This window comes from Lissotriton helveticus, chromosome 1_1, assembly GCF_964261635.1.
Source record: "Lissotriton helveticus chromosome 1_1, aLisHel1.1, whole genome shotgun sequence".
NCBI classification, from domain to species: domain Eukaryota; kingdom Metazoa; phylum Chordata; class Amphibia; order Caudata; family Salamandridae; genus Lissotriton; species Lissotriton helveticus.
The window spans coordinates 539272200-539848915 of NC_136057.1; the positions used below are offsets into that span (position 1 = coordinate 539272200).

The window sequence follows — 576716 nt, forward strand, 5'->3', positions numbered from 1 at the left end:
GGGAACTCTCCCTACCCCTGTTCAAAAAGCAAAAAAGTAGGCATAATAATAGACGACAAACTGAGCTATAAAAAAAACACATTAGCTCAGTTGTCTCCGCCAGTTTTAACACTCTGGGAATTATTAGAAAGATTCTTCCTTTTATCCCTCCGACCACTAGAAAAACAGTTATTTCTCTATTAATCCTATCAAAATTGGTTAACTGTAATGGCCTTTTTACCAAGCTTCAAAAACAACATATGAAGAAACTTCAGGGTGTACAGAATGCAGCAGCCAGGCTCCTCCTTGACCTGCTGAAATTTCACCCAGTCTCATCTGCCATTAAGGAACTGCATTGTCTGACGGTAAACAACCGCATTAAATTCAAGGCATTATGCCCTACCCATAAAGCCTTGCACGATTTAGGTCCCAGTTATCTTAAAAAAAATGTTCATGGTATGTTCCAAATAGAGATCTTTGATCCAAAAATACTCTGACAATGTCCTGTCCCAGGTTTGAGAGACTTAAGTGGGGAGGCAGTTGTTTTAGCACTGAAGCCCCGATCCTGTGGAACAGTCTAACAATAAGCATTAAGGCAGCTCCTACATTGCTGAGTTTTAGGAAGCTAACAAAAACCTGGCTTTTTAACCTCTAGGCATCTAGTACCCCCAGATTACTGCCAATCAACCAGCGCCAAGACACCCATTGGTATTCGAGTGCTTTAGAAACTTTTTAACATAACATAACATCATTGTCCTTTAGCTCACTTCGCCCCCTCAGTTCAGACACAGATATATGCAAATCAGTCTTGACCCTGTACCTCAAGGAAACAGTCCAGCCCGAATTGTGAAGTCAGGTCTTCCCTGAACCAGAAACAAGCAGTCTGGGACCGGTTTCGGGATCACACCCCTCAACAGCCAGGCTAGCTTGAATCCAATGGCAAAGTGAGCAAGGGACCCACATCTGGGCATACCCTGCTAACTTAGGGCGAACAAAGCAAACACAAGGAGATGATGGACGGAGTGCTGAAACTTTGCAGACACTCACCCCCAGTCACAGATCCTAGACTCAAACCATTCAAGATCACCAATATATTGTCAAATACGTGATTCTTGCTGGCTTTAATACAACTGATTATGTCGGGTGAGAGGGTGGCACGAGTGTGGTGCTCCATCTCAATGCATAGATGTGATACACATGTTTTCTCAGGAGACATACAAGCCACCCAATATGGACATGCCTTTTGATGGCTCATACTTTTTGAGGAGAGCACTGATTCTGCCTTACAATGTTTTAAGGGGAGTAGGGCCTTGGAATACCCCTGGGTCTTTTGATCCCTGCCAAACAGTTTGGATAGCAGTTTAGGAAATTCCAAGTCTAGTCCATGGGGTTGATGTACAGGTAAGGTCTGTCTCTCCAGTAACCACTGCAGTAAGTCCAGTCCTTTCAAGGCTGGGGAAGTGGATCTGGCAGGCAATGTACAGGTCATCAGTCCTGATGTTATCACTTGAGGCCCCTCTAAAGTCAGCAGAATGTGTGCAGGTTTTAACATATACAAGAATCCATCATTATTGTACAGAGATAGGATTTTGGGCGTGTAAGAATGTTTTATCTTGGTCACAACTGTATTAGAAGCAGCATCCTTTAGATGTGGGTCCAGCTTTTATACGAATATGCAGGGTGATCCGATTCTGCATTGTAACAATTCTGAAGCAATGTGTATCATGTCATTATTACAACCAAAACCACACCAATATGTTTTGTGTGCTAAAGGCAGCTGTTAGTGGACCTTTATTTAAAATGTTCTCAACTGCTTCTGAGAGCTTTGCTTGTGTTTAATGTTCCCACTGGCATGATCTCTGAGATCTTTGGTTAATTTCAAAGAGAAGCCCACAAGGCACATGTTCCGGCAGGAAGCCATGCAAATGTTCATTTGCATTCAGCGACGTCTGGGTGCGTATCATGCAGCGTCAATGCGTCCTTTCAATTATCATTTCACTTCACGTGAAGTATTTACAGGACAGGGAATAATGCTTAGGAGTGTAGCTTTGTTTCAAACGTTTTGAGAATGGAGCATTAAATACTTTTCTGTTTAATTGCTGCCTATTTTTGGCGAGCATTCAAGACCTCTTGTATATACTTTACCATATACCTATTATATACATATATGTGTATGTATTTTGTGGGCTCTGGAGATCAGCTCTAGGACTTGTCTGCTTCTGCTTAGGGACTTTTTTTCTGTGCAACTGCCTCTATTTAACTGTCTTGATATAAAACGACCAGCAGAGTTCAGAAAAATACCAGAATTGCTTTCTGCTGAGACTTTCTTTTTCAAATTTTTCTGACAACTGCATCTATTTAACTTTCTTGATAGAAAACGACCAGCAGAGGTCAGTAAAATACCAGAATCACTTTAGCATTCTCTAGATTCCAGTCCATAGAAATTATCTTTCACGAGCACCTGTAGGCAATCATATTTTTTTTAAATCTTGTATTTTCTGTGATATGGCCGATATTATATTAAAAACAGAGCTTTGGACGATACCATTTCCTGCTGAAAAGCAATATTTCTCTCCATGTCTTCCCATACCTGGCTTGTCACACAGTTTGGTGCTTACTTTCCCTCCATGTTAAAGAACAGTAGATGTTTCAGCACCCAGGCTAATGTGCTGCACAGCTAAATACGTATAAGGTGACAGGTCCCAAAGGCGAGACCAATTGTGTTGCAAATGCTTGTTTTACTTTGCATCCTATATATGTAATGCTGGAGATAGACTCCTTTTCAATGTTAAAAGTGACCGTAACATTTTCATGTCCAATTCATTCGACTTACATCACAATTTATTTGCAAAACTGCTGCAGGGTGGTGAGGGTGGTGAGGCAAAACAAATGTGAATCCAGCCTCTTCTCTTTGGGGTCAGACATTCCAGAGTGTGCTGGGTGCAAGCATCAGGACACCACAGCCAACGATCATATTGAACTACCAAACTCATAATAATTCTGAGACACAGGCAGCTGGTTATGTAAAAATATTCAGAGCAGTCTCAATAAAATTCACTTTACGGATATTCTGTACTAGTTATTACCCTTGTGAGATATATAAAGGAATCCCTGCTTAAAAACCTTGTGTCATTAGTACGTAAAACTGCTAAATTAATTATCAGGCTATACTTTTTAACATAGGTGTTGATATTTTTTATGTTGGATTTTTTCACATAAAAATATGATTTCATGGGAACATATTGTAGTGCATTTACAAACTTATTTACTTTGTATCTCGAGTAAGCATTTGTTTATGGTGCAGAATATATTGATTTTAGTGTGAAAACATTTATTTTTAAGATGGCGTCTGCATCCACTCAATAGTACGTGGCATATGTTGAAACCAATGTACCGAATGCATTTCTATGGAAACACTCTAGTCTCTAGCAGCTGGATCAGTACACTGGGGCCTAGATTTACTGAGTCTTTGAGCCGTTCTTGTAAGCCAAAGCAGGGCAACAGAAATGCTTATTAAGAATTGACTCAGCAACATGCGAGGTCTGATTTGTGGGGCTTTGTAAAGAAATGTTAGACACTGTAGCTGCTTATGCTGCGTTGCGTTACATTTCAACTTGGGATGCGTTCCATGGGGGGAGCATGGGCATTTCCAAACCTCAAACCTCAAACATTAATAAAACGAATTTCGTAGCGCGCCCTGCATCTCAAAATGCGATGCAGAACGCGCTACAAAATGTAACTGTTTACTTACCTGCAATCATCCATATTCCGGTGTTTACCACCCCTACCCTGCCCTTCCCCTGCCACGCCTGTCTGCCCCATGGAACTCCCTCCACGGGCCGCGGCTGATTGACCCAGAGTCCACTCAGCTTATGTTAAAAAAAAAAAAGGTCTTTAGCAGCACCAGTGATCAAACTGATATATTTTTTTTATGAGGTTTGAGTTCTTTGTTTCTTAACTTATAAATCAATCGGTGTATCACATAGGAATGATATCTTTAATTCTTAAAAGTGATTACGCAGCATTTACTTTGGTATTTGTTATCACTGATCACCTGTGCATTTATCCAGAAACAAAATATATAAATATATATCCAATGTGATGAAAATAATTTGAGTTAACATCTTAATTAAAATCTGACACAATTTGATTTATCTTCACATTACTTTTTCCATTTATTCATTAGCTACCAGCTTTAACCATAGCTATTTAATTCATAAAAAAACAGTTCACAACACATAATAAATACTTAATTCATAACCTTATATCATTATCTTATTTTAAATACATAAAATAAATAGAGTGTGGTATACTGTTAATTGTGCAACACATATATTATTTTTAACACATTTAATTTACGTTTCTTGCAATCTCAATATTTATTTGAATGCTAGATATGCCAGATATGTCATTTTTTTAAACAAAACAACTCATTTAGTTCTCCCTGCCATATAATAACATTATATATTATGCTACTTAGAGTGAAGAACATTTGAGACACTTTCCGAGGTTTTTAAAGTCTCTCTCACTAGATCTAGCTCCTGAGATTCTGCTACATAAATCAATATTGCTCCAAATTTCCTCAGTTTGCGTTCTCCTTCACACTCATAACCTACAACTATAAAACTCACACATAGCATTGCGATTCAAACTACACACTCAGACTAAAGAGTTAACTAAATACATGCATACTTGTCTTAATCAATGTTATTCGTTCATCAAAATTGCTAAATACATACAAATTGCAAACTCAAGGTAACATATTTGTTATCTATTTTTGTTTCCCGCCCTAAAGCCTGGCAAAAACAAATAGTTCAACCCGATACTCAAATCAGTGCTCAAGCAAACACCATCTATCAAATGCATACAACTCAAACAAATAAGGTAATGCCAGCACTACCTTTCTGGGGCAGGGCGGGGAATGAGGAGAGGGGGAACAAGGGAATTACAAGATTGTATGAAATGAAGAAAAAGATGGAGAACATTCCAGAATGCTCTCATAAAACATGAGGGATTTTTCATGTTGCAGTAGTTTCTCTTCGAGAAGGCCTCCCACTGCTTCTGGGGGAAATTCTTGGTCCAAGTCGTTGTACCTATTGAAACGACATAGGAAAACACATCTCAAGAAAACATGTATGTTGACAACCAAGTTTCATTTTACATTTTTACACCAATCTATGTTAAAAAAAAATGGGTCATGACTGAAAAATATGGTCTGATAGCAGATTAGGCCCACGCTTTTCTCTCCTGTGCTTACTCCTAACTCACAAGCAATCCATTGTTTAAAGAGCTCACCTTCCCCTTTACTGCCCACCTTGTGTTGATCTCAACTCTTTTTTTATTTGTTTGTGCATTTTGACATCACTAGATCTGCTGTCAATTTATGTCGTGCAATAACTCCCATTTCAACTAAAAACAATGTTCTCGTAATTTTTTATTTTTTTCAGTTGTTTGATGCCTATGGAAGAGCTACATATGTTTTATACAACCCTTTATTAACATTCGATAACGAATAAAGGTGTCGAGCATCCTGGCATGATGTATTGTTTTTTTTTCTCTCCTTACCTTTTCCCTCTGTGACATCCATGAGTACCAGTTACGTTACCCAAGTACACATTACATTTTTGTAGACACGGGGAGATTAAGTGGTTTGCCCAGAATCACATGCTGTTGAGCAGACGCCGAGACTCGAACCTGATTCTCTAGTTACAAACTCGGCAGGTTACGCCCCATCCTCTCCCTAATTCCATCACTTCCTCTATTCGGTATTGTAACTACTGATACAATTTAGGATTAGAACTCATGGCCGAACCAAAGCTATCCTCTCCATTACAGAGACAGTGTCTTATTTTGTACCATCTTCTTAACCCCTTCGGCGCTGATGACGAGCTGAGCTCGTCATGTAACGCGGCTTTTGAAAAAAAGCCGCGTAGCGCGAAAATCGCCGCAGCGCGCATGCGGTTAAACCCACGCAGAATAGCACTTGGTTTGAAAGCAAACTGTAGAGGCGTGTTCAGCTTCCTGGGAAAACTTCAGATAGTCTATTATGGCTTGCCATAATTTCGCGTATGGATTTCAGTTGCTGTGTAAGCACTGAAGGGCTTATTTATGAGCCCCTGTGTCACTTTTGCGCAGCCGTTGCATCAATTTTTGAGACACAGCGGCGGCGTAAATAATGAGCCATGTTACACCATAATTACGAAGTGACGCATCTAGGCAGATGCGTACCTTCGTAAACATCTGCGCTACATTATACCTGCATCAGGTATAATGTATGCAGGGTGGACTTTCCCCCACATGAAAGGTGGAAACAGCGAAAACTATGAGATTTCGCTGCGCCACTTCTAGGACGCCAATGCCTCAAAACCTTATACGTAAGGGTGACTCCGGGCCTTTCACATGGGCGTGCCCATATGAAGGGAACATTGGTGGAGTTGCGTCATTCTTCCGACACAACTCCAGCAATGCGCCACTTTTGTGCCGACAGATACGTCAGTAATACTGACGTATCTGTCATTGCTTGCGATGTGATGCGTCATACTGTAAATATGACGCTTCATTGGTGTTGTAAGGAGGGCGCAGTGAGAAGTGTTGCATCGCTGCTTTCATGCAGCAATGCACCACTACTCATAAATGAGACCCTAAATTATTATAGTAATATTTTTCATTGCCAAATATTTCCATGTATTACGCAATCATATTACTTTGAATGATGGCTTACCTTTTGCCCACTGCTTAGCTCTTAACAACTTAGCTTATGTGTATGGTACAGGCAAGTAAGTAACATACAAAATCTATAATTCTGGTCTCTTAATTCCAGCCTCCGTGTGTCTAGTACTATGCAAATCGTAATCAGCGCTCGAGTATAATTAGGATGTTGTGTAAATTGAACAATAGTTGCCTGCCCCATCAGAATTGTAATTTATGCAGGGACACCTCATAAAAGCAGGTGAAGACTCTGCTCTCATTACAAGGGACAACGTCGAAATCGACACAGTAAGTCAGATTCCTGCATGTTACTTCCCAGAATCATATTGTACCTGTGAGTATTTGGGTTGTTGTTTAAGGGGGAAGTGAGTCCTTCTTAATCCCTGTCAGGGTGAACCACAACAGTCACTAAATTAAGCTATGCGTAAGGTCACATTTCTGCCTATCTGTTGGTGTAGTAGAAGTTATAGGAGGGGGAACTACAATTGCTCTTTCCGTTCAACCCGCCACAGGGAAGTTTGCTCATCACTACAGCAATGAAACTAAACCTTGCATGAAGCTAGTACTCTGAGTAGGCCATTTTCTGATTTGGTGTAAGTCTGTCCAGAAAGGTTGAAGATAGTCGCAGTATAAAAGAACGTTGTGTGGGTTTTGAAGGGTTAAATCATACATTTAGCAGTTGATTTCCTTTGCTTTGATGCTAGTTTAAATGTCTTTACTGTTGGGCAATGCAAGTTCTGCACAGTTGTTTTTTAATTGTTTAGAAAACTATATTTTAGATATTGTGGAACCATTTTATATACCTATATTAGATATTTGGTATAAGAGCACTTCTAATACAGCAGACAGGACATCTGCTACATTTTGATGAGTGTTCCACATCCACCCAACTCTAAATAAGGCACATAGATTTGTTTACAGGATGTTATGCTCCTTCAGCAGAAGCTGTGAAAACCCTGTTCTTGAGCTCCCACTGAAACTTTCAGTTTTTGCTCCAAAAGTTTGAATCCCAACAAAGCTGAACGTTGTACCCGGCAAGGTCACTTTACTACTAACATAAATGTATGACCTCACATCACTAACAAGTTCTGCATTCATTCTTAATTGTTTTTCTGTTCTCAGATTTCTCTAATGGGTCAACGCAGAAAACTCTAGCTCTCAACTCCAAAAGATTAAAAAATATATTTTCAGCTCTACCATGATAGGCACAATCTTCATAGGAAAAAGTTCTGTGCAGGCCAAAATAGTAATACTAGCATGTTAGGTCACTCCTTTCTTGGGGAGCTTTTAGCCTTGTCCTAATTTCCAGAGTCTAAAAAAATTCCAAAGTTGCAGTGGATAAATGAATACTAGTTCTCTCCTACTGATCCAAAGATTCCAAGGAAGGCTACTCAGTTCCATGTCTCTCTTGACTCAGGGATGCCATTGGATCCTGTTCAATCGCCCCATCTTGCAGTCAGTTCTCACACACAGGATGGAGACCTTCTTTCACCTTTACTTTCCCTGGCAGTGCAGTGGTACAGCCAACTGACCATGATAGAGCACATTTAGTCTCTGGGTTCAAGTAGAGAGCTGGAGACACTCCAGGCTTTTTCACAGGATGGTCAGACTTGATTCTTCCATCCTGTGTTGTTTCTATCAAGCCAATGAATGTTCTCATGAGCTGGTGGTGAGATGCCATTTTAATCCAGTGCAATCAAGTGATTTGGCAGTTTTGTAAGTCTACTCCAGGCAGTATTCCTACCACCAGACATCCCACATTTACAGGACCTCCTGCTTCACTTGACTGTAAAGCACCCCAGAAGCAATAGTTTCAAAATATGAAAGAACAGGCTCAAACTCTCCCCATCCCCAAGTAGGTCGATCTAAAGGAATTTTGTAAAACGTCACTTCTCCATGATCTCAGAACAGTTTTTCCTCTACTGGGAACAGAGAAAAATAAAAATGAAATGGCAAAACTACCCACAGTTTTGAATCACCTTATCATGGATAGGAAAAGGGTATTTCAGCCATCCCTAGACAGGTGATAATGGATGATGGTCTACCAGAAATAAGGGATTTCCTGGGTAACTGCAACGATTTCTCAACTTGTTGCTGTCTGATATGCAAGCATAGCCACACAATTGGAATAATGTTACATGTTCATTAAATGTTCGTTATGTGTCCTCATGGCTTCAAATGTACCTTGGTATGTGTGCTTTGCTGTAGGCGATGCTGGGTTTTGTGACGTGGATTTTAAACTTATGTTTATTTAAAAAAAAAAACTTCCATTTTGAAAAGTACATGAAATAACATGCACAGACAGTTGAAGTCCATATAGGGAAAGTAGAGTTTGCAATATCCGAAGATCATACGTTGGTCACAGACAGTATCCCCATCACATGTGCGCACTATTCATCCATTATAACAGTGTAAATGCGTTTTATATATATCTTTTTGTTCATAGACACTAGCCTCTGCATAACAACTGAATAAATATATATTCTGTGTTCAGGAATTCTGACAAGCAAGTCCAGAAAAGGAAGATAACTCTCATTATTGATGAATATATGTATTTGTTTACTTGATCAGAAGTTCTATTGCTTAACGAGATCTGAAGATTATATAGGCACTAGGAACTCGGTGGTAGCCTGAGTTGATTAGGCCATAGGGGAACCATTTTTTCAGCACTGATGTACATTCAACCTTTAAAAGGCACATCAGGATCATATTTTGAAAACTCAATTTTCTATTGAAAGTCCTACTTTTTCTCTCAGCTATAGTAAAAGATGCCGGACAGAATATGACACAGCCATATTGATATAGCAGCAGTGAACCATTACCAGAGACTTAGGGCCAGTGCCAAACCGGCGCAAGGACAGCTCGCCATACAACAGACAGTCCTTTTCATTTCGCAAGGCGGTGCCTGGAAAACAAGCACCACAATGGGAATAGCAAAAAAGTTCCAGCACGGAAAGGATGATGACATCCATGCCATGGTGGAATTGTTCGGGGTATACAGACAGGGGGGTACATGTTGTGCCCTCCTGAATGTATTCCCATAGCGGGGGATGCATGGGACCCCCTTTGCTCCTCCATCGCCAGACTTTCCACGGCAGGGCTTCTGCCATGAAATGGCTGTTGTTGGTGGAACTTGTAATATGCTCAGCGAGACTGCGCCAGTCCCTCTGAGCATGCTACACTATGGCACTCCTCCGCCCCCGCCAGGGAACGACTGTTGCCTGGAGCAGCCAGCAGTCTTCTGCCGCAACGACTTTGCAAGTCGTAATGAGATAGATGGACCACTGCGAGTCAGGCCCTTAGTGCCTCAGGGAAGCTTGGGTTTCAGTTGTTCTGAGATTTGAGGGCTACACATCAAAGTGCTGAGTATGTTGAGAATTCTATCCTATGGATTTTATATGGAAATGTGCATGTGAATTTTATATGATGTGGATATGGTATCAATGCTTACTATTTTGACTATTTGAAATGCTTTATTTAAATAGTGACGAGCCACACTATTTGTGCCACTCTCTCTTCCTTCACACTCTCCTTCAAAGTAACTAAAAGCCAATACTCAATCAATGTTTCCTTAATGTTGGTGTTTAGGAAAATGTCTATTTGAATTAAACTGAAATGTTAACAGACAGAAACCAACAGTGTTGTCAGTGCAATGTGGAGTTCCTTGGTTTCGAAAATCATTTGTCAATCATTGTCAAATAAATATTTTGTATCATTGTTAACTGAACCATAATTAATTAAAGATTATTGCAATAATTTGAACCTGTGTGATATTCTCCAGAATCCCAAAGTGTTCAAAATCATTAGTGAAGCTAAAAAGAAGAAGAATCTCTCCAAGTGACCATCCGCAAGGAATCCTGGAAACCAGCTCCCTGTTAATGGAGAAAAATGCAATCAGGTTAAAAGACCGAGTCCAAGAAACTCCATAATTCAAATTTACCTGTACACGACGCTTTGTTTGTTGATGATTTTCGACCTCACAAGTGTTCACATACATGATGTCATTAATAACTAATGGGTTTGGCATCTCATAAGCAATGTAAATAATTTGTGCTACTCCGACACAATTCTAATGTTTACATTTATTACTTTTGGAAGGATGGAACTAATGAGTCAGCCTTACCGGAAATAAAACCAATGGAATATTTAGTATGCAAAGAGTTTTACATACGGTACACTGACCTTCTGAATAAACCAATCGACTTTTGTCAATGTCTGGATCCGAATAACACAAACATCCAGTTGTGTCCCCCGTCCAGTACACTATCCCTAGAATATAACCCAATTCAATCGTTGCCCTTGAAGAGCAAACATTGCAGATGATACACAACTGCCCAAAAGCAGAATGATATTCTATTTTATATTCCTCATTCTTAACTGTATTAATTGAATTTTTGTGTTCGACAAAGCAGGACAGCAATTGAAATCAAGGGCGCAGTAATATAAAATAATAAGTAAGGGTCCTGCTAGCTAAACAATCATAACTCTTCACCAGTACACAGTGACAATCAAATATAACTCAAGGTGTTTATGATAACTGACAGGAATCTGTGTCAGAGAGTCCCAGGGCAGACAGGGATACGTGACCCCTGTTGTAGTAACGGGGCTAGAAACTTTGCATTCAGCAATGCAACAAACAGCACCTAATAAATCACAGTCTGATCAGTCCATTGTCTTATAAATTAAAAAAAAACATTTGATACACACACTACAAAATACTATGCACACATTTACAAATAATCATCTGCTCTGATGGCACAGTGGACCGATACATCCACTCTAGGAATCTGTGTTTGACCTGCTGGTCCCAGGTTTGAATCCCAGAGGGTCATCTTTCATCTTTTCTGAGGTTACAAAGATGAGTACAGTTGAGCAACAATACACATCTGTAAGTTCACCACCAAGACACCCTTGAACATGAGCTTTGCAAAGCTTTCAGGAGGACATCTGTATGGTGTTACCATTTAATGGGGCCTCACAAACTAAATGTCTTCAATATGTTGAAGACGCGGGTCCATTATCATAGTGCTGGATTATTGAGGTGATGTACCGCCAGAATTTCTTTAATTTTGTTAATGAAGTTCTTGGACAAGGTGTCTCAGAGCTCCTAAAAAAAAGGACAGCACTGTTACTCATAGACTCTGGGTTGTTGATCCCAGAGATTACCTTAAAAACCTATTTTTGTAGTGGGCAGCCAATGTTGTTGTGATATTATTGCTGAAATGCCAGAATGCCAATCTCTACACTTTGAAAACTGAAGCACTTCTTTAACAATCAAGATGCATGTTTGGCCTGACCTTGGGACGCGCATGAATTTCTTTTGTGCTGCATAGTGTTGGGAGGATCTGTTAGCCAGTTTTTGATATTGCCAAGTGTAAGAGATGGACACGGGGTCATCAATGGGGTGGAAAGGGAGAAAGTTGGGGAGGTGCTTGTGAGAGCAGAGATGGCATGCTTTTCCTAATGTGTTCATATGTCATTTTGAAGGTTGGTTTAGTTGTGTGGTTAGTAGTTGTTGTTGGCTGACTGGGGTGTGAGTCTAGGTCAAGCTACAGCCACGATCCCTTGCAGGGTGAACCACAAAAGTAGCCACATTTAGATGTACTTAACACTGGGTAGCTTGGCACAAGAGGAAGTCTGGCTTAACTTAAGAGGCAATGTATAAAAGTATTTATGTAGCACACACACAGTAATAGAGCGAAAATACAACACAAGAACAATCTCAAACCAATTTAGACAAATAATGTACATTTCAATAAATAATTTGACACCTAAATGACAAAATCCAATTAGTAGAACCTGAGTTATGCATTTTTAAAGAATGAACAGCAATATAGTGCCTAAAAGCATAAAGCACCTCCCGCAGTACTCTAGTTGCGCAGGACTGGGTCAAAGTCAAAAGATCAAGCCGACCATGATGGAATAAGGGTTGGATAACGTAATAGATTAGTCCAACTGAAGGTTTCCCCTCTCAAGAGTTGTGTCAAGATTTCTGTTCTCGTGGTAGAAGGTCGCTGGGAGCAAGGAGAGCATTGCATGCAGCAGTCGACAGTCCAACACTTCCCCATGGAATATTTCCTGCTGGCACGTCGAACTGGGACCTTGTCCAACTCCATGGACCACGCCCGGAGCCTTCACATCATCCTGGACAGAAAACTCACCATGAAGAACCACATCAATGCGGTCTCCTCAGATTGCCTCCTACCCCTCCGAAAGATCTTCAAATGGCTTACTGTCCCCACCAGATACATCATCACTCAAGCCCTCGTCACCAACCACTTGGACGATGGCAACGCACTCCATGCAGTAATTACCACACACCTCCTGAAGAGACTGCAGACCATTCAGAACTCAGCAGCCAGACATATCCTTGGCCTCTCCAGATGGACACACATCTCCCCTCACCTGAAGCGACTTCACTGGGTCCCCGTTTACAAGAGATTCCAAATTAAGATCCTGACCCATGCCTGAAAAGCCCTGCACAGGCAGAGATTAGCATACATCAGCCACTACATGAGCTTCCACCAACCCTCCAGACTCTTGCAATCTGCCTTCCTCTCTATCACCCACAAATCCTGCATTCACTGAAGCAACAGTAGAGGACAGTCCTTCTTCCACCATCCTGCAAAATCCTGGAATAGCCTCCCCCTCCATCTACAGACTTCACCTTCTCTTCAGGAGTTCAGAAGAGGATTGAAGACCTTGCTGTTCAACTGGGGCTACCTGAGCAGGTTGGATCTCAGTGCCTGGATACTCTCATGGGTGATTAGCTGCGCATTATAAATCCCACTTGATTCATTGATTGATTGAGCCGGCGTGGTGCGAAGAGCAGGCTGGGGATCACAGGCGGAAGGGTTGGAGCTTTATGTTGGTGGTCCCTCACGAGCTGACGATGCTGGTGGATGAAGAGATAGCCTTGTTGTGGCTCTTGCGGATTTTTGGTGCAAGTCGCATGGTTCCGGTACAAACGGGCCCCTTACACGGTCATGAAGAGCCTAAAAGTTTGAATGTAAGAGCTCAAGAGCCACACCAAGTCCCTAGTAGAGTGGCACTACCTGTGTCCCGGGCCTGTAAATTAAATCTTACTAGTGGGCCACTTTAGTAGGACTCTAAACATGTCTCAGGCCTGCCACTGCAGCTTGTGTGTATCCACTTTTAATCTGCCATTTTCACATGGCCAAATTTTGCCAGGCTCAACCCTTTCTTTTTAGTACATATAACCCACCCCTAAGGTAGGCCACCGAAAGCTTGAGGGGCAGGGTGGAGCAGTATTTGGGACATGCTGCAGACATTTTGATGTGAGCTGTCGGACTACAAACCTAATAAATTCCTTATCAGTTTTTTAATACAATGCTATAAAATGTAGATTCATACGGAGACCTTCTGAGCTCAGGAAATATTACACAAAGTGGTACATCTAGAAGTGGGCACCTTCCCACAAGAGGTCCTAGGGAAATCTGGAGATTGTTGAGAAAATTAGTGTACAGGTCACATTATAACACTTCCTTGCTGGTTCATTCTGAAAAACTTCTGTGTTAAGCACTGAAGAAGTCCTTTGGGTCAAAACACTTTGGCTACATGTGAATACAGGAAGAATTGTTTTGTTTTTTAAACTAAAGAGTAATAATGTTAATAAAGAAATCTCTTCTTTTGAAATAATACAATAGAGTCTGTGCATTTTGTCAAATAATTGTGTTCAATTACACTGGATTAAATTTCAATCTGCGATAATCGCATGTAAAGAAATTGTAGTGCTGAGCCATTTAATTCTGCAATTACTTAAAAGCTGGACATGTACCCCTCCGATAGGATAACATTGGAATTTCATTATTACATTTTATATGTGTCATTTCCAAATGGGAACAGTTAACCACTTCATCTTTGGTGTCTCTGGAATTGCAATATAACTTTTTAACCTATGGTGTACCACGTTCAGAAAGTTAGCATCTTCTTGCCTTAGCAATTTAGTCCCATCAGACTGTCTCTGGGCCACATGACTGGGCATGGGTGACAGTTGGGCTTTGTGTATTCCTCGTAGACAGCCACACTGGGCAGATTGGGTGTGCCTGGGTGGGACATCACTGGCAGAATGGGAGGGAGGAGTTGGGTTTTGCCCCACTGACACTTGAATAGGCTTTGTCCTGTCTGCACACAAAGGGCTACATACCCCCTGTAGTTAGCCAGAGCCAGGGGAAGGAAGTCAGGGCACCTGTGCATTTCAAAGGCATGCCTCCAGATGTTTCTAACAATTCAAAGGCACAACTGGATATAAATACTGGACCTCAGACACCAACTCTTCAGTACACTTCTAGGCCGCATTGCTTTGGCTGCACAAAGCAATGAGGATCCTCACAAAGCTCCGCAAACCAGTATAGAAGGTACTTTGTTCACCTGGCCCAACTATGTCCCTGTAGCCAGCCTGCACTCCATTGTGGCCAGCCTAAACTTGTGAATTTGTCCCAGTCCGGCGCGAACTGGTATCCACAGTTGGTGCTTTGTGCTTTTTGGCGCTATTTTTACTAAAAAATTTAAAATGTTATATCTCAGGTTCTACTGAATGGATGTTGGACATTTTGGTCTTGTTTTAATAACAAAATATAACTCTATTTTCCTAACCTGGTGTGGGATCCTTTTTGCGTGGTGTTTTTCATTTTATTACTGTTTGAAGATTTGCACAAATACTTTTACATATTGTCTCTCAGTTAAGACTGACTGCTCTGTGCTAAGCTATCAGAGGGTTGAGCACAGGCTAAATTAGGGTTGGCTTGTGGTTCACCTTAATGAGGATTATAGTTGCAGCTTGACCAAGTCTCACGCACCGGTCAACCAACACCACAGTTTCTCACAGAATGGAGTATGTATGGTAGTAAATCAGTGTGGGATCCTTAGAATTTAAGGTTATTAGAAGACGGCTTATAGTTTGTAAGGAAAGGAAGAGTAGTGTGCGGGTGATTTAGTTGGAGTGGGATGTCTGCTATGTAAAGGTGGGAGATGTACACCTCCTCCACTGAGGTCAACTTGCTTAAACGCTGTTAGAAAGTAAAATATTCATCAAGGTTTTTGCAAAATTGAATGTAACTTACATCTGTAGCTGGATGTGTGTACTCAAATAGTACAATAACTATAGCATGTCTGAGTGCTTCTCACAACCACTGGTAAAATAACCGATATGTTCTTGTAATAACGGTCATTTCTTAATTGTATCCTATTAATTTCCTATCACAAAAGATATATGGCCTGCTTTAGAGTGTGGGGGGAAAAGAGCACTGTCGCAATAGCAAGAGTCATACTGAAGGTTCACCTGCCTCATTTAGAGTTGGGCGGACATTCAGTATGTCAATAGTGAAGACGATTTGGGCTCCACTGTTGACATTCACCACTGACAGCCCAATAGAGTAAGAAGAACGGTCACAGGTATTGCCATTTCTTCACCTGCCCTATATAGAATGGTTGAACCAATCCCAGACTTTTACTTTCACTTTTCGCCATACAAAACATGGTGATAAGTGAAAGTAAAAACATTTCAACTCCCATTGTGCGGGGGGGTTATAGCGTTTTAATTTTCAAAAAGAAAATCCTGGTTTGGAATTTTTGTTTGAAAATTAAGAAAGAAATTGAAAGAAATTAAATTATGTTTTCGGCGCCGTGCAGCATCACTTACAATGCATTGACAAGAACCACAATGATGGCGGTTCCTGGCAATCTAAGAGATGCCCGCTGGGGCAGTGGGCATCTCTAAGTTCTGGAGTGCAGTCATACCATCAGGGCGACAAAGAAAAATACATTTTTGTGCTGATGGTGTAGCTACACTCTAAATTAGGCCAATAATTATTTATGAATATGATTGGCAATTGGAAGTAGAGAGGATGGGTGAATGGGGGCGGCTCTGGTTGGGAAATCAGAGAAGGTGGATGTGAGTGAGGAAAAATTAATCTGTAGAGTATCATTCATGATATGTACAACTATTGCATTTGAATACCCTGTGTTTCCTCTCCAATGAACCATTGCTCTGCTGCTGCGTGATGGCCATTTAGAATAAAGGAGTTATTTTCTTGGTGGTTGAATGTATTTCTATTTCTTATTGTGTATCTTATTTTTCATCAATCTACCTTTTGCAATAATATGTGGGGAACCCTTGATTTCATTCATACCCTTTTGTATGCATTTGGTTATTCAGTTCCATTCTTTTTTAAATAAAAAGTTTGTGGACCTTTACGTTTTATTTCTTTAATCTATTGCTCTTTAGTCATGGTGTTTCGCATATCACCACATGCAACCATGGAAATGGTTCTTTTGGAAGCACAGAACCCCTCTGAGTCCAGCCTTTCTCTTTTCACTGTGTGTAACCACTCTGAATTTGGTGATAAGAGAACTCCTTTGGGCGTGACAATAAATCTGAATTTTGATCGTCCGCTTCAAATTCTTTCTGAGGGTAAATTATTACACTATCACTAACAACAACTGAAATATAAAGATCGTCATGTTGTGTAATCAGAATTAATCTCAAATAAGCTCTTACCTTTAGATGCTGCATAAGATGTTTGAATAATAAACGCTCCAACGAAACATCCGGCCCCGTTAAAGAGAGTGAGAAAATGCATTGAAATTCCTCGTATTCTGCCTGGTACTCGCCGGAAAGTTATCATTGCACCTTTGTAAAAAAAATAAAAATGAAAGTATTTGTAAATAGAATCTTGTGTAAATACAGTTAGTGCACCAAATAGTCCTCCGAGTTTAAAGAATTTGCTAAATATATTTGGGCTGAATTGTATTGACCTGCAAACTTTATCTTGGTTTGTGTCTTTCTCTAACAGTTTAAAAACGTACATTAAGGACCTAATAAGAACCTATTCTAGCTTGCATTTGATCATGAGGGTTTCACGCAGAACCTAATTGTAATGCAAGAGCCCACTGATTAAATGGGAATCAGGTTAGAACCAGGGCTTAATTAAAAAAAAAGTGCTAAGACCCTTCTTGGGAGACCACCGCGGTCTGAACCGCCAATTGGCCCAGTCAGCACTGCAATGACCGTATCAACATAACTACTGACCATTGCACTCCTAAAAGGATGACAATTCAGACTATGCCAGACCACCCAAAGCTATACTAATGGTGTGAGCAGTAGATATTATAAATTATTAACATATATTGACTTATTAAAAACTGCTGTTTTGCTCATCTCAAAATTAGTCAAACTGTGCACTCGACTGTCATTAAAGCTGGCGCTGGCAGTTAAGTGTTGGTGCAGATCACTGGAAACCACTGACTCAAATTAAGAACTGATTGTAACACATTTACTTAAACTATATGAAAACATAAACATGCATTACTATGGTATGAACCTAAACTTCAACCATTATCTTGATAGGCCATCCTTGTGCTAGTTGGGTACAATCTTTGTGTCTCAATGGGTTATTTAGAGTATGGCAGATACTCTAAAGAGACATGTATATGTTCTAAATATTACAGATGAACGTTTGCCCATATTTGACGGTTGATCCGCACCCGCAAACCTTTTATTAATTTCCTTATATGTGAAGCTCGATTGAAAGTTTGTTAGACAAAATAGGAAAATGTAATGAAATTCTGCGTATTAATGTATTAGAATCAAATTATAAGATATTGTCACACGGCTGTGGATGAATAAAAAAAAAGAATACTTCTTTTATTCTCACCAGCATAGATATTAGTGTAGACTATATATATATTTCTATTTTGAGTAGATCTTCATAGTACTCAATTCCACTATTCAGTCCTATATACCACACTTCATTGGTCCTGGAACTTCTAGGGTCCAGAGCAGGATGGGAAAAGTGACACTGGGCGTTTGATCAGATGCACTGAATGATGATGAGTATATTACAGTCTTTGAGGAAATTGTTAATGGATATATTGAAACTAATGGTGGCGCTGCTGAATGAAAATTGGCACAAGATACTCTAAATGTGTTAATGAAAGGCATGGCTACTATCTACAATACTGAAAAATCAAAGGTACTGATCCCAAAACAACACATATTGACTCAGATAAATTAGTGAAGCTTGAAAATGCCCTACAGTTTCTTGTGTGGATTTGTGGGTGTATGAGTGTCTGTATGGGTGTCTGTATGGGTGAGTGAGTGGCTATATGGGCCTGTGAGTGGATGTGAAAGTTTCAGTAACTTTGTGAGGGATTGGCCAGAATGGAACCTCACCTGCCTCATAAGAATGGGCATCTCCTAACGTCTCCTTACTCAGACGTTAGGAGACGCCAATATCATTGGTTTCTGAGCCCCTCATCACTGCAGGTTCCTCCATAGTAGTGGATGGGAGATGTCCATTCCTCTGTTTCCTGAGTCTCCTGAGACTGTCAAGATATTTGTTAATAAGTTCAAAACTCTGGCTAAGGATAGAGCCTTTCTGCTATCTTGAAGATGCATTACCCAACCATCATGTCAAGGACAATAATTATTCAAGCCAAGATCTTTGCATGACCTTTAACTGACATATATATAGAATCTCGTTTTTATATCAATTCTGAAAATGTGCGTCTTTCTGTTAGTGTTTCTATTTGACCCTTCTTCCGCTATCACCCAGCTCGTGAGGCCAGTGCGGCTGCTTATGCATCTGCTTTTGGCCATATTCCTTTAAGTAACCCATGCTACAGAGTTACTTACAACAATATGCCATGCCTTTCCTGATGAAGGTTGTTAGAAAGGGGTCTCTAGTTGGCAGAGGTAGGTACTTTTGACCAAGTAGGGGCCCTTGCTTTTAGTCAGGGTAAGGGGGCTACACTCCTATAATAATCCCTGCTTACCCCCTTGGCATCTTGGCACGAGCAGGCAGACTTATCTCAGAGGCAGTGTGTAAAGCATTTGTGAACACATACAGTGAAAAACACTACAAATGGAAACCACACCAGTTCAGAAAAATAAGTAATCTTTAGCTAGACTTAAAACAAGACCAAATGACAAAAATCCACAATACAGTATTCAAAAATATGACTTCCAAATGGTAGAAATACCTTAGTCCAATGCGGATGGTAAATGCAACACTTTACTCTAAAAGTACCATGGATGTGTGACGCAATATAATCAAAAGAGGCGCAGGGAAGGCAATGCTTCAGTTCCTTGCTCCGGGGGGGGGGCAATGCATATGTTCTTTGCCGGAGAGGAGGGGATATGTCTGTTTCTTACTGTGTCCCAGTTAATATGCGAGAAAATGGCGCCTCAATGCGACAATACGGTGTGATATGACAAGATAGTGTATTTGATGCAAGAACTTGGATACGATGTGTGCACGCCTGACGGTCTTGCAGCAAAATAGGTGGTTTCTTGAACCGTGACAGGTCCTGCAACGCACTTCTCTGGTGATGCAAAGGCAACCTCTGCGGCAGCAACACGCTTCTCCGGCGATTCGACATGATTCCTCGGCGATGCGAGGACAAACAGCTGCGGTGGCAGCACGCTTCTTTGGCTATGGGACGGCAACAGCTGCGTCAGCAACACGTTTCTTCCTCGTTGTGTCGTGCTTCCAGCTCCCAGCGACACGCAGTCTCTAGAGGTCCTAAAATAACAGCAGGGACCTCTCTGCAGGTAGAATTCACAGCAAGGAAATTCAGGGGGGGCTGGTGGTGAAGTCTTTGTGTCCCTTAGACTTCAGAACAGGAGGCAAGCCCTGCGTTAAAAAACCTTGGAGATCTTCCTCAAGATGATAAAGTACACACAAAGTTCCTTTTATTCTTTCCTTGGAAATGAGTGACCACTGCAGGCCTACCCCAATCAGTAACCAGCGCAGGGGCAGTCTCCTCCTTCAGCTTCCTTGGTTTCTCTCTTTTTATACACACAATTTCTTTGTTCTCTGAAGGCAAAGAGTGTCTGTACCCAGCTCAAACCAGTTCTGTCCTCTCTGGTGCAGCTTCCAGGCAGGAGGTGGAGACAGCATTGTTGAAGGCAGACCTGGCCCAGGTAGCTGAAAGAAATCTCCCCCCCATACTCTCTATTCAATGCTGGCTCAGGCAAGTGAAAGGAAATCTCCTCCCCCTACTCTCTATTCAACCCAGGTCCTATTCAGCCCAGCCCTGATGTATCAGATTGCTGGAGCCAAAGCCCTCTCCAGCCCGCTGTCACTCACAAACCAGACATGTAAAACACAAACCTAGCAGAGGCATACTGGATGGTTAGGCAAGAAAATACCTACTTTCTAAAAATGGTATTTTCAAATACAGAATGTAAAAATCCCCCACACTAAAAGATGTATTTCAAAATTCTGAGTTCAGGCATACTAAATTTGTTTTTCTACCTTATTCCCTGGCTCAGTTAGGATTATAAGAAGTTATAATCAAACTGCCCATTCTGGTCTATGGGAACAGGTAGCCTTCTAATAGTGAAAAAAGAAATTGGCTGCAATTCACTATCAGGACATGCCACACACACCAGTGCATGTCCTACCTTTCACATACAAGGCACCCTGTCCATAGATGTACCTTGGGCCTACCTTAGGGGTGACTAACAAATAGAAAAGGGAAGGGTTAGGGACTGGCAAGTGGGTGCACTTGCCAAGTCGACATGGCAATCCCAGACTGCACACAGGCTCTGCAATGGCAGACCTGAACTATATTTTTCAAGCTGTTTCTGTGAGTGGCACAATCAGCGCTACAAGCCCACCATCAGCATTTGATTTACAGGCCCTGGGCACTCATAGTTTCTGAAAGGGTGGTGGCAGCACTCGCGAAGACCCGCGTGTGCACTTTTGGGACAGATTACGATATGGTAGCAGCGTGCAGCTCCTCCTCTGTCTCCCAGTTTTAACTCTGCATTTTATCCTGGTATTAGCGCGGACTTCGTAGCGCTTTGTATATTTTTTTAATAACCCAGCACTTACCTCATTTTGGGCCTGATTTAATCCGGCTAGTACTGCGGGTGATTTACTACCTGCCTCCTCCCTTGGGTGTGCCTCCCTGGCCCAGTCGATCACGGCGTACGTGCCGCTTGTAGTGGAGGGCAGGCGCCATCTTTGGTGAGGGCCTGGATCCCAGCGGTGCTGCTTGCCTGCGGTCTAGCTAGGGGGGTGGGGCGATCTCATAAATTGACCAAGAGTGCTGGGTGCCTTGCGGTTTCTGAAAGGGTGGTGGGAGCACTCGCGAAGACCCGCTTGGGCACTTTTGGGACAGATTGCGATATGGTAGCAGCGTGCAGCTCCTCCTCTGTCTCCCAGTTTTAACTCTGCATTTAATCCTGGTATTAGCGCGGTCTTCGTAGCGCCTTGTATATTTTTTTAATAACCCAGCACTTACCTCATTTTGGGCCTGATTTAATCCGGGTAGTACTGCGGGTGATTTACTACCTGCCTCCTCCCTTGGGTGTGCCTCCCTGCCCCGGTCCATCACGGCTTTCGTGCCGCTTGTAGAGGAGGGCAGGCGCCATCTTTGGTGAGGGCCTTGATCCCAGCGGTGCCGCTTGCCTGCGGTCTAGCTGGAGGTGGGGCGATCTCATAAATTGACCAGGAGTGCTGGGTGCCTTGCGGTTTCTGAAAGGGTGGTGGCAGCACTCGCGAAGACCCGCTGGTGCACTTTTGTGACAGATTGCGATATGGTAGCAGCGTGCAGCTCCTCCTCTGTCTCCCAGTTTTAACTCTGCATTTTATCCTGGTATTAGCGCGGACTTCGTAGCGCTTTGTATATTTTTTTAATAACCCAGCACTTACCTAATTTTGGGCCTGATTTAATCCGGGTAGTACTGCGGGTGATTTACTACCTGCCTCCTCTCTTGGGTGTGCCTCCCTGCCCCGGTCCATCACGGCTTACGTGCCGCTTGTAGTGGAGGGCAGGCGCCATCTTTGGTGAGGGCCTGGATCCCAGCGGTGCTGCTTGCCTGCGGTCTAGCTGGGGGTGGGGCGATCTCATAAATTGCAATGGCTACCCGGACGCGAAGCGGACAAGCGCAGCGGGCGCGACGGAGGCGCGCCAAAGGTGCGCCTAAGGTAAGCCCGTCTGTGCCCGTCCTCGGCCGGCCGGGGCCAGAGGCATGTCATTCTACCCAATCCTTTACCTATTCTGCTTCTGACCTGATCCGCCTGCATGCTACCTGGCCCCTCTGTCCTTCCATCCTTTTCAGACTTGGCTCATTGGGACTCTTCAGCTCCCGTAATTCCTTCCCCGAGCTTAACCTCCCCCTGGCCATAGCTCATGCGTCCGTCACCCAGCGACCTGCAGCTACATTATTCCCTCCCAATAAGAAACTCACTACCTCTAAATTCTCCCTGATCTACCTAAACACACGCTCGCTGGTCAAACACCAGCTCGAGATTTTCCAACTTCTTGATTCCGAGCAACCTGATATTTTACTTATCAGTGAAACTTGGCTGAACGAGGAGTCCTCTCTGGATATCCTCGCAGCAACCCCGTCAGGTTATTATATCCTTCAAGCTAATAGAGCCTCAGGCAAGCAGGGGGGCGGGGTCGCAGCGTTTATTAGACATCCTATTAGGTTTTCTACTCTACAAACGACTACCATCCCCTCGGTGGATTGCCTCATTCTCAGACTGGAATCTCCTGCGGCACCACTTATATGTGTCTTGGCATATCGGCCCCCTCACCGTATGCCCAATTTTCCATCCCTATTTAGTGACATGCTATCCGAATTGGTCATTAATAACTCCAAAGTTTTGATTGTTGGAGATTTTAATTATTGGCCTTCGGATGCCAGAGAGGATGTCTGTTCCTCCACTTTTTCTGACTCCCTGACAGGTACGAACTGCCTTCGACACATTCACTCAGCCACCCATTTAAGGGTCACACCCTCGATCAGGTCTGGTCTTTAAACCTAGAGATCTCTTGTCCTCTCATTCTTCCATGTCTCTGGTCGGACCATTTTATTATTTCCTTCACCTTTACCATCACCTCTCATGTTAGTCGTATCCTAGAGGGTAACCTCTTAGCCAGGAATTGGAAAAGGGCTGACCTTGTGGAATTTGTTACTCTCCTTGGATCCTCTCTTCCTCCCATGGAGTGTGATCCCCTTGATTCTCAGGCATCCGCCCTGCGATACTGGCTTGAATCAGCCAGTGATAGCGTAGCACCCCTTAAACAAATCAGGATAAAGCGTCTTCACGGCGCGCAAAGATGGTTTTCTGGTGAGCTTAAAGGGCTGAAACTTAGGCTCAGACCGGCAGAGCGTTGTTGGCGGCGCGATTATGCCCCTGATAAAAAGCTTGTATTTACCTCTTTGCTTAGGGAATACAAGCTAGCAATCCTGCAAGCTAAAACTTCTTACTTTTCGGAAAAGATTTAGGACTCTGCCTCTAAGGCTAAGGACATCTTTTCCATTGTAAATGAGCTCTCCCACCCAGGCAGGATTACTTTGAAACCCCTTCCTTCCCAGGCACTTTGTGACTCCCTGAATTTGTTTTTTATTAATAACATTGCTTTAATTAAAAAGAGCATTTCTGGTACTTGTTCTCCTGCCCCTTCTACTTCTGTACCCATCCCCGCTAACTCTAACCCCCAACGTATCACGCAGATACCACCTATTTTAGAGGAGGAGTTTTTAGTCCTGCTAAATAAGGTGTCCTCTGGCTCCCCCATGGACTGCTGTCCCCCTCATGTTCTGCGTGAGGCTTTCACTGCCTGTCCCATTCCAACGATGATGCTGCTTAACAACTCAATTAAAGAGGGCCTGGTTCCCACCGCGTTTAAAACTGCTGAAGTGGTGCCTATACTTAAAAAGCCCAACGCTGACCCCTCACTTATGAGCAGTTTCCGCCCCATCTCTTTGCTCCCCTACCTCAGCAAAGTCCTTGAGGCCCATGTTACCTCTACCTTGAGCTCATTTATTGAGCGCACACAGTTCCTTGATCCCCAACAGGCTGGGTTTAGACCTTTCCATTCCACCGAATCGGTCATTCTTTCGGTGATGGAAGAGCTGCGGAGGGGCGCGGACTCTAACATCAGCCAGGCTCTGGTACTCCTGGCTCTATCGGCGGCCTTTGACACGGTCGACCATGATATTTTGGTCGACCGTGTCGAGGAAGCCGGTATCCAGGGAGCGGCCCTTAATTGGGTTCGCTCATTTTTGAGTAACCGTTACCAGGCCGTGCGCCTCTCCCAGTTCACTGCGGATAAGGTCAAGCTAACATGTGGCATCCCACAAGGCTCTTCCCTTTCCCCTCTTCTTTTTAATCTTTACCTCACCCCTTTGATTCGGTCCTTACGAGGAAGTAATGTCACTGCCTTTAATTATGCAGATGACATTCAGCTTATTTTTAACATTGATTCCTCGGACCAATCACTTGCCACGTTCCAGTCCACCCTGCGTCACATCAGTGATTGGATGGGGCTAACCACCTAAAACTTAACCCCGACAAGACCGAATTGGTGCTGGTCGAGGGCCTTTCCAACCCGTGGAATTCCAACTTTTGGCCCTCTGATCTGGGCTCCCCCCCCTGTCCTGCCAACTCCGCCAAAAGCCTCGGAGTGATCATATCTAATGATATTTCCATGAAACCCCAGATTTCCAACGTGGTGTCCTCTAGTTTTTTCTACTTACGACAAATCCGGAAGATCTCTCGTTTTTTCACCACTGAGGCCCTTACTTTGGTCCTTCTGGCTTTGGTCATGTCTAGAATCGACTATGCCAACTCGCTCTATGTGGGCATTCCTGCATACCAGCTGAACCGATTACAGTTGGTCCAGAATCAGGCCGCACGACTGATCTTTCGTCAGCCTAGGCACCAACACGTTCGCCCCCTGTTAAAGTCGTTACATTGGCTCCCTGTGACTGAACGTTGTAATTTTAAACTGGGTTGCATTATCTTTAAGGCCCTGGCTGGTCTTGGTCCCGCTTTTATTTTTTCCTGCCTATGTCATTATACTCCCTTGCGTAACCTTCGTTCCTCCCATCTGGCCTTGCTCAAAACTCCCACTTTCAAACGCAAGAAATATGGTGGGCTCCGATTCTCATTTCTGGCCCCCTCCTTCTGGAATGCTCTCCCGTTGGATTTTAGGCTCACTTCCTCCTACACTCAATTCAGGTCTTTCCTGAAGACTCACCTATTCTGCAGAAGTTACAACTAGGGTCCCTCTTGGTCTTCATTTCCTTTCCCCGTTGCCCCTCTACCTTCTATAGTTTCTGTCCCTCATTTGCCGACTAGCGCCAAGAAACCGTTGGGTGTATGTGCGCTCTATAAATTCTTTTACATAACATAACATACATAACATAGTGCCCTGTACTAGGGTCTAGCAAGTAAATCAAATAAGCCAATCATGGAGTCACTAACCCATTACAGCAATTTACAGCTAGGAGCACTTTGCCACTGCTGTTCAGTGCCAAAGGGCCCGAAGCATCCAAACCAGCAAAACATAGCAAAAACATATGAGGCAACAGCAAAATAATGGAAGGCCCACGCCTATGGTGCCAGGTCTAACAAAGGTGTTTTGCCTGACAAAATGTGCATAGACATAATTCTGGATGAAAGAATCAAAGAATACAAGCCACAGCTTTTCTGTTCTAGATGAATAAATTGTCTTACATTATGAATTGTTCAGAAATAATCTTGTGTAACAATTTGGTAGGAAGCCAGGTTCAATTTAGTTAATGCTGACACTGTGAACAGTATTTTATGTCAACTCATTTGGTGGTATGTTTAATGTAGTTTGTATGACTGCTAATCTGAAGGGTAGCTGTATTGTTGTATGATGTTTTTATTGGATTAGAAGGATCATATTGTCATTAAACTCTTAATAACATTGAATTTATAGATAGATATTGTATAATTTAGTACATGAATAAATAGTTCATACTTCCATATATTCATACTCGCTTAGCCTTTATGCCTCCATTGTGCATGTTATCGTTCTAATTATAGTTATTATAGTTATTTTATCCTTGGGTCCAGTGACCTTATATGCATTTAATTTCAGCAATGTGATTGGAGTGAGTCTGTGAGTTGGTGTGAGACAAACTCCTCCACCCTGGTCGACAACCTCGCCACCCTCGGACTGAAACAGATCGATGATTTTTTTTATTTAAATGCGAATTTCTAACTATAACGTCTCTGAAACCTATGGTTTGGCGGGTGTTCTGTCGCTGAGCCAGATGTTTTTGAGTTTCCGGCAGGTGCGCTTGGAGGCCAGGAGCTCCGGGGTGAACCAGCTGGCTCTCTGGTTGGTGTCTCTGTCGGCGGGTAGTCGTAAAGGTGCTGCGGTGTTGGCACATTTTTCCATCCAGAGTCTGAGGGTGCGGGCCCCCTCCTCTGGGTCGGTGGGACTGGTCGGAGGGTCGATTGTGAGGTGAGCTTCCAGATGTTCCTTGGTTACTTTGCCCCAGCGACGGCGGGGGATCTGTGGGGTGCAGTGGTGGGTGACAGGTTTCTGAAGGTGAAGTGGATGCAGTGGTGGTCGGTCCAGGTGAGCTTGGAGTTGTGGCCGAAGGTGACTTGGGGGCTGGAGGAGAAGATGGCATCGAGCATGTGGCCGGCGATGTGGGCCGGGGTTGTGACGATGGTTTTTTCAGTGAATTTAAAAGGTTTTTTAAATGCTAATTTTTAAGTGCAGTTGTAGTTATACCTTTTTTGTATTGAATTTCGACAGTTTTTTAACTGTTTATTTATAAATATTGTATTTATTAAACACTATATTTTTCTGAAAATTGCAAAAAAAATAAAAAAGTACTAGAACTGAAATATATATATTTTTTGTATTTTAATATATTTATAAAATTGTCATTTTTTTTTTAAATCTACTTTTTTTTGGGAGTCACGTCCCAAAGCGTACTTACCGCAGCGGGTCCGCGTATTCTAGCTGCCATTTTAGTCATTGAAAAGACCGTGAACACCCAGTTCACCCGCTACCTAGAAGACAACAACATCTTGGACCCGTCCCAGTCTGGCTTTCGCAGCAACCACAGCACCGAAACCGCCCTCATCGCCACCACAGACGACATCAGAATCCTCCTCGACAACGGCGAGACAGCAGCCCTCATTCTCCTGGACCTCTCCGCCGCTTTCGACACCGTCTGCCACCACAGTCTCTGCACACGCCTCTACGACGCAGGGATCCGAGACAAGGCCCTGGACTGGACCACCTCCTTCCTCACCGACAGAACCCAGAGAGTCCTCCTCCCCCCGTTCCAATCCGGAACCACCAAAACCATCTGCGGTGTCCCTCAGGGATCTTCCCTCAGGCCGACGCTGTTCAACGTCTACATGGCCCCCCTCGTCCGCATCGCCAGACTACACGACCTCAACATAATCTCCTATGCCGACCACACCCAGCTGATCCTCTCCCTCACCAAGGACCCCCTCATCGCCAAATCCAACCTGCACCAGGGGATGAAGGCCGTCGCCGACTGGATGGAGGCAAGCCGGCTCTAGCTGACAAGACGGAGATCCTCATCCTTGGGCCCAACCCATCGGCGTGGGACGACTCCTGGTGATCTCCTTCCCTGGGAACCCCCCAGACACCGACCAACCACGCACGCAACCTAGGGATCATCCTCGACTCCACGCTCAGCATGACCAATTCCTATTCATGCTTCCGCACCCTTCCTATGCTCCACAAGATCTACACATGGATCCCAACGAACACTCAGAAAACAGTCACCCACGCCCTCATCAGCAGCCGACTCGACTACGGAAACGCCCTCTACGCCGGAGCCCCGGCCAAACTCATCAGCAGACTCCAAAGAATCCAGAACGCCTCCGCACGCCTGGTCCTAGACATCCCTCACAGAGACCACATCACCCCCCACCTGGGAGACTTACATTGGCTCCCCGTCGACAAAAGAATCACCTTCAAACTCATGATCCACGCACACAAAGCACTCCACAAGACCGGCTCAGCCTCCCTCAACAGCAGACTCTCCTTCTACGCACCCAACAGGAAACTCCGCTCCACCGACCTTTCCCTGGCCGCCGTCCCGCGCATCCACAGAACCACCTCCGGGGGCAGATCCTTCTCCCACCGCGCCACCAAGACCTGGAACGCCCTCCCCCTCCACCTACGACAGACTACAGACCTCCCGGCATTCAGAAGACTGCTCAAGACCTGGCTCTTCGACCACTGACTGCAGCTCCCCCCCCCCCAGCACCCTGAGACCCTTGCGGGTAGGTAGCGCGCTTTACAAATTACTTGATTGATTGATTGATTGAGACTCAGTGAGTCTATCAGTGGGTGTGAGATTGCCTGAGTGGGTCTGTGAGTGGATGTGAAAAGTGTCTGAGTGGATCTGTGAGTGGGTATATAAGTGTTTGAGTGGGTCTGTGAGTGGCTGTGTTAGTGTCTGAGTGGGTTGGTGAGTGAGTGTCTGAGTGGGTCTGTGAGTGGGTGTATAAGTGAGTGTGTGAGTGTATATTTTTTCTATTTTCTGTCTGAGTGGGTCTGTGAGTGGGTGAGAGAGGGTCTGTGTGACTCTACCAATGGGTGTGTGAGTGTTTCAATGGGTCTGTGAATGGGTGTGAGAGTGTCTGAGTGGGTCTCTGGGTGTGTGTGTGTGTGAGCCTCTGAGTGGCTCTGTGAGGGGGTGTATGAGTGTCTGAATGGGTGTGATAGTGGATGTGACAGCGTCTGAGTGAGTCTATGAATGAGTGTGTGATTGTGTGTATGGGTCTGTGAGTGGGTATGAGAATGTCTGAGTGGGTCTGTGGGTGGGTGTGATAGTTTATTGGTCTGTGAGTGGGTCTGAGTGGGTCTGTGAGTAGGTGCAAGAGTGTCTGAGTAGGTCTATGTGTGAGTGGGAGAGTGTCTGGGTGGGTGTGCCAGTGAGTGTATGAGTGTCGGACTGGGTCTGCAAGTGGGTGCATGAGTGTCTCAGTGAGTCTGTAAGTGTATGTGAGACTGGCTGAGTGGGTCTGTGAGTGGGTGTGAGAGTGTCTGAGTGGGTCTGTGAGCCGATGTAAGAGTGCCTGAGTAGGTCTGTGAGTGGGTGTGTGAGTGTCTGAGTGGGTCTATGTGTGGATATGGCAGTATCTGAGTGAATCTGTGAATGAGTGTGTAAGTGTATATGTTTTTTTAAGTTTGTCAACAACATTTGTGATTCTGCCTCAGTGATACACAGGGGGCCATGCGGGGCATCACAGTAGATTCATGAATCTTTGCACATAAAACAAAAAAACATTCTGGGATATCCTCTGGCACATCAGGGTCCCTCACAGAGCCCTTTATTGCACCCAAGAGGTCAGAGTACCTCTACCCTGACCCCTTCTATTACATTTTCTGATATCTAAAAAGGTGGCTGCAACTTTCTACACAGGTTGCGGCCATCCAATCACAAAATTGCTGTTGGCTTGTGGATTCATGAAGGATTTGTGCCTCTAGATATGCAAATTTGTTTTCCCTTTATTATTGCAAAAACTACTGAGTGGATTTACACCAAACCATAAAAAAGAATGCTTTCCGGACCAAGATCTAGCTTCCTGCCAAATTTGGTGTAAGTCTGTTCAACGGTTCAGGCACTAGTCGTGTCTGATAGCTCCACGGTAATTACCATTGGAAACACACTTTTTTGACCCCCCCCCTTATATTGGCCCCTGCTTGATGAATCAACCCAAAACTTGAAAAAGGGGTACACTTTTTAAAACACTTTTGTGTAGATTCTTCGAACAACGGCAAAGTTATAAGCAAATCAATAAATGCTTTTCCGAAGGAAAGCAGGTCCTAACTATAACTACCTACTGGCGGTTGCTAGTAAGTAATATTCATATATATATATATATATATATATAGAGTCTGGCGGGTATTGATTCCTCCAAATTTGGAGCTCATTCTGTAAGGGGGGCTATGGCCTCAAAATCCTTTGGTGCCGGTTCTCGGCTTCAGGACATCATGACTGCAGCTGATTGGTCCTCTGAATCTACTTTTAAAACGTTTTATCATAAACCTATTGTGGATGTGGCCTCGGTGGTGGTGGAGAACCTTTAAACTAGCATAATCAGAGCCTCCGTGGACTGACATAGAATGAAAAATTGTCTAGCATTCGCGACAAAGAATTTTCAATTCTATTAAGGACACGGAGGCGAGGATTATCCCACCCGGGTGCCAGTGATGTACTTGGTATGTCGATTTGATGATGTGATGTATTTTCCCACCCAAATGATGTTATGGCTTATTGTATTCCTTGTTGTTGGAATAGCCATTACGACATATTTTTTCGTTTCAGGAGATCAGCACAAACAGACCTGAGTACGATTCCTGCGGACTGAGCTGGGTCTCTTCTGTGGAGCAGTTTTTCCCTTCGGACAGAAGAATGCGATAGTTGCCACGTTGGGCTACAGTCTTGATTGGACTGCGGAGGACATCGCAAAGAAAGAGGAAGGTTCCGGTTTGACATGGACTGTTATTGTAATGGACTGAATAGTGATTGGTGCAGACTGATGGAGGGGGTTGTCCTTCCGGGGTCATGCAAGTTTAAAGTTTGTTATTGGCTGCTGTTTTGGTCAGTAAAGATAAGAGAAGTTTTTTTTTTTATGGCATATATGTTCTTATTTATTTCCTCATATTTGCTATATCCTATGTAAGTTTCATTGTCACCTATATTCTCATTCATTTACTATCATATCATTTTTGCTTTGCAATCATATTTGTATTTTTATCTGAAATTTCAATAAAAAATTTCAACACAAGATTCAAGCTTCAATAAGGACCTTAAGTGTTATGATTTGATTGGACTTATTGTGCAAGTGGTGCTGTGCCAAACTTTGGAATATTCTCCACTACTCTCTACTACTTACTCTCTACTACTCCACTACTCTCTAATACTCACTCTCTACTACTCATTCTCTACTACTCTACTACTCTCTACTACTCTCTCTCTACTACTCACTCCCTACTACTCACTATCTACTACTCTCTACTACTCACTCTCTACTACTCTCTACTCTCTACTACTCACTCTCTACTACTCTCTCTCTACTACTCACTCTTTACTACTCACTCTCTACTACGCTCTACTACTCACTCTCTACTTCTCACTCTCTACTTCTCTCTACTACTCACTCTCGACTACTCTCTCTCTCTCTACTCTCTACTACTCACTCTCTACTACTCACTCTACTACTCACTCTCTACTACTTTCTACTACTCACTCTCTACTACTCTCTCTACTAATCTCTACTACTCACTCTACTACTCACTCTCTACTACTCTCTACTATTCTCTCTCTCTGCTACTCACTCTCTACTACTCTCTACTACTCACTCTCTACTACTCTCTACTACTCACTCTTTACTATTCTCTACTACTCACTCTCTACTGCTCTCTACTACTCACTCTACTACTTACTCTCTACTACTCACTCTCTACTACTCACTCTCTACTACTCTCTACTACTCACTCCACTATTCACTCTACTACTCTCTACTACTCACTCTCTGCTACTCTCTCTACTGCTCTCTACTACTCTCTACTACTCACTCTCTACTCTCTATTACTCACTCTCTACTCTCCAGCTCTCTACCTCTCTCTACTTCTCTCTCTACTAGTCTCTACCTCTCTACCTTTACCTCTCTACCTCTACCTCTCTACCTCTACACTTCTACCTCTCTACCTCTCTCTACAAGCACACATATACACATATATATATGCATATATATGCATTTATATATATGTATGTGTATATATATATATATACATACATATAAATCCAAAATGACGATGCTGTGTGCGATATTTAGTGTTAAAGTAATTTATGAAATTGGAATTGATAATTGCTGTTTTTCACTTCATGAGCATCATGAGCTCTTTTTTGCCCTTATGCATAGAATAGAGGGTTGTCAATAAGTTTGCTCACAAGAGCAAGATTCCGCTGCTAAAATGAATTGACGTAGCGATATTTGCATAGGCCACATTGTCAATAAAGTTTTATGACAATATAGAAGCCGAACAAGGTCACTTGAGCTTTATACAGGGAGTGCTCGCAGCAAAGTGATTAATGCGTGTTTAATGTAATACCTTGCTATGTAAATACGACATTGATTTTAATACACAGTATTCAGACCTCAGTGCACTGTAATTGTAAATAGGAAATGTGATTTACGATGTTACCTGGAGAAAAGGCACTTGAACTACAAGTCTGTTCATTATGTCTATCGACATGTAGTTTTAATCAACGTCATTGTATGTTTTAAAATGGCCGCTTTTTCTAAACTCCAATTGTCCAGTGAGCAAGACTGCTTGGCAGTCGAAACACGTTTGGCAGCGGCTAAAATAAAGCACTAAATATCGCACACAGCATCGTCATTTTGGATTTATAAATTGAGACTCAGCTCGAGGAGTCTTTGCAGGCGACGCAACTCTCGCTAAGGAGGGGCAGCGGATGCTCGGGTAACACGCCGTTATATACATACATATATAAACATATATAATCTGCATATCTATATAAATACAAATATAAATTTATGCATACATATATGCATACATATGCATGTTATTTACATGAAAGTTTTAAAAACACTAATAAAAGCAAAGCTAAAAAGCCACCTCATTACAAACAGAATGGCTTTAACTTAAACGAGGGCGAGATCAATTGCATTTTCAATGCTTGTTTACTTTGGTTCCATCAAAAAGGCATTCGGATGTGTCACACATTTGCCATAAATTCTGAATGTTAGCACTCTAGTTGCTCATTAGATCACTGTAGTAAAGCTACTGCTCACCAGGGAAGTCCGATGCTGGTATTCAAAGTGCATGTTTCAGTCTGCATGTCAGAATATTTTTAATGAAATAGAAGAGGATTTGAGAAGTCACTCAAAATGTGCCCTAATTTTTCTTTCTGAAGCACTAATCATACTTTCTATGGCAAAATTAACCCCCTCATTTTGTTCCTTTTTAAATTAAATGTTTTCAGACTTACCACTTCATTCCAATCAAGATGGCTTCTGGTGTGCCATACTTTTGTCATAAGTAAGATTGTTAGCGCTCTAGTTGTTCTTTAGAACACTCTGGGACATTCTGTCATTGGGCTATACTTGGGCTACATTTGGGTGATATTTGGGCTACATTTGGGCTCTTTTGTCTCTGGTGGCCATCTTGGGAGACTGCATGTCAGAATTTTTTAATGAAATAGAAGAGGATTTGAGAAGTCACTCAAAATGTGCGCTAATTTTTCTTTCTGCAGCACTAATCATACTTTCTATGGCAAAATATACCCCCTCATTTTGTTCCTTTTTAAATTAAATGTTTTAAGAGTTACCACTTTATTCCAATCAAGATGGCTTCTACGTTACCATGAATAAAAAAATTAAAATATGTACACTTAACATTAACGGCCTGAATGACCCAAAGAAGATAGGGATTTTGTGCAAACTAATTAAACTTTTACGGATTGACATTTTGTGTTTACAAGAGACACATATCTCTTGGGGTAAGCAGAATATACTTCACAGATTGGGGCTTAATCATTTAGTTTGTTCTAAGCAGACAGGGGTAAAAAGAGGTATTGCGATACTTATGAGACAAGGGGTTGGAAAATGTGTTAGAACCTCAGCTGATAAATGGGGGCGATGGGGACTAGTGGAAATAATTATAGCGGGTAATACATTTTCATTATGTTATTTATATGGTCCAAATTTGGATGATAATGAGCTGTTTGATACAGTTAATTTAGAACTTGCCTCTTGGCCCCAACCCCTCATTCTTTGTGGAGATTTAAATATCCATGTGGAAGCCGAATGTAATATTCGGTCACTAGGGAGATACAAAGGACGGAAAGTCAGGACGTTTAGTGCTTTGCGAGCTTTAGTATTAGGTAATGGGCTATTTGATGCTTGGAATAGACATCAACCTACTGACCCTGGTTATACTTTTTTTTCATCACCACATCGGAAGTTTGTTCGATTAGATTATTTTTTTATCTCATCTTTTTTTTGGAGAAGTTTAATATTGATATTATGCCTCAAGTAGTCTCAGATCATAACCCCATTATACTAGAAATATCGCTGCCTCTTCAGAGCTTTAATTCAAATCATTCATGGTCATTTCAAAGGAGTCTTCTTTTAGATGCAAACTATTTGTTACATATGTCTAAAATTATCCAGGAATTTTTTTCACGAAACAATGGCACAGCCTCAATTTAAACCGTTTGAGATACTTTTAAATCTATCATAAGGGGGGGGGCCATTAGCTATTCTAATTTCCAGAGTAGGAAAATCAATGAGGAATTTACTCACAAATTCGATAAGGTCATGAAGGCAGAATTGAATTTAGCCACTAACATTAGGTGTGGTCAGGGAATTGAGTAAGCTCAATGCCTTTTAACCATCGAACGGGCTGTTTTATATGCTTATTTGGCTGATCAGGTCGCTATTAAGTATAAACAACATAAGGCAGAATGCTACGAATTTAATGACCAGACTGGTAAAATTCCATCTCAAAAGCTAAGACAAAAAGCCGTTAAGAATGATATAACAAAAATCGTTGATTTAGAAGGCATACCTCAAGAAATCCTAGCCGGGATATTAAAGGCGTTCATTGGTTTTATAAATTATTATATAATAAATCGGATAATGTTAGCACCGTAAATAGGAATCCATTGGACTATCTGACGAATATTGATAACTCTCCGATTGATGATATAGATGGAACACTGATGGGTGCCCCAATCACCTGGGATGAAATTGAAGCTGCCATATTGGGATTAGCTTCAGGTAAAGCGATGGGGCCAGGTATGATCCCCCTGGAATTCTACCGTGCTTTCCGAAATATGCTCAAACCTGAGCTACTCAAGATTTTCCAACAAGCTTTTCAAGGAAATCCACCAATATCCTGGTCTATGGCCACTATAGTGATTTTTAAGAAGAAAGGGAAGAATGGGGAGGAACTAGGATCTTATCGGCCGATATCCCTTATAACATCAGATAGCAAAATCTTCCCCAAAATATTAGCTAACAGATTGGAAGATATAATGCCAAAGGTTGTCTCCAAAATCCAACACGGTTTTATTAAAAAACGGGCACTACTGATCACGTTAAGCGGATCATTACTTTATTAGATTGGGCACAGGCCACGGGATCCCCAGTCGGCGTAGTTTTGCTCGACGCAGAAAAAGCTTTTGACCGGGTTGACTGGGTGTTCCTGTGGTCTGTAGGGGCCTGGAAAGGGTTCCCTATGAATTTATCTGGGCTGTGCAGGCATTGTACACCAATCCTCAAGCAGGTATTCGGATAGCTAACGATACGTCCGACCCTTATCAGATCACAAGGGGGACGAGGCAAGGATGTCCTTGCTCCCCTTTGTTGTTTGCGCTATATATCGAACCTTATCTAAGTAGATTAATAAAAGAAAATGGGATTCCTGCGGTAGTATTGCATCAAATAGCTCACAAGGTCTTCGCTTATACGGATGATGTTGCGATTACTACTATAGATGTTGCTTCTGCCCTACCTAAAATTAAAGAACTTGCTCAAGAATTTGGGGAACAATCCGGATATAAATTAAACATCACAAAAACCCAGGTAATTCATTCGGATGTAGGCAGACCTGATGGCATAGTATTCGCTTCTACAGCCTCCTATGTTGGTGTGACAATTTCAGCTAAAGTGGAAGACATTGTTAGGCTGAACACAGATCCACTATTGTTTTCCGTTAATCGAACTTTTGAGAGGTTGAATAATTTACATTTATCCTTATATGGTCGCACAAATGCTGTTAAAATGATTATATTCCCAAAATGTTTGTATTTATTTCGTACTATACCACTCTTGTTCCCCTCTGTTTTTTTTAATAAGATAGGCAGAACTGTATCCAGGTTCTTATGGGGCTTCCAGTGAGCTAGAAGATCTCTTAGATGGTGTGTAATGCCCAAAGAAAAAGGAGGGCTAGGGTTCTCGAATTTTCATCTATACAATTGTGCAATTTTTGTAAAAACTATGGGTATTTTAATTTTTCCCGATTTTAAGTTGGATGAAGCTATGGCACCCTCAATTTATGAAATGTTACTTGGAGCTGAAGCTCGATTATGTTTGCTCAGGTTTATAGAACCGAGTTACTATAAAACAACGAAGTTTAAAGTTTTGATCACGGCGTGGGAAATCTGGAAACAATTTAACAAAAAATTTTGTTTTTGTAAAAAATGGAATTATTATACGCCCTTTTTGGGGAACCCTCGGCTTCCTGAAATCTTTAGGGATTCTGTTATGCAGAAGTGGCATAATCTTAAAATGTGTTCATTTGGTGACTTATATCAGAATGGGCAATTGGTATCATTTTCTTATTTACAAGAAAGATATAATCTCACAAGAGGGGATTTTTTTCAAATATCTCCAAGTCCGTAGCTTTCTAAAGACTAAGGGGCATATTACCAAGCAATAGCGATAATTATCGCTATTGCTTGGTTAGAGACAAAATTTTACCGTTGAGCTGCGGCGATTTTTATCGCAGATAAACCTTGGTATTACCAAGGTTTATCGCAAATGCGATAAAAAACGGCCGCAATGCATGAATATCGCTGAAAAGTCCGCGATATTCATGCATTACCGAGCTAATGCTCTTAGCCATGTTATCCACCTCCCATTGGATAACATGGCTAAGAACTGCTCAGGGCAGGTGTTAGCTTTTGGAGATATTCGCGCGTAACGCGAATATCTCCAAAAGTTGGTAATAGGAGATAGCGATGTTAGCGACTGTTTCCAGTCGCTAACATCTTGGCACGCCCACTTTGCATGTCATTAGTGACAAATATCACTGACATGCAAAGTGGGGCCCCAGATGGTCGCTATCTCCTACTAGCTGTCGCTAACTGGAGTTAGCGACAGCTAGGTAATAGGGAGATAATTTTATCTCAGCTTTCTTGGCTTTTAAAGCCAAAAAAGCAGAGAAAAAGCCCCTTGATAATATGCCCCTAAAAACTTGCAAAATGTCAGTTCTATGAGTAAAATGGAGGTGCTGGAAAGCTGCAAGAGGAAAAGTAGAATTGGTACGATTTATCATTTGATGCTTAATAGAGTCAAGGATGATCTAGAGGTTCATACTGCCAAATGGTGCAGACTTTTTGAAATAGAGCAAGTGGACATATCAAGGTCATTAAAAATGGCTAGTACTGTTTTGTTTAATGGGTCATTCAAAAGCCAACACTTTATGTCTGTTTTTGATTTGTATTACACACCATCTAAGTTAGCGAAATGGCAAGCATCAAAAGGCACTAACTGTAGTCGCTCTGGACATATGGCTGCCGATTTAGTTCATATGCTATTTCAGTGCCCGAAATTAGCTCAGTTTATATCAGAAGTGCAAAGCTTTTTGAATAATATAATGGAGTCATCACCAATACTATCATCAGAATTAGTGACACTAGGAGTTCAAGCTGAACAAACGGATACTATAACGATGGAAGAGGAAGGTTTTTTATTTATAGCTATGTCCGTTTATAGATATTGCATAACATCCCGATGGTTAGAAGGTGATCCTCCGGCTTTCTTGCACTGGCAATCTAAACTACTAAATATTTATCAGCTCGAAATCGCGCTATACCGACTTAAGGGCCGGAAAAAGAAGATGTTTGGACAAAAATTATGGGCACCTATTAGTAACTGGATATAATTATTCAGCCTGGATCCAATTTTATGTATTCTAAAATATTGTATATCTATATCCTTTTTGCTGTATTATCTCGTGTATATTCTTATTGTAATAATGTTGATTGTGCTTTTCTCCGTGATGAATTATTCAATGGGGATACAAATTTGACTTTTTTTTTTTCCTATCTTTTTGTTTTTTGTTCTTCTTTGTACCAAACAATCATCCACTGCCCAAAAAATCAATAAAAATATTTTTTTTAAAAGATGGCTTCAGGTGTGCCATACCTTTATAATAAGTAGGACTGTTAGCGCTCTAGTTGTTCTTTAGAACAATCTAGGAGGCTGCAGTAGAACACAAAGGAATCAACTGACAGTCTCTGTACATGTTTTACTGAGAATGTCAGACTTCATTCTCACATGACTGGGAAAGATAATGTGAATTTACAGAAAATATGCTTTCAGTTTAGCTTATAGATCCCCTTCCAAACCACTGTGGGAAAAGCATGATATAATAGTTTTCTTTCAAACATGATTCATGATATCCCAGCAGAAGGCTTTTTCACATGGTAAAATCACCTTAGAACACACCACAATTCTTAAAATGAGTATGGTACCATCAATAAATGATTTATAATGTAACTAAAGTCCTAAAACCCTCTATTAACTACAATGCTTTTTAATGAGGTGCTATCATGTATATTGGTCCCAAGATGGCTGCCAACACTTCTTGGATGAAGTGCTGATAGCCAATCAGATCTCACGCGTACCCCGTGATTTAAAAAAAAAACCAACAATAATTTTGGGGCCTGGGGGGTCCTTGTGGGACCCTATGAGCAGGCCTAGGTGGTCAGGGTGCTTCTACCCTGCCCCCTTTTTGAGTTCTACACGTTTGTTTTTCTGCTTTCCCGTGCCTCAGTCTACCGAGGTACAAGATGGCTGCCAACAATTTCTGTTTTGGAGTGTTGACAGACATTGGCAGCCAATCAGAATGCAGCTCGTACTCTGGAAGGTACAGAGTACAGTAATCTTACAGTAAGCTTACAGCAAGCTTATATAGATATATATGTGTTTTTGAAGTTAATTTTCATAAAATTCACTGGAGCAATTTTCACCAAATATAGAAAAGGCACTTCTGCGTACCAGTCCCTACAATTTTGCAAAGTTTGGTGTAATTCCATTCAGCGGTTCGGGCTGTAGCCGTGTCTGAACGTCCTATGGAAATTAACATGGGGAAAACACGTTTTGGGACACCCCTTTTTTTCTCGGCCCCCGCTTGATGAATCCCCCCAAAACTTTCAGGGAAGGAGCAGAACTGAGCTGGCCACAATTTTGGAAAATTTCACGCAATTTCCTCAATCGACGCCAAAGTTATTCCCAATAGAATGTTGTGGATTTCCTATGGAAACTAGGTCCTAACTAAATATACCTACTGGCTATAGCCAGTAGGTAATATATGTATATATAGATATATATATGTTTATATTTGTGTATATATATATATATAAATATATATATATATGTTCCAAAATTGCCTCAGCAATTGAGTCAGCACTCCGTTGCAGGTAAGAAGACATTCTTTATTTGGTTACAGCAGGCAGCTTCCCTTCCCGTCTTTTTCCCTTTCTGGCCTGATGCACTAAAATTAATTCAGCTCATCTTCTTCAGAGGCCGTAGTGAGCATTTGAAGAATGGCAGGCGTGACCGTAGAACCCTGCGTGCTCCTTTGATTCATTAACTGGCCTCCGGTGAGCCCCCAATAAGATCGTAAGAATCACATTGCATGCTGGTATCTGCAGTGTTTGTGCACAAATTAAAACCCTCCAGTGGGTTCAATTGCTTACATTCATTAAAAAGGACGTTTCTGTAGCCCACATTGAGCCTCTGGAAAAGACTCTGTTTGCTGTGCTTGATAACCTGCAGCGCCGACATTCAGGGTGATATTTATCCTCGCATGGCCCCTTGGTCGTTAAAGTGGGTGGGGCGTCGACTCCACGGTCTGAGGCACACCGTGTAACATGTTCCAAAATTGCCTCAGCAATTGAGTCCGGACTCCTTGCAGGTAAGAAAACATTCTTTATTTGGTTACAGCAGGCAGCTTCCCTTCCTGTCTTTTTCCCTTTCTGACATGACGCGTTTCAATGAATTCAGTTCATCTTCTTCAGAGGCCGTAGTTCGCATTTGAAGAGTGACGTGCATGACTGTAGAACCCTGCGTGCTCCTTTGATTCATTAACTGGACTCCGATGTGCCCTCAATAAGATCGTAAGATTTGCATTGCACGCTGGTATCTGTAGTGTTTGTGCACAAATTAAAACCCTCCAGTGGGTTCAGTTGCTCACATTCGTTAAAAGGGAAGTTTCTGCAGCCCACATTGAGCCTCTGGAAAAGACTCTGTCTGCTATGCGTGATAACCTGCAGCGCCGACATTCAAGGTGATTTTTAACCTCGCATGGCCCCATGGTCATTAAGGTGGGTGGTGCGCCGACTCCACGGTCTGAGGCACACCGTTTAAAATGTTCCAAAACTGCCTCAGTAATTGAGTCTGCACTCCGTTACAGGTAAGAAAACATTCTTCATTTAGTTACAGCAGGCAGCTTCCCTTCCCATCTTTTTCCCTTTCTGGCTTGACGTTCCTCAATGAATTCAGTTCGTCTTCTTCAGAGACCGTAGTGAGCATTTGAAGAATGGCGTGCGTGACTGTAGAACCCTGTGTGCTCCTTTGATTCATTAACTGGCCTCTGGTGTGCCCCCGCAAAAAAGTCCCTTTTAATAAATGTGAGCAATTGAACCCACTGGAGGGTTTTAATTTGTGCACAAACACTGCAGATACCAGCGTGCAATGCGACTCTTACGATCTTATTGGGGGCCCAACGGAGGCCAGTTCATGAATCAAAGGTTTTTTAAATGATACTCTCTAAATATAACAACCCTGAAACATGTGTTTTTTTCTGTGAATTTCTAAGTATTTTAAAATGCTAATTTCAATCAATCAATCAATCACAGCATTTGTAAAGCACACTACATACCGGTGAGGGCCTCAAGGCGCTAGGGGGGGAAGCTGCTACTGTTCGAAGAGCCAGGTCTTGAGGAGTTTCTAATTATAACATCCCTAAAACCTGTATTTTTCAGTGAATTTCTAAGGTTTTTTAACTAGCAGTCACGTTTGCAGAGTGGTGGAGATAGGGATTTGGCCCTCCGACCAGCTGTCAGGAATTCCATGGCGTAGGACTTACAGGAGGAAGCAGGAGGGCTTCTTGGGCCCCGAGGTCCCTCTGAGGAATGTGGACTTCATCCCCTAACCAGTAGTGCACCAGGAGGTCCGTCTGCAGAGTGGTGGAAAAAGGGGGCCTCCTAAGGCCTCTTAGCAATCCCACTGTGTTGGACTTATTGGAGGTAACAGGAGGGGTAGTTAGCCCCTAACAGCTCACTTCGGGGCCAACTACCCCTCCTATTACCTCCAGTAAGCCCCACACAGCAGGATTGTTGAGTTCTGATAGCAGGCTATGCCCCCTTTGTCCACAACTCTGCAAAAGCGCTTCCTGGTGTGCTCTTGGTTGGACGATGATGTCCCCATCATTGCTGCGGGTCCTTAGGGACTTGCTTGCTGGGTGAGATTGCTGAGAGGTGGTCGCAGGCCACGCCCTCTTTCTCTTCCACTCTGTAAACACACTTCCTGGTGCACTGCTGCCTAGGGGATGAAGTCAACTTTTTAAGTGGACTTTATCACCCCACCAGCAGTGTGCCAAGAAGCGCATTTACTGAGTGGTTTTAAAAGGGGCATGGCCTTCAACCACCTCTCAGCAACCTTTGTTGGCCCCGGACCATGTTTGTGGCCAACAAAGGGCTGAAACATGTCAACCTGACCATATGTGGACACTAGCACCATAACACGACTTTAATTGTTCTCTTTTCTCTTTTTAATCATCCCTCTTCCACCACAGATAAAGACTAGCAAGGTTTGGATGTTAGGCAGTAGGGATTTATTTTCTTTGGACACTCCTTTTTCCCTTCGTTAGATTCTAATGACTTACAAAGCCCTGAATGAGGGGCTCGCTCACCATTAGAGGACGCTTTGGCAAACCTGAGATGGCCAATGATGAAACCTGATAAACCTGATAAACGGGGGGTGAGGCCATCCAGATAATTTTGTACATATTCTTTGTAACCTCCATAGAACTGGATACGTTGGGTTGCCCGTTAGTTGAAGCATTGCACACCATAGAGTGACACAATAGGGTGTAAGAGTCCAGAATTAGGGCTTGAGTACCAGGGGCGCCTTTGTTTTTGGTGGTGGTTGTATTTATAGGGGAGAGCACAAATGGAACGGCCAAAAACTTCTCTCATCCCCTCGGCCCTAGCACTAGTGGGGCTTATTGTGTTTAGGAGGTCTGTTTCTTCCCATACACCCAACTGCACACATATTTCAACTGAGAGAGAGATCTGAAAGAAGAGGCCAATCGATCTACACACCCTGCTACGCACACCTGTCATCTGAGGGAGAGGTCTTGAAACTTTATACACCAACTAGTAGTGCGCCGAGTGGCACATTCGTAGAGTGATGGAGAAAGGGGGTGTGGCCTCTGACTTCCCAGCAATCCTGCTGTGAGGGACTTACTGGAGGTTACAGGAGGGGTAGTTGGCCCCAAGGACATACTTGGGGGCCAATTACCCCTCCAATTACCTCCAGTGAGTCCCATACAGCAGGATTGCAAAGATTGGATAGCAGGCCACACCCCCTATCTCCACTACTCTTCAAACAACCTCCCGACTCACTACTAGTGGGGGGATGAAGTCCCCTTGGATATTGAAGGTCCTTGAGGGCCAACTACCCCTCCTGTTACCTCCAGCAAGTTCCACACAGTAGGTTTGCTGAGAGGTTTTTGGTGGTCACGCCCTCTTTATCCTCCACTATGCAAACTTGCCACCTGGTGAACTCCTATTTGGGGGATGAAGCCCCCTTGGGTCTTGTGTGTCCTTGGGGGCCAACTATCCCTCTTGTTGACTCCAGTAAGCCCCACACAGCTGGAATGCTTAGAGGTGGTCAGATACCACACACCCTTTCTCCACCACTATACAAATACGCCTCCTGGCACACTGCTGCTTGGGGGATGAAGTCCCCTTTACTCATGAGGCCCTCAGGATGCAAGGAGACCTCACCCCCCCACCAGCACCACCAGCAATGCACCAAGAGTCACATTTGCAGAGTGGTGGAGAAAGGGGCGTGGCCTGCGACCACATCTCAGCAATCCCACTATAAGGGGCTTACTAGTAGGAGCCTTTTCCAAACTTACCCTGTGGGTGGGAGCTTTGAAAATGCTCCCGCGGAAGCTCCTGCCGGCTAGGAGCAGACTTTTTCTAAAATGCAGGCCCCTGCATGTAAAAAGAAAGAATGCTCTTGCTTGTTCAAAGAGGAGCACATTGTTTGCTATGGGCTGGTGGGAGCAATGCTAACTGGGCATTAATATACTGTGATAATGCCACCCTATGATTCTGAAAGTAGACAATATTATATGTGAACAGATTTAATAAAATTTCAGTTGGACCGCATGCACAACTCAAAAACATATTTCATAGAGGTCACTAAATCCTTGAGCAAAATACACTTAGCTATGACTGACACAACCTAGCAACACCGCCTTTTGATCACAGTTCCAATTTAGTGAGGAAATCGCGAACTGGAAGGAGAAAATGTAACTGCATTGCATCAACAGGATTTTAAATATGATAATTGCCAACATCATAAACTGGGAAATTAGTAAATGCTCACAGAACGTTTGAGGACTTCAAGTAGCTTTCAGAAATTGAGAGAAAATCTTTGGCGTGAAATCAAAGCTGTAATTTTGATAACGTTTGCTCTTTATTTCAATCTGTTCTCTGAGTTTGTGAGGTGGAAAAGAAAGAAAGTAATTAATTTTGGCAAATGATTCACGAGGAAATAGAATACTTACAAGCAGGAGTAACCAGTGCTTCAGCCAAACCAAGCAAGATGTACTGAGGAGCCAGCTGGAAGCAAGGCATCGAGGAGACTAGCAGCACCTTGCCAGAGAGTGTCTGCTCAACTTGTGGGAACGTCTTCCTGTGGATTTCGAAGAACCCAGCTACCACCATTGAAAGGGCAGCACAAAGATGGCCTAAAACTGGGAAAAATAAAAGAAAACGGTAAAAAGGTAACAATTTAAGAATGTGTTGTTTCGAATGATTTCATTCCACACTCAAATGAACTGATGGAATTCGCCGAAACGCACCATGCCAAATTTTTGATATTGATACTTCCAAAGCATAATTCAGATGCAAATGCTATTTTTAGTTAAACGAACCCGAAGATTTCCTTTCCTTTGTATATTAACTGCTTACTTGTATTGGGGAAGAGACGCATTGTTTATGTAGATATGAGAGAAATTTGGAACCAGTTGAGTGCAACAAAAGATTGGGGAGGACCACTAAGGAATCTGGTGCTCTGAACAGTGGCGTAGCAAGGGATTCATGAGCCATAATCTAAGCAAGGCAACTGAACGCTCCCTGCAGTTGATAGTAAAAGGCCATCATGATTGCGTTGCACAGGGCCCGTTAGATTCCTTAGTTCTGGTGTTGCTGCACATGCTGTAACATTGATAGGTACATCCCTGTAAATGGTGACTTACAACATACTGAAGACAATGGAGCAGTATTGAATGAGCAGATGTGCCAACAACCACTGGAGGAAAATCAGGCAGATGTCTGCCCAGTACTGTACCACAATCCTCACCCCAAGGCTTGTAATGGGTGGCAAACACTGTTCGCATCTTGGATCCCCATACAACCTAGCTTATTTTGTTCTTAGCCTAGTCCAAGCATTTTTTCCTCCCAAAATGTGAAAATGGTTACTTTTATTGTGACTAAGTGTTTATTTTTTCTGCATTTTGGCTCATGGCTACTTTTGAGCTTGAGTACGTTTGAGCTTGAGTACTTCTCAACCATGTTTTATAATCATCTTTAAATTGCACTGGCAATTTAATGTTTTTAAAAGCCCCGTTTGGCTATTTTATTCCAAAGACTGTTGATGGAGACCACAGCCAACTCTGTTAAGTGTTGTCCCCAATGTATGTTTTGTTGAAACAATAATATTTTGAGAACCTGTGCCTTTTACACATTTCCATATCATTATGTAAGGTGTAAAAGTAATCCTTGCCATACATTATGACGATACTGCAAGTCACCTGGGAGTTCCATAACCTTACAGAGAAACGAGGCCAAAGGCTGAGTTCCTTTATAAATGTATGGAATTCTGAGGCGACTTGCAATATCACTATCATGTACACCAATGGGTACTTTATCCCATATAATACATGGTCACATCATCACCTTTGTTATAAACCACTTAAAATCTTGGAGTTTGGCTCTTCCGTCTGAAAGAGCGCGCATGTGTGCAAACATGAAGAAGAAAAATTAAACCTCTGGTGTAAAATTAAACAGATTTGATATTTGTTGCAAACAGATATTCAAAATAGTCAAATACATGTCAGTTTACAAAAAAATTGCAGTATCTCAGAATGTGTAGAAACACACAGAAATATGCTAGCTTTTCTCTAACTATGTAGGGGATGCATAAAATAAACATGTTCTCCGTGCTTTTCATTGTAAGCTCCATAAATAGAGAAGACATAGGAAGTTTTAATTATTCTCCATGACCTGACCTGCCTTACACATCAGTTGTTGGCTCTGGCAGCAGGCATTGCCACATCCTAACATATATCAGTCGAGTTCTGGCGCCTTTTCTTTATAGTTAGCTAAGTGGTGCATAACAGGTCGCTGATTATAAAGAAATTACAGACTTACATTTATAAAGGTTTTTGGAAACCCATGACCTTTGTAAACATTATATACCAGGAAACATAATGTTTATTACTGAAAACTCAGATAATATAATATGATGGATGTATGATGTTACAACGCATGCTTTTACCACGCATGCTTTTACCACGCAGTTTTTACAACGCATACCATTACAACGCATAGCGCTTTGGGGTGCTGGATAGTGAATAGTTTAATTTACTATTCCAACTCCTGTCCCCGTGGACACTAGGGAAGGTGTTGGATAGTAAATCAAATCTATTCCCTATCCTAGAGCGCCCCCCAGCGCAATGCGTTGTAATGGTTTTCGTTGTAAAACCTGCGTTGTAATAGCACTGCGTGGTAAAAGTTGCGTTGTAAAGGATGTTTCCCTAATATGATATATTTTCCAATGTTAAAGGGCAATAGATAAGAAATGAGTAGTCCTAAATGATCCTAAGTATAACATGAAAAATATTTTTGAAAACACTTGAAAAAAAATATAAACAAATGCAATATACACTGTTACCATATTATAGCCAGTGTCTGTACACGGGAGAGGTACATGAAAGCAATTAAACGAATTGAAGAAAACTAGTGTATTTTTGAATCATTAATTAATCATTAGTCTACAGGATGTATTGAATAAAAACTATTTCCTGTGTATGGGATACCATTGCCCACAAATACTTACATAAACATACATTTGATCTCATACTTTGTGAATAGAGGGCCTTATTTATGAGAAGTGACGCATCACTGAGTGTAAACAGTAATGCGTCTCTTCTCAGTGCGCCCTCCTTGGGACATGATGGCTGTGTCATATTTACTGTATGACGTAACATGTTGCAAGAAATGACAGATACATCATCCTTACTGATATATCTGTCAACGCAAAAGTGTCCTTTCACATAGGGCAGGCCTGCATCACCCTTAGTCCTGCTGTGAGGCTGGCATAAGAAATTGACGCAATGGCGTCCTAGAAGTGGCGCACTGATATCTTATAGATTTCAATGCACCACTTTTATGAGGCTTTTTGCGGTGGAACGCCCAGCCTGCATACATTATACCTGGCGCATGTATAAGGTGGCGCAGGGGTTTACAAAGTGACGCATCTACATAGATGGGTCACTTTGTAAATAGGGCGCAACATGGCGCATTTTTGAGCCACAAGTACGTCACAAAAAGTGATGCATCGGCAGTGTAAAAGTGATGCAAGGGCTCATAAATAAGCCCCTGAGTTTCTGAAAAATGGCCCTCGCAACATTTCTTTTCTTCATTCTTCATAATTTGGCGCATGCAAAGAACTCTGTTTATTAAATGGCCCTCGCAACATTTTTTTTCTCCATTCTTCATAATTTGGCGCATGCAAAGAACTCAGTTTATTAAACATGCAAATGTTTACTGCTGCTAAATAAGTGAAAATCCATTGTTTCCTATGCATAGTAATATGTAATACTAGAGAACTCTCGAAGATTGCCAAGCATTGGCTCTCTTGCAGATTTAGAACCAGTGATTATTAGTCGATATTCTTTCTAAAGATGTAAGCAGGGCCGGACCGGGAGCAAAAACCGGCCCTGGCAAAGTGCTCGGCCACGACCCCCTTTCCCTGGGGGGCGCTGGGGGTGCGACTGTGCTGTTTGCCAGGGCCGGCTTTCAGCCGATTTTGTTACAGGGCCGTTTTTTGCAGCTAAAATGGTCCTGTAACAAAAACGGCCCCCAGGGGCCCAAAACCGGCCCCCGCCCGTGCGACGCACCGGGGGATTGCCCAGTGCCCGCAACGGTCAGTCCGGGCCTGGATGTAAGCAATATTAAAATGTAAGTAATATTACGTTAATTTTGTTTGAAGACAACTGACACATTCACATTCAGTTCAGTCTCTAGTTGAAGACCCATTTTAAATAATTGCTCAGGGAAAGATGCCCTTTATGATGGATTTTAAAATAGCTATACTTTATTCTGCTTCTCTACGCGATTTGCCTCGGTCCTCTAAGATCAACTTGCTTCTTCATTAGTAGTAAATGACAATTGTGGTTGGTAAAATGTTTGAGTGTCATATTTGTTGGCTGTTGCTTAATATGCTTTGACAAGACATTTGCTCTAGGTTTCAGGAGCATTGATAAATAAAAGGAAGAAACCCATTATCAGTGCAGCCGTCTTTGTTTGGTTTGGGATATTAGCACAATTCTTAAACAATCAGGTGCATTCAACTCCAAAATAGGGAGAACGTTACTTCCCAATCTATCAAGGCATGAGAAGCTACTCCTGCAGTCTACTATCATTTTTCCTTGATGAAAACAGTGTTTATTCACATCATTTTGAGCATGTAGGAAAATGGGTTCTAACTTTAGGTGTTTTGCTTTTGAACCACCGTTCTGCGGGACTTTTACTATGAGTGAGTCTTACTAACTGAGCCTCACTCACTGTAAACTCTGTTAAAATGGATAGAGTGTTAGCCACTCATGTGCAGCTTTTAAAATAAGGTTTACTGCAGCACTAATTTTGGTAAGAGGTTCTGGGTTGGCTGCACATGCTCACGTGTTCACACGTGAGCAGGTTGAGGGAGTGGGACTACCGCCCAGCTAAGCCCTGTATCTGCACATAGGTCGCCTGTTGCAGAAAGGACCCTTCAGGGATAGTTAATGACCGGGTATATGCCTTATTATGTGAGGGGGTATTCATAGTTAGGTTTGTAGTGCTTTACTGAAACAAGTATGTGCTTACTTTGTGTTACATTATGGGCAATATCTGAACGTATAGTTTTGCCATAGTTAGGCCTAGAGACCAATGTGACACACTGATCATACTGTAAAAATAGATCCCAAGTACAGAATCAATGTCACCTCCTATTTAGATTCCAGGCTTTTTTCCCCTGTTGGGAAAAGTAAATTCCTCTGCTGGTCAGATGAAAGTTCAATGGTTGCTCCACATCCTCGCAAAGGCCTCCCCAGCAAAATTGCACTTGTACCTGTTCCACCACAAAAACCAAAGGAGAAAGGCCAGACCTATAGAGCCAATTACAGGCCTAAGGGTAGGGTTTAGTCCCTCAGAGAAGATCTTACCACAAACCATTTCAAGTCACCATCTTGAAATGTGGCATGGCACTGGAGGGTTGGGAGAGACGTGGAGTGATACTGCGTCATCCCTGGATTGAACTGGAACTGCTAAGCATTGAACCTGCAGAAGGGTGCCCTCATATAAAGTTTCCCTCTGACTTCCGTACTCACATGGTTGCCCTTTAAGTGGCCACAGAGGCATTGGGACCAAACAGGCACAGGCAGCAGAGGATATTCTGTCTATTCTGCCTTGGGGACTGCTGGATGTCACTGGAAAGGACGCCCAGGCAGAGGTGAAGACCAGGCTCTAGACACAGTACAGGTCCTGAGCATAAAGCTACAGTGGAGAAAGATCACACTCTTAAATCATTAAAAACAACTCTCCTGGTGCCTAGGGTGTGGAATCAGGAGTAGAATTAACCTAAGATCATGTGAATAAGCCCAATTGAGGCTTAGAAAAACAGGAGAAAATGTAATCTCCATGGGGAATGGCAGGTACTAAATGTTCAAAGACTCATCTTCTAGATATTGACAAACTCCCTGGGAAGGAAGACCCAAGGCCCCAGACTGGAAAAGGGCCAGGGGCCAAGGGCATATGGTGCCCCAACCTTTTCCTGTTCATTGTTCTCATGGATCACTGCAAACAATGACAGTGACTTTGTTTCAAAAGAAACAAAGAGAAAGAACAAGGTATGAGCGCCAACATGTTCTCATCTCACCAATCCCCATGCGCTCCCATCTTCCTGAGGAACAAGGACGTAGAAGATCAGGCTGGGTATTCTTCCCACCCCCATGCTCAAGAGGAAGTTGGCTCCTGCATTGCACTCGAGGATGGTTTCAAGCACATGGGGAGTCAGGAGGGGTTGTGAGGCTCCTGGGTCTACCAGTGGCTCCTAATGAAGTTGCAGGTGTGTGCTCAATTGGGGCACACACTCATATTTTAAAAAGAAAATACATTATTTTGCTGTGTGTAGGCCGTTGAACAAATACCAAAGAAGGCTAAAGGTGTGCCCCATAACAAAATAAGTGCAGTTATCTTTGGAGGTGCCCCTGACCGGGCAGGGGCACCTTCAAGTTTTCTTAAGTTTTGTGGGGCTACCAGAAGTGCAGAATCCCCCATAAAATGACCCCAAAGAGCCCCACAAGCATCTCCCCAAGACTCCCTGAAGTTAGGATTTTGGAAATCGACTCTTGAGTGCAGGCATCCTTGTTGGTGGATTCTACGGCTGAATAGCAGATTTTACAAAAATAGAAGGAAGCCTCATGCAGATAGTTTTTTGTAAATTGTAATGCTTGATTGACATGGACAAAATTGACAGTGAAATAGTACATCTTTTAATAAAGGTCACTGAAATGTTTTGAAATGCTTTATTTTTAAGGCCAAAATTAAAAGTGACTATTTATATGTTTTTCAGAAGGTCATTGAAATGTTTTGAGATGTTTTATTGACACTCATAAAGTTAACAGTGAGCCATTACATTACCTAATGAATGTCATCGTAAAATGGTACCATCCTTAATTAATTTAATCAAGTTGCATTAGTTTATTGTGACATACCTCTTCTGTTAATGTGCTGACACTCTGATAAAGTCAATAAGCCTTCTTTTTTATAACCACACCCCAATAAATTATGTATACAGGGGGAGGTATCATCAACTTAAGGCTCAGGGCTTGTTAGGGGTGTGAAATGTTAGGAGGATGTCACCATAGGTATGCATACCCTTCTTTGATATATTTGTAAATTAAAGCATTGTATTAAGTATTGTTTATATAATAAAGTATTTTTCCTTTTTACAAGTAAAAATACTGACTGGGCAATGGTATATTGGGTGTCTGCAGAGTGAGGTAATACCTCACACCTACATTTGGAGCAACATTCCCAATTTTATTGGACTTTTCAACAAGTTTAGAAAAGATAAGGAAGTCATAGTTTGCTACAACAGCATACATACCTTTGGTTCCCTTCAAATAGGACAAATCAGACATGACAAAATAAATTAGATAAAACTTAGAAAATGCATACATACAATGTATGTGAGCCATAACGATCAACCCACATGTACCTTAGTAAGTTCCCTCACCTTAGCAATATGCAAATGGAGTTAACCATAGGTGACATTTTCTCATGATGTAATAATCTTAAATCCTCTTTTGGGAAACACAGCTCTGGCCTACAACATTGAGAATGGCATTTCGCACATTATTATAGCTCTGTTAGTGCTTATGATATACAGAAATAGATGCATGTAATATTTCATAAAATCTGTACTCTAAGTCTATACGTGAATATATGAGTGACATGTGACACAGAGCAGGACCTTGTTCCTGCAATTCATTTATCTATACATAGTTCATGCTGAACCAGTAAACTTGATTCCTTCCTAGCTGAACTAAGACCAGAAACTGATGCCCTCATTATCCGCTATATGTATCAAGCTATTTAGCATTCGCAAAGACCGAAATTCTGCGAATTTCGGCCTTTGCGAATGCTAATTAGACAAATGGAATGTATCAAACTAGTTTGATGCAAAATAAGGAATAGCAAAATTTGCTAATCCTTATTTTGCGATTGCACTTAAGGAATTGCAAATTTTGCGATTCCTTAAATGCAATGTATCAAACAAATAAAATGCAAAAAATGCCATTAAGGAGTAGCAAATTACCACCAACTTCTAGTTGGTGGTAATTTGCGATTTCTTATCAAAAATCTTTTTTGATAAAAACCAAAGGTGCCATATGACGCCCATACATGCCCTTAGGGCATGTATGTGCGCCATATGCCCCCAAATGTCTTTTTCAGGGGTGCAGCAGGGTGTTCTTGAGACACCCCTGCACCCTTGGAAACATCCCTAATTTGCGATCAGCAAAGTGCTAATTGCAAATTGCACTTTCATTCCTATGGGCCTCCTGGCCCATGGAAATGAAGGGGTAATTTGCGATTGACAATTTGCTAATCTCAAATTAAGGAATGCTAAGGAATCGCTATTGGAAAGCGATTTTGTACATACATACCGTTTTGCATTTCCTAAATAGCGATTCCTTAAAATTCGCTATTTAGGAAATGCAAAATGGTTTGTTGATACATATAGCGGTATATCTTGGCCACCAATGGATGTGCTGGTTACTGCACGCAATAAAAATAAGTGTTCAAAATTTATGGGGTGTGATAATTATCGCCTATCACAAGTTTTTTAGGGAATAACATTTGCATTTTTGTAGTACAGCACAAGAATCCACATGTTCTAATATTACCAGCACTCTCAAGGGCCAGTTGCTCTTCCCATACCGGCCCTGCTCCCTCTCCTGCCTCCAACCATCCATCCTGCACCTATCACCCCATTTCTATTTACCTCCTACTCACATCATGTGGTAAATGGAAGCAGATTTGTACCTGGAATGGGGAGATTACATCAGTGCCGGCTAGTACTTTCAGGGAGCTGGATGGGCGTGCACGCAACTAAAATTCAAAAATTAATTAAATGAAACACTTACCAAGTCCTCCACACCAGACCTCTTCTTTCTTGAACTGCATCCCGTTCATCAGGAAACTCCCTTGACAAATCCTGGCACTGCTCTCATGTAGCATGAGAGCAACACCCTGATTGGATGCAGCGGCCTCACATTGTGCTCCATAGCTCTCTGGAGGCCTGCACTGAATCTAACCCAGGTCTGAAAGATATGTCTAAAGTGCTTATGTGTGGCTGGCCACCATAAGACGGCTGGCCAAGAAGACATGCACGCTTTAAACAGTGCACATGCAGCCCACCCTCCTCCTTGCTGCTGTCACTCAGAAAATCCCGCCCCATCCTGACACTCTGTTCAGGACGGAAACAAATAGTCATGAATTACCATTTCATTTTTCATTTGGGAGTATTTTAAGTGGTGCGACGCTCCTCCGCTCCAACAGACGAGCTACCCCTGGACCACATGAGGAATTGTACATGGTAATTCTGGGTTGCATGTTATTCCCCATTCCGTTGGCAAATACTCATAATTTATTTATTTGGAGACTCTGACTGAAAATTACATTTTCAATGACATTGCATTCCGGCATGTGAATCAGACACCTCATAATTGGGCCATTAATTAGTAGGTGGCAATGCATTTTTGCCAGATAATGATAAACAACCTAATCACAAGCATTAGGACAAGCATAAATTTTGGACGTTTGCATTTACATTCTGGATAATGAACAGGCAATCTTACCAATGGAACCAGATAGCCTACTGAAATGCCTTGAATGACCACGGGACTCAGGGAAAATTTCACTATTCATTCCAGATGTCTGCCACATAACAGGTAGGGCTGGCAACAGCAAGCGACTGCCTGTTGTGTATCTAAACCATAATGCTTCTACAGTCCATCACCATTGTCATATTTGTCATGGCATCTAATACAAAATTCTACTACATACCCCAACTCATCTTTTCCCTTACAAATAAACAATTAAGCAGAATCTTAAAGAATTATTTTAAAAAACATAAAAACGCAAATATCTATTCTAAAGAAAATAGCAATAATGGATATTAGCAAGTTTATTCATAGTCCTTGTACTTTACAGGAAGTCTTATTTCCTCTTCCCATCTAAGGATCCTTTCACCCACAGCAACAGATACAAATGTTCTCTGGTTGTTAAGAAAGTTTCTTTTCCCCCTTTGTTTGAACAGTTTCTCTTTGTTCCACCATTCACCATCACTTAGTTTCACTACTGGATCCTTGGCACCAACAATTTACTTTGGACTGGAAAACATTGACTGGCCTTTAAGTATTAAACTATGCAGTTTCACCTTGACCCAATCTCTAACTTTGAAATCCATTTGTTGTCTTCCCCTTGTCAGCCTCTTTGCTAACACAATTTTTCTGAACTTTTTCACAACTGATCTTCATCTGCTCATGTTTCTCTTCAGATACAGTCAAATCACACATACAATGCCTTACTAACTTAGTCACAGCTAACCAACCCTTTAATGCAAACGGGAACACATGTTTTGTTGCATTAGGTGTGGTGCAAATTTGCCTACATTAAATCTAAGGGCTCTTTCCTCCAATACAGACCATTGGCAAACAATAGCTAAATGTTGTCCTTAATGGCTCTGGTGCACAGTTCCACCAAACCATTGGTGCAGGGATGGTACAAAAAGGTAGTTATGTGTTTTATACCCCAATGAGACATGCATTTCTGGAATTCCTTTGACACAAACTGCACTCCATTATCAATAAACAGCTTTAGAGGGGCACCCTCTCTCAAAAACAAAGACTGTAAGAACCTCACCACTTCCTCAGTATTAGCTGATCTGACAAACTCCACTTCAGGCCACCATGATTCATAATACATCAACGCCAATGCATATCTATTCCACTCATCCAATACATACATTGGTCCTATGATATCTAAACCCAGCTTGTACCAAAGTTTCTCTGGAACAGGTCTGGCTTCCACTGGACTGGGAAAAGTAACCTGTGCTTTTATCACTCACTGCATATGCCACACACTCTCTCACATATTGCTCCACATATCTGTCCACACCATGCCACCAAAATGTTTCCATAATCCGCCTTTTCATGGCCCTCATTCCCACATGTCCTACATGTGCCAGGGTAAGCCCTTTGCTTTGTAATCCACATGGAACAACCAACAAATCTATTCTCCTTGCTACTCCCTCCTTAACACTCAACTGTAAGAACACATGCTTAAAAACAACCACATCCTCACTGGCGCCTTCAGACACCCAACCTTTGCTCAACATTTAGGCAACTTCTTGCAGCACTTTATGTTGCTGCACTGCATCCTTCTAATCCACCTCCAATATACATCCATATTCACAGTCCAGCAATGCTGCCACAATACAGAAATCATCATTGACATCTTTCCCCTCCCATCACTTTCAAGTGACAACCTGGACAGGCAACCAGCTAAAACATTGGTCTCAAACGGTATATATTCTGAATGAAATTGAAATCCCTGAAGCCTATAGTGCCATTTGGCAATGTGAGGTATAGCCTTACTGGCACCCTTGGTGGAAAACTAGTTGACCAACAGCTTGTGATCCATACAGATGATAAACTCTCTTCCCCATAAGTACTTTCTAAAATGATCTGCACCCCACCAACAAGCCAGAGCTTCACTCTTATTCCCTGAGTACATCAACTCTGCACCACCGAGTGCCCTCAATGTGAAAGTTATCACCTCTTCCCTGCCATCCTTTATGTGCAACAAAACAGTGGCCAAACCTTGCTGACTAGCATAAGTCACCACTGCCAATGTATCAAATGGCTTAAGAGGAATAGCATTCACCAGTTCACAATTAATGGCATCAAACTCCAAATGCATGTCTTCACTTCATACAAACATTTAATTTTTATTCATAAGAGACCTTATATTATGAGTTTTCCCACTACAGTTGGGAATAAATCATGCTTAGAACTCCAGCATATTTAAAAAGGATTGTAACTGATCTTTATTTTCTGGCACAGGAAACTCCTGTATAGCTCCAACAAGACTTTCCTTCAGCTCCACGCCTTGGGTAGACAATTTGTAACCAAGATATTCCATTGATTCCACTGCAAAATTGCACTTACCTGCTTTCAGAGTAATGCCTCTGCATTTCAAAATATTCACAACTAGTCCTAATGTCTTGTCATGGGTCACCAGATCCTTTCCAAACACCAAAATATTGTCTAGAAAGCATTTCACATTGGAAACCCCTTGAACCATAGCCTCCACCACCCTCTGAAAAACCAATGATGCTGGCGCCAACCTGAAAGCCAGTCCTATAAACCCTCCATGTGTACTAAAAGATGTTAAATGATATCTCTCTTTCTGTAATGTGATTTCTGATATGCAGACAACATGTCTAATGTTGTAAAAACGTTATCCTCTTCAAAAAACTCAACATTTCTGTGATGTTGGTTAACGGATGTCTAGCTACTCATATTCTTTCATTCAAATCCCTCATATTTATGCGCATTCTTAGACCCACATTGCTTTTCCTGGCAAACACCACTGGCAAACAACATTCCAAACTCTCTAGGGGCTCAATGATATTTTGTTGACACAAAAACTTCAACTCCTATTCCAATTTCTTTCTCATGGCAATGGGTACCCGTTTGGGTTCATGGACAACATGACTCTTTCCAGATTTTAAAGTTATACGGTGTGAAGAACCCTTCACTCTTCCCAGTTTTTCACTAAACACTTACGAGAAGGCAGTTTCCCACCCTGCTTGGTCAATCCTCCATACAGATACACACTTGTCCTTCACCATAACTTACTCGAGGCATGTGAGAAAGTCATCCTTTTTACCCTGTTCACCCCCAATATTTGACTGATACTGGTAGTAACTGACTCTGACTGTGCCCTGGGCTCTGCTAACCAGGCCCAGGATCAGCGCTCCGATGAGATAGGTATATGGTAATTAGGTATGATTATTAAATAGCAATGACAGACCCTTGTAAGTCCCTAGTATATAATAAGTCAAAGGGGAGGCAAACTACCTATAGGTCCCTAGTATATAATAGGGCAGGGAGGGTTAGTGGCCCAGTAGATTTCATGCACTGGAGCGTGCACTGCTGTGTTGCCTGCTGTCATTTGTAATGGCAGCCCTGACTGTCTGTAAAAGTGAATTATACACAAACTCAACTTGTGAATTAAAGGTACTTCCAAAGTTGTAATCTATCTTATTTTTATATATGTCACACCAAAGGTATCCCCTAGGCACTCCAGGGATGATGTGCCATGTAACTTCAAACAGGGACATTATAAAGGATGTTTTATGTGCCCTGGTGAGGGAAAAACTGTCAATTTCATTTTACCCATTGTAGATTATTAGCTGCATAGGTTAATATTGGAAAATGTTATTTAAGTATATAGTTGCTAGGAATGAGCTGAAATTGTCATTCAAAGACTTAAAAGATTGGCAATGATAACTTGAACAACTTGCATTTATCATAACTAGTACAGAAGAAAAGTTATACATTTTTCTTGTCTGTGAGCGAAAAGCCCGCCTTCCAGCAGTCCATTATGACTGGTCAGCCTTAACAGGCTTAGCCAAGCTGTTTTGATGGCAGCTAGATGGTAGGCCCAGCAATGGAATTTGCAGAAGGTCTGGAGGTGGAGTGTTAATGGAAATGAGCTACACCAGTAGGTTGGATTGTCCAGGTCTTACTCTCCTGGAAAGGAATTCTCCATCTTGAATTTTAAAGTGCAGTGCTTTGTGCAAAGAATATGCCACCATTTGAAGGAAGCTGTCATGCTTTTGGGTGTCACCCTGCACCTCATTGGACAGGGGTGCCCCCTGCTTGTCGCACCAGATCATTGAATAAACATGTGAGCAACAAAGATCTGCTGCCTGAAACTACAGGGACAAGATGGATTGTCATGCTGGAGCCTGGGTCTGCACCCCAATGAATTGCAATCTGAAGGACTGCTCCTTCTGCACACTTGGAACTACAGTCCTGAACACTTTGCCTTGCTTGGAAAAAGATTAAGGAGTGGATTCCTTGAAAGCAACAGGTTAAGTTTGGAGCAACTTTTAGAAAAACTCTCTATAAGGGGACCAACTGGACGTCAAGATTGAAACCGGTTAAATTCAACCGTGACCCGGCCTGGATTTTAGGTGCGTCCATTTGAAAGTTCTGGCGTTCCAGACTTCCAAGATTTGACCGTGGCCTTGTGGAGTACCAATCCAACAACGTTGCATCTAAATCAGCCTGCTGGAGGGGACCGCACGACGACGAGAGCAAATCCTCCAGAAACAAAATGCCAGTGCCTCCCAATTAGTATATCCAACCTGGGCTCCATCGTGGTTGGCCTCACACTTTAAATGTGTCCCAGTCAAACACAACCATATGGCCCAAGTTGACACTATATGTTTTTAAGCACTATACAATGTTTAATCTTTACAAATTCATTTCTCAGGTTCCCTATATTGCATGTTTGTTATCTTGGTGTCATTGTAAAGATAGCAATATTTCCTATCTTTGTAAATTGATGTGGGATTTTAATTGTGTGTTGCACTCACTAAAGTAATGTGCTGGAGCTGTCACAGTTGCTGCTGACGTGAAGCACATGCAAAATATGGTGTGAGTACCAACGCTGTAATTGCATAGACAACCTGCTATAAATTAAAGTATTTGCTTAGATGCTGTTGTACATTAAAGTATCTAATATATGGTGTGTGTATCACTGCTAAATTTTATTTATCTACATAGATGCTGTTGTACATTAAAGTATATAATATATGGTGAGCATAGCACCACTAAAACACACCCTAGAATCAACTCACATCTAAAGGTGTGTGCGTAACAAATGTGAACGCACCAGAAAATGTAATCAATACTCACAGGTGTCCATCTCACCTTGAAAATGTAAAAAGAACAATTGATGGCCATAATGCTGCACGATGTCATACCTTCACCCCAGTACAGAGATATTGGCCTACGTCCATTGGTATTTTGCTTCACATGCCATTCCAGTTTAGACCCAGCCATATGCAAATCAGTCTTGGCCCTGCTCCCTATGGGAACAGTCCAGCCCGAACTTCCAGACCAGGTCCTTCCTGGACTGGAAACAAGCCTCCTTGGACCAGGCTTTAGGCATCACCCATCATCAGCCAGGCTATCTGGACTCTGGTTGCTTGAGAGCACGGGATCCTCGTCTGGGCATACCCACTCAGTGTGACAAATGCTAAAATACCAATGGATAGACAGACCACTGCACGATGTCAAACATTCACCCATTCAGCAATCTGGGCCTGAATCCATTTTTTGTTTGTTTCCCATGCCATTCCAGTTTAGACCCAGCCATATGCAAATCAGTCTTGATCCTGCTCCCTATTGGAACAGTCCAGCCTGAACTGCCAGGCCAGACCCTCCATTGACCGGAAACAAGCATCCTGGGCGTTTGCTCTGTTTGCCATAAGTGTCCAAGGGTATGCCCAGACGTGGGTAGCTTGCTCACTGTGCCACTAGATTCAAGCTAGACTGGTGGATGAGGGGTAATACCCCGATACCGGCCCAAGGATGCTTGTTTCGTCCAGCAAGGATGTGGCTTGGCAGTTCGGTTTAGGACTGTTCCCATGAGGAACCGGGTCAAGACTGATTTTCATATAGCTGGGTCCAGATGGGTCGCATTGTGAGCAAAAGAACAATGGATTAAATGCAGATCTGTTACTACGGGTGAGTGGTTGAAAAGTTTCAGCAATCCATCCATCATCATGTGTTTACCGTGAAAATACTGATGTGAATGTTTTAAATAAACCAATATTCATCCAAATCCAGAAAAGAAATTCAAGGTTGGGAATTGCTAATCAATAGCTTTTTATTTCAACAAGTTTTTGAAGAATATATTTCAAAATGTTAATTCATAGTACAAGAAGGGTTTTCTTAAAATGCCCGGATGCTCCCGCAAACCGAATGTGGCGGGCCACATTCGGTCTGCGGGAGCATCCGGGCATCTAAGTAGTCGACCCCGGAGCTCCAGTTTGTACATTACCTTACAGCATTAATTGTAATGATTTTCAATTAGTCTGTTAGTGATATAGGAATGTACTTGGTAAAAATTGTCTACCTCATTAACATTGGAACTTATTTGCAGACCGTGGCTATTTTCTCCTGTTACCTTGTATATATATTGTTGTATATAGATTGCACTATATTCTTTGTCCCCTTGATTGTGTGAATGTGACTTGGTTGTTTGTGATATGCCTGTAATTTTGAATGAATGATTGTATGTATAATTACACTTCAATGTCCCACGTGTTTTTAAGAAAACCCTTCTTGTACTTTGAATTAACATTTTGAAATATATTCTTCAAAAACTTGTTCAAATAAAAAGCTATTGATTAGCAATTCCCAACCTTGAATTTCTTTTCTGGATTTGGATGAATATTGGTTTATTTAAAACATTCACATCAGTATTGGCACTTCTGTTCTGTTTTATAATTATTTGGCTCAGCCTTACTGATTGGAGCCAGCCCTCAGTTGTTTCTTGTTACCGTGAAAATAGGCACACTGAACAAGAGTGGCGAAACAAAAGTCAGGCTTTCTCAACTGTCCGCCTCAGGCCGACTCCTCTGCTATCTTTGTGTCAACACCCGTGAGTGTTACCAGGGGATGACGAGCACCAGCAGGAGGGTCCCGTGCATGCTGCCACGTGCTGATGTGTTCACTAAATAGGAGTCACGCACACACTAGACTCGCACGCCGGCACACTTGAAATGCCTCAAATAATAGCGGTGGCGTCATTGAAATACTGCCACGGCCGCACAGCATCATTTTGTGTAGAAACCACCAGGCTACAATTCGGCGTCGCTGCGAAGGGCGTTCAAATCACCTCCCAGGGACACCCCTCCCAGAGAAGATACATCTTGCTGATGCTGCTTCATACAACTGGAAAGGCGACCAACAGGTAAACACATGCCTTGCCGCTAAGCAGACAAGCCACACTGGACTCGAAAATCTCGTAGTTTCCACTGAAATGTCCCGAATGACCACAGGGCTCAGGCAAAATTTCACGATTTATACCAGATGTCTCCCACACAACAGGCAGGGCTGGCAACAGGGAGCTAAAGCATTTTACTTATTTAAACTATAACACTTCGACATTCCATCACCATTGCCATAGCACCTAATACAAAATTGTACTACAGAACCCAACACCTACAAAGGGATCGATTATAAGTTTGGCAGAGGGCTATTCCCTGGATATATGCCACCCTACCCACTTATAAACAGCCCGGTGTGCCAGCATCTGGATTTCATAGGTGCAGGAACACTGGACCCGATTTTTCCAGCTGGAAGGTCCAGCTAATAATATCACATGTGGCTCAGGCTGCAAGGATAGCCAACCTCGACTAGTCCTCTTCCTGACCCCTCTTATGGCAAGGGAGAGCACAAAACGCTCCCCATTGCCAACCCACAACTTTCAATGTTCTCTGACGCCAATCGAATATCCGTCGATTGCTCTCCGTACTGCCCATGCCCCCAAAACTCTATTTATAACCTGCTCAGAGCAGGGATCAATGGAATTGGGGTTGTCCCCGGAATTGGAACAACATAAGCAGATATGAACCCAGTAATTCTGGGTCTACGAATTATTCTCATTCAGGAGTAAATCCTCAGAATAGCTGACTTCATGTGTGGTGATACTTGCTGCAAATGTTGTTTCATGGAATCCCTACACATGAATCCAGCCACTTTGTAATCGGGGACTAAATATAGGGCAATAAGCAGACTCTGGTTAACACACACCCATGATGTTGCTGGAAGCAGGCTATCCCACAAAGGGAGAGAGGGTGCAGGCATGAAGTTCCACCATGCAACAGCAAAAACCAAAATGCTCATAACTCACCTGCTTCCAGGGCAGACCTCCCTGGGTGAGTAAGAGCTTTGGCTTCACCAGCACACTGCTATAAAGAAGGAGATCAGGGTCTGCATCTAAGACAAGGTTCACAAGATACCCTGGCAGCAAGGCTTTGTCTGCTGCAACAGCAGACAGAATTTCCGACATTCCATACATCGAAGCAACACGAGAACGATACTAAACACCGCGTCACGAACAAGTGGAAGCACTTGCATCCTTTTGAAACATCTTTTTTTGTGTTTATGGACATTTTTATTGATTTTCTGGCACATAAATTACTAAAGGATCTCATTCTAATATATAGCTTAGGAAACGGCTCTGTTCTAATGAAACCACTCTGGTAGAAACGTCAACATTTTAATCCAGCAGTCTGATTATAGAAAAAGATATACTGAAAAGCTTTATTTTACAGAATAATCTTTCTGGCTCTATAATGTTCCGGGACTCAGCTTGGGGATAGCCTACGCAAAAAATATTTTTAGATACATTTACCTCTTCTCTGTGCCTTCAGTGCTACACACTTTCATCTTTGTAGAATATTGTATGCAACTATATGGCATGTATGAACATGCACTATATATGTACAAAGGAGTGGAAAAATAATAACAAGCATGCTGATCATGTTGATTTATTTATTATTTGTTGTATATTTTTCCTTGAGGAAAATAATGAGCCTTGAAAGAGGAGCAAGTCTGTTCGAGTATTGGGAGTAATTGTTAGTATTTGTTAGCCTTGCTGGATCCTGCCAATAGCTTGTAGCATTGCCTACTTTAAATAAATCACTCGTCATATTTTCCAACGCATGAACAGCTTCTATATGAATAAATGATAAGAAAGGTATATCACAGTTGTGCAAATAAAATCTGCTCTATATGTACTTTCTCGCTTGAATAAGTATATACATAAAACAAATTAGCAATGGTGAGTTTGGATTTCTTTTTTTGAGAAGTGATTTGTCTCAGTGCAGAGCAATGACTGTAGATGATTGTATTTATTTACCTCTGTTAACATTACTTCCCCATACCTTTACTTCTCCCGCTGATTTTTTTTAACTTTGCCTACATGTCCAGAACATTGAAAAGACATGTACTTTAATAATAAGCATTTATTGAGCGCCTGGCTACACAAGGCTGTGTGTCCCCGCGCTGACTGCAAAATGCAAAACCCATCAAGAAGAACTTGAACCATGAGATGACAGAGGTTAGTGTTTAGGGAAGAGGTGGGTTTTTAGATTGGCTCTAAATCTCATTTCTGAGGGCTCCATCCGCAATTGGATTGGCAGAGCATTCCAGTACTTAGTGGCCAGATAGCGAAAGGATTTTCCTCCCATTTTAGCTTTTGTGATGCGGGGGACTTTAAATAGCATCATGCCCGACGATCTTAGATCTCTGATCGGCCGGTGAATGGTAATGAGACCTTTTAGGTAGCCGGGGCCTTTATTTTGAGCAATGCGATGAGCATAGCAGAGAGTCTTAAAGATGATTCTCTCTTTGATAGGGAGCCAGTGAAGTTTAGCAAGCGCGTTTTTGGTAGATGTTTTCCGAGGGAGACCAAGCACCAGTCGTGCTGCTGAGTTCTGTATACATTGTAATTGGTGCAGTCCCTTCTGATTTAGACCTAGTAAGAGAACATTGCCATAGTCCAAATGAGGAGATACTAAAGCATGAACTATGGTTTTTCTCGCTTCGGTCGGCAGGAGGTCAAGTACTTTACGAAGTACTTTTAAAGTGCCAAAGCATTTGCTTGTCACCTTATTCACATGGGCTTTGCCTGAGAGGTCGGCGTCCAACATGACGCCAAGATTTTTCACTTTCTCCACAGGCATGGGTAATTCTCCTAGTTCACTAGGCCACCATGCATGGGACCAAACAGAAACAGCTTTACCTACTATCAATACCTCTGTTTTGTCTCCGTTTAAGCGGAGGCAATTAGTATTCATCCAAGTCGCTATCGCTGACATACAGTCAGAGAAGTTGGTAGCTAAGTCTTTGCTGTCTGGAGTTAGTTTGAACACCAACTGAGTGTCGTCAGCGTAGCTGACAATGCCCACCCCAAATTCCTCCGCAATGTGTGCCAGGGGTTCCATGTAGATGTTAAATAAAGTTGGGCTCAGACTGGAGCCCTGTGGAACCCCATGGCTAACACTGCGAGGCGATGACTTAAAGAGTGGGCAATAGAGTTGGAATGTTCTGTCAGTGAGATAGGACTGGAACCAGGTGAGAGCTAGGCCTTTTACTCCCATGTCTGAGAGTCGAGACAGCAGCGTTGAGTGCAGTACGGTATCGAACGCTGCACTTAAGTCCAGTAGGACCAACGCTGCTGTCTCACCCTCATCCACCATCTTCCGGATCTGTTCAGTAGAAAACAGAACTGCTGATTCGGTTGAATGGCCTGATCTAAACCCTGACTGAGAGGGGTGGAGGAGAGATTCACTCTCCAAAAACTCCATGAGTTGTAGATTAGCCACTTTTTCTATGATTTTAGCACAGAAGGGGAGAAGCGAAATCGGCCTTAAGTTTTGGAGCTGAGAAATTGGGATATTTGGTTTCTTTTTTAGGGGTATTACTTGGGCAGATTTCCAATTTTTCAGGACGTGGCCTTCCTGGAACGATAAGGTGATCATGTGACTAATTTGATCTAGTAATATGTTTTCCATGACTGCTTTACATTGTTCCGGGGGACAGGCATCCATAGGGGAGCCTGAGCAAATTCCATTAATTATTTTCATTAAGTCTTGTTTGTTAGGGGTCCTGAAGTTGGTAAGGAGGGATTTATAGGAGGAAGAGCCTAGATTATCTACATTATTTTTAACCATCTTAGTGCTACTTAAAAAAGTAGCATGGATTTTTTCTACCTTCTCCACGAAGAAATCCGCTATCTGGTTGCATATCTCTGTGGAGTAGGAGTCTTTAGTATCCAGACGTGAAGGGATGGTGATTTCTCTGTAGATACTAAATAGCTCCTTCGTGGGGTTCTTAGATTCCACAATTCTGCTTTTGTAATAGTAACTTTTTTCTAATCTTACCAATTTTTGATACTTTTTCAGTTCGCTTCTGTAGTTTTCTTTGAGTTCCGGGGTATAGTTTTTCCTCCACTTACGTTCTATGGATTTGCATAGGGCTTTAGCATTTTTAAGTTTCTCTGAGAACCAGGGGGCGTTTTTGGTTTGTCTGGCTGGAGGTTTGATGGTCCATGGAGCAATTTTGTCTAAAGCTTTGGTTAGCCACGATTCAAAGTTATCCCATACCTCCTGTAAGGAGTTTCCTGTTAAAGGGGGATGCTCAATTAGTTCATGTGAAAAGAGTTCAGGAGTACATTTTTTGAAATTACGGCGTCTGTAAGGTGGCAGTTTTCATGGGTATTATTGATATGTTTTCTAGCTATCTTAAACGGCACCATACTATGGTCAGACCATATTAGTGGGATGGGTGGCGAGGTGTTAATGCCTTCCCAGTTAGCAAAGATAGGGTCTAATAAATGCCCTTGTTGATGGGTGGGCAAAGTGGACTTTACTTTCTTACCTTCACTTCGTTACCTAATGCTAAACTTTAAAATAAGCCTAAATTAGCTTTAATTAAAGTACACCAATACCAACACACGACTTTCAATTTAAATTACATTTTATAATTATTTTAGATAAGAGGATACCTTATTGTACACCAAACCCAACATCAAGCTTAAATTAATCTAGTTAAATTAATGTAAATGATGTGTTAATATAATTTGTTAAAACATTAAAATTAATAAATTAATATTAAATGTAACCATAATCCCATTTTTATTCTATTCAACTAAACAAACAAAATATAGGAATTTCATTTTTTCTGCTAATTATATCACATATTAATGCACATATTGTACATCAAGTTAATTTAATTTATATTGTAATAAATTCATTCCAACACTAAGCCTACATCAAAATAAATGCAAATAATGATACCTCAGAAATTCTTTTCTTAGGGAGAGATAGCCACAATTGGGGCTTACTCCGGTGGCCCCCCTCTTTAGGACCACCTCCCCAGCCCAAAATGGCAGTTAAAAATCTGGGTCAACAGCGCCTTGACTTTTGAAGCTGTAGTAAAATTGGCGGTAGGCGTCTGCTTCGGACTTCTATGAGGCTTAAAACCCACCCTGGGATTTTTTTACTCTGATGCCCACCAGAAGATTATTTACTTCACTATACTTTCTAGGCTAGGCTACTGCAATGTTCTGTATTTGGGATCCAATAAGGTAGTGTCCAAAAGACTTCAGATAGCACAAAATACTGTGCACTTCTTTTATTCACCCTCCCCAAGTTCATGTCAGTTTCCAGATTTATCCCCAGGCTGCATTGGCTCCCTATGGATAAGACAATTCTTTTCCAGGCTTTATGAATTACTCACAACATTCTTAACTCTTAGGGTCTTCCCATTTTATCTAATCTACTCCATCCATATGTCCCCCATGGGCCTTGCGCTCAGCTAAGCTCTATCTAGCCTGTGTTGCTAGTGTTAGAAGAGCGAGAGCTACCTCTCTGTCCATTAGGAGTATTCAGAATCACTGGGCCTTTAGAAGGGCCATGAAGACATGGCTATTCTCTGTCTAACCCCCTGTATATCTTTGTGGCCCTGTTCTTTGAAACTAGCGCTGGGACGCCCCGTTGCTAGGGCAGCCATGCGCTTACAAATAACTTAACATAAGATAAGATAACATAAGATAACATAACATATCTTAAATAGAAGGGCTGGAAGGCAGGTAATGAGTGAGGTCGCTATGAAGACGAGTACTGGCAGTGGAAAAACTTAAGAGGAGTTTGTGAGTCAAGCGTGAAGCAGCAAATAGCCGCTTCTGGAGAGCAGAAGTGCTCCTTCTTACATAATCAGTGTACTATGTCTAGCTATGCAGAAGTGAATAAATGATCTCCTCGCGGTGGGATAAGATTACGGCCAAATAAATAGGATGCAGGAAAATCTGATTTACATAACGTTTGCAGTATCATAATGTGTGAATGACACATTTCAAGTAATTCGCATACATATCATTTTCTACTATGAGCACATTGCATATGTTGTTAGATAGTATTGTAAATGTATGTGATTGGCAGAAAGGGCATTTTAGTCACATGCCCTGCTGCAACTAGTGAGCAAGAAACGTGTACAGAGACACATTCGAATACAAAAAAAATGTAAATGTTACCCTACCAGTTTTTTCATTTATTTTGGGAATGTTCTTTTCGGAAATAGTAAAAAAAGTCACCATTGGTTTCTTCTTATATTTTCCTTTGTAAATGTCCTGATTTCCATCAATTCGGAGTACATGGCTTCCGTGAAACTCAAACGGAAATCCTGTTGTTCTATTTTTATGAATCCTAAATAGTCTGTTGCACTGACTGCTAACATAGGTGTTCCATTGTTCCCTCATTCACCTTCCCTCGTTCACATTTACGTTGCCTCATTCGCGTCACCTATCCTTGATCAATCTTTGTTTCACTGCTTAGATTTCCCAGTTTATTGTTTTTCATTAAATACAATGCAGGCTGAATGTGCAGCATAAATTGCAAAGATGCCTCTCACCCTTTTCTGCTCCCTGTGCATTTTGGTGAAAATCTATTTCAGAACCTGGAAGAGCAATGTAAATTAGCTAAACTATGATCATTTTACTTTACTTTATTATGAGAGCACCTTGTCTTGTCTTCATCATCACAATATTGAACATTGTGCTAAACAAACCAAAATAAAAAGCAGATTAAAATTACAAATTAATATATGTATTCCTCTCTCATGCCTTCATTTCTTCCTTTTAACGTCATTTGTGCTATTTGTTCCAGGTCACATTTTTACGGTCTTATGTCCAGTTGATGCTGATGCTTTCTTCAGGTCTGAGTTTCGATGAGTAATGCAGATGAGATTTGTTCCTCTATCATTGTTGCCCTTAATGTACCTGTATTGAAATGTATTGTGTTGAAATTCATGTAATCCCGTGTGTGTTTACTCTCTTATATTTACCTTAATTTGTGAAATTTTACAGGATGCTCAGATTTGTCAGTGCATGGTTAGTATTGATCTTGTCAAAATTGTCACACTCTGGGCATATGTACAACAGAATGACGGAGTGTGGTTTTAAGCAAAATTTGCTAACACCACTCTGCCATTTTAAAAATGCAGTGTGGCACCGTATTGACAAAAATACAGTGCACCCCTGCGTTTCCGTAGCTCTGGCTGTAAATTGAACTGCCTAGCGTCAACGCAGGCGTTCTTGCACAATAGTGCAAGGGTGACTGTGTTGGGGGAATGATTGTTTATGTGTAGGAAGGTGTCCCTTCCTGCACATAAACAATCACAAATGGCGATTGCAAATCGTCATTTTTGTAATGATTGTTCAGTGAAGGAAGGGACACCTTCCTGCACATAAACAATCTTTTATGACGTTTTGCTGTTTCTATGCGTGATGTACAATGCAGCACACATAGAAGCAGCAAAAACAAGGAAAAATAATTTTTTTTTCTAGTTTTGCCATGTTAAGACCAGGTTTTACATGGTCTTAATTTTGGTGCTGCCCCATATTTACGCCACCCTTGTAAACATGTGGCAGCATCAAAACCAGTAGGTGTTGTGGCTGAACGCCCACAGCAACACCCATTGCCCACCCCTTTCACGCTAAATATAGCGTGAAAGGGTGCCTTATTTACAAGGCATTGTTAAGCCATGTTAAAGGCATAAAAAATAACGTTCCTGTGGCGATAGGGGCTTGTAAATATGCCCCGTGATTCTTATATTGCTTTCTGTCTGAATGTGCATGAATAGTCTGAGAATAGAGAGCAAATAAAAGATGGTTGAGTGCAAAGTGTATTTTGTACTTTTTCAAAAAAAATTCTGCATGGGAAAATATTTTTTCTGCTCCATAAACTTCTGCCCATGTCAGCCGCACTTTCTGCACCACAGATGGTTGCTACAAGTTGTTGCTGAGTAGCTGCACTAATACTTCCAAATCATTCTTGCAACAAGGGTTCTGTTCTCTCATTCACTCGCTGCACTGTAAGGTACTCTATGGGCCTGGTTCATGAGAAGTTGATCTGAGTCTAATTTTCCCCTCTGTCGGTGTACTCTCCAGCTAGGTTTTTTAGGTTGAGCCTATAGCGGCAGTGCACATGCGCTGCTCGCTTTATGAGGCATGCAGTATTCACTATGGTGTGGAAGCTCAGTTTAAGCTCTGCTTACTCTCCGCTCATATTTTTCATTGGCTTGTGTCTTTGTCCGTTCTAAATGCTGCCTTCCGGTTGGTTTATAGACTGTTAGTCCCTCCTTATGACAGCCATGTCATCATGTGTATCCTTCCATGGCTACTGGCCCCTTTACTTTGAGTGTTGCATGGTATGTGTTAGATACTTTGTGAGCACTATTTTCGCCACCACGTTAAAGTCCTGAGAGCCGGTCTTCTCCTGTAGCCATGTTGGGGTGCTGTGTGCCTCCCCCTAGCGCTCCGTGTCATGTACTTCCATGGCCGGTGCGCATCTCTCACCCTCCGGTCCCCCAGAGTGTCCCACCATGCTCCATCCCACCCCTGGGACCTTACAAGACCACCCTGCCTCTACCCTCCTCCGGCCTGCCCATCGCCAGCAGCTCAGACCGTAAGGATCCAGTGAACATACAATTCAGGATATAATAGACACCACGTTACTCTTGTCACTAACATATTGTGAGGATGAGGTGAACACTGTGAATATTGTCATGAGAGATTTGAATGTGGTGATTGATTTTACTATCTCCAGAGGTCTGAAAGAAAAATGTAAATGGACACCCACAATTTACACCGGGAAAAACATAGACATTTTCCACAGGTTACTTCTATCAGACCTGAATAGGTACACTGATAAAAAAGACTACCCCTTACCATGAACGATACCTTGACATAAGGAGAGAGAGAGTAGCTCAGAAAAGCCTAATGAGAGACGATAGTATTACCATTCGTGAAGCAGACAAAGGGGCAAATATAGTAATCATGGAACATAGAGATTACGAACATGAGATTCTTTCCCAACTGAGTGAGTATGAATGTTGTGAACAGCTTCCCCATAATTCCATATGGATACTGACTGACAATAGCAACAGATATCTGTAACAATAGCAAAGTATGCGCCTACTAAATGAGGATGAGGTATTGTATTTGAAAGTTGATCGCCCTGGATACCCGTTCAGCTACACGCTCCCTAAAATCCACAAGAACCTCCCGTTTCCACCAGGGAGATCGAATATTTCGGGCAATGAAGGGCCCACTTAGAGGATCTCAGAGTACGTGGATATTTTTCTAAAACCCATGCTGAGCAACTTACACGCCTACATTATGACACTAAGCATATACTGGGAACCTTTTCAGACCTCCCTTGGGAAGAAAACATAATTTTGGTGACACCAGATGTGACTGCACTGTATACAAGTATCAAAATAGATTGTGGACCAGTGCGATTAGGATTATGTTGAGTGTCAGTTCTGCCAGTGCATGGGATCATACAGAAATGTTGATTGTCATGATAGAGCTGATTCTAGACGTTAATGTCTTCCTAATAAATGATAAGTGGTACCGGCAGAAACAGGGAAGTGCCATGGGCTCCAGATTCTCTCCCTCTTACTCCAACCTTTTCATGGGTTGGTTCGAGGAGACGTGGATCTGGGGCTCCAGGGGCATCGAATGGAGTGATTTGATCTTATTTTGGGGAAGATCCATTGATAATTGCCCTATGGTATGGACAGGTAGCACTGAGAAACGTGTTAACTTCTTTGGATACTTGAATAACAATGATTGTAATATCAAGTTCACATTTGAATACAGTGAAAAGAACACTTCGTTTTTGGATACAGAACTGTACATGAGAGATAATCAGATCCATAGGAGATTATTTCGCAAGACGAAACCTTGCAATTCGGTCCTCCATGCGGCAAGCATGCACACCTCAAACCACATCAAGGCAATCCCCTATGGAGAATTGATCAGGGCTAGGCGTAATTGCAGCTATGACCCAGAATTTGAAGAATGTGCAAGCAGTATGATGACCTGTTTTAGGAGAAGGGGATATGATAGACACACACTAGAGAAAGCCAGACAGAGGATGGCAACGGTCAAGAGACAGGACATCTTGAAAGAACAGACCAAAGTGAATAGTAGGGATGACAAAATACAGATGGTGAAAAACTATAATATCTTATCTAGAGTACTTGTACAGAGTCTGAATAGGCACTGGCATATTCTGAAGGAAGACAGATCTCTGGGGGGATCTATCAATACTAGACTGGACATTACATACAGGAGAGGTGTCTGCCTGAAGAATTTGTTGTGTCCGAGTTATTCAGGGGCCAGGATTACTACCAATTGGTTGACACCGCACACAATAGTTTTTTACTGTTGTGGACAATGCATTGCGTGCAAGTGGGCAAGCAAGAAGAAAACACCGTTCAGTGGTCCAGATACAAGAGCATGTCAAATATAAATTACAGCACCCGAATGTTGTGTATGTTATTGAATGCCGATGTAGCAATATCTATGTAGGGAGCACGATTAGGACTTAATGAGAGTGAATTGGGGAACACATGAGAGCTTTCAAGAAGGTAGAGGTAAGGTACCCCATTGCAGCGCACATTGCGCAGTGTACCTCACAAAATAAGAACAAAGGCTTCATATACTATGGGATTGGTCAGACACTGAGAAACCCTAGGGGTGCCAATCGAGAACTTACTTTACGCAGAAGTGAGGCTTCCTCGATACTGAAGTTACGGTCCACAGAAATGGGCCTGAATTTAGATCAGCAACTGCACTACTTCTTGGGTAAATAATATTCGAATTAATCAGCAAGTAAGGTAGTGATTATGCAATGCATTCCATTATAGTATGTTTGTAATTTTACCCTTCCTCTTCTGATTATCAATTTGAATAGACTGATTGATACCGATGTAATATGTTATCTAACAGCAGAAGATATTAATACAGTTATAGTCATTGACTTTGAGATTTGATCTCTATTGAGTTTGCTTTTGACATTACACATATCCCTTCTCCCTTACTAAGTATTCGTACTGGAGACCCGATCGATAATCAATATGTTGGGTGCGTAGCGTGTTTGGTTGAATTATGTATTTGATAATTTTCTAAACTTGGAACTCTGAAGATTTGGAGCTTTCCACGGTTATATAGATATTTCATGTACCAGCAATTGAACATACATCGAAGTAAGATTTGGATGGGCGCCGTTGCATATAATGATGAAGATTACTTGGTTAGAACAACTGTACCGATTAAAGTTGCGTCGTGCGAGGATCACAGATTAATCTCTTACATGTTTTGTAAACTAGAATGATGGATGATATGCATGTAAGCCGAAGACAGACTTCCTATGTGAAGTATGATTGGAATACTATCTGGTGTTGTAATTGATCAGGTTGAGTTTGGCATGCCCTATACACCACCCTGATGTAATTTGAACAATTAGAAAACATTCCGAGATGGTGCCCGCCCATTCAGGATATTCGGTTAGTCGGTTGTTAGTTGTAATTCACACTTGACTAATAGTGAAAGTATTTGAGTGTTGGAACGATGGAACACTGTCCAAGTTGGCGCCCTTCCATTCGGGATTTACAGCTAGTCCGTCTTTAATCGTAACTCACACGTGACTAATAGCAGAAGTATTTGAATGCCAGAGCTCAGGGAATCCACCTCGTACTCAGGGGACCAGCATAGGACGTTTATGTTATCAAATAAGAAAATACACGGTAAGGAGAAGCTAGGTTGGAGGAGTTTAAGTTAGGACTTAGATGCAGATAATGAATTTTAAATGGCTATGATTGATAAGCTAGTATGGTTATTTGTACTTCGAGTGGTGCTGGTATTAGTGGTTGTTTTTGTTTACGGGGAAATGAAGCTCTGGGAAATCTGAGGATTGTGTAGGTTGGCATTATCACCACACATGAAGTAGGTGGCCTATGAGGAATACATTCATGGCTTTCCGTAGTTCGGATGGGCTTACTCAGGATAGTAGCCTTTCAACACATTGAATATACCATACATTTTCCCTCTTGTTATACAAATTGTTAAGAACAAGAGACATTAGAGGTTAGTGATTACTCGTTGTATAGCAAGGATTATTGTGTAAGGTCGGCGATTATTTTGGGTGGAAGCGCGTTCTGTTATTGTGTAGCTAAGCACTTAGGCACTTTATGTTTGGGAATGTGTCACAATAGAGCATGTCACGACATGGGCTGGTCCAATGCTCAGATGCTGGATACGGAGTAATGGTGATATAGATTCATGTAGAAATTAAATACACGCACATTGCACATTTCTGTTGTTATATCCGGTAATCTTGTGAATTTTGGAGCACCAAACCTTCTTGTGTTTTGTACACTTTGCTAATTATGTTGATTTCTTTGCTGTGTGTCACAAGCTCTAGGTTGATATCATATCATTAAAGATTTGCTGTACACCATTTCAGTTGGACACGGTGGTGGTAGTGAGGAATTGTGTATGTGACATGACATGTCAAGACGCTATTACATTAGTGATTTTGCCTGTATCTCTACTTAGCCTTGAAAATGTCGCAGGCTTGTATTCCCACTGTGTGATGAAACATGTGTTGGCTGGCTAAGATCTTGTTTGAATAAAAAGGAACCTGAAGAAAAGAAATTAAGGAACAAAGAACTTTATTGTGCCTGTTATTGAGTATTCAAGTGGACTTACTTGTGCTACTGCTGTCCAGTATTTGTTGATTATATAAAATGTGCTGGGGATTGTTATTATGTATTTCTGTAGCCTATGTCCATTAGATTTGGGGAGGTTGGTAGTTCTCTCCACCCTTCAGCACCGTTCAGCTATATATAGACTAAGATATTCAGTCACCTCACCTTTGCAGCACGAGGATCCCTATATTTATATCACTGATCATTTGTTTCTTAATTTCTGACCGTAAGGCCACAACATCTACCCTTGCATGGTTGACAGCGTGTATTGTCCCGATGTGGCATTAAAGCGCTTATCTCCAGTTTTGGAGATGGGAGATGATATTCTCTCCCATGGTAGGCAGGATGTTAGTAATTTCAGCCCACTATGTGTGCACTGTGTGATCTTTGGAGTAGCGATACTTCTCTCTGTGATCAACAGCTCGGCCTGTTGTCTGGTAAAGCACCTTAAGCCCCTCCTAACCCCCGTCTCATTGTGTGGGCATGATCTCAGCCTGTTGGTGACCCCAGGCATGTGCCTAATATAAGCAAGCATGTTGCTAAACGCTATGAAAGCGTGGCCTATCCCCCGCTCCTCCCATAAGCCGGTCACAATTAAAAAGCGCATTTGAAGGTTTAAAGGCCCATGCAATGGGTGGGTGCCAGGTGGCACAAGACGCGAATCCCAGCATGCCTGCTGCTCCCCCTGATTTACCAACCAGCCAGGGGTAAACCAATTAATGAGGATTGCCTGGGCTCGCGGACTGTATATTCCATACCATATTCTTTTGTTGCGCTGTAGAAATACCTTGTAATCCCCCTGCCTCCATTCAGGCTCTATTGCTCCAGTTCGGGAGCATCTTGAGGTGAGAGGGGAACCTCTCGAGATGCACCCGGTACAGTCATCTGGTCCTCTTCTTGTGTCCCCGCCCCCCCAAAGGTCTCCAGTATCTCTCCCTAGAACCCGAAGTCTTCGGATACCTTGTCATCTCTACTTGAGAGCCTAATGTTTGTCTCCTCTGCCAGTGACCACTCAATAGAGTATTTTACCCATTGTTCTTCTATGGGCCCCAGTGAACCCAATCATCCCAGATGGATCTGCTGCTTCTCCAGGAGGAGTGCCAGTTGGAGGAATATGTGTTGCATTTTCCATTGTTTGGGACACCCTACAATACCCAGCAGGCACTGCTTTAGGGTAGAGTCCTTATTTAATCCTGTCGCTCCACGGATCTGTCCAACTACTTCTAGTCAGTTATTTGCCATACCATGTGCAAATAAGTAGCTCTCCTTTGACCACAACAATGACATGGAACTGAGCAGCCCGCAGTTCAGTTGTACATAATGTCTTCTTGGTTATATATAAGGTAACAAAAATGCTATGACATTGTTTTTATTATAACTTTTCAACATGGTGCACAGCAGTCACAATGGTCTATAACATAGCTTAAATACATTGTCAAAGCCAATAGCTCTAGCTAAACACTCCCAAAGGCGAGACCTATTGGCTATTCCACAATGCTTGTTCTGTCAGTTGGCGCAGTTGGTGCAGCTAGTGAGGGTGGAGTAGGTGTCAAGTTAGCAGCCCTTTCGTTATGCTGCCAATAACTTGGGCCCACATTATGGGTGCTTTCCACAGACAGGTGACATGGTTGCATTCTTGACTTGGTAAGTCAAGTAACACTCATTACTTAACAGTAACTGGGGGAAAGAAGCAGTTTCAAACAGTGTCCCTTGATTGCAAAGTATATTAAATGTTTATTGGCAAATGCAATGCTCTTGTGTGGGGGGACTGCAGTAAATGCTTGTTTTATGTTTAGAAGCTAGACATTCATAACATTAGTTGCTATATTTTATGCTTATAGCTGTGTGTTTCTAAACTGCTCAATGCAAGTGAAAGAATCTTGTTCTGATGCTGCTCTGTGTTCTAAATTTGAGGAAGTGTAGACTTTGAAGCTTAGAGATTCCTTATCGATCCGAACATAGGACATGGTGGGGTATCTAATTCACCAGAGTTGAGTAGACACATTAAGGGGCCGATTCTATTCGGTAAAATCCTGTACGAATAGCCGTACGGAGCATTTTTCCCGTATGAATCGTATCCTCGAACGTCCCCGTACGTACGATGTCGTACGATGCGTACCCAAAGCAGGTCTCCGTCTGAATCGTACCAAAGCCCGTACAACTCAATAATCCATATGAATCGCATTCGGAACGCGCAGTACGCGATGTCCGTATGGATCGAAGCATCATTTTCCGACCCAGGAAGTATGATTCGTCCAGTCAACACTCTGTACGACTCTTTTTTTACGACAGCTCAAAACATCTGCAGAATTCGACTCAAAATGCGTTCAAAACGGACCCCCGGTACGGTTAGTACACCCCATGATCTTAGGGATACGGTTCGTACACCTACGATCATGGCGTACGGTTCGTACACCCCATGATCGTAGGGGTACGGTTCATACACCTATGATCATGGGGTACGGTTTGTACACCACATGATCGTAGGTGTACGAACCGTACCCCTACGATCATGTGGTGTACGAACCGTACCCCTACGATCATGGGGTGTACGAACCGTACCCCATGATCGTAGGTGTACGAACCGTACCCCTACGATCATGGGGTGTACGAACCGTACCCTATGTGATTGTCTGGCTCTCCGTACGAATTGCTCATATGCAACGTTTACCGTACGAATCGGGTACTTATTCCCCAGTCCGGATCGTACTTGTCGGGTCATACGGCATGTTTACGATTCGTACGGTTCACTTTCAGGGTCCGTATCGTACGGATTTTCCCTTGCTTTTCGTACGCTTTGCAATGAATCAGTCGTATTTTTTTACTATGGATCGTACTACGCGATTCGGACGGAGTTGTACAATTCGTACGGAAATGGCTACAAATTTGAACCGTCGTACGGATTTGTTTCTCGAATCAGAATCGACCCCTAAGTCTTTTGCTATGCTCCATCCCAAGTGATTTCCCAAATACTTCAAGTGACTCTCAGCAACTCACAGCACCACAGGAGAACTTGTTATTTATCCTGATGAAGACCCAAGAATAAGCCCTCAAGGGGTTAGGACGCACCATGTAGCCCAGTGTTTTTTCACCTGTTGTCCAGAGAACCCTGGAGTCAGGAAGGCCTACTCAGGGGGCCCGTGACTGCTTGGAAAATTAAATAATATTATCAGAATAATGCAGTGTAGATAATTGAAGGGTCCCCAGCTTCCAGTAAGGACTCTGTGGGGGTCACTGGAATCCAATAATGATGCAGTGGGGGTCCCTGGGTTCCAGTAATGATGAAGTGAGGTTTCATAGAAGACAAAAGGTTAAGAACCACTGATGTAGACAACAGAACTAGGAGGACTGATTGTCACTAAATGACAAATTTTAGAGAGTATTTAAATACAACCCTAAAAGATGGATACAACTATTGCGAGTAGTCCTAATGGCTACATTTTGGGATTCATTGCAACTAATATCCAATTCAGGACTGATTGACACCAACAGACTACCATATTAAGCTATTCAGTACCCTTTAGGTACTTGTCCACCCAGAATGAAGTTAGATACTAAGTACGTGTTAGAAATTGGGTTCCTGATTGGCAGAGGTATGAAACCTTTCTGAGCAGGAACCACTATCCTAGTCAGGGTAGGTAACAACACAACCTAAATTATCCTGTGCTTACCCTCTGGTAGCTTGGCACAGATCAGTCAGGCTTAACTTAAGAGACAATATGTATTTGTGCAACACTTCATACAACAACACAGTGAACAACACCCCAAAAAGACTTCACAGCAGGTTAGAAAAATAGATTATGATTTTATGAACACAACAAGATCAAAAAGACAAAAATCCGATGTGTAGAAGTCGAGATATGACTTTTTAAAGGAATAAATCTCAAGATAGTATTTAGAAGCAATAAGTGCTTAAATGGGTTATCTGGTCATGCTATTTATTTTATTTAACAGCAAATATTGAGTGCTTAGCTACCCAAAGGCCTCCCAGGGCTAGCAGCAAGACAGAGAGGAGCTAAGTGGTTTAAAGAGAGGCATTTTGGAACATCCAACTTTTGAGGAGCTTTTGAAAAGGGAGATGATGAGAGTGACCAAAGATGTACAGGAAAAGTATTTCAGAGTCTGGCTATGTTGTACGTGAAGCTAGACCTGGGCATGGTAAAAAGTTCAGGCCAACGACGATGGAGAGTGGGCTGGATACAGGAACCTACTGACCAAAGTACTTTCAAACTGTATGTGTCATCATCGATGAGGATGCACGTTGCAGCCTAGGCGATGCGGCGGTGTCGAGCCACCCAGTAGTCGAGACGGGTCGATTGTCTGTACACAACTGCAGTGCTACATCAGTTCTGCGTCCAAGTGTTGGTTCTGGATGCGATGCGCGGCTACAGCTCCCACAGTAAGAGATGCATTGACGCTGAAGGCAATCCGCAGGCTTCAAGGGCGATTCACCTGGTCCACTCCATTCAAGAAGGAAGCGCTGGTTCTAAGGGTGATACACTGGGTCTGAAATGATGAGGATGAGCTAGTTCCGACTCCTTCAAATGTGAAGATATGCCAGTTCTGATGAGGATGCATGGGTTCTGGATGAAGAAGACGCTTAGGCATCTCTTCCAAGGGTCCAGGACTGGGGTGGCACTACTTGGCAGGGCAGACTCACAGCCTGCATAGTCCATGTGCAGATGCAGGTGGTTCGAGTCTTTTATATCCCTGAGACTTGTGAACAGGAGGCAAGCCAACAAGCCCTTGCAGTCACTCTGGGTTCAAGTGATGCAGGTCCAGATCTTCTCAGCCACTCATGAGAACAGGGGGTAGCAGGGCAGCTCAGCAAGGGTAGAGAACAATAAAGTAGCAGTCCAGCAGAGTATCAGTCCATTCAGGAGCACAGAGGCTCTTCTGCCTGGCAGAATTGTACTGACTGGGTACTGTTAGAGGTCCAGTAATTCTACCAAGTGGTGCCTTTGAAGTTGGGGAGACTTCAAAGAAAGCTCTCCCTTCCTGCCCTGGTTCCAGACACACTACAGGGACAGGACACAGCCCTTTCATGTGTAAGTGTCAGCTCCTCCCTCCCATCCTACTGAAGGTAACCCATCTGCATACAGATGACCACTCAGGCATAACTATCCTTCCTTAGTTTCTGACTCTCTAGAGGAAATTCAGGAAGCCAACTGTTACCAATCCCAGAAGCATATTCCAGAGACAGGCAGAAGGCACCGAATGCCTAACATAAGTAAATGACAACTTTTTTAAATTGGCATTTGATAAACTGGAATTAAAATCCAACTTCACCATAAGTTGTGATTTTAATTTGTGAGTTCGGTGACAACAAGCTCAAAAAGTCTATGTCTTCACAATTGGGAATTACACTCAATAGATGTAATAAGTTTAATCCCAATGTTATCCCATAGGTGAGATAGGCCTTGCAGTAGAGAAAAACGAAATTGGGAGTTTTCCACTACCAAGACATTTAAATTTTAAAGATAAGTCCTTCCTTTTAAATACACTGCACCCTCCCCTGTGGGTTATACAGGGCCTGCCTTAGGGGCGACATGTGCATGAAATGGGATGGTTTAGGCCTGGCAAGAGGGTTTACTTGCCAGGTCGACATTGTAGTATGAAACTGCACACATAGGCTCTGCAGTGGCAGGTATGAGACATGTTTAACCGCATGCGTGCGGTTGGAATTCTGCTGCTGCACTGACTTTTTCAAAAGCGCACTTTACATGACGAGCTGGGCTCGTCATGAGCGTGCGAGGAGGCTACCTCATGACGAGCCCAGCTCGTCATGAGCGTCGAAGGGGTTAAGGGGCTACTTATGTGGGTGGCATAATCAGTGCTGCTGGGCGACTAGTAGCATTTAATTTATAGGCCTTATGCACATGTAGTGAACTTTACAGAGGATTTATGAGTAAATTAAATATGACAATTAGGAATTAAACAATATTACTATGTTTAGGGGAAAGAACACAAACCCTTTAGTACTGTTTTAGCAGTGGTAAAACGCACAGAGTCTTTAAGCGAGGAAAAATGAGGGCACTACAATTGAAGGAGGCAGTCAAAAGATTTGCGGAAGACCATCTTAAGGCTGTCAGGCCTAACAGTAAGCACAAACTGTTCTTTCTTCCATACCGCACACTATAGTGTTCCATGCATTCACTCACTATATTTGGTGAAGGGCTGTGTTTTTTAATGTACTATTAATCATATATTTTACCAATGTATGATACATGGGTACTTTGTACAATAACAATCAGCACAACACATATAAAAAGTATGAAATGCATGGCATCCCCAAATGACTGCACAAATAATTCTTGAAATACCTTAGACTTTTCCATATAAGGCCACGATTAACTGGTGTTTTGTGTGGAAAAATAACTTTCTAATTTACAGCAGAACGGGGGCTTTGTAGTGAGTAATTTATTATATTTGGGCTTTCCTCCTTTCGCTGCATAAACAACATTTTCCCATTCTTTGATTACAAAATGTGAGCCAAACATTATTTGCTGTTGCTTAGTAGTATCTCTTGGTGTAAGAGAAGTATTCACTTTTGCTTCCTATCCAATACTTGCTCGGTGTCTGAGGGCATAGTACACTGCTGCTGTCAGTGCTGCACCTGCTCTATGTGTGTGTGTGAGGGAAGCTAGCACTGCTGATGCCCATGCAGTATCATCTTTGTATTAGTGTATTTGCACTGCTGACGTTTGTACTGCATCTTGCCTGTGTGTAAGTGGAAAGTCTGTCGTGCTCCTGCCCCTGCTATTAATATAATATCTGTGGAAGGGGAATTTGCACTGTCACTGTATGAACTTTCGAGTGCTTCAGGTGAGACTTTGCTCAATCTTTGGTACTTGATATGTGCGCCTTACTAAATATTACGAAAGCTATTTTACACAACTGCATACGGTTTACTTTTGTTTTGGGAGTAAACAGTTTCTTTGTATATTAACCTTTTCGCGTCTAATATTGAGATTAATAATTAGGGTTAATAATTAAGGGAAAAACAACAATAATCATAACAGCCTTCACCATCATTATGTACTAATTATTTTCTCAAGATTAAATTGTGATGTGTACAGGTTTGCTAAAAAATAAGTTAATTTTGTGAGAGAACATTAGGATTAACCCAAATAGGATAATCTTTAACCTTGCAGTAGTAAATTGTTATACATTTCGATAAAAAAGCTCGTCACGTTTTATGAATAGAAAAATGATATGGCCACCACAGAATGAAATACAGAACTATTTACATCCACAGCAAACACTCAGAGGAATGAAACACATTGGGGCATATTATCAAGGACGGGCGATACATTATCGCCGCTTTTATCGGCAGGAAACTGCTGATAGAGCGGCGATAATAGGTTTGATAATATGCTATATGGAATTTCTTACGAAGCCCATGTTAGATGTCTTCACATCTAACATGGGCTTCGATAGATATTCATAGAGCATATTATCAAGCCCATTATCGCCATTTTATCTGCAGTTTCCTGCCGATAAAAGCGGCGATAATGCATCGCCCGTCCTTGATATTATGCCCCATTATTGCATATCCTGAATCAAGAGCACAGGGCAGGCTATTCTTAAAGCTATCTTCGTAAATTCAAAAATTCTAAATAAACACACTCCAATCTCTATCTCACAACACACACAAATTTCCTAAAAACAAATGCGATTTGGAACTTTAATTTCGCACTGACATTTTGGAAAATGATTGGCTTGAATATTGGAACGACCCTTCAAAGGTAAGCAATAATCTGCAAAGAGTTCTACAGCAACAAATATTAGTAAAAAAAATATAATGGGCTCCATATAAGAGTGAAAAACGTGCTGACTGCATACACAATGTCATTGAAAAATTCAAATTGTAAACAGTATCTTGAATTTCATTATAAAACTAAGGATCAAGAATATTCTTTTTAATTACATCATAAATTGGACACTTCCAAAAAAGTCAGCACCTATTCCAGGTATGGGAATTGTGTTATAAAATAAAAGAACCGCATGTCTTCTGAGAATTGAGCCTCTTTTTATGCAAACACCTCTTCAAAGCATGGACATTGCGGGCCCGATTCACAGAACTAACTTAAGACAAAGTCCTAAACTTACTACTTTTGGTATTCACAGAAGTTAGGATTTTGTCCTAAGTTTGTCTTAAGACAGACTTAAGACAGACTTAAGTTAGGATTTTGTCTTAAGTCTGTCTTAAGTCTGTTTTAAGACAAAATCCTTACTTCTGTGAATACCAAAAGTAGTAAGTTTAGGATTTTGTCTTACGTTAGTTCTGTGAATCGGGCCCTCCATCTCTTAGGTTATAAAATAGGCACACATTCTAAGAACTTGGAAAGCCATACTTTTAAAAAACTAGCATGCATAATGATTCGACATTTGGGACTAGATCACAAAATGTCTTTAAGTGGCACTGTTACATGCCCTTGTAAGTTAGGCAGTGCTTGCCGCAAACACCTTTAACCACCTTATTATTAAAAAGCAGATTTGGGGAAGTGGCAATAGGTGACCAGAATCCTCGTCCATGATTGTTTTGTTGCATTTTGTTGTAGTGGTGATGTTTGTGTTTTTTTTTTTTGTTCTTGTGCTTTATTACTACACCATACTGCAGCGCCTTGAGACCCTCACTGGAGCCCCTTCAGACCCTCATGGGTCAATAGCCGGGCTTTATAAATTCTGATTGATTGATTGACATTGTTTTGCTGCTTTTTACGTAGTTGCTGTGTTGTATTTTCCTTTGTTGTGCCCGCTATGTTTTAGTTTCACAGTTATTTTGCTTTGTACTAGATTATGTTGTTGTGCTAGACTATCGCTGCTAACAAATGTTGCTAAGTTTTCAATCAAAACAGTAAATTCCATTAAAGCTCCTCTAATAAAGAACAATTTATCACTGTTTAACTTGGTAAAGTACTGCTATTGGAGCTCTTCAATAGAGGGCAATACGACCAGAATTGTGTGAGTAGCAGAGCTCATGTTATGTGATCCAAACCTTGGTCTATTTAAGCATATCTATTTATTAACCCCTTCCCTGGGGGGGGTAATTTCCCCACGGTGCGGTGGGGAGCGGGGGGTGAAGTGCTCGTGACGCGACCAGATCGTCATGAGCCACGGTGGAGCTGTGCTCATGACAAGCTGGTCTCGTCACGACCACGCCCAATGAATAGTTCGCCCGCATAGGCGGGGAACCAATCGCGCGTGGGGGGCATGGAGCCGTTATGACGAGACCAGCTCATCATGAGCACAGCTCCATTGTGACTCATGACGAGCTGGTCTCATCATGAGCACCGAAGAGATTAAGAACATTGATCTAAAACTAAGACTCCTGCAGAGTCCCCAAAAGAAAGGGTACTGCATCACCAACGTTCTTCCAATTTTAGTCCAAAAACACAGCAACTTCAAGGAGTTGCAATTATGCTTGTAGTGTCCTGCTAGACAAGTAACGAGGCAGCCCCTCCTCTGAGACTGCACTAACACCCATTCTACACTCATCCATCATAGGTAGCAGCGGTCAGGTGACCCTATTAATAAAAAGACCCAGGTGCACTTGCCGGAGGCCAGTTAAATGAACTTAACCATGGTTTTGGTCTTGACATTACCTTAACATATGGCGATGAGGTGGACAGTCCCCACCTGTCATCTAGACTATGGCGGGTTCCGACTCAGGTTGTGGTGATGCCGCTAAGGTCAGCCGACGATCCGGGGACCACTGACACACATTCCTGCAATTGAAAGGACAGAAAAGCAGTGCTGTAATAGTAGGGGAAAGTGGGACATCCATCCGGCATTTAATAGGAGGGGAGGCCCACTGTGCCCATGTGTGCCCATGTGTGGAGGCCATCAAGGGGAGAGGCCTGCATGGGAGAGCTGTCTCCCAGCATGAACAAGAAGTCCAAAGGCATGGCAGAGATATACAAGCCTGATAACAATAAAGCTAGCAAGCCACCCCCTAACTTGGTTTCCTCCCTCTAATACTGAAACAGTATGTAACAGCTCTGAGGCTAAGGACCCCATAAGAGAGTTCTCTCCAGCTCCAGATCCTCGAGAGCTTCACGGCTGCACAACATAACTTGGAGGCTATTGAGTGCAGGAACCTGCACTGAGGCAACTGTGGCCACGAAACCAATGTCTTAGCGCTCGCTCTGGCAAAGTCTGTCCACCGGAGAAGACGGCCACAAATGGAGCGGTGGCAGGAAGGCAAAAAGTGAAGCATGATTGCCAGTAGCAAGAACTGCAGAGGCCATCACAGCAGTGACACGCTTGGTGCTGAGCAGGGTCTGATCTCAAGAACTGCTGTGGTGGTGTCTATCTACCACCAGAGGGTGCACATAAACCTGTTTTGTCTGTACTGCCTAGATGCCTTGCCATTGAGGCATACCGTCCAAATAGCACGTCCACATCCCTTAACATAGCTGGCAAGAGGCAGCAATCACCGACAGGTACCACTGAGCAGAAAACAAGAGGAAGGGAAGAGGCAGGGCACCAAGCGCTGCCTACTAAGAACGTGACCCACAAAGAGGGAGGCCATCGTGCCAGGTTGGTCTATAGAGCCGTGCTGACCAGCCTGTGCCCTACAGCTCACCCTGGAGAGCCTACCAGCACTCAAACTCCTGGGACCACGCTGCCCCCATAGGTCAGTAGAGGTACTGCCCAGCTTCTCATTGCCAAAGACATATGTATAAAAAAAGTGGCAGGAGAGCAGTTCCAGGCTATCATCAGGAAGAATCTGATTTTATCTCCTGACATTCTACACTAGGTCTAGCTCCGGTAACGAGCCCTGCCCCCAAAGACACTGTTGGCCATGAAAAGGAGTAGGGGCAAGCAGGGTGAGGCAAGCATGCCACGAATGCAAATAAGAGACATTGCCAAAGTGGAGAGGAGCAGTAACATGTTGGTGACAGTCAGCTGGGCCATACAGGCGAATCAGAGTGGCAGAGCCAGCAACGCTACAGAGCCAAGAACAGACCACAGCAGCTGGCCACAGAAACCTCCAGACACAGTCTGACACCCCAGAAAGGTAGGACCTTTACGGCATTACAGCCAGAACGCTGCAAGAGGAATCACAGATTCTAAGGGAGATAGGCATGGACACAGTCAGGGCCAGAAATGCAGAATAAAACCAGGCTAACAGCCCTCACAGAAGCAGGCTCTGCACAGACAAAAATCCCATAGCATAAGTGGACACAGCTGTGCTAAAGGCCGTAGTCAGAGTTTTAAAGATGTGAGGCCAAACTGGTGGCCAGCTGAGATCCCAAAGGAGTAGAAGAGGAGAGTGAGACGAGGCTCAGCTAGGCCATGGCCTGAACAGGAACTACTCTGCCTGTGGGGCAGCCAAAGAGCTGTGAGAGGTTGCTCAGACACTGATTGGTGGCATAGCATGGATGCTATCAAGGAGTCACAATACTGGACAGTCCCCATTGGACCTGCCACAGACTGCTCAAAGCCCTTTGCCAATAAAGGTGAAGGGTGGATGGGAGGAGTCAAGCAGCAAAAGGATGGAAAGTACTCTGACCCTATTGCTACTGCAGTGGAGTTTTCACAGGTAGATAATGGATCACGAGGTGCAGCCCACCGAGTGCCACCCACTAAAGAGACTGAGTCTTCAGAACCCCAGAGACATTATATTGGTTGACGAGGTCTGCCAGGTGGACATGACCCCAGGCAGGAGGAGGCCCAAGGAAAGCGAGGCTGTACTGGAAGGTGGATGGAAGCACATGACGCCGCAACTGTGGTTCAGATACCAAAGCCACACCGTCCCACACCAAGGCACGCTTTTCCACATTTTCACTAACCATGCCTGACGGCAGCAAAGAGTCAAGGTGCAAACACTGCACCATCCAGAGAATGCGAGGCAAAAGCAAGGCTCTCCACTGTTCATGGAGTGGGAGCTCTAATAAGGTCCTGGAAGAGGAAACATATAATGCATGCCATCTGAAGCCAGAGGCGGAACTACAATAGCAGTGGACCAAGAGGTATCATGTTGACTAGCCCCGAAGAAGGTGCAGACTGCTGCACCCAGGAGAAATGAAAAGAGACTAGTGCAATGAAAGTCATGATGGCATGTGTCAAAACGGAGGTTCATGGTGAAGCATTACAAGGAAATGTGATCAGCTGGTTTGCACTGGAAACCTGGTGACCAAATAAGCCAAGAAGAAGAGATCAAGAATGACTAGGCCTGAAAGGCACACTAAAAAAAGTATGCCATGGACACAGTGCACCAACCCACACAAGTGAGCCAAAAGTGAAATTAGGATGACCTGGTGACAGAACAGCGGGAGCATCAATCAATGAATGAATCATTCAATCAGGACATTTGTTAAGCGTGCTACATACCCGCGAGGGGGGGGAGGGTGCTGCTACTGATCGAAGAGCCAGGTCTTGAGGATTTGTCTGAAGGCCAGGAGGTCTTGGGTCTGCCGTAGGTTGGTGGGGAGGGTGTTCCAGGTCTTGGCGGTGAGGTGGGAGAAGGATCTGCCACCGGCGGTTGTTCTTCGGATGTGTGCCACTGTGGGGAGGTTGGCGGAGCGGAGCTTGCGGGTAGGGGCGCAGAAGCTGAGTCGTTTGTTGAGGTACGCTGGGCCGGCATTGTGGAGGGCCTTGTGTGCGTGGATGAGGAGCTTGAAGGTTATCCTCTTGTTGACGGGGAGCCAGTGTAGGTCCCTCAGGTGGCGTGTGATGTGGCTGCGGTGGGGGGTGTCGAGGATCAGTTGTGCGGAGGCGTTCTGGATGCGTTGCAGCCGTTTCATGAGCTTGTTTGCCGTTCCTGCGTAGAGGGCATTTCTGTAGTCCAGCCTACTGGAGACGAGGGCCTGGATTACTGTTCTTCTCGTTTCGGGGGGATCCACTTGAAGATTCTGCGGAGCATTCATAGGGTGTTAAAGCTGGATGAGGAGGCGGCGTTGACCTGTTTGGTCATGGAGAGGGTGGAGTCAAGGATGACCCCCAGGTTGGAGCGTGGTCAGTGGGTGTCGGGGCTGTTCCCAGCGATGTCGGCCACCAAGAGTCGTCCCATGCTGAAGGGGTGGAGCCGATGATGAGGACCTCTGTCTTGTCCAAGTTCAGCTTCAGTCGGCTGTTCCTCATCCATTCGGCGACGGCCTTCATTGCTTCGTGGAGGTTGGTTTTGGTGGTGTGAGGGTCTTTGGTGAGGGAGATGATCAGCTGGGTGTCGTCGGCGTAGGAGATGATGTTGAGGTTCTGCTGGCGGGCGACATAGGCAAGGGGTGCCATGTATATGTTGAACAGTGTTGGGCTGAGGGAGGAGCCCTGGGGTACGCCGCAGATGATCTCGGTGGCGGTGGAGCTGAAGGGGGGAGGCGGACACTCTGTGTTCTGCTGAGAGAAAGGATGTGGTCCAGTCTAGGGCCTTCTCTTGGATCCCGGCGTCGTGTAGGTGTGTTCGTAGTGTCTGGTGGCAGACCGTGTCGAAGGCGGCTGACAGGTCCAGGAGTATGAGGGCTGCTGTTTTTCAGTTGTCGATCAGGGTCCTGATGTCGTCGGTGGCGGCGATGAGGGCGGTTTCAGTGCTGTGATTGCTGCGGAAATCGGACTTGGATGGGTCCAGGATGTTGTTGTCCTCGAGGTAGCGGGTCAGTTGCTTGTTGACGATTTTCTCGGAACGGGAGCAGGGAGATGGGACGGACGTTCTTGAGGTCCTTGGGGTCCGCCTTGGGTTTCTTGAGTAAGGCGTTAATCTTGGCGTGCTTCCAGCTCTCTGGGAAGGTTGCTGTCTCGAAGGAGGTGTTGAAGACTTTCCGGAGGTGGGGTGCGATGATTGTGCTGGATTTGTTGAAGACATGGTGTGGGCATGGACCAGACGGAGATCCAGAGTGGACGGAGTTCATGATTTTGATGGTGTCATCGTCGTTGACCTTTGACCATGTGGTCAGGCAGCAGGTGATCGCGCCGGTGGGGGTCTCGGAGGTTGGCGGGGTGGTCGTGGCGTTGAAGCTGTCATGGATGTCTGTGATCTTGCGGTGGAAGTAGGTGGCCAGTGAGTCGCACAGGTCTTGCGTAGGGGGGATGTCGTTGTTGTTGGAGCTGGGGTTGGAGAGTTCCTTCACGATGTTGAAGAGCTCTTTGCTGTTGTGTGCGTTGTTATCCAGGCGGTCCTTGAATGCGGTCCTCTTGGCGGTTCTGATGAGTTGATGGTGTCTTGAGGGCCGTGTGGCTGTCTGCTGATCGTTCACGGAGCCAGTTCTTCTCCGGTTTCCGGCAAGTATGCTTGGAGGCCTGGAGGTCTTCAGTGAACCAGGTGGCTTTCTTGCTGGTGTGGCCGTTGGAGGGTGTCTTGAGCGGGGCGAGGGTGTTGGCGCAGTCGTTGATCCACTGTCGGAGGTTGAGGGTGGCGGTGTCGGGTTTCGGTGGGGTCGGCTGGTGGGTTCTGGTCGAGGGTGGTAGCTAGTTGCTCTTCGGTGACTTTTCCCCAGCAGCGACGAGGCATCTGTTGGGTGCGCGATGTGCGGTGGGCTTCCTGAAGGTAAAGTGGACGCAGCAGTGGTCGGTCCAGTGGGGTTCGGTGGTGTGGTCGAAGGAGACGTGGGGGCTAGCAGAGAAGATGGGGTCTAGCGTGTGACCGGCGGCGTGGGTGGGTGTTGTCACAAGCTGTCTGAGTCCGAGGTTGTTGATCAGGGTGGTGGAGTTGACGTCGTTGTTGTTCTCGAGGTGGAAGTTCAGGTCCCCGAGGAGGATGTAATCTGTGGAGGCGAGGGCGTGGGTGCTGATGAGGTTAGTGATGGAGTTGCTGAACTGTGGTCTGGGTCCAGGGGGTCTGTAGATGAGGGTCCCTCTGAGGGTGGTGTTGGGGTCGGTGTGAATCTGGAAGTGCAGGTGTTCGGCGGTGCTGAGGGTGTCGGTGGTGCTAGTCGAGACGCTGAGGGTGTTCTTGTGGATGATGGCAATTCCACCTCCTGTTCCGTTGGTGCGGTCTCTGCGGGCGATCTTATAGCCTTCCTGGATGTCTATGGCGATGTCAGGTGCTGAGACTGGGGTCAGCCAGGTCTCCCTTAGGAAGGTGATGTCTGGGGCGGTTGAGTTGAGGAGGTCCCAGATTTCGATGGCGTGTTTGCGGGCAGAGCGAGTGTTGAGGAGGATGCACCTCAGGTGGTTGGGTTCATTGGTTGGTGGTTTCGCGGGTGGGATACTGGTGAAGCTGCAGTTCCGGCTGGTGAAGGGACCTTGGGTGCGCTTTGGGGTGGCCCTGTAGCAGGTGTGTTCTCGTCCGGGTTGAGTGCGTGGAGGGTGCTTGCGTCGTAGTGTAGTCGGGTGTCGTGGTGTCTTCGGGGGTCCAGGGGTTCTGGCACTGGGCGCGGTACAGGCACGGATGGGCACAGATGGGCTTGCCTTAGGTGCGCCCGCTGCGCGCGGCCGCCATATAAGGGGATGTGGGAGGGAGGAGCAGCTGGGAGGTGGAAGCAGGGTGGCGAATGGGAGAGCGGGGGGCAGGGCCGCAGGGAGGCAGCGGCAGGAAGGGAACGGGATGGCGAGATACAGAAGGCAAAAGGGGGCAGGGCAAGGGCGCTAAACAGTCAACAATGCAGGGCAACAGAGATCAGTAAAAAAAGACACAGTACAGTTAGGAGAAAAACAACAAAATAAGGAAAAAAGTCACAGTACAATCTTACCAGCGGAAGGGGGATGGCGGCAAACTCACGAGGCGGCAGCAGCTGGCTCAAGGAAGGCATACACAGGTGGAGCTGTGCGGTGTGGGGGGTGGTCCGACCTGCAAGCAGGGTCCAGGAGTATGAGGGCTGCTGTTTCTCCGTTGTCGATCAGGGTCCTGATGTCGTCGGTGGCGGCGATAAGGGCGGTTTCGGTGCTGTGGTTGCTGCGGACACCGGACTGGGATTGGTCCAGGATGTTGTTCTCCTCGAGGTAGCGGGTCAGTTGCTTGTTGACGATTTTCTCTGTGACCTTCGCCGGGAACGGGAGCAGGGAGATGGGACGGAAATTCTTGAGGTCCTTGGGGTCAGCCTTGGATTTCTTGAGTAAGGCGTTGATCTCGGCGTGCTTCCATGTTGTCCTCGAGGTTTCATCAAGAGTAACCAACAAGTATGCGCAAACTGAATCTAAGCCCCAAGACGGGAAGGAGAACCAAGAGTAAGCCAAAAGCATGAACAAACTGAGCTTCTCATCACAAACATCCAGACACAGTCACTGGCTACTTAGCTGCCAATAGCATCCAGACAAAAGATGCAAATGCTTCCACATGTAGAAGACATGAGTACCAGGCCACCATCTCTCCCAGTTGCTGACGACCCAAGACAGCATGCCTGTGTCCATCAAGGCAAGTCATCGCCACTTATCTTACACGTTCACCACATGGATAGCAACCCCACCAAGCCAGTCCGTGTTTAGTGCATCACCACTACCGCCCATGGAGCAACAAACAGCTAAATTGGAGTCCAACATCGCCATTATACCTACAAGCAAGAAGAACCAATGACACTCTGGAGAGGTAGTCAACCAGCAACTACCTGTTTACCTGCATCCTGATCCCGGTGGTGGGAGCAAACCTTGACCATGCCTCATCTACCCCTGCGCTTGAATGTGTGACTAAGCAATGGCTCATTGGAGGAATTGCAGCAGCTCAGAAAGAGCACACATACAGCCCCAATGTATCCAAGGGTCCTCAAAAAGCCGTCGATGAACCTGAGATTGCTCCACCTGTGGATGCCAGGGGCTAGTGGGGCCATAGAGTGGAGACTTTAACAGGTTGCAGCATGACAAAAATGTCTTCAGCGAGACAGGTAAAACACCACCAAAGTAATCTTCGCAATGGACTCCAACAACGCTCCTGATGCAGCCTTTTTAATTTGTGACATCAACCACAAATCATCCTAAGTGTCAGCAGAGTGAACAACTCTATTTTATGGACATGATTCTACCCGGAATGCTGTCAGAAGGTTCCGGACTTCTCTGTAACAGTGTTCGTGCCCTAAATCACTTGGATTAAATTATGAATGTGAGTGGATATATCCTGTTGCAGCCACCCTCATCAATCCATGAGTGCACTGCTGTCCTGCTAATTGACCCTTGAGGCTGATTGACGACGTGGAATCCAGTTTGTTATGTTTTGTGTAAACAGGATGTACTCTTGTCCTTTCATTTGGATTTTAGGAGGGATGTAGTGTCCTGCTGGACAAGTAAAGCAGCTGCCCTTCCCCTGAGGCTGCACTAACACCCACCACTCAGCTATCTATCACAAACGTAACCAGTCAGGTTACCCTGTCAATAAAAAGGCTAGGATGCCCGAGGTCGGTTAAGTGACCTCAATCATGGTATCTGCATCGTTATTGACTTAGCCTGTGGGTCTAGGGCCCACAACACCACAATGCTTTCAAGGACACATAATCATTTTCTGTTAATATTTGTACAATATTTAGCAATGTTGTAATAAAATAGATACATTTGTTACAAAGACATGGAGGGGAAACCAAAAAAAGTGTTAAGAGTGGCAAAATCTATAGGTGTGAAGGTCTTATTTAAGCATTCAGGGCCGGCTCTAGGGTGGTGCGATCGGTGCCACCGCACCGGATGCTGACTCTTCAAGGGGGCGCCGTATTTGAAAGTATTTTATGGGTTTAAAAGCACGTGCAGCTGCATTGCTGGCCTCCAGCAATTTTCATACAACAATAAAAACGTAAATATAATTCTGGTGATTAAAGTTCTTCCTGGAGACAGAAGGAGTTTTGTCTAGTGGAAGTTTTAACTCATTTTATGGTAGCACAGAGGGTTAATATCCCTGCTGCAAAGAATGTGTACCATGCAGATCACAAAGTGCATATAGTTTAAATATATCAGTGCTTTTGTCAGAGAGATCATTTTGTTACTAGCAGTATGGATGTTAAAATCCTAACATGGAACAATGAGCTAATAACTGTCATCAAACTGCAAGGTATAGATTAGAGCATTATGACTTTTTTTCTCCATCTTTCAATATTCTAATGTTTCAAAAAGGGTTCATTTCAGTTAAAAAAAATCTGTATTATTAAATGTATACCCTAGCCACGGGGTTATGTTTTGAATTCTGCCTGTGCTTCTCCAGACCAAGCACTCTTAAATAATACTGCCTATGAGTATGGATGACATGTGACTCACCTTGTAGTCTTCTGGCATATGTAACATTTCCTATACCTTGATTTACACACATATGATTGATTGTCTGTGTGTAATGTGTGTGTGATGTAAAGTGCTCTGAAACCCTAAACTGGTATAGGTGGCGCTATATAACTAATCAAATACATCTGATAGAGAGAGAGAGAGAGGTTATGGAAACTTGAGGGGGGTACTGTTAAAGGGTGGTAGTGAGAGAGTCCGTGGGGGGTGCCAACAAACATTGTCGCACAGGACGCCACCAGTGCTAAAGCCGGCCCTGTAAGCATTAAGATTTTAATTTCTGATGAGAGGAATAACTTTCACTATCATTACATTGGAATTTTCTGTTAAATTTCCGCAGCTCTACGAGGAAGGTAAAATGGCGTATTTATTTGATATTATTTAAAACCTGTGATGATTGCCACACACTGGGGTATAGACACCTCCTGCTCTAATACTCGATAAAAACATTAATTAGACTAAATGCATTCAGGTTGCTACTTAGGCCTTCACTACACTAACCGGTACAAAAGGGGGTGGTGATGGACGGAGCATCTGAACTAATCAAACACTCACACCCAGTCAACAGATCTGGGTTTAATCCATCACCGTTCTTTAGGCCACTCTGCCACCCCAGTTCAGACATGGCCATATGCAAATCAGTCTGACCCTGTGCCTCATGGGAACAGTCCAGCCTGAACTGCCAAGCCATGCCTTCCCTGGACCGGAAAAAAGCTTCCTAGGACCAGTTTCTGGCATTTCAGCCATCTTCAGCCAGACTTGCTTGAATCCAGTGGCAAAGTGAGCAAGAGACTCACGTCTGAGCATACCCTGCCAACTTATGGCGAACAAAGCGGTACAAAAGGGGGTGGTGATGGACGGAGCATCTGAACCAATCAAACACTCACACCCAGTCAAAAGATCTGGGTTTAATCCATCACCGTTTTTTAGCCCACTCTGCCACCCCAGTTCAGACATGGCCATATGCAAATCAGTCTGATCCTGTGCCTCATGGGAACAGTCCAGCCCGAACTGCCAAGCCATGCATTCCCTGGACTGGAAACAAGCTCCCTAGGAGCGGTTTCTGGCATTTCAGCCGTCTTCAGCCAGGCTTGCTTGAATCCAGTGGCAAAGTGAGAAAGGGAAAGCTTCCTCAGTTGTGCGGTGATCTGACGAGTCCAGTCCACGCAGTTCTCTGAGGAAGGATGGCTGGAAATCGACGTGGGATCCATCGGCAGTGCTGCTGTGAAGAGACAGTTTTCCGCGCCGTCCTACACATCACGTGAGGCATTGTGGTACCACGTCAACTTCCCCTGAGGCGAAGTCGAGACCGGACTCTTCTCATCATGTGAGGCACTGTCGAAGTAGCGTCTCTTCAGGGACAGTTTCTCTCAGTTTTTTTTTCTTTCAGTTTCTATTGTAAAGGCTCCCAATTGAAATCGTCTCGCCCAAGATCAGGACCATGCTCAAAGTTTCCATTAATATACGGAGTGGGTGAGAGGCATACTGCCACAAATGTTTATTTTTAAGAATTTTGCTAGTTCAGTTAATAGTAGTTATGCAAAGTAACATTTTATGAGGAGCCTCATATTAATTTTTATAAGGAATTTCACGCTGACAGGCACAGCTGCCTGCAGACTCTGGGGATTTATTCAGAAATTATCGATTGTGCAAAGTAAGACTTTTAGAGGACTTTCACTTCTTAATTTTGTAAAGAATTTCAAGCTGACAGGCACAGCTGCCTGCAGACCCTGGGGGTTTTGTCAAGGCAAAAAAAAATATTTTAAAGTGCAGCTAGTTCTTCCCTATTTTTAACCTTATGTGTATTGTTATCTGCATCGGACAAGCATTTTGCAATTGTATTAGAGTGTATTCCTTACTTAAATTTGGTATAGCAATGTTTCTGTCTAAAGTAAGTTTCTAAAGGTGTTCACATAGTATCATTTCTCTTAAAATCTTGCTAGCCTCAGTCCCATTTAGCATACTCATTTCCCCTTGTTTTTCAATATGTCTATTACTAATATGACCCAGACACCTCCTTTCCTAAATGAAGAAGGGGAACCGGAAATTCCCTGGGATAGGTGGGTCAAAATGTTTCATTCTTATTTGATTGCAATAGGTGGTGAAAAGTTTTCTTCGGTAAGGAAACACCATATTTTACTGCACAATTTAGGCACACAAGGTAGGAAAATATACAAGGATCTAGCGGATGGGGGTGAGGAAGGCACTGAAGGGGATGTAGACGCGTTCACCACTACATTAAGGAAACTTGGAAGCCATTTCAAAGATAAAGTGAACGTAGTATTGGAACATTACACATTTTTTCAAAGAGTACAAGGTAAAAATGAAAAAGTCACATGCTACATAGCCACTTTGAGGGGACTATCTGCCACTTGTGAATTTGGTGTTCTTGCAGAATCCCTAATTAGAGATCAGCTGGTGCGTTGTACCAATGATCACAAGGTCCAAGAAAGATTACTAACTCTCAGTCCCGAACTAGATGAGGCAATAGCTATTGCCAAAAGTATTGAACACACAGCTTTCTAAGTAAAAGAAATGAAGAATAGCAAAGAAACAACATCTGATGACAAAAACACATTCATGAAATCAAAGAGGATGAGAAAGTATTAAAACTAGAATAAAAGTCTGTGGGAGTCAAATCTAAGGAAAACAAAGACAATTTTAGATGTTATAGATGTGGCAATCCCAATCACCTGGCAAATTCTCCCTGATGTCCAGCCAGAGGTGTCCAATGCAGGAAGTGTAGTAGAATTGGTCATTTCTCAAACATGTGCAATACTAAAATGGAGAGTAAAAAAGTACATGTCGTACAGGAGCAAACCACAGAGGTTGAAGACAACAGATTTGTTTTTCAAATACATAACAAGGATGATGCAAACAATTACCCAGAATGTGAAATTTAATTAAATGGAAATAATATCAAAACTTTTGCAGATTCTTGTTCCCCATATACTCTCATAGAAGAGAAATCTTTCACCAGATTATTCAAGGAAGGGGATTATGTTATAGAAAACCCGGATGTACACCCAGGGGGGTACAATAAAGACCCCATCCCTCTAGTAGGAATGGTAAAAATGAGGATCACATTTAAGGACAGAGATACCTATGGTAAAGTCTACATCACTAAAAAGGGGAGCAATCTTTTAGGATGGAAACACCAAAAAGAATTAGGTATTCGGCTGGATCCCAACAATGCAGAGCAAGTATTGATGGTTGACAGGTCCCTAACGGGAGATTTTAGATGAGTTTCCAGAAGTCTTCTCAGAAGATTTAGGTGTGCTGAAAGGCCATATGCGCAAGATTAAATTTAAAAAAGATGCTATGTCAGTTTCTCATAAGAAAAGGTCCATACCTCTGGTAATGCGAGAACCTTTGAAAAAAGAATTAGAAATGTTAGAAAAGCTAGGCAAAATACAGGCTGTAGAGACCTCTGAATGGTTGGCCCCCACTGTTATTATGTCAAAAAAGGGAACCAATTACATAAGACTGTGTGTGGACCTTGGGAGTCTCAATGCCAACATCTGGATAGATAAATACCCACTGCCGAACATTAATGAGATTTAGTCAGTAATCAACAACGCAAAATATTTTTCCATACTTGATCTCACTTCGGCGTACCACCAAGTGGCACTGCACCCAGAATCACAAATTCTCACGGCGTTCACAACCCCATTTGGAACCTACAAATTCTTGAGGATGCCTTTTGGATTAGCATTCCAAAGGATAATGCAGCATTTACTTAAAGGCACCAACAAATCCATATGCTTCCAAGATGATATACTGGTGTATGGATCAACTGAAGAAGAACACAACCACAACTTAAAAGAAGTCTGTTGCAAACTCAAGGAAGCAGGGTTTACCATAAAAAAATAATGCAAAATTGGTGTAGCATCAGTGGAGTTTCTTGGGCACATTCTATCTTGTGAAGGCATGAAATCCCAAAGTAGACCTTCTGGAGGCGGTTTTAGATGCTCCTGTTCCCAACAACAATGAAGAAATAAAGTCATTTCTAGGACTGGCTGAGTAAATGTCAAAATTCATAAAAAACTTTGCCCAATGTGTCCAGCCTATAAGAGACTTACTAAAAAAGGAAGTGAGATTTGAATGGGGCCTCAATCAAGACAGAGCATTCAAGGAACTCAAGGAGGCGATGGCCGAAGTGCCCTGTATTGGGAACTTTGACAGTTCTAAAGACACCATTTTGACAACAGATTCTAGCTACAAGGTTATTGGTGCCACCCTATCACAGATACATGAAGGGAAAGAAAAAATCATAGCTTTTGCTTCAAGAACATTAAAAAATGATGAAATAAACTATTCCACCATAGAGAAGGAAGCGTTATCATGCTTTTGGGCTACGAACCATTTTACTTTTTTTTTATGGGGTATACCATTTATACTAAAGACAGATCACATGCCTTTAGTATCCCTATTCACCTTCAAAGACAGAGAGAAAGAAACACCACGCATCGGGAAATAGATCGTGTCCCTGCAAACATTTAATTTCAAACTAGAACATGTACCAGGCAGCAAAAATTGTATTGCAGATTGCCTTTCATGACTACCATTGAACAAACATGTGGAGGAACAAGCAGAAGATCTCGAAGTTCTACATGTGAGGATCCCAGCTATAGTGGAAGAAGAATGGTACACGTCGATGAGTAGTGATCACACCTTAGCAAAAGTTAAAGAATACATAAGTAAAGGATGGCCTAAAAAAAAAAAAGAGCTTTCTGTTGAAATCCAACCGTTCTGGAATGTAAGAGAGGAAATATCCCTAGAAGGTAACAATATAAGCAAAGCAGGAAAAATAATTCCTCCAGAAAATCTAAGGATTCGCATATGTGAAATGGCCCATGAAGGTCATTTAGGCAGAAGCCTGAACAAAAGCAAACTCAGATTGGGATATTGGTTCCCAGGCATGGACAATGCCATAGAGGAACTGGTCAAGAACTGCTATGCATGTAGTCTCAGCGACAAAACCAAACAGACCAGGAAGACGCCATTGGAACCGGTTCAAGTACCCATAAAGGCCTGGGAAAAAATTGGCATGGATATTATCGGTCCACTCCAAATATGTGGTTTACAAGAAAGGTTCATTCTTGTGTTGGTAGACTATTTCTCCAAGTGGATAAATGTCAAATTAGTCAATACAGTTGACACAAAGACTATAATTTGTTTTTTGACAGAGGTGTTCATGAGTGAGGGCATCCCACACACGCTTGTTACTAATAATGGGGTACAGTTAGTATCTGAGGAAATGAAGGAGTTTCTAAAGAGCCTGGCCCTTAAGCACATTTGCACCCCCCTCTATTGTCCTCGTGCTAATGGTTTAGTAGAACGTTGCAATCGCATGATCAAGGAGTCCTTACAGTTAGCCATGAGTGCGGGCAAACCCATAATCCCAGCGATCAGGGACACCATCTGGTCATATCACACCACACCTCACAGTGTAACGGGCTGGTCTCCTTTTCGCTCTTCTCAGAGGACGTAAACCAGGTTCCAAACTTACACCTAATTGGCTATTTGAGGACAACTCTGTTGGAAAAAATGACACCATAATCAAAGGAAGATCGAGAATTACCAGAACAAATACAAACAAGAGTATGACCGCAGATGGGGAACCAAAAATCACCAATGGGAAGTAGACCAGAAGGTTCTAATCAAAAGACCACAAAGTAGCATGAACAGTTATGACAGGTTCAGTGGCCCATTTAGAATAAGGGAAGTCAGGAAAAATGTAGTGATACTATCAGATGGCAGAATGTGGAGTATGGACAGATTAGCTCCCTATACCGAACCAAAAGGTGACAACTCAGCAGAGAACAACTCGGAAGATCAGAGCACCTTTTCCCAGCCCAAACGGATTGGTAGAGTGCCTAAACCACCCAGGTGGCACAAAGACTATGTTATGAAATAGGGTCCACCTGTATCCTATTTTCATTTTCTGCATCATTCATGGTTGTTCTAAAGTATATCCTTCATCCTCCATAGGAGGTGTATTTCTGTGCAATGTTATCTATCCCAGATTATATGTATATTCTTTACTTGTGTTCATGAGTAGACCTCCTTGTTTTCTTCTCTTCTCCTCTCTTCCCCCACTTCCTTTCTCTTACCTTTTCTGTCACCCTGAGGGGAGGAGGTGTGTTATAAACTTCCTGTCATTTCTCATCTTGGTATCTCCATTCCGCCCCCCCCTTCCTATGGTATGGCCCTGTAGCCACTCGAGAGTGCATCTTAGAATGTTGGAGGTGAAACTGGAGACTCCACGGAGGAGCGCCTGGCTGGTACTCCAGAGGGATGTATGAATAAAGCTTCCTTTAACTTTATTCTTTGCAGTGTCCTTTATGACAATATGGCCATGTCTGAACTGGGGTGGCAGAGTGGGCTAAAGAACGGTGATGGATTAAACCCAGATCTTTTGACTGGGTGTTAGTGTTTGATTGGTTCAGATGCTCCGTCCATCACCACCCCCTTTTGTACCGCTTTGTTCACCATAAGTTGGCAGGGTATGCTCAGACGTGAGTCCCGTGTTCACTTTGCCACTGGATTCAAGCAAGCCTCGCTGAAGACGGCTGAAATGCCAGAAACCGGTCCTAGGAAGCTTGTTTCCGGTCCAGGGAAGGCATGGCTTGGCAGTTCGGGCTGGACTGTTCCCATGAGGCACAGGGTCAGACTGATTTGCATATGGCCATGTCTGAATTGGGGTACCAGAGTGGCCTAAAGAACGGTGATGGATTAAACCCAGATCTTTTGACTGGGTGTGAGTGTTTGAATGGTTCAGATGCTCCGTCCATCATCACCCCCTTTTGTACCGCTTTGTTGGCCATAAGTTGGCAGGGTATGCTCAGATGTGAGTCCCTTGCTCACTTTGCCACTGGATTCAAGCAAGCCTGGCTGAAGACAGCTGAAATGCCAGAAACCGGTCCTAGGAAGCTTGTTTCCGGTCCAGGGAAGGCATGGCTTGGCAGTTCGGGCTGGACTGTTCCCATGAGGCACAGAGTCATACTGATTTGCATATGGCCATGTCTGAACTGGGGTGGCAGAGTGTGGGCTAAAGAACGGTGATGGATTAAACCCAGATCTTTTGACTGGGTGTGAGTGTTTGATTGGTTCAGATGCTCCGTCCATCACCACTCCCTTTTCTACCGCTTTGTTCGCCATAAGTTGGCAGGGTATGCTCAGACCTGAGTCCCTTGCTCACTTTGCCACTGGATTCAAACAAGCTTGGCTGCAGACGGCTGAAATGCCAGAAACCGGTCCTAGGAAGCTTGTTTCCAGTCCAGGGAAGGCATGGCTTGGCAGTTCGGGCTGTAGTTTTCCCATGAGGCACAGGGTCAGACTGATTTGCATATGACCATGTCTGAACTGGGGTGGCAGAGTGGGCAAAAGAACAGTGATGGATTAATCCCAGATCTTTTGACTGGGTGTGAGTGTTTGATTGGTTCAGATGCTCCGTCCATCACCACCCCCTTTTGTACATCTTTGTTTGCCATAAGTTGGCAGGATATGCTCAGACGTGAGTCCCTTGCTCACTTTGCCACTGGATTCAAGCAAGCCTGGCTGAAGACGGCTGAAATACCAGAAACCAGTCCTAGGAAGCTTGTTTCCGGTCCAGGGAAGGCATGGCTTGGCAGGTCGGGCTGGACTGTTCCCATGAGGCACAGGGTGAGACTGATTTGCATATGGCCATGTCTGAACTGGGGTGGCAGAGTGGCATAAAGAACGGTGATGGATTAAACCCAGATCTTTTGACTGGTTGTGAGTGTTTGATGGTTCATATGCTCCATCCATCACCACCCCCCTTTGTACCGCTTTGTTCTACATAAGTTGGCAGGGTATGCTTAGACGTGAGTCCCTTGCTCATTTTGCCACTGGATTCAAGCAAGCCTGGCGGAAGACGGCTGAAATGCCAGAAACCGGTCCTAGGAAGCTTGTTTCCGGTCCAGGGAAGGCATGGCTTGGCAGTTCGGGCTGGACTGTTCCCATGAGGCACAGAGTCATACTGATTTGCATATGGCCATGTCTGAACTGGGGTGGCAGAGTGTGGGCTAAAGAACGGTGATGGATTAAACCCAGATCTTTTGACTGGGTGTGAGTGTTTGATTGGTTCAGATGCTCCGTCCATCACCACTCCCTTTTGTACCGCTTTGTTCGCCATAAGTTGGCAGGGTATGCTCAGACCTGAGTCCCTTGCTCACTTTGCCACTGGATTCAAGCAAGCTTGGCTGCAGACGGCTGAAATGCCAGAAACCGGTCCTAGGAAGCTTGTTTCCGGTCCAGGGAAGGCATGGCTTGGCAGTTCGGGCTGGACTGTTCCCATGAGGCACAGGGTCATACTGATTTGCATATGGCCATGTCTGAACTGGGGTGGCAGAGTGGGCTAAAGAACGGTGATGGATTAAACCCAGATCTTTTGACTGGGTGTGAGTGTTTGATTGGTTCAGATGCTCCGTCCATCACCACTCCCTTTTGTACCGCTTTGTTCGCCATAAGTTGGCAGGGTATGCTCAGACCTGAGTCCCTTGCTCACTTTGCCACTGGATTCAAGCAAGCTTGGCTGCAGACGGCTGAAATGCCAGAAACCGGTCCTAGGAAGCTTGTTTCAAGTCCAGGGAAGGCATGGCTTGGCAGTTCGGGCTGTAGTTTTCCCATGAGGCACAGGGTCAGACTGATTTGCATATGGCCATGTCTGAACTGGGGTGGCAGAGTGGGCTAAAGAACAGTGATGGATTAAACCCAGATCTTTTGACTGGGTGTGAGTGTTTGATTGGTTCAGATGCTCCGTCCATCACCACCCCCTTTTGTACATCTTTGTTTGCCATAAGTTGGCAGAATATGCTCAGACGTGAGTCCCTTGCTCACTTTGCCACTGGATTCAAGCAAGCCTGGCTGAAGACGGCTGAAACGCCAGAAACCAGTCCTAGGAAGCTTGTTTCCGGTCCAGGGAAGGCATGGCTTGGCAGGTCGGGCTGGACTGTTCCCATGAGGCACAGGGTGAGACTGATTTGCATATGGCCATGTCTGAACTGGAGTGGCAGAGTGGGATAAAGAACGGTGATGGATTAAACCCAGATCTTTTGACTGGGTGTGAGTGTTTGATGGTTCAGATGCTCCATCCATCACCACCCCCCTTTGTACCGCTTTGTTCTACATAAGTTGGCAGGGTATGCTTAGACGTGAGTCCCTTGCTCATTTTGCCATGGATTCAAGCAAGCCTGGCTGAAGACGGCTGAAATGCTAGAAACTGGTCCTAGGAAGCTTGTTTCCGATCCAGGGAAGGCATGGCTTGGCAGTTCGGGCTGGACTGTTCCCATGAGGCACAGGGTCAGACGGATTTGCATATGGCCATGTCTGAACTGGGGTGGCAGAGTGGGCTAAAGAACGGTGATGGATTAAACCCAGATCTTTTGACTGGGTGTGACTGTTTGATTGGTTCAGATGCTCCGACCCTCACCACCCCCTTTTGTATTCACTACACTAACAGCATGGAATGCTGCAGGGTGTAGAGTTCAATTACACAGGCAAGTGGAAATGCTAAAGATATAAACAATATTCAAGTCGCAGAGGAGACTTCATTTTGAATGAACACATGCATAGCTAGACCATGATGGAAGAACTCATTCCACACGCTCGAGTAATCATGGTAAAATATCCCGCTGGCCTGTTTTGGATGAGAAACCAAAAACTACGTGTAAAACTTTGCCAGCAGGTATATAACAAGCGGTAATGAGCATTCTGAAGCAGGAGAGTCCAACGAAGGTCCAGGAGGACTGGATCCATGCCAGATATTTAGAATAACCACAGCGTATATTTTTTTGTAAATTTTATGTCAACATATGTTATTGTTGTATGATGATTTTGTTCACATGTGCCATGGATTTGGCCCTTTTGGAACTTCTTTGGGCTTCCCTGCTCTCGGGTAAATTGAAATGTAAATAAACTTCTGATCAGCAATTTTATTTCATATTCCTAAAGCGTTATGTTATAATCCGGTCACTGGTACAAGAAGCTAAAAGCATATTAATTACCATTTACTAGTGTTTACTTTAAATGTTCAGAAAACCACACCATTTGTTAATTGGCTTTCTCCTTGGTGTTCCATAATGATACGGGTAAGTATGCAGAGGTTATGTATCCGCCTTATACCTGAAGAGCAAGGCTGCCACATTGCACAGCTGCTCTTCAGCATCCAAGGCTTCCCTGGCAGACCCTTCGGGGGGCTAATTTACACTTCAAACTACAGTTACGACAGAGTCAGTGACCGAGTGCCACTGCCAGATCAGTAATGAATCCGGCTCTTCCGTCCATTCCATAAACTGATCGCTTTGTAGCAGAGTATATTATTACTGTTCACCGTGCATAGGAAGCTTTATGAATTGTAAATGTCACATTCACAAAAGACCGAAGAACTTTAAAGTTATTTAGCATACACAGACGAACTCCAGTGTCTGGTGGACCCACTGCGCAATGGACAGAAGGAGAGCAACTGGATCACTCATTGAATATTTAAAGCTTGGGTTAGCTTTCTATCACCTTTGCCCAGGCGGATCAGAAGTTAAAGGCTAGACTTTTTCGTTTCCAAGTTTATTAAACTATTAAAAACGAAACTCATACAAATCGTCTCCAATTCATCCAAGAAACATAGTCCAAAACAATTCCATTTGTGACCAATACTAATGATACACGGCAATAACATTTTTGAAAATATAATTTTAGGTTTGACACAACCAAGGTCTTTTATATTTCCCAAGCTTATTTTGACTACTTCTATCCATCCATTCATCATCCATCCATCCAATACATACATATAAAACATTTTTCCTCCATTCACCAGAGCATGAGCATAGCTTCGCCCCATTTCCGCCACTCTGTGCCAGTAACTCAATTTTGCTCCTGCACATGTGAACATCCACTTTAAAAGTATACCACTTCAGTGCCACCGTTCGTGATTCAGTCTATCTTTAATGTAATCCAAAAGTTGCAGGCTTTATAAGGCAAAGCAGTTTGCATCAATTAGTAAATCCTTCATCCTTCTTCTCAACTCTGTCGCTGTCTTATTCCTTGCTACTGCTCTGCCCCATAATTCCTATGTTCCTGACTGCAGGTCTGCAGCATCTGAGGCTCACTGTGGTGCCGCGAGCCACCCTATCTGTACCTGCGTCATGGTTGCAGGAAGTGAAGCCTTTCTCTCAGGCTCCTATTTTGGCTTCTGTTTCCGACTTCTCATTACAAGAGCCATTCACCAAATCTCCAGCCATGCCATTTCTCCTTCAAACTCGTTGTCCTTCTTTCTCCCATGTGGGCGCTGCCTTGGGAGTGCTCAGTGACGCTTGTTCTTCACTTTTGTGCCCCTGTGGAGAGGGGACTCGTTGATGCTCCTCTGCCACTTCATCCATCCATCCAGTGTGTTCTGATGCCATGCACATGCAAAAAACTGGATTTTAACTACGTTTTTGCTTATGTTTAGTCCACACATATCTTTTGTGTTGTAGCCTTGCATCATTGCCAATAGATCTGAAGCCAATGATCTTGGTATGAGTGAAAATTAGTAAAAGTTACCAAGCCTTCGAAATTTTCAGGACAGAAACAGAGTTGGTTTTCCAGTAAAGTAGATTTTGTGGCAAAATAGAGCTGTAAAACGCTGATCCGCAAAATGATAGTGTCAATTATTCACAGCAAGAGTAATGTTGTTGGACTTGGCCCTCTCTGCAGGGTCACCCATAAACTTTATGCGTTCACCCCTCATGTTTTCTGAACTTGCTCTTGTTGGCCCTACGACTCTGTTAACCAGCTAACCAGTGCTAAAATGCTTGTTCTTGCTCCTTAAATCATGATAAGATTGGCTTACACCCAACTTCCAGATTTAATTTACAGATAAGTCGATTGTAAAATTGTACTAATGTATCCTAGGCCTGTAAATTAAATGCTGCCAGTGGACCTGTGGCACCTATTGTACCACATACTTAAATAGCCCTTTTAAACATATCTGATGTCTGCCATTGCAGCCTGTGTTCAGTTAGTTTTAAACTGCCATTGCAAACTGGCAAAATTAAAATTTTTGTCATGTCTAAACTTTCCTTTTTGATACATATAAGTCGGTCCATAGGTAGGCCCTAAACAGCCCAATGGGCACGGTGCATTATATTTGAATAAAAAGCTGTCCGTGTATTTCTATGTTTTACATGTCCTGGAAGTGAACAACTCTTAAATTCGTTTTTCATCAGGCACCATGTATAAATAATGGACCCTCAGACCAACTCTTCAATACATTCCTGGAACTACAGATGACTGCAGAAGCTGTCTTGTACTTCAGAAGACTTCCCTGCTGCTTGAGGCCTGTGCTGTTTCTCAGAGGACTGCCCTGCTGCTTGAGGCCCGCCTTGTTCTTCAGAGGGCAGCCCTACTGCTTGAGGCCTGCCTTGTTATTCAGAAGACTGATCTGCTGGGAGGCCTGTCTTGCTGTTTGAAGGTGAGAGGGCCATCATCTTGAACCCAGGACTACCAGAGTGACGCCAAGGTTAGTTGACCTCCTGTTTTGAGCTATGAAGGCACATAAGCTCCAGAAGGTCCCTGCAACTGCCAACTCACCTGCTATTCTAGACCTGCAACTGGACCTGCCTGAGCCCTGCTGGCCTCTGCTGGAATGCGTTCCTGATCCTCAAGATGTGTCTCCCAGGTCCTGGACCCTTGACTGGCATCAAACTGTGCTCCTCCTGAGAAAAAGAGAAATGCAAGGCGCAGGAGAAGCCAGCTCATTGTGTCAACAACTGCCAGCGGCGACTGAGGCACGTGGGACCTGCACTACATGCGCAAAGACTACCAATGTAAAGTCACAGCAACAACCACATCTGACGCCCAAACAGTTTTTTTTGCTACAGTGACGATTATCCACGATGGCTGACTTGCTCTTCACACTACAGCTATGACAGTCCGTGACACTCAGCCTCCTCCTTGCAGCCCCATCCAAAAGAAATGGAACTCTTTGCGCTGGACTTAGAAGGTAACTTTTCAGTGGGAGTAACTTGGTCCCTGTACCCTACCCACACTCCATCGTGGTCAGCCTCAAATTCTGATGTCCCTGGTCTTGAGTTACTAGATGACAATGAGTGGCGCTTTGTGCTTTGAAGCACTATTTTTAACAAACATTTGAAATTTAATAGATACCAAGAGTTCACTAAGCATTCTATTATGACATACCTATGCAACTATGCAGTTACAACGTCCAATAACATTATTCTTGTAAAGATTGTACAAAAACAACTTTTTGCAGAATTTGTATACTTCTATTCTTTTTAAGACATCAACAACTTCTTGACATGGAAAAAAGTTAATGAAGTAGTAAGAGAGACCTCACAAGGTGTGCACAAAGAAACTTTGTAAATTGTACAGACCCTTAAACTTTATTCTTAACTAAGCACAGACTTAAATCAAAACTCAAATGCTACTTCAAGTATTCAAGTGCAGCCCACTTATACACCATAGTAGGACTTTCAACCGACTGAAAAAAAACCTCTGGATAGTATGTAAGTGATACATCCCAACAGACACAGTGCTTAACCCCTTCCACGCTCATGACGAGCTGGGCTCGTCATGAGGTAGCCTCCTCGCACGCTCATGACGAGCCCAGCTCGTCATGAATAAAGGGAATATGCAAATCTCAGCACAGGAGGGGAATATGCTGAGCATCGATCTGGTTAAGAGCCTATTTAATCACAAAGCAATGTTACACAGAACAGCTTGATGACAGTCACAAGACAGTGGAGAGTGCCAATGAACAAGGCTATCAAGAAATGCCAGGTAGGGAAGATGCATGTATATAGTGGCATAGCATGAACCTAGTTTGTGGATTACAGATAAGTGGCTTCAAGGCCCAGTTCTGAGTTCACAAAATGTCCTAAGCCTAAGGCCAGCTCACTAAAAATTATGATTATATATTGCATAGTTGAGGTAGGCTTTAACGTTCAACAACAGCATCAATCAATTGGGTCCTCTTAATGGAGGGCCCAGTGTGGGGGTAGTGTAAAACAAGTATGAGTAGCAGGGGATACTTCCAAGCACTAGGGTGAACAGAAAAGACATAGCCCAGCCCGTAAGGGGTGTGGTCAGTGATGAAAATTGAGGCGAAAACAAGATTCACACTGGAAAGAGCATTGTGACCTTAAACTATTCAACAACATATTAAACATAAATCTGGGTTTTCCCTACTTCTGCAAAGTGTTCTGTACTAAACATGTGTTCCATATAAAATAATGTTCTCTCCAATTGTAGGAAAAGGCTCTCTATGACTGAACTATTAAACGGATTATGCACCTCAATTCAAGAGAACTCTGTGCAGTACAGGAAATGACAAGGCAAGTGTGGCAACATGTACTTTCCTTTAAATATAAAAATAAAATGATATCTGCTGTTTGCAACATGTTCAATGGTATGTGTATATTAATGTCAATGACTCTAAAGTCTACTATTGGATGTAAATTAAATTTGTCTGTGAAAGGAATAGCCACCTCCTGTTTCTCCTAGTTTCTTTTTAACTGACAGTTTATCCTATTGGTCTCCTCTAACTCCTAAAGTAGTTGGAATAGAACCGAACGTGATGACTACATGTCACCAGGGACACCGTTTTTCAGTTTAGAGTTTTCCTTTAACAATCTAGTACATTCTGAAAGTTATAGTCATGGTTTCTGTCAACTGGATCAATTGATGTAGGACACCTGAAATCCGTGATTTATCTCAGAAATGGAACCTGGTATCCCTTGTGAAATGCAGTGATCTGGTACGACCTGAGAGGTCAGGGACCTCGTAGGGTCATAGAATACTTTGAGTTATAGAGGAATCTCTCTCTCTCCATTAAAGGTGCAAGATTCTTTATCTAGTGATAAAATTATATGTTATTACATTATGACCCTATGATGTGCTCATTATCATGGCGAGTTGCCCTTGGCCCCTTCTTTTGAAATGACTCAGAATGGCAGTTTAACCTCAGTGGGAAAGGGAGACGATGTGAGATATTGAGCTTAAATGATTTCTGTTTCAGAAACTATCAGTGGTTGGTGAGTATCAAATACAATGCATTAGCTTTAAAGATGGGGTGACCAGAATTTGAGATATAACAACCGGGACAGTTCAGACAAAGAGGGACTAAAGGATGAGATATCTATCTATCTGTCTATCTGTCTGTCTGTCTGTCTGTCTGTCTGTCTATCTATCTATTTCGTCTTGCAATGCAGACATTTCATTAATAACTTATGTAATTTATCTATTTCCTTCAGACAGCACAGAAGGAGGTCAGCTGTAAAGGTAGTCTTGTAAATGCACACATTACAAGCCTGTGTTTACATAACAATAGCAAGACCTCCATCCTGTACCCCCTAACCTCCCTCTCACTCTGTCTTCCCTCTGGTGGGAGAGCCTGATCTCCACCTGTGCTGCCTGACACAAAAAGATAAAGTCTGTGAGTAATTTAGGACTTTAGAGGCACCAAGCATAAGTTTCAATTCTGCTTTTCAGTATTGGTTAAACATTGTTTCATAAACCGGATGTGTATTTAAGATAGTCCTCCGACAACTGGGACCGTTCGCAGAAATCTGGGATATCTGCCCACCCTATTTAAGGACAATGCTCCAATAAAAATATGTACATTTTAAATAAACATTGACAGTGATTACTGAACTTACAAGCATTACATAGTGTATACATTCAGCTTTTGATCCCATCTTATTCTTACTCTAAAAGATTGTAGGAGTATAGAAGGCAAGATACGGAATCGGTCTAAATCAAGTCCACTTAATTGTTTACAAAGAAGCAAAATAGGCAGCTCATGTATCAAAAGCAGCTCCTTAGGAATCAGTCCTAGCTCCTGTATTCTTCCATCTTTATCTTGAACTACTCAGTGACATCATTAAAGGATCCAACATATTTTATCACTAATATTCTAATGACATTCAGCTCTACTTGAAAGTTTCCTCTCATACAAATATCTCCTTATTAGTTGAGACTCTCAACAACATATAATTGTATGACTGCTCATGTTCTCCAATTCAATCCCAACAAAACTGAATTTCTACCTATTTGTCCTCACACTTTCTCCAATCTAGTTCAAAAGTCGTTGAATACACTAAAATCTTGGACTACCTTCAACTGTTATTTAAAGCTTCAAAATACTATGATTTTTTTTATCATAGTCAACGTCATCTTCACAAACACATCAAGAAATACCAATCAGAAACTAAGACTAATATAGGGGACCAAACCACTTTTACTAGAACATGACCTCACTCTGTCCAAGCTTAGGTACCTAGGACTACACTATGGAAGTGCCATTCTCTCCAGCATTCCTAAAATGTACCTTGTGCCTCTCAAAGTATCCTTGCATTCAGCAGAGTACTTGACTTTGGGGATTGGTTGCATTACTTTAATATTGCACTCTTTGAGCCGACTCCCAATTGATAAGAACGTCTATATTGAAACGTGCAAGCCTAGCACATAAACCTTTACACTTTACAGTTACATGGGCAAAACACAGAAGATCTGCCAAACTGTTACTTGAAACTCCAGTCTATAACACATACCCTGAATTAGTCTTTCTGTAGCAGTGCAACTAAAATCTGGAATGCTAGTCCTCTTGCTATCCACATTAACATCTTGTTATCTCCATTTAGAACATAAAAATTATCTCTCTTCATAATTATCACTTCCTTTCCTCCTCCCTTGTAGTGACTGTCCTCGGGCCTGCCTTATGCGGCTTACTGTGAGGTCAGGCTATTGGAAGTAGTCAAAATACATTTTCAACAAGAGGCTGTATCAGGTGAAGTTGTATCAGTTGATATAGTTAATGAATATGTATAAGTGATTAAAACTTTGAACAAGGGAGAATCTATTGATGATTTTGTGACTGCCATAAGCCACCTGTAATTATCATGAATTCAAAGACGAAATCATGTCTGATCAATAAAATGAGAAAACATGCAACAAGAAAATACAAGAGGAGATACTATCCCCAGAAGATTTTGATATAGAATCTGCCATGACCATATCTCGGGCCAATGAAAACTCTGATGCATATTTGATAGTTCGTCTGTCCCTGTGGATGTGCTTTTGAACAAGTAGGTCAAGAAAAGAAGGTCACAAAGACACAAAAATATTTCAGTGGAGCCAGTCAGAACGCAAACCAGAAGGAAAAGTTGTCAAGTCTACCACATGCTTTAGATGTGTCCTTCTCTGCTTAAGACATGTTTCAAATGTAGACGCAAAGGTCATTTTGAAAGAGTGTTTTGTTTCCTGTAGTTTCCTGTACTGATGTATTGTAGCCCAGGTGAAGGGATTTGGGGCCATATGTAGAAAACTCAGAATTTACGATTCTCAAAATGCTTTTTTTGCGAATCGCATTTTGAGATGTCCACAGCACACCCAGAAACACAGGGACCGATGGCAGGACAGGAGGACGAATCCCACAGGGCGGAAGTGTCAAGGCAAGAAGAGGACGAGGAAGGCAGTCCAGTGAACCCAGAGAAACGCCCACTGCGTATCGCAGTAGCACCATTGCCACCACTGGAGTCAGAAACACTAGACACAGATGAGGATTTGAAGCAAGTCCAGGGCCAGTCTAACCCACAACACAGAGCACAGTCGCCTGCACGTCCCATTCTAGCTATTACAACCAGGCACGTCCGTCCACAAGCACAGCTGCCGCAGGAGAGGACACAGTCTTCAGAAGGTTTGAGGGCCACATGCTGGAGGTACAGCGCCTGCAGGCAAAGACAATGAAATCAATTCAGTGGAAAATGAGGGTGGGCTTCATGGGCCTGACGGGTGCCCTGGAGGCACTGTGTGCTGAGCTGCGATAAGATAGTGCTGCCAGGCGCAGGGAGAGATTTACAAAAAACACAGTTGATGGACAGAATGTAGAACAATGTCATACATTCACCCAGTACAAGGATCTGGGCCTAAATCCATCGTTTTTTTCACTCCACACCACCCTGGGTTAGACACTGGCTATATGCAAATCAGCTCTGACCCTTTGCCTCATGGGAAAAGTCCAGTCCGAACTGCCAAGCCCTGTCTTTCCCAGACCGGAATCAAGCATCCAAGGACCGGTTTCTGGCTATCAGCCTTCATTCAGCCTGGATAGCTTGACTCCAGTGGTGTGGAGAGCCTGGGACTCACGTCTGAGCATACCCAGCCCACTCGGGGTGAAAATTACAAAAAACACAGTTGATGGACAGAATGTAGAACAATGTCATACATTCACCCCAGTACAAGGATCTGGGCCTAAATCCATCGTTTTTTTCACTCCACACCACCCTGGGTTAGACACTGGCTATATGCAAATCAGCTCTGACCCTTTGCCTCATGGGAAAAGTCCAGTCCGAACTGCCAAGCCCTGTCTTTCCCAGACCGGAATCAAGCATCCAAGGACCGGTTTCTGGCTATCAGCCTTCATTCAGCCTGGATAGCTTGACTCCAGTGGTGTGGAGAGCCTGGGACTCACGTCTGAGCATACCCAGCCCACTCGGGGTGAAAATTACAAAAAACACAGTTGATGGACAGAATGTAGAACAATGTCATACATTCACCCCAGTACAAGGATCTGTGCCTAAATCCATCGTTTCTTTCACTCCACACCACCCTGGGTTAGACACTGGCTATATGCAAATCAGCTCTGACCCTTTGCCTCATGGGAAAAGTCCAGTCCGAACTGCCAAGCCCTGTCTTTCCCAGACCGGAATCAAGCATCCAAGGACCGGTTTCTGGCTATCAGCCTTCATTCAGCCTGGATAGCTTGACTCCAGTGGTGTGGAGAGCCTGGGACTCACGTCTGAGCATACCCAGCCCACTCGGGGTGAAAATTACAAAAAACACAGTTGATGGACAGAATGTAGAACAATGTCATACATTCACCCCAGTACAAGGATCTGGGCCTAAATCCATCGTTTTTTTCACTCCACACCACCCTGGGTTAGACACTGGCTATATGCAAATCAGCTCTGACCCTTTGCCTCATGGGAAAAGTCCAGTCCGAACTGCCAAGCCTTGTCTTTCCCAGACCGGAATCAAGCATCCAAGGACCGGTTTCTGGCTATCAGCCTTCATTCAGCCTGGATAGCTTGACTCCAGTGGTGTGGAGAGCCTGGGACTCACGTCTGAGCACAGCCAGCCCACTTGGGGTGAAAATTACAAAAAACACAGTTGATGGACAGAATGTAGAACAATGTCATACATTCACCCCAGTACAAGGATCTGGGCCTAAATCCATCGTTTCTTTCACTCCACACCACCCTGGGTTAGACACTGGCTATATGCAAATCAGCTCTGACCCTTTGCCTCATGGGAAAAGTCCAGTCCGAACTGCCAAGCCCTGTCTTTCCCAGACCGGAATCAAGCATCCAAGGACCGGTTTCTGGCTATCAGCCTTCATTCAGCCTGGATAGCTTGACTCCAGTGGTGTGGAGAGCCTGGGACTCACGTCTGAGCACAGCCAGCCCACTTGGGGTGAAAATTACAAAAAACACAGTTGATGGACAGAATGTAGAACAATGTCATACATTCACCCCAGTACAAGGATCTGGGCCTAAATCCATCGTTTTTTTCACTCCACACCACCCTGGGTTAGACACTGGCTATATGCAAATCAGCTCTGACCCTTTGCCTCATGGGAAAAGTCCAGTCCGAACTGCCAAGCCCTGTCTTTCCCAGACCGGAATCAAGCATCCAAGGACCGGTTTCTGGCTATCAGCCTTCATTCAGCCTGGATAGCTTGACTCCAGTGGTGTGGAGAGCCTGGGACTCACGTCTGAGCATACCCAGCCCACTCGGGGTGAAAATTACAAAAAACACAGTTGATGGACAGAATGTAGAACAATGTCATACATTCACCCCAGTACAAGGATCTGGGCCTAAATCCATCATTTTTTTCACTCCACACCACCCTGGGTTAGACACTGGCTATATGCAAATCAGCTCTGACCCTTTGCCTCATGGGAAAAGTCCAGTCCGAACTGCCAAGCCCTGTCTTTCGCAGACCGGAATCAAGCATCCAAGGACCGGTTTCTGGCTATCAGCCTTCATTCAGCCTGGATAGCTTGACTCCAGTGGTGTGGAGAGCCTGGGACTCACGTCTGAGCATACCCAGCCCACTCGGGGTGAAAATTACAAAAAACACAGTTGATGGACAGAATGTAGAACAATGTCATACATTCACCCCAGTACAAGGGTCTGGGCCTAAATCCATCGTTTTTTTCACTCCACACCACCCTGGGTTAGACACTGGCTATATGCAAATCAGCTCTGACCCTTTGCCTCATGGGAAAAGTCCAGTCCGAACTGCCAAGCCCTGTCTTTCCCAGACCGGAATCAAGCATCCAAGGACCGGTTTCTGGCTATCAGCCTTCATTCAGCCTGGATAGCTTGACTCCAGTGGTGTGGAGAGGCTGGGACTCACGTCTGAGCATACCCAGCCCACTCGGGGTGAAAATTACAAAAAACACAATTGATGGACAGAATGTAGAACAATGTCATACATTCACCCCAGTACAAGGATCTGGGCCTAAATCCATCGTTTTTTTCACTCCACACCACCCTGGGTTAGACACTGGCTATATGTAAATCAGCTCTGACCCTTTGCCTCATGGGAAAAGTCCAGTCCGAACTGCCAAGCCCTGTCTTTCCCAGACCGGAATCAAGCATCCAAGGACCGGTTTCTGGCTATCAGCCTTCATTCAGCCTGGATAGCTTGACTCCAGTGGTGTGGAGAGCCTGGGACTCACGTCTGAGCATACCCAGAGACAGCGCCTCCACACACTCCTGGATTTATATACCAGGGCTGTTAACCGACTGTACTCTGCCACCTCAGTGCTGTCACATCGCTGCATCAGCATACAGCATGAGTTGGCACACTGCAGCAAGCACGTGGGCAGGGTACTATTACAGGTCACATGTGCGGTGGACCAGCTGCGGGCAGCAGCCACTGCTGGCACAGGAGCCCTCAGCTCACTGGAGGAGGATGGGCAATCGGGCTGTAGCAGCATCACTGAACCCCTCCCACAGGACAGGCGCCAAAGTGTGCGTCAGGGTAGGGCTGGTGATGCTTCAGGAGAGGACACTGTGCACTCTGAGCGAGGGGCTACAAGCTGTCAGTGCTGTCGTTGAGGTGCCCTAACACATGGCAGTGGGTGAGTTAACCCATTGCACACAGACGCATGTTAAATATGATTATCTTGCACTGTGTGTTCAACATGTGCGAGACATTTAAAACGATATAGTGCGCAACACACTGGCTGTGTGATGTGAACTTCCCTGTGCGTAAGGAAATTAAAACCCAGTCTTGCAACAATCAGTAGCATTGTGTCATATTTTCTCACCTAGAAAAAGTTTTGTGTGATCTTCTCTCGCCTCTGGCGCCCGGCATCTGCGCCAATGACACCAGCTGGCCTGCATCTTGGAGCTGACCCCTCCTCATCAGATGATTCAGACACAGTGAGCTCCACTGGGGTGCCTTTCCTGGGGGCGATGTTGTGCGGCATGGCACACGCAACCACGATCTTGCAACAGGTCTCGGGGCTGTACTGTAGTGCCCCTCCACTCTTGTGTAGGCAGCGGAAATGGCTCTTGAGTATCCCAAACATCCTGTCAATAGTACAGCGGGTGGCTGTGTGAGCACTGTAGTACCTCCGCTCCCCAACGGTAGCTGGATTCAGGTACGGGGTCAGTATGCAGTCACGGACAGCATACACACTGTCACGTGTAGGGTGAGAAGAATCAGGTTAAACACTGTCCTGCCGCTGCTGCGCTTCACTGGTGTGTCCTTGTTACCAATGTGTTTACCTAGTAAGTAGCCATCAGCAAATTCACCATTTGTGAGTCGTCGGTGAATCCCACTGTGGCGAAGATGAATGAGTCGTGGGTGCTGCCGGGGTATTTTGCTATGATGTCAGTGATAATATGCTTGGCATTGCACACTGCCTATACATTCAGAGAATGGTAGGACCTGCGATTCCTGAACACATACTCGTTCTCAGAGGGGGGGCTATAGCGACATGGGTCCCATCTATACAGCCAATGACATGGGGAAATTGTGCAATCTGGTATAACTCCTGCTTGGTTTGGTCTAGTGCCTGTTGTGTGCTGGGGAATTGGATGTGGTGATGCAGCCTCTGTACCATTGCATCAAGGAACACGTGGAAGAAGCGTGACAGTGCACTCTGGGAGACCCCTCCTGCTGTGGTTATCACCCCCTGGAAACTCCCTGATGCCAGTAGGGGCAGTAAACACATGACCTGTACATGGGTGGGGATGGTGCGTGTCCTGCATGTGCGGTGTTCAAGTATGGGTTTCAGCTCCGCTATTAAGTCCAGTATGCTGTCTTCATCCAGCCTGTAGTTCACATGGATCTACTCCACAGTCCGCTGGAACAGGGTGATGCGCGATCTGAATATCCTTTCCTGGCGTCTCCTTCTCTGTGCAGCAGCTCTGATTCGCAGCCTCCTGGCTATCACATACATCCCAGCCATTGAGGAAAAGACCTGTGGCATTGTGCGCCTCTTTAAATAGGTTGAACCTGGTTACCACCTGCTCTGACTTGGTGGTAATTGCGATTAGTAAAATTGCAAATTTTTTGAAAATTGCAAATAGTGATCTTTTGATGCATTTCGTTTTGCGAATTCGCAATTTAAGATTTCATTATAGCGATTTTTGCTAATAGCGTGGCTGAGATTGCAATTTCACAGATTTATTCGCAGAATAATTTTTTCGCAAAATTAGCGATTAGCAATTTCACGATCGCTGTGGCTCTCATACATCGGGTACCTCTGTTTTGTGATCGCAAACACCTTTTTTGCGATTCGCAGTGTTTGCGATCGCGAAACAGCTTCATACATATGGCCCGTAGTCTGAAAGCAGGCGAAAAAGATGTTGTGTTGACCATCACATATGGTAAAGGTGGCATGCAGACATAATATCGATTTTTCATTATCGACCTACAATAATATCGAGCTTTAAATATCGTAGGGACAGAATATCGAATTCAAGAATATCAGTGACCAGAATATCGACCGTAAGGTAAGTAATATTGTTCTTGTTTTTAGATTGAAGTAAGTAATATCGAAGTAAGTAATATCGTTAGCAAAAATATTGTTGTTAATAATATCAATATTTATATTAGTGTTATGTATTTTAGTTTGTATTTTATATATATGTCTAACATTTTTTGGAACGTTTTTTAATTATTGTTAAATAAATGTATTAAATGTTTTGAAATTAGTAATTTTTTTAAAAGTAAATTTTATGTTTTAGTATCAGAGCGTGTTGTGGGTATATAGGGAAATAGTGTGGAAATCAATTTAATTATAATTAATTAAATAATATTTTTTATTTATTTTCATTGATTATTAATTTATTGTTAATTAATTATTCATTGGTAATTAATTTGTAATAATTGATTGATTTATAATTATATTAGTTATAATAATGTATTATTATTTTTTATTTATTGTTAGTTTATTGTTAAATAATTATTAATGGGTAATTTTCTATTACTTGATAATTAAATTAAATGTGTTATTTTTTATGTGTAGTGAGTTGTGAGTTTATAGGGGAATAGGGTGAGAAGTGATTTATTATATAGCAGCCACCGCCTCCATATTGAAACCTTTTCCGCCCGGTCGACTGGTTGACCAGGTGGAAAAGCGGCGGATGGTCTTCCCGTCCTCCGCGGTACCCCCCACCATCATAATATGGCGGGGGTAAATGGGAGGCGGGCAGGAGATTCTGGCGAGCGGATCGCCACCACCATGCAGGCGGTGGCGATCCGCCCGACATTGTAATAGACCCCTAAATGTTATTTAAGTAAATATCCATTTAATTTTACTGGTATTTATTATTCAAATTTTTGTTAATTACTTATTGATATGTTCATTTAAAAAAAAATATGTATTTCAATAATAAGTATGTTAATTTAACCCCGACGCTATCCTACATTTTCCACACTGTTACACTCACTGGATTGGGAATAATAATTTTAACCCCTACGCTATCCAACACTTTTCCTACTGTTGCACTCACTACAGTGGGAATAGTAATTTTAACCCCTATGCTATCCAACACATTCCCTACTGTTACACTCACTGGATTGGGAATAGTAATTTTAACCCAGACGCTTTCCAACACTTTCCCTACTGTTGCACTCACTGGAGTGGGAATAGTAATTTTTACCCCTACGCTATCCAGCACTTTCCCTACTGTTGCACTCATGGGAGTGGGAATAGTGATTTTAACCCCTACGCTATCCAACACTTTCCCTACTGTTGCACTCACTAGAGTGGGAATAGTAATTTTTACCCCTACGCTATCCAACACTTTCTCTACTGTTGCACTCACTGGATTGGGAATAGTAATTTTGACCCCTATGCTCTCCAACATTTTCCCTACTGTTGCATTGTTTGGAATTGGAATAGTAATTTTATTCCCTTCACTATCTAATATTTTTGTATTATTTTAGTTAATGTAGTACATAATTAATTTTAAATATTAAAAATAATTGTAATATTTTTAATTAGTTATATATATTTATTACATTTTTATTTATCAAATTTTTTATGTGTAGAGATGTATTTGTAATTCATAAGATATGTTTAACAATGTATAAGTTATTAAAATAATTATTAAAAAATATTATTAAGTATATATATTATATATATATATGTTTAATTTATTTTTACATTATATATATATATATATATATATATATATATATATATATATATATATATATATATATTAGTTATACATTTTAAACATTTCCAAATATTTTTAACTATGTTTATTTTAATTGTATGTCTTATTTACTTTATTTTACATTATTTTTGTAACTTTAAAAAAAGGATATTTTTAAGAACGATATTTTTTACATCAATATTATTTTTTAGATATTTTTGTACTTACCTTAACCCCTACCGCGCTACCGCGTTTTCCCGCTGTGCGCTGAAAATAAAAAAATGGCTTGTTTATGACAAAGCCAGCTCGTCATCCGCGTAGCGCAGGTAATGCCCATGACGAGCTGGCTTTGTCATCAGCACTGAAGGGGTTAATGTAGATAGGATGTCGATATTCTTGACTTCCATAATTTTGTGTTGATATTCTGTAGGTCGTTTTTTTGACTCTCGATATTCTGTCAGTGATCCGATGAAGGTCTGACTAAAGGAGCAGTATTTGAAGGAAATGATGAATGTGTTGCTACATTAAAACCATTCCAAAGGAAAATCCCATCATTGTAATGTTCTGGTTAATGTACAACTTATGGCTGATTCTGGGTCACATTTTAATTTAATGGGATCAGAGGACACAAAAACCGAAAAGCTCAATTATAAAATGTTTGCATATGGAATAAAGATGATTAATGAGGAATTTGAAGGTATGAAACAATTTAATGTAAAAAAGGCACAATGAGCCACATGTACAAAAGCTTTTGCATTTCTTACAGGCCGAATCGTAATTTTGGCCCATTAAGAAATGCAAAACAGGTACTCCGGAGCCTCCGGATAGCCTTAGGTGACGCTGCCCCGCCCCTAAGCAATGGAGTCTGGGCGTCATGGTGGGATAGACGCAGAGGTCTGCTGGAGAAAAGCTAAAATAAAAGAAGTTATGTTGAAAGTTCTCCCGCGGCAAAAAAGCTGAAATAAGGCGGCTCTCGCTTTTTCCCTACCTTGGTGAGCTGGCAGCTGAAAAAGAGATACTGCTAACGGAGGCTAATGGTGAAGGCGGAGGCAGGCGAAGATTGCTGCGGCCGATTTTACCCGTCTTTTTGCCGCAGCGGGCAGCTCCCTTTTCCGTGTCTGTCCCTGCCTTTCCCCAGCTGCATGAATGGTGGAAGGACCTATATCAGTGAAAACGCCTAAAAAAGCTTCTTGAATTGGGGTGTAAGCAAGCTGTAAGCAGGCTGTAAGCCAGGGGGACCGATAGGTGAAAGAGGTGTAGACTTGCTGCGAGTCTGAAGTCCAGGAGGTAGGAGGAAATTTCTTCTACAAGCTATTTGTATTAACCACGCCCCACTGCCCACAGGGACAGCTTAGAAGTTTGGAACAGTCGGTGAGCTGCTTAAATTAAGTGGTGGATGGAGCGCAGGCTTGCAGGCCGAGGAGGGCAAAGAGGTATAGAGAGGTACTGAGACTGAAACAAGAGGCTGGAGGAAGCAGGAACTGAGGTAAAAGAAGAACGAAGTGGTAAAGAGGAAAGAGCAGAGAAAAAAAATCGGGAAACATCTGAAACAAACGAATCTGGTGGCTAAAGTTAATTCAGCGACAGGACTGAAAGCAAAGACAAACCGAGCACAGGCTAAAGCACAATCTTCTGTGGCCAGAGCAGAGCAGTCAATCAATCGACCAGGCCTCAACTCAAGCTTTGAAAGCTACGAAGCGGAACTTCCAGAGCCTCTTTTGGAAAATGGAGTTGTGGTGCTGCAGAAGCAAATAGACGGTGCACAGAATGTAGAGAACAAACGGGCAGCGGAGCCCTCTGCAGGATCTAATAAAGATAAAGTGCAAGGCGCCAAGGACTTGCTACTATTTCTAAAAAAGCCTCAGGTGATATCCCTCAAATCTACAGTGGAACTTCCATTACTGGTGGAGCTAGGGGCTGAAGCCATCCAGAACGGCCCCCCTCAGACGCCCTCTTGCTTGTCTCAATCACAGCCCAAGAGAACTGGACAGGCTCCCTCGGCAGTTGAAGCAGCTGTACAAGATCCTTCACAAAAACCAGTAGACAAGGCAGCACCCTTGACCCAGGCAGTCATCTCACCTCTGCGGCAGATCCAGTATGAACAGATTCCAGTATTAGAATGCTGAGAAAGGCATTCAGGGATTCAGGAACAGCTCCAGAGCCAGCTGTTGCTCTCCAAAGGGGGTGAGACGGGACACCCAGGACTTTCAGGTCAGCTCATGAGATAGCAGGAATGTGAAGAGAGGACACAACAGGAGATATCGGACCCTGTGGATGGGATCTGTATTAAACAAATAAATATTAAAATGATGTTAAATCTGATCCTTGCAGAGATAAGAGAGACGAAGAGATCTTAAGCAAAGGAGATTGCCTTTCTCCATCAGTGCCTCGAGAAGATTGAAGAAGCAGTGGCCTGCTTCCCTGAAAGAATCCAAGAGGCAGAGTCCAGGATATCTCAGTTGGAGAACCAAATGAGGTTAATGCTGGTGAAAGATAATGAAATCACAAAGGACAAGAGGAATTTAGAGAATAAGCTGGAGGAACTTTAAAATCACTCACGACATTCAAATCTTTGAATGGTAGGGGTCCCTGAGGGAAGTGAGAGATCTCAAACACTATAGTGGGTGGAATCCTTTATCAAGCAGAAGGTTCTGCCTGAGTATACGGAAAATCTGACAATAAAAAGGGCACATAAAGTTCCCTCAATCCCCTTCCGAACTCTAATATTCCACGTACTATCCTGGTTAACTTTGCCGACTACCGGATTAAAGAAATAATATTGGCTAAAGCAATACAACAGAGGCAGTTTCCCATAAATGAAACCTCGAATTGCCGTATATTTTCGGACATGTCTGCGGTAGCTGCGCGCAGGTGCACAGAGTTTGTTAAACATTTGTACCTTTTTATAATGCAGGGTGCACAGGCTACAACAGCCCAACAATCAAAACTTTGTGTCTTGGTCAAGGGTAAATTACATATGTTTACTAATTTAGAAGATGCGCAGTATCTCTTGAAGGAGATTTCACCCTCAAATTGAATAGTCCTACATGTATACTGTTGATGTTCCCATTGCGGGGACTGGGGACACCGTGGGTATAATTCCATGACACCTAATAGAGATTTAGGGGAGGATGAGAGGTGGCTAGTGTTGTTGTCCACTCATCTCGAGGGGGGTCTTGGGGTGGAGGGAATGGTATAGCAGTAAAAGAGCAATAGCAAATGGAGTAAAGTAAGCAGAATATTGAGGTTTTTATCTGATATGAAACATTTTAGATCTGTCCAGTAAGTGCTGCACCATTTCGGTTAATGTAAATGGAATTCTAAATAAACAAAAGTATGGAGGGCTTATAAGGTGGCTGGCTTCTTATGCTCCGCAAGTGGATTTTCTACAGGAAATTCACTGAAGAACAAATTCCCCAAACCTTTTTCTTCCAAGAGCATTTTCCTATGCTTCTTATGTATCTGCCGGACTGGCAAAAAGAGGTGTAGCTATATATTTTGGCAGAGGTGTGCCTTGGGAATTTGGTCAAATTCAGAGAGACCCATGGGGCAGATGGATCTGGGTTGAGGTAAAATTAAATGGGACTACATTACATTTTGTAAATTACTATGGTCCGGTAGTAGATGATCCCTTACCATTAGTGAAAATCAGTGAATTACTTAGAGGAACACCGGGGCTTATTATTATGGGAGGGGACTTTAATTTTATTCAAGGTTTGATGAAAGACACTTCTAATAAAAGTATAAAAAAACAATTAAAACTATTTTCTGTGTTGGGGGTTCAAGGCAACATTACGGGGGCAGATGATTGCTTTTTCCACTGCCCAGTCCAAAAAACAACGTGCTAAAATTACAAACCTTCAGCAGGCAGTGGATAGGGCACTGAGGCTGCGAAATACTCCTATACAGGGGAGAGGGAAGATGGGGGTCAGATTGAAAAGGCAAAATAGGCAATAAGGGAATTTTTTTATTAGAAGAGATAAATAGCTCAAGGACCTACCAACAGCGGGTGTATGAGGATAGTCAGATGGTTGAGAAACTGCTAGCTGGGGCCACTAAAAACAAACAGGAAGCAGCCCTTATTTCTTAGATCATAGGGGCCGATTACTATGGCAGGAGGACAAAGTCCGCCCGCCATAACAGCTGCAAAAGGGACCGCCCACCATAGGTGCGGCGGTCCCGCTATACGAATTAGGATGCGCCTGCCACACTGGCGGGCGCATCCTGTATTTTGACATTGCAGCGAGCGTCAGCACCCGCCACAATGTAAAAATACATGTTGTGCATTTGAATGTACTACATGACAGGCACCATGCGGTACCTGCCACCTTGTACATGCAAATGCAGGTGGGTACCATAGGTACCCCCCATGTGCAGCAACCCCCTGGGCCCGCAACGTGCCTCCTGTGAAATTCTCCGCCTGTCTTTTTGTGCCGGTATCTCCGCCGAAAAAGACAGGCATCGTAATGCCCACAGCGGTGCCTGCATGCGACCGCTGCCATTGCACCATAAAAGGACCGCCTTGCCGGACCACAGCGGACAGTCTTACCGTCCACCACTGTACCATTCCCATTCCCATCTCCATCCTGATGAGTTGGTTGGAATATTTAGGTTGTTGGCGGGCAGTCCGCCACCGCTGGGCCGGCGGTCCTCACCGCCCGCCCGCCATCGTAATCGGCCCCTCACATCCCAAGACCAGTGATCTGAAAAAGGATAAGGATTGCATAGCTCAAATTTTTATAGAGCACTATCAACAGCTCTATACCACTCGGTATGAAGGTGAACAGGACTTAATCCAGGAATACTCTGAGAAGATAAGTATCCCCAGCTTGTCGAAGGTCCTTAGGAAACAAATTCAACTTAACATATCAGAAGAGGAAATTTTAATTGTTTTAAAATCAATTCCCGGCGCAAAAGCGTGTGGGAACGACTGGCTCCCCACAGAGCTTTGTAAGACCTACTCTAAGGAACTGATCCCCTTCTTGACGAGGCTGTTTAATTACATTAAGAAAGGGGGCTGGGTCCCCGTTAGCTTTAAGGAATCTGTGATTGTAAGCTTTGTTAAGAATGGCAAAAACCATAAAGACGTAAATTCTTATAGGCCGATTAGTCTCCTAAACGTCGATTATAAAATTCTTATGAAGGTTTGGGCCCAACGTTTCATTCCACTTGCGCAGGAACTGAATAATAAAGATCAGTCAGGATTTGTTGCCAGAAGATCAATGTCCTCGAATACCGGATTTTTAATTCAAGCGCTTGACTTTTTCAAGAATAATTTAACCCCTTCACTTATTTTGATGGTAGATGCCGATCCGGTCAATTGGGATGCTCTTTTTTTTTTGGTCTGGGCAAATTTGGGGTACCCGGCCAGGTGATAGATATGTTTAAAAACTTCTATCAGGGTGCCCAGGCCCAGGTGGTCATCACTGCAATTGTGGGACCAGACAAGGGTGCCCGATGTATGCCTTGCTGTTCACCTTTTTTATTGAGCCCTTAGCGGTGAGCATTCGTGACAATGTGGAAATTACCGCCCCAATACCTGAAATGACAAAGCTAAAACTCTTTGCTGATGATAATATTTTATATTTAAGTCCTGAGAGAACGAATCTGGGCCGGGTGTTATTAGAATTTAGTCAATTTGAAAGGCTTGGGGGCTACAAAATAAATCAAAATAAAACCGAGATTTTGGTTTTAAATACGTACTTGGAGTTTCTCCCCTCCAACCTTAAATCCCAGACGTTAAGAATGAACTAATACATTACCTGGCAGTATTTGTCTCTAGTCAGTACGAACAACTATTTAGGCTAAAGTACCTAGCAATGCAGAATAAAATCAAAATATTGCTTGATAAATGGTAAATTTGACCTTTGACGTTATTAGGCTGTGTAGCCCTTATAAAAATGTCCATACTCAGTTATTAATATTTCTTTTTATTAAGGTACCCTTGAAAATGAATGCTACATGTTTTAAAGAGCTTGAATCAATGTTTAGAGAATTAGTCTGGAGTAAAAAGACCTCTAGGGTTAAGCAGTCAATACTCCAGTTAGACACTAAACAGGGTGGACTAGCATTGCCTAGAATGCAAACTTACTATGAAGCAGCGGTTTTAGATCTTGGAGCGTGCTTACTGGAACCAAAAGTATTTATAGATAAAAAAAAATTGCTAAAATGGTACAGGAATCAGGCTCGCAGATACCAACATTCTTAACAATAGCTAGACTGCCGAAAAGAACTAGATATAATACGCTTCAGGATTTTGCTTTTAGATTGATTTTTTTTTTTTAAAAGCTGGCTCCTCTGGTTTCCACTATTTAAAGTTGACAGAATGCAAACGTTTGGGTCTCCAAATTCTTTCTAGTTGCCTGAAAAACTGGAAAGATTGTGCATTAGAGGAGCTGAGACATTTTTAATGAATAATAATAAAATAATTACCCGGCAAGAAAAGAGGTGCAGAGTAGATATGGTGATACTAAGAAGCTGTTTTATATCTACAGAATACAAGCCAGTTATGCGCCTTATTTCGAGCAAAATTAAAGTGCGTAGGTAATTGGAATTCGCAGCTGACAAAACTTAACATGTCCCACGTGGTCGAGAAATTATTAGGAAGAGTAGCACGTGAAACTAATTGTACGCTTTCTAGTCAGGTGTGGCAGTGAATATCTCAGCTGGGTAGTAAGAGATGCCAACTTTGAAAGGATGGCCTTCCTGTCCCGCTGACTGGCATATTACACCGCTGACAATTTGAGGGGGGAGGGGACTGGCTCCATACTTTTTTTACGTGTACAAAATTAGAGCTTTTCTTGGTGAAGATTTTCCCGGCTATAAGCCAGGCAGTACAAAAGACGGTAGAGCCTGAAGATGTGGTAGCCCTCTTTGGCATTTCTAGAGTAAAGGGAGACTAGACAAAATCAGAGGCGACTTTTATTGCGATTAGTTCTTTGGTTGCCCTCTCCTTAATCATCCAAAGTTGGAGGTCGGAGGATGTCCCCTCCTACTTCAAATGGATAAATAAAATGAAACGTACAATGGAATTTGAAGAAGCATATGCTATGAGGGTAGGAGCTACACGAACATTTGAGGCTGTTTGGAATTATTTTAAGCATTTAGAAACAATGGCGTGACTGGAAATTTTTGAGATCTTGTACTATATTACTTTGATGGTTTAGCAGGATGCACTTTTTATATGCCGAAAAATCACATTTAAAAAGCACTATAGCACTTTGGCACTTTTTTGCACTTTTTCTAATAGTGTAGGTGGATCCCCCCATAGTACTGTAGCACTAAGCACTTTAGTGTTTTAATAGCAAAACCTTTTATAGTTGTAAGTAGTTTAAGATTTGGCATGTTCACTGATGTTTATTTTTAATATGTTTGGACATTTTGATCCTTGTTGGATTATAGATCATTTAAAATTGGCTCAGTAAATCTTTAATGTTTAGTTTAATATCCTGATGATGATAATTGTTTGTAAAATGGTCTCTTTTTTGCTTTGCTCTTTTTAAAAAAATGTTTTATTGAAAATGTTTCCCTTTTATGTGCGTGGCACGGCAACATGTTACAACAGAGCTAAACATAAAGTATTTCATTATTTCTTCACTGTTAAAGAATAAGCCAAAGTATAGTCATAGAGGAAAGCAATTGATATACCTCACATCTTTCTAATACATAAAGTCTCTTCAGCTTAACATCTAATAATAGGATTAAACAAAAATTACCAAACAATAGAAAACAGAGAGGACTAAGTCAAACATCTATGACCCACATATATATATAGCCCAGCACACAATGAGCAGATACATTACTAATACTTCAATCCATGTTCCCTTCTTTCCATCGCGTAATTGGACCCCAAATTTGCTTACCAAGCTTCCTTCCCTTTTTCCCCTTTCTTGCATATATCTCAGTCTCCAAATTATATACTGCTAGTAGTTTGGCCAGCCAATGATGAAATGAAGGTAGCAGAGGGTCTAACCATGCAGATGCTATACAAAGTCTCATAACTGACAAAGCTACAAACAAGAATTCCCCCCCCCCACCCTGCATTTGCCCCTCATCCTCGTTCACTCCCAGAAGGATTATCGAAGGGGTTAAGAGAATTTCGACTCCTAATACCCTATTTATAAAACCCTCAATGCCTTTTTTGAGCAATTGCAAGTGAGGGCATGTTGCAAACACGTGTACCAAATCTGCATCCAGGCTTCCACACCTAAAACAGCAAATCCCTGTTGTTCCTCCCCACTGAGCTATCTTTGCTGGCGTATGATATAGATGGTATATAGTTTTATAGTGTTGTGCCTGGAGAGGCGCCGAGTACAACAACGTATATCCCCTTTCTAGAGACATGTAGAAACTTTCCCCCCTAATATCCAAGCTATTTTTCCATTTATCTGCCCATTTTTCCATATCATCCTGCTTTGAGATTATCAATTCAGCATATAACCTCTTTACTGTACAATCCTCCCCTGCTTGAATCACTTCCATAATAGGGTTTTTGCTGAAGCCTGCCGGTCCTCCCTTCTTAATATACAAAAAGCTCCTTATTTGTAAATATTTGTAAAATTGTCTAGTATCTAAAACAAACTTTGTCTGTAATTCAGAAAACTGGTAGACCCCTTGTTGCCCCAAAACATCCCCTACCCTTCTGACTCCCTTCGTTTCCCACTCCGTAAAGATAGGGTCAGCAAATACCACCTCTGGAAAATTTGGATTATTTTTCAATCTAGTATAGAGATTATACTTCCCCAGCCCAAATCTTTTAGAAAAAGCTTTCCAAACTGTATAAGCTGCGATGAGCGTCTTGAACCGTGTCGTTTTAAAGTAGCTAGCCTCCGTATATTTCAAAAGCACATTCTCGGCTTCTGGTCCCAGAACTAGTCCATATATTGCCAATGAACCAAACTCAGGCAAGCCTTCAGACTCTCCCCCCCCCACTAAGCCTACCATGTTTTGTAAAGCTGCTGCCCAATAGTATAGCTTTACCTCTGGCAGTGCCCACCCTCCCCTCTCTCGTGGAAGTGTCATAAACCTAAATGCCCTCCTGGTTTTCCCCTTTGACCAAATGAATCTATTAATCATATGTTCAATATTCTTAAACAGTTTGACCTCAAATAATAAGGGTATTGCTCTAAAAAAGTATAAAAACTTAGATAAGACCAACATCTTTACTACATTCGTCCGCCCAACAATTGAGAGATGCAAATTGTTCAATCTATCCAAATCCTTCCGCACTTTATTCATTAAAGGTGTTATATTCTTTTCTACTAATCTATCTAGATCAGCCGAGATAGTCACCCCTAAGTGTGTACTGCCAGTACCACTCGACTATCAGTGCAGATAGCATGTGAGCGGTGGTGAGCTAGGGCACCCCTGTCTCGTACCTCTCCTTATCTGAAATTGCCGTGTGGACCCCGTATTCACTCGCACAGAAGCCACTGGATCTACATATAATGCCTGGATTGCTTTAACAAATCGCTTTTTAACACCTGATCTTTCCATTACATACCAGAGGTAGTCCCAGGAGACCCGATCAAATGCCTTTTCTGCATCTAACAGCATAACCGCCATCGGATCTCCTGTGACTGCTGTGGCATCAAATAGAGTTATCACCTTATGTGTGTGGTGGGTGGTGCCCCTTCCCGGTATAAAACTATGTTGATTACTGCTCACCACCTTATCTATTACCCTGGCATATCTTGTTGCAAGAGCTTTAGAAAATACCTTAGTATCCATATTCATTAAAGTGATGGGCCTGTATGATCCAGGTTCTTCCGGAGGCTTCCCTTTTTTCAAAATTATCACAATTTCCGCGCCCCCCCATGATCCAGGAATAGATTCACCTGTCTGTGCCTGCTGCATTGTCTTAATTATATCCCCTTCTAGGGTATTCCAAAACACTTTATAAAACTCGATTGGGATTTGATCAGGGCCCGCTGCTTTCCCTGAAGGGAGGTTTAAGATAGCATCCTTGATTTCTTCAACCTGCAAGACCTCTTCAAGGCCTTCTGCATCCTCCTCCATTAACTTAACTACCGGGATCTCCTGCAAGTAATCTCTAATTCCCCGTGTATCTCCCCCCAATGGTTCGTCATACAATTTCTCATAAAAAGTTCTAAAAACTTCCCTTATTTCCTCTGAATCTGTATGAGTCCTGCCTGAGATATCCCTGATCTCTCTCACAGTCCCTGACGCTTCTTGTTGCCTTGTTCGTATAGCCAGCGTTCTCCCTACTGTTTCACTGAGCTCATGGCATCTCTCTCTTTTTGTCGTATATATTTTCGCTGCTTTTCTGGCAATATCTCCCTCTGCCTCCCCTTTAGCTTTCATAAGTTCTATCATAACAGTATCTACTGGGATTCCAGTCATGACACACTTCTCCAGCTCCTCCTCAGCCTTGAGTACTGCCCCCGCTAATTCTATATTCCGCAATAGTTCCTGCTTTCTTTTAAAAGAATTAAAGCTCAACGTCTCACCCCGGACCCCCGCCTTAAAGGCATCTCAGACAACCCCTGTAGCAGCACTACCCCTGTTGATCCCGAAGAATTCCCTAATCCATTTTTTCATATGTTCCACATATTTATCTTCTTGTAGAAGCCCTCTTTCAAAAGTCCACATTCTTTGCTGTCTAGTGTTTGTTGACTTAGTTATTGTAAGCAAAAGGGGATTATGATCACTAAGGATCCGCGGAAGTCTTTCTATCCTCGAATCAGAGAGAACTGTACTTGAAACAAGAAAGTAGTCCAATCTTACACAGGTTTGGTGCGGAGCAGAGTAATATGTAAAGCCCTTATTATCTGCCCTTTTTTTCCCCAAACATCTGATAAAGCATTATTTGCTACTAAGTTCTGTAGCGCCTGACTTACTCTCCTCTTCCTACCTTGATATTTACCAAATGAACCCAGCCCCAGGCCATCGGCACCATTGATATTAAGATCCCCTGCCAAGATAATTCTAGGTGCCCAGGTAGCTAATTCCACATCCAAGAACTGGAAGATCTCAGGGTCATCCTTGGTTGATCCATATACTGTTACTAACGTAGTCCACTCCCCGTCTATCAGACACTCAAGCATTGCCCATCTCCCCCATTGATCCTGCGCCTTTCTTCTTATTAACAGATTTTTATTTTTAGTTAATATAGCTACCCCCCTCTTTTTAACACCCTGCCGCGAATTTACTAATACATGAAAACCCAGCTGGTTCAGAAAATATTTGTAGTGTAGTTCCTATTATCCCAATAGGCTCTGCGCATTGGAATAATACCTTCAATAGTATAGGCCTAGACCAGACGTTAACTAGGTCTACTACTGTCGATATTAGACTTAAAGTTTTGGGTTTTGCCAGCTAGCTCAGAGTTCACTAGAAACTTTCTCGAATAGGCAAGGAGGAGTTGAACCTCCCTGGATAGACAAGAAGGGATTTAGTTTCTGACAACCATAGAACATGACAACTTTGCTCTCCCCTAATCAAGAGTGCATCTCTAGAGTCGTGTGAAAACAAAAGACGACTTATTTTACTCAGTCAGTACGTGCATTCTTAGTCTCACCAGATTGTAGAGAAAAGGAAGAGACGGGCGTGTTCAATAAAAGATGTTATTTATTGATCAGTCTCTTTTCTCATACAAGAGAAATGGATCGATATTATTGCAATACTTATGGTTAAGTAAAGTGCATACAATAAAAGCAGAAGTATAAAATAATACTGTAAAAACATTGATATGGTTTCTAAGCCATATGAAGGTTTAAAATGAATAAAATGAATACATACACATTTACATTTGACTAATCGTACTCAACTGGTGTTTCTAACTACGCCTACCCCGTGTACCTGACCTAAGCCTAATACGTGGGCGGGAATAGAAAGTTACAGTTTAAGTTAAGTTTGTTTTGCCAAGTGACTGACTAAAGAATTCTCTGCAAGGGGTTATTCAGTTCTGTACCTGGAATCTAGGATGAATGAGGGATGGTATCTCTCGTCTCTGGTCTCGATATTCCAGGCTGCCTGCGAGGGCTACCCGGAAGCGCCGGAGCTGGATTTCTCGGCAGGAGAAAGCAGCGTCTCGTTCTCAGCGCGTCAGGAAGGCGGGGCTGCGCCAGCGGGGTCTGCTCTGCTCTGGGCTTCGGCAAGTCTGGCTGCTCCGATCTCGTCACCACCGCGTGTGTTTGCATAGGGCAATATCGGTAATATTTATACCTTTAAGGTGCCGAGATTGACGTAAGGATGGACATAGATACGTCAATAAGAATGTCATACGACCTAGTCGTTAGCACATTCTTTTGCTGAAGTTCTCGGTGAAATCAAAACAATGGCCGCAGGGTTTTTCCCAGGTCTGTCATAGGTTTGATTTGTTTTGAGAACTCCGTATGCCTTATCAGGGGCTGGAGGAATATCGCTTGTCTAATTAGATGGCAAGCGTTATGACCTAATCAGATAACACGTTCCTGTGCCGTAGTGTGGCTTTATCAGATAACGGTTCCTGCATCATGGGGGTTTTCTGCCTCATGGGATGGCTGCTAGTTAACTTGTTAACCAGAATAGGGTCAGGAATAGGGGGATCGATACAGAACCTATAGGAATACATCACATATTCTTGTGAGACCATAACATGTGTTTCCTGTAAAAACATAAAATCAACATTCATTTGTCTTAATGCAACTGAAACCTTTAGCCTTTTCTGGGCATCATTTAAACCGCAAACATTCCATGTTACATACCTAGTCCCCATAAATAGATTCTTAGAGTTTTACCATCTATGCTCATGCATTTAATAACCACATTTATTTTCATTTTTTTCCATTATTTTTTGATTCTTTAACTTTATGCCAACCACCAATTAGTGCCTTCCTTCCTTTAGGCTCCAAGCACCTGACCCACTCCCCCTTCCCTCGCACCTCTTCTCCTGTGAAAAATTCCAGCTTTTTCTGCCATGCCGTGCCCTGCACTCCCCCCTCCCCCCCCCCCACCCCCCTGCCCCCCCCCTTACTGGCAAATAGGCCAATCCTGACCTATGTCTGACAGCCGAGCTCCCCTAGGAAGCTTCCCCCATCCCCTCTCCACTATCCCTTTCTTAATCCTGCCTAGCAAGGATATGCTGATCCCTTCCCTTCCCTTCCTTCCTTATTGCTTTGTCATATGGGCTGTCTGTCTTATAGCTGCGACCCGATCATTTTGCGTCTTTCCTTCCCTTTGCGCCTTCCCTTCTCTAAGGAAAGTCAGGTACTCCTGTGCCACTATTTCAGAGTGAAATACTCTGAACTGACCATTGAGTCCAACCTTGAGGCGACAGGGAAACAGCAAATATACCTCACATCCTACATTTTGAAAGGGTGTTATTAGCTGCCTCATGCGCCACCTTCTCTCCACAGTAGTGTGGCAAAAGTCCGGACGAGCAAAAAAAAGTTATATCCTTGTATGATCTTTTGGCCACTGGCTTTGCCTTACTAATTACTTCCTCCTCAGAGAAGCCGAGAAAAGAAAGAAGGAGCTACCTGGAGGGGGGCCCCTCAAGAGCATGGATGTCGGCTCTGATCCTCCGAGGGAAGTCAGCCTGCGGCAGCCTACGCTGTTTGAGTCATTCCCGGCGGCCAGAACAGAGAAGGCGCCTGCGCCTGCGGATCCTACCGGGTCAGCTGGGGTTACAGAGCAGCCGAGCTCACTGACTGTTGTAGGGAAAGCCGTGCGTCCTGAGGCTGAGGCTGTCGTCATTGACCAGAGCGAAGCACAGTCTGGGGCAACAGACGCGATACAGATGAATCTCGGAGAAGAGCAACTGGAGCAACCAGATGCCGAGAATGATGGCAGCAGTTTACGGGGCGAGGTACTAGGTAAAGCATCAGCTCCGGAGCAGCCGACTCAGGGGGAAGAGAGGGAGAATATGGTGGATGCTTCAGATGCCGAGAGCGCTCTCATTAGTAAGACACAGCGCAGAGCAACAGTTGTGGTGCAGCCGGCTGACCCGAATCAGATAAGTCTCGGGTCTGGGGTTGTGGGGGAGGAACCGCAAGAGAATGTTACAGCAGCTGTCTCAGTTGTATCAAAAGCTGTGACTCTTCCAAGTATTAGTACCTGTGCAGAGTGTGCAGCAAACTCAGACGGGCAAGGTACGAGAGGGGGCTGAACATTTGAGTGATGATATTTTGATAGTGGACGAAGCACTGCAAGCACAGCAATCACTGAGCGATAATGAAGCACCGGGGGGCGCACCGCTAAGCACGGAGTCAGCAGACAAACCCAGTAACGCTAAAGGGGGGAGTATGGAGAACACCGGTGAGGGGGCGGCCCATAAAAGACCTGACAATGCTCAAGTGGCGGATGTGGGGGAGGCTAATGGGGGAGATGATAGTAGGAAAAACTATTTGCCTCCATCAGCCGCTGGCTCGCCTAGTGATGACTGCTTTTATACCGGTAATGATGAAGATAAGGAGGATAATGAGGATGAGGACGACGATTCAGACTTAAGTGATGATTTGTCTACTAAGTCAAATGATCTCTCACCATCTACAGAGAGCTGCTCAGAGGAGTCAGAGATGGATACTTCAGAGCTAGAGCTAGAGCTAGAGCATAACACCGCACTGAAACGAAACCCAGTATCCAAGGCGAGTAGAGTCAAAGGAAGATCCCGCAGGAGAGTTAAGAAACTTGGGAGCACAATGCAAATAGGGGTAGCTAAGAAATTGGACTGGGATTATGCAGCTACTTCGCAGTTGTACCAGGAGGGTGCAGTTGGTGGCCGCCGAGAACCAATCGAGGTCCAATCACAAGCACAGGCTCAGACGGGAGGCTATGCAGCTAGTTTCGATCTTCTGTTCTCAACCCTGAAGCAAATACAGGGGGAGGCTCGGCTTGAAAGTCGGAGAGCTAAGCACGCAAACAAGAAAATTCAAGGGTCTCTGCGTAAAATTAATAAAATGTATGCGGAAGTATCTGGCAGACTGGAGGAGGTGGAGGAGAGGACAGGTAAAATGGAGGATGAAGTAGTGAAACTGCAGGAGTATAGACATGAGCAAGAAAAGACTTTTTCAGACGTTCTTTGGAAACTCGAAGATTTTGAGAACAGACAAAGACGCAATAATATAAGGCTACTTAGAATTGAGGAAGGGAAGGAGGGGGGGGGACGTGCGTGCCTTTGTTGTTGATTTGTTGAAAGGAGCTTTCCCAGAGATGGATAAGTGGGACTGGGATAAGGAGGTGCAGAGGGCGCATCGCTTCCCTCTGATTCAGAGAAAGAACAATGTAGGCTCCAAATCAAGGGCTATACTGGTGTATGTGGGAAACTTTTTTGCTTTGCTCAATAAAAAATATATATATAAAAAAAAAGAAATGGCAAATGAAGAACTTTGTACATCTGGCCCAGTATGTGGTTTACGTGGTAAAAGAAGGCTCAGAACTATTGGGTTAGAACAACCAAAGAGAACTAGATTATATTAGTTAAAAGGATTCCAATATAAAGCCAATTTTAAAAATAGGTCTATGTCTTTCATGCACAAGGTCAACTCCGTCTCGTCCTCCTTCTTCCCTACGTAAGACTAGTAGTCGCGGTTAACAAACACCTAATTGATTGGCTTGAGGGATGACTTGCACAGGGAGTTGCATAAGTTGGATGTGATAGAACCAATATAAAGGCCCGAAGCTAGCATGCAAAAGCAACACTTCCATTTGCCTCTGTGTGGATTAGCATGATGTTAACCTAAACATTTGGGTTGATAAAGAACCCCTTCCGAATATTTTAGAAATGTTGCGTACTTAAGAATGTGCTTTCGTGTTCGCCACTTTCGAAATGTCTGTCACTTACCATCAAGAATTAAGATACCTCACCTCCTTTGTTACAGTCGAGGGAGCTATTCCTTTTAAACGGGTGGCATTGGTTTATGTAGTTGAACCTTGCATTTCACCTACTGTTCATGTTATTGCCATGCTGTGTACAGTATACTATGCAAAGTGCTCTGGTAGCCTTGAGCCTTGTATGCACTATATAAATACTCAAAACAGATAGATAAGTAAACTGAAAATTGCAAATGACTCTAAAAGTGGACCAACCTGTAGCATTAACACAATTTTGTCATCAGGAAATGTAAGGTAAAACACTTAATCATACTTACTTATGTATGTTGATGGTGAAAATCCACTTCTTGCTTTTGAATATAAGCACATATGTATTACTTCCAGTAAAGGAGCCACAATTAGAAGGGGTATGATACTGATGACATTCATTGCAGCTATCGGCAAAAGAAATCCATTCAAATTCAAATTGGAATTCATGGTTTGGAGATAATAGCCAGATGGAATCTGCGTTTAAGAAAAGAGACGTTCATTCATTTGATCAAATCACGCATAGTGGATTGTTTATGTTTTTTTCCAAGCTTAAACTGTACATGCATTTGGAAATAGCTATGACGTATGCATGTGTACATAATGCTTGATTGACAAGAAATACATCGGTAATGAACAACATAAGTGTTACAAATGTGTAAATTTTACATAACTTACGCAAAGGTACATTTTTACTAGATTTTCAAAGTGGTTTTCAGAGAAGCGGCAGGCCAAATGCAATGCAGGTTTGCTTGGCAATCCCTAAAAAGCAGTAGTGTTTTGCATATTTTTCCTAGCAGAATATCAGAGATTTAATATCGACCAGCCTACCTATCGACTATCACTGCATTATGAAAGCAAATATTATAGGCAGGGCCACAGGTATTATGCAGCAAAGGAAGACCAAAATATGTGAGTTGAGTAAATTTATTTGGCTAATAAAGGCAAATTTTGCGGTATGATGCGGCAAACTGAATGTTAGTAGTAACTCATTATTTTGACATTTTGAAACGTTAACATTATCTTGGCAAAGGTTTCACCGCACTAGAACGACTTTGATGCCCAACTACAGAAATCAGCAACAGATAGATGACCAGTTAACCTTTGCGACGAGCCTTCGAAAGCGCAGCAAGAAGTGCTTCCACAATTCTAGTAACTTTTGATCCGTTGGAGCTAGACTCAATTTTTTGCTGTTGCTGAAACGGGCAGGTTATACAGCAGATAATAGATTATGTGGCAAATGCGGCAAATCCATAATTATCTTGAAAACACTGCAGCCGCAAAGTTGCATAATTCTAGTGGCCCTAGGTAAGTATAGATTTACTATTTCTAACTCACATATTTGTGCCTTGACAGTATGTGTGTGTTCCTGTGTATATATAAATATTCCAAGCACATGAAGCTCCTTCTGATTACCAGGGCCCCACGGGAATTGGCGTACAAGCCGGTGGAGAGTGCCGGTGTCCAATATTACACAAAGATGAGAAATACCCTGTACCGAGGCATTTCAGAGATCCCCATTTCTCTAACGCTTCGGATATGAGATTCTTCGTTCTGGAACAGGTTGTGAGAAACCCCAGGCATGGCAACAGGGAACTCAGATTGAGACAAAAAGAGTCCAAGTATATTATAGAGTTCCAGACTAAAGACCCGGGGGGCTTAAATCAGGACGAGGAACTTGCAGTACATCTTAGGACATAGAGCCAGGAGATGGTTTATTAAGATTGTAGCAGTTCTCTGTACTTTTTCATCAAATTTTAATTTGTGGTGCTTCAAGATTAGTTGATTGCTGTTCACAGTATGATTCTCATCCTCGTTTCTCTCTACAAGACAGTGCATTTTGTTGTAATAAGAAAGATCTATGTATCAAGTTTTTTAACTATTTTAATCTGCACTTCACTAATTTTACTCTATATATTTTCTTTAACAGACCACGGGGAAAGGGACCATGCACCGTATCCACCTTCACGGACGCCCCTCATCTTTCTCACCGTTGAATCACCGAGCACAATAGTATGGATGAGCATCCACAGCACTCTACTGTTATGCAGGGCTTTAAGTGGGCCGGGTCTCAAGGGGTCTGAGCACCGGCAGTTTTTTGAAGGGGGCCTCGAAACGGGTCTCTATCGGGCTCTGTTTTGTGCCCTGACACAGGCGGTCCGTTTTTTTCCCCCAGATTGCAGTGACAGCAGTTTGCTGTCACTACAGTCCGGAAAAAAAAGTGCCAGGATGCAAAACAAAGCCCGATAAAGACCCGTTTCGAGACAACCTGCACATCGATCTGCGCTGCTCGCTTCTCACTAGTGGGGAAGTTATGGCATGATGTCATGCCAGGTGAAGGGAAATCCTTTAAAGAGTACTTTTCTTTCTGTATTTCCCTTCTTTTTCTGAAACGCAAGAGCAGCAACATTGTGGTAGGGTCACCAGGGCTTTAATTGGAAGCTTTGTCAATATTATATACAAGCCATAGTTGCAGCTTATTTATCTTCTGCAACTAATAACCATTGACAAAGCCAATAGTCCTTACTTGTTGTAGGTATGATGTTACTTGTTGTATCACATGTCTGGATGCCATGTCCGAAACAGCAACAAAAAAAAACAAGTCGGGTGGCACACTATGCTAAGCACATACTTTTAGTGCGAGTGTTTTAAAGCCACGCCCCTAATTACACTGGCCACGCCCCTTTGAGAGCACCCCCAGTTTTTTCATCCCACTTAAAGCCCTGCTGTTATGTATGCACTCTAAACACCACATATGACCATATTTGTGTGATAGAGGAATGTAATAAGGTATGAGTGGGTACAACCAGTTATGACCATAATGTAATATCGTATTTTATATGATAACTGAGCGGTTTTCCTATGAGCAGAGGAAAGGTTAAACAGGACGTAGGATATAGTACTTCTTGCCTCAGTGCTTTTTTACGAGCAGTATGCTCTTGTGTATAGCACAAACAGCATGGATATGTGGGGGCAAGTGTACTGGCATCTGCTGTAATTTGGACAGAACATTTTGTTAGATTATGACATGTGCAGATCTAAAGGTAAAGGGTTGTAACTGGTGGTAGTACTATATGACCCAGAAAACCTGACATACCACGCACATTTGATACTACTTGTTAGAACAAGTTAGTAAAATAGTCAACTCACAATAATGATCGATATATTGATGTATATGATTGATGAATTGGAGAGTTTATGTGGTGCATACACCTTTTGCAATTTTGCAACAACATTTTTTCAAACCAGTGAATGTGAAACAGGACGAACCATATCGTCAGTACATTGAGCTATAATGATTGTTTTACATGTATACTCTCAAATATATTCTTACCACGATATGTTGAAAATAGAGAAATATATCCCATACGGTAATTAAGAAACAAAGCCAGGTGGCTGAAAATATTGTTTATACTTATGTTGAAACACATTGCAAGATGGCGGCCGCTATCTGGTTCTATTTTGTTTGAATTGAGTCCTATGTTTATGTCATTGGCTATTGAGTGCTTGAATGCCTTGTTAATGTGTTACACACATACTCCTGTTGACGTGAACAAGGCTTCAGTGCCGAAACATGTTGTCAGAGGATTAAAACACCCTTGATATAATTCCTGGCGTGGTGTGACGTTATTGAGAGCATACTGTATTCATTATATATATATATATATATATATATATATATATATATATATATATATATATATATATATATATATATATATATATATATATATATATATATATATATATATATATATATTTAAATATATATATATATATATTGATATATATATATTGATATATATATATATATATGTATATATATATATATATATATACATATATATATATATATATATATCTACACACACTCAAGAAACTCCTTCTGGACCACACTGGACCCTAGAAGAGTGGAGCGCACGCCAGCAGAGTGAACCGCAAATTAATGTCCAAAAATCACACAAATCAGCACGCTCTCAGGAAAGAGGAAACTGCAACTCGAATGGTGTCTATGTTGTTTAATCCCCAACGCGTTTCGCCACACAAAATGGCTTGATCACATGGATGTTACCCACACCAATCACCACATTTGTACGCCATGGGTTACTAAACTTAGAAAGTTAACTTGTACTATTGTGTTTGAACAGAAGTAATAACGTAAATACATTGTTCCTCCAAATATACTCATACCTCAAAAATTATCATATGTACTTGAAAGACTTATTGAGTCAAGTAAAACAGTTGATATACACAATAAATACATACTTAATACACAATTGTCAAAGTAACACAAATCCTAGAATCCAATTCTGCAGAATTGCGTGATGCTCTGAAAATGCAAATGCAGTAGACAAAAACTAGCAAACACAACAATGACTGGATACAAGATGTCGACACTGTCATACTTGGACTTCTGTCCAGTGTATGTCGCCCCGCCTTCCTTTGGGATTAGATCCCACGTTAATCTTTTAGGCTTCACTTGTGTCACATTGTGCATAGTCTGTTGTGAATCGTACCCCGGCATTACATGAGTCTCGCATGCTATTTGCACATAACTTTATTGCGCGACCTCAGAGACACTTACGTTGGATGCGTAGTGTCCTCCAGGTTTGTCGGGTCTCCACACTCGTTGATCACATGATCTTCTGGGCGGTTTCATTGCATCTTGTATCCAGGCATTGTTGTGTTTGCTAGTTTCTGTCTACTGCATTCGCATTTTCAGAGCATCACGACAATTGTGCAGAATTGGATTCTAGGATTTGTGTTGCATTGACAATTGGGTATTATGTATGTATTTATTGTGTATATCAACTGTTTTGACTTAACTCACTAAGTCTTTCAAGTACATATGATAATCTTTGAGTTATGAGAATATTTGGAGGAACAATGTATTTACGTTATTACTTCTGTTCAAACACGATAGTACAAGTCTCATTTCTATGTTTAGTAACCCATGCCATACAAATGTGGTGATTGGTGTGTGTAACATTCACGTGATCAAGGTATTTCATGTGGCGAAACGCATTGTGGATTAAACAACATAGACACAATTTGAGTTGCTGTTTCCTCTTTCCTGAGAGTGCGTTGATCTGTGTGATTTTTGGACATTAATTTGCTGGTTCACTCTGCCGGCTTGGGGCGCTACTCTTCAAGGGTCGAGTGTGGGCCAGAATGAGTTTCTTGAGTGTGGATTCATTATTGAGGACCTCGTACCGCGGACCGGCCGAGTTATTACATTCGAATGGCAGAAGGGGTGTGGGTTCGACCGTGAGCACAGTGATAAGGTAAGCGGAACCGAGTTCACTGTCCTTGGGGGGTTGAGGTGGGGAGCCCAGCGGCGGTTGGACACTGTTACTCCTACACCCTGGGGTAGCTTTGTTTTACGGTATACCACGTTTTAACCTTTTTGCGCATTCAAGTGGTTATGAACCTTGTCACAACCAAATAGACGGCCCAGTATTTTCTGGACTGTCGGTACTGTTTGTGATCTTAGAAGACCAGTACTTCTGCGCAGTCGAATTGGATCGTGGCAAAGAGAACCGAGTATATACTAGGGGGATTGAGTTTCAGCACTCTAAGGGATTGTCTTGTTGAAGGGCAAGTATAGAGGAGGATGAGGAACGTACCCGAGCAGCCAAACTATGTTCATGAGAAGGGTAACTCCTATTGGCAAACCCAAAGAGACAAATGGTCAAATACAGCCTTTTGATGAAAATTTGAAACTTCATGAAAAACTGAAAAGAACTGAAATCACCAAGTGGTGGGAGGCAACATCCTTACAGCATTATGTATATCAAAACATGGTGCCTAGGGGCCTTAGAATCTTCACTACACCAACTTATGAAAAGCCTAATCCCCTGATGTTGGAGGAATGGTCAACTAACTTGGCATTGAGTTCAAGGAGGATGCTAGAAATCCTCATTAATTATGCTTGGTTAGATCGAGAGAACATCATCAAAGAAATCAATGAGCTCATGGATGAACTCAAGAAATGTACAGACACTGATAATATGGAAAAAGCTCTCATGACCATCCGAGAGAGATTGGTCAAACATGAAGACGACATCAAAGCACGCAAAGAGAGAAAACGTAATCGTAACTATGGAGACTATGACAGCGGCCGCATTCTAACTTTCAGTCACAAATATGACCATCTCTAAAAAGTGACGACTCGGCAAACATGAACTTGAACGACTCGAGAGCCAGTCCTGGGAGTGAAGTGGCGACCACTAGCCAAAGTTAATCAGATGTTTCTGTGGTTAATGAGATACTGAAAAAATCCTGTAAAAAACTGCTCACTATTTTAGACGAGTACTGGACCCTGAGGAGGGGTCATCAAACAACGAGGGAGACACCGATGCCCAAAACAAGGGGACAGAGAGGACGTGGAAGGGGCCGCTTGAGAGACAACAAAAACAGAAGAGTGAGACTTAGACAACGGTGGAAAAAGAGACAGGGGTCGTGGCGCAATGGGAACCAACAGATGCGCCGGAAGAGCATACTAATGGATGATACTATGGTGAACAGGACTATTATCAACCTATCCAAGAGAAGTATGAATATCACTGAAAAAAGAATCCTATGCCGTGGGTTATCATTTTGCCCTTCCTACCCCTTCAAATATACTGACCTTCGGATTGACCTTTTTAGATATATTCGTAAGCTCAAACTAAAGAAGTGGCATAAATTGAAGGGCAGCGTAGGTATCATGAGTGAAAATGTTAACACTGTATCCAACACTTATGACTTTGACATCATTGACACGGAGATTCTTAGTACTGTGGTAGAATTATTGGGGAATAGTGAGACAGGGGAGGGAGCATTTACTACTCCAAAACAATTACTTTCTGAACTAGACATCATTACTGATGCAGCTGCAGATACAGCTTTTAGACCCAAATCCACCTTCACTGCCATACTACCACATGACAGTATAGATACTTTCCACGAATGTGTGAATACAAATTTGAATGAACACAGATACAAAAAACATAAGTTCGAACACAATGGTGAATTGAACTTAACCTTCACACAGAGACAGGCCCTCAGATCCCTCATGGAGGATGACAAGATTGTTATCCATCCAGCGGATAAAGGAGGAAATATCGTGATTCTTGATCGGGAACAATATTTAGAGGAAGCTATCAGAAAATTGGCTGATGGCTTCTTCTATGAACCGGTCAATTCCGAGAGATCCAACCAGAGTATTTCTACCGTTTGGGAACTCTTACTAGAGTGGAAGTATAAAGGTATCCTTACCTGGGAGGAGTATTGTTATCTTAAATGTGATTACCTGGTTCTCCCTGTGTTATACCTCTTGCCCAAGGTACATAAGGATGCCACTAGACCACCAGGCAGACCCATAGTTTCATCTCATGGGAGGGCATCAGAACATGTGTCCAAGTATATTGATCATTTCCTTAGGGAGTCTGTTACCAATTTGGATAGTTATGTGTGAGATACAAAGGATTTTCTAAACAAAATAGAGAAACTGGAATGGGATACGGACTCTGTTTTCATCACTCTTGATGTACAGAACCTGTACACCATCATTGACCACCAACAGGGGCTGGAGGCATGCAGACAATATCTTGCAACCAGACACATCAGGTTCCATGAACATACACGCATGTTACTTGACATGGTGGAATATTGTTTGAATAACAACATATTCTTGTTTAGCGGCACACTGTTTCGTCAGGTAAATGGCTCAGCCATGGGATCATGCTTTTCTCCCAGTTTCGCAATTTTGTTTATGGGAAGCTGGGAGGAGAACATACGGTCTGATCCAACATTCCATCAGGGCTTCAAGAACGTGTCGATGTGGCTTCGCTACATCGACGATTTGTTCATTGTATGAAAGGGTCCACTGATGAAGCTGACAACTTCATCAGGAAACTGAACAATAATGATCACAATATTGTACTCAGCGGGACCATGAGCATGACTGAAATTGAGTACCTTGACGTCAAGTTAGAGATTAAGGACAATAGTGTCCATACATCCCTACATCGCAAAGCAACCGCTGGTAACAGCATTCTGCATGCCCTCAGCAGTCATCCAGACAATCTCAAATGGAGTATTCCGTACGGGGAACTCCTGAGGGCAAAACAGAATTGTAACACCAACCAATCACACTCACTGGAAAGTAAGGTGATTTTGGAGAGGTTCAGGGAAAGGGGCTACCCGAACTGGGTGCGCAAAACTGCTTTTAACAGAGCGGAAAAGAGGTCACAGACCATTGCTGACAAACCCATTGACACTGAGAACAACACCGATACCACTAGGCTTATACTCACATACAGTTCTGATGCCCAGGCCATCAAGAAAATCATCGCTAAACATTGGGGGGTACTTAGGTCTGATAATGTGATTGGGAACAGTATCCCTGAGAGACCCAGTATCACTACCCGGCGCAATTGAAACATCAGGGATATGCTTGTACACAGCGATATTACGCCATACCCCCCAGCCAATATGCAGGGCCTTAACGGTTTTTACCCTTGTGGCCACTGCAAAGCCTGTGCACAAAGTAAGAGCTGTAAACAGGTTTGCCATAATGGAATTACCAAAAATATTACCCAGTTTCTCACATGTAGCTCCACATTCGTGGTCTATGCCATTATATGCACGTGCAACAAGTGGTACATTGGGAACACCACGTGCATGGCAAAGAAGCGAATTTTGGAGCATACCTGGGCCATTACCAAGTTTGACCCCAAATACCCCGCAGCACGCCATTTTAGGGAGAATCATTTCTCCAACACCAAGGATCTCAGTTACATCATCCTTGAACAAGTTGCCAAAAATCCCAGGGGTGGTAACAGGGTCCTTACATTGAGACAGAGAGAGTCCAGGATGATCATAGACTTCCAAACCAAGGCACCGGGGGGGGGGGTCTTAATCAAGAGGAGGAATTATCAGTCCATCTCAAAGAATAGTGTCTGTTATGTGCTTATGTTCCTCACGATTCTCCATTCCTTGTGTAATTTGTTTACAGTTCTGTGCCCTTGTTTTTCATGAATATGCAATTTGCACTAATGTACTTCATGACAGGTTATATTTAGCCTGTTTTTTAATACATGTTTTTCTATTTTCTGTTCTTTTTCCAGGAGGAAAGAGAGAGGCCCAAGTCACCAACACTCACTTGTCACGGGCGTCCTTCCCTTTCTTTTCTTCTTCACGAGCACCAGGACGTTCCTGCACTCACCATAACCACTTAATCATCACGGGTAACAACGTGTGTTTTGGACTTTTGTGTGTGCTGATATGCATCACAGTATACTGTTCCCCTGGACTTATTTCTGTCATCATGCCTCACTCACTGTGACTCTTAGATTATCTCCGGCCTAACACGGTCATGTCAGTCACTTGTCGACACTGTCGTACTTGGACTTCTGTCCAGTGTATGTCGCCCCGCCTTCCTTATGGAATTAGATCCCACGTCAATCTTTTAGGCTTCACTTGTGTCACATTGTGCATAGTCTGTTGTGAATCGTACCCCGGCATTACATGAGTCTCGCATGCTATTTGCACATAACTTTATTGCATGACCTCAGAGACACTTACACTGGATGCGAAGTGTCCTCCAGGTTTGTCGGGTCTCCGCACCCGTTGATCACGTGATCATCTTGGTGGTTTCATTACATCTTCTATCCGGGCATTGTTGTGTTTGCTAGTTTCTGTCTACTGCAATCGCATTTTCAGAGCATCGCCACAATTGTGCAGAATTGGATTTTGGGATTTGTGTTGCTTTGACAATTGGGTATTATGTATGTATTTATTGTGTATATCAACTGTTTTTACTTGACTCAACAAGTCTTTCAAGAACATATGATAATCTTTGAGTTATGAAAATATTTGGAGGAACAATGTATTTACGTTATTACTTCTGTTCAAACACGATAGTACAAGTCTCATTTCTATGTTTAGTAACCCATGCCGCACAAATGTGGTGATTGGTGTGTGTAACATTCATGTGATCAAGCCATTTCGTGTCGCGAAATGCGTTGTGGATGAAACAACATAGACGCCATTCGAGTTGCTGTTTCCTCTTTCCTGAGAGCGTGCTGATCTGTGTGATTTCTGATCATATCTATACATATATACATATATATATATATATATATATATATTACCTACTGGCGATAGCCAGTAGGTATATATAGTTAGGATTTTTTTCCTATGGGATTTTTGAAAATTCTATGTCAAATAACTTTGGCGTTTGAGGACAGAATCGGCTGAAATTTTCAGGAAAATGGAACATTTTGTTTCTGAGCAGCCCCTGAAAATTTGGGGGGGTTTCTTCAAGGGGGGGCCGAGAAAAAAGGGGGGTCCCAAAGCGTGTTTTTCCCATGCAATATTCCATAGGGCGGTTGGCCTCACTTTTAGCCCGAACGGCTGAATGGATTTACACCAAACTTGGCAAAATTGTAGGGACTGGTAGCCCGATGTGCCTTTGCTATGTCTCAAGATATAGGCTCCAGTGGTTTTTACGAAAATTAACTTTGAAAAATATATATTGGGCTACATTGGGCTATATATATGTTGGAGCCCAAATGTAGCCCAATGTAGCCCAATGTAGCCCAATGTAGCCCAAAGATGGCCACCAGAGACAAAAAAAACAAATGTAGCCCAAATATCAGCCAGATGTAGCCCAACTATAGCCCAATGACAGAATGTCCCAGAGTGTTCTAAAGAACAACTAGAGTGCTAAACAGTCCTACTTATTACAAAGGTATGGCACACCTGAAGCCATCTTGATTGGAATAAAGTGGTAACTCTTAAAACATTTAATTTAAAAAGGAACAAAATGAGGGGGTTCATTTTGCCATAGAAAGTATGATTAGCGAATATATGACGAAATCCCGCATACCATCAGTCCGCAAAAAAAATCCTGCATGTACTATTAGGCCGCAAATTAAAATAACGAAAAGTTTTAGAACAAATATGCCTTTAGCATACACTAAACAACTAAACTACCCTAAACCCTAAAACACTACCCCCAGCATGACCCTACACTACACAAACAGTACAACACTACCCTAAACCCTAAAACACTACCCCAGCATGACCCTACACTACACAAACACTACAACACTACCCTAAACCCTAAAACACTACCCCCAGCATGACCCTACACTACGCAAACACTACAACACTACCCAAAACCCTAAAACACTACACCCCAGCATGACCCTACACTACGCAAACACTACAACACTACCCTAAACCCTAAAACACTACCCCCAGCATGACCCTACACTACACAAACACTACAACACAACCCTAAACCCTAAAACACTACCCCCAGTATGACCCTACACTACACAAACGCTACAACACTACCCTAAACCCTAAAACACTACCCCCAGCATGACCCTACACTACACAAACACTACAACACAACCCTAAACCCTAAAACACTACACCCCAGCATGACCCTACACTACGCAAACACTACAACACTACCCTAAACCCTAAAACACTACCCCCAGCATGACCCTACACTACGCAAACACTACAACACTACGCAAAACCCTAAAACACTACACCCCAGCATGACCCTACACTACGCAAACACTACAACACTACCCTGAACCCTAAAACACTACCCCCAGCATGACCCTACACTACACAAACACTACAACACTACCCTAAACCCTAAAACACTACCCCCAGCATGACCCTACACTACGCAAACACTACAACACTACCCTAAACCCTAAAACACTACCCCCAGCATGACCCTACACTACGCAAACACTACAACACTACCCAAAACACTACACCCCAGCATGACCCTACACTACGCAAACACTACAACACTACCCTAAACCCTAAAACACTACCCCCAGCATGACCCTACACTGCGCAAACATTACAACACTACCCTAAACCCTAAAACACTACCCCCAGCATGACCCTACACTACGCAAACACTACAACACTACCCAAAACTCTAAAACACTACACCCCAGCATGACCCTACACTACGCAAACACTACAACACTACCCTAAACCCTAAAACACTACCCCCAGCATGACCCTACACTACGCAAACACTACAACACTACCCTAAACCCTAAAACACTACCCCCAGCATGACCCTACACTACGCAAACACTACAACACTACCCTAAACCCTAAAACACTACCCCCAGCATGACCCTACACTACGCAAACACTACAACACTACCCAAAACCCTAAAACACTACACCCCAGCATGACCCTACACTACGCAAACACTACAACACTACCCTAAACCCTAAAACACTACACCCCAGCATGACCCTACACTACGCAAACACTACAACACTACCCTAAACCCTAAAACACTACCCCCAGCATGACCCTACACTACACAAACACTACAACACAACCCTAAACCCTAAAACACTACCCCCAGCATGACCCTACACTACACAAACACTACAACACTACCCTAAACCCTAAAACACTACCCCCAGCATGACCCTACACTACGCAAACACTACAACACAACCCTAAACCCTAAAACACTACACCCCAGCATGACCCTACACTACGCAAACACTACAACACTACCCTAAACCCTAAAACACTACCCCCAGCATGACCCTACACTACGCAAACACTACAACACTACCCTAAACCCTAAAACACTACCCCCAGCATGACCCTACACTACGCAAACACTACAACACTACCCTAAACCCTAAAACACTACTCCCAGCATGACCCTACACTACGCAAACACTACAACACTACCCTAAACCCTAAAACACTACCCCCAGCATGACCCTACACTACGCAAACACTACAACACTACCCTAAACCCTAAAACACTACCCCCAGCATGACCCTACACTACGCAAACACTACAACACTACCCAAAACACTACACCCCAGCATGACCCTACACTACGCAAAGACTACAACACTACCCTAAACCCTAAAACACTACCCCTAGCATGACCCTACACTACGCAAACATTACAACACTACCCTAAACCCTAAAACACTACCCCCAGCATGACCCTACACTACGCAAACACTACAACACTACCCAAAACCCTAAAACACTACACCCCAGCATGACCCTACACTACGCAAACACTACAACACTACCCTAAACCCTAAAACACTACCCCCAGCATGACCCTACACTACGCAAACACTACAACACTACCCTAAACCCTAAAACACTACCCCCAGCATGACCCTACACTACGCAAACACTACAACACTACCCTAAACCCTAAAACACTACCCCCAGCATGACCCTACACTACGCAAACACTACAACACTACCCAAAACCCTAAAACACTACACCCCAGCATGACCCTACACTACGCAAACACTACAACACTACCCTAAACCCTAAAACACTACCCCCAGCATGATCCTACACTACGCAAACACTACAACACTACCCTAAACCCTAAAACACTACCCCCAGCATGACCCTACACTACGCAAACACTACAACACTACCCTAAACCCTAAAACACAACCCCCAGCATGACCCTACACTACGCAAACACTACAACACTACCCTAAACCCTAAAACACTACCCCCAGCATGACCCCACACTACGCAAACACTACAACACTACCCTAAACCCTAAAACACTACACCCAGCATGACCCTACACTACGCAAACACTACAACACTACCCTAAACCCTAAAACACTACACCCCAGCATGACCCTACACTACGCAAACACTACAACACTACCCTAAACCCTAAAACACTACCCCCAGCATGACCCTACACTACGCAAACACTACAACACTACCCTAAACCCTAAAACACTACCCCCAGCATGACCCTACACTACGCAAACACTACAACACTACCCAAAACCCTAAAACACTACCCCCAGCATGACCCTACACTACGCAAACACTACAACACTACCCTACACCCTAAAACACTACCCCCAGCATGACCCTACACTACGCAAACACTACAACACTACCCTAAACCCTAAAACACTAGCCCCAGCATGACCCTACACTACGCAAACACTACAACACTACCCAAAACCCTAAAACACTACCCCCAGCATGACCCTACACTACGCAAACACTACAACACTACCCAAAACCCTAAAACACTACACCCCAGCATGACCCTAAAATACGCAAACACTACAACACTACCCAAAACCCTAAAACACTACACCCCAGCATGACCCTACACTACGCAAACACTACAACACTACCCAAACCCCTAAAACACTACCCCCAGCATGACCCTACACTACGCAAACACTACAACACTACCCAAAACCCTAAAACACTACCCCCAGCATGACCCTACACTACGCAAACACTACAACACTACCCTAAACCCTAAAATACTACACCCCAGCATGACCCTACACTACGCAAACACTACAACACTACCCAAAACCCTAAAACACTACCCCCAGCATGACCCTACACTACGCAAACACTACAACACTATCCTAAACCCTAAAACACTACGCCCAGCATGACCCCACACTACGCAAACACTACAACACTACCCTAAACCCTAAAACACTAGCCCCAGCATGACCCTACACTACGCAAACACTACAACACAACCCTAAACCCTAAAACACTACCCCCAGCATGACCCTACACTACCCAAACACTACAACACTACCCTAAACCCTAAAACACTACCCCCAGCATGACCCTACACTACGCAAACACTACAACACTACCCTAAACCCTAAAACACTACCCCCAGCATGACCCTACACTACGCAAACACTACAACACTACCCTAAACCCTAAAACACTACCCCCAGCATGACCCTACACTACGCAAACACTACAACACTACCCAAAACCCTAAAACACTACACCCCAGCATGACCCTACACTACGCAAACACTACAACACTACCCTAAACCCTAAAACACTACACCCCAGCATGACCCTACACTACGCAAACACTACAACACTACCCTAAACCCTAAAACACTACCCCCAGCATGACCCTACACTACGCAAACACTACAACACTACCCTAAACCCTAAAACACTACCCCCAGCATGACCCTACACTACGCAAACACTACAACACTACCCTAAACCCTAAAACACTACCCCCAGCATGACCCTACACTACGCAAACACTACAACACTACCCAAAACCCTAAAACACTACACCCCAGCATGACCCTACACTACGCAAACACTACAACACTACCCTAAACCCTAAAACACTACCCCCAGCATGATCCTACACTACGCAAACACTACAACACTACCCTAAACCCTAAAACACTACCCCCAGCATGACCCTACACTACGCAAACACTACAACACTACCCAAAACACTACACCCCAGCATGACCCTACACTACGCAAACACTACAACACTACCCTAAACCCTAAAACACTACCCCCAGCATGACCCTACACTGCGCAAACATTACAACACTACCCTAAACCCTAAAACACTACCCCCAGCATGACCCTACACTACGCAAACACTACAACACTACCCAAAACTCTAAAACACTACACCCCAGCATGACCCTACACTACGCAAACACTACAACACTACCCTAAACCCTAAAACACTACCCCCAGCATGACCCTACACTACGCAAACACTACAACACTACCCTAAACCCTAAAACACTACCCCCAGCATGACCCTACACTACGCAAACACTACAACACTACCCTAAACCCTAAAACACTACCCCCAGCATGACCCTACACTACGCAAACACTACAACACTACCCAAAACCCTAAAACACTACACCCCAGCATGACCCTACACTACGCAAACACTACAACACTACCCTAAACCCTAAAACACTACACCCCAGCATGACCCTACACTACGCAAACACTACAACACTACCCTAGACCCTAAAACACTACCCCCAGCATGACCCTACACTACACAAACACTACAACACAACCCTAAACCCTAAAACACTACCCCCAGCATGACCCTACACTACGCAAACACTACAACACTACCCTAAACCCTAAAACACTACCCCCAGCATGACCCTACACTACGCAAACACTACAACACAACCCTAAACCCTAAAACACTACACCCCAGCATGACCCTACACTACGCAAACACTACAACACTACCCTAAACCCTAAAACACTACCCCCAGCATGACCCTACACTACGCAAACACTACAACACTACCCTAAACCCTAAAACACTACCCCCAGCATGACCCTACACTACGCAAACACTACAACACTACCCTAAACCCTAAAACACTACTCCCAGCATGACCCTACACTACGCAAACACTACAACACTACCCTAAACCCTAAAACACTACCCCCAGCATGACCCTACACTACGCAAACACTACAACACTACCCTAAACCCTAAAACACTACCCCCAGCATGACCCTACACTACGCAAACACTACAACACTACCCAAAACACTACACCCCAGCATGACCCTACACTACGCAAACACTACAACACTACCCTAAACCCTAAAACACTACCCCTAGCATGACCCTACACTACGCAAACATTACAACACTACCCTAAACCCTAAAACACTACCCCCAGCATGATCCTACACTACGCAAACACTACAACACTACCCAAAACCCTAAAACACTACACCCCAGCATGACCCTACACTACGCAAACACTACAACACTACCCTAAACCCTAAAACACTACCCCCAGCATGACCCTACACTACGCAAACACTACAACACTACCCTAAACCCTAAAACACTACCCCCAGCATGACCCTACACTACGCAAACACTACAACACTACCCTAAACCCTAAAACACTACCCCCAGCATGACCCTACACTACGCAAACACTACAACACTACCCAAAACCCTAAAACACTACACCCCAGCATGACCCTACACTACGCAAACACTACAACACTACCCTAAACCCTAAAACACTACCCCCAGCATGATCCTACACTACGCAAACACTACAACACTACCCTAAACCCTAAAACACTACCCCCAGCATGACCCTACACTACGCAAACACTACAACACTACCCTAAACCCTAAAACACAACCCCCAGCATGACCCTACACTACGCAAACACTACAACACTACCCTAAACCCTAAAACACTACCCCCAGCATGACCCTACACTACGCAAACACTACAACACTACCCTAAACCCTAAAACACTACACCCAGCATGACCCTACACTACGCAAACACTACAACACTACCCTAAACCCTAAAACACTACACCCCAGCATGACCCTACACTACGCAAACACTACAACACTACCCTAAACCCTAAAACACTACCCCCAGCATGACCCTACACTACGCAAACACTACAACACTACCCAAAACCCTAAAACACTACCCCCAGCATGACCCTACACTACGCAAACACTACAACACTACCCTACACCCTAAAACACTACCCCCAGCATGACCCTACACTACGCAAACACTACAACACTACCCTAAACCCTAAAACACTAGCCCCAGCATGACCCTACACTACGCAAACACTACAACACTACCCAAAACCCTAAAACACTACCCCCAGCATGACCCTACACTACGCAAACACTACAACACTACCCAAAACCCTAAAACACTACACCCCAGCATGACCCTACACTACGCAAACACTACAACACTACCCAAAACCCTAAAACACTACACCCCAGCATGACCCTACACTACGCAAACACTACAACACTACCCAAACCCCTAAAACACTACCCCCAGCATGACCCTACACTACGCAAACACTACAACACTACCCAAAACCCTAAAACACTACCCCCAGCATGACCCTACACTACGCAAACACTACAACACTACCCTAAACCCTAAAATACTACACCCCAGCATGACCCTACACTACGCAAACACTACAACACTACCCAAAACCCTAAAACACTACCCCCAGCATGACCCTACACTACGCAAACACTACAACACTATCCTAAACCCTAAAACACTACGCCCAGCATGACCCTACACTACGCAAACACTACAACACTACCCTAAACCCTAAAACACTAGCCCCAGCATGACCCTACACTACGCAAACACTACAACACAACCCTAAACCCTAAAACACTACCCCCAGCATGACCCTACACTACCCAAACACTACAACACTACCCTAAACCCTAAAACACTACCCCCAGCATGACCCTACACTACGCAAACACTACAACACAACCCTAAACCCTAAAACACTACCCCCAGCATGACCCTACACTAAACAACCACCACAACTCTACACTACACTAACACAACACTACACTACACAACACTACACTACACTACACAATCACTAACCCACGAAAAAATTAACACAAACCCACTTACCTCTCTCGTCATCGTGGTTTTCACAACGCAAATGCATTTACCATACATGCCTTTAAAACGTAATTCTTTGTAAAGGCATGCGCGATAAATGTACATGCGTTTTGAAAAAATGCGGGATAATGGTATGCGAGGTCAATGACCTTGCGGGATAATGGTATGCGGACTGAAAGTCTGCGGGATAAAAAATGCGGGAAAATGGCTGCAAACCATGATTAGCAGCAGACTTCCCTGGTGAGCACTAGCTTTACTACAGTGATCTAATGAGCAACTAGAGTGCTAACATTCAGAATTTATGGCAAATGTGTGACACATCTGAATGCCTTCTTGACAGAACCAAAGTAAACAAGCATTGAAAATGCAATAGATCTCGCCCTCGTTTAAGTTAACCCCTTCCATGCTCATGACGGAACGGTTCCGTCATCAGCGTCGGTGCTCCGGTGCTGATGACGGAACATTTCCGTCATGAGTCAATATGATTTATTACCCTTCAGCACTGCAGCGAAATTCGCGCAGCACTGAAGAGGTTAAAGCCATTCTGTTTGTAATGAGGTGGCTTTTTAGCTTTGCTTTTATTAGTGTTTTTAAAACTTTCATGTAAATAACATGCATATGTATGCATATATGTATATGTATGCATGCATTTATATTTATATAGATATGCAGATTATATATGTTTATATATGTATATTACCTACTGGCGATAGCCAGTGGGTATATATAGTTAGGATTTTTTCTCTATGGGATTTCTGAAAATTCTATGTCTAATAACTTTGGCGTTTGTAGACGGAATTGGCTGAAATTTTCAGGAAAATGGCACATTTTGTTTCTGAGCGGCCCCTGAAAATTTGGGGGGGTTTCATCAAGGGGGGGCCGAGAAAAAAGGGGGGTCCCAAAACGCGTTTTTCACATTCATTTTTCCATAGGGCGGTTGGACTCACTTTTAGCTCGAACGGCTGAATAGATTTACATGAAACTTGGCAAAATTGTAGATATGGTTTGCCCGACGTGCCTTTGCTATGTCTCAATATATGTGCTCCAGTGGATTTTGAGAAACTAACGTTTAAAAAATATATATATCTGTGACAGCGCTCCGGTTAGCGCCCCGGTTCGCGTACCTGACGCGTAACGGAACTTCGCGAAGCGAAGCTGATTGGCTCTCCGGTGTCTGTCAACATTCTAAACAGTCCGGAGCGGCCGCCATCTTGTCTCTCGGTAGGATCGAGAGACAAGATGTGGTGAAAAACGAAGAGGGAAATGAAGGAAAGGGGGCAAGGTAGACCCCTCCTGACCCCCTAGGATTGATGAGGGGGATATTAAAGTGCCCCGCGGGGCAAAAAATAAAAAATAATTATTTTTTGCGATTTTACGCCGTAGAGGCGCGTCCCGGTACGCGAACCGGGCAGCTCACCGGGCAGCTAACCGGGCAGCTAACCGGCAGCGTAGCTGTCAACATTGTAAACAGTCCGGAGCGGCCGCCATCTTGTCTCTCGGTAGGTTCGAGAGACAAGATGTGGTGAAAAAAGAAGGGGGAAATGAAGGAAAGGGGGCAAGGTAAACCCCTCCTGACCCCCTAGGATTGATGAGGGGGATATTAAAGTCCCCCGCGATTTTTCGCGGTAGAGGCGCTTCCCTGTACGCGAACCGGGCAGCTAACCGGCAGCGTAACGGGAGTCCGCCATCTTGTGTTTTTGGAGCGTCCGGTTCGCCCACCGGGTAGCGTCCCGGTAAGCGTAACAAGGGGAAAACCAAGAGAAACAGTAAAAAAAAAAATGAAGGGAATAGATTTCCAGCAAACTTGGCAAAATTGTAGGGACTGTTTGTTTGATGTGCCTTTGCAAGGCCTCAAGATATGTGCACGTGTGGATTTTGTCTAATTAAGGTTAAAAAAAATATATATATCTGTAAGGGTGCTCCGGCACGCTTACGTTACGGGTTTTGTTTGCGCTGCAGAGCCGATACGTCACGGTTATGCGACGCGTCATGAGGCGTCTCACGTGGCTACGTGATTCCCCCTCTGGTCTCCACTTGTATCATTAGCGCGGGGATGCCTCCGGGTCACCAGGCGCTTTATAAATCGCTAAATAAATAAATAAATAAAGAATATATTTTACAGCTATAGATATTAGCTTTTAAAAAACCAATGAAATTCACTGAAAAAACCATAGGTTATAGACCATATATAGTTAGGAATTTGCATTTACAAAACCTTGAAAATTCACTGAAAAAACCATAGGTTAGAGACCATATATAGTTAGCTGGACATTTTATTGACATAAAACCAATGAAATTCCATATATAGTTAGTTGCACTAACTATATATCGCGCACCCGCAATCCACTGCTGATGATGTCACATATTACATCATTCATGACATGGTCAGTGACATCACTGATGACATCACTGATGACATCTCAAATGACATCACTGATGACATCACTGATGACATCTCAAATGACATCACTGATGACATCATGACACACCAATACCAGTTACTACATACGCACTCACTGATTCCTACGTCTACACACACATTCACTCATTCACCCATACAATCACTCATACATACAGTCACTCATTATTACAACACTATCATATGCACTCATACACCTATGCAGACACTCACACACTGCCACTCATCCATGGAGTTACTCACACACCTAGTCAGTCCTGTAAAGAATCAATCACACTTCCATTTCCTCATCTATACAGTTAAACACAGAACACCATACTTCAGTGACATCACTGATGACATCACTGATGACATCTCAAATGACATCACTGATGACATCTCAAATGACATCACTGATGACATCATGACACACCAATACCAGTTACTACATACGCACTCACTGATTCCTACGTCTACACACACATTCACTCATTCACCCATACAATCACTCATACATACAGTCACTCATTATTACAACACTATCATATGCACTCATACACCTAGTCAGTCCTGTGAAGAATCAATCACACTTCGATTTCCTCATCTATACAGTTAAACACAGAACACCATACTTTTTCACACATATACTAACACTTACTTACTCTCTTATACAATCACTGATACAAGTACACATTGATATGCACAGTCACACACCACCCAGCCAGCCACACACACACTCAGTCTTCCATACATCCACTCATTCTTCAATATGTAAAACATATTTAAACTTTACAAAAACACACAGACACTAGATGATGTCATCAGTGATGTCATTTGAGATGTCATCAGTGATGTCATCAGTGATGTCATTTGAGATGTCATCAGTGATGTCATCAGTGATGTCACTGACCATGTCATGAATGATGTAATATGTGACATCATCAGCAGTGGATTGCGGGTGCGCGATATATAGTTAGTGCAACTAACTATATATGGAATTTCATTGGTTTTATGTCAATAAAATGTCCAGCTAACTATATATGGTCTCTAACCTATGGTTTTTTCAGTGAATATATATATATATATATATATATTTGTTTTTTATATGAAATTCAATCAGCCGTAGATAGGGGCACGCAACATCAGTAGAAAAATCTAGGTTAGGAAATGGGCTTTAGTCAACATTATGCATGAATAACATACATACACAAATCCTACATTGTGAAATACAAATATTATGCGTGAGTCACAAGGGAAAGAAAGTGATTATCTCTCATACCTATTGAAATACAGATGAATACGCAAAAAGTGAAAAATAACCCAGGGGGTTTGAAATACTGCCTTAGTGTATGTTAGTCGTTTTGTTGGTTTGCAAAACATATAAGCCTTTGGAAGGGAAGACAGAACAGCGAATTAGATCACAGATTATGCTTTATGATTTGGGTCTGAAGTATAAGGTGTTTTTAAACTTGCAAAGTCTGATGTGTGCAGAACGTGAGGCTTTTGTAAGTGCAAATGCCAAACTCACAACGTAGAAAAATAATGATACAAGTTCCAATGGATTTGCGAGTTACAGTGTCCACATTTCGACTCCTAGGGAAAAATGAGTATGAGTTAAGAGCCCTCCCCCTTTCTTGTGGCATTCAGTGATAAGTATTTCTAGTGTGTGACTAACACTGCGAACCCAGACGGAACCAAACACTCGAAAGGGGATGTTATCCATTTGCAAGGGGTAGGCTGCCTGCGGGGGCAGCTGCTTCCACAGTGTGAATAGGGCTTTGGGCTTCGAGGTCTATATGCATCATCATGTCAGGGTTTTCATTCTGTAGGGGTAAGGGATGCAATATTGCTATTGTGGACATGCAAATTTAGTGTTGGAGGTCTGCTTTGCCTTCCAGGCCTCCGTCACTCATTCACAGCTATTCAGAAGGATTTGCTTGTGTAATCCTGACTCATTAATATACATGATGCAGATTGTCTGCGAATCCTTCCTTCTGAATGGATGTTTTGCTCTGTTGCAGTGCAAAAAAGAATCGAGTCGTATCGTAGCTCTCTGCGAAAAGAGTGACTGCATTGTGAACAATCCTTAGAACAAAGAACCCATAGTAAGTTAGCCAAGTTTATGTTTTAATATTTTTCTGGATTTCAAGCCCTCGTTAAATGCATTTCCGTATTTGAAGACACTTGATTTTGTCTCATAGTCCTGTTAATAATCTTACTTATTAAATTGTGTTTTTTAATATTTATTTATTTATTTATTTAAAGAAATGATATGAACAGCTACCTCCTTCCCTGCTAGGAATTACATGTTGAGATTTGAAGACAATGTGCATGAGCAGGTAGCAGGATTGAGTGCAGTGCTGATGATTTCTTTTAGAACAAGTTGAAGTTACTCTGACAGTAAATTTACATTTGCAACACGATACTAGAGGACTTCATCAAAAAAGGTTTGGAAATGTTTGCATCACGTTGGACCTTTGCTGAATTTCTCATTGCATTTTAAAATCTCCCTCTTTTGGTAGGACTGAGAACTGGCTTTGTCAGAGAGCTGCTTCACCATGAATGCATATCATTACTCTGAGTCATCTAAAAGCTTGATTACATTCTAAAGTGCTCGGTTTCAGCCAAAGAAACATGGCCGACGTACTTCCCAGGGTACATTCTTTTTTCAGTTAACAAATACATTTTGAATAAAATCCTGTTGCAGTGTTTGACTTGTATTCAATTTCTATGTAGGTTGATCCGCTTCAAACCCACATCGACATGGAAGTTGACGTTAGAGTCTCTTTTTAGAAAGAAGCAACACGACTGCTGATCAATCTGTGACCACAAACGAGACAGGCAAAGTACATTCCTTCTGAGTCCTTCAAACATTTGACTGAATAGAACTGCATGCAGACCTTCTAGCGCGTCCCAGCATCCTCTCAAATGAATCAGACCACACATGTGTGTTCCTGTGACTTAATTATTCCCTTAGGAGAAGGAATTGAATACAATTCAAAGTGCACTAAGAAGTAAATGTAAAGTTAGTATCTCTGTGAGGAAGTGCATAAGAAGTTTCAATTGCATGATTGCTATTTGCAAAGATGTCTGCCCTTTGCAATGGTCTGGTCAACTTCTGCGCCTCGGATGCAAACCACAGGTATACAACTGTAGAGAGTCAATAATGATCTGTTGTGGTATTAATCTTCACATAGCAGTGGCATGTTAATTACAGATAAACAGATGTCTTCTGTAAATAAAAATTGGACTTGGAGCCAGTGAAATTGTAAAGCTTACAAGGAACAAACCCTGACCTCTATTTGCTTTCAAACTCCTCTCCACATGCAAGCCTTGTACCACTATATGTGTGCTTGTGGCGTATATCTGTTCTTCCTCTGATATGTTTAAATAATTAAGTGAAATATCATGCATGGGGTCTCTCTTACTTTGGCAGTGATGAATAACTAGTTACCCCGGTATAGGTCCAGAATATCGCAGAGGGAATATCAACTGGTCACAAAGCATGAGCAGAAAATGGAAGTTCAAAATTTAACTATGTATTTTTCTATACCTAACTACACATATATGAACATTGATGATGTCTATCTTCATGGTATACAGAAGTGGAGGTAAAATGGTAACTCTACACTCCCTCTGTTTTTCTGCAACTTTCCTTTTCTCCTCTCTGTCTATCCCTCTGCTCGACGACCGGTGGAGCTACTTGGCGAGCTTTAGGAGAGACTGGCAGTCGACTACCTCCTCGTGCCATCGCCTACCAACTTGGTTTCTGGGCTGTCTCCCCCCGTCTCTCATTCTTGCTTCCCCCGGTCTTGTCCCCTTTCACACCTTCTCTTTCCAACTTCTGTCCTTTGCCCTCAACTGTCCTTGCCCTTTGTCCCCACCCTGTTTGTTTTTTTGGGAACTCCTTCCCTCGCCGCTTGAGACTGAACTATTTTGTCTGATGCCGGATGGAGCTACCTGGTTTAGCTCTAGGGGAGATGGGCCGTGGATTCCCTCCTTGGTCGTCACCTACCCAGTCGGTCTTTAGACAGACTTCCTTTCATCTCTCCTTGCTGTCTCTTCTTTTATCCTCCCTTTCTCACCTCCCCTGCCCCCTCCACTACTTTTCTCTCTCCTTTCTCTCCTCTCCTAATGTATTGCCTATTTTTTGATGTAATGTGTAATTGTTGATCTTTTTCTGTTACATTGTTGATTCTCATGTAAAGCGCTCTGATACCTTCGGGTCTATCCAGCGCTATATAACACACTTTAAATAAAATAAACAAGAAACATTGGTTTTCAATATTTTGGTCAAGATATTGGGATCACTTTTTATAACTTCCACTATATTACAGACTACAACCATGTACCTTCTTTGACTGAAAGAAAGTAAGTGGCACGGCTCCGTGTCCAAAAAGCAACCCTTTATTATCTTCAATCAAATGAGGTGCAAGAGTGTAGACCTACGTATTTCAGCCATAGCCTTCAAAAGGGTCATAGAGTTCTTTGGTGCAGAGTGTACATTTAAAGGGAAAATCCCTTCTCCCACCACCAATCCACTTAACAGAACAACTAGACTGCTGACATGATTTATATATAACATTACGGCAATGGCAATCACCATTTTTCTTCTTTTTCTTCATTTCCACCTACACCCAACCTTATCATTTGTTATTTGACTCCTGGTTTCGTCTCTCTGGACTCAAGCAGACAAGAGATCGCACATTCAAAACTCAAAAGTTTATTCAATTTTCATTATGAGAATTCCAAATGTGTTTAGCAATGGTGTATAAAAAGTCCTTGTTTTTTACAGTGCAAAGTTGTTGCAGGATGCAGAGCTTGAGCCTATTCACAGTGCTCCTGATCTACTTCTTTCTGCATGTGCGCTCAATAGCATAAACCACAAATAGGGTCTCACATGTTATCAATTCATTTCTCTTGATGCTCTTCCCATGCATAATCCAAACTTCTGTTGAATTATATCCATATGTTCAAGCTTTACACTTGAGGCACTTCCAAAATCCTTTCTTTCTTTTGATAGACAGATCCCAATTCCAGATTTTGTTGGTTTACAGGATTTAAAAATCTTTGGGTTAAAAGATTCCCAGGTGAGGATGTCTTTCAGTCCATGATGTTTGGAGTTTCTTTGAAATTTTCATCCATTTTGAGGATTTTCCAATTCTCTTTTAGCAATGTTCTAAATCAAAGTTGGACATATCCAAGTACATGATGCCTTCTGAGGTTTCAGAATCCTCCTTGTTGGTCCCAGTCTTCGATTTCACCATCAGCACATGTTCTCGTCTCCTACCCTTTGCTCTCCGAAGGGCATCATTCAAAACCTCAATAGGATAGCCCCTAACTCTAAATCATTGGTATATGTCTTCAGCCTAAAAATCCAATTCTGTCTCCTCTAAGCAATTTCGCTTGGCTCGCAGAAATCCCTGTATGGGACACTCCATTTAAGGCTAGGTGGGTGCCTGCTATTGACGTGGAGGATACTGTTCGTGCTGGGGGGATTTCATATGGATCTTAGTGTATAATTTGCTATTGCTAATGTAGACTCCAATGTCCAAATAATGTATTACATCATCACTGATCTCATAAGTTAAACCTAATCCTAACAAGCTGTTGTTTAATGATCTCAGGAAGGTCTCAAAGTTATCTCTTTCCCCTACACAGGTGATGAATAAATCGTCAATTGAACATATCAATAAAATCCCATGTTCCGTACTGGTCATGTTGTGTTTGTTCCATGCGACTTCCTCCTCCCACTAACCCATTAGTAAGGTTGCGTAGATTAGGACAAATTATGTCCCCATTGCGGTTCCCTTTACTTGCAGGAAATACTCACTGTTAATGATGAACACATTGTGGTGGAGACAGAAGTCCATCATCTCTAATAACATGGTAGAAATCTCCAAAATGGATACTGAGTGGGAAAGTATTTGTATGCATTTATCCCATCAGTATGCTAAATGTAAGTATACAAAGAGACTACATCAACAGTCACCATAAAGCAGTTAGATTTTCAAGGCACTATATTGACTCTATTCAAGAAATCTTGTGAAACTCTGAGGTGCGAAGCAAGACTGACCACATATGGAAATAGAAAAATATCTATAAATCTTAAGGTGTTCACAAGTAATGAATTAATGGAGCTTACAATGGGTCTCCCTGGGGGATTTGCACAGTCTTTATTGACCTTCGGAAGGAAGTAGATTGTTGCCATGATGGGATGGGTATTCCTTCGATACATGTATTCCTCATCATCCAGGAGATCTTTATCATTTTATTTGTTAAGTTTCAAATGGAAAGCTTGCATGTACATATCAGTTCGGATCTCTGTGGAGTTTGCTGTAATGATTTTTGTCATTAAGTTGTTTATTAGCCTCAGCCAAGTATTTTTCATGGCTTAGGATCACAATATTGCCCCTTTTATTACTTGCTTTGATCACAGTGTTCATATCTTGTTGTAAAATACCAGAGAGCTTCCCAGTCCTCTTTAGTCAAGTTATGGCATTTTTTTCTATTACTTTTAATGTTCCTTAGACTGATTCTGCTCAAGACCTCAATCATGATCTCCTGGAACAAGTCTACCTTATTTCCTGCCAGGAGCCGGGAACAAAACTACGACTTGGGTCTGCAGTTGCTGCTCACTGTTCCATCTGCTGCAATACCTAGATGCCTGCATAGCTCCAAGTCAGACAGTTGCTCCACTGCACTGCATGTCTTCCCATTTTCTGCCTCCATTTCAAGGCTAGTGTGATCTTAACAGATTCATGTCCCTCGCAGTAACCACTGACATGAGTTGTTTGTTTTCTCCACTTTCTGTGGAAAATATTATTTTACCTTCATTTTTCTTGAGAATTTATAGAGATCAACCACGGTATAGACAAGTTTCAATTTGGAGTTGGGACCAGAATGTCAATCCCTTGTTTAAGAGCTTAATGTGTTTTTCATTTAGAGTTTTGGGACAGAAATTAATAATCAAGTTATTTTGCGATATGATCTCTAAGTTCTCTTTCCTCTTGACCCGGTTCCTTTTTATTCTCCCTTTTGATCTTCTCGTCCAGGAGGGTTTGCATCCTATTTCCATGGGAGTCCCCTCCCGCCGCTTCTTGCTTTCATTTGGTCTAGTCTTACTTTGCCAGGAAAGTCCACTCTGGGAAACACAGTGGTGGCCTCCCCATCCCCGGAACGTATTTCCGAGCTTTCCACATTGGAGGCGGTGGCTACCATTTCCATTTTTTTGCCTACAGTTTGCCAGTTATATAGCTAATTGAAACTCCTGGCAAACATGTATACTCTTCCTGCAGGGTAGTCTCTTTTGTATCGGTTGAATTTCTTTGCCTTCCTATCTTCAACTTCCTGCTCATGTTTTTCTAGTTTTGGCTCCATGTTCTTTAACACACGTTTCACTTCTTCCATTTCTGCTTTCTCCAGCTCTTTAATACTTTCTGTGGCCTTTACTAATTTCCTTTTCACATGTGTGATTAGCATTTACATGAGCTTTTTGAGCATTCTATTGCTTCCACTTGTCATTTCTTGGGCAGGTCCGGATCCAAATCACTGAGAGTTGGAAGCACAAAGATTCATAAGCCCTTCGGGACCCTACCACACTCTATATATTGGTGTGCAGACAAAATATTAAGTTGGAATTATCGAATTACAGGAATATCGAGTTCTAAATATCATCAGTGGAAAATATCGACAGCAAGAATATAATGGTAAAGATTATCGAATTTAAGGTAAGAAATATCGTATTTAAAAATATAGAAGTCAATAATATCGTTTGCAGAAATATAGTTGTTTAAAATATCGATTTTTTTGATTAGTGTTATGTATTTTAGTATATATATTAAATGTATGTGATGTATTATTTTGGCATAATTTTTGTTTATGTTTTTTAATATATGTGTTAAATTTTTGTAATAATCAATTTTATTTTTATTACATTTTGTATTTTTTAGTTCTGTATTGGGTTGTGGGTTTATGGAGGAATAGGGTGGGAAGTAATTTAAATATGATAAATTAATTAATTCATTAAAATTAAATATTTAAATTGTTTAAATAATGTTATGTGTGGGTTGTGGGTGTTTATAGAGATAAAAGGTGGGAAGTAATTTATTTTTGATTAATTAATAATTAGTTGTTAATTATTATTAATTAATTAATTGACAATTAAATATTGAATTTGTTTAACTATTTTGAAGTGCTGGTTGTGGGGTACATAGGGTTAAAGGGTGGGAAGTAATTTATTTTGAATTAATTAATAATTAGTTGTTAATTAATAATATCAAATTAATTGAAATTTAAATATGAGGATTGTATAATTAATAAATATTTAATTGATAATTAAATATGTTATGGAAGTACATATTTTTTAATTAGATGTGGGTTGTGAATTGTGTGGTGTTATAGGATAGGATGTAAATAAGATAAATGAATGTAATCATGTTTTTGTTTTTTACATAATTTGTAACTAAAATATTTATTTGAATTTGTTAAACATTTTATTTAATATAATATTTGTTAGTATTTGTGGCATGATTTAACATTCTTTTTTCTTTTTTTGGTCGTCATTCGCCGACTATCTCCTTTCAATATCCACCCTGGGTGTCTGTACTCACTCTTATAACCTGAGGATAGTAGGCTGTTGGAATGGGGCCCCGTCTACTGGTACCAGACCTGCTCTGGGTATCAAATGAAGGAACCACTGAGATACCCCTACTGCCAAGCTCAAGGCTGGTTGACTTTTGCCGATAAACCACAACAATATCTGGCAGCACACAGCTTAGCCCGAAGAGTATTAACAGCATAATCAAAGGACTTGGGAAAAAAAAAACACAATTTCACCTCGTCATCTGAGAATCCCATCTAAGTTGCAAAAGATTCCAGAATGCCTTCTTTTTACTACTTCCCTGTTTGGCCAGGTCCAATTTGGAAACTGCTAAAACTGATGACTGCCAATCCGCAAAAGTGGGAGGACTAGATTCAGTCCACTTTATGCAGATTTGCCTCTTAGCTAGCAAGACAGAGTAAAAAAACAGAGTTTCTCAAGCCCAGTGATGTTTTCTGTGAGACCAAATATTATTAAAGGCAAATCTACATTAATAGCACAGCCAAAAACACTTATCAGAAAATATCCAACCTCCTGCCTGAAAGAAGCGAGAGAAGGGCATTCCATAAACATGTGAATATCTGAGGCGGAAACCAGGCCACATTTTTTACAAGTAACTGGTGACCCATCTGAGATTTTTGTCAATTTAGGGGGGGTAAATAGGCCCTGTGGATGGTGAACAAGTGATTTCTTTTTAGCCAGGCTGGCTTCACTGCTTCATGTAAAATCTTACATGATTTCTGCCAAAGTTTAGTACTATCTTGAGTGGGCAAAGACCCCCCCCCCACAATTCCTCAGCAATTTAAAATTCACCATATACTTCCTCCAACAGGGTTTGGTACCAAAGGGAGACTTCTTTCTTCCCTGGGGGTTTGGCCACGAGCTGATGTTCTAAAATACTGCCGCATTCCAAGGCATGCTTCCGCCGGTGAGAATGGACCCAGCTTGATAGTTGATAATGCTTAAACCTAGAGAGTCCTCCCCTAACCCTGTCCTGGAGATGTTCCCAAGGGATAAGGGTGCCTCCAACCAGAAGGTCTCCCCAAACCGAAAGCCCTGCATCGCTCAAGGGTTTTGCCAAACTGTCCCTTAAAAATTCTGGGGTTCCAGTAGAATCCCAAAAGGGAGCTAAGCTAAAAAAAATAGTCGAGCCCCACTGCCCCCCTAACATGGGACCAGGTTTTAGGTACCCCCTGAAGAACCTTCAGCCTAATTTTTTTTTTAACTTCGGGTCCCCAAATTTAAACAAAAACCCGTTCTCTGGCAAATTAACCCCCCTTAGCATGGCCAAAAACATCCCTCCAGCCCCCGTATCCACGGGCATTCTCAATAACATACATGAATGTGAGAGTTGGAAGGCCCAAGCATATAGCTGGAGGTCTGGTTAGGCCAGGCCACCCTTTTCTCTTTTATGCCTCAGCTTCTTCCAGGCAAACCTAGATGCCTTGGATGCCCAGATGAAAGAATTGATGTCACTCTGAAGCTTCGCAATCGTGGATTTTACAAAATAAAGGGGGATACAATTAAAAAGAGATCTTTGGGAGTATCATCATCTTAACCAGGTTAGTTCTTCCCAAGATTGATAGTGGAAGAAAAGCTCAAGATTTCATAAGCATTCTACACTCCCTTGCCACCATAGCTCAGTTAATCTCGGCTACCTTTGTGATGTCCTAAAACACCTGGACTCCCAGATGTCTCATTTTGGAGCTAGGCTGGTTACCCTGTTGCGACTCTGACAAATTCCAGGTCATGATTTCGGTTTTTGTTGCGTTGATCTCGTATCCAGATACAGAGCCAAACTCCCGGGCCAAACTAATGACTGCTGGGAAAGCCGATTGTAAATCCGCCGAAAAAAAAGGATATCATCGGCATACAGGGCTACCTTTCTCTCCCACTCTTCATACTTAAATGGCGCTAAATTAGGATCCGCCCTGAGCCGTTGGGCAAATGGCTCGATGTAAAGATCGAATAAGAGGAGGGAGAGTGGGCAGCCCTGTCTGGTTCCTCTTGTGATCTTAAACGAGTCGGTGATATTCCCATTGACCATCAGCCTAGCTGTGGGATTCTGGTAGATCAACCGTACCATATGGTGAAAACATTTCCCTATGTTAAACTTCTTCAAGGCCTCCGACAGGTAGATCCAATGTACTCTGTCGAAGCCGTTGGTAGCATCCAATGTCATTGCAGCCATTGGAGGAAATACATAGAGGCAAGATCAATGGCACCGATAAGATTATACGTAAGATCAGAAGCTGCTGGTTCCTTACAAAACCTTTCTGATCTAAATGAAGGACATCTCCCACAATAAGACCCAATCTCGCTGCCAAAATAGAAGTGAAAATGTTATGATCTACATTTAGAAGCGAGATCGGTCTATATGACCCACAACTTGACGGAGGCTTCCCGGGTTTTAATATCAAAATTATTAAAGCATCGTTCCAAGAGGCTGGGAGCCCTAGATTGGCCTCCAGCACATGATTAAACAACTGCGTTAAGACGTGGATGATCTTTTCTCCCAACATCTTATAAAGTTCTGCAGGAAGGCCATCAGGGCCCGCCGCTTTCCTGGACTTAGAACGTTAGATGGCTTCTTGTGGTATTCTTTGGTTCTTTGGTGGAATCTGGAACACAGTGTGCGTGGTCCAGATTCCACAGAAGGACATTTGGCTCAGGTTCGTTAACAACATCTTGATCTTGTTCCCTGAAGTTCAATAAAACAAGGGAACTCACCGCGGCATCCTGTATTTATTTATAGGAAGATTCCTCACTGGCGATGAGAGAAACTCAACCCGAAGAATTCAAGCCTGAAGACATGCATTGTATGCAGATCGGGTGGCGGTTGGCATCGAGGAGTCATAAATCCGCTTGAAATTTTGCCTGATTGCTGACCTCGTGATTCTTGAGGGAAAGCTGAAAACCCCAGGATTGTAGCTGCTTAATAACGAATATCGTCCACAGCGAGTCCCCACGGGACGTTACTGAGAACGAGTGGACTTGGCAGCTTATCAAGGTCTGCCCATTTCTCTTAAATAAACCTCATCTCTACTTGGAAATTGTTTCGTCAAGAACCCCTTATTCTTGTTGCCTCATTTTATTCAAACTACTTTGGAACCTGATCCCATACAATTTGGTTGACGTTACAATTATCGCTTACACTTGTGTGCGATTCCTTTAATTTTGTGCATTACATGACTATTGGGACTTTGACTGAGTCTTATACTGCCTGCCGGACTTGGACCAACATATTTCAGCTTGTGCAATATCCTTTTTTGACTCTGATCAATAAAAAGAAGAATTTATTTTCAGAACATTTTGACTTTGTGATTTTCTTCATTACTGGTGCTGCCTCTACGAGCCTTTTTTCAAGTTCTATCTGGAAATCCAGTGAGACCTTACCACAGCAGGTCTTGGAGGTTTAACAGCACAGATTTCTGAACACTTTATGGGACTGTTGAAGTAGAGGTGCTGATCCTTCGGTCCGCTGTGGTTCTCCTATTTTGCTACCTCTAATATTTGTCACAGCATTTCTCACATTTTAACCAGGAAAAAATCTGGAATCTAATCTCCAACAATATATCCTGCACAGGCTCCTGAAGATCTAGATTTATTCAACATCAAACAGAACCAGCAAACTGTATGACCATTGGTTGTATTATTGTGTAATCAATATTCGAATGCTGTGTACTGGTGAAGGTCTATAAGCGCAAACATGGCAAACAATATAGCCTTGAAAACATAAAAAACACTATATATACACAGAGATAAAGCCTAAAGATAGTTATTGACTAGAGAAGTCAAGCTTCAAAGTTCACTTTATGAATGTGCTAACTCACTCCCATACATACATTAGTCCTAAATATAAAAGCACCAGACACCACCATGACACTGACTTAATTATTTCTAATTTCCCATTTGCTAACTAGGGACTTCGACAAACTTAGGCCCAGATTTACTAAAGACTTGTACTGTCCTTGTGTGACACAAGTCAGTGCAAGGCAATGCAAGTCCTTATCTTGGATTTAGTTAGCCATGCAAAGTCACTTTGCATGGTTTAGTGAATACAAATTAATGGAACACAGAGCATAGTGTATATCGCTAGATACAAAGTAATGCAACTCAGTGCTGCCATGCATTACTTTGCATCAGATAGGCGTTCCAAGGGTAAGGCATGGATGTTCCCATGCATCTGATACAACCTTTACTAAGGTCAGTGAACCTGAGATTTCACCAAAATGGTGTGCTTCGCAGACCCAGGTATAATGAGGAGAAATAGCTGTATTGTTCCATGTTACTTCCTTTTTCTATGTGTGATGCAGAAGGTGAGTCTTCCTATACAAAAAGAATATTGCTCATAGCATAGACATCCTTGCAGCAAGGCACAAGGGGTCCTCGGATGGTCCTAGACAAACGGAAGTGTGCCAGCCCAAGGAGGGAGCAGAAGTGCACCAAATCTTAGAGGTAAATATTATGCATTTCTGCTCTCTCTGTTTCATGCAACGCAGTGCTGCAACTTTGCTTGATGTCCCGTGTTGTGTGAAATTTAAGTAAATATGCCCAACTTAGAGACAATGAAAATAAACCCAACTATATTTTTAAAACAATATTACAAATATTTTTGTTTGCTGTGTATTGTTGTGTATTTTTGACTGTGTGGTAAAATATATTAATACACACATATATATTTGTGTGTTGTTAAAACATCACATAGTTTTAAAAAGCCATTCCTACATTGCTCCACGAAGATGCAAACAATTCCTACACAATCCAATCTTAAATCACATTGGAATAACTTCTAGACAGTGATACGATTGGAGAATAGGTAAAAAGTGTAAAGTAGCAGAGTTTGGATGAATTACTCATGCAACAATGTAACTGGAAGTGATCCAGATTGTATGGCTTGAGACTAGTGAATAGGACACTACATTTGTCATTGCACCACAAGTTAAGATTTGAATGAGGATTTAAGTGGTGTAACAGCATCTTGGCTGTTGTAGGCTACTAATGTCTGTACACAGGGGCTCTGAAATACAATATGTGGGTTTGTTGACAATAACACTATCATAGGGCGAACCTCACTGACATTGTGGTAAATAGAATAATACAACTGTGTTAAACATTCCACAGAAAAGCAATTTTATGGCAATATAATATACACTGTACAACTTATTTAACTAACCTGCATAGTACAAGTTCGATATAAGATTTGAAAGATAAAAAATGGGAAAAGCCGGACGAGAGATTTGGTGTTTTCCACATTGGCTTCGCTATACCATCCACCATAATTTTCCTTTGCACGATCCAACCAGCTGGTGACACGTCCGCTTAGATGGCGATATTGGATACAACACATCCTCAGTGCATTAGTAAGGACCCCAAAGGTTGTCTTTAGAGAACCACCTGAAAATTTAAGACACTTCGGTTTATTTCGCATAGGCACTACAGAGCAAGCACAATCACTTTTATGACCCCGGCACAAAAAGTATTTTAGCTTTTCTAATCTCTTCGACATTGAAGAGCATTCTAGTAAATTTTGCGTCACAGTTGTAGTTTTTCAATGTTTATACACCCACAGTAGATATCACAGACGTTTTTGATCTTGAATGATAGCCAATCTACTGGTTTCCCAAATATGTCACTCTTCCTTTAGGCCCTTTACAAAGCCCCTCTGTTTCTCTGATTCCTGTGTCTCATGCTCTAGCATGTTGATGTTATAAGAGCAGGTTACACATAATGCTCTGTAAATAGAATGCTGTTCTTTAAACAGTGATTATGGCTACTATTGTTATTGTTTTTGTAAGTGGTATTTGTGAACCACCACAATAAAAGACTGAAGCCGCGGCTGCTGCAGGAAAGAGATGTGGGGCTGGCTGGAGGGGAATTTCTAGAGATGACCACAAGGGAAAATTAAATAAATAATTATTTTACATCGTGGTCGTCTTTCCAAATCCCTCCCAGCCGGCCCCACCGCCCTACCGCTTTTACCTGCAGCAGCAGCGTCGGGCTGTATTTGTATTATTTTAACCATGTGTAAACTAACTTAAAAGGACGTTCTAATACATAGGAATGGTTTGTCACACTTTGGGCCTGATTGACAAAGGTGTGTAGGTTTACGCTTTATCAGTATTCACAAAACTGCATTTTAATAGTAATTTTAGGACTGTGGAGATTCCGCCGTCATGGCGGAGAACTTCTCACATAAAAAGATAGGAAAGGTCTATCTTTTTATGTGTGGTGTTCTCCGCCCGACTACAGAGTCTCCGCACATATAAACTTACTATTGAAATGCAGTTTTGTGAATAACAAAAAAGCGTAAACTTACATAAACATGCAAATTTAACTTTCTCAACAAGGCCCTCTGTCTCTATGAGTACAGATCTTTCACCTCCATAGTCTTTCCAAATTACATTATTCACATATATACCTTTTTCAGTGGAAGTGCACCTGCTAGGTTTATTTAAATAATGCAAAGCCCACCTCATATGTGGGGCACCTCTTGAGAGGGTAGGAAAGCTTGAATACTGTTATCTTCCTGTTTCTGAAAATGCCTTTTACAGTGCGAGCAATATTCAAACAAGGGTTTTTCATGTTGAGCAATATTTCAATATGTCATAAAGGAGATTACAAAATAATCATATAATCAAACTAGCATTACGAAACAGCATGTATATTAAGCCGCACTGAAAACTCAGTGCTTCACTTCTGGTGGTTTTGTAGGACTATAAGGTTCAGTTTGTATCAATGAACTCATACAGAAGTACTCATTATGTGGAGGCAGAGCTCTGAGGTGACCAAGATGGCAACTGCCTGCTGAAGCTCTGACGGAACACCGGTGCTTCCTGACCCCTTCTTTGCACCAGGGACCATGGCAATCCAGGAGGGGTTGTGGGGTCAGGTGGGGACCCAAGGCAACCTGGAAGACCCAGGCCCGACCGCATGGGGGAAGTGGGAGCAGGATGCACTGGGCTGCATCCCTCTCTGTAGACCCACCTGACCCTGGGCCCACAATACAGCCACGTGGCCTGCGTGAGGAGCATGAGGGGTCATTGTAAGAGAGTAGGATCTGCTTACTATGGTTACCCCCACTTTTTGCTGCTGTTTCACTGTTTTTCGACTTTAGTCTGGTTGGGGCCCTGCTAACCAGGACCCAGCCCTGCTGCTTCCTCTCTAAATTGATTGCGTGTACATTAGGTACACTCCAGATTGGTAACTGGGTTACCCTTGTGAGTCTTTAGTATATGGTACCTTAGGTACTAACGGTATAGGTACCCCAGAGGCCTTCCAGGGGCTGAAGCATGTATTATGCCACCCCTGGGAAGCCTTCCAAAATGGCACCACAGGTCTGCTACTGCAGCCTGGATAAGGTGGTACATGCACCCCTTACTAAGATATAGGTTACCTATATCTACCTTAATCATTGGCACATATAAACCTATAAGTCACTCCTATGGCAGGCCTTATCAATCCTGAAGGCAGAGTGCTTGGTTTTGTGTGAGAGGGTGCCCGTACATGAGCAGGACCCCTCTGCAGCTTTCCGAATCACTTCTCTGTAGTTGTTTTGTGATGCAGCCAGACCATATACTCTTAAGTGCATTATAACCTTTATAACGGTTAATGCTAACTTTGGAATGGCTGCATAGAAACATGTCATGTTTGGTGTCAAACACTTTGGAATCCTACCCCCCTCCCCCCCACCAGTTCTGGCGGTGGGGGTAGAATTCCACACTTCTAGAGGGAGAAGACATATACACACTTACCTAACCGGTAATAGCTTAAAAGAGCCCCAGCATCACAAAATGGCTGCAGCCACAGACATAAGTCTGATCTCCTGCTGCTGGACGAAACTCTGGCAGGGGAGGCCTGGACATTAGGTTTCCTGTCACAGGGAGGTGTAACCACCTCCAAGACAGGCTGGGTGGGTGCTGGGTGGGGCTGGGTGGGTGCATTCAGTGAATGCTTTTCAGACAGTGCTGAGGGCACACTTGGTGTCCCTGTGCATATCCCAGTTCAAACCGGTTGCAGGGGCACTCAGCCCCTGCTCTGGCGTGAAATTGGACAAAGGGAAAGTGGTGTAACCACCCCCTCCCTGGATCCACCCATAGGTGGATCCCTAGAGTAAGTCCAACCCCTTATCTTAGTATAAGTATAGGAACCCAGTCTTTGGGATTTTAGATTACCCTGGACGAAACACATATCCTGGAACTTCGACATTCTATTTCGACTAGAAGACGGAAGAATCTCCCTTGGGGTCAAGAAGTGACTCCCCTGTTTGATTCGATTCAAAGCTTTATTCGATTTGTAAAACAAACCATACAAGCAAGACAGATTTACATATTTAACATTGATTTCTAAAATTTCATCAAGGTCACCAAATCTAAAAACTTATCTAAAAACCATCACAGACATAATATATTACAGTCTAAAAACATAATTTGACCGGTACAATTTAGATTTAGACGATACACAGTCTATTAGATGATAAAAACTAAATTCACTTGTAATACATACAGATATACAGACAGGAGGACATAGGGTTAAAACACAGTCAAATGCATCAGATGACTATGGCTTTCCTGGCAGCTGTACATTTTAGTATGTATGTCGCAACAAAAAAACAAATGTCTAAATCATTTAAATAGGATAGTAACTGTAAAGCATTCTTTGTAGAACGAACATTATTTTTTAAAAAGATGGGTTTTAGATATAATATCCTAAAAGAACGGTAAAATTTACAAAACAATAAAAAGTGGCAGCAACTCTGACGTGAGATGTTATCACAAGGGCATACGGTATCGGATCTGGCTTTCATTACAGGGAATGCTACAAGATGGTGTACGATTCCCAACCTTAAGCGTGTTAAAATAGACCGGTGAGAATTACGAGTAACACCAGAAAGGTAAGGTTGGAAACCGGTAATTGAATTACATTCCTGGTAGAACATCACAGATTGTAACGTTCCAGACACCCTGTCACGACACTCCTTCTTATGATTTAAAAACCTTTGTTTTATGTCGTTTTTGGGGATAGATACAACAGATTTGGGGTCAAGAAATATGTCAAACTTGAATAGGAGATTGAACCAGTGGTGGATGTACTTAAACCACATGATACGGGAAGAGTGGTCCAACCTGAGACAATCAAGGATTATCTCCTGGGTAAATTGTGTTTCAGTCTTGGCCCAGATTGAGCGCCATAGCAGCAAGGGACATAGTGCTGCTACATCAGAGATAAATTCAATTCCGACTTCTTCATGAATCAGTTCTACTGATGCTGAAGGTGGTACACACAACAACTTTCTGAGGAACTTATTTTCATCTCTCTGCACGGTTGGGCCAACACAATGTCCCCACACCCCCGCGCCATACAGCGCTGATGTAACACATTTTACATTATAAATGTTCATCATGTCATTGATGCTCCTCACCCCAAGTTTAGATGAAAATGTAAAAATACTATTAGTGGACCTTATCATTTTTAAGCTGATGTTGTCGAACTCGGGTTGCCATGTCCCATCGCTTGCATAAGTAATTCCTAGATAGCAAAAGGTTTTAACTTGTGTCATCTTAACCTTTTCTATAAAAAAGCTAGAGTTAGCTTTCTTGGCTTTCATCCCACAGGACATTAAAAAAGTTTTAGATTTATTTATTAGTAGTCTCCTACTTTCAATAAACAACATAAATCTATTGAACCCTGTTCAAACAAGCACCAAAGAAGCATCTTGCCGGTCTGCATTTCCAAGGCTCCTGCCAGATCCTGACGGATTTGCGACACAGGACATGGACTTCCAGACTTCTCAGAGGCCGACACGAGATCCCGGCAAAGCTGTGACCTGCTGCCCCCACGAGTGACGTGGGACCGGAACTCCTGGACAAGTGCATCAACTTCCCAAGCTTTCCCGAAGTTGTGCATTGGGCTACATGTAGTCCAAGCTCCGAGCATCATTTGCACTGAAAATTGTGGGCGTACACTCCACGAGTGTTCCGTGGGCCCACTTCCAGCATTTCCGCTTGAGGCTCCTTCACGATCCCTGGTCTGTCGACTGGTGGGTCCCCACGAAGGTAACTCTTGGGCTTTCCTGGTTGCTCCAGACGTGCCCTGACTCCCCTCTAAAAGGTGAGTCCCTCAGACCTTGCTGGTCTGCACCGAAGCCAATCTTTGCTTTCTGTGTGGGTTGCTGTTGCCAAGGCATGTTGGGCCCAATCTGGAAATCGACACCGCAGTACTTGACATCCTTTGTGGGACAGATTCAATCCAGCTCCTGGTCATCATCGACGCCTCCAGGTCCTCGTGGCTGAAGAGTCAAGCATAACCTTCTACACCTGAAATCACCCAACATCGGTTGGCATCTTCTCATTGCCTTCCTGGTCACTGGCTAGTGACCCAGACTCTGCCCCTTCTGCATTCAGGTTCTTCAGATCTTTGATCCACCCTTGGATCCACCCGGACACTTTAGACTTGGTTGCCTGCAGCACTTTGCAGCAGATCGCCATTCGAAAACAACGACGAAACCCGACACCTATGAACCCGGCTTCCCTGGTTGAGGTAACTCGAGTACTCCAGTGCTCCCATGGGTATTGACTCTAGAACCTTCTAGTTCTAAAGGGGTTTGCTCCAAGTCCTCTTCTAAATGTCCTTTATCTGTCATTTTCCAACAGCGACTTTCCCCATAGAAGTTAATGGTGATTTGCGGCTGTGTTTAGACACTGCACGCGTCCACATGGGTCCCCTGTGTCACAACCTTGGATGGTTGCTGGTGGCCCCAGAGGTTCTACAGGCTTTAGGCCTTGTATCTATGTCAGTCGTGGTTCTAATACCACTTTCTTTGTATATGGTTTGTGAAGCCCCTAGGGCTAATCATATATTGTGCTAGTTTACTGTGTGCTAAATAAGTTTACTGAATGTACTTTGCCTCTAGTCTCATAAAGAGACTAGAGTGATGTGTTTAGAATAAATAAATATATTTTATATATATACCTGGTGTGGTTCTCCTTTCATTTGCTCATTCATGAGATTATAGACTGGTAAAACAAGCTGCTTTCCATTCCTTCAAGACTTAGCCTGAAGGCTACTCTCCACAGCTAACACTAGGATAGCTTTCTATATAGGCTGTCTTTAAAAATACCATCAATAAGGGTTGTTTGGACTGGTGCAAGGTGCCCACTAGAATAGTGGACAGCATATGTCAGGCCAACATCTCACAGTCATTCCCTACCTAACTCCACAGGACCCAGATTTTCGCCCTGATCTATGGGGGGGGGGGGGGGGGGGGGAATCCTATCCTCTACGCCACCAGGGACAACATAATTTGTTGTCATCTGCCGAGGAGCCTGTGAGGAGGCCTTGGTGACTGCATTGGTATCCTGTATGCCAGCAGTAGAGATGCAGGGGCGGTGGAGAGCAGCTGCAGTTCATAGCAGCTGCAGGTCCTTTTTTATTTTTTTATTTTGAAAATGTTTTATTGACAGCACAATAAGGGAAACACAATACAAATACAGAACAATCAGAGGGAGGAAGACAAAAACAGAGTTATGGTAAAATGGATCGGTTCGTAGCCAACAGAAACAACCAAAATGGAAAAGGAAGCTATTACAGTGACAGGGGAACGGAAATAACAATCCTAACAAAATAAAACAATTATCATAGGAATGAATTTAGTTTAGCATTCAGAAAAAGTTTCCCCATATCCTATCAAATTTCCATAATGATCGTGCTCCTCTGAACTTGGTCAAAGCAGCATCCATGGAGTGTATTTCATTGACCAACGACCACCATTCCAGAACGTGTGGGGGCTGAGGGGAGATCCATGCTCGAGCAATAGTTAATTTGGCGCAGGTGATTAATATAGTGACTAGATTTTGCTATAAAGAAGAGAAAGAATGAATGTCTAATAAGATCAATGAAGCCGACAGTAATGGTGGCTTACTCAGTTTCATTATCAGAACCTTGTCTAATGCTGACCAAAACTCCTTTAGCATAGGGCAGAAAAAAAATGTGTTCTAGGTCAGCGCCGTCAAGGTCGCACTTGGGGCATTTAGTACGATCACTGTAGGCAGGATTGATAGACCATTTAGAGATAACTTCGGGAGTGTGATAGAGCAAACAGGTGGTTTTAAACTGTTGCAGCCTTAAACTTGACGAACGAACAAGGTTATTTAGGTTGGAGAGAGAGTGAGCAATCTGTTTAGATGTTACGTTACACCCCATCTTCAAACTCCATTTCTCTGATAATTTAGAGCAGTCACCTGTCTTGTAGGAGTTTAAACATTTATAGCTTTTACTTATTAAAGACTTGATCTTTGTTGAGTAAAAGCAGTCCCATATGTCAGAGTCAAAAGTTTCTGAGATTTTCATTTTACGTATTAAAAAGTCGTGGATTTGAATATATTGAAACCTCATTGAGTCTGTAAGTTTAAATAAATTCCGGAGTGCCCCGAAGTCTAAGAAGCCTTCAGCCCCGTAAAGATCCCCCAATGTTCTAATTCCATGAGCGGACCATTTATTTGCCCTGCCATCATTGAAGATCCCGGGAAGACCCAGATTTCCCCACAATTGCAGTCTGGAATGAAAAAATGAAGTGTGACAAAAAGACAAAATATTGAGCCAGATTTTTGCCGAATCTCTGGCCGTCTTAAATTTGACTCTTTTGTAGTAGTTTGGGTCATTTAATCTTAACAAAAATATTCTGGATTCGGAGTTGAGCATAAGAATGTGAAAAAAAAATTGAGTGTCAGAGTTAGGAAGGGAACGCAGCCGACCTATAAAGGTAGACCAGTAGTATAGTTTAAAGTCTGGAAAGTTAAGTCCCCCCGCCTCTGCAGTCCCTTTTAGTAAGGTCAATGACCTACGAACCTTTTTATAACCCCAAATAAAACTACTAAACAGACCATCTAACTTCTTAAAGAAAGAATTTGGGAGTGCTAGGGGTATAGAACAAAATAAATAAGGAAGTTTGGGAAGCACTTTCATTTTGATCAGGTTTATTCTGCTTATGATGTTTAAGGGGAGTTTGTGCCATTTTTTCAGTGACAAAGCTGTAGATTTTAATAGAGCATCGTAGTTTACGTGGATAATGTCACTGATTTTAGACGATATTTTGATCCCCAGATAATTAGCAACCTTACATATTCCGGTAATACTTTCTTGTGGTTTGTAATTTACTACTATTTGTGTTTTATTGATATTTAATTTGTACCCTGAGACAGCACCAAATCTGTTAGCTTCGATGGTGATACCCTCTAATGCCTGGGATACATCCGTGGATTAGATGGCGATATCGTCCGCATATGCGGTGATTTTCAATGAGAGAGGGCCATGTCTAAGCGGTATAATACTGGGTTGTAGCTGAAGGGCAGATAAGAAAGGTTCCATTGATAAGGCAAAGAGCAGGGGTGATAAGGGACACCCCTGCCGAGTGCCACGAGAAATGGAAAAAACGGTAGAAGTCAGCCCCGCATAGCTGATACTCGCCATGGGTCTATCATATAGTGCTCTTATCCAGCTGACAAAAAACAAAACAAATCCCATGTAAGACAGAGTTGACCAAAGGTAGTCCCATCCCACTTGGTCGAAAGCCTTCTCGGCATCTAGTAAGATCATACCGAGTGGGACGGACTCCGTCCGGGCTATATCAAAGGCAGTTATGGCTGTATTTATATGTGCCGTGGTGTCTCTGCCTATGACAAATCTCTGCCTATGACAATGGTTGTCTTTAAAAATACCATCAATAAGGGTTGTTTGGACTGGTGCAAGGTGCCCACTAGAATAGTGGACAGCATAAGTCAGGCCAACATCTCACAGTCATTCCCTACCTAACTCCACAGGACCCAGATTTTCGCCCTGATCTCTGGGGGGGGGGAATCCTATCCTCTACGCCACCAGGGACAACATCATTTGTTGTCATCTGCCAAGGAGCCTGTGGGGAGGCCTTGGTGACTGCATTGGTATCCTGTATGCCAGCAGTAGAGACGATGGGGCGGTGGAGAGCAGCTGCAGTTCATAGCAGCTGCAGGTCCTATCACCCTCACTCAGCTCACAGAAGGAGATGATGAGTCATTGAGACACCTGAGGTCAGCCTCAGGTCGGGATGGTATTGGATGGTGATGGAGGGGCTGGTGCAGCTGGGGAGGGAGGCACCACCTCCTGTCCCCGTGAGTGTGGCTCTCTCTAAGGAGACTGGTGAACTATCTGCCCTTGGGAGTGAGACCACCAGTCACCCCTACACATGTCCTGTACATACACTCCCACTGTGAGTATCCAGGCATGTCTGTATCCTGCACTGCCTCCCTTCCTCCTGCCGTCTTCTTCACCAGACTTAAGAAGCACTGAACAACATACTTCCCAACCACCACTGAAGCAGAGCCCACAACCAGTTGGGCTTAGTTTGTCCCAAGCTTTCTTGGATCATGCCTGGGATCCCAGCTGATGAGGGAGGGTAGTGGGCTGCCAAGCTGCCTTTGGGACATGCCACGAAGACCACACATTGCCAGCCTTCCTCCATGTCACAACACAAAGCAGCTTTGCAACAACTTCTACTCGCGAAAGGCAGTGGTGTGGTCTAAACCAATTAAGACCTCATACCCAGGCACCCAGTCCAGCCCAGCCATGTAGTCACTCTTCAAATAAATCATGACCATAGGCCATGTCATCGCAGAAATGGACACAAAGATGGCTAATCTCATATGAGAGGTAAAATCCATGCAACATGAGGTATCCACATTCCAGAACAGGATGGACATGATAGATGGGGAACAGCCTTTACAAAGCGGACATTACTCCGCGCTGCCATTACTACGCTGCTTTTACAATGCAAGTCGTTTCAACGACTTGTGCTGGAGGGCGCTGTTGGACAAGGAATAGTTTAATTTTCTATTCCAACACCTTCCCTACTGTAACGTGGGCTGGAGTTGGAATAGAAAATTAAACTATTCCACTATCCAGCGCTTACAGCTTACAGCGCAAGTCGTTATAACGACTTGCGTTGTAAAAACAGCGTTGTAATGGCACGCGTGGTAATAGCCCGCGTTGTACTGTCATACAACCTGATAGACCATCAATTGGATGAGGGGGAATTCTAGTGGGACGGCGCCCCTGACTGGTGAAGAGACATAAAGGTTCTGAGCCACAAGATCACGGACCTTGAAGACAGGTTGTACTGTGACAATCTTTGCATTTATGGTGTACCAGAGGATGTGAAAAAAGGAGATTTGCTGCCCAAGCTACTAGATCTTTGCTTTAATGAACCTCTGGAATTCCAGAGAGTGCACCCCATCAGGACCTATTCATCAACCTCATTGTCCTAACTGTAACCAATTATAGCCTATGACACTGGGGCCTTAAGAATAACCTCTTGAATCCAGCACATATGATTGTGACCATAGGTTGGAAGACCAAGGACTTTTTTGACACAGACGAACTGGGATCCTTTCTGTACACTCTTGAAGAATCCAATATGCACACTGTCCCATTGACCACAGTGTCATTGACTACAGAGAAGGAGAACAATTCCACCTCTGCATAACCATGTAGAAATCAGTTACAGTTCCACCATCAGCTGGATCTGCCCTGACAAGTATAAAAATGGTTAGGACACAGCCAAGTGGGGAAGGCACTCGATATAGATAGTGGCAAATTGAGGTCACACTTCAAGGCAATGTCAATGAAGGTTCAGGCAGTGAAATGATAAGGCGACATCAGTTGGGCTGCTAAACACAGTGTTGTATAGTCTTAGTGATGTTTTGGTGCTTCCAGATAAGTTGCTTGCAATTTTCCCTGTTTGTATACTCATCCGAACACCCCACTCGGTAGGCTCACTGTTCTGCCACTCACACTTTGTGCTTTAGATGGCAGCCATAGATATTCAGAGTGGTTAGAATAGTCAGGTATGTAACCTAGTTTACCACCATTCACGGCTCCCGTAGAGGCCAAAGGGAGGCTTCCTGCCTCTCCTCCCCTTCCCTGGTTTACAGCCCACACTCATGCTCAGAATTCCCGGGAGACCCCCTTCCCTGTTTCTTCCCCCCCTCTCATTGATATTACTGCTTTGGCCTCATGCATGTGAGTGGTTGTCATGTTCCCAGGATGAGAAAAGCACTCTGACTGGTGCAGGAGTTAGCTCCACACTCCACTCCACTCTTTCCTCCCTCCTTTCTAGGCAAGTGCACCTACCCCCTTCACCAAGGGTTATCAGGGGTTTCACCCTCCCCTCGATATCCACAGACCCTTGCTACTCGATCTCGGAATGCCCTGCCATAGGACTAAGACAGCTGACCTTGCACAAGCTGAGCAGAGCTGAGCCCCACTGGCCCCTCAACATACAGAGTACAAGCAAGTCATAGATACTAACGGGAATATTGTCATCAGTCTGAGTGATCGCAATTTGAGCAGGGAGGAGATGGGAGCTCTAAACAAGGGCTTAGCTCTTGTCCCCACTCCACACACTAATATTTTTCTCCTCCAGAAGGAACTCTCTGATTTTCAATAGAAAATCAGATGTAAGTTTTTTTCTAGACAGTCTACAGCGGGAAGATAAAAGACAAAAATACAGGCCTCAGATGTAAATCTTCTTTTTACCCCCCCAACAGCCGCTATGCCACCTGAAGTCCCAGCCTTCGAAAAAGCAGCACAACGGGGAATTGAAGAGTTAGGTACTAAACAAAAAAAGCTATTTTTTTAACATCACAAAAGGAGAGTTGGAAGCTTTGAGAGTGTTGTCTGATGATGAATCAATCACAATAAAGGCAGCTGACAAAGGGGGTGCGATTGTAGTCTTTCCTACTAAGATGAATGGAAGAAACTTTTAAACAATATCCATCATTACAAACCTCCGACAAAGACCCCACACTGGATGTTCGGAAAGAGGTGGCCTTCACGGTCAACAGAGGGTGGGAAAATGGGTGGATCACCAAACACGAACAAGAATTTTTGATTCACAAAGATCCACTTGTGCCTTATTTTTACATCCTTCCAAAGGTTTATAAGAATAAGCTCCCCCCTCCTATCGTCCGATAGTGTTGGGTATTAGTTCTTGTCTTGAACCGCTGTTAAAGTTTTGCAATCACTTTTTAGAGCCTTAGTGAAGGACATGCCATCACAATTGAAAGATACCAAGGATGTCTTGAATTTGTTTGAGAACCTGCCGTTTGATGGTACACGGGAACTCCTAGTCACCCTTGACATGGAGTCCCTGTACACCAACATACCGCAGGAAGCAACCTTGGCTGGAATTTGTGTTAGACTTAGCCCACCTTCCTATCACAAAAAAAAATAATTTGAAGGTGATTATTTTCTTCAAATGCACTGAACATCCATGGGGAGCACTTTTGCTCAGAGACTAGCCTGCCTTTATGTACACTCCTTTGAATCCAATTTCATCTATGACATCGATAACCACTTCCTGAGTAAGAACAGGTTTTGGAAACGATACATCGATGATGTCCTTTTGATTTGGACAGGAACCAGAGACAAAGTAAATGAGCTTGGAGCATGAATAAACTCCCAAGGCCCGTATTTAAGGTTCACACTGACAGTTGGACATGGAGAAATCGCTTTTCTAGACCTATCAATAAAAGAAAAGGAAGGTGTCTGGACAAGCAAGGTGTTTTACAAACCCACAGACCGGAACAGCCTCCTTAGATTTGATAGTTGTCACCCGAAGGGCCTTCGTGAGAATTTACCGGTAGGCCAGTTCTTACGGTTAAGACGTAACTGTACCGATAAAAAGGACTACATAGTCCATGCAAAAAAACTAACAGAGAAGCTGACAGCTAAGAACTACCCGAAGAGACTAATTAGGAAAGAAGACAAACGTGCCATGAACAATAATCGTGTGCAGCTACTCCAGAAACAACCGAAAAAACTGTGTGATCAGTTAATTTCTGTGTCAACTTTTAATACACTATCCAATCAATTCACAGCAATGCTAAATAAAAACTGGAAAATGCTGGAATCAGGAGGTCTAAACATTAGACGACCCATGTTTTCCTTCAAAAGAGCAAGGAACATCAAAGATATGGTGATACATATATGACCTAAACACAAAGGGATGGAGGCTAGACAGACCACACTTTGGAATCTGCCAGCACCCACTGGACACGCACCGTGTGGCCGCTGCAGTGTCTGTGGCCTTACAAAAATGATGGAGAAATATTGACTTGGGGCTGAAAACACCATGGAGGCAAACACATTTTACCAAATGTAATTCCACCAACTTGATCTATGTGATCAAGTGCCCTTGCAGGCTACTATATGTAGGGATGACGGCTCACACCCGCATTATAGAACACCACAGCACAATAGGATGTGGGAGGGATGCAACAAGGCTGACATCACATTTTATTGAAAAAGGCCATACCGCTAATCAGCTAGAATGGTCTGTCATTGAGAGTTTAACTCAGGAACACCCAGACATGACAAAAACACTACTCCGTTTTGAACAGAGATGGGTACATAGACTCCACACTGACCAACAGGGATTGAATGATGAGATCCCTTGGGGAAGCCTGACAATGGGATGAACGTCTTTCAGATGATGAAAGTGGATGAGTAATTAATCTGATGGGTGCGGGACGAAGGGCAGAGAATTAACACCCAAAAACACACCTGCACCCGCACCGACTTGTCTGTTTTTATAGTAAACAACAATGAGTCACCATTACGACCGAATTGGTGTGAACAGTCTAGTAGGTCCACCATACTTTAACACTACCACAATTGCCTGCAGAAACACTTCCGCATCAGTGAGAAAGTTCAGGGGTAGTATGACTACATTTCCCAGCACTTTTAGCACGGTCACGGGCTGACGACGAATGTAGCTTATGACATGTGGCGCACCCACGGATGGAACTTCCGTTTGTGCAAGAAGGTTTACATGACTCGCCGCTCTCCTTAGAATTTCTATCCACTGGTGGGGAGCGGACCAAGTAGGTGCAAACGGTGTGGCAGTACTTCTGATGTAGTAAGGAGTATTAGGAGATAGGAGAAGTAAAAGGGCTAAAAAAACAAAATTCTGGGATTTATGGGATAGTTGGTTTGCAGCTTTCATTCTTTCTTCTTCAGGGTCAACTTAATATGTATGTACCCAACTTCTGACTCCAGGGATAAACACATTTAGAGCTACTTACTTACACAATTGTTGAAGCTTTTTCCTGTCTTTCTCTCCTTTCTTCTATCTTTTGTTCACTTTTCACTTTCACCCCTTGCTTAAACATAATACAATGTATTCACTCACTGGTCCAATGATTACAAATTTGCTCATATGGCCGAAACATCGGTAAACAAACAAGGGTCAAACGTGAAAGGCCTATAAAAGAGGAAGAGCCCTGGTTACTCTCGATCAGTTTCATAGAAAGTAGTATCAGGGGGTCCAACCCACCCACCCTTCAGTAAGAAGAAACCGGATTTTTTTACTTTCCTCTCATAGGAGACTGTAATAATTGGTTTAACCAGGGTCATATTCTCGAACTAAGAGCATGTTTGTGTAGGATGAAGACTTAAAAAAAAAAGGAGTATTAGGAGATAACTTAATGAATACAACATAAACTTCGCTAGCCCTCTTGAGCATGTGATTGCTGTGTGTCATAACTATGAGGATGTGCGGTCCCGCTTGAATTTTGGCACAGGGACATTGTATCGATTTTTGCTGTTGTGCACCACCTACTAGTGCTTATCTGTTCGAGCAGGGTCTCTGCTGGGAATTGGAGCGATTGCGGAGTATAGAAGCCTCTCAAATGTTGCTGATTCTCCTTAATCATCCTAAATTGAAACTGGAAACTTGGGTGAAATCTGATGCTCATTATTAGATGGGATATGGGCACACCCCTATAAGACATCAGCATTGCTCAAAACAATCATGAAAACTTTAAAAGTTAAATAGGGATAAAATAGCATAATAAAAACGACAAATGCATATAATCATGTACTGTTCGCTTCATTCTCCTTCCATGTTTTTAAATGTTTGTTAATTTGTAATGTTTTTTAGTGTGGGACAGCGAAGGCTTCCACCCCTCCCTCTGTCCGAGAAAGAGGTACCCCGTCTAATTGAGGGTAAAAAAGAAAGTGCTTGTTATTATTCTGGTGCCCACTTACAATGTACGTGTATTATCATTAGCACATGGAATCAGTAGACAAGACTTTTTGACTCAATATAGTTTCTATTGAAAATCTAAAAAAGAGAACGAGTAACTCATCTATATCACAAAAAAAAATTGTTGAGTTGTCACTTAGTCAATCACGATTAATTTCTAGAGAGGGAGTTTGACTCAAAAGTCAAAACAATTGTTCATCTAGGTTTTTTTAATGTCACTTTACACGCTTGGGGTGACTCAGTTGTAATATCACTTGGGCAATGATGAGTTTTTATCTACGTTTTATTAGGGACCGCCCAGCATAGAGACACCCAAAGAATCACATTTTCTTTAAATTTCCAATAGGTATATGATATACTACTTGTAGCATTGTTTCAGGTAGGCCTATTGATTTGGGCACTTTGAAGGTGTACCCGGTTGTTCCCTGGGACATTCGACGTAGGGGACACCAATGTAGAGTTACATTAGGGATCCTATTGCCCTGATGAATGCCCCAGACCTTTATGGCTCTTAGTGTGGGAAGAAACATGTTGACCGTTTATCAGATGGACTGGAAATATTATTCTCTAAAGTATCCATCGCTTTATTGTGTTTTAACTTACCTCAGGTCCTCACTAATAAAGGTGATAACCGAGGAAACTGAACCTATTTTTAAATAAACTGGATCCCGTTTTATCCTCGAAGATTTATGTAAGAACTCCTTCCTTCTGCTAAAAAGTCTTCGCAGAGGTTGAGCCCGCCCTGGTAGTACCATCTCACCTGGGTGGGGAGAGAATGTCTATGGTGAAGCATGACACAATATTGTGTGACTACTTTTTGTGTCGTGATTGTTGTTTGAAAAGGGGTAGTAGGTAGGCGCTTTGTTTCTCCCTCAACATACATGACAGTAGTTACAATAGTGCGTTATACGCCGCAGATAGACTCGGAAGATGGTCTTTCCTGCCTGGCTCGGACCCTCACCCCTCAGGCCACAACACTCGGCCCTTGAGCCATAGCACTAGTACCTTAATCTACCATATTGAAAACCCTTCCAATTCCTACCTAGGATGTCAATGGCATGTTCCATGTTATTAAACGTAACAAAATCTACACATGAAGAGGGCTGGAAAAGCACTGATACAGGAGATCCGTCTGTCTCCAGAGGAGTTGCTTAAACTCTTAAGGCAATCAGTGGGTAGCAGCAAAGTCTTACGTATCTTAGATGGAACCTCCCTCTCTGCCGCAACGCATCTAAGCAATGCAGTGTAGTAATCTTGATCGGCCATAAGCTGCCTTGCAAAACCTCAAAACATGGACGGATGGGGAAGGCAAATGGGTCTTTGCCAAATTATGCATTCAAGACAAAATCACTGTGGTTGGTTCAATACATGCACCTACAACCCACTTCCTGGCTCATATGACCCACATTTTTAACAGGATTTGGTCATACTCCTGCTCTTCTTGGTGGTGACGGCAATCTGGTACCAGATCTGGTTTGGCATCGGATTGGAAAGCTGGACCCCTCCTGCGGAGTGGATAGAACTCTGCTGAATGACCTGATCTCTGGCGCTTGCTACATTGCAAGGATAGGGACTGTACCTTCTTGTCCTGACTCAACGGCACCCAATCCCACATTACTTACTTTTGCCTTCATGGTCAGCTGCTTCCAGATCTGATCGGATACAGCATCCTGGAGGTTACAATTTCGGACCACAGCCCAGCACCATTCAACTTGGATGTCGACTTATTGACTCCTTCTTTGCCCAGGGGGTAGAAGGAGGCATTCGCATACAAACACCCTGACCAGCAAAAACAACTCCAGCAGCATATTTGCTCTTACCTCAGGGTCTATGGTGACCTCTCACAAAACTTTGTAGGTGGCTGGGAATGCAGTCATTAGGGGACTGCTGATGAGGAACGCTGCTCTTGCGAAACGCAAAGTTTGCGCAGATCTGGCGTCCCTGGAATCAGAGTTCCAAGACCTCACCTCCAGATACTCTGAACTTCTGACCACTGCACATCTGAGGGAACTGGAGTTCTTCCCAAAATGTGCTAGAAAAGCCATCATGGTGGCCATTTGTGATGCATCGACCATTCATTATGCAAACAGTACTTTTTTCTCTCACAACCTCTCACAACCTGGACATAACTAACCGCCTTGCCGAATACTATGTCTCCCAATATATAGAGGTTTCTGGTACTACACCAGCACAAACTGACATGTTCCTGTCTCACTGGACAGCCCCCCCAGGATATTGCGGCATGGATTTGAAAATTTAGCGGCTCAAAAATGGAAATTTAGCGGCACAAATATGGAAATGTAGCGGCAATGTTGCAGCACTTTATGTTACTTCGAATCATTCATTTTCAGACCGAAATCTATGGAAACTGTTTTAGCAGAGTATTCCACTTTGAATTAGGGATGTTTAAAGTGTCTGTAGCTCTACAGAAGCACAGCTCCAGTCCTAACCTCATAGGAGGTAGCTGTGTTTCCCAGTGGGATGTTCTAGCGCCCATGTATGCACCCCTGCCGGGGCACCGCTACCTCTTGGATCCGTGAGGCAGGACACCTCTTCCTCCTGGTCAGGGGCCGGGCACTTATTATTTTACAAACTAAGCACCAGTACACCATATCCGCACTGAACCTGCAGTAGCTTATGATGGAATTCACCTGAGGGATGACTGTCTCGTTATTCCTATGGCCCTAACCAACAAGTCCTCCAAACAGCTCATGCAGGGAGTGGTGAACACCAAAACAATATTGACAAAGAGTGCTTGTTTTCCACTATTGGATGGCATGATCAAAGCCATGTGTGGTTTATCCAGTTGCTTGGCCGCCAGACCCACTTGCCCTTCTCCTCAGAGAAGATACATCATGTCATTCGTGGTCCAGGAGAGTGCAAGTTTTGTCTGTCTTCCAGATGAGAGATATTTCCTAGTTATTGTTGATGACCACTCCAAATAACCTGAAGTGGAAATGGTATCAACCATGTCAAGAAAATAAGTCATCCCCAGACTGGAAAAGATACATGCAGCTCAAATTCTTGAAAGCACTGCAGCAGTGGGCCCCCGTTCCAGAGTCAAGAGGTTGCAAATTACCTCAGATCAATGGAAATATGACATATCAGGATCACTTCTCGATGGCCCCTAGCCTGTGGCAAAGTAAAATATTTGTGCATACTGTGTCCTTCACCTTGCATATACCACTGGAAATATCTGAATTGGCACTGTATTTCTTCATAAGGTTGTACTGAAACGCTACCCACTAGAACACTGGTCACCCCAGCAACAGAAGTGCAGTGGATGAAATCAAACTACATCCCCTGATCTAGGCTTCTCTGTCAGACTGTTGCAGCAACAATATACACACGATCACCAGTTGTTGTGCTTATTCCTCTGATGCTAACCTAGGCTCTCCAGTGCTAGTGAAAGACGTGCACACTGGGAGCAAGTTCCCACTTGTTTGAACCGCGGAATGGTATGAGGCATCAAGGGAGACAGCAAGTAAAACAAAGGACGTTGTTAATTGACACACTATAAAGCTGAGTTTGACTGTGATAACCGCCCTCGAAACTAGCCTCTCTTGCGAAATCCTATATAAACAGGAGTAAGCCTCTTTGCCCTTCTAATTCTGTTCCTGCGAAGATGCCCTGTTAATTAACGTTGAGAATCTCTAAATGATATGTGTGGGGATAATCCCATTCCAAGAGTCCTCTTCCAGTCAGATGTGAATCTACTACCCGAGATGTTATCTGCTGCTCTCTCAGAGACAGTGTAACTTTGTGTCTTGAAACCAGACATGCCCTGAGCGTTCTTAGTATTTAATCTTTTCCACTATGTTTAAGCTAGTGCATTTCTCTGTCATCACTTTTTGGAGTAGTCCCAGGGCAATCAAGGTTTATTAGGCTCAGTTTGTGTGCATTATAGATGTTTACCACCGGTGTCTGAGGGATTATCTTTACTATCTGACAAGACAAAGTAAGCGCTTCAACAAGATGGCCACAAGAGGTCCTCTGTTTCCCAAAAGTTGGGAATTAAGAGGTGAAACTATCTGTTTTCAGAAATTTCGCGGGCAGTTTTGTAAAAATCGCGGCATTTTTACATAACTGCCGATTTCGCATTTTTCTTTGCAAATCGCGAAATCATGAAATCCTGGAGGATCTGACTGGAGATCCTCACCTTTAATGATGAGGGTTGGGCGCTACTGGCAGGTAGTTTCATGGATGACGAGGTAGCAGAGGCTATTTTGGCACTAACAATGTGGAAGTCTCCTGGGGAAGATGGCTACCTCAGAGAGTCCTGATGCCCCCTTCTGATGAGGGCTTATCAGGAGATATCAGTGATGGGCTTGTTGGGGACATTGTCTAATATGACTGATATTACCTTACCCCCAAAGGAGAAAAATATCCCCTGGAGTGTGTGAATTATCACCCAATCTCCTTAATAAATGTGGGCCTCAAAATCAAGGTAAAGATGCTGGCAAAATGATTATGGAGAGTTATACCTCAATAGATTCACCAGACATGGCTGTAAGACTTTACAACGCATGCCTTTACCACACATGCCATTACCACGAGTCGTTTGCCACGCAATGCCTTTACAACGCAAGTCTTTATCATGCATATGCCTTTACCATGCATGCCTTTACAAGAAAAATGTAGTTATATATTGGGTAAGTGAAACACCTTATATGTGTGTGTGTGTGTATATATTTATATATATATATATATATATATATATTCACTGAAAAAACCATAGGTTTCACACCAGTTATAGTTAGGAATTAGCATTTAAAAAACCTATTAAATTCACTGAAAAAACCATAGGTTTCACACCTGTTATAGTTAGCTGGAAGTTTTACTCGCATAAAACCATTGAAATTCCCACGTTATAGTTAGTTGGACTCACTATAACTTGGACGTGCAATGCACTGCTGATGACATCACATATTACATCACTCATGACATGGTCAATGACATCACTCATAAAAAATAAAGAAAGAGTGAGCATGAGGGAAGAACACAGAGAGAGTAATGTTAATAGAAAAAGAGCTAGAGGGAGCAACACAGAGGGATTGTTTATTACATAGTAAAAAACAGAGAAGGTGTAATAGGGTGTAAGTGAGAAAAGGAAAATGAATAAGGGAGCGAAAGAAGGGAAGAGAGAAAAAGAAGACTAAAGTAGAGGTACTGGTAGAATGTGAGTGGGTATTGAAAATAAAAGGAAGGACAGTAAAGAATGGGGAATGAGGGGTAGTGACAGAACCGGAATAAATGAACAACGGTGAGGGAGGGTGAGAAAAGAGCAGTGAGTGTAAGTAAAAAGGGGTGAAAGAGGGTGGATAAAAGTGAATAAGGATAAGACATGGGGAGTGACAGAGAGAAAAGAGAGAGAGAGTAAAGGAAGGAGTGACTGAAAGAGTCTGAGTGAAACAGGAAGGAAAGGTAAGTAAGGCAGTGTGGGTGACTTATAGGGAGTCAGTGGGTGTAGGTGGGGGTGTGGGTGTGTAAGGTGTGTGTGTGGGTGTGGGTGTGTGGGGTGTTTGGGTGTGGGTGGAGGTGTGGGTGTGTGAGATATGTGTGGGGGGGTGTGGGTGTGGGGGGTATGTGTGTGGAGTGTGTGTGTGTGTGTGGGATGTGTGGGTGTGTGTGTGTGAGGAGTGTGTGTGTGGCTGTGTGTGTGTGTGTGAGGTGTGTGTGTGGTGTGTGGTGTGTGTCTGGGGTGTATGTCAGAGGTGTGTGTGTGTGTTGGGGGGAGGGAATAAGTGAGGGAAGCAGAGTAAAGAAACAGGACTGAGGTAGGTTGAGAAAATAGTAGTGAGGTTAAAGCAAAGGGTGATGACAAACTAAATTTTTTAGTCACACTTACCATATAATAAATGTAACTTTAATTACATTTTTTTACTACATTTTGTATCTGTAAAGAGAGAAGAAAAAATAAGTTATAATTAGTAAAATATATATTTAAAATTAAAGATACAAATGAAGAGGTTAAAAATCATAACAGTGTATTTAGAAATAAAGTAAGGTAGAAGGACAAAAAGAGGGACAAAGAAATAGAAGGAGAGCAAATTACTAAGAGTAAGGCATATAGATTCACTGACAGAACGGAAGAGAAGAAGAGAGAAATGAACTGAAGGTAAGAAAGATACTAAAAGAATATGAGTTAGCAAAACTAAATCAGGAAACATGAGTAAGTAAAAAGATAATGACTGAGAGGGAAAGGAGTCTAATAAAGGATGCATTTAGAAGAATGAGGAATGGAAGATAACTGAGAGTAAGTGAAGGAGAGTCATAGAGTGAAGGGATGAAGGGAGAGAGGATAATATAGAAGGATTGAGGGAAAAGGAGTGAGGAAGTTAGTAGACAGAGAGACTAAGGGAAGGACTGAGTGAAGTGGAGTACAATGAGTGAGGAAAGAAAAATGAGTAAGGGAGCAAAAGAAGGAAAGAGAGGAGAAGAGGACTAAAGCAGTGGTACTGGGAGAAAGTGATTCGGTGATGAAAGTAAAGAGAAGGACACTGAAACATAGGAAATGAGGGGTAGTAATGAAACCGGACTAAAAGAAATAGGTTGATGAACGATGAGAGAGGAGCAGTGAAGTTGTTGTAAGAGAAATGATAGAAGGTAGATAAACACAAGTGAACATAACACAAGGAGAGTGAGGGACTGAGGACATAGAGGTAGTGAACGGAAAATAGAGAAAAGAGGTCAAAAGAAAGGAGGAAACAAAGATAAGCGAGGGAGAGTGGATGATTTATAGTGATAGAGTGCGACAATACTGGTGAGTGAGTAAAGAGGAATTACTAAAAGAGCAAAGGAGGAAAACACGGAAAAGGAAAGTAAAGCAGACAGACTGAAAGCTGAATAGTTATGCAAGGGAGAGAGGGGATGCAGACAGTTGAAATGAGAATGAGGGGTTGTGAAAGAAGTGGACTAAAAGAACGGGGTTGAAAGAGAGTGAAAGAAAGACATTATAAGTGAGTAAAAAGAGCTGAAAGAGGGTGGAAAAAGGAAAGTGGGTGTGAGACAATGGGAATACAATTTAATTTACACAATCCAAAGTATAGAATAACTTGTACAACATGTTACATAGTTTATTTTTGCTGTTCTCAGAATATATTGATTTTCACTTAAAAAAGTGAGTTCAAACTACTCATCATATGACAGCGGGGAAAAAAAACACAATCAAAAAGATTGTGTTTTAAAAAACCCATCTAAACTTCAAAATAACAAATGTACACTAATCTTTGATTCACTTACTTTTCCTTTAGGCCAAATAGTATATCATGAAGGTCCTTTTCGTTGGAAAGTACTCTGCTGTTCTCTAAAAATTCCATTTCATCGACTTTCTAGAAGAAAACCTCGAAGAACATCTGAAATATTTTCATTATTTTCATATACTCCTTCTGTTCAGTCATAACTCTTTGCTCATTCCTTCACCATTCCTTAAGGCCAAATAGTGTCAGATGTATCAGTATATTTTCAAATTAATTAAAACAAACTCTAAAATTACTGTTTTTCCGACGTTCTGAAAGAAAGGCTCAAACAACATTTTCACAATATTTAAATTTTCGTAATTCCATCTCTGACTCACTCATGTTCATCATTTACTATAATACTGATATCACTTACTATGAGATCCACTTACAGTACCTATATGACAACTCAATTTTTTATATTATCTTGATCAGTTTTACTCAGAATATAATTTTAAATAGCAAACTAACCTTTATTAACTGCTCCCGTCTTCATAGGCCAATTGCCTTTACTTAAATTTTGGTTCTAAAAACACTAGATATGAATTTTGTAAGTCAAAAGGCAAACGTTGTTTGAAAGTCAAATGAGTGTCATTACAAAGGGTCCAACCTTTACAACTTTTTAAATAGCATGTGTAATGCCCTAATGTTGTTGAAGGACCGTCATGATAAATAATAGCTACAGTTGCAAAGGTTCTTCCTGAAATTGATAACTGAGAAGCCACAACATTTTTAATAGAAGTTGACAATTTACTTCCATCAGGTCTACATCGTTGGAACATTAAAATCACATATTTACCATAGGTTTGTAAAAATAATGTGGACAGCATTGCAGACTTACATTGGGTACACACCATATTGTGATCAGCTGCTTTAACTAGATTATTAAAAGGCACTGCTTTGCAGTCTGGTAAACTCAAATATATAAATCTTTCAGTGTCTATTCTAGTACTACTTGATAAAGTACAGTTGTCGCAGTCATGCTGCCATTGATAAGAAAGTCTAAAAAGATTTTTTATATCTACTCCTTCATCTTCCAATACATCAAACATATACATTAAAAATTCCTGACAATCCTGCTGAATAATCTGTGAAAATTGATTTTGACCAGAACATATGTCTAGAAGATTTCTAATTTCTGAAACACTTTCTATTTTTGCTCTATCACTGCTACATTTCTCAAACACAGAATTCAATAAACAGCAGAATGTTTGATCCCGATTTTCAACAATCTGTTCTTGTAAATTTTGAAGAAAAAAAACAACATTAACCACAACATTAGCATAGCAGTTGACACCAGAACTGTTTTCAAACTGAAATCCAACAACATCTTCAACAGAATCCTTTTTCTTTCTGCTTACAATTACAGTTTCATCTACTTTTTGTCTTTTTGCTAGTACCTCACTGCAATTATTCTCATTTTTTCTTTTTCGGCCTACCACACGTTTTTCAAACAGAGGATATTGAGGCAAATGTGGAGCATACTCTCTTCTTAACCTATTCTATTCTTTAACACAATCTAGATCAGCACAAATCTTTGTTTCATCACACTCAATCAAGTACAATCCTGATAAAGTTCTGACTCGTGATAATGCCACATATACCATACCCTCTTTAAACACAGAACTTCCAATGTTCACCAAAGCACTATCTACACTTAAACCTTAAGATTTATGAATTGTCACTGCATATGCCAAACAAACAAGAAACTGTTTTCGGCGAACATATAAGTCTTTCACAAGCAAAAATCTAGCTGAACAACGACAAATTTGTTCTATTTCGTCAATGCCATCAAATTTAATTTTTAAAATTTCAATTCCATCTCTATTTTTGTAATTCACAAAACCAACAACATGACCCATTGCTCCATTTACCAGACCTCTTTCAACATTTAAATTCCTTCTCAAAAAGATACGACAATTTAAACACACATTCAGAGTCTTTTCAAAACCAGCAGTTTTAGATATAGTCTTCTCCAATGAATCCAATTTTGATTTAAAATTTTCTGACAAAATAATTGTTGCTCCCATATGCTCTATTTTATCTATAGCTTCCAGTTTCACTATCTCTTCATTTTCTAACTTTAACATTTTGTTGTTGAACATGGAACATTCTTTCAGAGTAGGCATCAAACATATGCCAGATTTCTTCTCGTTAATTTTCTTAAAAATATTCTCTGGAAGAATGTTTTCATTTGGCTACAAATTTGAAATTAATCGTCCATGTTAAGCTTCTTTCCCATGCTGACTTACTTTTCCGATTCTTACATCTTGTAGAATATTTTTATAATCTTCATCCTTTGCCTGCCGCATATTTTGGAGTAGTTCTGCATATTTGAAATGTTACCATATATTAACGTTTCCAATGCTTCCTAGGCACTTTCTGGTATCTTCATGCGTGACCATTTTAAACACTGGTTGTTCTTTCACTGGAGTCAACTGCAGTAGATCTCCAAAAACAATAATGTGTTTTCCTCCGAATAACACATCATAGTCTGTTCTAAGAATTTCTTGCATTATCAAATGCACAAAAGCAAGCATTAGATTTGAGACCATGCTTACTTCATCAATGATAAGAAGTTTCATTTTCTTCAGGACTCTGGAAACTTCGGAACACGCATCTCCAGATAGCTTGTGGTATTGCAATTTATTATCATGCTCCACTGGCAGCATCAGTAAATGATGTAAAGTAATCCCTTTAATATTATGTGCTGCCAGCCTAGTTGGAGCGGTAACAACACAAGATAGCGGTGATTCAGTCCTTTTCTGCAGATAAGTTGAAATTGCTTTAATCAAAAAACGTTTTCCAGTTCCCGCTTCTCCACTCACGTACAGTTGAACAGGCTTAAATGATGTACATGAGCACTTTTTCTTCTCATGACTGAATCCATGTTCAACCTGTTCTGTGACTTCGTCATATATCTGTTTCTGCTCAAGGTTTAATTGTTTCACTAAATCTTGTAAATTAATTACATCCTCTTGAGCTTGCTCCATAGCTCTTTCCACCTCATCCATGGCAGTGGCAGCTTCATTTTGGATAATTGGTCCTCCTAGTGGATCCTGACTCAATGAAGCAGAACTCTGACTGTCTTGAGAACTGTCTCTCGCAATCTCTGCAGCAATTGTTGCTTCTTGCTCTATTTCTTCATTCAACATTTGCAGATAATTTGGAAAAACAGGACATTCTATGGTATCCTTTGTTGCATTAAAAGAGTCTTCGTAACAGAGAAAATCTCAAAGTAGTTCCTCTTCTGTACGCCATGGTTTAAAGAGTTGCAAAAGAGCCAAATAGTAAAATTCTCTTTTGTCTGGATTTTCACAACTCAATTTTCGATGATTAATCAAATGACCTTTTCTCTGTTTCACTAGACATCCTTCACATCCAATGACAGCACATATTCCATTATTGATATCTTCTCTGATGTTCCTCTTATAAATATATCTTTGCAGAACTTCATAGAGACAAGCGTTCTCAAGATAAGGACTTCTATTTGGATAGTATGTATCCAACATGTTTGTCTTCAAAATATCTGTACTTTCTGGTTCTTTCTCCGCCAAATACTCTATTTCCTGTACAGATTTCAAAACTCGGTTTCGTGTTGCAGCAAGACCTAGACTCACCCAAATAATTGGTAATGAAAGACATCATAGCTTCAAATCTATCATTAAAATATCTGCATACATTCACTGGATCCAAAGAACACAGTTCTCCAGGTGTTTTGAATTCTATATTTTGTATATTTGCATTTGCCTCGCGTATAAATTGAAGTAAGTCGTCCCATGCATACTCGGCACAGCTAAGAGTGAGGAACCATGTAGGAGTTCCTAAGTTTCTTAGCATACATTTCAATTCCCCATGACGACGGTACCAATACTCGTTTGTACCACGCTGACATGCCATGAGATTGATTAGATGAGATTCCAAAATATTATCTTGCAGATTAACTTTCTCCATAAAGTCCCTCGCCGAAACATTTTGGAGATGTGCTCCACTTTTCAGTATATGGTATACTGCATAAGAAAGCCCAGACAAGTCACTTTCATACAGTAGATGAAACAAATATGGGATGCATTGACGAAACCTTGGATCTTCAGCATATAATCTTAAAGTCCGGTATTCAGATGCTGGAATTTGAAGTGGTCGATCGTCATATCGTCCACCTCGACCTGTTGGAAATAGCTGTGGAAAACAACGAGCTTCCAAACTTTCTTCCCATACACTAATGGGACTTCATTTTGCTGATTTCATTTGAAACAAGTCAATTGCATTCCCCATTACTTCTTTGGAATGCAAAGGATGAACAGTATAATGTTCATATATTTCTTCACTTCTAGACACATCAACTTTTTCAATTTGGCCAGCTGAACAATCACTGTCTTCATCTGCAGCTGTTTCCTCTGCTCCAACACATACATGTTTGTAGTACTCATTGTTTTTGACCAAATACAACGTTGCCTTTTTGACTTTCCTAACATCTACTAAATCTTGCCAGATTTTCTTACTCTTTGTCGGAACCCCATTAACTAGAATAACCAGAGGTTCCTCTTCCACTTTCTCTACACCAATTGAATCAATATTTTTCTTGAAATCTAGAGGCAAATAAACAACTCTTCTCTTTAATCCTCTCTGTAAATCTGAAGGAGGCAATTTCCCTATCTTAGGCTCCATGCGAACAATTGCCTGAAAAGGATGGACACATTGAATCAAAATACACTCATATGTATTTAAATCCATCAATTCAGGAGAAATGTCTACCAACTCAAGATTATTATGAACAGCTCTAGCAGGCATTCTGTTTTGATTTAATTTATCATAACAGTATTTACAAATACGCTGATCAGTACTCAAATCCAAAGAATTCTCCACCCACAAATAAGTTGCAAAATCCTTCCACTCATAATTATTTATCTTTTCACTTTTTACGTATAAATCAACTAATCTAGTTTGATGCTTATAATGAATTCGTCGACAACACACACAAGTAAAATTCGGCCTGTCACTTGATTTCACCTTAAACCTGATAATTTCCTGGTCAAACTTTTCTGTAGTTGAAATCTGTACATTGTCTTCCACATTACCTTGAATTTATGTGTCAATTTCTACACTGTCCTCTTTTTCACTAAAATAACAAATCGCAATTTCTTCACAAATCTTCTTCACATCTAATTCAGTTCCATGCAAAAGAGCACTGTTTAATTGTTTAAGCTTAAGTGCTGGACTTTTTGCATAATACAACCTTCTCACTAATTTCCTCATTTTGTTATGATGCACTGCTAACATCCTAAAATGATGAAAAACACTCTGACAGACTTTTCTAGAAAGACAATCCAGTGAATGCCCTTGCAAACCTGTGTTTTCTCTCACTCTGCAAGGATCTAAGTCTTGCAACATCTTCATTTTCTGTTTTAGAGTTTTCTTACTATATGTACGTAAGAAATTACAAAACAAATCGATTGATTCCTGTCGCACACTACAAATACTACTACACTTCCAAGTGTACACTGGACCCTTAGTACGTCTCCCTAAAACTTCATCAGTTAACACCTCTTCTGGTCCTCTAGGCACAAGTTTCTCTTTTTCAATCGGACAACCGTCTTTCACCTCATATGCTCGACCACTGGTGTCAACTGCATGCACTAAATCATTCCCCTGAAAGTAACTCTCCTCATTAAAAAATGGCTCACAACTTGAACTGTGCATCCATTCTCCAGAAAAAACTTTACAAAAATTAGTCTGATTAATTACTCTTTTCCATTTACTGTTTGATTTGAAAACATCAATTGTCTTGTTAAGTGTTCTAATTCTATTGATTATTAAAATAAATAATTTTTTCTTAACTTCAAAAGCATGATCAACAATCTTCTCTACACTTTTCTTTTTCTTATAAAAAGCAGATCTCTGTTTACCTTTTTTAATATTTTTTAACAAATTTAAAACCACCCTATTGCGAAACATTCGTTTACGAATGTCCCTAAATTGATTTTGCCTTCTATTCCTATACATATTATTGTCTCCTGCTGCAGTATTAAAAAATTTTTGGAATCTCTCCTTCCTCTTCAAAATTGCTCTCTCCTTCTCTTTTTCTACATACTGTCCAACATTTTTTTTTATCTACATATGTTCCGTAAGAAAGACTTAGTTGTCTTACCAGGAGCTTTTTTCCTGTTTTTTGAAGTATTTGTTGTAGGAGACTGCTTTAATTCCGTTGCTGTTTTTGATTTTTTCCGCTTACAATCTTTTCGTCTCCTTTCCCTTGAGGGCATATTTCCTTACTATTACTATTACCAAACAACAAAACAATGACAATAAGCAAACAATATAAACACTATAATACTTCTACATATGAACTTATCTCTGTTTTTTAAATATAATTCTAAAAAAATATTTCGGGCACATGAATTACTTTTACATTATTAACAAGGATTAGATAGTATCTGCATGTTTAAAAAAATGTATTTGCACATTTCACAATCATATCACCGGTGTTTACTCAGATTAGTAAGCAGATTGTACACATGAGGTAAGGACTGTCCTGGGGAACATAGGTGTTGAGGCCGGTGTCTAAGAGTCCACTGGACGGCACTTCATGAAGCCTATCCCCCACTGCACTCTTAGACACAGCCCTCACCTCTTTTCCACCCCTGGACAGACCTCTCTTCCACTACACTCCTCAACACAGGCATCACTTCCTATGCACCCATGGACAATCCTCACCTTATCTGCAACCCAGAATAGACCTCAACTCATCTGCACCATTAGACAGGCCTCAGTTCATTTACACCCCTGAACACGCCTCATCTCATCTGCACCCTGTTACCATCAATTATAATCAATGTATTGAGGCCTGTCGAAGGGCCACAGATTATATAATGTTTGTCTAAGGGTCAGAGGAGGTAAGTCCTCTCAATTGCACTCATGGACACAGGCCTCAACTCCTTTGCGCCCCTGGACATGCCTCACCTCATCTGCACAATCCACTTCCTAATTTGAGGAAACACAGGTAACATACAATTCCTCTCTCTTGCAAACATTCCTACCAAGCATTACCATAAAAATGACACAAACCAACAGCAAACAAGCTCAGTCTGCTTCCTAATCTGAGGTAACACAGGTGACATGATTGTGAAAGGTTCAAATATTGTAATCATGCACACACTATTTATTCCTTCTAAAAAATGTAAAAGCCATTCATTTTCCCCAAAATCATTTTTTGAATAACATTTTAGAAACAGAGCACAGGTCCTATGTACAAGCATTCAACTTCACTACTGAAACCTCACTATTTCACAAAATAAAAATCCTCTATCTTGCAAATGTAGATACCAAGCATTATCAAAAAGCATGACACAAACCAACAGCAAAGAAGCTCAGAGCCTAATTTATGAGGCCCTGCATTCGTTTTCCGCTGGTGATGCGTCACTTTTTGTGACGCATCGGCAGCATAAAACATGTGCCTTGTTGCGCCATAATTTAAAAATGACACATCTAGGTAGATGCGTCACTTTTTAAATCCCTGCGCCACATTATACCTGCGTCAGGTATAATGTATGCAGAGGGGGCGTTCCCCCCGTAAAAAACCTTGTAATTTTAGGACACTGTTATGTCAAAATCTTGTACCTGCCTCACAGCAGGCGTAAGACTGACGCAAACTTTCACATGGGGCTTTCCCCATTTGAAAACACGCATTGCTGGAGTTGCGTCACTTTTGTGACACACTCCAGCAATGCGTCACTTTTGCGCTTGCAGATACGTCAGAAATACTGACTTATCTGTAACTCCTTGCGACATGATGCGTCATACATTAAATATGACGCATCATTGGTGTCGCAAGGAGTGCGCAGTCAAAACTGACGCATCGCTGTTTTCATAAATAAGGCCCTCAGTGTGCTTCCTAATCCGAGGTAACACAAGTGACATGATTGTGAAAGGTTCAAAAATTTTTATGTAATCATGCACACACTATTTATTCCTTCTCAAAAATGTAAAACCATTGATTTGCCCCAAAATCGTTTTTTGAATAACATTTTAGAAACACAGCGCAGGTCCTATGTACAAGAATTCCATTTCAGTTCTGAAAACTCACTATTTTACAAAATACATTTCCTCTCTATTGCAAACATTCCTACCAGGCATTACCCAAAAAATTACACAAACCAACAGCAAAGAAGCTCATTCTGCTTCCTAATCTGAGGTAACACAGGTGATATGATTGTGAAAGGTTCAAATATTTTTATGTAATCATGCACACACTATTTATTCCTTCTCAAAAATGTAAAACCATTGATTTGCCACAAAATCGTTTTTTGAATAACATTTTAGAAACACAGCGCAGGTCCTATGTACAAGAATTCCATTTCAGTTCTGAAAACTCACTATTTTACAAAATACATTTCCTCTCTATTGCAAATATTGATACCATGCATTTTCAAAAAGCATCACACAAACCAACAGCAAAGAAGCTCAATGTGCTTCTTAATCTGAACTCGCTATCTATATTGAATGAATCATAACTCACCTTTACAAATGCTTTGGGAGATTGAGAACAGTGTCAGATACACACACCAATATTTTTTAGCAGAGCAAAAGGTATGTACTCCAGGCACTGCAACCATGAATGGCACAGAAAACCTCTAATTATGCACACATATTCCTCATGGTAACCAATCAAAACTCTACCCTCTCTATTTTCAAATCAACACCCTTCCCCCCCTCAGCCCTTTCTACCTGTTACCATAGCAACTCCCTCCTCACTGAGCTCTCAGGGTTAAAAGTTTATTCTACAATGTTGCAAATGAACTCAGCAAGGATGTTTGACCTATCAATAAACCAGCTTATCAGGTGCAATCTTTCTTTTAATGACTTTTTCTTGACCATTCAAATGACTTCTTTCACAGAACACAACCATGCACCCTAACTTTCACTTTTCAACTATCTGAATCCACCAATCATTGCTTGTGATTCAAGAGCACAGAAACTCCACAGTTTTTTTTGCAAACTCCTACTGTTCCAACTGTCATTTCATTCCTACACTTCATCTGACTGCACCAGAACCTCCTCTCACCATGTACTCTGTCTGGATTATTGGACATAGCTACATTCATTGGGCTCAAAGGTATGCAGCTATCAGAAATTTTGGCCAAAGAGGATTGAGATGTCATCAATTGATACCATTGGTGAAAACCTTTCACCATCTGCCACACTCTGACCTTATAATTTTGCACTGTGGTGGAAATGACCTAGGCACTTTGACTGGGGTAGGTCTGGAAATGGTTTTAAAGGACACCTTTGGGCAATTGATGACACTTTTTCCACAAACTGCCTTGGTATATTCCAATATATGCCAAAGACAGAAATGGAAGTGGTCCAACCAATTTTGTCCACAGATTGAGAAAGCAAGGAAACATGTGAATAAATCTGTTTCTGCTTACATGAGAGACTATGGAATGGGTTCAATATACAACAACAACTTGCGTTACAACATGCAAGATATCTACAGAGGAGATGGTGTGCACTTCTCAGATGAGGGAAATAGAATATTCCTCCTGAATTTAAGATTGTGCATTCATCTGATCACTCACAATGATTATTTTACTCTAACTTTTTTCACTAATTTTCACCAAAGTACGCTCCCCGGTACGCTTCCCGGTGCGCGTACCGGGCGCTCACCCCGCGAAAATTTTTAAAAAAAATGTTTTTTTGGCCTATATGGGCCTCCTAAGCTCCCCTCAGAAAACCTAGGGGGTCAGGGGGTGTCTACCGTGTCCCCTTTTACCCATTCCCAACGTTGTTTGTCCTCCATCTTGTGTCTCAAATCTACCGAAACACAAGATGGAGGACTCCCGTTGCGCTTACCGGTACGCGTACCGGGGCGCGCACCGGTGGGGGCTCCCAAAATCTTTTTAAAGTTAATTTACATAAAAACCTCTGTAGAGAAGTTCACCAAATATAGAATAGGCAATACTACATACCAGTCCCTACCATTTTCCCAAATTTGGTGGAATTCCATTGAGCCATTTGGCCTGTAGCCCTGTCTAAATATCCTGAGGTAAATTACATGACAAAAACATATCTGAAGTGTTAGAATTTACAACCAATTAAAATGTTACTTTCATTTTCCACTATTATTTCCTGACATTTGATTGGTTATGTACATGAATATATATAAAAAAGAGAGGGAAACACAGCCATTTTGACTACTACTTCCTGAAGTACATTTGAAAAGGATTTTCACTGAGAACTTCAACTGCTTTCACAAAGGTAAGTTGTTTTTTTGGAAAGTGAAGTATGTTGTGCACTTTAAGTTAATTTGGGAAAACATTTTCTGATAGTTATATACTATCCCTCTGTAATAGTTATAGATTGAGATAGGCTTCTCTGTTATACTTATGGATTGACTTAGACTTCTCTTGTATAATTATGAATTAACTTAGGCTTTATCACATACACTTTTTTATATTTCTACTTCCAGCCTGATACCATACACTGCCCAAAGATAACTTCACTGTTAAAAAATCAAAACTACCTGTCTGAACTTAAACCCAACAGTGCCCTATCTCTACTGATATATTTATTTTTTATGCAATTTACAGCAAGAAAATGGAAGGAGAACAGAATAAAATGAATATTTCTTTCGAAATTGTTATTGAAAACAACCCTGAAGAAAATATTGCTGAGAATGATGACTTTGACTTTATGGATGCGTCTCTGGACCATGAATTACTTGAGTGTGTGGAAGCAATAGAATCACAGAATGAAAATGAGGACATTCCAGACAATATATTGTTAGAAGTTTTATTAAATTTTGAAAAAGAATCAGAAAAATAATTTTATATTTAATAATCAAAAATTGTTCGAGACATTATTCATTTTTATATGTAATTCATGAAGTAGTACCAAAATGATTATAATATAAAGTGAGACTTATAGTATACTGTGCAACTTTTTTGTGTTACATAGTAATTTTGCTCATAGTTACTTCCTCTCTCCCACTTTATTATCTCCAATGTGTATTTGACATCTCTTTTTCATCTCCTGCCTCCATGTTGTTTCTGCCTTCCTGACAGACTATAGTATAGATTCCATATACCACAATAACTTCTGTAACAACATGCAAATTATCTACAGAGGACACAGTCTACATTGAATTTAAAACTCTGCATTGGTACCTACATGCTGGTACTTATATCACCCACATAACACAACTCCTCTATGCAGAGCTACCCTACCTCTAAGCACTTTAAATTATTATTTTACTGTTTCACTGGGTTTTCCCCATGTGTGAGGGGGGGTGAGGTGTGTGTGGAGGATGTGTGGGGTGTGTCTGTGAGGTGTGTGTGTGTGGGGGGGGTGAGGTGTGGGGGGTGTAGGTGTGTGGGGTGTGTGGGTGTGGGTGAGGGTGTGGGTGTGTAAGGTGTGTGTGTGGGTGTGTGGGGTGTTTGGGTGTAGGTGGAGGTGTGGGTGTGTGAAGTGTGTGTGGGGGGTGTGTGGGTGTGGGGGGTATGTGTGTGGGATGTGTGGGTGTGTCTGTGAGGTGTGTGTGTGGGGGGGAGGTGTGTGTGTGGGATGTGTGGGGTGTGTCTGTGAGGTGTGTGTGTGTGTGTGTGTGTGGGGGTGAGGTGTGTGTGTGAGTGTGGGTGTGTGGCGTGTGTGTGGGTGTGGGTGTAGGTGTGGAGGTGTAAGGTGTCGGTGTGGGTGTGTGGGGTGTATTGGGTGTGGGTGGAGGTGTGGGTGTGTGAGGTGTGTGTGGGGAGTGTGTGGGTGTGGGGGTGTAGGGTTATGTGTGTGGGGTGTGTGTGTGTGTGTGAGATGTGTGGGTGTGTGTGTGTGAGGAGTGTGTGTGTGGGTGTGTGTGTGGTGTGTGTGTGGGGTGTGTGCATGTGGGTGTGTGTGGGATGTACTTGTAGGTACCTAAATCAGCCACAGAACCCAAAAGCTCTTTTCAGAGCTACCCTACCTCTGATCACTCAAAATGATTATTTTACACTAATTTCTTTCACTATTTTTCCCCATGGTACGCTCCCCGGTGCGCGTACTGGGCGCTCCCCCCGCGAAAATAAAAAAAAAATTACATTTTTTTTTTGTCCCGCGAGACCCTTTTATGGCCCCCACATCAAACCTAGGAGGTCAGGGGGGTCTACCCTGCCCCCTTTTGATTATTTCCCCCTTTGTTTTTGCCACCTCTTGTGTCTCGATCCTACCGAGACACAAGATGGTGGCCGCTCCGGACTGGTTCGAATGTTTACAGACACCCGAAAGCCAATCAGCTCTCCGCGCGCGAACTCGCGGTGCGCGCCGGGAGCGCTCCCTGGTGCGTGTACCGGGGCGCTCCTATAGATATATATTTTTTTTTTAACCTAAATTATTCAAAATCCACTGGATCACATATCTTTGGACATAGCAAAGGCACATCGGGCTACCAGTCCCTACAATTTTGCCAAGTTTCGTGGAAATCCATTCAGCCATTCGGGCTAAAAGTGAGTCCAACCGCCCTATGGAAATTAACATGGGGAAAACACGTTTTGGGACCCCCCCTTTTATCTCTGCCCCCGCTTGACGAATCCCCCCAAACTTTCAGGGAAGGAGCGGACCACCACGAGGCAAATTTGAGGAAAATTACAGGCAGATCCCTCAATCTGCGCCAAAGTTATTACCAATAGAATGTTGCGGATTCCCTATGGAAAACAATCCTAACTATAACTACCTACTGGCGACCGCCAGTAGGTAATATATTTATAAACACTGACGAAGGACTTGACGTCTGAAACGCGTCTGTTTTGTTTGCCGGATTAAAGTTTTCTGATCACTCACCTCGGAGTGCTTGTACTTTGCTTGGAGAATGGAACAAAGTGTTGGAGCTTGAATATATATATATATATTCACTGAAAAAACCATAGGTTATAGACCATATATAGTTAGGAATTAGCATTTACAAAACCTTATTTTACTCACACAAAACCATTGAAATTCGCATATATAGTTAGTTGCACTAACTATATATCGCGCACCCGCAATCCACTGCTGATCATGTCACATATTACATCATTCATGACATGGTTAGTGACATCACTGATGACATCACTGATGACATCTCAAATGACATCACTGATGACATCACTGATGACATCTCAAATGACATCACTGATGACATCACTGATGACATCTCAAATGACATCACTGATGGCATCACTGATGACATCTCAAATGACATCACTGATGACATCACTGATGACATCTCATTTGACATTACTGATCACATCACTGATGACATCATTCATGTGATAATACGATGAACCTCTTCAGACTTTAATATAACCTTAGATACACTCAGTGTAAACAGACACTCACAGACTGTCACTCATCCATGGAGTTACTCACACACCTAGTCAGTCATGCAAAGAATCAATCACACCTCCATTTCCTCAACTATACAGTTATACACACCTTACTTATTCAAACATATACTAACACATATTTACTCTCTTATACAATCCCTGATACAAGTTCACAATGATCCATACAGCCACTCACACATTCACTGGCTCTTATGCACAGTTATTTATATATGTCAACTCTCACATGTATTGTGTTTTACATATGTACTTACTTTGACATGTAGCACTGAGATATCCATTCACTCACCAATACACTTATGCACACAGTCAACCGCCCATACAGCTGTTTCCACATGCACTTTTGAACCCATACATCTAGTGAATCAACTGCTCACACATCTATGCACAGAGTCATACACCTCCCAGCCACCCACACACACACTCAGTCTCCCATACAAATACTTGGGCAACTAATCAATAACCCATATAGTTACTCTTATAGCTACTGATCAACACATGCAGCAGTTTACAGAACAACAGACATAATGATGCACAAATTAAGACAGTTTAGTCACTTACCCATGCACTCAGTGAGACACATTTAATCACTCACTCATACAGTCAGTCATGCACCTACTAAATCCTTCATCCAGACACGTATACATCCACTCATTCTTCAATATGTAAGACATATTTTAACTTTACAGAAACATACAGTCACTGGATGTTGTCATCAGTGATGTCATTTGAGATGTCATCAGTGATGTCATCAGTGATGTTACTGACCATGTCATGAATGATGTAATATGTGACATGATCAGCAGTGGATTGCGGGTGCGCGATATATAGTTAGCGCAACTAACTATATATGCGAATTTCAATGGTTTTGTGTGAGTAAAATAAGGTTTTGTAAATGCTAATTCCTAACTATATATGGTCTATAACCTATGGTTTTTTCAGTGAATTTTCAAGGTTTTGTAAATGCTAATTTCTAACTATATATGGTCTATAACCTATGGTTTTTTCAGTGAATTTCAATGGTTTTTTAATAGTAAATATCAAAAGCTGTAAAATGTATTCTTCTTTTAAAGGAAAAATATATTTTATATGTATTTAATATAATTTTTTTATGTATATACATTTTTTGAGGGAACGAATTTATCAACTATCATGCTGAAGAAGAGTGTGGGGAAAAAAAAACAAAGAGGAGGACTAAGAGGAAAGAACAATCAGTTCAAAAATACAATTGCTTTAAAGCATGAAGTGCTTTTCCACACATTTACATTTAAATAACCCATATTAGAACATACAAAATATCTACAGAGGAGACGGTGTACATTGAATTTTAGACTCTTCATTGGTACCTACATGTTGGTACTTACATCACCCACACAACACAACAGCTCTATTCAGAGCTACCCTACCTCAAAGCACTCTAAAATATTATTTTAATATTTCACTGGGTTTTCCCCATGTGTGAGGGGGGGTGAGGTGTGTGTGGAGGATGTGTGGGGTGTGTCTGTGTGGGGTGTGTCTGTGAGGTGTGTGTGTGTGTGGGGGGGTGAGGTGTGTGTGTGGGTGTAGGTGTGTGAGGTGTGTGTGTGGGTATATGGGCCTCCTCAGCCACCCTCAGAAAACCTAGGGGGTCAGGGTATGTCTCCCGTGCCCCCTTATAACCATTCCCAACATTGTTTATCCTCCATCTTGTGACTAAATTCGTCCGAAACACAAGATGGCGGACTCCCGTTACGCTACCGGTGAGCTACCTGGTTCGCGTACCTGGGTAGCGCTTCCATCGCGAAAAATCGAAAAAAAAATTATTTTATTTTTTTGCCCCGCGGGGCCCTTTAATAGCCCCCACATCAATCCTAGGGGGTCAGGAGGGGTCTACCTTGCCCCCTTTCATTCATTTCCCCTTTGTTTATTTCCACCTCTTGTCTCTCGATCCTACCGAGAGACAAGATGGCGGCCGCTCCGGACTGTTTAGAATGTTGACAGTCACCGGAGAGCCAATCCGCTTCTCCTCGCGAAGTTCCGTCACTCGTCTGGTACGCGAACTGGGGCGCAAACCGGGACGCTGTCACAGATATATATATTTTTTTGAACGTTAATTTCTCAAAATCCACTGGAGCACATATCTTGAGACCTAGCAAAGGCACATCGGGCAAACAGTCTCTACAATTTTGCCAAGTTTCATAGAAATCCATTTAGCCTTTCGAGCTAAAAGTGAGTCCAACCGCCCTATGGAAAACTCAATGTTAAAAACACGTTTTGGGACCCCCCTTTTTTCGGGGGCCGAGAAAAAAAGGGGGTCCCAAAACGCGTTTTTCCCATTCATTTTTCCATAGGGCGGTTGGACTCACTTTTAGCTCGAACGGCTAAATGGATTTCGATGTGCCTTTGCTAGGTCTCAATATATGTGCTCCAGTGGATTTTGAGAAATTAACGTTCAAAAAAATATATATATCTGTAAGCGCGCCCCGGTTAGCGCCCCGGTTCGCGTACTTGACGCGTAACGGAACTTCGCGAAGCGAAGCTGATTGGCTCTCCGGTGTCTGTCAACATTCTAAACAGTCCGGAGCGGCCGCCATCTTGTCTCTCGGTAGGATCGAGAGACAAGAGGAGGCCAAAACAAAGGGGGAAATGACCATAAGGGGGCATAGTAGATCCTCCCTGACCCCCTAGGTTTGATGTGGAGGGTTTAAAAGGGCCCCGCGGGGCAAAAAAAATAAATAATGTTTTCGTTTTTTTTGCGTGGGGAGCGCCCTGTACGCGCACCGGGAAGCGGTCCGGGGAGCGTACTATGAGGAAAAAAGAATTATAGACTTTTCAAATATTGTATGTTTATTGATTGTTCGTTTTGTTGTTTTTTTTTATTTTTTTTTTATTTTTGTGATTGTTTTTCAAAATTTAATAGAACATCTAACATTTGATTGTCCGAAATGTCGTCATTTTCAGTGAACATAACTTGCAACATTTGAGTGTCTGAAATGTCCTCATTTTGAAGGAGGAAATCTACAGATTGTACACATTGTAGTAGTTCATGGTCCTGTGATTCATCCATGAATTCCAAGTTATCATTGGGTTCTTTCACGTTTACGCGGCGCATCACGCGACTACGCGAAACGTCATGATGTTGTTTTCGTTCGCGGGAAAAGCGATCACGGGACGCTCCCCGGTACGCGCCCCGGGGCGCTCACCTGTACGTTCACCGGTACGTGCCCCGGGAGCGCCCCGGGGCGCGTACTGGGGCAAATAATAATTTTTTTTTTTACACATTTTAAAATTTCTAATAAAAATTATTACTTTCATACATATAGATATTTGCTATTAAAAAACCTATGAAATTCACTGAAAAAACCATAGGTTATATACCATATATAGTTACGAATTAGCATTTACAAAACCTTGAAAATTCACTGAAAAAACCATAGGTCATAACCCATATATAGTTAGGAATTAGCATTTACAAAACCATTGAAATTCACTGAAAAAACCATAGTTTATAGACCATATATAGTTAGGAATTAGCATTTACAAAACCTTGAAAATTCACTGAAAAAAACATAGGTTATAGACCATATATAGTTAGGAATTAGCATTTATAAAACCTTATTTTACTCATACAAAACCATTGAAATTTGCATATATAGTTAGTTGGACTAATTATATATTTCGCGCACCCGCAATCCACTGCTGATGACGTCACATATTACATCATTCATGACATGGTCAGTGACATCACTGATGACATCACTGATGACATCTCAAATGACATCACTGATGACATCACTGATGACATGTCAAATAACATAAATAGCACAACAAAATTGGGTCAGAGCTATTGACTGCCTGCACACTATTCCACTATTTTTGGTCTTATTACTCGTTCTCAAAATCCTGTGCGCGTAGGTCGAGGGCGTGACCCGTAAACACCCCCTACAGAGTGATGCAAAACATCACATACAATAATGAAAACAAAAAGACCCGCACAAGGCAAATTATATATGCATTGTATTATTTGCAAGAGTATGCAACAGTTATTCACAAATGTTCAATGTTAATGCTTTCCAAACAGAAGTAAGGTCCAAGTCTTGTGATTTCTGAAGTAGGGCTTTTTATTCAAAGATAAACAAGTTGAAGATTCAAGAGATTGCTAGCAGCCAACGCGTTTCGTCACCACTGTGACTTCTTCAGGGCTCTAAGATCAGTTGGGCTGTGTAAAACAGAGCTTGCGTCGTTTGAACCAAGATTCATCAATATGAACACAATCAAAAAAAATCCCTTCTTCTAGTTCCTTATACTTTTGGTTTAGACTTCTCAATCTTCCTCTAATGTACAGCATTTAACGATGCTCCCATCTGTGTCATCGGGATAATATCAGGAGTAATCTGATATGTTCAAAGTGGCGTCTTTCTCGTTTTTTTATGTCCTACGAGTTCCGATAGTTGTGTTTATGGGACCAACAGAAATTCTTCAGTAAGTATTAGGCATTTTCAGCGTGCTGCCCGATTCGCGTGCATGGTCCCTTCCCAGTCGGATTGAGAAGTCTAAACCAAAAGTATAAGGAACTAGAAGAAGGGATTTTTTTGATTGTGTTCATATTGATGAATCTTGGTTCAAACGACGCAAGCTCTGTTTTACACAGCCCAACTGATCTTAGAGCCCTGAAGAAGTCACAGTGGTGACGAAACGCGTTGGCTGCTAGCAATCTCTTGAATCTTCAACTTGTTTATCTTTGAATAAAAAGCCCTACTTCAGAAATCACAAGACTTGGACCTTACTTCTGTTTGGAAAGCATTAACATTGAACATTTGTGAATAACTGTTGCATACTCTTGCAAATAATACAATGCATATATAATTTGCCTTGTGCGGGTCTTTTTGTTTTCATGTCAAATAACATCACGGATGACATCACTGATGACATCTCATTTGACATGACTGATCACATCACTGATGATATCATTCATGTGATAATAAAATGAACTTCTTCAGACTCTAATATAACCTTATATACACTCAGTGTAAACAGACACTCACAGACTGTCACTCATCCATGGAGTTACTCACACACCTAGTCAGTCATGCAGAGAATCAATCACACCTCCATTTCCTCAACTATACAGTTATACACACCTTACTTATTCAAACAGATACTAACATAAATTAATCTCTTATACAATCCCTGATACAATTTCAGAATGATCCATACAGCCACTCACATATTCACTGGCTCTTATGCACAGTTATTTATATATGTCAACTCTCACATATACTGTGTTTTACACTCATGCACACAGTCAACCGCCCATACAGCTGTTTCCACATGCACTTTTGAACCCATACATCTAGTGAATCAACTGCTCACACATCTATGCACAGAGTCATACACCTCCCAACCACCCACACACACACTCAGTCTCCCATACAAATACTTGGGCAACCAATCAATAACCCATAAAGTTACTCATATAGCTACTGATCAACACATGCAGCAGTTTACAGAACAACAGACATAAGGATGCACAAATTAAGACAGTTTAGTCACTAACCCATGCACTCAGTGAGACACATTTAATCACTCACTCATACAGTCAGTCATGCACCTACTAAATCCTTCATCCAGACACTTATACATCCACTCATTCTTCAATATGTGAGACATATTTAAACTTTACAGAAACATACAGTCACTGAATGTTGTTATCAGTGATGTCATCAGTGATGTCATTTGAGATGTCTTCAGTGATGTCATCAGTGATGTCACTGACCATGTCATGAATGATGTAATATGTGACGTCATCAGCAGTGGATTGCGGGTGCGCGAAATATATAATTAGTCCAACTAACAATATATGCGAATTTCAATGGTTTTGTGTGAGTAAAATAAGGTTTTATAAATGCTAATTCCTAACTATATATGGTCTATAACCTATGTTTTTTTCAGTGAATATATATATATATATATATTCAGAGAAAAAATATAGGTTTCAGGGGCGTTATAGTTAGCTGGACATTTCACCCGTACAAAACCATTGAAATTTCCCAGTTATAGTTACTTTCAGCTAACTATAACTTGCGCGCCCGCAATGCACTGCTGATGACATCACATATTACATCACTCATGACATGGTCAGTGACATCACTCATGACGTCACTGATGACGTCTCAAATAACATCACTGATGACATCACTGATGACATCATCCAGTGAATGTGTGTCTTCCTAATAATTAAATATTTTTTAGATATTTATATCTCAATTTCGATGGAAGAATAAATGGGTAAATAAGTGTCTAAATGGATTTTTTTGTTGGGTAAAATTGATTGTATAACAGACTGATTAAATGTATCTTAGTGAATACATGGGTTAGTGAGTAATGTTTAAATATGTATATATCTGAATCAGTCTCTCACTTTGTGTATAAGTGGCTGCATGGGTTGGTGTGTAGCTACATTAGTGTCTATATGGGTTATTTGTTGGTTTTTTGAGTATCAGTATGAGTGTCTGAGTGTGGTTCGGTGGGGGGGTAATACTTAGTGCATGGATGCATGAATGATTGACTCACTGTTTGTATGTGTTTTGAAGACAGCATGTGTGCAGGACTCTATGGGTGGATGAGTGCGTGTATGGGTGTGTTAATGAGTGACTGACTGTCTCAATAGTGTCTTTATCAGTAACTATATATGTTTAAAACTAGTATATGTGAGTATAGGTGTATATAAGTGAGTATATGTGAGAGTGAGAGATTGGAAGAGTTCCTGTATAAATATGTGTTTCTATAAGTGATTGTTTAAGAGAGTAAGTATGTGTACATTTCTGTAGAAGTAAGTGTAGTGGTGTGTGTATAACTGTATATGCAAGTAAATGGATGTTTTATTCTTTAGTACCATGAGTGACTATGTGTGTGAGAACTCTATAAATGAGTGGTGGTATGTAACAGGATGTATAGATGTATGAGTCCATATGATGAGTGAGTACATGTATGAGTGACTATATAGGACTGTTGGTGAATGACTGGATGTGTATGTAGATTTTGGAATTACTGAATAGGTTGTTGTAACTGGTATTGGTATGTCCATTTTTTTAGAAACTTTAGTTTCTATTTTTGAATACGTGTATCAAAGGTTATATTAGGGTGAGAAAGAAGAAGTCTGCCACTCTATCACAAGGATGATGTCATCAGTGATGTCATTTGAGATGTCATCAGTGATGTCATGAGTGATGTCACTGACCATGTCATGAGTGATGTAATATGTGACGTCATCAGCAGTGCATTCCGGGCGCGCGAGTTATAGTTAGCTGAGCTAACTATAACCGGGGAATTTCAATGGTTTTGCACGAGTGAAATGTCCAGCTAACTATAACGCCCCTGAAACCTATGTTTTTTTCTGTGAATTTCTAAGGTTTTTTAAATGCTAATTCCTAACTATGATGTGCCTGAAACCGATGGTTTTCTCAGTGAATTTCAAAGGTTTTTTAAATGCTAATTTCTAACTTTAACGTAACTGAAACCTATGTTTTTTTAAGTGAATTTCAAAGCTTTTTTAAATGCTAGTTTCTAACTATGCCTTTAGAGGTAGGACATGTGAAGACAGAAGAAAAAACACACAGAGAGAAGAAAAAGAAATGCACAAACAAGCAACAAAAGTCCTCAAAGACGAAAAAAAGTGCAGGAAGAAGGAAGACGTGCAGAAAGAACAAACAGAGGAGGAGAAAGAGGCCTTGTTGCAAAATCATCTGGTACCCTCAACTTTTTCAGAGGGTACTGGTGGTAACTGACTCTGACTAACCAGTCCTAGAGCCAGTGCTATGCCAAAGCACACTTAGAATACAGTTAAAACACCTACATACACTAGGGAACACTATGAATTGGGGTACCCCTGTTATTAGCATGACCTCCTCTGTAATCCCCTAGTATATAATAGTACAGCGGGATTAAAACTACCTCTTAAAACATGCCATAGGGCGCGTTTGCACACTGGTGAAGGGAGGGGGGTGGCTGAGTTGATGTGTGCAAACACGCCCTGTGACCGTTTTAATTTGGGGGATGAAGTCCCCTTGAATCCTTGGGTACAACTAGCCCATCAGGTATCTCTAGTTATCACCACAGTGTTGCAGAGAAAATGGGCACGGCCTGTACCACCTCTCTGCAACACAGTGCAGTGTCACTTACTGGAAGCACCTGGTGGACTAGTTGGCCCCCATGGACCCTCAGGTTTGAAGGGGAATTATTTCCCCAACTTACAACCGCCATATGGTGTTTTTGCACACGTCACCTCAGGCCCCGTCCCCTCCCTTCCCCACTGTGTAAACACGCCCTGTGGCCATTTTAAGTTGGGAGATTAAATCCCCTTGAATCCTGAGGGTCCCTAGGTGCAAATTAGCCCACTAGGTACGTCCAGTAAGCACCATTGCAGAGAGGTGTAAAAAGGGGCACGGCCTGCACCACCTCTCTGCAACACAGCGCAGTGGCGCTTCCTGGAAGCACCTGGTGGGCTAGTTGGCCCCCAGGGTCCCTCAGGATTGAAGGGGAATTATTTCCCCAACTTAAAATGCGCCACATGACGTCTCAGCACGTCACCTCAGGCCCCGTCCCCTCCCTTCCCCACTGTCTAAACGCGCCCTGTGGCCTTCTAAGTTGAGAGATTGAGTCCCCTTGAATCCTAAGGATCCTAGGGTCAAACTAGCCCATTAGGTACCTCCAGTAAGCGCCATGGAGCTGCGTTCCAGAGAGGTGTAAAAGGGGCGTGGCCTCTGAACACCTGTCTGCAACGCAGCTCCCTGGTGCATACTGCAGATACCTGTTGGGCTAGTTGGCCCTCAGGGACCCTCAGTATTCAAAGAGAATTAATTCCTCAACTTAAAGTGCGCCACAGGACTGCACAGTGGTGTAGGAAGCGGGCGTGGCCTGAGGTGACCTGTCTGCAAACACACCCTGTGGCACGTTTTAAGTTAGAGAATTAATTTCTCCTCAATCCTGTGGGTCCCTCGGGGCCAACTAGCCCACCAGGTACCTCCAGTATGCACCAGGGGGCTGTGTTGCAGAGAGAGGTTCAGAGGCCATGCCCCTTTTTACAACACTCTGCAACGCAGCTCCGTGGTGCTTACTGGAGGTACCTAGTGGATTAGTTGGCCCCCAGGGACCCTCAGGCTTGATGAGGAATTAATTCCCTAACTTAAACCATGCCACAGAGTGTGTTTGCACACATGTGAACTCAGGCCCCACCCCCTCCCTTCCTACTGAGGCGCGTTTTAAGTGGGGGGATTAACTCCCTTTGAATCCTGAGGGTCCCTGGGGTGCAACTAGCCCACCAGCTCCCTCCACTAAGCACCACAGAGCTGCGTTGCTGAGAGGTGTAAAAAGGGGCGTGGCTTCAGAACACCTCTCTGCAACACAGCCCCCTGGCGCATACTGGAGGTTCCGTGTGGGCTAGTTGGCCCCCAGGGACCCCCAGTATTCAAGGGGAATTCATTACCCATCTGCAAACACGCCAGGGGTCGCGTTTGCAGAGTGCTGAAAGGAGGGGGCGTGGCCTGCGGCACTATGCCGGTATTTCTTTTTTTTAAGAAGGGGGGCCCCCCTTCTTTTTCTCATTTTTTGGCCCTGGGGACCCCATCCCCAGGCCTGCCCCCTAACGTTTTAGGGGCCACGTTATAGTTAGGAATTAGCATTTAAAAAACCTTAGAAATTCACTGAAAAAACCATAGGTTTAAGCCACGTTATAGTTAGGAATTAGCATTTAAAAAACCTTAGAAATTCACTGAAAAAACCTTAGGTTTCACACATGTTATAGTTAGCTGGACATTTCTCTCATACAAAACCATTGAAATTACCCCGTTACAGTTAGTTCAGCTAACTATAACTCGCGCGCCCGCATTGCACTGCTGATGACGTCACATATTACATCACTCATGACATGGTCAGTAACATCACTCATGACATCACTGATGACATCTCAAATGACATCACCGATGACATCACTGATGACATCGTCCTGGTGAAAGAGTGGCAGACCTCCTCTCACCCTAATAAAACATGTGATACACACATTCCAAAATAGAAGCTAACATTTTCAAAAAAATGGAGATACCAATACCAGTTACAACAACCTATTCAGTAATTTTAATATCTACATACACATCCACTCATTCACCAACCTATGGTTTTTTCAGTGAATTTCTAAGGTTTCTTAAATGCTAATTCCTAACTATAACGTGGCTGAAACCTATGGTTTTTTCAGTGAATTTCAAAGGTTTTGTAAATGATAATTTTTAAATGTATTAATTGTTATATTTTTTTTACTGATCTGCTACATTGTTTTAAAGTATTTATTTTTGGATATTTTTTTTTAAATTACATTACACATTTTTAATATAAATTGAAAAAAACATGTTTTTAAAAATATTGAAATTGTAATATTTATTTTATATTTTTTTTAATATATATATATTTTTTTTATATAGCAGGCAATGATATCCTAAGGAAGGAAATTCAAGTTACTGGTAAGTACGGTTAAAATTACTTTTCAGGATCAATACTGGACTGAAAGATGCAGCACTGAGTTCTCTCCTGATAACAGGTGAGTAAATCGGAATTCGTAGTTCGGCTGATTTTTGAGGAATTTTTTGAAGTTCCAATACTCCACACTTCGAAGAATTTTCAAGTGAAACCAGTCAATGTTAGCCTATGGAAGGAAATTCAAGTTACTGTAAGTATGGTTAGAATTACTTTTAAGGATCAGTAGTGGGCTGAAAGATGCAGCACTGAGGTCTCTCCTGATAACAGGTGAGTAAATCGGGATTCGTAGTTCGGCTGATTGTAGAGGAATTTTTTAAAGTTCCAAAACTCCACACTTAAAAAAACTTCCAAGTGAAACCAGTCAATGTAAGCCTATGGAAGGAAATTCAAGTTACTGTAAGTATGGTAAGATTTCCTTTTCAGGATCAGTAGTCGGCTGAAAGATGCATCACTGAGGTCTCTCCTGATAACAGGTGAGTAAATCGGAATTCATGGTTTGGCTGATTTTAGAGGAATATTTGTACGTTTCAAAAATAGATACTTAGAAAATTTTCGGGTGAAAACCATGAAATATATTCTTATGGAAGGAAATACAAGTTACTGGTAAGTACACTTAGATTTACTTTTCAGGGTCCGTACTGGGCTCAAAGATGTAGCACTGACGTCTCTCATGATAACAGGTGAGTAAATCAGAATTCGTAGTTCGGCTGATTTTAGAGGAATATTTTGCTCAATAGTAAAGGAAGGGGGCGGGGCCTGAGGTGACATGTGTGCAAACACGCCCTGTGGCGCGTTTTAAGTTGGGGAATTAATTCCTCTTCGGTCCTGAGGTCCCCCGTGGGCCAACTGGCCCACCAGGTACCTCCAGTATGTCCCAGGGAGCTGCGTTGCAGAGAGGTGTTCAGAGGCCACGCTCCCTTTTTACAACACTCTGCAACGCAGCTCCATGGCACTTACTGGAGGTACCCTGTTGGAATAGTTGGCCCCTAGGGAACCTCTGGATTGAAGAGGAATTAATTCCCCAACTTAAAACGCACCACAGGACATGTTTGCACACATATTACCTCAAGCCCCGCCCCCTACCTTCACCACTGTGCAAATGCGCCCCGTAGCGCATTCTAAGTTGGGGGATTAAGTCACGTTGCATACTTGGGGTCCCTGGGGGCCAACTAGCCCACCAGGAACCTCCAGAATGCACCAGGGAGCTGCGTGGCAGAGAGGTGTAAAAAGGGGCATGGCATCATTACACCTCACTTCAACGCAGCCCCCTGGCGCATTTCCAGAGTGGGAACTAAATCCCCTTGAATACTGGGGGTCCCTGGGGGCCAACTAGCCCACCAGGAACCTCCAGTATGCGCCGGGGGGCTGCGTGGCAGAGAGGTGTAAAAAGGGGTGTGGCCTCATTACACCTCTCTGCATTGCAGCCCCCTGGCGCGTTTCCAGAGGGGGAACTAAATCTCCTTAAATACTGGGGGTCCCTGGGGGCCAACTAGCTCACCAGGAACCTCCAGTATGCGCCAGGGGGCTGCGTTGCAGAGAGGTGTAAAAAGGGGCGTGGCCTCATTACACCTCTCTGCAACACAGCCCCCTGGCACGTTTCCAGAGGGAGAACTAAATCCCCTTGAATACTGCGGGTCCCTGGGGGCCAACTAGCCCACCAGGAACCTCCAGTATTCGCCAGGGGGCTGCGTTGCAGAGAGGTGTAAAAAGGGGCGTGGCCTCATCACACCTCTCTGCAACGCAGACCCCCTGGCAGGTTTACTTAGGGGGAACTAAATCCCCTTGAATACTGCGGGTCCCTGGGGGCCAACTAGCCCACCAGGAACCTCCAGTATGTGCCAGGGGGCTGCGTTGCAGAGAGGTGTAATGAGGCCACACCCCTTTTTACACCTCTCTGCAATGCAGCCTCCTGGTGCATACTGGAGGTTCCTGGTGGGCTACTTGGCCCCCAGGGACCCCCAGTATTCAAGGGGAATTACTTCCCCCTCTGCAAACGCGTCAGGGGGTGTGTTTGCAGAGTGGTGCGGGGAGGGGCCTCCTCCCGATCCCGTTTTTTTGTTTTTAAGAAGGGGGCCCCCCTTCTTTTTCTTTTTTGTGTGCCCTGGGGACCCCATCCCCTAGGGCCTGACCCCCAAAAATTATTATTATTTTTTTTTACGGGAAGGGGGCCGTGTGGCCCCCCTCCCGTGGCTAATCCAGGCCCCGGGACCCCATCCCCCGGGGCATGCCACATTTTATTTTTTATTTTTAAGGAAGGGGGCTGCATAGGCCCCCTCCTCAGTCCACTTAAGGCCCCGGGCACCCCATTCTCCAGGGCCGGCCTACATCCTTTAAAAAAAAAAAGTTTATTATTTGGGGAGGGGGGCCACGTGGGCCCCCTCCCGGGCCCTTCTGGCCCCGGAGACCCCATCCACCGGGGCCTGGCCCTCTCTGTTGGGGACCGGGGGGATCCCCATGCCCCCACGTACCTACCGGCTCCCCGCATCTTGCGGGAGCCAGCATTGCTTTTCTGCTTGGGGAACATGGTTCAAAAACCATAGCAAACAGCAGTGTACTGGGGGTGGCCACCCCAGGACAATGCAGGAGCCCGCCCTGGGGATGGCGGTCCCCAGGGCCATCACAGGATCCAGGAGGAGGGCCGCGCGAACCCCCTCCCATCATTTGTAAAGCCCCGGGGGGTGTGGTCCCCGGGGCTGGGGGGTCCGTCACAGACCCCCCTATTTAAATATGTAGTGCCCTGGGGAGGTGCTGGTCCCCGGGGCGTGTGTGGGGGGGCTTGAGCCCCCCACACAGGTTTTAAAAAAATGTTTTTTAAAAAGAAGCCCCAGAGGGTGGCGGTCCCCGGGGCTGGGGGGGGCAGTGAGCCCCCCGCATACTTCATACTAAAGCCCCGGGGGTGGCAGTCCCTGGGGCTCGGGGGGGCCTTAGAGGCCCCCATCATTATACAGTTAAGCTCCGGGGGGGTGGCGGTCCCCGGGGCTGCGGGGGACCGTGTGCCCCCGCTATAATACGTACTTTGCCCCAGGGGATGGCGGTCCCCGGGGCAGTGTGGGGGGGGATTGGGCCTTCCCCACACTTTATTTAATTTACATTAAAGCGTGGGAGCTGCGCTTCTTTTTTTTTTGTATCGGCAGGGTACGCGTACCCTACGCGTATCCCGCAAATTAAAAAAATAAAATAATAATTTGTATATCTATATCTTGATATTTTTAATCCTGAAATGATCATTCTTTTACATATATGTTTCAGGTTATTATGCCAGTTTAACAATAAACAAACAATATTCCCCCCACCCCATATCTTGGACATTAATCTCTTAAAGCTGCCTCAGTGAGTGCCCTCAATTCTAAAAAGGTGTGACTCAAACTCTACTAGAATATTATATCAAATCTGACAATAATTAGAACGTAGCTGTCAGAAATGAGCATGGGTAATGGTTTTTGTATTTACTATTGCGTCAGACTGATTCATCCACTGCAGCCTGAGGAGTATCTGTTTTGCATTTAGGAGAACTACGCAATTAAAACTCGTAACATGCTTAATAAAGTATGATCAGCCTGGGTAATCCTTTTCAGTTGCCTGTACCATTAAGTGTTTCCTTCTAATATTTTTCACTTGATAAAATTGCAGCTACGCGCCTTTAATTAATGGAATCCTGTTGTGAGGGAAAGCTAATCATCTCCTAACAAGGCATTTACGAGCCGGGCTTAAGATGGAAGCTCACATTGCCAGCAATTATTATGATGCCACAGCACAGTTTACACTTGTGTTTTTTCAACAAATCATTCTGTAATTAACCATGTATGTTTTTCGAACAGATTCAAATAGCAACTAATCTACTCTATGTTTGACAGTATGAAGAGCAATATTATTTAAAAAAATGTCGAAACAAATTGTTGATTATTTGAACAACTTTTATATGAAATATATGTTTTTTTGTGTCAAAGATGGCTTGGCACAGATCCAGGCATTGGAACCCCTGCAACGTTGCAGAAAATTAAAATCAAGCTTTTTTAAATGGTTTAGTGTTTAGTTTTGTACAATAAAATTGGTCTATTAAAATTGTTGGTTGGTGAAATAAAAAATATATTTAGGAGATCATTCGTGTATGGGGCCCCGAGATTTCGACTGCCTTGTGACCTCCACAGGGTTTAATCGGGCACTGGCTACCTTCCCACAATTTCTCCGCTCTTATCGCTCAGAGCTACATAGGGACCAAAAGTAGGCCTAGACACTGAAAAAGACGCCCTAGGGCTATGATGGAAGTTGGCACACCACATGCTGCGCCTGCCCGGGCTGGCCCATTCACATTTATGCAGAATGAGAACAGGCTGGCCAGCAGTCTGTGCTAGGTTGGGGAGGTGCTACTATGGCCTTCTGAGTTTTGAGGAGCAGCGCAACCCAGCATCAAACATTGACAAAAGTACGGGGGAGAAACGGATCACCTTCCCATTCCGACCCATCTACTGCTCACCTACCCAATTGCCTTTTGCCATCTTCATTGGCTAATACTCTAGGGTTTCTGTTTGTTTTGAAAACATTTTACTTTCTGCCCACACTCTGGGGCTGCTTTATTAACATTTGAGCCGCTGTGCTCTGCTGCATCACATGGAGAGGGTAGGAATGCGCCATAATTACCAAGAAATGATGCATTCCTGCTCTCTGTGCACTGGTGCACTGGTGGCTGCCAAGTGCCAACTCAGGCAGTATTGTTTTTGTGCAGGAAGGCACACCTTTCCTCTTTCGATGTGTGTTTCAGAATGTTGCACATGTAGAAAGAGTTAAAAACAAGGAGAAATAAACATATTCTTCCTAGTTACGCTTCCTTTGGGAAGGTGTAGAATTTTGATGCATTCCCCAGTTTACTATTGTTAGTAAACCTGAGAATTGGGAATGTGCCAAAAACATGGGGGGATGCATGGGAACACCCATGCTCCCCCATGGAACAACTTCCCAGGGCAGAGTAACACAAGTAAGCAACTTGTGCTGCCTTGCGTTACTCCAGATTTACTTTGCAGTGCAGAGACATGCAAGGCAGCTCTTTGTGCCATCGTAAATCTCACTTTTGGGCTTACTTTGCACTTGTGTTACCTTGTATGATGCAAGGCAATGCAAGACCTTAGTAAATTGGGCATCTATCTCTCCTTTAACCCTAAACCTACTCCTTCTACAGTCCACCCGCTTTCGGTTCTCCATCCTGCACTTCCAATGTTCCTGTTCCTGTTACTTCTCTTGCTGAAAGGCCTAGGAAGATTCCTATGGACGTCAAATGAGATCGGCAACCAATAAAGCAGGTTTATTTTTACACCTTCTATTACTAGGTCCATTTGTTACACATTTCTCTTGTTGTTCTTTCATTAAAAAAACACCTTGCAGTGTTTTCTAAAATAAAATCCAAATAGTCCTGAAAGTCCTGAAAGTCCTAAAATACAGGTTCACTAATATTATTTCACATTGTGGTTCTTCATCCCAGTGTATGTGCTCCACTATTTGATTTGAAGGCTGCATTTTGTTTGTTTCATCGCTGTTTATTATTTCGTTAGTCACTATCTTTAAAACGGGAGCATGCAGTCTCTATTCTGTGATTAACATGAACATTATACTTTGATGGTCTCCAAGCAGTATTGCTGAGCACTAGATCAAGGCAGATATGTTTAACAAGCTGAGTCTTTCAGCTGAGAACAAGGCGATATGCTCAAATGTCGCTGACATCTAATGTACCAAAAAAGGATAAGCAAACGCATCTAAAGACCGGACTAATCTTAAGACAATTCATGAATGAGTTCTTTGATGGTTACAACAATAGCAAGCATTGGCAATATCAATAGGTCTGGCTTTAAAAGAATGATGATTGGTAATGTGAAGCATTACAGGTAAATCACAAGGTGCTAGATATGCATTTGTACGCACCACCGCACCCAACAGACACCTCGTCACTGCTGGAGCAAAGTCACCGATGACCAGCTAACCCCTGCCCTCGCCCAGAGCCCACCCACCGACCCCGACACCGCCGCCCACAACCTCCGACAGTGGATTGACGACTGCGCCAACACCCTTGCCCCGTTCAAGAAACCCTACAACAGTCACACCAGAAAGAAAGTCAGCTGGTTCACTGAAGACCTCCAGGCCTCCAAGCAAACCTGCCAAAAGCTGGAGAAGAACTGGCTCTGTGAACAAACACCAGACAGCTGCGCAGCCCACAAGAACGCCACCCGTAGACACCATCACCTCATCAGATCTGCCAAAAGGGCCTCCTTCAAAGACCGCCTAGACAACAACGCACACAAGAGCAAAGATCTCTTCAACATCGTGAAGGAACTCTCCAATCCCAGCTCCAGCACCAACGACCTCCGACCTATGCAAGACCTGTGCTTGCCACCTTCTTCCATCACAAGATCACAGACATCCACGACAGCTTCAACGCCACAACCGGCCGACAACCACTGAGACCTCTGCCTCCACAACCACCATCCGCACCAACCGCCTGCTCTTCTGGACCAACATCAACGATGACCACACCATCAAGATCATGAACACCATCCACTCCGGATCTCCATCAGACCCTGGCCCACACCACATCTTCAACAAAGCCAGCACCACCATCGCACCCCATCTTCAGAAAGCCATCAACATCTCCTTCGAGACAGCAACCTTCCCGGAGATCTGGAAGCACGCAGAGATCAATGCCTTACTCAAGAAACCCAAGGCGGACCCCAAGGATCTCAAGAACTTCCGGCCCATCTCCCTGCTCCCGTTCCCGGCGAAGGTCATCGAGAAGACTGTCAATAAACAACTGACCCGCTACCTCGAGGAGAACAGCATCCTGGACCCATCCCAGTCCGGGTTCCGCAGCAACCACAGCACCGAAACTGCCCTCATCGTCGCCAACTATGACATCAGGACCCTGCTAGACAACAAAGAGCCTGCGGCCCTCATCCTCCTGGACCTATCAGCCGCCTTCGACACGGTCTGCCACCGCACAAATTATGAACACGCCTTCACGACACCTGAGATCCAAGAGAATGCCCTGGACTGGACCACCTCCTTCCTCTCTGGCAGAACACAGAGCGTACGCCTCCCCCCCCTTCCGCTCCGAAGCCACCGAGATCATCTGCGGCATACCCCAGGGCTCATCCCTCAGCCCAAAGCTGTTCAACATCTACATGGCACCGCTCGCCCATATTGCCCGACTGCACGACCTCAACATCATCTCCTATGCCGATGACACCCAGCTGATCCTCTCCCTTATCAAGGACCCCCACACCACCAAAGCCAACCGCCATGAAGGAATGAAGGCCATTGCTGAATAGATAAGGAACAGCCGACTGAAGCTGAACTTGGACAAGATGGAGGTCCTCATCCTAGGATCCACTCCTTTGGCGTGGGACGACTCCTGGTGGCCGACCACACTGGGAACAGCTCCAACACCCACCAACCACGCACGCAACCTAGGGGTCATCCTCGACTCCACCATCTCCATGACTAAGCAGGTCAACGCCGTCTCTTCCTCCTGCTTCAACACCCTCCTCATGCCCTGCAAGATCTACAAGTAGATCCCCACCAAAATGAGAAGAACGGTCACCCAGGCCCTCGTCAGGAGCAGGTTGGACTACGGAAACGCCCTCTACGCAGGAGCCTCGGCCAAACTCCTGAAACGGCTTCAACGCATCCAGAATGCCTCTGCAAGCCTGATCCTCGACATCCCTTGCCACAGCCACATCACTTCCCACCTGAAAGACCTGCATTGGCTCCCCGTCAACAAGAGGATAAACGTCAAGCTCCTCACCCACACACACAAGGAACTCCACAACACCAGTCCAGCGTACCTCAACAGATGACTCAGCTTCTACACCCCCGTCTGCCAGCTCCGCTCCACTGACTTCGCCACAGCCCCCCACATCCGAAGAGCGACCTCCAGTGGCAGATCATTCTTCCACCTCGCTGCCAAGACCTGGACCACCCTCCCCATCCACCTACGGTAGACCCAAGACCTCCTGACCTTCAGAAGGCTCCTCAAGACCTGGCTCTTCGAGCAGTAGCAGCATTCCCCTCCCCCCAGCGCCTTACCCTCACTGGTAAGTAGTGCACTTTACAAATGCTATGATTGATTGATTGATTTGTGTGGAAGTAAATAACTGTAGAGTATCATTTGTGGATGCTAAAAGGACAGGTGCCAGTTGCACTGTCAAGCCATACCTAAAAATCCATAGGTTAATGACTGCCCTCCTCCCATCTGTGCTGCTGCCTGAGAAAAACAACATCAATTATCTAGTTATCTAAGACACTTTAATCACAGTCCACTGCCATGTGTGTGTTCCTGAAAGTTCAAGTTCAGATGCCCAGATTAATAAATTATAACAGTAGCTTGGAGAGCAAACATTTTTAGGAGGAAACACACAACTTTTGTCCAATCAAAACATGTATTCCTGGCTATCAACAGGTGGGTGGAGGCAAAGTACTTTTCTAGTGTATCTCTTCCACTATTGCGAACACCACCAAAGCATTGAAGAGACTCTGCCATAAAGTGGAAAATGCCTTATATATTCCCCTATTGCCACTTGAATATCACCCCCAGTGCCTAATATGCCTCAAAAACAGAGGGCTTCTTCATCGGGTCGATCTATATCACGATGGTCGATTTCTCATGCAGGCATACTATATAGGCAATACCCCTGCCTCTCCTTTGGAAATCTTCACATAACTTAGGTTGTATTGTAGCTCCAAAGCAGCTATTATAGACTTTCCAGCTGAACCAGCTCCCTTCATCACATTCCGCAACATGCTTCAGGCTACTGGTACCAAATGCCTGGTATAGTCTCTTTAATGTTTCGCACATACTGAGTTCTCTGGACCCTGGGGACAGGCTTGTCGATATTGGTAGACAGATCTAGGGCATGTGCTCTCGGAGGAACAATACAATGGAGCTACTGATGTGCACAAACTGGTCACATTTCTTCTAGTAGTAGACTTAGAATTATCCATTATATGTTCTACAGAGGGCGTATTACACTACAATTCTGCTACACAGGTTTAACATCTGATCTGAGCAACAATGTGCTTGGTGTGAGCGGCACGGCGCAGACTGTATACATCTAGCTTGGGATTGTGGTCTAATACGTGCCTACTGGATTCATGTGCAGTCTACAGTTTCCCTCATGGTAGGAGAGCCCCTGCTGCATACTCCACTAATTGCCCTTCTTCGTTATGTTAGGGATTTTCCTGCCTCGTGCTGGTGATACATGGCATTGGCACTCTTACTTGCTAAAATAGGGAAGCCAGTTGTTGGGGGCATAGATGGGCACCTAAATTCAAGACCTTGATAATAGATTACCGTACTGTAATGAACATTTAACATCACATGAAGAACTTTTGCCTGTTCCTTCCAGACCTCAGAATATCTGGAGTCCGCTCCATACATATCTCGAGATGTATCCTCCTCAGGATGATCAGCCTGCTACAACTCAACCTTTTAACACATAAAGAAAAATCCCTCTTTTTTAATACATTTGGCCATCTTATCTGAGAATCCCCCACTGCTTGCCACCTGAAAATCTGCTTCCTCACCTGGACTTTATACTGCCTACTGTTGATATGTGTGTGTTGCTGTATGGGGGCGGGAGAAAGAGCTCACCCTTTGGGGTTTTGGTGCATAGGGGGATGCACATGATCCTCCACATAGTGTACTTTTAGCAGAATTGCTATTTGTATTTTAGCACTGAAACTTTAATAAACAAACAAAAGAAATAAAGTCCCTCTCCAGTGATGATCACATAATTGTCTGGCGACAAGGCCATAACAAGGCTATCAAAATCTGTTTGAAATTAAAAAGGTGCACTGAGTTCATACAGTTTGATAGTCAGTGACAACAAGGAGCATTTACAGATTGTGTACCCTTAAACCAAACCACAGTATGCGTAGCGCACACCTTACTTCAACCAGTACTAGACCTTTGCTTTTAAGTGGCATGCAGAAGTTACACTGAAGCACAGCTCAACTAATGGAGCTGATAAAAAACCATTATCTGGGGGAAAGAAAATTACTGTTGAGCCCTCCACTCATGCTTGGAGCACCAATATGGCTTCCCAATCACCTATATTACAAGCCCGCTTTGGAAATACACTTTATGCTTGTGAACCTTCACCCACTGTAAGTCATTCAGCTTAGAATGGGCCTGCCTTCTGGTTGAGCGCAATCTTTGCCATAATTATTTCATGTTTGTTTGAACTCTCAAGCGCTTTTCCGAACTCATTGGTTGTTTGGATTTGAGAAGAATAAAGCCTTTGACGAGGCAAAGATATTTTTAATCTCCTAAGCTTAGTTACTGACTTTAGGAACAAGCATTTACAATGCAATGGTTTTGCCTTTGGAAAAGTTAGACCTATTGGCATTGTAAATGACAAAATTTGTATTTATGTGTTGGTTTTGAAAACAGATAAGTAAATGGCATTGTCATTTACATTGCCATTAGCTTAATCTCTGCAGTCACTCTGCAGTCCCTAGCACTCCATAGCACTCCCTAGTCACTCTGCACTCCCTAGCCCTCCCTAGTCACTCTGCACTCCCTATCACTCTGCACTCCATAGCACTCTGCACTCCCTAGCACTCCCTAGCCCTCCCTAGTAACTCTGCACTCCCTAGCACTCTGCACTCCCTAGCACTCTGCACTCCCTAGCACTCTGCACTTCCTAGCACTCCCTAGTACTCCCTAGTCACTCTGCACTCCCTAGTCACTCTGCAGTCACTCTGCACTCCCTAGCACTCTGCAGTCACTCTGCAGTCACTCTGCAGTCTCTAGCACTCTGCAGTCACTCTGCACTCCCTAGCACTCTGCAGTCACTCTGCACTCCCTAGCACTCTGCTGTCACTCTGCACTCCCTAGCACTCTGCAGTCACTCTGCAGTCACTCTGCACTCCCTAGCACTCCCTAGCACTCTGCACTCCCTAGCACTCTGCACTCCCTAGCACTCTGCACTCCCTAGCACTCTGCGCTCCCTAGCACTCTGCGCTCCCAAGCACTCTGCGCTCCCAAGCACTCTGCGCTCCCAAGCACTCTGCCCTCCCAAGCACTCTGCACTCCAAAGCACTCTGCACTCCCAAGCACTCTGCACTCCCAAGCACTCTGCACTCCCAAGCACTCTGCACTCCCTAGCACTCTGCACTCCCTAGCACTCTGCACTCCCAAGCGCTCTGTACTCCCAAGCACTCTGCACTCCCAAGCACTCTGCACTACCTAGCACTCTGCACTCCCTAGCACTCTGCACTCCCTAGCACTCTGCACTCCCTAGCACTCCCTAGCACTCTGCACTCCCTAGCACTCTGCACTCCCTAGCACTCCCTAGCACTCTGCACTCCCTAGCACTCCCTAGCACTCTGCACTCCCTAGCACTCCCTAGCACTGTGCACTCCCTAGCACTGTGCACTCCCTAGCATTCTGCATTCCCTAGCACTCTGCACTCCCTTGCACTCTGCACTCCCTAGCACTCTGCACTCCCTAGCACTCTGCACTCCCTAGCACTCTGCACTCCCTAGCACTCCCTAGCACTCCCTAGCACTCCCTAGCACTCCCTGGCATTCCCTAGCACTCCCTAGCACTCTGCACTCCCTAGCACTCTGCACTCCCTAGCACTCTGCACTCCCTAGCACTCTGCACTCCCTAGCACACCCTAGCACTCCCTAGCACTCCCTAGCACTCTGCACTCCCTAGCACTCTGCACTCCCAAGCACTCTGCAATCCCTAGCACTCTGCACTCCCTAGCACTCTGCACTCCCTAGCACTCTGCACTCCCTAGCACACCCTAGCACTCCCTAGCACTCCCTAGCACTCTGCACTCCCTAGCACTCTGCACTCCCAAGCACTCTGCACTCCCAAGCACTCTGCACTCCCTAGCACTCTGCACTCCCTAGCACTCTGCACTCCCTAGCACTCCCTAGCACTCCCTAGCACTCCCTGGCATTCCCTAGCACTCTGCACTCCCTAGCACTCTGCACTCCCTAGCACTCTGCACTCCCTAGCACTCTGCACTCCCTAGCACACCCTAGCACTCCCTAGCACTCTGCACTCCCTAGCACTCTGCACTCCCAAGCACTCTGCAATCCCTAGCACTCTGCACTCCCTAGCACTCTGCACTCCCTAGCACTCTGCACTCCCTAGCACACCCTAGCACTCCCTAGCACTCCCTAGCACTCTGCACTCCCTAGCACTCTGCACTCCCAAGCACTCTGCACTCCCAAGCACTCTGCACTCCCAAGCACTCTGCACTCCCTAGCACTCTGCACTCCCTAGCACTCTGCACTCCCTAGCACTCTGCACTCCCAAGCACTCTGTACTCCCAAGCACTCTGCACTCCCAAGCACTCTGCACTACCTAGCACTCTGCACTCCCTAGCACTCTGCACTCCCTAGCACTCTGCACTCCCTAGCACTCCCTAGCACTCTGCACTCCCTAGCACTCTGCACTCCCTAGCACTCCCTAGCACTCTGCACTCCCTAGCACTCGGCACTCCCTAGCACTCCCTAGCACTCTGCACTCCCTAGCACTCCCTAGCACTGTGCACTCCCTAGCACTCTGCACTCCCTAGCACTCTGCACTCCCTTGCACTCTGCACTCCCTAGCACTCTGCACTCCCTAGCACTCTGCACTCCCTAGCACTCTGCACTCCCTAGCACTCTGCACTCCCTAGCACTCCCTAGCACTTCATAGCACTCCCTAGCACTCCCTGGCACTCCCTAGCACTCCCTAGCACTCCCTGGCATTCCCTAGCACTCCCTAGCACTCTGCACTCCCTAGCACTCTGCACTCCCTAGCACTCTGCACTCCCTAGCACTCCCTAGCACTCTGCACTCCCTAGCACTCTGCACTCCCTAGCACTCTGCACTCCCTAGCACTCTTCACTCCCTAGCACTCCCTAGCACTCTGCACTCCCTAGCACTCTGCACTCCCTAGCACTCTGCACTCCCTAGCACTCTGCACTCCCTAGCACTCCCTAGCACTCCATAGCACTCTGCAATCCCTAGCACTCTGCACTCCCTAGCACTCTGCACTCCCTAGCACTCCCTAGCACTCCCTAGCACTCTGCACTCCCTAGCACTCTGCACTCCCTAGCACTCCCTAGCACTCTGCACTCCCTAGCACTCTGCACTCCCTAGCACTCCCTAGCACTCTGCACTCCCTAGCACTCTGCACTCCCTAGCACTCTGCACTACCTAGTCACTCTGCACTCCCTAGTCACTCTGCACTCCCTAGTCACTCTGCACTCCCTAGCACTCTGCACTCCCTAGCACTCCCTAGCACTCTCAACTCCCTATCACTCTGCACTCCCTAGCAGTCTGCACTCCCTAGCACTCTGCAATCCCTAGCACTCTGCACTCCCTAGAACTCTGCACTCCCTAGCACTCTGCACTCCCTAGCACTCCCTAGCACTCCCTAACACTCCCTAGCACTCCCTAGCACTCTGCACTCCCTAGCACTCTGCACTCCCTAGCACTCTGCACTCCCTAGCACTCCCTAGCATTCTGCACTCCCTAGCACTCCCTAGCACTCTGCACTCCCTAGCACTCTGCACTCCCTAGCACTTTGCACTCCCTAGCACTCCCTAGTACTCTGCACTCCCTAGCACTCTGCACTCTCTAGCCCTCCCTAGCACTCTGCACTCCCTAGCACACTGCACTCCCTGGCACTCTGCACTCCCTAGCACTCCCTAGCATTCTGCACTCCCTAGCACTCCCTAGCACTCTGCACTCCATAGCACTCTGCAATCCCTAGCACTCCTTAGCACTCTGCACTCCCTAGCACTCCCTAGCATTCTGCACTCCCTAGCACTCCCTAGCACTCTGCACTCCATAGCACTCTGCACTCCCTAGCACTCCCTAGCACTCTGCACTCCTTAGCACTCTGCACTCCCTAGCACTCACTAGCACTCTGCACTCCCTAGCACTCTGCACTCCCTAGCACTCTGCACTCCCTAGCACTTTGCACTCCCTAGCACTCTGCACTCCCTAGCACTCTGCACTCCCTAGCACTCTGCACTCCCTAGCACTCCCTAGCACTCTGCACTCCCTAGCACTCCCTAGCACTCTGCACTCCCTAGCACTCTTATTTATTTATTTATTTATTTAAAACATTTATAGAGCGCAGCTGTCACCTGGCAGGTATCCTGGCGCTGAGGAAGCATACTCCTAGAGTTGGAAGCAGGGGAGTTGAAATAAGGGGGGTGGCAGTGGAGGGGGAGATTAAGGGAAGAGCCATGTTTTTATCCGTCTCCTGAAAGGTAGGAGCTGTGTGATTTGGCGTATATCGGCGGGAAGACTGTTCCAGAGCTTAGCGGCAGCCACTCTGAACGATCTTCCCCCGATTCTGGCCTTCTTAAATCTCGGTACTCTTACAAGACAGGCGGTCGTGGATCGTAGAGTTCTAGTTGGAATATACCAGGAAAACATATGTTGTAGGGGTCTAGGTCCTGATCCGTGTACTGCCTTGAAGACCAGGCAGAGGACTTTAAAAGCTATGCGTTGCTTCAGGGGGAGCCAGTGTAGCTCGGCTAACGCAGCAGTAGCCGAGGATCTCCTAGTCCATCCAAGTGCCAGTTTGGCTGCTCCCGACTGGACTCGTTGGAGTCTATCCAACAGTACCCTAGGAGATTCGAGCAGGAGGGCATTGCAGTAGTCGATACGACTGAGAATAGTGCACCTGACTATCAGAGCTCGTGCCGGAGGTGGTAATAGTGGCAGAATTTTGCGTAATGATCGCATAAGAGCCGAGCAGGTGGCGACTGTTCTAGTTACCTGTGTTTCCATGCTGAGTTTGGTGTTTAGCATGACGCCCAGATTGCGGACACTGGCAACAGGTGGCGGATTATCCGGGTTTTCCGGGGGCCAGAACTCTACAGGCAGGAGGCGAGGTATTCGGCTCGCGGGACAGAACAAAACCTCGGTTTTGGAGGAATTAAATTGAAGGGAGTTGCGGTGTAACCAGCCTGCGGTATCTCTCAGGCAGTCATGGAAGGCTTCTAAGGGGATGGAGCCTTCTCCCTCCCAGGAGAGAATGAGCTGGGTGTCGTCCGCGTAGTTTACTGTGGTCAAATTGTAGGATCTGATTAAAGTGACCAGTGGCTTTAAATAAACATTGAAAAGGATGGGGCTGATGGAAGAGCCCTGGGGGACACCATGAGGGACTGGGGAGAAGGCGGATTGGTAAGGGGGAAGGGATACAGCTTGTTTCCTGTCTCTGAGATAAGAGTGGAACCAAAGTAGGGCTGTGCCGTTGACCCCAGCATCTCTCAGCCTCTCTAGCAGGATCACGTGGTTGACAGTATCGAATGCGGCAGACAGGTCCAATAAAATCAAGGCCATGGCTTGGCCCCTGTCTGCACGCACTCGAAGTTCTTCCATGGCAGTAAGCACTGCTGTTTCAGTGCCATGGGCTGGACGAAAACCAAATTGGAAGTCGTCCAGAACGTTATTCTGCTCCAGATGAGTTGATAGGCAGGTGCTGACCCATCGTTCCACCACTTTCACTGGGAAGGGCAGAAGAGATATGGGTCGAAAGTTGGAAAGGCAATCTGGGTTCAGAGATGGTTTTTTTAGTAGCGGGGTGATGAGAGCTTGCTTCCAGGGGTTGGGGACAAGACCACAGCAGAGAGATTGATTACAAATCTTCCGAAGGGTGTGGAATAGCTCACTCCTGCATATTTTCCATGTTTTCGGGGGCAGAGGGTCAAGAGGGGATCCAGAAGTGATGCCAAGTGCCAGTCTCTCAAAGTCTGCTTCGGAGATCTGTGGAAAGGCCAGGAGACTTTCCATAGGGGAGCGTGCTGAACTAGGAGAGTGTAGATTGGGGGCACTCCCTAGCACTCTGCACTCCCTAGCACTCTGCACTCCCTAGCACTCTGCATTCCCTAGCACTCTGCACTCCCTAGCACTCCCTAGCACTCTGCACTCCCTAGCACTCTGCACTCCCTAGCACTCTGCACTCCCTAGCACTCGGCACTCCCTAGCACTCCCTAGCACTCTGCACTCCCTAGCACTCCCTAGCACTGTGCACTCCCTAGCACTGTGCACTCCCTAGCACTCTGCACTCCCTAACACTCTGCACTCCCTTGCACTCTGCACTCCCTAGCACTCTGCACTCCCTAGCACTCTGCACTCCCTAGCACTCTGCACTCCCTAGCACTCCCTAGCACTTCATAGCACTCCCTAGCACTCCCTGGCACTCCCTAGCACTCCCTAGCACTCCCTGGCATTCCCTAGCACTCCCTAGCACTCTGCACTCCCTAGCACTCTGCACTCCCTAGCACTCTGCACTCCCTAGCACTCCCTAGCACTCTGCACTCCCTAGCACTCTGCACTCCCTAGCACTCTGCACTCCCTAGCACTCTTCACTCCCTAGCACTCCCTAGCACTCTGCACTCCCTAGCACTCTGCACTCCCTAGCACTCTGCACTCCCTAGCACTCTGCACTCCCTAGCACTCTGCACTCCCTAGCACTCCCTAGCACTCCATAGCACTCTGCAATCCCTAGCACTCTGCACTCCCTAGCACTCTGCACTCCCTAGCACTCCCTAGCACTCCCTAGCACTCTGCACTCCCTAGCACTCCCTAGCACTCTGCACTCCCTAGCACTCCCTAGCACTCTGCACTCCCTAGCACTCTGCACTCCCTAGCACTCTGCACTACCTAGTCACTCTGCACTCACTAGTCACTCTGCACTCCCTAGTCACTCTGCACTCCCTAGCACTCTGCACTCCCTAGCACTCCCTAGCACTCTGCACTCCCTAGCACTCCCTAGCACTCTGCACTCCCTAGCACTCCCTAGCACTCTGCACTCCCTAGCACTCTGCACTCCCTAGCACTCTGCACTACCTAGTCACTCTGCACTCCCTAGTCACTCTGCACTCCCTAGTCACTCTGCACTCCCTAGCACTCTGCACTCCCTAGCACTCCCTAGCACTCTCAACTCCCTATCACTCTGCACTCCCTAGCAGTCTGCACTCCCTAGCACTCTGCAATCCCTAGCACTCTGCACTCCCTAGAACTCTGCACTCCCTAGAACTCTGCACTCCCTAGCACTCTCTAGCACTCCCTAGCACTCTGCACTCCCTAGCACTCTGCACTCCCTAGCACTCTGCACTCCCTAGCACTCTGCACTCCCTAGCACTCCCTAGCATTCTGCACTCCCTAGCACTCCCTAGCACTCTGCACTCCCTAGCACTCTGCACTCCCTAGCACTTTGCACTCCCTAGTACTCTGCACTCCCTAGCACTCTGCACTCTCTAGCCCTCCCTAGCACTCTGCACTCCCTAGCACTCTGCACTCCCTAGCACTCTGCACTCCCTAGCACTCCCTAGCATTCTGCACTCCCTAGAACTCCCTAGCACTCTGCACTCCATAGCACTCTGCAATCCCTAGCACTCCTTAGCACTCTGCACTCCCTAGCACTCCCTAGCATTCTGCACTCCCTAGCACTCCCTAGCACTCTGCACTCCATAGCACTCTGCACTCCCTAGCACTCCCTAGCACTCTGCACTCCTTAGCACTCTGCACTCCCTAGCACTCACTAGCACTCTGCACTCCCTAGCACTCTGCACTCCCTAGCACTCTGCACTCCCTAGCACTTTGCACTCCCTAGCACTCTGCACTCCCTAGCACTCTGCACTCCCTAGCACTCTGCACTCCCTAGCACTCCCTAGCACTCTGCACTCCCTAGCACTCCCTAGCACTCTGCACTCCCTAGCACTCTTATTTATTTATTTATTTATTTAAAACATTTATAGAGCGCAGCTGTCACCTGGCAGGTATCGTGGCGCTGAGGAAGCATACTCCTAGAGTTGGAAGCAGGGGAGTTGAAATAAGGGGGGTGGCAGTGGAGGGGGAGATTAAGGGAAGAGCCATGTTTTTATCCGTCTCCTGAAAGGTAGGAGCTGTGTGATTTGGCGTATATCGGCGGGAAGACTGTTCCAGAGCTTAGCGGCAGCCACTCTGAACGATCTTCCCCCGATTCTGGCCTTCTTAAATCTCGGTACTCTTACAAGACAGGCGGTCGTGGATCGTAGAGTTCTAGTTGGAATATACCAGGAAAACATATGTTGTAGGGGTCTAGGTCCTGATCCGTGTACTGCCTTGAAGACCAGGCAGAGGACTTTAAAAGCTATGCGTTGCTTCAGGGGGAGCCAGTGTAGCTCGGCTAACGCAGCAGTAGCCGAGGATCTCCTAGTCCATCCAAGTGCCAGTTTGGCTGCTCCCGACTGGACTCGTTGGAGTCTATCCAACAGTACCCTAGGAGATTCGAGCAGGAGGGCATTGCAGTAGTCGATACGACTGAGAATAGTGCACCTGACTATCAGAGCTCGTGCCGGAGGTGGTAATAGTGGCAGAATTTTGCGTAATGATCGCATAAGAGCCGAGCAGGTGGCGACTGTTCTAGTTACCTGTGTTTCCATGCTGAGTTTGGTGTTTAGCATGACGCCCAGATTGCGGACACTGGCAACAGGTGGCGGATTATCCGGGTTTTCCGGGGGCCAGAACTCTACAGGCAGGAGGCGAGGTATTCGGCTCGCGGGACAGAACAAAACCTCGGTTTTGGAGGAATTAAATTGAAGGGAGTTGCGGTGTAACCAGCCTGCGGTATCTCTCAGGCAGTCATGGAAGGCTTCTAAGGGGATGGAGCCTTCTCCCTCCCAGGAGAGAATGAGCTGGGTGTCGTCCGCGTAGTTTACTGTGGTCAAATTGTAGGATCTGATTAAAGTGACCAGTGGCTTTAAATAAACATTGAAAAGGATGGGGCTGATGGAAGAGCCCTGGGGGACACCATGAGGGACTGGGGAGAAGGCGGATTGGTAGGGGGGAAGGGATACAGCTTGTTTCCTGTCTCTGAGATAAGAGTGGAACCAAAGTAGGGCTGTGCCGTTGACCCTAGCATCTCTCAGCCACTCTAGCAGGATCACGTGGTTGACAGTATCGAATGCGGCAGACAGGTCCAATAAAATCAAGGCCACGGCTTGGCCCCTGTCTGCACGCACTCGAAGTTCTTCCATGGCAGTAAGCACTGCTGTTTCAGTGCCATGGGCTGGACGAAAACCAAATTGGAAGTCGTCCAGAACGTTATTCTGCTCCAGATGAGTTGATAGGCAGGTGCTGACCCATCGTTCCACCACTTTCACTGGGAAGGGCAGAAGAGATATGGGTCGAAAGTTGGAAAGGCAATCTGGGTTCAGAGATGGGTTTTTTTAGTAGCGGGGTGATGAGAGCTTGCTTCCAGGGGTTGGGGACAAGACCACAGCAGAGAGATTGATTACAAATCTTCCGAAGGGTGTGGAATAGCTCACTCCTGCATATTTTCCATGTTTTCGGGGGCAGAGGGTCAAGAGGGGATCCAGAAGTGATGCCAAGTGCCAGTCTCTCAAAGTCTGCTTCGGAGATCTGTGGAAAGGCCAGGAGACTTTCCATAGGGGAGCGTGCTGAACTAGGAGAGTGTAGATTGGGGGCACTCCCTAGCACTCTGCACTCCCTAGCACTCTGCACTCCCTAGCACTCTGCATTCCCTAGCACTCTGCACTCCCTAGCACTCTGCACTCACTAGCACTCTGCACTCCCTAGCACTCCCTAGCACTCTGCACTCCCTAGCACTCTGCACTCCCTAGCACTCTGCACTCCCTAGCACTCTGCACTCCCTAGCACTCTGCCCTCCCTAGCACTCTGCACTCCCTAGCACTCCCTAGCACTCTGCACTCCTTAGCACTCTGCCCTCCCTAGCACTCTGCACTCCCTAGCACTCCCTAGCACTCTGCACTCCCTAGCACTCTGCACTCCCTAGCACTCTGCACTCCCTAGCACTCTGTCCTCCCTAGCACTCTGCACTCCCTAGCACTCCCTAGCAATCTGCACTCCTTAGCACTCTGCACTCCCTAGCGCTCCCTAGCACTCTGCACTCCCTAGCACTCTGCACTCCCTAGCACTCTGCACTCCCTAGCACTCTGCACTCCCTAGCACTCCCTAGCACTCTGCACTCCCTAGCACTTCCTAGCACTCTGCACTCCCTAGCACACTGCACTCCCTAGCACGCTGCACTCCCTAGCACGCTGCACTCCCTAGCATGCTGCACTCCCTAGCACTCTGCACTCCCTAGCACTCCCTAGCACTCTGCACTCCCTAGCACTCTGCACTCCCTAGCAAGCTGCACTCCCTAGCACGCTGCACTCCCTAGCACGCTGCACTCCCTAGCACTCTGCACTCCCTAGCACTCCCTAGCACTCTGCACTCCCTAGCACTCCCTAGCACTCTGCACTCCCTAGCACTCTGCACTCCCTAGCACTCCCTAGCACTCTGCACTCCCTAGCACTCTGCACTCCCTAGCACTCCCTAGCATTCTGCACTCCCTAGCACTCTGCACTCCCTAGCACTCTGCACTCCCTAGCACTCTGCACTCCCATGCACTCTGCACTCCCTAGCACTCTGCACTCTGCACTCCCTAGCACTCTGCACTCCCTAGCACTCTGCACTCCCTAGCACTCCCTAGCACTCTGCACTCCCTAGCACTCTGCACTCCCTAGCACTCTGCACTCCCTAGTCACTCTGCACTCCCTGGTCACTCTGCACTCACTACTCTGCACTCACTACTCTGCACTCACTACTCTGCACTCTCTACTCTGCACTCTCTACTCTGCACTCTCACTCTGCACTCTCACTCTGCACACTCACTTTGCACTCTGCACTCACACTCTGCACTCACTAGTCTGCACACTCACTAATGTGCACTCACTACTCTGCACACTCACTACTCTGCACTCTGCACTCACTACTCTGCACTCTACACACTCACTCTGCACTCTGCACAAAGATCTGTTACAATTAAAATAAAATAAAACGATGTGTAAAGAATTATATAAAGTAATCTTCCTTGAGTTTTTCTAGCACCCGATTCTCTCCTTTCCTTCCCCCTTCTAGCTCCCCACCTCATCTTCTGCCCACACCTTTTCAGATTATGCTATGAATGGGTGCAAGTATTTATTTTACTTAATGCAGTTTTATATAGCGTAAACTTTTCTAGCACCCGATTCTCTCCCTTCCTTCCCCCTTCTAGCTCCCCACCTCACCTTCTGCCCACACTTTTTCAGATTATGCTGTGAATGGGGGATGACGGGCAAAAAGAGATGGGGTGAAGGAGGGACGAGGGGGTTGTAGGGAGGGGGGTGGGGCGCCAAGGACGGATGGTGGACGTGGTATACAAGGACGAGGGAGGGATAGAGTTATTGGGTGTAGGGATAGGGAGGGTCGTAGGAAGTGGGTACGAAGGGAAGGGGCCGGAATGGAAGGGGGGAGACGAGGGAGGAGATGAAGAGAAGAAACGGCAGGAGAGCTGAAGGAAGGGGGCCGGACAAGCTGGCTGCAGAGGGAAGAATGGCTGAGTGAAACCGGGTAGTGGAGAGAAGGAGGGACGAAGTGAAGGAGATGTGAGAAGGATAGGATGAGAGGGTTGGAAGGGAGCCTGGCTGAGGCTCGGCAGGGGCTGGAGCTGAATAACAGACGGGATGCAGCGGGGGTCTGTGTGGAGTGATGGAGGGGTAGGTGAGGCGAAGGGTCGTGAACTGATGGTGGGAAGAAGGGGCACCAGAGGAGAAGACGGACTCAGGAGAGACAGGCAGGGAGGAGGAAATGAATTGGAGGTGGACTGAGAGATTGGGGTAACTAGAAGGCGTCTTGGAATGAAGGTTTGGCAAGTATAGAGCCGAGACAAGAGTGAAGGGATGGGTGAAAGGGGCTTAGGGGGTCGTGGTAGATGACACTCGGGAGGGGTGGTGTTCGAGGTGATGTAGAAATGACCACACATCATTGATAGGCTGGTGCAGACGAAAGAGTCATATCTATGTGTGAGCAAAATGCAGACATAGAAAACCTGCCGGACATGTCATCATGGACATCCACAAAAGCGGTGAGTAGGGTTGTACTATGCACACGAGTACACATTGTGATTATTTTGCCGTTTTATATAGCGCAAACTCGACCCGAAAGTATCAGTGCGCTGTACGCGAGCACCAGTTGCATTACGGACGGACACATTCATTTTTAGGCAGGGGTAGATAAAGTGATTTGTCCAGAAACACAGGATGTCGAGGCTGCCAAGACTCGAACGCGGATCCCCAGCTTCAGAGTCGGCCGTTCCAGCCCTTAAGTCACGAGAATGGCTGCGCTGCGTCTCTGCGGGGCGTTCACAGAAGCTAGAGCCAGTGTTTGTGTTTCTACATAGATACATCAGAAGAAGCAACGAGACAAGTGGTGTGCTGCACAGAGACCCAGACTGTGCGTGATCCTCCCAAAACACATTTACGCGAGCACATACCCAGAGGCTGCAGTGTGCACCCTTCTCTAAAAGCATTCACGCTAGCGCGGAGACCATGTGAGCACCCCTCTGTAAACACACACTGCATGTTTGGTCGCTGGTACGAGAGTGGGAGGGGGGCGGGTTAACGGGCACATGGACAGCGGGAGGGGGGCAGGAACGGGCACACGTACAGCGGGAGGGGGGCAGGAACGGACAGCGGGACATCGCGCAACCCACCCCTGCAAAGGACACTTCCGAAATGGTGGAAAACAAAGCTGTAAAAAAAATAAATAAACACCGCCCACCACCGCATGACGATCGCAAGGGGACGGGATGAGTAAAAAAGGCCGGAACGCCCAAGAATCTGCTCCGGCCATGAAGGACAGATCTCTGTTCCAATGGCTACGTCCATTTATGGAGCTAGCCAATGGAACAGAGGGGCGGGACATGAGTACACATCTCTAGACATAAGCTTTCGCCTTGCGCAGAAAATCTGCTACGCAGCCTTTCGGTGAGGCGAAACCTAATAAACGAGGTGTTCCTATTCCTATAACATTTTGTTGTGAAATCAACATTAAACCTCGAGGAGAGGATGTCTCGAGCTCGTCTGATTATACAAGCTTGTTACTCAAACTAATGGATGGTCAATCTGGAATAATGTGGCAATGGAGGACCAAATTAGGTGGAAAGTTCAATTAATCATTTAGTTAGAAAAAGCAAATTATTAGGTTTAATGCTGCTCATTTTGAGACGTTTTTATTTCATTATTTTGTCTTGTTAAGCCCAATTAATACCGGGGTTGGATTGGTAAGGCGGGCACTCGGGCAATGGCCGAGGGGCCGGTATCGAAGTTCCAGCTGTGGGCTTGTTTATTGGCAGCCTGGTGGGCCGATTTGGGCTGTGTCTGGTGTGTTCTGATGTTGCCAGCGGCCCAGTGGGGCCCTGAGTGGCGGAGGCAGATGCGCGTCCACTACCTCCCTTTTATCAACGGACAGAGGTGTCACTCCCTTTCTGTCGCTGGGCCGGCCAATTAATGTGTGCATACTGAGCGGGGGCAGGGGGCCTGAGCAGAAGTGTCCTCACTTGTTTTCAGGTGTTCATAAAACTTCACTGAAGCAGTGTTTTGCGGAAAGGCAATATGCAAAAGTGGGCCACTTTTTTTTAGCGTGCCCGGGCATATTTTCAATCCCAATCCAACCCTGATTAATAATATCTGGGGAAAGTTTAATCTTATTCGTACAAGTTTAACATCTAAACATAGCAACCAGCAACTAAGACTTGACCACTAAAAATTTGCAAAAAACTGTGTGGAATTCTCTATTTAGTAACTTATAATCCATTTTAGGAAGAAATATTTTTTGGGGTTGAATCTGAAATTGATAGTAATTTCTGTGAAGGGTATAACAATAAGCAGTCGGGGTTTATTCGCTGAAAATTAAGTGTAGGCTGCTATAAAACCCATCTTTTATCTTAGTATAATGAAGCTGATGCACTCACAATCAGAATAAGAAGTTGATTCAGGGACCTATATTACAGCCACTTATTTGTGCATGCATACCATTTCACAATCGAGAATGATGCTTCCAATTGTTCTATCAGTGCTCTTATTAAATTGGAATTGCTGAACATCGGTGCATCTTTTATTTCAAAGAATTTACAGACTGTGAACTTAATTTTGCTACCATTAAAAATAAATTCTACCTCCACCCGCTGTGTAACTGGTATAAAGTAATTTATAGATATGACCACGGAACCCTGCATGTCTAAGAATAGTTGTAACGCCAGACAGCTCAGATGTGCTTTTTATGTCTCTTAGTTTGACTTCTCTGTAACATATATACTTGGAAATCAAAAAGATATGGCGAAGGCTCTTTACCCCCTCGTATGTGCTCTTTGTCCTAGTCTTTAAAGAGTAAAATGGCCCCGTTACCATACATAGGCCCTTCACCAAACTTCTAGTTTTACTTCTAGTATAAACCCTTTTACCAAGACGGCTTCCTGCTGGGTTCCTGTCTACAGATGGTGTTTGGCATTCTAGGTCAACCCTTCTTCATTATATTTTTAAGTCCTTTCTTACTCAAGTTAGTTCTGTTTATGCTACTAAGCAAATAGTAGAGGACTGGTGTAGTGAGGCTGATGCAATCTGCGTGTATGTATGAGGCGAGGCCATAGAATGGTTTCAGTGTTCGTCTTCATGCAGTGTGGTCACCCGGTGGAGGGTAGTACTGATTAGTGCTGAGTGAACCTAGCCTGTGTGTTGTGCTATCTAGACAATTACAAAGGGTTTTCTTTTTAGAAACAGTTCTCATTTCACAAGGTGAGAGCTGTTCCTATGGTTTCCTTTTATAAACAAGCAAGAGCCCAGCCTGGCATCTGACAGCCATTATGGAGTCTGAAAAGGGTGCAGACAGTTGGGATACAAAGGCTTGGCCGGTAGAGGCCCCATACTCTATGCATTCCCTCCAATTCCATTAATACTCAAGACCCTTCAAAAAGTGCAGTCAGAGATTGAGGAATGGAATCGAATTGCATCCATGCAGACTGTGTTTCCTCTGTTAAAATGCATTGCAGGACATCAATTTTGCCAGCTCCCATTGGATCCCTTGCCTTTTTGATTTCCAGTCCTGTCTCGCCAGAAACAGTCAAGTTTGCACCTCACGGCATGGAAATTGAAAGGGCAGCATTACAAAAAATGGAATGTTCTACACATGGAATCCAAACTTCTAGAAAAGATTCAACTCTGAAGGCACACTCAAAGAATTGGTCTCATTTTGAGGAATAGTGCCTTTCTAGAAATGTGAATCCAGAGTCATGTGATCCATTTCAAATCCTTTAGTTTTTAAGAGATGGAGTTTTATTGGGTGAAGTTCCAGCTGACTTAGCAGCACAGTGGACAGCGATTCAAACCTTTAGAAAAGTTGGCTAGATCTCTCACAGATTACTTCACAGGTGGCAAACCTTCAGAACGTTTTCGATTAAAGAAACTAGTGACACCTGTTCCAGCAGCAGGGCGGGATTTATCAATTCTACTTAAACGCATGCAAGAAGTGCACTTTGAATCTCTAGAAACAGCCAACATGGCATGGATACCTGTGAAATTACTCCCTCTAATAGCTACGAGATTGGGAAAAAATGGTCTCCTTAGTGATCAATGCACCCTATCTAAAGCGCCTTCCAGATCAAGTTGTCTTAAGACCTGATCCAAAGTTCAAACCAAGGGAAATTTCATCTAGCTCAAGAATTAATTTTCCAATCAGAGACACACATTTTACAAATTCTTTCCCGGTGTCTTTAGATGTGAAAAGAGCATTGCAAAATTATCCTTACGAAAGGCTTGAGAGAGAACAGTACCCTGTTTGTGTCCAATGCCGTGGTGGACACAGGTAAAAAGGGTACTGCAAAGACATTAAGTAGGTGGTTCTGCTTCAGCAGGTTCAGATACCCTGACACAATTCAGGGATGTTCCGCTAGAGCAGTGGCTGCTTCACGGCTGAAGCAGCTGGGGTATCAATTCAAGAAATTTGTAGAGTTGCTAAGTGGTCCACTTTGAACACTTTAATTTCCCATTATCGCTTGGATTTATGTAATGATGAATCTACTAATTTTGCTATTGGTGTTCAGCAATAAAGTAATTGTATGCAAACACATACACATGTGTATAAACTTCGGGCATGCCAACATTGTGGAGCCCACGTTTGCTTTGGTATATCCTCACTCTGTAATGACTGGGATGAGGGTCACATATAAGGTGGTAATGTATAATTACTTACGGTAAACTTTATTTCCCCGAGTTCAGATGCTCCTCGTCCCAGGCACATCCCACCCTTCCTCCGGGGTGGCACCAAAAATATACTTTCACTTGATAACAGCCAGGCAGCCATCATTGTGAGAGGGTTATTTATGCTAAAGGTAAAAAAAAAGGTCGATACCTTTTGTGATGGGGCTGTCTGGGTTGTGGGGCCACCTCACACTGTAATGACGAGACGAGGAGCACCGGGTAATGAAGCTTACCTGTAGCTAATGATCTCATTATCAACTATAACATGTGCTATCATTTTACAACATCTAAAGGAGAATATGTTTTTAAACAAATAGCTTTTTTGCTGTCTCGACCTGAACATGTTCTGCCTCAGTGTAAAGGACAAACCACTAGACTACTGAAAGGCCAGAGTGAAGAAGAGATGAAAACATCATAAACGTAAGACAAAGCCCACAAAAAGTCAGGAAGAGAGGTCAGGACATATATTCAACAAGAGGTAATAATACAATGAAACCTCAAAATAACTCACAAAGCTCAGTTTGTAGCATACTGGGAAGCTCAAGTCCAGTTGCATTCCATGATGAAAATGAGATGGGGAAGCACTATCTCCTAATTATTGGGACTCCCAGATTCACACAGTGAACAGGGAAACCCCATCCCTAAGCTCAGTAAGGAGCACATGGGATGGCCCACACCCAACCTGCTAGTCTAGGAGGATCAGTGAAATCACATCAATCAACGGTGTTTGACATCAGCATCCATAAGAGAAGCCAGAAGCCCATGCCCCAAGCTCAGTAGAGAGCCACAAAAGGGCAAGCCCAGCTCTAGTAACACCATGACACTTCCCTAAAGTAGCCCAGCTTGGATGCCTGGGAATGCATTCAGCCAGCTGAAATAGACCACAAACCCAGCAAGGGCCTTGAAAGCCAGCAAAAACACTGACCTAATTCACAGCTGAAACAAACAGCAAGTAGGAAAGGCGAAAACACAGCATACAAACTAAGTCAGAACTTCCATCCAGAGACACAAAGGGAACAAATATGGGATTTCTGGTTATTGAACGCCATTTAAAGCAAACCTGTAGGGGGAGGAATTTGATTATTTTTTCAATGTATGCAGCCAGATGCCTGTGTCCGGAGTCTGGACCCACCGCATGATATAAAGACTGGGGCGAGGAAGGGATGAGGTGGTAATGTGACACACTTCCCAGCTGATTCTTTTGGTGTTATGATGCCTCACACAGAATGCAACCAGTAGAGTGAGCACAAGAAACACCAAGAATAAATATATTTTTTGCTATTCTGATCCTGGGACATTTTTGAAGGAGTTACAAGGATCAGACTCCATGAGACTCATGGAGACCAGTGGTGGTTCCACTGCTAAGACAAAGGAGCGTCGCCCGACTGAACAAAAGGATAAATAAAATCAAAATAACTATCGTTAATATTATTATTGTATTTTTCCTATAGCTGTCAGTGGTTCTCGAGCGGGGCGGGGTGGGGCGGGACTGGTGGATCAGGGAGAGAAATGGTTTTCACTCATGAAGTGCGCAGGACCGCTTGGCCGGCCAAATAGTCATGCGCACTTTGCATGTTCCTCACTAGGCTGCATCACACAGCCTGGTGAGGAACATGCAAAGCCTCACTGCATTGCAGTGCTGTGATTTGCACAGGCGAGCATGGAAGCCGGGTGCTTCCTGCTGTTGGCCAGGAGTCTGCAGGAAGATGACAAAGGATGCAGGACAGGCGGCCAGCCGGCAGCCGGGCCGGGCATTCCTGGGAAGTGTTTTTAAATTTTTTTTTTAGTTTTCTTCGTTTAATCCTTCACTCAAAACACCACCCAGGTCTGGTAGCAGCTGCTACTGATGGAGAGTTGTCTGGCTACAGCGGATAATAGAGAAGAGTGAGTAACACACTACCAACCCTGCTGTTCACTTTCAGCCGGTAGGAATCACACTGCATAGTGATACAACATGACAACATGTCAAAGTGTTAATTTGACCATTTAAACTGTTAACACATTATTTTCTCCCACCCACTACTGCTGCATCGGCAAAAGGAATTACAGCTTTCCCACTGCAGAGTGGAGTTAAACTTAATTACCCACTTCTGCCCTTTTTAACTTCCTTGACTTATTTCTGAACCTCTGCTTACATGAGACAATTGTTGCCCATCTCAACCCAAGAGGAACCGAAAGATCATTGGTTTTGATTTTGGTTATATGTTCCAGAAGATCATAGGATCAGTTGTGTCAAAATCTTCTGGAAATTGATAGACACAAATGCACCCACACAATACTTTTTGAATAATCAGTGTCTTACCTTTCTTAGGTTGATATATCAAGTCATTTCGCACCATGTGAATGGTAATCAGGGACATGACTACCGACATGAATGGAATGAGAAAGCCGAGGTTTTTGGCCACTGATTGCTGAATATAGGCAATTCCCACAAAGACTACTGCAGAGTTGAGATTCACCAACCAGTTAAACCTATAACAAACAAGCAGGCAGAAAACGTACTTCAATAGATGCCCTTAAAAATAATTTTGAATATACTTAAACTTCCATTTTCAAAATTGTGTTGCAGATTCAATTTCCTACATGATGGCAAGAGCATGAGATATATGGAGGCCGTGGGAATGTGTTACATATATGTCTCTAGTGTCAACTTTTCTCTGTGAAGCTGATGTACTGAATTCTCAACTGGAAATGCTCGTTGACAACTTACAAATGATTTATGATAGATCTGTTTGGTACATATTTGCTTTTGGACTTTGCTCTACATAATTCTCCTAGTGGTTAAATCCAAATATCCAAACAAAAGGAGAGTCACCCTTGTTGGACAAAAGAGTCAGGGTAGTTTAAAAACAAACAAAAAAAAGTAAATTTCCTTTTCATGCTATACTCGTGTTTTTATACTTCCTTTTAGGTACATCAATTACAAATTCAAAGGAGTACACATTAGGGATAGTATGTATTAGCATTAGAACTTTGAAAATGTTAAAATCAAACTTAAATTCAAAACCACAGTCTCTGTCTCACAATCCTATCCAGGGAACAACATTTATTAAAAAGTATTTCTAAAACACATACTCATATTAAAAACATGTTATTCAAGAATCATATTCATAAATGCAATATTCAAAATTCATAAATCATTTAATTTGACTGCTCTTTGGAAAGAGAAAAGTCTGTTGATGAAGCGGTTCTGTGGAACATAGATCAGTTCACACCACCTTCTTCAGAAAATACATATTTAAATCATAAACTGATAGCATATGGTCTCCAAGTATAGCCGTGATTTGGGAGGAGCAAGCTGCACTCTAACAATTAGTCGACTCCTGATCAGATATGCCGTGTTACAATGACCAGGAGTTAGCTTTTTAAATTTTCAAATTTTTTATGTTGAGTCATACTACCTTTAATGTGTACTCCTTTGAATTAATGTAACCAAAACAGAAATATGAAAGCACGAGTATAGAACGAAAGTGAAATGAACTGTTGTTCAGTAAATACAAATAACTTCAAATTAAAATATTCAATTAGATACAGTAACCAATTTCAAGAGGCAACTGCAATTAACTAGGATTTTCTCTGTAGTGCAAACACCCGGATGCCTACAACTGCATCCAATGGATACCATTTGTATGTATGCAACAGGAATGTTGACCCGGGTTGCTCTTTACATTGTCTTTTGTCAGTTGCGGCAAGCATGACTCGGTGGTGAGGGGTCGCAAGGGGAGGGAGGGTATTAGAAAAAATATATAAATTTACCTTCGCCTCCGGTCCCGCTTCGTATCTCCTCTTTCTGCTCCTCACAGAAAGCAGGCAGCCTCCCACTCCTCCCCTAAGCTAATCACAGCGCTGCAATGGCAGCGTTGTAATTGGCTCGGATGCTGACCGCACAGGCGTCTATGGGGAGGCTGTTTTCTCCCTGCAGACTACATAGAGAAAACGGGAGAGTGCCTGGACTGGTTTGGTCAGCCATGGGGCCGACCAAATAGTCAGCGCCCACAACAGTGGGCAAGCCGCTCCTCCCCTACCTGGAGCAGGACCTCCCACCAGCCTGCCCCCAACCAAACCCTTCTGCTTTCTCGCACTGCAATTGTATTAAATATCCAAAAGTGTGAACCATTGAATGTACATGCCACAAGGTACAAATCGGGGTCAAACAGAGGTCTAAGAATGCTTGCAATCTAGAGCCATTAAAACACAGGGAAGACTACGCAAAAATAAGTTGGATTCCTACAATGGGTCTGCCAAACACCTGCATGTTTCTGGTCATTCAACTACTTAGGTAAGCATTGCATTCCACATCATTCTCCTGTGAGCAGAAACTTAAGCCGTAGTGTGTCAGTAAATACATATGTTCCTACATTTGCATTTTGAGAATAACAATCATAAATTTGCACTTGTAAATTAAGGTATTTGTCAGAGCTCAACTTATTAAAAAAAAAAAGTGTCAGGGTGCTTGCCTGGAGGCCATTGCAGCTGGCACCAACCAGTGCCATAGCCAGCACTGCCAATGATAGCACCAACACAACTTCTACCCATCACACTCCTACACGCGTGACAATTCAGACTTTTAAAATACAGTAAAAATGACTAATACATGTCTGTTAAAGATGTAATGCTGTTTAGATTGTATGAAGCAAGTTGTGTTTGGGTTAGAAACGCGCAATGATGTTATGCAATAGGGTGAAACTGTTAGTAATTCACCAGTCTCACATTGCAAGCATGCGGGTGCTAGGCAGGCGAGCCTATAAACCACATCAAGGATAAGTGGAAGCAATTTAATGTCCCACAACTATCCGTCACTATTTTTTTAATATTGACTGAGAGTCCTGAAAATAAAAACCATAACTTGTGGAAAGGAATCTCGAGACAATGTTCTCTTTATTTTCTCCTCACGCTGACACACACACAGCCACAAGATCACTATGTCACAAAAAACAGCTACGATGAAATCAGGATTCGTAGCACACCCTGGAAGCACTTTGCATCCTGGGTCGGAACCCAATGATCAAGCATGCCACCTACTAGGTAGGTGAGTGAGTGTTCTTTTAAAAACACCTTGTGTTTTCAAAATCAATGATACTTTGGACATCAATAAAGGAAGGTCATGGAAAAGGGCATCAAATATATAAGTAAGAGATATGTTCCATTTTTGCTGAACATAATGAGTCTATAAATGTTTTAATATTCTATTCATCACTCAAACTGATGGAATTGTGGTCTTGCAAGTTCAATTTAATACGCAATACACTAAAGCAATACTGAATGTCTATCTACAACACATATGAGGGTGAGGCATGTTCAGCAGGCCCTAAACTCCAGCAGAAGACAGACATACAAAACAGAGTCTGGGGTTAAATTATAGCCAGTACAGTTCTGTCTTCAGCTGCCTTCTCTTTACACTTCCAAATAATGCATCAATTCCTTATATATGGTGCCAGGAGAGCTGTAGTTTCCTTATGTTGTGCTCCATGTTAAGGTCTGTTCTGCAGTGCTAAAGACAATTTGTGCCGCAAACCGCATGCTTCATTTATAATGTAGTCCTTTCTCTATCTCTGGTACATGGCTTCCAGAGTGCAGCTTTTAGCACATAAGAATGTTCTTGGTACTGAGAAAATGATTTATATATAGCACCAACAATGGAAAACAGCTATCACCAATAGAAAATTAAACATAAGCAGGGCCATAGCAATGGGGCGGGGGGAGCAGGCCAACCCATAGTATAGTCTGGCCCTCCTAAATCTAAGGCCTCCCACCACTAGGAATATTATCCCCTGTGCCAGTTCCCCAATCCACCTCAGGGACCCAACGCACCACTGGAGCTAGCTCATAAACCTGAACCCCCTGGCGAATGTCAACCCCCTCTTTAAAGTCAGGCGCCAAATCTCAGGAGGGGGGGTGTCCTTCTACCTCAGCACTAGACATCACATTTCTGCTGCCACCATCTGAGCTGGGATCCGCTTTAGCTCCAACTCTCTCATTCTCATCTCATGAGCATCAATCATTTCTCACTCCTCCTGCTTTAACTGGATCTTTACATATGCTCTAGCCCCTTTTGAGACAGGCATGGAGTGGGAATACTACTGCCAACTCAGAGGGAGCTCTTCCACCTGTCTGGCCCGCAGTCGCACAGGCAATGCTAGTTCCTCCAACCATTCCAGGTGCAGACTTTGTTCCTCCCCAGCGTCACTCCCATCCTATGTGTGCCTAACAGCCTCCCCGGTTGTCAACCAGGCCCCTGGGCCCTTTTGCAGCTCCTCCATTCCAGTGAGGTCTTTAAAGAACACCTGGCACCCCTAAAGAAGATTTTGAGCTGAGACACCAACCTCTCCTGCTCCAACACTAACTCTGCAGGTACTGCTGATGTTTCACCAGATCAAAACATGATTGTGGATCAACTCAAGAGTTATCAAAAAAACAGGAGAAAATCAAATGCAGTATATGGTTGAGGGTCAGCTGCATCACCTTGTAGTGTAGTTCCTATTATCCCAATAGGCTCTGCGCATTGGAATAATATCTTCAATAGTATAGACCTAGGGCAGAGGTTACCTAGGTCTTCTACCGACGATATTAGACTTAAAGTTTTGTGTTTGCCAGCTAGCTCAGAGTTCACTAGAAACTTTCTCGAATAGGCAAGGAGGATTTTAACCTCCCTGGATAGACAAGAAGGGATTTAGTTTCTGACAACCATAGAACATGACAACTTTGCTCTCCCCTAATCAAGAGTGTATCTCTAGAGTCGTGTGAAAACAATAGACAACTTATTTTACTCAGTCAGTACGTGCATTCTTAGTTTCACCAGTTTGTAGAGAAATAAGAGATGGGCGTGGTTCAATAAAAGATGTTATTTATTGATCAGTCTCTTTTCTCATACAAGAGAAATGAATCGCTATTATTGCAATACTTGTAGTTAAGTAAAGTGCATACAGTAGAGACAGAATTATAAAATAATACTGTAAAAGCATTGATATGGTTTCTGAGCCATATGATACTTTAAAATGGATAAAATAGATACATACATATATACATTTGACTAATCGTACTCAACTGGTGCTTCTAACCACGCCTACCCCAATGTACCTGACCTAAGCCTAATACGTGGGCGGGAGTAGATAAGTAGCAGTTTAAGTTAAGTTTGTTTTGCCAAGGGACTGACTCGAGAATTCTCTGCAAGGGGTTATTCAGTTCTGTACCTGAGATCTAGAATGATGGAGGGCTGGTATCTCTTATCCCAGGTCTTGATATTCCAGCTGCCTGCGAGGGCTGCTTGGAAGCGCCGGAGCTGGATTTCTCGGCAGGAGAAAGGCAGCGTCTCGTTCTCAGCGCGTCAGGAAGGCGGGGCAGCGTCTGTGGGCTTCGCTCTCTGCTGGGCTCCTCAGCACGTCTCGCTGCTCCGATCTCGTCACCACCGCATGTGTTTGCTTAAGGCAATGTCGGTAATATTTATACCTGAAAGGTGCCGAGATTGACGTAAGGATGGACATATATACGTCAATAAGGATGTCATATGAACGGGCTCGTTCGCACATTCTTTTGCTGAAGTTCTCGGTGAAATCAAAACAATGGCTATGGGAATTTCCCAGGTCGCTGTAGGTTTGATTTGTTTTGAGAACTCTGTATGCCTTATCAGGGGCTGGAGGAATATCGCTTGTCTAATTAGATGGCATGCGTTATGACCTAATCAGATAACGCGCTTCTGTGCCGTGGTGTGGCTTAATCAGATAACGGTTTTTGCACCGTTGGATGGCTGCTAGTTAATTATTAACCAAACCAGGGTCAGGAATAGGAGAATCGATACAGTACCTATAGGAATACATCACACCCACTCCACGTAGACTATGTCCATATTTACAAATCTAGGCATAGTGAATATCAGTAGCATTTGTGTATACCGTACCACCCCAAAAATACATTTATATGCATTCCGGAAATTGGATTTTATAGAATATATGAAACACAATCACATATACTGTCACGTATACTATATGCACAAGCTGTCTAATAATGCTAAACATATAACGCATATTTCTAAATTCAGCATCAATAAACGCGAAAATTACACATGAAATGGCTCTAAATACAGAAGAAAAAAAAATGCGAGACCATTTCATCACAATCATAAATTTATGTAAAACAGTGCTAGCATAGCGAATGTCTTGTGACTACCTAAAAATAGAAATTTAGTTCTCTAAGAATAACGTCTACTTTAAGCAGAAGATAAGTGTCCCAAAAATCGTAAATATTTTGGAATTGGGGAAAAGTTCTTTTCTTTAAAAAGTTGAAGGCCAAATTCAGCATGTAGGGAACTCCGAGTGCCAATTTGCTCAAAGTTATTCCTGCTGTTCTGGTGAAAACATCATATCATTTAGACTGTTGAAAAAACTGTCAACAGCTTCTTGCGTAAGTTCCACTAATTCGGAAAAAGTTGTTACCATGCATTCATGAGCTTGAGCATGATTGCCTCCATTGATGTTTTGATCAGCATAGCTGACTGAAGGTCATACCTGATCAATGCTGCTTTCATCTTGTACTTCACTACCCCTCAATCGTAGTGGTGAAGACTCCACGAATGCCGTCATCAGGATTGGTAGCCGCTGGGGACAGCACAATGCATGAGCCGTTACCGGACCCAACAAGGTATCTGCGTCCATTGGCACATCCGATTGTAGTGCCAGACAGGTGTCCAACACGCATTCTTCGTCGCATAGCAAGCATCTTAATACAGGCATAACACAACTTTGCCACATTGGTCTAAATGAAAGAAACCAAGTCATGTTCAGGTCTCTAAGCCGGGATAGTCCAAGGATTTTAGTTACCCCGTCCCGGTAGCCAATGGCTAGGATCATTTCTTCCCTTGTCGCAGGTGTTTTGTCTGTGACATGGTTTGCCATAGCAAAATAACAGGATCAAAAATAGAATACCCGCTACTAGTCCTAAAAGGAGAGGAAGTCCGCCAAAAATGGAATGGACAAAGTCTGGAAAAATACCCAGGATGGCTTTGAATGGAGTTAAAGCACCCGAAAACACTGCTTTAAATACACTGGAGATACCAGTGGTATCAGAAATATTTAAGATTTCGTTCAGTATTTCTGCGAAATGTATGGGGGAATTAGTTGATAACAATGAATGAATCTCTTCTGTTGTCCTTGCAACTTGGAGATCATACGTTTCTTTTGATGACGTGAGCCTCGTCGGCGTCTGTAGGAGCACAGTCTTCATTCTGCTTAAAGTATCTATTCTAATAGAAGCAATTTTCAAATCGGGCCATAACCTTGCCTCCCTGTCTGCAGAGTCGCTGGGGAACAATACATGTTCACAGCACATGACCTTCCTAGTCACATTTATGAGATAAGGTTTTCCGGGCAGCAAACTACAACATCTGCGATCTACAATTAGAATGTAACTCCCGTTCGAGAGTCTCCTAAAGAATGGTTCTATTCGTGTTGCAGGTGTGCCTAGCTGGTAACATGAAAGGTTATTTGAAGTCCCTTCACAGGCTCCGTGCAAACTAATACCCTGACACAGAAGTGTACCGCTCAGTGATCTTGCACAATTATCGCCACTGAGAAACACTTTCTGGCCTTTATTGCTGACACATTCGTGTGTATAGGGCAAGTTCCATATTGACTTAATGTATCCTTTACCCAACCTTTCATACTGGCCTGCCGGTATATATTTTTGGCAGAATTGAAACTGGAAAGTAGTTATCGGAATATTTATTATTCCATGTATTATCCATTCAATGACAGGTCGTTCTGACATTATCAATGGTAATCTCTCAAGTTTTTCAATGCTCAGAATTGTATAGTCAGCACCCTTCTGTGCCAAACTGATTTGTTTATCAGTGAGATTAAAGATATTAAATAATGACGTTGTGTTGATTAAACGCCAAGGCACATAGCCAGAACGCAAATTTTGTAACGTCCAGCCAAGCTGTACAATAGAACGCAATTGGGACTGACCGTGTTGTAACATCAGTAAGTCTTGCGATAATATATCGATTGCTGAAGACACAATGCTGTCCAGAGAATATATTCTGGAGGACAGAGTCATTAACCCATTGTCCACCACAGAAAGCGATTTTTCCAAATTAATACGGTCAATTTCCCGTATTTTTTCTGCTGTCTCAATTTGAGTTACTTTCCAAACTTCGTTATAAGCTGCATATATGGAGGCCGTTATGAAACGTTTTTGACGCTGTTTGCGTGGTCCCAATATGAAATCACGCAAGTCAGCACCTTCTGTAAGTAAAGTTAGGTGTTGCTTAATTTCAGCCAGTGTGGACGTTTGTAGCCATTGAAGGCAGAGCTTGCCCACGCTGTAGGTTGTTACTATCCCTGGATGTTGTCTTTGGGAATATCTAGGGTCTGGCCTAGTCAATGTGAACCCCTGTTATTTGTTCAGGAATCTGTCTTGACAGTTATTTGTATCTGTGGGCCAGATCAACCATTTTTTCTATTCAGGATGTGTTCTGTTTTGGTTTAATATATGGTTTACGTCTATCTCAACATCTATAGAGCTATTACTGTTCACTGTTGGCTTTGGAATAGACGGTTTGTTCAAATCTTTGATTTTGGCTAAGCCAAGACAGGTAGTTTGTTGAATAGTGTCGTTCAAAAATATAATTTGTTCTGGGATCATGCAGGCTCTAAACAATGATTCTATACCTTGTACTTGCCAATCTCTTGTACCCCAAACAGTTTTTGCTTCAATATTATTGTTCCAGAAATCAAACCCAAATGTATTCATTTGTTCAAAGAATGAATCGGAATATATCAATTTTGTGTTTGTAAGCATGGTCTTCATACCTGTCTTATTTGACAATTTGAAATAAAATGTTTCTGCATTACTCGTGTTAAACCCTGAAAAGTATGAATATTTATCATAAAATGTTTTTGAGCTATCTTTTGGAGGAGTAGCACAATGTTCCCATTGGTTATAATTTAAAACATTTCTAGGTTGAGCAGATTTATGTAGATAATGGTTACCATAATGGTTGTAGCAGAACATCTGATCATAATTAGACGAACCCTGCAAATAATCATGTTCTGTGAATTTAGCAGACATAACAAGATCAGACATCATATCATTGATACTTTCAAAGTCCCAATCATCTGCAAATGAGCTTGGTTTTACAAAGTCACTCAATGAGATCTTGAATTGGTGTGGATACTTCAGGATTTCAACAGGACCATAGATTTCATAATCAGTTTTGTCCCATGCTACACCGCCTGGTATAGGATTGGCTGTGAAGTTTACTGAAGAAAGTTCTCTTTTCTCGATGTGTGAAGATGTGTGTGGTTTAAGGACCAAGTTGATTTTCTGGCTTGCTGTGTCCATTTTAGCATATTTCCCCTCAATGAAATGTCCCAAACATAGTACTAGGATGAGCCAAAGAATGAGGATAAATGCACCGAAGGCCACCCAAAATTCAATCCATGGAGAGATCAGATAGGTTTGTTTCAGCTGTTGAAAAAGTTCCTTAGCTTTGTCTTTAAAAGTTTTTGTTGATGGCTGTTTCTTTGCTTCACTCAGGTCTTCAGATGAATCATCGAAGTTGATGAAGTAGCCGGATGCTGTTCTGTCAATTGTTCCAATTGTTTTTGGTATTTGTTTTGTTTCATTAGCAAAGTCTGCAGTTACATCATCATAGGTTGTTATTTCTTGATGAAAAGTTTTAATTTGGGTTTTAAGAGGTTCAAGTTCCATTGCTTTGTTGCATAGTCCTTGTTGATTCACTGTAGATTTCCCAAATGTGATCAGTCTTCCATTTTGAGCCTCTGTATTCGTAGCAAACATTGGTGTTCTGCTACTTCTTGGGAGTCCACTTGGCCTACTGTTTGTTATCGGCCACATGATTGTGGTTTAACCAGGTCGATGGATACAACTCGGTTCTCCTTTTTACCAGCAAGGGGCGGTAGTACTACTGATCTTGTCCCGTTGACAGACAAGACAGGAACTGCTTTTCTGTAAGAAGGCCCAAATTCCTTCTTTACCGCGATCTTTTCTCTGACTAGATCCCCGACTTTTGGAATCCAGACAGGCCTTGCTGGGACAGGTGGTTTCTCTTCAGTGGTTGTTGGCTGTTGTTTTAGTTTTATGTTGCTCAGGTCTTTTCTTGTTTCATTTAAGTCCTGCAAAATAGCCAAACTATCTTTGATATCAAAGCTTTTGTCTTTAACCACTGAAGTCTGACTATCAAGATCTTGGATTATCATTCTAGTCCCGAACAATAGTTCGTACAGACTGAACCCTTTCAGAGAATTCCTTGGCAGGTTATTTAGACTACGTTGGACACTTATTAGATGTTTGACCCACCCAGCTCCCGAACCTAATACCTTTGCTGTTATAGATTGCTTTATGTCACGTTTTTTTCTTTCTACGATTCCGTTTCCCTCGGGATGAAATGGACAAGAGTACCGCAATGCAATGCCCATGCTGGTCATGGCCTCCTTATAAGCCCGCGAGCTAAAAGCAGGACCCTGGTCAGAATGTAGCATGCCAATTGCGTATGTGCCGATAAAGACTCGCAAATCTTTTATAACAGTTCTGGCGTCAGCCGATCGCTGGGGCCACATCCATATGAATCTCGTGCATGAATCCACTGCGACCAAGATATATTTATAGTTACCATCCCTTTGTAAGGGACCACAGTGGTCCAGGTAAACACATGCTAATGGTTTATCTGAGATTAGAAGGGGCGTCTGTGCTGGTCGTTTCACTGTTGATACTTTCATTCGTTGACATGTTTCACATTCTAGAACATAGTTCCTTGTTTGTCTTCTCATTTGTGGCCACCAATATCTCTTTTTTAATAATGATACTGTGGCTGAAACGCCAGCATGTACAGAAGCGAGTCCTTCGTGTGCCGCTATAATGAGCCCTAACCTATGTTCCATGTTTGGAATTGCCCTATCCCCCACTCCAGGGATTCGAGCAAATGGAACATTATTTGCATCAGTTATGTATGAGTACTTTACTGGAAAGCCTTTCGGGAGTGTTTCTATCGCATCTTTTTCTGTAGCGCTGACAGCCTGTAATATTTCGCTGTCTATTTTTGTTTTTGACCGAGTGATAGCAGCTACGGAAGCCGTTTGCACTGCTGCCTTCGCTGCTTCGTCAGCCAATGAATTCCCTGCAACGTGAACGCCATCACGTTGATGACTCAGTGTATGTATCACGTGAGTCTTTTGTAGTTCTTTTTGAAAAAGAACTATTTGTTCCCAAAGCATTTTATGTTTGATTGTGCCACCTTTTGCATCTTTAAAACCATTCTGAACCCAGATCTACAAGTATTCATTGTAAGATTGGACGCAGTAGTACGAATCGCACACAATAAGTGTGGGGAATTCTCGATCTGTATTTTCAAGTGCCATCTTGAATGCCAGTAGTTCTGCTCTTTGAGCTGTACAGTCTCCTAGAGATTGCGTTTTAGTGACCACAGGTTCAAATTTTCCTTCGTGCCAGCGACCTTTAACAATCGCGCACGCAGCACTGTAGGCTTGCTTACCCCCCACTGCGGGTTGTGCTGATCCGTCTGTATATATTATACAGCCGTAGTCTTCTAGAGGCAGAATTTCGGTCGGCGGAGGACATTCGAATTCATATTGGAGAAATTCTTGTGTTTTGTAAATTGGGATCAAATTCGTATACCACGTCTGTTGCAGCAAGAGAGTTAGCCCACTGTATCCATCTTGGATGGAGTGCTTTAGCATTCAGAATGCTTGCCTTGGTTACCGCCTCTAGAGCTGGTATCGGTGTCACGATGATTATTCGTTTACCCTGTGCTAGGGCCCGCTCCTTTGCTACAGCAGTCTGTACCGCGGTCAGAATTTTTTCCGTTGGGCTAAATTTCATTTCAGCTTTTGTGTACAAATGTGATTTGTATGCTATTGGTACCTTCTCTCCCTCATTAGAGGTCAGGTATGTGAATCCGCATCTTCCTGGGATGACTCGAATCACAAGGTTTCGTGTGTTGTCACGTGTTTGTAATTTTGTTTTAACTAACATATCTGTTTGTAAAGATCTCAAAATTTCTGTGTGTTTTTGAGTCCAATTGATTCTTTTAAAATCTGGTTTTATTAGATCATAGAGAGGTTTAATTCTCTCTGCATAATTTTTAATGTAAGTTCTTCCGAAATTCAGGAAGCCTAGAATTGATTGTAGGTTTTTTAGTGTTTTGGGTGCTTGGATTACAGCACATTTCTCTAGGAAATTGTCAGCCAGGCTTTTGCCTTCACTTGATAGTTCATATCCTAAAAACAGGACTGTTAGATGGGCAATTCTTGACTTTTTAAAGTTGAATTTGTAACCCTCTGCTGCGAACCCAAGTATTATGGTGTTCACTCTCTTCAAGTGAGTATCCAAGTCATCGTCTGTTAGATAGATGTCGTCGACATAAGATAATGCCTCGTCATCATATGTTTGTAGTAATTCTGTTACTCTCGCTGAGAATAATCCTGGGCTGTTCTTGAACCCCTGGGGCAAACGACAGAAATTCTTTTGCGTGCCATTTATTGAGAACGCCGTCAAATATCTGCTCTCTGGTGCTATATTTTGACAAAAGAAACGATTAGAAATGTCTAAGGTTGTTTTGTATTTTTTGCGCACTATGTTATTCATTAGTGCAGCACTGTGCGAGTTTTGTACTGCAAATGTTTTGCAACATGAGTTAAGGTGTCTGTAGTCCAAAACAAGACGATATGAATTGTCTGGCTTGGAGACAGGAAACAAAGGGTTGTTCATTTGTGAGGTGCAAGTTTCAATCACCCCCTGGTATTCAAGTGGATCTAGGATCTCTTTTACCTGTTTTTTAGCTTCTTGCTTAATCGGGTACTGCCTCTGGGCAGTAGGTTGTGATTTTAACTGGATTTTGTGAGGAGGAGAGTCCTCATCCCATCCCACATGATTTTTATATAAGGCAGGGGCTTGAGCTACTGCCCACTTTCTTGCAAGTGTATATTTTTTATGAATTGGAATATGGTTTGAGAAGGCAGGCATAATTATTTCTTCGCCATGTGGGCACTCCCTGACAAACTCTGGAGGCCAGTCTTGTTCAGCTAGAAGGATGTCATAGCCCTTGGACAAATTATCCCAAAATAGTCCCCTTATTTTTCTAGTCTTATCCCCCTCTATACGCAATGTTATTTCATATATTTTATGAGGTTTGCTAACTCTGGTATCTGCAGTTTCCACCTGAATGTATTCATTCGTGTCCACTGTCTCCAGATGATTCATAAGGACTTTGCGAGCTATGCTCACTTCTGCTGCGCTGTCTACCATTGTCTGAGCCCATTCTCCGTTTTTCAGCTGTGTCCTCAGTATTCTCGGCATTGTTGATTACTTTAATACTGGCTACCTTCTTTTTTGGAAATTGTAATTTTTTATTCAGATGAGCAGGTTCTTTGTCTTTGGACTTGACGTGCTCTTTCCTTTGTTCTGATCGTCCTCTTCTTTCCGATTTCTGCGAGGAAGTCTGAAAAGATTGAGAGGGACGTGTATCAATATCTTGATATCTATCAGGTTTCTTTATATTATCCCTATTTCTAAGGTTGTATTTTTTCACAGAGGGCTCCCGTTGGGGAGACTTGCGTCCTTGGTCGGGAGATCTTTCTCTCTGCCAAGGAGACCTTCCTCTGGACTGGAATCTTTTTTCTTTAGGATTGGATTGTTTATTTCCATCCCAGCTCTTTTTTTGATTGTTTAAATTATTTTTTATAAATACCTTTTCAGGACTTTCAACTAGTTGGGGTTTCACTGGTATTCCACCCAAACTATCTCTTCCTAGTTCTTCATAGGATTTTTCTATGATTCTGGCAATTTCAGATGGTTGGTCTGCTATATTTGTCTCTTTTAACCTCTGGCGAATCGCCACATTTGCTGCTTCTCCCTTTATGTTGGCTAATAATATTGCCGAGACCTGCTTGAAATCTTTCAGTAATTTCATACCGAGAGTTAAGGCGGGTTCTGGACCGTATTCATCTTGAATCTGTTTTAGCACATCTGGTATTACTGACATGGATGGTACACCATGTGTTTTTGTGTAAATGGAAGCAAAGACTGTTCCCCAAGTGTCACAGTCCTCCACATGTGGTGCAATTCCCCTTGGAAGACAGATAGTCAGAATCCTATGTTTCTCAACAGGGGTGGTATCTGGAAACACTGCCTCTATTTGAGTTATTTTTTGTGCTAGCCAGAAAGGAATTTGTTCCCGTTTTGCGGGTACTTTACCTAGACAGGACTGTATGTTCTGTGGTGTAATTTTATTTGTGTTCCCCTGATGACTGGTCAGCTGTGGAATTTTAATTGCTGGTTGGATTGTTGAAGTCCGCATTACATATTGGACTAATTGTCTATGTATTTTTATTAATTGTTTTAGCTGTGTTAAAAGCTCTGGTGCAGGCATTTCTTCAATGTCTGGATGTGGTGTATATCCGGTTAGGACCGGCCACGTTGCTCCTGGTCTACCTAGTAGACCGAGCCTGGTGATGTGATTATTATGTTTTAGGGCGCCATTAAACAAGGGCAGATGCTCTTGGAATTTGAGTGGTATTTCCACTTCCTCGAAAGGAGTGTACTCATTAGGAGGTTCCTCTATTTTGTAATAGTGGAAGTCCTTTGTTACAGCGTTTGCTGCTGGAAAGTTTATCCATGAATAGAATACCTCTGTCTGCCGATATTCGTGTGCCTCAATTACGAATATGACTGTACCACCTCTTGGTGTCAGTCCATTTTCTATAAGTTTTAAAGTTATAGATTTTCTTATGTTGACCGGGATGAGTATTATATCCGGGTCATTTGAGTATTATCAGCTGCTATTAGTTCAGCTGCTAGTCTAGCTGTCTCTCTTTCTTCTTCAGTGTCTGACATTTTATTGTCAAGAAGATTATTTTATTTATTTGCAGATCAGGTTTCTATGGAAACAAAAATTAGATGCACAATATTTTGGAACAGTGTATCCTTCAACGTTGAATAAACCAAGAACCATACATAGGAGTCTCCTCCTGCGAGGTTTGGCGGATATGACCTTTCACCCACTCCAGACGTCTTTGGAGTATTATGGGAAAAAAGGGGTCTGTGTGAAAAAGCACGACTGAGTTACTCTAATGTCTTGCGTTAGTTTTATCGCCTATCCAAACGTTGGGCGCCATGTAGTGTAGTTCCTATTATCCCAATAGGCTCTGCGCATTGGAATAATATCTTCAATAGTATAGACCTAGGGCAGAGGTTAACTAGGTCTTCTACCGACGATATTAGACTTAAAGTTTTGTGTTTGCCAGCTAGCTCAGAGTTCACTAGAAACTTTCTCGAATAGGCAAGGAGGATTTTAACCTCCCTGGATAGACAAGAAGGGATTTAGTTTCTGACAACCATAGAACATGACAACTTTGCTCTACCCTAATCAAGAGTGTATCTCTAGAGTCGTGTGAAAACAATAGACAACTTATTTTACTCAGTCAGTACGTGCATTCTTAGTTTCACCAGTTTGTAGAGAAATAAGAGATGGGCGTGGTTCAATAAAAGATGTTATTTATTGATCAGTCTCTTTTCTCATACAAGAGAAATGAATCGCTATTATTGCAATACTTGTAGTTAAGTAAAGTGCATACAGTAGAGACAGAATTATAAAATAATACTGTAAAAGCATTGATATGGTTTCTGAGCCATATGATACTTTAAAATGGATAAAATAGATACATACATATATACATTTGACTAATCGTACTCAACTGGTGCTTCTAACCACGCCTACCCCAATGTACCTGACCTAAGCCTAATACGTGGGCGGGAGTAGATAAGTAGCAGTTTAAGTTAAGTTTGTTTTGCCAAGGGACTGACTCGAGAATTCTCTGCAAGGGGTTATTCAGTTCTGTACCTGAGATCTAGAATGATGGAGGGCTGGTATCTCTTATCCCAGGTCTTGATATTCCAGCTGCCTGCGAGGGCTGCTTGGAAGCGCCGGAGCTGGATTTCTCGGCAGGAGAAAGGCAGCGTCTCGTTCTCAGCGCGTCAGGAAGGCGGGGCAGCGTCTGTGGGCTTCGCTCTCTGCTGGGCTCCTCAGCACGTCTCGCTGCTCCGATCTCGTCACCACCGCATGTGTTTGCTTAAGGCAATGTCGGTAATATTTATACCTGAAAGGTGCCGAGATTGACGTAAGGATGGACATATATACGTCAATAAGGATGTCATATGAACGGGCTCGTTCGCACATTCTTTTGCTGAAGTTCTCGGTGAAATCAAAACAATGGCTATGGGAATTTCCCAGGTCGCTGTAGGTTTGATTTGTTTTGAGAACTCCGTATGCCTCATCAGGGGCTGGAGGAATATCGCTTGTCTAATTAGATGGCATGCGTTATGACCTAATCAGATAACGCACTTCTGTGCCGTGGTGTGGCTTAATCAGATAACGGTTTTTGCACCGTTGGATGGCTGCTAGTTAATTATTAACCAAACCAGGGTCAGGAATAGGGGATTCGATACAGTACCTATAGGAATACATCACAACCTTTCCCCACCCTAGCAGGGAGCACTCGAGTAACGTTTGCCCACTCATGGCTGTCAGCGGGCCTCAGGGATGGGGCCGCAGTGCAGGAAGATGAGCTGGACTTCACATGCTCCCCGGAGCACTGTCATTTTGGCAGCTCCGTGTTGCCATGCCAGTGACTTCGGAAGGGGTGTCCACCTTGGTGAGATGCCCAGCGCACAGATGCAGGTGGGCCTGCCTCCTGGAAAACAGCAGTGCTGGACTTGGGGTTTTACCAAAGGGCAACTTTACTCCTCCCTTGTGGCAAGAGATAACAGGCAGAGGACCCAACCAGCCAAGTACAGGGTAACCAGCAATCCCGCCTGGCAGCCTGCCTCTCTCTCCTTCAGAATCTCCTCAGAATAAGAGAGAAATCAGTCACAGGCTGGAGAAGTGAAAAGCCAAGAGCTCAACACGTGCTTCCTTCTTTTTAAGGTAGAAAGAACAGTCCAGTCCTTTTTCGGCACAAGATAGAAGAAGCAACTGCAGGCCAACCCACCCCACACACATCAGAGGGCAATGCTCCTCACAAAGCCCTTCAGCACTTCTTTCACGCAGGTTCCTTTTGATCCAGCAAGGATATTTTGAAGTCTTTGATTTCCCTGAGACTTCTGACAGGAGGCATGCTCTACATCAAGCCCTTGGACATTCTCAAGCAGGCTGCCATAACAGGGCGAAAAGAGTCAGTTCTTTTTCTCTGCCCACAGATAGAAGCAGCTACTGCAGGCAAACCCACCCCTCACACATAAAATGCGAAGGGCTTCTCAATTAGCTCTTCAGCTCTTCTTCTTGGGAGGGTCCTTGTGTTTCCAGAAGTGATCTAAAGTTCTGGGATTTTAGATCTAATACTTATACCGCATTTTCTCATTGTAGTCTGTGTTTCAAGCTAGCTTCAGGTGCTAGTGAAAACTCCTCCCACCACTCTAAATGCAGAAAGCTCTATTCAGTCTGGCTATGAGTCACCCAGGAAAAGCAGGACACACCTCAATAACCATGGTGACTGTCTAGAGTGAAAGCACATCCCCAGCTCCTGTCACTCCAAACCCAGACAGTGAATGCACAAACAGGCAGAGGGGCACAGAATGGTAAGGCAAGAAAATGCCCACTTTCGAAAAGTGGCATCTTCAACCACACAATTAAAAAAACACCGATACTAAAAGTTTTGTTACTAAATTCTGAGTTCAGAGAGCCTAAATTCAATTTCTCCATCTTGTCCCAATGGAAATTTACACTTGGAAGATGTTACAAGGCAGCTCCCATGTTAACCAATAGGACACACAGCCTTTCAATAGTAAAAACAAAATGCGCAGTATTTCACTAGCAGGACATGTAAAACACAAAAGCAATTGTCCTTCCTTTCACATACACTGCACCCTGCCCATGGGGGTACCTTGGGCCTACCGGGGTGTCTTACATGTAAGCAAGGGAAGGTTAGGGCCTAGCACGTGGTTGCACTTGTCAGGTCAACATGACACTCAGACACTGCAGTGGGAGCTCTGAGACACATTGGCAGGGTGGATCATGTGGGTGGCACAACCAGTGCTGCAAGCTCACTAGGAGCATTTGATTTACAGGTCCTCGCACACTCAGTGCACTTTACTAGGGACCTACCAGTAAATTAAATATGCCAATCATGGATAACCAATCATAATCACAATTTACACAGATAGCATGTGCACTTTAGCACTGATCAGAAGTGGTAAAGTGCCAAGAGCCCTATAGCCAACCAAACAGGATGAGGAACTAGGAGGCAAAAGGGAAAGTGTTTGGGGATGAACCTGCACAAATGTCCAGGTCTATCAGTGTGCTCCATCTTATTTCCAAAGGAAATGATGGACAGAGCGTTGACAATACAAGCACTCACCCCCAGTCAACTGATCTGGGTTTAATCCATCACCATTCTTTAGCCCACTTGGCCACCCCAGTTCAGACATGGCCATATGCAAATCAGTCTGACCCTGTGCCTCATGGGAACAGTCCAGCCCGAACTGCCAAGCCATGCCTTCCCTGGACCGGAAACAAGCTTCCCAGGATCGGTTTCTGGCATTACAGCCGTCTTCAGTCGGGCTTGCTTGAATCCAGTGGCAAAGTGAGCAAGGGACTCCCGTCTGAGCATACCCTGCCAACTTATGGCGAACAAAGCAAAACCAAAGGAAATGATGGACGGAGCGTTGACAATACAAGCACTCACCCCCAGTCAACTGATCTGGGTTTAATCCATCACCATTCTTTAGCCCACTCTGCCACCACAGTTCAGACATGGCCATATGCAAATCAGTCTGACCCTGTGCCTCATGGGAACAGTCCAGCCCGAACTGCCAAGCCAGGCCTTTCCTGGACCGGAAAACAAGCTTCCCAGGACCGGTTTCTGGCATTGCAGCCATCTTCAGCCGGGCTTGCTTGAATCCAGTGGCAAAGTGAGCAAGGGACTCCCGTCTGAGCATACCCTGCCAACTTATGGCGAACAAAGCAAAACCAAAGGAAATGATGGACGGTGCCTTTACAATACAAGCACTCACCCCCAGTCAACTGATCTGGGTTTAATCCATCACCATTCTTTAGCACACTCTGCCACCCCAGTTCAGACATGGCCATATGCAAATCAGTCTGACCCTGTGCCTCATGGGAACAGTCCAGCCCGAACTGCCAAGCCATGCCTTCCCTGGACCGGAAACACGCTGCCCAGGACCGGTTTCTGGCATTGCAGCCATCTTCAGCCGGGCTTGCTTGAATCCAGTGGCAAAGTGAGCAAGGGACTCACGCCTGAGCATAACCTGCCAACTTATGGCGAACAAAGCAAAACCAAAGGAAATGATGGATGGAGCGTTGACAATACAAGCACTCACCCCCAGTCAACTGATCTGGGTTTAATCCATCACTATTCTTTAGTCCACTCTGCCACCCCAGTTCAGACATGGCCATATGCAAATCAGTCTGACCCTGTGCCTCATGGGAACAGTCCACCCCGAACTGCCAAGCCATGCCTTCCCTGGACCAGAAACAAGCTTCCCAGGACCGGTTTCTGGCATTGCAGCCGTCTTCAGCCGGGCTTGCTTGAATCCAGTGGCAAAGTGAGCAAGGGACTCACGTCTGAGCATACCCTGCCAACTTATGGCGAACAAAGCAAAACCAAAGGAAATGATGGACGGAGCGTTGACAATACAAGCACTCACCCCCAGTCAACTGATCTGGGTTTAATCCATCACCATTCTTTAGCTCACTCTGCCACCACAGTGCAGACATGGCCATATGCAAATCAGTCTGACCCTGTGCCTCATGGGAACAGTCCAGCACGAACTGCCAAGCCATGCCTTCCCTGGACTGGAAACATGCTTCCCAGGACCGGTTTCTGGCATTGCAGCCGTCTTCAGCCGGGCTTGCTTGAATGCAGTGGCAAAGTGAGCAAGGGACTCACGTCTGAACATACCCTGCCAACTTATGGCGAACAAAGCAAAACCAAAGGAAATGATGGACGGAGCGTTGACAATACAAGCACTCACCCCCAGTCAACTGATCTGGGTTTAATCCATCACCATTCTTTAGCCCAGTCTGCCACCCCAGTTCAGACATGGCCATATGCAAATCAGTCTGACCCTGTGCCTCATGGGAACAGTACAGCCCAAACTGCCAAGCCATGCCTTCCCTGGACCGGAAACAAGCTTCCCAGGACCGGTTTCTGGCATTGCAGCCGTCTTCAGCCGGGCTTGCTTGAATCCAGTGGCAAAGTGAGCAAGGGACTCCCGTCTGAGCATACCCTGCCAACTTATGGCGAACAAAGCAAAACCAAAGGAAATGATGGATGGAGCGTTGACAATACAAGCACTCACCCCCAGTCAACTGATCTGGGTTTAATCCATCACCATTCTTTAGCCCACTCTGCCACCCCAGTTCAGACATGGCCATATGCAAATCAGTCTGACCCTGTACCTCATGGGAACAGTCCAGCCCGAACTGCCAAGCCATGCCTTTCCTGGACCGGAAACAAGCTTCCCAGGACTGGTTTCTGGCATTGCAGCCGTCTTCAGCCGGGCTTGCTTGAATCCAGTGGCAAAGTGAGCAAGGGACTCACGTCTGAGCATACCCTGCCAACTTATGGCGAACAAAGCAAAACCAAAGGAAATGATGGACGGAGCGTTGACAATACAAGCACTCACCCCCAGTCAACTGATCTGGGTTTAATCTATCACCATTCTTTAGCCCACTCTGCCACCCCAGTTCAGACAAGGCCATATGCAAATCAGTCTGACCCTGTGCCTCATGGGAACAGTCCAGACCGAACTGCCAGCCATGCCTTCCCTGGACCGGAAACACGCTTCCCAGGACCGGTTTCTGGCATTGCAGCCGTCTTCAGCCGGGCTTGCTTGAATCCAGTGGCAAAGTGAGCAAGGGACTCACGTCTGAGCATACCCTGCCAACTTATGGCGAACAAAGCAAAACCAAAGGAAATGATGGACGGAGCGTTGACAATACAAGAACTCACCCCCAGTCAACTGATCTGGGTTTAATCCATCACCATTCTTTAGCCCACTCTGCCACTACAGTTCAGACATGGCCATATGCAAATCAGTCTGACCCTGTGCCTCATGGGAACAGTCCAGCCCGACTGACAAGCCATGCCTTCCCTGGACCGGAAACAAGCTTCCCAGGACCGGTTTCTGGCATTGCAGCCGTCTTCAGCCGGGCTGGCTTGAATCCAGTGGCAAAGTGAGCAAGGGACTCACGTCTGAACATACCCTACCAACTTATGGCGAACAAAGCAAAACCAAAGGAAATGATGGACGGAGCGTTGATAATACAAGCACTCACCCCCAGTCAACTGATCTGGGTTTAATCCATCACCATTCTTTAGCCCACTCTGCCACCCCAGTATAGACATGGCCATATGCAAATCAGTCTGACCCTGTGCCTCATGGGAACAGTCTAGCCCAAACTGCCATGCAATGCCTTCCTTGGACCGGAAACAAGCTTCCCAGGACCGGTTTCTGGCACTGCAGCTGTCTTCAGCCGGGCTTGCTTGAATCTAGTGGCAAAGTGAGCATGGGACTCACGTCTGAGCATACCCTGCCAACTTATGGCGAACAAAGCAAAACCAAAGGAAATGATGGACGGAGCGTTGACAATACAAGCACTCACCCCAAGTCAACTGATCTGGGTTTAATCCATCACCATTCTTTAGCCCACTCTGCCACCCCGGTTCAGACATGGCCATATGCAAATCAGTCTGACCCTGTGCCTCAAGGGAACAGTCGACCCCGAACTGCCAAGCCATGCCTTCCCTGGACCGGAAACAAGCTTCCCAGGACCGGTTTCTGGCATTGCAGCCGTCTTCAGCCGGGCTTGCTTGAATCCAGTGGCAAAGTGAGCAAGGGACTCACGTCTGAGCATACCCTGCCAACTTATGGCGAACAAAGCAAAACCAAAGGAAATGATGGACGGAGCGTTGACAATACAAGCACTCACCCCCAGTCAACTGATCTGGGTTTTATCCATCACCATTCTTTAGCCCACTCTGCCACCCCAGTTCAGACATGGCCATATGCAAATCAGTCTGACCCTGTACCTCATGGGAACAGTCCAGCCCGAACTGCCAAGCCATGCCTTTCCTGGACCGGAAACAAGCTTCCCAGGACCGGTTTCTGGCATTGCAGCCGTCTTCAGCCGGGCTTGCTTGAATCCAGTGGCAAAGTGAGCAAGGGACTCACGTCTGAGCATACCCTGCCAACTTATGGCGAACAAAGCAAAACCAAAGGAAATGATGGACGGAGCGTTGACAATACAAGCACTCACCCCCAGTCAACTGATCTGGGTTTAATCTATCACCATTCTTTAGCCCACTCTGCCACCCCAGTTCAGACAAGGCCATATGCAAATCAGTCTGACCCTGTGCCTCATGGGAACAGTCCAGACCGAACTGCCAGCCATGCCTTCCCTGGACCGGAAACACGCTTCCCAGGACCGGTTTCTGGCATTGCAGCCGTCTTCAGCCGGGCTTGCTTGAATCCAGTGGCAAAGTGAGCAAGGGACTCACGTCTGAGCATACCCTGCCAACTTATGGCGAACAAAGCAAAACCAAAGGAAATGATGGACGGAGCGTTGACAATACAAGAACTCACCCCCAGTCAACTGATCTGGGTTTAATCCATCACCATTCTTTAGCCCACTCTGCCACTACAGTTCAGACATGGCCATATGCAAATCAGTCTGACCCTGTGCCTCATGGGAACAGTCCAGCCCGACTGACAAGCCATGCCTTCCCTGGACCGGAAACAAGCTTCCCAGGACCGGTTTCTGGCATTGCAGCCGTCTTCAGCCGGGCTGGCTTGAATCCAGTGGCAAAGTGAGCAAGGGACTCACGTCTGAACATACCCTACCAACTTATGGCGAACAAAGCAAAACCAAAGGAAATGATGGACGGAGCGTTGACAATACAAGCACTCACCCCCAGTCAACTGATCTGGGTTTAATCCATCACCATTCTTTAGCCCACTCTGCCACCCCAGTATAGACATGGCCATATGCAAATCAGTCTGACCCTGTGCCTCATGGGAACAGTCTAGCCCAAACTGCCATGCCATGCCTTCCTTGGACCGGAAACAAGCTTCCCAGGACCGGTTTCTGGCACTGCAGCTGTCTTCAGCCGGGCTTGCTTGAATCTAGTGGCAAAGTGAGCATGGGACTCACGTCTGAGCATACCCTGCCAACTTATGGCGAACAAAGCAAAACCAAAGGAAATGATGGACGGAGCGTTGACAATACAAGCACTCACCCCAAGTCAACTGATCTGGGTTTAATCCATCACCATTCTTTAGCCCACTCTGCCACCCCGGTTCAGACATGGCCATATGCAAATCAGTCTGACCCTGTGCCTCAAGGGAACAGTCGACCCCGAACTGCCAAGCCATGCCTTCCCTGGACCGGAAACAAGCTTCCCAGGACCGGTTTCTGGCATTGCAGCTGTCTTCAGCCGGGCTTGCTTGAATCCAGTGGCAAAGTGAGCAAGGGACTCACGTCTGAGCATACCCTGCCAACTTATGGCGAACAAAGCAAAACCAAAGGAAATGATGGACGGAGCGTTGACAATACAAGCACTCACCCCCAGTCAACTGATCTGGGTTTTATCCATCACCATTCTTTAGCCCACTCTGCCACCCCAGTTCAGACATGGCCATATGCAAATCAGACTGACCCTGTGCCTCATGGGAACAGTCCAGCCCGAACAGCCAAGCCATGCCTTCCCTGGACCGGAAACATGCTTCCCAGGACCGGTTTCTGGCATTGCAGCCGTCTTCAGCCGGGCTTGCTTGAATCCAGTGGCAAAGTGAGCAAGGGACTCCCGTCTGAGCATACCCTGCCAACTTATGGCGAACAAAGCAAAACCAAAGGAAATGATGGATGGAGCGTTGACAATACAAGCACTCACCCCCAGTCAACTGATCTGGGTTTAATCCATCACCATTCTTTAGCCCACTCTGCCACCCCAGTTCAGACATGGCCATATGCAAATCAGTCTGACCCTGTACCTCATGGGAACAGTCCAGCCCGAACTGCCAAGCCATGCCTTTCCTGGACCGGAAACAAGCTTCCCAGGACCGGTTTCTGGCATTGCAGCCGTCTTCAGCCGGGCTTGCTTGAATCCAGTGGCAAAGTGAGCAAGGGACTCACGTCTGAGCATACCCTGCCAACTTATGGCGAACAAAGCAAAACCAAAGGAAATGATGGACGGAGCGTTGACAATACAAGCACTCACCCCCAGTCAACTGATCTGGGTTTAATCTATCACCATTCTTTAGCCCACTCTGCCACCCCAGTTCAGACAAGGCCATATGCAAATCAGTCTGACCCTGTGCCTCATGGGAACAGTCCAGACCGAACTGCCAGCCATGCCTTCCCTGGACCGGAAACACGCTTCCCAGGACCGGTTTCTGGCATTGCAGCCGTCTTCAGCCGGGCTTGCTTGAATCCAGTGGCAAAGTGAGCAAGGGACTCACGTCTGAGCATACCCTGCCAACTTATGGCGAACAAAGCAAAACCAAAGGAAATGATGGACGGAGCGTTGACAATACAAGAACTCACCCCCAGTCAACTGATCTGGGTTTAATCCATCACCATTCTTTAGCCCACTCTGCCACTACAGTTCAGACATGGCCATATGCAAATCAGTCTGACCCTGTGCCTCATGGGAACAGTCCAGCCCGACTGACAAGCCATGCCTTCCCTGGACCGGAAACAAGCTTCCCAGGACCGGTTTCTGGCATTGCAGCCGTCTTCAGCCGGGCTGGCTTGAATCCAGTGGCAAAGTGAGCAAGGGACTCACGTCTGAACATACCCTACCAACTTATGGCGAACAAAGCAAAACCAAAGGAAATGATGGACGGAGCGTTGACAATACAAGCACTCACCCCCAGTCAACTGATTTGGGTTTAATCCATCACCATTCTTTAGCCCACTCTGCCACCCCAGTATAGACATGGCCATATGCAAATCAGTCTGACCCTGTGCCTCATGGGAACAGTCTAGCCCAAACTGCCATGCCATGCCTTCCTTGGACCGGAAACAAGCTTCCCAGGACCGGTTTCTGGCACTGCAGCTGTCTTCAGCCGGGCTTGCTTGAATCTAGTGGCAAAGTGAGCATGGGACTCACGTCTGAGCATACCCTGCCAACTTATGGCGAACAAAGCAAAACCAAAGGAAATGATGGACGGAGCGTTGACAATACAAGCACTCACCCCAAGTCAACTGATCTGGGTTTAATCCATCACCATTCTTTAGCCCACTCTGCCACCCCGGTTCAGACATGGCCATATGCAAATCAGTCTGACCCTGTGCCTCAAGGGAACAGTCCACCCCGAACTGCCAAGCCATGCCTTCCCTGGACCGGAAACAAGCTTCCCAGGACCGGTTTCTGGCATTGCAGCCGTATTCAGCCGGGTTTCTTTATATTATCCCTATTTCTAAGGTTGTATTTTTTCACAGAGGGCTCCCGTTGGGGAGACTTGCGTCCTTGGTCGGGAGATCTTTCTCTCTGCCAAGGAGACCTTCCTCTGGACTGGAATCTTTTTTCTTTAGGATTGGATTGTTTATTTCCATCCCAGCTCTTTTTTTGATTGTTTAAATTATTTTTTATAAATACCTTTTCAGGACTTTCAACTAGTTGGGGTTTCACTGGTATTCCACCCAAACTATCTCTTCCTAGTTCTTCATAGGATTTTTCTATGATTCTGGCAATTTCAGATGGTTGGTCTGCTATATTTGTCTCTTTTAACCTCTGGCGAATCGCCACATTTGCTGCTTCTCCCTTTATGTTGGCTAATAATATTGCCGAGACCTGCTTGAAATCTTTCAGTAATTTCATACCGAGAGTTAAGGCGGGTTCTGGACCGTATTCATCTTGAATCTGTTTTAGCACATCTGGTATTACTGACATGGATGGTACACCATGTGTTTTTGTGTAAATGGAAGCAAAGACTGTTCCCAAGTGTCACAGTCCTCGACATGTGGTGCAATTCCCCTTGGAAGACAGATAGTCAGAATCCTATGTTTCTCAACAGGGGTGGTATCTGGAAACACCGCCTCTATTTGAGTTATTTTTTGTGCTAGCCAGAAAGGAATTTGTTCCCGTTTTGCGGGTACTTTACCTAGACAGGACTGTATGTTCTGTGGTGTAATTTTATTTGTGTTCCCCTGATGACTGGTCAGCTGTGGAATTTTAATTGCTGGTTGGATTGTTGAAGTCCGCATTACATATTGGACTAATTGTCTATGTATTTTTATTAATTGTTTTAGCTGTGTTAAAAGCTCTGGTGCAGGCATTTCTTCAATGTCTGGATGTGGTGTATATCCGGTTAGGACCGGCCACGTTGCTCCTGGTCTACCTAGTAGACCGAGCCTGGTGATGTGATTATTATGTTTTAGGGCGCCATTAAACAAGGGCAGATGCTCTTGGAATTTGAGTGGTATTTCCACTTCCTCGAAAGGAGTGTACTCATTAGGAGGTTCCTCTATTTTGTAATAGTGGAAGTCCTTTGTTACAGCGTTTGCTGCTGGAAAGTTTATCCATGAATAGAATACCTCTGTCTGCCGATATTCGTGTGCCTCAATTACGAATATGACTGTACCACCTCTTGGTGTCAGTCCATTTTCTATAAGTTTTAAAGTTATAGATTTTCTTATGTTGACCGGGATGAGTATTATATCCGGGTCATTTTTGTAGCAGAGTATTATCAGCTGCTATTAGTTCAGCTGCTAGTCTAGCTGTCTCTCTTTCTTCTTCAGTGTCTGACATTTTATTGTCAAGAAGATTATTTTATTTATTTGCAGATCAGGTTTCTATGGAAACAAAAATTAGATGCACAATATTTTGGAACAGTGTATCCTTCAACGTTGAATAAACCAAGAACCATACATAGGAGTCTCCTCCTGCGAGGTTTGGCGGATATGACCTTTCACCCACTCCAGACGTCTTTGGAGTATTATGGGAAAAAAGGGGTCTGTGTGAAAAAGCACGACTGAGTTACTCTAATGTCTTGCGTTAGTTTTATCGCCTATCCAAACGTTGGGCGCCATGTAGTGTAGTTCCTATTATCCCAATAGGCTCTGCGCATTGGAATAATATCTTCAATAGTATAGACCTAGGGCAGAGGTTAACTAGGTCTTCTACCGACGATATTAGACTTAAAGTTTTGTGTTTGCCAGCTAGCTCAGAGTTCACTAGAAACTTTCTCGAATAGGCAAGGAGGATTTTAACCTCCCTGGATAGACAAGAAGGGATTTAGTTTCTGACAACCATAGAACATGACAACTTTGCTCTCCCCTAATCAAGAGTGTATCTCTAGAGTCGTGTGAAAACAATAGACAACTTATTTTAGTCAGTCAGTACGTGCATTCTTAGTTTCACCAGTTTGTAGAGAAATAAGAGATGGGCGTGGTTCAATAAAAGATGTTATTTATTGATCAGTCTCTTTTCTCATACAAGAGAAATGAATCGCTATTATTGCAATACTTGTAGTTAAGTAAAGTGCATACAGTAGAGACAGAATTATAAAATAATACTGTAAAAGCATTGATATGGTTTCTGAGCCATATGATACTTTAAAATGGATAAAATAGATACATACATATATACATTTGACTAATCGTACTCAACTGGTGCTTCTAACCACGCCTACCCCAATGTACCTGACCTAAGCCTAATACGTGGGCGGGAGTAGATAAGTAGCAGTTTAAGTTAAGTTTGTTTTGCCAAGGGACTGACTCGAGAATTCTCTGCAAGGGGTTATTCAGTTCTGTACCTGAGATCTAGAATGATGGAGGGCTGGTATCTCTTATCCCAGGTCTTGATATTCCAGCTGCCTGCGAGGGCTGCTTGGAAGCGCCGGAGCTGGATTTCTCGGCAGGAGAAAGGCAGCGTCTCGTTCTCAGCGCGTCAGGAAGGCGGGGCAGCGTCTGTGGGCTTCGCTCTCTGCTGGGCTCCTCAGCACGTCTCGCTGCTCCGATCTCGTCACCACCGCATGTGTTTGCTTAAGGCAATGTCGGTAATATTTATACCTGAAAGGTGCCGAGATTGACGTAAGGATGGACATATATACGTCAATAAGGATGTCATATGAACGGGCTCGTTCGCACATTCTTTTGCTGAAGTTCTCGGTGAAATCAAAACAATGGCTATGGGAATTTCCCAGGTCGCTGTAGGTTTGATTTGTTTTGAGAACTCCGTATGCCTCATCAGGGGCTGGAGGAATATCGCTTGTCTAATTAGATGGCATGCGTTATGACCTAATCAGATAACGCACTTCTGTGCCGTGGTGTGGCTTAATCAGATAACGGTTTTTGCACCGTTGGATGGCTGCTAGTTAATTATTAACCAAACCAGGGTCAGGAATAGGGGATTCGATACAGTACCTATAGGAATACATCACAACCTTTCCCCACCCTAGCAGGGAGCACTCGAGTAACGTTTGCCCACTCATGGCTGTCAGCGGGCCTCAGGGATGGGGCCGCAGTGCAGGAAGATGAGCTGGACTTCACATGCTCCCCGGAGCACTGTCATTTTGGCAGCTCCGTGTTGCCATGCCAGTGACTTCGGAAGGGGTGTCCACCTTGGTGAGATGCCCAGCGCACAGATGCAGGTGGGCCTGCCTCCTGGAAAACAGCAGTGCTGGACTTGGGGTTTTACCAAAGGGCAACTTTACTCCTCCCTTGTGGCAAGAGATAACAGGCAGAGGACCCAACCAGCCAAGTACAGGGTAACCAGCAATCCCGCCTGGCAGCCTGCCTCTCTCTCCTTCAGAATCTCCTCAGAATAAGAGAGAAATCAGTCACAGGCTGGAGAAGTGAAAAGCCAAGAGCTCAACACGTGCTTCCTTCTTTTTAAGGTAGAAAGAACAGTCCAGTCCTTTTTCGGCACAAGATAGAAGAAGCAACTGCAGGCCAACCCACCCCACACACATCAGAGGGCAATGCTCCTCACAAAGCCCTTCAGCACTTCTTTCACGCAGGTTCCTTTTGATCCAGCAAGGATATTTTGAAGTCTTTGATTTCCCTGAGACTTCTGACAGGAGGCATGCTCTACATCAAGCCCTTGGACATTCTCAAGCAGGCTGCCATAACAGGGCGAAAAGAGTCAGTTCTTTTTCTCTGCCCACAGATAGAAGCAGCTACTGCAGGCAAACCCACCCCTCACACATAAAATGGGAAGGGCTTCTCAATTAGCTCTTCAGCTCTTCTTCTTGGGAGGGTCCTTGTGTTTCCAGAAGTGATCTAAAGTTCTGGGATTTTAGATCTAATACTTATACCGCATTTTCTCATTGTAGTCTGTGTTTCAAGCTAGCTTCAGGTGCTAGTGAAAACTCCTCCCACCACTCTAAATGCAGAAAGCTCTATTCAGTCTGGCTATGAGTCACCCAGGAAAAGCAGGACACACCTCAATAACCATGGTGACTGTCTAGAGTGAAAGCACATCCCCAGCTCCTGTCACTCCAAACCCAGACAGTGAATGCACAAACAGGCAGAGGGGCACAGAATGGTAAGGCAAGAAAATGCCCACTTTCGAAAAGTGGCATCTTCAACCACACAATTAAAAAAACACCGATACTAAAAGTTTTGTTACTAAATTCTGAGTTCAGAGAGCCTAAATTCAATTTCTCCATCTTGTCCCAATGGAAATTTACACTTGGAAGATGTTACAAGGCAGCTCCCATGTTAACCAATAGGACACACAGCCTTTCAATAGTAAAAACAAAATGCGCAGTATTTCACTAGCAGGACATGTAAAACACAAAAGCAATTGTCCTTCCTTTCACATACACTGCACCCTGCCCATGGGGGTACCTTGGGCCTACCGGGGTGTCTTACATGTAAGCAAGGGAAGGTTAGGGCCTAGCACGTGGTTGCACTTGTCAGGTCAACATGACACTCAGACACTGCAGTGGGAGCTCTGAGACACATTGGCAGGGTGGATCATGTGGGTGGCACAACCAGTGCTGCAAGCTCACTAGGAGCATTTGATTTACAGGTCCTCGCACACTCAGTGCACTTTACTAGGGACCTACCAGTAAATTAAATATGCCAATCATGGATAACCAATCATAATCACAATTTACACAGATAGCATGTGCACTTTAGCACTGATCAGAAGTGGTAAAGTGCCAAGAGCCCTATAGCCAACCAAACAGGATGAGAAACTAGGAGGCAAAAGGGAAAGTGTTTGGGGATGAACCTGCACAAATGTCCAGGTCTATCAGTGTGCTCCATCTTATTTCCAAAGGAAATGATGGACAGAGCGTTGACAATACAAGCACTCACCCCCAGTCAACTGATCTGGGTTTAATCCATCACCATTCTTTAGCCCACTTGGCCACCCCAGTTCAGACATGGCCATATGCAAATCAGTCTGACCCTGTGCCTCATGGGAACAGTCCAGCCCGAACTGCCAAGCCATGCCTTCCCTGGACCGGAAACAAGCTTCCCAGGATCGGTTTCTGGCATTACAGCCGTCTTCAGTCGGGCTTGCTTGAATCCAGTGGCAAAGTGAGCAAGGGACTCACGTCTGAGCATACCCTGCCAACTTATGGCGAACAAAGCAAAACCAAAGGAAATGATGGACGGAGCGTTGACAATACAAGCACTCACCCCCAGTCAACTGATCTGGGTTTAATCCATCACCATTCTTTAGCCCCCTCTGCCACCACAGTTCAGACATGGCCATATGCAAATCAGTCTGACCCTGTGCCTCATGGGAACAGTCCAGCCCGAACTGCCAAGCCATGCCTTTCCTGGACCGGAAAACAAGCTTCCCAGGACCGGTTTCTGGCATTGCAGCCATCTTCAGCCGGGCTTGCTTGAATCCAGTGGCAAAGTGAGCAAGGGACTCCCGTCTGAGCATACCCTGCCAACTTATGGCGAACAAAGCAAAACCAAAGGAAATGATGGACGGTGCCTTTACAATACAAGCACTCACCCCCAGTCAACTGATCTGGGTTTAATCCATCACCATTCTTTAGCACACTCTGCCACCCCAGTTCAGACATGGCCATATGCAAATCAGTCTGACCCTGTGCCTCATGGGAACAGTCCAGCCCGAACTGCCAAGCCATGCCTTCCCTGGACCGGAAACACGCTGCCCAGGACCGGTTTCTGGCATTGAAGCCATCTTCAGCCGGGCTTGCTTGAATCCAGTGGCAAAGTGAGCAAGGGACTCACGCCTGAGCATAACCTGCCAACTTATGGCGAACAAAGCAAAACCAAAGGAAATGATGGACGGAGCGTTGACAATACAAGCACTCACCCCCAGTCAACTGATCTGGGTTTAATCCATCACCATTCTTTAGCTCACTCTGCCACCACAGTGCAGACATGGCCATATGCAAATCAGTCTGACCCTGTGCCTCATGGGAACAGTCCAGCACGAACTGCCAAGCCATGCCTTCCCCGGACTGGAAACATGCTTCCCAGGACCGGTTTCTGGCATTGCAGCCGTCTTCAGCCGGGCTTGCTTGAATGCAGTGGCAAAGTGAGCAAGGGACTCACGTCTGAACATACCCTGCCAACTTATGGCGAACAAAGCAAAACCAAAGGAAATGATGGACGGAGCGTTGACAATACAAGCACTCACCCCCAGTCAACTGATCTGGGTTTAATCCATCACCATTCTTTAGCCCAGTCTGCCACCCCAGTTCAGACATGGCCATATGCAAATCAGTCTGACCCTGTGCCTCATGGGAACAGTACAGCCCGAACTGCCAAGCCATGTCTTCCCTGGACCGGAAACAAGCTTCCCAGGACCGGTTTCTGGCATTGCAGCCGTCTTCAGCCGGGCTTGCTTGAATCCAGTGGCAAAGTGAGCAAGGGACTCACGTCTGAGCATACCCTGCCAACTTATGGCGAACAAAGCAAAACCAAAGGAAATGATGGATGGAGCGTTGACAATACAAGCAATCACCCCCAGTCAACTGATCTGGGTTTAATCCATCACCATTCTTTAGCCCACTCTGCCACCCCAGTTCAGACATGGCCATATGCAAATCAGTCTGACCCTGTACCTCATGGGAACAGTCCAGCCCGAACTGCCAAGCCATGCCTTTCCTGGACCGGAAACAAGCTTCCCAGGACCGGTTTCTGGCATTGCAGCCGTCTTCAGCCGGGCTTGCTTGAATCCAGTGGCAAAGTGAGCAAGGGACTCACGTCTGAGCATACCCTGCCAACTTATGGCGAACAAAGCAAAACCAAAGGAAATGATGGACGGAGCGTTGACAATACAAGCACTCACCCCCAGTCAACTGATCTGGGTTTAATCTATCACCATTCTTTAGCCCACTCTGCCACCCCAGTTCAGACAAGGCCATATGCAAATCAGTCAGACCCTGTGCCTCATGGGAACAGTCCAGACCGAACTGCCAGCCATGCCTTCCCTGGACCGGAAACACGCTTCCCAGGACCGGTTTCTGGCATTGCAGCCGTCTTCAGCCGGGCTTGCTTGAATCCAGTGGCAAAGTGAGCAAGGGACTCACGTCTGAGCATACCCTGCCAACTTATGGCGAACAAAGCAAAACCAAAGGAAATGATGGATGGAGCGTTGACAATACAAGCACTCACCCCCAGTCAACTGATCTGGGTTTAATCCATCACCATTCTTTAGCCCACTCTGCCACCCCAGTTCAGACATGGCCATATGCAAATCAGTCTGACCCTGTACCTCATGGGAACAGTCCAGCCCGAACTGCCAAGCCATGCCTTTCCTGGACCGGAAACAAGCTTCCCAGGACCGGTTTCTGGCATTGCAGCCGTCTTCAGCCGGGCTTGCTTGAATCCAGTGGCAAAGTGAGCAAGGGACTCACGTCTGAGCATACCCTGCCAACTTATGGCGAACAAAGCAAAACCAAAGGAAATGATGGACGGAGCGTTGACAATACAAGCACTCACCCCCAGTCAACTGATCTGGGTTTAATCTATCACCATTCTTTAGCCCACTCTGCCACCCCAGTTCAGACAAGGCCATATGCAAATCAGTCAGACCCTGTGCCTCATGGGAACAGTCCAGACCGAACTGCCAGACATGCCTTCCCTGGACCGGAAACACGCTTCCCAGGACCGGTTTCTGGCATTGCAGCCGTCTTCAGCCGGGCTTGCTTGAATCCAGTGGCAAAGTGAGCAAGGGACTCACGTCTGAGCATACCCTGCCAACTTATGGCGAACAAAGCAAAACCAAAGGAAATGATGGACGGAGCGTTGACAATACAAGAACTCACCCCCAGTCAACTGATCTGGGTTTAATCCATCACCATTCTTTAGCCCACTCTGCCACTACAGTTCAGACATGGCCATATGCAAATCAGTCTGACCCTGTGCCTCATGGGAACAGTCCAGCCCGACTGACAAGCCATGCCTTCCCTGGACCGGAAACAAGCTTCCCAGGACCGGTTTCTGGCATTGCAGCCGTCTTCAGCCGGGCTGGCTTGAATCCAGTGGCAAAGTGAGCAAGGGACTCACGTCTGAACATACCCTACCAACTTATGGCGAACAAAGCAAAACCAAAGGAAATGATGGACGGAGCGTTGACAATACAAGCACTCACCCCCAGTCAACTGATCTGGGTTTAATCCATCACCATTCTTTAGCCCACTCTGCCACCCCAGTATAGACATGGCCATATGCAAATCAGTCTGACCCTGTGCCTCATGGGAACAGTCTAGCCCAAACTGCCATGCCATGCCTTCCTTGGACCGGAAACAAGCTTCCCAGGACCGGTTTCTGGCACTGCAGCTGTCTTCAGCCGGGCTTGCTTGAATCTAGTGGCAAAGTGAGCATGGGACTCACGTCTGAGCATACCCTGCCAACTTATGGCGAACAAAGCAAAACCAAAGGAAATGATGGACGGAGCGTTGACAATACAAGCACTCACCCCAAGTCAACTGATCTGGGTTTAATCCATCACCATTCTTTAGCCCACTCTGCCACCCCGGTTCAGACATGGCCATATGCAAATCAGTCTGACCCTGTGCCTCAAGGGAACAGTCCACCCCGAACTGCCAAGCCATGCCTTCCCTGGACCGGAAACAAGCTTCCCAGGAGCGGTTTCTGGCATTGCAGCCGTCTTCAGCCGGGCTTGCTTGAATCCAGTGGCAAAGTGAGCAAGGGACTCACGTCTGAGCATACCCTGCCAACTTATGGCGAACAAAGCAAAACCAAAGGAAATGATGGACGGAGCGTTGACAATACAAGCACTCACCCCCAGTCAACTGATCTGGGTTTTATCCATCACCATTCTTTAGCCCACTCTGCCACCCCAGTTCAGACATGGCCATATGCAAATCAGACTGACCCTGTGCCTCATGGGATCGGTCCAGCCCGAACAGCCAAGCCATGCCTTCCCTGGACCGGAAACATGCTTCCCAGGACCGGTTTCTGGCATTGCAGCCGTCTTCAGCCGGGCTTGCTTGAATCCAGTGGCAAAGTGAGCAAGGGACTCACGTCTGAGCATACCCTGCCAATTTATGTCGAACAAAGCAAAACCAAAGGAAATGATGGACGGAGCGTTGACAATACAAGCACTCACCCCCAGTCAACTGATCTGGGTTTAATCCATCACCATTCTTTAGCCCAGTCTGCCACCCCAGTTCAGACATGGCCATATGCAAATCAGTCTGACCCTGTGCCTCATGGGAACAGTCCAGCCCGAACTGCCAAGCCATGCCTTCCCTGGACCGGAAACAAGCTTCCAGGACCGGTTTCTGGCATTGCAGCCGTCTTCAGCCGGGCTTGCTTGAATCCAGTGGCAAAGGCTGCAAGGGACTCACGTCTGAGCATACCCTGCCAACTTATGGCGAACAAAGCAAAACCAAAGGAAATGATGGACGGAGTGTTGACAATACAAGCACTCACCCCCAGTCAACTGATCTGGGTTTAATCCATCACCATTCTTTAGCCCACTCTGCCACACCAGTTCAGACATGGCCATATGCAAATCAGTCTGACCGTGTGCCTCATGGGAACAGTCCAGCCCGAACTGCCAAGCCATGCCTTCCCTGGACCGGAAACAAGCTTCCCAGGACCGGTTTCTGGCATTGCAGCCGTATTCAGCCGGGCTTGCTTGAATCCAGTGGCAAAGTGAGCAAGGGACTCCCGTCTGAGCATATCTTGCCAACTTATGGTGAACAAAGCAAAACCAAAGGAAATGATGGACAGAGCGTTGACAATACAAGCACTCACCCCCAGTCAACTGATCTGGGTTTAATCCATCACCATTCTTTAGCCCACTCTGCCACCCCAGTTCAGACATGGCCATATGCAAATCAGTCTGACCCTGTGCCTCATGGGAACAGTCCAGCCCGACTGACAAGCCATGCCTTCCCTGGACCGGAAACAAGCTTCCCAGGACCGGTTTCTGGCATTGCAGCCGTCTTCAGCCGGGCTGGCTTGAATCCAGTGGCAAAGTGAGCAAGGGACTCACGTCTGAACATACCCTACCAACTTATGGCGAACAAAGCAAAACCAAAGGAAATGATGGACGGAGCGTTGACAATACAAGCACTCACCCCCAGTCAACTGATCTGGGTTTAATCCATCACCATTCTTTAGCCCACTCTGCCACCCCAGTATAGACATGGCCATATGCAAATCAGTCTGACCCTGTGCCTCATGGGAACAGTCTAGCCCAAACTGCCATGCCATGCCTTCCTTGGACCGGAAACAAGCTTCCCAGGACCGGTTTCTGGCACTGCAGCTGTCTTCAGCCGGGCTTGCTTGAATCTAGTGGCAAAGTGAGCATGGGACTCACGTCTGAGCATACCCTGCCAACTTATGGCGAACAAAGCAAAACCAAAGGAAATGATGGACGGAGCGTTGACAATACAAGCACTCACCCCAAGTCAACTGATCTGGGTTTAATCCATCACCATTCTTTAGCCCACTCTGCCACCCCGGTTCAGACATGGCCATATGCAAATCAGTCTGACCCTGTGCCTCAAGGGAACAGTCCACCCCGAACTGCCAAGCCATGCCTTCCCTGGACCGGAAACAAGCTTCCCAGGAGCGGTTTCTGGCATTGCAGCCGTCTTCAGCCGGGCTTGCTTGAATCCAGTGGCAAAGTGAGCAAGGGACTCACGTCTGAGCATACCCTGCCAACTTATGGCGAACAAAGCAAAACCAAAGGAAATGATGGACGGAGCGTTGACAATACAAGCACTCACCCCCAGTCAACTGATCTGGGTTTTATCCATCACCATTCTTTAGCCCACTCTGCCACCCCAGTTCAGACATGGCCATATGCAAATCAGACTGACCCTGTGCCTCATGGGATCGGTCCAGCCCGAACAGCCAAGCCATGCCTTCCCTGGACCGGAAACATGCTTCCCAGGACCGGTTTCTGGCATTGCAGCCGTCTTCAGCCGGGCTTGCTTGAATCCAGTGGCAAAGTGAGCAAGGGACTCACGTCTGAGCATACCCTGCCAATTTATGTCGAACAAAGCAAAACCAAAGGAAATGATGGACGGAGCGTTGACAATACAAGCACTCACCCCCAGTCAACTGATCTGGGTTTAATCCATCACCATTCTTTAGCCCAGTCTGCCACCCCAGTTCAGACATGGCCATATGCAAATCAGTCTGACCCTGTGCCTCATGGGAACAGTCCAGCCCGAACTGCCAAGCCATGCCTTCCCTGGACCGGAAACAAGCTTCCAGGACCGGTTTCTGGCATTGCAGCCGTCTTCAGCCGGGCTTGCTTGAATCCAGTGGCAAAGGCTGCAAGGGACTCACGTCTGAGCATACCCTGCCAACTTATGGCGAACAAAGCAAAACCAAAGGAAATGATGGACGGAGTGTTGACAATACAAGCACTCACCCCCAGTCAACTGATCTGGGTTTAATCCATCACCATTCTTTAGCCCACTCTGCCACACCAGTTCAGACATGGCCATATGCAAATCAGTCTGACCGTGTGCCTCATGGGAACAGTCCAGCCCGAACTGCCAAGCCATGCCTTCCCTGGACCGGAAACAAGCTTCCCAGGACCGGTTTCTGGCATTGCAGCCGTATTCAGCCGGGCTTGCTTGAATCCAGTGGCAAAGTGAGCAAGGGACTCCCGTCTGAGCATATCTTGCCAACTTATGGTGAACAAAGCAAAACCAAAGGAAATGATGGACAGAGCGTTGACAATACAAGCACTCACCCCCAGTCAACTGATCTGGGTTTAATCCATCACCATTCTTTAGCCCACTCTGCCACCCCAGTTCAGACATGGCCATATGCAAATCAGTCTGACCCTGTACCTCATGGGAACAGTCCAGCCCGAACTGCCAAGCCATGCCTTCCCTGGACCGGAAACAAGCTTCCCAGGACCGGTTTCTGGCATTGCAGCTGTCTTCAGCCGGGCTTGCTTGAATCCAGTGGCAAAGTGAGCAAGGTACTCACGTCTGAGCATACCCTGCCAACTTATGGCGAACAAAGCAAAACCAAAGGAAATGATGGACGGAGCGTTGACAATACAAGCACTCACCCCCAGTCAACTGATCTGGGTTTAATCTATCACCATTCTTTAGCCCACTCTGCCACCCTTGTTCAGACAAGGCCATATGCAAATCAGTCTGACCCTGTGCCTCATGGGAACAGTCCAGACCGAACTGCCAAGCCATGCCTTCCCTGGACCGGAAACACGCTTCCCAGGACCGGTTTCTGGCATTGCAGCCGTCTTCAGCCTGGCTTGCTTGAATCCAGTGGCAAAGTGAGCAAGGGACTCATGTCTGAGCATACCCTGCCAACTTATGGAGAACAAAGCAAAACCAAAGGAAAGATGGACGGAGCGTTGACAATACAAGCACTCACCCCCAGTCAACTGATCTGGATTTAATCCATCACCATTCTTTAGCCCACTCTGCCACCACAGTTCAGACATGGCCATATGCAAATCAGTCTGACCCTGTGCCTCATGGGAACAGTCCAGCCCGACTGCCAAGCCATGCCTTCCCTGGACCGGAATCAAGCTTCCCATGACCGGTTTCTGGCATTGCAGCCGTCTTCAGCCGGGCTTGCTTGAATCCAGTGGCAAAGTGAGCAAGGGACTCACGTCTGAGCATACCCTGCCAACTTATGGCGAACAAAGCAAAACCAAAGGAAATGATGGACGGAGTGTTGACAATACAAGCACTCACCCCCAGTCAACTGATCTGGGTTTAATCCATCACCATTCTTTAGCCCACTCTGCCACCCCAGTTCAGACATGGCCATATGCAAATCAGTCTGACCGTGTGCCTCATGGGAACAGTCCAGCCCGAACTGCCAAGCCATGCCTTCCCTGGACCGGAAACAAGCTTCCCAGGACCGGTTTCTGGCATTGCAGCTGTCTTCAGCCGGGCTTGCTTGAATCCAGTGGCAAAGTGAGCAAGGTACTCACGTCTGAGCATGCCCTGCCAACTTATGGCGAACAAAGCAAAACCAAAGGAAATGATGGACGGAGCATTGACAATACAAGCACTCCCCCCCAGTCAACTGATCTGGGTTTAATCTATCACCATTCTTTAGCCCACTCTGCCACCCCAGTTCAGACAAGGCCATATGCAAATCAGTCTGACCCTGTGCCTCATGGGAACAGTCCAGACCGAACTGCCAAGCCATACCTTCCCTGGACCGGAAACACGCTTCCCAGGACCGGTTTCTGGCATTGCAGCCGTCTTCAGCCGGGCTTGCTTGAATCCAGTGGCAAAGTGAGCACGGGACTCACGTCTGAGCATACCCTGTCAACCTATGGCGAACAAAGCAAAACCAAAGGAAATGATGGACGGAGCGTTGATAATACAAGCACTCACCCCCAGTCAACTGATCTGGGTTTAATCCATCACCATTCTTTAGCCCACTCTGCCACCCCAGTTCAGACATGGCCATATGCAAATCAGTCTGACCCTTGGTGGGTTGGGGCCAGGTGCAGCCCCAACAGGCCAAGATTGAAACCATCGTGGCCTGGGAGCCCCCCAAAACGCAGACTGAGGTCAGGGCTTTCCTGGACCTCACCGGGTACTACCGCAGATTTGTCAAGGGTTATGGCACCATTGTGGCCCCCTTGACTGAGCTAACCTCTATGAAACACCCTAGAAAAGTGACTTGGACAGAGGCTTGCCAAAAAGCATTTGACTCTCTAAAGCAGGTCATGTGCACAGCTCCTGTGCTCAGGGCCCCTGACTTCTCCAAAGAGATCATTGTCCAAACGGACGCCTCAGAACATGGCATAGGGATAGTACTGTCGCAACTCAATGAGGAAGGCCTGAATCAACCAGTGGCCTTCATCTCTAGGAGGCTACTCCCCAGGGAACAGTGGCCTTCATCTCTAGGAGAATACTCCCCCGGGAACAGCAGTGGAGTGCTATAGAGGGAGAAGCCTTTGCTGTGGTCTGAGCTGTGAAGAATCTGAAGCCATACTTGTTTGGCTCCCACTTCCTGATTCAGACTGACCACCAGACCCTCAGGTGGCTCATGCAAATGAGGGGCGAGAATCCCAAATTTTTGAGGTGGTCCATTTCCCTACAGGGAATGGACTTCAGGGTGGTACACAGACCCAGAGTAGACCACGCCAATGCTGACGGGCTCTCTAGGTTTTTCAGCCTTAGTGATGAGAACTCCCTAGAGATTGGGTAATTCTCCCCACTTTCAGCAGGGGGGGGGGGCACGTGTTAGAACTGTCAGACTTAGGGTGGTCTTCCCCTCCCATTTTTACTTTACATTTTGTTGGACCTAGGACTCTGGGCGCCACACCACTGTTAAACAGTGCTGAGGTGCAGGTGCTCTCCCCTAGAACAATGTGACGCTAGGATATCTGCCACAAGCCCCTGCTACCACAGTAAGGCTTAACCCTCTATAGGCTAACATTGGGAACCCCACTTATGGGATAACATCTGACTGGGAGTGAATAAGTCTGTCATGTTTGGTCTTGTTGGACTCGGGCCGGGGAACCCTTTCCAACGATATATGGGGTTTGGGCCCTACTACTAGAAATCCCTTTTTTAGAAAGTGGACCTTTTCCTGCCTACACTTAGTCTGGGCACTGTAAACTTCCCCCTCCCCTCTGCATACTAATAGCCTGCCTGGGTTGGGAGGTGGGAGTGGTGATTCACACCTTCTCCCCTTGGATGGGCAGTGATGGGCTGCCCACTGTAGCCTTAATAGCCCTGTCTCTCGTCACTGTGACTGCCAGGTCAGAGAAGGCAGGGAACATCCCAGAACTCCCTGGACTCTTCCAGAATCCCCTGCCCCCAGACCCTTCCAGAGACTTCCACACTTTCCAGTACCTGGACTGTAGAATATAAAAGGGAGGGTCCTGGCCTCACATTCTTATTACACTGCTGGACTATGAGGAATCTCTGCGGGAGTGAGGACTGCTGCGCCATGAAGGATTGCCAGTCTGAAGGAGGCTGACTGCTCCAAGGAACTGCTTCCCCTACCTGCGGAGCTACCCTACTGCCTGCTGATCCTGCCCTGACATCGAGACTGGAAATTCCACCACCAGAGTGTCTCCACAAGTATCTTTCCTCTTTGACTGCCTCGCTGGATACTGAGGGGTCAGAAGAACTGCAACTATAAGGGCTGCCTCATAGCACTCTGCATGCGGAAGCACAGGAACCATAGGGACTGGAAGAGCTGGCCCTACAATGCTGTGCAATCAGGACTGGGCCTAATGTCTTTCCTGCCCTTGCTGGGCACGGGCAGGCTATACTCAGCGTGCGTTTTATCACCAGGTTCCCATATAGCTCGAAGGGGGTTCCCTCTCTGACCTTCTCTGATGTAATAGTGAGGCGGCTGAGAATAACGTGTCCGCTTGCACCGCCGCTGACCCGGGCTCTACTAAATGTGCAGGGTATGCCAACTTTGTCAGCACTGGGAGCCTGAGTGCGCTGTGTGCCCGTAACTCGAAAGCGTCGGTAAGGTAAGCGCTGCTTGCCAAATTCACTTGCCGCTGGCCTGTGGTTGCACTGAAGGGCGCTGCAGGGAATGCGCTAAGGAGAGCTGTGGCAGAGGAAGCACTGCGGCCCCAAAGTCATCGCCATCACCTGGGGACCCTTAATGCCTGGAAAGGGCTGTAAACTGTAAGCGCTGAGGGGGCCCAACATCATCGCCGCTCTCCTTGGCACTCAGCCGCACTGTGTCCTGGGAGCGCTGTGAAGTGAAGCACTATTTTTCACCTAGAGATCCCCGCCCGGAAAGCAGGAGAGGATAACCCTGTGCCATCAGAGGCAGCACCGTGCTGGGATTGGACCCAGCGAGGGACGTTGCCTAGCAACAGGGGGCTCGCCGAGCGGAGAAGCCGCACTGAAGTCCCGGGAGCGCGAGGCTGTTTGACACTGTCCCCCTGCGATCCACGGAGACCGCCAACGTGAAGGAAAGAGGAAGAGCCTGCGTCCCCACCCCCAGGTAATGGTCCAGGGAGTGGGCGGCATCTCCATCTGGGGGTGGGGGTGTCGGTCCGCAGGGAAACGTTCACTGCTCTCCGCCTATTGGGAACTGTGTGGACTGCCCGGTACGGCTTGCACACCCCTCCTGTCTACACCAGAGCGGGCCGCTGGGTACTGACGGGACCCTTCATTACTCACTGCCACACTCGCAATAACGATTACGGCCCATTTTTGTGGAAACGAGCGTTGCAGGCTCAGGGGCCCACCAACTCCACATCCTTGCCCCAAAGAATTTAAAAACGTACCGCCAGCTGTACAATCAGTGTAACAGTGGCACACCTTCCTGACACGCCGATCCAGGCTTAAATCCACTGTATCCCCTGTACTTGGGGGAACTAATTGCTTTAGAGGTTTTTCCTCTGGAAAACGTCTGTGCCATTATCAGGGTATGGTTTATTTTACTATAAGGGACTAAGAAATTGTTTGTGCCCTAATGTCGCCCAGCTAAAAGACTGTCCCTACCAGAATACCTGGGACAGCCAACCCAAAAGACCTTTTCTTTTCTTCTTGACTGACACGTTTCCGGTTACTTATGAGGAGTCTTGCCATTTGTTTGCTTTTGCACAGTCTTTAGATAAAAAAAGCCTGGTGTAGTGTCTTTTTTTTGTGTGCGTGTTTTACTGTGGACTGCTGGTGTGTTGCCTCTGAAGTTAAGCCTTCTTGCTCTGTGCCAAGCTACCCTGTCGGAAGCAGTGGTCCCTACTTGGACTAGGGTGTATACCCCTGCCAACTAAAGACCGGGGTTCTAACATTGGTGATCGAGCGGTGGGATAGGACTTGTGCTTGTGTAACACCACGCAGTGACTCAGTGTACACCTCAACCCTACACCTGACTACACTGAATTTTTTGTCTACCCTCTCCAATTGGTATTTTTAATTCTTTTTTTTTTTATTCTCCCTGACTGGCTGCTCTTTTTCAAAGTCCTTTTGCCGAAGTCCCATTGGGCCCTACCTAGCAAGATGGAATTCGAGTTGGCTGACCTGGAAACTTACACGGTGGCACAACTCAAAGAATTCTGCGAGGAGAAAAGGATGCCATTGAGAGCATGGGTAACAGCCCACCCAGAAGGAGATGGGGACGGGCAGTGACCAGAACAGGACGTTGCAGGAAATCTTGACCTACTGCACTTGGTGGAAAATGGCAATTTGTTACCAGGTACAAGGGTACCTTCCAGGGCAGGCAGTAGTGTGTCAGTAAGGACCCTCTCCTCAGAGGAATTGGAGGACAGGAGAGACGAGAGACAGCTCAGATGGGAGCTTGCCAAGCTGGAGAAGGAGAAGTGGGTCATGGAGCAGGATTGCGAGGAAAAGCGACTGGCTATGAGGGAAAAAGAACTTGCCCATGAGCTCAGCCTGAAGGAACTGGAAATCCGGGCCCTAGAAGTAGGGGCCAACAGCAACAAGAATGGTGGCAGCATACCTACAACAGCTTCACATGAGTCCAGGGCTTTTATGCCCAAAGATATGATGGCCAGTTTTAAGGTGGGGGATAATATTGATAAGTGGTTAGCAGCCTATAAGGTGTCCCTAAGAGACCATGGGGTCTCAGAGAGTCACTGGGGGGGTGGTATGTACAAGTACATACCTCCAGAAGTTAGAGACACACTCCTTAGCCTATAAAAGGAAGGCCAGACCAACTATTCTGTCATGAAAGCAGCACTGCTTAAAAGGTTCGGTTTTACCCCTGAGAGGTATAGGCAGAGGTTTAGGAATAGCCACAAACTTCCTACACAGAACTGCGTAGATTTCCTGGACTACGCTAGTAAAGCTTTGGAGGGCTGGGTGCGGGGCAGCAATGTGCATGACTATGAAGGGCTGTATAACTCATTCTTAAGAGAGCACCTTCTAGAGAAATGTTTTCCAGAGCTGCGCCAACACCTGGTTGACCGCAAGTCAACCAATCCTAGGAAGCTTGTGGGGGAGGCGGAGACCTTGGTCAGTACCAGGGTGTCTGTTGGACTTGGCCCTTTACCCAAAATGTTTCGCTTTTCACCCCCCTGTTTTAGGATGTCTCCCCCCATGGTGAAGAAATGTGTAGGCCATGTGTGGAGTGAGATGTCAAGTGTAATGTGACGGAATGGTGTGCGCACCTGTAATACCCCTATTGTAAACATGCTCCTTACTAAAATGACGCTTTTAAAATGGATGCTATGGCTGTGTGTTGTGCCACCTGACTACAGTGGGTTTGCTGTCTATTTGTTTGGTACCCAGCCATCCCAGCATTTGGAGGGAAAGCCTGGCACCCAGGGTGCTCTACTCCTCCCTCTGAGCCAGTTAGAACCAGTTTCCCAGAGGCTTCTAGAAGCTTCTGGCACTGCCTGGAAGGTGGGGTGAGGGGTGCATAAATAGAGGGGCTGTGCCAACATGTGCTCAAACAGAGTAGGGACATGAACGTGAGGGGACATGCTGCCAGGGGATACCGCCACTTGAGCCTTTGTGCTGGAACCTGCACCCAACCAAAACCCCTCTGCTGTCACCAGGGCTAGTGGAAGCCCCACTACAGGAGTACAGGCTGCTGTACAGGAGGAGTGCCCCTCTACAGTGGAGGATGGTTAAAGCCTACCGCCCTGTAAATTCAGTAGTGCCTGCTGCTCTGCTGTTTGGCTCCTGAAGAAGGAGCGCCATCCTAGGTCCCTGAGGCTGGTGGGACCTTGCGTCATGCGAGCCCAACACCTAAAAGCACCTGGAGAAGAAGAGCGCTTACCTGACTGCCAAGGCGCACCTTTGACTGCAACTTCCTACCTCGAGTTGTACACACTCGACCACCGTGCACTGTTGCTAAGGTTTGTTACCACCGTAAGATTTTATTTACTGAACAATTTTCATTGAAATAACATAAAAAATCAACACATTAATAAACCTTGATCATTTAAGCATGAGACTTAAAAAGCTTTAACTCCAGCTTTATACATATTCTAAAAAAACCTCAGAACATTGATCATTCAACATTTAACATTGTTAAGCATTAATCCATGTCAAAACAAATCACATTGGCAATGTTAAGTTTTCCACGGGATGCCCAATGCATTTCAGGCCGGACGGCCCTTCTTCAGGGATAGAAAATATACATAAACTAACATGGTTATATTCTTGAATGTTAACATCTCAACTACAAAACAGAGGCATCATATTAACACAAGGGAATATTGTGAAAAGCATTGTTCATTGTATTTTTTTCTTATAAGCACCAAAGTTCTTTTTTTTTTAGAAAAAAAAAAAAAGAACATAAACAAACATAAAAGTGTAAAAAAAAAAACTTAAGTGATGTATTATTCAACCAACTTGAATGCCCTCTTCACCCCACCGTAATACATGTACTCTGTGTGACTAATTACTCACCGAAACAATCCTGAATGTCAATATCTCTCTGCAAAGCTGCAATACGGAAAAACAACTTTCAATAACTGTGTCTTTGCTCATTGAAGTGTCGTCAACTGTCCACGAGATGGAAAACCATCTTACCTCCACTCGTATTTCGATGCGGATAACAACTCTGCCACCACTCGTTGGTAGATGTTGAAAACAACTCTACAGCCTGTAACTCGAAATTCGTCTCTGAAACAAAAGCTACCGATCACTCAAAGTGTCCGATAAACACCTCCTCTACCCCATCTTCTCCTCCCCGACTTAAACTTCCCTTCCAATGATCACCAGTAGTCTCCAGATAAACACAATAACCAGATTACAGGGATCTGCCAATGTTAAACCGTCTCTCCCGCAATCCTTAAAAAACGCTAACGGACCCTGGACCGTTCAGTGAAAACAAACAGCGGACTACCTTTGGTGCTTATAAGAAAAGGGTTGCCGCTGCTGCGCCCCCTGCAAGTCACGAGGGGATTGGCTGGTGCAGACGCGCCTCCCGAGGGCCGGGCCCTGATTGGCTTGAGGCCCGAAAATGAACCGGGAAGGCATCAGAAGACCTGGAGGGAGCCCGGGTGAAGCCCAGAGGAGCGCTGGTGGTGGTGGGGCTCCCATGTGCCAGGAGAGCCCCGTGGGGGTAGTAGCTGCTGCCTGAAGTCGCGACAGGAAGCCCGGAGCAAGAGGATTGGCGCGAGGACATCAGGAGTCACGCAAGAGGAGCCTGGTGAGTGGGGCTCTAATAGCAACTTGGGGGCCAAGGGGGCCCCGGCCTACCATGGAGGGGGTGCATCGGGGCACAGTGCCGGTGCCCGCCCCCTGCGCCTACATACTTCCACGACGGGAGAGTTCTTTTGGGCATACTTGAAGTGAGCACAGGAGAGGGCCCATTGGGACGCAATGCTGGGCCCTTGCTATCTATCCCTTTGCTCAACTGGCCACCAGATAGTGGAACTGCCCCGAGTGGGGCCTTGGTAACTTGAGAGCCCCAGAAGAGGGACTCCCCTGCTTTTCATGCTGGCCTGAGTTTTTCTACCCAGCTGCCCCGCTGGAGAGTGGGCAGCTGCAACGACCTAGGGCATGTTTATGTGGCTATACCTTCATGCCTGGGTGTCTATGCTAATGCTTTCCATGCTAATGATTTGTTGTGCGGGATGCGGATACTGATTACTCATGTCAGGCTAAGGGTATATGCCCCGGTAGAATGTGTTCATGCCAGGAATGGTTATTGCCTATGCCCCTACTCATGGTTATGCACCTAATGTTATAGGCCTGATAGCTTCCTGCCTAGTGTTCATGCCCAGGATGTATGTTAAGGTGCTGATGTGGCCAGGCCCGCATGTTATGCTTACGTATAATAAGGTTCTGAGGCCAGTACTGTTTCCTAAATGTTGACGCAATTGCTAAATTGTGTGTTCTGCCTATACTAGCGTGGCTAATGTGGATACCAATGGCCACTTGATTACTCATCCAGATGTTCTAGGCCCAGGGTGAACGTCCTGCTAAGAGGTTTTACAGCAGATGTTTGTGCCTGATGTTCCATGTCAAATGATAACGCTTTATGTTTTTATTACAGCATCGAAACTGAGGGACTTACCTTTTGCATTTACCCTGTAATTAATCCCCCGTGTATATATTGCCCTGGCGCCAGTTGGTGCAGCATTGTTACTACTGTGATTTCTGTTGCAGATTTGAGACAAAACAAAAGTTATTCTTTTTCACCAAAACTGGTGTTGTGTCTCTTTTTGTGGTGTGCCTGGGGTGTCGTCTGTGTGTATTGTGTGGATGCTTCACACATGTCCTCAGGAGTTTGGCCTGCCCGCTCTGCACCATGCTACCCCCCGTTGAATTGGCTATCCCATTTCTAACAGTGCCCAACAAGGGTTCTGGGGGGGACTCCCAAAGGGGTGGTCAGTGTTCCCACCAGAAGAAAGAGGGGGATATTAAAAGAAAAAGTTCTCCAAAGGCCCCCAAAACAATTCACATGGGAAAAGGTCTGGGTCCCAGCCCCAATCTGGCCACCAGAAGCCAACTTATCCTGACAAAGGTCAGCAGCCCAAAATTGTACGGTGCTATGATTGTGGTGAAATTGGACACTACAAGGGGGATCCCAAGTGTCGCAAGAGAGCACCACCTCCCACTGGAGGTAAAAACCCTGGGGTGGCTAGTGTAGCGCTTGGGGAGGAGCTGTCCCTAGATAATCGGATTGAGGGGGCAAGGCTTGTCCTAGTGTCTCTGGGAGACAGTGAGATGGTTCCACGTGCCCTTCCATACTACCAAGTACAGGCAGTGGGTCAACTTCAATGGTCAGGGGGTGGAGGCCCTGAGGGACACAGGTGCAAGCATGAGTATGGTACGGAGTCAGCTGGTGTCCCCAGAGCAAATAATTCCCGATGCATTCCACCCGTTGCGATGGCTGACAACTGGGAGGGTCACTATCCCGTAGCGCAGGTTCCATTTGAGTGTGGAGGGGTTTCAGGCATGCTAAGAGTTGCTGTGAGCCCTGCCATGCCAGTGGACTGTCTGTTAGGGAATGACCTTGAGCATACTGCCTGGAAGGAGGTAGAGCTCAAAGCGCATGTGGAAATGCTGGGGTTACCACAGTGGGTCTGTGCTACCACACGCTCCATGGCTGCCCGGAAAGGGAGCCAGCCAGGGCTGGAGTCTGGAACAATGGCCCAGCCAGCTGCTAAAAAGGGAGGAGCCCGAGGGCGTAGGAAGCCCGCCCCGGGGCGGTCACCCCGTGAGGTGGATGGGCCACCTGAGGAGGTCGCACTGGAGTCCAAGGAGGGGGACGTCGCTCCCTTGGGGGACCTACCTACCCCTGCAGAGTGGCAGGTGGAAGGAGGGCCCACCAGGGAGGAGTTTTGCCGGGCACAGAAGGAGTGCCCCACCCTTGAGGGCATGAGGCGACAGGCCGAAGCCCAAGCAGCAGGCAATGCCTCTGCGAAGTATCATATTTACTGGGAGGATGGGCTCCTTTACAGTGAGCCCAAGGCTCCTGTGCATGGGTCATCAAGGGCCTTAGTGATCCCCCAGTGCTACAGGGCCTTTGTTTTGGAGTTGGCTCATGAGATCCCAATGGCAGGACACTTCGGCCAAGACAAGACCTTTGCTAGTCTTGTCCCACATTTGTATTGGCTGCAGATGAGGGTCTCTTCAGATACATTCTGCAGGACCTGTCTGACCTGCCAAGCTAGTGGGAAAAGAAGGGCTAAGCTGAAGGCTCCCCTGAAACCACTACCTGTCGTTAGCACCCCCTTTGAGAGGATGGGCATCGACATTGTTGGGCCTAAGGATCCACTGACTTCTTCTGGTCACAGATTTATCCTGGTTCTGGTGGACCACACCACCCGGTACCCAGAGGCTATTCCTCTGAGAACCATCACTGCACCTACGGTGGCCCGGGCCCTGATGGGGATTTTTACCAGAATGGGTTTTCCCAAAGAGGTTCTGTCCGACAGGGGCACCAATTTTATGTCTGCCTACATGCAAGCCATATGGAAGGAATGTGAGGTTACTTATAAGTACTTCACCCCTTACCACTCACAGACCAATGGTCTCATGGAGAGATTTAACAAGACCCTGAAAGGCATGATCAGGAGTCTGCCTGAGGGCCTGAGGAAGAAGTGGGACATCCTCTTGCCCTATTTGTTGTTTTCCTACAGGGAGGTACCGCAGAAGGGAGTGGGCTTCAGCCCCTTCAAGCTTTTGTACGGTCACCCTGTTAGGGGACCTCTCAGTCTAGTGAAAGATGGGTGGAAGAAGACTCCAACGAGGCTTCTCCAAGATGTAGTGAGATACATCCTGGCCTTCCGCAGCCAAATGACTAAGTTGTGGAAGCAAGCTTCTGACAACTTAGAGGCCAGCCAGGCGGTGATGAACGAATGGTACGACCAGAACTCTCACCCTGTGGAGCTGGAAACTGGACAGAAGGTGTGGGTCATGGAGCCTGGAGAGCTCAGTGCCCTCCAGGATTGCTGGACAGGCCCTTATGAGGTACTTGAGAAGAAGGGCAAGGCCACTTACCTAGTGGACCTTAAGACCCCCAGGCAGCCCCACAGGGTACTACACGTCAACCGCCTCAAACCCCACCATGAGAGGTCTGAGCTCACCTTACTGATGGGGCCGAGGAAGAGGAAAGTGAACCTCTCCCGGACCTCTTTGCTTAAAAAGAGAAGGACGGATCGGTGGAGGGAGTGGTCCTCTCCCCATCCATGACTCCTGAGCAACAGAGGGACTGCGCCAGGCCATGGGGCAGTTCTCCTCAGTGTTTTCCCTTATCCCTGGGATTACCCACCTGTGTACCCATGATGTGGACACAGGAGACAGCCTCCCTGTCAAGTCCAAGTCTTACAGGCTGTCAAGGTGAAGGCCAGCATCCAGAGTGAAGTTACTAAGATGCTGGAGTTGGGGGTGATAGAGCCCTCCAACAGCCATTGGTCCAGTCCGGTGGTTCTGGTACCAAAAGTTGCCCCACCGGGCACCACGCCAGAACTTAGGTTCTGTGTGGATTACAGAGGACTGAACTCTGTGACCAAGGCGAATGCTCATCCCATCCCTAGGGCGGATGAGCTCATTGACCGGCTGGGGGCTGCCCGATACCTGAGTACCTTTGACCTCATGTCAGGGTATTTGCAGATCGCCCTAACGGATGGAGCCAAGGAGAGGTCTGCATTTTCCACCCCAGAGGGCCACTACCAGTTTAGAGTGATGCCCATTGGACTGAAAAAAGCTCCTGCCACCTTCCAGTGGCTTGTGAACCGGGTTCTCTCCGGTTTAGAGCCCTTCTCTGCTGCTTACCTGGTTGACAAAAAGCTGTCTTCAATAGCAGCTGGGAGGACCATCTGGGTCACCTCCAGGAAGTGCTTAAGGCCCTGCAGCAGGCAGGCATGACTATTAAAGCCAGCAAATTCCCGATAGGGCAGGGGCCGGTAATCTACCTAGGACACTTGGTGGGCGGGGGCAAGGTGCAGCCCCTACAGGCCAAGATAGAAACCATCCTAGCCTGGGAGCCCCCCAAAACGCAGACTGAGGTCAGGGCTTTCCTGGACCTCACAGGGTACTATTGCAGATTTGTCAAGGATTATGGCACCATTGTGGCCCCTTGACTGAGCTAACCTCTATGAAACACCCTAGAAAAGTGACTTGGACAGAGGCTTGCCAAAAAGCCTTTGACTCTCTAAAGCAGGCCATGTGCACAGCTCCTGTGCTCAGGGCCCCTGACTTCTCCAAAGAGATCATTGTCCAAACGGACGCCTCAGAACATGGCATAGGGGTAGTACTGTCGCAACTCAATGAGGAAGGCCTGAACCAACCAGTGGCCTTCATCTCTAGGAGGCTACTCCCCCGGGAACAGCGGTGGAGTGCTATAGAGGGAGAAGCCTTTGCTGTGGTCTGGACTGTGAAGAAGCTGAAGCCATACTTGTTTGGCTCCCACTTCCTGATTCAGACTGACCACCGGACCCTCAGGTGGCTCATGCAAATGAGGGGCGAGAATCCCAAATTGTTGAGGTGGTCCATTTCCCTACAGGGAATGGACTTCAGGGTGGTACACAGACCCAGAGTAGACCACGCCAATGCTGACGGTCTCTCTAGGTTTTTCAGCCTTAGTGATGAGAACTCCCTAGAGGTTGGGTAGTTCTCCCCACTTTCAGCTGGGGGGGACACGTGTTGGAACTGTCAGCCTTAGGGTGGTCTTCCCCTACATTTTTGCCCTTTTGCCTCCCATTTTTACTTTACATTTTGTTGGACTTAGGACTCTGGGCGCCACACCACTGCTAAACAGTGCTGAGGTGCAGGTGCTCTCCCCTAAAACAATGTGACGCTAGCATATCTAAACTTACCAGTGTGCCAACCAGCACTCCTTTGTGAGACAAGATGTTTTCAAAAAACATAGTCACTTGTCAGCATACTGTAATCCGAAAAAGACAAGATATTCCAAACAGTACGTGTCTTTAATTTTTATCCAATAAGGTTGGTTCACTGTTACATCACAGTTCCAAGAAGTTCGCAAACGTAATCCATGTAATTCTGGTGAATGCGTAATCTTATCCAGAACAATATAATCTATGTGCGTTCAATCCCAATGCATTTCGTGCCGCAGCACTTCATCAGGGGAAATACATTACATATATGAATAAAATAAAATAAATGCGTGTAAGGCGATCAGGAAGTAGACGCATAAATGACAACATAAGTGAGCATTTGCAGAGGATAAGTAAGCTTGTGTCATGCCGTGATCTTGGTTAGTCGCGAATCTCAATGTTCCAAAGATTATCGTGGAGAGTGATTAAAAAAAACGGAATAGATACGTTTGTGAAACAAGTCTGTGGCTGTACGAAAGTGACGACCAGAGTGAGTGAAATTAATTGAATAAATAAACCTGAATGGTCACGTGCGTAAAGCGAGTTTGTGACTATAAGAGAGTGACAGTCCGAGTAAGTGAAATTGGTTAAATAGAGGTTGCGTGCTCAAACGGGAAAACAGGACTGTGACGGGTTAGGGGTGCATAGTCGGAATGCATAAGGAAACGACAAAAAGGTCGGGTCACCAGTTAAATCTACGGAAGCGGATAAGCATGCTAATACGTGCGCATTTATCTTACCGGTGAACGGCGTCCAATTTTCGAATGCGGGATAGGAGTTGAAAAACTCCCCCGCAATGGTACCGTGATTATAAACATGGTACCGCGCATGCGTGAGGGTCCGACCAGTGCGTTACATCAATGACGGACTACAGCGTAAATAATTGTTTGCCGAAATGAAAACATAGTGTATTTCTACAATGGTACCATAAAAACTGATAAGTTACGTGCGTGTAATATGGTGAAATAAATAAACAAATGCACGTGAGCGCCAGTAGCAAGTATCAAGGTGCAATAGAAACGAAGTGAAACTGGTGTTTGCGGCGGCCATCTTAGAAAAGGTGCATTAAGACGAAACTAGTGGGAGAAAGACACTACATACAGTTAAGGATCAAGGGGTAACCGACTGGGGACATTTTAGGAGTGTGTACATGAGGATTATCAAGACAGCTGTATGCATGTGGCATGAGGATAACACAAATCTAGTCCATCTGTAAATGTAAACGAATCATAATAAGTGAATACTATATGACAATGGTACGAAAGTTATTATAGGAAGCAACTGTATTCCATACGGTCATTTGTTTATTTATTTCACCATATTACACGCACGTAACTTATCAGTTTTTATGGTACCATTGTAGAAATACACTATGTTTTCATTTCGGCAAACATTTATTTACGCGGTAGTCCGTCATTGATTTAACTCACTGGTCGGACCCTCACGCATGCGCGGTACCATGTTTATAATCACGGTACCATTGCGGGGGAGTTTTTCAACTCCTATCCCGCATTCGAAAGTTGGACGCCGTTCACCTGTAAGATAAATGCGCACGTATTAGCACGCTTATCCGCTTCCTTAGATTTAACTGGTGACCCGATCTTTTTGTCGTTTTCTTACGCATTCTGACTATGCACCCCTAACCCCTCACAGTCCTGTTTTCCCGTTTGAGCACGCAACCTCTATTTAACCAATTTCACTTACTCGGATTGTCACTCTCTTATAGTCACAAGCTCGCTTTACGCATGTGACCATTCAGGTTTATTTATTCAACTAATTTCACTCACTCTGGTCGTCACTTTTGTACAGCCACAGACTTGTTTCATGTACGTATCTATTCCGTTTTTTTTAATCACTCTCCACGATAATCTTTGGAACATTGAGATTCGCGACTAACCAAGATCACGGCATGACATAAGCTTACTTACCCTCTGCAAATGCTCACTTATGTTGTCATTGATGCGTCTACTTCCTGATCGCCTTACACGCATTTATTTTATTTTACTCATAGATATAATGTATTTCCCCTGATGAAGTGCTGCGGCACGAAATGCATTGGGATTGAACGCACATAGATTATATTGTTCTGGATAAGAATACGCATTCACCAGAATTACATGGATTACGTTTGCGAACTTCTTGGAACTGTGATGTAACAGTGAACCAACCTTATTGGATAAAAATTAAAGACACATACTGTTTGGAATATCTTGTCTTTTTCGGATTACAGTATGCTGACAAGTGACAATGTTTTCTGAAAACATCTTGTCTCACAAAGGAGTGCTGGTTGGCACACTGGTATATTTAGCAGTGTTATTGATAAACCTTTGAATCCAACTCCCCAAGGTCAGAGGGAGCAACCCAGCAGCACCCAAACAGTTTAACATTCCTATTACAGAAGTTGGAGATATAAAACTACAAGAATAGAAACAGAGTGCCACACACACATTGGATTTTGACGCTAGCATATCTGCCACAAGCCCCTGCTACCACAGTAAGGCTTAACCCTCCATAGGCTAACATTGGGAACCCCACTTATGGGATAACTTCTGACTGGGACCGAATAAGTCTGTCATGTTTGGTCTTGTTGGACTCGGGGTGGGGAACTCTTTCCAACGATATATGGGGTTTGGGCCCTACTACTTTAGAAATCACACTTTTAGAAAGTGGACCTTTTCCTGCCTACACTTAGTATGGGCACAGTAAGCTCCCCCCTCCCCTCTGCATACTGATAGCCTGCCTGGGTTGGGAGGTGGGAGTGGTGATTAACGCCTTTTCCCGTTGGATGGGCTGTGATGGGCTGCCCACTGTTGCCTTAACAGCCCTGTCTCTCGTCACTGTGACAGCCAGGTCAGGGAAGGCAGGGAACATCCCAGAACTCCCTGGACCCTTCCAGAAGCCCCTGCCCCCAGACCCTTCCAGAGACTTACACCACTTTCTAGAACTGGACTGTAGAATATATACGGGAGGGTCCTGGCCTCACATTCTTGTTACACTGCTGGACTTCGAGGAATCTCTGTGGGAGTGAGGACTGCTGCGCCAGGAAGGATTGCCATTCTGAAGGAAGCTGACTGCTCCCAGGAACTGCTGCCCCTACCTAATGCGCTGCCCTACTGCCTGGTGATCCTGCCCTGCCAGGGAAACTGGAAATTCCATCACCAGATTGTCTCCACCAGTATCTTTCCTCTTTGACTGCCTCCCTGGATACTGAGGGGTCACAAGAACTGCAACTTTAAGGACTGCCCCGTAGCACTGTGCATGTGGAAGCACAGGAACCATAGGGACTGGAAGAGCTGGCCCTGATGCCCCATAGTCACCGCCCCACCTGGGGACCCTTAATGCCTGGTAAGTGCTGTAAACTGTAAGCGCTGCGGTGGCCCAACATCATCGCTGCTCGTCCGGGCACTGTGTCCTGGGAGCGCTGAGAAGTGAAGCGCTATTTTTCACCTAGAGATCACCGCTGCCGCCCGGGAAGCCAGAGAGGATACCCCTGTGAAGTCAGAGGCAGCGCCTCGCTGGGATTGGACCCTGCGCGGGATGTTGCCTAGCAACAGGGGCTCGCCGACCGGAGAAGGCGCGCGGAAGTCCCGGGGGCGCGAGGCTGTTTGACCCCGTCCCTCTGCGATCCACGGAGACTGCCAATGTGAAGGAGAGAGGAAGAGCAGGCATCCCCACCCCCAGGTAACGGTCCAGGGAGTGGGTGGCATCTCCATCTGGGGGCAGGGGTGTCGGCCCGCAGGGAAACGTTCACGGCTCTCCACCTATTGGGAACTGTGTGGACTGCCCGGTATGGCTTGCACACCCCTCCTGTGAAAGGGGGAGGGGGCAGACTGACTACACCAGAGTGGGCCGCTGGGGACTGACGGGACCCTTCATTACTCACAGCCCCGCTCACAATAACGATTACAGCCCATCTTTGTGGAAACGAGCGTTGCGGGCTCAGGGGCCCATCAACTCCACATTCTTGCCCCAAAGAATTTAAAAACGTACCGTCAGCTGTACAATCAGTGTAACAGTGGCAAGCCTTCCTGACACGGTGATCGAGGATTAAATCCACCGTACTTGGGGGAACTAATTGCTTTAGAGGTTTCTCCTCTGGAAAACGCCTGTGCCATTATCAGGGTCTGGTTTATTCTACCATAAGGGACTAAGGAATTGTTTGTGCCCTAATGTCCCCCAACACAAAAGACCTTTTCTTTTCTTCTTGACTGACACGTTTTGAGTTACTAATGAGGAGTCTTGCCATTTGTTTGCTTTTGCACAATCTTTAGATAAAGATGGCTTTATTTTGCTAGAAACCTGGTGTAGTGTCTTTTTTGTGTGCCTGTTTTACTGTGTACTGCTGGTGTATTGCACAAATACTTTACACATTGCTTCTGAAGTTAAGCCTTCCTGCTCTGCGCCAAGCTACCCTGTCAGAAGTGGTGGTCCCTACTTGGACTAGGGTGTATACGTCTGCCAACTAGAGACCCCGGTTCTAACACCTGGCTAGCCTCATAGTTACCCTTAAGGAACCTGAGACCACTACTGAATCAAAGGTAATCAGAGCCCTAGGATACTGACTCATGGTTGTCTGTTACTGCAACCTGGCAGAATGCATTAGGAATTACGTGCTTGGAGGAAATCAGATGGCACCTGACAGGAATCATACCGTATTCTGTATCGATGATAGCCTTCACCCATTGCACATTGATAGTGCCCAACTGCTTTTACTTGGTAGTATTGTTTATCATGTGTGCCTCTGGCACTATCTCTCTGTCACCAAGGGACATTAGGGTAACCTCTATATGTCCCCCCATAACAAATGGGGCAACATACTTCCCAAGCACTACACTAGTCATGCCCATTGTCTGCCATCAGTGGGGGCTGCAGCCTTTTAGGGCAGTGCGTATCCCCCTTGACGTTCCTGTACTTGCAGCACTCGTAGCACTTATGGGAACATCGTCAGGAGGATTTCTTCTTAGGATATTTACCTTTCTTCTGGCCAGGTTGGGACTGGGATACATTCCCCAGAGAACTGTTTTGGGGACATTTGGAAAAGTCTTTTTTTACATTTTTGTCTCTCCCTCTTTCTTGTGGCGAGAGCGAGTCCACCCTTTTAGTGATCCCCTGCCCTGAGATTCCTTATTGTGAATCCTGATGCTAAGCTAGAGGTCCGCCTCCTTGGCAAGCTTCCTGGGATTAGTGAGCTTGCGGTTTATTAGGTGTTAGCTGAGCTCTGGAAAACAACTACTAAACATGTGCTCTCTTGCGATCAAATTGTACAGCTCATTGTACTCACTCATGAAGCTCCTGTTCACCCAACCATCCAGTGCCTTACAAACATAATCTGCATAATCTACCCAAGACTAATGGGGCAGCGAATGCTTGTTCCTGAACTTCAACCTCTACTCTTCATGGGTGAGGCCATACCTCCTGGCAAGGGCTTCCTTCATGAGAGGGTACTTCATCCTACCACCCTTCCTTAGGGCTAGCAAAGAATCCATCTCCTCATTAGATATATGCCTCCTTCTCCTCATTAGGTATATGCCACCAGAGACTGGCTCTTGAATCCTCCTCAGGGACCCTATGAATCTCCAGAGCTACTTCATATGCCTCAAACCACTAGCCTATGTTGTTCCCCAGAACAAAGTTAGCCACAAGATCCTTGCAGATTTGGGTCCTCCTGTCTCCATGTGACTCTAGATTGTCGCTACCACAATTACTGATAAACTACCTGTGCTACTTGGCCTTTTTGTCCAGATCTTTGAGGCTTGCTTCATGAGCCACCAACAGTTACCTCTCTGCTAAGGCCCTTTTGGCCTCAGCTTTCTACTTGGCTAGGGTTCTCTCAGTCTTAGTCTTCGCCTTAGCTAAGGCAATTGGTGCCTCAGTCCTCCTCTCCTCTAAGCCCGCTTGGCAGCTGCCTCCTTTTTTGTAGCCTCCACTATGAGCTGAGCCGTCTGTAGCCTGATCTCCCTTTCCTTCCAGCCCTTCTGTCCTCCAGTTCCTCAGGGGACATGTTGTGGGAGGAGGCACTGCTCTTGAAGGAACCTCACTCCTGAGGGCAAGTTGTCCTCAGAGGCCATGGTCAGAGGATTTCCATCTGTCTCCTCTATTATTTCCTCCTCCTGCTCCTCCATATCCTCATCCTCTACGTGCTCATGTGCTGTAGTTAGCAACTATTGGGCCTCCTCCTAGGCCATGAGGGCTTTCTAGAGCCCCTGACTTTTGAGGTCCTGTTTACTGGCAGTCCCCTGTCCTTGCAAAATTTTTTCAGATCAGCCATACTGTAGCTCTCCAGGCTGTTGAGATCCATCTCCATGCCTACAGGTTTGCATTGCAGGTGCACAAGTCAGGTAAGAATGAATGGGATAACATTTGGAAGAAGAACAAATAGACAGTCAAGGAGAAGTTAAAAAGAAGTTGAATCTGAAATCAGATTAATTATATGAATTTTTTAGTTTTGCATAAAATCTCTGAGTAGCACTGCACATACACAAGTACTGGATCCCACCACTGAACACCAATGTGTGACATTGGGTAATTGGTTGAGGGACGTGGAAGCCTCACTCAGACAACAACTACATTCCTTGTCAGGGAGAACTACAAACGTCACTACATTAACCTGCGCTTAACCCTCTTGTAGCTTTGAACAAAAACAGTCAGACTTTACATGGAGGAAACATATAAAGTATGTATGTAGTACACAAACTGTAAAAACACAACACAAGAGAAACCCCAAACCAATTTGGAAAAATAGAGTGACTTTTAATGATTAACATTACATCAAACAACAAAAGTCCAATCAGTAGAATCAGAGATATGCAATTTGAAAGTTTTTAAGTGAATATAGCACCAAAAGTAACAAAGCGCCACTATGGGTCATCTGGTCTTACTAGACGGCGGGAAAGTCATGAGTTCAGGCCGACCACGATGGAGCACAGGTCAGAGACAATGATAGGGTAGCCCCACTGAAAAAGTTACCTTCTCATAGTGAGGCACAAAGAGTTCCATTCGCAGGGGAGGAGGCCGTGAAGAGCAGGTAAAGTGTTGTGGATGGTTGTCACTGTAGCATGGAGAACCGACCGGGCATTGTGACTGTCATCGCTGTAGCATGAAGAACCAGTTGGGTGTCAAAGATGGCCACTGCTGGGGCTTCGTGTTGGCAGTCACTTCGGGCTGTCATTGCTGTAGTGTGGAGTGCGGATCTTGCATTGCCGGTTGTTCCTGGTGGTCACTGTAGCACAATAAGAAAGTCTCAATGGAGGTTCGCACTTGTAGTTTTTGAGGGCAGCAGAGTCTTGGCACTTCAGGATTTCACCTCTTTGTCTTTGGAGAAGCTCAGACTGATTCCAGCCAAAGTTCCAGGGCCATGGGGAGGCCATCTTGGAGACAGGAATTCACTTTAGAAGAGGCCAACGGGGCTTAGGCAGATCCGACTGCAATTCCAGGCAAGTCCTGTGCAGCAAGTTAACTGGGCAGTTGCAGAAGGGACTTCAAAGCTTATGTCACTGTAGCACACATAGGAAGTCATCTAACTGACCGTTGGAGTCACCAAGGTTAGCTTGGGATGAAGGTAAGCATTTCCAGTCTTCCTTCTCAGACTACAAGGAGCAGTCCTTATTCTGTAATGTCCACAGGTCCAGGAGTATTCTGAAGTTTGACTCCGGAGGTCCAGTATTTATTCCTGGTGTCAGCCTGTGTGCTTGAGGATTCCCTGTCCTACCCCGTCATCTGGTTACGGAAAGTTCTTCCTCTGTCAATGCTCCAAATTGTCTGGGATGCCAAAAAACAGGGCAGGCCAGGTGTCAGATTCCTTTGCCTTTAACATTAAAGAGGATTTAAAATTACAATTAATTGAGTATAAGCAGCATATCTCTGTTTACTACCAATCCAAGGTTATTACTTATTAAATATAAAAAGAGAACTCAGTCAATGTGAGAGATAGGACTTTAGGAGTTTGTCACTGCCAGTACATGTACAACTAAAGTACACATGTCCTACTTTTTACACATAATGCACTCTTCCTTATGAGACCTTAAGGCTCACTATAAGGGTGACTTGTATGTATTGAAAAGGAAGGTTTAGGCTTGGAAGAATATTTAGTTTGCCAAGTCAAAATGGCAGTTTAGATTGCACTACAGGCTGCAGTGGCAACCATGAGACATGTTTTAAAAGACTACGTTGGTGTGTGGCACAATGAGTGCTGCATGCCTACTAGTAGCATTTAACTTTCCGATCCTGGGTACATGTAATACTGTTTACTATGGACTTACAAGTACATGTGCCAATTTAATTTTATTATGTTTGAAGGAGAAAGCACAAGCACTTTAGCACTGGTTAGCAGTGGCAAAGTGCACAGAGTCCTAAAGACAACAGAAATATAATTCAGCAATATAGGAGGTGTCAACAGCATTTTGTGGATGTGTTGAAAAGAGCCTCTGATCATTCTTGCACAAATACAAAGTATGGCTGCCCTGTCCCCGGCATGTCAGTTCACAAATAGTGGCTGCCTGCACACCTTCTGCCCCTTTGCTCATTCTTGTTCATAGGTGCTTCCCATCCATCTTTGTCCCATTGCATTTCCAAAAGAAGGTGAGGTCCTGGTCTAGACATGATACCTATTGACCTGTACTGTAGTGAGAAAGAGATTTGAGGCCAATATTTTACAAGCATTTTCAATGCAATAGGTCTCACATTTGCGGGAGTTAAAGGTATCGGCATTGTAAATGACAGTCTTTTATTTATGTGTTTTTGAATCCAACACACATATAAAATGCATTTCTGTTTATAATGCAATAGCTCAAACTCTCGCAAATGCAAGACCACTTTAATGGTGGCTGCTCGCCTTTCTCGCTGTAGTCAGGTTACAGTGAGCAGCGTCTAAAGAAAGGGGTGCAGCCAACATTAAAGTAAAAGTACAGTATAGGGCGCTTTCGCCCCAAAAATAAATAAATAAATAAAGGTTCTGTAGCGTGGCCACTAAAGTTAAAGCGTAAAACGCTGGAAAATTAAATAAATTGAAATCGCGTCCGCTATACTTAAAGTGGACCACACTGCAAATGAAATAAATAAATAAATAAGTGCAGCTACTATAGTAAAAGAGGACAGTGCTGCGAATTAAATAACTGCGGCCGCTATTGTTAAAGAGGACCCACAGCTATTCCTATTAAAAATATAAAATCGGGCAGCATGCTGCCTTTTTGGAAAGCATGTTGTGGGTGTAATACTTTAAAATCACTAAAGAAAATAAGGCTCACAGAGTAGATAAAGCAGACCATGTAACAACACAAGTAAAAAGTCCAGTCCTTATGGGAGGTAACAAATGCAGACAAGGCGGTACCAAAGAGGGACTTCTAAGCCTGTTTATCAATCAAAAGCATCGATTTAGAAAGGACAGTCACAGGAGCCAATTGAAAAGATGGGCAATAAAAGGGTGGAACTTCTATTCCATACTTCAATGCATAATGCCTCGCAGAGCAGTGCATGCGCCGCCCAGGCTCGACCTAAAAAGGTTTCCTAGGATCAATGGATTTCCCACTCTGGTGTCATTTTTTGTTGATGGCAGTGTTTCAATTTATATTTCTCCACAAGGTTTAAAATCTTTGTCTGATGCCTTTCCTACCTATGCCAGCTTTTAAGAACAGTTGCAAATTAACTATACAAAGAGTGAATGTATTATTATCAATCCATTAAAGAAGTTCAATTGACAAATCACAATCAATTTGACACCAATTCACTGAGTCTCCAAGTTTGATTATCTGAGTATACCAATTCCGAAGTGCAAAAAGGGAAATATCACCTTTCAAAAGAACCCTTGGCTTTGTGTAGTGGAACCAAGTTTATATTAGTAAAAAACTCTAAATGGCTTCACGGCGGGCTGGAGAGACGATTGAGTCTGCCAACAGTTTACCTCGCAAGCAAGAGTGCTAATAGGAACCTGTTTGCCTCCACCGCCATTTCGAGGTTTTACTAATATAAACTCGGTTCACCTTTGGAATTGGTAGAAGGTCAAGGGGGGTCACCCAGGTTCACAGAGGTGAGAGTCCTGAAGAAAGCCGGGGCACTGTCAATTGCCGGCTGAAACTTGTTGATACTTGCAGTGTGGATCAGGTGGAGTCTCATAATAAGTATCTCTATCTAGCATCCACGATTTCTCTTTAAATCCTGGACAGGGGACCTAATATTAAAATAGTAATAAGGATCCCCTGAGACCAGCCTTTAGTACCACTGTTCCTGCACTATTTTTTCACCTTTGAGTTTCCACTAACTCTTCACTGTATGTTGTATTGTCTTCCCCTCCCTATTGCTCCACCTCCAGTGTTGGGTAAACACTGAAGTGTGTTAGCATCTCTATGATGAAGCATGACACAGCTTGCTGTGTATGAGGGCAGTTTTAAAAGCAAGGTGCCTTTTCCCTTTGCTCACTCTTAGAAACTTTTCTTTTCTTTTTATGAATCATTTCTGATCCCTCTTCTTTTTGTGATATATGTCCATCTGTGGACCCAGGAGAAACAATGTCCCTCTTTGCTGGGTGGCGCAATCCTAAGCAGATCCTATGCATCACCTCTGGTGCATGGACTTTTCAGTCACAAGAACTTCACATTGCCGTCGAAGCTTGCAACCTCTTCGGAACCAGCTGGTGGGCGACGCATCCGCCATGCAGGAATCCGCATCACAAGCCCCCTTCTCCACAACCTCCTCGACGATGACGCAGGACCTCTCACCACAGCATCACAGCTCCCCAGAAATGATGCTGAGGGATGTATTTCTGACCCTGAACTTGCATCGCCTCGGCTGTGTGAGACATTCTTGATGCTGTACCTTTCAATGCACCGCAACCAGGATTAAAGATCTCTTGTTTAGTGAGCCTAACTGTGTCCCTATAGCTGGCCTGCACACATTCACAGTCAGCCTGGACTTGTGACTTTGTCCAGGTCCGGCAAGACCAGTAATCCACAGTTGGTGTTTTCTGCTTTTTGGCACTGATTACACTAAAAACTTTAGATTTGTCTATATCCGTTTTTACTGATTGTAATCTTGTTTTATTTGTTAAAATATACTCTATTTTATTAACTGTGTGTTGGTCCTTCACCTTATTACTGTTGGTAGTGTTGGCACAAATACTTTAGACATTGTCTCTGAGTTAAGCCTTTTTTGTTCTGTGTTAAGTTGCCCTAAGGTTGAGCACAGGTTAATTTAGTGTTCGGTCGTGAGTTCACCCAGACAAGGATTGTGGTTGCAGCTTGTGTGGAGTTTCACCCAACCCCAACCAGTGCCCCAATTTCCTACATCTGACAAAATTAAACAAGTATTAACAAAGCCAAATAAGGATGGTAGCAAGCACCAGACCTATTGGCTTTGTCAATGCTTGTTAATTAGAACGGTTGTGTATTGTAAGTGAGGATTCATCAATGATGTATAGGAGATTGCTTCATGTATCAAAGTGATTTGTTACATGCGACTGCCATAGATGTATCAATTATTTTTAGTTTAGTTTGGAATGATTTTACTTGTGAAGTGTGGGTCAATGGTTTGAGCGGCAGACCCTGATGCAGAGGTCTAGCCCGGGACCAGGGTTCAATTCCCCGCCTCGGCGGGTCTTGGGCTCAAAATTCCACGGACCTGATAATTCTCGCCTCGGTGCCTATTCCAATCATGGAGTCCCACTCTGCAACTCTGGGCAATAGCTTGCTTAATCTCCACAACGGCCCCCACAATGCTAAGGATGCCTGGCCTCCACCTTGGGGGTGCCCAGGAGTGGACACCTCACAGGGAAAGCCAGGATGGGTTCCACAGCGGTATTCGTACAAGTGCCTTGAGACCCTTGCGGGTGAGTAGTGCGCTATACAAGTATCAATTTACATTTTACATTTTTACTTGTTATTGATATTTCTTACTTCTTCTAATACATCTGAATTATTGGCCCAGAAGCAACGTTTAGCCCAGAAGTCTGCAGCAAGTACTAGTAAACACAAGGGTACCAAATACAGAGACTGTGTAGTCTTGATTCCACCTGTTGAATCTTTAATCCACCACCAGGCACTCCTTGTCTCGTTATCTCATTCTTGCAGGGTCTTTTTTTTATCCCTGCTTACCCCCTTTGTCACTGTATTGCCATAATTCTCATAATCTTAACCGAGTTCCTTACCTGTTTTCTGCCTTTTTATCTCTTGCTCTACGTCAAAGTCTGTTGATGACAAATAAGTTGCTGTCCCCATAGATGAACGCTAGTGGGCCCCTTCTGCAACCTCCATCTTAAATTAATCATTGCCTATGCCATTATTATACTTGGCCATGTAGAGCACAATACCAGTGCCATATAAAGTGTGCATGAGAACAAGAATGCCACAAGAAATAAACTTTTCAAACAATTTTGCTTATGAAGAGGAATTTCTTTAAGGAGGTCCTTTATTCGAGATGTAATAGTTAATTTGTCAAAAAGGAGCAGGGGTTCACGGGGTTTGTTTGCATTTAATTCGAAGGTAGAGCATGCTGAAGTGTACAAACCTATGCTCTCTCCATGTAGAACGCAATGCCAGATTGACCGTTCTATAGCTTTCAAGGCTACAACATAATTATCTTGAAATGAATCTGACAAGGGCAGAGATATCATGCTTTTTGCTGATTCATCTCTCAAATATATGGGTTCCCAAGTACACAACGTTGTCATGAATCACTGCACTCACTGCGAGGAAAGCCAATGTAATCCTCTTTCGTGGTTAAGATCGCTTCTCTGGGAAGCCAATAGGGGATTCGAAGAGGAATATTCCTATTATTTCTTCTTACATAACTGTACCTTGTCTTGAAATTGACAAAGCACCGTATGACCCAAAGCTGCTTCTCCTCAAACAGACTCTTTCTCCATAGGTCCACTTTTATTTTCTGAACATTTTTCTTTGGTGCTTTTCGTTTTAGTTAGAACTCTCACATTTATCCTATTATATCTTTTCTCATTTATCCCCTCCATTACGATGGTAAGGCCAATAAATACATGAGTAAATGAGCAAAATGTTGTGATGCACATACTAGGGAATAAATCAGTGATAAGTTGTAGAATAAAGATTTGTGTTTCTGAACTCAGGGTTCCCATTTTGAAGACGGACAAAAATATGTTCCTTTCAAAAACCATGGGGTAAATAATTTCTGCTACGCTTAGTAGAAATATATGGTCCGATTTATACATTTTTAGGCAGAGTACTTCATCCCACAGCAACGGATAACCCTCTCCGCCATACTGAAGATCCACCTGCCTTATTAAGAGTCGGGCAGACCTTCAGTATTTCGACAGCAGAGACTACTCTGTTTCCGCCGCCAACATACACCTGCAGCAGCCTGATAGAGTAAGGGCAGCCGGAAATTTGCCCCTTTGTCCGCCAACCCTATTTAGATTGTGCATACAAATACACCGCTTTCATTGTCTGTCTTCACCAGGTAGAGACAGGGAAAATTGTATAATGACCCCCGCGCCATGGATGAAGGGGTCATTGTTTTTTTTGTTTTTTTTCAACAAGAACATTCCACATTTAGATTTTCTTTTTAAAAACAAAAATACATTGATTGGAAATTTGCAGCACAACTCTATCATGTTGATGGAGCTTTCCATCAAACTTTCAGTGCAATTACAGAAACCACCAGGACGCTGGGCCAGCAGATATCCCAAAATTTGGAGGGCGTGTACTCCATCAGGATGATGAAGTACTTTAGTCCGTCACCATGATGATGTAAATACTCAATTTAGGCCCATAGTTTTACCACCAACAATGAAACTTTGAATATGTAAACTGGATTAAATGCTTAGAACATGCCAAGAACTATCTAAGTTGACTTTGAGACACCTGTTAATATGAGTTCACTCAGTGTTCCAATATTTTGAGGAATAATAAATGAGTACTATTAAGTTGGGGGTAAAGATAATACTTTATGTACAATTTGGGATGCAGTAACAAATGTTCTACCTTAATGTTTTTAATATTGTGAACCCTCTGAATGTCTTTGCATGACAGGCAAAGATGTTCTCTTTGCCACTGAGTGCCTGGTATAAGAGAAGCTGAGTGCAACTACCTTCCACAGAACTTGTAAACACCTTAAACTGAACAACTCTTTACCACTAGTACAACTAGTGGGTAGTGACTGTTGCTCAAGCAGTCTTCAATGCTCCTCAAAGCATTCCTTGAGATTCACTTTACATGAATTTAATTTTGCACTATGGTAGACCATATTCATGGTTGTTTAGTGACTTCATTCAATCTGATGTCTTTTTTAAAACATGTAAGGAGAGAAATCACTTATAATCATCGGGACATTTATAATTCTACGCTATTATTCATCATTATTTATATATGCATACACATTGGGGTTGCAAGTGAAGAAATAAAATTGGTGCTGACAGTGTAGTGTGACAAACAAAACTGGTTGTCAGTGCAAAAAAACGGAAATGTTTTGCTAAGGTGCTGAGCAAAAAAAAAGCGTAGTGATCCCTTTATCTGGAACTCCCCAACAGTACCCTCACGCATCTGTCGCCAGACAATAAAACATATTCGTTGGTTTCTGTCTGGAGTATCTGTGTCATTATTTTTTAACTGCATGTGAGTTCTTTTCTTGGGGTCACAGGTCAGTCAGAGGTTACTGACCATCAATTGTAACTCTTGTGTCCCGGGTGTCAATTGTTTTGCACTCCAACTAGATGGTGAAGTTCTGTAATTTTTCACTGAACTCTCACCTGGTAGTGAGGCGGAACACCAAGGCTCTGTCAAGGAGGTGGTGGAGGCAGGGATATAACGCAGTCCTCTCATTCCTTAACACAAATTCGCAATTTCTAAAAGCCACATACATCGCATTTAAGGAATCGCAAAATTTGCGATTCATTAAATGCTTAAGCAAAATAAGGAATCGCAAATTTTTGCTATTCCTTATTTTGCGCTTCTTTGTTACATTTCAAAAAATGCAAAAAAGCCTTTTGTGAATTTCGGCCTTTGCGAATCGCAAAAGGCTTGATACATCTACCCCATAAATACTTATATTTTTATGAAAAAAGACCAAAATGATAAAAATCCAATGAATAGAACCAATGTTATGAATTTGTAAAGATTAAATGAAAATGTAGTGTTTACCTGGCGACAACATTCTGGTCGCACTACACTAGAGTAAATCCAAACGTTCAGGCCAACCGCAGGGGAGCGCTGGCTGGATACTGGGACCAGCCTTTGCCAGCTACAAAGTATCTTAGATTCGTCGTACACGGAGTTGAGATGCAAAAAGAAACAAAGCGATTCATCAGTGTTGAGTCCCACTAAGTCGATGATGTAAGAAGCAGCAAAGTGATGAGTCATCGTCAATCCGCTCGATTGTAGGTGATGCATCAGTGTCGAGCTGCTAAAAGTCTGAAATGCTTTGGAAATTGGATTTGATGCATCTCGCAGTTGGAGATGCCAGGTCCGTGCAGCAGCAGTGATGCGCTGGCATTGACGGAGATGTGCTGATTCCGATTGGCAAAACGTCATTGATGCATGGATTCTAGCTGTTATAGTACTTTACACCCACTTCCAAGGGCTCAGGACTGAACTGGCACCAATTGTAAGGGAAGGCTTTCAGAAAGCATAGTACAATTGCTGTTGCAGGTTGATGAAACGTCTTTGATTTCCCTGAGATTTGGAATAGGGGGCAAGCCAGCATGCCCTTGGAGTCACTCTGGTTTAAAGTGAGATGTGTCCAGTCCTTCCTCAGCAGGGTAGAGGGTAGCTGGGCAGCAGCGCAGCACATCACAGCAGAAGACAATTCTTCCAGAGCAGCAGTCCAGCAGAGAGGCAGTCCTTCTAGCAGCACAGCAGTCTTTCCTCCTGCCAGCGTTCTTCACAGGTCCATTAGTGTACTGTCTGGTGCAGTCAGAGACCCAGTAATTATACCCAGTTGTGCCTTTGAAGTGGGGGTGACTTCAAAGAGGGGCTTTGATGTACACAGAGGCCCTCCCTCCCAGCTCTAGCTCCAGACTCACGCCAGTTGGGGTATGCAACCTTTTGCATGGGGACAGGACTCAGCCTATATATTTAAGTGTCACGTTATCCTTCCCATCTTGCCCAGGATGATCCATCAGGATGTAAATGGCCACTCAGTGGAGTGGTGTGGCTCACTGGTTAGAGGCGGCAGACCCGGAAGCAGAGAACGGCCAGGGACCAGGGTTCAATTCCCGACGCGGCAGGGTCGTGGACCAGGGTCAGCGGACTCGATAATTCTCGCCTCGGTGCCTACTCTAACCAGGGATCATACTCGGCAACTCTGGGCATTAGATTGCCTCTTTTCTACAACGGCCCCCCACATTCGCCGGGGATGCCTGGTTTCACCTTGGAGATACCCAGTAGGGACCATCTCACAGGGATAGGCAGGACGGGTTCCCCAGCGGTCTACAGCGCCACGACGCCTCAGGGCAGCAGTGCGCTTTACAAGACACATACACATACACACACACACATACACACTCAGTCACACCTAAGCTCCCTTTATGTTTGGCTGTCTAGAGGAATGCACAAAATCCAGCTGTCACCCACTCCAAATGTCTGTTGGAGACAGGTGGGAGGCACACAGAGCTAAGAGTAGAAAAATGTCATCTTTCCAAAAGTGGAATAAAAAGAACAAATGATGGATGGAATGCTGAACAAATCAAATGTTCACCCGAGTCATGGGTTTGAGTTTAATCCATTGTTATTTTGCTCACCACACCGCCCCAGTTTGGACCTAGCCATATGTAAATAAGTGTTGACCCTGCTCACTATGGCAACACTCCAGTGTGAATTGCCAAGCCAGGTCCTCCCTGGTTGTAGGGTATCACCCCCCCCCCCGTCCATCAGCCAGCCTAGCTTGAATCCAGTGGCACCATGAGCATGGGGCCACCATGCATTGTTCAGCAATCCGGCCATCATCTGTTCTTTTTGCATCTTTCTAAAAATGGAATTTCTAAAAGGGTAATGGTAAAGTCACCTTTACCAGTAAAGAGAATGTATCATCACGATTCCAGTGATATGGACCACAATAGATCTACTACTTCTCAATCAGGAATTACAGCTTATAAGTGTAATAATGAATTCCCAATGTTAACTATAGGAGGGGTAGGCCTCGTGTTAGTGAATAATGAATTTGAGTGTTTTTCAACACCAGAATCTGCCAAGTTTAAAAGAACACGTCTTAACTTGATGATGTCATCTCCCCATTAAACCCCATTACTTCCGCTAGATCTCGGCCCTCTGCTCCTTGATTTTCTCCCACTTTGCGGGAGGAAAAGAGTAGATGTAAACAGCTGGAACGTAAATGGCGGCAGACCTATGATCCTGAGTCTAAAACAATATATAAATCTGCCCTGAATAAATTTCAAAAATTAAAACGTTCCACGATGAAAGGTTACTTCTCTCAGTTAATTAAGAAGGCTGAGAATTCTACCAAAACCCTCTTCAAGATAGTGAAGGATTTTGTTAATCCACCCGCTATGAAGGCCCAGAGCTCTCCTAGCCAAGCCCTCTGCAACGGGCCATGTTGGTCCTCCTCGACTTGTCCGCCGCTTTCGATACGGTGTCCCACGATATACTACTGGACCGGTTGCAGCAGTTGGGAATTGGAGGCACTGTACTGACCTGGATTAGATCCTTTCTTACAAGGCGGACACAGAGGGTATTTCTTCGCCCCTTTGAATCAGAGGCGAAACCTCTCTTGTGTGGAGTGCCGCAGGGCTCGGCCTTGAGCCCTCTTTTGTTCAATGTCTACCAAGGACCGCTTGCCAGGGTGGTTGAGTCGTGGGGTGTCAGGGTGGTCTCTTACGCTGATGATACACAGCTTGTGTTTTCTTTTAGCGATCACTCTGACACCCATTTTTCCAACTTTCGCAACTGCCTTGCCAACATCTGCTCTTGGATGGCTTCTAACCATCTTGTTCTGAACACCAAAAAACTGCTCCACCTGCTACTCTGTGGTGGCCTATTGTTCTGAATCCCCCCCCCCCCGGTCCCAGTCCAGTCAGCCCGTAACCTGGGCTTCCAATTTGACAATACCATGTCTTGTAAGGCCCAGATCGACAAGGTTACATCTGCCTGCTTCGGCAAATTACGTATGATCAGGAAGATTTTTCCTTACCTCCCTTTGGACTCTCGTAAGACTATTGTCCATGCCCTGATCACGTCGCATCTAGATTATGCCAACAGTCTTTATACTGGTGCCCCTCTCTACCTCATTGAAAGGCTACAAGTTATACAAAATGCTGCCGCAAGACTAATTGGAAATATCCCTTTCCGCCACTCTGTAGCAGCTTTTCGGAAAGAATTGCATTGGCTTCCCATCTCCCGCCGCATCCAGTTTAAAATTTTGATCCTTGCCTTTCGTGCTCTTAGCGGATCAGGCCCGGTCTATTTGAGTAAAAGACTCAAATTATCCGTATCTGTTAGAGCGCTGAGATCAAACAGCCTACGTCTCCTGGTGGTACCCAGATTTCGCCTAGCTAGGAGCGGGGGCAGAACGTTTGCTGTGGCGGCTGCCAAATTGTGGAACAGCCTCCCACTGGATCTCAGGTTCGCTGAGTCGGAGCTAGTGTTCCGCCGCAAACTTAAGACCTGGCTGTTCCCTACCTCTTAAAGCAGTTTTTCTTTCTCCTCCTCTGCTGGCATGTATTCTGTAGCGCCGGGACACCCCCTCTGGGGGTAGCTGCGCGCTTTATAAGCTTCTTAATAATAATAATAACAATAATAATAATAACTTTTGATTACACAGTACGCTGCCCTGTGTGTTATCTACTGCCTATTTAGGAGTGACTGATATGTAATAAAAAGGATTTTAAAGCTTGTCCAGGGGTTTTAAATGTGGACATGGCAGAGTAAAATGCACATTCAGGCTCTGGAGTGGCAGACCTGAGACATGTTTAAAGTGCTACTTGTGTAGGTAGCACAATCAGGGCTGCAGGCCCACTACTGTCATTCAATTTACAGGTCCTGGGCACATGTAGTGAACTCCACTAGAGACTTGATACATTAAATATGTCAATTGTGGATAAGTCAATCAAACCATGTTTTAAGGGAGAAGCACATGCATTTTAGCACTGGTTGGCAGTGGTAAAGTGCTCAGAGTCCAGAGGCCAACAAAATGAATTCATCAAAAGTGCAGACAAGCAGGCAAAAGGTTTGGGGAAATGCCACCCTAAGGCTGACAGGTCTAACACCGACTAAGTGAATGAGTTGCACCTTTCAAATCTTCAAAGGCCCCTTCATTCCTCAGAGGCATGCCCTAGCATTATTAGCTCAAGCGCAAATCAAATAGGGGCATATTAGCAAGAACCTTGTTAAAATTATCACCGTTGTTGCTACAGGAAACTGCCGCTAAAACGGCGATAATGGGCTTGTTAATATGCATTATAGAATTCCAATAGAAGACCAGATTAGATGTCCTGCACATCTAACCTGGGCTTGTATTGGAATTCTTTAACGCATTTTAGCAAGCCCATTATCGCAGTTTTAGCGGCAGTTTCCTGTAGCAACAACGGTGATCATTTTAAAGAGGTTCTTGCTAATATGCCCCATTGTTTGGCACCTATCCTGAGTCCAGTTCAGTCTGGCTCAGGTAGTTTGTGGAATGCCTCCTGTGAGAAGGTAGGATCCTTATAGCATGATTATCCCCCACTTTTTGCTGGTGTCAGTATGTTTCTTTGACTAGTATTGCTGGGATCCTGTTAATCACAAACCCAGCTACTGTGCTTCCTCCCTAAATTTGTCATGGTAAGTATTTTGGTACCTCCACAATGGGCAACTGGTGTACCCATGTAAGTCCCTACTATATGGTACTAAGGTACCGAGGACATAGGTACATCAGGGGTCTCCCATGGGCTGCAGCATGTATTATGCCTCCTATGAGAGACCACTGAAACTGTGACTTCAAACCTGCCATTGCAGCCTGTGTAAGCGGGTGCTTGAACCACTTACGACAGATTTAAGTTTCCTTATATCTGAGGTCACTACAATTAAAACTCATAAGTCACCCCTAAAGCTCCTTTCAATCCTGAAAGCATGATGCACGGTTAAAAATGTGAGTCCACCCTCTATAAACCCTGGAGTCAATTCTCCAGGCTTTGTAAGTGCATCAGCAATTTTGATGCTTATAGTGAACATGCGTTATTACGTGATGGCTAACTATATATTGGCTGTGCCAAACCTGGCCTGGGCATTTTGGTATCAAACATGCTGGAATCCTACCCCAATACCGTTACCGGTGTAAGAGGTATGATTCCATGCATTAGGGGACACCTTCAGGAAGTGGAACCCTTCCTGCACAAAAACAATCTCCCCATGACGCAGGCATTTTTGCTCCATGGTGCAAGGGTGCTTGCTCCGGTGCATGGCAGCCGTTTGTGCACCAGCGCAGTGGGAAGCAGAGATGCAAAATATTGTTGTAAATATGTTGCATCCCTCTGCTTTGAAACTAACGAGGCACGGTGCAGCAAAATGACTTTCGACACCGGGCTGTGTTAGTTTCTTGTAGATCTGCCCCATCATTTTTATGACTGCTTATGAAACAAACCTGTGTTTGCTCTTTGTATATATACGTTTTATTAGTGGATATGTAATGTTTTTAACTGTGCTGAAATGTATTGTGCTTGAAGTATCGTTTTATGGGGTACTTCCCCGAAATTAGCTATTCATATTCGTACACTTCTATGTTCTTTTGTAACTAAGGCATGCTTCACTGATGAGTAAATTATTCATCTATTGTAGGCGTTAACCCATTCGGGAACAACTTTTGATTGTTGTGACAAGTTTCCATTGTTATTGTCGGATGCAGAAGCAAACGCTCAGATAAACGGGCCCATCAAGGCTTACAAACATTAACAAGAGGCACAGCAGATACCAGGGTTTTGCAAAATCCGAAACGCAAGTGAAGCATAAACTACTACAATGGAATGGTACACATGTAAAGCAGACCTCGAACAGGATTGGCAATTACTCTTCACATACGAGTTTTTAATCCAACAGGGAACCTTTTGTTCCTGCAACTCAGAACATAAACCAAATTGTAGCTGCAATTCAGGACAATACCCATTTAAAGCTGAATGTAAGAACTGCCATCACTCTTCGATCAATTAAATGCTTCTTTGAAAACTGTAATTTTCTGCTCGAGTATCATGGCTGATTGTACTGTAACCGAACAAAGGAATTACAAACCACTTAGTGAAGGTGTGGGGGGAAAACATTTTCTGCAACCTATTTAGATGCCAAACAAATGGAAACCATTGTTTTCACTTGAGTTGAAAAGGCACTTGTGATCCATTTTCAAGAAAGGTTCATAAAAGAAAATGGGAATAAATTTGCTATAGAAAGGTGCCAGATTCACATCGCTCGTAGGTAAAATGCTCTATTTCTATGCAGCTCATGTACAATATGTGTGGAGTCAGAGAATAGCTTTGCACCATTATTCTGCCCTTTAGGCATGTACTAAGCTGCGAGTGGGTAATGCATTTCCAGTGCCCACTAAATTACTTTACATTTTGAGACTGAGATACCCTTAGTGACTTTCAGATGGTAATCTCTTAGACATTGAAGACAAAATGTACCATATGTATGCTGGGCGTGTCTTGAATAGACAAATCGCAAGTAGAGTCTATTCCATATTCAACAAGTTATTTCACTGCTCCTCTGATCTGTGTCCTTCAAATTAAAATAGGGCAGATGAACTAAACATATTTTTGCACATCACTTGCCATCACATCAGTAACCACATTAATAAAGTTGAAATAAACACTTATTTTACACTAATCACAACACACAGAATTCCTGTTCAAGTGGCCAGTGTGTCCAGCCTCAACTTCTCCAAGAACCTCTGCTTCTGACTACCAGATAAAAGACACAAAAATTACACGCCATCTAAAACCATATAGCAAGTTCACACTCAGACTAGAAGCACAATTTAGTGTTTGGTGGAGAGGGTACTTTTGTCTCGAACAAGACTAAGGCATAGATTCATAAAGCGAAATAGCGATCGTAATAGCTGCGAAACAGTGATTGCGATTGCAAGTTCCGCTCCCGCAATTCATCAACTACAAAAGCAGCAAATAGCGAAATCGCAAAACAAAGAATCGCAAAACCATTTGTTAACCCACATTGCCATTCCTTAACAGCGATTTCCCACAATTTCTTTGAAATATATTGCAAATTCGCAAATATATTGCAAAATCGCAAATATATTGCGAATTCGCGAATCAAATCGCAAATCAAATTCATCATAAATCGCAATTTGCGAAAATACCCAAATTCGCTAAAAACGAGTCGCAATTTAAGGAGAAGCTAAACCAGGTGGTTACCATGAAGTCCAATTGGAAAAAAAAAAAAAAAAATGGCAAACAAGAAACAGGTGTAGGGTAAACCAAACACACTTAAGGAGACTCAGTATGAGCATGAGGAAAGTCACAATGCCAGGTCTCTACTTCGTGGCAAAGCGGCTGAGGCTCCAGGCTGCAGCCCAGAACCGACGCAGGATCCAGGAGCGCATCTTCCGGCTGCGGATTACACTCCTGGGACAAACTGAAGAGGAGATCTACTCAAAATACAGGCTCGATGGGGCACTGATAAAGAAGCTCATCAGAGACCTTGACCCCCTGATGCAGCACCCAACACGGAGGACCAATGCCGTGCCCACCCATGTCCAGGTCCTGTGCTGCCTGCACCTCCTGGCTTCCGGAAGCTTCCAGGGGATAGTCGCATATGCAGGGGGTATATCACAGAGTACCCTGTCACGCTGCCTACAGAGTTTCCTGGACGCCATGCTGAGCCGGATCCACCACTACATCACCTTCCCTACAATCCAACAGGACCTAACGCAAACTAAACTGGACTTCTATCACACCGCCCATTTCCCCCATGTAATTGGCTGCATTGACTGCACCCACATTCACATCTGTCCACCCACTGAGACCGAATACATGTACCGGAACCGCAAGTCATACTACTCACTCAACATCCAGATGTCTGCAATGCGAAGACCTTCATTACAGACATTGTGGCCCAATACCCAGGAAGCACGCATGATTCGTTCATCTTCCGGCACAGCGGCATACACACCCGCTTGGCCAGGGGTGAATTTGGCAAAGGACACCTCCTAGGTAAGTACACATGCCCACATACAGTATGTCAAGACCATGTTGCTGCGCATAACAGGCACTGACCCTCTGCTCCTATCCTTCAGGTGACAGCACCGATGGCCTCCGTGAATACCTCCTCACCCCATACCTCAACCCTGCCACACCACAGGAACGGCGTTACAATGCTGTGCACATACATATAAAAAATGTTATTGTGCGGACATTTGGCATGTTAAAGAGTCGATTCCGCATCCTCCACAAGACTGGCGGGGCCCTCAAATACCAGCCTGATGTCTGCTGCTGCATCGTGGCCATTTGTGCCATACTCCACAATATTGCCACCAAGCGGAGGATACCTGTGGAGGTGTCTGGTAGTGAGTCGGAGGGGGACAACCTGTTACCTGCACATGTGCATCATGCACGTGGGGAGAATCCTGCTGAAGGACACAGGCGCCGCAACAACATCACACTAAACTATTTCTAGTGCACCCATACCCCTCACGCAACACTGCACTCATGCATGCCACATGAATTAATGACATGAGGAAGATTTGTGTTCAAAATAAATTCTTATTTTTATGGTGAACAAGCTCTAGATGTGCTTTAAATCATCAAAAAATGTACAACTGTATTGAGTCATACAGGCTCTTGTATCCAGAGCAGGCATGCGTGGTTACATCACCATGGCACTGCCGGTAATGTTTAGTCAGTCACTGGCGCCTCCTACCAGACGCACCCTGTCACCTCTCCAACTCCGCGTTGGGAGTGTCCGGCCGTGATGCAGCACTGGGCCTGGAACTGCGGCGCCTTTCAGGTAGCACCGGCACAGACAGGCTCAATGTGCCCTCACTGGCATCATCACTCACCCCATTGCATGGCCATGGCCGCACACCTGTTGATTCTCAACAGCGGTGGTGACCTGCTCCAGGGCCCTTGCTTCATCTTGGCAGCATTGTACCATTTGTAGCTGCATGGCCAGTGACCTGTGCGACAACTGTGAAGTGGCGTTCCCAATGAGGTGGTTTGACCGGGTATTGGCAGATAGCCGGGTCAGCAGCTGGCGGTGGCGTCGGCGGGTGATGTCCTGCTGCGCCACCATCAGTTGGTTGTTCTCTTTCACAGCAGCGGTTAGCTCCTGCACACTTTCAGTCAGTTGGTTGATATTGCGTGCAGTTTTGTACAGCTGCAGCTGCATGGCTGCCATGTGCTGTGCCTGATTGCGGTGCACAGCAAGCATCCGGGCTTGAATTCCTAGCCCTAGACTTTGCGCCTGTTGGTCCATGTCTGGTCGTGTGGCCACAGAGCGCTGCTGCCTCAACCGGCCGCTTGCCTGGGACGGCACAGTGGCTGTGTGGCGTGTCTGCCTCCTGGGTGGTGGTGGGGTCTGAGCCACTGCCATGCATGACCCCTGGGGTGGTTGAACTCCTCCTATGGCTGCAGGGGTGGCCCTGTGCGTTAGGGAAGGTGCTTGTCCAGGTACTGGTGCAGGTTCAGGCGCATGTGATGGTCCAGGTGCTGCTGCTGTTTGGCTCTCTCCCTCCATCTCATATGGAGTCTCCACGATATGGAGTGCCTCGCTATCTGAGGTCTCAGCATCTGCAGCACCTGGGATGTGAATGAGTGCATGATTAATGATATGATTCAGGCACCTGGGATGTAGCAACATGCATGCAGGCTTGCATTCCCTGGCTGGCTTTAAGGGTATGTTTCACTTGACTGTTGTGGCTGTGTGTGGCTATCAGGGCACATTGTCACACTACAGGTCCCAAGAAGTAATTGGGCATTGGGGATGGGCAGGGACTGCATTACTGGGGTTACCAATATGGCTTGCTCTAGGGGCATGGGCATTGTTAGGGGATGGGGTCGCAGTTGCATGGCTCTTACATTGTGATTGGTGTGTGGCATGGGAGGTGTCCAGCTGAGTGACCCCCATGCAGGCTGCAGGGTTGATGGTGTCCTCCAAGTCCTCCAGTGGTGTGTGTGTGTTTGCGGGAACTGTGGAGTCTCCTCCTCCCGTGGCCTGTCTCTCCCCCAGCCTCTCCGCAATGCGCTCCTTGGCACGGTCTCTGAGGTCGTACCACCTCTTCTTGAGGTCATCGATTGACCGCTGTGTCACTCCAACCGCGTTGACCTTTGCTATGATGCGCAGCCAGATGTGCCTTTTGTCAGCCTCGGGCACCTTTCAGGAAAGCTTTCTGAAAAGCTTGTCATGGTCCCTGCTGATTCCCTCTATCAAGTACTCCAGCTCTTTTTCGGAGAAGCCAGTAAAACTGGCTTCCTGCCAGTTTCACTGGATCCTGCTGCATCTGGGACATTGTGGTATCAATGTGTGTCCTGTCTTGTCCTGGAGCTCAGTGCTGTGCCTCCTCCTCTATCCAGCTCTGTGTTCCAAATGAGTCATGGAGCTGCCTACTTCCTGGTTGTGATGTCATCATTGTCCTCAAAATGCAACTTCTCGTTTTTGCGATCTCGCAATCTGCAAGATCGCTATTTGCGATTTCGGTATTTGCGAATTCGCAATTTGGGGTTGGGAAACAGCCGATTCTGCGATTTAATAGCCATTTTGGTAATTCGCATACAGAGATTGCGGGCGATTGCGAATCACACTTGATTAGCGATTTTGATGATGCATCCCATTATGTGAATTCTAGATAGAGATTCGGTATTTTTCGCTATTTAGAATTCGCAGAGTGGGTGCTTGATGCATCTGGGGGTAAGTACCATGCCTGCCAAACTGTTTGTCAGCCCACCTCATTAGAGACTGGAGGACCTTAAGCAGAGGTGGCCGACACAAACAAAGGGCGGCGGGGCATGTGTAGGGCAAGCAGGAGCGGGAGTGCAGGGGGGGACACAGGGATGTTAGAATATATATATTTTTAAACTTATCACGCTTCCTCTTATCTTCTTTGACCCAGCAGACACTGGGACCACCACATCACAGACTCCAATCCAATCTCCGCGCTGCTCTCCTGCTAGGTAGCAGCATGGGGATTGGCCTGAGAGGCTGAAGAGATGCTCCACTCAGGCCAGGGAGTCTGTGGGGGTTTCTGCAGCTACTCAATGCAGTTGGGCTGGAGAAACAGAAGTGCGCATGTGTGTTTTGGTCGGCCTGAAATGGCCGGCCAAACACATATGCACACTTAGGAAGTGCACATAGCGCTCCTCCTCCCGTGCCTTCCACCTCCCTGCACAAGCTGGCTCAGAGCCAGCAAATTAAAAATAAAACAATACCAGAACATCGGTTTATTTTTCATCTGCTAGCTCTGAGCCAAGCAGTGGGGTGACTCTCCTCCGCTATTGGGAAGGAGCCGCCACTGACCTTAAGTATTCTATCAATGGACCTCCCATTGGCTGATCAATAGAATACTTCCACGATGGATCGGCAGACTCAAGGCCGTCAGAGAAAATAAATTATACCACCTGCCCTATTTAAGGTGGGCGGTGTAATGTATGTTTTTCCAGTCTATCACTGCCAGGAAAACTTGCAGTGAGGGATAGGAAACAAACTTGTAATAACCTCCAAACTGTTGGAGAAAATGCCCATGATGTAGGGATCAAACAGTATTCTTTTACAAAGGGCATTTACGAGTAGTAAATGCCCTTTGTGAATACCGAAATTCGTAAAGTTAAACTTTCGTCTAACTTTACCTTTGTGACTCTGGTCCTTTGTTTTTTAAATATAGAATTGTTCAAAAGATAAAGGATGTAGAGTTGCTGCCAGAAATGTTTATTACGATGTGGCAGTAGGAGTTGCATGGTTTTATGTTCTGTCAAACAGAGTTTTAACAATTAATTATAGTGGGAAGGGGGGTGACGGGTTGGCCAGATGTGTTCAAATCAATTTTCTATTGTGTTTTTAGAATATTTTATGGACAATTGTCCAAATAAACTTGTTTTCTACCCACATGATTGGGGTTCCTCCCTAATCCCAATCCTGATATAGAAATTATTTTGTCCTTGACAGGAGAACATCTCTGACCATATCCAGTGTACAAATGTGCCTGTCAAGAATTTGTGATTACCCACAAAGGCTCATGCTTTTGGATGTTCAGCAGGCCAGACATGCATCACTGCCTCTGAACACTTAGTGATAATGACGTGTTATTCCAGGGGATGAGAGAACTGAGACATACATACTGGGTCTGATTCATAAAGATAGAATCAATTGTAAACCAAAGTTTACAACAGACTTTTCTAATTTATGTTGTGATGCACAGCAGGCGTTAATGCACTTACAAGTGAAGATTTACCCTCCATGAATACAAATAAATTCACACTCATATTCCACAAACATGTACAGTTGGCAGCATTTCCAAGCTGTGGTCTGACCATGTTCCACCCTAGTAATGGCTGGAGATTTATTAAAGAAAAGGGGTGAGTAATTTACCTTTCACAGCTGGAAGGGTAACGTTGGGATATGGAGGAAGGCTGTTTCCATGGGATATAATGTATCCTCACAAACAAAGAACAAGCATTAGAAATGCAATTGGTCTTGCATTTGTTTGAGTTAGAGCAATTGGCATTGTAAATGGCAATGTTTTTAAATATGAGTTATGGAGTGTTTGTATGTGGTGTGTAATAGAATTATGTGGCCTGGATTGGATTATTTAGTAGTGGAATTGTGTGGCGTGGAAATGTGTGGTGTGGTGTGGAGTGGATTTGTGGTTTGGTGTGCTGTTGAATTATGTGGCTAGTCAATATGTGGTATTGAGTGTACTGGAATAATGTGGAGTGGGATTGTATTTTATGGAGTGTAGTTATGTGGAATGGTATTTTGTGTTGTGCAGTGGCATGTAGTGTAGGTGAGTTTAATGATGTGGTGTGCTGTTGAATATTGTGGCATGATGTGTAATTGTGTGGTGTGGCTTGGATGTAAGTGGTGTGTTCCGTGATCGTGTTGAGGTGCATTATGTGGTTTGTTGTTGAATTATGTGTTAGGATTTGAAAAGTGTGGAGTTGAATTGTGTGGCATGGACCCTTGTGGTTAGCGTTGTCTTTGTTGGTGACAAAAAAAAGGAATACATTAGAGCTAAGCTCCAGATCTATGAGTTTGAAAAAAGAGTCAGAGCTATTGGCTTATTAAATGTAAATTTCTCTTACCTATGTGCTATCTAGTGGAGTGAATGTATGTGGTGTGTAGTGGAATTATGTGGGTTGGATTGGAATTGTTAGTTGGGGCATTGTTTGATGTAGAATTGTGTGGTGTGGAGTGGACTTGTTCAGTTTAATTATGTGGCATATTGTGCAGTGGTATTATGTGGCTAGTAATTATGTGTTTTTGAGTAAGCCGGAATTATCTGCCATGGGAGTGTGTGTTATGGAGTGTAATTATGTGGAATTGTATTTTGTGTTGTGGATTGCTATGTAGTGGAGGTTAATTATGTGGTGTGCTTCAGAATTTTGTGATACGATGTTGAATTATGTGTTGTGAATTGGATATATATGGTGTGGAGTTGAATTGTGTTGTGGAGTGGAATTATGAGGTTTGGAGTGAAATTATGTGGCATGTAATGGATTTGTGTGAGTTGATTAGTGGGGCATGGAACAGTGTGGCGTTGAGTGAAATTATGTTGAGTGGAATTATGTGACATAGTGTGGAATGTATTTATGTTGATTCCTATGTGACATAGGCTGGATGTACATGGGGTGTATTTATGTGGCATTGAGTAGTATGTAATTAGATGGAATTGACTTATGTGGTGTTGAGTGGTAATATGTAGAGTGTAATTTTGTTGTGTGGGGTGGAATTGTGTGGCGCTGAATTGTGTTGAATTATGTGGAGTTGAATGCTTGTTGTCTGTCTACAGCAGTACATCATGTTGCACAGCATTGCTGAGAAATCTATGACCAACACCCTACACGGGTTTGATTAATGCTTAAAAACAGATCAGGCTGGTTTGAAAATGGAGAGAGGAGGAGAAGGAGGGGGAGGTGGGAATTAGTCCCCCACCCAAAATGCTCGAATCAGACCACTGCTGGCAGGTAGAGTTTTTTAAGCTGATGTTGTTTTACAGGTATTTTTTAACAGTCTCTCTTACGCCTATGCTAGCACTGCTGGTAATCCAGTTCACAGTCTCTTTTAGGGAGATTATCTGTTTCTGTCATGTTTTATTTATATTCCTGTACTTCAAATAAACGTTTAAATAAACTAGGAAAAGTTAAACTGATGCAACGGTAGTAAAACAAACTGGACTAGTCAACACGTTTCTTTAAAACTACCTTTTCTTTTAGCTGTGTTTTTTTTTTAAATCATCGAGACTGATTATACAAAATGTAAACTAGTTTTGCAAAGCAGAAAGTGTATTTAACAAAATTGAAGCCCTTACTACATTAAATACTATGTTCCAGGAGACCACACCTAAGCTACGCCTCCCTTGAATCAACATTTCTTAAAGATGCGAAGTGACGCTACATAAGCCTGTGCAAACAGAAACTTTAAACACAAGCAGATAGAATGTGGCACAGAGGGCAGCTGAAACTACACATGTGCACACCAGGAACACAAACAGACCTTGAACACATACCAGGAAACACCAAGTGTACTTGAAACATTAGAGAAACATAACCATGAGGCACGAAGGCCCACATGCATCAATGTGACATTTTGCACTTCCTAATTTGCGAAAAATAAGGAATCGCAAATTAAGAAGTGCAAAATGCTATGCATCATTATTTTCGGTATTCATTTGTGATTCGGTAAAAATCGCAATTTTTACCGAATCCCAAATGAATACCGAATTCTTAAGTTAATTTTCGCAATTCCCATTGATTCCTATGGGCCAAAAGGCCCATAGGAGTCAATGGGAATTGCGAGTGGCACTTAGAAAATTTTATGGGTGCAGGGGGGGGTCCAAAGGACCCCCCCATGCACCCCTGAAATGTATTTTTCGCATCATGTTTCACACACACATGTCCTAAGGACATGTGTGTGTTAAACATGAATGTTGAAAAAAATACTTTTTCACCATTTTAAACACTTTTTCCAAATTTACCGAGTGGTTCAACCACTCGGTAAATTTGGCACCCTAATTGCGAATTTCAACTTGTCAAAGTAATGATGCATTGCTTTTAAGAAGTCGCACATCTGCAACTTCTTAAAAGCACCCGCAATTTTAGAACTCGCAAAAATATTACGAATTCTAAAATTGCTTCATGCATCCCAAAAAGCACTTTTGCATTCGCAAACGGCCGATTTTAAGGAATCGCACCGTTTGCGACTAAAAAAATGCTTGATGCATGTGGGCCTATGTGACTTCTGATTCTTAACCTCTTCGTTGCTCATGACGAGCCCAGCTCATCATGAGTCACAATGAGCTGTGCTCATGACGAGCTGGTCACGGCGCCGCACTCCCTCCTGCCCCCCCTACACCGTGGGGGAATTACCCCCGCAGGGAAGGGTTAAGTTCCTTACCCACAGAACACCAAACCACAAGAAAGGTGGCAACTCTGTATTCCAATTACGCATTGGTTACCACTCCATTAAGCGATGTACGCGTTTGTCATTGTACTGCCTCCCAGTAATTTTTCCTTTAGAAATGTTGTAGATGGAGTGTGTGCAGCTGCTTACAGCAAAAATAATGCAGCGATATTGCGAGAGTTACTTAAAGCTTAACCATAGAGAGATTATTAGACTGTCTCCTCTAGAATGACTGAAGCAATTTCTCCCGCAGGCTTGTGGGAATAGAAATGGAAGGTGGCAGCTATATTTAGATGGGTGGTGACGGTCAATGCACAATGGAAAAACATCAGATAATTGCATTTTTCGTGATGAAAAAGGCAATACATTGGTTAGAATATTTTTGAATTAATACACATTAAGTAGTTTATAATGAAAAGAGGAAAACATTCAAATTTTACTAATTAAAATGAGTATATTTTTCATTTTGTGATGTGCAGTGACGAAAGGAGGCTGCCAGAGGTCGGTAGGTTAATAAACCTGTTGGATCCTATGTAACTATTACAAAGGCAAAAACCTCAGCCGAACCTCATGGGTCATTAACCCTTTTTTGGATATATTATATCATTCTACCAAGTGGCATTATGACTATTAGACAGGCCACCACATTGCACTAGCACTCACCTCACTTGAATGAAGATGAATGAAAATATTTTTTGTATAGCGCAACGTTCACTCCAAGGAGCATCTTGGCGCTTTTGGACATAGACCGAAGAAAAGACAGGGAGGGCAGGGGTGATAAAGGAGTGATCATATTAGTGCTAAGATTTCCTGATCTGGGGTACTGAAGATCCAGGTTTTAACCAGCTTTCTAAAAGTGGGTTCGTTGTTAGTGTGCCTTAGTTGGGTGGGCAGGCAATTCCAGGCCTTTGCTCCGAGTGCGGCCAGGGTTTTCCCTCCTCGGGGTTTCATTTTAAAGTTGGGGATGGTAAGTAGGTTCTCAGAGGAGGACCTCAGAGTTCGTTTGGTTATGTAGTGTCTAATTTTTTTCCTCAGGTAATGTGGCCCAGTTTCAATAGTGGCTTTATAGGTAGTGGTTAGCACCTTAAACAGGATCCTTTTATGAATTGGTAGCCAGTGGAGGGTTTTTAGAGCTTCGGTCGAGGATGACCGGGTGGGGTTAAAGTTGTTGGCTTTCCCGAATAGCATGATCTCTGTCTTAGAGCTGTTGCACCTGAGATGATTTGACTCTATCCATTTCATGACCGAGGTGAGGCAGTGGTGAAATTTTTCTTCTGCTGCGGTAGAATTTTTGTCCAGGGTGAGAATCAATTGGGTGTCATCTGCGTAGGTGATTGCTTCAATATTGAAGGAATCAATCAGGGTGAGCAGTGGGGACATGTATAGGTTAAAAAGGGTCGGACTTACGGAGGATCCCTGAGGGACCCCTGAGGGACCCATGAGGACAGCGGTTTTCCTGTGGATTTGTAGCTACCTAGTGTGACAACCTGGTTCCTATTTCTAAGGAATGAGGTTAACCATTCGTGGGCTTTGTCGTTTACTCCATTTTGTTTCAGTCTGTTTATCAGGATGTTGTGGGAAACCATATCAAAGGCTGCGGAGAGATCCAACAGAATCAACACCGCCTCTTTGCCTTGATCTAGTGCCCATTTCAGGGTGTCTGTGGTGTGGAGCAGTGCTGATTCTGTTGAATGCCCCGCTCTGAAACCTGATTGTTTGGGGTGTAGGCTATTGGGGTTTTCCAAGAACTCATTCAGCTGTGTGTTAACCCTTTTCTCCGCAATTTTACTCAAGCACGGAAGTAGGGAGATAGGTCTCAGATTGGAGAGAGTAGTGGGGTCTGATAGTTTCTTTTTTTGAAGGGGTTTGACCGCGGCAGTTTTCCAAAGATCAGGGATTTTTGCTGTTTTGAATGTGGAATTTATAATTTGATTTATGACAGGGTTAACAATATCTATTAGAGCGTGGAGAATCTTTGGCGGGCATGGATCAAAGGGGGACCCTGATTTGCATGATAGGATAGCCTTCTTTGATACCTCTAAGCTAATTTCTTTAAAGCACTTGAGTTCTGCTTTTCGATCCTAGGTTTTGGGCTAAGGAGTCCTGAGCTGGGCAGTCAGTAAAATTATTTTTTAACTCACTGATTTTATTTTCAAAGTATTCTTTAATGTCGTTGCATAGTTCTTGGGAAGGGGGTATTTCACAGTCTAGGCTGGCCGGGTGCGTAAAGGATTTGACTATTGTGAAGATAGTCTTTTGATTGTCATCTGCCCTATCAATTAGGTTTCTATAGTGCTTCTTCTTTTACACCCTTATTTGTAGGTGGTAGGAATTTAATCCTAGTCTAAAAGACTTCAGGCCCTCTGTTTTGTAGTGCTTTCTCCATTTTTTCTCTAGGTTCCTGCACTGGTCTTTCAGAATTTTTAATTCGGGTGTGAACCAAGGAGCTGACTTACATTTTACGTTCTTGCCTTTCTTCCAGGGAGCTAGCGTGTTTGCTATTGAGAGCATCCATTTATTAAACAGATCATTGTCCGTGTCTGGATCATCTGTTAGGGTGGGTTTGGAGGATTCCGCTAGAGTCAGCAGGTTCGGACTGGCTAGCATATTCTTCCAGTTGCGAACGGGGGGGCTGTTGATGGCTTTCTCCTTGGTGGGTCCATTTTCATAGCATAGGTTAAAGGGCACCAGTTTATGGTCTGTCCAGATGAGGGTGGACGGGGAGGATGCTACTATGTTAGTGGCATTTGAGCATATCCCGTCAAGGGTATGACCTGCTTGGTGTGTGGGGCCTTTATTGTGAATTATAAGGCCAAGGGAGTTAGTAATTTCCCTGACGTTTTTTGTATTTGGGCAATCCTCCAATTCTAGGTGTAGGTTGAAGTCTCCTAGAGCTGTGAAATTGGAATAACGTACCACCAGGGGGCTCAGGTAGTCACCAAGGGTGTCTAAGAAATGATCTATGGGGCCAGGGGGCCTATACACCAACACTCCAGCGAATGTAGTGTGATTGTTTATTTTAATTTTGAAGCAGAGGTTTTCTGCGTCCTTTAGTTCCGCGGTGTGTGACGTGGTACATTTTAGATGGTCTCTATAAATAATAGCAATCCCTCCCCCTTTTTTCCCTGTTCTGTCCAATCTAAATATTGTGTATCCCTGGGGAAGTGCCTGGCTAAGTCTGGGTTAGAGCAGTCTGATAGTCAAGCTTCAGTGATAAACAGGCAATCAAAGGTATTGTCAACGAGCAGGTCATGTACATGCGTCGCGTGTTTAGCCAGGGATCTGACATTTATGAGGCCACACACCAGGTGGCTTTGAAGGGGGTTGGTTTTATGTTGTCTTGTGGGATTTCCCCTATAGCCAGTGTCCGTGGCAGCAGTCCTTTGCTCTTATTGCCCGTCTGGGTTTGTTCTTTTGGCTCTCCGGGGATCATGGGAGGGCGGTTTCTGGCATGAGGGTTAAGGCTATGTAACTCTTCTGTGGAGTAGGTTATCTTTGGCAGTAAACCGGCAGTATGTCTGGCCCCGATCGCCGGTCCGGCGAGGACGGGCGCAGATGGGCTTGCCTTTTGCGCGCCCGCTGCGCGCGTCTGCTGTGCGCGTCTGCTGTGCGTCAGCGCCATGCTGTGAGTTTATAGTCTGATTCCCTGCAACCACTAGAGCGGCAACCCTGCCCAAAATGGCCACTCTAGTGTGTCAGTGCAGGAAGTGAGGGTGCGGTGGCCTCGAGAATACTCCCTCCACTCAAACAGCATGAACGGCTGCGGTGGAATGGGGAGAACGAGTGCACAAGGTGTGTGGGAGACGACGAAAGTATTTTTAAAAGGTGAGCGCGGGCTCTACAAAGTCTAAGTCACAATGTTTAAAATGAGCGCGGGCTCAACAATGTTTTGTATCACAGAGTTACAAATTTTAAAATACAATTTTTTCCGCTTTCCATCAAAAGAAAATGAAGTGCAGCAGAGCGCTAGCGCCAAGGACCCTAAGCCCTACAATGCTTCAGGCAAATGTCCACTTTCTACCTTGGTCCTGAAGAAGAGCATAGGATCTCCACGTGAGACCACGATCTGTGCGAAACATGTCGACCTTCAACATGTCCACAATGGACATGACACTTGTCTAGCTACCGGGGGTCAATATCACCCTGAAGCAGCACAACCTTCTGTTTTTTTATCGATGATAGAGAGGTTATTTCTTAATAAAGCTACTACTTTCCCCCTCCAGCCATCCTTTGACACTGCACTGGGCACCACTCCTACTGAGACTCGCACACACCCTTACGGCTTTATTATTCAAAAGATCTCCAGAAAAGTGACCCATTGGGGGACCCGTAGGGCGTGGCAACACTGTCCCAACGAGGAGCACAGCCCAATGATAAATGACATCCTTTGGAGTGTGTGAGGGCATCAAGACAAGGACACACTGTCCCCAGGCATTATATTAGGAGAACAACTCTCTCTCCCCCTACGTCTATCACACGTTTTCCATAGGAACTGTGACTCCCCATACAACAAACCAGTGACGAAATGAGCCTTAAGTAGGAGGATCTCCATAAGAATGACCGTGTAACAGCCGGTTTTCCACAGAGAAACAAATATTCTTGCATGCAAGTTTCCTCCAGCGCACAGACATATCAGGCTGCGGGCAAGAAAAGGATTACAGGGTCTGGGATTTTATTTGCAGGAGGGCGGAGGAGGCAGCTGCAGCCGAGGAAAGGGAGTGAGCATTGCATATGTGATGAGCAGCTGTTAAAAAAGAAGAAAAACATGCTCAGAAAGTAATAAAAAACAAGATGAGCACAAGCACATTTAACAGGGGCAACCCTCATGGGAGGTTACAAAAATAGAAAAGAAGGGACTACTGAGCATATGAACCAGAGAAAAGCAGCTATTTACAAAAGAAAGTAAAAGGAGCCAATTAGGAAGATAAGTGGTGCTTAAAGGCCATATCCAGAGACAGCAAAACAATTCCAATGCCAATACTAATTGTTTTTTCTCAAGCAGTTTTACCACAGCGTATGACCATTTATCACTGACAGCCAGAACTATTAAATAGTCTTTAATGTAAATACTTTTTCTTTTTCAATAGTCTTTTTTGAAAAATTATCTTTACACAATTATGTACAAAAAATGACAACAGCACAGCCATATTTCTTGATGAAAATGAAAAAACAAAAATTCGACAATCTGGACTTATCTCATCAATCACATTTGCACCACTTCACTCACGCACGGACTTCCTACCGCACTGGTGACATACCACACATACATGCAACTCATACAAAACACCTTTGGTCTCCTTTCACCTTTGTCACTTCGTGGACCAAAGTAACGCAACAAACAACATACATGTTGTCCATTTAACCCAAATTGAAAAAACTTTCAATTTCAACACAACTTTACAAAATGCACAATAACATTGACATTGAATAGAATGTTTGTTTGGGAATGAGCAACGCTAGGGCTACGTGTTTCGAACCCTCTTCAATGTTGGGTTCTCCTCAGGACCAAACAATACATTTCTTTACAACTTGAGATCTTCTAATCTCCAATAAACAACTGATGCAGGTTTTTTTAGTTGTTTTTTTATAGAACACAGCTGGGTCGTGTCTCAAATCACAACGGTCAGCGCGGCTAGGTGAAAACGTTTCCAAATCCGAAGTGTGGATCAATAAGGTAGTTTGTCGAAATCCTCTCATTTATTTTAGAGAATTCTCGTGTTTTTGTCCTGAATCATGCTTCATGTCAGGGAAATCAATGGGGCGAAGCTGTTTTAAGGTGGAAATACGGGAGAAACAGTTTTTGCAACGTTGAGTAAGAACTTCAGATTTTTCAAAAGATTAACCCACGTAGTGATTTGGACCCCATTGATTTCCCTGACAAGAAGCATGATTTAGGACAAAAACACGAGAATTCTCTAAAGTAAATGAGAGGATTTAAGACAAACTTCCTAGAGCGTTCGAAACGCATAGACCTGGCATTGTTTATTCCCAAATAAACATTATATTCAATGTAAATGTGTTAGAACTGGGGGTCTCTAGTTGGCAGAGGTAGGTACCACTGTCCAAATAGGGACCCTTGCTTGTAATCAGGGTAAGGAAGATACCCTCTATAGATAGCCCCTGCCCACCCCCCGGTAGCTTGGCACGAGTAGTCAGGCTTATCAAAGGCAATGTGCTAAGTATTTGTACCAACACTCACAGTAACACAGTGAAAACACCAGCATTGTCGAGGGACAGCACAGCCCTGGAGCACTTTGTTGACATGATTCCTTCTCGCCTTTCACAGTACAGGGCAGAGGCATCAGACGCACCACAGGGGTGGAGCCAGCACTGTGGGGGGCAGGCACAATCCTATTCAGGTCCCAGGTGCAACTCCCTCCCATCTAGATGCAGATCTCTCTATTCACCACTGGGCGGACTCATCCTGTCTCCTGGAATCCCCCAGCCCTGTCACTCACAAACCAGACAGTCAATTCACAAACAGGCCAAGGCACACAGAAAGGTCAGACAAGAGAACAGTCACTTTCTAAAAGGGCTGTTCTCAAACATGGGATTTAAAAACCACCTTTCCTAAAAAGAATCAGTATTGGCATTTGAATTGTTTTGCTGTTTAATGGGCTCAGCCTTACTGATTAGAGCCAAACCCATTGTTTGTTGGTTCATATCCAGAGACAGCGCATGTGCTGCCCAGGCGAGACCTTAAAAAGGAAATGGGGTGCTATTTCCCTTGTGCAGATTTCTCTACTATGGAGAAATCTGTATAGGGGGAATATGAGCGCTTGAGAAAGTCACATGACAGTTCCAGAAATGTGCCTGTTAACCTCTGCCCAGCACAGCATTCCAGGCATACTTCTGGGAATGATTGAAAATTCTGAAAATCAGTATATCTGTACTTGCACAAAGATATATATATATGAGAGCAGATTTACTACTTCTATCGCTAATCAAGCCCACTGTCTCTAATGTCTTTCTCTGCATAAGAGAACAGAAATGAAGCTTCTCTGTTTATTAGTACAGTCCACATGCTAGAACTGTGAGATGACTATCCTGGTAATCCTACGCCCGGTATTACTGATTCCAAGTGCTGGATTACCAGAACAATGTGATTTAAAATGGCTATGCTCTGATCACCCTTGATAATAAGATTGAGCATAATGTTCCCTTTACAGCTGCACTCAATGACAATGCCTTCTTGATAAGCATCCATCCTACAGCATTTCTAGTGGTCACAAGATTTTCTGTTTAGAGCCTTCTGCTATAGGACAGACTCTCCAGAGATACAAGACCTTGCCGTTACCTTCTTACGGATAAACAATTGTATTATATTTAAGGTTCCTTAATTTGAAAATTTTCAATTTTAGCTGTTTAACTGTTCAATTTGAATAAGCCCCCATTTGGTGTTTGTAGCTAAGCGCCTAGCTCCGACTTCACAAAGTGTGGCTTGCTATACAAATATCCACATCATAGTAAATATGACCTTTCATCAGAATCCTGAGGGATGGATGTAGAACCATAAATCATTGAAATCAAATTTCAAGTTAAAAAATGCAAAAACATAATTTCAGTTAGGCTTCTTCAGTAATTTACTAGGATTAGAATATCAGAACCAAGTGAAGATAGATCCTTAGAGAGTGAGAATCAGAATAAAACTAATTGCTGCCTTTCATTAGTCATCTAGTGTATCAGGTCAACATGTTGCAAGTTGGGACTTGCTGGTCATACAATTTATGAGCTACAAAGTATAGCATGTTAAAAAGCCAGGGCTATCTCCAGATCTCACCCAAGACATTGGTTAAATCTGACTAGCTCCCTGGCCGCAGCGATGCACCTAGCCCTTCATGTGTTCAGAAATAAAAACCCTGATAAGTTGAAAAAGATTAACAGATGGTTTCCAAATGAGAGGAGACTATGGCCTCATTTATGAAAAGTGACGCATCGCTGCGAGAAAACAGCAATGATCACTTTTCATTGCACCCTCCTTGCGACACCAATGATGCGTCATATCTACATTATGACGCACCATGTCGCAAGGAGTTACAGATACGTCAGTATTTCTGAAGTATCTGTAGGCGCAAAAATGATGCATTGCTGGACTGTGACACAAAAGTTACACAACTCCAGCAATGGGTCATTACACATGGGCAAGTCCCATTTGAAATGTGCCTGCATCAGTCTTACACCTGCCAAGAGGCAAGCGTAAGATATTGACGCATTTGCGTCCTAGAAGTGGCACAGTGAAATCATATAGATTTCACTGCGTCACTTCTATGACCCTATCTTGCGTTGGTATGCCCCCCTGCATACATTATACCTGGCGCAGGTATAATGTGGCACAGGGGTTTACAAAGTGACGCATCTACCTAGATGCATCACGTTGTAAATATGGTGCAACAAGGCTAATTTTTTACGCCGCTGGTGCGTTACCAAAAGTGACACACCAGCAGCGCAAAAGTGAAGCAAGGGCTCAGAAATAAGCCCCGAAGCACTCTGTGTTGTCCACTGTATACCAGGTCGTTATTAACATAATTGAAATGTTTTTTTTTATAAGAAACACTTTGGCAGGACAAGCGACCCAGATTAAGCTTTTGAAGAGCTCCCTGGTTATGAATATTCTCTGTGCCTATCGTACTGACAAATATGGCACTTATCAAAGAGAATGTGTATGGAACTGCATTACTTACCCTTCTTTGTCAACCTCCTAAGACCTCTACTCTTACCAATACATTCTTACTGTGTACTATGAGCCCTAACTAGTAGTTTTATCTACGTTGTATGGAATTTGTGTGGTATTCATCATATGATGTAAATAGAATCGGTTCACCTTTTTTTTTTATTTGTCAGTGGTTAAAGCGGTGAGGGCATTGTAATTTGTAGCAGTAAATTGACAGCTTAATGCTAGGACTACACTACATCCTATTATGTAATTTGTCGCTTTTACCAGAGTATTTTGCAAAATTAAAATTTTTGCACAACAAATTAAACCCACACTCACATCTTTTACCACTGATAAATTCAATTACCACCAGCATCAATCTGAATTAGTGGTACAGCGAATACCACTGAAAAACACATCTACTGCCGACACTAAACTACCTACTTGACCCCCTAGCTAGGTATTGTTTGTCGTTACCAAGGACACCAGCTGTACTCGTGCCGGACCCGCCATGTTCCCGCCTCCTCTTTAATCAACACCGGATATGTCACTTTGATGAAACACCATTTTGATTAAACGCACCCGTGAATGGCTTCGGCAGCAGAGAAGTACATTCTCCAGAGCTATCTTTTGGAACAAATGATTGCTCTTCAAATCTTCATCCTCATGAGTCTTATTTAATCAAAGTAACGCTGCTAATTAATGACTAGGATTCAGAGTGGAATTGAAAAAAAAGAGAAAAGGATTGTTGGCTCCTGTGGGCCGGCCAGGGAAGCAGATGGAGGGAAGGAAGGACGCGGTATCACCATGGTATAATTTCAGCATACCCAAAAGAGTAAATAAACCCAAACCCCACTTGGCACCAGAACACGAACAGCTTGGCAGCGTAACACCTGCGAACTGCCTACAGTGTAACCCTATCTGCTGAGAACAGAGTGAGAAACGACACCAGACATCTTTGAAAAGAAATCCTCCCAGTCACTGGTAGGCCTGGGTTTTAAAGCGGGCCTCGCCCTCAAGCAATGTTCTGTCCTAAAACACGTCAAAGGTAAATACAGTGATTTGAAGTATCCAGACCCTCCTCGAGTTTCTCCTGGCTGGTTTTTACGGTATGGCATGTGATGTAATGCATGCGTATAGCGTTCCCTGCTCCTGAATATGATTACTACGCTCGTGCCTAATTATTGTTCTGCGAGCATGATCTCGTTCAGTCTCTGATTATTAGACTAAACGTGGCTCACGTATTCATGTTTTCCTTCTGCTTATGCCAACTGCACAATTTTTCCTCATGGCGAAGGTGGTTCGAGCTGAAATGTCTCACGCCACGGCAGTGAGCAGACGCAATGGAAGGTTATGCAAAATCATCTACTCTTACAAATAAAGCATGCATCCCTTGATGAAAAGTATTGTGAAAGTCCTGATAATCACGCGGACGGACTCTTGCAAAGCATGCTGCAGATCAGGGCCGGCTATTGCGCTCGTGGCGCCTAGTGCAAGTATGTTTGTGGCCTCCCCCTGCCCCCCTCCCATTGACCTCTATCTCCACGAATTCCTTCACTTACCAACCTTCAACAATTTCCCTCAGGTCTTCATAGCCCATCTCTCACATGGTTTTCTGTTGTTTTTATAGAGCTATTCATAACAGTTTAGGGTGTCCTAGCACTTTACCTCACACACAGACAATGAATCGCATGTGTGTAAATCAGTGTATAGGAAATGTTACATAAGAAAGAGGACTTCAAGGTATAGGACTCACATGCCATTCATACTGGGTATAGATTAAAAGTGCTTGATCTGGAGAAGAACAAACTCAGAATTTAAAATGTACCATCGTGGTTGGGCGTTACCTTTACTAATATGAATTGATTTCTATCCAAATGAACCTTTTTTGCAACATGAGGATAATGAAAGACTGTCAGAAGAAATCAACGCTTTAACTGATACTTCGTAGTTTCCAAGCTGCTCATTGATGACAGTTAATAGCTCACTGTTCTATATTAGAATTTTAATTTATGAATTTCAGGTAATATAAATATCTCTCCGACAAAATTAGTAACCCACTGATCTATTTACGTTACATGCACTTCTGTGATCTGCATGGTGCATATGCTTTGCAGCAGGCATATTATCCCTCTGTGCTACTTTATAAGTCAAAACTTCCACTAGACAAAACTCGGTGATCCCCATTAGGTCAATTAATCACCAGAGTTTTTTCGAACCATCACCTCCGAGGGCATCTTCCAGCTCCACCAGCGACAGCAGCGACAGTGATGTGGACCGCATTAGCAACTGGAAGTAGCAGGATGAGGATCGGTGGAAAGAACTGGAGGAGCGCAGACGGAAGGAGGAGGAGCTGCGAAGGTTGCGGGAGCAAGAAAAAGAAGAGGAAAAAGCAAGGAAGCAAGGAAAGGCAGGGAAAGGAGGTGACAGCGACAGCAGCCAGAGTGGCGGTGCAAGGAAGAAGGCTCTCCCAAGAAGGCAAACAAAAACAAAGCCTGGCCAGCATTATCCTCAGACTCTGACCTGGAGAAAGAAGCAAAACCAGAAAAGGCCAAGAAAAACAGACCTTCAGCAACAGACATGCATGGACGGCGACCGATTAGGTCAACAAAAGGGGCAAAAAAGGCACAAATTCAGCGGTCGTCCTCCTTTGGATCAGTCTCTGAAAGAGAGGTATGGAAACCAGTAAAAAAAAGTCTGCCTGAGTCTCCAAGAAAACCTGCTCAGAGACAAAAGGCTGGAGGCTGATCTTCCAAAGTGGATAAACCTAAGTAAGAGCCCAAACCAATTTCAGAGAGGAGAGCAGAAAAGAAAAAAGAGCCCTCCGTGGAAGACAAACTACAGAAGCTCCATAGTGAAATCACTATTAAAAGTAGACAACCCAGACATCAGGAAGTGCCTATATGCGTTGGAAGAGCTGGGGGACCCCACAAGTCACTTCCCACATTCTCCAGATGAAGACAGATTTGGTGGCCACACTAAAAAAGATTTGCCATTATAAAACCCACAAGGATGTGACAGAAAATGCCACAGAGGTGAAATCTCATGTCTTAGGACCAAAGCCATACGCATTACAGAAGAGTGGCAAAGCAGAATCAGATGAAGGCAATACAGAAGAAACACAGAACAACTTTAAGACAAGAGAAGATGGGGGGAAGGAGACTGAGAAACGGCCCAGCATGAATCCTACTGGATTTGGTTCATGCAAACCTTGTCCCCCAAGGGACTGAATGACAAATTTGAACTGTCATGTTGCTTGTAACTTAAACTTTTGCTTCTTTGCTGTCACTGTGTTTCGTTTCTAAAACAGCAGTTTGTTGTATTAGACTAATCCATTTGTCTAGTATCATTAAGTATTTATATTTATTTATGTTAGTGTATTTCATTTCTAGGAAGTATCTCTTTGTTTTAGATTAGGTCATTTTCTAATGTGTACTGTCTTCTTTCTTCACACTCTTGTGATTTTTTCCTCTCTTTCTACATCTGGTAGCTTTAGAGTGCAGTCTTTTTTCCAAGTTGACAGCATCAGCATTTTATTCTTCAGCGCACATTTTTTTCACCACACTGTTCATGTCACGTTGCTTTCTTTTGCATGCACGTTCACCTCGTACTTATTTGTTTATTTTATTTTATTTCATTATTCATTTTCTATTTTACACCGTCCGTTGTGTAATAGTTGACACTTTCTCGTTGTGCTCGATATGAGGATGATTTAGAACGCCTTATCGGCAATGTTCACAGTCTCATTTCTATGTCTATGATCTAGCGCATATAATTCATGCACACGCTAGGGCGCGTCACTTACTGCCAGCGTTTGTGGAAAAGTTGTTCCTCACAGACGGAGTGTACTTTGGGATAATCGTCTCTTTCATTTAATTTTACATCTTTTGTTAAAGTTTATACACCCACGTTACACGGGGTCACCGTACATATTACAACGGTGGTTTATTCTATTCTTCAGGTGATTGCAGTTACCGGAAGGGAGTTCGTTTGTTGCAAGATTTTGTTGGAGGTAAACTGACGACATTTTAGTTTGGTTTTCATTCACTAGCGTTTGACGTTAGGAGGGACAAGAAGATTTATGGTTTTTCTTTTCATTCTTGGCAGCATTTTGTTCGTAGTGCTGGTGTGGTTCTGGCGGTGTGTATTCACACTTCCGCCTTCAGGTATTTATTCATATGATTTTGTGGTTGCTCTGGTTTTCTTTGGGCATGAGCCTCACCGTGCACTTTTGGTGTTTTGTTTGTGGTGGTGGCTTTTTTCTGTCGGGTTTACAATGTTTCAGGAATTCCCTATCACTGTCACTTATGGACTGAAGCTGTGCTCCATTATTCCTTACCATTCATCTTTACATCTTTGAGCCTTATGTCAGTTAATTAGCTACTATGGTAGTCATTGATAATTTATATGTTCATTATTCATTTACTTGTTACAGATTCCCCTGATGAAGGGCTTATGTTAAAAGCCCGAAATGCATTGGGAACTTTTGAAGCTTGTCTTCGCATGCTGAATTTAAGCTGTATCATTCTTTTACCTTTGGATTTAATCTGCGATGACTTTACAATAAAGCAGATTTCAAATCTGAATTTGAAATCTGAAGAATTTGTTTGGAACTTTTGGATTCATTGAACATTGTCTTTGGATTACGTTTGATTCAATTGTATTATTTGGAGTATAAGGTGTGTTAAACATTCGTGATTAAGTTTGGACACTAGAATGTGACCTTTTAGTAGTGCCCTAGGTACACTCTTTTCATTTTGAATTAGGTGGCCCGCAGAACCCCTCATCTGGTGCACACGTGATTTTGAAAGAATCAACCTAAGCTTGTTTATTAGATTCAGATGTTTTGAATTAATATCAAGAGTGCATTTTCGCTGCGCTGTACTAGTCCTTTCTAAAAGTGGCATTTCTAAAATAGTAATGGTAAATTCAGTTTTACCATTAAAGGGGATCTATCATTACTATTCCAAAGTTATGAAACATGATTGAAGTAGCTACTCCTTTCTAATCAGGAATTGCAGCTTAAAAGTGTTTTAAGGAATTCCCCCTTGCTAACCTATGAGAGGAGTAGGCCTCACAGTAGTGAAAATTAATTTAGATGTTTGTCACTACCAGGACAGGTAAAATATAAAAGTACATGTCCTATCTTTTAGTTTACACAGCAGCACCATGCCCTTAGGGCTACCTAGGGATTACCTTAATGTTATGTTATGTTATGTTAACGTTTATTTATAGAGCCTGCGGCTACTCCCAGGAGTGTCCCAGCGCTGAAACATCCAGATGTCACGTCACATAAAACACAACTGATCATTGCTAAAGACTCACAGCTGAAAGATCCATGTCTTAAGACTTTTCCTAAAAGGAAAAGAGATCCGGACTCTGTCTGATCGCAAACGAAAGGCTATTCCACAGCTGAGAGGCAGTAGCATGAAAAGATCTGCCCCCTATCCGGGCACGTAACACTCTAGGAGTGATGATCAAAAGTTGGGTTAAGGGTATCTGATGTGTAATAAAAGGGTAGTTTAAGGCTTGGCAAGTGGTTTTAGAGACCAAGTTGAAGTGCCAGTAAACTGCACACCCAGTCCCTGCAGTGGCAGGCCAGAGAGGGTTAGAAAGGCTATTTTTTCAGGTGGCATAATCAGTGCTGCAAGCCTACAAGTAGCATTTAGATTACAGGCCCTGGGTATATGGTATACCACTTTACAAGGGACTTACATTTAACCGAAATATGTCAATCAGGTATACAACAATGTTACCATGTTTAGGGGAGAAGCACATGCACTTTAGCACTGGTTAGCAGGGGTCTGATGGCCAGCTAAACAATACAGCAAAAATTGGAGGTAAGCAGGCAGAAAGTTGGGGGAAGACCACACTGAGGAAGGCAGGTTTATCAGTAAAGCTGCTATAGATCTAAAAGCTGACACACTCTTCCTGCCTTTTGAGAATTGCCATTCCACCTCAAGCCCCAGTGGCATCAGAAGGGATTGTGTGGTAAGGATTAGGCCAGGGCCGGACTGGCTACCGGGCAGTTGTGTGTGCTGCCGAGCTAGGGGCTAATTTCTCTGTGGTGGGGGCTTATTTCGTTGATAGGGTAACGAAATTATCCCCCAGCACGGCAGCACACACAACTGCCCGGTAGCCAGTCCGGCCCTGGATTAGGCCCATAGCCAGAAATGTATTTTTAGGGGGCATGGCCCTAAACAGTGACCAAACGTTAAAGCTGTGCTCTGCAGGTGCATAATTTCCCAAATACTGGTTTTACTATTAAATAACGACCCCCAGAATATCGTTATACAAAAATATTGAGGACAGAATAGTGAAAGGTAAGCGCATATAGGGAAGTATAGATTTATCATTCATAACTCCACATCTACATACCTGCAAGGTATTTATATATTATGATATTATGTTGCTACATATTTGTGGTGTAAGGAATAGAAAAGCTAAAGTTACCTGGGACATTCTGGCTTTACAGTTTGCATCCATGATCCTGCTCTGTGATAACATCTCTCTTTGTTAGTGTTAGCACAGTACCTCTCATTCAGATGCTACTGAGGCCTCGACTTCAAGAATTATGGATTTTCTTCACTATTTCACATGCCGCAGACTCCTTGCACAGGACCCCAAGGTGGCACACAATATGTGGCTAATAATGCTTGGATAAGAATGCACTTTTCTGAATGGTAAATGTGGAAAGCATGGAAGTCTGCCATGTATACTAGAAATGGAAAAAAGTTACTTGCAGAAGGATGGTTTTCCAATACTAAAGGCACAGATAAAAGTCAAGCTTCATGCTATGAAACAGTTAGGAGACTACCATAATTAAATTTACACTAGAAATCCACATCACCTTCTGTGTGTGCTTACGTTACATACCAAAACATAAGTGAAAGCAGATCGCGGTAATGGAATCTGCAGGGATCCACAATTATTCTACCACATGGCGTTCCTACACTTCTCCTGATAACAACAGTACAGAACTTGTGTGACCGAGCTATCACCAATGAAAGGAAAGGCTCCCTAAGCCTCCTAAAACACAAAAAAAATCAAGCTTTTGCCTTGCAAATTGACCCATTCTGGCAATTGGATAGCTGTAGGATATTGGCCAGGTCTCGGTTGGCACCCAGGGAAACCTGCCAGACCCAGACATTTCTGAAAACAAGGCTCGTATAGTCTTGGGTACTGTGGCTTGCATGGATCTCAATATCTTTTCCTATCCAGAATGCCCTACTAACACCAAATTTTGGCTAAATCCCAAATTTTCTTGATATTTCTGTGATGGAAAATTCCGGAATCTGTGAGAATTCATAATACTCCTACCACCAAGCTTTCCCACAACTCTCCCAATAAAAACACTACCTCAAATGTTCGCGAAATATTTTGCATTTAGTACATTCATTACATTGGCCATCATAAAAGCAATGTATTGGCTATGGCCATAAATTAGATAACAATAAAGCAGAATTTCATAGGATTCAATAAACTTTAAAAAGGCATATTAATACTACACAGATCTTAAATTAATTATGCAAAAAACAGAAAATGTTAGTTGATGGTCTGCGGAGCTGTCTAGAGAGGTCAAATATAATACAAATGCTTTCAGCCTCAAATGCCCTGATTATGGTTTCCAAATTATTTGGTTGAAGGAGATGAATTCTCAGTGTGCTTACTCTGGCAGGGTTATCTAGATATTAAATCATTTTTGAAAGATAGTCTGTTATAGCAGCCCTTTGTGTCATGACAGGCTATATTGGGCCATTTCAGCTCCACACTACTGCTAGTTAGGGTATTTGCACCCCGCTGCAGCAGGCACATTACCAGACAAACTGTGTGGCTCCTGCTAACAAAATAACAATCCGTAGAGCAGTTAACTAATCTGACCAGACAATATTTCACAACACACCAGTATAGGCTGGAGCAATGTCAGTCAAATATAAGTTGTACCCTACATGATAACTCTACCCTAACACAATAGGCTATTCAAAGCACCATGCCGTATTGGAATTTGGAATTTCCTGAGTGACATTGCTTTTGAATGACTGGAAGGTTTGGGTCCACAAAGGTCCAGCATATCACCACTTACCTAATCCCCTTACCCAACCTGGTTAAATCATTCAGATTCACCTGTTCCAGCTATGTGGCTGACACCCAGATCATTTCTAAATGTCGATGGCCCAAAAACTATCTATAATTTTAAACTTAAGTACTGACTTCGGGCCATAAATTCATGGATGAGGAATAACCATCTAAAGCTAAATACCCCAAAGACAGAACTTATTACTAGTGGACAGTGACAAAAATACCAGACTGCAGCCATATGGCCTAAGGAACATGAGGCCCCTTAAAATAATTTCAAGAAAAGTCTGAAACCTAGTTGTAACCATGGGTTCTGACTCATATTTGATACCACATGTTAACAACGTAAAACAGAGTGCATCCTACACAATGAAAACGCTCTGCTGCATCCTCTCATATCTTGGATACCAAGAGAAACTGCAAGCCATCCTCACACTCATATTCTCCAAGCTTGACTATGCTAACAGCAAATACCTTGACACACCCACATTCATAATACAGAAAATACAGCTCATCCAAAATACTGCTGAAATATTTCTTCTCTGCATTCACCCAAGAGAACGCATGACTACAGTCTTGCAATCACTCCATTGGCTATCTAAGGCAAAGAAGGTAATCTTCCAGGCACTTTTCATTGTTCACAGAGCCTCCAAGGTAAAAGGACTGCTATACTTACAAGCTAAATTCGAGCAACACAAACAAATCAGGATACTGCACTCCAGGCTTGCACCACTTACCATACCACAGTACCATAAGAAATATGTAGGAGGCCCTGCTTTCTCCGTAAAGCCGTCAGGCTCTGGAATATCCTACCAGCCAGCATTCGAAATATCAAAGAGCCTATACACTTCAGAAGACAGTTGAAAACATGGATATTTCGAAGACATCTACACCACCACACATCCCTGCAACAGAACCGGGAAAGACATTTGCACCCTCAAACTCAATCTTCAGTCCACAGATTGAAAAAAACCCAACCAACAAACTATTTTCGGTAGGCAGGTAAGTTAAGGCGAGCTGACCTACGCTAAGCCAGGATATTATATAGTTGTATAGGCTCATACATAACATTTCTTGCCCACACTAATACCATAACACTTAGTGGTTGGCAGTCAACTATCATTTACATCTCTTATCTTCACATGAGACATATCTGCTATGAGGGTTGTTCATCACCAGTACTGTGCAACCAATAAACTAGCCATCACTATATGAACAGGTATGGAATAACTGAAGAGATCTGTCACACACTAGAGGTCAATTGAACTACTTTAATCTGGTCCATGACTGAAGGTCTCGAATATGTATACGCTATGGCAGCTTCTTTACATCTCACAGTGGCCATGGATGGAGCATGGGCATTCTCATACATCCACCTAGGGAATTTGCTGCATTCCCAGATTTACTAAAGCCAATAAACTTGGGAATGTATCAAAATGGTACGCCTTCCCCAGTAAGGCGTAAGGAGAAATTAATTGTTTTCTTCTTATTAGATTCTCATGCTATGTGTGCTGAATTGTGCAGCACACCTAGAAAGAGGAATATGCCTCTATGGTTTTTTTTGTGCAGGAGTTTTTCCCTGGTGTAATACAGGCACCCTTGCACCTGGGCGCTAGGCAGCACATAGTGCACCAACACTAGGAGACAACAGAAATGAGCCATATCTTTGTAAAAATGGCGCATTTCTGCAATCGGCCTTTCAAGCAGCGCAGTGCAGCGAGTTCTTTCGCTGCTTTGCATTACGTGAAATGTCAATAATTCTGCCCCAAATTTCTGATTAGACAACCCAGTGCAGTAATCAGCTAATCAGACTATAATCATACGAAATGCCATATTGGGACCCACAGAGTTGGTCAAAGCTGCCTGCATACTGAAAAAACATAAATTGTGCATCTGTCTTTCTCACACCTCCTGGTACGCATTGTCTTTCATCCACCACACTGCTATGCATTGCGTCTCATAACATTATAATATACCTCTGTGGCCTTCTCCTATGACATAGAAACACTTCTGAGACATTTTTGGTTTTATGGGTATTAAAAACAAATTGACATCCTATAGTATTTCTTTGCACACTCCCTGTACACAAGCCCACTGGAATTATGCGGTTCTGCAGCCACAGAATTATGCAATGCTGTGGGTGTGGTTTTTACTGCATAATTGTGAGTTTACCTCATTTGGCATATACGCCATCATCTGCTGCATAATGTGCAGATTTTAACAAAAAAAATGTTTAGTTTCTAGCACAAACATATCAAAAGTTCCTAAAATGCTGCAATGCATAAATTCATTTGCAAAGGTTGACTGGTCATCTTCCAGTTACTTACAGCAAGCAGTGTTTGAATGTGGAACTAGTACTAATTAAGTGAAACCTTTGCCCAGACAGTATTAGCATGTGCAAAAATGTCAAAATAATGAAGTGATACTATAAAAAATGTGCTGCATTAAATGGCGTAACTTGTGTTTACTTGCCACATAATTTGTCAATATTGACACATAATGCGGGCCTCCGCTGCTGCCTACTTAAAGTGGCCCGGTCTCTACCACAGATAGATTGCCACATAATTCACTCTACAAAATCCTCTCACTTTGAAGTCGGAGTAAGAAAAGTAAACCACATCTCTACAATAAAAGGATAAGCATCCATTTGTCAGAAGACAGTCTGACATTTATTTAACTGTCTTAAAACATGCAGCAAATGTAACAAGAGGAAACCAAAATTTAAATGCATTGTTATCACTCATTCACCTTCTAAACGTCCGCACCTCTATATTGTATAAATGTAATGTAATGTAATGTATGTATACTTGTAAAGCGCACTGTTACCTCGTTACGTGGCGTCCTGGCACTGTATACCGCTGGGGAACCCGTCCTGGCTTTCCCTGTGAGTAGGCACCCCAAGGTGAAGCCAGGCATCCCCGGCGTTGCTGGGGCCGTTGTGGAGATTAAGCAAGCTATTGCCCAGAGTTGCAGAGTGGGACCCATGGTTAGCGTAGGCACCTAAGTGAGAATTATCGAGTCCGCGGACATTGACCCAAGACCCTGCCGCGTCGGGAATTGAACCCTGAACCCTGGTCCCGGGCCGACCTCTGCTTCAGGGTCTGCCGCTTCTAACCGGTGAGCCACACTTCTCCTTATGCCTCATCGTTTGGGGGGACCAAAGAAAATTAGGAGCTGGCCCGGCCCTCAAATGCCCCAGTGTCTACATAAATGCCATCACCCACAATCACATAAGGGGATTGCACACTTCTTTTTAAGAATAGGTCTTGGTTTTGTATCTTATCTTCTTTGAGCATGGCACTGGAGAGGCTCCAAAAGCCTGGACCCAGAAACAGGTTTTTGGGGCACTATCCGTCAATTAGAAGGCATCATTTAATACACTGCTGTGAATCCCTATCATGTGTGAAATGTTTTCCAAATTCCAAATGATTACATTTTTAAATTATATTTTGAAGAATTTTTACAGCATGCAGACACTTGTTTTTTTTAATCCAATTTAGTGGCAATGGGAGCCAGAGCTGAAGCGCCCAGTCTTGTCAACATTGGAATGGTGAGGCTGGTGCTGTGGTGAAGGGGAATGTGAATAAGGAGTTGAAGGTCAGTTTTCCTGAACCTGAGATTTGAGAGAGACAGTGAAGCACAGATGTGTTCCCCAGCACGAAATGCTTAGTTTTAGGAGCTGTTTCCTTTTCAGTGTCCCCAAAGAAGCCTTATTACAAGTGGCCCATGCAGTGGCACTTCCTTTGTGAATGCTATGCAAGGCCTATCATAGAGCTTTTGTATAAGTCTGGTGGGCCATCGACTGCCAGACTCATGGTGGTAGTCTTCTACTGCCCCAGTACGACCAGGGCAGTCGGGCTGCCATGGGACTACTGCAACCTCCTGGAGTCAGAGATCCTTGGCGGTAGTGGAGCGGTATTGAGGCCGCAAAACTATGAGTATCCTCACCACTACACTTTTCATGGCAATTCGGCCACCATGCAATGTGTGGCAGTGAGAAAACCAAGGGGGTCCTACAGGGCCCCCTTGTGACTCATGCCATGTGGATGCACACAGGGGGGCACAGCATGTGCCCCCCCCCCCTGTGTGCATGCCCACCAGAACTTCCACAGCATGGGCTGCAGCATTCCATGTTCTGAAGGTACTGCTTTTGACGTTTCAATGGGGTGCCTATTTCATCGGTACTTCTCTGGGAACATCAAAGAACAGCCGGCCAGACAGAAAAAACAACTGATTGGGGGGCAGTTTGTACATGGGTTGGGCGGTGCGGGAGCCGGGCAGTCCCGCTCCCACACCGCCAAACTCATAATAAGGCCCTTAGGCTTAACCTGAGAAGTGTCCCAGGCCCATGCATCCATAAATGCAATTCAGTGAGCGAGACTCCTTCCCTAAGTTTGAGCACTGCTGATTTAGTGGTGGAGGTCTGGTAACTAGCACCCACATAAATCATCGGGATTCACATCTTTGTAACTCTAGCATACATAATTCATTTCCTAGCTGTAACTGGAAATGTATACTAGGAATGAGAGAAAGTGAGAGGTCAATGGACTCAAAAGGATGTCTCTTGTGGCTAAGAAAGTATTCACATTCACTGCAAGGGATCATGGATAAGAGAGCTGTGACCCTGGGAAAGAATACATTCAGATACATAGGTAATTCAGCAACATAATATGTTCATTTTTAGTGCTCAGTGGAATAAAACTGCTGGTCTTTCAGGGGACTTTCACATAGAAGTAACCAATATTTATATTTTGATTCATATAGGAATGCATTGACAATGCATTGGAGGTTCCATATTTTTATTCAACAAGATATTGAATTAGAATTAAACCCAAACATGATTATTTAGGATACTGAGATTTAGACTGACAGGATTGTCAAATTTACTTACCAATTTTATCTACAATTTATGAATCTCTTGAAAGGTTCAATGAGAGTCATTAACATTAGATACTTCTCACAGTTGCCTGTTCATATTTTATACAGAGTTTTAAAAGTTAATTAGAAATGTTTTACACTCATATCCAGAACGGATCGTTTGTTATTGCCTAAATGTGAGGTATGAGAACTGAGGTTGCAATGAGGGTTTGCCATCATTAAAATCACATTATAGGCAAATTGTATGTACTTGAACAGATATAGGATACTATTTTTTATCATTAATTGTAAGCTAAAGGCATATGTCTGGCCACAAAGAATATATAGATTCAGAATGACTGCCTTTGTAACCCATTATGTTCTTAGATCGTGGTCCAATTGAGACAATAGAGCTCACTTTTTTATTATATTTATCGAACAATGTATTGTCTTGGAAGCCAAATTATCTTTTTTACCAGATTTCTTGCCCAGTTTGCCTTGTCAAATTTATTTTGCCAATTTCACAAGCCCTAAATTATTTTATGTTATGTATAGAATGCATAGTGCACTGTCACACAGGAGGGTATCTTTGTGCTGCTCAGGTGTGAGTCTATGCAAGCCTAGGGTGGGTGGAAAGGCAGTTCGATAAAGCCCGGTCTTCAGCTTCTTACAGAAATCAAAAAGTGAGGAGGAGGATGTGCAGTGGCATGTCATTCCATGCTTTAGGATAAGTGTAGAAGGTCCGACCGCTGGATCTAATTCCGCGTATGTGAGGGATGTGTGCAAGTAGGACTTTAGAAGAGCGGAGGTGTCTGGATGGTTTGTGAAAGGATAAGCAGCAACTGAGGTAGGCTGTGCCAGTGTTGTGTAGTGCTTTGAAGGTATGGGTGATGAGTTAGACAGTCCTCGCTTGTGTATCGGGATTCAGTAGAGTTCCTTGATGTGCAGTGTGATGTGTGATGTGTGCTGCATGGGAGGTTCACAGTAATTCTGGCTACTAAGTTCCGGATGGTATGCAGCTGTTAGGTGAGTTGTTTGATAATTCCAGAATAGAGGATGCTCCTGTTGTACAGTTTGGATGTGACAGGGGTGTGGACGACAGTATTATGGGTACCGCTTGGGAGCCATTTGAAGATTCTCTTCAGCATCTTTAAAGTGTGGAAGCAGGAAGCTGTAATGGCATCGACTTGGGCATTCACTTTGAGTTTGCTCTTGATACCAATTCTGAGGTTCTTGCCATGGGTGCTTTAGGTGGATGTGGGTCCTAGGTGTGTCGGCCACCAAGTGGATTCCCACAGTGCAGTGTTCTTCTCGAAGATCAGAACTTTTGTCTTATGTGTGTTTAGTTTGAGGCATTTGGTCCTCATCCAGTTGGCAACTTTGGTCTTGCAGGTGGTGGATGTTGCAACTTTTGTCAAAGAGGGAGAGTACACATTGAGTGTCATCCATGTAGAAGAGTATGTCAATGTTGTGCCTGCAGATAATAGATAATGCTTGCCAAAGGGATCATTTATATGTTAAAAAGGGTCAGGCTGAGTGAAGATCCTTGCTGTACTTCACAGACGAGTTTGCATGCGTATGAAGAGTAGGGCCCCATGCTGCTTGTGTTCTACCAGTCAGGAAGGAGCAGATCCAGCGGTGGGCAGGTCTTTGTATTCCAGTTTAGTGCACTTGCGGCTTCTGAATAGAGTGGGAATTCATGTTGAATGCTGCAGATAGGTCCAGGAGGGTGAGGACCTCAGTGTCTCCTCTGTCTAGGATCATGTGCATGTCATCTATGGCTGCAATGAGACCTATTTCTGTGCTGTGGTTAGGTCTGAAGCCAGATTATGTGATGTTGAGGAGTTGGTGGTCACTGAGGTGATTGGTGATGTGCCTGTTGATTAGTTTCTCTAGGACTTTGGTCGGGTATTATAGCAGGGAGAGTGTTCTGTAGATGGGTCTGTGGAGAACATCTTGAGCTGGGAAAGGACTATGGCATATTTTAAAGTTCTGGGAAGGTAGTCAATGAGATGTAGATTATCAGTATAGGAGTGAGTGCTTCCCTGATGGATTTAAGTCCTCTGGTGAAGGCAAGGTTGGAGTAGGGGTCAGATGGGGCACCTCAGTGGATGGACTTCATGGTGGCAACAGTTTCATCCATGTTGATGGTGCAAGGTCTTCTGGGTTCGGTTGACGGGCATAGTTGCTGTATAAGGATGTAATCTTGCTGTAAAAGAATTCCGGTAATTTGTTGCAACGATCCTGTGTAGGAGTGATGCTATTGGAGGCGGCTGCTTGTGATGTGAAATCTTTAACAATGATGAAGATATATTTACTGTTTTTTGTGCTGGCATTGATTGCGTCTGCAAGTGCGGTGCAATTGGTGTTCCTGATTTGTTGGTGTTAGTGTCTAAGGGCGGATTTGAAGGTATTGTTGTCTACAATGTCTTGTCCAATTCTCCATGTGCACTCCAGTTTGCAGTAGTCTTTCATCATCCTGAGTTCCTCCATTTAACAGTTGGCTTGGCTTCTTAATCTTACAGCTTTGCTATGCTTTAGGGCTGCTAGGGTATTGTCACAGAAGGTGATTCATTTGTTGAAGTTGTTGATAGATTGGGTAAGCTTCTCTTGTGGTTTGGCTGTTGTGCAGTGAAAGCAGTAATCTGGACATCTTCTGTGATGTTTTTGAAGTTTTCAGCAGGCAGGTCTGGTGGAGGTTGGTCTGTGATGGGATGGGAATGCTGACTTTGATGAAGACGTGGTCTGTCCAGGTAATAGGTGTGGGCTTGTCGACTGAGATGTTGTCAAAGGAGGTAAACATTGGGGCCAGTAGGTGTCTGACAGAGTATATGGGTCCTGTTACTGGTTGGGTGAGGCCGAAGTTTTCAGGGCCTTTTAGTAATGCAGTGGAATATGGTTCGGTATGGTCTTGTACGTGAAAGTTCAGAACTCTCAGGAAGATGAAGGAACTGGACCCAAGGATGAAGGAGCTGCAGTCGAGAATAAGGGACAACAAAATCTGCAAAGTTGCTAGTGAACTTGGTGAGAGGTCCTGGTGGTCTGGAGCGGAGTGGTCTGCTCAGGTTGAAGTTGGCTGTGATGTAAAATTTGAACATAAGGTGTTCCATGTGGTGTGCTGTCAGTCCTGCCTGTCAAGCTTGTAGCCGGGAGCGATGGCTGTGGAGACATCTGAGTCGGTGTGCGATTCAGCCAGGTTTCTGTGGCACGGTTGTGCAAAAGATCACATACTTCTCTGGCATGTTTGGTGAGTGGGCAGGTCTTGAGGAGCATGCATGAGCATGTGGAGTGTGATTTAGGTGGTGGCTGATCCATGCAATTGTGAAAGAGTGGAGTCTTAGGAGCTGTCGGTGCAAGATGGTGAATGGTGGGTGTGGGAAGGTGCATGAGAAATTGCATGATACGCAGGAGAACGTACTCTCGATGTTTTGTGGCAAGGTGCAGCAGTAGAGCGATTAGCAATGGGCAGGGATATGAGCAAGAAAGGTCATGGTGGGGTAGGTGTGTGGAGTGTGAACAAGGGTTCCTGCCACTGGGTCCGGACGAGGGCAGATGGGCTTGCCTGTGGCTCACCAGCAGCGTGGTCATGTTGCGGCCAACCATTAAGTCAGTCCTGAGGAAAGTAGGGAATGGTGGGCAGTGCTGGAAGGCGGCAAGTGGGAAAGTGCAGAAAACAAGGTCACTGGAAGGTAGAGGTAGGAAGAAGAGAGATAAAAGGCGAAAAAGGTGGGACAACACGAACAGCAACAGTGCTAGAAAGAAGTAGGTAAAAAAAAGCAAAAGGGGCAAAGAGAACATTCAGATCAGGGCTAAAGAGGCAAAGAAAATAAGAGCAGAAGAGGCAATGAAAATGAGATACAGAAAAGAAAAAGAGGCACAGGAATATACAGAAAAGGTCCAAAGTGGCAATGAAATGGGCAAAAAGAACACAAGAGGCACCGGCAGATGTAACACTGGCAAGAGAGAACAGGAGAAGAGCGAGTCAAAGCAAGGAAATTACTGGCAGCAGGCAGAATGGAAAAGCACAAACCTGGATGAGAACAGGAGCGAAAGAGAGAGGGAGAGAGAGAGAGAGAGAGAGAGAGAGAAAGCAAGAGAGGAAGCAGAGGAGTAGCAGGAACCGTAGAGAAGCCTTAGACGCTATGTGATGGGTGTAGCGTCATGAAAGTAAGCAATGACAGAACTGTTGTGGCTCCTGATGTACTCATGATGCATAGCGAAGTGAATGCAGGTTTAGAATGTGGGGTTTGCGGTTAAACACAGAAGACTAAAGACGTACTATACTAAGATCTGTATGTGGTGTAGTCATTAGCAGATACCCAGAATGAGGAGGACGCTACAGTAGGGTCCTCAACGACCAGATGACAGGTGGGTCCTTACGGAGGCTGGAAGGCACATGCTTAATTCTATACTACATCCTACAATTCTTAATGCATATTTTTTCTCTCGTTTACCACTACCACTCAGCCATACAATGGACCAGATATCCTCTCGCCCCAGGACCCCACACAAGTAACCCTTCCTCACCTACCTACAGTCCAGGTTATGAATACGATATCCCCGACTCCTGACCCTAGACTCAATGAGATATTACTAACTCTACAACAAGTCAAAGAAGACATCCAAAATCTTCATGACCTGATCCTGAAATGAGCCAAACAACACACAAGATTCTTCCATCAACCACACGCTAGCTCCACGATACAGTAGCACCCTAGATGGAAAACAGTACCTTAACCCAATGCCTTATCCCGCCCAATCAGAATAAAAACCCTGTATCACTACAAGATCTAATTTCTCTACTCCATTCCTATGAGCTCCCGACTACACCCCCTAATTCTGCGCCCAAGGACAACACACAGATACTGTCCTCTATCCCATCCATCCCTTCCAATGCCGCTAGAACCACAAGACACATTCCCAGAGGTATTGTTGAAAAAACCTCACGAGAGTACCCATCTTACAAGACCCCAACACTACTCGTACAAGACCCCAACACTACTCCTACCAAGGCCCGGCTAAAATGTATCCTACTAAACTGTAGGTTGGCCGCACAACATGCCGCCGATATAGCTGACCTCATTCTAACTAATGAACCTGACCTCATAATCTTAAAGGACACCTGGCTAAACAAATCATCCTCTGCCATCCTAGACATACTTGTTCCTCAAACTATCACATCACAAGACTAGATAGAATTGATAGAACTGGTGGTGGTATTGCCTGCATTCATCGGAACAACCTCTCTGTGAACCGTCCCAACTCCCCGGTTCTCTCTTCCTGCGAATACTTTTGTCTAGATATCACTAACAATAACAAGACAATATGCTCACTACACTCATTCTACTATCCACCAGGAAACAAACTTACCTTCATTAAAGACATAATGGATATCCTAGCCACAAATGCCCGACAAAAGAGCATTCAGATATTCCTGGGGGGACTTCAACCTCCACTGCAATGACCCTGAGGTCAATAGCCTCAAAGCTTTCTTAACTGACCTTAACGTTTCACAAATTTGTGACAGCCCCACCCAAGAAAAAGGCGTAACCCTAGATCTAGTAATTTCCAAAGGCAGACTCCACCCGGCTGCAATCGATCCTCCCCTGTGATTGTTCCGACCATCACATCATCACTTTCCAGGGCCGGACTGACTACCGGGCATTTCGGAATTCTGCCGAGCTGGGGGCTGCTTGCGCTGTGGTGGGGGCTGATTTCGTTCACGGAGACCTGTATGTACTTAGAAATAATTAAAGCAAAAATAATTTCGTTTAGTACACGCAGGTCCCCATAAACGAAATCAGCCCCCAGCTCAGCAGCATTCTATAACGCCCGGTAGCCAGTCCGGCCCTGTCACTTTCCATATCAATGAAACAGTTAAACTACTCTCTGTTCAACCCAAAAGAATGAAAATCTGGAAGAGGAACTTAAAAAATGCCGATACTATTTCACTCGCAACTGCTAGTCCTATCCTCACGCCCTCACCTGGTAGTTTACATGACTTACATGATCTGACTAATCATTACTTCCACTCTATGAACATATTATTAGACAATATATCTCCCTTACAATTGGAAAGAGTCCTCAAAAAAGACTCAAACCCATGGTATGATGGTAGGCTAAATGAAGACAGAAGATCGATAAGAGTAATTGAATGACAATGGAGAGCAGCACCATCCTCTATTAACCTCAAATTACTAAGAAGCACGAGAAATACCTATTACAGAAAAATTAGACTATCAAAAACTGACTTCATCAATAAACAATTAGACCAAGCCAAGAATAGTCCTGAAAGAGTATTCGAAATAATCAAAGCTCAAACTAAGGATGTCTCCCACTCTCCTCAAGTTAATCCAGGAACACTCATCAACTGCGAGGCATTTGCTTCCTTTTTCACAACGAAGACAGAAAACATAAAGACAGACCTACTTAGCGATCTATTAGACCAAACAGCCCCTCACGTGATCTCCTCACTGACCCCGCTTAGGAACCAGCTTAGTTGTTCCGCAAAGCTCGACCTCAAAAACAACGCCGCCTGGGTCTCCTTTAACTTCTACAGTGAAGAAACCATTCTAAAAACGCTCACAGCCTTGAATCCCTCCAATCACTTCACGGACCCTCTCCCTGCAACCCACGTAAAAGACTTCATTCCAGTGTTAGTGCCTCTATGGACCAGGATTATAAACACCTCTCTGCTGCAAGGAACCATCCCAGATATCCTCAAAGCTGGTCAGGTATTTCCCAGCTTAAAGAAACCATCGGCGGACCGGTCAGACCTGAATAACTATGGCCCTATATCTAACATCAATGCCTTGGCCAAATTATTAGAAAAATGAGTTCACTCGCAGCTTAACAACCACATAGACCACTTCAACCTGCTCGATAAATTCCAATCAGGCTTTCGAACTTGGCACAGTACCGAATCATTCATGACCCACATAATAGACAACGCATTAAAAAATATTGGACCAAAACAAAGCCTGCTTACTAATCCTGCTTTACCTATCCTCTGCCTTTGCCACCGTCAAACACAACAACAAAACTGTCTCAGAGGTTTCGATCAACTTGCCCCTCCGAAACTTAAAATGATAAAAAATGTCCCCTCTAAATCATGGTTTACCTTAGACCTTAACAAAAAAAGATGCTCAGTTAGACTTGCTGAAAGAACATGGAGACAACACCCTACCCCCTCCCATCTCGCTCTCCTTAGAATCGCAAGATCCTACTAAAAAAATACATCTTTTCTGAAAAAGCAACTTTCTTTCGTCTGCAACGTGCCAAAAACAGACCCAGAGAACTGTTCAACATTATTAGAAATCATACCTCCACTGCACCCCTCAACCTGGTGGCCTCCACTAACGAATGTGAAGAAATTGCTAACTTTTTCACCGAAAAAATTACCAAATTGATTGTGCTTTCCTTGAAATCCAACTCTCGCCCCCCCTTCAATATCCCCTGGATACTACACCTTTACCACTCCTCCTCTTGAAACCACCCCTGACCCCCTCACCTCTCCTTCTATCACCTACCCCTCCTGAACCCTATTTCACTATTCCATCGCTAGAAAACAATGCTTCATGGCAGAATTTTCACTCCGTTTCTGAACTGGAAGTCTTCAACATCTTATCCAAACTTAAACCATCCTCTCGCACTAAAGACCCTCTCCCATCTGCACTTGTCCAAGATCTAAAGCACGTCATTGTCCCCTATTGAACCAATATCATTAACGCTTCCCTCTCAACAGGGAGTGTTCCTCTCTCCCTCCAACTCGGACAAATCACTCCCATCCCGAAAAACCCCAAGGCTGACCCTAATGACCCTAACAACCTCAGCCCTATCTCCAACCTCCCCCTCCTCTCCAAAGCCCTTGAAAAATCTGCCCTACTTCAATTGGACAAACAGATTGACACGTTCAACCTACTAGACCCCTACAATCCGGCTTCTGAAACTGCACTGCTCAACATAGTCGACGACATCCACTTTGCCCTGGACAAGGGCGAGACCTGCCTACTCATCCTTCTCGACTTCACCGCTGCATTTGACACAGTTAACCACCCAACCTTACTCAATGCACTCAAAGATCGCTTGGGCCTTAAGGGTACTGTCCTAACCTGGTTCACCTCCTACTTCCAACATAGAACCCAACAAATCAACATTCAAAACTGCCTCTCTAGCCCAACATCTGTCTCCCTAGGTATCCCCCAAGGATCTATTCTCTTTCCTGCTCTTTTCAACCTCTTCATGGAACCCCTTACCTTCATACTTAAACAAGCCGGAATTAACTATCACCTGTATGCTGACGACACCCAACTGTGCTATAAAATAAAATCCCATTCTGATATCCTACACCTTAACACTGTACTAACCAAGATACAAACCTGGTTCCACACCAACCATCTCGAAACTCAATCCTAACAAAACTGAGATCATTCAGTTCTCTCCCAAAAACAACCCTCTTCCCATTCAAACTTGGATCGCTGACCTTAATGCCCTTAACTGTTCTCTCTCCCTCGCCGAATCTGTCAAATGTCTCGGCATCACCATCAACAATAAGCTTATGCTGATTTCCCATATACAGAACTCGGCAAAAGGTGCACTCTTCTCACTCCGGCATCTCAAAAAAATCAAACCTTTTATCCCAGCTGAAGACTTCAGATTAGTTATCCAATTTCTTGTCCTATCAAAAATTGACTACGGAAATGCTCTTCTCTCTGGAACTCTCAAAATCCACCTTGCTCATATCAAATCTGTCCTCAACCTTGCGCCCAGACTGACAACTAACTGTAAATGTTTTGACCATATCTCACCTGCCCTCAAGGACCTCAAATGTCTCCCCATCGAATTGCCTGCAATACGCACAAAGCCCTCTATCAAAATACTCCACTCTACCTCTCAACCAAACTCAATAAAGCTGGCTGCACCCGAACGTTGAAAAGCACTAACTCTCTTCTCCTCATACCCCGACTACTAAAAAAAAACACCTCCCAATCCCGCTCCTTCTCTGGCAAGGCCCTCAACATCTGGAGCGCCCTCCCCAAAGACCTTCGATGTAACCCCTCCTATGTCAGCATCAAAAGAGACCTTAAAATACACCTTCTCACTAAATACTGGGGGACTTAATCCCTTGCTCTCCGTACTGACTACTTTCTTCCTCCTTCCTTATGCAACTCCTTCTCCCTCTCGCACCTATACATCCTGCTCCTGGCCCCCTCCACAACCCTCTCCCCTCCCTTACCAGCCCATTTTTCTCATGCCACCCCTCTTCACCTACCCAATTGCCCCCGGTCTACTATGTCCTCCGAGCCCTCCCTTCGTATACTATAAAATTGTTATTATGTAACAACATATTTGTTATTTTAAAAGGTTTTGACTATCCTCTCCTTCCCTCTCTCACTACATACTCTGAATTTTTCATTTTACTCTTTTAGACCACCTTGTATAATTTGTTTCTCTCATAACAACTGTTGCTCTCCCTGTTTATTACGATGAAAATGTAAAGCGCTCTGATACCCTCGGGTGGAGCTAGCGCTATATAAAACCTTCAAAATAAATAAATAAATAACTTACGAGACCTCTTGAAACATAGAATAGGACTATCTGGAACGGTTCTCAACTGGTTCACTTCCTTCCTTCAAAACAGAAGACAAAGATTCAAGACGAATCAATCTTTATCCAAGGCCACTCTAGTCACTTTAGGAGTACCCCAAGGATCTTCCCTCTCCCTGACACTCTTGTATCTGTTTATGGAACCACTCACTGAGCTTCGCAACTCATCAAATGTCCAATACCACATGAACGCAGACGACACACAACTGTACATTAAGGTCCACTCACTTGAGGACATCGAGTCTCTCAACTCAAGGCTCCAAAAATGCAGACCTGGCTGGCAAAAAACCACTTGAAAATAAACACCCTAAAACAGAATTCCTCCTTATAGCTCCACCCAGCCAAACAACCATTATCCGTGAGTGGATGAAGCACCTAACAGCACACAACAGTCAACCGCTCATTATCGACTCTGCCAAATCGCTAGGAATAACTCTGGATAATAAGCAAATATGCAGAATCACATCAGCGCAGCAACTAAAGGAGCAAACTTTCAGATGAAGACCTTGAGAAGACTGAAACCCTTCATATCAGCAAATGACTTTAAACAGGCAGCTCAAACTCTAGTTATCCTCAGAGTGGAGTATGGAAGTGTCGCTCTCTGAGGCCTACCCAGATCTACGACAGCCCCTCTAAGAATGTCAATCAACGCAGCCGCTAGACTAATCACAGGCTCCAAAAGAAACTGTCACATCTCCCCTGATCTGCGTGTCCTTAACTAGCTACCTTTTGATGCCAGAATCCTTTTGAAAATCGCCTGTATGACATAAAAGGCATTGCATCACAAAACCCAGAGATACCTTCTGGAGAAATTAGTACTATCTGGTGGTGACAGAACCACCAGGAGTTCCTATAATCTTCTACTGAAACCACAACAATTTACCAAGAAGATAACATATAACCGTTCCTTCTCAGGAATGGCTCCAGGATTTGGAATGCCTTGCTCCAAAAAACGAGACAGAACCCTCACATGGCATCTTTCAAAAAAGAAGTGAAATCGATTCTCCTGGCCAAATTCACTTGAACTATTAGATTCAGTCTTGTATATATCTGCTATGCTGTAATGGTTACCACTGTGGGACTAATATAACTTATAGTATTTTTTATGTATATGTCTATTACCTATATTTGTTGTAAAGCGTTCTGATACCCGTAAGGGTCTTGTTCACGCTACACAAAAACCTTCAAAATTAATTAATGCTAGTATTTACTTTTTGCCATAAGATTGTCGGCCCGACTCACTGAGTGTCCTTTGAATTTCCCAGTTTATGTGTAAACATATATTTTGAGTGAGAATATACAATGCTCTCTATTGTACCTGGCTTGTTTATCTGGGAATTGAGTAAAAGCATTAACGACAATTGCTTGCCGCCCGGATTGTTAACTCGGACAATATTTTTGACCAAATGCACTAGGTCTCCGGTTAGCAGAGCAGTCACTGATTCTGGAAAGGGACTGGTTTGCCACCAGGGCATATTTTTTGCACCACAACTGATGCACTTATGCATTACCGTACAAAATAGACTTTAGATGGGATTTGCAAAAATCATACCACATTCAAATTCATGAGATACGATTCTCTTTGCAAATACTACTGGAAGTGCTGCACATACAGAGACTTGCAACAGGCAGACCTCCATTACTGCATCTGAATTTGCAAAATGCTGCTTTAGTTTAAAGGGACAGGGAGTGAAATTTAGAAAAAAATGACATCTTGTGAATGACATAGAGAGCATGCAGAAGTCTCCAGGACTGCTGTTTAATCCCCTAATGCCTACAGCCCATACTTACAAATTATAAGATGTTTCTCTCTTTTACTAGTTGACTTGTCTCAATACACTTGCAAACATCAGATATTCCCTCATTGTTTTCCAGGCCACAAGTCAAGAAACTTATCATCTATTTGAATCAGTGTAGAACTCAAAAACCAGCAAAGTCACAGTTTTATTTCTGGGCATTCTATCACGTATTTGCATGATAAAAAACTTGTGATGTCTGCCCCGTAATCCCACCCATCAGTCGCTCATGTTGATCATCATCTTGCAGAATTTGCTGTAGAATTGCAATACCATTTTCTTGCTTCTCATTCTATAATAATTCAGCTTTTTGCACTTGCGTCAACGCTACTTGCTAGAAACTTTATTTGAAGCTGTGCTCTACAAACCATTGACGTTGCAACTAAAAAGAACAACACATATTATTGGCAATGCTGCATCTAGCAACTATTTTGGTAACTGGTAAAAAACGCTCTTTTGCAGTAGCAAAAATGCATGTTCTTATCTTTTTCAGTGTTAACAAAACACAAGGGGCCATATTATCAAGAGATATATCGCCGCTTTTTTGGCACATAGCGCCGAAAAAGCAGCAATTTTATTATCTCAATATTAGCAAGACGTCGCTAACATGCATTAGCGCATTTTAGCAGCCGAATCTGCAACGCATCTCATGACAGCGATAGATATCGCTAATGAGATGCAAAGTAGGAATTCCCTCCTAGGACAACAGGTGAAATGATTGCAAAACCAACATTGAGATATTAACAAAGCTGCCCCTGAACAGCGAAGCGATGACAAAAGGAGCACTAAGCCCCCATTATCGCATGATTCTAACGCCTGAATGAAACCTGACTTAGCATTATTGCCTATGAGTGGTGGATTGTATGTTTAAGTACACACTCCCCTATTACCAAGCTTTTCATTAGCGCTGTGAAATCATCGCTGGTTTTCACATGCAACTGATCATTATCGCAGTCTATCGCTGGATTGTACTTCGCCTGTTAGCAAAGCGTTGCTAATATGCCGCTAACACGGCAATGTAATTTAGCGATAGAGCGTGGTAATGAAAAACACTTTAAGCCCGATTTGCAATATTTATCAAGTGTTGTTGATAATATGGCCCAAAATTTCTATTTTTGTGCCCCAAAACAAAGAACTTGCGGAAAGTAGAACTCCAGTGCTATTCTATACCTCTGACAAATTTCACATTAAATTACATTGTTTCCATGCTAGAAAAAATATATTTAAGCTTGTATTCTTTCCCCCTTTCCATATCAGAATACACAAGGGGTCCTTAAGGGGTGTTCCATGTCAATTGCCGATTTAATAATAACACTCGATTATACTCCCTTTGTGCCAGTTATACTGTTTTTCTCGCTCAATATACAACTTACCTCAAAGCATAAGTGAGTAGTCCATACTTCAATTTCCAAGGAGTATTACATATAGCTGCTGACCTTATTTTGTAGCTCTCTGTTGATTAGTGAACATGGACTGAAAAAGCCACAGCACCATTATTATGTGCCGCGTTCCTTATTACCATTGTCCTTGGTCCATGCTCATGGGTCCCTTACGATTATATGGAAATTTATGCCAGGTTCCAAAGTCTCTGGTGCTTGACAAGGTACAAATTGAATTAGTAAACTCACACCCTTTATTCGAATTGCAAAGGAGATTGGGTTAGAGAAAAGTCGCTCGTCACCGTGCATTCTCCCAAAAGTAGTCTTTGTCTATAATTTAAGGGGCAGTGATTGAGAGCCAGATAGCATGAATGGTTAAATGTTGACACATTTGAACAAATATATTTAACTAATCTGTGCATTCATCTGCCTTTTGTAATGATGCAGACTCCACTTCACCTCATGTATTACCCTGACTCTACCACCAATAATATGACTTCTTGGTTTATAGGGTTTTTAGAATTTCTCTATATTCCTAAATGTTAAGCTAACACTTTGATGCACGGAAATTAATAAAATGAGTCTTTTTATTTTGGTATTAATGTTAATGCATTTAAACATCATGGATATATGCAGAGTTACAAGTGTATTATTTGTGTAGTTAAAATATATCCTGATGGGTACATCTCATTTTATACATTCATTGATACCAGAACTGATTATGGTAAATTAACAAAATATCCAATGAAAATTATCTCTTTTTGCTTTATGTGGGTGAGTGAGTGAGAGTGTGAGTGAGGGACGAAGTGAGTGAGGACATGTACAGCATTCTCTCTCAGACATCCTGGTCTCTTAGTGTGGGCCTGTGGTTGCTAAGCTTTGCAATGCCATGTATGTACTTGACCTTTCAAGATATGCCTCCATTCCTCAACAAGGAGCATCTCGCAGTCAATATCAACATATATTGCGAGGCTACAAACCTGTTAAAAAAGGACAAGAGCTCCCTTTGTCCATAATCCTGAAGACTGTAGGCACTGAGTGGACACACAATAGCTCTTATTCCTCCTGAACCAAGAGAGGCTGCAAGCAATCCGAAGTAAAAAAGTAGTGTCTGCTCCCTCTTAGCAATGGTGTGAGCAATGTGTTGCGTATCAATGTAGAAGTCTTCGAAAGGGAATGCAACAACCGGTAACATGGCAGTGCCTGCAAGTGAAAAGAGCACAAAATAAATGAAAGATGTAATAGCACACAAAAAACATCTGAGAACGAATCTAGGGGTTTGAGATATGCAGCCTGCAATAGGGGGCATTTGAATAAGCGTTAAAAACAGTAGAATTGAAGACATTGTTCCTCTTCCATGTCCAACGTCGAGACCTATGATGTGATCCACTTTGATAGACAGGTCTTATTAATGCTTTATCCGTATGATGTAGAAGTGGAAGAAGGGTTGCCAGTAAGTAATCGAAGCCTTGTGTATCAAGGTACCAGCAAAACCTCCTTTCATAACTCATCAGGTGCTTCACTATTGTAAGTGGTGATCAATGGTGGCTTACATACTGGGATAGAAGTACAATTGGTGCATTAATGGACAATGGGGCTCAGCTGCAAGAGGACTCACTACAAGCCAACTACACCTGACTACTCAACCATGAAGGTCACCAGGTTCCTTGCTTTCATCATAGCCCATGGCGTCTTTGCTTTGTCAATGCTCACAAAGTCACTAACGAGTAACAAAATGATTAATTTCTCCTCGTTTTTTGCTCTTTCCATGTGTGGTGCATTCTACAGCAAACAGAGAAAGAGCTCATCACAATTATTCACTGTTTATGTGCAGGAAAGTGTCCCTTCCTGCACATAAACAATCCTCCCTGCAACGCAGGCAGCCTTGCAACATGACAGCAGGGTCCCTGTGCTGGTGCTAGGCAGCTTTTCCTGTGCTAGCACTAGGGGAAACACAGAAGTGTGCGACATCAATGTGAATACAGTTCATCCCTGCGTTTTCAAAATGTGGAGCCTGGAGCTGCCAAATTTGGCACAGCTTGGCGCTCCGACATTATTTTTGTAAATATGTCCCAAGATGTTTTGTTGACATGGGGTCTCTGGTGGACCTACAGGTGTAGAATCTCTCACTCTCAGTCCTTCCACAAACTTCTGCTAAAGTAGATTACTAACTGCAAACTTATGCCTTGCTGCATATTTCACTGATGCGCTGTGCCTGTTAACATTGTTTGTGTCGTTGTGAGCAACCTATGAATGTGTGGTTGAACACTGGTGAAAATGAAAGCATTTGTACATTTATTTTTTTAATAACTCCGCCTAGTAAGTTATGATTATGCAGAAATATCATTATACATATGGTGAAATGATACAGCTAACACAAATGAAATTAAAGATTCTAAAATGTGTTCTTACTAGAGGTTTTAATCACAAGCTAAGCAAGTAACCGTCTGAATTGTCTAACTCAAATTTCTCGTGGTAACATATTTTAATATTAACTTCAGTAGATGATTGGGACACTGTACTTGTGTAAAAATACCCTACACACTACATGTATCATCAAGATTCACTTTGCTTGAAAATGAGGTTTCAACTAGCTCCTTTCTTTAATAATACATTGCCTTCTGGTACAAAACTCCTCAGCTTGATTTGGTAAAGTTATGCTGCGGTGCATCTGTGCATGTTTGCTCTCCATGTTTTTCGTTTTTCCTCCATTGACAACCAGAAAGTGCACTGGAGATGTGTTAGTAATGGGGGTCTCTAGATGGCAAAGGTAGATACCTTTGTCCAAGTAGGGACCCTTCTTGCTAGTCAGGGTAAGGGAGGTATACTTCTAAAATAACCTCTGCTCACAACCTTGGTAGCTTGGCATGAGCAGCCAGGCTTATCTCAGAGGCAGCGTGTAAAGCATTTGCACGTAACCACAGGAATACAGTGAAAACACTACAAACTGACACCACACCAGTTTAGAAAAATATCCAATATTTTTAATAGTTAAACAAGACCAAAAAGATACAGATCCAACATACAGTACTTGATAAAATAAGCACTTTGCAAGTATACTTTAAAAATGTAAGGGCCAGATGTAGGTAAATCATATTTACCGACTCTTAATTACCGAATTTTACCGATTCGGTATTTAAGAGTCGGTAAATATGAAGGGGGGAGATGTAGGTATTTCCAGATGTGGAAATACCGAATCGTTAAAATTCGGTATTTACCGATTCGGTAAATACCGAATCGGTATTTCCTATTGATTCCTATGGGCTGTGAAGCCCATAGGAATCAATGGGAAATACCGAATCAGTAATTACCGAATCGGTAAATCACGAATTCTGCAAGGGTGCAGGGGGTGTCACTTTGACACCCTCTGGCACCCCACAAATAGGCATGTGCGCCATGTGGCACACAGACATGCCCTAAGGGCATGTCTGTCTGTCACATGGCTAGGTGTGCATGCACACATGTGCATGCACACCTGAATTCGGTATTTTAACACCCAATTGGATTGGGTGGTAAAATACCGAATTTGTAGGGCCTTTGGGACTCAGAAGAGTCCCACCTACATCTGAGATTTACCGAATCGGTAAAAATACCGATTCGGTATTTTACAGAATCGGTAAATTTACCGAATCGGTAAATTTACCGATTCTGTAAAAAGAATGCCCCTACATCCCAAATCTTAAATACCAGTTGGTAACGGCCGAAATCGGCCGTTACCGACCGGTATTTCGGCTCCTACATCTGGCCCCATGTTCCTTGAAGTCTGTAGCTCCATCGGGTGCTACCACAGTACTGTAAACAGCAGAATCCAACAGTTCCATCTGACCATGTCGGTCGGGGGTGTCGGCAGACTAATAAACTGTACCTTTTGTGTAGCGGCTGACATGTTGGTGCAGGACGGTCGTTGCAACCCTCGCGGTTGAGGTGTGAAGCGGAGTGGTGCGGCGTGCGATACCCTCAAGTCACGGTGCAGGCAGCAGCTCGGTGACTGTTGTCGAGCGGCATTGGTGAGACCAGGGTTGCTGTGCGGAGTGAAGGCGTTGCTCAATGTCTTGCTGACAGATCATGGTGCAGGGGACAGAGCCCGTTGTGGGGAGCTGGCATCAGTCAGTCCGGGCTGTGGTGAGGGATGGGGCGGTGCGTCGTGAGACATACGAGCGGTGCCCTCAAGCCACGATGCGGTCACGGAAGTCGCGTGCAGCGATGGCGTCAGTGAGATCAGGGTGGCAAAGTGAAGCAAGGTGGTTCGAAGTGCAGTGCCCACAGGTAAAGGTGCACACAGCGGATTGGTGGTGTCAGTTGTTATCATTGGTGAGACCAGTATTGCGGTGCGAGATGTGAACAGTGCCCTCTGCAGGCCTTTAGGATACAGAGCCAGCGACGGACTCAGTGATGTAGTCAATGGCTTCCCCCCCTCTGTGGCAAATGAAACCACGGTTCCAGAGGCGGCACCTGGAGGTCGGTGAAGTATTGCAGTCCCAGAGACTTCAGAACAGGAGGCAACCTCTATTTCAAGCACTTGGAGATACTCAGTACAAGTTCAGAAAGTTCAGTCCAATCCTTTCACTGACAAAGGCAGAAGCAGAAACTGCAGGCCAATCTATCAAAGCAACCACACAGCAAAGGGGCAGTACTCCGCCTAGCAGTTCTTCCAACTCTTCTTCTTGGCAGGTTCCTTGATTCCAGCGAGTTCTAGGGGTTTGTGCCCCAATATTTATACTGCATTTCTTTTTGTTCTCTGGGGAAGAGAGTGTATGTGCCCAGTCCAAACCATTCTGTCCTCTCTGGACTGGCTTTCTAGCAGCAGGTGGAGACAGCTTTGTCCAAGGCAGACCAGGCCCATTCAAGTGGCCTCAAACCCCACACCAGCCAAACTCCTGCGGGGAATCTCTCGGCCAGGAACTGGAATAGGGCGGATATTAGGGAATTTTGCTCTTTACTTAGTGCTTCCACCCCGGCCGAGCATGGTTCCCTTGATACTCAGGCCTTGAGCATGAGACACTGGCTCGTATCAGCCAGCGATACTGTTGCGCCATTTAAATGCATTAAACTAAAACGCCCCCACGATGCTCAGAGATGGTTCTCAGAAGAACTGAAAGTAAAAAAACTCTTACTCCGGCAGGCTGAGCGCAACTGGAGGCGAGAATATGCCCCTAAGAAAAAATTGCTATTCACGGCCCAGCTCAAAGATTACAAGCAAGCCATCCTTCAGGCAAAAACCTTGTACTTCTCTAAGAAGATCGTAGACTCTGCTACCAAGGCCAAAGACATCTTCTCTATAGTAGAAGAACTCTCACACCCAGATAGGGTGACTATTAAACCCCTCCCTTCTCAAGCCCTATGCGATTCCCTTAATTCCTTTTTTGTGGAGAAAATTGCCGGAATTAAAAACAGCATTCCTCGTCGCACGCCATCCCCTACATTTACATCTGCCACTATCTTTGTCCCCAGAAACCTCCACACAGTAGAACAGATACCCCCGATCTCTGAGGATGAATTTTTGGCTCTGTTAAAAAAGGTGGGGTCGGGCTCGCCCACAGACTGTTGTCCCCCTCACATTCTACGAGAGGCCTTTACAGCTTGCCCCAAACCTCCTTTGACACTCCTCAATAATTCCCTCCGATTGGGTCTGGTCCCTAAATCTTTTAAAACCGCAGAGGTGGTACCCATCTTGAAAAAACCTAACGCCGATCCTTCTTTGATGAGCAACTTCCGCCTGATTTCCCTGTTACCTTACCTTAGTAAGGTGTTGGAGGCCCATGTTACTACCTTTTTGAGCTCCTTTATCGAACGCACCCAGTTCCTTGATCCCCAACAGGCTGGTTTTAGACCAGCCCACTCAACTGAGTCAGTCTTTCTCTCAGTGATGGAGGAGCTGCGGCGACGAGCGGACCATAAGATCAGCCAGGCCCTGGTGCTCCTGGATTTGTCGGCCGCCTTCGACACGGTCAACCATGAGATCTTGGTCGGCCGTGTCGGAGAGGCTGGCCTCCAGGGGTCGGCCCTGGAGTGGATTTGCTCTTTTTTGAGCAACCGCCCCCAGGCTGTCCGCCTTTCCAACTTTTCAGGGGATAGGGTTAAGTTGACTTGTGGCGTCCCTCAGGGCTCTTCCCTTTCTCCCCTTCTTTTTCATTTGTACCTCACCACCCTTATTCGGTCCCTGCAGGGTAGTAAGGTCACTGCATTTAACTACGCTGAGGACATCCAGCTGGTTTTTGACATAGACCCCTCTGATCAATCTATCCATAACTTTCAGTCCATCCTGTGTCTCATCAGCAACTGGATGGGGGATAACCATTTAAAACTCAACCCCGACAAGACCGAGGTGGTCTTGATCGGGGGTGCTTCCAATCCTTGGAGTTCTAATTTTTGGTCTTCCTGCCTTGGTTCTCCTCCTTGCCCTGTTGACTCTGCCAAGAGCCTTGGAGTCATCATTTGCAAGGATCTTTCTATGAAGCCTCACATCAACGCGGTGGTCTCCTCTAGCTTTTTCCATCTCCGGAGAATCCGCAAGATTTCCAGTTCCCTTACTACGGAGGCCCTCACCCTGGCTCTTTTGGCCTTAGTAGTATCTAGGATTGATTATGCCAACTCCCTTTATGTCGGTATCCCCGCGTACCAGCTAAATCGCCTACAGCTGGTACAGAATCAGGCTGCGCGGCTAATCTTTCATCAGCCTAGACACCATCATGTTCGCCCCCTGCTCAAAGCCCTTCACTGGCTCCCGGTGGCCAAGCGTTGCGAATTTAAATTAGGCTGCATTACCTTTATAGCACTGGCAGGTCAAGGTCCGGTGTTTATTTCTTCCCTTCTTCACTACTATTCCCCGTCGCGTAACCTTCGCTCCTCCCATCTAGCCTTGCTCACTACCCCCACCTTTAATCGCAAAAGACATGGTGGCCTTAGATTATCGTTCCTTGCCCCTTCCTGTTGGAATGCACTCCCCCTGGAGCTGAGATTAACCACTTCTTACTCTCGCTTCAAGTCACTGCTGAAAACCCTACTGTTCCGTAAAGCCTATGAATAAATATCTTTTCTGTTACTACACTGCTGAAATGTCCGTTCTCCCTTTGCTCATAGCGCCATGAAACCGTTGGGTGTAAGTGCGCTCTACAAGAATTTTTAACATAACATAACAAGTGTAAGGAAATCTCCTCCCACTACTCTAAATGCAGTGTAGGACTATTCAGCCCAGCTCTGACTAATCCAGGAAGTGGCTGTCTGAAGAGAATGCACACTCCCAGCCACTGTCAATCCAAAGCCAGACAGTCAATCCACAAACCCAGCAGAAGCACACAGGATGGCTAAGCAAGACAATACTGACTTTCTAAAAGTTGTATTTTCCAACCCAGAGCACAAAAATCATCTTTACTAAAAGATGCATTTTTATATTCTGAGGCATCCTAAACCCCATTTCCCCATCTTGTCCCAATGGGAAGGTATGATGTTATAAGTAAACTCCCATTCTATCCTATGGGAAATATAGTCTTCCCATAGTGAAAAACGAAATACACTGTAATTCACTTCCAGAACATGGTACACACACCAGTACCTGTCGTACCTTTCACATACACTACACCCTGCCCATAGGGGTACCCTGGGCCTGCCAGTACCTGTCCTATGTTTCCCATACACTGCTCCCTGCCCATAGGAGTATCTTGGGCCTACCTTAGGGGTGACTTACATGTAAGAAGAGGGAAGATTAGGGCCTGGCAAGTGGTGCACTTGCCAGGTCGACATAGCAGTAACAAACTGCGCACAGACACTGCAGTGGCATGTCTGAGACCCCTTTACAGGGCTGCTTGGGTGGGTGGAACAACTAGTGCTGCTGGCCCACTAGCAGCATTTGATTTGCAGGCCCTGGCAACCTCAGTGGACTCTAATGGAGACATACTAGTAAATCAAATATGCCAATCATGGAAACACCAATCCAAAATGCAATTTACAACAGGAGCACTTGCACTTTACCAATAGACATCAGTGAGAAAGTTTGCAGAGATATTAAACCAGTCAAAACAGAGTCAAAGCAGGGAGGTCAGAAAGCAAAAAGACAGGGGAAACACACCAAAAGATGCCAGATCTAACAAGATGGTTCACATTTTCACAGTTTTGTTCATTAGCAAAGTTTTGCCGAGCTAACAAGAAGTGAACCAAAAGAAAAATCAAAATAAGTTGGGGGTCCCCTTCATCATACGCTATGAGGCAATTGACCTGGGGCATGGGTCTTTTTTTCTATGTGGGCAGTGGCAGCTAGTGATCTTTAAAAGTGGTGTGGCGTAACACTTGCCAAGAGTGCACCCCATTTTTCTAAATTAGGCTTGAAATGTACCCATATGTTAAGAATTACCTTCATTTTACCAAAGCCAGCATTTTGTTATGGGTAATCCCATGGCAAAAATTACATACAATATTCCAGTACCATCATTTTGCCACTGATATTGCCTAAATACCATGGATGCATTTTAGAGACAGCATTTTATCATAGTTTGCGTCCCCCAACCGAACCCTTGACTCCAAAATGGCATGGCTGACAACTCCATGGCCAATAATTTTCTCCAGCATGCCAGCACCAGCATTTTACCATTTGCGTCCCTTTATGTCAAGGGACTGCAATTTGCCGAGGGTGCCCTCCCTTTTGCCAAGAATTAGCTCCACAATCTCAGCTAAAGCATTTTGCCATGGGTACACACAAAAGTACTCAGACTCACTAGTTCTCACTGACACACTCACCCTTTTCAAACTCAGAGATTCTGGGATCTTTTGAAAATTCACCTGCTACCCCAGGGATAACTACAAAGCTTATCCCTGGCTCCAATCATTGACACCTTATAATGCACTCACACTCCTTCATGCACTCCCTCGTAGTAACTTATAATTATTCATACACAATCTCAAACTCAGATTCCCACTCATGTTCCCTCTCATTGACACTCTTAAACATACTCACACGCACTCTAAGTCAATCGCAGTTACTGTCGTTCACTCACAGACACACTCACACATATCTCATACATATACACATATGCATGTAGAAAGACATTTTTTTTAATTTACCTTGCTGTTTTAGATGGTAACACTGAGGCTCCATGGCAGTAGCAGAGCAAGAATCTGGTGCTGGACATTATAACCAGGAAGCCATGGTTCCCAGCAAGATGCCAGACAGAGCAACAAGGCCAGGTTTAAGAGGAAGACCCTCCCCAGGCCCTCTGCCAGCTTATTCATAGGATTGGAAGCACAGTCTAATCAGAAGCCTCAACAATACTAGGGATCCTGCCTGCCCCTGCTGCAGAGTGTGGCTCCTCATTGGCCTCAAGGATACACTGATTTGCGTCCTTGCAGCTACATTGTACCATATATACAATGCTGCCTGAGGTATGTGCAGTATACCTGCAAAATAAAATGGATTGTGCCTGTTTGAGTGGACCGTTGTTGAACTACGACCTTCAGACATGCACAATCCTTACATCCTGCTACAGAGTTCTCTATGTGGAACCACACTCTGTAGCCAGATCATGCTTTAGCCCCCTTAACCCCCTCCACCTGTCAACAGCATTTTGAAGAGGAGGCCAAGAGGACTGATCTGCACACTGACCGTGTTTGTGAAAACACAAAACTTGTATTGTCATGAATGTTGCTCAGGTAAATCTTTAGCAGAGGCAAGGGGTGGAATATAGTGCTTCACAGGATCTAGGGCTACGTCCCTCACCTCCCGATAAGGGGCCACTACTGCTTTTGGGACATGTAAAGATTAATGTAGCCACCCCTAACAACCCATATTTGGAGTTCCTTGCCTAACTTAATGTGTGGGTAGAGTCTGTGTGTGTGTGCACAGGACATCTTCTGCGTGGCTACACTGGATGGCAGCAGTGCTCAATTTGTAAATAAAAGAGTGCCGGTGCTCGAAGCTCCAGCCCAGAAGTCTGCGTCAGGTGCAGTTAAATGTCAGCTTTTTAATTCACTACCAGATGCTCCCTGCATATTTATCTGACTTTTGCACATTCCTGTTTATGCCCTTTCGGACATTTGCCCATCTCTGTCTTTCTGATTTGATTATTTTTCTTTCTTTTGCTCTCAGGGAATATCTAAAAATAAGTGCTGGTCACCAAAAATAATCGCCATTGACCCCCACCAGTAACCACTGGCTCAAATTCAGCACTAGATGGCAGTCGCCTCGCCCTGCATGATATCATTTGACTAGGGTAGACATGAAAATCTACATGTTCCTATGTTTATGATCCCTTAACCAGAACCTCACCTTTTGAGTGGCGGGCTGCCTGCCTGAATTTATCATTCACAAATAAAGTTTTTTAATTAAATTAATTAGGTTGCAATAATAAAATTAAACTGTAGATAACATAACAATGCTTTTTAGGATGACTGGACAAGGCTTCAACTTCACTTCCATTTGTTGTACGTTGCACATTTTGAAATAAACATAGTTTCTCATTCCTCCTTCTGTGCAGCTAAAGTTAAAAATGTTCCTTCAGGATTTTGAAAAAGAATTCAAGCAGTTTTACTGTCTTGTCTTTGTTGTATCTTCAAAACATATATTCTTCTTGTTACTGATGTTCCTGAAAGAAGCCTGTACGGAATATTTAAAATGTTCAAGGCTGGTGGGGCGTAACGTAAGCATAACAAGTCATGTGACTTGTTAATAAAACTTTTCATTGGTTCATTTTACTTTTCTTATTGTAATGATGAAAGGCTTGGTCATATCACCTAAAAATTACGCTTTTAATTACTTCCGAACATTATTTTTTCTTAAATATATGTTATAATGTTCCAGGCTAATGTACTTTCCCGGAAATTTTACAACTGTCCTGCAAGTAAAATATATTCTTTTTTCGAGAAAAAGAGCGTTTCTTCGTCCCATGACGGAGCCGTTGAGCAAAAGAGGGTCGACCTGCTGTCTTAGTCGCCGATACGCCTGAATATGAGATTCTTATCGATCACTTTATGTTGCAGGAATAGAAAACACAACAGCCCTTGACCATTTATCTTTACTGCGTTCCTTCGTATTATACCTTTTACCCTTCATGTAATTGGTCTGCTTTATTTCACTTGCCTTTTAATGATTCTAAAACAGTCACTATTATTAAAAACTTTACCAATGTATATACTACTACCATGTTTTCTTTTAAAAACCTTTATTGTGAAAATTTCATTATACAAATACGAGCCTATAACCACGTGGGCCTGCCACGGAGCAAACTGTAATCGTATATGATGAATAGACATTTACACTGTAGAGGAACGTAACGGGCGGGCCATTAGGTTGCAAGAACTAAGGTGTCTAACAGTTACGGAATCGGTGGACGTACATTTTATAATTAAAATACGACAGGGCCAGTTACAATAAAATTATCTAGATATACATTTGCGGGCAAGTACCATGGGTGACGTTAATTCGAATTTTCAACAGTACAGTAATCAATAACACATCAGAACTTAATATCAATAGGGATGTCGAAATATTCAATCAACTCTCGTCCCCGCCCGCCATGTGCTTCAAAACTGCATACGTATCTCGTGATTTCAAGGTTCTGCAACTAGTACACAACAAGGAGTTACGAGTCCCATTTATTCCGGCGCCATTTTGGGCGAGGACGGGCAGGTCCAGGATATAGTCAAAATGTCTCTACCAACCATCGACTATGATGATGTTCATATGCTGTATTTATTAGAGTAACACTCATCTGTCCACATGAAATTAATTTACCACAATCTAAACATTTCATTTTAATCTTTCCAAAGTTCTTCTAAATATTTGGGACCGTTTCCCTTGCCTCTGAAGCTCTCAGTGCCACTTCTTTGATGAATGTACTAGCAGGTCAGGGGTTCTCCTCCAAATCTCTCTTTTATGCAGCACTATAATTAATTGGTGCCACCTCTCCATATGACGATGCATGGTATAGTTACCACAACTATATTTTTTTTCGGTTCCTCTGGAGAGTTCATCGTGGCAGATGAAGCGTGTAACGTACCGGGCATTTACCTTTTTTTGCATGTACAGGAAAGGAAAAAAAAATCGAGCGTCCGAGTTCTAAGGTGTCCCAGGGCCATTTTAGTGGACCAGGCCCAAATCCAAAGAACAGGCCGCCATTTTGAGAGTCCTCTTGCAGCCGCCTGTCGCTGTAGCATCAAGAGCAGCCGAAACTCAGCTGAATGGCAACTGAAACAGTAAAGGGGCGCCCCACTACATTTCAGCATTGTAGGATGACCACACCAGTACAGCAACTTGCTAGACATCACCTCGGTGCCATCCGGATCTCGGCGCCCCACTGCAGATGAAGTGCCTCTCAACTATGAAACCACCACGGTGACATCCGGATCTTGGCGCGTTGTGCTGCCTTCGGCCTATTCGCACATCGGTCCGCTACTGACGCCATCTCACAGGCTAATGGGGCGACCCACGCCGAGTTTCAGCATTGTAGGATGACCACACCAGTACAGCAACTTGCTGGACATCACCTCGGTGCCATCCGAATCTTGGCATCTCAACGCCTAGTGGTATCTTCCATACAGAAAATATTGTTACGCTGCCTTTGGCCCCATTCGCACATCAGTCCGCAACTTAGACATCACCTCGGTGCCATCCGGATCTTGGCATCTCAGCGCCTTGTGGTGTCAGTCAGAAAATATTGTTGCGCTGCCTTTGGCCCCATTCGCACATCAGTCCGCTACTGACACCATCTCACAGGCCAATAGGGCGCCCCACGCCGACTTTTACCATTGTACGATGGCCACACCAGTGGCACAACTTGCTAGACATCACCTCGGTGCCATCCGAATCTTGGCATCTCAACGCCTAGTGGTATCTTCCATACAGAAAATCTTGTTACGCTACCTTTGGCCCCATTCGCACATCGGTCCGCAACTTAGACATCACCTCGGTGCCATCCGGATCTTGGCATCTCAGCGCCTTGTGGTGTATTCTCTTCAGAAAATATTGTTGCGCTGCCTTTGGCCCCATTCGCACATCGGTCCGCAACTTAGACATCACCTCGGTGCCATCCGGATCTTGGCATCTCAGCGCCTTGTGGTGTCTTCTACTCCGAAAATATTGTAGAAAATATTGTTGCGCTGCCTTTGGCCCCATTCACACATCAGTCCGCTACTGACACCATCTCACAGGCCAACAGGGCGCCCCACGCCGACTTTTACCATTGTACGATGGCCACACCAGTGCCACAACTTGCTAGACACCACCTCGGTGCCATCCGGATCTTGGCATCTCAGCGCCTTGTGGTGTCTTCAAATCAGAAAATATTGTTGCGCTGCCTTTGGCCCCATTCGCACATCGGTCCGCTACTGACGCCATCTCACAGGCCAACGGGGCGCCCCACGCCGACTTTCAACATTGTAGGATGGCCACAGAAGTGCGACAACTTACTAGACACCACCTCGGTGCCATCCGGATCTTGGCGCGTTGTGCTGCCTTCGGCCTATTCGCACATCGGTCCGCTACTGACGCAAACTCACAGGCCAACGGGGCACCCCACGCCGACTTTCAGCATTGTAGGATGGCCACACCAGTGCGGCAACTTGCTACACACCACCTCGGTGCCATCCGGATCTTGGCATCTCAGCGCCTAGTGGTGTCTTCTATTCCGAAAATATTGTTGCGCTGCCTTCGGCCCCATTCACACATCGGTCCGCTACTGACGCCATCTCACAGGCCAACGGGGAGCCCCACGCCGACTTTCAGCATTGTAGGATGGCCACACCAGTGCGGCAACTTACTAGACACCACCTCGGTGCCATCCGGATCTTGGCGCGTTGTGCTGCCTTCGGCCTATTCGCACATCGGTCCGCTACTGACGCAAACTCACAGGCCAACGGGGCGCCCCACGCCGACTTTCAGCATTGTTGGATGGCCACACCAGTGCGGCAACTTACTAGACACCACCTCGGTGCCATCCGGATCTTGGCGCGTTGTGCTGCCTTCGGCCTATTCGCACATCGGTCCGCTACTGACGCAAACTCACAGGCCAACGGGGCACCCCACGCCGACTTTCAGCATTGTAGGATGGCCACACCAGTGCACCTTACTAGACACCACCTCGGTGCCATCCGGATCTTGGCGCGTAGTGAAGCTGCAGCAGCTGCAAATAAGCTTCAGACAGTGTTACAACCGCTGCTCAGAACTCTCAACTATGACACCACCTCGGTGCCATCCGGATCTTGGCGCGTTGTATTGCCTTCGGCCTATTCGCACATCGGTCCGCTACTGACGCCGCCTCACGTGCCAACGTATTTTCTCCGCATTTTATACCCTATGCCGCATAACAGGTCATGTGACTTGTTTATAAAACTTTTCATTGGTTCATTTTACTTTTGGTTTCCTAATGATGGAAGGCTTGATCATATGACATAAAAACAACACTTTTCATTGGATGAAAACTTTTTTTTTTTTCCCAAACGATGAAAGCCCCACCTTGTTTCTGGATGTTTCAGACTAAACTGGCGTCAGCATGAGAGCACCACCATCTCGTAGCTCCGTCGTGGTCATTCCGCGAGCAATCATGGCAGCCGCTCCCCACCAGAAGCCTGCAGGAGTCGGGGCCCCCAAAACTTTTGATGAATTCTCAAGGCGGAGGGGACGCTTTCGAGAATGGGGTCCAAGACCTAGCAGACAAGCGTCCGATTTCCAAGGTGTCCCAGGGCCATTTCAGTGGACCAGGCCCAAAAAGGAAAGAGCCTGCCGCCATTTTGAGAGTCCTGTGACAGCCGCCTATCGCTGCACTGCAAGAGTGGGCACAACTCAGCTGAATTGCGGCTTTTGACACAGTGGACCAAAAACGGACGGAATGGCAACTAAAACGGTAAAGGGGCGCCCCACTACAACAGATGACACTCCACCTGGAGAGGCCCGTTCACGCCGCCTCCCCCGGGGCGCCCCACGCCGTTATTCGGAGCAGCATTGTAGGATACCAAAACCAGTGCGGCAACTTACTGGACATCACCTTGGTGCCATCGTTCTGCTGCCTTGGAACTATTCGCACAACAGTTTGCTACTGATGACCCACCCCCCGCGACGCCCCACGCCGTTATTTGCTGGGTGGCAACTTACTAGACATCACTTTCGTGTCATCTAGATTTCGGCGCGTTCTGCTGCCTTGGAACTATTTGCACAACAGTTTGCTACTGATGACCCACCCCCCGCGACGCCCCACGCCGGAAATCTGGACGTTGTGCTGCGTTGGGACTATTCGCACAGCCGACCGCTACTTCGTTGTTTTTCCCTAAAAATGTTTATATGTTATTACTATTTTTGTTTTCTTGTATATATTTATAAATTATTAAAGTTTTATAATCTTACTACTTTGTCGGAGTGCTATATATTTTTAATGTGACACATAATTGTAAAAACTTTGATGTACAAAGAGTCATCCCTGGAATCTTCCGCTTCACACTCGGTCCCCTCCCCAATCACAATACAGGATGGTTTTCAGATAATAGCAACGCTTCTGCTGTGACGGATCTCATCGAGTGTGGGCCTTGATCTACTATAACTCCTTTGAAGAGGGGTGATTCTTTACAGCTGTGGCCATAAACTACATCTGCAGGGCTAACTGATAGCCTAGGACCGGCCTGGACAATCGGACACAGAGGAAAAGGAGTGTCAGAGGGTGCGGTAGTGAATAGGGCGAAAGGGAGGTGTCGGGCGGGCACAGGGTGTGATTCTCAGGGAAGAGCAGCGCAGATGGGGGGAGGTTTATTACCCATGCATAAGACAGAGAGCGGGGGTGACCACTGCCTGGGTGAGATGCTTGCGAGGGTGGGGAGCCATGCTAAGGATCGACAGCGTGCACAGAGTGGGTCTGGTCAAGGCATCTAAAATGGCTGCCGTGCACGACAAAAGTGTGGCATTTGAAAAAAGACAAGATGGCGCAGACAATGTTTTTCAAAACTTCCTGATTTCCTTCGAATCGAACGTTAACAGACGTTGGGGCATATTACCAAAGTTAAGCGATATTTATCCCTAACGATGCATTGCAAAGATTTTTTTACCGTCAAAAATTATCGCAGATAAACCTTGCAATTATCAAGGTTTATCGCAAATACGATAAAAAACGACCGCAATGCATTAATATCGCTGAAAACTCAGCGATATTCATGCATTACCGAGCTAATGCTCTTAGCCATGTTATCCACCTCCCATTGGATAACATGGCTAAGAACTGCTCAGGGCAGCTGTTACTTTTTGGAGATATTCGCGCTTATCTCGAATATTTCCAAAAGTTGATAATAGGAGATAGCGATGTTAGCGACTGTTTCCAGTCGCTAACATCTTGGCATGCCCACTTTGCATGTCATTAGTGATAAATATCACTCACATGCAAAGTGGGGCCCAAGATGGTCGCTATCTCCTACTAGCCGTCGCTAACTGGTGTTAGCAACAGCTAGGTAATACAGATATAATTTTATCTCCGCGAAGCGGAGCGCTGTTACAGATATATATCTTGTTTTTGAACGTTAATTTCTCAAAATGCACTGAAGCACATATATTGAGACCTAGCAAAGGCACATCGGGCTACCAGTCCCTAATATTTTACCAAGTTTCGTGCAAATCCATTCAGCCGTTCGATTATTATTATTATTTTTTTTTTTTGCCCCGCGGGGCCCTTTTAAAACCTCCACATCAAACCTAGGGGGTCAGCGAGGATCTACTATGCCCCCTTATGGTCATTTGCCCCTTCGCTTTGGCCTCCTCTTGTCTCTCGATCCTACCGAGAGACAAGATGGCGGCCGCTACGTACTGTTTGGAATGTTTACAGACACCGGAGAGCCAATCAGCTTCGCTTCGCAAAGCTCCGTAACGCGAAAAGTACGCGAAGCGGTGCGCTGTTACAGATATATATCTTTTTTTGAACGTTAATTTCTCAAAATCCACTGAAGCACATATATTGAGACCTAGCAAAGGCACATCGGGCTACCAGTCCCTACAATTTTGCCAAGTTTCGTGCAAATCCATTCAGCCGTTGGATTATTATTATTATTTTTTTTTTTGCCCCGCGGGGCCCTTTTAAAACCTCCACATCAAACCTAGGGGGTCAGCGAGGATCTACTATTCCCCTTTATGGTCATTTGCCCCTTCGCTTTGGCCTCCTCTTGTCTCTCGATCCTACCGAGAGACAAGATGGCGGCCGCTACGGACTGTTTGGAATGTTGACAGACGCCGGAGAACCAATCAGCTTCGCTTCACAAAGCTCCGTTGCGTGAAAAGTACGCGTCCTGGAGCGCTGCCCGGTCCGCTGTTACAGATATATATCTTTTTTTAAACGTTAATTTCTCAAAATCCACTGTAGCACATATATTGAGACCTACAAAAGGCACATCGGGCTACCAGTCCCTACAATTTTGCCAAGTTTCGTGCAAATCCATTCAGCCGTTCGGGCTAAAAGTGAGGCCAACCGCCCTATGGAAAACTCAATGTTAAAAACACGTTTTGGGACCCCCCTTTTTTCTCGACCCCCCCTGGACGAACCCCCCCCCAATTTTCAGGGGCTGCTCAGAAACAAAATGTGCCATTTTCCTGAAAATTTCAGCCAATTCCGTCCACAAACGCCAAAGTTATTAGACATAGAATTTTCAAAAATCCCATAGAGAAAAAATCCTAACTATATATACCTACTGGCGACCGCCAGTAGGTAATATATAGCTCAAGAACCTCCTTAACAAGTTAGAGGAGTACTGTATAGAAAAGGGCCTGGAAATAAATCCCTCTAAAACCAAATATATGTGTATTAGGCCCCACAAAAGTTTTAAAAACAAAATTACTCTAAACGGTGCAGCAATAGAAAGGGTTGATAACTTTGTTTATCTAGGAGTGACCCCTGATTTCAAGCTTTCGTGGCGCCCCCACATTAGGGGATCAGGTACGATATTAACACAAAACTCAGCGCCCATCCTATAAAACCTCCATGCCACTTACACTAAATCGATCACACCGGCACTGGAGGTATACAAAGCAGAGGCTCAAACTGCGGCCCTTTATGGCTCTGAATTGTGGGGAGGGGAGCAACTGACCTCAATTACCCTGGGGGGAAATAGGGTCTTAAGAGCACTGATCCAGTTACCTCAAAACACCCCGATGATCCCGTACGTATTTGAACTTGGGATAAAACGCATTGAGGACAGAGCAGTTTTGATGACACTATTATACTGGATCAGGTTATGAGCTACTGATGAACTTTGTATTTATAGACAGACACTAAAAGAATTAATTGTATTAGACACACATGTATCCTTCCCCTGGTTGGCAAACATTTGCAGGTGGCTAACAGACCTGGGGCTCAGCGAGTTCTGGCCCCATCCAGAAAACCTGACCTCCAATTCCAAAAGCGAACTTAAGAGGATTTATTGGAGTCAGGCTGTACTAAAAGTAGTATCGAATACCAGCGCTGGCCCACTTACGAATGATTACTTGATGGTTAAATCTGTCCCTAGATTTGAGGTTTTTCTTGACCAAATAGAATCTCAACTTGCAAAAACATTGTATCTAAAATTCAGGAATGGGACACTTTTAGTCAGGTCCTTTACAGCTAAGTGGGAATGCCCCAGAATAGGCAGGAGGACAACAAGTGTATATTGTGCCAGCTGCATACAAAGGAAAACATAGCCCATGTTATCTTATTTTGTCCTATTTATACGAAAGCTAGACAGAAATGGATTGTACCGCTAGGAAGGAAGAAGGGTGTGAGAAGATACATGCAAATGCTGCACATTTTAAAGCCTGACATTACCCAGCTTGTTGTATTTGGAGTTTCGAGATTCTATTAGCTGCTAACTTTATCAGAATGAAAAAGGGTGTGAAATTTTAAACAGGGATTTTCATTTTAATATTAGTTCTGAGAATAGTGAGAACGTATTCCTCTCCAACTGATATTTTATTGTATATAGTATTTATATTTTATCAAAAATATATTCCTAGCAATGGTTTTGAAAAAAAAAAAATATATTCCTAGCTATTTTTCGGAGAACCAGTTTAGTCATTGTATCTGATATATGAATTGTATTTTTTCCCGCTCTTATGATTATTCTCTTCTAAGTCTGGACCATTAGGGTGAGAGGAGGTCTGCCACTCTTTCACAAGGATGATGTTATCAGTGATGTCATCAGTGATGTCATTTGAGATGTCATCAGTGATGTCATGAGTGATGTCACTGCCCATGTCTTGAGTGATGCAATATGTGACGTCATCAGCAGTGCATTGCGGGCACACGAGTTATAGTTAGCTGAACTAACTATAACGGGGGAATTTCAATGGTTTTGTATGAGTGAAATATCCAGCTAACTATAACATGTGTGAAACCTATGGTTTTTTCAGTCAATTTCTAAGGTTTTTTTAAATGCTAATTCCTAACTATAACATGTGTGAAACCTATGTTTTTTTTCAGTGAATTTGCAAGGTTTTTTAAATGCTAGTTCCTAACTATAACGTGTAAAACCTATGTTTTTTCAGTTAATATATATATATATATATATATATAATATATATATATATATATATATATATATATATATATATATATATCCCCAAAAAGTTGCTCTCAAGTGAGGCGCTTCACACCTCGTGCATGTTTCACCTTTTATTGGATGCTTGCAAGGATTCTGTATAGTTCATTGATAATTCACTCAGCATACCTCAAAGTTATCCATATGCGTTTCGGGGGTCTCTGCTCCCTTGATCACTGGAAACGGCATCTGGGGAACGGCAACACAATTGTCAGTGCACCTGCGCAATTAAATATCAAGCCACAGTGGTCGTAGCAGCAATTGCAGCCTGGTAGATTGAGTTCTAGTTGATTTACAGTCCATAGTGGTTGTGCCATTATACCCCCTTCAATTTGATTTCAAATTCCACAGTTGGCAAACACAACAGCATTCCCTGTGTCTTCAAAGCATCCAACGGAGCACAAAGTTCCCAAAGCGACTCTAAGTATTTCTCACTTCGATTCCGCTCTTTCGCAGCAGGGCACCTCGCGGTCAGAGCCGACTGCTATAAATCCCCAAAAAGTTGCTCTCAAGTAAGGCGCCTCACAACTCGTGCATGTTTCACCTTTTATTGGATGCTTGCAAGGATTCCGTACAGTTCATTGATAATTCACTCAGCATGCCTCAAAGTTATCCATACGCGTTTCGGGGGTCTCTGCTCCCTTAATCACTGGAAATGGCATCTGGGGAATGGCAACACAATTGTCAGCGCACCTGCGCATTTAAATATCCAGCCACAGTGGGCGTAGCAACAATTGCATCCTGGTAGATTAAGTTCTACTTGATTTACAGTCCATAGTGGTTGTGCCGTTATACCCCCTTCAATTTGATTTCACATTCCACAGTGAGCGAACACAACAGCATTCCCTGTGTCTTCAAAGCATCCAACGGAGCACGAAGTTCCCAAAGTGACTCTAAGTATTTCTCGCTTCGATTCTGCTCTTTCGCAGCATGACACCGCGCAGTCAGGGAGGTCTTTCCCCAAAAATTTGCTCTCAAGTAAGGCGCCTCACACCTCATGCATGTTTCACCTTTTATTGGATGCTTGCTAGGATTCCGTAGAGTTCATTGATAATTCACTCAGCATGCCTCAAAGTTATCCATACACGTTTCAGGGGTCTCTGCTGCCTTGATCACTGGAAATGGCATCTGGGGAACAGCAACACAATTGTCAGCGCACCTGCGCAATTAAATATCCAGCCACAGTGGGCGTAGCAACAATTGCATCCTGGTAGATTGAATCCTACTCGACTTACAGTCCATAGTGGTTGTGCCGTTATACCCCCTTCAATTTGATTTCATGTTCCACAGTGGGCAAACACAACAGCATTCCCTGTGTCTTCAAAGCATCCAACGGAGCACGAAGTTCCCAAAGGGGGACTAAGTATTTCTCGCTTCGATTCCGCTCTTTCGCAGCAGGGCACCTCGCGGTCAGAGCCGACAGCTATAAATCCCCAAAAAGTTGCTCTCAAGTAAGGCGCCTCACACCTCGTGCATGTTTCACCTTCTATTGGATGCTTGCAAGGATTCCGTATAGTTCATTGATAATTCACTGAGCATGCCTCAAAGTTATCCATACGCATTTCGGGGGTCTCCGCTCCCTTGATCACTGGGAACGGCATCTGGGGAACGGCAACACAATTGTCAGCGCACCTGCGCAATTAAATATCCAGCCACAGTGGGCGTAGCAACAATTGCATCCTGGTAGATTGAGTTCTACTTGATTTACAGTCCATAGTGGTTGTGCCATTATACCCCCTTCAATTTGATTTCATATTCCACAATGGCGTACATCCAAAGGAGCACGAAGTTCCCAAAGCGACTCTAAGTATTTCTCGCTTCGATTCCGCTCTTTCGCAGCAGGGCAAGGATTCGTATAGGTCTCTGCTCCCTTGATCACTGGATACGGCATCTGCAGTGTGAAAGCCGGATGGTGAAGTATATATATATATATATATATATATATATATATATATATATATATATATATATATATATATATATATATATATATATATATATATATATATATATATATATATTACCTACTGGCGGTCGCCAGTAGGTATATATAGTTAGGATTTTTTCTCTATGGGATTTTTGAAAATTCTATGTCTAATAACTTTGGCGTTTGTGGACGGAATTGGCTGACATTTTCAGGAAAATGGCACATTTTGTTTCTGAGCAGCCCCTGAAAATTGGGGGGGGGGGGTTTGTCCAGGGGGGTCGAGAAAAAAGGGGGGTCCCAAAACGTGTTTTTAACATTGAGTTTTCCATAGGGCGGTTGGCCTCACTTTTAGCCCGAACGGCTGAATGGATTTGCACGAAACTTGGCAAAATTGTAGGGACTGGTAGCCCGATGTGCCTTTTGTAGGTCTCAATATATGTGCTTCAGTGGATTTTGAGAAATTAACGTTTAAAAAAAGATATATATCTGTAACAGCGGACCGGGCAGCGCTCCGGTTCGCGGACTTTTCGCGCAACGGAGCTTTGTGAAGCGAAGCTGATTGGTTCTCCGGCGTCTGTCAACATTCCAAACAGTCCGTAGCGGCCGCCATCTTGTCTCTCGGTAGGATCGAAAAACAAGAGGAGGCGAAAGCGAAGGGGCAAATGACCATAAGGGGGCATAGTAGATCCTCCCTGACCTCTTAGGTTTGATGTACCATTTTGCCAAGTTTGGTGTAAAGTTTGGTGTAATTCCGTTCAGCCATTCAGGCTGTAGACGTATCTAAATGTCAATAATCGAACGGCTGAATGGATTTGCACGAAACTTGGCAAAATATTAGGGACTGGTAGCCCGATGTGCCTTTGCTAGGTCTCAATATATGTGCTCCAGTGGATTTTGAGAAATTAACGTTCAAAAAAAGATATATATCTGTAACAGCGCTCCGCTTCGCGTACTTTTCGCGTTACGGAGCTTTGCGAAGCTGATTGGTTCTCCGGCGTCTGTCAACATTCCAAACAGTCCGTAGCGGCCGCCATCTTGTCTCTCGGTAGGATCGAGAGACAAGAGGAGGCCAAAGCGAAGGGGCAAATGACCATAAGGGGGCATAGTAGATCCTTCCTGACCTCTTAGGTTTGATGTACCATTTTGCCAAGTTTGGTGTAATTCCGTTCAGCCATTCAGGCTGTAGACGTATGTAAATGTCCTATGGAAAATTGCATGGGGAAAACACATTTGAAAGTGTTGAAATTTAGAACCAATTAAAATGTTACTTTGGTTTTGTATTTGTGTGTGATGAAAGTTAATTGGTTATGTATATATGTCAAATGAGAGGAAACCACAGCCATTTTGTGATACTACTGTCTGAGGTACATTTGTGAGGAATTTTTGGTGGTGAATTTCTGGTGTTTGATTTACACAGTACTAACACTTCTCCTACTTTTAAAAAGGTGAGTTGTTAATTTGTAAGGGGAACTATGTTGTACACTTGAAGATAATTTGAAAAATGTTTTCTGTTATTTATTTGCAGTCCTTCTGTTATACTAAATACTTGATAAAGTTAGTTTTATATTATGTATTACTAAAAACGATAAATGAAAGTGATTATTTTTTTCTGCAATTTACAGCAAGCAATTTCAAAATAAAATGGCTCACAATGAAGAGACCGTGGCAATTTCTTTTGAATTGTCTACTACATTGATTGAAATTGAGAGCACCAATAATGAAATATTGTCACAAGGAGGAGATGACGTGTATGATTTCATTAGATTGATTGAAATTGACAGCACCAATAATGAAATATTGTCACAAGGAGGAGATGACTTGAATGATTCCACTACATTGATTGAAATTGAGAGCACCAATAATGAAATATTGTCACGAGGAGATGACTTGAATGATTCCACTACATTGATTGAAATTGACAGCACCAATAATGAAATATTGTCACAAGGAGGAGATGACTTGAATGATTTTTTTGATCAATCTGTTGATGGCGAATTTATCGAATGTTTGGAGACCATAGAGTTACAAGAATCATCATTGCAGACTTTTCATGAGGAAATTGCTGATGAGGACATGTTACTAGTTCTTTCAAATTTAGAAAATTCTGAAGAATAAATTTATATTTAGAAATCAAAAATTGTTTGAGACATTATTCATTTTTATTTTTAATTTATGAGGTTGTAGCGAAGTGATTGTAGTATAAAATGAGACTTATAGTATAGAGTGCAACATTTTTATGTTACATGGTAAGTTTACTCATATTTACTTCCCTTCTGCCACTATATTATCTCCAATGTGTATTTGACATCTCTTCTTCATCTCCGGCCTCCTTTCTCTCACTGTGTGTCTCCGATGCATCTTATCGCTGCTATTTTGTGTAATTACAGAAGAGAGTAAAATAAAATAGTTCGGAACGTGAAAAGGGGGCAAAGTAGAGTACCCCTCACCCCCTAGGCCTTTTCAGGCGGTCCCAAAAGGATCAGTTTCTGCTTTCCTGAGAGATTATGGTATGAGTTCCATATACCACAATAATTTGCATTACAACATGCAAGATATCTATCTCCTATTACCAACTTTTGGAGATATTCGCGCTAAGCGCGAATATCTCCAAAAAGTAACACCTGCCCTGAGCAGTTCTTAGCCATGTTATCCAATGGGAGGTGGATAACATGGCTAAGAGCATTAGCTCAGTAATGCATGAATATCGCTGACTTTTTAGCGATATTCATGCATTGTGGCCGTTTATTATCGCATTTGCGATAAACCTTGATAATAGCAAGGTTTATCTTCGATAATTTCTGACGATGCTTAGCGGTAAAAAATTCGTTGGTAAGCATCGTTAGCGATAAATATCGCTTAACTTTGGTAATATGCACCAACGTCTGTTAACGTTCGATTCGAAGGAAATGAGGAAGTGTTGAAAAACATTGTTTGCGCCATCTTGCCTTTTTTGAAATGCCACACTTTTGTCGTGCACGGCAGCCATTTTAGATGCCTTGACCAGACCCACTCTCTGCACGCTGTCGATTCGTAGCATGGCTCCCCACCCTCGCAAGCATCTTCCCCAGGCACTGGTCACCCCCGCTCTCTGTCTTATGCATGGGCAATAAACCTCCCCCCATCTGCGCTGCTCTTCCCTGAGAATCACACTCTGTGCCCGCCCGACACCTCCCTTTCGCCCTATTCACTACCGCACCCTCTGACACTCCTCTTCCTCTGTGTCCGATTGTCCAGGCTATCAGCTAGCCCTGCAGATGTAGTTTATGGCTCCAGCTGTAAAGAATCACCCCTCTTCAAAGGAGTTATAGTAGATCAAGGCCCACACCCGATGAGATCCGTCACACCACACGTGTTCCTACTATCTGAAAACCATCCTGTATTGTGATTGGGGAGGGGACCGAGCCTGAAGTGGAAGATTCCAGGAATGACTCTTTGTACATCAAAGTTTTTACAATTATGTGTCACATTAAAAATATATAGCACTCCAACAAAGTAGTAGGAATATAAAACTTTAATAACATATAAATATATACAACAAAACAAAAACAGTAAAAACATTTAAACAACGAAGAGACCGTGGCAATTTCTTTTGAATTCCTGATGAGGACATGTTACTAGTTCTTTCAAATTATGAAAATTCAGAAGATGTTGCCTGGGGGTGGGTCGTCAGTAGCAGTCTGTTGTGCGAATAGTTCCAAAGCAGCAGAACGCGCTGAAATCTAGATGGCACGAAAGTGATGTCTAGTAAGTTGCCGCCCAGCAAATAACGGCGTGGGGCGCCGCGGGGGTGAGTGAGTCCAGTAGGCACCACAGCTATTCTTACCGGCATTGCAGAATTACTGCTGGGGACAATGCCTGTGCTGTAGCAGGGTCACAGCAGAAACAAAAAGGATTCTGTTGCAGATGTTGTTGGTTTTCAATTTGAAAACAGTTCTGGTGTCAACTGCTATGCTAATGTAGTGGTTAATGTTTTGTTTTCTCTAGAAAATGTAAAAGAGGGGGAGGCAGTCCAAAGTTCCGTTAAAAGGGCAAAGGAAAGGATCGGTGGTTTGAACTATCAGTCAAAAAGTTCTAGTAATTCAAAGTGAGGCTGGCGCCAGCATGGGAGCGCCGACGTCCCGCGGATACAGTTTCGTCACTCCACGGGCGATCATGGCAGTCATTCCCCATCGGGGGTCGGAGACTCCCGCGGCTCCTCTAGAATCTTCAAGGCCGTGGAGGACTACGGTGGTGGAGTCAACCAGTGACCGGGCCATTTCTTTATGCTGGGCCCGCTCTTGCCAGGTCGACCGCCATTTTGAGAGTTCGGTAGCTACTGGCGATCGCGGGGTCAAATGAGCGGACGGGCTCCACCCTGCCGGGCGAGACGTTGCAGCATGGCCACAGTGGAAGAACCCTTTTCCGGGCGCCTGGAGCGCTGAGGGTGCAGCTGGGAAGCCTCCACCTGGGGAGGCGGGAGAGGCCTGTTCGCACCGTCTCTCCCTCCCAGTGCACCCCACAGCGTCTCGCTTGAGATTTGTTATGGCCGGACCAGGCGATGAGGACGGGGGGGGGGGGTCGGAGGCATGTGCAAGACATCCCCCCCCAGTGTTGTTGCAGCCATTATTCAAGAAAGAAGAAGTGTCCCGTCCGTCTTCGGGCCGGGCTTCCGGTGGATGTCGGCCGGACGCCCCTGGCTCTGGCCCCATGAACGGGTTCCTTGGTTTATCGGCTGCAGCCGGATCCCGTCGGCCTCGGCCCCCCGACCGTTGGTGGCCGGACCGGAAGAGCATGTGGCGGGACTACCTGAAACTGTCAAGGGCCACCGCGGCCGGACTGGGAGAGAGAGGGGAGGGTCGAGGAGATATTCCCCCCCCCTGCAACTCTTCAGCGTTGTAAAGGCAATCCCCTGGCCGGGTCCCGCTGGCCTCAGGCCTCTCCTCCGGCTACACCCTACGTTAGGATCTCCTGGCCGAGGCGTGGCAGCAGGACCCGCCTTATATGGGCTGCTCCCGGCTGGGCGTAGCCGCAACCCTGCCCCACCTTGGAAGTTTCCAGAGTGGGGGCGGATGTTCTACTGACTTGCATTTTCCCTAGTCTATCGATTTTTTTGGCGTGGCAGGCGGTGGGACAGCGAGGGGTGATTTGGTTTCTCTTACTGTTTTTCTGGTCTCTCACTACTGGCATATTTTAACGTTTTCTTGTTTCTAGGACATTAATAGGTTTTATCATTACGTTATGTTATCGTTTCTTTGTTCGTTGTTTAATAAAAGTTCATGTTCATCAGTGGCCTACTGATTTTCGTTTTCCTATTCTTTTCTTTCCAGGTTGTTTCATGCTAAAGTTTCTGTTAACAGGATACAGTGATCACTTTGTTATTATTGCATATGTCCTTTTCACTAGGGGTGCTCTCTGGTCGGGCCAGATGACGTATCTCTAGTAAATGGTCCGGGTGAAACAGGTGCATCAATCAGTGGGGAGTAGATAGGCATGACAGATTACAACGGGGGAGAAAGGTCCGCATTACGTACCCTTTCACTATTTGCAAAGATTTTCCTACGTATATTTGCAAACAGGGAATACCTCCAAAAAGAACCAATTCCCAAACAGTCAATGTTTGGGGAAACAATCAATCAATGAGGAACGAAATAGGCACGACGTGTTAAAGGTTTGCGTTACCTACCCTTCACTATCTGCAAAGGGAGAGAGAATATTCCTATTCTTCCTCGTTTGCAGGCAGAGAAGATTCTTAAGAGAACCAACTTCGAACAATTCAATGCTCGATTCAAACAATCAACAAGGGGTACTGTGAACACAAATGAACGCCGCTTATGTACATACACATTGGTATTATCAACAGGTTGTTCCTAATGTTTCTATTTTAGGGAGGTCAAAAAGAGATCCCATTAGTGGCCTACTGATTTTGCTCGATTCCTTTTGTTTTTTTACACGATTTTTCGCTATCTGCAAAGACTAAACAGAGTATTGCGACTCTGTGCTTGTTTGTAAATAGAGAATGAACCAAAGAGAACAATCAATCAAATGGAGAGAGAAGCAGGCACGACGGATTACAACGGGGGCAAAGGCCTGCGTTAACTACCCTTCACTATCTGTAAAGAGGGAGTACTCCTAATAGAAATGAGGGGTGGGGGGCAGCATTCAAAGCAGATCAGTGTGCATAAACACGAAAATGTTTTTACTTACCACGTACTTGACATTCGACAGCTTATGATATTTGCTATTAAAAAACCATTGAAATTCACTGAAAAAACCATAGGTTATAGACCATATATAGTTAGGAATTTGCATTTAAAAAACCTTATTTTACTCACACAAAACCATTGAAATTCCATATATAGTTAGTTGCACTAACTATATATCGCGCACCCGCAATCCACTGCTGATCATGTCACATATTACATCATTCATGACATGGTCAGTGACATCACTGATGACATCACTGATGACATCTCAAATGACATCACTGATGACATCACTGATGACATCTCATTTGACATCATTCTTGTGCTAATACGATAAACCTCTTCAGACTCTAATATAACCTTAGATACACTCAGTGTATACAGACACTCACACACTGCCACTCATCCATGGAGTTACTCACACACCCAGTCAGTCATGCAAAGAAACAATCTCACCTCCATTTCTTCAACTATACAGTTAAACACACCTTACTTATTGAAACATATACTAACACATATTTACTCTCTTATACAATCCCTGATACAAGTTCACAATGATCGATACAACCACTCACTCATTCAGTGGCTCTCATGCACAGTTATTTATATATGCCAACTCTCACATGTACTGTGTTTTACATATGTACTTACTATGACATGTAGCATTGAGATATCTATTCACTCATCAATACACTCATGCACACAGTCAACTGTCCATGTAGCTGTTTCCACATGCACTCTTGAACTCATACACCTAGTGAATAAACTGCTCACACATCTATGCATAGAGTCACACACCTTCCAGCCACCCCCACACAAACTCAATCTCCCATAGAAATACTTGGGCAACCAATTAATAACACATATAGCCTCTCGTATAGCTAATGATCAACACATGCAGCAGTTTACATCACAACAGACATAATGATGCACAAATTAAGACAGTTTAGTCACTAACCCATGCATTCAGTGAGACACATTTAATCACTCACTCATACAGTCAGTCACGCACCTACTAAATCCTTCATCCAGACACTTATACATCCACTCATTCTTCAATATGTAAGACATATTTTAACTTTACAGAAACATACAGTCACTGGATGTTGTCATCAGTGATGTCATCAGTGATGTCATTTGAGATGTCATCAGTGATGTCATCAGTGATGTCACTGACCATGTCATGAATGATGTAATATGTGACATGATCAGCAGTGGATTGCGGGTGCGCGATATATAGTTAGTGCAACTAACTATATATGGAATTTCAATGGTTTTGTGTGAGTAAAATAAGGTTTTTTAAATGCTAATTCCTAACTATATATGGTCTATAACCTATGGTTTTTTCAGTGAATATATATATATATGTGTGTGTGTGTTTGTGTTGTCCAGTGGCAGTCATCACTGGGTAGTTATAGTTAGGTCAACTGTTCCATAGGAAAAACATTTTTTGTTTTGCTTGTAACTTTAGCCCCATTTGATAACTCTTCATGGAACTTTCCAAAACGGTGCTACTCCTTGACTAGTTTGTGCATGGAAAGTTTTGGGGTGATCTGTAAAGTTTGGAAAAAAGGTGAGTCTCACAACGCAAAATCCCTGTGTATTATCCACAGACTTCTTTAAGAAGGGCTACACCAAATACTGCTGAACTGAATTACACCAAATTTGCCAGGGAGCTAGATCTTGGTCTGCAAACTGTGCTTTTAGTGATTTGGTGTCAATTCGTTCAGTACTTTTTTTAACTAAAGTGTCAAAAATATTAGTATATCTCGACTGTTGGGTCCACGAGAGGCTCAAGAGACTCTCAAAGGAGCGCCAATTGAAAAACCGAGCAATCTGGTTGGCCCAGGGAGCTTTTTTCACTTGGGGCTATTTACTCCCTTGGGAGTCAAACTCCCTTGGGAGGGAGCACTCTGATTGGCTGGCAGCAACATCAGAACATTTTTGCTGGTAGCCATTACAGGACTGAGAACTAAGTATGGGCCAAAAATCTGTTCCACTCACGAACAAAATTTGCGGATTTTTTGCAATTTCCGTGAATCTTGCGAAATTGCCGCAAAATTCGCAAATTCGCTCGCGGGCAGATTATTTTTTTTTTGATGGCCAGCTCATTCAAGGGACCAAAGTTACAGGCACACGCAGTCACTGGAGGCAAATCTTCTGTCCCTTTACGCAGCTGCAGTGTAGGAAAAGCACCATACATTTACCCAACGAGGTAGCACTACTGATTAGCCAGTGGAAAGTACTCCAGTTGAGTAGAGGTATTGCAGAAAACGGTGGCATCTTCATGGATAACTATGCAGGGCAGGATTCATTCTGGCGCGAGGCTCCTGTCACAAACATTAAACCTCAACAGGAAGCACTTACAGTTACGGCAGGTGCCCGAGTTGAAGCTAACTTTGTAACCATTTTAGAATGGCGCCGGCAAGCTGCCAGAGTTGAAGTTGCTTAGTTGCAACTTCAACTCTGGCAGCTTGCTGGCTCCATTCTAAAATGGTTACAAAAGTTAGCTTCAACTCGGGCATCTGCCTTAACTCTGTAAGTTCTTACTGTGGACCAAAAATTAAACCTCAACAGGAAGCACTTACAGATATAAATAAAGGAGGTGCCCGAGTTGAAGCTCAAATTCAGTAACGTTTTAATCAGCCCAAAACATTAGTGAGCACGGTCGAGGCTGGGCAAGTGTGCTTTAACCCCATATCTGCCCTCGAAAATTAGCTGTAATACCCGAGGGAGGTCTTTGCATCCCTGAGTTTCTCGAGCGCAATCCCCGTGTAGTTCCTGTGACCAGGAGGCTACTTTCTCCTCACCTGCTGCCCTGCTCGCTCTCTGACCCTTTATACGCAAGAGGCATGTTGACACGCATAGAGGCCCAGCACAACACACTAGCGGTATTAAACGTCTTCCCGCCCTTTCCCTACTATGATGGACAGCTCACTCAAGGGACCACAGCGCCTTTTGGCGCGGTGGCAAAGTTACAGGCACACATGGTCAGTGGAGACAAATCTTCTGACCCTTTACCCAGCTGCAGTGTAGGAAAAGCTCTTTACATTTACCCAAAGAGGTAGCACTTACTGATTAGCCAGTATAAAGTACTCCAGTTGAGTAGATGCAAATCGCAAAAAAATCCACAAGTTCGCGGGAAAATCCACGAATTCGCAGATTTATTTTGCGATTTTGCGTGAATTCGCGGACCGCAGATCTGCAAAATTCACCCCTACTTACTGAGTACCATGTCCTGAAGTGTTAAAAAAAAATATATGAAGGAGCAGGGTAGGTATACCCTGCCCCCAGCCGCAGCCCGTGGAGTGAGTTGCGGTGGGGCAGAGAGGCGGGGCAGGGGAGGGGCAGGGTGGGGGGTGATAAAAACTGGCATATGGATATTTGGAGGTAAGTAAACAACTTAATTATGAAAACGCAAAATGCGATGCAGCATACGCTACGAAATTCGTTTTATTAATTAAATTGTTTACTTACCTCCAAATATCCATATGCCGGTTTTTATCACCCCCCACCCTGCCCCTCCCCGGCCTCTCTGCCCCACCGCAAACTCCCTCCGCGGCTGCCTGCCTCCCTAGACCCCATGGGAGGATCTAGAGAGGCCCCTGGGGCAAAACAAAAAAAAGCACATTTGAACTCCTGTGGGATCTGAAAAAAATAATGGAGGCAAGGGTAATGTTCTTTCATTAAGGACCTGGGACGCCACCCCTGGGGCTGCATTTAATAAAGCCCCGGTCGCATGGATCACCAGTCTATTATAGGCCCCAGTCACATGGCTCACCGAGCTATTATAGGCCCCAGGGACCCCACCTTGGGCAGAGGTTAACGGAAAAAGGGGTGAGGGCCATGCGCCCTTCCTCCCTGAGCCATCACAGAGCCCGGGAAGCCCACCTCTGGGGCCCAATATCATTAAAAGGGGAGGGGGCCACGCAGCCTCCCTCCCTGAGCCTCTGAGGGGCCATGGGAAACCCATACCTCAGGGGTGCTAAACTTTTTAAAAGGAAGAGCCCTCCTACCTGAGCCTTTTATGTACTCCGGGGACCCCATCCCCTGGAGCCAGGTCACATGGTGTGTCCCGGGGAGCCTACCCCTTGGACACAGCAATTTTCCTGCCCACACTGGCACGAGCAGAGAAACCTGTGCTTTTTCCCGCTTGTCTGGAGCATTTTATTTAAATTGCGCTAGGTGGAAGCAAACAGTAATTCTACTCTCAGCTGGCTGGAGCTTTGAAAATGCTTCTGCCAGCTGAGAGCAGAATTTGGATCTGTTTCCCTGCCCGCATTGATGCAAGTGTAATAAAAGATCTGTTTTTGTTTTTAAAACCAAACTTTAGAAAGTCACTTAAAAAACAAAGGTTAAAGTAATGATATATTTAGGTGACTATGTCAGTAGCAATGTTCATGTTTTGAACTAAAAAAAACACAGACATTTACTAGTTAGAGTTAGCAAAGCTAACTATAACTTGCACCCCCACCATGCACTGCTTAAGACCTCACATATTACATCACTCATGACATGTTCCATGACACAATTTATGGCATCACTGATCACATCTCAAATGATATCATTGATGACAGGTTGTTCTTCTCCCGTCTCCAAGTGCTAGCTCTCTTACTGGGAGGTATTGTGGCATTTTGGTGGTGCCAGCGGAAGCACCTTTCATAGCACCAACAGCGATTGGGTGCAGGCCAGCAACTGCAGTGTTTTGGAGCAAAGAGAATATAACTCACGCGCCCGCAATCCACTGCTGATGATGTCATATAATACATCATTCATGACATGGTCAGTGACATCACTGATGACATCACTGATGACATCTCAAATGACATCACTGATGACATCATCCACGTGACAATCTGATACATCTATTATACACTAATATAAACTTTTAACACTCATTATTAGATATGGAGTACCATATTTGAAACCATTGACACACATCAATACAAGTTTCTAAAAACCCACTAAGTTATTCCTACATCTACACACACATCTAAATACTTACCTCTAGATTCACTCCTACATGCTGACAAAGATCAATAGAACATTATCAAATATACTTATACATCTACATCAACATTACACACCAGCACACATCCCATTCACTTATGCAGTCATCCTACTCACGTATGCAAACAATTGATCATACTTACATTTACTAAGCTACACACTTAGAAAAAACCCACTTTATTTATTCATATAGAAAGTAACTCATACTTAGTGTGCTATATAATCACTATTACACGTATACAGTTTTCGATACAGTCACTCATACAATCACTGAGTCTTATGTATACTTATTTTTAAACAACAACTGTCACATACACTGCCTTTTATCTTTCTACTTTGATGGACATTTATCATGGAGAAATATATGTACTCATCACCACACCCATAAAGTGATTCACTCACCCAAACAAGTTTTTCCACGTGCAGGTTTAACCTCATATACCTACTAAATCAACTATTTACAGATCTTTGGACAGTCACAAACCTCCCACCCAACCACACACATTCACTCTACCATACACATAGTCACATAACTAATTAATAACTAATATGGACTTTCACATAGTTAGTAACCAACTTATGTAGTAGTTTACACAACAAGAGATACAGTGAAACAAATCACACAGTTTAATTACTATCCCATATATTTAGTGAGACACTTTAAATTAGTCCCTTAGACAGTCAATCACAGTGCTACTAAATCCTCCATCCAGACACTTAAACATCCACTCAGTCTTCAATGCAGATTACTATATATATAATACTTATTTAAATATCGAACCAAACCACATTCACTGGATGATATCATCAGTGATGTCATCAGTGATGTCACTGACCATGTCATAAATGATGTAATATGTGACATCATCAGCAGTGGATTGTGGGCGTGCGAGTTATAGTTAGTACAACTAACTATAACGGAGGAATTTCAATGGTTTTGTACGAGTGAAATGTCCAGCTAACTATAACACCCCAAAAACCTATGTTTTTTTCAGTGAATATATATAGAGATGAACATCATTTTTGTATTTTATAGAGTGTTTGGATGCTCAGTTTAAAAAAGTCTTTGTCCTGATGATAACCATGTAATTATATAAATGGTGGAAACACCGTCAACGCATATGTGGCCGTAACTAACGAAGGACGCATCGCCTTGCTAGTTGTTGTTTCAGTTTTGTCCTGAACCTCCCTTGCTATGTAATTCCTTCTGTTTTGTATTGTATATCAATGTTTTCGTGTACCAATGTATGATTCTGAGCGAATTATCTTAAATAGTTTTTTAATTATATATTGAATACAATTTTTATACTTTCCTCATATTTCATAAACAGGGTTGTTCTTCCCTTTCCCCCCTATTTTCTTCCCTCTCTGTTTTCTTTTTTTCTTAACAAATTCATTGTTTTTGAATGTTTGTAAATTTGATATTGATAACTTGAACCGCTGTTAGGACCAAGTATAGGAAAAACCAGCAGGAGTGACATAATACATGATCCTAAGAGAAATGATTTAGAAGTTCCATAAAGAATTTTTCATGCCAACTCTGGATATCGCACCAAAATATTAATGCAGTCTTCCCCAAAATGTTTCCTTGAGGGCCCTGTCCAGGCAACCCTCCGTGCCATTAAAATGGCTTGAGGATCCCTGATAACCAGAGTGTAAAGCTTAGAAATGTGACGCTTTATTAATCAATTGGTTAGTGGATTCTCCCTTACCTGAAGATAGACCAGGAACCATGGCTAATACAACAGTATAAGGGGCACACGCCAGGGGGAGGTAAATCACTGGTAACTGGAGGGCCTTATATATTTGCTCCCGAACACTGGGGCGCTGCCAAAGGTGGGGCCAAAGTGGACTGATCAGCATGGGACAAGCCAGCTATGTTATTATGAAGAGTCCTCAAACCTAGAGGGGTAGTCAGAGCCAATGCCACTGTGGACTTTAATGGGTCATCTGTGTAAAGGATATTGCTACTACTCCGGGGACTGACTACAGGCATAGCTTCAGCTGTAAATTGCAACTGTGGCTATGGATATGGAGGGTTCTTAACCTGGGAAGTTAAAACGTTATCTATTTTGCTTGACAAATCCCCAGAAGCTGTCTTCAATTTATCTGGTCTGGTCCAGAGAGGATATAATGAATCAGTAAAAGTCGTCATGATTTTCTGTATAACTGGAGCCAGATGGGTCAGCAACTCCTCCACACTCGCCCTTGACTGTATGCTCTCCTAGGCCTGAATTGTGACCATATGCGCTTCAACAGCCTTCTTGACCTTCCATTTCCGTTTGGGGGCTGGAGAACTTGCTGCCTCTTTTGCTGGGGAAGAAGAGGGCAGGAGCCAGTGAGATAATGGTTCAGGGGGCGGTGTCAACGATACTGCAGTAGTAGGTGACAAAGTGGATAAAATGTGGGGGAGAGCTGCCGGTCCCTGGTCATTAGAAGTTGATATTAAGTCAGGTGAAAGCCACGGGCCCAGACTTCCTACATCACTGAGAACTGCCTCTCTGCGCGATCTATCTCCTTGGATATGGCCCCCACTGCTTTTGCCAAGAACGAGTCAATGGTTAGGAAGGGCTAGGAAGGTTAGGTAAGGAAAATCAGGCACTATCTCTCTTTGCAGGCAAGAAAGCAACTTGCCGTTGCTCTCCTGGGCTCCCGTCTGGACTACTGCAATGCGCTGTATGCGGGACTGAATAAAAGTCAGCTGCAGCGCTTGCAGGTGGTCCAGAATGCAGCAGCCAGATTTGTTCTGGATCTACCTCGACGTGCCTCTGCCACCTCAGCTAGGAAGCAGCTCCACTGGCTTCCTGTTGAGGACCGGATACTTTTTAAAACCATGTGTATGGTCTATAAGGCTTTGGCTAAAAATAGCCCTACTGGCATTGGATCCATTCTGTCTCATCATAATCCTGGCAGGAACCTTCGCTCTTCAAACAGACTCCTTCTCTCTGTTCCGCGTATTCGGAAAACCAGATGGGGTGGGAAAGCTTTTTCTAATTTGGCCCCAAAGTGGTGGAACGCTCTCCCGCTTGAATTAAGGTCTCTCTCCACTCTACAATCATTTAGATCTGCCCTGAAGACCCACCTCTTTGTACGCGCGTACTTGTAGTTGTGCTCTGCATTTCTGATCTTTTTTGATAGGCGCCTTGATACCTTCGGGTTTAGTTCGCGCGGTATAAATTGCATAATAAATAAATAAATAAGGGCTGCCCTGAAGATGTGGCGGGTTGAGCTTTCCTCTTTCCCATGATGATAAATATAACAATGACTTTAAAACAAGTTTCTGCACATCACGCAAAATCGGGACTAAGGCAGCATCCTCAAAACCATGGGAAGTAAACAGGCATGTAACACAAGTCAATGAAAAGTTACCCGCTGGGCGTCCTGGGACCACCCTACAAACAAGATGGTGCTGGGGATGACTGCCAGCTGTCAAAGGTGCAAAACACTGTCCCTAATCGAACAGCAAAGATGGTAGGCCCAGCCCAGCCTTGGTCAGGCACGGACGTGTGCAGACTGTCCCGCATGTCTCCCGCTGCAAGTTTGTAGGCACGTCCGGGTGCAGGGCTAAAGACATAAGCGGCGATGCCCGCAAAAGACTCTGGGGCCTGTAGTCAGCCCCCTCCTGCCGGTAACACTGATGCGGGTGTCTACATAGTGCAGATGAACGATAAGTTTGGTGGGCAACACCAATATATGCCAGTTCTTGTACTCCACCAATCTATAAATTAGGACGTTAAACCTAAAGAGACTTTTCACGTAGAAGAAACTGTGAGATGAAGCTATTGGAACACTGGATAAAATTGTCTGACAGCTATATGTGATCCACTCTCATCATACTCTATATAAATCCCATTTACCACCTACATCACTAGACTATATCTGGGAATGCTATGCCCAGAAACTCTGCACACTCCATGCCATAAGGGGAAAATGCATGCAAGATCTCACCACAAATAATACTTAGAGTCTCATTGAATGCACTGTGTAATCTCTAAAAGGGATTAGTAGAAGTAACTATGTCAGTAGGCAAAACAGTCTGACTTTTTAAATAGGGAAAATGGAACAAATTGGGACAAACTATTCAAAACACAAACAATGACTGCCATTGTGTATATAAATTAAAAGCAAATTGTACTTGTGGGACCATGCACATGTGTATCAAATTGTTACGTGTCATGAGTAGGCCCGGATATAATTTTAATTATGCTGGAGTAATCGGACAAATTTGTGATTCTACGCTACTCTTTGAACCAGAACTACCGATAATAATGTGATTATTTCAGCTTGCGTAATTAAGGATTGGGGAAAATAATCCAACTGGGATAGTACATTTAGCGACTGTGAGCAGCCGCTCGCGCTCGCTATTCATTGTGTTGCATTTAGGGCTATTTCTTGCATCCTCACATCCATTTTGGATGCAAGGTAGCTTTTTGCGCTAAAAGAATAGGAACATGTTAGGGGGGGAATCTGACCTCTAGTGCATATTTAGCAAGCACAGTAGGCTGCATTAGCACTACTTTTTAGCGCATGATGCATTCTCGTGCCCATTTTAGACTCAAGGAAACATTTCTGGATTAAGAAATAGTGTGAAATGCCGAATTACTCTTCTTTTGTAATTATGCACAATCTTGTGGAATTTTTAGGTAATTCCACCTGATTAAACTTCACTGATTTTTGCGAATTATGCCCCCACCTAGTTATGAGCGATAAAAATGACTGAAATCTATGAAAATGATGTATGATATAGCATCTAGTTAAACATAAAGCAACTAGCACACAACTGTATACTTCGAGGGCGCTGCATGATAAAATGAATGTGTTCCTGCAGCGTTTGGGAAGGGGGATTAATACCTTCCGACTGACTGGATTTCTATCTTTGATGTGTGCTTTTCGTCCTGAATTGGTAACTATCCTTTGGTGCGCCAACAACAACTCAGCCTTTTTCGTAATATTAGTTTTGTTACTTTATTTGGGTTTTTACCTCACTCTGTGATTCATTCCTTTTATTTTTCATTTTATTATATATTTTTCCAGCTTTTCATACATCTCCTTAATGGATCAAAATACCAATAAAAAAATAAATAAAAAAGACATAAAAAAACATAAAAGGCAAAAAGCCAAACAGACAAAGACAGAATTTTCAACTATACCGTAACTGTGTTCATAATACGAAGTTACTTCCTCCTTCAAGTTACTGTTCCAATGCACTCAACATTTAACCAAATGTTACTAATAGTTGAACAAGCAATCTTTTTTCTAACAAAATTGTATATTTAATACCTATATTCTTTATATCTTGAATTAACTTAGTTTTCCAAAGGAGTCGTAGTACCATAAATATGGCGATCATGAGTCTAAGAATCCATAATGATGAGACATAAACAACATCATCATTCCGAAATAAAGAAGTAGCCTATGCAATGTCTTCCAATATGTTTAAAGAATGTCAAATTTTTTGGGCATTTAAAGTTTAGATTCTGATTCCATTGTTGGAGTATAATACATGTAATGAAGCAGAAATATTTTACCTTCATAAAATTGGGTAGTATCACATATTACAAATCATCTGTAAAATTAATTCCATGTTTTTTGTCAAAGTTAGTTATTCAAACATTTTTGCCAGTCATTAATTTTCCATCTTGTGTTTGTTTCTTAATTATTAAACAACGTGAAATAATACGATATATTAAGAGTTTTGTAGAAACACCAACTTACATAGCATCTCCATTTTCTGTGCAGTTTGATTAATCTGTATTGGGCATGATTCACGCCACACACAATAAGAATTAATCATAAGAAATGTATCCAAATTTCTTCCCCACCAGACTTTACTACTCCCTTTAGAGCTTCGGCTATTTATAAGCTTCTTTCTCATTCCCCTACTGAGCGGCTTAAATCTAAACTACAACTTTTGTGGGACGCGGACTCAGCCCAAGAATTTTCCCTATCAGTTTGAGATTCTATCTGGTCTAAAATACAGACAGTTTCTCGCTCGGCTAGCACCACACAGACTTTCTATTTTTTTTACAACAGGCTTTTTTTACACCCTCAGACCTATATAAATTTAAATTATTAGACTCAAAAAAATGTTGGTCCTGCCCTTGCGACCATAGTGACCTTCTTCATATGTTTTTTCATTGCCCAGTGGTCAAAGCTCTTTGGTCCCGTATTTGGTCTACACGTAATAATATTCTGTCTACTGATATTCCCTTTGAGATTGTACATATTTTTTTGGGTGGCTCCTCTCCCATATGGAATGTTCATTGCAATGTTCGTAAATTTATTGACCTTTTCATAGCAATTTCTTTTCAGATAATCACTATCAATTGGAAAGATACCTCAAAAATTGGGTATAATGCTTGGTGGAATTTGCTATGTCATCACCACAGACTTGATCGTGCTTATGTTACAACTGTACCATTATTAATCAAAAGAGATTTGTTATGGCTACCTTTAACTGATTATCTCTCTAGACATACTCCTTGATTTGTTTTATGGTTCTTTATTTTCTCTTCTCGTTATTAGCTATTTATAGGTATTGAATTTGCATTTACAGTTGCCCTCTTTTCCTTTCTTTCCCCCCCTTCCCCCTATGAAAAATTACCCACAAAAGCTTTGTTTATTGGTATAGTTATTTACCCCTCTATTGGGGTTAGTAGTTCAATCATTACTGTTTCTCAGATGTCTCATGTTTCTTAGTATCACTTACTTTTGTAATGATGTTTTACGTTGTATATCTTTGTTCAATAAAGCTTTCTAAACTTAAAAAAATAAATGTATCCAAATGAACGCCGTTCGTTTTCGAAATTCTTTATGGCACAGAATGTTTTTATTTACCGTCAAATCACCCATAACTTGAGCTGGACATATTCTTGTCCACAAAGCTGCTTTCTCTTCTAGGAAGCTATGGGGTTAGCCCAGAAAAGGCGGTGCGAGGCGCCCTCTATACAAGCTTCAGCGGGAACTGCCGTGGACACATTAAATAGTTACTAATAACTCTTCTTAACTTTCAACTGTGACAGGAAGTCATAAGAATGCAACACATAATATATTATGATGATGCAGTTGAGGCCAAAGGGTGACAATGAAACCAAAAATGGGTAAAGAAATAGAAAAGATACAATTGCAAAGAAGAAATAGGCCATGGGCAAACAGAATTAGTGCTGAAGGAAGAAAAGAAGAATGCAAGAAGGAAAGGAAGATTTAAAGAGAAAAAAGAGAAGAATGGAAGAATCGGGGGAACAATCCCAGTGGCCCATCCTTAAAAATGTCAGGATCACGTTTCACTCTCTTATATAGTGCATTATGGTTCAACATGCGGGGTATTTTATTTTTGTGGCTACTCCTTTGGGTCTACAAAGGAGAATACAACCCAACAGAGGTAAGCTGGGGGGTGCTAGTATTTGACAACATGCTTGAGAGTAGAATCAGCCTTAGGAACTTAGGTGCACATGCATCAATATAGGCAATTGCGATTCCTTACTTGCGATTATTAAGGAATCACAAATATTGAATCACAATTGCCTATGCAGGTAGGAATCGCAAAATAAATTGTTATTTCTACACATTCCTTAATTGCGACTCGCAATGGCCTAAAGGCCCATAGGAATGAATTAGAATTGCATGCACAATTTGCGCATACCCAATAGGTACTCGCAAATTGTTCCTGCAATTTCAAGGATGCAAGGGTGCCAAAAGGACACCCTTTTGCACCCCTGCAATTTCCATTTTAGCACATGTTGTGCACACATATGCCCCAAGGCCATGTGTGTGTGTAACAGGAACTTTGAAAAATGCACTTTAATGCATTTTTCAAAGTTCTCGCAAATTACCATCAACATGAAATTGACGGTAATTTGCAATTCTTATTTGCGAAATCACAATTTTTTTTGTTGGTGATGCATTGCATTTAAGGAATCGCAATTCGCGATTACTTAAATGCAATAGTAATTTAAGTAATCGCAAATTTAGCGATTACTTAAATTACGATTTTTCAAATCTGCCTGTTTGCGACCGGAATTTTCGTTGATGCATGTGGCCCTTAATTTTCCCATGATCTAGCCCAAAAGCACAGCCCTATGTCAGTTAATGACAACCCTCTCCTCACCTTATAGTAATTGTGTGCCAGGAGATACCTGGATTGGTATTTGTCCAAAAAGTTATATTGATACGTTGTTGTTACTGCTAACATTTGTGAGGGGTAGTGTGTGAAAGAAAACGAGAGCCTTGGCACAGCTTTTTTTTTCACAAGAACTATGCTTCCTTTAAATGACAGTCATTTATTTTAGTCGTCTTTCAGAACAGCAGTTTGCTTGGATGTTCTATATATGGGTATTGTGAGCAGCACCGTTCCTTTCACCTTTTTTTCTTTCTCCTCTCTTTTCCATTTCAGCTATTTCTCCCCTCCCACATCCACCCACTCTCCTTGCTTCTTCCATCTCTATTCATTTGTTTCTCGACATTGTGCTCTATCTCTACCCCTTCCACTATCTCTCTCTCTCTCTGTCTGAGATACAGACACAAATGTACATGTACTTCCTCTCTTTCCATGACAGATTTTTAGCACATCCCCATTTAGATAAATGTAGTTATCCTAAAAATCTGGCTTGGATCCGGTCCTCCAGGACCGATTTTGGAGAACCCTGCTGTAGTGCGTTTCATTTAGAAGCATGAATTTTACAGAGTTCACAAGCACATGTAAACTACGTGTTGCACATTTTTAAAGCCACAGGCATCAGAGATTCCAAATGGAAAGAGGGTGGAAGTGCTTGAAAATGTCCAGATTAGGAGCTGGCCAGACATTTTAGCTTACAAAAAGCTCAGTGATCGGGAAAATACTAATGGTCTCAAGGTGTGTGTGTGTGTGTGAGAGAGAGAGAGACAGTGTCTATGTGTGTGTGTGTGTGTGTCAGTCTTTTTTGAAAACCCACATTACCTCCTTTCCCATAAATTCCCTTACTATCACTCTCCAACAGTGCACCTCATCACTGAACTAACAAGTTATATGGAACTAGCAACTCATGGGAATAAATTTGTGGCTGTCAGGTGTAAGAGAAGAAAGAATATTTTAGGTTGCTTGAGATTAAAACAGCCAGCATCAAACCAGCATTTACATTTTTGTGCTAAGACTAGTATCAGAATTGATGCTGAGATTCTTAATTGGCTCGACAACAGAAGAGCAGGATCCCATGTTGAATGGCCAAGATATCAGTCTCTATAAACCCCTATGGACCTCCACTACCATCACCACTCTAATGTCTCAGACCGCATTGCAGGACTCTAGCAAGGACCACAGTGACTTCCCAGAACACTGAAGGAAGTCTCCAGTGTCTTATAAAAGCCTTTCAAAATCTTTGGTACGCAGATAAACCTGATCCAAGACAGGGAAGACCCTAGGTCTCTCCCCCAGTTAAGACTTTGAGTGGAGAATTCATCTACTTCAAGGCATAATATTTAGGGTGTAATATACCTTGAAAAAGACCCAGGCCTGAGTGCCAACAAGGGTGAAATATTTTGGCTTTTCTAATGATCTAAGTGTCTTATACTAACCCAGTGTGAAATACATTTGTAATAATCTTGAAATTATTCAAAAGAACATGCATGTGTAAACTTGATTTTATTGAAATAATTTCAATCTATATATACTGTCTTGTCAGAGTTGATCTCAGTCAGTGAGCTCTCATCCACTCCTTGAAATCCCACCCACTGTATATTTTCTTATGCTTCTTTTTTGTGGTCTTGCTATAGTCAGCTGCATATATCTATGGCACATAGCATTGTAACTAGTCCTCCAACACATAGTTACAGTGGGCTGCTTTGGATGTGCATACACCAGGAAGCTGTACCCGTATTCGGTAACAGGGAGGCCGTCCTTTTCCTTTAAGGTTTGGTTTATACAGACAAACTCCCTTCTGTATATATGGAAAAACCGCCAGTTCCAATGAGGCAGTGAATGTATAAAGCCACCGCGATTCTCAACGATTTGGAAGACTTTTATCTGATAAACTCCATAAGGGGATTACATTAACATATCCCTCATAAGTGGGACTGAAATTGAACCGATATTGATCCTATCAAACGGTGGTTACCCAGGGTACAGCTTCCATTTTGTACCAAGGAATACTTCTATCACAGGTGGATGTTTAATAGACTCCAACCAACTATATATCTCAACTGTTATGACCAGGGTGTCATACACCCTCAACGGCTGTGTGCAACCTTAACACCAGTCTCTTAAGAATAAAGAATTAAAAACCGTCCTGAAGAAGGTGTCTCATCATTACAAAGCACCGAAACGCCGCGTCAACTTTTTTGTTTTTTTATGAATTTCTTTATGAATGTTTTTATGAATATGTTGATCTATGTATTGATACCAATGTAATGCCTTGAATAGTGTATGTTTTTAATAAATTTCTCATACTTTTAATATTTTGTTCTTTCTGATCTAATACATTGTAGCTCACAGTTTTTCCACTGACGATTATATGTATCCCCTGCACATAGGTTTAGTGGGATTGCATCAATATGTCCTTGTCTCAAACAGTAGTAGATAACTGCCTCCCACAGTCATACTGTGGCAGACGGTACCACAACTCATATGTATTGTGTGTTTCCTTTTGGGACTTGCTCTTGCTTGACTTTATTGCTTTAGATGTGCTCCTTGCTCATGATTGAATGATTTTCTTATTCATTTCAATAATGTTTTTTTGATTCAATGGCTTTCTTCTGCGTTCCTGTGTTTATCCCGCATTTAGAGCATTATGCTTTTCCCATCTTTTTTTGATGGGTGGACCCTTCCACTGCTTATGTCAGGGAGTTATGTTTTCCTTTTGCAAGTTTATATGGCATTTGAGATTTAGAACTCAATTAAGGTGCATGCCCTGCTCCTTCCCCTTTTCCCCTGTGTATTGTTCCTCCTTCCTCCCATACACCCTTTACTTTTATCACCCCGAGTGCTCCCTCCCTCCCTATGTCTCCTACTGTGTTCCATTACTAAGTTCCACTACTCTATGTTCTCCTGTTTCTCCATCCTCTCTCCTCCCTCTTTCTGTTGTTGCTAGGTTTTTCCTGAACAAAACACTAATTCCACAATAATTATCTCCATGATCATCTGATGCAGTAGGTCTGTCACTGGTATTAGTTCCAAGTTGCACTGAAGGACTGCAGCATCTGGTGCAGCCCCAAAGCTTGGTTTGCTTTATATAATAGTTTTGGGTGCCGGTGAACAGTGCATGCCATCTGTAATATCTCAGGCCATAGGAACTGCCTGCAGAAGCAGTGTCCATTAGGCTTCTGTGGGGCTTCCATGGAGGATCACACATTGCTTCGTGTTGTGTCACTGCTGACTAAGTCAGGAGCTCCTACTGAGGATTGTAGGACCCATCAATGTTGCTGGGGCATGTTATGCTGCTGTCTGCACTCATATTTCTGAGGAGGTGGCATTACTCCAGCTCATGCTGACTGACTGAATCTTGACTGCTGCCCTAAACTCCATCAGTTAAACATGGATACAGGGAAGCTTCCATATGGGGTGGATGGCTCTTGCCATGGGAGGGCACCAAATTGGTTGCACGTTTATAGACCAGTTTAGCCTCTTTTAGATGGCAAATGTGGATACCATTTTAGAATCATACCAATTAAGACATTGTTTTAAAAAAATTATTTACACCACAGCATGTTCCTCTCAGACCACCCACCCACACTAGCTGCACACCTTTCTTTCTTTCACATCCTGAAAGGTATTTCCAAAAGCTAGCTGTTTAAGGAGATGAGAATGTGAATGTCAATGCTGCTTTAAAGAAAGCTAGACCAATTAGCTTTACCAATGTTAGGTATTTTGTAAGATATTTACTGTTTTTTTTATTGTGCACACAATCTATGCATGTTTTAAAGTGCTTTAGAATATGAAGTACAACATAGAGATGAAGGTGTGTATAATTCTGAGGTGTGGATGCATAGATGGAGCAGTTTGATCCCATCTGGCCATCAGCGAATCCAGAGCAGAGGATATATAAGCAGAGATGTTACAAAATATGAAAACAGACTGGCATGATATCTGTGGAGCCGTTAATTGATTGTGTAATCATGTGGTGCAAGGGAAGTATCATTGAGAGATGACAAGAGAGGTCTTGTGAAAGGAGGCATTCAAAACTCCGGATCTGTTTGTGGAAGAGATAGAAATCTGGGTGTGAGGCAAGACCAGTCCTAAAGGTCATTGAAGTCTGCTTGATTGAAGTGGAAGAGTGACAGTAATTAAGGGTAGTGAAATGAGGAGAGGTGTGACCCTTATTGATATGAAGATATGTGTGCTGTAGACCATCAGACTGAGGAGTTATGTTAATAGTTGGGGTAGTTGAAACATCGGTGAACAGGGAACTAGTTAAGAATTTCAAATGGTCAAAGATGGTGGTGGAAATATCGAAGTTGATGTCTTTAAATGAAGCATTATTTTCCCATTATTTTAGAGGCTGATGTATATCTCATTGCCGTGATGTTGGTAGCTGGTGACAACGTCGCCTGCTCTATGAGAACATTTGTCTATTGACTTTTGGGAATGTGGAAACATTTAGAAAAGGTGATCAGCAATGGTTCCTTGTTCTCTGAGTGTTCTGTAAGAAGAAAACCAGATCAGTTCTAATTTTACTTGAGGTTGAGAAGAAGCATGATTGTGGGTGAATAGTGTTTAAAATCAGAGGCCCTGATTCACAAAGGTAAAGTTAGACTTTTGGTCTAAGTTTAGACCAAAATTCTAGCTTTACTATTTTTTGACATTCACAAAGGTAGATTATGAGTAGAATCTTTATGTCTGCACTCGGTGCAGAATATCTGCACTCGGGGTGGAATCTCCAGACTCGGGGTGGAGATCCGCCCTGAGTGCATAGATTCTGTCCCAAGTGCAGAGATTTCACCCGGAGTGCAGAAACTCTTCCCCGAGTACGGATTTAAAAATGCTGCTCATAACTTACCGTTGTTAATACCAAAAGGCGTAAATGTTTACTTTTGGTTTAAGTTTACCTTTGTGAGTCAGGCACAGATTCTTGAAGATTTTAGTGGCAACTTTGTAAAGGTAGGGAGGTAGGTAAAGTCAAAGGTGTTAAAACTACTGCCTGACTAGTGTTTTGGGCTAATTCTGGTTGCGATAGGGAGTGCATAAGAGAACAGAAGCATAGCTGGATAGTCCTGGGACGAAATTATATGAATTTCCCAGAGAGAGAAAAAACTATATCTGAATGGAAATCACAGAAATTCTAGTAACAGAGCAATTTATGTAACAGTACATCATCTGGAGCCCTTGTAAACACAATCAGAAACTCAATAATCAATGTATCTAGTGATTGAAGCAAAGTGATCACATTATGAGTGGTGTAAGGAAAATTGCAAAACGCTATTTTTTGCAATTGGTTTCAATAGGGCTGCATCAAACATTTAGCCAGGTATTGAATTCAGAGGATTGCACCAGCACTCAACCTAATGTAAAGACTCATACATGCTTCCATGTCCTCATATCTAAAACAGCTGGTTCACTCTTCCTCTCTGTGATAGTTGCCTTATCGGACTTCAAAGAATTTTCAGGCATTGCAGTGATAACATGACATTCTATAAAGAATCCTTTGTAAAGAGTACATTATTGCTGTGTTGTATGTCTATGTTGAAAGGGTAAGGTAATAGTTATAATCCTTTAATAGCTTTTAGATTGTACCCTATATAGAGAGTAAGAAATCAAGTTATTGGTTGACGGGGGTGGAAATCCCACTCAAGCAACAACCACAAACCTTGTCAGGGTGAAACACAAACGTCACTAAATTAATCTGTGCTTACCCCTCTGGTAGCTTGAAACAAATCAGCCAGGCTTAACTTAGAGGAAGAATGATAAAAAAAAATGGTCCTTATAAATCACCCTGGTACACCTCGGAATTATGCACTCTAAAACAGAACTGTAAGGTACAAGAAAGAAGCTGGAGGAAAGACTACTCTTTTAGCAAGAAGCTTGAGTACAGAAGAGTCGTTGGCAAGTATAGAGCAGAAATTAAAAAGGCACATACCTCCTTCTTTGAGGAAAAAATTCTGCTGGCCTCCAACTCCCCCAGAGAGACTTTCCTCATCATAAAACAGCTCCTCAAAAGCCAGGTTCCTCATATTGCCCTGATGCCTCAGGCCAACGTTGTAATAAACAGGCGGAGTTTTCTAACACCAAAACGCAAATCATTCTTAAACTAATGCCCCAAGATGACGACGAATACGACCCCGCAAATGAGCACATAAGTCAGGGTCCTCCTCTTGCCTGACACCTGTTGGAGTTCATCCCTCCTCTCCCCCAGGAAATTCCTCTGACTTTGATTTCCTCGGTGAAAAGTGGCTTGCCGAGGGATACCGCACCTATGAATGTACTGAAAAAGGTAGCACCCATAATTGTCTGTACCATTGGGACATGATTAATGCCTTACTTACCTCAGGAGTTGTTCCCACCAACTGGAAAGAGGCAATGGTTTAGACGCTTCTGAAGAAACCCAATCTGGACCCGGCGGATCTAGGTAATTACCGCCCCATTTCCCTTCTTCCCGGGATTGCCAAAATCGCCGAAAAATATGTCAACCATACTCTCTCAAATTTTGTGGAATCCCTTAGTTTGCTACACCTCTCCCAAACAGGATTCCACCCATGTCAGGGTACTGAAACCGCTCTGCTAGCGGTTGTAGAGGAAAGCAGAAAGATCCTGGACTCAGGAGGATCAGCTGCCCTTATCATCCTTGACCTGAGCACAGCATTTGATACGGTGAACCATTGCATCCTGATTCATCGTCTCAGAAACATAGGAATAGCTGCCACCGCACTACAGAGGCTGCACTCCTTTCTGGAGGGACGCTCCTTATAGATTTCTGAAGGAGATTTGAGTTCTAAACCCTTGCCTTTGCTATGTGGAGCCCTCAGGGCTCATCGGTTAGCCCAACTCTTTTTAATATATATATATATATGGCCCCTCTGGCGGCAATCGTGGTCCCTTTCGGAATCCATATGGTGACCTACGCCAACGACAACCAGTTGGTCGTAGCGCTCAACCAAGCCACGCAACAGATTAATGTCCTTCAAGCATGCCTAACGGAGGTCTCCAAGTGGATGGGGGTGTCCCACCTAAAGCTTAACAGTGAAAAGGCCGGGATCATGATCCTGGGCAACCCCTCGAATGTGGCACTAGGGACCATGTGGCCAGCATGCATGGGCCCAGCCCCGGTCCCCAAACCCAAAATAAAGAGTCTGGGCATCTATTTAGACCAGAATCTGGCATTCAAGGTGCAAGCAAGGAAGACGGTCGCCACCTGTTTTGGCTTGCTAAGAATGGCTAGAAAAGTGCTTCCCCTCCTTCCTCCCCAAGCTAAGAAAGTCCTAGTCAGATTCCTGATACTCTCAAGGATAGACTATGGAAATGCACTTTACTTGGGGGCCTGACTGCAGTAATCACCAAACTGCAAACAGTTCAGGACAGTGCGGCTAGACTACTGATGGGAACACCGAACCACGTCTCAGACAAACCTGCCCTTTGCTCCGTTCACTGGTTGCCAGTGAAAGAAAGAATTTGCTTTAAAGCCCTTTGTCTCGTCCACAAGTCCCTGCAGGGGAATAGGCCACCTCTAATTTCGACCATGATCCACCCCTACAAAGCGAGTAGGAAACACCACTCGGACGAACTGATCCGAGCCGGAATCAAGGGATCAGCAACAACACACAACTAAATACAATTTTAGATAGTCGGCCAGTTGACCAACAAAAAACTGACTCAACCACTCGTTAAAAAGGTCGCACTATCAATGAAGATAAAAAGCATTCTATAAATGAGATCGATCAGCACAATAAAAACGAACCAAGCAGTCACAGGCCCCATTGGGTAGTAGTTAAAGCCATGGACAAAAACCAAAAACCTCCCTCCATTCGCATCACCGTACCGAGTAATAACTCAACGGTAGGGAAAAGCATCACAACACCAAGTGAAAATCCAATACTAGGGAAAAGCGACCAGATGACTAATAGACAAGTCAGAACAAAGGCGGACAGAAATACGCACGATCAAATACAACTCACGATATTCACAGGTAACAATAATACACAACAAATTACAGAACCCACAAAGGTAGAATGGACAGGACCACGCCTCGGAACTGACATCAAAGTAAGTGGGCGCTATTTAGAACAGGTCAGCCCAAAACGAACAGGCCGAGAAGTAAAGGCCATAGTAAACATGCCACACACGCAAACCCAAAGTAATGGGGATTATCAAATAGCCCAATATCTCCATTTCAACGCAAAGGATCATGATGATCACATGCCTATAAAATCCTCTTCAGAAGGAAAAGCTCTGACTAGCAATGACCGACCATTGGAGAAGCAAACAGCTACAGCAGGAAAGATACTTTTTATCCCTAACTACAAGCCACAAGGCACACAAGATCTATTAAATCGAGGGAACATTCTCCACCTTACATCCTCCATCCCAAGCTTATGCCACCTAACAACTGCCGATTTACTATCAATCGAATTCATCCCATTAGGGGACAATGTGGCCAAGGAAGGCACGCTCGCCACCTGGAGGAATATAGAAATAGTAAAAAACATACTCACAGAAACACGCAAATTTGAAGAGTGGGGAATCACGTTGAAAGAAGAAATAAAAAAGGGCTATCCGTCACCCCTACTAAGAAGATGTGAGAAAAGAGATGACTGCAAAACCCGAATTACTCACTCAGTACTGCAAGGCGCCAGGGGGGCTGAAACTCCAATTAATAATCACTGGAGACGGACATTGGGCACCAGTGACAATTGAACCCACTGGGAAGCGAGAGAGAGCAAAGGAACATTAATAAAGCTGCTCTCCTGGAACATCACAGGAGCGAAAAACATCTTAAACCATAGTAGAAAAACAGCAACTTGGGATCAATATGACATCATAGCACTGCAAGAAACGTGGACAACGGAGCCAATTGATGTACCGGGAAGAGTATGCTTCCATGAAAGCGCGACACGTCTGCAGTGCTACGGACGCGCAAGGGGGGTCTTTCAATATATATATCCACAGCACTGAAGATCAGAGCCTCACAAATGGCCACATCAGCACCAGATTTACAAATTATTAAACTGGAGAGCACAACAAAAAGCAATGCCAGAACAATCATCTTGATTAATTTATATGCCCACCCGAAAAAATCGGCTAAAAAGGACCTCTTCGACCGTGTAGTCAATGTAGTAACCAACACCCGCCTTGAACATCCAAGTTGGGAGATTATTGTCACGGGCGATTTTAACATCAACCTTCTACATCCACCGGAAGATGAGGTCAACATCTCTGTAGCAAACAAACTGTGGGATGTTGAACCCCAGGAGATTATATCTGTTAAGAAGACAGACAAAGTGGGTAGGCAACTGATGTGGGACATTGAACGCCTTGGCCTACGGGTAATAAACGGAAGAAGCCATCATGACAAACCCCCTGCCGTTACCTGTATAGGCCACAATGCAAGCTCCACCTTGGATTATACATTAGTTACACTACCCCTGTTAAGTCTAATTAAAAAATTCCAAATACTCTGCTCACTAGACAGCGATCACTCAATGCAACACATTGAGATGAAACTGAGCTCCTCCAGGCACGTTAAGGCACCAACTATCCCAGGCATAACCTCAACAATCAACCTGAAGCGGTTAAGGTGGTCAAGTAACACCCTACCACAAATAGCGTTAGACGCTAAGAAACATTTCAAACAAACAACTGCAGAAAAGGACTTATGTTCAGAAACCTGGTCTGACTTCCTGGAAAGGCTACCAAGGTCCAATAGTAACGCAAAAATGAATACCTATCGGAAGACTGATATAGAACTCACAAAAACAGCACTGTCTATGAGGAAACAACTTCAGAAGCTCACAAGACGGGCACAAGGACTAAGGATAAACCCAAGTATCTGGCAAGAAGTCCGATCGACAAGGAGGCAATACAAGAAGCTGGTTTGGATGGAAAAAAGGAACAACGCTAACGACTTTTGGGTCAAATTGCTGCACAACATAAAAAAATCGGACTCAAGGGCATTCTGGATACAAGTCAACTCCATTAACAGAGCAGCTCAACCTGTAAATATGACATGTATCACCGAAAGTGATTGGGCCAAACACATAGTCGATACATTCTCAATAAACCTAACAAAGAACCAGATCACAACATCAACAATCGAATCTGAAATGCCAAGAGCTACGAACCAGGAAAGAACGACTATTACCAGCACTATTGGCTCGATCATCGGCCAGGAAGACGTGGATCAATCAATATGGACAGACGACGATTGCCGAATACTAAAAATAAACAAGAAATGCAAACAAGTGAGTGCGCCGGGGCCGAATGGCATTCCGCAGGCAATCTACAAAGCGGACCCTAAGTTCTGGGCACGCAAATTCAACATTCTGTTTCGGTCAATTAGCAACTCAGGACGGGTCCCGGAAAGCTGAAGGGGTGCCATTATCAACCCCATCTACAAAGGCGGAGACCGCAAAAATCCAACTAACTACCGCTTAATAGACCTGATCGATGCGGAAGCCAAATACTACGCATCTCTGGTGCTAGCCGATCTAGCTCAATGGTCGGACATGCACAACAAAATCCCGTTAAACCAGACAGGGTTTCGTCGCGGAACAGGCACCATGGCAAACGCAATGGCATTATGCTTAATCGGTGAAAATAGCCTACAAAACCACCAGGAACTTTATACCTGCTTCGTTGACTTTAAGGCAGCCTTCGACCGTGTCAACAGGAATTTACTATGGGCCAAATTGAAGCATCAGGGCCTGCCAGACTCAATCCTAATGCCGATCATTGACCTGTATAGTAACACCTGGATGCAGGTAAAGATCGACAACGGACAGAGGCTAACCCGGAAGATCAATACCTTTGATGGCTTAAAGCAAGGCTGTGTCCTGGCCCCTCACCTTTTTAATTTATTCATGGCGGATTTAACAGCAGCCTTGATCAAATCAATGCTCATCCACCGCGGCTAGGTAATCTCTGTTTAACACACCTATCCTATGCCGACGATGTGGTCCTACTAAGCCAGACAAGAATAGGCCTGCAGCGTCTATTACAGGAACTGACCTGCTACACCAAACAGAATTTGCTAGCAATAAACACCCAAAAAAACAAGATTATGGTCATAACCCGACGCCATAAAGTGCAACCAACCTTCACTATAGACAATGTCAAACTGGAAGCGGTTGAAAGTTATAAGTATCTCCGGATACTATTGGACAAGCGTCTTAACTTTGCTACGCACCTAAACAGCATGGAAAAGAAGAGCATGGTCCTATTGCACGCTTTCAGTAGCTTGGCGTCCGAACTCAGAGGCCCCCTGGTCTCTCCCTTGCTAACAATAATGAAAGCCAAGCTACTTCCAACAATAGCTTATGGGAGCATATTACACCATGGCAAGAGTGCACAACTCTTGGACAAACTTCAAATGAAAATCTATAAGCGTGTATTTGTATTACCAACGAATGCATCACCCGCACAAGTCAGACTCGAATTCGGTTTGCAATTTCAAGTCCTGCTGAAAAAGTATGAGACCATAAAATTCTGGTACGATGTGTGGATGAACCAAGAAATTGCGCTGTACCGTGCCATGTGGGAAACAATCAGTAAAAGTTCCAACTCGCACTATGCCAAGTACCTTAAATCATCACTTGAATCCACTAACTTGGCTGCACTTTGGGAATCCAAGCTTCCAGTGCTTTCCTTTAAACAGTTGACAAAAAAGGCTGCCAATAGGCATTCGTTGCTAAATGATAAAATAACTTTTAGTCATCGGTCCCACGCTTGGATGACAATTCAATCTTACAAAAAACTAGCACCAGCAACCTACCTAGACCTTACTTTCTCGACATTCATCAAACGGAAATACCTCAATTTAAGGCTGGGCAGCCTACCAACAAATGCTGAGTTACCAAAATGGAAGCCCCAAGAAAGTGATGGATGCTGTTTATGTGGCGCAGGAAGACAAGACTTTATCCACCTGATCTGTATTTGCCCGGCCCTGAACCTGGAACGTCGGAGTTGGTTGAAGATCAAGTTTAAGGAATATGGAACACGCACCTGCCGGTCTGCGATCATGCTAATCCTGTGCTCAGTTGATCCGCAACTCATCTGCAGGGCAATCAAATTCATTGACAATTTTGAGAAAAAGCAAAATAAACTGGCGCCCTGAACACATTTACTTTACTAACCCGAAAGACGCTCTCATTTTTAGAACTTTTTTTTTATTCACTCAACAGTGTAAATTTTCGTGAGTTTTAATATGGCTGAATTTACATTTTGTAATGGTTTTTACTAACTATACAATAAATATTATTATTATACACTCGGACGAACTCCACTTAATCGAAGTCTCCAGAATCAAGAGGTCCACAAACGGCGGTCGTCTCTTTTCCCTCAATGCAGCTAAACTCTGGAATGCACTACCTCTTCACCTACACAGGGAACCCAGCCAAATTATTTTCCGAAAACAACTAAAAACACTTGTGTTTCCTTAAATCGCTGTCTCTGTTTACTGATCATGCGCAGAGCTAGGACGCCTCCGGGTAGCCATGCGCTTTACAAATGTCCCTTTCATTTCAGATTGTAAAGTATGTATGCAGAACTCAAACAGTATTAAAGTGAAAAGATAACTCAAGATTCCCCAAAAATAGAGTACATTTAAATAAATAAATGAGATCGAAACAACAAAAATTCAGCCAGTAAATCTGGAAATATGCAATTTTTAAGTTTGAGTAGGTATCGGGCCTAATTGTACAAAGTGCCACTCGCAGTCAACTGGTCATGCTAGACGGGGGAAATTCAAAAGTTCAGGCTGACCGCAATGGAGTGCAGGCCAGATACAGGGACCAGGTTAGTCCTGCTGAAAAAGTTACCCTCTCAAACTCTGTCACGAAGAGTCCTGAACTTCAGGATTTCTTCTTTTCTTGTTTAAGGAGTGCACTCTGATGCCAGCCAAGAGGTGGGGAGGCACCTCTTGGGGATCAGGGACTAACTCTAGCAGAGACCAGCAGGGCTCAGACAGGTCCAGGCAGGTCCAGTTGCAGTAGGTCAGCTGGGCAGTTGCAAGGAGGCCTCTGAATCTTGTTGTGTTCCTATATCTAAGAACAGGGGGTCAGCCAACTCACTGTTGGAGTCACTCAGGTAGCCTGGGATGAAGGGTGCTGGTCCAGTCTTCCTTCGCAGAGGTCAGGACAGCCCAGGCCTCAAGCTGCAGCAGGGCAATCCTCTGGGAAACAAGACAGTCCCTCTTTTATGTTCGCAGGTCCATGAGTGTTCTGAAAAGTGTCTCAAGAGTTCCAATATTTTTACTTTTTGTCATCCTTTGAAATAGGAGCCTTTTCTAGGATAACCCAACATCTGGTTCTGAAAGGTTCTTCTATTCCCCTTTACCATAAAAAGAGATTTCAAATAACAATTAATTTGAGTCCAAACATAACATTTCTACAAGCTCCCAATCAAACTTTAACACCTATTCAATGTAGTAAGGCCAACCAATGTTATCCAGTTTGGGAGACAGGCTTTACAGCAGTAAAAAATGAACAAACCAAACAGAGCAGAAGTAGGCCGTTTGTGACTGCAAAGGTTTATTTTGCTAGAAATGGCGGTTTAAAACAGCACTACAGGCTGCAATGGCAGGCCTGAGACATTTTTTTAAAGGGCTACTTTAGTGGGTGGCACAATTACTGCTCCAGGCCCACCAGAAGCATTTAATTTGTAGGCACTGGGTATATGTAGTAGATATACTAGGGATTTCTAAGTAAATTAAATGTGCCAATTAGGTCTAAGGGAATAATACCATGTTTAAAGGAGTAAGCACAAGCACTTGTCAGCAGTGGCAAAGTGCACGGAGTCCTAATGCCAACAAAAACTAAGGCAAAATGTCTGGGGGAAGATCACATCAAGGATGTTAGGTCTAACAATCAATCAGCATTTGTAGACACTGTCACCCCTGGGGGTATTTGGGTGCTGGGGTGCAAGGTCTCTGTTGAAAAGCCAGATCTAGAGGAAACAGTGGGAAGAAACGAGCAAGAAAAGGCAAAACAGAGGGCTAAAAAACAAGCGAGCAGAAAAGGCAAAGCAGAGTGCAGAAAAACTAGTGGAGAAGGCAAAATAGAGGGCAGAAACATGAGCAGAAAAGGCAAGACAGAGCAGAAGAGGGCAAAATAGGGGGCAGAAAAACTAGGAGAAAAGGCCAAAAAGAGGGCAGAAAAACTAGCAGAAAAAAAGCAAAACTGAGGGCAGAAAAACAAGCAGAAAAGGCAAAACAGCACAGAAGTGTGCAATCAATACTGCTTCTACTGTAGACAACAATACATGTCTAAATGTTTATCTTTTGGAATTTACAGTGGAATTAAAATGTCATATGAAATAAGAATTTAGGCCTACATACCACCAGCCCGGCCCTACGAAGAAAAACATTATTCTTCCTCGACTATCACTGAACCTGGGTGTGTGTGTGTGTGTGTGTGGGTTTGTGTTACTATCCTTGTGGGGACTTGGGTGTGATAACACACTCACGCTGTGGGGACTTGATTGCACTGTGGGGACAGGCAATGTCTTCTAAATGATAAAAAATGGTGTCAGGAACATCTGTGTTAATTTTTACAACTTTTAAAAAAATTGCCTTGTGGGGACCTGTGTTTCATCATGTGTGTTTATATTTCTGCTCGCATGTCCCTGTAGACAGGTGGCAGTACTGCAGGCTGAAACACACTTTGCATTTTAGACACACTTTGCTCACCAGAAACAAAGAGTAGAAGCACAGGACAGACATTTGAAAGGAAAAGAAGCATAAATATGTGCTTGTTCAAATATTTTTAATGCAAATTAACCTTTTGTCTTTTTATTAAAATAAAACTATGTTTACAATATGCCATTGAATTACGACTTTTTGTGGCTGAAGCTTGTGAGTAGTTTTAGAAATATTATTAAAAGCAACTTGGGTCAGATTTGAATATCTGAATACTTTACTATTGCCATTTTGTTCTTAACTTCAAATAAAGAATGAGTGTCTACTGCACTGCGAACCAACATAAACTGATTTTTATCCTGATTAGCCTATCTGACTAAGTTCTAAACCAACCAGCTCTCTTGTAGTAACTGCAATACTGGGATTGACTGAAGCAGTTTTGTTTCCATCTTTGCCTTATCACAAGGATTTCCTTTTTCTTATTTGGCAATATGAATATTTCAACTAATGGAAAGAGTTGTGGAACACAATACAAAATAAATGTACTGGCCAGGAACCTAAATGCGTCACATATTTAGTCTCCCTAACTGTAGCAGTCACGTTTCAGAGAAAAAGAAAGCAGAGGTTTTTACTGTTTTAGAAATATTTTTTATAAGCAGCAGCTCTCCGCAAAAGCCAAGCAGATAGCCAGGCTAAAAAACTTTGGCTCGGAAAGGAATGTCAATAATATAATGTATGGGGCAATATAGATAAGGATGGCATGAAGAAACGCTCTTGTTGGGGTGCTCCAAAATTGCTGAAATTGCTTACAGTTTGGAGGCTGAGTTTGTAGCAAAGCACCCGCAGCAGGATGTTTTTCTGCAGCTACGTTTCTTGCGACATTAGCAACAAGAGGTTTGCATATTATAAAGTCAATATCTGAATAAAGCATATCCAAGGGAAAAACGAATTGCTGTGGGATGTTTCCATAAACTGTCCGGTTTGGGTACTGCTAGAAATAAACAGGTTCGGAATTTTCTTAGTCATCCTTATCTTTAGATGAAGTGGCAGCGTGAATACTTTGTTAAATGATAAAACAATCACCTCTGTCATTTTTGCATTATAGTTACATGTGCACCTGGACGTTATTGTTGTAAGCCTTCAAGTACGCTGAGTGAAAGTCTGTTTTTGGTGTCTGCTTCTATTTAGAGGCCTGCGATCCTTTCTGTCTCCGTGTCTCAGGTCAGGCCAGGGCTTTAAGTGGGCTGGGTCTGTCCGGGTCTGAGCACCGGCAGTTATTTTCAGGGGGCCTGGAACCGGGTCTCTATCGGGCTCTGTTTTCAGGCCTCCAAAGGTAGTCCGTTTTCTTTTTCTTTTTCCTCGACTGCAGTGAGAGCATGCACATGATGTGCCCATGCTCACAAAAAACTTCAGAAGCACTGACGTCTTACTTTTTAACAGCGCCCCTTACCGCACTTTCACTTTTACAGTAGCTGTCGCGCTGTCCCCGAACTCACGACACTCCCTCTCCAGTCTCCTCCCCCCCACTACTCGGCAGCAGAAGCCAGGAGTAGCAGTGCCACCGGGTCACAACTCAATCTTGCAGGAAGACGAGCAGTAGGCAACTGCGTGGTAACTGGCACGGGATCATCTAAAAGTCATTGGAATTATTTTGTGCATGTGAAGAAGCGTTTCTTAACCTTGCATTCCAACCTCCATAACTGATCACAAAACTACCCCAAAGGCAGTGTGTCTAAATAGAACAGCGTTTTCATTTAAGGACTGTTTTTTTGTCTCGGATCAGAAAGGCACAATAACATACCCTCAAATATTATTCAAACATACGAGTGTGCTTCCTTCGCCGTATTATTTGATATAAAGAGATGAGCATAATTTGGGCAGACACTCGAAAAATAACGTGCAGGCAGTAAATAAACATTCATACCGCCAGCCGAAAAACCAGTCACCCCTCCCTCTGCCCCCACCTGCTGCAACTGCTTCGCACTTCGGTACCGGCTGCAACGAAAATGAAAAGTACATTTGGTGGTTCCTTTCACCAAGTGTATTTCTGCCTAGGTTTGGACAGTTTCACAATTATTTCGGATCTAGTCATTTTGCACCCTTCCAACTGTACCTGCGATCCTTTCATTAACATGGGGTAAGCCAATGCTGAACAGCCTCACTCCCATTTTGAAAAGGATTGACAGCGAATGAGGAAATGCAAAGATGTGCACCTACCCGTTGGGACAGGAGTGGGGTGGTGACAGGAGTTTTGTTGTGCTAGGGGACTCCATTTGATTTCATGGAAATAGAAAAGTCCACGTACCTACTACCTACAGAACAGATGTTTGCTGCGAAGTGCTGGTACTCTAGCATAAAAAATATTGCAGCACTGCTGAGAAATGCAGGTACTCTTTCTCTCCCTTTCAAGTTACAAAAGTGTGGGCACTCTGTACAGGAGAGCACATGCCCGTTTGAAGCACTGGATAGTAAATGAAACACACAAAAAAGCCTCCGCATCCTAGCACTCAAAAAAAGCTAATGTGTGCTACATTACTTTGACATATGTCATTGGTATTTTAGGCTTAGTTTGGGCCCTAAAGTCAGTCAGTTTTAAAAGTGCATTTGTTTCATTTACTTTGTGCAACACGTTATTGCTGATATCAGGTGCTTAATGTAACTGCTCACTATCAACGTTGGCTAGCAGAGCACGGTTTGTGTTGTATGTTTAGTACAGGGCTTTAAGTGGGCCGAGTCTGTCCGGGTCTGAGCACTGGCAGTTATTTTCAGGGGGCCTCGAAATGGGTCTCTATCAGGCTCTATTTTCAGTCCTCCAAAGGTAGTCCATTTTCTTTTTTTCTTTTTCCTCGACTGCAGTGAGAGCATGCACATCGATGAGCGCATGCTCATTTTGCTCACTACTGAGCAGCGGAGGTAGTGAGCATGACAGGTGAGCCGCATTGTAGGAGGAACTCGGCTTTAAAGAGAGCCATTTTCTCTCAGGATTTCCCTTCCTGCAGCGCAGGTGCAACATCGTCGTGGTGCCAGCCTTCACATCATGGAATGATTAGGAGAGAGACGACCACAGGCAGCCTGCTCCAGCACAACCCTGCTCTGACTTTTCACACTGAGCGTCAAGGCTGCAGTGTAATCCAGCAACAATTGAAACGCAGAGAGAGGAACTAGTCTGCTTGATCCTGCCCCAGCCCTAACGCAATGCTGGTTGTCTTGATTTAGACCACGCCCCTACTTGAATTGGCCACACCCCTTTACGTGGTTTGCCCCACCCATTTTAGAGCACCCCCAGTTTTTTTCCCCCACTTAAAGCCCTGGGTCAGGCGAAGCGCCCACTACTGCTCTGTTGAAAGGTGTTTCCTTTAGAAGAGGCGCACGTCCACCCCCCCAGTAGGGAAGATTACAAGACTTCAGTGCTTCAATAAATTTTGTCTAAAACAAAATTACATTATGCGTTTCTTTTTTCCAGACATGTATGATTTTCAAAATGTTTCATTTGGGAACGATAGAACATTCAATGCAGCTTATTGCACCCACTGGAAAGCAGATACATTAAACACTAAATTCCATACCACCCTACAAAATATATATTTTCTACTCCTTAAATAGGGAAATGTTTACAAGAAACTCCAAAATGTCTATTAGTACGATTACTGTTGAGAGAGTAGAAACCGAAAAGCAGCATTCAGAGCAGAACTTCAGGATGGCTGTTCGTAGAAGTGCAAATGCGCGATTGTGCATTTCAAAAGGTTAATTAGCATGACAAGAGGCTCGTCCCTGAAGACGGTGAAAGACAGGAAAAGCTTCCTGGAGGGGGGATGGGCCCATTTGCAATAGAGCACACCTTGCTAAACTTGGTCTACAGAGAGGCAGCATTGCATACATCTTGTTTGCCATGAGAATGGCAAGAAAGGGGCCCAGCACCCAAACAGAGACTCTCAGTGGTTATTGCCTCAACCTCACTACAAAATTACGGTTACAAAAACAAAGTGAAATAACATTTGCAGGCGCCATACAAAATTCAACGTGGGTGCCTACAATTGCTGTGTTACTTATTGCATTCCAAACAAAACCTTTCCCTAGCTGCACATGTGGCAGAGTTTGCGCTCTGTGAAAAGTTTAAAGGCGGAATGTTGGGAGGAATTTGGATTCCTTTTTTTGAAAATATATTTAACAATGTATTCTTCTCGAGACAATAGTGATTAGCTCTGTTGGAGAATGAACACAATAAACAACCCTTTCATTTCGGTAAAACATTGCTCTTACTGAACAAAAGCGTGGCCAACATAAAATGAGCGTAATATAAAGGCAAATGAGGAAGAAAGAGAGAAGACGAATGGAGACAATGAGGAAATGGGAATCGTAGAAAAAGTACATGGAGAGGAATAAGAGGAGGAGGGAGTTGGAACACCAGGAGAATCAGGTCTCTCACATAGGGAAGACATGAAAAATAGGATCAGCTGAGAGAGGTATGCGCAAAATCGGAATTAAAAGAAAGTAGCAGCTACAGTAAACACGCAGTACTGGCAAGCAAATAGCTGGGCAGAAAGGTAGGAAAAGCAAGAGCTTCTGAAGGAAATAAAGATACAGGGACTAACGCGAGGAGAGGGGCATACAGGCAAAATGCAGGGAGGGCAAGAGCATGCGTAGAGAGCAGTAAAGGAAAACACCTGGAGAAGAGCGCAATTTCGCAAGGGTCTGTCCCTTGTCCAATGTGAGTAGATATTCCTGTCCTAACTTTTTTTACTGTGACACATGGTCTCAAGGCCAGCTTTAAGGGTGGTGCAGCCGGTTTAGCTGTATCTGATGCTGACCATTGGCAGGACTGCATTTAGAATTCATGTATGTGTTTAAAAGCACCGACTGCAGAGTTCCTTGTGTGTCCAGACATTTTCAGCTAAAAATAAAAATGTCGGGATATCTTTGCTTATTAATGTTACTGCTATAGAGAGAGAATGGAAATTTTTCTACTGGCAGTTTTGACTCATAAAAAAGTAGTGCAGAGTGTTATTATGCCAGCTGCAACGAACGTGCACCATGCAGATCACAGACCAATCTTTTATGTGTATAGCTCAGTGGGTTATTGCTTTTGTCACAGAGAACTGTTTGTTACTTGTAGTTCATGAGTTAAAATCCTAACATTGCACAGTGATCTATGAGCTGTCATTAAAGAGTTGCATGCAAAGTGCACAGTATACGTTAGAATGTTATATGCTTTATCCCCGGTCTTTCATTATCCTAATGTTGCTAAAAACGGGTTTGTTTGGATTGAAATACATTCTTATTAGTAAAACCAACGCCAAGCACTTTGGTACATTTTAAATCCTGAGTTTGTGCTTCTCTAGGTGAAACTCTTAAAGTAAACTGCCTACTAGTATGGATGAAGTGATTCCTACATCTTTTAATCCTCATTGCCTTATGTAACGTTTTCTATAGACTGGTTTACACAAGTATTATTCATTGTCCCAGGAAAATGTTTGTGTGATGAAAAGTGCTCTGAACCCCTACTTTGGTATGAGTAGTGCTATAAAACAAATAACATGTATGTGAAAGCAGTGGTGTCTCTTCCGCTTAGGTGGAGGAGCGTCATCCCACTGCTCTCCTCAGTGTAAGAAAAGAAAAAATTAAAATGATAACGGTTATTATCCTTTTATTTGTTCCTGCTTCAGTGTCCTGGAGGGGTGGGGTGGTTTTGCTTTCCCGACAGAGCAGGGGAGGAATGGTTTGCACTCTCTAAGTGTGCATGAATGTTTGGCCGGCACTCTCAGTCCAGCAAAAAACATTCATGCCCACTTAGCATGTTCTCCACCCAGGCTGCATTACTGCCTGGTTTGAGAACATGACCAGGCTCCCATTCCCTGGCTGAGTGCCCAACCACGGCATTCAGACCAATCACAATGCTTCATTGCAGTGTTGTGAGACTCTCAGTGGTTATTGCCTCAACCTCACTACAAAATTACGGTTACAAAAACAAAGTGAAATAACATTTGCAGGCGCCATACAAAATTCAACGTGGGTGCCTACAATTGCTGTGTTACTTATTGCATTCCAAACAAAACCTTTCCCTAGCTGCACATGTGGCAGAGTTTGCGCTCTGTGAAAAGTTTAAAGGCGGAATGTTGGGAGGAATTTGGATTCCTTTTTTTGAAAATATATTTAACAATGTATTCTTCTCGAGACAATAGTGATTAGCTCTGTTGGAGAATGAACACAATAAACAACCCTTTCATTTCGGTAAAACATTGCTCTTACTGAACAAAAGCGCGGCCAGCATAAAATGAGCGTAATATAAAGGCAAATGAGGAAGAAAGAGAGAAGACGAATGGAGACAATGAGGAAAAGGGAATCGTAGAAAAAGTACATGGAGAGGAATAAGAGGAGGAGGGAGTTGGAACACCAGGAGAATCAGGTCTCTCACATAGGGAAGACATGAAAAATAGGATCAGCTGAGAGAGGTATGCGCAAAATCGGAATTAAAAGAAAGTAGCAGCTACAGTAAACACGCATTACTAGCAAGCAAATAGCTGGGCAGAAAGGTAGGAAAAGCAAGAGCTTCTGAAGGAAATAAAGATACAGGGACTAACGCGAGGAGAGGGGCATACAGGCAAAATGCAGGGAGGGCAAGAGCATGCGTAGAGAGCAGTAAAGGAAAACACCTGGAGAAAAGCGCAATTTCGCAAGGGTCTGTCCCTTGTCCAATGTGAATAGATATTCCTGTCCTAACTTTTTTTTACTGTGACACATGGTCTCAAGGCCAGCTTTAAGGGTGGTGCAGCCGGTTTAGCTGTATCTGATGCTGACCATTGGCAGGACTGCATTTAGAATTCATGTATGTGTTTAAAAGCACCGACTGCAGAGTTCCTTGTGTGTCCAGACATTTTCAGCTAAAAATAAAAATGTCGGGATATCTTTGCTTATTAATATTACTGCTATAGAGAGAGAATGGAAATTTTTCTACTGGCAGTTTTGACTCATAAAAAAGTAGTGCAGAGTGTTATTATGCCAGCTGCAACGAACGTGCACCATGCAGATCACAGACCAATCTTTTATGTGTATAGCTCAGTGGGTTATTGCTTTTGTCACAGAGAACTGTTTGTTACTTGTAGTTCATGAGTTACAATCCTAACATTGCACAGTGATCTATGAGCTGTCATTAAAGAGTTGCATGCAAAGTGCACAGTATACGTTAGAATGTTATATGCTTTATCCTCGGTCTTTCATTATCCTAATGTTGCTAAAAATGGGTTTGTTTGGATTGAAATACATTCTTATTAGTAAAACCAACGCCAAGCACTTTGGTACATTTTAAATCCTGAGTTTGTGCTTCTCTAGGTGAAACTCTTAAAGTAAACTGCCTACTAGTATGGATGAAGTGATTCCTACATCTTTTAATCCTCATTGCCTTATGTAACGTTTTCTATAGACTGGTTTACACAAGTATTATTCATTGTCCCAGGAAAATGTTTGTGTGATGAAAAGTGCTCTGAACCCCTACTTTCGTATGAGTAGTGCTATAAAACAAATAACATGTATGTGAAAGCAGTGGTGTCTCTTCCGCTTAGGTGGAGGAGCGTCATCCCACTGCTTTCTTCAGTGTAAGAAAATAAAAAATTAAAATGATAACGGTTATTATCCTTTTATTTGTTCCTGCTTCAGTGTCCTGGAGGGGTGGGGTGGTTTTGCTTTCCCGACAGAGCAGGGGAGGAATGGTTTGCCCTCTCTAAGTGTGCATGAATGTTTGGCCGGCACTCTCAGTCCAGCAAAAAACATTCATGCCCACTTAGCATGTTCTCCACCCAGGCTGCATTACTGCCTGGTTTGAGAACATGACCAGGCTCCCATTCCCTGGCTGAGTGCCCAACCACGGAATTCAGACCAATCACAATGCTTCATTGCAGTGTTGTGATTGGTAATGGGGAGCCTGGTAGCTCGGATGCTTCCTGCCTCCTGTTTTCACTGGAGAAGCTAGGAAAAGGATGGGAGAGGAGGGAGGAGAGGCAGCGGCCAGCCAGCCAGATGGCTGGTTGGCCGGTAGATAGGTGAATTTTCTTTCACGTCCTCCTTCATCTCTCTCCCCTCCCCGCCCCACTGCTGCTTCCCAGTAGCGGTACAAAAGGGGGTGGTGATAGCCAATAACACACTCCTCTGCATGAGACCCCAAAGAAGGTCCCAGCCAATAGAGAAGCAAACAGGTCAGTGAACACTGTCAGGGCAAGGATACCTCCGTGGATACAGGAGGAATTAATGAACTTCAAAAGACAAAATAACGTTATCAGGGGGACGATATCAGGCTCGTCCAAGCCGAAATTAGGAGCTCCTTGGGAACAGTGCAATGTGCACTCTTACCGCAATACCAAGGGAATGAAGAATCACCAAAGGAGCCCGCCGTGGAACAAGAATTATCGGCGCAGCAGCTCCTCTGCAGCCGCCTCTAATCCTGTTTCCGGGTCGTGTAGCGCCATTTGCAGCGCGACCCGGAAGTACCGCTGGGAAATGTAGTTTTGTATCTTTCGGTCTTCCAGAACCGCTTGCCGCAGCCAGGGAGGCAGTGACTTACCAGCGGCCGGGGAAACTGTGACAGCAGCAATCAGTGATTATTTTGGGGTCAGCTTGAAGTTAAGAGTGATTCACTCTAGGGTTAGTACTTGCCTTCCAGATGAGTGGTAGCTACTGAGTTGTTTCTTTAAGTAATGAAATTGTGTTAAATGAGAAGACTCTAAATTCCTTGCATTTATCGTATGATTTAACTGGATGAGATTCACAAAGACTAGAAAAGGTGTTTGGGTGTATCCGATAAGGCTTTATTGTAGCTAACTTCACATCTGCAAGATCATTTCAAGGAGCCATAAAGCCTTTTTGCTCTAAAGCTCTACCGTTGTTGCAAGGAGTTCCTTAGGCTTCATCCCTGAGACCCACTCGTTTCTGGCTCGACCACAACCTAACCTATGATGACCAAATTAATACGCTGTCAGCTATGTGTTTTAGGGCATTGAGATGTCAGAATAAGGTGTTTTGGCATCTGTCCCCGTCAGCTTAGAAAACTGTGGTCTAGGCCATGGTAACCTCTCAATTGGACAACAGTAATGTACTCTACTTCAACCTCTCTCTGACTCCACTTACACAACTCGTCATCACGTCTGTTATTGAACATTCCCAGGCTCTCGTCCATTAGGAAAGGTCTTAGAGAACTTTACTGGCTGACAATTGACAAGCAAATCCAATTCAAAGCAATGTGCTGCACATATAGGGCTTTTGTCAATGCCAGCACGTGCTATCTTCAAAAGCGAATGAAACCTAATATCCCTTCAAGATCCCTGTGATCTTTTGAAACGGATTCACAAGACAAGAATTGGGGACCGCTCCTTTAAATATGTTGCCTCTAAGATTTGAAACAGCATGTGGCTTAGTCTTCGGAAAAGTCCTTCTGAAGCAGTCTATAGAAAAACGCTGAAACATGGCTCTTCAACTAATCCGCCTCGTCTAGCAACCTGTGTAGGGAGCACTCATAGAACAGAATCCCAGAACTGGGACGTTTCATTGGAAAGCAGCCATGCACTGTACAAATCATAAACAAATATTCAGGGAATTGCAGACCTTAGTGTGTCAATATTTAATTGTGTCATTGATCATGTTCATTTTGTAATCCTTCTTTGCTACCTTTAAGGCTGGGAGAGTCCATGAGTTTTTTTTTTCTGATCTCCACTTAATTTTGTGGTTTAGTAGTTACTCTGTTCTGGACAACACATCAGAAGACCAGCAGTTAGAGGTATTTGACAAAGACTTTCTTAATGTAGTGGGTGCTTTTGTAAACAGCATTATTGTTTTTAACAAATGCTGCCTTCACATCACCACTTATTCTTGCATTGGAGGTCAGTTTCTTAAATGCTTGACCATGATTTATTGTTATGGTGACACCAAAATATTCAATCTTGTTATCTTGGAAACTGCACATTATATGATGATGGTTCAAATGGTCTCAATTTCAGCAAGACTGGCCACACAATTCAATTATGCGGATGACCTCCAGTTAATTTTCAATCTATCTCACTCTCCTTCATCTGCTCTAAATGTCCAAACCACAATGACCCTCATCCAAGACTGGATGAACTGCAGCCACCTCAAACTCAATCCGGACAAGACCGAATTGGTCCTGACCGGAGGTGGCTGCAGTCCCTGGTCTCCTTCTTTCTGGCCCTCTTCCCTTGGTGTCCCTCCACTCCCGGTTCCTAAAGTGAAGACCCTGGGTATCTTTCTAAATCCCCAGCTTACAGTTCTCCCGCAAGTAAATTCTGTGGTCTCTTCATCTTTCTTTGCCCTCAGAGTAATTAGGAAAGTTTCCCGTTTTTTTTCCCCTCCAGCTTTAAAAATCATTTTGATGGCCATGGTACTGTCCCGTATAGACTATGGCAACATAGTCTATAACGGGGCCCCTGCATACATGGTTCATCGTCTACAGCTTGTGCAGAATCAGGCGGCCCGTCTGATCCATGGCCTTCCCAGATATCATCGGGTTACCCCTTTACTTAAGACCTTGCACTGGCTCCCTATAAGGGAGCGGGCCCTGTTTAAACTCGGCTGCCTTACCTATCAAGCCAGAGCAGGTACTGCTCCCAAGTTTATTTGTTCACTCATCAAACCATACTGCCCAGGCAGAGAACTCCGCTCGGCCCATCTAGCCCTCCTTACCATCCCTCGCTTTAAAAAGCAGAGGGCGGGCGGAGTGAGATTCGCTGTCCTGGCTCCAACGTTCTGGAACTCCCTCCCGATTGCTCTGCGCACCGCACTTTCCTACCCCCTTTTCCGGAAATCTCTTAAAACCTTTTTGTTCACCCAAGCTTACCCCTATAACTCCTTTCTGCTGCCCCCACTGATCATCACTAGCGCCATGAAACCGTTGGGTATGCGAGCGCTGTACAAATGTTTTTAAATTCAAATACACACAAGGGAAAGCAGCCCCAAATATAGAGTTTAAGGGAGAAACCCCTGTGTTCATCATAGACCTATAAAAATAAAATACAGATATTCCAGGAAGACTCAAGCTTCAAATTATGGTTCCAGGCCCTATTCTGCCCCTCCCAGTCCATACCAGCTGTAGGCAAGTGTACCAGGGAGTAGGTAGAGAAGGCTGTGCAGGGTCATCCACAAGCAGCATACTTTACTGTCTCCAGTACATCCAAACCAGTTCTTGATGTGAGGATCCTTAGATAGAGCTGGTTCATCAGAGGTCATGGCTCCAAGGCAGGCTCTCCAGGAGGTCCACACTTTTCTCAGTTGTTATTGGAATGACCTACCGTTTTATTGCACGTTTCCAGCAAGGACCAACTCCTCAATACTTGAGCCTCACAGCAGAGCATTTCCAGTGGCCTCAGATCGTTAAGCAGTGCTGAAAATTTGCTTCTCGAACCTCTTGCATTTCAAGAGGAATGCACAATGCTTCTTGGGCACTGCAACCAGAATCTGGAACTTGCCATCCCCAGGTTTATGCTCTACCGCCTGGCTCTCTACATACAAGACTGACTTGAAAATGTTGTTTTTTCAAAGAGACAACAGCTAGTCCCAAGTTCTCCTCCTCTGAGAACTCCTTCCCCTGTTGTATTCTGTATACTTCTCTAGCCAGCCTACCTTGTCTGTCAACTTTCATCTTTATCTTTCAGACTGTTCCAATACCTCCTACACTACCTTTTCTTCTGTGTTGCTGTCATAAGTACGTCACAAGTCATCTCATTTTCCTTTGTAATCTCTGACATCTTCATTGACACCCATTATTGGGGGGCTTCCCGCTATCTTATTTCATGACATTCTTTCAGTTTATTGTTGAAAATGTGCACCGTTATTGTATTCATCATCACAGTTCTTTTATTTTGTGTGTCAATGGAATTGCTTAAGTTAGCTCCTTTTTCCATAGCTTCATTTTTCCATTTTACTACGTCTTTGTATAGTGCTTTAACACCACCAGGCAAAGTCCACGCTATATAAAACAGCATACATAAATAAGCTATGAATTTTGTTTTTTCAACCAGATTTTGATTTTCAAAGTATTCGCATCACATATCTTACACATTAGTGTCAGTCGTGTATTCTTGTCTTCATGCAAGTTGGTTCTCTTAACAGTAACTTAAACTATACCATCCCTCCCCAGTCCCCCCCCCACTTGAGTTGCACTCGCTTTTGGATGGCTCTCTATTCAGGTAGTATTTGCACGACTCAGGCTTCTTTATGTACCTAGCTCACTTTGCCACTGGATTCAAGCAAGCCTGGCTGAAGACGGCTGTAATGCCAGAAACCGATCCTTGGAAGCTTGAATCCGGTCCAGTGAAGGCATGGCTTGGCAGTTCGGGCTGGACTGTTCCCATGAGGCACAGGGTCAGGCTGATTTGCATATGGCCATGTCTGAACTGGGTTGGCAGAGTGGGCTAAAGAACAGTGATGGATTAAACCCAGATCTTTTGACTGGGTGTGAGTGTTTGATTGGTTCAGATGCTCCGTCCATCACCACCCCCTTTTGTACCGCTTTGTTCGCCATAAGTTGGCAGGGTATGCTCAGACGTGAGCCCCTTGCTCACTTTGCCACTGGATTCAAGCAAGCCTGGCTGAAGACGGCTGTAATGCCAGAAACCGGTCCTAGGAAGCTTGAATCCGGTCCAGGGACGGCATGGCTTGGCAGTTCGGGCTGGACTGTTCCCATGAGGCACAGGGTCAGACTGATTTGCATATGGCCATGTCTGAACTGGGGTGGCAGAGTGGGCTAAAGAGCGGTGATGGATTAAACCCAGATCTGTTGACTGGGTGTGAGTGTTTGGTTGGTTCAAATGCTCGGTCACCACCCCCTTTTGTACCGCTTCCCAGTAGCAGCCACCACTGTGTGAAAGAGGTGCTACAGAGATGTGAAGGGCACTGTTGAGGGCAGTAGTGAAGCAATCTGTGGAGGGAGGAGGCGCCAAAACAGGTTTTTCGCACTGGGCACTACTATCAAGAAATCAAGCCCTGTGTGGTCCAGCATTTGTAATGTGAAAAAGGGTTCAATGAGCAAAACATGCCAGCTGCTGCATTGATGTAGAGATTTAGGGTGACCTAGTTTGAGTTTGAGTTTTAAATTATTTATACAGCGCGCGTACACCTGACGGTTCCATGGCGCAACAGTATGCTGAGTCCTAGAGAAGCAAGAATCACGGGGGGGGGGGCAAGTGAGAGATTATAAGGGGAAGGCTTTTGAGAATAAAAAGGTTTTTAAAGCCTTTCTGAAAGGCAAGTATTGAGTAGAGCTTCTGAGTTGGATGGGGAGGGAGTTCCAAAAAATGGGGACAAGGGTAGAAAATTTAGAGCCTCCCCATTTTTTTCGACGAAAGCGGGGAGCAATCAGCAGGTGTTGAGAAGAGGAGCGAAGTTCCCTGGAGGGGGCATAGGGTTTGATCTCCGAAGAGATAAAAACAGGGGAGGGGCCTAGCTGGGCCTGGAAGGTGAGGCAGCCCACCTTGAATTGGGAGCGTTCGCGAATGGGGAGCCAATGCAAGGATTTTAGGAGGGGGGTGACGTGGTGGGATTTCGTAAGGTTGTAAACCAAGCAAGCTGCTTGGTTCTGGACCAACTGAAGTCGTCGTAGATTGTAAGCCGGCATGCCGTGATAGAGGGCATTGGCATAATCCAAGCGGGAGACGACCATGGCAAGTACGATGAGTTTCAGGGCCGAGAAGGAGAAGAAGCGGGAAACCTTGCGAATAGTGCGGAGGGATAGAAAAGAGGAGGAAACCACCGAACTCACCTGGGAGTGCAGAGTGAGTTGGTCATTGATTTTAATGCCAAGGGTTTTGACAGAAGAAGAAGGGGGTGGGGGGTCCAAGGGAAGAGGGCCAGAAGAGGGGGGACCAGGGACTGGAGCAACCACCTGTCAAAACCAGCTCTGTTTTATCTGGGTTTAGTTTCAGGTGGTTGTGACTCATCCAGTCCCGGATGAAAAGCATAATAGATTGGAAATTAGATTTAGAATCAGGGGAGTGAGAGAGAGAAAAAATAAGCTGGAGGTCATCCGCATAGTTATATACGGAGACCTCCATTTGTTGAAGAGCAAAGATAAGGGGGGCTATGTATAGATTGAATAGTAAGGGGGATAGAGAGGAGCCTTGGGGAACCCCACATGCCACCTTTCGAGGTTCAGCCGAGAAGTCGCCCAAGCGAACCGCTTGGGTGCGATCGCTTAGAAAGGAGGACAGCCAGACCAAGGCAGTGCCGCTGATCCCTGCCGCCCCAACACGAGAAAGTAAGATGGAATGGTCCACCGTGTCAAAGGTGGCGGAGAGATCGAGTAGCACCAAGGCCTGGGGAATGTTAGTGTCCATTCCCTCTTTAAGATTGTCTAGTACTGAAAGCACGACCGACTCGGTGGAGTGAGCCGGGCGAAAACCGGCTTGGCGGGGAGCCAGGACTTGGTTTGTTTCTGCGTAGGAGGTGAGTACTTTGGTGACGTGTCGCTCCAGGACTTTCCCTAGGAAAGAGAGCAAAGAGATGGGGCAGTAGTTGGCGGGAACAGAGAGGTCGCGCCAGGTTTTTTTAGAATTGGGAGGATTATGGCGGATTTGAGAGCAGGGGTAACCACACCCTGAGACAGGGAGCAGTTGAGAAAGGTGAGCGGGGGTAGCGGACAGTTGGTGAAGATGTGACGGAGAATATGGGCAGGGCATGGGTACAGTGGGGACCCAGATTTAACTATAGAGAGAAGGGAGAGAAAGGATTCTTCTGTTAGAGAGGGAATGAGTCGAGACAAGCCTCTACAGGGGGACAGGGAGGGTTGAGGAAAGAGGAAGAAGGGGGGGGATGTTGGCTCTGATTGTAGCAATTTTATCTAGAAAATAAGAGTTCAGGGAGTCGCAGAGAGGTTGAGAAGGGGAGGTTTAAGAGTGGTTCTGTCAGAGTAGGCAAGTTTATTGATAATAGAAAAAATTTCTCTGGGTTTACTCTCCGCGACTAGAATTTTGGAGGAAAAATAATCCTTTTTGGTGGACAGGATGGATTTTTTGTATTGCTGCAAAAGGGAGGTATAGTGTGCTTCGTCTCCAGGCTCGTTCTGCATGGCGGACTGAAAGTTTTAATGTCTTTAGTTCGTCATTGAACCAGTGGTTGGAGTCGTTCGTCCGTCTAGAAGAGACCCGCCTAAGTGGGGCGATAGAATCGCAGGCAGAAAGTAGCCAGGAGTTGATGGATTTGGCTTGTTCTGAGGAGGGCAGACCGGAAAGGTCAGGGCTGGAATATGAGAGAGAGGAGGCTAGGGAGGCTACATCTACCCGGCCCGAAGAGCGGACCCAGATGTTTTTGGGGTGCGCCGGCTTAGTGGGCGGTCCGAGTTGAGAGAAAAAGGAGATCAATGAATGATCAGACCAGGGGCAAGGGGAAATGGACAAGGATGCAAAGGGGCAGTTCAAAGACCAGATCTGGTCGAGGGTGTGGCCTTGAATATGAGTAGGGGAGTGAAAATGCGAGGTGAAGTTAAGGGAACGTAAAGTTTCAGAAAATTCTTTGGAGATGGTACATTCAGCTGGATCAGAGGGCCAGAAATTAAAATCGCCGAGCACCAAGACGGATGAGTTGTTGACTGCTAGGGTGGCCACGAATTCTTGAAAACCGTCAAGAAAGGTTTGGGAAGGTTGGGGGGGCGGTACATGAGTAGGCAAGTGAGAGGTACATTATAGAATAGTGATTGAACGACTAAGAAGTCGGATGTGCCTATCGGGGGAAAGCTGAGAGGTTGAAATGGAAGATCCTTTCGGGCAATCAGGGCGACACCCCCGCCGGATTTACCGGTAGGTCGGTCAGCTCGGAGAGCGTAGTAGGTATCGGGGAGAGAGGCTAAGAGAACGGGGAGGGAACTGTCACGGAACCAGGTCTCCATAAGGAATAAGAGGTCTGGTTTATGGAGATCGAGTAGGACCGAGAGTTTGTGGCAGTGTTTAACAGCGGAGCGCGTATTAAGATAGTAAATAGAAAGAAGGGCCTGTCTAGGCCTGGCAGGATGGTCGGGACTGAGGGAGGGAGAAAGATGAGGCGAGAGGATCGGGGCGTGAGGAAGGGGAGGGACGGCAGCAGCTGTGAGTCCCAAGTTATTAATGTGAGTGGCCAGAGAGGCTTCGATGGGCCAAGGGCCATGAGAGGAGAGTAGTTGCGCCGAAGAATATTGTAGTGGCCCAGGATAGTGGAGTGGCCTAGGCCCTTGGCGCGTATGGTCGCGGACGGGCGCAGACGGGCTTGCCTTAAGCGCGCCTTCGGCGCGCAATCGTCGCGCCCGCTGCGCTCGTCCGCTGCGCGTTCGATGGTGGCACATGATTTATAGGGGGTGGGAGGCTGGAAGGGGGCGTGGCCTCAGTGAGGGGGCGTGGCCTCGGCGCTAGCTGTGCTGTGTTACCGGGAAAGGGCAAGAAGACACCGTATTTATTACAATACTGTGAATTCCTGGCCAACACAGTCACCCTTGCACCATGGTGCCTGCTTTCCATACAGGAAACCAAAGGGTAAGGATTTGCCACTTATATTCTAATTCAGTGGTCATGCATTGATGAAATAGGATGGATTTACATCATTTCAAGTGTATTACCAGATAAGCATAAATCCCTCAATTTCTTCTGGGTGCACTAGGATCTGCTGAGTAAGGTCGCTCATACTTAGCAAAGCATTATCTAACTATACAGAATTCAAATGTTTGGGCTGTCCAGTGTTACAGGAATTATGTGGCAGAGATAATCACATTATGTAGCAAATTTGACTATATGATGCATCAAGAAAATGTAAATTATATTGTGTAATACAACATATTTTGTGGCAGATACCTCCTTATTTTATGCATGATAACACTATCTGACAGATATTTAACCTCATTAATATCAACTTATCACCTAAACAAAGCAGTTTGCAATTGAAAGATGGCCAGTTAATCTTTGTAAATGCCCTGCCATTGTGTGGCAACATGTTTGGCAGTATTTTGTATTAACTTTTGAATTATTTCAACTGCAAACAGTTTTTTGATAAGTTTGCAGTAGATGATGGATTATGTGGCAAGTGCAAAAAATATATAGCTATGCGGAAAAGGCTGTAGCCGTAGAATCATCTAGTTCTGCTGACCATGGTTATGCCTCATCCCACCTAATTCCTTCTGATATTACACCCAGATTGTTCCAACGCAAATAGGATCTAGTGACAGAGTGTACAATCTCCAGTATCACACTCCACGATCTATAGAGTCATACAATGGCCTTATTGCTATAGAGACACAAATTATGCAGCCTCAATATGCACAAGTTGTACACCCTGTAAATACAGCGGTATTCTTTTTTCAGAATGTACTAGGTATGCAATAGGCACCTTATTTCTCTTTCCGCACCTCTGAATGTTGGGGTATAATGCACTGCCAACACATTATGCAATATTCCGAGTCCCGCTAATAGTGCACATGCGGTATTTAACTGCACTAAGTTTGATCTAGCAAAAATTAGCCACTCGTATGTAAAATGGATGAGCAGGGGTGTCTGTAATGCCACACACAAGCTCTTAATTTTTTAAATAAACTTTGATTGTGCTTCCAGCCTGTGCTGTGAGAAGAGGTTTTTAACAATAACTAGAGGAAATGATGTGTCAGTGATATAGTTCCCTAAAATGTAGTTGAAAAAATAGAAGAAATGTTTGCCTGTTCTCCAATACTACATGGAGAAGTCTATATCAAGGTCTAAATTGGGTGGTACATCTCTGCAGCGCAAATGCCCCGGTCCCAGGAGAAAGTTTAAAACTATACAGGGGTGGGTTAGACATACCCTGCCCCCCATAGGCCTGGTGTGGGCTTTGTTCCTGAGGCCAAAAATGTCAATTTCTTGTAATTGATACAGCAGTTATGAGGAGGATCCTCTAATCCACAACTCCAATAAAAAAATCCCCCCAACAACATCAATAAAAAAACACACACTGTAAATCCCCTCGATATTAACGCCACAACCCTCGGAGAACATACCATGTTTTTTTTAAAACAATACAAGCAAGAGCTGTATGCTCTTGAACTGGAGTTCAGGGACCTTGTGGTGTGTTTTATGTATTCAATTTGTTGACTGAAATGAGTTAAGAAAAGACTCAAAGATGTTTTTTTTCTCACAAAGATAATAGGTCCGCTTTATGTATATTAGTATGCTATTCTTATGATGAAGCCAATATGCCCACGTTTTATATTTTGGTGTTCTGACCCATTCAGAGTATTGGCTTTATCATGAGGTTAGCATACTAACATACATAAAGCAGACCTACTGTCACTTTGTGTGAAAGTGTGTGAACGAATATAAATGTCAGGTGGCAGGAATATACATTATGATGCGTAAATGTTCATTTTTGGTAGTATGTTTAAATAGTGTAAGTAGTGTTAAACTTATAACTTTAAAAAAAGTTACTTATAGATTGTGCCATGTTATACTATGGCTATGTCTATATACTGGTTCTTGTTAAGCGCATATATCACCCTAGGGTCTCATAGCACTTTGCCGAGACTCAGGAACAGACAAGATATATAACTGGGGAAAGAAAGTAGATTTAAAATACCCAAGTCTTGAGGGACCAACAAAACCTCTTGTGGTCAATCTCAGTAGGAAGGTGAAGTGGTAGGGAGTACCAGAGAGTGGAAGCTAGTTCCGAAAATGATCTACTGCAGTACTTGACTGTACGAACCTTTGGGATTGTTAATAGATGTTTATTAACAGAGCAAAGTGTTATTGTTGCCTTATACATTTTCAGTTTGTTAGCCATGTGATCGGGACCCTGTCCATTGAGAGTTTTATGGAAAAGACAGCAACATTTTAAAGTTTATCCGCTTCTTGATTGGCAGCCAATGGAGTGCCCTCAGGCTAGATGCAGAAGGGAAACGAGCGGGAAGGTTTAAAATCAGTCTAGCTGCTGTATTCTGCAGAACCCGGGGCTTATTCAACACTTTTGGTGCTCATGATGAGCTCAGCTCGTCATGAGGCACAGTGGCGCTGTGCTCATGGCGAGCTGAGCTCATCATTCATAACCGCCGTGGAACGCCCCCGCGGGGATAATTCCCCTGCTGTGCCGGGCGTTCCATTGAGCAGGCGTGGTCATGACGAGCTCAGCTCATCATGAGCACAGCGCCACCATGCTGCATGACGAGCAGACCTCGTCACAAGCACCGCGGCGCCGCGCGTGGCCTCCCTTGCCCCATGCCGCGGGGGAATTAGCCCCGCGGCGAAGGGGTTAAAAGTTCTCCATTTATAGACGCAAATAGGGCGTTCCCATAATCCAGATGGCTGATGATTAAGCCCTGGATAAATGGCATACGGGAGGGCAGTGGGACCCATTTAAAGATTTTGCAAAGGGCATGCATTAGCCCGAAGCAGGTACGCGCTACATGATTGACATTGTAACACATGGAAAGTTGATTGTCAATCATTATGCCAAGGTTACGGGGCTGTTACCTTCAGAAGGGGGCAGGTACACAAGGTGGAAGGCCACCAATTGTTTGTCCATAGCATCTGGGCATTGCCCAAAAGAACAATTCCCGTTTTGTTTGCATTCAGCTGGAGGTTGTTGGTTGACATCCAGTTGTTTATATTCAGCATGCAAATCTATGTTTAGTATCAACAACATCAGGTCCAAGAGTAATTAACAACTGTGTATCATCGGCAAACGACAGTGTGTCAAAGCCTTGATCCTTGATTACTTTAGCCAGGGGGGATACATATAAGTTAAAGAGCGTAGGACTCAAAATAGATCCCTAGGGGACCCCCCTGTTGATTGATTGACTATTGGATGTAAAAGCACTGATTTGAACTCTGGAAGTTCGGTCATTCAGGCGAGCCAATGCGGGGCCTCAGACACCCACCTCTCTCTGGCACTCCAAAAGGATGGAATGGGAGATGGTGTTAAAGGCGGCTGACAGATCTAAAAGGACCAAAATGGCAGATTTTCGAATGTTTAGAGAGAGTCTAATGCTATCCACCACTTCTAGTAGGGCCGTTTCGGTACTATGGAAGGCTCAAAATCCTGACTGAGAAGGATCTAGCACTTTGTTATTTTCCTGGTGCTTGATTAATTGCCCGTTTATCAATGACTCCACAATTTTACCGAACAGGGGAAGAAGCGAAACTGGTTGATAATTGTTTGGCTGTTCAGGATCTGAGGTGGGTTTCTTTAGGATTGGTCTAACCATAGCCTCCTTCCACTTAATGGGTACCGAAGAATGTAGTAGTGAGAGGTTAAAGAGTCTGGTTAGGCTAGGAATAATAGCTAGAATGATTTTTGATAGAACCTGGGAGGATACTGTGTCAGTGGGAGAGCCTGATTTTACCCTTTTATGTGTCGGGGTGACTTCTTCCAGAGTGAATTCCGAAAATTCGTTAAGGGTAGAAGCCATCAAGGGACAGTTGTCAGCTAATCGCTGAATTGGTAGTTGAACAGTAGTGTGAGAAAACTGTAGATACTGTCAATTTTATCTACAAAAAAAGTGAATAGAGAGTCAACCCACTCCTGTGAAGCTAATTGTGGGGGCTGCATAGAAGCAGGATTTGTAAATTCTTTCAGAATCTTAAATAATTCTTTGTGGGAATTGGAAGCTTTATTTATTCTTTCCACCAGATAAAAAAAAAAATTGCAGAGGCAATATGGACTTGATAACGCCTATGTAAAAGTTTATAATCATTTCAATCAGTGAGGCTTTTTGAGTGCCTTCATTTACGTTCAGCCTTTCTGGGTGCTAATTTGTCTATTTTTAAATCGGGAGTGAACCAGGGTAAAGAATTGTGAAAGCGTTTAACTTTTTTCTTTGGGGCAATTTTATCAAGGGCCTGACAGATAGCAGTGTCTAGCAGATTGGCTGCATCGTTAGGGTGGTTAGAATTAGACAGCAAGGGAGTGATAAAATGTGAAGAAATAGATTCCAGATACCGTGGTAAGTTCTCGGTATACCATGGTACATGGGGGTGAGAAGTGAATATGTGATTGGCGGATGGCTGTGTTTACTAAAGGTAAAAGGAAGCCATATAATTTTTTATCACAGTTTTGCTGTGGTCTGCGGACTGCATTTTGCTATGTTCTGGGTTAGGGTCTTATTTATAGGTAATTATTAGGTGTCATTGTTGTTCACACTCAGTTACCATTGTGTTAAAGTAGTAGTAGGTGGAGATTTGTATTTGTACATTTCTATATACTTTAATAGCAGTTTAGGGTGAACTGCACTTTTTTTAAAGTAGCGTGATAATATGTAGGTACATGAATAATATTTGCTTGAATAATAATAATTGTAAAAACACATAACACAATTAGGTAAATAAATATAAATATAAATATACATTTCAAATAAAAATAGATTTTTTAGCATAAGAAACATAAAAAGATATGTAATTTAAAAATATAACAGCAGTTTAAAAAACAGCAAAAAATTTGTTATTTAACTCCAATTGAAATTAAAGTAGGAAAAGTGTTAAACCTGAAAGGGGTTACATTTACTATTCCTACTCCAAGGTAAACAAAATCAGGGAAACTAATGGACTTCAGATGAGTTAGATTAACTATTCCCATTCCAGTTTTAGCAACAGTACAGAAAGGTTTGGATTTCAGAGGGGTTATATTTACTATTCCCACTTTAATTTAAGCAACCCAAGGAAAAATGTAGGACTTCAGATAGGCTTCATTTACTATTCCACTCCAATTGAAGCAACATTATGAAAAGTATTGGACTTCAGAAGGGTTGGAATTACTATTCCCACTCTGATCTAGACAACAGTAGGGAAGGTGTTGGATTTAGGATGGATTAGAGTTACTATTCCCACTCTAATCTTTGCAATAGTAGGGAACGTGTTGGGCTTCAGAGCAGTTAAAATTTACAATTTCCATTCCACACTAAGCAAAAGCAGGAAAAGTCTTGAATTTTGGAGAGTTTAGATTTACTATTTCCACTGCAATGTAGGCAACAGCTGGGAACGTGTTGGACTTCAGAGGTATTGGATTTGCTAGTCCCACCCAAATATGTACAACAGAAGGAGAAGTATTGAACTTAAAGGGGGTTAGATTTAATATTCTAACTCCAACCTAAGCAACAGTAGGAAAAACATTGGATTTTTAAAGGGTTAGATTTACTATCCCCACTCCAATTAAGCAAAAATAAGGAAAGAATTAGGGGCCTGATTAGGATCGCGGACGGACTTGAGTCCGTCCGCGACCCCTGAGGAGGAGGGAACGTCCGCAGGGGCTGCGGCGTTCCCTCCGAGCAGATTAGGATGTGACCGCCAGGGTGGTGGTCACATCCTATATCTTTAACATTGCGGCGGGTGCAGCTTCAAGCTGCACCCGCCGCAAGGTTAAAAATGCATGCATCGCATTTGTATGCACAAAGCGGCAGGCACCGCACAGTGCCTGCTGCTTTGTGCACGCAAATGCAGGGGGGTACCATAGTATGTGCACCCCCCAGCCCCCTTCACCCGGGCTGATCGTTTGACTCGGTAGGAGTGTTCTGATTAACTCAGATACTCTGTCCATCACCACCCCCTTTTTGAAATTCCCTTCACCCGGGGGGCCCGCAACGGGCCCCCGAAGTAAAAGTCCGTATGCTTTTTCACGGCGGAAAAGCCGCCGCGGAAAAGCATGTCTTTCCCACCATCCTAATATGGCTGGCGGTGTCTGATAGACAGATCTATTTGTTATTGATTGTTATGATAAAGCCACTAGACCTGACGTATTTTTGTAAAAAGCATACGAGAACAGCAATAGGCATTTAAGTGTGGATCTTGATTACTCTATCTTAAAACCTTTAGCTAGGCATTTTGTTAGATGAAATCTCACATATTTCCAGAGTGGGCAATATTGCTTTTATTTTGGCCACCCAGTGTGACAAACCATGGATATAGAAGGTATTCTCTGTCAGAATCCTTCTTAGGCTGTAGGTATTTTGATAAGCCTACTGTAATTTTGACCCCTGCCTAACTTTATGGCTGTTTACGATAGTTGCCTTGTGGAAAAGCTGACGCTCAAAACTTTAGGACTGGGTTCGATATAGACATATTATGTCCCATGCCATAGATCTAGTCTATTCATACATTTACATCCATATAAATACATAGAGGACCTTTGGGCCAGCTGTCTTCTGTCATTGCACTCTGCTTCCGTTCATGAAAGTGAAGTGCATGGGGTAAAGTTTCAGTCTCCATCATTCAGTGGCTCTCTTGTGAATTACAGCATTTTCTGATCATGTGTGCACAGCCACCAGAAGATGACTGTGCATTAGTGTCAGATTTAGTTGGTCAGTCCTTTAGATCGGAATGTATTGTTCCCCTTTTATTTATTTGTTTTTCTTATTTTTATTCTAATGCTTCTTAAGAGGCTTTTACAGTCGTCCAGGCGATCCAAAAGGGTCACTTGCTTGCTGCTTATTTCATCTGCAGTACACCGCATCTCACTTGGCCGCTTCTTCTACACCAGGAGACCATTATGGATATTGTATATCACGGGTTTAGCAGTCTAAGATGGGAAATACATTGGTTCTAAATGTGGTGGCTATGCGTGAACTTTGAAACAACACCATGTACTTGATGAAAACCTAGCACACTCAGGCATGATCTGAAATGCCTCCTTGAGTATACAACTGGTAGCACAGAATTTAAAAACAGGGCTAAGCCAATGAAACTTCATCCCATGGACACAGGACACAAATGTGTACTCTTTCCTAAAGGGGGCAGGTGAAGCAATCCCCAAGTGTCCAACAGATTGAAGTCCACAACTTTGAGTAGTGCCCTCTCATTATCGATATCCAAATGTGTCAAGTATGATATGTAGAGGCTTCCACCACTAATCTTTCCTTCTGTTTTCTGGAGTAGTGCACTATTCACCAAAAAGTGCTTCAATACCTCGTCAAGGGTAGTAAGCACTATATAATTACAATCACAAACTTCCAATCACCTCTTACTACTAGACAATTCCTGAGGAATTCTAAAATCTAGATAACCTGAAGACAAAGATGGCTTTAGTATCATTACTTGTGGAGACCACAGTAATCCTTGAGTCCATGGTAATGATTTTAATAAAGATGTGTCTCGCCTCAGAGAACATCCAAGAATTAAGAGGGTTAATGGCTAAAGTGTTCATGAAAAGAGTGGCTTAATTGTTCTTAGGGAGAAGAGTGTATGACAGTGGAGGAGGGAGAACGGCTTTTGCTGACTACTTGTCCCACTGAGGCCCTCATCAAAGCAGGTGGTCTGACCCAAAATGCTAAGAATGTATTTTTCCTTTGACATTATCAGGAGTCTCACAAATATAGATGTTGTCCCATCTGTTACAATCTTCAAATTCAACATCGCACCAAACATCTCCAGCCAGAGATGGAATTCAGTTGGTTCCCAAAAACATTCAACCTGTTCTCTGCCATATCAAGCCTAGCATGACATGGTGTGATATTAGAGCATTTTGTTGGGACTTCCTGTGACATTTTAGTGTGTCCTGCACTGACAGATACTTTAATTGTCATGTGTTCCTTCATGGTAAAGTCATGGTTTGCCTCCAGCATTTTGAAGCTAGGATTGAGACGTGATATGACCATCAGAAATCACCACCAAAAGCAACTTAAAGATCAGGCATCAGGGGTTGTAGTAGCACAATACACCAGACAGTGCAAGTGGGATGACAGAGCAGCACAACGGACCCTGGAAAACTATAGGGAGCGGAAAGGGCCATGCACATTGACAACAGAGAACAGAGCGGAATGATGCAATGGCAGCAAGCTGACCATACCAGACAGACAGGAGGGACAGTTGCAGCCTAACGGACCATGAAGGGCAGGAGGGAGGGGGCAGGGGCATGACAAAGGACCAGATAAGGCAGGAAGGAGGGGATAGAGGTCTGAACATGGAAAACAGAGTCCAGGGGCAAGGCAGGAGCAGCAATCTGACAATGGAGGGCAGAAGGGATGGGCACCAGAAGCACAACACACCATGGAGGGCAACAGTGAGACTATAATGCTATACACCCAGACATTGGAGGAAAGGTTGGGGGCAGTCAGGGACATCAAACTGACTACAGAGGGCAGATGGGAGGGGATGTGGCAGCACAGAAGACTATTCATGGCAAGCAGGATAGTTAGTGGCAGCACAACAACCATGGTGGGCAAAAGGAAGGGGACTGGAGCATGCACAAAGGACCTTGGAGGACAGAAGGAAAGAGTATGAGCTGGACACAAACAAAAGAGGGCAGAGGAAGAGCTTCACAACAGACCACGCAGGGCAGGCAGGAGGAAAAGGTGCAGCAAATCAGAGCATGGAGGCAGAAGGGAGCAGCAACAAAATGGATCTTGGAGGACAGAAGAAAGGGGATGGGGCATGGAACTTGACATGCAGGGTGGAGGTAGCAGGGACAGGGCGCAGCTATCTGACGATGCCAGGAAGGTGGAAGGGGCAGTGTCAGCTCAACAGAATACTTAGAGTAGATAGAAGTGTGGCAGATCCTTGGAATACGGTCAACAGACAGAGGGGAGCAGGGGCATGCACACAGACATCGGAGGGCAAGTGGAAAGAGAGTAGGGGCAGCAAGCTAAGCACAAACACTAAGCAGGAGGGCAATGATGAGGCAAAGAATTTGGCAACAGAGGGCTGGAGGAGTAGGCAGGGACATCAAGCTTGATGGAGAGAAGTGGCAGCACATCGGACCATGCAGAGCAGAAGTGAGGGGGCTCAAGCATGGACTCGGATAAAAGAGGGTAGGAAGGAGGGTGATGGGGCAGGAAAGGCAGTGGCAGAACAATAGCCACAAATTGCTGTAATGAGGGTGCAGGGTCATGGACTTGGACAATGGATAGCAAAGAAAGGGTGGGCAGGAGCAGCAAGCTTGGGTGTGGGCAGCACAATGCCAGGCCAGACCCTGTGTTTAGCCCCACAATGTGCATTGTGATGAGCATCTTACTTAACGGTAAAAAAAAACATAGAAATTCACTGAAAAAACAAAGGTTACAGGGTCATTATACTCAGGAAACAGAATTAAAAAACCCTTAAAAATTCACTAAAAAGCCAAAGGTAACATGAACACGTACAAAACCACAATGCACTGCCTATGACCTCACATATTAGATCATTTATGACATGGTCAGTGGCATTATTCATGACACCACTGATGACATCTTAAACGACATCACTGATGACATCATCCAGTGATTTCTTAAAGTTTGAGTTTTAAACATAAACTCATAAATACAAAGGCACTACAAAAGTACCACATATGCCTAGATATACAAATGTGGTTTCCTATAATATCTCAATAACTACTGAACGATTTACACCAAATAATAACAGGCATGATCTCCAGAACAGAATCTACTTTTCTCCCGATTTTTTTATAATTCTGTCCGGTGGTTCAGGCTGCAGGAGTGTATAAAGACTCTAGGTAATTAACATGGGAAATGCACTTTGTTTGACCTCTGCCTTTTTCTATACCCCCAAAACATTCCATGCACAGCTCGAATCACCAGCACACTTTTTTGGGAACATTTTGTGAAGATACATCAACCGGCACAAAAGATATAGAACACTAACAATTCTGTTGCCAACCAATAACCTATACCCACCCTAACTCCTAAAAATTCCCTTGCCAATCAACAAACAATACCCAGCCTAAATCCTAAAAAGTCCCTTGCCACCCAAACATCCATACCCACACTAAACTCTAAAAAATTCCTTTGCCGCCCTAACCCCAAACAAATTCCTTACCACCTAAAACCCATCGCCACCCTAAACTTAAAGAAATGCCTTGCCACCCAAAAACAAATACCCATGCTAACCACTGAAAATTCAAATGGCACCCAAAAACCCATACGTACCCTATACCCTTAAAAATAAATTTTCACTCAGACTCATCCCCACCCAAAACCCTAAAAATTCCCTTGCCACTCAAAAAACGATACCCGTCATAAACCCTTAACATTTCTTGCCACCCTAAAACAAAAAATCCCTTAGTACCCAAAAACACATATCCACCAGAAACTTAAAAAATCCCTTGCCACCCAAAAAACCAATACCCACCCTAACCCCATAAAAACTTACAAGCCACCCAAAAACCCATATACAACCTCAACCCCAAAAAAACCTTACCACCCAAGAACATGCACCCACCGTAATCGCTAAAAATTCTCACATCACCCAAAAACCCATACCCACCCGAAACCATAAAACTTCCCGTGCCTCCTAAAAATTCACACCCACCATGAACCTTAAAATTTTCCTTGCCATCCAAAAACCCACACCCATGCTAAACCCTAAAAAAGCCCTTACCACCCAAAAACCTGTACCCACCATAAACCCTAAAAATCAACATGCCACCTAAAAACCCATATCCAACCTAAATTTGCCCTTGCCACACAAAAACTCATACCTACCCTAAACCCTAAAACATCCCCTCCCACCCAAATACCCACCCCCACCCTAAACTCTAAATATTCCCTTGCCACCCAAAAACCCATACCCACTCTAAACCCTAAAAAGTCCATTATCACATAAAAACACAACCCCACTCTAAACCCTATAAATCCCTCACCACCCAAATACCCATAACCATACTAAATTTTTAAAAAATCCATTGCCACCCAAAAACCCATTCCCACCCCACCCAAAATACCGTACCCAACCTAAACCCCAAAAAATCCTTTGCCACCCATAAACACAAATGTTAAACACAAAAAAATGTGTTACTACCCAAAAGCCAATACCCACCCTAAACCTAAAAAATCCCCTTCCACCCAAAAACCCATATGCACCCTAAAACCTAAAAAAGCCCATATCAACTAAAATCCCAGACCCAACCTAAAGCTTAAAAAATCCCTTGCCTCCAAAAACCCTTACACACAGTAGACCCTACAAAATCCCTTGCCACCAAAAATCACACACCCACCTTAAATGCAAAAAATTCCCTTGCCACCCATAAAACCCTAAACCCGAAAAAATCCCTTATCACTCAAAAACATACACCTAGCGTAACCCCTAAAAATCCACTTTCCACCCAAAAACCTATACCAACCCATGACCCTAAAAAATCCCTTGCCACGCAAAAACCCATACTCCAATCTACCATAAAAATCTCCTGCCACCAAATACACATACAAACACTAAACCCTAAAAGATTCATTTCCACCCAAATACCCATATCCACCCTAAATCTAAAATGTAAATGTAAATGTACAGGAATTTATATAGCGCAAATCACCGAGCGGTTTCTAAGCGCTTGCTTAGGGAACCCGTCCTGGTATTCCCCTGTGAGATTACCCCGGCAGGGTATCCGCAAGGTGAAAGCCAGGCATCCCGCCGCGAGGGGCCGTTGTGGAGATTAAGCAAGTTATTGCCCAGAGTCGCAGAGTGTGAACCCGTGAATCGAGTAGGCACCGGAGCGAGAATTGTCGAGCCCATGGACATTTTATGACTCAAGACCCCGCCGAGCCGGGAATTGAACCCTGGTCCTGGGCTGACCTCTGCTTCCAGGTCTGCCTCCTCTGACCAGTGAGCCACACTTCTCCACTAAAAACATCTGTTGCCATCCAAAGAGCCATACCCACCCAAATCCCTAAGAGGTCCCCTGCCACCCAAAAACCCACGCCCACCCTAAACCCTAAAAAATTGCTTACCACTCAAAAACCCATACCCATCGAACCCTGAAAATTCTCTTGAACCCCAAAAACCCATATAAATGCTAAACCCTAAAAAATGTCTTTCCTCTCAAAACCCTATACAAATGCTAAACCCTAATAAAATTATTATCACCCAAAACCCCAAACCCACCCTAAACCATAAAATTTCCATTGCCACCCAAAACTCATACCCACTCAAAATCCTTTTCACCCAAAAACCCAAACAGACCCGAAACCTTAAAATTTCCCTTGCACCACAAATACCCACACCCACCCAAAACCTTAAAAATTCCCATGCCACCCAAAAAACCATAACCACCCTATACCCTAAAAAATCTCTAACCACTCAAAAACATACACCCACCATAAACCCTTAAAATTCACTGGCCACCCAAAAATTGTACGCACCCAAAACCCTAAAAAAAGTGCTAACCACCCAAACACCCATAACCACCATAAACTTCAAAAATGCAGTTGCCACCTAAAACCCCATTCCCACCCTAAACCCTAAAAAAATAGCTTACCACCCAAAAATCCATACCCACCCTGAACCCTAAAAATTCTCCTGACACCCAAAAACCCAACCCCCCCTAAACCCTCAAAATTCCCTTGCCACCCAAAAACCCATGCCCACTTTAAACGCTAAGAAATCCCATATAACCTACAAACCCATACCCACCCTAAAACATATAAAATACCCTACCACACAACCCATACCCCCCTAAATCCTAAAAATCCCATGCCACCCATACCTACTCTAAACCTGAAAAATTCTCTTGCCACCCAAAAACCCATACCCGACCTAAACGTTAAAAATTCCCACGCCACCCAAAACTCATACCCACCATGAACACTAGAAAGTCCCTTGCCACCAAAAACCCATATGCATTATAAAATCTAAAAAAAGCCCATATCACCTGAAAAGCCATACTCAACCTAAACCCTAAAAAATCCCTTACCACCCAAAAACCCATCCCCACCCTAAACCTTACAAATTCCTGTGCCTGCCCGAAAAGCTATACCCACTCTAAACCCTCAAAAAGCCCTTATCACCTAAAAACCTATACTTACCCTAAACCCTAAAAAATACCTTACCACCAAAAACCCATACCCACCCTAATCCCCAGAAATTCCCATGCCACCCAATAACACATACCCACCATAAACCTCACAACCAAAAACACATAACACTGTTTTTTTCACATCTCATGGTGTTCTTCTCTATCGTCAAAGACATATAATTGTACATTAGTATGAAGTATTGCTGCCTTTAAAAAAAAGGTGGCTGGCTACTTCTCATAGTACCAACTCCCATCATTACTATTTGGGATAATATTGAGACCCGGTTGAAATTTAAATTAAATTAAGCTGCTTGAGTCATGCAATTTCTAGAATTTCATACTACACTTGTTATAAAAATTCCAGTGCCACCTCACATAACTATATGGCATTTGTGACAAAAGTTTATGGCAATTTCATGGGACTAATACAAATGTCCAGAACATGAGAGCCTTTTCCTTATGCCACTTATGTTGTTTCATGCTATGTTTTTACTGCAAAATTGCAATGCTCATTTTGTGCTCAAATATAGCACTACTTAATGTATTTTGCATTTGTGTAATTTTATATGATTTCGCATAGTTTTCCTGAACTTTTGCATAATTAAACAAAAACAAACTAAGCAAATCGTTTTACACACTTTTTTAAATTATTTTTTTATTGACATTTACATATAATACCAAACATACAAAACATTTTGGAGGTCTGTTGCTCTACATCACCCCATGAAGAATCATTGTGCAATTAACATGGTATAACTTTACAAGCTTATTATCCAGTTTGTCTTGAAACTATCCCTGTAAATCCAGCCAAAGCGTGTTACACATTGTGAATGCATTATTCCCCTGGTATGTACAAAAACATTTCCTGCTTTCAGTGCTAGCAGCAAATGCCCTGTTGTAGTGTGCTGAATGGTTGTGCATCGGTGTGTTTGGGTGTCCGGTTCTGCCTGTTGCCAGAAACGGGCCCCATATGTCACTTGGCCGGGATGCTGATGGCATCAGCTTCCAGAAGGTTGATAACTGTTCCTGACTAAATGTTACATCACAAATCTAATCGTTCACAGTCGGGGACCCTCTCCTCCCCCAATGTATAGCAACTCAATGCTTGGCCAGTAATAACAAAAGAGCGTGTAATTCCGGAGTCCCTGTGGTGTCGCATTTACATATCCCAATAAGCCCAACAGGGGGTCTGGGTCATTTGCCGTGCCCAGTATGTCATGTATACTTTTAAAATCGGAGGTCCAAAAGTCATCTAGTTTGGGGCAGAGCCATGCCATGTGCAAAAATGTTGCTGGAGCGAAACTACATCTCCTGCAGCCGGCATAGTTCCTAAGTCCCATGCGGTGAAGATGAGCAGGAGTTCTATAGAATCTATGTATACATTTGAAATGAATAAGGCATAGCTTATAGTTCGCAACATGACCATTGTTCCTCAGATAGCTCAGTGGGAAGGTCCGCATTCCATGCTTGCAGGGCTTTGGGCGTTGACAAAGGGGCCGTGTTTTGCATGTTATTGTAGAGTCTGGTGATGAGTATGTGAGGTGTGTCAACCTTAAGAACATTTTCAAGCACTAGCAGTGTGGGGGTGGACTTGGGAATGTATTGTGTAATTCTCTGCACATGGCCTTAAGTTTGTGATAGAAGAATTGTTCCGAAAATCAGACCAGACGTCCCTCCTCTGGCTCAGGAGGAACTCTAATGTCTTCCCTGGGTATAGGTCTGCAAAAGTGCGCCGTTCCAATCAGAGAGCTAGTGCCCTACTTGTACCATCTCCCATGGTTGGTAACATCAGGTTATGTGCTAGGGGGATTGATGGATCATACAGGAGTTTAAGGTACACTCTGACCCGTAGTTTGTCCCATGCCCACCTCAATGTCTCCACCGTGTCTATCTCCCCACAAAGGCGTCTACCTGACTGATATATTGCCACCAAATGTTGGATCGGCGCCACCACGTCCAGCTCCACAGCAGTATGCGCTGGAAGGGGGTCGGGTGCACCCAGAAGTGTAGGAATTGCGCGTGAGCACAGAAGGCATACAATTGGATATCCGGGGCACCAATCCCTCCCCGAGACAGGGGCAGTGTCAGTAGTTCCCATGAGATATGCGCCTGTCTGCCAGCCCATATCATAGAGATCAGTAAGGAGCAAACTGAATTAAAAAAATGTCACGTGAGCTGAATCAGGATATTGACAAACAGGTGGAGCAGTTTTGGTAGGATCACCATTTTGGCAATTGCTATTCTCCCCGCTAGGGAGATTGGCCCAGGCATCATTTTACACACTTGTCAGGATGTCTGCCTTGCAGACGTTGCCAAAATGATTATTAGGCCTTCTTTGGTTATCCCTATAGTGTATTTGCACACATCACCCGGCTGTCGATCTGGCTAGGACTAGGAAGATTGGCCCAGGCATCATTTTACACACTTGACAGGATGTCTGCCTTGCAGACGTTGCCAAAATGATTATTAGGCATTCTTTGGTTATCCCTATAGTGTATTTGCACACATCACCCGGCTGTCGATCTGGCTAGGACTAGGAAGATTGGCCCAGGCATCATTTTACACACTTGACAGGATGTCTGCCTTGCAGACGTTGCCAAAATGATTATTAGGCATTCTTTGGTTATCCCTATAGTGTATTTGCACACATCACCCGGCTGTCCATCTGACTAGGTGAGTGCTGCCTATTTATTTTAGAGTAGAGTGGAGTGGAGTGGCGTAGAGTGGAGTGGCGTAGAGTGGAGTGGTGTAGAGTGGCGTAGAGTGGCGTGGCGTAGAGTGGAGAGGCGTAGAGTGGAGTGGCGTAGAGTGGAGTGGCGTAGAGTGGAGTGGCGTAGAGTGGAGTGGCGTTGTGAACAGTGGAGTGTAACGTAGAGGTTTAGAGTGGAGTGGCATGTCTACATTAGAGTGGAGTGTTACGCCATAGAGTTGCATGTCGTACAGTGTAGTGGCGTAGAGTAGACCAGAGGAGCTTGTCATACAGTGGACTGTTGTAGAGTGCTGTAGAATGAAGTGTCGTACAATGTGGTAGTGTGGACTAAAGTGGACTGGCGTAGAGTGCCATAGTGTACAGTGAGGTGGCATAGAGTGGAGTAGATTGAGTGGAGGGGTGTATTGTAGAGTAGAGTGAAGTACAGTGCATTGGTGTGTCAGAGTAGAGTGGAGCTGTGTAAAGTAGAGTGGTATGCCATATAGTAAAGTAGAGTGGCGTGTTATAGAGTGGCATGGCATACGGTGTAGGGGCATAAAGTGAAGTGGCGTAGAGTGGTGTACAGTAGTGTTGTGTAGCGTGCAGGAGAGTGTCATACAGGGGACTGTCATAGAGTGTGGTGACAAAGTGTGGTGTTGTAGAGTGGAGTGTTGTATAGTTTGGTAGTGTGGAGTAGTGGAGTGGCATACAATGGAGGAGAGCGCTGTAGAGTGGAGTGGCTACAGTGGAGTAGAGTGCTGTACATTGTGGTAGGGTAAAGTGGCATAGAGTGTTGTCAAGTGGAGTGGCATAAAGTGGTGTAGAGTGAAGTAGTGAAGTGCAATGAAGTAGAGTGCAGTAGTGTTTCATTGAGTACTGTGAAGTAAAGTGGTGTGGAGTGACCTAGCTGTAGTTGTATAGAGTGTTGTAGAGTGGAGTATAGTTTTGTATAGTGGTGTGATGTATTCCTATAGGTTCTGTATCGATTCCCCTATTCCCGGCCCTGTTCTGGTTAATACTTAACTAGCAGCCGACCCACGGTGCAAAAAACCGTTATCTGATTAAACCACACCACGGCACAGAAACGTGTTATCTGATTAGGTAATAACGCATGCCATCTAATTAGACAAGCACTATTCCTCCAGCCCCTGATAAGGCATACGGAGTTCTCAAAACAAATCAAACCTATGACAACCTGGGAAAATCCCTGCGGCCATTGTTTTGATTTCACCGAGAACTTCAGCAAAAGAATGTGCGAACAAGCCCGTTCGTATGACATCCTTATTGACGTATCCATGTCCATCCTTACGTCAATCTCGACACCTTACAGGTATAAATATTACCGACATTGCCTTAAGCAAACACACGCGGTGGTGACGAGATCGGAGCAGCGAGACGCGCTGAGGAGCCCAGCAGAGAGCGAAGCCCACACGCGCTGCCCCGCCTTCCTGACGCGCTGAGAACGAGACGCTGTTTTTCTTATGACGAGAAATCCAGCTCCGGCGCTTCCAAGCAGCCCTCGCAGGCAGCTGGAATATCAAGACCAGAGACGAGAGATACCAGCCCTCAACCATTCTAGATCTCAGGTACAGAACTGAACAACCCCTTACAGAGAATTCTTGAGTCAGTCACTTGGCAAAACAAACTTAACTTAAACTGCTACTTATCTACTCCCGCCCACGTATTAGGCTTAGGTCAGGTACACTGGGGTAGGCGTGGTTAGAAGCACCAGTTGAGTACGATTAGTCAAATGTATATATGTATGTATCTATTTTATCAATTTTAAATATCATATGGCTTAGAAACCATATCAATGCTTCTGCAGTATTATTTTATACTTCTGCTTTTATTGTATGCACTTTACTTAACCATAAGTATCGCAATAATATCGATTCATTTCTCTTGTACGAGAAAAGAGACTGATCAATAAATACCATCTTTTATTGATCACGCCCGTCTCTTCCTTTTCTCTACAAACTGGTGAAACTAAGAATGCACGTACTGACTGAGTAAAATAAGTTGTCTTTTGTTTTCACACGACTCTAGAGATACACTCTTGATTGGGGGAGAGCAAAGTTGTCATGTTCTATGGTTGTCAGAAACTAAATCCCTTCTTGTCTATCCAGGGAAGTTAAACTCCTCCTTGTCTATTCGAGAATGTTTCTAGTGAACTCTGAGCTAGCTGGCAAAACCAAAAACTTTAAGTCTAATATCGTCAGTAGAAGACCTAGTTAACCTCTGCCCTAGATCTATACTATTGAAGATATTATTCCAATGCGCAGAGCCTATTGGGATAATAGGAACTACACTACATGGCGCCCAAACGTTTGGATAGGCGATAAAACTAACGCAAGACATTAGAGTAACTCAGTCGTGCTTTTTCACACAGAACCCCTTTTTTTCCCATAATACTCCAAAGACGTCTGGAGTGGGTAAAAGGTCATATCCGCCAAACCTCGCAGGAGGAGACTCCTATGTATGGTTCTTGGTTTATTCAACGTTGAAGGATACACTGTTCCAAAATATTGTGAATCTAATCTTTGTTTCCATAAGAAACCTGATCTGCAAACAAACGGAATAACCTTCTGGACAGTAAAATGTCAGACAGTGAAGGAGAAAGAGAGGCAGCTAGAATAGCAGCTGAACTCGTAGCAGCTGATAATACTCTGCTACAAAATGACCAAAATGCAAAACTCATCCCGGTCAACATAAGAAAATCTATAACTTTAAAACTTATAGAAAATGGACTGACATCGAGAGGTGGTACAGTCATATTCGTAATTGAGGCACATGAATATCGGCAGACAGAGGTATTCTATTCATGGATAAACTTTCCAGCAGCAAACGCTGTAACAAAAGAGTTCCACTATTATAAGATAGAGGAACCAACGGATACCTACACTCCTTTCGAGGAGGTAGAAGTACCACTCAAATTCCAAGAGCACCTGCTCTTGTTTGATGGCGCCCTAAAACATAATAATCACATCACCAGGCTCGGTCCACTAGGTAGACCAGGAGCAACGTGGCCGGTCCTAGCCGGATATACACCACATCCAGACATTGAAGAAATGTCTGCAGCAGAGCTTCTAATACAGCTAAAACAACTAATCAAAATACATAGACAATTAGTCCAATATGTAATGCGGACTTCAACAATCCAACCAGCAAGTAAAATTCCACAGCTGACCCCTCATCAGGGTAACGCAAATAAAATTACACCACAGAACATACAGTCCTGTCTAGGTAAAGTACCCGCAAAACGGGAACAAATACCTTTCTGGCTAGCACAAAAAATCACTCAAATAGAGGCGGTGTTTCCAGATACCACCCCTGTAGATAAACACAGGATTCTGACTATCTGTCTTCCAATGGGAATCGCACCACACGTGGAGGACTGTGACACTTGGGGTACAGTCTTTGCTTCCATATACACGAAAACACATGGTGTACCATCCATGTCAGTAATACCAGATGTGCTAAAACAAATTCAAGATGAATATGGTCCAGAACCCGCTTTAACTCTTGGTATGAAATTACTGAAAGACTTCAAGCAGGTCTCGGCTATATTATTAGCCAACATAAAGGGAGAAGCAGCAAACGTGGCGATCCGCCAAAGGTTAAAAGAGACAGACATAGCGGACCAACCAACTGAAATTGCCAGAATCATAGAGAAATCCTATGAAGAACTAGGAAGGGATAGTCTGGGTGGAATACCGGTAAAACCTCAACTGATTGAAAGTCCTGAAAAGGTATTTATTAAAAATAATTTAAACACTCAAAAAAAGAGCTGGGATGGAAACAAACAATCCAATCCTAAAGAAAAAAGATTCCAGTCCAGAGGAAGGTCTCCTCGGCGGAGAGAACGATCTCCGAACCAAGGACGCAGGTCTCCCCAAAGTGAGCCCTCTGGGAAAAAATATAACCTTAGAAATAGGGATAATATAAAGAAACCTGATAGATATCAAGATAATGATACACGTCCCTCTCAATCTTTTCAGACTTCCTCGCAGAAATCGGAAAGAAGAGGACAATCAGAACACAGGAAAGAGCACGTCAAGTCCAAAGACAAGGAACCTGCTCATCCAAATAAAAAGTTACAATTTCCAAAAAAGAAGGTAGCCAGTATTAAAGTAGTCAAAGATGCCGAGAATACTGAGGACACAGCTGAAAAGCGGAGAATGGGCTCAGACAATGCTAGACAGCGCAGCAGAAGTGAGCATAGCTCGCAAAGTCCTTATGAATCATCTGGAGACAGTGGACACGAATGAATATATTCAAGTGGAAACTGCCGACACCAGAGTTAGCAAACCTCACAAAATATATGAAATAACATTACGTATAGAGGGGGATAAGACTAGAAAAATAAGGGGTCTTTTTTGGGATAATCTCTCCCAGGGCTATGACATCCTTCTAGCTGAACAAGACTGGCCACCCGAGTTCGTCAGAGAGTGCCCTCATGGCGAAGAAATAATTATTCAATAAACAAAGGAAGAGTGTCCATAGAGAAAGGACTATGCCGTTCACGGGAGCACAAGAACAACCACACTGGGATGTTAAGGAAGGCCCTCACTCACCACCTAGTGATGACATGCTTCATCATCGGGCCCCACCAAAGAGACCGAGTGTCTCTTTGGTGTGCTGCAACGCCAGGATTACTGCGGAGCGGGATGGTGAGTAGAGGGCGTGTTGCGTGCAAATGAAAATTAGTGAGTGATGGAGGTATTAAAAAATGTCAGTAGTGTATCTGAGATAACAATTTATTAAATGATCACTAAAGACAATAGATCTTAAAAGATGTGAGGGACCAGTCCACTTTAATTGAGTGGTGGGTTCCTACAGAGTAGTCGACATGTTTCTTGCCATTGAAACGGTGTTAAATTACCCGGCAATTCATCAGGACTGGGTGTGATAAACCCCGGCGGTATGGGCACACTAAGGCCCACCCTTACCTAGGGACGTGGGTGTGAAAATAATAAAAAATGTGAAAAGTGCAAAAAAATTAGGAATAGTAAACTTATTCCTAATTACTCCTGGTTTAGGAGGCTTCTACTGATCGTTTCTGCACTTTTAGGGTGTTATGGATAAACACCATGGGTCTCAGGAGGGGGTGGAAGCGTATTCGGCACACCGCCCTTGACGCTCGGCACCCGTAGTCCACCTACGTCACCCTCGAACTGGACCCCGAAGCGAGGCAGTACCCAATTAAGCAAGAAGCTAAAAAACAGGTAAAAGAGATCTTAGATCAACTTGAATACCAGGGGGTGATTGAAACTTGCACCTCACAAATGAACAATCCTTTGTTTCCTGTCTCCAAACCAGACAACTCATATCGTCTAGTTTTGGATTACAGACACCTTAACTCATGTTGCAAAACCTTTGCAGTGCAAAACTCGCATAGTGCTGCACTAATGAATAACATAGTGCGCAAAAAATACAAAACAACATTAGACATCTCTAATGGATTCTTTTGTCAAAATATAGCACCAGAGAGCAGATATTTGACTGCGTTCTCGGTAAATGGCTCGCAAAAAAGTTTCTGCCGTTTACCCCAGGGGCACAAGAATAGCCCAGGATTATTCTCAAAGAGAGTAACAGAATTACTACAAACATACGATGACGAGGCATTATCATATGTCGACGACATTTTCCTAACAGATGATGACTTGGATACTCACTTGAAGAGAGTGAACACCATAATACTTGGGTTCGCAGCAGAGGGTTACAAATTCAACTTTAAAAAATCAAGAATTGCCCATCTAACAGTCCTGTTTTTAGGATATGAATTATCAAGTGAAGGCAAAAGCCTGGCTGACAATTTCCTAGAGAAATGTGCTGTACTCCAAGCTCCTAGAACACTAAAAAACTTACAATCAATTCTAGGCTTCCTAAATTTCGGAAGAACATACATTGCAAATTATGCAGAAAGGGTCAAACCCCTTTATGATCTAATAAAACCAGATTTTAAAAGAATCAATTGGACTCAAAAACACACAGAAATTTTGAGATCTTTACAAACAGACATGCTAATTAAAACAAAATTAGAAACACGTGATAACTCACGTAATCTTGTGATTCGAGTCATCCCAGGAAGATGCGGATTCACATACCTGACCTCCAATGAGGGAGAAAAGGTACCAATTGCATACAAATCACACTTGTACACAAAGGCTGAAATGAAATTTAGTCCAACGGAAAAAATTCTGACCGCGGTACAGACTGCTGTAGCAAAGGAAAGGGCCCTAGCACAAGGTAAACGAATAATCATCGTGACACCAATACCAGCCCTGGAGGCGGTAACAAAAGCAAGCATTTCGAATGCTAAAGCACTCCATCCAAGGTGGATACAGTGGGCTAATTCTCTTGCTGCAACAGACGTGGTATACGAATTTGATCCCAACTTAAAAACACAAGAATTTCTCCAATACGAATTTGAATGTCCTCTGCCAATCGAAATTCTGCCTCTAGAACACTACGGCTGTATAATATATACAGACGGGTCAGCACAACCCGCAGTAGGGGGTAAACAAGCTTACAGTGCTGCGTGCGCGATCGTTAAAGGTCGCTGGCACGAAGGGAAATTTAAACCAGCGGTCACTAAAACACAATCTCTAGGAGATTGTACAGCTCAACGAGCTGAACTACTAGCATTCAAGATGGCGCTTGAAAATACCGATCGAGAATTCCCCACACTCATAGTGTGCGATTCGTATTATTGCGTTCAGTCTTACAATGAATACTTGCAGATCTGGCTTCAGAATGGTTTTAAGGATGCAAAAGGAGGCACAATCAAGCATAAAATGCTTTGGGAACAAGTAGTTCATTTGCAAAAAGAACTACCAAAGACTCGCGTGATACATACACTGAGTCATCAACGTGATGGCGTTCACGTTGCAGGGAATTCATTGGCTGATGAGGCAGCGAAGGCAGCTGTGCAAACGGCTTCCGTAGCCGCCATTACACGGTCAAAAACAAAAATAGACAGCGATATATTACAAGCTGTCAGCGCTACAGGAAAAGATTCGATAGAAACACTCCCAAAAGGCTTTCCAGTGAAATACTCATATATGACTGATACAAACAATGTTCCGTTTGCTCGAATTTCTGGAGTGGGGGATAGGGCAATTCCAAACATGGAACATAGGTTAGGACTTATCATAGCGGCACACGAAGGGCTTGCTTCTGTACATGCTGGCGTCTCAGCCACAGTATCATTATTAAAACAGAGATACTGGTGGCCACAAATGAGAAGACAAACACGGAACTATGTTCTAGAATGTGAAATTTGTCAAAAAATGAAAGTATCAACAGTGAGACGACCAGCTCAGACGCCCCTTCTAATCTCGGATAAACCATTAGCTTGTGTTTACCTGGACCACTGTGGTCCCTTACAAAGGGATGGTAACTATAAATATATCATGGTCGCAGTGGATTCCTGCACGAGATTCATTTGGATGTGGCCCCAGCGATCGGCTGACGCCAGAACTGTTATAAAAGATTTGCGAGTCTTTATCGGCACATACGCAATTGGCATGCTGCATTCTGACCAGGGTCCTGCTTTTAGCTCTTGAGCTTATAAGGAGGCCATGACCAGCATGGGCAATGCATTGCGGTATTCTTGTCCATTTCATCCCGAGGGAAACGGAATCGTAGAAAGAAAAAACCGTGACATAAAGCAATCTATAACAGCGAAGGTATTAGGTTCGGGTGCTGGGTGGGTCAAACATCTAATAGGTGTCCAACGTAGTCTAAATAACCTGCCAAGAAATTCTCTGAGGGGATTCAGTCCGTACGAATTATTGTTTGGAACTAGAATGATGGTCTTAGATCTTGACAGTCAGACTTCAGTGGTTAAAGAAAAAAGCTTTGATATCAAAGATCGTTTGGCTATTTTACAGGACTTAAACGAAACAAGGAAAGACCTGAGCAACATAAAGTTGAAACAACAGCCAACGACCACTGAAGAAAAACCACCTGTCCCAGCAAGACCTGTCTGGATTCCAAAAGTCGGGGATCTAATCAGAGAAAAGATCGCGGTAAAGAAGGAATTTGGGCCTTCTTACAGAAAAACAGTTCCTGTCTTGTCTGTCAACGGGACAAGATCAGTAGTACTACCGCCCCTTGCTGGTAAAAAGGAGAACCGAGTTGTATCCATCGACCTGGTTAAACCACAATCATGTGGCCGATAACAAACAGTAGGCCAAGTGGACTCCCGATAAGTAGTAGAACACCAAGGTTTGCTACAAACACAGAGGTTCAATCTAAGAGGCTACTCACGTTTGAAATGCCAAAAGAACAACAACAAGGTCTATGCAACAATGCTATGGAACTTAAACCTCTAAAAACCCAAATAAAAACATTTAGCAGAGACACACCAATCTACAATGAAGTAATAAATGACTATGCTGCTGCAACAAAACACACGGATAAAGCAAATATCAATCCTGAAGCTATTGGAACAATAGACAGAACGGCATCCGGTTACTTCATCAACTTCAGCGATTCATCTGAAAACCTGAGTGAATCAAAGGAACAAAAATCAACAAAAACCCTTAAAAATAAAGCTAAGGAACTTTTTCAACATCTGAAAGAAACCTATCTGATTTCTCCATGGATTGAATTCTGGGTGGCCTTAGGTGCACTTATCCTCATACTTTGGCTCATCATGGTACTATGTTTGGGACACTTCATTGAGGGAAAATATGCTAAAATGGACACAGCAAGCCAGAAAATCAACTTGGTCCTCAAACCACACACGTCTTCACACATCGAGAAAAGGGAACTTTCTTCAGTCAACTTCACAGCCAATCCTATACCCGGTGGGGTAGCATGGGACAATACTGATTATGAAATCTATGGTCCGGTTGAAATCCTGAAATATCCACATCAAATCAAGATCTCATTGAGTGACTTTGTAAAACCAAGCTCAGTTGCTGATGATTGGGACTTTGAAAGCATTAATAATATGATGTCTGACCTAGTGATGTCTGCTAAATTTACAAAACATGATTATTTGCAGGGTTCGTCTAATTATGATAAAATGTTCTGCTATAATCACTATAGTAATCATTATCTGCATAAATCTGCACAGCCTAGAAATATTTTAAATTATAATCAATGGGAACACTGTGCAACCCCTCCAAAAGGTAGTTCAAGAACTTTTTATGACAAATATTCATATTTTTCAGGGTTCAACACAAGTAATGCTGAAACATTTTATTTCAAATTATCAAATAAGACAGGTACAAAGACCATGCTTACAAACACTAAATTGATATATTCAGACTCATTTTTTGAGCAAATGAGTACATTTGGGTTTGAATACTGGGACAAAAATGTTGAAGTAAAAAGTGTTTGGGGTACAAAGGAATGGCAAGTACAAGGTATAGAATCATTGTTTAGAGCCTGCATGATCCCAGAACAAATGATATTTTTGAATGACACTATTCAACAAACTACCTGTCTTGGCCTAGCCAAAATCAAAGATTTAAACAAACCGTCTATTCCAAAGCCAACGATAAACAGTAATAGCTCGACAGATGAGGAGATAGACGTAAACCATATATTAAGCCAAAACAGAACACATCCAGATTGGAAAAAGTGGTTGATCTGGCCCACAGATACTAATAACTGTCAAGACAGATTCCTGAACAAAATCCAGGGGTTCAAATTGACCAGGCCAGACCCTAGATATTCCCAAAGACAACACCCAGGGATAATTACCACGTACAGTGTGGGCAAACTCTGCCTTCAATGGCTACAAACATCCACACTGGCAGAAATTAAGTAACACCTAACTTTACTTACTGATGGTGCTGACTTGCGTGATTTCATTATGGGACCACGCAAACAGCGTCAAAAACGCTTCATAGCAGCCTCTGTATATGCAGCTTATAACGAAGCCTGGAAAATAACTCAAATTGAAACAGAGAAAATACGGGAAATTGACCGTATTAATTTGGAAAAATCACTTTCTGTGGTGGACAATGGGTTAATGACTCTGTCCTCCAGAATATACTCTTTGGACAGCATTGTGTCTTCAGCAATCGACATAATATCGCAAGACTTACTGTTATTACAACACGGTCAGTCCCAATTGCGTTCTATTGTACAACTTGGCTGGACGTTACAAAATCTGCGTTCAGGCTATGTGCCTTGGCGTTTAATCAACACAACGTCACTGTTCAATATCTTTAACCTTACTGATAAACAAATCAGTATGGCACAGAAGGGTGCTGATTATACAATCCTGAGCATTGAGAAACTCGAGAGATTACCATTGACAATGTCAGAACAACCTGTCAGTGAGTGGATAATACATGGAATAATTAATATCCAATATCTACTTTCAGGTTTCAATACTGCCAAAAATATATACAGGCTGGCATGTACGAAAAATTGGGTAAAGGGTACATTAAGTCAACATGGAACTTGCCCTATTCACACGCGTGTGTCAGTAATAAAGGCCAGAAAGTGTTTCTTAGTGGCAATAATTGTGCATTCACCACGGAAGCCACTGACGAAGGAGGAAGCACTGAGGTGTGGGGGTTGATTGGACCCTCTATACCCTTCGCCCAGCTTGGCTCATGGGGCATTGTCTCCTCATTCAATAAGCTTACATCATCAGTATTACTGACCGAGCTTTTTTCACGTGTATTTAATTTATTTATACACATTGATCAAACATAACACTCTCTATCTGTGGGAGCGCATTAGTGAGTGACAGGGGGATCTATATAACCCGGTCCTGACGAAGGGGCATGTCGCCCCGAAACATGTTGACCCACGCAGGAGAGCAAGACTAGTAACCCGTTCTTGCCCTCCGCCTCACCCCTTTTAACGATACCAGCCAGTGCCTATTAAATAATTTTTTCTAAACACCAGGCCAGGTATCTTTTAATTTCACTGTTTATCACTCCTGACCTCACTGACACTCACTCCATCATCACTCACATAGTACTCACAATTAAAAGGTGCTCCGGCGTAGCCGCTTGTCGCAGCACTGCCCCGTCCCGCAGCGGGGCGGGAAGACCCCGATGATGAAGCATGACACCAAGGGCCCTTTTGGTGTGTGAGGGGTATTTTAACACACTGAGTGTATTCCAACACCATCGGAATATGTATTGTATATTTGTTTCAGGTGGTCTCTGTTGATTATTTAATAATTGTGCAATGTCACTAAGCGGTACACTTCTGTGTAATGGTATTAGTTTACACGGAGCCTGTGAAGGGTCCTCAAATAACCTTTCATGTCACCAGCTAGGCACACCTGCGACACAAATAGAACCATTCTTTAGGAGACTATCGAACGGGAGTTACATTATAATCGTAGACCGCAGATGTTGTAGCTTGGTGCCCGGGGTAGCTTATCTCATAACTACGACTGCGAAGTTCATGTGCTGTGAACGAGTATTGTTCCCCAGCGCAATGCCAGACAGGGAGGCAAGGTTATGGCCGAATTTGAAAATTTCTTCCATTAGAGTTGATACTTTAAGCAGAATGAAAACTGTGCTCCTTCAGACGCCAACCAGGCTCACGTCATCAAAAGAAACGTATGATCTCCAAGTTGCAAGGACAACGGCAGAGATTCATTCATTGTTATCAACTAATTCCCCCATACATTTCGCAGAAATCCTGAACGAAATCTTAAATATTTCTGATACCAGTGGAGTCTCAAATGTATTTAAGACAGTGTTTTCAGGGGCTCTAACACCATTTAAAGCCATTCTGGGTATTTTTACAGACTTTGTCCATTCCGTCTTTGGTGGACTTCCTCTCCTTTTGGGACTAGTGGCAGGAATCCTATTTTTGATCCTGTTATTTCGCTATGGCAAACCGTGTCACAGACAAGACACCTGCGACAAGGGAAGAAACAATCCTAGCCATTGGATACCGGGACCAGATATCTAAAATTCTTGGACTGTCCCGGCTTAGAGACCTGAACATGACTTGGTTTCTTTCATTTAGACCTATGGGGCAAAGCTGTGTTTTACCTGTATTAAGGTGCTTGCTATGCGGAGAAGAATGCGTGTTAGACACCTGTCTGACGCTACAATCGGATGCGCCAATGGATGCAGAAACTTTGTTGGGTCCGGTCACGGCTCATGCATTGTGCTGTCCCCAGCGGCTACCAATCCTGATGACGGCATTCGTGGAGACTTTACCACTACGATTAAGGGGTAGTGAGGTTCAAGATGAAAGCAGCATCGATCAGGTACGACCTTCTGTCAGCTATGCTGATCCAAACATCAATTAAGGCAATCATGCTCACGAATGCATGGTAACATCTTTTTCCGAGTTAATGGAACTTTCACAGGAAGCTGTTGACAGTTTTTTCGAGAGTCTAAATGATATGATGTTCTCACCAGAGCAGAAATAATGACTTTTGAACAAGCTAGCACAAGGCGTTCCCAACACCCTGAATTTGGCCTTCAATTTTGATAATAAAGTATAATGAACAAATTTTTCTCCAGTTTACGGACAGCGGAACATAATTTTTCAGCGGCCCCAAAATATTTTGCAATTTTTCGGGACACTTATCTTCTGCTTAAAGTAGAAACTATTCTTAGAGAACTATATTTCTATTTTAGGAACTTAGCTGCCCTCTGGCCTGTTCATAAATATTTTATTTTGTGATGAAATGGTCTCGCATTTTTTCTTCTTCTGTATTAAGAGCCATTTCATGTGTTAATTTTCATATTTTATTAATAGTGATGTATGAATATGCGTGATTTATTTAGCATTAATATACTGCTTAAGTGCATATAATGTATATATATATCTTTTCGTATATTTCATGTTTCAAAATGCATATGGATGTATTTTGGGGTGGTACGGTATACACATGCTCTACTAGTGTATTTACTATGCCTAGATCTTGTAAATATGGACATAGTCAGCGTGGAGTGGGTGTGATGTATTCCTATAGGTTCTGTATCGATTCCCCTATTCCCGGCCCTGTTCTGGTTAATACTTAACTAGCAGCCGACCCACGGTGCAAAAAAACGTTATCTGATTAAACCACACCACGGCACAGAAACGTGTTATCTGATTAGGTAATAACGCATGCCATCTAATTAGTCAAGCACTATTCCTCCAGCCCCTGATAAGGCATACGGAGTTCTCAAAACAAATCAAACCTATGACAACCTGGGAAAATCCCTGCGGCCATTGTTTTGATTTCACCGAGAACTTCAGCAAAAGAATGTGCGAACAAGCCCGTTCGTATGACATCCTTATTGACGTATCCATGTCCATCCTTACGTCAATCTCGACACCTTACAGGTATAAATATTACCGACATTGCCTTAAGCAAACACACGCGGTGGTGACGAGATCGGAGCAGCGAGACGCGCTGAGGAGCCCAGCAGAGAACGAAGCCCACACGCGCTGCCCCGCCTTCCTGACGCGCTGAGAACGAGACGCTGTTTTTCTCCTGCCGAGAAATCCAGCTCCGGCGCTTCCAAGCAGCCCTCGCAGGCAGCTGGAATATCAAGACCAGAGACGAGAGATACCAGCCCTCAACCATTCTAGATCTCAGGTACAGAACTGAACAACCCCTTACAGAGAATTCTTGAGTCAGTCACTTGGCAAAACAAACTTAACTTAAACTGCTACTTATCTACTCCCGCCCACGTATTAGGCTTAGGTCAGGTACACTGGGGTAGGCGTGGTTAGAAGCACCAGTTGAGTACGATTAGTCAAATGTATATATGTATGTATCTATTTTATCAATTTTAAATATCATATGGCTTAGAAACCATATCAATGCTTCTGCAGTATTATTTTATACTTCTGCTTTTATTGTATGCACTTTACTTAACCATAAGTATCGCAATAATATCGATTCATTTCTCTTGTATGAGAAAAGAGACTGATCAATAAATACCATCTTTTATTGAACACGCCCGTCTCTTCCTTTTCTCTACAAACTGGTGAAACTAAGAATGCACGTACTGACTGAGTAAAATAAGTTGTCTTTTGTTTTCACACGACTCTAGAGATACACTCTTGATTGGGGGAGAGCAAAGTTGTCATGTTCTATGGTTGTCCGAAACGAAATCCCTTCTTGTCTATCCAGGAAGTTAAACTCCTCCTTGTCTATTCGAGAACGTTTCTAGTGAACTCTGAGCTAGCTGGCAAAACCAAAAACTTTAAGTCTAATATCGTCAGTAGAAGACCTAGTTAACCTCTGCCCTAGATCTATACTATTGAAGATATTATTCCAATGCGCAGAGCCTATTGGGATAATAGGAACTACACTACAGTGGCATAGAGTGGAGTGGAGTGTCGTAGAGTGGCATAGAGTGGAATAGAGTGTAGCAGTAGAGTGTTGTGGACAAGTTTAAAATGTCATAGTGTAGAGAAGAGTGTTGTATTGTGGAGTGATGTGTTGCAGAGTATAATAGGGTGGTGTAGCGTTTGAGCTAGCCCCACAATCAAAACTCTGGTCAGTTTTGTAGAGGATGGGGGTCCCTAGTAACATATAAACATTAATCTGCTTGCTCAATGACAGTTATGTCCAGGTGTGGAGGGCTAGTCAGGGTTAACTGGCAGAACGCATCACCATAAATAAAGGGGTGCGACAGGGATACAGGCTTACTCCATTATTTTCCTTTTATTTATATGATCTAGTTGCATAGTTCGTGCTAATGCATCTCCAATATATGCAAATAGCAAAGTCTCTCTGTTATTGTTTGCGAAAGATATACAGCTTGCCTCAAAAACCATCAGAGGGTTACAACTTTTAACTAAATACTTTTTGATGATCTGCATAGAGAGTAGACTGGAGACAAACTCCTCCAAAACAGATTATATAACCATCAATGTTCAAAAATCATACCAGGAGAATATCCATGAGTGGAGTAAATCTTAAAAGGGTAGAAATGGACTTTGAGTATTTGGGACAAAGATAATGGCACATTTGTCTTCGACAAAGCACTAATCTGAACCTGCCTCTGTCTTATCTTTCTTGGCCCAACGTTACACAACTCTTCCACCTAATTTCCAATGATTCAGCATGAATATGTATTTCTCAAAATATCTATGATCACATACATTCTCTTTGTTCAACCATGGAAATACTATAGTCACACACCATCTCTGTGGGGACCTGTACATCTCTATAATCACATACTATCTCTGTGGGGACCTGGGCATGTCTATAATCACACACTATCTTTGTGGGGACCTGGGCATGTCTATAATCACACACTATCTCTGTGGGGACCTCGACATCTCTATAATCACACACTATCTCTGTGGGGACCTGGGCATGTCTATAATCACACACTATCTCTGTGGGGACCTTGACATCTCTAAAAGCACACACTATATCTGTGGGGACCTGGGCATGTGTATAATCACACACTATTTCTGTGGGGACATGGACATCTCTTTAATCACACACTATCTCTGTAGGGACCTGGGCATGTGTATAATCACACACTATCTCTGTGGGGACCTGGATATTTCTATAATTACACACTATCTCTGTGGGGACCTGGGCATGTCTATAATCACACACATTCTCTTTGGCAACCTTGGTAATATTATATTCACACACCATCTCTGTGGACTTGAGCATTCCTGTAATTAAACTCGAGCTCTGTATTGGCTTGAGAATCATCAGATTTGCATTCTCTGTATGGGGCTTTGAAATACTGAAAAGTAGAAAAGTTAGATTTTGTGTCTAACTTTACCTTTGTGAATCAGGCCCTATTTTAATGAGGACTTAAACACAATCATCTTCATGCACTATCTCTGTTGGGACTTAAACATCGCTATATTAACACACTATCTTTGTAGGGGCTTGAAAAAACTATAATAAAACATTATCTTTGTGGGGGACTTGAACATCACTATAAAAACGTATCATCTCAGTGGGGACTCGAGCATTCCTGTAATTAAACGCAAGCTCTGTTTCGACAGGAAGCACCAGGGGGTGCCACGAGGCACAGGGTCAAGGCTGATTTGCATTTGGCTGGGTCTGAACTGGGGTGACGAAGTAAGCTAAAGAACGAAGATGGTACTTTCAACCCAGATCTGTGACTGGGGGTGAGTGACTGAAATGTTTCAGCACTCCGTCCATCATCTCCTTGGGTTTGTTTCGACTTGAACATCATCAGCTTTACATTCTCTGTATGGGGCATTGTGAATATTGAAAAGTAGTAAAGTTAGACTTGTGGTCTAACTTACCTTTGTGAACACTGAAAAGTAGTAAAGTTAGACTTTTATGTCTAAGTTTACCTTTGTGATTTGGGCCCTATTTTAATGAGGACTTAAACACAATCACCTGCATGCACTATCTCTGTGGGGATTTAAACATCGTATAATAGCACACTATATTTGTGGGGACTTAAACAACACTGTAATAACACACTATCTTTGTGGGGACTTGAGCATCGCTATAATAACATACCATCTCTGTGGGGACTTGAGCATTCCTATAATTACACCCAACCTCCATGTGGACTTGAACATCATTAGCTTCACACTCTTTATAATGGGATTGAAGCTTTGAATGTACACACTATTGCTATGGAGACTTAAACACAATGATCTTCACCCACTATCTCTGTGGGGACTTGAACATCTATTTTGGCAAAAACGTTAGCAGCTAATCAAGTTCTGGGTTCCACTTGACCATATTCCTCAGTTCCATATGTTAATGTGTTTGTTCCCTAATCTCCTAAGATTTTAAGCACTAATAAATAGATTAAATACAGCTATAAGGGTCTTTCTTTAAGCATGATATATTTTTTGGCACATTAACAGAATCTGTCTTTAATGTATACCCCTAGTATAAATGCAGCAATTCATATGTGAATATATTATAATGTTGTTTGTGTATATTGTTGATAAAATAAATATTTAGCCATGTACCTTTGACTGTATTCAATTACAAATAATGTTACGGACTAGGTCCCCACAAGGATGGTAGTGCGTGTTCAAGTCCCCACAAGGATGGTGCTGTGCGCATGATTAAATAACAATATATTTGCAAATTTGAAGCAGGATCCTGTATCATGAATTTTTTCTTAACATTTTTCTGTTATTAGTGTATTTTAAAAACATTGGGAAAGGTTAGTCCCCACAAGGCTGGTATTCACACATAGTCCCCACAAGGATGGTAACACGTGTATGTGTGTGTGTGTGTGTGTGTGTATATATATATATATATATATATATATATATATATATATATATATATATCCAACAGAAAAGCTGCTCCCAGCATTTGAGGCGCCACACACTTCCTGCTTCAATACCTTTAATTGAGGATTTTCACAAGGTTGCAGCTGCATGCTTAAAAGAACAAACTCTTGAGCCTTCACACCATACGTGTTTCGAGAGTTCACCTCCCTTTCTCACTGGTACAGGCATTGTAGGGAAACAACAGCAAAGTGTGTGGTGCCTCAAATGCTGGGAGCAGCTTTCTGTTGGATTTTTTTCGGTCAGCTCTGATCGTTAGGTGACCTGCGGAGGAAGTGCCGATCCGCAGCGTGAAGTATCTAGAGACGCTGCTGGAACTTAGTGTCCTGTTGGAGATTTGAAACTTCAAGGTGGCAAGTGGGATGCTTAAACAACTGCCCACTGTGGATTTTAATAATTTCTTGTAAGGGAACTGGCGGTGAAATCACTATGAATTTACAAATGTAGAACTCTATCTACCAGCATACACATGTGGTTCACGCCCATCCGGGCAGAATAGTCTTTCTCACATTTCAGATTGGTTTCATGACATTCACATGACGTTTATTGCAATACCTGGGCTATGCCCATATTTTCTATATCCTGGGTGAAAATACATTCAGGACTCCAGTCCAAGCAACATTGTAGCCATGTTTTTTGGCAGTATGCATCAGTGTGACGCAAATCAAACACAGAATTGAATTCTATTTTCTCTTTGTTTACTCCTCAAAATGGCAGTCGCACATGCTCCTTTTTAAGAATAAGATTTGGAAAACAGCCCTATTTGAAAAATCCGAAGATGATAAATATGAACCTGCAAACATTGGGTACTGCAGGTCATGAGTTAAAGAAGATCCGTTTCACTAGTTGTAAGATTATGAACTTAATAGTCATATGTGTGCTACCTATTTAGCCTCTGTGATAGGGTCCTCCTTTAAAGAGGTCACCTTCAGTATTTACATCACTGCAAATTATGAAAAGAGACCTATGGACAATAACTGCTACTAATCACAATGTCTTTGGCACAACTTAAAAGTCCTTCCCGCGCACCACCAATTGGCCATGAGTATGTGGTTCGTGTACTGGCTGTTAGTAAAAAATACTTATTTTCACCAGGCAAAGGTACCATGGTAGGAGCTATAGCTAATTAAAATATGTTAATTAGACTCTATGTGAGAGTGTGTACTTAAAAAGCCAACACTGAGCGGCCCAGCATGGATCACACACTGAGATGTCATAATGTAGCACGTCTCAATGGAGCCTCTGTGGTGGAAACTGGGGGTTCAGCTGTTTGAAGGGATTGGCACCTCTGATAAGACCAGGGGAGAGATTTACAAAAAAAGTTGTGCAATGCAGCGCAGCCCCCCCGCGAGGCTGAGCTGCGTTGTGCGACAGGGAGGCAGCAGGAGAGCGCCATATTTTTAAACATATGACTGTCTCCTCACCTTTCCCTTGCTTCAGCACTGATTTCAGCAGCCGTGCGCCATTCACACACCTTAGTGCTGTAGGGCTAGGGTGCGTGCATGAGTGTAGCATAGGTTTTGTACAGGAAGGATATCCTTCCTGTACAAAATACTATGCTATAGACGAGGGAAAGCTTTTCCCACTTTGTATGCGTGCTGCACAGTGCAGCACACATGCAAAATCGGAAAAGGAAGGAGAAATGTAAACATTTCTCCTTCCTTATGCCTAGTTGAAAAGGGCACAGTTTTCTCACGCTAAACTCAATCTACTGTTTTTAGTAAATTGGGTTTAGCATGAGAAACCTTGGGTGGTTGCATGGGAATGCCCATGCCCCACCCTTGGCACGCCCTCAAGGTGCAAAGTAATGCAAAGCAGCACCTTTGCATTATTTCCAGCGCTGGAAAGTTAATTAGAAAAAAAAGATTTTGCGCCGTTTTGCGTTACCTTTCTGATGCAAATGCGGCGCAAAATCTTAGTAAATCTCCCCCAGTGGATGTCCCAAATGTAACCTACCAGCTGCAGACATTGCACACATGTTTGTGGTATGCCCTGTCTTACCAGAATTCACAGATGGGGTGATTAAGTTTATGTAATTCAGTTTGGGCCGTCGAGTCTTGCAAAGGAGATAGTGCTGTGCGTTAAGCTTGATTATAAGGGTGACTTACATTGCCTAGCCACGATAATGTTAGTCTGTGCCCGGCTATGTATTGCAAGGTCATGGGTCTCCACAGCCCCTCCAAAAGTGATATAATGGTGTGCCCTCATCCAACAGATCCATGACTCCAAGTTAGCTCTGGCAAAGGCTAGAGGTCCCTCTTCCCAGATAAAATGTGTTAAGATTTAGATTCATTTCTGCTAGGATTTTTCAAACTTCAACCATGAATAATACAGTATTTGCTCTTTTATTTTATTTTTTGTAGATTTTCAGACTCTGCTTTCTTTATTCGTTCCTGTCTTATGTTTTATTGATTATGGATGGTTCTGCTTAATGCTATGCACTTGAAGTTTATGGGGTATATGTATCAAGCTAAATTGCGTTCGCAAACACTGAAATACGCAGAATTTCTGCATGTGCGATCGCAATTTAGCTGTGTGCTACGTAGGTACGTTTAAACCTACTAACAAAATAAGGAATTGCATAAATAATTGGAGGTAAGTAAACAATCCAATTAATAAAACGAATTTCGTAGCGCGCACTGTATCGCAAAATGCCCATATGGCATGTATGTGCACCACATGTGCACACATGCACATTTCAGGGGTGCAACAACGTGTCTTTTTGGCACCCTTGCACCCATGAAATTGTGTGCGCAATTTGCAAGTATCTACTGGGTACGCGCATATTTTGCACGCAATTCCCATTCATTCTTATGGCCCTCTTGGCCAATAGGAATGAATTTGAAGCCATTCCTTAATTAAGGAATCAGATGGAATTGCAAAAAAATTGCAAATTTTTATTCACATATCGTTTTGCGATTCTCAAATAGCGATTCTCTAACAATCACTATTTGAGAATTGAAAATGCATTATTTCATACATATGCCCCATAGACCTTTGTATGTTGAACAAACCTGACTTGGAAAAGTACAAAAATTGAAAATACCTACAAAGAAGGGAATGGCACTGATGATTACCTACTTGTATTATCAGAAATAGACTAGCTCTAGTACGACTACTATTTTTGTCAGGTACATCTTTTTGGACCTGCAGACGACTGGCGTGCATAAAACCATAGACATAAAACATCAACAGACATACACAGTTATCTAAAGGGTGACCTCTTTCTACCAGGTCATTACGGCTATTGCTTTCAGTACTCCAGTTGAATGTGAGCACCTAATGCTTTCTGGGTGATGCAGTCTTTTTTTTCACTTTCATTGCACTAACACACCTGAAAACAATGATCTGTAGTGCAGGAATGAGGACTGTTCACTATGACTTGAGTGAGCTGATCACCATAGTTACCTGACAAATAAGAGGTTAGGAGGTGGACCTGCCATTGGCCAGTCTATGAACTGCCTCAAGTTACAAAAGAAATACGGAGTGTACAATACTTTGCATTTCCATTGGTGTATTCCCATTTGCGTTTTACCTGTCGTGTTCACCTGCTGAAGTTAAGAGAACCAAAGTTTTAAGTTCTATCAAAAACAAGGTGTGTTGCTGCATACAAGGGTTACAGAACGTGAGTTTCTGTAATGAGCCAGGCAAGTGATCTGGTAAATATAAATCTTGCGTGGATGTTCAGCGAACCCTGGAACAGTTTGCTGGCACTCTACATGTATTCACGTTATATGTAAAATACACAATTCCCACTTTTAATGGTAGATCCAATAAATAGCCTTTGTCATATGTTCCACCGGAACAACATACACGACAACTACGAAAATAGGGGCCCTTGAAATTGTCTTCAAGGTAGCTCATTGGGGGTTGGGTGATGGGGGGTAGGGGTGCTTCTGCCACCGAGATTTCTAATCTGAGTCAGAGTTTGAATCTGGATGGGTTTCCTCAATATTGCCAGGTTTGATCAAAACGACTAACTTTATGTTGCTGCCATTAGTATCACCTGTTGAATTCGCGCTATGAGGCTAAATTGTAGCTAATAACATTCTCATAAATGAATCACAAAGTGCACTATAACGTGGCCACCTACCTGCAAAGTGTAGAAAAGCACAGATGTACACCACGGATGTCCTTCCCATGCACGTTTCAGCAAACCAGCCCACCAGCACAGGCGTTATGGTGGACGCGCCCACGAAGCACAGGTTCACCGTCGCGGCCTGGTGGTTGTCGTAGCCCAGTCTGACGGTGCAAAACAGAATCATGTTGCAGACGGTCCCGAAGAAGGTGAACCGCTCGCACAGCTCGACGAGCAGCACGCAGATGCCAACCTGAAGCCTTTGTCTTGGCTGGCTCCCTGAGGGCTCACGGTGCCTGGATTTCCTTAGAAATTTCCTCGACTTTCTCACAGTCTTACAGTTAAAAAGTCTTTTCTTGCGATAGTCTATAATGGCCATGCTCTGCCTTCCTGGGCCTGGCGTGTCTGGGTCGGCCAACCTGTGTTTGTGTGCTCCTCGGCATTTCTGTAATTAAGAAGGGGTGATACCCTGTCCTCGAATTTCACACGGTCGCACCACAATTTAACTGTGTTCTTCACACAGTGGTGCCAAGACGCGGCTTCTACGTCCAAGGAGCCGAGACTACGCCAGGACCTATCTGGAGCAATCGTCACTTTCGAACATCCTGACTTTCTTTTTCAGCAAGATAGTACACAAAATATTTGTTTCTTGAGTAAATGGATTATTGCATACTTCCCTTCGATGCCCGATGTGACTTATTGATGAAAAAAAACGCGACGTGACAAATGTTACAAAAATAGTTCATTTAAGCAGTGAGCTAGGCCAATGCTATAAAAAAAGTCTACAATGAACGTTCAGATATTTTACTTAAAACTGTGCTCGAAGAAGGAAACAGAGGCACACCAGTGAAGGCTAATGCATATGTGATGCTGTGTCTTCTAGGAATTAAAACTGATATATTTCGGATATTCTATGCTAATGTATTTAAAGGTGTTCTTGGCAGAGCTACAATTAATTTACATTTACTGGTAGCTCCTTAAAACGAAGCATAGTACATCTTTCGTGCCTTTGGTTTTACGAGAAGGACAATCTCGCACAATCGTGGCATCCACCTTTCAATAAGGTGCTAAAATCTGAAGATAGGCTCTGGCCGATATTAGATCTCAAACCCTTGTAGACCACTGGTGGAATATTTACTCTCAAGGTGTGACTGGACGCTTGCTTTTTGAAGGCGACGGAGAATGCATGGAATTTTATGCGGTCAAAAGCACTGCCTTTCCGGGAAGTGTATTTTAAATTCAGCAGTGCACTTGTTAAACTCGACAATCCACATATGAAATATCTAGCTACTTAAACCCAAGACCTAAATACATTAGCTGACGTCTAAAATTGGAATTTGCTTCAAGTTACAGATGATACCAGTAGTGAAATCCACAGGCAACTCAACATCAAATAACATTATACACAGCAATCTGTAACGCCACAGCTTCCATTAGACACTATTAAATTTGGTCTTGACAATAACTGGCTGTGTGAAAAAGAATTTGCTTGACTGAAGAAGCCAGACTACATATTCCTGCAATCTCATACCCTGCCTAAAGTTCATAAAACACCTCCAAGCCTCTATGTCTGCCGATTGTGACTGGTTCTGAATCTGCTCTCCAAACCTTAGCAGAGTATGCCCTCTATTTTATTCAACCTTTTGTGTCTGTAAAGAAATCATTTGTTCATGATAGTAATGGACTATGTTGAAGGATACTCATTTAACATCAGCACAAACCTACAGGTCACAATGGATATAGAGAGACTCTTCACTAATATTTCCCAGTTAGAGGTCTTGTCCTTTCTTGAAACTATACTTAAAACTAGAGCTTGTCCCCGCAGAGGCCCCACGTCCTTTATTATTAAGTGTCCCTACAGAGCTCTCAGGAAAAGAGCTATTTTTATTTTAATAGATCTTTTTTATGCACAAACGAACAATGTTTATTTGGGAGCAATTTGTGCTCCCAATATAGCAGATTTCTATGTTTTAGCAGAAAAGTTAATCTCTCATGAAAGCAGCCTATTCAAATATAACATACGTAAAAGTAGTCATTATGTAGATAATGTATTTTAAGATTGGAGAGGCAGTGATGATGAACTTAAAACGTTTCATGACTGGATCAATTCAAGAAGTACTAATTAATCTACCACAATAGATGATAATAATCAATCCATTACTTTTTTAGACTTCTGTATTCACGAAGATGATAGCCTATTATGTACTTCGCTGTATACGAGACTGACATCTTGTAATACAATTTTGAAATGTAATAGTCACCTTCCTCAGAAATTAAAAGACAATTTGCTGTTTGCTCTGTTAGGGGATTTGAGAGGCAACTGTTCAAAAAAATCGTATTATTTCAAAGAAGATGGAATATTAGCTGCCAAACTCAAGGCATGTGGTTACCTGAGCAAATTTGTTCAAAGATCATTAAATCGTGCTTAGTATAATGACCCCAATCTCTACTTCAGGTACAAGACCACCAAAAAAGGACTGTAAATGAGTGTGTATATCCACCTACAGAATCCAATAAAATAAAAACTATAATTCTTAAAAATTGGCATTTGGTGTACAATGGCATATTTCAATTTTATGAATCAATGTTTGCTTTCAAACAGCAAAAGAACTTGTGTAAAAATTAGTAAGGGCCAATTGATTTCCCTAATCCCACTCTAGCTGAAAGTTTCGGTTTGAATCCGAATATTTCCCATTACTTGTGTGGTAACTGCACTGTCTGTAATACCACTAGTAGGGCCACATCTTTTTCTTGAATGGCTTTACATGGTACTGAGCATTTCTATAACTACATGACCAAGAATGTCATTTATTGCCTAGTGTCCCTGTGGCCCCTCATATACTGGCAGAACCACTCGGGAGGTCCAAGAAGAATCGTACAACACCAATCCAGACTTAAATGCTGTGTCCAGAAATTCTCTTGGTATAGCATTACATTTAAAAAAAACTATTTAGCTGGTGAAATTAAATGGTGGATCATTGAAGTGATTAATTGCCCTTGCACGCTTACAGAATGGCCATGACTTACTTTCACTACAAGATAACAGGTGCATTTGGAAGACTAATACTGCGAACATTGCCTTGAATATATTTATCGAATGGCTTTATTTGTCTGCCAATAAAAAATATCTTTATCACTCACAGTACTTAGTTCAGTTTAGTCACTCTTTGCTCCGTGATACCCTGCTACTTGTTTTGATTTGAAACATGTTTCTGCTATCTGTGGAATACAGGTTCCCTGCCTGCCTATCTTCAGTTGTCCATGTTATAGTGACTGATTTTAAATGAGTACCATTGCTAACGCTTACTTTTTAGATTCCTGTGGCCTGTTTATTTAATTCCATCAATATGGTTAATACCTTGATATATAACTCAAGTTGGGCGCTTTCTGTCCATATTATATATTTGTTTACTGTGAGGATTTTGATGTATTTGCCCTGTTTTTAATTTTCCAATTTTAATCATTTCAAGATTTACTGCGGTATTGTTTTTAGACACACAGGTAGCACACTCTTTAGGGATTGATTCATATAACATGGCCGCTGTTCCCACGATACGTTCTTGTTGCACTCCCCTGCTCTTTTCTTTGCAGCAGGTTTTAACTACCCCGTCCTATACAGATATATATTTTAATTTAAGTAATTTGGGAGATTCTACCCCGTCTTATTCAGGTTGACTCCAGCTTTTATCCCCCAACATGGCCTGCAGCTTTATTATGCTGTTCTTGTGTTTGTAGATACACTTGTTGATCACAACTTATCACTTTAGTGTATCACTTCAAAAGAGAGCACCCTGCATGCTTGTTTTGCACCAATATTCACTCCGCTGCTATGTGTCTTGAAATTGTTTTTCATAATCTTCTCTGAATAAATTATATTCAGCATTTTGTTCTTTGTATCAAAAGTATTGTTGCTAGGGACCAGTGTGTTTTTGTTATATGTGTTTTTTGTTAATGTACGAACTCAAAAGTGTAGGGTGTCACAAAGAGTTCCAGTGTTAAAAGGAACTGTTGAGCAGCAAATAACTCTTATCTCTTGGATTCTGGTTTGTGGATGTGATCAATTTGCTTAATAATTCAGGAATATTATTTCTACATTACTGATCACCGAATTGAATATCAACATGGGGGTATTGGACATTACGGCAGTTGAGGAACAGTTGTTTGCCATAGGAACTAGGGATGGGTGGATTTTTTAATTCCACTGGCAGAATTGTAGGAATTTTAGTAATTCTGTGTTGCTCTTGTAACACAGAAGTACTACTAAATTCCACCACTCTGCTCGCATAAATAATCAGCACTGATTGGTTTTTAAACAGGGCTTGAAGGGGGAGTAGTCCCTCTATGTTTAAAAAACACTGCAGATTAAACTTTAATATGCAATGATTTTCAAACATAGAGGTACAGCTCCCTTTTCTAACCCTGTTTAAAAACCTCTGGCTGCACTGCATTGCATACCCCTCTGCACCCGTACATACTTAGAGTACATCATTTATTCAAACTCGTATGTAAGGACACTGAGTGGTATGCACAGCACTGCACATCCCTCTGTGCCCTTAAATACTCTACTATAACCCCTGCAGAGTATCTCAGGGCACTGTGGGGTATGCACAGTGTATACCCCTAGGAGCCCTTACATACTCTGCACTGATTACTTCAATGTATGTAAGGACACAGAGAGGTATGCACAGCAGTGTCAAATACCAAATGCACTTAGAGTGCATACCCCTCGGTGCACTTACATACTCTGAAGTAATCACTGCAGAGTATGTAAGGGATCCGAGTCATATGCACTGTAAGTGCATTTGGTATTTAGCCGCGCTATTTCTTAAATCAAATACATCCTCGCATTGCACACACAACTCATTCATTTTTCGCCACTGTGGATTACATCGCAGACTCACAAATGGCGAGTTTGCAGAGGGCTACCTGCTAGGTATTTGCATGGCACACACACACACAACTAGGGAAGGTATAAACTGGCAGGACAGTACTTAACATCAACCTACTTTTGCCCTGCAGGTGACAAACGTATGCTGTACGTGACTACATCTTCACACCGTACCTCAATCCAGCCACAGCAGCAGAGCAGAGGTACAACAGTGCCCACAGAGCCACATGCTGCACCACTGAGAGGACATTTGGAATCCTTAAAAGCCGTTTCCGGTGCCTCCATAAGAGTGGAGGTGCACTGCAGTACAGCCGAGAAACATGTTGCAAAATCGTGGTTGCCTGCACAATGCTACACAACATCGCTACCAAGAAGGCCACCCCAGTGTATCTGACAGATGCAGACACATCAGATGAGGAGGAACCAGCTCCACAACGCAGACGTGCAGTTGGTGCCGGGGCGGCTGCCGGGTGCTTGAGACGTGATGACATCACACAGAACTACTTCTAGGTGAGAAATGAGGACACAATGCCAAATAATGATGCTCAAGTATGATCTTTATTTCCTTAACTGCAGGAGTAAATCTATCACACAGCGTGACTGAAATGTTGATAGTTGCACATGTTTAGGTCACAGTGCTATTATTGCCATGAGTCATTCAGTCCATATGGTATGTGTTGCATCACACATTGCCATGAGTACATGCTGCCCCTTCACCTCCTATGTGCAAGCCCTGTTGCCCCTCGTTCAGGCTGCACATTGGCCTCACTGGAGTTGTCCCCTGCTCTCCCCTGGTGCCCACTCTGGCGTCTATCTGCAGGAAGTGGTGGAGTGATGCTGCTCCTGCTGGACTGTTCATCTGTATCCAAGCTGCCCAGTGTCCCTATGCCACCTGTGGCTACATCACGTATTTGGTCCACAGCATGTGTGGCCTACACCAGGCCCCTACCCACATCCTGGTAGCAGTGTGCCATTTCATGCTGCGTATTCACACATCTCCTGGCTAGCAGGGATATGGCAGTTGGCTGCCGGTTCACAGCTCTAGTGTTCAGGGCTATCCGGGTGTGTAGACGGTGTTTCTCCCAGCGCCTGGCTACCCTGTCTCTCCTGATCTCCCTGCACAGTCCTTCCAATGCACCTGTCATGGAATTGACACTGAGCCGCAACTCAGACATGTTATGGTTATGTGCTGCAAGTTGGCCCTGGATTGAACTTATGCCTTTAGCTTGCAGGCGCTGTGCTTTTAATATGCTGCCCTCAAAGAAGATGAATTGCTGGTGGAGGGCCATGCCCTGCTTCTTGACCCACTACCATTTGAAGTTTGGACAGTGGACTGTGGTGTATGATGCCTTGCTTGTTGCCATGGGACTGGCTGTGCCTCCTCAGCTGTATCTGTGGACTCTGCCTCCATCAGTGGCAGTGGTGAGACTATGTTGCGCCATCTGCCTGGCGCATGGTCAGTCTGTGTTGCTGCGCCCTGCTCCTCCTGCCCTGTCACGTCCACATTTGCTGGTGTCTCCACCCCTTCTGCCACAGTTCCTGTGTTGTTGGTGGTGCTGTAAATTGAAATGCACATATTAATTGTGTGTCATGTTTACATTTTGGTATGCTTTAAAGTTTGCAAATATCTAATCACATTACTACTACTTGTCTGTTTTGCACATTCCAAGTATGATTCATCCCTATGTCCCCTTGCTATGTTTCACAGGGACAGGTATCAGTGCATGGAACAACATATCCCATAATGCAATTCTGGGTGTGCTTGTGGACATGTACTGGAGTTGTACTCAGGCTGGGTGTTTGGAGCTGTTAGTGGGCAGGTTATGTTTTGGGGATATTGGCATGCATCTTACCTTGTCTGGTGTCTGTATTTTTGGAGCTGTCCAGGTCAGCCACACCAGTCACAGTTTAAGGCATAAGGGTGCCCTCCACCAACTCCTCGAGGGGCGTAGGCTCTGGTGCAGTTGACGTCCCACCTCCAGTCAGTTTCGCCTCAGCCAATCTGGTGGCCACCCTCTCCTTTGACCTTTTGGCGCATATCGTACCACCGCTTGCGTAGGTCTTCAACTGTGCGGTGTGTTACGCCAATTGCGTTCACTTTCTCCTGATTCTCACTCCAGATTCTCCTTTTCCTTGCCTCTGGCACACAAAGTGAATGTTTCCCAAATAGGAGGTCATGTTGCCTTACTATTTCCTCTTTGAGCACCTCAAGCTCCATCTCACAAAATTTTTGTTTTCTTTTTCTTGGGTTTTCTTCTTGCTGCTTCTCACTCCCCTGAGACTCCATTCCTCCTTCCTGTAACTGCTGAGCAAAAACCACACTCCCTCCTCACAGGCTCTCAGGCAGCGTCTGACTCTGGCACAGGTGCTGACAATCAGGTGCAGCATGGCCAGTCACACTTCCTGGTTGTGATGTCATCATTCTGCACCTGAATTGCTGTTTCCTGAAATTGCGATTCCTTAATAGTGATTACGCTGTTAAGGAATCGCCATTTGAGTACTCGCTATTATATTCTGCAAATTTTTGATAATCGCTATTTGTTGCGATTTTTTACCTACATCGCAATTTGCGATTCTGATAATGAGATTTGCAGAAAATCGCATTTTCAGAATCGCAATTCCAAATTTACCTACATATGCTCCAAAGCCTTTTAATTTTCTTCAGTGTCCATTGTGCTGCTTTCAGAGTCACCCACCTGGGAAATATTTGTGTGTAGAACCTCAATATTTAAACTTACAAGTAACTGCCTTGTAGGTTAAAAATTCTACTGTTCCTAGATAATTAGGTTATGTGTATTGTCTTTGGTGCATGATGATTCTTGCACTACACATTCCTTTAGAAAGAAGTTGTGAATTTGGATAAAGGCAGAGGAGGTGGCATTCTGATCAATAGGATTGTTAAAGCCTGCCACTGGCAAGGCACTGGTTTTAGTATTTCAAGCTGGTAGTAATTTTGTCATTAAAAAAATCCTACAGCCTGTCCGCAAGCTCCTGAGAGTTAGCCTTTTTATTCCCAATGCACCTTGGGGTGGTGAATTGATGAGCAATAGAGAACAGTAGCTTGGCAAATAGCAGTCAAGCTTAACTCAAAGACAATGTGTAAGGTATTTGGTGGAGCAATCCAAGCTGTAAACCTATTAAAACACAACACAAAAAGATCCACACCAGGGTAGAAAAATAGAGCAACATATAATAAATAAAACAAGATACAAATGGCAACATTCCAATCAGTAGAACATGAGGTATGATTTAAAAAAAAAAATTATGTAAAAAAGCAGATCCGCCAACCAACGCATTTTGTGATGCAGGGTGCGCTACGAAATTAGTTTTATTAATTAAATTATTTACTTACCTCCAATTATCCATACTCTGGTTTTTAGCATCCCCCACCCTGCCCCTCCCCGCCCCGCCCCGCCTTTCGCCTCACCGCAACTCCCTCCACGGGCCGCGGCTGTGTATAAGTATATTTGATGGTGTTCTATTGATTATTGACAGCATGTATGAGTGAATCTATAGGTAATTGATTAGATGTGTGTGTAGATCTAGAAATCACTGAGTAGGTTTTTAGATACTTGTATTGGTGTGTCAATGGATTCAAATATGATACTCTGTATTTTTCAGTGAGTGATGAAAGGTTATACTAGTGTATGATGAGGTGTATCTGATTGTCACATGGCTGATGTCATCAGTGATGTAATCAGTGATGTAATTTGAGATGTCATCAGTGATGTCACTGACCATATCATCAATGATGTAATATGTGACATCATCACCAGTGGATTGCGGGCGCGAGCGTTACAGTTAGTACAGCTAACTATAACAGAGGAATTTCAATGGTTTTGTATGAGTGAAATGTCTAGCTAACTATAACACCCCTGAAACCTATGGTTTTTTTCAATGAATTTCTAAGGTTTTTTAAATGATAATTCCTAACTATAACCTGCCTGAAACCTATATTTTTTTCAGTGAATTTCAAAGGTTTTTTAAATGATAATTCCTAACTATACCCTGCCTGAAACCTATGTTTTTTCAGTGAATTTCAAAGGTTTTTTAAATGACAATTCCTAATTATAATGTTTTTTTTTTTTTGTCCTCATTTTCCGCCATGGTTTCTAGCCTCTGCGACACCCAGCAAGGGAGGATGGCATAAGGGAGAGGAGTCGCGCTGTCTCAGTTAAGAACTGGGTGGGATGCAGGGTAACGAGGGAAGGCCATATCCCGCAGCCACGACATACTCCATGCCCATAACAAAAGAAGACCTCATTGCCGAGCTTGCAGCTGCCAACCACAGGGCCAGTTACTAATTACTAATTATAATGTTGACCACTTCCCCAAATTTTCAACAGGAAACCAAATCTGCAATGCTACCTAAAAAAACAATTAATAGTTACACTTACCACTAACAAATTAACATCAACATTTAACTAGTGTAAGGACGTTGACTATGTACTGCGTGAATTATATCCAACTCATACCCATATTTAAAGAGCAATAAGTGATAGAGGTACTAATTATACACTTCCGACACCCTACAAAATCACAATACCCAGCTCCACCACCATTACAACCACCCCTCCTGACCCCTCTCCCTCTACTACCTCAGAGGCAGCGCAAAACAGGACAATGGACCTTCCCAAGATAATATATCCTATCAACAGCACACAAGCTCAATGTTCAGATATGTGGCAACCAACTATGTATAAGGGAAGGAACTCGCACATCAATAATAATTTTCACCATGCCAAGACTACCGGTGAAATGCTATACACAATTCACTATAGAAACCAAAAACTATTTAGTGTGTAGATATACTATTGATATGTGTAGTGTACTGCATAGTGGACACAACCATATTATCTCAGACACTGGGGAATATTTCCATCATGTAGCTGTGTTCCCCCCCCTTGAAGTAGAAGCGGACTGGGCAGGTCCAACGTACGCAACGTCAGCGTAAGACTATAAATATGTAGGCTACACCTTGGGTGTAGTTCACTTCTGTAAAGAGAAGAGACTCTACCACAGCGAAGGTCCTCACCTTGCCACATGGCTGACGCCATGACCACGTGCCTCCTTGATACAGGCCCATTGCGAACTCACGGCACAGCACTGCAGACTTATGTTTGTATTGACTACTGCCTTCGATCTACACTGCGGACAGCAGAGTTCACAACTTGAATTCAGCTTTGGATCTACACTACAGACAGCATTGAAGTTATCCTTGATTTATGTAAGGCAGAGACACTTCTAAGCGCTTTGTTCACCATAAGTTGGCAGGGTATGCTCAGACGTGAGTCCCTTGCTCACTTTGCCACTGGATTCAAGCAAGCTGGGCTGAAGATGGCTGAAATGCCAGAAACTGGTCCTCGGAAGCTTGTTTCCGGTCCAGGGAAGGCATGGCTTGGCAGTTCGGGCAGGACTGTTCCCATGAGGCACAGGGTCAGACTGATTTGCATATGGCCATGTCTGAACTGGGGTGGCAGAGTGGGCTAAAGAACGGTGATGGATTAAACCCAGATCTGCTGACTGGGTGTGAGTGTTTGATTGGTTCAGATGCTCCGTCCATCACCACCCCCTTTTGTACCGCTTTGTTTGCCATAAGTTGGCAGGGTATGCTCAGACGTGAGTCCCTTGCTCACTTTGCGACTGGATTCAAGCAAGCTGGGCTGAAGGCGGCTGAAATGCCAGAAACCGGTCCTTGGAAGCTTGTTTCCGGTCCAGGGAAGGCATGGCTTGGCAGTTCGGGCTGGACTGTTCCCATGAGGCACAGGGTCAGACTGATTTGCATATGGCCATGTCTGAACTGGGGTGGCAGAGTGGGCTAAAGAACGGTGATGGATTAAACCCAGAGCTGCTGACTGGGTATGAGTGTTTGATTGGTTCAGATGCTCCGTCCATCACCACCCCCTTTTGTACCCCAGTGGGCCAATGAAGGAGTATCAAATATCTTGTACAATTCTACCCTAGTGGGACAAGTTAAAAAATTGATCATGAATTATCTCACAACTTATGGCACATTATACCCCTGTCATAGTTCATATATTATTTTATATAAATTCCTTCAGTTTACATTCAATATCACAAACAATAGTTTCAATAAGTTCTGCTGCCATATCTTCGACCTGAACAGCTGATAATTCTGTATCCTACAAACAATTAAAATAGTGCCATCAATACATAAAAATGTGAATTTAAAAACACAAACATGGCTTACAATATGTCAAACTATTTATATACAATGGAACAGACCTGGTTCAATATTCTGATAAAGCATATTAACCCAAATGGACCCACATCCCCTCATCCTTGTTCAATCCTTTCGGGTGTACTGTATCATATTTGATAATTAATTTAGATTTCAGACATCTAAGTTCTCTCACTCTATTCTTTCCTCTTTCGGATTTTGGGATTCTGTCTAAAGCACAGAAATTTAAGAGACCTATGTTCTTATTATGAACTTCTATAAAATGTCTGGCGACAGGATATTGTCTATCCGCATTGACAATTGCCCTTGTGTGTTCTAACACACGTTTTTTGACCTGACAGATAGTACTCCCTATGTATATTAATGGACAAGGGCAACTAAGTGCATGAACACAATAGTCAGATTTATAAGTGAGGTGTTTCGTTATGTCAAATGATTTTTGATCTTTAGACAAAACAATGTTTTTCACTTCAAACTGTTCCTACAGGCTTTGCATGATTTACATGGAAAATGCCTTGTACTGGATTCAAATCTTTGTCGTACAGTAGCACGTTGCTGCATAATATGTCTGTCAATGCACTACATTTCCTGTATGTTATTTTTGGTTGACCACTCACAAATTTTCTTAATGTTGTATCAGTATTCAAAACATTCCAAAACTTCTTTAGACATTTTCTCATCTCCCATGACTGATTATTATACGAGATTATAAACCTTAAGAGTTCCTCCTCACTCGTATCTGTGATTTTACTTTTTAATGTTGCCGCTCTGTCAATGGTCATTACTTTTGTACATGCCTGATTAACAATTTTCAATGACTAGCCTATTTCTAAGAACCTACTTTTCATGTTCTGCAGCTCACATTGGAATAACTGTTCAGAGCTTCCATTTCTTTTTGCTCGCAAGAGCTCCCCGTAGGGTATGCTACTGATCAGATTCTTGGGATGACAACTTTTTGCATGAAGCAAACTGTTTCCAGCAGTCGATTTTCTAAACAATCTGCTGGTTAATTTGTAATTTTGTACATTAATTTCTACATCCAGAAATTCAATTTTTTCATGATGTACAGTATTGGTGAATTTTAAATTGTATTGATTATCATTTAATCACACTACAAATTGTGCTGCATCTTCGTCAGTTCCCTTTCAAATGCAAAACCCATCATCTATATGCCTCACCCAAAGAACGATGTTCTGGGTGAAGGCCATGATGTTACTGGCCACCTGCTCCTCCCACCAGCCAAGGTACAAACCCGCATAGCTGGGGCGGAGTATGGTAGTGTGGAGTGTCGTAGAATGGAGTGTTGAAGAGTCAATTATCACAGAGTGGAGTGTCATAGAGTGAAGTAACATAGATTGTTATAGAGTGAAGTAGAGTTTCATAGAGTGTCATAGAGTGGAGTGGCATGCCATAGAATACAATGAAAAGAAACAGAGTAGAGTGGCATGTCATACAGTAGAGTGGAGTGGCTTGTCGTACAGTGTCTTACAGTAGAGGGGTAGAGTGTTGAGTGGCATATAGTTGAATGCCATGTTGTACAGTAGAGTGGTATGCCGTAAAGTGGAGTGATGTGTTATAGAGCGGAGGTGCATGTCATAGGGTGGAGTGATGTGAAGTGGCATAGAATGCAGTGGAGTCTCGTAGCGTGGAGTGTCGTAGAGTAGAGTGGCGTGTCGTACAGTGGAGTGGCATAGAGGGGAGGGGAAGAATATGGAGTAGATTTTTGTAGAGTGTTGTAAAGTGGAATGCCATACAGTGGAGTGGCAGGCCATAGAGTGGTATGGAAACCAGTGCCTTAATGTCAAGGTACAAAGAGTGGAATAGAGAACAGTGTAGTGGGATGCCATTGTGCAGACAGGCATGTGGTAGAGTAGAGTGATGAGTAACAGAGTGCAGTGGCATGTCATAGAGTACAGTGAAGTGGCATAGAGTGGAGTGGTATGTTGTAAAGTAGAGTGGAGTGGCATGTCAGTGACAGCCCCTACACACAAGGGTGCGACTTTGGGCCTAATGATTGCGAAGGCTAATTTAATCCAATTTGAATCTATCATCATCTTCCTCATCACAGAAGCTGTGAGAACCAAAAAAGCTTAACTAAAGAAACCCAAACACTTGGAAAGGAGCATGCAAAACATAAACCTGAATGAACTGACATTCCTCAGTAATAACATCTCGCCCCATCCTGTGTTGATATTCGATGTCCATGCCCTACAGTCACAACAACAATTCCATGAGGAAAATTCTAGACTTGATGGCAGCCTTACAGCTGAAAAGTATGTCAAGAAAAGTCTCCAAACCATGGTTCAATGGTAACCTAAATGCAAACAGACATAATCTGAGACTAGCTGAATGAGCTTGGAGATTCTCTCTGTCCCTCGAACACCTCAGGTGTTTAAGATTACCGAGGAACATCTATAACAAACGCATTAGAAGTTCAAAAGCAAATTTCTTTAGAATCCAACTAGATCAAGCTAGAAATTGACCTAAAAACTGTATGAACTTGGCAAACTACAATCGAATACTAAACCTAAGACTTCGACAATTGTGTCTAGTCTGCTCTCAAACTCCAAGGAATTTGCTTCCTTCTTGGTGGGAAAGATGAAAAAGATAAAAAATGATTTGCAGACAGCAATGGAGAACCATCTGTACATACCACATATCTGCCTCCCTGCTCCCTAGAATGCTGAACCGCCAAGTCTCCGAGGCCACTCCCCTAAAAGCAACGCTTAGTGGAGCATACTTAAAACCTTGATGAAAGTGACATTCTCAAAATTCTAACTGCTCTGAAACCTTCAGACCACTCCAACGATTCGCTGTCATCAAATGTCTTCAGTGAGAGCAAATTGTCTATACTTCCACTTTAGACCAAGATAGTAAATGCCTCACAACTTCAAGCACTATTCTTGACTGCCTTAAAGTTGGGCAGTTAACCACCTGTTTTGAAATTAACCCACAGCAGATTGCTCGGACCTAAACAACTTCTGCCCAATCTCCAACGTTCTGACTCTGGAGAAGCTCCTTGATAAATGTGTCCATGTTCAACTTTGCCTCCACTTAAAACAATTTCAACTTCTAGACCAATTCCAATCCAGCCTCCGTCAAGGCCACGGAACTGAATGGGCTCATACTTGCATAGGGGACAACATGCTAAGAATGCTAGATCAGAACAAATCTTGGCTTCTAATCCTCTTGACCTATTGTCAGCTCTCGATACGGTTAATCATGACAGCCTCCTAGACTTTCTAGAATGTAGGATGGAGCATCAGGGTCCGTTCTAAACTGGTTCATCTTGTTTCTCCACAGGGGTCCACCCTTTCACCCATTCTTTTTAACCTCTTTGTGGAGCCTCTAACTGAAACTCTGAAATCATCCAACATTCAGTATCAGCAATGCAGATGACACCCAACTGTCCTTGAAAATATCCTCCCCCAAAGATATTAGGTCCCTCCACATACCTTTACAAAAAAGTCAAAACTGGCTGACCTGCAACCACCTCAAACTAAACACCTCCAATATGGAATTCCTCCTAATCGTCCCACCCAAACAGTCAATCTAGATCGAAATATGGATGAAGCAACTAACAGCTCTTAACTGCTCACCGCATGTTATAGATTCCCCAAGATCACTGGGAATAACACTTGACAAGAACTTGAACTTGCCGGAGCACATCAGTACTGCCACCAAAGGAGTGAACTACCACATGAACATCGTAAGGAAAATTAAACAGTTCCTCCGCCCTGATGACTTCAAGGCAGCTGTTCAAGTCCTAGTTAATTCCAGGTTTGACTATGGAAGTGCAACCCTATGTTGCCTTCCTAGATCTAAGATGGCTCTTCTAAGGGCCTCTCTTAAGTCTGCTGCAAAGCTCATGACAAAATCAAAAAGAAACAAGCACATCACTCTTGATCTGAAACCCCAAAACTGGCTCCCATATGAGACACGGATACAATTAAAAATTGCCTACATGATCCATAAAGCCTTACACTTTAAAGGTAGAGAGACAAAATATAGAAATTAAAATATCGATATACATTAATATCGATGTTTTAATTTTGATGGTATAGAATATCGATGTGCAATAATATCGATAGACAGAATATCGATATTAAGGTATGTATGTTACTAATATCGAAATTTAGTTTAGAGTTATGTATTTTATTATGTTGTTTATATGTTTGTTAAACATATTTTTGAATGTATGTTTAGAAATGAGTAATTTTGTTTACATTTTGTGTTTTAGTATCAGAGCGGGTTGTGGGTTTAAAGGGGAATAGGGTGGGAAGTAATTTAATTATAATTAATTAATAAATATTTGTTAACACATTTTTGATTAATAAATAATCATTAATTAAAAATTAATTGGTAATTAATAATTATTAATTAGTTAATTAAATTAGTTAGAGTTAATTTAGTAATATTTATTATTTGTGTTATTGTTAATTATTAATTAATTGGTAATTAATTATTATTAAGTGATTAAATGCCAATTACATTTTTTATGTGATTTATTTATGTGTAGTGGGTTGTGTGTTTATAGGGGAATAGGGTGTTACATAATTAAATTAAATTAATTAAAGAGATTGTATTTATTTATTGGTATTTAATGTTAATTAATTGTAAATTAACTAGTTGGTAATTCGTTTTTTTTATTTCATAATATTAATTATGAGTAATTTATTAATAAATATTGTTTATTCTTATAAATATCTTGTTAATTAGTTATTTATTGGTAATTAATTATTAATTGGTAATTAATATGTGTTAATTAGTTAATTTATAATTACATAAATGTAATAATATTAATTGTTATTAATTGATTAATTGATATTTATATTAATTGTGTTTATTTGTATGTGTAGTGTGTTGTGTGTTAAAGGGAGAGTAGTGTGGGAAGTAATTTTTACCCCCATGCTATTCAACACTTTCCCTACTGTTGCACCCTCTGGAGTGGGAATAGTAATTTTTACCCCTACGCTTTCCCTACTGTTGCACCCTCTGGAGTGGGAAGAGTAATTTTTACCCCTACGCTATCCAACGCTTTCCCTACTTTTGCACCCTCTGGAGTGGGAATAGTAATTTTTACCCCTACGCTATCCAACGCTTTTCCTACTGTTGCACCCTTTGGCGTGGGAATAGTAATTTTTACCCCTACGCTATCCAACGCTTTCCCTACTGTTGCACCCTTTGGAGTGGGAATAGTAATTTTTACCCCTATGCTATCCAACGCTTTCCCTACTGTTGCACTCTCTGGAGTGGAAATAGTAATTTTTACCCCTACGCTATCCAACGCTTTCTCTACTGTTGCACTCTCTGGAGTGGGAATAGTAATTTTTACCCCTACGCTATCCAACGTTTTCCCTACAATTGCACCCTATGGAGTGGGAATAGTAACTTTTACCCCTACGCTATCCAACGCTTTACCTACTGTTGCAATATGTGGAGTAAGTATATATATTAATTTCTATGTAGAGTTTTTAATTTATTTTAAATGTATATGTATTAGTTATTATTTTTTAAATATGTTTCAATGTTTATATTTATAATTTGTTAAATTATATGTATTTTAAAATTATTTTTACATTATAATTAATACATTTAAAAAAACGATATTTTTAACTTCGATATTTTTGTACTACGATATTCTTTTTTCGATATTTTTGTACTTTCCTTTATGTAGATAGAACTCCGATATTTTTGATGTCGATATTTTTGTGTCGATAGTTTTGTATGTCTATATTCTGTCTGTCGATATTATGTCATAGATCCACTTCAACACCCCAAGGCAGTTGGTACAAAAACTGGAGTTACCAGGTGGCTGAAGATCCTCTAGAAACCTCAGAAATTTCATAAAAACAAAACTTGAGACAGAGCCTTCTCGGATAGTGCCCAAAGAATTTGGAGCTCCTTGTCACCTGAAATTAATCTGAACGCTTCATCGCCATCATTCAAAAAATAATTTAAAGTATTGTTGATGAACAAATTTCTGCTCAAGGCCACACAAACTCTACTCTCCTGGCCCAGATAAGACACAGCGTCTTCACCCATGACTATTATTCACCTGTTTGATCGTGTCTGCTGACTTGTCGGCTTGACATGTGGAGGTCTCTCACCTCAATTTACGAGCTACTACATTCTGTACAGCTCTGCATTATGTTGCTGTTTGCTCTTCCAGTTTTCCTCTTTCTGATCACTTGTAAAGAGTTGGACCTGGGCCTTTTTGCAGGGTTATCTCTAAACATTTTGCCATCTTCCTCCTATTTTTCTGACCTATTTTATTTAAAGTTTAGGTTTCTGGGCACTTTACCACTGCTAATCAGTGCAAAGTGTATGTGATCTCTCCTTTAAATTTGGTATGATTGTCCTGCACCAGTTTGACATATATAATCTACCTGTAAGTCTCTTGTAGAGTGGTATCCCACATACCCAGGGCCTCTAAATTAAAGTCTAATAGTGGCCTGTAGCTCTGCTTGTGCTACCCACAGAAATAGCTTTTCAAACCTGTCTCAGATCTCTGCTACTTAAGTGCCTGCATGTGCAGTTTACTGACTTGTTTTTGACTTAGAGAGACGCTGCAGCAAATATCGCTTTTACGCGTTGGTGATCCTGCTGGATATTTAAGGAAGATCGTGAGACTTGAGCCACTTCCGATACACATATTCTATATATCTTTCTGGGCGGACACAGTTAAAATATTGGGAGCTCTCGAGACTTGAGCGGAGACGGTGGCACCTACCCCACCCCCTTGGGTGGTAGTGTGGGTGGGCCTATGAGACTTGCCCTAGATTGGGCCAGGGCCGTGAAGACTAGAGTACCCATGTCCTGATGAAGCCTATAACGTCTGGCTGAAACGCGACCACAACTGCGTCGACACCGCTTGCTTCGAATGGAGTCCCCTAGTTAAATTCAAGAAAGATTTGATTTTCTCATAGATGCACCAACACAAATGTAGGCTGGGTTGATGTATTAACCCCTTGGTGCTTTTTAATTTGGGACTACCTTTTTGTTGTATACTCCACTCTAACTTAAGAGGAGGTACATATGTAAATTGGTGTGTACATATATATTTGTATATATTCTTTGTCCTGAGGGTACATAGAAGTGTTTTTGATATTGTAAATGTTTTGTATATTTGTATATAATGTACATGTGATGTGTTGTATATAAACTGTTATTTGTTGTGCCTCTCTGGCTGTCCGCTCATATATGTGTATATGAATTAATATATACTCTTCCTTGGTTTAATTCGTCAATCACAAGATAATTAATTGTTTCTTGTTCGTTAATTAAAAGTGAATTGATCCCTTCAGTACCATTTTTCTCTACTTTTTCATCCTTGGATGTCTCCTGCTCAGGTACGGGAGGGTGAGGTGGGCAGTACCCCTGACCATTTTTTCTAGTGTTTACTGCCACATGGACTTGGATTTTAAAGTTACTCGGCAAGCCTGAAATTCCACTTTTACTTCATGTATGCATCCAATTGCCGTTATAAATAAATGATATCAGAATTCACTGGAAATAGCTTATTACATTCGAGTTGTGATGTCACAATGTCTTTGCCCAGAGCCAGCAGCCAACGGAAATGCAGGTCAAGCCACAAAACGAAATTAAAGCTGATTTTTAAAGAAAAACTAAACATTGTTTTTCTTTCCTCTGCTCTGTTTTTCTAGCTTACAGTGAAACGCAGAAAGAAGATACTTACGGCAGCATTCCATTTTTTGCACTCTTTAGGTAATTATAGAGCTTGTTTCTACACATTCTGTTCTACTGCATTAAAAAAAAGACTTATTAAACTGATTTCAATATTTTATTGCTACAAATATCTATGAGCATTTTTGATGTGTTTCATTTTGCACTGGCGATTATATTTGCAAACATGCTCTCTCTTTCATATGAAAGAGCTATACACCAGGTTTTTAAAGTGGTTTGTGGCAATGGTGTTGGTCTGACAATTTATGATATGATAAGGCTATCACAAGTCATCTCGGAGTTCCATAACCTTATAAAGGAACTCAGCTTTCAGTCTTGTTCATCCAAGGTCATACAAATGCTTGGTGATTTGTAACATCCTTATAATATACTACAGGCGGGACTTGATCCTCTATATCTTGCTTTTGCTGAAACGATTTGCCAAGCAGGTCGTCTTCAGCACTGTTGTTGGGTTTGGGTGTTCAATAGATATCTGTTCACATTGGTGTTTAACGAGGTCAAATTCACAGCAGATTTCCTCATTCTCATGGTGACGGCGAGCGCTCAAAATCTCAGTAGGTGAATGGTTCTTTGGGCTGATTTAGACTAGTTTAGCACCAGCAGGGTAAGCAAGTAGAGCCTTAGCAGGGCCACTGGCTTAGTTCTAACCAGATTGAAAGGATAGCACTCAAGCACCACAGTTTGAAAACAGTTCCACTCGCAGTCCACATAGGTTTAGTTACTAATTATGTTTAGTGCATTTCATGCCATCTCTAAGTTGTATTCACTAAGGAGCAGAATAAGTCATTTTCCAAATATGAACATTTGCATTTTTACAATTTTAAAAGTTCAACTTATCAGGCTGATTATACCCCAACAAACCCAGCAGCCTACAAATAAAATCTAACTAAAATATTTAAGTAATACACTATCTACATAATAAATAACCCATTAAATAATTATTTAACAATTAATAATTAATTGTTTATTAATTAGTACTTAATTAATTCCCCTCCCTAAACCCTCACATACTTAGCAACCCCCGCCTGAAATAAAAACTAAAATATATCATTATGACACAATTTACATAGTGAATACTTGATTTTTTTTTCTAAATTAATAATTATTTGCTAATTATGATTACCTAATTATCTTCTCACCTTATACACTTACAAAACTAGCAACCTGCTTCTGTCCTATAAATAACTATTGACAATTGAATTATTCACAAAAATTAATAATAATATTAGAAAAAATAGTAAAATAAAATTAAAATATAAGCTATAACACATTAAAATAATTAAAACACTATCACTTTACAACTATATTACCAAAAACAATATTAAAGACAATAATATTCTTAAAAAACATTATCACTTATCACGTACCTAAAAACCTGATATTCTTGTCAATTATATCTTTGCATTATAATATTTTGGTATCACTGTATTTCATTTCTGATATTTCTGCCTCCCGATATTTACAACTGAATATTTTGACTAACTCCCTAGAGAACAGACCTCCACAAACACTGTCAAAACAATCATCAAAGAAAGGGCAAAGAAAAAATAGTGGGATTGGCACAGCTGCTTGGCACGTATGGAATTTCCTCCACACAGAAGACTGAGTTTGCCCATCCAAAATAGGCTAGATGTTCTCCAGCACAAACGTTTTGGGGTAGACCTCTCAATTTTAAAGTTCTTCTCTCTGATCTTGAATTAGATCATCTGATGGCCAGAAAGCTCCGAAAACTCTGGTGATTTAGACTTATGAAGCCCCTTTTTGGACTTGTCCATCAGCCATCTTCCTTCATCCTTCTAATTCCTCATCTCTTTGAACCGACCACCTGAAGATGTGAGCAAAGAAAATAGGCATAGTCAGTTCATGACTAGCTTGACATTACACACAATAGTTCTCATTCACACTACCCAACACACAGGGCCGGCTTTAGGGCAGTGCGTCTACACTGGGCGCTGACCTGTGGATGGAGTGCTGACCTCAGGGGGGCGCTGTGTTTAGCAATAACTTATTATTTTGAGAGATGAGGGGTGCTTTTGTCTGGTGGTAGTAAGAGAAATCGAGGAGGCGGTAACAGGGTGAGGGGAGCCAAAAATTAATGCCCACTGGTGCCAGCAGTGCTAAGGCCAGACCTGCCTACACATACGAATAAAATAGTGTTACTTTGCACTTTTCATTAGATGTAACCAATGCCCTTTCATTTTAACAAGAGACTACTTTCCGTTGCTTTCAAAGATGTTACAGTCTATTGTCATTGTAGGTCTGCAGAGTATGTTCCGGAAAGTGGTTCCTCTTTTGATTAAATTCTCAAGTTGAACAGATAATGGCACGTTAATGAAATATAAGAATCATAACAATAACCCTTACAATGTATACTTCGATGTGATTACATGTGACTCGTATATAGTAGCAATACGTGTTAAATGGTTAAAAACATCTTTAAGCAATAGCACGAATACAGTTAATTTACGGCTGAAAATTACATTTAGAATAGATAGAAATATTGTTTCAAAACACTATAAAAGGCTGAATAATGTTGATATGAAACCAAGAACAAAAACATAATAAAATAGAACGCATCGAAAAAGCTGAACTGCTTTGTTATGAGTGATAATTTACAACACTGAAATGCAATTATACAAAAGTTATGGAAATCAAATTTGAAAAACCAGAAACAACGAGCAAATCTACTCAAAATGAAATTGTTTTCTGCATTAAAATTACCCATTAAAAGTGATAGAAGCACTTTTAGAGGGCTAGAGAAATAGCAACTACAAAATTACCAGTTTGTTAAAAAGATTATTGTTCTTCAGAAAACGGCTTTGACTATACCCTGGGAAATTATATAGTCATGTTTTTACATTGTTTTGCATAATTTGAATCCTTTTTTTCTAAGTACTGACAATACCACCCTCGTCTTGCTTTTATAAGACAGGCACTATCTCCGAAACAAAAACAGAAAAAAAACCACCCCCACAATACAGACTTCAATCTACATGGCATAATCACACCCCGATAGATAGATAGATAGATAGATAGATAGATAGATAGATAGATAGATAGATAGATAGATAGATAGATAGATAGATAGATAGATAGATAGATAGATAGATAGATAGATAGATAGCATTGCTCAGTGTGGAGACGACACAGCACCCATCCTATCCTTTCTCAACAATCCTAATAAATAGTATTTTACTTGCTGTGGACCTGCAATTGAGATTTATACCTTGTTGTGCTGTCATTTGTAGTAGCTATAAACAAATATGTGTAAATATAAAAATATCATATGGAGTTTCATCGTGGAAAATAATGCTCATTTAAGATCTGACTGATTTGAAAACAAAACGTAAATCTGCACTTACAGATTTGCACTTTTCCATAGGTGCAGATTTACAAATATTAAGACTTCACAAAGGTTTCAGGAAACCTACAACAGATGTGGAAAGCAGTGACGTCTCAAGCTTTCCAGTGTTAAGTTACAAAATGTGACGTTTGGTAATTTCTCACAATTTATTTTAAGGTGACGGTATTTTTGATAAAAAGGTGTAGAGAAAAAATGGTCAAGTGGGAATGTTTTTGATGCCACTCAAGGCTGCAAGTACGAGTCTTACTATGCCTATGAGTGCTGCCGGAAGTTGTAGGCCGTGATTTGCATTAGTAGGGAACGAAATTTGGATGACTGCAAGGCGGAAGCCATTGTGTTCGTGAGCTGCCACTCAGGGTTAAGGCCAAACATATATAGCATTTAGGAAAACATCTTTGAAGTCTGAAGTCTCTTACATCTTTGGTCGGCACATATGATGGCAGGGAATATGTGTTGAGTGAAGTTAATCTCAGCCAGAGTAGTGCATTTCACCCATTTTCGTGGGTGCAGATTTAATTTTGCCACCATTAGTCATACTGTAATATAGTTAACATACATTTTTCGGTTTGTGAATCATGACCTCTCACCACGGTCAACAGTGGTGTCAGAAATCCGGGTTAGAGGGTCCCAGTTCAAACTAGGGGTACTGAGCCCCAGTTGTAGCAACTGAGATCTTTCACTATGGGTGTCCTTAACGGGTAACTAAGTACCACTTTTTAGCATTTCAATCTCAGGATAGTGAGGCAAAGCAGTCGAAGGCTTACTCAAAGAAGGTGCTGTGGTCATAAACAACATTTAATAAATCACTGTTCACCATAATACTCAAAACTGTATAAATATATGCAAGAATGGCAGATGTAAATCCTAACCGCAAATAGGGGATGCAAATTAAAGAGCAGTTCCACAGTCCACAGATCACATAAGGCTGGGTAAATACTTCTGGGGCAAAGTGGGTAATGCACATATTGCTTTTCTGTGGTTAAAACACCCTACAGCAATGTACAAATGGTAATTCAGTATTCCTTCCATTCCCAGAACGTAAAAGTAAAAGGATGGGTCTATCCTTGAGGTGGAAAACATACACCTCTTTTGAGTGAAGTGTCATCTAGGTCCTGGCTTCGCTGTAGGGAGTAAGAGTATAGCTTCTGGAAATTCCGAAAATAGTCGTTCTGGAAAAGGTGCTGTTTATGTGGTTAATATAGATTTCTCACAAAGTAGTTTAATGAGCACCATTTCCCTAAGTAAAGGAGTGGCCATTTGCCAGTCTGAACAAAAGAACAGTAAGAAGGCTAAGAAGAAGGCCAAACATTTCCTATATTTGATGGTAAGACCAACATCTTTCTTTAAGTACTTCCTCAGAGTTGCCTCCAATGAAGAGTCAAGAGAAACTTAAACTTTAGGAAAAGGAAATCAGGTCTCTGAAATAAGCAGAATGAGCAATGGGGTCAATGATTTCATCTCGGCCGGTGACAGACTTGACATAGTCACCTCCCCTTCTGCTTCAACAATACACTCACAGGAGCGCCCTGCAGGAGGAATCACAAAGAGGCTTAGTGATGGTTCAGTAGTTAATAAAGATAAACAACAACACTTTCTAATGTTGAACTTTGGTAGATTGGACAAAACAAAATGCAGGAGAAAATTTTGATCTTACAGTTTTAAGTGCAATAGGATTGAGGTTTGGGCCTTATCTGTACCTAATGATACTTGCCAAGCTGATCCAGAATGATAATTAGTCATACATACTATGAAGGGGGTGCCTCAGGTCCGTTTGACCAGTGGTGAATTAATGTTTGGACTTTCACAGTAGGTGGAACCTTCCAGGAAGGGGCTGTTTCGCTTCACAACTTAACTGAGTAGCAGATTTCAAATCTCAGAAATAAATTAAAAAAGATCCAAGTGATACATTCTATCCTCGAGAAAAAGATGGATGATCTAGCCATCAAAATTATTACATTGGAGTGCACTATGCAGACAGTCAAGTCTAGGCTAGAAAGTTGTTAAAATAGGTGGCACTATGAATTAACATGACTGCTGACACGGAGCACAAAATTCAGAGATTACTGTCAGGATTTGCTCCACAGGATCCAGTTGCCGCAAGTTAGGGTCCACCTCCTGATGTCACCAACACCCTGAATGTTATACACAGAGTGCTTGAGCTATCAGGTGAGGGAAAGGGAAGGGACAGCAGGGAAAGGAACCTGGAACAAAAAAAAGACAAATATATAAACAGAGCATGTAATATAAAACTACTCTCATATGGTCTCACTAAAACTCTTCCTATAACCTGGGAACTGATAGCAATCTCAGCTCAGTAGAACTCCCAAGACCTTTCTCATGCCGTGTCGTCTGCCTGCAATCAGGGAATGTTCTCATAAGTAGCATAACCACAACACATGATAACATTGACACATCAATGGTTGGTCACTCTCCACACACATACAGCCGCGGCCCGTGGAGGGAGTTACGGTGGGGCAGGGAGGCGGGGAGGGGGAGGGGCAGGGTGGAGGGTGCTAAAAACCGGCATATGGATAATTGCAGGTAAGTACACAATTTAATTAATAAAACGAAATTCGGTACGCGAACAGCATCGCATTTTGCGATGTAGTGCGCTCTACGAAATTCGTTTTATTAATTAAATTGTGTACTTACCTGCAATTATCCACATGCCGTTTTTTTGCACCCTCCACCCTGCCCCACTCCCTCCCCGCCTCCCTGCCCTACCATAACTCCCTCCACGGGCCACGGCTGCACACATACCATAATTCAAGCAGAAGCTTTATCAAAAGGTTGTTCTGTATGTTCCAACATCAGACAATGGAGACCTTTCCACGGAAATCTCCAAAGAAATAATGATACTGAAATGTTAGGGTTCCTTCCTTCCCTCAACAACAAAAAATAGAAAAGGCAAAGCAAGAAGCTGATGCAAAGAATAATCCGTTTATACGGTAAGGCGTGGTAGTAATACCACTGCGTTCCGCTTTGTCAGGAAGTTCATGAACTATAAATCCCAGAACACAGCAACGCGTGGTTCCTGTAACCACCGCGCTCCGCTCCTTACACAATGTCAAAAGTCTTTAAAGAACTAATGAAAGCCAGAAAGTATCTGCAATGTGTGGTTGAAGTCACCCTACGTTGCTTCAGAATATGCCAAATCAAATATAATAAGTAATCAATACGCCTCCCACCAAACACGGAAATACATAGTTGTTCACCACTGCATTCCGTTTTGGAAGCGCGCTGTTAAGCTATCACCTGCACGGGCTCCTCGCAGGTCTCTCAAAACCCGTGTGCTCACCGCAAATTGGAAACACCAAACCTGTTGCCTCCAGTGATCCCTTGCGTCACGAACACCAAGAAGGCAGGAATGCATCTCCCTGCCGGCGGAACGCTCTCTCCCTCTGCGAGAGCCGAATGCTTCACAGAACTGGAATTGCGCGCATCGGCCGATGCGCAAACTCACCTAAAGTACTTCCTCCCCTCAAGGATCATGGGAGATGTAGTCCGAGTACTTGAGAGGCAGGCGCCGCTACGGCCAATCCTGATAATTACACAAAGATCCATTCAAGTTGAACCCTAACAGAATTAAACCAAGGAAAATCTTGGTTAATTTGATAGCCTTTGTAGTTTTTTTTAAACATATTTTTATTAATTTTAATTTGAATGTATACCATATATCAATGTACAGGAATTTATATAGCGCATATCACCAAGCGGTTTCTAAGCGCTTGCTTAGGGAACCCGTCCTGGTATTCCCCTGTGAGATAACCCCGGCAGGGTATCCGCAAGGTGAAACCCAGGCATCCCGCCGCGAGGGGCCGTTGTGGAGATTAAGCAAGCTATTGCCCAGAGTCGCAGAGTGTGAACCCGTGAATCGAGTAGGCACTGGAGCGAGAATTGTCGAGTCCATGGACATTTTAGGACTCAAGACCCCGCCGAGCCGGGAATTGAACCCTGGTCCCGGGCTGACCTCTGCTTCCAGGTCTGCCTCCTCTAACCAGTGAGCCACACTTCTCCACACAATATATAATACTCAATTTATCTCTGTCACATATAATCACTTCCCAAATACACATTTTTACATGAACATTTTAATAGTATTGACAGTGAGGATCTCCATCAATATCTACGTTATCCAGGGGCAGTCATTATTTCCGTATTTGGGCGTTACATGGAACTAGAAGATTCCTTAATTTCTACAGAACTCTTTTGAACCCCGCCTCCCCGAACTACCCCGGTCACAATTACTTTATTGCTGCTATTTTGAGCTATTGGTAACATAACATATACTCGACTTAGGTGTGTCTAAACATACACCATCTCTCTATTACACAGTGAGTCAAGGCATGGGTATTGCATGTTCACATTTTACATAAAACGACTAAACATCTATATCCATATCAATTGATTTCAACTCTTCCACCATAGCCTCCCATTCCAGTATTATTGGTACCTTCCGCAGTCCTCTGATTTCTTCCCTGTGCAGTGCTGCACCCTCTGCACAGCTCCATCGTATCATTTCCGTGTGCCAGTTTGACACTTTAGGAGGTTTACTCGATTTCCATCGCATTGTAAGGGTTCTAACAGCCAATATTAGTGCAAGATTTATGAATCGGTATTGTGTCTTGTGTTTGGATAAATGCTTTTGCAAACCCAACAGGCATTCCTCCGCTGTGTCGCGGATCTAGTGATTCGCTGCTGCCCCGGTCACCCTTCTAATCGTGTTCCAGTATCCCCTTATTGTCGGGCATGCCCATAGCATGTGCATTAAGTCCGCCCCTTCTGTCCTACACCTTGGGCATGAATGGTGTGTGTGGGGGAACATTTTGTCTAACCTACTTGGGGTCAAATAAGCACGGTGTAACACCATAGTTTGGATAAATTTGAATTTTGAATTTCTCGTTATTTTACGAGGATGCTCAATACCCTTTATGTAATCCCAGAAATAACTCTTCAACAATTGACCACACTTATTAACAAAATGAAGACCGGTTCCCCAATGACTTGATCCCTGCCAAAATGATTTCCCCCCTGACGGAGTCTTTAGGCCCCACTATTCAAAGACTAATGAATCTCTCCTTTGCCGAAGGGCAACTTCCACAACCCTGGAAAGAAGCGGTTGTGAACCCCATACGCAAAAATACAACCCTACCTTGGTCAGAGCTCTCCAACCTCCGCCCTATTTCCCTCCTCCCTTTTATTAGCAAACTGGCTGAGAAACACGTCAACACCATCATTTCCAGCTTTATCGAGGCGACAGGGGGCCTGGACCAATCACAATCTGGGTTCAGGCCCAACCACAGCACTGAATCGGCCCTCCTCTCGGTGACTGATAAGATCAAAATGTCACAGGATAGAGGGGGTTCCATGATTCTAGTGCTGTTGGACCTGTCCGCGGCCTTTGATACCGTGTCTCATAACATCCTCCTCAGCCGCTTGCAGGGAGTGGGGATTGGAGGCTCAGCACTATCCTGGCTGGAGAGCTTCCTTTCCGGGAGGTCGCAATCTATTAGCCTGGGCCCCTACTGCTCCACCTCGAGGGTGCTCACGAAGGGGGTGCCACAGGGCTCATGCCTTAGCCTACATTGTTTAATGTATATGTGGCCCCCCTTGCTGAGATTGTGCGGAAGTATGGGTTCACACCGGTCTCCTACGCTGATGACACCCAGCTCCTCTACCCTTTCAGCTCCCTTGGCCCTAAAGTCAAGGAAAACTTTGCTGAGGGTATGAGGGCAGTGTCACATTGGATGGCCGCAAATTGCCTCCAATGTAACGTTGCAAAAACAGAGGTTATGCTCTTCGGCAGAGCAAGTCTTTTGTGGTCTCCAGACTGGTGGCCGCTGGATTTGGGTCCAGTTCCAACATCAAAGCCACACGTTTAAAATCTAGGGGTAAAAATCGACCAAAAACTGACCCTTAAGGAACATACCAACCACATTGCAGGACTGTGCTTCCATGCCATTGGCCTTCTAAGACGAGTCTTCCCGTATCTCCCTGACATCTACAGGAGGACACTCGTACAGGCCCTGGTTACCACCCTTCTGGACTACTGCAACGGCCTGCTGACATTAGCAAACGCAGATGCAGTAGGCCGTTTGCAGGTAGTCCAGAATACTGCGGCTAGACTGGTCATGAGTGCACCGGCTAGGACTCCCTCTAAGCCCTTGTTGGATGAACTGCATTGGCTCCCTATACGGCAGCGCATCAGTTTTAAGATATGCTGTACGGTCCACAAGTGCTTATATGGGGATAGTCCTAAATATCTCTCTCAATCACTGGAGCTGTATCAACCTAGCCGGTCACTCCGCTCAAGCAACCAAGCTCTTCTGAAACCCCCTGCAACAAAAAAATCCAGACAAGGAGACCGAGCATTCTCCTCAGTCGACCCTGCCTTATGGAATAAGCTTCCAACAGATTTGAGAATGACCACCAACCATCTCTCCTTTAGAAAAACATTAAAAACTCTCCTCTTTCGGGAAGCATTCCAGCCCCATTAATCTCTCTCACTGACTCTGCTAATGCTCATGGCTGGTAAAGCGGCAAAGCGCGGAGATACCCTTACGGGATTGATTCCGGCGCGATATAAGAAATTAAATAAATAAATAAATAAATGACTGCCGACCATTCTTTTTCTGTCAGCTCTCTACCTATATCCCCTGTCCAGGTGAGCTTCAGGGCATCCAGAGAGACCCGTGTATGTACGCTGATACCATTGTATATCCAGCGGATCAAGTGTCTACCTTTTCCCATGTAGTGTACCATCTTTACCAGCTCATTGTTGATAGGTTCCGTTCTCTGCGGCGCCCAGTACTTTTTTACATATTGGAACAGCGCAGCGTGCGTTAAGTACAGGTGTGTTTGGGCTCCCGTCTCTTTAGCGAAAGTATCGTGGTCGAGCAATGTTTCATTACCAAATAGGTCCACTACCGTGCTAATACCCACTTCAGTCAAGGGTGTCAGCTTGTGAGTGGTGAGTTTGCCACTCGCTAGTTTAAGCGCAGTGTCTAACAGGGGGGGCAAGTCTCTTGGGGGTCTATGTCCATAGCCTTTGTAGTTAAGGAACAAATGATTCCGCAGCATCAAAGACAAAAACTTTGGAAGCCAAATTGTTTTCTGTTAATAGTTGATTAGACATCTGCTGTGCAACAGAGACTGCCAGCGGGAACTAAGCGAACGTGTGGAAGAATTGCACAAATTTGGTGCAAAGGTTCAGATGACATTTCTTCTGACGCTTAGGATCATGTGAAAGAAAAAAAAATCTTTTCAAGGCAGACAATTTTGATAAAATAATCAGTAACATTAAACAAGGGTAGAGAGAGTTGAGGGTACTGGCTAAAATGTAGGATTTCTGCATGGAACGGGTAAAAATGGTTCTGAAGAACACAATAGTAGTGCTAGGTAAAACAGAAGGTTTTCCCATGGGAGGTGGAGGGGAGTTCATATTAAGTGTGGAGCTTGTGGCATTATAGAAAATGTTCTACTTTTTCAACTCCATTAACCAGGGGTCTACAGGTCTATTGCTGTTATCCTAGAATGTGAATGGTTAACATGTAAGGGCTAATTAAAATATGGTCCTAGAATATCTCTGAGGTTGGGAGTTTGATATAATGTAACTAAAAAATCCTTATCTTACTAGCCTAGACTGTAAGGCATAAGAAGTCATAGATACAGCAAGTGGCTTGCACAGATCAATCCTGCTTTTTGAAAGGGGTTGCCATTGTGCTCAATTCACTTTTAAGAGTCCTGGGCTCTCGAACAGATAATTCAGACCAGTAAGTCATGTTCTCATGAGCAGTGCTGTTGGATACTAATATAGATGGCACCAGAAATTCTATTTTGTCTGGCCCATATTTCTGATCACCTCAGTGTTTATCTAAAGCTGCAGGCTCCTTTAGAACACAAGCATATTTAACGGACTACAGACAGGAAGTTACTGTTGTGTCACAAAGTATTACAAGAAAACAGGATCAAATCAGTGGAATTCTTTGACTATAATGTGGGTTCCACTTCCTTAAGGGGGTTTGGGATTGCTACAAAGCTTTCTTGAGGGGGATGATATCAAACTTATTCTGGGCAAAGACAAAGGGTGAGCAGAATGTAGACGGCCATTTAGACCAAATACAGGAGATAGGATTAAGTTTAGATTCCAGAGGCAGCTCAGATTCCTGGTTTACACTCACCACCAAATTAGAAAAGTCACACATGAAATATAGATTAAAGGTGAATGAAAAGTATTGTATAAGCTCAGATTTTAGGAAGCTGCAGCATTTCCAATATGGTGAAGCAATTGGTGCATTGACCTTACTAGAACTTATGTTGAAGAAATAGTTAATAAACTTTCTGGAACCGTTTTTGAGTAATAGAAGTGATTGGGTTTGTGTCTTTTACATTTTACATTATCTCAAGCCCTGTTTAGAACTCCTAATTTCTAATTTGAAGAAAATTCAAGGATGGCTAAAAGAATCATATCTCCTAGTGTTTACACCTTAGCAGCAGGATTCTTTAAACAGGGCTATACTTGCTAGGAATCCAGTTAGGCAACAGGCATGTTGGGGCTGGAAGCAGTGGAGAATGGGGCTATGGAAGCTTTGACAAGGGGATCACTAGACTGCTTACTCACTGGTAATGCATGCTCAGTCATTTCCTGGTTTAAGGTCATTTACAGGCTAGGAGAATTAGAGCTCTATTTAGATTTGTTGAGACCTTCCTTAGCTGAGCACTTGGCAGAGAGTTACATGGTTACATTGACTTTCTGATCCTTGCTATAGTTTACATCTGTTTTGGCGTTGCTCACTGTTTGTTGTTTTCTCCATTTCAGTCCCTTTGTTAGTTCTCTTCATTAGTGTTATCCTCTGGGTTGTCTGTCTGTTAACACCCATTTCATGCAAAGTGTTACCTGTGTGTGTTCATCAGTATCCTGGGGCCTTGTCAGATTCCTGGTTGGCTCCTGGCTCACCATTGCATAATCTGCTATTAGAATTGGTAGGACTTGTTTCAGTTTATACCTGTATGTTACCTCTAGCTTGTGTCTATACTTACCGTCTTCCCTACGTCTTACAGCTAGTTAGATCTAACCAAAATTCATATCATCATGGCAGAGTGGTGCCAGCCCTTGAAAGAGACAAAGTCTCAGCGAGCGAGCTCCAGTCCTAGACTTCTCTCTTACTGACTATCTCTGCTTCTCCCCCAGTTAAACTGTCTTTGATACTTATCACATTCACACTGTTCACTAGAACATCTGTTAAGGGACGGTATGGGCTTTTAGCAAGTGCAAAACTCCCAACCTTGGCAATAGCTTAATTTAAGAATGAGAAAGTGGCATAAATAACTCCTTAATTCTAATCTGCGTAAGGAGGATTGGATGCCAGATTCATGGGAGGATTCATAGAGCCAATAACCTTATCACATTTCAATTATAAAGTCATCTCTGGAGTACTGGCCAAGAAGTTAGTTATCAACAAGTATTATCCATGAGGCTCAAAAGGCTTTTATTTCTAGTCACCAGTTACAAGATTTGACTCATACAGTTACAGGTTCAATTCACTTGACAGAGGCTGATAAAAGCTACTTAGCACTAGTAACATTGGGCACAGCGACAGCCTTAAATCGGGTCAATTAGACCTATTTGTAGGAAGTCCTTGTTGATTGGCCAGGATTTCCTGAGAGTAATACAGGCGGTGGTGCCCTTATCCTAGTCAACAGCAACTTGATATCTACCTTTAGGAAAACAAGAGGAATTAGGCAGGCCAGTCACTTATCTCTGTTTATGTTTGAATTTTTCATTAAACCACTGACCAAGCTTCTAACAGCAGATAAGATTATGGGCCTGATTTGGAATTTGGAGTATGGATTCTAATTCATCAGAGTGATGGAATAAAACAAACCATTGGTCTGATGGAGTACCTGTCCTCCGAAATTAGTGCTGTCAGCGGCCTGGTGAACAAACCAAATCATTGACAGGAACCCCTGTCACGTTGGTTCCTATTAACGAGTTAAACGTTTTATGGATAGCTACATCAAACATGATGGCCTCCGGAAAAATATTTTATCACATTTTTGTTTCTTCAACAACACATTTCTAAAGTGGGATTTTATTTTTGAAAAACAAATACAAATGACACCCACACTATGGGTGTTTTCTACCATGGTATGAAGGTCATTTAAACATTTGTACTGTCCCTTATTGCTACGTTTTTCACTGTGGTATAGGACAGTAAAAACTGGCCATTCAACCACCCACTCTAATTCAGGTGGGTGGTCGACTGGTCAAACCTCCAACTGCCCTTACTCTCTGGGCCATGGGCCATAGGAGGAGTCTGACTGAGTGATCGAGGCAGAGTAGCCCCTGTCACTTAGGTCCGCCCAACTGTAAATCAGTTGGGAAGACCTTCAGTTTGATGGAGAGGGTACACCATCGCTACTGCAATGGAGTACCCTCTCCGTCAAACTCTAAATCACCCCTATGATTAATTTTTTCGATGGTAATAAGGTAGTGATGTCAGGTGATGGTCTGATAATTCTCTCTTTAGATCTGGTTAAGATAATATCTATTGGGGGAAGGAGGAGCTCGTGTTCAGTTTTGAGTCATTATCAGGTTATTTGAAGAGTGACTCTATGACAGAGATAACAGTATCAATGAGCATACCGGACAGACCAGTATGTAAGCATATAAGATGCCTGGGTGTTCATGGCCAAACCGCCATTTTGTTCATAGTGGCCCAAAATGGCGTATTTTCCCCCTCTTTAAGATATCCAGCGTTGAAGAATTAGCAGATATTTTCACTCACCACATTCTACAACTACATGAAATTCCTGCTGCTTTTAACTTTGACCATAGGCCTCAGTCAAGGTAAAGTTCTGGTATGCATTATGTGCAATTTTAGACACTACTACCAAGTGTTCTTGGCCTACCCTATTGCAATTGATGGACAAGCGGAATATGTAAGCCACATTTTTGAACAGTTCCAATAATTTTATTATTGTTGACCACCCATAACACCGGCTAGGTAGTAGTCCTCAGTTTCAGGAATCTATTCAGCAGTTTTCGAGGATCTTAGGATGTGAGGATCTATGGTAGAACTCAAATATCCTGTGATTCAAGGATCTACTGTAGGATACTCAAGTATCCTGAGATTCAAGGATCTACTGTAGGATACCCGAGTATCCTGTGATTCAGGGATCTACGGTAGGATTTATGGTCCTACACTTCATAAAGCCCATACTGAGGACTTGGGGGCATATTACCAAGCAATAGCGATAATTATCGCTATTGCTTGGTTAGAGACAAAAATTTACCGCTGAGCTGCGGCGATTTTAATCGCAAATAAACCTTGGTATTACCAAGGTTTATCGCAAATGCGATAAAAATCGGCCGCAATGCATGAATATCGCTGAAAAGTCAGCGATATTCATGCATTACCGAACTAATGCTCTTAGCCATGTTATCCACCTCCCATTGGATAACATGGCTAAGAACTGCTCAGGGCAGGTGTTAGCTTTTGGAGATATTCGCGCGAATATCTCCATAAGTTGGTAATAGGTGATAGCGATGTTAGCGACTGTTTCCAGTCGCTAACATCTTTGCACGCCCACTTTGCATAAATATCACTGACATGCAAAGTGGGGCCCAAGATGGTCACTATCTCCTACTAGCTGTCGCTAACTGGTGTTAGCGACAGCTAGGTAATAGGGAAATAATTTTATCTCCGCTTTCTTGGCTTTTAAAGCCAAACAAGCGGAGATAAACCCCCTTGATAATATGCCCCTTGGTTGGGTGCTTGACTTTCCTCCTTGACACTGAGAAGAAGCCTCTGTTTGGGCCCAGCTCTTCACCTGTGTTCATCTGCTTGGGTTGGGTTCTTCACATATGCTCCTGGCTTTCAAGTCAAGATGTCTTCAAGCCAGATGTCGAGAACATCTTCCCAAAAATTATCTTCTTGATATATCTTTGGCAGTGTCACCTCAAAGACTTTTCTTGTGTCCTTGGAATTCTTCATCCTCCCCAGCACTCTTTTCAGAGACTACACATTAGTCATATCTAGGTAGACTTAGATAATACTTTTTTGGAAGAATATAAAGCATCAACTGTGGTCATCTGGTCACACTGGACCGGGAAAAAGTCACAAGTTCAGGCTGACCGTGATGGAGAGCGGTCCAGGTACAGGGGCCATGTTGCGTACTCGAAAACATACGGATGGCGGCGTCCAGAGGATAGAAGCACAGATTGACGCTTGCAATATCTGAACATATCAGGATTCCTTGATACTAAGGAATTGTGTTTTAAGGACGCCGTAAGATACAGACACCCTTTGTGGGTTGGAATTATCACCATAGAAATAAGGTTCCTAACAGAGAAGACTTTGCATTGAAATAGTTACGGGACTAATTCCCATCTATGCGATGAAACACGTGTCGGCTGTTTTGCTGTTCGAAGATCTACAAAATGAAAGGAGAAAAGAAGAAAGAGAAAATCCTAAATCTTTTGTATAAATTGTGCTGATATTTTGCACTGTTGAACTATTTTCACACATCGTCGACGTGTGCTGGGGAATGTTATTGCATTCAGTAGGCTCAGGCCTTAGATTGGGTGGTTGGTGGTTCTCCTCACCTTGCAGCACTGTCACCTAAATAAGGAACTTTGAGATAATTTTTGTGTTTTTCTCCTGAGTGGCGCCAGTACACTTAGACAGCATACCACTTTTCGGCCTTGTCTTACAGGGGCCAAGTTAGGCCTGCTTAACAATGTACCTTAAATCTTGGTTGCGGGTCATTTTGAGATCCTGCATCGAGGGTGCATCATGCAGTGACGGTTCAGGGAAGGTGTGAGATGCAATGCGGAGCCTAATGTTGAGGATGCATCATGCAGCGGCAAAAACAATTCTTCTCAGGGTGAAACAGAGATTATCCTGTGCTAAACTCTCTGGCAGCTTGGCAAAAAAGCAGTCAGGGTTTACCGAAAGGCAATGTATAAAGTACTTATGCAGCACAAAAACAGTAATAAAGTGAAAACACTACACAAGAAAAATACCATGCCAATTTAGAAAAATAGAGGAAAATGTCATCAATCATTTGACAAAAAACAACAAACATCCAATTAGTAGAATCAAAGATGTGCAATTTTAAAGCAGAAATCACCAACTGGGTTATCGGTAGGGGTGGGTGAAACCTGAGGACTTTCACACCACAGAATTCCACAGAGTTATATGAAAACTCTACGCGATTCTGGGAAGTTACGCGGGTAGAATTGGCATGTTGCGCTAATCATTAGCACCAGGAGCTTGTTCTGTGCTGCAAAATCAGTGCAAACAGCACCACTTTACACACCAAAGGGCGCTGCTTCTTTGCTGCAACTCGAGTAGCGGCACTATGTCGTCATTGAGTCCCACTGTCCATCATCATTGAGCCACCCAGTCTGTCTAAGTGATGTTGTCGATCAGCTCCTGCATCGATGTTGAAGGGCATTCAGCTCGGAGTGCAGTTGTGACTACATTGATTTTGATGGTTTTGGATAGCAGAAATCACCTTTCAAGGGCCCAGGACTGAATTGTCACCACTTAGCAGGGCAGGACTCACAGATGGCAGAGTCCAAGTGCTGATGCAGAGTTGAAGGAATTCTTTGATGGTCCTGAGACTTCAGAACTGGGGTAAGCCAGAAAACCCTTAAAGTCACTCTGGATTCAAGTGAGATGGGTTACGTCCTTGTTCTCAGCAAGGCAGAGACCAGCAGGCAGCAGGGCAACACAGCAAAGCAGAAAAGCAGGTCCTCTAGAGCAGCAGTCAAGCAGAGTGACAGTCTTTACTCCTGGCAGAGTTCTTCATAGGTCCACTAGTGTATTGTCTTGATAGGCTCGGAGCCCCAGTACTTATACCCAGTTGTGTTTTTAAAGTGGGGGTGACAGCCACCCTTTCTTCCCAGCCATGGCTTCAGAATATCAGTAGGGGATTGTTAGACCTCTCATATTGTGGCGTGATTACCCCTGACTTTTTACCTCTACCACCTTTGCATTAAGATGCTTTGGGTACTTTGCCACTGCGGATCAGTGTCATAGTACAGGAGTTCCCTATGTAAAATGTAATGGTGATTGGTTGGCCATGATTGGTATGTTTGCCTTACTAGTAAAAGTCCCTAGTGAAGTGCACGGTGTGTGCAAGGGCTAGTAATGCAAGGGCGCGCAGAGAAGGGAACTCAGGTCTTCAGTGTAGGGCCTGTGTGCAGAATGCTATTTTAGCATGTAGTCCTGCCAAGTGCAACTACTTGTCAGGCCTGGCTTTCCCTTTTACATACACATGGGGCGCCCCTGTGGTAGGTACCAGGTAACCCCTGGGCAGGGTGCAGTGTAGGTAAATGGCAGAACATAAACTGAGGTGTGTGTTATGTTCTGACAGTGAAAAACTCTCCATTTTGTTTTTCACTGCTAAAATGCCATTTCACCCATAGGACAGAATGCGGGAGGCTGGGTGTTGTGTTTGTTCACCTAGTTTCCTGTCAGTTTATAATGGAGAGGTAAAGTTTAGTATGTAGGGACTCACAGTGTCATAATGCATCTTTCTGTGAAGGTGGTTTTGTCTCTGTGTGTTTATAAACCACTCTTTTAGAAAGGGGCTGAGTTCTGTGCTCTGAGCATTTCTGTGTGTCTCTGAAATTTGGATTGTCTGTCTGGAACTGAAAGGTGAGAGCAGCTGGGAGAGGTCTTAACCCAGGGAGGTGTTGAGATGGCACCAGGCTGCCCTGCATCTGGAGAGTAGGGGGCGGAGAAGCCCGGGAGGTGAAAAGGCCTGGACTGGTACCTTAAACCAATTGACCTCTCTCATGCTGAGTGATTAAGGATCCAGACCACCAGTATCAAAGGGAGAGAGGTGACACTGGGAGGGAGACACCCAGAACTGATTTAGGGAGGGGTCAGGGATCCCTAAGCACATAAAAACTTCAAAGACATTAAGGGGTATAACTAAGAGAGCTGAAGCCCCTGAACACTGGAATGAAACAGACATGGATTGAGACTGAAAAGGCCTGGACCTATTCTGTGGTCAAGAGGAACCTCTGCTAAAGGAGGAACAACTGAATACACTGCTGTGGATAGACCAATCCTTGCTTCGTGATCTGGGGCTGGTCTGCAGTTTGCTGTAAGAACTAAGGAAGAGGCTGTTTGGACTGTGCTTGGAGGCGCTGGTTCCCCTTGCTGAAGAAGACTGTGCTTTGTGCTGTGTCTTGTAACCCCAAGGGCCCGAGGTGAGCTGGCTCCTTGTTTGGAAATATAGGATCATAAATGTTTCCAGAGAAGTCCCAAGCAACGCAGTGTGTGCGTGCTTTTCGCTGCTTGAGGCACTCAGAATTTCTGCCTTGTGATCGTGGGCAGGCAGGAGTAAGCTAAGTCTCAGACACGCAGAGTGCGTGCCGTGGTGCAGGCCAAGGCGTTGGTGAGGAGCGTCTGGTCGTGGTGTGCACGGAGAGATGAGGTGAGGCAAGGACGCGCAGGAGTGCATGTCGAGGTGCAGCCCGGGGGTTGGTGAAGAGTGACTGGACCTCCTGTGCACCAAAGGAAGAAGCGAGACTCAGACACACAGTGTGTGTGTCATGGTGCAGCCAGAGCGTTGGTGAGGAGTGCCTGGATATTATGTGCACCAACGGAAGAAGTGAGTCTTGGATGCACTGGGTGCATGTTGTGGTGCAGCCCGGGTGTTGGTGAAGAGCGCTGGGGCCTCGTAGGCACCAAAAGAAGAACTGAGTCTCCGACATGCAAGAGTGCATGACGTGGTGCAGCCAGGGTGTTAGGGAAGAGCACCTAGACATTGAGTGAACCAGGAGAAAAGGTGAGACTTGGACACGCAGGAGTGCGTGTCGTGGTGCAGCCAGGGCGCTGGTGAAGAGCGCTTGGACAAAGTGTGCACCGGGAGAAGTGGAGAGGCTCAAACACGCAGAGTGCCAGTTGAGATGGAAGCAGAGTGTTGGTGGAGATCGCCGGATCGCCGTGAGCACCAGAGAAGAGTGGAGTCTCGGACGTGCGGCGTGCATATCGAAGTGCAACCTGAGGTGCTGGTGAGGAGTGCCTGGTTAGGGTGTGCTCCAACATTGAATTAAAGTCTCCACAGTACTGGGTGCGCTACGCACTACGTTATTTCTCCCTTGCATATTACCTGACTGTAACATGGCGCAATGCATTATTTCTTCAGTGCACAGTATCTGAGTATAACGTGGCACAGTTTATTATTTCTTCATTGAATCGTACAAGATTGTAGCGTGACAAATTGCTTTGTATGGTTTGGTTTGCTTTGTATGGTTTGGTAAATTTAATCCATGTTTTTAACTTACCGCCGCATTCCCGTTACCGCCGCATTCCTGCATTTAAACTGGGCCCAGCACCGCTGTTTTGGCGGATTTACCAGCGAGGCTTCCTCCACTTTCAGCGCCATCTTGGGGGGACTCAGGGACGCTGACGCTTCTCTTGGTGCGCTCTAGCAGTCAGGTTTGACTGGTTAGAGGCAATTGGCAGTGTCTACTTAAAGCCGGTAAGAGGCAGAGTCTGCCTGTAAGGCTCTGCATAACTACGCGCAGCGCTTTTCTTGTAGGCGCTCTGTGCATTTTTAATTTCCCGTTTGTTTTATTTGTATGGTTTGGTAAATTTAATCCCTGTTTTTAACTTACCGCCGCATTCCCGTCACCGCCGCATTCCTGCATTTAAACTGTGCCCAGCACCGCTGTTTTGGCGGATTTACCAGCGAGGCTTCCTCCACTTTCAGCGCCATCTTGGGGGGACTCAGGGACGCTGACGCTTCTTTTGGTGCGCTCTAGAAGTCAGGTTTGACTGGTTAGAGCCCTTTAAATTATCAGCAAGATGGCGTGCAGCGTGTGCGCGCAGCGTGTGCACCGGATTACCGCCGGAGTCACGCCAGAGTCTAGCCCGTCTGCGCCCGTCTGCGCCCGTCTGCGCCCGTCTGCACCCGTCCGCGCTGAGGACAGGCGGGACGGCTGGCCGGACATTATTGCCGATTCTGCCTCCACAGATGTCAGGTATGCAAAACATGACCTGTTAATGCTTAAGCCTTCTGATCGCCCCTGTCATCATTGCCTTGCCCCCGAGGTTCTTTTAACCCTTGCCCTTTGTGGCTGCTTTAAGGAGGGCCGTGGGGCCCCCAGCCCTACTCTGACCTTTGATCAGGTGGGATCGACCTGTAAAGGGTGTGGGCGTACCGTGAGGAAGAGTGGTTTTCTTTTGAATGCTCGCTCCTTAATTATTATTCAATATAATAGAGCCACCCAACAATCCCAAGAGGACTGGGTATAATTCAAAAGTTCATAATTTGTCCTCATAGGAATCATTTAAATCTTATTCATTAAATTCAGTTTTGGTCACAACAGTGAACCACTATTCAATAAATGCAAGGAAAATACAGTATTTACTGTTATTTATTTTTTTGAAGATAAGTTTCCGTATCAAAACACATAAAAGGCAACATAAATACTACTCTCTATACTATTTTCATTTCTAGTAGTACACAACACCTTTTGTTTTTTCACATGGGTAAACAAAATACCATGTAAGGAGGAGTTTTAGTCTGAATACATTTCATTCATTAAAACAACACAAACAAGTGATGCAAATGAAAATTAAGCGGTGTTAAGCGTCGACGTTTCGGTCCCACGTCGGTTTAACAAATCTAAAGGACCATCATCAGGACTTGTTGCTCAAATCTATATACAAATAAATACATACAAAATTTAGTAACACACACCTTGCACAATGGGTATCGTCTATTCACCCCAAGGGAAAATAAAACCCTGTGTCTAAACAGTGACTCAAAGGAATCAACCAAAGGCACCAACACCATTATATAATCACCAGTGTACTGTGAAGTTTTAATCACCTATCAAAAATTTCAAAATCTTACCAAGGACCTCCAGCCGGAGGTTCTAAACCCTATTGGGACAAATATTTGTCCGGATATCTAAAAAATATAAAGTAATACCCACATCAGACTTATCATTCTTCTTAAATCCTTCTATGTACAATTGGAAACACCTCGACATAATACTCACAACAAAAACGCTGTAGTCAGTCAAAAGAGATTATATGTGTTGGCCCTGTATCAATATAAAGAAATTACATCCATAATCATTCAACCCGTTATGTTTAGATAACCTTAAACAAAACAAAATACCCAACACCATCAAAGTTTGGAGTAGGCGTACTCACAGCCAGAATAAATCAGGGGCATTTAATACCTGTAATCAGAAACGACTAATTTAGTATTTCGAACCCAATAGTCCACATACAACACCTAGTTACACGAGAAATATATTTAACCGAGTAGCGCAGTGTGGCTCACACTTACTTAATGTGAGACGGCGCGTCGTTCGGTCTCCTCTCTCCTCGTCACTTGGGAAATTCAGCCTTCACCAAACACTTTCCTTAACCATTGACCTTACGCGCGTCATGACGTCACACGTACGTATCGCGCTATTTATAAAATAAGATCGTATATTCTATTTTCAGCCAGAGCAAAACCTCCAATGGACCATATAAACTCTAACGACCTACATACAACTACCTCTTACAGTCAGATAAATCATTTTAACTGAGGTCGAGAAGCACCAGATCTTCAGCCCTATATGACTCACTGGTAATGTTATAACGGCGGCCATCTTAAAACGGAGTCCTTCAGTATCCATAACTAGAGTACAGGGTGGATTTAATACTCTAACTACAATCAGTTGGATACTAAAAACTAGATCAAACAACGGGGAAGTTATTCAGTCATAATCCCCCCTTAGTTATAGTACAGCCACAGTATGCCACTAAATTAAGGAGTTTAACCCCTTGTCCACCGTATCATATGTCCAAATCCATTTATTCTCCCTTAGGGTGAGGAGACGATCTACATTGTGGTGTCGCTTAGTACATTTAACAACATCAATGACAAACCATAGCATTTCATTAGGTGAATGTGACTTTTGGTGATAATGTTCAACCAGTGGTGCAGTGGTCACATTGCACCTTATACGTGACTGATGTTGAAGTACACGTTTCTTAACCTGTTGTGTGGTCTTTCCTATATATGTCAATGAGCACGGACACTGTATACAGTAAATGACATTTCTTGTGTTACAATTTGAATGGTGAAAATTTTTTACTTCCTTCCCATTCAGTTGCCAACTTTTCATCACCTTTGTAGTTTCACATGCAGTGCAATTGCCACAAGGGTAATGTCCGATGATGGGGGTTAAGCCCCACTGTGACTGTAATGTTATTAATGGTGGTTCTTTGTACGCCCTTACCAGATAGTCTCTTAAATTTCTACCTCTCTTAAATGCAAAGCGAGGCTGTGCCAGGTGAGGTTCAACCTTTTTGATCAAGTGCCAATTATTTTTAATGATCGATCTAATTTTATTAGATTCAGATCCAAAAGTCATGACACATGTCAAAGCTCCATCATTGGCTTCAGGGTCAGATGAAGGTTTTTTGGTAAGTAGTACATCACGATCATAATACCATGCACGTTTCATGGCTTTTTTCACCAATCTGTATGGATATGCACGTGTCACAAGTTTAGATTGTAAAATTTTCGCCTCACGGAAATAATCCTCCCTCCTGGTACAGTTACGGCGTAACCGCAGAAACTGTCCAAAAGGGAGATTATCGCGAAGGCTGCGTGGGTGATGGCTGTCGTATTTGAGAAGGGTATTCCTTGCTGTCGGTTTCGTATATAGACGCATGGACAGAGTATTATTGTCATTATATATAGACAAGTCTAGGAAACTAATAGTATCCCTATTATTTTCCATGGTGAAATGTAAGTTGGCATTCTGCTGGTTAAGCCATACATAAAAACTTGTCAATTCTTCTTCTGTACCATTCCATATTATACAGACATCATCGATATATCTCAGATAATGTCGAAGATTATTCACAAAGGGATTGTTATTGTATATTACATCATCCTCGAACGCAGCCACATAAAGATTGGCTATGTCAGGCGCAAAAATTGCGCCCATGGCCACTCCCTTTAGTTGGCCATAAAAATCCGCTCCAAAGATGAAGTTATTCTCATTGAGGGCAATCTTGGCACAATGAACTATAAATTCTGTCGGGACTTGGTGAGGACGTATTCTTGTTTCTAAGATGTTATGGATAATCGTTAGTGCTTCATTTTGTGGAATGCTGGTATATAGATTATCAATATCCATCGTTACCAGAATATCAGACTGCGGATCAAAAGGATAACCCTCCAATTTGGCAATGACATCACGACTGTCCTGTGTGTAAGATTTTGTGAGTGGAACAAAAGGTTTAAGAAAAAAGTCCACATATTCTGCTAAAGGTTGCAGAATAGATTGGCAACCGGCCACAATTGGTCTTCCAGGGGGGCACTGGCTGTGCTTATGAATTTTTGGTAGCGTATAAAGCGCAGGAATGGTGTAATCATTCTTATTCATATAGTCAAATTCTTTTTTACTTAACCATTGTCCCTCAAAACCACGGCTTGTCAGTGATAGTATTTCCTTACGTATTCTGGCAGTAGGATCCCCTCTAAGTTTTAGATAATGGTTTGGATTGTTGAGTTGCCGTAGGACCTCATTATCATAGTCAGTTTTATTTTGTAGAATAATACTACCCCTTTGTCCGCGGGTTTGACAATTAGATCATCCCGATTGGATAGGGTTTGAAGAACTAATCTCTCATCTTTTGAAAAATTAAACTTAACATACTTCCTTTCCTGGAAGACTTGTTGAGTTTCATTTAATACTACATTTTCAAATGTAATCAGATCTTTGTGCATCAGATTAGTAGGCGGAAAAAAGGTGGACGGGCATTTTAAACCACTGATGTTGACTGTGCTGGGCATATCGTTATTTGCACAGAAATATTTCAAGCGTACAGTTCTGAAAAATGTATGCAGTTCTACATATGTCATGAATGCATCGTTTTTGTTGGTCGGTACAAAAGATAGACCATGGCTGAGTACCTCCATTTCTTTCGAACTAAGGGTATGCGAAGATAAATTAAAAATTGGTACCACTGTCAAATTGGAATCACATCCCGCGGTCCTATGATCATTGGACTCTACCACTCGTAATAGCTGTTCCGTGTCTGTCTGAACCCAGGCGTATACTGGTTCCGATACCATCCTCGCCTGGTGTTCCGAGAGTGCCCTCTCTGTTGTTGCTGGCTCCTGCCTAAAAAAGAAGAAGAGGAAGAATTTTGTCCTCTACTTCCTCTGAAGGATGACCCACCGCTGTGGTTTTGACTATCGTCAGAACTGGAGGAACCCGTATCTGAAAAGGTGGTGTGTTTGGGTAGCCAGTTCGATTGGTTCCCAGTTTGCTGGAAAAAATCCTTTTTCAGATAGGGGTATGTTCGGTCTCTACTGTAGTTTTTCAATCCTTCAGAAGTTTCTCAGTTTTCTTTAAAACGTTGTTTCTTTGGAAATCAGTATTAATCGCATCCAATTTTTTAAAGAAATCATCAGTGTCTGTGGTGGTTGTATCCTCTCTGATTTGTTTTTCCAATTCAGCGATCTCTACTTTTAATTTTTCTATATGTCTCAATGCAGTCTCAATGCTCAGGACCATCCAGGTCCTCAAGCATTTATTTGAGGCAAAACTGAAGCCAACCTTGTAATCCTCGTCATCCACAAAGATGGCTGGGATATTACGGACTTGTAGTCCAATGGGTATAATATTAATACTCAGACAGTCTGTCAAGAACTTTGCATGCAATTCAGTCCTAATAAGTTTTTTATGCAACATTTCTAAATTGCTTCTAGCTGTAGACTGTTGGGTGTTAATATTGAGGCTAGGATGTTGAGGACCTAACAAAGAAGGACCTGCAGCGATCTTAGTGATATATTCGTCGGTGTATGTTAGGGTTTCCCTTTCAGACATTTGGTGGATAGTGCAAACAAATATACAATATAAATAATTTTGCAAAGACTCATAAACAAATCATAACAATCCAATCAAAACATAGACAGATACCTAAACAAAAACCACTTTCTTTGAAAAAAGGGCCCTTGCAGACTAGTGTCTGCGCAAATACTATTCAATATAATAGAGCCACCCAACAATCCCAAGAGGACTGGGTATAATTCAAAAGTTCACAATTTGTCCTCATAGGAATCATTTAAATCTTATTCACTAAATTCAGTTTTGGTCACAACAGTGAACCACTATTCAATAAATGCAAGGAAAATACAGTATTTACTGTTATTTATTTTTTTGAAGATAAGTTTCCGTATCAAAACACATAAAAGGCAACATAAATACTACTCTCTATACTATTTTCATTTCTAGTAGTATACAACACCTTTTGTTTTTTCACATGGGTAAACAAAATACCATGTAAGGAGGAGTTTTAGTCTGAATACATTTCATTCATTAAAACAACACAAACAAGTGATGCAAATGAAAATTAAGCGGTGTTAAGCGTCGACGTTTCGGTCCCACGTCGGTTTAACAAATCCAAAGGATCATCATCAGGACTTGTTGCTCAAATCTATATACAAATAAATACATACAACATTTAGTAACACACACCTTGCACAATGGGTATCGTCTATTCACCACAAGGGAAAATAAAACCCTGTGTCTAAACAGTGACTCAAAGGAATCAACCAAAGGCACCAACACCATTATATAACCACCAGTGTACTGTGAAGTTTTAATCACCTATCAAAAATTTCAAAATCTTACCAAGGACCTCCAGCCGGAGGTTCTAAACCCTATTGGGACAAATATTTGTCCGGATATCTAAAAAATATAAAGTAATACCCACATCAGACTTATCATTCTTCTTAAATCCTTCTATGTACAATTGGAAACACCTCGACATAATACTCACAACAAAAACGCTGTAGTCAGTCAGAAGAGATTATATGTGTTGGCCCTGTATCAATATAAAGAAATTACATCCATAATCATCCAACCCGTTATGTTTAGATAACCTTAAACAAAACAAAATACCCAACACCATAAAAGTTTGGAGTAGGCGTACTCACAGCCAGAATAAATCAGGGGCATTTAATACCTGTAATCAGAAACGACTAATTTAGTATTTCGAACCCAATAGTCCACATACAACACCTAGTTACACGAGAAATATATTTAACCGAGTAGCGCAGTGTGGCTCACACTTACTTAATGTGAGACGGCACGTCGTTCGGTCTCCTCTCTCCTCGTCACTTGGGAAATTCAGCCTTCACCAAACACTTTCCTTAACCATTGACCTTACGCGCGTCATGACGTCACACGTACGTATCTCGCTATTTATAAAATAAGCTCCTTAATTAAGCACAATGTTGCTTTCAAGGAGTTTGTTTTGGATAGGAAACCTACCTGGGTGTTTGTTACAGAAACATGGGCGAAAGATTCCTCGGGTCCAGACCTGGTTGAAGCAGTTCCGGAAGGCTACTTCTTCGCCAGGCTGGATAGGACTAGATAGATGTGCAGGTTCTACACTTCTCCCTGAAAGGCTCTTTTGAGCTTCCATTTACTGGTGTCCTTATTTACCGCCCTCCTGGGTCCAGATTGGAGTTTGTTCAAAATATGCTTAACGTTCTCGACCCCGTTTTCGGTTGTGAACATCTTACCGTTCTGGGAGATCTGAATTACCATCTGGAGAATATGGAGTCCAGTGACACCTTCTCCCTGATCGATGCTATGTCCGCCTGTGGGTTGAACCAGTTGGTGAGGGGTGTCACCTACCAGGCGGGACATACGCTTGACGGTATCTTTTCTAACGATGAAAGGCTGACAGTTAGTTCCCCTTTCCCCCTCTCATGGTCTGACCATTATGCGGTGCCATTTGAACTGTCATGCACCACTTTGGACAGTCTGGATAGGATCCCAAGTAAGAGGGTAGTTAGGCGAAATCTTAAGAACATCTCAAACAACCTGCTTGCCCATATGATCCCCAGTATTACAATTTGTCAGGAGGTAGATGTAGGTCTTTCGGTCTCGCAGTTTGAGAAAGCTGTCACTGTGGCTTTAGATGAACTTGCTCCGGTCCGTTTACGATACTCGGCCAGGAAAAAGCCGTCGGCCCCCTTGGTCTCAGTGTCTTTAAGACTTCTCAGGCAGGGAGTCAGGAGGCAGGAGCGTCTCTGGTTGGCCAGCTGGGACCTGAGGGAAAAAGAAGTCCACAAAACCTTATTGAGGAGCTATAAGGCGGAGATAATAAGAGCTAAACAACAATATTTCACTGCCTGTACCATCTCACTCTCCTCCCCCAAAGATCTTTTTAAGATTGTGGATTCTCTTATTACCCTGCAGGTTCCTGATCCGGTTATTTGCTCTCAGCTGTTGTGTAACAACATTGCCTCTTTCTTTCAGGCGAAGATTGCTGATCTGTATTCGGCATTAGAGCTTCAGAAGGCTGAAACTGCGGACTCCTCTGGTCCCGTTGAGCCTGCTCTATCTGCAATGGAGGCTGTTCCTTTGGGACGTTTGGCATCCTTTCCTCCCCTTGCATCTCAGGAACTTGAGGACCTGCTTTCTAAGACTAGATCAGGCTCCCTCTTGGATCCCTGTCCTCTCACGCTGTAAGGAGACCCTTTTACCTCCCCTTCTGGAGATCATGAATGGGGCAATGAGGTTTGGTACCTTCCCTCAGCTGTGGAAAAGGGCTGTGGTGAAACCATTACTTAAAAAGGCAACACTCGACCCTGGGGTATTTAAAAACTTTCGCCCCATCTCGCTGCTCCCTTGCGGCCTTTTTGGAGAACTCTGGCTTATTAGATCACTCGCAGCACGGATTTAGGAGGGAGCATAGTACCGAGTCGGCCCTTACCATCGTGTTGGATAATATCCGCACTCGAGCTGATAGCGGCCAGACCACCCTCCTTATTCTGTTAGACCTCACTGCTGCATTTGATACCCTCTCTCCCTCGGTGTTAACATCTCGCCTGAGGGAGATTGGAGTGGAGGGGTCCGCTCTTGACTTGCTGACCTCCTTCCTAAACCAGAGGGAACAGAGGGTGATGCTGGGGGAGTTTCTATCTCCATCCCTGTCTGTGCAATGTGGGGTCCCCCAAGGGTCGGCATTAAGTCCGACCCTTTTTAACATCTATGTGACCCCACTTGCCAGGTTGATAAGATCTTTTGGGATGGAGGTAGTGTCCTATGCCGATGACACCCAGATCCTGGTCTCCCTCTCTCAGCCCGTTAATGAGGCTGCCTCCAATTTTAGATCCTGTTTGGAGGCAGTCGCTAAATGGATGACTTACAATTCATTAAAATTGAACGGGGAGAAGACGGAGATTTTGGTGTTTGGGGGAAAAGAGGACATCTGGTCGGCAAATTGGTGGCCTGCCTCTTTGGGAGTGTGTCTGGTACCTACCGCTCTTGCAAAAAACCTAGGAGTCCTGATTGAGCCCACCCTCAATATGCGTCAGCAGGTGAACAGAACAGTCTCTACCTGTTGGGGCATAATTCACATCTTGAGGAGAATCAAACACTACTTATCTCAGCAGGCCAGAAAGCAAGTCGTGGTTGCTCTTATTGGCTCCCGACTTGATTATTGTAATGTGCTGTATGCAGGTCTCAGTAGGGGGCTGCTGCAGCGCCTCCAGCTGGTCCAAAATGCGGCAGCTAAGTTTGTGTTGGATCTGCCCAAACGTGCATCGGCCACCTCTGCCAGGAAGGCTTTGCATTGGCTACCTGTTGAGGACAGGATTTCTTTTAAAATCCTGTGCCTTACCTTTGGCGCCTTAGCGAGAAATAGGTCAGTGGGGATTGGGGCTCTTTTGGCCCCCTACTGCCCCTTGAGAAACTTACGCTCCGCTAACAAATCGTTGTTATTTGTACCACGCATTCGCAGAGCCAAATGGGGTGGCAGAGCTTTTTCCACAGTGGCACCTAAAATGTGGAATGCTCTCCCCGTTGAAATTAAGGCTCTTCCCACTCTTCAGTCCTTTAGGAAAGCTCTGAAGTCACGACTATTTGCCAAAGCATAGCTGTAGTCTTGCCTCTGCCTTTTAAGATTTATTTTGTAGGCGCCTTGATGCCTTCGGGTTTTAGTTGAGCGGTATAAATTTTCTTTCATTCATTCATTCATTCATTCATTATTCCTGGTACAGGGCATGCTGTTGGTGATACGCATTGCATTATTCCTTCAATTGCAAAGTACATGACTGTGGCACTACATATGGCATTGTTTCTCTGTTGCGCAGTATAAGAGAATATCGTTACGCATTGCAGTATTGTTTCCTTTTGCAACGTATGTGATTATAGCACTATTAACTGCCTAACCTTTTGGGAAATGGTTAGAAGTGAGCTTAACTGTTGGTTAGAAGTGGTGGTTGGGATTAGAACCTACTAACCCACTGGAAAGAATTCTACCCATTCTTATATGTTGATTTTGTATTGTGTGGTTGTATCGTATAATTGCTTATATAAAGATTATGCTCATTTTATTAATACTTGTGTGGAGTCTATTTGTGATGATATCATGGGGTTACTGTGAGAGTGGTTGCACATACTGAACACTCATGCCTTGGAGATAAGCCTGGCTGCTCGTGCCAAGCTACTAAGGGGGTGAGCAGGGCTATCTCAGATTGTGTCCTTACTTATCCTAACGTTGAAGCGAGTGGTCGGGAACCCACGCCTCCAGACTTTGGTGGCGGCGGTAAGTGACAGGGACCTCCACTTCCAACAGGAACAATAAGCCCTTTGTGTGGTAAACAGGTCAGTGCCCCTTCCTGTCCAGGATGAGCTATCAGAATGCAGATGAAGGCAGATGGTCTCTATGAGGAAAGTGTGGCCCTTGACTTTCACAGCAAAAGATTTAAAGAGCCCTTATTACAAGCAAGGTTTTCTTATGCGTTTTGTGCATTTATTCTCCATTTCACAGGAATATTGTTTTAACAATTAATAAAGACAAGATTTCAGCAATATCAATCACAAGACAAGGTGCTCCTGCTCAATGACGTGATACAGTGAATAAACAGTGCGCTGGTGCTAGGGATAATATGATGTTATCTACGATACTCTAAAGTGGGATTTTATTTACCATACTCATATTGCGAGTGTCGAAATCCACAATCAAATTCAAAAACAGTTCACATTGGAAGTTGTCAATGTTTTGACCCACAATGCAAATTTAATCAGACATGGGTCATCATCAAGACAAAGGGGTTGAAGGCGACACCAGAGGAATTTTGGCAACAGTCCTACAATCCTAGGAAGAGTATAAACAGGGTTACGTCATTTGGTTTGCACTTAGAGATGGCAAGCAAAGAGGTAAGAGACTTGTCTATAAATGTCAAGGAGTTGGGGGGCGAGTTGAGTTACCAGAGCGCTAGATCAGTGATGTGTTATGTGAGGCCGGTCCCGGTAGACCTCGAGAAATGAACGGGGGAGTGATTTTTAATCACATATATCTATGGGCAGGCAAAAGCCATATGAAGGATCGGTATTGTGTTTTGGAGAAAATGCAGCAGCCCGAATGAATTTGGGACTAGATTTCTCAAAGTGTCATGCCTAAAACAGTAATGTTAAATCCAACTTTACCACTAAAGAGGATTTATCATTACCATTCCATAGATGTGAAACATGCTGCAGCTACTCCTTTCTGATCAGGAATTACAGCTTTAAAGTGTTTTAACTATTCCCAATGCTAGCCTATTAGAAGAGTAGGCCTCACAGTAGTGAAAAACGAATTTAGCTATTTGCCATAACCAGGACAAGTAGTTTTAAATTCCAAGTCGCAGTGGCAGTAACCTGAACACAAAGTCCTACAACAGCAGGCCTGAGACTGGTTTCAAAGGCTAGTTCTGTGGGTGGCACAATCAGTGCTAATGGCCCACTAGTGCCATTTATGTTACAAGCCCTGAGGACATGGTATACCATTTTACAAGGGACTTACAAGTAAACTAAATATGTCAATTGCATATACACCAATGTTACAATGTTTAGAGGAGTAGCACATGCACTCGTCAGCAGTGGTAAATTGCCAATTTCCCCCTGTTCAACTGGAGAGAGCACAAGCACTTTAGCACTGGTTAGCAGCAGTGAAGTGTGCAGAGACATAAAAGGCAACAGAAATGGGTTCAGAAGGCAGGAGAGTGAAGTCAAAAAGTTTAGAGATGACCCTGCAGAGAGGGCCGAGTACAACCATTGTAGTTACCAAAACTGACCAATAGAGAGTGACACAAACCTTGCACCATGAAATATTAAATGAAATATTGTGTGCCTCACACTGCACTACATCTCAGAGAAGATTAATTAGGGTTCCATTGAATTAGGACAATAGTTAGAAACCTAACTATACCACCTCACCCACAGAAGGGCATAAAGGCAAAGGAGTGACTCCAAGGACAATGCTGATGTGTAAGTCTGATCTCTACATTCAATGCATTAGGTAATAAAATGCAAACGTGATGGACAAATAGAACTGGCAAGTGTCTTACTCTCTTGTTTAAGTTATGATAAGTAACTTGAGTCCTTTATAATGAACACACTAAGGGCCCAATTACGAGTTGGCGGTCCGTTGACTGACAGACTTGTGGTGGCACGGCAGTGGCTGTCTTGCGGCAGTCACATTACAATCCTAGTGGTTGTGGTGCCCTGGGACCACCCACTCTGCCAGGGAACAGCCGTTCCCTGGCGGTAGCGCGGTAGCCAGAGGTATCTACAAGCTGGGCAGCACCGCCGTGGTACCGCCAAGCATATAACAGCTTTCATCATGCCACTGATTTCATAGAGGTCTTTCCTATGGGAAACAGCATTGTATAACGTGGTTCCTTTACAACGCCGTCATTGCAATGACCGCGTCGTTACCACGCATACCATTACATCGCAAGTTGTTTTAACGACTACAATCCAACACCTTCCCTGCTGTTGCACAAACTGGAGTAGGAATAGTAAACAATACTATTCCTAAGTCCAGAGTGCCCCCTACAGCAAGTTGTTGAAACAACTTGCGATGTAATGGTTCGCGTTGAAACAACGCGGTCCTTGTAACAACCATTTTGTAATGGAATGTTTGAAAAGCGCATTTGTTGTAGAGTCCTATTCACTGCCTATATGAAAACAGTTGTCAGAAACAGTGGTTCCTGTGGAATAATAGAATCAATATAGATAATAAGTTGCACAATTGCTATGGAAGGGTTAAAATGATGTCAGAGGGCGAAGAAACCACATGCACCTATGGTTTTAGTTTGATACAATCATATTGTATATTTTACAAACAAAATTCTACATACAATGAAAAAGAAAAATTGACGTCTGCAGCCTAGCTCTCGCATTGTAGGTACTAGTGGGCATAAGTAGGCCTAGTTTCAAACTCTTTCCTGACCACTCTTACCCGGCAAGCCACGCATGACTTCCCATCCACTTCCTACCATCCTCGTGACAATGACCTCTACAAACTTGATGTAACTTTCAGCTCTGAGAGGCCGCTGGTTGGGTTGTTTTCAATGTCTAGATTTAGGCTGGGGACCCAGAGCAAGAGAGAGAAGAACAAACAAGCATTTACAATGCAACGGTTTCGCCTTTGGAAAAGTTTGAGCTATTGGCATTGTAAATGACAAAATTTGTATTTATGTGTTGGTTTTGAAAACAGATAAATAAATGGCATTGTCATTTACATTGCCAATAGCTCTAACTTTTCCAAAGGCGAAACCGTTGCATTGTAAATGCTTGTTATGTTTAGAGTTCTTGCTACAGAGCTGAAAATGAAACGGAGACAGAAATAACTATTCTTCAACATCCTGAAATCCTGCCCATTCCCATCTTTCTTTAGGAAGTACTCTGCAGAACCAAAGGCTACAAAGATGCTGGAATCTTCAATCTGAGATGATCTAATTAATACTGCATGCAAGGTGCGTGGTGAAAACAGATTTGCATCCTTTATAGCATACTGAAACTATTACTTAAAATAACAAGCATTGGCATAGCCAATAGGTCTTGCCTTTGGGACAAAGTAAAACCAGAAAGCCTGCATCCATCGCAGCTTCTGGGTTAACTAAATTGTGTGATCTTGGGCAAATATGTTATTTTACTGATCTTCCTTTTTCTTCACTCTTACAAATGAAAGCACCTTCTTATTTACATGGGTTTACAACACCACCTGTACGAAAACATATTGTGTTGGAACTAATAAAGAATAATGTTGCTCTATCTTTAAGATCGCATCAGGCACATACACCTGTCACACATAAACACACATAAAAACTCACACAGACACACACAAACACACTGTCTGATTGAAGCACCGTGCAAGAATCGTCCCAGCATCAAACAAATAACTGAAACTGAAGCAGAAGAGCACAGCTGATACAAGCCTTCACCGAGTCATTCGCACAATTGAATCGCATTAAAGACATCTGAGGGTTAAGTAAATGGCCAGCAATCACCGATGTGTCGGTTTGGTTCAGAATTCAACTTGTAAACAAGTGCGCCTCATATACAACCTACCACGTATAATGCTCATCACTTACCATCATTAAGTTATTTTTTAATTACAAGTATGTTTTTCATGGAGAACATACAATGCAAACTTTACATAATGCACTGAGGCAATCCCATTTATTTTTGCCAGGCAAGAGACGCGGGTCAGATGAAGACACTCGGGTAATTTGGGCAGGATCACATAACGCAGAGCAGAAGCAACCAATTTGCAAACTCGGATCTCTGGTTCCGAAGAGTGCAGTTTAGTTACTAGATCACTTCTTCTCATAATCATACGAAACCGGCGGACACGCTGTATTTTTGTAGACACGAAACGTGAGGGTTGTTGCGTAAAAGAGGACGCAGTCAAAGCTTCTCCATGCACCCGACACGCTGCGGGCCGCCTTCTACCAGCGACACACCTTCCCACTGAGTGACTGACTATAAACATGCAAAGCATGTACACATAGCCACTGGGTCCGTGCACACCAAAAGTAAAAAAAAAATCAGAGTACATAATATAGGAGCACGTGACAGCCCAAACTGGGATCCAGACAGGGAAAAGGAGGTGTGAGGTGGCGCTCTCAGGAGCAGCAGTAGGCTAGGCAGCGCAGATGTGGAGGGAGACTGGCAGCAGCGGATCCTGAAGCAGAGCAAAATGAAGTGAACTTACCGGGGCCCCAGAGAGGAGTGTGCGACATCTCTCACCTCCGCTATGGTTGAGAGCAGGCAGCTTCAACATCTGAGGCGGGAGTCGGGAGGGGAGTGTGTTGCCCAGATTTGTACAGCAACACTGTAATATCAGAATCCACATTGCAGGTGCATGCACCGTTGTCTTGTCACAAAGCAAAATGAAATGGTATGAAAATACTATTCAGCATTAAGTCAGAGACCGGTGTAGCCAGGACTTCCTTCATCTTCTGAGGTATTACAGTTTGTTGCACCTTAGGTACCCAGGCCCTAGTCAGAGCCCAAATTTGCAGAATTTGGTTTTCATTCACGTCGGGCTGACAGTCTGAAGTCGCGATGTTTGACAAGTCATTTTTTCCAAACGGCTCGTAAGTGCTCTGCTCGGGGTTGATTGGGTGGTAGAAGCGGTATTAAAACCTACCAGTTGCACAGCAGGAGCTTCAGTGCTTGTCCCTTTGGCCCTGCTTCGTGATATCGATGAAATGATGCAGCTTCTTGTCACCTGCGACTTTCTGCTCACTCAGCAGCCTGCTCGCGGTTCTTGGGCCATGGTCACAGAGGGAAACTTCAGCCTCCACATGTGGGGGAAGAAGAGCGCTCAATGATGTTAGCGCAACGCAAGCACGCACCCGTCTGCTCCTGGATTCTGGACTTCGAGCCGGCACCAGATAAGATTCAGGGGCAGAGACAGAGGCGCGCGAGAAAAAGAGCAGATATCAGCTGCTGCCGCTGAATATTGGAAGCTGCGCCACACACACCGAAAGCTGCACCCTGGGGCCACGTTGAATAGACGCCTGCGGCGCTACGCAAGGCAGACGCTGCGGTTCCCCTTTAGAGGAACGGGGATGATTTGAGAGCATTGCGGGGGGCCCTAATACAAAAATAGGAGGCAAGGGACTACACATGACGCGTGCCATGGGCTGAGAGGCGAGAGGACATACACTAAGGTGCATGGCCCAATAGCATTGAAGCACCGGTTCGGAGGCACAGACAATGCGGTGCTGGGAGAGAGACCCGCTGCGTGCATAAAACTGACCCCAACTTAACTGCGGTGCGCTGAAGGGAGACATGACCCGGTGCCGTGGATGAGGTGATTAATTATAGAAGGGCACTTGCAACAACCCGGCGAGACAGAAGGACACACGGATGGTATTGCAAGCTGCGCCACACACGCCGAAAGCTGCACCCTGGAGCCATACCAAACAAACGCCTGCGGCGCTTCACAAGGCGGACGCTGTGATTCCCCCGTGGAGGTACAGGGATGATTTGAGAGCATTGCCGGGGGCCCCTAATGCAAAAAAAAAACCAAGAAACAACAGCACAAACAGGGGGGCAGAGGCTTACCGCATGGCCTCGGCAGACGCTGCTCGGAAAGCACAGCGTCCTGTAGGGATTCGGGGGTGTGCTCTCCCCTTACCATTGGCTGGAAGGTAAAATTCCAGCCAATGGGAAGAGGAGAGGGCGTGACTTAAAAAAAGACACGGAAACGCCCCCGAATCGCGTCAAGGCAGGCCCTGAACTCAGTGACACTCCTCTCCTCCAATGGCTGGCCAGCATTTACGAGGCCAGCCAATGGCGAAGAGGGGCGTGTTCAAGCCCCCATACTACTAACAAAAGATTTCGGCTCCGCACACCCACTGCTTACGCAGTGGGACGGTAGCCGAAACCTAAAAAGGGGGAAAGAAGGAGGAAGAGAAAGACAGAAAACAATGACAACGAAAGGAAGCAAGAATTAAGAAGAACCTGCAGGAGTGAGGTGAGGAGGCAGGGATTGTCAGACTTGGTAGTCAGCGCCCGCAGTTCGATGGACCCAGCACTTATTCTTTTGCATCATGCACTCACATGCCATCAAACACAAACGCACACACACACACATACACACACACACACACATTCAAACATACTGACACACACTCTCAATCGAACATACACACAAACATCCCCCACCACATCCCCCACCAAGCATATATGTATGAATGTTTAGAGCACATACTCTCTTGAGATTCCCTTTGCTCTGGTTCTTTTTCTGTCTGTCTCTCTCTCTCTCATACACACACACATATTCAAACATACAGACACACACTCATTCAAATATACACACACACACACACAAACAGAGGTGAAGATATATAAAAGCACTAGTACGCACAGACCAACAGCCCTACCGTAATGCATGTGTACAAGAGCACACAAACAGAACTACACCTACAATCACTGAAAGACATAGAATAATACACATAAAGGCGCTCATTTACATACAAGCACCAGAAAGAGAGACACAAATACAAACAGTCAAAGCACATGCTTCACACATATAAGCTCCGACTACAAGGACACATGGGCACATATGGATGGGAAATGCATGGCAGAAAATGTGGGTTATCAAAGGATACTTTGATGGACTGTGTGATGTACATATAAATGCAACAATGGATACATGTGTATAGATGGATGGGTTTATTATGTGTCAATGCAGCAGGGAATAGATAAAATGGAAGATGAGAATTTTTAGGTGGATGGATCCCCCATTCATTCAATCATCGATGCTCCAGATCACCAGCCTAAAACACATTTATCCGTTGGCACACTCATTCACATGCTATCCTATTTATCCATACACTCTAATTAATTCATTTGCAGAAGCCATTATGTCATTCATCCATTAAGAAACTCATCCAATACATCTATATGCTGGGTCTAGAGGCTTAGTGGACTAATGCATCCACGGCAGGGGCCTGTGTTCGACCTGACGGTCGCACGTTCAATTCCCAGAAGATCCACTCAGCCTTTCATCCTTTCCGAGGTAGATAAAATGAGTACCATTGAGTTGGGTAACAATAAACATCTGTTCTTCATTGCCAGGATGCCCCTTTAGGGGTGAACGTACACTTCACAAATACACATGTTATATTATGTTATATATTATCCAAACACGACCATAGGCACTGAAAGTAGGAAAACGGGGAGAGGGGTGCCGTGGCCCTCCAGAAAAAAAACATTCTGGAATTCAGAATGTGAATGCGCGTTAGAGAGTTCTTTAAATTTTGTGTTAATCTTGTCACATTTGTTGGGCGTTTAAAGACAAAGGTCATATGTCAGGCGATGTCTTCTGACAAACTGCTGCTTGTTTGGAAACTGGTGTTTGCTCACTGTAAAGTAATAGAATGTTATATAAGTCGCCTACGTGACAATTTTGCTGGGGTACAGGAGGTGAAAGTAAAGGCAATACGATGTCAATTTGCTTCTAAATCACAAGCATTTGCAATGCAATAGGTCTCGCATTTACGCGAGTTTGAGCTATTGACATTGCAAATAACAGTGCCTTTTATTTTTGTTTTCGTTTTTAAAACATAAATAAAAGGCATTGTCATTACAATGCCAATAGCTTAAACTCGCATAAATGCGAGACCTATTGTATTGCAAATGCTTGTTTCCTATAATGCAATTAATCAGTGTAGGGTTTGATAACGTAACAGTATTTCTACAGTTACTAGAAAGTTACATAACCTTCACATTGTATAAATGCTGTTTCAAACCACCGTAAACACGTCATATAGGACCACATTATCAATAACCTGGCGAGGGTTTCAAATCACTTTAATTAACCTCATTAGAACTGTCTCTGCAACAATTTCGATTCCCCTGCTTGGTGTCAAATCTCTGAAAGTTTCCATAAAACAAAAAGATCCTCTTACGTCATCAAGATCTGGACATTTCCATAATGTTAGTTAGGCTTTTCATCATTCCTGAAAACAGATGTAAGACCATAATGTATATATAGTATTTCACACTCAGAGAGAGCTAGATGTTATCTTCTGCCATACACCGCCACAACTACAGTCAAACACACAAAAAGTACAGCATCTTATCCCTCATCCTCACTGGAATAGGAGGTCTTCGGTCATGGGACCCAAAAGACAGAGATTTGGACAGAAAAGCCTCACCAACATGTTTGTAGCATGCTTCACATTGGGTAGTCGGCCCGACCATGTTAACGTAATACCAACATGGTGGTCCCAATCTATGCGAGAGGAAGAGCAGAATAAAGAATTCTGGTCATAAAAGGGGCCAGGTAAATTAATAAAGCAACCTCTGTGCGAACCTCTGTGTGAACCCAAGGTAATACCTTTAGTTGATGGGTGCATAGGGCAGTATCTAACATCTGGCAGATGAGAATTAGAAAGGATGTTCCAGGCATAAGCTCCCAATGTCATTCTGAATTTTGTTTTTAATCCTGCTCTGTGTACCCATCAACATTCTATTTCAGTGAGGTTAGGCAAGCTGCCCTACTTTTGGTGTGTTTGACCTTTATTTGTATGACATCTGTTACTGCTTAGATGCTACTATATCTGAAGGTGTTCGTGCTTGGGTGTAGGTAACATATAAAGCTTTATAAGGCACAGACAAAGAGAAGTGTGGCTCAATGGTTAGAGCGGCAGACCCTGATGCAGAGGTCTAGCCTGAGACCAGGGTTCAATTCCCCGCCTCGGCGGGTCTTGGGCTAAAAAATTCCACGGACCTGATAATTCTCGCCTCGGTGCCTATTCCAATCATGGAGTCCCACTCTGCAACTCTGGGCAATAACTTGCTTAATCTCCACAACGGCCCCCACAACGCTAAGGATGCCTGGCCTCCACCTTGGGGGTGCCCAGGAGTGGACACCTCACAGGGAAAGCCAGGATGGGTTCCACAGCGGTATTCGTACAAGCGCCTTGAGACCCTTGCCGGTGAGTAGTGCGCTATACAAGTATCAATTTACATTTAACAAACTCTGCATGTGGTACTCAGCTTCCCCGATGATTAAGTATGCATTCATGCATCACAGTCTCACTGTCATGTCTCTATGCAGCCTTTTTCTCTTCGTGGTATTTTCCCACATGTTTAAGGCAAGCACATTTTCCTTATGTTTGAATTACTTATGCATTTTTTTTGCAGAGTTAAAATGCATTCTAAAGCATTTCTTTACACGTTTAAGAAAGGGACATTTTCCCTACGTGTTATTTGTCTATGCAAAAACATTTCTGCAAAGGTTTAAACGCACTCCAAGGTACAATTCTAATGAGGTGTGCAAGCAGAAATTTGATTTTAAAATTAATTTCTTACAATCCCAACCTTCTGATGATTTTTAAATTATCACACAAATTTGTTTCACTTTCGTCCTCAGATGTGTCTCATCTTTTTATTTGATCCCCCTACAAAATTTTTGTGACTTCATGTAGTTGTCATTCATAATACCATGTAGTCCCTTGTTCCTTTGGTATATTTTCTTCTGAAAATGTTTCTGTCGTTTACGCATAAAATACTTACAGCTCAGAAATAGATTGTAAAGAAATATAAGACAAAGCCCTACAATTAGTATTGGTATTAATATTGCTTTTCATATACCTTTACCAGCTGCTGAAAACCAGTTTCTAATGGTACTTAGTCCTTTTCCAAAATTGTAATACATACTTGGTGCTTCCAATTCATGTAATTCAGATTCTAAACCTGCAAATGTTCTTTGAATGAGCTTCTATTTCCTTGCTCTTGACTATGTGCACAGCAGTGTATTAATTTCAGCATGTGGCAGACTCCTCCTTTCTCTGCAAGTAATATGTCTAAAGCAAGAAGGTCCTGCACAACCAAGACCTTATAGCAATTAATTCAGTGTTCGTTAAAAGTAAAGCTCCAGAAGTGCTGGTTACCATTTTGTCAACTACAGTTGCCAACTTTCTGATCTTTTCATCATTAAGGATGTCTCCTACAGGTGCTATCACTGCTTCAAATATTTCTCCACCCAAACCGGTTCCTTTCTCAGGGTTATGTCTCTGTATGTGTGCGTTTAAGCTTGTAACATTGTACATCTCTGGAATAGCATGCCCAAATAGCAAGTTCCCTCCCAATTGGACAGGTAATAAGAAATAAGCGCTTTGTCCACAAATGTAATAAAACCCTGCAATTGCGTTTTTCGTCTCTCTTCAAATCTGGCATGTTCCCCCTCTCATTTCGAATATGTATTCACAACTACTGATACCTACATGTTTTGTCCTTTTTGGTGTTCCTATTTTATAAGAGCAAACATTTCCCTTGTGTCAACTGTCTAAGGGGTAAACCATCTTCCATCTAAATTCATGTTCTTCCTTCTTCTCTAAGAAGTCTCACTTTCTGTCTGCAGCTTTTGCCATGTTCATGTGTCTTTCTTCTAAAGCCATTATGTATGCCTTTTCTACAGAATGCATTAAGCAAGTTAGATTATTTTTGTGAGCTTTTACACTATATGCGTGAGAAAATAATACCAAGCTGTATCCATCATCTTTGCTTGCGGATGTAAATTCATGCTTTCTATTAAAGGCAATCTAGATAAAACTAAATCATAATTAGAATAAAAGTATTCAAAATGCTCTCATCTATATACTTAGTGAAAGCAAAATACTATACGATACTGCATAAGACAAAGCTATGTGATAGTATGTAATTTCCTCAGAGACGGAAGTGGGTAAGTGTGCACAGACATAGCAATCATTAGCATCCATAGCATTAGTGTATTCTTGAACTATCCTAGAGTATACTTTAGGGATCACTCAGAAATGTTTTAGTGATCCCTAATATTATGTGCAGGTATATTAGTGACATTTGTGCTTTGTGGCTCTGAATCAGGCATTAGGTAGAACCCTATTAGTACTATTGTGATCATTATAACTGTTATTAAGAAAACAACACCCATGATACATGTACCCTTATTTCTAATGCAACACATCTTTCTGAGTCAGTTGTGAATAGCTTGCTGTAGAGGATTAGAAGATGATCTTCTTAAATCTGTTAAGTTTTTTTTCTTTTTTTAGTTCCTCCATTCCCTAATAGACAATCCTTAACTTTACTCCGTGTTCCTCTAAAATGTTATCCCTATTCTTCTGCAACCTTCTTCTGGGACCTGGTTAGTCTTCTGTAACAAATAACTAAAATACCAAACATATATGGGCACACTTCACAGTTTTTCTTAGTCTAGTTTTGAGTTCATTTTTATTTTCCAAACTGAGTTCTCCAGCTTAATGTCTCTGTACTTCAAGGGGGTTCTAACAGTTCAGGATTCATGTTTCAAAGATCTTCTAAAGCAACATTCAGTGCTGTATTTACATAGTAGGACTATTCAGGTGCTGAATAGTTTTTGCAAGGTGCTCAAGACCTCTTGCATCTCCTTAGTACTTGGTGATTCGGATCAAGATAAACTTCTCCTTAGTCTTGCTTTTCCGAGACTTCTTTGTTACTCTGTTTGTCGAGAAACTCTTTTCGTCCCAGAACTCATTCCTTCACCAGGATCTTATTCATCTATAGGACGCAATTCAAACTCTGTTTGGTGGTCGTCAGAGATTTCAATGCAACTTTGCATTACTTGTACTTGTTTCTTAGTTCTGCAAACTTTCACCCCATTCTTCTCCATGTGCCTCTCACTGTATTGAAACAAACGCTGGTGCTGCAGGTCTAGGTGGTCTCTCGACTGGTGGTACAACTTTTAAAGCTCTTCTTTCAGGATCATAGACCAAACACACTCCTTATGGATTGCTCATCTTCTTTTTTTGTGAGGCATGTATCCAATTCAGGATCCAGGCCTATTTAGCAGCAGAGTTCATAGTCAGTATGACTTGAAAGGAGCCTTTCCCTCTGGGTTCAAGACAAGTCTTCCGCACGTGCTTCTTGATCACGACCCAATCACCATGATTGAGGTTGTTGCACTGTTCTTGATGACAGTCTTGTATTGCAACTGATAGCTGATGAGAGACAGATGAACTACTTCAGCCATTGTCTTGCAGTAGTACATAATCACATCATCTGTTATGTTCACAAGGGATGTATGACGTTACCACGCATACATTTACAACGCCTACCTTTACCACGCAATTTTTACAACGCAGGAACCATTACAACGAACTACCATTACAACGCATTTTTTTACAACGCAATACTTTTACAACGCATACCATTACAACGTAAGTATTGGTAAGTATATAATCTTTTTTAAAATGTAATTCATTAAAATTAATTTAATTTATTTTAATTTAATATTATTTTTAATTTATTTTTACCATGTACCCCTGTACCCCAAAAATGGTAAGTATATAATATTTTTTTAATGTAACTAATTAAAATTAATTTAATTTATTTTAATTTAATATTATTTTTAATTTATTTTTACCCCGCACCCCTGTACCCCAAAACCCAAACCTAGCCCTGAACCCTAAAAATACCCCTGTACCCCAAAACCCAAACCTAGCCCTGAACCCTAAAAATACCCCTTTACCCAAAAACCCAAACCTGGCCCTGAACCCTAAAAATACCCCTTTACCCAAAAACCCAAACCTAGCCCTGAACCCTAAAAATACCCCTTTACCCAAAAACCCAAACCTGGCCCTGAACCCTAAAAATACCCCTTTACCCAAAAACCCAAACCTAGCCCTGAACCCTAAAAATACCCCTTTACCCAAAAACCCAAACCTAGCCCTGAACCCTAAAAATACCCCTTTACCCAAAAACCCAAACCTGGCCCTGAACCCTAAAAATACCCCTTTACCCAAAAACCCAAACCTAGCCCTGAACCCTAAAAATACCCCTTTACCCAAAAACCCAAACCTAGCCCTGAACCCTAAAAATACCCCTTTACCCAAAAACCCAAACCTGGCCCTGAACCCTAAAAATACCCCTTTACCCAAAAACCCAAACCTGGCCCTGAACCCTAAAAATACCCCTTTACCCAAAAACCCAAACCTAGCCCTGAACCCTAAAAATACCCCTTTACCCAAAAACCCAAACCTGGCCCTGAACCCTAAAAATACCCCTTTACCCAAAAACCCAAACCTAGCCCTGAACCCAAAAAATACCCCTTTACCCAAAAACCCAAACCTAGCCCTGAACCCTAAAAATACCCCTTTACCCAAAAACCCAAACCTGGCCCTGAACCCTAAAAATACCCCTTTACCCAAAAACCCAAACCTAGCCCTGAACCCTAAAAATACCCCTTTACCCAAAAACCCAAACCTGGCCCTGAACCCTAAAAATACCCCTTTACCCAAAAACCCAAACCTAGCCCTGAACCCTAAAAATACCCCTTTACCCAAAAACCCAAACCTAGCCCTGAACCCTAAAAATACCCCTTTACCCAAAAACCCAAACCTAGCCATGAACCCTAAAAATACCCCTTTACCCAAAAACCCAAACCTAACCCTGAACCCTAAAAATACCCCTTTACCCAAAACCCCAAAAATAAAACATTTTTACTATAATTATATACTTACCAATACTTACGTTGTAATGGTATGCGTTGTAAAGGTATTGCATTGTAAAAAAATGCGTTGTAATGGTAGTTCGTTGTAATGGATCCTGCGTTGTAAAAGTTGCGTTGTAAAAGTAGTCCGTTGTAAAAGTTGTGTTGTAACGGTTGTTTACCGTTCACAAGGGCACTTGAAAACACAGCAGGCAGTCTCATAGACCTTCTCAATAGTATATTGTGAGAAGATTATCCTGTCTTCCGGTCTGGTATACTTCGAACACTCATCAGCATCAAAGGTAAGGTGTCTGTACATTTCAGTAAAGTCAAAGCAAAGCTTTCACCAATCTAGATTTGATGGTTCCATTCATTTGTTCAACTATGCCTGATGCTTCTGGTCGGTAACTGCACTGTAGCTTTTGTTCAATATGTAGAGCAGCACATAACATACTCATCACTCCATTGTGGAAGTGTGTTCCTCTCTCTGCCTCAAGAAGACCCGGCATCCAAAATCTCGGAATGAGTTCATGCTGTAACAGTTTTGTTGCAGTCAGACTGTCAATTCTCTTAATTGGGTAGGCTTCCACTCATCTCGAGAAATCACAGACAATCGTCAGGATATATCTGAACCAGTTGGGCACAGGCATCCATTTGCAATCTGTTCAAGGGACCAATTAATCTCCGTAAGTGTGTGCTTCCAACGTGTGTTATTCTCCCTGCATTTAGCTGTTGACATGTAACACAATTTTGGCAAATCTCGTCAGCAGTCATTCAGAACATGGGATTGTAGTAGTAGCGAGCATCTCCTTCACTGTGTGCTCCTTTCCCGCCAGGCAAGTGAGCCCCTGGTGAGTTTAGTGGGCAGCAAAGGTGTGGGGAGGCCCCCGAAATGAGCTCCCAGGCCCCCCCAGAAACAATCCTGTGACCACCGGGGGAGGCTCCAGTTGGTGGAAGCCACAGTCTCGGCTCCAAGCAGACCAGCTGAGATGGGGAACAGCACAGTTAGGGATGCCATCCACTAGGGCATCACCACGCCCCACTCAGGCCCTCCAGTGGCCCATGACGCCCCCAATCTCATCCGCCGGAAGTCACTGAAGCCTCCCCAATCCAAGGGCAGACAGGCTCACAAGCCCCCCCAGGTGGGTGGAGCAGGCTCCAGAAACAGGTGAGGCGGGAGTCTGCCACCACCATTGAGTTGTCCGCAGGGTGGCGACTTCAGGCAAGCAGCCACAGTCTCAAAGACACCCAGCCCAAGCTAGGAACTCACTCAGCCCCTTCAAGTCAAAGGCATAATCAGGGGGATCACGTCATACTAGACAGCTTTATTGGGCCCAGGTCCTGAAGGGCTCTTAACCCCTTCGACGCTGATGACGAGCTGGGCTCGTCATGAGGTAGCCTCCTGCTACGCTGATGACGAGCCCAGCTCGTCACGTAACATGCGCTTTCGCATATCTCAGCGTGCGAGCGGAATTCCGCCCGCACGCATGCGGTTAATGCAAATCGGTCTTTCTACCATCACTGCACAATGGATGCCCTCTTAAGCGGCATGGTGACCAAGCCCCTGAGCACCGCTGCCAGCAGTGGAGCAGCGGGCTGGAAAGATGTATTCAACCCCCATTAAGCGACCACGCAGTCTGGGGGCTCTCTTTGATCCTGACAGTGCCACTGGGTCCCAGGGTATGAAACGTTTACAACGAAATTTTTACAACGCACTACCATTACAACGCAGGTATTACCACGCATACCATTACAACGCATTGCGCTGGGGGGCGCTCTAGGGTAAGTAATAAATTTAATTTTCTATCCAACACCTTCCCTAGTGTCCACGGGGACTGGAGTTGGAATAGAAAATTATACTTACCACTATCCAGCACCTCTAAGCGCTATGCGTTGTAACGGTATTCGTTGTAAATACCGCGTTGTAAAGGTATGCGTGGTAAAAGTATGCGTTGTAACGTCATACATCCGGGTCCCAGGGTTCAAACTAGCTGCTCTACATGCGGCGTACAGTTGGATGAGCTCTCTCATCTGTCCTACACGCTCACCATCTTGGCCCCACCCCCCAATAATTCAAGTTATAAATGTGAAAATGCATGATATACACAAAACAGTTTGAGATAAACTATTAGGTAGTTATTATAGAAGAATTACGTTATTCTGAGGTACTGGTGTTCTCCTAGAGCACCCTCATGCCAAGAATTGGCCACACAAATCTTCTGTTTAGCAACCTATGAACAGCACGTTTTCAAACTTCAATATAGTACTTATTTGACAATATCTGGGGCCCCTTTATAAATCCGCCTGAACACTAGAATGTTGGAGCAGTGGAGGAGCCTCCCTTTCCTACCACAGTTTTTTGAAGAAGGGGTAGTGGAGAGTATAGGATCAAAACTTTGAACTGCAGTATTTAGGACAAAAATAGATGGATTTATTTGAAATATTTGTATTCACTTATTAGAGCACCTGAACATTATGGCCATACAAGGTTACAACAATCACATCACAAATAGCCATTATGATCATACATAGTTACAACAAATCAAATAACAATTAGCCAACACATGTTTAGCGGGATTTACACTTCTTCAGGGCTCATTTAATACACACTACACTGTAATAGATTTCTACACACCCGGATAGTAAGTATCAGTGATGATATCAATCTTCCAAGTCATGTATGTAAGGTGCATCCATACACTGATTCACAAATATAAATATAAAATCTAATACGTGCATCCATGTGTTCCAGAATCAAGCCATGGGAATGTGATTCAAAATGGCTGTAAGAGTAATAGTTCCTCGTAAACCTCTCAGGTTGTAAATACAAGCACAGTACATCTTCTTTTTCTGATAGCAAAACAGCTCGTTCCCGTACAAATCTTCACATCTTGTATTATCAAAGAAGTCTCTTGGGGGAACGCGCTGCTTTGCTCTCAGATAAAGAGGATGTACTGGATGGACTATTGCTCTGTTTGAAGATTTGTTCCTATACTCCCCATTACCCTTTGTTCAAATTCACGTAACATTGGTCAGCCAGGTAAACTGACTTTTGTGGGTGTGTCTAGCACAGGGCCAACTTCTCAGTTTATCCATTTTTCTTGTTCACCATTATGTTTACATCCATAAGCATATGTCTATCTGGCACGGGGTGCAAGGCACGGCGACAGGATGTGGGCAGCTTTATTGACAATTTATTATTGTGTGACTAGGGTCTAGTTACCCATTCACTCCATTTCTTTTACTAAGTGATCCAAAGGGTAGGTCTCGCTCCGTTAAAATTAGTGTGGCTTGTATGAGGGGGACCAAGTTCACCAAACTTGTAATGCTCTTCCTTACGTGAACAAATGCTTTATTTTGATCTGAGGTAACAGAACTAATATCCTGTTAACCTTGTGCAGTTAAATCTCACTGTATTCGTGAATCAATTGTTCTTTTTCCTCTTTTCCTTTTTATGGCTAGGGATCTTTTATTGTACCCATTTTTCTCCTTTTTTTATATTATGTTAAAACCAATAAAGATATGTGTGAAAGAAAAAGAGAAGCATTATCTACCACTTTCAGAACAAGGGTATTGCCCACTGTGGCTGTTGTTCCACACTGGAGAGCTCATAGGGATGACAGTAAAACCCTTCTTTGTGGTTCAATAGTATGTATTATGCCACCATTCTCCAGTGAATTGGATCCTCAACGTGGGGAAGAGTAGGCGACAGACAATATTTCTTATACTGTTGATTAATAAGGACACATCCAGTGAATTATTATAGTTTATTAGTTATGAAACAGGTTCCTTAGCATGTATAATTGATTCACAAAGCTTTTGCACTAAAGGATACACCGCATGCTTAAATGCATTTCCTACTGTGTAATTGCACGCAACAATTGTGTACGACTTTCAGCCTGTAGTAAAGCCCATGCAAGGGGCAGGTACTGGACGGATCATGCCATTAATTGCCTTTCCAGTTTAGGAATACCCACAAACTTCTTAGTTTGGGATTATTGTGGTTATTAAGTGACCCTTTTCCAACTAGGAATTGGTTATATAGATTTGCTCCAGCGAAGGTTTGAAGCAAGCACCCTTTCATGATGAGAAGGGTAACAGAACACCGCCGGACTTCATGGAGGTGCAGGGTCAGGGGCGCAAACTTTCATCTGTGGAGATATCCCCCTGAAATTCATGGCGGGGCTGTCTTATACGGTGCATACAGCTCCACTTTGAGGAAACAAAAATGCATAAAAATATCATTACAATGTACATTGCTAGTTTTATGCCTAGATACCAGTAACTTGCGTAGCTCTCCGGGTGTACAGCAGCAATGTTTGGGAATTATAAATCGTAGTACATCTGCAGCAGTTCATAGGAGTATTAAGAGAAGCGTAGATTTACTGGTTTTTATTTTATTGGGCCATTGTAGTATTTTGTATATACCAATTTCACAAGAGCTTGCTTAATCTATTTTATCTTAATTAGAAAATGATTTACTTGATACTTTGGACAGAACATCAGATAGTTTGTGTTTGTCAAACACACTCAGGTGTAGTGTGTTGGCGATTCGATTTTTACTTAGTCATTCTGACTGGGTCGGTTTTTTGATGCACTGGTATCGCCCAGAGAAATACTGACGCTAAAGGGCTTGGTTTGTCACCAGTGCTGTATCTGCGCTCATTATGAGTGCTGCAGGGCAGACTGGACTGCCACAAGTTAATTCCCTCATTTCTAGCTGCAAAACTCAGAATATTACATATTTTGCTGGCAAAAAAATCATTAGGTGTAAATTGGTGAAAGTTGTACGAGGATGTCAGTTGGGTCACATTGGTAATTTCACAGGTTGAATACTGATGCGGGCACCAACGCTCCCTTGCAGGTAAATCAGGAATAACAGCCAAATGAGAACAAGCATTGGCATAGCCAATAGGTCTCGCCTTTGGGACCTTATGTGTTTAGCCAGAACTGTTGGCTCTGTTGTAGAGCATTGTGGCTGCTGTGCATCATCTTGAAAAGTTATAATAAAAAATGTTAAGCATTTTTGTTACCTTTATACAAACCAAGACAACATTATATACAACTGAACAACCTGATTAAAAAAAGATTTTAACATAAAAAATGTCTTCTAGTTTTTTTGTACTTGTATTGCTGGCAACTTCTTCCTGACTGTTCTTATGCTTGTTTGTTATAATTTTTTTTGTTATGGGGAAGCGGGACATAAATAACGGGGGAGTGGAGTTTGCATTGAGTAGAGTGTAATTATGTGGTGTTTAATGATGTGGCACTGAGTGCTATTTTGTGGAGTGTATTTATGTTGCATTGAATAGAGTGTAATTGTGACGTGTGATTATGTGGTACTGAGTGGTATTATGTGGAGTTTATTTATGTTTCATTGAGTAGAGTGTAATTTTGTGGTGCGTAATTATGTAGTACTGAGTGGTATTATGTGGAGAGTATTTATATTGCATTGAGTAGAATGTAAAAATGTGGCGCATAATTATGTGACACTGAGTGGTATTATGTGGAGTGTATTTATGTTCCATTGAGTAGAGTGTAATTATGTGACACTGAGTGGTATTATGTGGAGTGTATTTATGTTGCATTGAGTAGAGTAATTATGTGGCTTGTAATTGTGTGGTACTGAGTGATATGTGGGGTGTATTTATGTTGCACTGAGTAGAGTGTAATTATGTGGCGGGTAACTATGTCACACTGAGTGTTATTATGTGGAGTGTATTTATGTTTCATTGAGTGGAGTATTTAGGTGGTGTGTAATTACTTGGCACTGAGTGGTATTATGTGGAATGTATTTATGTTGCTTTGAGTAGAGTGTAATTATGTGGCACTGATTGGTATTATGTGGAATGTATTAATGTTGCATTTAGTAGAGTGTAATTAGGTGGCGTGTAATTATGTGGCACTGGTTGGTATTATGTGGAGTGCATGTCGCATTGAGTGCAGTGTCATTATGTGGCATATAATTATGTGGCACTGAGTGGTATTATGTGGAGTCTATTTATGTTGCACTGAGTAGAGTATATATATTTGGCGTGTAATTATGTGGCACTGAGTAAGTATATTGTGTAGTGTTTTATGTTGCATTGAGTAGAGTAATTATGTGGCACTGAATGGTTTGTGGAGGGTTTTTATGTTGCACTGAGTAGAATGTAAATGTGCCATGTAATTGTGTGACACTGAGTGGTATTATGTGAAAACGCCATAAGAGGCTGGGGAATAAGAGCTATGCATGGTGCCTCCTTGCCTCGCATATTGCCTGCATTGAACCTTAAAGGCGGTTATGGTGGCAACATTTCCTTTTTGAGCACCGCACTTAGAGATATATTTCTATTACTTTATACTGTACACATGGGCCCCAGTGTATTTGGGTGATAAACTGGTACAAATACTGAGTGTCTCTTGCAGACACTGTTTTTTACTTGGTAAAATGGTAACATAATGGCACAGTGTTCCACTTAATGTTCTATCTTGCTGCATAATTTTGCCAACATGCCACATAATGTTGTCCTCCTTTCTTGGGTGATCCCTCTGACATTTTCTGACATGTAAAAAAACGAAGGAGCTTGGCTGTATTAATTAGTCGCAGGACATAAGACCTTAGCCTGACTATGGCTGGAAAAAAACAGGCACACTTTTAGCTATTGGTGTGCCTTAGCTGTCCAACACTATCTCATGTCCCTTCAGTGATATGACAGGACAAAAAAATTCCAATGTGGCGACATTCTTTTATACCAGTCTCACCTTTTTCACTTATATACCAAACCCATTCTTTCTTATTACAAGCTCCATAGACAATCAAAACATTAATCTGTTAAATTTATCAAAGAGGGCTGTGCTGTTTTACATATGGTTCAAGCATCAAATGATGGTAAGTAAAATGTTATTGTTGTCACAGACCTGTCAATTTATGAAAACATTTCACTGTGTGAAGAGGGGCGGGACATTCGGACCAACACAGCCTCTGGTACTTTCACTCACCAGGGTGGCTCCCCTGTCCCGGGGAGGTGTCACCCCCGTAATAGACTAGAGGTATGCGGAGTTTCCAAACAAGTAGCTGGAGTGATACCCCCTTTCTGCAGGGGTCTCCGGTTAGTTTTGTGCACACACTATAAGCTATAATATCGGCACCTCGCCGGGTGATCCTGTGCATGGAGCCGATCACGCAAGACACATACACGCACAGTGAGTTAAAAGGTATGTAAATTTCCTCACGTATTTAGAAGTGAAAGACTTTTTGCTGTAATCCCGAAGTCCGAAGAAAGGAAAAACAAGGGTAAAAGTGAGTAATCTGGATAAGAACACTTGACACCGATACCTGCCTATTTAATGTGTTCTTTGGTGCCCCCTTCCTGGATACGACCCCCGATATCACGGGTGTTTCTGTTCCTGCGCTGGATTGAGAGGATATAGCATCAGGAACCTTACTTAGGCCAGTGAAATCCCTGCGGTGCTGGGGGCAGCAACCTCCCAGGATCCCTCAACCCTTTCATGGGGCACCATTCAGCCCAGAGTCAATTAATGTCTGTGAGATATCGAAAACCCAGGCCCCTCTCTCTCTCTACATTTTGTGTGTGTGGGGGGGTGTGGGGGGGCATTGTGCATTGTGCCACTCATGGCGTAGTAATCCAGAGTTCGTGCCAACGCGTCTGATGAATCATATTTTAGAATAGGCCCGAACCTTCTTTGATTCCAGAAAATGCATTGAAGGCAGGTCACTTCTAGCGCCTACAGCGCAAACAGTGTGTAACTTCCAGAATCACGATTGGTCCTGTTCTGTGCCCCAGCACGATCTGTATTTTTCCAGGTGGTGCTTTAAATTCAGTACAGAAAATGTATAGTTATTCAGCTCAAATTGAAAGGTGTAAATTCTGAATGCTTATCCGATCTCTCAATCAGGCACATTGACCTACCCGGCTATCTTACTGGAATGCTAGCCTCGCGAACAGGTTGCTAACAGTCCTTTTGTGAGAGCACAATAGCCACGCGTCTATCTGATGTACATTGTGGCTTTGGGGACACCTGACTGGGAATTCTCAGGCAATGTGGTTTCCCTGTCTTTCCCGCCACTGCCCCTTTTTAGGTCTCGGCAACGAGAACTATTGTCGCTGAGTAAGCTCGCAAGGGAGTACAGAGCGGTGCACGAGCCGACCAGGGTCTGTGGACGCGCACACACAAAGGCAGGCAGGCAGGCACACACCAGACACACACAGACAGACACACACACACGCACACGCACACGCACACACACACACTCCCTCTCTGCCCACTCCCTCTCTGCCGCCCCACCTCTACCCCCACTCACCGGGCTCTTTCCCTCCGCAGCGAGTCAGGCAGCAGGCAGGCTCGGTGTCTTCTCCGGCGATCTTCAGCTGATGTGCACGCTCACGCTGCGTCTCGTGCGCGCCCACCACGCTGTTTCGCGCCTGTTGATCCTCAACTCCTTCTAACCCGGATTCTAAATTACTATTTCTTGGTTCTCTAACTCCACTCTGTTGATTCGTAACAAACTGATATTCAGCACATTTCACAGTCTCGCTTTTGCTTCTCATAAATACAATAGGATTATTTTAAGCAAATGTCTACCCTTCTTTTGGTCCTGTGCCTATTATGCTTCGGACTATAGAGTTTTAGAAAGTGTGGTGGAAGATTCCATGATATCGGCGGGACTATAGAGTTTTAGAAAGTGTGGTGGAAGATTCCATGATATCGGCGGCGGGCAGAGTGAGTGTGCAGAGTAGTGAGTGCAGAGTAGTGAGTGCAGAGTAGTGAGTGCAGAGTAGTGAGTGCAGAGTAGTGAGTGTGCAGAGTAGTGAGTGCAGAGTAGTGAGTGCAGAGTAGTGAGTGCAGAGTGAGTGTGCAGAGTAGTGAGTGCAGAGTAGTGAGTGTAGAGTAGTGAGTGCAGAGTAGTGAGTGCAGAGTAGTGAGTGTGCAGAGTAGTGAGTGCAGAGTAGTGAGTGCAGAGTAGTGAGTGCAGAGTAGTGAGTGCAGAGTAGTGAGTGGGCAGCATAGTGAGTGTGCAGAGTAGTGAGTGTGCAGAGTAGTGAGTGTGCAGAGTAGTGAGTAGTGAGTGCAGAGTAGTGAGTGGTGAGTGCAGAGTAGTGAGTCGTGAGTAGTGAGTGCAGAGTAGTGAGTAGTGAGTGCAGAGTAGTGAGTGCAGAGTAGTGAGTGCAGAGTAGTGAGTGCCAAGTAGTGAGTGCAGAGTAGTGAGTGCAGAGTAGTGAGTGGTGAGTGCAGAGTAGTGAGTGCAGAGTAGTGAGTAGTGAGTAGTGAGTAGTGAGTGCAGAGTAGTGAGTGCAGAGTAGTGAGTGCAGAGTAGTGAGTGCAGAGTAGTGAGTAGTGAGTAGTGAGTGCAGAGTAGTGAGTAGTGAGTGCAGAGTAGTGAGTAGTGAGTGCAGAGTAGTGAGTGCAGAGTAGTGAGTGCAGAGTAGTGAGTGGTGAGTGCAGAGTAGTGAGTAGTGAGTAGTGAGTGCAGAGTAGTGAGTGCAGAGTAGTGAGTGGTGAGTGCAGAGTAGTGAGTAGTGAGTAGTGAGTGCAGAGTAGTGAGTAGTGAGCGCAGAGTAGTGAGTAGTGGTGAGTGCAGAGTAGTGAGTAGTGGCTAGTGAGTAGTGAGTAGTGAGTAGTGAGTGCAGAGTAGTGAGTAGTGAGTGCAGAGTAGTGAGTAGTGAATGCAGAGTAGTGAGTAGTGAGTGCAGAGTAGTGAGTAGTGAGTGCAGAGTAGTGAGTGCAGAGTAGTGAGAGCAGAGTAGTGAGTAGTGAGTAGTGAGTGCAGAGTAGTGAGTGCAGAGTAGTGAGTGCAGAGTAGTGAGTGGTGAGTGCAGAGTAGTGAGTAGTGAGTGCAGAGTAGTGAGTAGTGAGTGCAGAGTAGTGAGTAGTGAGTGCAGAGTAGTGAGTAGTGAGTAGTGAGTGCAGAGTAGTGAGTGCAGAGTAGTGAGTGCAGAGTAGTGAGTGCAGAGTAGTGAGTGCAGAGTAGTGAGTAGTGAGTGCAGAGTAGTGAGTAGTGAGTGCAGAGTAGTGAGTGCAGAGTAGTGAGTGCAGAGTAGTGAGTGCAGAGTAGTGAGTGCAGAGTAGTGAGTAGTGAGTGCAGAGTAGTGAGTAGTGAGTGCAGAGTAGTGAGTGCAGAGTAGTGAGTAGTGAGTGCAGAGTAGTGAGTAGTGAGTGCAGAGTAGTGAGTGCAGAGTAGTGAGTAGTGAGTGCAGAGTAGTGAGTGCAGAGTAGTGAGTGCAGAGTAGTGAGTAGTGAGTAGTGCGTGCAGAGTAGTGAGTGCAGAGTAGTGAGTGCAGAGTAGTGAGTGCAGAGTAGTGAGTGCAGAGTAGTGAGAGCAGAGTAGTGAGTAGTGAGTGCAGAGTAGTGAGTGCAGAGTAGTGAGTAGTGAGTGCAGGGTAGTGAGTGCAGAGTAGTGAGTAGTGAGTGCAGAGTAGTGAGTAGTGAGTGCAGAGTAGTTGGTGAGTGCAGAGTAGTGAGTGCAGAGTAGTTGGTGAGTGCAGAGTAGTGAGTAGTGAGTAGTGAGTGCAGAGTAGTGAGTGCAGAGTAGTGAGTGCAGAGTAGTGAGTGCAGAGTAGTGAGTGCAGAGTGCAGAGTAGTGAGTGCAGAGTAGTGAGTGCAAAGTAGTGAGTAGTGAGTGCAGAGTAGTGAGTAGTGAGTGCAGAGTAGTGAGTGCAGAGTAGTGAGTAGTGAGTGCAGAGTAGTGAGTGCAGAGTAGTGAGTGCAGAGTAGTGAGTGGTGAGTGCAGAGTAGTGAGTAGTGAGTAGTGAGTAGTGAGTAGTGAGTGCAGAGTAGTGAGTGCAGAGTAGTGAGTAGTGAGTGCAGAGTAGTGAGTAGTGAGTGCAGAGTAGTGAGTGCAGAGTAGTGAGTAGTGAGTGCAGAGTAGTGAGTGCAGAGTAGTGAGTAGTGAGTGCAGAGTAGTGAGTGCAGGGTAGTAAGTAGTGAGTGCAGAGTAGTGAGTAGTGAGTGCAGAGTAGTGAGTGCAGAGTAGTGAGTAGTGAGTGCAGAGTAGTGAGTAGTGAGTGCAGAGTAGTGAGTGCAGAGTAGTGAGTAGTGAGTGCAGAGTAGTTGGTGAGTGCAGAGTAGTGAGTAGTGAGTGCAGAGTAGTGAGTGCAGAGTAGTGAGTAGTGAGTGCAGAGTAGTGAGTAGTGAGTGCAGAGTAGTGAGTGCAGAGTAGTGAGTAGTGAGTGCAGAGTAGTTGGTGAGTGCAGAGTAGTGAGTAGTGAGTAGTGAGTGCAGAGTAGTGAGTGCAGAGTAGTGAGTGCAGAGTAGTGAGTGCAGAGTAGTGAGTGCAGAGTAGTGAGTAGTGAGTGCAGAGTAGTGAGTAGTGAGTGCAGAGTAGTGAGTGCAGAGTAGTGAGTAGTGAGTGCAGAGTAGTGAGTGCAGAGTAGTGAGTAGTGAGTGCAGAGTAGTGAGTGCAGAGTAGTGAGTAGTGAGTGCAGAGTAGTGAGTAGTGAGTGCAGAGTAGTGAGTGCAGAGTAGTGAGTAGTGAGTGCAGAGTAGTTGGTGAGTGCAGAGTAGTGAGTAGTGAGTAGTGAGTGCAGAGTAGTGAGTGCAGAGTAGTGAGTGCAGAGTAGTGAGTGCAGAGTAGTGAGTAGTGAGTAGTGAGTGCAGAGTAGTGAGTGCAGAGTAGTGAGTGCAGAGTAGTGAGTAGTGAGTGCAGAGTAGTGAGTAGTGAGTGCAGAGTAGTGAGTGCAGAGTAGTGAGTAGTGAGTGCAGAGTAGTGAGTGCAGAGTAGTGAGTAGTGAGTGCAGAGTAGTGAGTGCAGAGTAGTGAGTAGTGAGTGCAGAGTAGTGAGTAGTGAGTGCAGAGTAGTGAGTGCAGAGTAGTGAGTGCAGAGTAGTGAGTGCAGAGTAGTGAGTAGTGAGTGCAGAGTAGTTAGTGAGTGCAGAGTAGTGAGTGCAGAGTAGTGAGTAGTGAGTGCAGAGTAGTTAGTGAGTGCAGAGTAGTGAGTGCAGAGTAGTGAGTAGTGAGTGCAGAGTAGTGAGTAGTGAGTGCAGAGTAGTGAGTTCAGAGTAGTGAGTAGTGAGTGCAGAGTAGTGAGTAGTGAGTGCAGAGTAGTGAGTGCAGAGTAGTGAGTGCAGAGTAGTGAGTAGTGAGTGCAGAGTAGTGAGTAGTCAGTGCAGAGTAGTGAGTGCAGAGTAGTGAGTGCATAGTAGTGAGTGCAGAGTAGTGAGTGCAGAGTAGTGAGTAGTGAGTAGTGAGTGCAGAGTAGTGAGTGCAGAGTAGTGAGTGCAGAGTAGTGAGTGCAGAGTAGTGAGTGCAGAGTAGTGAGTGCAGAGTAGTGAGTAGTGAGTGCAGAGTAGTGAGTAGTGAGTGCAGAGTAGTGAATTATTGTGAGTGCAGAGTAGTGAGTACAGAGTAGTGAGTAGTGAGTGCAGAGTAGTGAGTGCAGAGTAGTGAGTAGTGAGTGCAGAGTAGTGAGTGCAGAGTAATGAGTAGTGAGTGCAGAGTAGTGAATTGTGAGTGCAGAGTAGTGAGTGCAGAGTAGTGAGTAGTGAGTGCAGAGTAGTGAGTGCAGAGTAGTGAGTAGTGAGTGCAGAGTAGTGAGTAGTGAGTGCAGAGTAGTGAGTGCAGAGTAGTGAGTGCATAGTAGTGAGTGCAGAGTAGTGAGTGCAGAGTAGTGAGTAGTGAGTAGTGAGTAGTGAGTGCAGAGTAGTGAGTGCAGAGTAGTGAGTGCAGAGTAGTGAGTGCAGAGTAGTGAGTGCAGAGTAGTGAGTAGTGAGTGCAGAGTAGTGAGTAGTGAGTGCAGAGTAGTGAGTGCAGAGTAGTGAGTGCAGAGTAGTGAGTAGTGAGTAGTGAGTGCAGAGTAGTGAATTGTGAGTGCAGAGTAGTGAGTGCAGAGTAGTGAGTAGTGAGTGCAGAGTAGTGAGTGCAGAGTAGTGAGTAGTGAGTGCAGAGTAGTGAGTAGTGAGTGCAGAGTAGTGAGTGCAGAGTAGTGAGTGCATAGTAGTGAGTGCAGAGTAGTGAGTAGTGAGTAGTGAGTGCAGAGTAGTGAGTGCAGAGTAGTGAGTGCAGAGTAGTGAGTGCAGAGTAGTGAGTAGTGAGTGCAGAGTAGTGAGTAGTGAGTGCAGAGTAGTGAATTGTGAGTGCAGAGTAGTGAGTAGTGAGTGCAGAGTAGTGAGTAGTGAGTGCAGAGTAGTGAGTAGTGAGTGCAGAGTAGTGAGTAGTGAGTGCAGAGTAGTGAGTAGTGAGTGCAGAGTAGTGAGTAGTGAGTGCAGAGTAGTGAGTGCAGAGTAGTGAGTAGTGAGTGCAGAGTAGTGAGTGCAGAGTAGTGAGTAGTGAGTGCAGAGTAGTGAGTGCAGAGTAGTGAGTGCAGAGTAGTGAGTGCAGAGTAGTGAGTAGTGAGTGCAGAGTAGTGAGTGCAGAGTAGTGAGTGCAGAGTAGTGAGTGCAGAGTAGTGAGTGTAGAGTAGTGAGTAGTGCGTGAAGAGTAGTGAGTAGTGAGTGCAGAGTAGTGAGTAGTGAGTGCAGAGTAGTGAGAGCAGAGTAGTGAGTAGTGAGTGCAGAGTAGTGAGTAGTGAGTGCAGAGTAGTGAGTAGTGAGTGCAGAGTAGTGAGTAGTGAGTGCAGAGTAGTGAGTAGTGAGTGCAGAGTAGTGAGTAGTGAGTGCAGAGTAGTGAGTGCAGAGTAGTGAGTGCAGAGTAGTGAGTAGTGAGTGCAGAGTAGTGAGTGCAGAGTAGTGAGTGCAGAGTAGTGAGTAGTGAGTGCAGAGTAGTGAGTGCAGAGTAGTGAGTGCAGAGTAGTGAGTAGTGAGTGCAGAGTAGTGAGTGCAGAGTAGTGAGTAGTGAGTGCAGAGTAGTGAGTAGTGAGTGCAGAGTAGTGAGTAGTGAGTGCAGAGTAGTGAGTAGTGAGTGCAGAGTAGTGAGTGCAGAGTAGTGAGTAGTGAGTGCAGAGTAGTGAGTGCAGAGTAGTGAGTAGTGAGTGCAGAGTAGTGAGTGCAGAGTAGTGAGTAGTGAGTACAGAGTAGTGAGTGCAGAGTAGTGAGTAGTGAGTGCAGAGTAGTGAGTGCAGAGTAGTGAGTGCAGAGTAGTGAGTGCAGAGTAGTGAGTGCAGAGTAGTGAGTGCAGAGTAGTGAGTAGTGAGTGCAGAGTAGTGAGTAGTGAGTAGTGAGTGCAGAGTAGTGAGTAGTGAGTGCAGAGTAGTGAGTAGTGAGTGCAGAGTAGTGAGGAGTGAGTGCAGAGTAGTGAGTGCAGAGTAGTGAGTGCAGAGTAGTGAGTGCAGAGTAGTGAGTGCAGAGTAGTGAGTGCAGAGTAGTGAGTAGTGAGTGCAAAGTGGTGAGTGCAGAGTGGTGTGTGCTGTTGAGTGCAGAGTGTTGAGTGCAGAGTGGTGAGTGGTGTGTGCTGTTGAGTGCAGAGTGTTGAGTGCAGAGTGGTGAGTGGTGTGTGCTGTTGAGTGCAGAGTGTTGAGTGCAGAGTGGTGAGTGGTGTGTGCTGTTGAGTGCAGAGTGGTGTGTGCTGTTGAGTGCAGAGTGGTGTGTGCTGTTGAGTGCAGAGTGGTGTGTGCTGTTGAGTGCAGAGTGGTGTGTATTGACATTGCAAATGACAATGCCATTTATTTATGATTTAAAGAAAAAAAAAGAAATGTCATGAGCAATGCCAATAGCTCTACCTTTAATGATGCCAAGACCATTGCATTGTAAATGCTTGTTTGTTTGGGGTGAGCTGTGAAAATACCCCTGCGACCCTCTTTGTTCCCCACTTAACACATGCAGTCTCTGTTTGGTGGAAAAGGGCTGCAGTCTTTCATTATATTGACTTCACATGAACATCGTTGCAATATCACACATCACAGAACGGACATGCGATATAAGATGGCATTCTGTAACTCATGGGTAGGACGCTTCCTTGTGGGTTCAAGGCTTAATCAGCGATCAAAGTACATTAACAAGTCACCAACATGCGAGCTGGGTGGTGCGCGCGCTCGTGTGACATCTGACACTTAACAGATGGCACACTGCAAGCTGCGGTGTGTAACCGCAAGTCGCGGGCCTGGGCAGATACAATTCCTGGCCAAGGTGGGACATACCCAGTGGAAACGCGGCAAGACGCTTCATCAGGATCCACCGTATATGGGGACCTGCCGTGCAACATTGACCCTATGAGTCTGAAGCACCCCATGAAAAGAAATTACGGGCTATGAACCTTCGGATTGTCGAATTCGTGTAGATCTCAGGACAAAGCTTGATAGATAACAGTCTGAGGATTGATTAAAGGATCCATATTTACAAGAGGCACTTGACGGAGCGCATTGGGCATTCCAATTAAGGGGGTGAGAAACTCTAGGCTGTCCTTCCCCTCGAGGCTGCATCCGTGGGTTTGGATGAAAGCTACCACGTGAAATCTATTGTACCCACGGACGTATACAAAGTCCTGGAACAGTAGATAATTTTTAATTTGATCGCACATGAAAGAGACAAAACTGTGGTCTTGAAAAAGGTGTTCTTATGAGACAATACACCGAAACGCGTCGACGCATTTGTTATACATGTCAAATTCACGGAACCAGATCCTAGAACTGATCAATTGGATTATGGACACGTTGTGATTCCTTTGGATTGACATACCGATGATTATTGATTGAAATCACGGAACTTGGTGTCTCTTTCTGTTTTTTAAATATCTTTTTTATTCTGATAATTTGTGATTTTTTGTTGATGTACTTATGTCAATGTGACATTTTATGGTTTTTAATTCAATTGCTGATATCAATAAAATGTATAGATTGTTACAACATCTTGCTTAGGTGCCGTTATAAGTTCCAAGGTAGGGAGGTTGGTAATCCAACACTAGACTCAGTTTGAGAAAGCACAGTAGTATTGTCAAAGTGAGCAGTGAATGCATGGACGGATGAATGAAATGAATCTTTGATTCCAAGGGATATTGTATTTTACTTGACAAGGTGGGACATACACCCGCCTTTACCCAATTGCGTGCTGTCTTCGCACGTAAAGCCCAATAGGAAAAATGCAACAAAAAGAAACACACGCACAAGCGTGTGAAAAGTACTGAGTGATTCCAAGAGGTTGTTTTCCTAAAGCAGCGCATGCGCTGCTCTAGGCACGACCTAAAAAGGGCCTTAGTGTGGTCAGAGCAAAATGTCTACTCTTGAATACATACTTTTGTCAAAAAGTGGATTATTCATTTGGAAAGGGGGGACTATAAAAAACGTAATACCATAGTTAGGTCCTAACATAAGTCTCAGTAAAATATGCTCACAAGGAGCAGGTGATTCCCCAGAGAATGCGTGTCAATTTCAAACAGTACCAACAATTGTCAGATCAAGAAAACAACAAAATACAATAAAAAAGTAATAAACAAAAATACTCCAAAACAATTAAAATCAGATAATGGGAATTGGAGATAAGATTTTTTAAAATGTTAATGCAAAAAGCACCTAGTAAAAGTAAATCACAACTGAATTTATATCAGCGTTCTGGTGATCAAGACATAGGGCCTGATTATGATGGCTGTCCCACCGCCTTCAGCCCCTGCAGGTCTGCCTGACACATTAGGATACAGCGGGTGGAGGCATTTGGCGGTGGGACCATCTGACTTACATTTGACAGGCTCAAGGAGCCCATCGGACCATCAGAGGGACTGCAATCCCTACAATAGAGGTGGTGCATGCTCAGGCACCGCTGTACGGATTATAATGGCCTTTTCCCTCCCTGGCCCTCTAATATAGGGTTTAAGTGCCCCTAAACATCCCTGCGCCGTGTGGCAGGCACTGCATGGTGCCTGTCACAAGGTGCAGGTATGATTACCAACATGCCTCTTAGCAGTGAGGCTTGTGCTGCAGCACTTTCGCAGTTCGCTGCAGAAGTCTCAATGCTAAAAGGCATGTTTCCAACCCCCTCCACGACGGTTGGAACGTAATTTGTCTGGCGGGACCGGTGACTCCCTGTCCGCCAGTCCTATTCCTGACAAAATGGCGGTCGGTGGAGCGGAGGTCAGAACCACAAGTGGGTCACCCTTTTCAATTTTGTTACCTTAGCACTTAGGGGGTCATTACGATGGCAGTCGGATGAGCTTCGGCCATGAACAGGCAGCCAGAAAGGGATATCTTAATCCCTACAGCAGTGCCTGCTCAGGCACCACCCCATTTTAGGGTTTAGGAATATGACCTCTGGCCCGATGGGTACTTTGATCACCTCTGCAGTCCGTCCAGCTGCATTGTATTGCAGTGGTCAGACTGATGCCCTAGATGACGGGTAGACTGCAACCAAAGCCCTGTTGCTGGCGGTCTGCCTGCCATTGTAAAGAGGGCTGCAGAGACTGTTTTGGAACTCAAAGATTTCCAGCTGTACAAAGTCAAAAGCTGATGTTGGCGGGGGTCCTTCGAACTTGAATATGCAATCATCAAGCCCCCACTGAAGTTGCTGGCTTTTGGGGCAAAATCTCTGAAGACGACAACGCTGGATTTTGTAGACACCATGGCCACTTGGACGCTGGGATACATTTGCCACTTTGTACCAGTGCAAGATTTAAATTTTGGACTTAGTGACTGTTGGAAATTGGGTTACTGGTTGAGGGGGTTGAAATCCTACTGAAGCAGCAACCACAATCTCAAGCTAACCCCAAATGAGCCTGGGCTTAAACCGCTGGTAGTTTGGCACAAAAGCAGTCAGGTTTAACTTAGACGTAATGTGTAAAGTATTTAGGCAGTATTTCAAATCGTAATGAAGTGAAACTATAATACAAGAAAGTCCCCCACAAATTTAGAAAAATAAAGTAAATTTGAATAATTTATTTGAGACCAAAAGAACACAACCACAACAATTCAATCAGTTGAACTGGAGAATTGCAATTTTAAAGAATTAGGTGAAATAGTGCCTAGAAGCACAAAGCACCAAATGTGGTCTTCTGTTTGTGCAGGACCATTACAAAATCTCAAGTTCAGGCCTACTGCGATATAAGGTGGGCGGGTTACAGGAACCAAGTTAGGCATGCTGAACAAGCTACCTTAAATCCTGTTTGCAGAGCATTGAGAGATCCCACACCGGGGGGTGGGGGAGGGGGGGGCAGGGGTGAGGTCATTCAGCAATCATTCCAGGGAGCTGCGCGATGTGATGTGGAGTCTGGTGTCAAAAATGCGTCACACAGCAGCAGTTCCGGGTAGCTGCAGGGCTGCAAAGTTCTGTGTCAAGGACGTGTTGTGATGAAGTGGTTCAGAGAATCTGCGAAGCCCTGCATCAGGGATGCATTTTGCAGCTCTGGTTCTCACTCGGGGTTGAGAGGAAAAGAGTAATTCTGCATTGGGTGTGCCCACAGGACCACAGCTGAGCTGGCAGAGCACCCTCAGACCCACTTCCACGGGTCGAGGACTGGAGTGGCACTACTTAGTGGGTAGGATTCACAGCAGACAGAGTCCAGCTGTCACTTGGCAGGATAGAATTCACATTTGTAGAGTCCAGGTGCTGGTTATAAGAGACTAGCACTTGCAGTCAATCTGATGGTCCTGGGTACAGGTTGCAGGGCGAGTCCTTCTTATCCAGGCAAAAGGTAAGCAGGCAGTAGGTCAGCACAGCAGTCAGCAGTCCTTCAGGTCAGCAGTCCAGCAGAGTGGCACCCGTTTCAGCAGCACGACAGTCCTACCTGGCAGAGTTTTACGCAGGCCACAAAGTGTGCTGAAGTGTTGGTACCTGTTAGAACTTGGGTCTCTAGTTGGCAGAGGTCTGCACCCTGTCCATGTAGGGACCAAAATCCTAGTCACGGTATGTGTTATACACAAACTAAGTTAACCTGTGCTCACCCTCTGGTAGCTTGGAACAGAGCACTCAGACTTAACTTAAGAGATAATGTGTAAAATATTTGTGCACACTGTAATTATAGTAACACAGTGAAAACACCACAAAAAGACTCCACACCAGTTTATAAAAAAAGTGAATAAAGCAAGACCAAGTAGAACTTGGGATATGACATTTTAAAGAATAAACTGCAATATAGTGCTTTAAAGGCAATAGCATTTAAGGGTTACTTGGGGTCACACTAGACCGGGGTAAATCCAAAGTTTAGGCTAACCTGCGATGGAGAGCAGGGACCACTGAAAAAGTACCTTGGATGGAGCAAGCATTGGCATTGGAGAATTGATGCGCAGTTCCGATTCATGCAGTCGAGCCTCACGGTCGGGTCCTGCGTTGTCGTTGGGCCACCTACGATACAGGCAATACATCATCATCAAGCCTCACAGGAATGTCTTCGGAACGGCGCTGCTCCATTATCGAACCTTGCAGTTGGGACCTGCATTGTCGGTGAGCAGCGCAGGGATGTCCTTACATCACCATTGCGTCAGCGTTGGAGGGCACTGCGTCTGGTCCATAGGCGCAAAATCATCACTGTGTTGCTTTTTGTAAGAACATAGCTGCAGTACCCACTTTCAAAGCCCTGGGCTGGCCTGGTACCTCTTGGCAGGGCACAGTTGGCAGAGCTCAACAACTGAAGTATAGTTGAAGAAAGCCTTTGATGGCCCTGAGACTTTAAGAACATGGGGAATGCCAGGAAGCCTTTGGAGAAACTTGGGTTCAAGGATGTAGAGAGCAGGTCCAGTCCTTCTCACTCCCAGGCAAGAGGAAACAAAGCAGGTAGCAAAGTGGCAGTCCCCTCTATGGCATAGCAATCAGCAGGCAGCAGGCCAAAACAGCAAACTATTAGCAGTGTGACAGTCCCTCCGACAGCATAGCAACTCTTCTTCCTGGCCGAATGTCCTTGGTTCCAGCAAAGGTCTGATTTGGTCAGGGGTTCAGTACTTATAGCCAGTTGTGCCTTTGAAGTTGGGGAGACTTCAAAGAGGCCTTTGAATATCACAAGCTCTCCGTCATCCTGCCCTGGCTTCAGACTCTCTACAAGGGGGATATGTAGCTCTTTGTTTGGGGGGGATAGACACAGCCCTATTCAGGAGAAAGTGTCAGCCACTCCCTCCTAACCTACCTCAGGAGGGTCCATCTTCCTTGTGATGGGCCATCAGGATGCAAATTGCACACCCCAGATTCCTTTGTGTGTGACTGTCTATAGGGAATGCACAAAGCCCACCTGTCACCCAACCCAGATGTATATTCAGAAACAGGCAAAGGCATAGAATGGTTAAAGTAAGAAAATGCTTTTTTCTAAAAGTGGCATCTTCAGACTAAAATTTAAAATCTGACTGCACCATAAGTTATGATTTTAAATTGTGAGTCCAGATACACCAAACTCCAAATCTCTATCTTTTCCCAGTTGGAAATTACACTTAAAAGATGTTTTAAGGCAATCCCAATGTTAACCCATGGGAGAGATAGAGCTTGCAGTAGTGAAATACAAACATAACGTTTTTTCACTTATCTTAATGTGATCGTGCAGTAGTTCTACTTCTTTAGGTTCTCTGTTATTATAGGTTTTGTTGCGCCACATTATACGTAAAAGAGCTGGAAATCTCATTTGAATGATGGCTCCTTCGGCCCTAAGGTCCTGCATGTATTTCCCTAAGGCCCACTGTCTATCGGCTGTTGCCTTGGATATGTCTGAGCGTATTTTATAATTATATCCGTCTCTAGAAGAAGTAGAACTACTGCTTGATCACATTAAGATAAATAAAGATAAGTAACTTACTGAGCCTCTTATTAGAAAAAATAAATAAATAAATAAATAAAAATCATCCATTCGACTACGGTTCTCACACTGGGCAACTAGGTTTGCTCAATGGTAATTGGGAGGGTTCTCCAGGGTAGGGGTAAACACAGGTTTTTCTGTTTTCATTTTGTGCACAATAGATATGGTTTTGGGTGGGGAGCATCTGGGGGAAAAAGCAAAAAAATATTTGTCCTATATGCAAGTTGAACAGCAGACAGGGTAGGAATTATAAGCAGTGGAAAGGATCTCAAATTCAATGGACGAGTTGAGTATAATGACTTGGAACGTGAACGGGTTAAGAACTAGGGGGAGGCATCAAAAATGTTTTGAATACCTCAAATTGCAGAACTGTGATGTTTTTACACTACAAGAAACACATCTCTTAAGAGATGAATGGCTTGAAGCTATAAAACAGGAGAATTGGATTGGGGATTCTGTATGCACAAATCAAGCATGTAATGTCAAGGGCGTAGCCATCATTATTAAAAAATCACAGTCCTACATGTTGGTTGGACAAGTATTAGACTCAACAGGGAGGTGGGCCATAGCTAATATAAAAATTAGGGATACAGCGCTTACGGTGGTGGGATACTATGGCCCCAACGTAGATGATCCTGCTCCACTTCAATCATTATATACACAGCTAATACTACAGTCTACACCAATTATATTAGGAGGCAATTTTAATATTTTGTTAGACCCTAAAAAAGATAGGCACCCCCCCACCAAAATCCTAAATTTACCCAAGATGCGAGAGTGCTTGGCTAGGCTTAAAGAAGACTTGGGCTTAGTTGATATTTGGCACTCGAAAGGGGACCAAATAAATAAATTTACTTTTAGAAACTACAAATATGGGCATACACAAGAATAGATTTTTTCTTAATAGATAAACTTCTAGGTAATTATGCCAAAAAAGTTCAACATTTGCCTGCACACCTCTCGGACCATTCCCCGGTTCTTCTAAAAGTTAAGCTTGATGCAGCCCAGGGTGAAAGAAGATGGACTATAGACCGAACACTCTTCTTAGACCAAGAAATAGTTAGTGAGTTGTGTTCTATAACGGAATACTATTTTGAGGAATTTGGTGAAAGAGAAGTGTCTAAAACGACAGTCTGGGATGCCTAAAGCAGTGCTCCGAGGTACATTAGTAGGCATAGCGATGGGTAAAAATAAATTAAAGAAGTTAAAAATATCACGACTTGAAGCGGACATATTAGGGAGGCAAGCCTTAATTGATATTACAACTGTGGCAGATGACCAGAATAATTTAAAGACCGAAATAAATAACTTGAATCAGGAACTGGTCTTAGATTTAGAGGGAAGAATAAGGAAGAAATGGCAAGCTAGTATTCTCTCAAACTATGAATATGGGGAGAACAGCGGTAAATTGCTAGCATGGAAGCTTAAAACTGATTTAAATAGAAACAAGATTACGGCCATCCGAGAGGGAAAAGGTGGTCAATTATTAGAAGATAAGGCAGGCATTGAAGAGGCTTTTCAACAATTCTTTCAGGCCTTATATGAGGAAGATTTATCACCGTCTCCAGCAGCAATAGACACATACTTAGATAACTCACGTGTATTGAGGTTAGATGCAGACTCATTCAAAAGTTTAAATGCAGACATAACCTTAAAGGAGGTCCTGTATGTAATTACCAATCTTAAAAAAAGTAAAGCTGCAGGGTCCGATTCTATACCCAGTGAGCTTTATGTGACTCTGAAAGACTGCCTTGCACCAAGATTAACTGACCTCTTTCAATGCTATTTTTATGGATGGCCTTCCAATTCCCAAATCTTGGAATGAGGCGACAATCAGTCTGATACTAAAACCTGGGGAAGATTCCCTCCTTTGTGAGTCTTATAGACCAATTTCACTGCTTAATGCAGATTATAAAATATTTACTCAAGTTTTAGCAAATATACTAACTGCCAGATTCATGAAAACCATATTCTGCGAATTTTAAATTGCGATTAATACCGAATCGCAATTTAGAATTCGTGAATGGGATTCATGTACATGTGCGAGAAAATATAGCGATTCGCATTCGTCCGCAAAAGCCGATAGCGATTATTCTGAAATCGCAGAAAAATCGCAAAATCGGTCAAATCCCGTGTTGAAATTGCGATCTCGCTATTAGCGAGATCGCAAATTGCGATCTCACTAATAGCAAGATCGCAAAAACGGGAAGTCGCTTTTCGAGCACTGTGATGACATCACAACCAGGAAGCAGGCAGTTCCCTCCCTCATTCTGAATACTGAGGCAGAATTGGAAGCAGCACTGCTCAGAGCTCCACTCCAACCACCTCCAGTTATTGTATTTGGATACTGCAGACTGCAGCAATGTCACAGGAAACAGCAGGGCCCAGTGACACAGGGAGAAAGCGCAAAATTAAATTCTCCGAACAGGAGCTGGAACATCTCATTGATGGAGTCTGTAAAGACCATGATAGACTGTTTGGTAAGGACTCCAGGAGGGTGCCAAAGGCCGAGAAACGGCGACTGTGGTTGCGCATCCGCGCAAAAGTGAACTCTGTTGGAGTCACACAGAGATCAATTGACGATCTCAAAAAGAGGTGGTACGACCTCCGAGGTCGTGCCAAGGAGAGGGTGGCCGAGAGGCTGGGTGAGCGCCTAGCAACAGGAGGGGGAGAGCCTACAGTCCCTCCCAACACCCCATTGGAGGATCGTGTAGAGGACACATTGCAACCTGAAGCATGCGTGGGGGTAACCCGCCTGGACTCCTCCCGACCCAACCAAGACAGCCAAGGTGTGTGCCATGCGACTGAGACCCTGTCCCCTAACAATGGCCATGACCCTATAGCTACCCATAAGAAACCCCGGTAATGCAGCTCATGCACACCAGAATATTTTTATAGCATTGTGGGACATGTAGTCTGACCACAATATACAAAAAGTCCCATACAGCCAGACATGTCCTAACTTAGTCAATGCAACAGCCAGTCAGGGAATGGTAGCCAGCATGCATGTAGCAACCTTCCATGTCAAAGATACATGTAATTAATAAACGTCCACTTTCCATCACAGGTGGCGCTGATAACACCAGCAGCGACAGTGAGGGGCTGCAAATTGATGAAACACATGAGGATCCTGAGGGTGAGGAATATACATCCACACAACCAGCTCCATCTGGCCAAGCACCAGTGCAAGCAGGCGTACCACCACCTGCAACGCCAGGTACAACAGGCGCACCACCATCGTCAGCTGTGAGACCCATGCCAGTGGCATCGTCAACACCAGCAGCTGCAAGACCACCGACACAACGCACACCTACTGTGCCCACCCAGCCCAGCAGGCAGGTCAGGGAGTGGCGCCAAAGTACACCACGCACCGGCAGGAGGGGGATGACTGTGCGTGTTCCAGGGCTCTCAATAGAGTGCCGCATGCTGCGCGTACACCAATTACAGGCACGACACCTTGCAGCTATACACCTGCAGCTGCACAACACAGGCAGGAATGTAGCCCATCTGTCCGACCGGATGGACAGAATGACCACAGCTATGGAGGCAAACACTGCCGCCATGGTTAGCCAGCGAAACCTCACCCGCCTCCGCCACCGCCAGCTCCTCACATGCCTCTCGGCGTACACGCGCTCCAATTATGTGATTGGCAACGCAACGTCCCAGCTGTCCCGTAGATCATTGGCCATGCAACTCCAGATGGTCCAATGCTGTCAGGACGTGGCACGGGCACTCGAGCAGATAACCACTGCTGTTCAGGCTCTGCAGCCAACTGGCCATGGCCATGCAGGAGGGGATGACACAAGTGAGGGGACATCTAGTCACAGCAGCCTGTCTTCGTCACAGGTTAGTGTTCCACGCCGCAGCAGCAGGCCCACTGCGGCATCACGTGCTCAGCCGGAGGAAGAGCTCGAGAGGCGACTGGGAGCTTTGCGCCCGAGGCGCCTATGACATTAATGCTCATAGGGCAGGGACATGCTGCTGACATAAGCATGCCCACTACAAAATCTTGAGTAGTATGACGCAATACTCCTCATATGTTACTGTTTGAAATAATGCCATACTATTGTGCAACCAACAATAACATTTATTCAATAATAGTACATCAGACTCATGTCATTATTTACATTGTCATGCATGAGTGAAGTGTTGGGTGAGGGGAGTGGGTGCACTAGAAACAGTTCATTGTGATTTGGTTGCGCCGTCTGTGTCCTTCGGCGGGATTTTCCCCGCGTGCATGACGCGCATGTGCAGGTGGGCGGTGGTCCCTTCTGACTCACTGCCAGATATCTCTACAGGTATCCGGCGCTTTGTAGCAATGTTGTGTAGTATTGCACACACGGCCACAATGCGGCAGCAGACCTCAGGCTCGTATTTGATGGCCCCACCAGTCTTGTGAAGTATGCGGAATCTGCTCTTCAGAAGGCCAAATGTCCTCTCAATGCAATTTCTTGTGCATATGTGTGCTGCATTGTAACGCCGTTGCTGTGGTGTTGCAGGGTTGAGGTATGGGGTGAGGAGGTACTCACGGAGAGCGTAGCCACTGTCACCTGAATGAGAGGAGCAGAGGGTGAGTGCCTGTGCTGTGCAGCTACATCATCACAGTGTAACATTGTGGGGCATGTGTACTTACCTAGTAGGTGTCCTTCGCCAAAGTCTCCCCTGGCCAGTCGTGTGTGGATGCCGCTGTGCCGGAATATGAAGGAGTCATGTGTGCTCCCCGGGTACTGTGCCACTATGTCCGTGATGTATGTCTTAGCATTGCACACCATCTGGATGTTGAGGGAGTGGTAGAACTTGCGGTTGCGGTACATGTATTCCGTTTGTGCTGGTGGGCAGATATGGATGTGGATACAGTCAATGCATCTTATCACATGGGGAAATTGTGCAACATTGTAAAATTGATGCTTGGTCTCATCCAAGTCCTGTTGGCTGGTGGGGAATGTGATGTAGTGGTGTAGCCGGGTCAGCATTGCATCCAGGAAACTCCTTAGGCAGCGGGACATGGTGGACTGGGATATCCCCCCTGCAACTGTGACTATCCCCTGGAAGCTTCCGGAGGCCAGTAGGTGCAGGCTGCACAATACCTGCACATGGGTGGGAACGGCATTGGTCCTCCTTGTTGGGTGCTGCATCAGGGGGTCTAGGTCCTGGATCAGCTTGATGATCATTGCCCCATTTAGGCGGTACTTCGCATAAATTTGCTCCCTGGTTTGGCCCAGAAGGGTGACCCGCACGCGGAATATCCGCTCCTGGATCCTACGTCTGTTCCGTGCTGCTCGCTGTAGCCTTCGCCGCCTGACCACCATGTAGAGTCCTGGCATTGTGAGAGTCCTCAGGCTCCAGCTGCATGTCCTTAAGTGTGTTTGGTCAGGCCTGCACCTGTTTGTAATTTGCTAAAGTTTTTTTGAATCTTTTTTTTTTTCTTACTGGTTACCACCTGGTTTGGGTTCTCCTTAAATTGCGCGTCGCAAATAGCGATTTTCGGGTTTTTCGCAAAATGCGATTTTTCATGAATGCCGATTGCGATTATTTTGCGATTTCGCAAATTAATTCGCAGAATCCATGGTTTTTCGCTATTTCAGATTCGCAAATGGGCTTGTTCCTGGATTCTGCAAATTTATTTGCGGACTCGCTAAATTTATGTTGCGAATTCGCTATTTTGGATTTTTTAATATCATGAATCCCTTTCTTTGGAATTGCGATCGCAATAGCTAATTCACAGCTATTGCGATCGCAATTTTGCTTCATGAATCTAGCTGCAAGCTCCCTATCTGACAAGCTTATACACAATGATCAAAAAGGGTTTATTAAAGGGAGACAGTTACACAACCTTACACACCAACTGCTTGGAGCCATCGACATAGCCATACAACAGAAGGTACCCCTAGCAATTTACACATTTGGCGCGGCCAAAGCTTTTTACCGCGTCAATTGGGTATATCTAGAAAAAGTTATTATACACAATAACTTAGGTCAGAATTTTTCACGAGCAATTAAAAATATCTACTCAGCACCAACAGGGAAAATACTTATTAATGGAAGTACCTCAAATGTCTTTCAAATTAAAAGAGGCACCAGGCAGGGATGTCCCCTCTCCCCACATCTCTTTAATTTATATATAGAGCCGCTAGCCAATGTGATCAGGATTTCGGATGAGATTATTCCTTTTAGTTTTAAATGTTGGGGTTTTAAAGGTGGCATTATATGCAGACGATTTGATGATTTACACCAGCAGTCTCAACGAGTCACTTGATAGCATAACTGATATATTAACAAGCTTTGGAGAAATATCTGGTTACCAAATAAATCATCAGAAAACCGAGGTAATGCACTGGAATATATTAAGCCCACGAATAGTGTCCCAAAGTAAAATCAAATATCTTGGAATCCAAGTCTTGAAAAATATTGATGACATAGCTAAGACAAACATAGAAATAAAAGCCAAAGAGATGAGGAAATTACTGAAGTCTTGGAATTGCTTATCGCTTACCTTTATGGGGAGGGCCAATGTTATAAAAATGGCCATCCTTCCAAAATGTACGTTCCTTTTCAATACGATTCCTTTGGAGTTTGATTTACGATATAAATTTGTTCATTTGGGCATCCAAAAGTGTCAGGATAGCATGGAGGAAACTGAGCCAGAAGAAGAACCAGGGGGGGATAGCTAGCGCATACTTCATATCTTATTAGAAAGCTTTTCAGTTTAAGAATGTAATACACCTTTTTGGAGGATATGAGACTTACCCCCCTACTGGAAAGCAGTGATCAAACATGGTCACTGCTTACATAAATTTGGCCATCAAAAGTATGTTTAAAAAAATAGGTTATGGTAACTGTTTTTCACAGCCAAGACATGTAAAACTCCAATGTACATGTCCCAACTTAAAATACAATGCACCCTGCCCATAGGGTGACTTAAATGCAATAAAAGAGAAGGTTTGAGCCTGGCAACTAGTTTACCTTGCCTGGTTGAAATGGCAGTTTAAAACTACAAACGCAGGCTCTGCAGTGGCAGGCCTGAGACATGTTTAAAGGGTTACTGAAGTGGATGGCACAGTCAGTTCTGCAGACCCACTATTAGCATTTAACTGAGAGGCCCTGGGCACATATAGTGCACTTTACTAGGGACTTATAAGTAAATTAAATATGGCAATTGTGTTTACACCAATGTTAACGTTTTTTTACTACAGAGCATATTAACTTAACCACTGGTTAGCAGTAGTAAAGTGCTCAGAATCCTAAAGCCAGCAATAGTCAGGGAAAATCATTCCAAGGTTGCAAGGTCTGGCTGTGTATGTATACCTGGTGCCTCTTTTACAGTGGTACAAGTTTCTAGACTTCCCCTTTGAAGTGCACAGGTTTTCTGCCTTCCCTGACCTGGTTTCAGACTAACTACGGGGGGAGGGGGGAGGGTATGAAATCCTTTGTGTGAAAGCAGGATATAGCCTATTCAGGTTTAAGTGGGGCTGTGCCTAACTCCGCCCTCTCATCTTGTCAGTGATAGCCCATCCAGCCAGGCATATCTAAGCTCTCTGTTGCATGTGGCTGTCTAGGAGTAAAACACAAGTCCAAATGCCAGCTACATTGAGTCATATAACATAGAGACAGGCTACAGTCACTAAATGGATAAGACAGGATAAAAAAAAAACTTTCTAAAAAATGGCATTTTCAAAATTGTGATCAACCTCCAACTTCACGATAAAATAGGAGTTGTCATTACAATTCCAAAGACATCAAACATGATCTGTTTACCTGTTACCTTTTGAAAGTTAAAGCTTAATAAATGTACCAACGTAAATCCAATATTATCCTATGGAAGAGGTAGGCCTTGCAATAATAAAAAACAAATGTAGAGGTTTTTCACTATCATGACATGTAAAACTTAAAATTACATGTCCTAAATTTTAAATGCATTTTATCCTTCACTTTGGGCTGTTTTTATTTATTTTTATTTTATAAAGTTTTGTATAGCGCGGACAAGACCCTAAAGGGTATCAGAGCTCTTCACGTTATAGGATGAGTAGGGTACAGTTTGTAAAAAACAGACATTTGCTAAATAAATGTGGCAAGGTAACACTGGAGTTAATGGTTGCTCAACAATGTAGTGGTCAGGGCATCGGGATAGCGGGCAGGTGAGTAAACAATAGGACCTAAAAGTCACTTAGTGCAGAAACTTGTTCATCAGTATTGTTTTCACTTCTTTTTAAAAGAAGAGGAAGATGAGATTTGGTGGACATCCGGTGGGAGAGACTTCCATATCTTCGGGCCGAAGCCCGAAAAGGCTCTGTAACTCGTTCTCTTTTTGCGGAAAACCTGTAGTCTCAGTAGCAGTAAATTGCACTTCGTGAGGATCTGCATCCTCCTGAAAACCCTAGCTTTTGAGCCAAACATATGGCGGTCTTGAAATGTAGAGCCCTTTGAGTCATGCAAGCAATCTTGAGCTGTATTCTTGCATTGTACGGCAACCATTTTAAGGTTTTTAGGGCAAGGGATATGTGACCCTTTCTTTTTGCACAGGTTATCAGTCTGGCCGTGGCATTAAGGAAGGCCCTTAGTGGGACCAAAGTGTATTTGGGAACACCACAAAGAGTGGAGCTTCCGTAATATAGCCTCGGGTATACAAGAGCTTGGACCGCCATCTTGACGTCGTCCTGAGGTAGGAAAGGTTTGAGTATCCTTAGTGTAATCATCTGGTATTTAGCTCCCTTGGTGGCGTTGCTTATTCGATTCTGCGTGTTCAGGTTTTTGTCTAATGTGATCCAAAGTGATTTAACTGATTCATTATTGCGAGGAGAACAGTTGAAGGCGAGTAGCTATTTAATTCAGAGGTCGATCTTGGGAGAGTGGTTAGGAGGATCGAGGAGGAGAAATTCTGTCTTGGAGGTGTTGAACATTAGGTGGTTACCATTGAGTCACTTTTGAGTGTTCCTCAATATAGAGTTGAGTGAAAAGAAGTCTTCTGGTGAGGAGATTTTCAGGTACAGTTGTGTGTCATCTGCATACATGTGATAAAGAATGTTTGCAGAAATCATTGAATTTGCAAGTGGTTTCATGAATAAATTGAAGAGTATGGGTGACAGTGCGGACCTCTATGGAACCCCCATATTGACTGCGGAGGGCTGAGAGAGGGATTGATTCACCTGACTCTTTGGGTTCTGTTGTGGAGGAATGACGTAAACCATTGCAGTACTGGCCCTGATAGTTGCATTTTCTGTTCAAGAATGGAGAGTAAGCTGTCGTGTTTAATAATATCGAAGGCAGAGGACAAATCAAGTAGAATCAGGAGACAAGAATCATTTTGGTTTAGCATTTTTAAGATGTCGTCCAAGATGTGAATGAGAGCGGATTCAGTGCTGTGCCCTTTATGAAAACCAGATTGATGTTGATCCAATAGTTGAAATTCCTTGATATGTGTGTGCAGAGTTGAATTTGCATGCATTTTTCTAGGAGTTTCTCAAGAGTGGGAATGTTGGCGATAAGGTGGAAATTGTTCAGATCAGAGCTGTCTGCATTGTTTTTTTTTAGAATAGGGGTTGCCTGTGGTATTTTTAGGCAGTCCCACACTGAGCCTTGTGATAGTGAAGCATTAACAATCTTTGCCCATAGGGGGAGGAGTGTTGCTTTTTTTTATTGAAGATTGGAGGTGGAAGTGGGTTGCTGAACTGATTATATGTGTTGATCGCTAGAAGGATGTTGTAGATGTCACTATCACTGAGTGGAGTGAAGGTGAGACCGAATCCATCATGGCCCAGAGAGGCGATGGAGGAACTATCTTTGTATTTGGAAGAAGAGCCCTCGTTACTTTCAGTTCTCTTTCGATGCTTTTTGTTTTCTCCACGAAGAAAGTGGCTAATACCTAGCATGAAGGAATGCTGTCCCCATGAACTGTCCGGTTGGATGTGTTGCGCGATTGTTGCTGCGTGGTTTTTAAACATTTTGTGGGGTGGTTAATGGCTTGATTAAGTTCAGTTCTAAAGAAGTTGGCTTTTGCTCTTTTGCTTTTTCTGTTGTTAGAGTTGCTGACTGATCTAAGGAGTTTTAGGTGTTCGGCTGAAGGTCTGGATCTCCACGTTCTTTCGGATGACCTTAGATCCAGCCTATGGAGTCTCTACTCCTCTTTCAAAGAGTGAGGTGGAGCAGAGAACAAGGGGAGAGTGATGGGCTTCTCAACATGGAAAGGTGTTATGACTTTTGGCAAAAAGGCAAGCAGTGGTCCTAAACACCAGTTTTGCTATTAAAAAGTTGTGTAATGTGACTGGATGGAGAGAGCGTGAAGCTCACTCATGCTATATGCTGAATTAGTTGGTAGAGGAAGACTTTATTTAGAATTAGAAGATGAGGTGAGAATCTGTGCATTGCTCGAAGGGAATACACATGATGAATGTCAGGACCAGACAGAGATCTCACTGGAGCATTACAAACTGTGTTGGAGGAAATATGTGGGTTAAATCTTTAATAAACCTTAACAGGTGATTTACACAAACATGACTGATCCAGCAGAACAGAAAAAGCCACTAGGGCAGACAAATAACCATAAGTGTGACCACAGTAAATGCTAGCTGGACCAAATAGAAAACAAACAATATAAAAACATTTGAGAGTTTGGCCTGCAACAGGTCTACATCCCGAGCTCCACACCAAGGAATATATTTGGGAGAGAGTAAATGAACATTATAAAGGGACACCGTTCTGCAAGGATAATATCCACTATCCTAAGAGGTAGATACGGAGCAGTTAAATGTTGCCTCTCAATCTGCACTAATTGAGAAATTGATTGGTTAGACACCAGTGGAGAACCCTGCTTTTCTGCTATAATATTAGGATCTCCATAAGCAGTCAATTGATCAGAGAACAGATGCCCACAGGTTGTAATCGCTGTTCGTGATCTACTAGGTGTCACTAGGTGAGCTCCTCCGCCCTGGCATTCAAAGGTACCGCCAGGTGGTTAACAATAAGGGAGATACCCTGACGCTCCAAAAAACACCAGAGGCAAAGACCCTCTTAGCAGAGGATCTAGGATCCTACTACACCCTGCTTGTTGAAGTACAACATGGTAGTGTTGTCTGTGAGAAACTGTGCCAGCCTCCCATTAATGGACAATAGGAAGGACTACAATGCCGGGTGAATTGCCTGCAGCCACAACAGGTTGATTTGGAGTCTGGCTACTGCTGAAGATCAGAGTCCACTGTTATCCACCTCTCCTAGATAGCCTCCCCAACCTAGCAGTGGTATATCCATCATCACCATCATCTCTGGGTGGGATAGGGAGAGGGGTCTGCTACTGATCCAATTGTGGTCAATTTACCTTCTCAAAGTCTGGTGCAAAGGCTTCAGTTCACGGTGTAGGGGGCCACAAAAGACAGATAGATGATCATGGGTAGTAGCTTCTGTAGCATAAAGAGCAGGCCTGGCCTCACATAAAGTTTTCGCTGTAGTGTGAAGATCTGGTCAGGTATCATGGATTGTCATTGTTGGAACTTCGTGTTGTAGCCGAACCTCGAAGTGCAGGTCTCACGCTGAGAGTTGTCGCTGGCAGTTGCTGTAGCGTAAAGAGTCAGGCTCATGGAAGTTTTGAGTTGGTGGTCATTTAGGGCGGCAGAGTCTCAACACAAATGGGCACGTTTGTGGTCGCAAATAGCAAATAACCTCTCCTTTTCTTTCAGAGGAGTGTACTCTGAGGCCAGCCAAGGGCCCAAGACTTAGGGAGGTACCTCTTGGGGATCAGGGTCTCACTCTAGCAGTGGCCAGCAGGGCTCAGGCAGGCCCCGTTGCAGGTCCAGGCAGGGCCAGTGCAGCAGGTCAGTTTGGCAGTTGCAGGAAGGCCTTAGAAGCTTGTTGTGTCCTCGTAGCTCAGAATAAGAGGTCAGCCAACTGACCCTTGGAGCCACTCAGGCATCCTGAGATGAAGGGAGCAGGTCCATTCTTCCCTCTCAGAGATCTGGGCAGGACTCAAGCGGCAGGACACTTCTCTGTGGGACAAGGAAGGATTCAAGTAGCAGCACAATCCTCTGGGCAACAAGGAAATCCTCAAGCAGCAGGGCAGTCCTTTGCTGAAAAAGGCAGCCCTTGAGCAGCAGAGAAGTACTCTGAGGAACAAGGCAGTTCTTCCACCTGTGATGTCTGCAAGTTCGGAGAGTATTGAAGAGTGGTTTTGAAGGTCCATTATTTATACCTGGTTCCAGCCTTTGAAATGGAGGGGGTGGCCCAATCAGTGCTGCAGCCCCACCAGTAGGATTTAATTTACAGGCCCTGGGTGCATATATTACCACTTTCCTAGGAGGCTTACAAGTAAATTAAATGTACCAATTAGGTGTAAACCAGTTTTACTGTATTTATAGGAGAGAGCACAAGCACTTTAGCACTGGTTAGCTGTGGTAAAGAGGCCTAATGCCAATAAAAACAAGTTCAGAAAACAGGAGGGGTGAAGACAAAAGGTTTGGGAGTGACCCTGTAAAGACGGTCAAGTCTAACATCTACTTTGAAAGAACACCTCTGTGAAGGAGTCAGGTGGAGTTTTACAGGCTTACCGTGAACTCCTGCAATGTCTAAAGGTTTGTCATCAGCCACAGGTGGTGTACGACTGAATGTAGGAGTCTGCTTCCAACAGCTAGTCATCAATGTAAGAGGAAACTAGTAGCCACAACATCCAAAGATTTGTGACGACTATTGGCATCACTTTTGTGAAACCCTGAGGGGCACTAGTAAGGTCAAAATGGAGCACAGCAAACTGACAATGCTCCTGGCCTATCTTGAACCACAGGTAATGTCTTTGGGTTTACAGGATAGGTAAAAGAAATTACACATCCAGCAGGTCAACGGCTACCATCAAGTCACCTGGATAAAAGACAGATAGAATTTTGGCCAGTGTGAACATTTACAATTTGTCTTTTTGCAGGAACGGATTCAGACGGTGAAGATCTAAAACAGGAAGAAGGCCTCTACCATTTTTTTAGTAAGAGGAAAAATCAGGAGTAACAACCTGCCCAGATTTCTATATTGCCTCTGTGACCTCTTTGAACAACAGGGCCTGCACCTCTTTCAAGAGAATGCCCCTCTGATGTGGGCAGAATATGTGGCAGTTTGGAAAGGACTGGCAAGGCATAGCCCAATTGAATTATATGAAGGACCTATCTTTCGGATATAATGACACCACTCTTCAAGAAAATGTTAGATCCTGCCTTCCACAAGGTGGTTGCATGTCACTGAGGGCAAGCTACGGTGGTTTGGATGCTGATGGTGCAGAGAAGGGGTGCTGTAAAGATCTGTGTACTTTACGTTGTCTGCCTGATCCCGACCTCGATAGGACTGGGTTGGCTGCTGAGAGGGTGAGTGCCCTGGCATTTCTAGAACACCAAACCTCATGCATAGCTCCAGAAGAGTAGAAATTGTTAAGGAAACTGCCTGGGAGGATTCAAATGGCCCAGAGAATGCAACATGGCCCGACTCTCACTGAAGCTTTACAGGCAGATCAGCCTTTTCACCAAATAGGTGAGATCTATCAAAAGGCATAACAATAAGAACTATTTGCATATCTTCTGAGAAGTTTGTAGACCTCATTCGTGCTTGGCAATGGAGCATCACACTAGTGTCAAATGTATGACCCAACCAATTAGTGGTGTCCAAGCCAGAATAAATGACATATTTGGTGGTATACTGACTATCCTAAATGGTATGACCTAGGGAGGTCCACAACTCTTCAGTCAGCAGGATCTCGCTGACCATTTCCCAGAGGTTGTGTTTTGTGTGTGTAATGTCTGAGTAGGCACCATGCATTGATCGACCATAAGGCTAGGGGGCCGATGAGAAAATGTGCTTCCCAAATGATTAATCCTCTTTAATTCTCTGTCTGTGGACCTCAGATAAAGATCTAATCACCACAACAAAGGAGTACATTTGTCTGTTGGCTGCCAGGGGTACAATCAATCCAATATCATGGGAAGTATTGAGCCCACAGGCCTCTTGGAGTTTTATGTATAGGTTGTCATCATCCTAATATGGGAGAAAATCATCCCAGTCATCGCCATTGACAGTCTCAAGTGTTGGTTGACTATGTTGCAGCCAAAACAAAAAACTAATGGGGCACCTGAGGGCAGCTCTGCAGAAGGAGGCAGTGTTCTGACTGAATCTGACTGTGTCATGACCAACTGTGTCAAGGTAAATTAAAGGTGCAACCTCCGTCAAGGCCAAGATAATTTTGGCTCAGAGTCATTTACAGGTTTCAGTAAAGGGTCCTCCTCTAGTGCCAGTGGTGTTAGGGTGAGCGTTGACATAGAAGAGACCAATGCAGATTGTTATGCCAGAGAAGAAATCGGCACTGAAATCAGTGCGGAACCGGATGTGAGGTCAAGAGCCACAGATGGCAGAGAGGATGGATTTACCAGTGGTTACCTGACTGGAAACCTTTAAGGATAATTGGGGCCAAAAGTGAGCCATAGGGAACCAAAAGGGTGCCAAAGATGCAAAACAAGGGTACCACAGATGCAAAGCAAGGTTTTGTTCTGCTGCACCATCGCTGATGATTCAGGAAACTCAGGCTGCATTGTGATCAATTGCAGAATCCGCTCCTCACTGGAAGATTGTGAGTGAAACTGAGTGACACCTTGACATCCTGGCAACTTCTGTGAGAATAATAGAGAGCGGTGGGACTTAGTTTTTGTAACTGCAACAGACGATGGACGAAATGCTGAATGATTCAAACATTCTCCCCCAGTCAAGAGATCTGGGTTAAATCCATCGTTCTTTTGCCCACAAGAGCACCCCAGTTTGGACCCAGCCATATGCAAATCAGTCTTGACCCTGGGCCTCATGGGAACAGTCCAGATCGAACTGCAAAGCCAGGTCCTTCCTCGACTAGAAACAAGCATCTTGAGACCGGTTTCGGGGTATGTCACCCTTCATCAGCCAGGCTAGTTTGAATCTTTTCAAACTAGCCTGGCTAGTTCACAATTTCTTGTGCAGAAGTGTGGCTCAATGGTTGGAGCGGCAGACCCTGATGCATAGGTCTGGCCCAGGACCAGGGTTCAATTCCCGCCTCGGTGGGTCTTGGGCTCAATTTCCTCGGATCCGATAATTCTCGCCTCGGTGCCTATTCTAATCATGGGTCCCACTCTGCAACTCTGGGCAATAGCTTGCTTAATCTCCACAATGGCCCCAGCAGCGCTGGGATGCCGGGCTTCACCTTGGGGGTTGCCCAGGAGTGGGCATTTCACAGGGAAAAGCCAGGAAGGGATCCACAGCGGTATGCATACAGCGCCAATAAACCCCATGGGGTATGCTATACAAGTACAACTTCATTTCATTTCCTTTCAATCATGCGGCACAGTGAGCAAAAGACCAATGTCTGGGCATACTCGTCCCACTTAGGGCAAAAAGTGTAACTGCAACAAATGATGGGCGGAATGCTGAATGATTCAAACAATCTCCCCCAGTCAAGAGATCTGGGTTAAATCCATTGTTCTTGTGCCCACTACACCACCCTAGTTTGGACCCAACCATATGCAAATCAGTCTTTACCCTGTGCCTCATGGGATCAGTCCAGACCGAACTGCCAAGCCGGGTCCTCCTTGCACCGGAAACAAGCATCCTGAGACCGGTTTCGGGGTATGTCAATCCTTCATCAGCCAGGCTAGCTTGAATCATGTGGCACAGTGAGCAACAGACCCATGTCTGGGCATACCCATTCCATGTAGGGCAAAAAGTGTAACTGCCACAAATGATGGGCTGAATGATTTAAACATTCTCCCCAATCAAGAGATCTAGGTTAATCCATTGTTCTTTTCCCCATATTCGCCACCCCCAATTGAAACCAGCCATATGCAAATCAGTCTTGACCCTGTGCCTCATGGGATCAGTCCAGACCGAACTGCCAAGCCAGGTTCTCCCTGGACCGGAAACAAGCATCCTGGGACCGGTTTCAAGGTATGTCACCCTTCATCAGCGAGGCTAGCTTGAATCCAGTGGCACAGTGAGCAAGGGACCCATGTCTGTGCATACCCGTCCCCCTTAGGGCAAAAAGTGTAACAGCAACAAATGATGGACGGAATGCTGAATGATTCTAACACTCTCACCCAGTCAAGAGATCTGGGTTAAATCCATCATTCTTTTGCCCACTATGCTACCCCAGTTTGGACCCAGCCAAATGCAAATCAGTCTTAACCCTATGCCTCAAGGAAACAGTCCAGACTGAACTGCCAAGCCAGATCCTCCCTGGACAGGAAACAAGCATCCTGGGACCGGTTTCGGGGTATGTCACCCTTCATCAGCCAGGCTAGCTTGAATCCCAGTGGCACAGTGAGCAAGGAACCCATGTCTGGGCATACCCATCCCACTTAGAGCAAAAAGTGTAACTGCAACAAATGATGAACAGAATGCTAAATGATTCAAACATTCTCCCCCAGTCAAGAGATCTGGGTTAAATCCATTATTCTTTTGCCCACTACGCCAACCAGCTTGGACCCAGCCATATGCAAATCAGTCTTGACCCTGTGCCTCAGGGGAACAGTCCAGACAGAACTGCCAAGCCAGGTACTCCCTAGACCGGAAACAATCATCCTGGGACCGGTTTCAAGGTATGTCACCCTTCATCAGAAAGGCTAGTGGCACAGTGAGCAAGGGACCCATGTCTGTGCATACCCGTCCCCCTTAGGGCATAAAGTGTAACAGCAACAAATGATGTAGGGAATGCTGAATGATTATAACACTCTCACCTCGTCAAGAGATCAGGGTTAAATCCATTATTCACGTGCTCACTAGGCCACCCAGTTTGAACCCAGCCATATCCAAATCAGTCTTGACCCTTTGCCTCATGGGAACAGTCCAGACCGAAGTGCCAAGCCAGGAGCTCTTGGCTAAGTCTGGTTGTAGCCCATGCACTCCCATATACAGAAGTAGAACGTTTGTTATTTTATGTTAAGTTACATGGGTATTTGTATAGCACAAGTACACCAACAGGTGTCTTGGCCCTGTGGAATGTCAGGTGAGCACAGCTTAAGCCGGAAACCGCTAGTTATAGGCCAAGGTGAATAGCAGGTCTTCAGTTGTCTTCTGAACCACAGATAGTCTCCCTCAAGCCTAAGGAAAGCAGGGAACGCATTACAGATCATCAGACCTAGGAAAGAAAACCCGAGTCCCACCTTCTGTGCCACCCTCCCGTTCCCCCCTTGCTCTCTCCCGCCGCTGCGTCCCCTGCGGCCCCGCCTCCCAGCTGCTCCTCACTTCCTCTTCCGCTCATATGGAGGCCGCGCGGTGGTAAAGGGAGCGACCCTTGACCCTGTCACGAGGTAGGTCGCCCCCTCAGCCACCACACGGTCCTCCTGTGTGACGCTGCCCGCTGCTGCCACTCGCTGTGCGCTGACCGCCGAACACCGTGGTTTGGTCTTTGCTTCCTTCGTGCTTATGTAATTGTATCTGTGTTTAATGGCTTCTGCCACACGTTTTCTGTAGAATTGCTGTCTGCCCCGCCGTTTTTTGTGCCCATTCTGCCCTCTTTGCCTTCTGTGCCACCCTCCTGCCACCCCCTCGCTCTTTCCCACCTCTGCGTCCCCTGCGGCCCGCCCCCCTGGTCATCCATTCGCCACCCAGCTCCCGCCTCCCAGCTGCTCCTCCCTCCCTCTTCCCCTCATATGGAGGCCGTGCGGTGGTAAAGAGAGCGACCCTTGACCCTGTCACCAGGTAGGTCACCCAATCAGCCACCACATGCTCCTCCTGTGTGACGCTGCCCGCTGCTGCCACTTGCTGTGCCCTGACCGCTGAACACCGTGGTTTGGTCTTTGCTTCCTTTGCTTCCTTTGTGCTTATGTAATTGTTTCTGTGTTTAATTGCTGCTGCCTCTCGTTTTCTGTACATTACTGTCTGCCCCGCCGTTTTTTGTGCCCATTCTGCCCCCTTTGCCTTCTGTGCCACCCTACTGTTCCCCCCTCGCTCTCTCCCGCCGCTGCTTCCCCTGCGGCCCCGCCCCCCTGGTCACCCATTCGCCACCTCGCTCTCGCCTCCCAGCTGCTCCTCCCTCCCTCTTCTCCTCATATGGAGGCCGCATAGCGGCCGCACAGCGGACGTGTGCAGCGGGCGCGCCGTGGCAAGCCCGTCCGCACCCGTCCGCGCCTGGACCGCGCCCAACGCCAAAACCCCTGGCTCCCGCAGAGGCCAGGAAACACGACTGAGATACGACACCGGCACCCTCCATGCACTCAACACCGGCCGACCATCTGCCTGCTACCGAATCACCCCGAAGCGCACCCACAGACCCTTCACCTACCAAGCCTGCAAATTCACCTGCCTCCAAACATGCACCCCGCCCTCCCGACCAAGCAACAACAACAACCACCTTAAGTGCATCCTACTCAACACCCTCTCTGTCCACAAGTACGTCGTCGAACTCTAGGACCTCCTCGACACAACAGCACCGGACGTTGGCTTCCTCACGGAAACCTGATGAACACCGCCTCAGCCTCCGACATCGCCATAGCCATCCCAGACGACTACAAAATCACCCGTAAAGACCACGTCAACCAAACCGGAGGAGGAATTGCCATCATCTACAGGAACACCATGAGAATCACGAAGACCAACACCGAAGATACCTTCACCGCCGCTGAACACCTACACTTCCAGATCCACACCGACCCCAAGACCACCCTCAAAGGAACCCTCATCTGTAATGTAAATGTAATGTAATTGGTTCTTATATAGCGCAGCTTCCACTCCAAGGAGCATTTTGGCGCTTTGATAAGACAAGGCAGTGCGGGCTGAATGCTCTAAGCAGCTGGGGGTAGGTCCAAGAAAATGAATCATATCAGGTTTTTACATAGGGTGTTGGATTGGCTATATATCCATGTTTTGAGGTTTTTTCTAAAGACTGATTCCACAGAGATTTTGCGGAGGTGCAAGGGTAGTTTATTCCATGCCTTTGAGCCTAGGACCGCCAGGGCCTTTCCTCCTCTGGTTTTAAGTCTGAAATTAGGGATGGTGAGGAGGTTTGCTTTGACAGATCTGAGATTACGTGAGGGAGGGTAGTGTTTGAACATGTTCTGAATATAGCTGGGCCTTTTTCATGGTACGCCCTAAACGTGATCCAGACGATTTTAAAGAGAACCCTTTTATGTATTGGTAGCCAGTGAAGGACATCCATTGCTGCTGTGGCGGATGACTTCCTGTTCCATCCCAACACCAGTCTTGCAGCTGCGTGTTGTACCATTTGCAGCTTGTGGCAGACCGTCCTGTTTGTCCCTGCATAGAGACTGTTGCAGTAGTATAAACGTGATGTAATCAGTGCTACTGCAACCATTTTCCATGCTGGGAGAGGGATTAGGTCGAAGAATTTTCTTAACCCCTTAATGATACCAAAGCAAGTGCCAGCCACAGCTATTGCTTGTTGTTTAAACACTAGGGCTGAATCAAATCTGATCCCTAGGTTTCTGACTGATGTTACAGTACTTGGGGGGGGAGGAGGAGGTGGCGTCCTTAGGCCACCATAGGGTGGGACTGAACAAATTGTCTTTCCCATATCCCAGGATCTCAGTTTTCCCTGAGTTACAGTTCAGATGGTTTTCGCACATCCATTTGAACGTGGCTTTGAGGCAGTTTTTTAAGTTTTTTTCTGCCTCTCCGGTGTCATCGTCCAGTACTAGGATGAGCTGTGTATCATCCGCATATGAGATGGTATTTATATTGAAGGATGATATGAGTGTAATCAGGGGGGCCATATATGCATTGAAGAGTGTCGGGCTCAGGCATGAGCCCTGCGGTACTCCTGAGCTAAGTTGTTGTTCTCCTGAACTGAAATGGCCTAAGGTGATTACTTGGCGCCTATTTGCTAGAAAGCTTTTTATCCAGTCCAGTACATTTCCCGCTATCCCGGCAGCGGCTAAACGGTCCACCAGAATGGAATGTGAAACTGTATCAAAGGCCGCAGATAGATCGAGGAGGACCAGGACTGCTTTCTTACCCTGATCCATTGCTACTCGGAGGGTTTCGGAGGTGAAAATGAGGGCTGACTCCGTTGAGTGCTAACCTCTAAAGCCTGCTTGATTTGGGTGCCAGATGTTATTGGCCTCCAGAAAAACTGTGAGTTGTTTGTTCACGACTTTTTCTGTTACTTTGCAGAGGGCCGGTAGCAGGGAGATAGGTCGTAAATTAGCCAAATTTGTTGGATCTGGTAACTGTTTTTTCTGTAGTGGTTTTACCGCTGCTAATTTCCATTCCGCCGGGACTATGCTAGAGAGTAATGAGGAGTTCATAATACTGTTTATGGTGGGATTTACAATGTCCACCAAAGTGTGAAGGACCAGGGGCGGGCAGGGGTCGAAAGGGGAGCCTGATTTAATCGCCAAGATCCCTGTCCGGGATTCCTCTAGGCTAATGGGCTCGAAAACTGACATGCAGGCTGTGGTGGTATCAGTTCTACTATCCCCTACTACTCCATGTATCGACGGAGTAGTAGGGGCCGGGCCGGGCCTGCGCACACAATTCAGTGAAACCATTGCCGATTTCATCAGCCCGCATGCCCTCGCCTCATCAGAATACATCCTCCTAGGAGACCAGAACTTCCACCTGGAGAACAATAATGATAACAACACCACCACCCTGGTCGCCAACCTCGCCAACCTCGGACTCAAGCAACGGGTTAATACCCCTACCCACTACGCCGGCCACACGCTCGATCCCATCTTCTACGCCAGCAACCACGTCTCCTTCAGCCACTCCACCGGACTACACTGGACTGACCACAGCTGCATCCATTTCACCTTTAAGAAGACTACATCCGACCACTGCCCGCAACAGATCCCCCGCAGATGCTGGAGCAAAGTCACCACAGACCAGCTAACCACGTCACTGAGCCAGAACCCACCAACCGACACCACCGACACCAACAACGATCTCCAAGTGCGTTCAGCTAGTCTAAGGCTGCGTCTGTCTGCGTTTAGGTTGTCATTGAACCAAGGTTTGGAATCCTTGATGGGTATTCTTTTTAGTTGTAGTGGGGCAGTAGCATTCAGCGTAGAGAGTATGGCATTGTTATAGTGGTCGGTGAGGTCATGCACGTCAGTCATGTTTGCAGGCGGTGAAAGGGAGTCATTGCAGTGCGTTATTCGATAATTTGAGCCAGTTCTGAGAAGCGATATTTTCCAGTGTTTTAATTTTAGTGGTTGTGATCTATTAGGGATCCAGCATTCAAGGATAAGGAATTTGATATAGTGATGGTCCGACCAGTCGCAAGGAAGAATAGATTCGAGATGAATAGAGTTGGGGGGTTGGAAATGATTAGATCAAGTGTCGAGCCTAAGTTGTGTATGGCGTTGTCGCAGAATTGAGATAGAGAGAGGTCTGTTAGAAAGTTCTTGAGAGGGTTCACCGCCTGATCATGCGGGTCATTCCAGTGGAGGTTGAAGTCACCCAGGAAGATCATTACTTTGTCGTAATCGGTGGTCAAGGACGCAATGTAGTTAGCAAAGATTTTGGGAAAGTCAGGCATTGTTGTAGGGGGTCTGTATAATACCACATAGATCAACGTACTACTGTGTAGATTTAATTTGACTACAAGAGAGTCAACAGACGGAATTTCCAAGTGAGGCAGGGCAGAGGCGGATAGTTCTTTTTTAATAATCGTAGCCACTCCTCCCCCCCTTTTTCCTAACGGTCTGTCCGTACGTAGAATAAAATAAATATCAGGAAGGGCTGCCAGAATGTCTGGGGAAGACTGCTCGGTGAGCCAGGTTTCAGTAAGTAACAGCAAATCCGGTGCATCAGTGTCCAAAACAATTTACATTTCTAGTTGGTGTTTAACCATGGAGTGTGTATTTCGGTACATGACATTAAGGTCTATGACCGGACATCTGTCGTTCCTAATGAGGGTGTCACCAATCATCTCCTAGAAAGTACACCTGTATGTAGGGTATCAGCAGTGGTCAGAGGCTCGGAATTTAAAAACCCCAAAGATTGCAATTTTTATATCAATTGCCCTTCAATCAGACATACCTTCTTTGGTGCCATATCTAGGAGGCTAACTGCTGAGTACGTTTGCTGCATTAAGATCTCTCTCATCAGATTACCCAGACATTAATTCCTTGCACGCTATGCCACTGGATTCAAGCTATCCTAGCTGATGAGGGGTGAAACCCTAAAACCGGTCCTAGGTTGCTTGTTTCTGGTCCAGGAGGACCTGGCTTGGCAGTTCGGTCTGGGGTGTTCCATGAAGCACAGGGTCAAGACTGATTTGCATATAGTCAGGTCTAAACTGGGGCAGCATGGTGAGCAACAGAATGAGGGATTTAACCCAAATCTTTTGACTGGAGGTGAATGTTTTGATTTGTTCTGCATTCCGTCCATCAATTGTGTGTCTTTTGAGACTTAGTCTTTGACCAGAAGTCCTCAACCACAAAGAGCGGAAGCTGCCTCATTAGCGGGAAAATGTCTGTACTCTCTACTTCAATTGGTAGTAGGACTTGTGTGGTTCTTTCTGATGTTTGGCAGGGTACAGCTTCGCTTTATTGTCCTGGATTGGCTTTAGGTTCATGAGGGAACATTTCTCACACAACTTTGAGTCCTGTCCCATACCCAAATACCAAGAACACTTGGTATTTGACATTTGGTTTCGAAACTTAGGTAATTTATGACCTAAGAAAGGCCAAAAGAGAACTCTCCCTGGCAAGTGACATTTCATAAGGTATGCCTTGACACTGAAATCTGTTGCTGTCACCTCTGTTAGTCTCCTACCACACATGCAAGATTGACTAAAACTCGCTATAGAGAATTCGAGGCAGGGGTCCATGCTTTAAATAATCTTCCAGGGTATCACTTCCATCCCAACAGAAAATACATTGGATATCCAATTGTCATGATTAAGTATCAGGCACCCCACAAAATAAGTAATAAACAACAGTAACCTCCTCTCAGCAACATCCTAATCACGCATGTGAATAGTGGTGTGCATCCAGTGCAACATGAACTGGAGACCTTCCCCATGATGACTCAGGAATCATTCCTAGCCACCTTGTCATCAGTGAAAAGTGGGTTGCCACTAGACCCCGCACCTCCCAACATCTTGAAATTGGTCAGGCCAACAATCGCCCCCACTGCGGCCTGCATGATCAACGCTTCATTTAATATGGGCATGTTCCCTCCTGAGTTAAAAAACCCAACCTGGATCCAGCCGACCTGGGCAACTATCGCCCTATTTCTCTCCTTCCCGGAATCAGCAAGATAGTGGAGAAACACGCTAACCATATTCTCTCTGAGTTTCTCAAAACCAGCCATGTTCTCCACCCCTCTCAAATGGGCTTCCGCCCCTGTCAAGGGACGGAAACCACCATTCTATCAGTGGTGGAAGAAACCAGAAAAATTCTTGATGCAGTAGGGGCAGCAGCCATAATCCACTTCGACTTGAGTGCGGCCTTTGACTGTCTTGGTTCACCACCTCAGGAGTGTAGGAGTGACTGGAACAGCCCTATTATGGCTACAATCCTTCCTAGAAGGAAGATTCTTCCAGGTCTTTCAAGGCAGCTCCAAATCACAACCGATCCCCTACAGTGCGGAGTCCCGCAGGGCTCTTCGTTGAGCCCCATTATTTTCAATGTTTACAAAGCTCCGCTGGTGGATGTTACAGCCCCCTTTGGGATTCAAATGGTGACATACACCGAGGACACAGAGCTGGTCGTAGCGTTGAGCCATCCCAACCAGCAAACCAATGACCTCCTTTCCTGCCTTGAGGAAGTCGCCAAGTGGATTAGTCTTTCCCACTTGAAACTTAATGGGGTAAAGACCGAGCTCATGATCCTCGGCAATTCTCAAAGTCTGCTTACAAGCACCTTGTGGCCTTCCTCTATTGGTCCGGTGCTGGTTCCCAAGACAGAGATTAAAAGTTTTGGAATTTGCCTAGACCAAGATCTTAACTTTATAGCACAGGCTAGGAAGACTGTTGCTAAATGCTTTGGCCTGCTGAGGATCCTCCCCCTCCTACCTTTCCAAGCAAAAAAATTACTGATCCAAGCTCTAGTTTTGTTGAGGATAGATTACGGAAATGCCCTTTATTTGGGCGTCCCAAATTTAGTGATTGCGAAACTGCAGGTCGTACAAAACTGTGCAGCAAGGCTACTTACCGAGACCCCCTATCGATGCTCAGCAAAGCCCGCACAACGCTCTCTCCACTGGCTCCCGGTGCAAGAGAGAATTAACATTAAGGCTCTCTGCATAGCCCATAAGTCGCTGGAAGGGTGTGGACCCCTCATCAACAAAGCCATGATTCGCCCCTACAGGGCGAACAGAAAAATTAGCTCAGATGAACTCCACCTTGCTGTGGTCCCCAGGATTAAGAAAGCCAGAATTGGCGGACAGCTTTTTTCATTCAATGCCTCCAGACTCTGGAATACCCTTCCGCTGAACCTCCACAGGGAATCAAATCACCTGATGTTCCGAAAACAACGAAAGACCTGGCTTTTTCCCTAGGGTATCTGTCCTCTAGTTACAGTTTCAGCGCTGGGATGCTCCCGGGTAGCCATATGCTATACAAATGCAAATTCAATTCAATTAAGTTGTTGATGTATAATAAACGCTGTACATAGCAGTTGTTAACATCACCCAAATGAATGCTAGACCATTTACCCACCTCAGATGGATGAAAGATTAACGTAATGTTGCCAGGATTTGGGAGAGGAGTTGGCCTAACGGCTAGGGCGCTCGACCTCAGACCTGGGGATCTGGGTTCGAGTCCCGGTAACGACGCCAAAACCTCCTGTGATTCTGGGCAAATCACTTAATCTCCCCGTGCCTAAAATGAATGAAAGTGTGTCCTCATGTAACGTAACTGGAAAATATGTAAAGCGCTCTGATACCTGATTCGGTTCGGGTCTAGTTCGCGCTATATAAAACTCTGCAAAAAAAAAAAAAAACCTCACGCCCTGCAGATGACAGTAGATTTTGGTCTCTGATCCAACTAACTAGCAAGCAATATCAGTCCCTCTTAAAACAGATTGCAGATGGAAACTGAACTGTGACATACACATACTCCATAGCCCGCTCCCGTACTCGGAAGCGCTGTGACCGTCCCGACGCTGTTGGTAGCGGTCGCTCCCCCACGCTCCCTGCTCTGCTTGTGATCGTTGTGCTGCGATCCTACCCAGACCTGCTGCCTTTCAAATCTGCTAGCCCCTGTCCTCATAATCGCTGTAGCGCGATCAGAATTGCATAGATTAAAACTGAATTTCTGCGCGTTTTGCCGACTTTAGCACTGTACTTAAATTCTACGCTGTTGAAACGCTATTTGTGTGATATTGCTCTACCTGATTAGGAAATCGTTCACTGTTGCGCTCTTGCACACATTGTGTCAATATCTCATTTGTCTTTGTGCCTGTGTCTACTTTCGTTTTCGCTGCCATTTTTGTTGTTATTGTGCCTGGAAGTCCGTCCTCTACAGCCCGCCCCGCCTCCCAGCTGAGCCTCCCTCCCACTGACTCCATAGCCCGCTCCCTTTCTCGGAAGCGCTGTGACCGTCCCGACGCTGTTGGTAGCGGTCGCTCCCCCCGCTCCCTGCTCTGCTTGGTATCGTTGTGCTGCGATCCTACCCAGACCTGCTGCCTTTCAAATCTGCTAGCCCCTGTCCTCATAATCGCTGTAGCGCGATCAGCATTGCATAGATTAAAACTGAATTTCTGCGCGTTTTGCCGACTTTAGCACTGTACTTAAATTCTACGCTGTTGAAACGCTATTTGTGTGATATTGCTCTACCTGATTAGGAAATCGTTCACTGTTGCGCTCTTGCACACATTGTGTCAATATCTCATTTGTCTTTGTGCCTGTGTCTACTTTCGTTTTCGCTGCCATTTTTGTTGTTATTGTGCCTGGAAGTCCGTCCTCTACAGCCCGCCCCACCTCCCAGCTGAGCCTCCCTCGCCCCTCCCCCTCCACTATCTACATATGACAGATGCTTTTACGCGCAGCGATCGCGCCCCATGCGTGCCGAAGGTGCGCCAAAGGTAAGACCGTCTGCGCCCGTCCGCGCCTGGACCGCGCTCAGCGCCAGACCCCCTGGTCCACTCAAACCCCGCATAGCTTATGACACCGCCACCCTCCTAACCCTTTACCCCGGACGCACATCACAATGCTACGACGCTGCCCCAGGACACACCCATGGACCCTTCACCTGCCACTCCTGCGATTTCACCTGCACTAAGACCCCCACCAATTTCTCTAACTCCAAACACAGCTCCGACCCTAACCACCTGAAGTGCATCCTGCTAAACACCCGCTCGATCCACAGACACGCCACTGAACTCTGGGACCTACTCGACACTGCTTCACCGGACATCGCCTTCCTTACAGAAACTTGGATGAACGCCTCTTCAGCGCCCGACATAGCCATAGCCATCCCGGACACTTTCAAGATCATCCGTAAAGACCGCACCAACCAAACAGGAGAAGGCATCGCCATCGTCCATAAGAACACCATCAGAATCACGACCAGCCTCGACGATAACCTTACAACCACCGAACACCTCCACTTTCAGATCCACACCGACCACAGAACCACACTTAGAGGCACCCTCATCTACAGACCACCAGGAACCCGTAAACAATTCAGCAAAGACATCACTGACTTCATCAGCCCACATGCCCTCGCCTCCGAGAACTACATTCTACTGGGAGACCTCAACTTCCACCTGGAAAGAAAAACGACAGCAACACCACCACCCTTCTGGACAACCTGGCCAATCTCGGACTCAAACAACTTGTGGACACCCCACCCATATAGCCGGACATACGCTCGACCCAATCTTCACCTCCAGCAAGCACATCTCCTTCGATCACACCACAGCTCTCCATTGGACGGACCACAGCTGTGTTCACTTCAGCTACAAAACTACCTCGACCCACAACTCCCCACAACCTATTCCACGAAGAAACTGGAACAAAATCACCACCGACCAACTCCTCACATCGCTCAAACAATACCCTCCCGCCCCCCCATCGGACCCAAATCAAGCAGCCACCAAACTCAAACAATGGATCACTCACAGCGCTAACGAACTAGCACCCTTGAAAAACCACCAAACCAAACAGGGTAGCAAAAAGGCCCCCTGGTTCAACGAGGACCTTAAGAAATCCAAGAAACTATGCCGTACTCTCGAGAAAACATGGAGAAAAAACCCAACCACTGACAACCTGACCACCTTCAAGACAGCCACCCGCAAACACCACCAATTGATCCGATCCACCAAGAAATCAGCATTCAAGGATCGACTCGACAACAACGCCCAAAACAGCAAGGAGCTATTCAACATCGTCAAAGAATTTACCAACCCCACCACAGCCTCAAACGACATTACTCCCTCCCAAGAACTCTGCGACTCGTTATCCTCCTTCTTCTACAACAAAATCGCCGACATACATAACAGCTTTGAGAACATTCCCATAGAACAGTCCACTCCACCCACCTCTGAACCTAAACCGCCCTCTAACATCCTTAACGCCTGGAACCCAATCACCACTGAAGACACCATCCGCCTAATGAACTCCATGCATTCAGGCTCGCCAACCGAACCCTGCCCCCACCACATCTTCAACAAAGCAGACTCCATCATCGCACCCCATCTCCGTGATGTCATCAACTGCTCCTTCAACTCCGCTACCTTTCCAGAAAGCTGGAAACACGCCGAACTCAATGCCCTCTTGAAGAAACCCACAGCGGACCCCTCTGAACTTAAGAATTTCCGCCCTATCTCCCTCCTCCCATTCCCTGCCAAAGTCATTGAGAAAGCCGTCAATAGACAGCTCGCCGCCTTCCTTGAATCCAACAACTCCCTCGACTCCTCACAGTCCAGCTTTCGTGCCAAACACAGCACCGAACCGCCCTTATTGCAGCGACAGACGACATCCGAACACTACTGGACAACGGAGAAACAGTTGCCCTCATCCTACTCGACCTTTCCGCCGCCTTCGACACAGTCTGTCATAACACCCTCACACAACGCCTCAGCAACATCGGCACACAAGGAAAAGCCTTGGACTGGATCATATCGTTCCTCGCCGGAAGAACCCAAAGAGTCCGACTCCCCCCATTCATATCAAAGGCCACCGAAGTCATCTGCGGAGTACCACAAGGATCATCACTCAGTCCCACCCTCTTCAACGTTTACATGAGCCCCCTCGCATCCATCGCGCGACAACACAACCTTAACATCATCTCTTACGCTGACGACACCCAGCTGATCCTCTCCCTTACCAAAGACCCCAACACCGCCAAAACCAATCTTCATGAAGGCATGAAAGAAGTAGCCGAATGGATGAAAAACAGCCGCCTAAAACTCAACTCAGACAAAACGGAAGTCCTCATCCTAGGATCATCCCCCTCTGCCTGGGACGACTCATGGTGGCCATCAGCCCTGGGCACGGCACCCACACCCACAGACTACGCACGTAACCTAGGTTTCATCCTAGACTCCTCCCTCTCGATGACCAGACAAGTCAACGCCGTCTCATCCTCTTGCTTCAACGAACTTCGTATGCTCAAAAAAATCTTTCGCTGCATCCCCACCGAAACAAGAAAGACGGTACCCACGCACTGGTCACCAGCCGACTGGACTATGGAAACACCCTCTATGCTGAAACCACATCCAAATTACAGAAAAAACTCCAACGCATCCAAAACGCATCAGCCAGACTCATATTGGACATCCCGCGCCAAGCTCACATTACCGGTCACCTGAAAGACCTCCACTGGCTTCCCGTCAACAAGAGAATAACGTTCCGTCTCCTCACCCACGCACACAAGGCCCTCTACAAACTAGGACCCGAATGCCTCAACA

At 43.9% G+C, this 576716-nt stretch overlaps 1 protein-coding gene and 1 pseudogene across 1 annotated transcript; one reads left to right on the top strand and one right to left on the bottom strand.

Moving 5' to 3' along the window:
* Positions 1–4280: 4280 nt before the first annotated feature.
* Positions 4281–465263, bottom strand: SLC15A5 (solute carrier family 15 member 5). Its single transcript, XM_078647681.1, has 9 exons — positions 464900–465263; positions 356823–357045; positions 240608–240777; positions 166222–166442; positions 132018–132204; positions 44116–44304; positions 17207–17338; positions 10451–10559; positions 4281–5072 (listed from the first exon to the last, which is right to left on the bottom strand). Exons 1-9 carry the CDS (start codon positions 465261–465263, stop codon positions 4925–4927), a joined length of 1743 nt encoding a protein of 580 aa, XP_078503807.1. The 3' UTR covers positions 4281–4924.
* On the top strand, positions 296330–333358 carry LOC144752762 (uncharacterized; annotated as a pseudogene).
* Positions 465264–576716: the final 111453 nt, after the last annotated feature.

Bases quoted from the DNA above. Each gene is read 5' to 3' on its own strand.
- SLC15A5 (XM_078647681.1), bottom strand. From the start codon at position 465,263: ATGGCCATTATAGACTATCGCAAGAAAAGACTTTTTAACTGTAAGACT. The intron at 240,778-356,822 runs GTTTGTAGCCTC...TGTTTGTTATAG, and splicing joins CTCTTGTCCTTTTTTAACAG to GTTTAACTGGTTGGTGAATC. The intron at 166,443-240,607 runs GTAAGACACTGA...TTAAATTTTCAG, and splicing joins GATATATCAACCTAAGAAAG to GTGGTTCTCTAAAGACAACC.